At 45.2% G+C, this 574,084-nt stretch overlaps 3 protein-coding genes, 3 long non-coding RNA genes and 1 pseudogene across 22 annotated transcripts; 5 read left to right on the top strand and 2 right to left on the bottom strand.

The window, feature by feature from the left end:
* Nucleotides 1–20,054: 20,054 nt before the first annotated feature.
* LOC135184349 (aryl hydrocarbon receptor-like) lies at nucleotides 20,055–44,489 on the bottom strand. 4 transcript variants are annotated; one of them, XM_064160017.1, is made up of 11 exons: nucleotides 44,379–44,489; nucleotides 44,107–44,294; nucleotides 32,601–32,707; nucleotides 27,120–27,209; nucleotides 26,069–26,192; nucleotides 25,683–25,813; nucleotides 24,683–24,885; nucleotides 24,453–24,562; nucleotides 23,981–24,122; nucleotides 21,737–23,348; nucleotides 20,055–20,309 (listed from the first exon to the last, which is right to left on the bottom strand). In XM_064160017.1, exons 1-11 carry the CDS (start codon nucleotides 44,417–44,419, stop codon nucleotides 20,154–20,156), a joined length of 2,904 nt encoding a protein of 967 aa, XP_064016087.1. In that variant the 5' UTR covers nucleotides 44,420–44,489; the 3' UTR covers nucleotides 20,055–20,153. The 4 variants fall into 4 exon arrangements, with proteins under 4 accessions (XP_064016087.1, XP_064016104.1, XP_064016098.1 ...); XM_064160034.1 differs by having other exon boundaries at nucleotides 24,683–24,771; XM_064160028.1 differs by having other exon boundaries at nucleotides 26,087–26,192.
* A 24,232-nt stretch (nucleotides 44,490–68,721) lies between these two features.
* On the top strand, nucleotides 68,722–115,623 carry NDUFA10 (NADH:ubiquinone oxidoreductase subunit A10). Its single transcript, XM_064160003.1, has 10 exons — nucleotides 68,722–68,854; nucleotides 69,868–70,036; nucleotides 70,631–70,846; nucleotides 72,118–72,204; nucleotides 73,155–73,276; nucleotides 75,745–75,824; nucleotides 80,429–80,483; nucleotides 88,635–88,720; nucleotides 99,739–99,847; nucleotides 115,172–115,623. The coding sequence occupies exons 1-10, from the start codon at nucleotides 68,774–68,776 to the stop codon at nucleotides 115,238–115,240; spliced, it is 1,074 nt and encodes a 357-aa protein (XP_064016073.1). The 5' UTR covers nucleotides 68,722–68,773; the 3' UTR covers nucleotides 115,241–115,623.
* A 76,394-nt stretch (nucleotides 115,624–192,017) lies between these two features.
* Nucleotides 192,018–194,440, top strand: LOC135187927 (uncharacterized). Its single transcript, XR_010307502.1, has 3 exons — nucleotides 192,018–192,083; nucleotides 192,913–193,001; nucleotides 194,305–194,440. It is a non-coding gene; the product is annotated as an uncharacterized LOC135187927 (long non-coding RNA).
* A 51,150-nt stretch (nucleotides 194,441–245,590) lies between these two features.
* LOC135184338 (uncharacterized) lies at nucleotides 245,591–278,564 on the top strand. The gene is made up of 3 exons (XR_010305983.1): nucleotides 245,591–247,523; nucleotides 277,645–277,716; nucleotides 278,260–278,564. It is a non-coding gene; the product is annotated as an uncharacterized LOC135184338 (long non-coding RNA).
* Nucleotides 278,565–285,161: 6,597 nt separating this feature from the next.
* HDAC4 (histone deacetylase 4) lies at nucleotides 285,162–562,218 on the top strand. Of its 14 annotated transcripts, none has more exons than XM_064159879.1 (27): nucleotides 285,162–285,274; nucleotides 313,350–313,599; nucleotides 396,896–396,967; nucleotides 440,621–440,865; nucleotides 457,285–457,435; nucleotides 461,262–461,382; nucleotides 467,250–467,371; nucleotides 480,875–481,015; nucleotides 484,114–484,226; nucleotides 489,429–489,545; nucleotides 489,638–489,836; nucleotides 493,154–493,383; nucleotides 499,872–500,129; nucleotides 502,398–502,584; nucleotides 510,731–510,864; nucleotides 520,421–520,541; nucleotides 525,175–525,221; nucleotides 534,647–534,754; nucleotides 535,309–535,364; nucleotides 536,588–536,675; nucleotides 537,822–537,941; nucleotides 540,123–540,220; nucleotides 549,248–549,366; nucleotides 550,993–551,126; nucleotides 557,975–558,059; nucleotides 560,506–560,647; nucleotides 561,138–562,218. In XM_064159879.1, exons 2-27 carry the CDS (start codon nucleotides 313,578–313,580, stop codon nucleotides 561,175–561,177), a joined length of 3,270 nt encoding a protein of 1,089 aa, XP_064015949.1. In that variant the 5' UTR covers nucleotides 285,162–285,274; nucleotides 313,350–313,577; the 3' UTR covers nucleotides 561,178–562,218. The 14 variants fall into 14 exon arrangements, with proteins under 14 accessions (XP_064015949.1, XP_064015966.1, XP_064015983.1 ...); XM_064159896.1 differs by lacking the exon at nucleotides 285,162–285,274 and adding an exon at nucleotides 285,804–285,890; XM_064159913.1 differs by lacking the exon at nucleotides 285,162–285,274 and adding an exon at nucleotides 299,262–299,282.
* Nucleotides 561,798–564,012, bottom strand: LOC135184332 (uncharacterized). Its single transcript, XR_010305982.1, has 2 exons — nucleotides 563,306–564,012; nucleotides 561,798–562,184 (listed from the first exon to the last, which is right to left on the bottom strand). It is a non-coding gene; the product is annotated as an uncharacterized LOC135184332 (long non-coding RNA).
* Nucleotides 564,013–564,654: 642 nt separating this feature from the next.
* LOC135187382 (uncharacterized) lies at nucleotides 564,655–566,669 on the top strand (annotated as a pseudogene).
* The last annotated feature ends 7,415 nt before the right edge of the window (nucleotides 566,670–574,084 follow it).

Raw genomic sequence — 574,084 nt, 5'->3', positions numbered from 1 at the left:
ATAAATTAAAATCCCCTGCAGTCAGCCTTCCCCTTCACCCCAAACCCCACAACTGCTCTTGCACCATTCCGTTTTCCTTGTCCATATATTAATCGTGCTTGGTTTCCCAGTATTTACATGCAGCCAACCGAATGGCCCAGGTAAGCTGTTACCACCTCTTGCAGAGCAGGTCCCAGACCATAGCAGCTAACTCACAGCAGCTGTCAAAACACACCAAGAAATTGCCCCAGCCCCACAGACCAGGACGATTAGGATAACCTGGAGAAAGAACAAAGTCAAGGAGATGTGCCAGTGCCTGCTCCTTGCTGTCCTCACTAGGCAATTGGTGAGCCTCTCCCTCATGGCAGGCAAACCTCTGCATGGAGCCAAGAATGCCACAAGCCACCGACACTCAGGATGCTGAAGCCCAACTCCTCAGCCCCATCTCAGCAGAGAAGAGGACACCCTGGAAACCAGACAGGGACTCCTCTGTGTTTTGCCCTTTTGCAGACTGACTCCCTCTGTGCCCTCTGCTCTGCTTAATTGATCTACTGCCCATCGCCAGCAAACAAATTGTTCTCCTGTCTCATGCATAATGTGCTTCAAATAAAGTGTGCTTCTGCCTGAGCGAATGCCCTTCGGGGGTACTTTAAACTGGCACAGTGCATAAGGCTTTCCCTGAAATCTGCATCTTTACAGTGCTGGGTCTCCACAATGGCCCCTGGAGCCACACTTAATGTATTTCAAGGGATGTAGAGACTTATCTTGCTTAAACAACTTGGCTAGGAAGGCAAAGCTTGCTTTAAACAAGTGCTTTCCATCTTCTATTTTCCTCCAAACCAGCTGAGTTTTTTCTTGTTGAAAACAAACAAAACTAAACGTCAAAAAGTGGTTCTCGCTCCAGCTCTGAGGCTACATCGAATCAAAGCATAATCCACTTGAAACTGGCTGAGGGTTCAAACCCTTATGAGCCATTCAGTGAGATGTGGACAGACTGGAGGAGCCGGGCAAAGGGGAACCTAATGAGGTTTGACAAGATTAAGTGTAGAGTCCTGCACCTGAAGAGGAACACCATGCACCAGTACAGATCAGAGGTTGACCTACTGGAAAGCAGCTCTGCAGAGAAGAATCTTAGAGCCCTGGTGGACAGTAAGTTATCTATAGGACAGCAACGTGCCCTTGTGGCCAAGAAGGCAAATTATATACTGTAGTATATTAACAAGAGTGTCAAGGGAGGTTCTCCTCCCCCTCTGCTCAGCTCTAGTGAGACCACATCTGGACTATTGTGTCTAGTTCTGAGCTGCCCAGTTCAAGAGGGACAGGGATATACCAGAGAGAGTCCAATGGAGGGCTGCAAGGATGATTAAGGGACTGAGACATTTGTCTTGCAAGGAAAGTCTGAGATACCTGGGGCTGGTTTACCCTGGAGAAGAGAAGGGTGAGAGGGGATCTGATCAATACTCACAAATAGCTTAAGGGTGGATGTCAAGAAGAAGGGGTCAGTCTCCTTTCAGTGGTGCCCTGTGATAGGATGAGGGGCAACAGATACAAACTGAAACACAGGCAGTTCCACCTCAACATGAGGAAAAGCTTCTTTGCTGTGAGGGTGACAGAACACTGAAACAGGCTGCCCAGAGAGGTTGTGGAGTCTCCTTCTGTGGAGACTTTCAAAACTCACCTGGATGCATTCCTGTGTGACCTGACTGAGGGAATCCTGCTTTAGCAGGAGGGTTGGACTGATGATGTCTAGAGGTCCCTTCCAATGCTACTGGTCTATAGCACAGACCAAAAGGCAGCAGAAGGTGCTCAAATGAGATCCAGTCTACATTCCTTCAGTGAAAAGCTTGCATGTGAAGGGACTCAGCGAAACACATTGAGACAAAGGAGCTGGGTTTTGCTTGTGCTCACACAGATTCAGAAAATGAACCAGCCATACCATACATATTAATAGCACAGGAGTGCCCTAAAATGCAGTGTTTTTCTGTCAGTCCTGGTAAGAAGCATCTCCCACAAGAAGGAGCTCCCATGTTTGTGCGGAATGATTTGGGGAATGGGGAACTCTTCAGCATCAAGAGGCATGGATGCAACTTTCTGTCTTTGAATCTGCATATCATGGGAAAAAAAAGACCAAGACTAAGGTCCCACAGTCTCTTCCCAGGAGCCCTGAGAAGGGCAGCAAGGCACAAATGCACACCCACCAGCATGGAGGAGCGAAAAGGTCTTTCACCTCGATTGATGCTGGCAGCTCCTCTGCGTGCGGTCTGCCTTGCTCAGAGCCACTGAAGGCAGATTTGGAGCATGGGCTTGGCAGGATATTGCAAAAGCTGGGATCAGAGCTGCTTCCCAGCTGGAGTCTAAAATAACTACGAGATTACCTCCACAGGGGCGCAGACAGCATATATAATGTTTGGCCTGTTCCTCTCCCAGCTTGCCATGGTCTTGCCTACCTTCCCTTCTACCTTTCTTCAAAGCCTTCTCCACCACAGGAACTTTACTCCTGCCAAGGGGAAAGCCAGGGCTGAGCTTCCCCACTCCTGCTCTCCCTCTGGTGCCTCGCAGGAAGGTGCATTGCACACAACTTCCAGAGAGCCCCTCTCCACACCTGAATGTTTGGCTGCCAGAGGCTGCCCAGTCCCCTCTGCGCCATCACTGATCCACCATGCTTCCAGGAGTACTCCTTTCCTGTCTGCACTGGGAAAAAGATCCTCAAGTCAACTGCTGGCCAGCACAGGGACACCTTGGGAAAAGACTCCAAAATTAACTGCAAAATACACAAAAGGCAGAATCATAGAAGGGTTTGGTTTGGAAGCAACCTTAAACATCATCTAGTTTCAACCCCTCTCCAATGGGCAGGGATAGCTTCCACTAGACCAGCTGTAATCTGTAATCAAATCTGTAACCCCCAGGTCAAACCTATAAACCTTCTTGCTTCTCTAGGTTGCTTCTCTGTTTCTGCTGATATTCCTATTCCAGGGTAAAGCTGTTCCAGCAAAATGCAGCTGGTCTTCCTTTGGAGATGAAGCGAACCATGTGGATCACTGTAACTTGGAGGGCACCTCACAAAAATCTAACAAGTCTGTTACACTCCACAAATTATCTCCAATAACTCTGTCCAGTGACTCCGCAAAGAAAGCAAGAAGGTTTGAGCAAAACCAAGGATCTCCCAAAGACACTACGCACTGCACTAAGCTCACCAGTAGCAGGGATGATGCCTGCTCAGAGCAGAAGTCTGCCCCTGAGCACCTCCACATTATGTGCAAACCATTGTTTGCTTCATCCTTTACTGCTGGGCTCTGCTTCCCTGAAGAAGTAATCCCAAGCAATTTATTTTTGCAGAGGGCCAACGTGCAAATGGATTTTCTTCTCCCTTAAGAGCTGCAGTTCCCTTTTTCTTGTGTGGCCAGGCCACCATCAGCTCGGGCTAGAATTTTTAACACTAATGCTCTTTTGCACTGAAGCCAAGGATTTTTCTGGCTTGAGCCATGCTGTGAAAAGGCAGCCAGTACAGAGATGTAAACTGTTCTTGGGCAAGTTTGCAAGAGCTGTTTCCTCCCCTGGAGAGCCAAAGCCACTAGAGATAGCTGGAACAGGTGGTGTTGGAGCCCAGCACCAATGTGGCAGACCACAGAGTGTGGAGGTGACACTTGGTCCACTTGTTCAGTTTGGAAATCCTCTCAGATGTGTTTCGGGGTTTAGCAACCACTGTTAATAGCTGGCCAGGAAGAATGAAATTAGCGATTTTGAGGAAGAAGAGGCAGGAATTCAAAGCAGACATGGGACACCATGACAGCAACTGCCCTGGAATGCCTCTCTGATCAGTGGAAAGACATCTGGAAGACCTCAGCAACATAACAACAACAATACATCTGTTAGCAATGGCAGGAGCTTCTCACAGTTGCAGGACAGCAGCAGGCTGCCCACATGTCAGGAGAAGGGCTGAGGACAGAAGTAGATGGTTACAGCCAACAGCTGCACTGAAGTAACCAGGCATGGGTGACTGCAGCAGCAACAGAGGTTAGAGTTTAGCACCAAGCCAATGCTGTTCTGTCCTGAAACAGCAAAACCTCGGGAGAGGGGATCTGATGGACACACCCTCAGTGAAGCTATAAGGGTACAAATCATCAAAGTAATGCAGCCCCCCTCTCCTCTCTAGGAAAAAGAGATGACTCTGCAGAAGCCAGGCCTTGTATTCCCAAGCAACCATCCTATCACAGCTGCACGTTAGCCAAGTGAGACCACCTCACAGCACTCATCCATGAATCCACGGCAGAGAAGGATGCATCACGGAATGTTTTGGGTTGGAAGGGATATTCAAAGGTTGCCTAATCCAACTTCTTCGCAGTGAGCAGGACCTCTTCAATTAGATCTGGTTGATCAGAGCTCTGTCCAGGTTGACCTGGAATGTTTCCCAGGATGGAGCTTCTACCACCTCTTTAGGCAACCTGTTTCACAACTCCCCTTGAGTGTAGTCTAGATCTACTTTCCTTCACTTTAAAACTGTCACTCCTTGTCCTGTCACAACAGTCCCCGATAAAAAACCCTGCTCTTGTCTTTCTTATAGACTTCTTTAAGCACTGGAAGGCTGCAATAGGGTCTCTGTGAAGCCTTCTCTTCTCCGGGCTGAACAAGCCCAACTCTCTTAGCCATTCTCTACAGCAGAATTGTATCACTTTTGTGGCCTCCTCTGAAGCCTCTCCAACATCCATGTCTTTCCCATGCTGAGGACTCTAGAGCTGGACACAGTTCTGCAGCCGAGCTCTTACTACCTGGATGATGAGCAGGTGCACCTTCTTGGCCTTCTCACTCTCCAGGTGCTGTGCTTGTGTCCAGCTAGACTGGCACAGGAGAGGTTGACTTCACCCTTTTGCTCTCTGTGGTTACAGGTATGTCAGTAGCTTGGGGTCTTGCCTGTCTCAGACACACTATGGCTGGGTCACCACTGGCAATTCAGATCACTCCCATGTAGGTGCTTCTCCTGCCCACCTAACATCTGCTCAAACTTTGCAGAAAGTGAGAAATATAAAATGAAAGCTATCATGCTCTGGGTTGAAAAAGAAATGTTTCACAGAATCACAGAATGCCAGGGGCTGGAAGAGACTTTGAAAGCTCATCCAGTCCAACTCCCCTGCAGAGCAGGATCACCTAGAGCCGATCACACAGGAATGTGTCCAGGCAGGTTTTGAGTATTTCCAGAGAGGGAGACTCCACAAGTTCCCTGGGCAGCCTGTTCCAGTGTTCTGTCACTCTCACAGTGAAAAAATTCCTCCTCATGTTTACATTAAACTTCCCATGCCTCAAATTTCACCCATTGCCCCTTGTCCTGTCATTGGACTACAGTGAGCAGAGCCTGGCTCCATCCTCCTGGCACTCACCCTTTACATATTTATCAACACTAAATGAGGTCACCTCTCAGTCTTCTCTTCTCCAAGCTAAAGAGCCCCAGCTCCCTCAGGCTCTCCTTGTAAAAGAGATGTTCCATTTCTTTAATCAACTTTGTGGCCCTGCGCTGGACTCTCTCCAGCAATTCTATGTCCCTCTTGAACGGAGGGGCCCAGAACTTGACACAGTGCCCCAGATGTGGCCTCACCAGGGCAGAGTAGAGGGGCAGAAGGACCTCTCTCGACCTACTAACCACGCATCTTTTAATACACCTCAGAATGGCATTGGCCTTCCTGGCCACAAGACCACATTGCTGGTGCACGGGTACAGAAAGTTGTGTACATGGTTGGCCACTCAACTTAGTATTGGGCACAAATATGACATATTCCAGGTGTTCTGAACCTCCCTCATATTAAGAGAGACTCTGTACTTTGCCTAAGTTAAAAAAAAAATAATATCTAAAGCAAAATGGAAGGTGTCTCAGCTGCTCCCTGGGAACACTGTACTTAACTTTACACTCATTGGCCTCAGTCAGGATATAGCACTGGCCTACAGCTCTCCTTTCTCCTGCCATGGTTGCTCAGCATGGCTCTGGCACCAAGCTGGCACCAGCCAGTGAAAAGGACATCAGCCAGGCGTGAACCAACAGCATCTCCCCACACCCTCCTTCATCTCTATTTAATGCAAGAAGCATCAGACAGCATTCCGCTCTGCTGCCCATGGCTGCAGCCTCCATCTATAATGGATGGTGCACGTAGGTGGTGTGGGCAAACACCAGGCTAAGCTTTTATAGAAATATTTACCTTGCTCTCCACTGCCCTGGGGCCCTGGGAGACATCTGCTCCCAGCCTCCGTGATGCCAGCTGGGACTGGTGCTTCCAGTCTCATGAATGTAGGCAGCATCAGATGTTATCTCTCCCAGCTGGCTCCAGCCAGGAGCCTCATTTGCTGCAAGCTGCAACTCACAGACCCCTGCCTTGGCTGGTATTTGCTGCAGCTTGGCAAAATGGTGGGCACAAGCATGAAGGTAGAGGAGAAAGATGCAGACAAACAAACCCCTAAGTCAACTTTGCTCTCCCCTTCTTATGCATAGATGCCATTAAAAGTGCTAAATTTGCTCCTTCCCCAGGTATAACCCAGCAGGGGCACTAATAGACCCCCAATACTCTCACCGTTGCTTCCACACCAGCTGCATGCTCTGCTACAGGGGAGAGGACACCAGAGGCTGTTCCTTGAGATTGTGTGAGGCTCAATCAGGCCCAACTCTTCTGTGTCATCCACCTCCAGCTCCCCACATGAGGATGCTGCGACTCACCAGTTCCAGAGAGACACCTAATGGGGCCATAACTTGACTTAAAGCCTATGCTTGGACTGCTCAAACATTAACTTGAGTAAGTTCTCCTGGCTCTATATATAATAACAACATATTTTTGACTGCCCACTACCACACTGCAGTCGACAACAGGTCCAGAGTACAGAGATAGAGTGCATGGAGAGTGCAGGATTAGGAGGGTATAGGTGGAAGAGAGCCTGAGTGTAGAGCTTTCACCTTCCCAGTACTTCCAGAGCAAGGCCACCTTAACGCATCCTGCTGAGAGAAGGCTCAAGCCAGGAGGCCACCACAGCTCTTCCTGTCCTTCCATGGGAGCTGAGCCCAGAGCTACATAAGTGTGGGAAGCTTCCTCCCGCAGCGGAGCATGAAAGGTAAATATCAGACCCTGTGATGAGAAGTGTCCTTGGAGCCTTGAGGCTCCCAGGGGCCTGAGCCTGCAACTATGAGCAACCCACGCACAGCTGTCAGGGGGTGGAATCTGCCCGCCTCTGAGGTGGGCACAGCCCAGGGGGCTGACTCTGGCCACCCCCCCTGGGTGGGATCCTTAAGGTGTTTACTGTAAGTTAACCTATCTCTGCCTTACACTTAACCTGGAGCCAATCTGTACCCTCCACTTGTACCAATCTCGAACTAAGTCAGTTGTCTACACCCCCTTTGGGGGCTATAAAGGTCGCTGCATCGCCCTAATAAATTGCACTGCTGCGCAGAAGCCACAGAGTCGACTCTCAGTGCCCCGATCTCTCGCCGCACCGGTCTCCGACCTCCAACACATAAGCATCACCAGGACCCTGCATCCTCTTTTCTCACACCTTTCTTGTTGTTATCCAGCTCTTCAAGGGGAGAACACATCCCATGAGACACAGCTCACTCCGGGGGTGTGTAAGACCACAGCAGCACATCTGCCTGAGCTCCTTTTTCTACTCATTGTGGAGGCAGGGGATTAACGTGGCCAAGTCAGGAATATACATAAAAACAGAATCATTTTATTTGCCTGAAACCCACCCCCAAAACTACATACAGAAATTAATTTAGTTTTAATTAGCAGATTCAGTTTGAGAAGATCTTACAAGGATACTATAGATGAATTTGACTACTTTGGAAGCCAGGAGACGGAAAGGCTAAGCTACTAAACACAGCATTGCCACCATCAATCAGGCTGAGGCAAAGTTTACTCACAGGTGAGTCAGGCTGGCTGAGAGAAAGGGCGCTGCAGGCGCCTGGCGGCTCTCTCTCTGTCAGAGGGCATCCGAGGCTCCTTAGCCCGCACAAAGGGTGCTTGTGGCGGGAGGCAGGGTCGGTCCTGGCCGCGGAGTTTGTGCTTCGCAGCGCCCCGGGGCTCTTTCGGCAGGAACTATGCAGGCGGGGAGAACCCCCAGGCGGGACCCCCAGGGCGGGAAGTCCCCCAGTATTTGAACCCTTCCTAGACCAAGAGCAGAGTTAGCAGTGCCTGGGCGCGAAGGGCACAGGGGATGGCCAGGGCGGCTCCAGCGCGGGCACCGCACGGGCACCGCTCCTGCCCGAGGGGCCCTGTGCTCCCAGCTTCGCGCCCGCAGCGCAGGCAGGGAAACAGGCTTTTGGCGCCTGTCCCCTCCCCTTCAAACCGCGGAGGGAGAGGAATTCTGGGGCACACAGGACTCCAGGACGCTGCTCCTGTGGCTCAGGACAGGCTATGAATGCCGGGATGCCAAACGGTGGCCTCTCCTTTGCTGCTGGCTCACGCTGGAGGCTTTGCTCCAGCCAGGCTCCCCGGGATGGCCCAGTGTATTACAAATGGTTGCCTTAAGGCCCAGAAGAGGGCAAACAGCAGCTGGAGTGAGGATGGACACGAACTATGAATTTATCAGCCTCCTTGGAGAGCTGAGGGTACCTGCTGCAGTGTACCTCCTACTACAGAGGGGATGGCTTTTGGTCCACTGACCTCACAGAAACAGCACCAACCTGACACCATGGTCAAGTACAACATAGTGCCCTGGTGACAAAGCCAGGAGGGCTGCAGTCCTCACTTTGGCTGCTAGAAAATGCTTGGGGCCATAGAGACAAGTGGCAAGGAAGAGGAGAAACCAACTGGTTGGGCATAGGCCATGGCATGATTGCTCACACATGGAGGACCTGGCTGAGGGAGAAGGTTTGTTAGCAGTCAGGTTTCACAGAGCGCCCAAGACTCAGCTTGCCACTGGAAGTCAGTGATGTGCTCTGGTGCCTGCACCACAGTGCTGAGTGGCCAACCCTTCACCTCCATCCGTGTGCATGCTGTGCTCCACAGGCAACTCCTCAAGAAGAGAAGAGGGAAAAAAAAAAGAAGCAGCAAGGCACAGAATCTGGAAAAGATCTAAATCTCCCAGTGTGTCCCCACCCACCCTGAGAAATGTTACAATATTGCCTTATTTTGTTATGGAAAAGCAGCTGCCAGCCAGGGAGGGCAATGCTCTGAAAGTTAATATTCAGGAAAAAAAAAACCACAACTTTTTCTTTCTAATTTCCAGACTGAAAAAAGCAATGCAGGGGAAAATCAGCTGATTTGTCTTAGAAGCCCTTTTTACGCTACCTAGAGAGTTTGCACTATATAAACAATAAACATTTCACATTTTGATGTCTCTCTTTTATACATAGACAAGGCTGCACAACTGATCTCACGGAAAACTTTGCACTTTCACCCCAAATTCAAGCAATGTTCACATTTCTGGCTCCTGCATGAAAGAGCTTTCCTGGCCTGGCCCTGAGGAAGCTTCTAGTTCTGCATGTAGCAGATACCTTCTTAAATCAGAAAGTCATACAGGATGAGCAAAAAGCTCTTGCGGTAGTCTCTAGTAGCCACACACTCACCCTGTTCCATCAAATGGCTCAGTTAATTGCAAACTGTTTCTGATTTAATGGGGGGGAAAAAAAACAGATTTTATTTTGCATAAAGACTATGCTGAGAGCAACTTTTCAATTCAGAGTAATCAGTTGCACTTCTGAAGGATCTACTCTCATCCATATAGCCCCACCTGACCTGTTGGTCTCTAATTATCTCATAAGAATCATACAAAGGCCTGGAATGGAAGAGACCTTAAAAATCATCTAGATCCGACCCCCCTGCCATAGGCAGGGAGACCTGCTACTAGACTAGGTTCCTCAAGGCCCCATCCAATTTGGCTTTGAAGATTTCCAGGGTTGAAGCCTCACAACATCTCTGGGCAACCTGTTCCAGTGCCTCACCATGCTCACAAGGAAGAACTATTTCCCTATGTCTAACCTAACTCCAGCTTCTTCCATTATCTCGTCCTGTCACTACATGCTTTTAAAAAACCCCTCTCCAGCTGCCCTGTAATTCCCTCCCAATAAGGGGTCTGCAATAAGTTCTTCCCAGAGCCCTCTCTTTTCTAACCTGAACAACTCCAACTCTCTCAGCCTGTCTTCACAGACGAGGTGCTCCAGCCCTATGACCATCTTTGTGGCTCTTCTGAATACTCTTCAGTAGTTTCATGCCCTTCTTGTGTTGGTGGCTCCAGGTGGGATCTTACAGGAGCTGAGCAGAGACAGAGAATCATCATCCTCGAGCTGCTTGCCATCATTCCTGATGTGGCCCAGGATACAGCTGTTCTCCTGGGTTGCAAGTGCACATTGTCAGCTCATTTTGAGCTTCTCATCAACCAGTACTCCCGAGTCCTCCTCAGGACCGCTCTCCATCTCACTTGTTTCTTTCTAAACATTAACAGAGTATTTGCTTTCCCCCCATTCCTTTAAAATTATCAGACACTCAGATTATCAGATGAGAGACTCAGATTCTCTTAACAGCCCTGGGTACCAGCTCTCCACACCTACTGAGATATAAGTATTCAGTATGCCAGCTGACTTTGACCTCCTGGCTTGCCCATTTTTAGAGACCAGGGTTCACCACCACACTTTACCACCTCTCTCTATGTACCTGTTGATTCCCAAAGGACAGAGTGGGTACATGAAGTCTCTCTAGGCAGAAATCACAACCTCCAGGCTGCCCCAAACCCTCTGAAATGTGACTTTGTTTACAAGACCACAGCCCACCTTGAAGATCAGGCGGCATCACTTGCTGAAGCTGGACGAAGATGCTCCTGCAATGAAAGGATGATGCTCATGAGCTGGATAGGCAGTGGCTGTCCCCACTGCATGGCCTAGCCCTGCCCAGCCTGTCAACCTCTCAAGCACTTTGGAGAGTGCCTTTCAGGTACTTACAGGAATGCAGGCATGTCCATGGCAGGAGACGGAAGACACGTGGTGTGTGCCTGGCATCCCAAAGGCCGAGCACAGTTGTGATGGTGCAGCTGCTCTCCTGGTTGCCCACCTCGACAACATCTTCACCTTCAGCTCTTCTAGGCTACAATTCTTGCACATGACAGTCTCAGATATCAGACAGGACAAGGGTACTGAATCAAGAGCAGTTCTACACAGAAAAAGCATTCTCCTTCAGGCTTAGCATCACCCAGAAGCAACTTCAATATCCCCGAGCAGAGTGCTCTTTACAAGCAGGGCTGGCAGGAGCCTAGTTCCCAAACCAGACTGCACACCAAACTCATGTAGAAGCTCAATTGCCGCCTCCTCCAGCCCTGTAAACCTCAGCTAGTCACCAAAGGCAGTGGCTAGCAGACCAAAGGTTGGGCTCTCTCCACTACCTGTTTCCAGGAATAAAGAAAGGCAGGTACAAGCAGAGAAAGCTCCTTTGAGGGGCTCTCTCTTTCTCTGGTGGGGGGAACCCAAAGAAGAAAGTCTTTTAACCAGCTTGACTGTGCAGCTTGCAAGTGCCTCCAGCACGCAGGGGTAAGCCTTGCCTGCCTTGCTCACATGTGGCTGCTGTCCCAGGTCACCACCAGCAAGACTCAGGCTTGAGATGGGCAAGAGACACACAAGGAGCAAGAGAGATGTCAGTGGCTGAGGGACAAAACCATTTATTGAAACAGGGATAGAAACTTCACATGAAACCAAAGCTGGATGCGCAGGAGGAGGGATGACGCTTTGTTGAGTTTCTTAAAGGGTCACTGTGTTTCTCATCTTCTGAACAGCCTCTTTATTCCATTCCATAGGATGCTGCTTTAGGAAAGGAAGAGTTTTTCTTCTCTTCCACTTGAGGGGCATTCAAAATAAATCTGTCAGTTCACATTACATACATACATATGGGCTGTATTTATTTTCTGTGGCAAAATATCACTCTATTAATTAGACTTATTTATCTTACTGAAAACTTTTTTTTTGGGGTACAGTAAATCTTGGAATCTTCTTAGGTGGGGCAGCTTCACTACTTATCTGCAACATTCTTAGGCACAGATGCAAGGTATGGCTTATGTGCCAGCCTGCTCCTGTTGTGTTTCAGAATGGCCCCTGTTGCCTGCTCAGGTACTTCAGAGCTCACCACCCAGGAGTGTGCTAGTTTGAAGCAAGCTAGAATGTTTTGGTAGAAGAACTAGATAACAGGCAGTGAAATGAAAAACAATTGTGTCTACTTCTCTCACAGTCATGCTGAGAACTCTGGGAAGAAGAAAGACTTTTTCTCCATTTTGTTTCTCACTCTTGCTTTGGCCTTAGACCGAGACACATCTCATTAACCCTGCTCCTACTAACCCTGCTCCCTAACCTCTTGGCTGCACCTCTTTTCTTCCTGAGAACTGGGGTAAGGTTGAGAGGGCTGGGGGGAGGTGTTGGGGTGGTTTGAAAGCCCCTCCTGGGGACCTAGGTTTCTGGGAGGGGAGCTGTGCTTTTATATTGTTTATCCTTTGTATATTTCTGTATATAATTGTATATAACTGTATATATTGTAAATAGCTGCTTGTAAATTCTGCTAGCTGTAAATAAATTGCTTCATCTATATTCCCAGAGGCCGTCTGAGTTAGCTGGGGCAAATACAAAGTGTGGGAGGGGCGGGGTAACCCCCAAACCATCACATTTTTAATTGGCGCCCAACGTGGGGCTCGATATTTCAGTGAGTGGAAATTAGCTCTGGGAATTAAGATGAAGCTAATCAAGCAGCTATTGTATTTGGTTGGTGCATTGCTCTGGTCTGGTTTTGTTTTCTTGGCATTTAGTTGGTTAAAAGGTCAAATTGTTGCTTATTTTATTGATCTGGCTTATAATAAGGTTAAAGCTAAGGTTTCAGATATGTTCTGGAGCTGGGGTGATTTTATTCTTGGTTATGCTGGTTTTAATATCTCTGAGAATATTACCAAGGATATCACAGGAGCTCTGGTCAATAATGTGACAATCAATGGAAATTCTGCTTTAAATATGGCTCTAATGAGAGTTATTCAGCCAAAGACAGGAATTCCAACTGTTTGCATAGGTACATGCTCGTGTAAAACTGTTTTTCTTCTCACAATTTTTAATATTTGCCTCATGATTTTAATATTCATATTAATTTTGGCATTATTGGTAAAAAATTCAAAACCAGCTTCTGTAAGAGCTAGGAAAAATTCTGTGTCTCAGAAGCAGTCTCTTTCACAGCAAAACAAGGGAACACAGTCATCGGCTTCCCCCTTGCCAGCCTCTGCCCCTCCTTCTCCGGGTTCTGGGAACACAGCCAGTGCTCCCGCCACTAACGTAAACAATGATAAGGATAGCAAAAACAAAAACAATAATGGGCAGAGTTCAGCAGGAGCCTCAGGAGGACAGGCAGGTACCCAAAATCAGAATGTTCCTAGTAAAAATGAAAACAAGTCAGGGTTGGCAGGCATCCCAGGAGGACAGGCAAATAATCCCACTAATGCTAATGCTAGTAACACTAGGCCAGTCAGTCCAAATCCTAATGACACCAGCTCAGCCAATTCGAACCCCCAGCCAGCAGACCAGAACCAAAATCCTCCTGTTAAAAGCAAGGCAGATTTGAACTCACAAGCTCCAGGTCAGACCCCTAAGGATACAAATGCTCCAAGTCAGACCTCCAATAATTCAAATGCTCCAGGTCAGACTCCTAAGGATTCAAACCCTCCAGCAGACACATCCAAGTCTGTTGCTGCTCAGGCCCTTCTGGCACCTGCTAAGGCAAAAGCTAAGACAAAGAGTGGTTCGCAGGAGGATGTAAGAGATGGGACCTCTGGTGATCAGCAGCAAGAGGAGGAAGAGGAGGAAGATGACATCCAAGGCTCCAAGGATCCACTCAGAGAGGTCAGGGAAGTTAGGAAGGAATACACAAGGGAATCAGGTGAGCCAATCTTAAGCTGGCTAGTGAGATGCCGTGGCATTGGTGCTAATGCCCTGCAGGTAGGAGACAAGTCTGCCAAGCAGCTGGGACCACTCACTAAGGAGAGTGGAGTGGACAAACACCTAGCAAGTCCTCTTGGTAGGGTTAGCTTGTGGACACGCCTTCTGTTGGCTGTGGCTATGAGATATCCTTCCCGAGATGATTTGCCATGGGCTGCCAAGAAGTGGAACACCGTTGAGCAGGGAATTAAACTTCTGAAGGAGTTTGCTGTGAAGGAAGTGCTTTATGGAGATCATGGCACTCATGAGCCTGACGATATTCCTTTGGGAACAGGTCTCATGAAGAAGCTTATTAAGCTTGCTCCTTCATCCTATGCTAACATCTTGGCCAGTAAGTTCCTAGCAAGGAGTGATAATGGAAGATCTTTCACTGTTGGTGAATTCACTGACCAGCTCAGGCAGATAGAGGATAGCTTGTCACATTCTGGTATAATCTGTGCCATAAAGACTATGACTACAGAGCTTAAAGATGGTTTTCAGGAGAGCATGAAAGAAGTGAAGGAGGACCTTAAAACCTCAATTTCCAATCTGGTAAAGGATACCATTCCTGCATCATCTGAATGGGTGAATGTTTCTGCAATCAGGAACAGACGCCCACCTCCTGCAAGGCAATTCCAGCCTAGGAGGAGACAAATTCCACCTAGACAGCAGCAATCACGTGCGTCACTGTGGATACTTCTGCGTGACACATACGGGGAGAACATGAACAAATGGGATGGTAAACCTACTTCAGCTCTTTCAAAGAGGGTCAGGGATCTGCAGAGTGGCAGAAACAGAGGCAATAATGCCAGAAAAGTAGCTGTCACTTCTTCGGCTCCTGAGAGCAACTGCAATTGTTCCAACAGTTGCAGTTCCTCTCGCAACAACACCAATCATTGTGTACACCCTACATGCCATGTTCAGCATTAGGGGTGCCCTGCCTCCAGCCAGGAGGAGGAAAGGGATAGTGGAGAGAACCGAATCTATTGGAATGTATTCATTAGGTGGCCTGGCAGTTCAAGAGTTCGGAAATACAGGGCTTTAGTTGACACAGGTGCTCAGTGTACTTTATTGCCATCAAATTGCAAAGGGACAGAGTCCATTTCTATCTTTGGAATCACTGGTGGATCTCAAGAGTTAACTAAGATACAGGCTGAGATCAGTTTAACTGGTAAAGAGTGGAAGAAACATACTATTGTAACTGGTCCTGATGCGCCTTGCATTTTGGGAATTGACTTTTTGAGACAAGGTTGTTTCAAAGATCCTAAGGGTCATAAATGGGCTTTTGGAATAGCATCTGTAGAGATTGAGGATGATAAATTGAAATTGTCTGTTAGACCAGAACTTTCTGATGAATCTGCAGTTGTGGGACATCATGACATAGAGGACCTGGAAGTGCCAATTGCAACTCAAACTGTTCATCATAGGCAGTACAGAACTAACCGTGACTCTTTGTTGCCCATTCATCAGCTGATTCGTCAACTGGAGAGTCAGGCTGTCATCGAGAAAGCTCATTCACCTTTCAACAGTCCCATCTGGCCTGTGCGCAAACCTACGGGCGACTGGAGACTCACAGTTGACTTTCGTGCCCTCAACGAGGTGACGCCACCCATGAGTGCAGCTGTGCCGGACATGCTGGAACTCCAGTACGAGCTGGAATCAAAGGAGGCTAAATGGTATGCAACCATAGACATTGCTAATGCTTTCTTCTCTATTCCCATAGCAAAGGAGTGCAGGCCTCAGTTTGCATTCACCTGGAGAGGAATCCAGTACCAGTTCAACCGTTTGCCTCAGGGGTGGAAACACAGCTCAACCATCTGTCACTCAGTCATCCACAATGCACTGGAGAAAGGTAAAGCTCCAGAGCACATCCAGTACATCGACGACATCATTGTGTGGGGCCAAACTGCTGAGGAAGTCTTCGAGAAAGGTAACAAAATCATTGACATTCTGCTGCAAGCAGGTTTTGCCATTAAGAGAGACAAGGTCAAAGGACCTGCCAGAGAAATTCAGTTTCTGGGAGTGCGGTGGCAGGATGGTCGCCGTTACATTCCTCAGGATGTGATCAACAAAGTCTCTACCATGGCAGTTCCCACCAGTAAGAAGGACACACTTTCTTTCCTTGGTGTGGTGGGATTTTGGAGACTACACATTCCTGGTTTCAGTCAGATTGTCAAACCTCTGCATGATGTGACTCGTAAGAGAAACAATTTCGAGTGGGGACCTGAACAACAAGCAGCCTTTGATCAGATCAAACGAGAAGTAGTCCATGCAGTGGGCTTGGGTCCTGTGAGATCTGGTCCGGACATTAAAAACATTCTGTACACGGCTGCCAGTGACAATGGTCCAACTTGGAGTCTTTGGCAGAGAGCTCCAAATGAGACACGTGGTCGTCCACTTGGTTTCTGGGGACGTTGTTACAGAGGTTCAGAGACAAATTACACTGCAACTGAGAAAGAGATTCTAGCAGCCTATGAGGGAGTGAAAGCAGCTTCTGAAGTGATTGGAACTGAGTCACAATTGCTTTTAGCTCCTAGACTGCCAGTTCTTAACTGGATGTTCAAGGGCAAAGGTTCATCACCACATCATGCCACAGATGCAACCTGGTCTAAATGGATGGCTTTGATAACCCAACGAGCACGAATGGGTAATCTTGACCGACCTGGTCTGGTGGAGGTGATCACCAACTGGCCGGAAGGCACAGACTGTTCCAAACCTCCAGAGGAGAAAATAACTCGTGCTGAGGAAGCTCCTCCCTATGGTGATCTCTCTGATCAGGAAAAGAACTATGCTTTGTTCACAGATGGTTCCTGTCGTCTTGTTGGGAACAAGCGAATATGGAAGTCAGCGGTTTGGAGTCCAACCAGGAGAGTTACCGAAACGAAAGATGGAGAAGGAGAATCCAGTCAGTTTGCTGAGGTAAAAGCTGCCCAACTTGCTCTTGATGTGGCTGAACATGAGAATTGGCCTATCCTTTACCTCTACACCGACTCGTGGATGGTAGCCAATGCTCTATGGGGTTGGCTGAAGGACTGGAAGAAGAATGGTTGGCAGAGGAAAGGAAAGCCTATTTGGTGTGCTGATCTATGGCAGGACATTGATGCACGGCTGGAGAGAACTCCAGTGAAGGTGCGGCACGTAGACGCACACATGCCTAAGAGCAGAGCAACTGAGGAACATCAACATAACCAGAAGGCAGATCAAGCTGCTAAGATTTCTCAAGTTGATACCAACTCTGAACTTGACATTGACCTTGATTGGAAACACCGAGGTGAACTGTTCTTAGCTCGGTGGGCCCATGACTCATCTGGACATCAAGGCAGAGATGGAACATACCGATGGGCTCGTGATAGGTCAATTGACTTGTCCATGGACGCTATCACCCAAGTCATCTATGACTGTGACATTTGTGCTGCTATTAAGCAGGCTAAGCGAATCAAGCCCTTATGGTATGGTGAGAGATGGTCAAAGTACAAGTATGGTGAAGCCTGGCAGATTGACTACATCACTTTACCTCGATCACGTTCTGGTAAGCAGTATGTGCTGACGATGGTAGAAGCCAGCACTGGATGGTTGGAAACCTATCCAGTTCCACATGCTACTGCACGTAACACCATTGTTGGTTTGGAGAGACAGATCTTGTGGAGACATGGAACTCCAGAGAGAATTGAGTCAGACAATGGTACTCATTTCAAGAATAATCTTGTGAAAAACTGGGCCAAAGAGCATGGTATTGAATGGATCTATCACATACCCTACTATGCACCAGCTTCAGGGAAGATTGAACGCTACAATGGTTTGCTGAAAACCACCCTCAAAGCCATGGGGGGTGGAACTCTAAAAAACTGGGACAAACATTTAGCACAAGCTACTTGGTTGGTAAATAGTAGAGGTTCAGTAAACAGAGCAGGACCTGCACAATCAGATTTGGTCCAAACAGTAGACGGTGATAAAGTTCCTGTTGTACATGAAAAGAATCTGTTAGGGAAAACTGTTTGGGTATTTTCTCCTTCGGGCGAAGGGAAACCTGTCCGAGGGGTGGTTTCTGCTGAAGGTCCTGGTCATACATACTGGGTAATGCAGGAGAATGGTGAAATCCAGTGTATTCCACAGAGAAATTTAACCTTAGCTGAGAGAGTTTAAATTCAGGTTGTTAGGAGTTTTCTGTTCTAGGTAACATCGGCGCCCAACACTGAGAGAATCTACGATAGAATCTACAGTACGTGAGCACGAACCCAACATCACCTGGGAGTCCCTGTTCTGAGCTTTTGAATCACCTACATCTGATTGAAGTGTGAACTGAACTTGTATATATTATTTTAGTGAAAATATTGGTTTAGATTAGATTGGATAATTCTCAGCGATACTCTGAGCGAAGTAGACAAGGGGTGGATTGTGCTAGTTTGAAGCAAGCTAGAATGTTTTGGTAGAAGAACTAGATAACAGGCAGTGAAATGAAAAACAATTGTGTCTACTTCTCTCACAGTCATGCTGAGAACTCTGGGAAGAAGAAAGACTTTTTCTCCATTTTGTTTCTCACTCTTGCTTTGGCCTTAGACCGAGACACATCTCATTAACCCTGCTCCTACTAACCCTGCTCCCTAACCTCTTGGCTGCACCTCTTTTCTTCCTGAGAACTGGGGTAAGGTTGAGAGGGCTGGGGGGAGGTGTTGGGGTGGTTTGAAAGCCCCTCCTGGGGACCTAGGTTTCTGGGAGGGGAGCTGTGCTTTTATATTGTTTATCCTTTGTATATTTCTGTATATAATTGTATATAACTGTATATATTGTAAATAGCTGCTTGTAAATTCTGCTAGCTGTAAATAAATTGCTTCATCTATATTCCCAGAGGCCGTCTGAGTTAGCTGGGGCAAATACAAAGTGTGGGAGGGGCGGGGTAACCCCCAAACCATCACAAGGAGAAAACAGTTTATCAGCCAACCTGGATACATCACCTATAGTACAGCAAAACCCCAGGGTGTTCACTACAGGAGGTCTAATCTGGGTCCTAAGAAAGGAGAACACCTGGGACCTCAGGAAAGCTCGGGTTGGGGAAAGAGCAGTCCAACACAAGAATACAAGGCAGGGTTCATTTTCTTGATAAACCAGGCAATATCTGTACATCATGGCCACAGCCACAGCTGTTTGGCTGGGAGGGCAGGAAATTTAATACTAGAGGGGAAAGACTTTTACTGTCTCTTTTTTTGGGCACACAAGTCTTGCATCTCCATTGGATCACAAATGTACACGGCAAAGCTTTGGTGAAGCCTCTTAGAGGGAGAGGTCTGCGTGAACAGACTGTGTAAGGGATTACTGAGCCATGGGAGCAGCCTGGGTTCCTAAAAGCATGACAAAACACACCAAAAAGGCATTCAGTTAACAGAACTGCAGAGATTGGTACGATGGAGAGCTCACTCTGGCTTCCAGGCAAAGTCTGCCACATAAACATGGAATCATAGACTTGTTTCGCTTGTGAAAGACCTTTGAGATCACTGAGTACAACCACCCCCTAATTCTACCAAGTCTGTCTGGCGCTTAAACCACATCCCTCAGCACCACAGCTCTGTGTCTTCTAAACACCTCCAAGAATAGTGATTCAACCACCTCCTTGAGGAGCCTATTCCAATGTTTGATAAACCTTTCAGTGAAGAAGTTTCCTCCAATACCCAACTAAACTTCCCCTGAACATCACAGCTTCAACACAGCAGTCTGGCTGGTGACAGAGTGCAGTCCTTTTTCCTGTTTCCAGTTAGTCTCCAAATGCCATTTAAAAGACAGCAGCAATTATAAAAGGCCCAAACATTTCAAAGCTGACACTCAACAAGATGTGGAGGCAGGATGTGTGGACACTCACCCCACCAGAGATGTGAAAACAAGGAGACTATGTGGGTAGGATGACAGACAGCAAGTGAAAAACGTGCTCAGAGATCCTCCAACAGACATAGCTCTTGAAGATCATGAGATAAAGATGAGGCTGCATCTGTTGTCTAACCCACCTTGCAGCCCAGGTTGCTCCTGCACCCTGGAGAAGTACACCTTCCAGCCCTGCTGCCTGCTACTGCTGTCCCCACACCAGGGATACCACCACAGAACCATGACATGGACCCTTGGCAGGGGCAAGATAGCAGGAAATTGATGACAAAACCAAAAAGCAGAAAATCCCCAGCTGAGCCAAAGCAACCAAGATCAAAAGCGTGGGGCGGGGGAAGGTTTGCATCTGCAACTTGAGGGCAGCTCTTTCTCCAGGGCATAGTCCTGCTTTGTCCATTCTAGTCTTCCTCTCCTAGAGACAGAAGTCACTGCTGGTGGCATGAGGGTGATTTGGCAGTACTTGTGCTTGGGGCTGTGGCTGGCAGGAGGGAGTCAGGCTGCTCTCCAGCACTGGGCAGTCTCCAGAGAGCCCCATGGGAGAACTGGGCAAAACACAGCCACCTGCAGGCTAGGAGAAGAGAGAGAAAAGAGCATTGAGGCATTCTGCAGTGTTCTACTGGTATCAGTTGGGCTGAGGTCAGTCCTGGGTGGATTAGTAGCAACCCCATACACATCCCTACACCCTCCCCTGGGTCTTTTTTCACAAGTGCTGACCCATCACTTCATTGACAGGAGGGTGAAAGCACACAGAGGGCAAGTGCAGTCAACCTCAAATTTACTGTCTCTAATTTCCACCTACTGACCTGCTAATTGATCTTTGCAGAGCCTGACCAGTGAGCACAGCGCTGCAGCTCACTCGTGAAACCTAGCTGTAAATCACAGGCACCTGGAATGCACCTGAAGCAAACACCTGGACCTTGCACCCTTGCTGTAAGCCAAAAGCACACCAGCCATACCAGGTGGCCACCAAGTTATAGAGAAGTGTCAAGAGTTGTTCTGCACTGGTCCTACAAGCTCCCAAACTACTAGGCAGGACCAGAATCAAGCTCTTCAACAGAGCTAGAAGGTGCCTGGTGTATTGAGTTAAAGGAGATGGAAAATGGGAGAACCCAAGGTGTGGGGTGTAGCCTTCAGGAATAATCAGAAAATGCTTTGCCAGCATCCAGTGGCTACAGAGTTAACATGGAGACCCCTGTGAGACAGTAGGGCACCTTTCCAGTAGCAGAAGATGTCTGGGACTGAGGAACAAGCTGCCCTAGGGACAGTAATCACCAGTTCATGGCAGGGTAATCAAGAAGGCAGGACAGATCCACCTTAGACATCTCACATTGTCTGGTGATGCCATGGGCTGAGGAAGCACCACTGCAGAGAAGGGCTCCTCCAGGACATAGTGACCAGCTCTCCGTGCTGCCAGCTCCAGCCCAGAAAGCTGCACCAGCAAGAGGGGAAAATGCAAAATAGTTTTCACTCCTAATGTCCACCCCAGCAACCCTGGTTTGGGCTGTAGGCCTCAGTGCCAGAGGAGTCACTTGGAAGGACAGCTCTGAAGGGCATTGACACATCACATTCAAAGCCTTGTGAGGCTGAAGGGCTAGCAGCAGCTGGACAGGCTCTCAACAGGGACGACGTAAAGGCATGGGGATATTTGAACAAAGGAAAGACCTGAGGGAAAGGAAGATCTTAATCTCATAGGTGCTTTGTACCACCCATCAAAGTTGACCAATGCCTGACTGCAACTACTCCCCACACAGAAATGACAAACAAACCATATGAAAAATCAGACCCAGAGACAGCACCTTTTAAAGGGAATAACCCACCCTCTGGTCCTTTCTTCAACTCCTGGTGCAAAGAAAAGCTCCATGAAGTTTTCCTTTCTGGCTATGCGTGGGCTAGAGCACAGTGATTCCTGCTTACCGAGCAGCCAGTGCACGCCCCTCTGTGCTGAGACACCCAGCATAGAAAATACTGAGCATGACAGCAGAGAACAACTCTTACCCTGTGCCTGCTCCCCTGGCTCAGCACGGAGGCACACATCCCGTAGGGGCTCCTCGGAGTCTCTGTTGGGCTGCTGATGCTCCCAAAGCACCCTGCAGCTGAGCTCAGGAAAAGGTGCTGAGGCACAGACGAAACAGGGCTCAGCTGCTTCTCAGGAATAAGCTGGTACGAGGAAGGTGTGGAAAAGCTTGAGTATGGAGCCATATTTTCCTGGGACCCACCACTGCCTGCAGTTTCCACACTGCATACTCTGTTCAGGTTAAAGTGTACTGCTGGCATGCCAGGTCCCGCAGCCCAGCAGCCCTGGTGCTGGGAGATCAAGTCTTGGGTGATGCCATAAAAACCAGGCTGAGGTGGGTACCCCAAGAGTGGGGAAACATAGTCCTGCCATGGGCTGGAGCTGCTGCTGGAAGGGTGATGTGGAGTGGAGTCAGGGCTGTGGCTGCACAACCCATTCGTCAGCAAGTGGTGCTGTTTTGGTTGGCTGGGTGGTCCCACATGACCCTGGCACTGGTTTGGCCTGGAGACAGACCAGAGAGTATCATCTTGGGTGGGATACATCGCTGGGAAGTCGCCCTCCAGCTGCTGAGCCCTGGGTTGCTCCTGCAGGCTGGGGGCTCCTGGTGACAAGCTGGGCACCTTGTCCCATGGAATGCCTCGTACTGGCTGCAGAAAATGAAGACGACCCTCCTGCCCAGCTGGCCTCCACTGTGAGCCGTCAGAAGGCTCTTCCTCATCCAGGTCTGGCAGCAGCATGTGTGGCTTCCCTGGCACTGTGTGGAGGGACTGTTCCCACAAAGAAGCAGGCAGCTGGCCTAGGGTGATGCCAGGCTGCAGAACATCCTGGGGCATGTACTGTGAGTCTTCATTCTCTGCATGGGCCTGGTACATAGAGGTGCCTCCTTGTGCACTCCTGGGTGTGCCTGGCAGGGGACAGACCTGTTGGCCTCCCCCCTGCTTGCTGACCAGAGTGGTGTGGATGTAGGAGAGAATTTCATTACTGGTGAGGCAGTTGTTCAGGGATGGGGTGTGGTCAGGGTCCATATTAACCATCACCATTTTCTCATCCAGCAGCAGAAGCTCCAGGTCCTCAGCATTCAACCCCAGGCCCTCCAGTGCACTGAAGAGCTCATTGTTGGAACAGCTCTCATCACTCTTGATTGAGAGAGAGTCAAGGGTGGCCAAGAGAGGGTCCTCCTGCTGCAAATCCACCAGCTTTTCTTTGAGGCTGTCTCCCCTTGAAGCAACTGGAGCAGCGCCCACACTCCAGGCATCGCTTTCTACATCCAGCAAGGGGACATCCTCGAGGCGGTCCACAAAGCTGCTGCTGGTGGAGCGGTTAGATGGGAGAGCTGGCTGGGAAGCATAGGCTGCCTTGTCCTGCTGCATCACAGCACCCAGCAGAGAGCTTGGGTTGATGCCATTCTTCTGGGAGCACCCTCCATGGTTGTGGGAGGTTTTCTTGGACTTACTGTTTTTCCCTTTGTTCTGGAAAGGGTCAGGGAAGCCTGGGAGAGGATAAGCACTGTGGTATAAGAGCGCCTCTCCTGTAGCAAAGGTAAAGGGAAGATGCATAGACCGTTTCCGAAGGTGCTCCCCTCCTTCTTCATCTCTGCAGGGCAGAAAGAGGAGACTGTGGCTTGCAAGTGCACGATCATATCCCACAAAGTATTTCTGCCACAACTAACTGTGATTCTCGCAAGCCAAAGACCCTAGCTACGATGAGCATGCATATCCCAAACAGAACCACACACAGAAACATTTACACACAGAGAAATGTGCATCTTCAGCATAGCCAAGTCAATGCTTGAAATGCAGAGGACAATACTGCTCTGCCAGGCACCTTTGCCCTGCTCGTCTATGCTGCAGCCATCCATCAGGACAGGGATGTTGGGCTGCTGATATTTGGCAGTGATATTTGAAGTCTTTGCTGTCCCAGCACCCATATGCCCCTCCAGCTGCTGGAGAGGAGCCACCAGTCTCCCCAGGGTAAGTTTGGACCAGTGTCTAGGACATTGGGCAAGGATGTCGGGTGCAGGGCACTGCTCAGTGCTCTCCCATACTTGCAGAGTGGCATGTGGCTGAACAGCATTGAAGTGTGGTGTCCTATGGTTGCACCTTTAAAAGGCACAAGAAGTAATGATGAACTGAACACCCTGCCCTGCTTGGGGCACCCCAAAGCCCACATCGACGGACGATGCCAGCCTGTCCCTGTCCCAGCCTGACGACCCAGCTGGCACTTACACAAGGGGTCTCTGTGTGACAATGATGTACTCGGGCTTGCCGTTCTTGTAGACGAGCCGCGCGTTGGCCTGCACCCACTTCCAGCGGTTCTCCTTCGTCAGCAGGCGGAAGACTGTCAGGCCGCTCTCGCCTGTCTTCATCACTGCCAGGAGGAAGCACGTGGGCTGAGACCCTCAGCACATCACGAAGGCAGGGCTGCCTCCAGCGATGCTGCCATTTCCAGCTGGGATAAGCAGGTGGAAATGGCAGTGTCCCAGCAGTACCATGTCTGGCACACACAGGGAGCACCGTCCCAATTGAGCACCCTTCACTATGCTCCACCCCCAGCTCCCTGCAGCGGCAACAGCAGCACAGCAAAGCATAAAGCAAATAGCTTCTGGGCTCAACATGGCAGCCAGCACAGCTGCTCACAGTCCCAGCCCACTCAGCAGCCTCAGAGGTGAGCACAAACAGGCAGGGAAGTGCCTCTTACTCCTGATGTGGTTCTCAGCACAGTAGAGCATGTCAGCAGCATGGATGAACTGGTAGCCGGTGCCACGCATCCGCAGCTCTGCCTCAGTGTAGCCCAAAACGATCTTCCCCCTGCAGGAGACCAAGAATGCACCCAGCTCAGCAGCAGAGCCAGAGTGGGACATCACGGTAGGGTATGAATGGCATGCTAGAAGCCCACAGCATCATCCCTCAAATCACTCTGCTGCTTACTTGGCATCACACGCCAAAGGGGTGAAGTCCAGCTTGTGCTTTGTCCTAAAGATCATGTTCTTGGTTCGGATCCGCAGGATTGATGGGGGCTGCAATGGGGTGGAGATAGCAAAGAGAGCAAGCTGGGGTGGCAGCACAGACCCATCCTCAGACCTTTTGTTCTGCCCATGAAGGAATTTCAGCCTGCCTTGAAGGTTTAAAGCCTGGGAAAAGAAGAAAAGTTCAAGGTCACACAGAAAACTGGATGGAGAGAGGAGGAAGGTGTCACAGAAAGTATGGCATCCTCCTGTAGAGTTGGTGCAAATAATCCTTTGTGACTTGTCCCTTGTGACTCCAGTGCTCTCCACTAAAATAAAACAGAGGATCAAAAGGATGCTATGCTAAGCCCTCTGCAACAGCAACCTGCTGCATTCCCCCACTGCAGCCACTCACTGATAGCCTGAGGCTTAGGCATGCAGCAGCTGCAGAACTGAGCATACGCTGGAGCTGCACCAGGGCATTGTACAATGCACGAGCTGCTTTGCATTTTAACCAAGCTACATCACAGCCTCATCAAAGGATTGCTCCTGCACAAAGGACTCTTCATATTGAACTTCCAGACTAAAGCAGGATGAGAAGGAGAAATAAGATCATTACATATGTGGCGATGAAGGTAAGAAACCCAGTAATTTGCAGTAGAGAGGAGGAGGAATGAACACTACCCTACTTGGTCTTAAGGCATGCCTTTAACAGAAACCTAGCAAAACGTGTGGAGGAAAAGTACTTTTGTTCAAGATTCAGCATCTTGGAGGAGAGGAACAAAACTCACATGGTGAAGCTGTAGGTACAAAGCCTGTGAAAAACAGCAAAAATACGTTGTTGTTGAGACAGGCAGGCGCTGCATGAGGCAGAAAGGTGTGCCTGGTCTTTCAAAGCCAAATTCTGTGATCCAGCAGTGGCACCCTTGAGGTGAACCTACACCTCTCCTGCTGTGAAAGTCACAGCATGAGCCTGTACTCACCAGGAAGCCAGAGGAGTTATCCAGGAGGCAGCGAAAGCGGCACACGAAGCTCCTCTCCAGAAAGGAGGAGTTTTCTGGGGGCAGCTGATCTGGCTTGTAGGCGACAGCACAAGAGCCAACACTCTTCCCCTCTGTGGGAGAGAGACACTGGGAAAGGAGCAAGCAAGGGTCCCCAGCAAGGGATATCTATCAAGAACTGCAGATCCCCAGCATCAGGGACCGCAACAGTTTGCAGAGCACAGTGAGGCACCCGTGGAAAGCCACAGCGTTTTGGCTGGAGCCACAAGGATGTAAAGCCCCACACAAGCAGTGGCAGGAAGCTGGGCTGCCTGGTGTACATGGCGAGCTGCACACCTGGTGCTGACCTGCTCCCAGCCTGCCTTTACCTTCTGGGGAAAGCTCACCCTTGGGAGCATGGGGCGGGTTGAGGGCCCAGTGGAGGTTGCGTCTGAATTCCTGCTGGTCCTCCGTGTGGATCAGCTCGAAGACACTCTGGTGCATGACATCTGTCTAGGGGGAAAAAGCAACCTAAGAGCTCTGCAGCCTGTCCCCAAGCACCAGTTTGCACACCTCACCTGGAAACAGCCTGTCACAGCCCCATTTGGCCATCTTACCTAATCTCCCTGTTCCTCAACTAAGTCCCTGGCTGAATGAGGTTGGACACCTTTCACCAGAGCCGATGCTGGTGAGAACAGACGGCACATCTGACTCCAAGGCCCTCTTGCCCATGTTGGGTCAGGCCTCCTCCCCAGCACCCAAAGAAGTCACTATGCATCAGCCATAGTTTCCCTCTGACACATTCATCCCTGTAACAGTGTCCTTCAAAATCCTACTGCTAAGGAATGAGATGAAAACATGGGACTTGGAACAAAACTGCAGCAAAGCTGCCTCCTAAACTGCTCTTGAGAGAATAAGGCAGCTGCTGCAGGACCTGCTCCCTCTGCCCAGGTGGACAGTCCTCATCTACCCCAGGTGTTGGGGCAAAGACAGCTGTGTGGAAGTAACAGCTGACCACAGTAGCCAAAGGACTGCAGGGAAGTCCCACTTCCCTGTAAATCTGACCTAGTGCCTTTCAGGTTACCTAGGTGCCCAGACAACCACAAATCCTGTGAGATTTACAAAGGGGTCACTCAGGAGTGGGTTTCCAAAGGCAAACTGGGCAAGGAACCCCAGATGTCTTACCACAGCATTACATAATAGGGCTATGAACGTGTCTGGTGAAAAGCATCTATGGGCTAGCAAAGCTGCTTTGACACCCCCCAATGTGGCAATACAGATCCAAATTCATGAGACCAGAGAAAAGCCCCATGCACCCCCTTGAGACTATTTGATCCCAGCAGAGATTCCTTCCTGCTGGCACCTTGAGGCTATTTTCCACCATCAAAGAAGAATTCAATCTGCAAACCCACCCCAGCAAGTCAGAGGTGTCCCACCAACCTGATGAAATCCCAGATAGTCCTGAATCGTGTGCGAGGAGTAAAATATCAGTCCTTCTGATGTCACAACCAGGACAAAGCCATTGAGTGCCTGGGGGAGAGAGGAGATCAGCGGGTACATGTCATGCTCACATCACCCTTTTCTGTCAGAACAGTGGTCAACCAAGTCCTCTCTCATCCCAGCTAGCAGGCATCTGAGCCACTTCCCCACCAAGAGAAAGGTATAGAGCAGGAGACAAAGCATGGGAAGCCCTGTAAGGAAATGAAGCCTTTCCTATGGCATTTCACTGCCATAACACTGGGTACCATCTTGGCTCTCTGGTACCTCTCCATGTACCCTGCCACAATCCCAGAGAACATCCACCTAAATCCACAGGCTTGCACAGCCTGGATGAGTCTCCTTTATCCAGCAGAGGTCACGGCCTGCAGCTCATTCTCAGATTTTCCTCTGCTCTATCTTGCTTGAGTAAACTCCATCAACTGAGGGCTGGCTGAAGAAAAATAGAGATCAATGCCAGCAGAGCTGTGCTCATCAAGAAAACAGATGGTATCTTCTGCTGAGCTTCTCTAGGGTCATGTGGTCAGGTACAGCTGCCTGAGTATATCCTAATCTCAACGAATGGAAAATCTTGTTCCATCCCAGAAGCATTCACTCAAACTCAGATCTGGACATTTATACTCACCCTATGTGAAGAGTAAATAAAAATCTCAGAACTGCTTGCAGAACTGTGATGGTTTGGGTGTTCCCTGCCCCCCCCCCCACTTTAGAAATCACCCAGACTAGCCTCAGTCAGCTCTGGGAATATGAATGAAGCTATTTATTTACAGCTAGCACAATATACAAGCAGATATTTACAGTATATACAGTTATATACAGAAATATACAAGGTAAAAGGTAATACAGAAACACAACAGCCCTCCTAGAAACCTGAGTCCCCAGGAGGGGCTCCCAACCACCCCTGCACCTTTCCGCTGCCCCTCTCAACCTTACCCCAGTCCTAAGGAAGAATGGAGGTTCGGCCAAGAGGTTAAGAAGCAAAGTGGGTTAGGCCAAATGGAAGGAGAGGTTAGGGAGATGCAGCTCAGTCAGCAGCCCAGCCAGAGTGAGACAAAATGGCAAGAGTGTTATCATTGGAATGGGCTGCCCAGGGAGGTGGTGGAGGCACCGTCCCTGGAGGTGTTCAAGAAAAGCCTGGATGAGGCACTTAGTGCCATGGCCTAGTTGACTGGATAGGGCTGGGTGCTAGGTTGGACTGGATGATCTTGGAGGTCTCTTCCAACCTGGTTGATTCTATGATTCTAATGTTTTCATTTCTTCTTCCTGAACTCCTCAGCAGGACTTCTGAGGGAAGTGGACATCACCATTGTTTTCCTTTCACAGCCTGTGATCTAGTTCTTCTCACCAAAACATTCTACCCTGCTTCAAACTAGCACAAGAAAAAATGTGGACACTGTGAGGAACTGGTCCGTCCTGGTGTTTTGGTAGAAACAAGCCCTTCTGACAACACGGAATCCAAACAGTTGCTGCTCTTAACAACGACTTGTATTCATCTGGATGGCTCTGCCCATGTAGTTCCCATCCTCCCCACAGTCTGGGAGGGTCTTGGCAGTCATGCATGGCTTAGGACAGTGTGAGGCTGGAAAAGCTAGAGGATGCTCAGCAGAGAGCAAAACCCACCACAGATCACAGTGTACTCGCCAGCACTGGCTGGGCATTCTGGGCTGCTGCTTGGCCTCCACATGTGGGGACATCCTGGTGATTTGGGAAAAACTTGCCCAGCTCCTGGCCTTGTTTGCATGCCTCCTGTCCTCCCCAGGTGCCAGAGGAGAGGCCTGGAGAAGGATCATGGTGCGCGTGCCTGCGCTGTCCATAAGACCGCGAAAGGTGCTGTCTCCACTGTTTGCTCCCTCCTGCTGCATTGCTCACCCTGTGGTCAAGGTGGCTAACCTAGCCCTGCCAAGAGCCTTAACCACTGCAAACTGAAAAGGTGAAAGCTAAAGATGAGTTTGGTTTTCAAAACTGTAGTGAATGCATCTGCTTCCTGAAAAGGCTTTTCCTTCCAAAGCAGGGAAGACAGGCTAAGCCCAGTGCCTGAACTTGAGACAAAACCGCAGAACCACTGGCCGGGTTCACAGCAAACAAACCATAGAATCACAGAACTGTTTAGGTTGCAAGGGACCTTAAAAATCACGTGGTTCCAACTCCTCTGCCATGGACATCTTCCACCAGATCAGGCTGTTCAAATCATTCACCCCAAACTCATGTTTGGCAACAATCTGTTGTAAGACACTCATCCAGCTTGCACAGCACCACCCTTCCAAAGCATCACCCAGCAGCAAAAGGATCAAGCACAGGAGAAAAGGATGTCTGCAGCCACTGACACCTGGGATGCACCTTAACCACAAGATGCTTCCAGCCATGCTCCTCTTCCTCTGGAGCAATCTCCCCTGAGAGATGTACAGATTTACGCCAGGCTGACAGCTCACATGTGCACACCCTCCACCCAGCCAGCAGGCAGGACACTCTGCTCTGCTTTCACAAAAGAAACGCCCAGGCTGCTTTGATCATGCGAGTTTCAAGCATCAAGCCCCCCATACAGAAAGGAGCAAAAGCAGCCACATCAACCTGAAGTTTGCATTTTTAATGTTACACAACTGAAATGTTTTACAGTTCCCTGGCTCTTCCACCCTCTCCTTGCACAAAGCGAACTTGACTGCAAAGTCAACTTGACTGCAAAGTCAACATCCAAGGGAGCAGCGTGATTCCTAGCAGGAATGGGCTGAGCTGCTCAGAATTCATCCTCCTCAAGACAAGCACAACCCTAGCAGCTTAACAAATCTGGGAAATAATTTGGGTGTTTGCTCTAAGCCAGCAGCCCCAGACCTAACAAAACAGGACAAGGGAGAAGAGACTAGGGTGCTGACCCACAGTGTCCTTTATTTGTGGAGATCTGTGCAGATTACAAGGTACAGAGGAGCTTCCCTACTACTTTGGGAATGCAGCTACTGTCCCAGGAGTCCTAGCCTTTTATTCCTGCTGTTACTAGGCAGCAGATGACGTGCAGAAGAACATTGCTAAGACGGTCATTGGTGCAGGGTCCGGGGGAGCAGGCACTGCACCAGCCTTTGCCAATCATAGGGAGCAAGTCACTGTGGTACAGAGCCCAGTGCTTTAAAGACCTTGTCATCACCTTTCCAGGGCTCTGAGCAAGCCCACTGAAGTCTCCTTCTGACTCCCAGGTGGTAGGCATCATTCTGTGACTCAATTTCCACAGCTCTGAAATGATCCCAACAGACTTCCAAGAAAACACCTCCGAGCCCTTGGTGCTGCCTAAGAGCAAAGGCCATGGAAACCCAAGGAAATTGCTGGCTTAGCTCCCAAAAAAACAGACAAGTTTCACTGCTATAATGGCACAAAGGCAGCTGACAACTTGAAGCAGGACCTTTCTAGAAGGTAGAGGTCCTCCTGCAGTGTGGACCCCAGAAGCCCTGTGGCTGTTCAGACCCTGTGCCACTAACCTAGCTGCAGGCAGGAAAGCCACAGTAGCCAGCCCTGGCCTGCTTCCCCCACTTCATGATGTATAGACATCAGAATTAATTAGGGTCTGGTGTGCAGTTGCAGCCAAGTTCAGCTATTGTTGCTGCCAACTCCTGTTTCATTGTCCAGGTCAATGTTCCTCCCCCCTCGCCTTCCCTTTATTCTGGGTACAAATGCTCTCCTTATTTACTGGGGTTGATCTCGATGTGTGGGAATCTGCTGCAGAGGTTGATTAGTGCTGCCAAATGCACTTTAACCCTTTGAGCAGCTTCAGAGGCATCCGGGGCAAGAAACATCTTGTTGCACTCTGTCCTTCCCTAGGTGTGCTGGCCAGCAGGAAGATTTAATACTCAGCAGGCAGCAATGTGTACCTGCACTGATGGACACCTGGGCAGAGAGGGTCAACCCAGATCTCAGCCTTGCTAAGGCCACGGTGGTCTCTTCAGGGGGATTTTCATGCTTAACTTTGGTTTCAGACACTTTCCTCTGCTGTGCTTGCTGCTGGAAACAGCCTTGGTAAAAAAGGACAGACCAAAATTGTAAGGCTGGAAAATTAAGAGGGAATGGAAGAATCAGGGTGGGACAAGAGATAAGACAAAGGAGGTTTAGATGTTGAAGGTGATGCATTGGGTGGATGTAGTTCTGTAAACATGTATGGTCACTTCCTTGGGGCACAGAGGCAGGTCCTGAGTCTCTGGCACATCCAACATTGCACAGATAGATGCCAGGGAGAGGCAAACCTAAATGCAGAGCCTTTAATTTCCAGCCTGGCACCACTGAAAGTATGGCACCCAAGTCTGGGAGGAGTTGATAAGTAGGACATCAACCCCGAGCAAGCTCTGCTGAGCACTTTTTTTAATATCCACAGCAGAAAAAAAGCCTCAAGTTTCTGGTTACTAACCGGCCTGGCTTCAGCACTTCTCCCCCTGGACACTGAGATCCTGGCTCCTGTGCAGGACAGTAATTACACTTGTTGCTGAGTGAGTTTTTGAACAGGAGGTGGGACTGAGCAGGACACTCACCCCACTTGGGGCAACAGCCAGGCAGAGGACAGGGCTGCAGCCTGTGCTTGTGTGCCAGGCAAGGATGGGAGACCTGTGTCCTCACAGGACCTCATGCAGCTGGAGTCTGACGTCCTCCTATTCACCGTACACCATGTGTAGACTAAAGGTCATCTCCTGGCATCTCTGAATAAACCATGGAAGCAGCAGGCTCGGGCCAACCATGCTGCAGCATGACCAACACTGCCTCCAGCATTACCAAAAGCATCAACTGTATGCCTCTTGCAGAGCTCCTGGGATACATCACTGTACCCTGTGTGTGCAGAAGCTGGGCACACATCCCATCAGCACCCACCTACATACTCAGTGTCAGGCCTGAAAAAAATCAAGGAAGTCTTCCAAAACAGCTTTTTCCCTGTTTTTAATGGTGTTTGGGCAACACTCCCACGTCAGGAGCAGTGAGCCCAAGCTGAAAACTACACTTCAAACGTGTTTCTCTGCTTGGCTTCTGCAGGAGAGCTGAACCTACGTGCTCAGAAATTCAGTGCTGCTTCCATCAAATGGAGGACTTCTGAACCAGACAATCTACAGACGGCAATTTTCACCAGAGAGGATGAAAGAACAAGGGGAGAAGTAACCATTTCTGTCCCAGGGATCTGAAGAGATCTTAAACTTCTCTTCAGTCAGAAGCACTATGGTCTATATCATGTGAAATTACTGCTTTATCAAGACATAGAATCGCAGAAAGTTTTGAGTTGGAAGGAACCTTTAAATGTCATCCATCCCAACCCCCCTGCAGTAAAGCAGGGACATCTTTAACATCCCACAATCTAGAACAAAACAGTATGCCCCTTGGATAAAATTCAAAGGAGGTGAAGTGGGACAAGAGGAAAATCCCTTGAAGGCATCTGCCAGGAAGAGGTGACCAACGAGGAACACTAACCTGCAAAAGCAGCTCACCCTCTGGTACCACTGCTGAGCATGGAGCTGGTTCCTTGCCACAGTCTTCATTCCTCTCCTCTTCTTTGACACTGTGATTCTTTAGAGCAACTGCACAAAACAAAAGGAAGGGACTTCAGTGGTGCCACATGCAAGCCACCACCAGGAATGTTGAAACATGCATCTGGCTGCAAAGCTGGACAGTGCTGTGCCAGAGGAACCTGTGATGTAGTCAGCCCTTAACTTTAGCTCTCAAAAGAGCCAGTTTTAACAGAACGTTTCCCCATCCTTCTACAGCCTCAACTCACCCACTGGCCCCCAGCCTTTAGTGGCCTACAAGTACGGAGCAGTTAAAGCCAGGAATTGTTAAAGCAGATTGGCAGCAGCAGAGCACCTAAAAGGACCTGTGTTTACCAGCAGTTACCTGCACCCAGTAGCACCATTAAATATGTTCAGTGAGCTCACCAGCTAGCTAAAAATCTCTATAATTTGTCAACAACAACCATGGAGGACCCCAGTTCCTATCTGGATAAGGAGTCAAAGCCTGAACTGCTCCTCGCGAACAGCAACAGCCAGCCCCCGGTGCCACACCACACACACTGGCTCTTGGTGCCTGGCAGCAGCTCTGTTCTTGTTGGGGGAGTCACTGCCCCCAGCATTTCTTTGTGATGCTGAACTGGAATGAATCAGCTCATGCATGCCCTGACTCTGCAAAGGACAGTGGACTGACAACAGCAGCAGTCTGCACTACATAAAAGGCACTGCAGCAAACCCCACTCTTCCAGGATGAGAAGCATGTCATTTTGAAGGGTACAACCCAGATAGCCCAGTCAATGATGTCTCATTACAGTTCAGCCACATAGGAGGTTTGTTCAATGTAATCAAGGCAAGCCACAGCTCACAGTGGAAGAGTGACACAGGAGAACACACAGAGGATCCGAACATAGACGCCTGAGATCACAGACAACCCAGCAGTGATCAACAAAGACATCACTCAGTTTAACTAATGAGGTGCTGAAAGTGTAGCACTGTGCTCCCCAAGAGCATAAACCCCTGGCATATGTTAGGGTGGATACTATATAAAAAGTAAGATGCAACAGGCCTATGCATGGCAAGCCTGTCCAGGAGGCAGCAAAGACTGCAAGAAGTTTCCTGGCTTTGCTGCTAAGCATGATGAAGATAGAGGACAGCATTTGACCGCTGGCAGACCAGCTGCTCCCACCAGTACCTGAGCGGAAAGGTGCAAGGCACCAGCAGCAGCTGCCACTGCAGCCTGCCTCAGGTGTTCTCTTGCTCCTGCTTGGACAGAGAAAAGCTTTTCTGAATTTGCCTTTCCCAGCTCCTGTGCTACATCTGCCAAGGAGCTGCCACATGAAGATGTGACAGGAGCATCAAGGGGACTCTGACAGTAACCTAACACCCTCTAAAGCTGTCAGCAGTAGCAAAGCCATGAGCCCAGACAGAGCAGCAAGTCAGATGGCACAAAGCACCAGCCACAAATGAAATCAGGCTCTGTAATGCTTGGCTCACCTTGTGGCTTTGCCAAAGTGACTGCTGAAGCTCATCCTTCATCTGTGTGGAGCAAATCCTGAAGGACCTCAGCACCTGCATACAGGCACCTGTAGGTGAGCAGCTTCCCAGACACTGTGAAAGGTGGATGCTCCAGATGCCTCTCGAAGCCATGAGGTCTGAAGCTGGATTCAGCAATGCCCATGTGCACAAAGCAGCCACAAGCAGGGGAACTGGTTCGGTCTCCAGAGTGGAGTGTCCCCATCTCTCAGCATTTCTCTGCTGGGAAGAAAAGCACACAGCAAAGGCACACCACCCTCTCTTCCACTACCAGGGCTCAGCTTCCATTCCCAAGTCCTCTATATCCATAATGGGCATTTGCAGTGGGTGTGAACATAGAAGGATGTTGTGGTCTTCAGAGCCACACTGGTACTCGCATCAAGCTCTGGGGACAAAACTTTCTGCCACCAGACACAGGACCATCCCAAAGATTGACTCTGCTCCATAATCAAATGCAAAACATGTCCTGGTTCCAATGCTGCTTTTTATTTAATAGAAGAAAACCACCCACATCTTACATGGCAGCAAACCCCTCGCTCCTGGGAGGTCTGGGAAATCCCCCTCAGGCTCAGCCTGCACAGATTATTTCAGAAGCTATTTGAACACGAAAGGGCCAGCAGCCTGGGATTAAGGTTACTGCACAAGTTTGTGCAACAGCAGGTCAGCCCTGAGCATGCTGGGGTGGACATTCACACACTGCTATGTTCCAACTGCCCTGCCACAAGTGTGGCTGACCACCTGGGGTACCCTACCTCTGTCGAGGCCCAACAAGCCTCCACAAATTCCCAGCCTCAGGCAGGCCGTAGGTAAGAGCAATGCACAAAACCTAGGCAAGGTCCTGCAGCGTGGATGTGTGGGAATGCAATGCGAGAAGGAATGATATTGGGCAGTGTGAGCATTTGACCTTCGCTTCCCACAGCTTCAGGATGCCTCCCATGGGGGAGGAAAGATAGTGGGGCACCTGGTTAATGAGAAAAACAAGGCATGATGTATGTAAAAGCCTGGGCTGTATTTGCCTAGGTTATGCTAATGTGTAGGTGTGTGCTGTATGCTCTGGACTATATAAATGGAGCCAGAAGGAATGATAAAGGTCTCCGGTGGATTCACATTGAATCATGTGGAGTCCATGTGTCGAGCCTTGCTAACATAGATGGAGCAGGTTTCTGGCAGCACCCTTCCAGCAACTTGCTTTTCTGATCCCTGGAAGCAAAATGTAGAAGCTATGAATTATTAAATGTCTTTGGTCTTCCTCTGCTAGCTCCCAGACTGCTGCCCTGGAGACGTACAGTAAAAATGGATGATAGAAGAGAAGCTAAAGGGTGCTGCTCTCTACTCAGCAGTCTGATTTAATGATTTGCTGTTTCCCCAAAAAGGAAAACTTGATCACAACCGCCACCTAAAAATCAGCATCTGGGCTGCTCCTAAGCTTTGGGGCCAGAGCAAACAAAATATAAAATCAGAGGATGGCCCACTGTCCTCCAGGCTGATTCCTGCCACCAAACTCAGCCTGCTCCTGGAAACCAGAGTCAAGAAGACTCTTTTTGTACAAACCAGAATACCCATAGGGGTTTTCCTTTGATCTTCACTAAACACCATATTTTCCATCTGATCCACCCAAGGAACCCCAAAGATGATCCGCTCTTGGCTGCAGACATCTCAGGCTGGCCTCCTGCCTGGTGTCCCCCAGCTTTGTCTTTCCAGAAATAGCCCCACGCAGCCCCTCGGGTCAGCAATTCAGCAGAACTGTCACATCGCATCAGGCCGACGGAGCGCACACAGGCGGGAGAGCTGCCATGGCATCCTCCCCATCTCAGCATCCTCTGCTCCCACCCAGCCACTGCAGTGAAGGGCAAGACAGAAACGGGCAAACTCAGCACTGGGGCAAGGTGGCCTTCCCAACACAGCACCTGCCCTCTCCTCGGGCAGGGAAACAAGGTGCAGTCTCCCAGGAAACACACAAGAAAACAAGAGCAGCTTTTCCTGGGCTCCTTCACTCTGGCCACCAGCACCACCTTTGCTGCTGGCAGCTGTAGGAGGAGGAAGGTAAGGAGAGGGAAGTTGGTCACCTGAAAGCAGCAGAGCTTGCACATTTTTCCTGTTATTTCTCCAGAGAAAAAAAAAATAAAAGCTTCTCTCACAACCCACAGGCAACAAAAAAGTGGACAGGAAGAAAATCTCTCCCCACCTTCAAGGAATGAGGTCCTTGCCTGCACTGCACTAGCTTTCCATTGTGTCACCCTGGATGAGGATGCTTTCTGTGCCATGGTGGTCCTCACACACAGGTGCCCACATTGCTCCTTTGGGAGCAGGAGGGCTAGGGGACCACCATGGGTGGGATTTCTCCCTCCATTTCCAGGACAGTGCTTATTGTGGCATTCAGCCTGGGAAGCTGTTTCATGTGATGCTAGAGGACACCTTGCCACTGACCAGGTTTGCCAATGAACTCCTGAACCTGCCAAGGCTTTGCAGACCTGAGAAATCTCAGCTCCAACAAGTGGGTATTAACATTTTTGAGAGGATATCACCCAGCCCCCTTCCCTCCACACAGTAAAACCTCCAAGTGGGAGCAGGGCTTTGCACTGGCCACTGACTGTGAAGGAGGAAAAAGAGATGACTTGGTCTAAAACCCACTCCAGGAGTTGATGTGGGAGAAGCAACATCAGAAAACCAAACTGCTCTGTGGCTCTTCAAGAGCAGTACAGGGAGTTGTCTTCCCATCACATTTAAAGGAGGTGAGGAATCAAGGAACCCAGCTGCAAGTGATGACGGGGACATCTGAGTAGCAATGATTAGGCTAAAAAGGTCTGGGCAGCAGGTGGACTGTGAAGAAGAGGGGTTTTGGTAATGCTTCTCTCTGCAAGCACTCTACCACAGGGTTCAGCACCCTAGTGTGTATCTGTCACTTCTGGAGGATAGAAGAGATTGGCCAATTTACTTATTAATAAAATTGCCTTCTATCCAATGGTCTGTCATTTGTGCTGATTCCCTAAAAAACAGGTTTTCCACTCAAAATGAAGTAAAATCCCTACCATCTCCAGATCTTCCTTTCCCAACCACATCTCCAACTCTGCTCACAAGCTGAGTGACCTGCAGCTCTGCTGCTTGCTACATGCATCCTCACATTAAATACCCCCTTGAAAATGTTTTCCTACCCTTTATTACAAAGAAGCAGCAAAATATTGCAAATCAAGTAATTAAAAAAACCTCTCTAGGTTTCTTTGGAATAAACTGAGGTTGTTTCATTTTTAATCTGGAAGTGTCATTTAAACAGAAAAGTGGTTTCCCTCCAGTCAGAACCATACTTTAAAGTAAGTAACTAACATGGTCTCCTCACCCTAAAGTTTTGCCAACGAGCTCACATGATCCCAAGTGATGGCAGTTAACAGCTGCCACAACTCATGGGCAGCACAGGAGCAGGTGAGTTCCCTTCCCCATCACAAGAGACTCAGGTGGCCCTTATCAGACATCACTCATCTCCTTCTTCTCTTGGCTGGGCAGGGTAGCCCTCCCTAACAAAGATTAGAGTTGTCCAGTGGCACTGCTAGGGAGATTCTTTGAGAATCCACCCACAAAAGCCAAGGAGGGATGCAGCTCCCTCTATCATGACACAAGAATTCTGCAATGCTCCAGTGAAACCAGCACAAGAGCTTTAATTTCCACTGCTGAGAGACACAATCATAGCTCAGCAAGAACATGCAACGCAGAGAATAATGGCACGATGATAGGGGAACCAATTTTGGCTGAAATGCCTTCCCAATTGACGCACTCAAAGCTAAACTGCTGTTATGAAGGCAGGCAACCTCCCCTCTGGCTTTTTTGATGGCATCTACACTGTCAGCATGCCAAATCTGACATCTAAGCCACATGTTTTACAGCAAGCTTACAAGTCTCCAACTATTTTCAGAAGTAGAGAACACCCCATTCTGGGATATTTTTTCCCCTGTTGAGCCTGAACTAAGCTCTTCCTAGCCAATGCAGAATTATTCTACTTTGACATACAAGGAAGCCTCAGCAGATGCAGCCAGCAGCAAATCTGATATAGGGTGTCTGAAATGCATTAGAAGGAGAAAGCATCACAGAAACAGCGAGAGAAGCAGACAGAGATTTGCCAAAACTGGGCCTGAGGGCCATCTCCTCCCAGCTTGCAGAGCTATCAGTTCATGTCTCATCACTGAGCTGCATGGAGCCCATTCTCTAGCAACTGGCAAATACTTTTTTAGTTTCCCCTTCCTTATTCATAATAGATACTACAACTTTACTTAACCATTTCACACTACCTGCCACAGCTCCCTGTTGACACAAATTTCATTAAGTAGATGAATTATTTATCCCTTGCCTGAATGGTGATAATACCCCACCTTCTGTGAACACGTGTGGTGAATAATGAATGTCCTGTTAAAAGACCTAATTGCACTTTTAAAAGCAAGGCTGTCTTGACTGCGTGTAGGTTTCCATTGTGTCACCAAAGGCACTTGGGTCTCAAGGGAGAAGCATGTGCAGAGGTTTAATCAAGGACAAAGACAACAAAGCAAAGTAAGTGTCAGGCTTGACCTTCTTGCGGCATCAACAGCTGTTTGAACCCTCCTGCCTCCATCACACTTCAGGAGCTTCAGGTGAGCATTAAAGGGGGGCTATAAGAAAGATGGGGTCAGCCTTTTTAGCAGAACAAGGGGCGATGGCTTTAAACTACAAGAGGGGAGACTTAGACTAGGTGTAATTAAGACAATTTTTACAGTGGTGAAACACTGGCACAGGCTGCCCAGAGAGGTGGTAGAAGGCACATCCCCAGGAACATTCCAGGTCAGGTTGCGTGGGGCTCTGAGCAACCTGATCTAGTTAAAGATGCCCCTGATCACTGAAGAGGGGTTGGCCCAGACCTTCAAAAGTCCCTTCCAAGCCAAACCATTTTGCAATTCTCTCATCCTATGATCTCAGGATGAAACCTGGAGTTCCCTCACAGCTCTGCTTCCATGCTCGTGTTTGAAGGAACCTTGAGAGGAAACTTGTAGACAGCAGTGCAGGCAGCCACTGAGAGCTCAATGCAAACCTCAGAGACCTCCAACAGCTTCCTACCAGCTACTCTCATGAGAGCCAGGGAAAAATATTTGGCAAGGAAAACATGCAAAACACACATCCCAGTCTCAAGCTCTCACCCCTAAGCAGAGGTTTCAGAGGCACAGTTAAATGGTCTAGAACAACTCTATAATATAAAGCACTTTTCTAGGCTGACTCAACTACCAGGGAGCACCTTAGGCACTTTCTGGGCCATCACAGCTCTACAGAGAACCATAGGATTTGTACCATAGCTTAAAGAGTTAGGCTCAGCCTTGAGGCTGCACATCATCCTACAGGTGCTACCTGAGACTTGGACTCCAGGAAAACTCTCAACTCCTGCAGGACTGTTATTTTTAAAAAACACATTGGAGAGGCAAACTGTTTAGGTTTTAGATACATAACATTAACTGTCTATACAACACATAGCATAGAGAGCTGAAGAGCACACACGGCCCCAGATGAAGGCTACATCTACACTCCAAACCATGGTGACGAGCTGCAGCCGATAACGCATCTTGAACCACAGATTTTCAGTGCCACAATACACGGCAGGATATTTTCCTCCTCACTCCAAGCCAGTGATAATTTACAAACCCTAGGCTTGATTCAGAGCATCATCTGAAATGAAGGCTGCAGGTCAGCTGCTCCATGCTGGTGCTGCGGCAACCATGGCCACCTCAAGAGCTTTTTGATTTAAGGTGAGCAAGCCAACGCTGAACTCCCACTAATGCACCTCCTCTGCTGCCTCCTCCCCAGCTTCAGTTTGGTGACCAGGTAGAAAAGCTGTGCTGTGTCATAGTCCTCCAAAATAGCATGAGCCCATGAAAGCCAAATAGATCTCTTAGGAACACCAATTTGACCCCCAAGGGCAAATGGGTGCTCATGGAGGGCTAGCTCTCCCACCCTGGAAGAAGCAGCCTCACTATAAGATAAGCACAGTCTGGACAACCATGCCAGCATGTTGCAGGAGCACACTGTGAGAGATACTCCTCTGAACTGAGCCCTTGCCTGTTTTTGCAGAACCATGCAGGATGACAGAAGGGTAGAGGTTGGAAGGGAGCACTGGAGACCATCCTGTCCAACCTCCATGCTAAAGCAGGTTCACCTAGGGAAGACTGCACAGAATCACATCCAGACAGGTTTTGAATTTCTCAAGAGAAGGAAACTCCACAACCTCCTTGGCCAGCCTGTTCCAGCGTTCAGTCACCTGTCAAAGGAAAGAAGTTCTTCCTTATGTTCAGACGGTTTTCAGGTCTGCCAGTTAACTTCCCACTAATGTTTAAGTGGACAAAGCAATACAGATATTATCTGACAGCCATGCCAGAAAGCGCCTTGGAGGCATCTTTGTTTTTGCTAACAAATCAACACGCAGAGTGAGATCCAGCAACAAACCTTCACCAGCTTCCTTCCCCACTTCCAGAGTAAGGGAGGCAGAAGAAACAAGGACCCCTCGTAAACCAGCAGCATTTGCCAGGCCCTCGTGTCAAGGGGAGGAATGGGGAGGGATTAGAGGGGAGCAGCTCACCAGGCACCGCCTGGCTAAGCTGCCAGCACTCCTATGCTATGTCACGCCGGTGCAGATGCCAGCATGGTGGCACTGGCCACCCAACAGCAGGACATGGAGTAGGGATGAGACAAGGAGCAAGGCTGCTCAGTGGCTTAGCTTCACAGCACCACTCAAGGATCAGTGGGTAGAGAGGAGGGGGGTCCTGATCTCAGGGGAGATGCAGACCACTGTGCCTGGTTCCTTAGCTCTGGGCAGTGGCCAGACCTGCAGCATACTCCTAACTCTACCAAGCCACACACACTGAAAGAGCCTCCTGTGATCTTAGGCACTTCTTAGCTTTATGTCCTAGAAGTCAGAGGGTCCTTCTGAGGGTCACAAAGGAAATGTCCTGTCTACCATCAGGATGCCTGTCTGCACAACTTGCAGCCTGACATTTATCTAAACAGGTTTACGTCTTTATTGCTGTACAAGGCAAAAAGCAGTGCCCCTTCCAGAAGGAGACCATGTCTAAGAGCTGTCATGGCCCAGAATTCTCCTTCCCCAGAGAAGCTGAACCTCTATGACATACTCCTAGCACTAAACTGCTTCCTGCTTTGATCAGAAAGATTTGGCAGACTCCAGAGCTGCACAGAATTAACAGATAAACACACTTAGATGCTCTTGCCCTCGTGACTTCCAAAGAAGACAAGAGCACCACTAGACATCAGGGGCTGTAAGTCTGAGGAAACGTTTGTTCAGATAAATAGCCCTGATTAACAGAGAACATTTGATGATTTCTGAGCCACTCCTAAGATTAAACAACAGAACACTGAGCAGCCCTAAATCCTCTCATTTCTGTCACCTAACAACAGGCCCTTAGTCATGCCCCTCAACAGGCAGAAAGGGAAACATGACAGTTTCACTTGAGGCTATTTAAAATATACACATCCTCATGCATGAAGGAAAGCTTTAGAGCCCAGCTGCTTTCTAATAGCTTACACACACACACAGACTTCCCCATACACCAGCTACACATGACTCAAGATGCTGAAGTAAAATTAGAAATAATTAATTTTCAAACAGCTGGGAGAAGGAGACATACAACAAATTATTTAACACGGGGGCTGGAGAAATGGCCAGCTGGCTTAAACCTGCTGGGTGAAATGCTGTCAGTGAGCTCCAGCACCACCCATGACCTGTTCCAGGACATGCTACGAAGATGTTTCTCCTCACAAGGCATGGCAGCACATTCCAGTTTCTGCTCTTGCTTTTCTTTGGTCTTCTTTCAGGGAGCACTCAAGCAGGGGCACACTCAGGTGAGGGAGGATGCCAGCTTCCTCTCCGTTCTACAGAAGGGGTTTGCACTCCCTCTTTCTGAGCTGACTTCTAACACAAAAACACCCACCCAAACCACTCATGTTTTCTGATCCAACTCACACAGGACCTGTCAGCATTTGGCACCTAAAACGGCCTCCTTAGGAACACATTTCCAAGGACATTGAGTAGGAGTTGAGCACAGGAGCTTGCCTCTGCAACAAGCAGGCAGGCAGACGCTGGCTGCTGCTCTTAGTTTCCTGACAGAGCATGGCAAAACCCCCCCTTATGTGGATCACCAAACAGAAAGAAGAAAAGAAAAAGGAGAGGAAGAAATAAGCTTAATATTTGGAACAGAAGCCTTCCCAAGGTAAACTTCATCTCAGCCTCAGCACAGGTTATTAGATAGCTGCATCACTCAAACATTCACACCGAAAGGAATAAAGACATTTAAAAGTGTTTGATTTTGTAAATAGAATCATAGAATTGGTTTGGTTGATGGGCTTGCCCAGAGCTCCTTACAAAGATTTAAAAAAAAAAAAAATTATTTTTTAATGCTTCTGAGACTCACCTAAGTCTGCAACCACTATTTACATCTAAAAGGATGAGGCTTTCCTCCTTCTCTCCCACACCTGAGTTATTGTGACATGCCAGAAACCAAAGAGAGGTGGGTACCGTGCTGTAGGTCTAGACACACTGATGCATTCAGTGGGTGGGAAGCTGGGACCACAAAATCAAAGTATATCAAATGACAGAAAAAGAGGGGAAAAAATAGAGAGAATCTCAGAATGGTATTTCCTAGTTTCTTGCATGGCATACCCAAAGTAACCCTCTATGCCGGAGATGCAGGACTGCCAAACCCCAGGATACACAGCCCTTGCAGGATGCTCAAAAAGCAGGTGGCTCATGTGCCTCAGGTCATCCCATGCTCACCCCTCCCCAGGTGAGCTGGTGCAGCATCCTAGCACCCGGGAAAGGACAACAAGCCCCAGCGCAACTCCTGGTGTGATGTTTCCTAACAGGACCAGCCATTTCAAACTCATCATTTTAAGAATCACTACTACCTGCCTGTTTTATAAATTCCTGTGTGGCAAAGTTTAAATTATTATTGTTTCAGGGGCAAGTGAAGCCTGCACTGCACCAGACCTCCACCCCGTACAAGAACATGCATGCTTCAGAAACACCAGCACCACGCCAGTCCTCCTCTGCTTGCGAGAGTCGTTGCAGAGAGGGGTTTCGGGCAACACGTTTGGCACTGCAGAGGCTGACACGGCAGAGCTCCTTCCCAGAGCAAAACCCGAGTGGAAAGCAGAGCCGAAACAGTCAAACAAACACGCTGACCTGATGCTGTGAGGCAAACACCTCCTCTCCAAGACCACTCGTTTTTCATTTCACCCACTTGTCAAATCGACAAGCTGGGTTCAAGAGAGTGGAAAAGGATAAAAGATACCCACCGAAAACCAAGAACAAAAAAACAGGGACATTCAGTACAGTTCAACGCTTTGGAGTTAAAGAGAGAAATTGTATGGCGTTTCTGAGGTCACACACAGTGTTCTCAAGTCACTACTCTTTCGGCAGGGACAGCCAGGGCTCCTTCAACACCATTCCGTGTGCTCTAATTACAGCAATTACAGCCCAGTGGAACACAGGCGTGCCTTTAACGCACTCTAGTCTAAAAGGTTCCCAAATAAAGTGCTGCCACATCCCCGGTAATTATCATCCACTGTCCTCGTACGTCACCGGACCACTGTAAAAGAGGGTCAAAAACAGTCACTTGGACGGTGAAACTTTCCCACTGGACTCCCGAAGCCTCTGCCCGGAACCACGCCGAGACCCTCCAGCCTAAACTTCATTTTCCTGCTTCATCAGAGCTCAAACAAAATCAACTTCACCCACCCCGGTCCCTCTCACTCCAACCGAGTGCGAGCTCTGCTGTCCGTGCAGCCCGATGCCTCGCGGCTGGAGACCGCACAGCAACAGAACCCGGGGTCAGAGAGGAGAAAGGAGAGAAAAACGTTTCGGGGCGGGAGCAAAAGGGCACTTTTAGGGGAAGGAGGAGGGCGACTGCCGCGGGGGTGCCCCTTACCGCTGAAGAAGCTCTTGGCGCGCAGGTAGCCCGCGCTGAGGCGCAGGACCGACAGCTTGTCCAGCCCGGCCACCACCTCCTGCGGGAAGGGCAGCAGCCCGGCCAGCCGCTCCAGCTCCCGATTCAGCCGCTCCCGGTGCCGCTTCGAAGGGTTGGAGGTGCCGCCTTCGGCCGGGCACGGCCGCACCCTGCGGACAGAGCCGCGTTATGGGGCCCCGGCCCGGGCCTGCCGCCCTCCCTCCCCGGGACCCTTCCCCTCTGCCCCCACTCACGCCCGGGGCACCGGCTTCCTCCGCTTGCGACCCGCGTACATGGCTGGGTCGGAGCCCAGAAGAGCCGAGCGCGTCCCGGGACACGACCCAGGGAGACCCGAGCAGGCAAGAGCCCCGAAGCCCCCTGCGAGCCCACGGGCAGCGCGGCCGGCAGCGGCCCCGCCTCCGCCCCCGCCCCGGGAGAGGAGGGGCTGGGCAGAGCGCTGAGAGCTCTGGTCAGGGATGGAGGGCTGGAGGTAAGAGTAGGCTTGTGGAGGGTGAACAAGGGGCGCAGGCACTGGAACAGGCTGCTCAGAGAGGTGGTGGAGTGTTCGTCCCTGGAGGTGTTCAAGAAGTGTGTAGACATGGCACTTGGGGACGAGGGTAAGTGGGCACGGTGGTGTTACATGGAATGTTGGAGTCGATCCTAGATCTTAACGGTCTTTTCCAACCGAAAGAATTCTGATTCTGTGACAAAGGTGGCTGGAGTGGAACTAGGAGGTGGTTAAGGGCAGCTGGAGGGGAATGGGGAGGTGAGGGGGAGATATGTGAGAGATGATGGGTAGATGGGGTTAAGGAAGGGTACAGGGGCAATGATAGGTGAAAGGGGTAAAGAGGGATATGGGAGGATGATGGGTGGAAGGGCATGAGTGGGGAATGTGGTGAGATGGAGATTGGGAGGTAAGTGGTACGTGGAGGCAATGACAGCCAGATGGGAGTGAAGGGGAGATGGGAACAATGACAGGTGAATGAGAGGGAACTGGGCTTGTGAGGGCAATGAAGGGTGAGTGGTGTAAGCAAGGAGGCGGGGAACTGAAGTGGAGGTGAGCAGGAATGCAGGAGTGACGAGAAGTGGATGGAGGTGAGGTATAGTGGGATAGCAACAAGAAATTGCGCAGCAAGCCCCACCACCCACATGGGTGAGGGCTGTCAGCACTTAGAATCACAGAATCGTGGTTCTAAGCAGAAAAAGACCTTTTAAAATCTTGGAAAAGATTGCAGAAGACCTTTAGGATCATCAAGTCCAGCCATTAAGCCAACACTGCTAAGTCCACCACTAAACGGCCACACTCAGTACCACAGGTTTCTTAAATCCTGCCAGGAGTGGTGACTGACATCTCCGTGGCCAGCCTCTGCAAGTGCTTGTGAGCCCTTTTGGTGAAAAATTCCCCCCTCATATCCAATCTAAATCTCTTCTGGCACAACCCAAGTCTGTTTCTGTTTGTACTTGGGAGGAGAGACTTGTACTTGTTACCTGGGAGAAGAGAGCGAGCCCTCCTCCACCTCACTGCAACCTCCTTTAAAGTAATGGTAGAGAGCAAGGAAATCTCCCTTCAGTCTCCTTTTCTTCCTTTTCTCCAGCTAACTGACCCCAGTTCCTTCAGCTGCTTCTCTGGGGACTGTGCTCTAGACCCCTCAGAAGCTCTGTTGCACTTTCTTTGGACATGCTCCAGCACTTTTGCCACTGCAGTGACACTGGCATGCCAGGATGGCTGCATGCATCAGTGTGTGTCCCACTGTGAGGGTGTCTGTCTGCATGAGTCATTGCACAAGTGTGTGTGACAGTGATGTCCATACTCGTGTCAAGTGTAATCATGTCTCTGAGCCCCACCACTCTAGAGGGTGGTTGGGGGTACAATGGGGCATGCACATCTGCTGCTGTATATGTCCACAGTGGCTGGAAACAGTTACAACAAGCTTGTCACACACTCACCACGGGCTGGGCACACAAAGCTGCACTCACCAGAAGCAGAAGGGATGGGCATGCCCAGGCCACGGTTCTCCCCAGCTCTGTCCTTCCAAAACGTTCTCTTGGGTCACATCCAACATCAGGGCTGAGCACTGAGCAAGGTCATAGCACAAATGCACAGGGCAGTGACCTGGGTTTTTATTATCTGTAACGCCAGAAAGCATCTATATGGCTGCATTTCTTCCCAAGACTGCCCTGTACAAAGCCAAGCACAGGCCTTCCCTATCTATGATCCCAGCCTTGGGTGCAGAAGCAGGGTAAGCTGTGATTGTTCTCCTTCAGCCCAGAGAAATTGGACTTGGGGCTAAGCTGAAAGGAGGCTTTTTCAAATACTTGCTCAGTCAAGAGGGAAATGGAGAGACATGGTTCCAGGTCAAAACAAACCATCAGCAGTACACAGAGCAAATTGCCCTTTAATATGTAAGCAAATGCAGGGGGTGAGTTTCAGGACATCTTTTTCTCTTCAGCATCTACCAACAGCAATACAAAGAAATCACAAAGCGTAAAATGAGATCCAGCCACGAAAACAGAGGTCTTATGCACACGCACAACTTATAAAGAGAGAACACATGTAACAGAGTACCAAGGGTCTGTCTTAGCCCCAGCCAGAACACCCTGGCAGCATGTTCCTTCTCCAAGGGCACCTCTGGCAGAGCCAGGACCCCTCAATGCCTTCTGGCACCATTTCACATCACCTTACACTTGCCCAGAGCCTCGGGAGAGCAGAGTCCATTCTGCTGCTTTTGGGATCTGCTGAATTATCACAGACAATCTGCACCTTGTCCCATCCTAGATGCTTCTCCAGGTCATTTCAGAGGGGTCTGACACATGTCCAGCATCAGCCTGCTCACGGTCAGGAGCTCAATCCTTCCCAAGCCCCATCTTGCCCTGGGACCAGCTCTGGCAGCCCTAGCACAGTGAGGCAAAGCAAGGCATGAAGGAAGAGACCTAGGGAATGAGGCCGCCCTGCACCAGGACACACACAGACTTGCTCCTGGGCTAGCCCTGCACCAGTTACCTGACTTTACTTGCATAGCAACAGTACATGCATAACACTGGTGTGAGAGTTGTTTGGGGTTATCCATCACCATGAGCATCAGATCAGCCATGTTTGATCTTGAACAAAACCTTTTCCCTCCACATTTTCCTATGGGTTTTTCTTGGTGGATCTGGGAGAATTTGTCCCATAGTAGAATAAAATAAAATTCACATCCTAGGTTAAAATATATATAAAAAAGGGAATTCAAAGTGTTTGTTCTGGTCTCCAGGATGACAGTTTGAAGGGTACAAAGTTGGTCAGGAGTGGAGAGGCAGAGGGCAGTCAGTGCATCTATCCTTGCCTTTATTTTTCGCTGCTTGGGCAAAACCACACCATTCTCAGCAGCAGCAGCAGCAGCAGGAGGAGTAAATCCCATAGTTCCTCCATCTGATGGCACTGCTGAGCACAGGAGAAGGCGGCAAGGACAGTGACAAATCCAGCAGGAGATTGCTGGACCTTCCCCACCCTGCTGTAAGGGGAAAGTCACAACAGTTTGGTAACTGCTTCTCCTAAACTCACCAGGAAAGATGCTGGGGAACCCAAAAGTCAGAATCACAGAATTATTGAGGCTGGAATAGACCTCTGAGATCATCAGGTCCAGCGCATGACCTAACACTATCACATCGACTAGACCATGTCACTAAGTGCCACATTCAATCTTCCCTCATATACCTCCAGGGCTGGTGATTCCACCACCCCCTGGGCAGTCCATTCCTGTGTCTAATTACTCTTTCCATGAGAAAGTGCTTCCCATCATCCAAACTAAATCTCCCCTTGTGCAGCTTCAGGCTATACCCTCTCATTTTGGCACAAGTTGCCTGGGAGAAAAGCCTGACCCCCACCTTACTACAACTACCTGAATGGAAGTTGTAGAATCTGAGAAGGTCACAGAATCACTGCATGTCAGAGGCTGGAAGGGACCTTGAAAGCTCAGCCAGTCCAATTACTCTGCAGAGCAGGATCACCTAGAGCAGATCACACATGAACATATCCAGGTGGGTTTTGATTATCTCCAGAGAGGGAGGCTCCACAACCCCCTTGAGCAGCCTGTTCCAGTGTTCTGTCACTCTCACAGTGGAAAAATTCCTCCTCGTTTTTATATGAAGCTTTCTATGCCTCAACTTCCACCCATTGCTCCTTGTCCTGTCCTTGGGCATCACTGAGCAGAGCCTGGCTCCATCCTCCTGGCACTCACCCTTTACATTTTTATAAACATTGATGAAGTCATCTCCTCTCCTCCAAGCTAAAGAGCCTCAACTCCCTTAGGCTCTCCTCATAAGAGAGATGTTCCTCTCCCTTAATTGAAACCACCCTCCCAACAGTAGGAGCCTACAGCCCTGCTCTAGGTTTCCTAAAGAAAAGAATGCTGGGCTGGCTACAGTAATGCTAGTGGAGGACTGGGGCTCTGGGGAGACCACAGAATGGTCCACTTTGGACACAGCCCAGGGGAAGGCTGCATGTCCAAGGCTCACCCCAGGCAGGAGAGAGCCTGTCCACAAACACCTTCTCAGGGCCACTTCACTCAGGTCTTCCTACTGCAGGAGACCATGAGTTTCAAAGTGACAGCCATGCAACCCAACCACCACTGCCTCCACCTTCACTGCCCCTGTGTGCCTCAAGTAGCCCTAAGGCTGCCCATGCCAAGAGCAAATGCAGGCAAATGAAGACTCAGTAATACTCATGACAGGGCTCGCTGATAGGAAACAATGCAGTCAAGCTTGCTCCCTTTGTACACCAGCCAGGCACTGGCCTGCACCCACATCCAGCCACCTTTCTTGGCCAGCAGCTGGGAAACTGCCATTTCATCCTCTCCTGTCTTTGTCACTGGGGCAAGAAGAGAAGAGAAGCAACGTGGACATGGATACTCCACAAAAGGGCAGACACATGGCATGTGCAAGATGCCATGAAGTTGTACATCAGCTCACACCTGTGCTGTGGGGACAGAAGATGCAGGATGTAGCCAGCATATGATGTCTTGTGTGGTGCTGTCCCTCTCCCAGCTCTCCAAGCAGGCATCACTCAGGAGGGGAGAGCCTTTTTCATGCATGCTCCAAACCTTAGCAGTCACCCCACCAAGGAGCAACAACACTGGCATGGCCAAGCAACTGCCATGTCCCTGCCCTTAGAAATATGCCAGAGCAGAGCCTTCAGCTTAACCAGACAGCAGCAGTCAGCTGACACTGCTGGTGCATTTGCTTATTTACAGCCACACTCGGACTGCCTGCTGTGGCTTCTTTTAGTCACTTGGATTGCTTGAGAGGATGTGGGATTGAGCATGTTGCTTCTAACCATACAGATGAAGCTTGCAGCAGGTTGGGTCCCTTTGTGCATTGCAGCCTTTCGAGGGCCCCTGACTCAGAGATTTCTGCAAATTACTGCATCTGATTAAAATGCTTTTTGAGGAAAAAAAAAAATCAAGCCCATCAGGAAGCTCAGCTAGGGGATTTCTGTCACATTAACACCTCTTCAGCTTTCCAGATGCCTTCAATCACCCTAGGCTGCCAAAGCTCTGGTGACTTAACAAATTGCCATCATATGGTCCAGCTCAAACCCCAGGAGAGCTCTTATGAATAGCTCCATCATGTGACTGGTGCAACTGTGGGATCCCTCCTGGCTATTGTGTCATTCCAGCTGTTCCTCCATGACTAATCACACTTTCAGACAGCTGAGACCACTCCTGGGAGCAAAGCCTACATGGGGTACTCCATGGGGTCCAAGCTTTGCTGCCAAAAGTCACACTGGGCTTCCAGAAAATAGTACCTCAAAATGCTCCACAGGGATTCCTCTAGGGGCTCTGTTCACACCAATCCACACGTCCATAACAGTGAGCATTCATGCAGGGCTGTGCAGGAGCAGGCAACCAACAGCAGACTTCAAAGAGCTAAGTGTCCATCTGCTGTTTATAGAATCAGAAGGTAGAAGAGGAATGAAGGCCCAGAAAGCACAGGCACCAGCAATGTCAGGTGTATCCCATGGAATTAAAGGTCTTCATGGAATTAAAGGTCTTGCATACACTTGTCTCTGCAGCCCTAAGGAGCAGTACATTTCTAAGTTGAGATGTCTAGATGTTTATTCAGCAATCAGCCTTTCCATGTGACCTTCCTATCTTGTTTCATTCCAGCCAGTATTTGTAAGTTGTAGTTCAAGTAAAGAGCATCCTGACCAGCTGATTCACCAGCTCCTTGCTCTCTGAAATTCAGTGAGAGCTATTTCAGAAGACTCACGCTGGTCTTTCTACAAAGAAAAGCTCCAATCACACTGAATTTGTCCCCCACTGTGTTCCAAGATCCATCTCTCCTTCTTTCCAAACCAGCAAAGGATGAATCAGCCAGGCCTGGGGATATGAGAGCTCTGGGAAAGATGAGGTTCCACATCAGGAAAGCAGTCACTGTGCTCAGTTTGCTCATCAGGCATGCCCCCATGAGCTTCTAAAGGCAGGTTTGTGGCAGTCACCAAGCAAAAAGACTCCTCACATCATTGCCAAATGGTCCCCAAGGCAAAACATCCAAAGCCCATCTGGACCATGAGTATGGCTTCAATTTACAAATGATGGAGAAGAATAGTTTCAAAATGAAACATAAATTCTTCTCCTAAATTTGAATTCTTTTGAAAGGGCTGGCTCCTTTCTAAAGCACTGAAATGAAGAAAGATGGCAGGGAAATTATAGAAGAAGCCAAGTTCTTCCAAAACAAAGGCCTAACAGGCAGAAAGATGCATAGAATCATAGAATCATAGAATCAAGCAGGTTGGAAGAGACCTCCAAGATCATCCAGTCCAACCTAACCCTAGCCAGTCAACTAGACCATGCCCCATCCAGTCTTTTCTTGAACACTTCCAGGAACAGCAATTCCACCTGGGCAGTTCATTCCAATGCAAATCACAGTATCACAGTATCACCAGGGTTGGAAGAGACCTCACAGGTCATCAAGTCCAATCCTTTACCACAGAGCTCAAGGCTAGACCATGGCACCAAGTGCCACGTCCAATCTTGCCTTGAACAGCCCCAGGGACGGCGACTCCACCACCTCCCCGGGCAGCCCATTCCAGTATCCAAAAGAGCATATCCCAAGAGCCCATGGTATCTATCTCTATTCCAGTGTACACCAGCAGCAGTTGCAGGGAGAGCTGCAACAATCTGGGGAAGCCTTCTTACAGGCTTACAGAACCCAATATGAAACAGTTATTTTCTCATTTTGTGCTCTCCAGCAAAATGATTTCTTCCAACTCTCCTCTCAGTCATAGCAAGGGGCTTTTAATCTCCCATCAGAGACGGTCACTTCTACTCTCAAACAAAGGGATACTCTCAATTTCTGCACAGCTGAGCTGTACAATTCTCTAGAAGCTATCTCCCACGGAACACACTAATGACTTGGCTTGGAGAAAAGGCCTGGAGCACAGAAAGAGTAGGAAACCCAAAGAGATAGTGCCTGCCAATTGCTTTGCCATCAAGCATCATTGCACTGGGTTTGCAAGGTCCCAGCTGCAGAGCATGGATTATAGCTGGTGCTTCTAAATATTGATGGTGCAGAAGAGCTGGAGCTCACACGCAGCCCATACTCACCATTCATGGCTAGAGACCAAGATGATGCTGAGGCCAGTGTGTGAGGCAAAATGCATGGCTCTCTCCAACCAAAATAATTCATGAATGTATGACATGGGCTCCCCTTACTTTCGTCATCACTTCAACACCTTTGGCCTGGTCTTTTCCTTTCATGTCTGTGTGTCAAAAGACAGACACTCTGCTGGGGATGGTCAGAGCAGAGTGGGCATTCAGCTGACAGGCAGGGCTGAATCTGCTCTGCAAAGCCACAAGCATTCCTCAGCACTCCAGATGATCTGAAGACCTCTTACACCCACTTTCAGGTAGTGACCCTCCCCATGTTCAAACATGTCATGACAGCAAACTGAATCTAATCAGAATTGATCAGGTTGGAAAAGATCTTCAAGATCATCGAGTCCAACCCATCACCTAACACCTTCTAGTTAACCAAACCATGGCACTAAGTGCCTCATCCAACCTCCTTTTAAACAGGAATGGCAACTCCACTACCTCCCTGGGCAGCCCATTCCAATGCCAATCACTCTCTCTGCCAACAACTTCCTCCTAAACAGACTGTCCTCCTCAACCAACAAGTAATAAGCAAAGTGTCCCTGTGGCTCCTCTCCTCCAATTAGGTCTCTGAACTCATCCTTGCTCAAACTGCCAAGAACTGCAGGGGTTGGAAACAATCCCAAGAGATGCCTGAGCAGATCCAGATAGAGGACTCCAGGCTTATGTAACTAGCAGGGGTACAGAGGCTATTTCCAGTCATTTTTTGACCTGAAAAGGGAAAAAAAAGAAGCAAAAATCCAATGCTTTTAATCAAACTGCAGGAAAAAAATCCCCACATATCTGCAATGTGGGGGATCTTATGGGAGAGAGTGATCACTCTTGAAATAATCCCTATTTACTTGAAACAAGTTATCAGTCTCTGGGGAGTATCACCAGCTCATAAATCCATGCTTACCAGAAATGACTTGCAGGATGCTCACTCCAAGACAGGAAACCTTAGATCCCTCTCCAGATGACATGGGGTACTGGCTTGGAGCCCCATTCCCCTGCTGCTGGCTCCTTAACAGTCTTTCACCCCTTTCTGTGTGAAGGAGATGCAGAGAGCATCTCTGAGACATGCTATGACTAAGAGTGCAGCCTATGGCAAGGTCAAGCTGGAGCCAGCACTACTGGGAGCAAAGAGGACTGACAGCAGAGTTCTTCACCCCAGCAGAGCTGGCTACATGATGAGGAGATGCCATCCCTCAGCATCCAACCAAGAGCCCAGGGTCCTTCATCTTGCTGAAGTCATTCTCCAAGGGGCTGCCAGCTAAGATGCACTGACAACAATTGATGGCAAGAAGAGGAGATCCCTATCAGCTGGAAGGCATAGGAAAACAGCTGCCAAGTCATGTTAAAACCTGGCTAATCCGTCCTCTGTTTAAGATACTCTTTGTAATTGACCACTGCTATGCTGGTTTGAGGCTAATTGGAATATTTTACTGAGAAAATTAAATCTTTAGCTGTGAGAAGAAAGAAAAAAACAAACAAAGCAGTAACCTATATCCCTCATTCTTCTGCTGAGAAATGCAACTAGTCAAAATATAGATAAGACACTTCCTAGGTCTCACTTCTTCTCTTCCATCCTGGCAGTCTGTGTGGTCACATCTGCCTTAACTCTAATCCAAATGTTGTGGAAATTAATAATCTGTTATGCATTATAAATATTAATTTCTACATGAATATCTGTTTTTATTGATATTCAAAAATTGGAGGAAATTCCCTGAGATTCTTTGGATTTTCAGTCGACAGGAACTAGTTGCACAAAGGGTTCAACAGTTTAAACAATCAGAACATGGCAAATAGGAATGCAAAACCAGGGGAAATTCTAACTATGCTTGTGGAGTCTTAGCATTAACTCCGGCACATGTACTCGCAGTGCTTTGGTCCCTGAGTAAGTTGCCTGTATAAAGACTATGCCAAAACTCACAAGAACGATCCTGGGGTAAAATACAAAATATTCCAGGCAGAGAGGAAGAAGAGAAGAACTGAGTTGCTGCTAAGATGCTGGTGCAAGCTGCAAACACGTGGCTGCCCCGTGTGACCGCACAGACAGGACGAGGGGCAGCACAAAACATCTGACATGTGGTGCTAAGCCCTTAGCCCTCAAGGCTTTGCTGGGGCCAAACCCTCAATTGTTTGCTCACCCATTCCCGGACCCACAGCAGAGCAAGCTTTAAATGGCCTGGCAGGATTTATGCCCTACCAGGACACTGACCTAACACTTTATTTCCCCTAACCTTCTTGTTGTCTTTTTGACATCTCACCTCAGGTCTCTCCGGATTTATCATGCGAGATGTATGGGGATTATCACAGTATCACAGTATCATCAGGGTTGGAAGAGACCTCACAGATCATCAAGTCCAACCCTTTACCACAGAGCTCAAGGCTAGACCATGGCACCAAGTGCCACATCCAACCTTGCCTTGAACTGCCCCAGGGACGGCGACTCCACCTGAAGGGAGGGAAAGAGAGGAGGAGGAGGTATGGGTTGGGAGCCTCCTGGCAGTCTGATTGTTTTGGGAGAGATTTTGTGTTTCTGTATCACTTTTAACTTGTATAGAACTGTAAATATTGGTATATATTGTGTATATATATATGTGCTTGTAAATTGTGCTAAGATGTAAATATAACTTCATGCCTTAACTTCCATCTGGCTGAGTCTAGTCTGGATGAAATCATTGTGTGTGGGGGGCAGGTAACTCCCAAATCATCACAGCTGCATGTTGAGGCTCACTTCCATACAAAGCAGCTAAGAACACAAAGTCAAGGGGACTAAAAGAAACAGGTTTAGCATATGTACAAACCACAATGTACCCACAGTAAATGAAGTAATTAGAGATAAAACACAAGTACATGTTTGATGTCTCTGTCCAGCTTCATCAGTCTTCCACTTGTGCATCTTTGATAACAGATGGGAATTAGAGCAGGGATATAAAGATCATGTCAAAAGTGATCTGCAGTTACAAAGCAAATTCTAGACATTTGCTGAAGCAATTTGGTGATCATTTGTATTTCCAAAGTGATGTGATAGAGGCTATTGGAGTGCAATGGTTAAAACTGGAGGAGGAAATCCAACTCTTGTCCTGAATCCCCACAGCAGCCAAGAACACTGGAGAGGTTTCCTGCTGCTGTGATACCCAAAGCCTGAAAAGTTTTCATTCAACAGTAAGCCAGGGGAGATGTCTGTCTGGATCAGTAGCATTTTCAGCACCAGTGAATTAGAAGGTGTTTTGTACATCTTCAGGAGCATCCCTTTGGGTTGCCTTTATTGCCTCAGCAAGATTTCTAAGCCCTGCAGTGTGGAGGGAAGATCTCAAGCATGAGGAAAAGATGAAGGACTGAAGCAATCTAATCTCTTCACTTTGTGTTCATCACATTCACAAAGGAAGCACAGCAATGCAGTCATGGAAGCTAACACACCCCTTGCCTCTGGCATAGTTTTGCCACTGAAAAAAAGTTATTGGTATAAAATCCTGGAGTCAGTTCTTCTGTCATGGACTTAGACTCATGGAAGATGACAGACTTCACCCATGGTAAACATTTCTCTTTGAACAGACTCCAGAGCTGCCTGGCACCAAGAAGCCAGGAGCTCCCATCTCTTCCAGCAACACCAAGTAATGCACAATCATTTTGCTTTTGGATCTGATGCCAAAACCCATAAATTCAGCACTGGCCTTCACCTCAGCTGTTTAACAAAGGCAGAGCAGCCTCATGCTATCCAAGGCAAATGCCAAACCCACAAGTTATAAACTTATCAGGAAGGGATTTAAGCTTGACTCTTTTTGATGTATCAGTTAACTTCAAGTCCAGACCCCTGCAGCCCTTGCCTATGGTAACAGCAAAGGAGGAGGTGAATAAAAAGGCTAATTTAATGCTGACTGCAGTGAGGTTACCCACTCAAACCTGATACCAGCTGCCCCGCAGCAGAGCATTGCAGAGTTACATGGAGAATGGCAGAGCGGGGAGGGCACCCAGAGAGATCTCCTGGGCCAGCTAGAGTGGGCTTTCCTGGACCATGAGCAGTCTCTGGCACCGATGGCAGATGAGAATTTTGGACCTAACCTTCACAACTGTATCACTGCAGGGACAGGGAATGTCTGAGACTGTTGATGGGTAGTACAAACCTTGTAGGACTCATTATGCCCTCTTTCATGAGCAGGAGAATGGAGAACCAGCAAGAGTCCAGCTGCTGTGGTGGCAGAAGTGTGCCACCCAGTAGATCCTTGCGGTATCCACTGGCACCTCCTGGTGCTCAAACGCTTACCTGGAAACAGCAGGTCTGGACCTTGCTGTGGAGCTAATAGGTGATCATTACAGCTGGAAAGTGGCAGCCAAGACCACTTGGACACAGCACAAAGAGGAACTTTGGCTCAGCACAGACAAAGCAGATCCCATCACGGCTGTCTGGAGAGCCTTAGGTGCCCTGGGGGAAGGCTGCATCATGCAAAATCATCCCCATGTTCATCCTAAGTGTGCCACAACACTGAAATGGAAGCAGCCTAAAAATATATCCACACCTAAGTGTCAGATGCAGAACAATTTCACAGCCTGTGACCTGCCACCTCTGGTGTATCAGCATGAACAACAGCCCCCAAAGCTCACCCCACCTGGCCAGCTCCTATCTGCAGCCTTAACCACCTGTCTCCATCAAGACAAAATGCCCAATAACCTTGTAGGTGTACTTCTAGGTCTTCAACAGTGCTCTCAAGGTGCAGAATGAATTCTGCAAAGGAGACAGGATTGCCACATGCTGGTTGGGTCACAGCCCCTGCAAGACACTATCCTGTCCTCAGTTATACGTGGGCAGCAGCCTTGACTGGGTATTCAGTGCAGGTTTGGCAGAAGGTGAAACAAAACATGGCCACATGTTTGAACCACACATTCTCAAAAACACACATGTGGAAACTGTCATGTTCTGCTGGGGCTGACACTGGGATGGGTGCAAGCCAGTGGGTTATAGAGAAGGACCCCATTAGTTGCCATTTATTATGAGTTCTTAGCCATCACAAGCTCTGACAGCCTCCAGAGCATGGCTTCGTACCAGGAGAGGGTTTTTCTTTGGTTCTTTCTATTGCAGACCCCACCACCCACGTGACCTTCATCTATGAAGAGGACACTGCAGCTCATACCCTAAGCACATCTTCTCCACCTCATAATACATTTTAAGCCCCATTTTCTTGTTGCTCTCATTCTTGGCAGAGCCACATCTGCAACCCCCAGCATTTGCATTGTTCCAAAAACCCTACAAAATGAACCCCAGGGCAGATCTCCAGCTAGCTGGAGGTTTTCCAAGCCACTCAACACAAAACAAACCCATCCAAGCTTTCATGCAATCTCACTGCTTACAGCAAATGTAGCTCCCATTGCACCAAGCAGAGGCCAGAGCATCACAGCAGCCAGCAACACTGTGAACAGAGAGGGAAGCTTTTCTGCTTGGGGACTTACTCTCAAAGAAACAGGGAACAGCAAAGTCACTCCAGTTTTAGCTGAAGACCAAGTATCAACCGCTGCAAACTGGTTTGCAGACAGAAGCTCAGTGAAGGCCTGGTGGTGAGGTTCTGACATTTTTTGTACAAGCATGTCTACATTTAGCCTGTATCTGAAGCTAAACTACAGCAGTTGCTCTATCACCCAATGCCCCCTCCCCAGCAGAGAAAGGGAAGCAAGAGAAGGAGATGCAGAGGTTGAAATGAAAACAGATTTAATGAAATAACTAAGCTGATACCAATGCCAGTATGAAGTATATGAAGTACCAGCAGAGGTCCAGCAGTAACACTAAACAAGAGGGCAGTCCTCAGGAGGAGGGAAAGGAAGATGAGCATAGTAGGAAGGAAGCCAAGCAGAAAGCTTCCCTCTCCACTGCAGACTTGCTCCCCTATACTGAGTGTTATGTGCATGGTATGGGATACACCTGTGAGTCAACCCAAGTCAGCTGCCCTGGCTGACTCAGAACTGCTAATGGCCTGCAGCCCACTGCTGGTCTGTGATTCTGTTCCAGCAAAACCAGGACACATGGGCAGAAGCCAGAGAACATTTTAAAGTGAAGCAGGTTTAAAAGATGATCCAATGAGTCATTACCCTGTGATAGCAGTTTCCACATAGTCCCCACTTTCAAAAACTAAGTCCTTATGAGCTTCCAGCTGCCTGCTTATCCAGCTGCAGATCCTAAGCACAAAACATAACCAGGATCCTGCCAAGTTAGGAGAGAGGAGGGTGTAGAAGCTTCTGTGTACCCGCTGCTGCCCCACAGGTCTCATGGCCATCCCTCACCTTGACAATTCCCTTTGCGTGCCCGCCAACCAGCTCTTCCTTACACCCCAAGGAAGGTGACAGTGAGCTAAAACCTGCATTATGGAGGAGTCACACAGTTACTTTTATTCAACATTGAACCAATCCTGGAGACTTTCCCAGAGACAAGGCAACAGACTTGGGCTGCTGATAGAGAGATAGAGTCAGCAGAGGACAGGGATGTTCACCAGGTAATACCACGCTCTCCTGCTACAGGAGAGGAGCCTGCAGAAAGCAGAGGAGAGCAACTCTGAACCAGAAAGCACAGCCTGAGGGCTTTCATGATGAGTAGGCTGCTGTGGCTTGCAGCTGACAAGGGTCTTCATCAGGCAGGGCTCAGATTGAGGTCTAACTTGATAAATCAGTGAGATGATCTGAAGTCAAACAAGATGAACTTCAGGGCAGACAAGGGCACAGCAAGCAGGAGGTGTAAATCAAAGGTGTAGTAGCCAAATGGCAGTAATTGGCCTAGCAGAACAGGTCTCCAAGGAGTGGACAAGGCAGCCACTGAGCGTGAATCCATGCAACACTGCTTGCTTTTCCAAAGCAGCTCTCACTCTGCGAAGCACATGGTGAGTGCATCCAGAGGGAACACCTCCTTCTCTGAGGCAGTGGTCCTAGCTGGATGGCTTGGCACAGGACTCTACCCCTGGGACTAGCATGCCTAGCTGAAAAGGGCCCTGGGAGAGCCCCAAGGGACTGGGCATGGAACAAAAGCCAAGTTTGTTCAGTCTAGAGGGAAAAAGATGCAATAGATGCTTCTAAGTATTGAAAGACACTGATGGCTTCCAGCCCTCCATGTGCTCTGCCTTCACCAGGATCCATCACTTGTCCCTTTGAGCATGAAGCACTGGAGAGGAAACACACCCCTGTCTGTATGTCCTGCTGCCCCTCTATCCCTTCCCCATACACCAGTCCATGCCCCCTCCAGATGCAGGAGTTGCTCCCACCCTCAAGCACTGCTCCACAGTGTTTAGACAGCTGTTTTGTAAGCAGGTTATGAAAGCAACCATTGGCAGCCTTTTGGGCTTGATTTGCACTGCAGGCAAGGGACTCACAGGCATGGGGTGACTAACCTCCAGCTCCCTGTTTTCCCTATGCACTTCCATTTTCCCTCTTGACCCAGACACATGCTGGCTGACACATAGCTCAGCCATATCAGTGAGGATAGCTGATTGTTGCCTTATCTTGAAGGTCAGTGAAGAAAGCAATGCAGGTTAATGCTATGCCAACACCGCCTCAGATGGAAGAAGTCAGAAAACCTCACTGTTGTTGTCCAGCCTTGCCTTTGAGGAGCCCAGTGCCATTCAAAGCACATCCAAGGCTGTGCCTTCTTGTGAAAAGGCAGCTGGCACAAGACATTTCCCTCTGAGGCAAAGCATGTCTTTGCACTCTCATCATGCCCTTTGGGGTTCTGCTTCCAGGAGGGTCCTTCTGGGTCACAGTCTTTCTGACCAAGCCACAGTCAGCCAGTACCAACACAGGCTCTTTCAGCAGCCTGAAGATGTGCTAGAGGTGCCTGGGGAACAGCTAACACCACAAGGCAGGTCAGGTGGGCACCCACTGAGCACCTACAGTGCAAGGACAAGGGTCCACCAACAGAATCACACAGGATTGACTTCTCAGTCATCCTTGAGCCTTTTGCAGAAGCAACAAACCACTGTGTGGTCCAACACTGCCCCAGGGACGCAAGCTGGAGGAGCAGTATGAAGCTGTTCTTTTTCCCACCTGAGAAACCAGCTCTGCTGTAGAGATCTCACCATTGCAGCCCCATGTGCAAGCTAGAGCTTCAGGAGAAGCTGAACCATCTGCAGCTCCTGGGCCTCGGAAAAGCTCCTCAGCAGAGTATGTCATGAGCACTTCAGCACAAAACCACTCTGGACTATAGCTCAAGTGAGAGTGTAACCAGCAGGTCTGTGCACCCAGGGTAGCTCAGCTGGCCTCTCTGCAGTATCCTTCTTGCTTATAAAGGCAGCACTACTTTGTGAGGGCTTTATTACCGCTCATAACATGGACACTCACCCATTGAGTAGCTCTTCACCTTTGAGTATCCAAGAGCCAGTTGTAGGACAGAGTTTATCAAGCCTGGTGCACACATCCTAAGGGATGTGCAGCAAGTCGGTCAGCTCCTCCAGCTCCTTGGAGTGGCTGGACTTTGTGCTCTCAGGAGGCATTGGCTTGGGGCTGGAAGAGGCAAAAGAGACTTTAATTAATGGAGGCTGTCCAGCAGGCTCTTTGCAAAGCCAGTGTTGACTTTGGTGCAGCCACAATAAAACATCAGGTGGCTGAGGTAAGGCTACGCAGCAGCAAGAGCAAGCTCCAGAAAGCCCACAATGCAGTGGCTGGAGGAGACATGGACATCCCAGCTGGCCACCATGTGCAGCCCAGGCATGATCTTCTTCAGCAGGAGTGTGGGGTGATAATCATCTGAGTACAGCAGTGTGCAGCCTGCTTGAGACAGCTCAGCAGGATACTACAGCCCTGCTGTCACCACTGACTCTTGTCAGGGATAGGGACACCAACTCAGAGAACTTGCAGCCCAGAAGGCAAATCATATCCTGGGCTGCATCAAAAGAAGTGTGGCCAGCAGATTCAGAGAGGTGACTCTGCCACTTTGCACTGCTGAGACCTCACCTGGAGTACTGAGTCCAGTTCTGGAGCCCTCATTATAGGAAGAACATGGACCTGATGGAGCAGGTCCAGATCAGAGGGTTGTAGCACCTCTGCTATGAGGACAGGCTGAGGGAGCTGGGGTTGTTCAGTCTGGAGAGGAGGAGGCTCCAGGTGACCTAATAGCAGCCTTCAAGTACCTAAAGGGGGCCTTAAGGAAGGATGGAGAGAAGCTGCTTACAAAGGCCTGCAGTGACAGGACGAGGGGCAGTGGGTTCAAGCTTGAGAAGAGCAGATTTGAATTGGATGTTAGGAACAAGTTCTTTACTATGAGGGTGGTGGAGCACTGGAACAGGTTGCCCAAGGAGGTGGTTGAGGCCCCTTCCCTGGAGATATTCAAGGCAAGGCTTGATGGTGTTCTGGGTGACCTGGTCTAGTGGGGATGAACCCCACTGACAGCAAGGAGTCTGGACTAGATGACCTCTAAAGGTCCCTTCTGGCCCAGTCCATTCTATGATTCTATGATTCTATAACTAGAAGCTGAGCATCTCTTGGAAGTCTGCTCAGACTTTTCCATCCACACCCTGTTCTGCCTTGACCTTTATCATCCTCTTCCTCATCCCATACCTTTCCCATGCAGCATGTCTCTCGCTGACCACATTTCACATACACCATGTCTCTCCCTGGCCACACCCCACACTCCTCATGCTCACACCAGACCATTACCATGGAAAGGGCTACCTTATGTTGCTCATCAGACTCACATCAGCAGGACTGAGCAGCTCTCAGCAAGGCTTTTGCAATGAATATGTTAACAAAGAGCAAGAATGGAAAGCAGGAAGGTCCCAAAGTGTTTTTCATTCGAATTTATTTCAATTAACTTGTTTTGTGATTCCTCTGACTGCTCAGATCCTGCATCCTCTGCTTTAATAATGAATATTACAGAGAAGAGTACATGTGAAAGTTAATGGCAGGGCTTGGACACAGAGATACAACACAGGATGTTTTAGGGCACAGCACTTCAAAAACAAAACAAAAGGAAATAAAAAAAGAAACATAATTTGTTCTCTTTTCTGATTTCTGATTTTCTTACATGAACATTTCCAACCTAAAGCAGCATCTGATGCTAAACTTAGGCTCTGTGACCACACCATAGTCTGCAGAAGGAATAAGGTCTGTGAGAGCAGATCCTGTTTGCCTTAAGCCATAAGAACCCTTCTCTATCAGCTGCAGTTATTTCACCTGCTGCAATTGAACTTCCAGCCAAAGCAGTAAGAGGTTAGTTAATAACTTTAATTTGTCTTGGATGCCACCTTGTCTCCTTTGCTTTTTAATGCTGATTTGAATTTTCTAGTTTGAAGAAGAACCCTTCAGAGCCTCCCCCCTACATTTAGTTTGACTGTATCCTGTAATAAGCAACTCACATTGTTTTGATGTAATTTGTCTAACCACAGCCTCCCTCTCTACAGGCATCCTTACTGCATCAAGTAGCTTTGGATAACAGGATCTGCCAGTACTTAGCAGCAATTTCAGCTCTCACCTCGACCCACTATCGCTCTTGAATCTCATCTGGCAGGACTGCTTGCATGTGTGACAAGAGAGGAAATGAGCATTAAGTGGGATACAGTGAGGTGTCTGTCGAGTTTTCATTGCAGGGAGCTGCCAAGCATGACTGGAAAACTGTAGCATTTCTCCAGAAAAGCTCAGTCATGCTATTTTGTAACATAAGCACCAGGAGGGACATACTCTGATTCTCAGAGAGGCTGGGTATAACAGGACCAAAGTGGTCCATATAAGCTGGGAAAAACAAACTAGCACCAGTGCTTTTAGGTACTCCAGTACCCAGTGGTTGAGTCACTTTTGAAATCAGTCACTCCATTATAAAGGAAAAATTAGTTTTCCTTTTACTCATCTATGGGGGAAAAAAAAAAGAGAGTTGAAGAAGATTATTCTGATTTTCTTCAGGTATCCTTTAAAGAAAAGTCCTCTGCCTAGTCACTACCCAAAAATCAGCCAAAAGAGAAAATGAGCCTGCAGGCAATCAGAGAGTGGTGTTCTGCATGGGAGGGGGTGGAATGCAGAGGTGTAATTTGGTCTCTTGAAGAGCCTGGGCAAGCACTGAAAATGCTCAGGATTTCCCACACCAAGAGAAAGGCACTGGCTTGAGTACAACCACATTATTAGCCACCAGAGCACCGGCACAGGTGAGCACTGCATGAAAGGACATCTCCCCTCACAGAAACAGTGAAGCAAGGTCACATGGCCTAGATTTTAAACATCTGTTTAAATTCCCTGACCTTAGGGGTCTCTTCATCATCACAGCAAGGCAAAGCCCTGGCTGCCCGTTCCAGCCCTGGGCATCATGCAAGGCTGTTCCAGATAGCACTGCTACCCAAGCACAAGCTTGGAGTTCAATGAAGCAGCTCAACACCTACACAGCAAGCAAGTAGTAGGTATTCTAAGGAGGTTTGAGACCCCACCCTGTTTGCAGGGGCTCTAATGAGGCCCAGTCTTATGAAAAGGATCCAATGTAAACCTCAGTGTGGCCATGCCATACAGTTTTTAATGAAGCTGCTGAGAAAAGCTGTGCATAGGCTGAAGCAGAGCCACAAGGACAGCTCTGCTCACAGCAGGGCAAAGGCTGTGCCACTGCTGTAGTGTTGTTTTTCCCCATCTGCCCTTTGAATGGGGAACCCAGCAGGAAGTTTATCACTTTTGCAAGCTGGTGAGTACCAAGCGATATTAACTACTAGCAACAGCTGAGGTCGCCTGAGCTGATCTATTGTCTCCTCATTTTTATTAAATTTTAATAAGTAAAAAGCTCTGAGGGAACTGCAAAAGGACTAGAGAACCCTCTAACCTCATCATCCCCTCCCCACCTCCCTGGCTGTACATCCCATCACCCCCAGACCTGCTCTGCCTGACCTCTCCCAGCAGGACCCTACTGCAAGATCTGCCCAGTCGCAGGGGAAAAAATATCCCTTCTGATTCCCAGGGTCAGCCCTGCAGTACCAGGGATTGAGGTCCAAAGGGACACCTTCTCCTGCACCCTGAACCACACAAATCCAGCCCAAAACACCAGTCTGGCCACACCAGCCCTACCACAGGGCTGGAATCACCACTCCAAGTTGAGCAGGCAGAAGGTTTGGGGTAGGAGAACTACCTTTCACACTTTCACATTTCTTTAAGGCTCTCTAATAAACACCTGAGAGGCTCTTCTTCTCACCATAGATTTAGAACGTGCATGCTTCCTTCCTTCATCCCAGGTTTGGGCTCAGTTCATCTGTCTCCCCTCCACTGCCTCCCAAAAATATACACCTTTATTTCCTATGCACCTGGTAACCTGAGGTAAACAGTCTGGTGTGACTTTGGAGCTGGTATGGGGATAGGCACACGGATCTGGTTTTAAAGCCTGGCTTCCACCACTCACATTGCCATGTGGATCTTTAATTGTCCTTGCTAGTCCTTCTGAGACAAAAAGGACAAGAAGAAAATTGTGAGTTTGTGCCAGTGACAGATGATGTTCTTTATATTCTTTCCACATTTCACAGAATCACAGAAGGTTAGGGGCTGCAGAGGACCTCGAAAGATCATTCACTGCAACCCCACCCCCAGAGCAGGATCACCTATGCCAGATCACACAGAAATGCATCCAGGCAGGTCTTGAATACCTTCAGAGAGGGAGACTTCACAACACCCCTGGGCAGCCTGTTTCGGTGTTCTGTCACCCTCACAGCAAAAAAACTTTTCCTCATGTTTATATGGAACTTCCATCCATTGCTCATTGTCCTGTTTCCTCACAGCTTTCCATTTTTGATCCTTGCTGAGATGACATTTCCAAGGACAAGATGCTGGTCTTGAGCAGCAAGACTCAGGTCAGAGCCCTATATGTTATGTGTCCACATGAGAGCATATTCCTACCTACCTCACTTTTACAGTTGCCTACACTGAACAAGACCTGCTGTTCCACTGCTCCATCCTATAAGACCCCACCTTGAGCTCTTCCTTAGGATGAGTAACCACCCCTAAACATTCTGCTCACCATTCATGGCCCATTTAGGATGCTGGTGTCAACCAACAGTTTACAGCTTGACCTCCTGATGCTGTGAAAACATCTGTCTTATTCCCACATGGTGCATGGTGCAATGGTCCCTGAGAGCCAGGCTGTCCCCTTCTTGGGTTATTCCTTCAGCCTCCACTGGCTGAGTTTTTCCTATCATCTCATTGGAAAGATGTGTTGCAGCGCTTAACATCTTACAGAGCTGTCATGGATAGAAAGCCAGACACATTGTATGGGGGTTGTGTTTTTTTAAGCTCTTTGCAAATTCCAGGGATAACTTCTAGAAATTAAATGTGATCACTTCTCGCCAAAGGGCAAAGCAGAAGGAGCTAATGGTATAAAAAAAGTCCCAGGTCAGCAGAGCTGATGTCAGTTTGATGGGAAGTATGTATGACCTTCCTAGATTGTATGTAGAGACCCAGTAATTTAGCTGTGGTTTTGAATAAGGCAGGCAAGGATCTAGCTCAGCCCTGGAAATTGTGCTCCAGGGTTTCCATCAAGTGGAGAAGAAAAGCTAGGAGAGGAGGGTGGTGAGGCACAGGAGTCAGTTGTCCTCAGAGGTTTTGGGTGTCCCATCCCTAGAGGTATTGAAAGCAAGCTTAGAAGAGGTTTTAAGCAACATGGTCTAGAGAAAGGTATCTTCAAGGTCCCTTCCAGCCCAAACTCTTCTATGAAAGTGTCCCAGCTGCCAGCACCACGGGGGCAGCTTCCAGAGCCTCTGGGACACCATAAATGATCAGCTGAAGTCATGCAGCCCCTCTTTGCCTGCAATGCTCTTCTGGGTTTCTTCTCCCCAGTTTCTACAAACCACAGCATATCTCCAAAGCACCTCTACATTGCTCTCCCACATCTACTGCCAGCTCTCCTCTGGGGAAAAAGACCATTTGATTTACCTCCTTTCACCCACTGGAGGTGGATTTTGTGTGAGAGATGGAGCAAGGATTCTACTGAAGTTCAGTGGAAGGTCACAAAGAGGAAGGGGGAACTGGAGCATCTCTCTTAATGAGGAGAGGCTTAGAGACCTCGGCTGTTTAGCCTGGAGAGAACTGAAAGGGGATCTTAGTAATGCTTATCAATATCTGAAGAGAGGGTGTCAAGATGGGGCCAGACTCTTTTCAGTACTGACCAGGAACAAGGGGCAAAGAGCATAAACTGAAACACAGGAGCTCCATCTGAACATGAGGAAAAACATCTTTTGTCTGAGGGTGACTGAGCACTGAAACAGGCTGCCCAGAGAGGTTGCAGAGTTTAATATCTTCTTTGAAGATATTAAAACATTCTTGGAAACAATTGTGTGCAACTTCCTTAAGGTGACCCTGCTTTAGCAGCAGGATTGGACTAGATCACCTCCAGAGGTTCCTTCCAACCCACACCATTCTGTGATTCTGTGGAGATTTAGAGCACCTTTGTGCAAGCAGGCACGGCAAGGCAGTCAGGCTTGAAACACTGCACATGACTCATGCTGAAAAATCACTGCTGTCCCTAGCACTACTGAATGCAGGGAGGAGGGAGATGTGAACATCCCACCTGAGCTCATAGCCCCAAAATCAGGTGCCTGGAGCTGTTTTCTCACTGCTCACATTCCTCTGATCACTCATCACCTGCTATACAGAGATTCACAGGAGTCTTGGTGGGAAGGGACCTCTGCAGGTTTCTGGTCCAGCCTCCCACCTGGAGCAAGAAAGGCACAAGGCACGGAAGTGGGTCATTAGGGAGATTGCAGGAAGCATGCAATACCATGGGTTAACAAGGCAGGATGTTACTAGGGCTGTCCCTCCCTAAGGTGGACTTACCTGCTGACCCAGTAGACCAGGTTTGCAGCTCGGAGATGATTTTATTCTGCCTGGCCCACTGTCCTTTTCAGTATCTGTACACTCAGTTGTCCAAGCTCTTGCTGCACCCTGCTTAGAGTGCTTCAGTTTTAATTCTCCACTTGATGGAAACATGGAAGCACAAGTTCCAGGCTTGCCCTGATGTCAGCAGCCTTTCCAGTGAGCTCTGGACCAGGTGGAGACTTACTGGTGCTCAGAATACAGCTGCATGGGACAAGCCGTGGTGCTGGGGAAGGAGAAGACAGCTTCCCTTCAGCATCATCCAGCTCCATCTTACGGCAAGGATCAGTAAAACCTCCAAAGGCAGCAGAGAATTTCACCACCACCAAGTCTGCACGGGAAGGGTCTCGCTGCCCAGTTCAAGATGTGTCTTCTCCTGCCCTGTAGTTAAGGCATCCCCTCTCCTCCAGCATCCACAGTCCCAGCTGCAGCAAGAGTGGTAGGCACATCCTGAGCTGCACCTGGCCAGTTCCAGCGTGTGCATGAAGAGCTTGTCTGCTGTCACCTGAACTTCCTGTGGGGTTTGTGCAAACAAGCTGGGCACATCTTGGCTGCAGAAGCACATGTTGGTGAGCTATCCCTGTGCTCTCTCTTTGCTACTTCATTGTGGTCCCATTGTGGTCCCCATTTTCAGTCCACCTTTAACTTTTGAAGGCAACCAGTGTAGTTCACCCTCAATCCCGATGGAAGGCCCAGGGAGCTCTGCCACAAGCAGAGAGCAACAGCAAGAAATGACATGCAGATGCTCTTCTCTCTATAAAGAGCAGTAGGAATCCTTTCTCCATTGTGGCTGAGCAATTCAAGGCTGGGAGCACTTGGTGGCATCATGAAGAGTGGTAAATGTGTATGAGGGTTGGTGGATCTTCACCATCCCTTTCTCCAAGGATAACAGAAAGACAAATAAGGATGCAGATGAGGATGTGATCAGTTAGAGGTGCCCGTATGGAAGGTGCCATGCTGCCCCCAGCTAGGCTAGCAAACACAACTCAAATCAAAGGCCCAAAATATGAGGGCAGGAGGTGTTTTAAAGGGAGAACTGGAAGCTGAGCCAGATCATGGGCTTCCATACAGCTAGAGAAAGAGGCAGAACTTTATTTCGTATCGTATCATATCATATCATATCATATCATATCATAGAATGGGTTGGAAGCAACCTCAGAGATCATCTAGTTCAAATCCCCTTGGCACGGGCAGGGACACCTCCTGCTAGACCAGGTTGCTCAAGGCCCTATTCAGCCTAGCTTTGAACACTTCCCCAGTTGGAACCTTTACAGCTTCTCTGGGCAACCTGCTGCAGTGCCTCACCACCTTCGTGGGGAAGAATCTCCTCTGAATGTCTAATCTAAACCTAGCTTCTCCCAGTCTGTAGCTATAATCCCTCATCCTGTCACTGCATGCCTTTGTAAAACGACCCTCTCCAGCTGCCTTGCTGGCCCCCTTCAAATACTGGAAGGCTTCAATAAGGTCTTCCCAGAGCTTTTTCTTCTCCGGGATGAACAACCCCCACCGCTTCAGCCTGTCTTCATGTGAGAAGTGTTCCTGTCCTCTGACCACCTCTGTGGTCTTTTTTCCCTTTGCAAATCCCGAGTGGGGCCTTTGCTCTAACAGACGGGTGCCCATCAGTCTGGAACAAGGAGTAGTGGGCCTGCCTACCCTCCCTCTGGTAAGAGGGGCAACACTGAGGAGGAGGCTGCCTTTGATGTTTCTGGCTGGCAGTGAGGAGGCAGCGAGGGCACAAGGGCTGCATCATCCACATCCAATTGTGTGAGCCACCACGCTGACTGCTGGAAAGCAACGCGACGACAGAACACCGCCAGTGTGCAGTGGCATCCTGTCATGGCAGAAAAGGCAGGAAGAAGCGGCTTGCCCGCGCAGAGGCCAAGCCCCGAACATCCCGCTCCTCTCCGCCCGCACACACAGCGGGCAGCGGCAGCATGAGGCGCCTTCGCAGGAGACCTCCTGTGCAGTTCGGCCAAGGGATCAACACCTGAGGAAGCGACAGGGACGCTGGTGCGGGAATGTGACTTCCCCGGAGCTCTGCCCGCAGAGCCGCGGGCCCGGCCGCCAGGGGACCCACTCGCCTGCCGCCCGCCCGCTCCAGGCCGACCGAGCCCAGCGGCGGGTCGGAGCGACCCAGCCCTCAGGACCGCCCCGCACGGGCCCCACCCTCCCCGCCACGGCGTCATCTCTCCGCGCCGCTGCCTCCGTCGCGTCGGGGCTGGCCGCGTCTCCTCGGTGCCGCTATGTCCTTGTGGGTGGGCAGGCTCGGTCCGGCTGCGGCCGCCGCCGCTCGGGGTCATCTGAGGAGTGCCGTCGTGCCGGCGGTGAGCGGGGCCAGGGAAGGGGGTGGTCCCTGCACCCAGCCACGGTCTCTCGGGCCGCAGAGGCCGACCGTCAGCGCGGCCGGGCGGGCTCACCTTGGGGCGCCCGAGCGTCTCCGGCCTCCCCGTGGGGTGGTGGCAGGGGCCTGAGCGGCTGTGGGGCTGCCCGCGCGGCCTTCTGCTCCTTCGGAGCGGAGCTGGGCCCCCGAGCTGGGCCCCCGAGCCGGCCTCTGCCAGCTCCCGGCGGCGTTCCTGGGCTCGGGGAGCGCTGAGGCGGGGAAAGGCTGAGCTAGGCTGAGCCTGGCTGCCCCGTAGAAAGTGTCATTCCCAGGGGGATTCGAAGAGAAGGAGATTTTCGGTAGAGGTACAAGCAAATAGATGTGAGTCTGGAGTGTGGTGACACAGTGAGCTTAAGCTTGTGAATGGCATCTCTGGTGGTTCGAGCAGAAGAATAGCATGCGAAAATAAATTCGCTGGTGTGCAAGCAAGGTCATGTCATTGTTCAAGTCAAGCTGTATCCTGTTTGCACCAGTTTCTTGTCGCCTTTGCTGCGGAATGGTTAGTAAGATAATGCCATCAGCTTTACAGGCCAGGTGCTATTTCTTCACACCTTTGATCAGGGACTGTTTTGTGCAGAAATGAAGCTGTAATTCTCTGGAGAGACTTGGGGGGGTCCTGAAACAGGGAGAAAGTTTAATGTTAATATATGCCCAACAACAACTAACCAAACAAAAATTGACTGTAGAGTCTGCCTTAGGAATGCAGGGCACATTGTGTGTAGTCTTCAGTAAGTCTGGAAGGCTTTGGCCATGAAGGTTCAGAGCAGACTTCAGGCAGAGCCATCCTGTTTTAGAGGCACTGAGAAGTGTTTTATGGCCTCTGTTATCTCAGCCTTGTCAAATGTGTGAGTGTATATCCTCCTGCACGTGCAGGAGGTCTGAAAAAAGGTGCATTTTGAGCATGCCTGGTTCATCTAAGAGAACTAAAATATGTGGATGTTGTTGTTTTTCTTTCAGGCAAGAATTCATGTTAGCCCTGAGCGGAATTTGGAGTATGGTTGGTTGGCTTATATGTTGGGAGAAAGAACTACGAAAAAGTTCACTGAATACAGCAAAGTCTTCACAGTGGAGGGGAACTTATCCTCTGGGAAGGGCAAGCTTGCACAAAAAATAGCAGAAAAACTAGGTAAATCTTATTTAACCTGTTTCTCTAATAGCTAATAGAATTTAACAGTGTAGTTGTGATTCTTGTGTGAAGAAAGATACTTCACCTAAACAGCAATTCTCTGAGTAGCAGTTAGGTAGGCAGTGCTTCATGTGAAGGGCCTATGGACAAGAGGACAACACAGTGTTGGTGAAGTATGAAATGATAGTTGGAATACTTACCAAATCTGTGGGATACTTGAGAAGGTGTGATTTGTTGTGCATGAAATTTCAGTTCTAATGAAGTCACTTTGCTCACTGAGTTTCTGGCTCTGGTAAAGTCACTAAGCACCTTGAGCATGGGTGTAGCAAAGCTTCAAGGTGCTTAGAGGATTAGGGGGAAAAAGGTTCTGCTTAGAACCAGCTCTCATTGGGAAGGTGAAAGTGGCAATACTTCAAATTAAGGTTTATCTGCCCTCTGTAATGTGATTGACCAAAGGCTTTTGTGCTGTTTGTAGTAGGGGTTGCTTAAAATACAGCTATATATTGAAATAAGCTGAACAGATGTTTACTGCAAATGAATAAAACTTAGTGTTTTTGTTTGTGCTTTCTTGTGGCTTCTTCCTTTTTTTGTTAGGAATGAAGTATTTCCCAGAAGCAGACATCCATTATCTAAATACAATCTCGGGAGATGGATCACAGCTGCCTGAGAAATTTAATGGTTTCTGTAACCTTGAGAGGTTTTACAATGATCCGAAATGTGCTGATGGACATTCTTATCGACTGCAGGCTTGGCTGTTTGGCAACCGTGTTTTACAGTACGCTGATGCTTTGGAGCATCTGCTGGCTACAGGTTAGCATTCACAGTAAATACATTTGGTTTCTAAATTAACTTCTAAGTATAAGCTGTCAGTGAGCTGTTTTGAAGTACTTTGCTGGTATCGGTATCTATAGTGGGTTGGGAACCACCCCACCGAAATTTACCAGACCAGCTCAGATGGATTGGAAGTAAGGTGAAGCTATATTTACAGCAAAGCTAAATTTACAAGCATATATACACAATATATTTACATGTATTTACAGTTATATACAATGTAGAAATAGTAGAAAAATCCAAACTTCTCCTGTCGGACAAAGAAAGTCCAGAAGGGACCAATACCACCCTATCTCTCCCAGCCAGAAAACAACTAGCAAGGCATATGTGTTACCTGGTCAGTCAGAGTTAGTGGAAGAGATAGAGAGAGAAGTGACGAGAGAATTGCCCCAGAGCAAAGAAGAAATAACTGTTTATACTTTGGCTTTCTGTACCTTTTAGGAAATCAGTGAGTAATAGACTTTATCATTATTTTCTTTTTACAACCAATGATCTAATTTCTCTCAGAGTATTCCAATGGGCTTTAAACTAGCACAGCATCTTAAAATGAAAAGTTCTTTTATTGTTAAGCTTTTTGTCTTTTTTTCCCCCTCCTAATACAGAATGAGTCCACTTAGATAACTCTTTTGAACATTTTCTGTTAGAACAGTATCTGGTATCATTTCCAGCAAAGGAAATATGTGCCACTTACCAATTTAGTTTTCATTTGACAATCTCTGATGATTGTTTTCAGAAAGACATTTTAAACATCCCAAGGGAGCCATGAGTTTTACCACCTTTTAAGAACTCTGCTTGACTTTGGTCCTGATGGTGTCTTTTGTTCAGACTTTCACTAAATGCTCTTTCGTAATGGCATTGTTGAAATTTAAGTGTCTTCTGGTGAGAAAAGATCTCCTTTACCAGTGCTGATTTAACTGTTGTTTGTTCTTTAATAAGTATTTTCCAAAAAAGATGGGAAGATGTGAATGCTAGAAAGTTTCAAACACATATGTCAATGTACTCCTTGGATACAGTAATGCTTTGCTGCTGTAGTGATAGGGATGGTGGGAGAACACATGGGTAATGCAGCCATGTTCAACATTACATATCCAGTATGTTTGTGCAATCCTAAACTTGGCTTTTTTGTTTTATATGGAGTTGCTAGAAAAGCATTCAGAAAATTGAATGTAAGTGCAGTACTGTCTTTAATTTGAAATGCTGCTGCTGCCAGCAGTCTCTGAACCTTGCTGACTGGGACCTACTTGTTGCAGGACAAGGCGTGGTGATGGAGCGCTCTCCCTACAGTGACTTTGTGTTTCTGGATGCAATGTTTAAACAAGGCTATATCCACAAACGCTGTAAGTTACTTGAATGTAGAAGGAAGTTATTTGCCATAGTCTTAGCCAGAAATGTGATAAATTCAATTTTCAAGAAACAGAACGGCCTGCTTGGGTGGTGGACTAGTTTAAGTATTCAGGGTTGTTCATAAGGTGTTAAGCACCTTACTATTCTAGGCATCAGGGACCAACCTCAGGCCATAAGACTGACAGTTTTTTGTCAAGGCTTCATTTCTGCTTATGTTAAAGAAAATGTTTTTTGTATTGCTTTTGTCCTATCAACCAGAACTGTTGTAGTTCCCTGGAAATGTGGTTGTGTATGCTGACCACTGAAGGTACTTCAGGCAGACTATAACCTTGCAAGCTTAGGTGGGAGGTTAAGTAACGGGTTTTTTTTTGAGAGGTCTGCTATTACTTTTCGAGGAGCACAGATCTCTTGAATAACAGTAACTGGAGGCCCAGAGTGTCTCCACAGTGTAGGTGAGGGAGGGCTACTGTTGGGTTGTTGGTCTCTGAAATTACTTACTTCAGCTGAGGATGATTTTGTGTGCATTGGAGGTTAGGGTGAATGCCTCCCTGTTCTGTGGGTTTCCTCCCATTTGGGAAATAAGTCTTGTTGAGTCATGACTTCTTTTCATTACCACCTTTCCCACACTATTACCTTGGTGGTAGGACAGGGCCATTTATTTCATGTGTGAGGCTGTGACAGAAGGCATCCCCAGCCAGCTGACCTGAGTGGTGGAGCCTCTGTGATGTTTCGAGAGGCTGTTTCTAAATAACAGAGGAAAAACCAAGGTTTCTCTAAACTTAGGTCACAAATAAATCTGCACTTCAATAAAACCATATTAAGGTTCTTATATCTCCATCTTGTGGCTTCTTTGTTTAATTGTTTTTTGCTTCTTTTTTGATAAATGCTTGTTCTAGAAATGGAATCCTATCTGAGGAAGAGCCTACCCTTTATTTTTGTACAGGTCTTGATCACTACAAGGAGATCAAAGAGATCAGCATTTGTGAATTCTTGCCACCGCATTTGGTTATCTATGTAGATGTACCTGTCCCAGAGGTACAGAAGAGGATTCAAGAGAAAGGAGAGGTAATTATCTCTTGCTACTGTAACTTGCTATTAATGTGTGTTGGAATTGTGCCCTTACATGTGTTTTCTGAAACTGTGTAGGTATTCTGATATGCTTGCTCTGGAAAAAAAAAACCATCAAACAAGCGAAACTCAATGACATAATAAAATAAACAATAAAAACAGCAACCTTTTTTTGTCTGCATGAGTATGCTGTCATTTCTGTGTTGAAAAGTTCTATAAAGTTTATCTGCTCTTAAACCCCAACCTTTGTAGCTGCCATTGCAGGAGTTGCAGACAGGTAACATGCTTCTTGCAATAAAGTCTTAAGATATATGTACTTCCTAAGTGCCAGAAGTGCCTGTCAGCTTCCCCAGCTAACTGCTCTTTCAGACTTGTTATCAGCAATTTTAACTGAATTTCTGAAAATTAAGAGAATTACTGTTTGGTGCTCTTGTGCTAACAGAGGGAAACCATCACTTCCAACTTAAAACTGAGTTTTGTGTAGATATTTCTTGAAATATAATACCTGGGAAGCTCTCTGGCTAGTGTCACAAACTTGATGAGGTTAACAAGTTACTACTTGTCACTAGTGCAACTTCAATGTAGTTTGAGGTCATGCTGTGTGACTCTTTATGACCTTTGACAGCTTGGACATGACAACTTCTGCTCTTAAAGCTCCTTCTTTGAGAGAGATGACATGATCGCTTTCTTCAAGATGTTGTTTTTGAAGTCATAGCTCTGGATGGAGACTGTTAAAATGAAAAGAATATTAATGTAGCTCTATAGTATTGCCTTCAAATTACCTCTTGTTATACCATTTCACTGCATTATTGGGTTAAGACAGTCTTGGATCAGAAGAGCTGTGGAATATTTCATATACTGACTAAAGTTGTGGTTTTTTTGTTTCCCTGCTATATTTAGACATGTACTTCTAACTGTTCTTAAATATGTTAGGAGTATTAACTGTTTAGCTCATACATTGCTCAAAGACTGAGGGAAATAAGTAGACAAAGTACTTAGCAGTGGAAAGCTTTGGAGATTCAAAGAAAACTTTGATTTATGACTAAAGAAATTGTCACCTCTCTGAGGTATTTAGTGATGCCTGCTTCATGGAGCATATATGCTTGTGTTCATGTGCCAGGGTGAGCTAACAGTGTTTCATTTTGTGGTTTCCTGCTCATTTAAGGGAGGGACTGATGATTGCTGAAGGGCAGTGACCTCAGAGCCATGCATGGAAGGCTGCCTTTGCTGCTTTGTGATTTGTGTGGCCTGAATTTTGTAGTCTACCAATCGAGTGACTTTCCCATTCTGCCCTGCAGCAGTTTAGGCCTCTGCACTTTCATGAACAAGATTCATTTGTATAAGAAAACTGTATAGCAATTTTGTTTTGGCACCTTCAGTGACAGAATTAGAAGCTTCTCACTGTATTGTGAGAACCTGTGAGCTCCCTGCCATTGGAACATATAGTGTCAATTTTGAGACCTTTATGGAGAAAATGCTGCTTGGAGCAATGATTGCTGAATGCTGGTGCTGATAGTTTTGGGAATTCTGCCTCCTTTGGGGGGTGGAGTCTTGGACTTGTGTTCAGTATGCCATTGCTGGCACTGAAAAAGCCCTCCAGTGGTCCCAACTAGCAGAGGTGCAGATCCTTCCAACGTAATGGGCATCTCAGATGAACGTTTTAAGCAGGAAATGTACTTTAGATTTGAACTGAAGGCAACACATGGTAGATGAGAGAAATCTGTAGCATTTTTCCCATGGGGTGTTAAAGTCCACCATGTGGCAGACACATCTGGTGGTGAACTGCTTTAAAAGCAAGTATAATAACCATGAAATCTCTAAGGTATTCGGAACGGGTGATTGTCCATGCACTTGCCTGAAACTGGAGGAATGGTTGCACTTCAGTACTGTCAGTGAAAAGAAAGACTTGGATAACCTTCTAGTCTGTGGTTCTCTTTCATTTTAATTGTTTTTTGACTGGCTGATTATGTGTGACATGAGTATGCAGGTACCTGGGATTATTCAGCCCTTGGAGAGTTTAACTTTTTGAGACTCTTTGATGCTCTTAGTCTGTGACCTCCTGGAGAACAAGGTAGTTACTGTAACGAACTGAAATAAGTTGCCAGAAAGTTTATTTTGCTTTTGCTGTCTTCTGCTGAACATACTTTTCCCTTTCTAGGTTCACTAGTGTATTAGAAGAAGCTTACTTGTATGGCTAACTGTTGAAACAGTGGGCAAAGCATGACAAAGCAACAATTAATGCAGTCTGGCTTGTTCCTTGGGGTACTCTAGATACTTAGTGTCATATAAGTTCTGAGCATTCCAAATGTCTTAATTATTCAATTTTTCATTAATGTGTTTGTGGCTCACTGGGGATTTGGTTCAAATACAAGAGTGAGTTCTTGACAGATAGTGCTTAGACTGGAATGTGCATTGGTGGGGAAAAAAGAGAAAATTCACATAACAATCTTGTTTTTTGTTTTTAGCCTTATGAGAAAAAGGTGTCTCCCTTGTATCTACAGGACATTGAGGATGCTTACAAGAAAACCTTCTTGCCGGAGATCAGGTTAGCAAACTGAATTCTTTTAGAATCATAGAATGTATCATCCAGTTCCAACCTCCCCCTGCCATAGGCAGGGACACCTCCCACTCTAACAGGTTGCTTAGAGCCTCATCCAACCTAGCCTTGAACACCTCCAGGGAGGAAGCATCCACAACCTTCCTGGAAAACCTGTTCCAGTGTCTCCCCACCCTCACTGTGAAGAACCTAACATCTAGTTTGAATCTCCCCTCTTCCAGTTTAAACCCATTACCCCTTGTCCTGCCATTACAAGACCTTGTAAATAGTCCCTCCCCAGGACTGAGTCTTTGAGTAAAAATGTGTGCAAATCCTAAAATCTCTGCCAATAAGCAAATCTTGTCAGTTGAGAAGTCTTTTGTGCTGTGTGGTTGCAATATTGTGGCAATGGTATCAAATGTGTACAATATTATGGGGTATTGCATCTGTGGCATGACTGTATACTTGTTTGTTGTATTTGGGAAGCCTGATGCCAGTGTTACAATGTTGGAATATTATAAAGCTGTTTTAGGTAATCATAGAATTGTCAGGGCTGAAAGGCATCTCAAGGATCATCTAGTTCCACCCCCCTTGCCATGGGCAGGGACACCTCACACTAGATCACTTTGCTCAGAGCTCCATCCAGTCTGGCCTTAAAGACCTCCAGGGATGGGACTTCCACTGCCTCCCTGGGCAGCCTGTTCCGGTGTCTCACTGTGATGGTTTGGGTGTTCCCTGTCCCCCCACACTTTGGAAATCACCCAGACTAGACTCAGCTGACTCTGGAAATTGAATGAAGCTTATTATTTAGAGCTTAGCAGAATATACAAGCAGATATTTACAGTATATACAGAAATATACAAGATAAAAGGTAATACAGAAACACAACAGTCCTCCCAGAAACCTGAGTCCCCAGGAGGGGCTCCCAGCCACCCCTTCACCTTCCCCCTACTCCTCTCAACCTTAGCAGAGTCCCAAGGAAGAATGGAGGTTCAGCCAAGGGGTTAGGAAGCAAAGTGGATTAGTCAGAGAGAGAGAGATGCAGCTTGGAGCTCCCCAACAAGAGTAGTGCCTTATCTATGTTTTGATTCTTGTTCTTATACATCTCAGCAAGCCTATGAGGGACATCACCATTGTTTTCCTTTCACAGCCTGTAATCTAACTCTTCTCAACAAAATGTTCTAGCTCCCTTCAAACTATCACACTAGCCACCCTTATGGTAAAGAATTACTGTCTAGTAAAACAGTGTTTTTCTAAATTTTAACAAATTGAATGGATAAAGAGTTGTACAATAGTAAGTTAAATGGAATTTATTAATTAACTTACCAGTGTTGCAAAGCTCATGGGCCCTGACCTGCAGTGTTGTTCCATCCTGCTTTGTTGAGGCACTGAGGCATTGCATCTTTTCTGTTGTGAAGTCAGATACAGGGAAGCATAAACTTTTTCATAGTTCAAAAAACGCTTCAGGAACAAAGCCAGGAATCTGTTCTGTTTGCTCTGCAAAACCAAGGTCTGTCTCCCTTTATGACAGTATTGTCTATGTGGTTGGTGTGGATGCCTCTGCTCTTCCTGTTAGCTTGTGACAGTGGCTGAAGTGGCTTATGGATGTGTAGAAGGCTGTAAGGTATAGCAGTGCTTGCATGATTTGAGTAGCATGTGATGTAATAAAATTTTCTCAGGACATTTTGGAAGGTTTGGGGTTTTCCTCTCCTGAAACTACCTTTCAGTTGTCCTGACTTTGACTAGTTTCTTGGTAGTTTTACATAGTAAAAGGAGAAATAAATTTCCATTTTTGTTGTGGGGTGGTGTTTTTTCTTGCTTCTGCTTCTTGACCTTATGAGGCATGCACCTGACAGCTTTTCACATTTGAAAAGGGGTTGATGGACTTGGTGCTCAAAGGAGGCAGCAGTGCAGGCTTTACTTACAGAGACTGAAGGGTTTTTTTGGGCTTGGTTGGCTTTCTCTAGCTGAGAAGCAAGAATGTGTGCACTGTAGACTTGAGATGAAGAGACTCCTAGGTCTTATAGGTGTAGTATGTAGCAAATCAGACTGTCTTAATCTAAAAGCATGTGAACATAAGCAGTCACAGTCCCTCATGAAGAACTTTCTGGAAAGGACACTCTTAAAGGTCAAAGAGCCAGATTTACTTTACATCAAAATGATCTGTAATCCAGCTGACTAAGTGAAAGGAGATCTTCAGGTATATAGTAGCCTGCTTGTTTACTCTTTCTTGCTCCATTTCCCAGGGTAAATCAGTATAATTGTGCTGTCAGCAGCTGAACTGAGTAACTTCTTCCTGACCTTGTAATTCATACAAGGCAGATGTTGGTATGATGCATGGTCAGATGCCTTCCAGTGCATCCTCCATGGGTTAGTAGCTAGTGCACGGCTTCCAGAAGGAAACAGGCTGAGTATGGATTGGGAGGGTGGGAAACCTTGGGACTGGCATCCCCCCCGAGGGCAGAGCTGTTTTGAATTTATGGGTGAAGATAAAAATGCTGCTTGTTCTTTGGATCAAATCGAGTTTCAGCAATACACCATGGTGTTTAGTGAGGCTAAATCCTAGACCTGGTCCTGCTGTGATTTCAACTCTTTCCCCTTTGTCTGTACATGGTCAGTACACTTGTTAAGCAAACGCCCTCCGGTTGGCATCCTCATCAGTGGATGGGTATACAGTGGCTTGTCAGATCAATCTTTGTGCTCAGATCTGAAGGACATCTCTGTCCCCTTGGTGTGGGGGAGTTGTGAATGTGTGAAATTTCAGCTTTGCATGTCTCCGGAGCTCACTGATGCCTTGTGTGTTGGGTAAATACACAGGAGCTTCAGCTGTGTTTAGCTGTCTGTTTGCTAACTTGCAAGCATTACATTCATACCTAGCCATTAGTCTCTAGGCAGATGGGTATATAATTCCCTGACTAACCCTTGAGGATGACCAAAACCTGGTTCAGACAGACTAAAGAGAGTTGTTACAGACGGTTTAACAACCTCATGCATGCTTTCCCGCTTGTTTGCTTGTCCTATCACTACTTTTGAAGTGCAGCAGACAAACAGTTTGTTACTTAGTAAAATTCCTGTTACCTTGTTTTGTTCGCTTGGAACAACTTGATGGTGCTTGATGTGTTTTACAGTGAACATTGGACCACCTTAAAATTGATGCTTCTTTTGTAGTTTGACATGTTCATGAGCATCTTTTAACGTTTCTTTGATAGTGATTTGTGAGTCAGCTGTTGTGACTATGATTTTGAACAGACAGCTTCTGTTTTCAATTTGATTTTTCTTTTCCTGGACCAAAGCACTAAGATTGCTAATGTTCTCCTTGATACCAGTGCTGTTTCTGCTGAGCAGATGTTTTATCTTAATGAAAATCCTAATCATCTGCCAAATATTAAATGATTTCATCTGCATTGTTGCAGCAGTTGCCAGTGTAACAGTCTGGTGAAGTGTAATTACCAACACTTGGTGTTGAAGGTGTATGTGCTACACTGTAACAGCAGCTCCTTTTGGAAGGAGGACGTTTATTTTCTTCCTCTGACTGAAGAGTCCTGTGAGCTTTTCTGCTTTCTTTTCAAGTTGAGAGCAAACTCTTTAAGTAGTTCACCTACTAAGAGCACCCATTTGAATGGCTGACTGGAAGAGCTTGGGGTCTCATAGGAATTAAAGGCATTTGATGAATGAACTTTTTATACCAGAGCTGTTTTATCCAACCAATGTTAATGAAGTCCAGAAACTAGTTTGGACTGCTGCATTTACAAGTTTTATATTGTGACTACTTCAAACATCTTAGATGCCAGCCTTAATACTGCTTAAACTTGGAAGTGGTTGGCTCAACAGTCTGTAAATTCTTCTCCATGCTCTTCGGCTTTGCTCTGTGTGTGTGTTTTTTTTTTGATGTAGCATGCATTCTGGGCTTCCAGTTTATTTTCTCTGGTTTTGTTAGCTAAATGAAAGGTCTTCCAGAGCACTTGGAGCAGGTTTTGCCACATGTCTTACCAAGGGTGGCTGTGCGTGTGCAGTACACCTAGGAACTGCTGTCATGGCCCTACTCTGCAAGTGACTTTTCTATGATGGTTGCTCTATGTGTAAGAAAATCTTGTAACCAGGAAGCTATTAATCTGTTTTAAATGTTTTTATACTTAGAGATCCTGCTGCCTGCATTTTATTGCTTCAGTTAGCTCCATTTTAGTTCATAATAAATGTAGCCTTTTATTTTAAGAATTAAGTATTAATGTATTTGTTATAAAATGGAAGGTCTATGAAAGTTTTGGGTTAGGCTGGTTGGACATTTTACTTGGCTTCCAATAGGTTGGGGCAAGTATAAGAAAAATGGAATCAAATTAATACATAAGATGTTTTTGTTTTTTTTTTTTAACTGAAACTATGTAGGTACCACAGGTCATTCACTCTTTAAACCTGAATTTCCAGTAGGAAAGGAACAACTTACAGGCCTACTTGGAATTCTATTGCAAGAACTCTTAAGTGGTGTACAAAAAAACCTGTCATAATTCTGCTTCTGTGTTTCTGCCTTTTAAATTAATTTCTGCTTCATTTTGAAGCAGGAGGGAGAGGATGAGTAGAAGAGTTGTCAGGGCAATTAAATTTTTTCCTCTTTGCAGTGAGACCACTGAAATTCTGCAGTACACAGGATCTGAGGCAGAGGACATAGAGAAGGTAAGAGCTGAGTGCATATATTGATGTTTATGGTTGGTTTGGTGTTTTTTTTTTAACTTTTAAGACTGAAATGTGAAGGAAATATGTCCAAGATAACAAACTTGCTTAAATAGATGTATTCTGTAAGATCTGGGCTGGGTCCATGCTACAATATTTTGGTGAGCAAGTCTCACTTTGTCAGGAGAGTGGAAGTTTCACTCCTCATCCCTGTTGGGGTGTCTGGCTGGAGAAGCAAAGCCCTCTGTAAACCACATGATTATCAGTAATTTCAGTGTCTTACATCTGCAGCTTTAGATGTAACTTATGCCTTGTCTTTCCAAATTTCCCTTTTTTCCACACAAATCCTTTGAAGGAGGAGGAAAACAGAATTCCCTCAGAACCTGCTGGGCTGTGCAGTATTTGGCTGTTCAGTCAGCATCCCTCTTTGAAGTAGCTGGTAGAATAGGCAAGGCTTTGAGTAGCTCAGTTTGGGAACTGATGGCATTAACCAAGAGTTAGGTCAAACCCAGCATGCAGCCTTGACTTTGTCTACCCAAGTAAGATCTGTCTTTTGGCTTTTGCTATTGAGGAGTGTCCTATGATTGAGCTTGACACACAAATTCCTATGTGGTAAAACAGCTGCTGTTTTCTAATAGCTGCTCACTACTTGGTTATAGCAAAGAGCTGGGTGACCAGAGTTGTTACAAGTGGTGTTGCTTGGGTTGTTCATCTGTATGAGCTGGCAGGTAGTATCTGAACTGCAATTTCCCCTCCAAATGGTTTTCTCAGATATGTTACCTTGGTCCAAGCCAGATAAGTTGCATTCTCATTGCCCAAAATAAACCTGCCCTTATTATGATCAGATTACCTACCTGCTGAATGTGGGGAAGGCTGTGAATGTAGTCTACCTGGACTTCAGCAAAGCCTTTGATGTTGTCTGCCACAACAAGCTCCTGGCAAAGCTGGCAGCTCATGGCTTGGACAGATTCACTCTGATATGGAACAAGAACTGGCTAGGGGGCTGGGCCCAGAGAGTGGTGGTGAATGGTGCCACATCCAGTTGGCAGGCAGTCACTAGTGGTGTCCTCCACCACCAGGGATCAATGCTGGGCCTGGTCCTGTTCAGTGTCTTTATTGATGATCTGGATGAGGGAATTAAGTACAACGTCAATAAGTTTGCAGATGACACCAAGCTAGGACCCACTGTGGATCTGTTGGAGGGTAGGAGAGCCCTGCAGAGGGACTTTGAGAGGCTGGATGGGTGGGCAGAGGCCAGTGGGATGAGATTTAACAAGGCCAAGTGCAGAGTACTGCACTTGGGCCACAACAACCCCAAGCAGCACTACAGGCTGGGGACAGAGTGGCTGGAGAGCAGCCAGGCAGAGGGGTACTGGTAGATAGTAGCTGAAGATGAGCCAGCAGTGTGCCCAGGTGGCCAAAAGAGCTAGTGGTATCCTGGCCTGGATCAGGAACAGTGTGGCCAGTAGGACAAGGGTGGTTATTCTTCCCCTGTACTCAGCACTGGTCAGGCTACACCTTGAGTCCTGTGTCCAGTTCTGGGCCCCTCAATTCGAGGGAGATACTAAGATACTGGAACATGTCCAGAGAAGGACGACAAGGCTGGTGAGGGGCCTGGAACACAGTCCTGTGAGGAGAAGCTAAAGGAGCTGGGGTTGTTTAGCCTGGAGAAGAGGAGGCTCAGGGGAGACCTGAATGGAGGCTGTAGCCAGGTGGGGGTTGGTCTCTTCTGCCAGGCAAGCAGCAACAGAACAAGGGGACACAATCTCAAGTTGTGCCAGGGGAAGTATATCATAGAATCAACCAGGTTGGAAGAGACCTCCAAGATCATCCAGTCCAACCTAGCACCCAGCCCTAGCCAATCAACCAGACCATGGCACTAAGTGCCTCATCCAGGCTTTTCTTGAACACCTCCAGGGATGATGCCTCCACCACCTCCCTGGGCAGCCCATTCCAATGCCAATCACTCTCTCTGTAAAGAACTTCCTCCTAACATCCAGCCTTTAATTTCCCTGGCACAACTTGAGACTGTGTCCCCTTGTTCTGTTGGTGGTTGCCTGGGAGAAGAGACCAACCCCCACCTGGCTACAGCCTCCCTTCAGGTAGTTGTAGACAGCAGTGAGGTCACCCCTGAGCCTCCTCTTCTCCAGGCTAAACAGGCCCAGCTCCCTCAGCCTCTCCTCATAGGGTTTGTGCTCCAGGCCCCTCACCAGCTTCGTTGCCCTTCTCCGGACACGTTCCAGCACCTCAACATCTCTCTTGAATTGAGGGGCCCAGAACTGGACACAAGATTCAAGGTGTAGCCTGACCAGTGCTGAGTACAGGGGCAGAATAACCTCCCTTGTCCTACTGGCTGCACTGTTCCTGATGCAGGCCAGGATGCCATTGGCTCTCTTGGCCACCTGGGCACACTGATGGATGCTAGGAGGAAGTTCTTGACCGAGAGAGTGATTGGCACTGGAATGGGCTGCCCAGGGAAGTGGTGGAGTCACTGTCTCTGGAGGTGTTGAAGAAAAGACTGGATGAGGCACTTGGTGCCATGGTATAGTTGATTGGGTAGGGCTGGGTGATAGATGGGACTGGATGATCTTGGAGGTCTCTTCTAATGTGGTTGATTCTATGTTTCCATGTGACAGGGTTAACATGAGATCATGGCTTCCTCCATTGTGTAGGTTTTTGGAGTAGATGTAATGGATTTGCCTTACTTTGGCAAACACACTTGCTCAGAGGAGTACTAGCAGGATAAGAAGCCTTTTTATGTCTCCGTTGTTAACTTACTCTGTAGCTGCTGTCCCCTGCTGAGAAGAGCAGCAAGCTTTTTGCAATTCTGAACAGGTCTGTAGTGGGCCCATTTCACTTCTAGGGATATACAGTAAGTCACTCAAAGCTTATTTAATGTCTGTAGTAGCAATAAGGATCTCAGCTGCTCTAAAAATATCTTTTCAGATGTGTTTTGCTGATATTACTATTTTCATCTTGTTTTTCTTGTCTGAACACCTTGATAATTCTTCTGACGTCCACTTAATGACCTCTTTTCCCCTGATAGGGGAATAAAGAAATATGAGGCTCATTACACTGCTTTTTGCTTTAAGAAATAAGTCCAAGCATTTGCACAGCAATTTGTGATTAATTCCTAAATCAGCTGGGAGGAGAGAAGCAGCAGAGTGATTACTCTGAGATGGAAAGATTAATAGTTTGGGAAAGGGAGCAGTTTGGAAGAGTGTAACAGGCAAAAGGAAAACCACATCTTTGTCAGTGTACCAGCCTCTGTCCACCCACCTTCACTAAGTATGATGTTCAGCAGGTTTTTGGCAGTCTTGCTGCAAAGTAGTTCTGGGGGGACACTTCAAAGAATCACAGAATTAACCAGGTTGGAAAAGACCTCTAGGATCATCAAGTCCAACTATCACTTAACCCTTCTAACTAACTAAACCATGGCACTAAGTGCCTCATCCAGTCTCTTTTTAAACACCTCCAGGGATGGTGACTCCAACCACCTCCCCAGGCAGCCCCTTCCAATGGGCAGTCACTCTTTCTGCAAAGAACTTCTTCCTGACATCCAGCCTAAACCTGCCTTGGTGCCTGGGTGAAGAGACCAACCCCTGCCTACCTACAGCCTCCTTTCAGGTAGTTGTAGAGAGCAATAAGGTCTCCCCTGAGCCTCCTTTTCTTCAGGCTGAGCAACACCAGCTCCTTCAGCTGCTTCTGGTAGGACTGTGTTCCAGACCCCTTGCTAGCCTTGTTGCCATTCTCTGGACACGATCAAGCCCCTCCACATCTTCCTTAAATGGAGGGGCCTGGAACTGGACACAGTTGTCAAGGTGCAGCCTAACCAGCGTAACCAGAGCAGAGTACAGCTTCCATCTGGCCATGGGGCATGTTTTATAGCCATTCCCAGCTAAGTCTCTTCACTAATGATCTGTAAGCCCAACCTCAATGTTCATAGCAAGGGAGGTTTCTGACTGCTTACAACCACTGTGCAGCTCTTTACAAAACAGTATAGATGAACATTTATAGGTGTTGCAGGTGGCACCCTATTACTGCTGTGCTCACTTGCTAGTGGGCTGGGTCTGACTGGGGTCACAGTAATTTGCTCTGCAAGAGCCCATGTGGTGCTGTCCTTTAGATCTGTCCAGAGTGGTGTTGAAAAGGGGAAAAAAATGACTGAAGAGCATAAACTTTCACATTTTGTCATAGTCCTGGAGTTGCATTTTCTAAATGGCTCTTGAATCTTGGAAGTCAGTCCTTGTGAGCATGCCTGTGAAAAATGGAGAGCACAGCCTCTTTGCTCTTGTGCATAAAAAGAGAGCATTGCCTTGCTAGCAGAATGCCCTTGTTTCTGTGTTGGGTGTATTGCAGCTGAAAGGCTCTGCTTGTGAAATTTCACACACCTGCAGCCACTGTGATTTGCAGTTAGAAGCTTTCTCTCTGTGAAGGAGGATCAGCATCCCAGGAATCCTACAGTTCTTGTCATATTTCTGCTTTTTTTTTTTGTTTGTTTCTTGAGGGATAAAAATAATGAAGAAGCCAAAATGAACAAAAAGCCAAGGTCAGGGTGTAGTTGGGAATATTCAGCAATTACAGGTGTGGGTTTTTTTCCACATAATATAAAGGAAAAAAATTGACAACTGTGATATTTCAAGAAGGTAGCTGTGGGTGTTTGGTAACAGAAATAGGAGAAAGTTGGGATGAGGCTCTTGTTTCTCCCCTTCCTTCCCTCTGTGCATGTCCTGAAGTGGTCAGGATAAAGCAGTTTGTTTCCTCCCTTGATTCTATTTGAGTAAACTCCATTGCTAGAGATTTTAATCCTTTAAATCAGGGTTTAAAGTCACTCTAAATCTCTTGTTGCTCAAGGAAAGAATTGTCTTGTGTCATCACTCTACATACAATAATCACTATGTGCTGATGTAGTTCTTAATTTGGTTGAACCAATTTGGACTAGAGGAAGAATTAAGATTTTGAAGTAAAAGTACAAAATGATGTAATTTTTGTTATGAGAAGGTAGCTGTAGGGTATGTTCCTCTTTCCACTCTTGTGGTTTGGTTCACCTTGGAATGAAGTGGTTGAAGCATGGAAAGAAGGGTTATCAGCAGGGATTCAGCTTTGACTTGTAGGGTGTTTGTTTACACAGAGGTATCCTGCTGACAGATAGCAATGTTTAGCTGTTAGATAACTGCAATCTACAGTTTATTTACTATGTGATTTGAGAACGTCTTTTCTTAAATGATGTTATAGTTGAATGGCCTCTGATTTGCATATAGTAGATGTACTGAACTTAGAAATTACTTCTATTTCCAAAGTGTGTTTTGCAAAGGTCAGTTGGAGTCTCATGTTGTGATTAACATTGGTTGTAGGAGCCAAAGGAGAGTCTGAAATGAGCTTCATTAGCATTGGCTCAAACTGCTTTTACCTGAGGATAAAACTGGACATCAAAAGTTAGCTATGATTGTTTACATTCTCTTTGGTTAAACCTTAAATACTAAAAAAGAGCTGGAGGTAGAAGGGAAATGTCTTGAAAAGCTAAATTGTTTCCTTTCTTGTGCTTGTGAATAGTGTGTGTGTTCTCTGTGTTTTATTCAGTGCTTGTGTAAACTGGAGAAAAGGATGAAATTGAGATGCTGACAGACCATATTTGTGCCATGTCCTGTGCTAGTGCAGCAGTGAAATGCCCCAGATTTACCCTGTGTGAGTTTCCCAGGTGTAAGTGCTGTATGTGGACTGAACTGTTTTCTTCAAGCTGTAGTCTGAGCTTTGTTGGGTTGTAGCCTGTACTGTTCTTTGTGTCCACCTCTTGCTTAATGAACCTGCGAGGAAGGAGTTTGGGGAGAAGTCAGCTGACAGAGTAGGCTATTGAGGTTTGGTGTCTTTGTCCTCAGCAATTATAAGAATAGGAGCAGTGTCATCTGCTGCTGCTCACTACCACCTTAGCTCTTCTGGAAACAGCATTCTCCAGATCGTTGTGGAACAAGCTCAGAAGCTGTAAGGTGCCCATATTGGCTTTGTTGCAATGATTATGAAAAGGGATCTCGTTACTGAAACAGTGTGGGTTTTTTTCCCTAAATCCTGCTATTCCTGCAATTTAAGTTAGCATCACTCCTGGATATTATTGCAAGTTGTGCTGTGATCAGATGTAAATCATTTATTTGCTGCTAATTCCCAGGGGATGCTAGGATATTCCTCTTAAATTAGGAAGCTGTTAGCAAGCTACTGGGAGAGATGTCTTCTGATACTATAATAGAGAAACCTGTATCCAAATTAATTTTCCTTCCCCTGCAGTAAATTCTGAGCCCTGTTTTTACTAACTCTATTAGTTCTGTCGTGAGCTGTAGCAGGATGTTTCCAAAGCTTTGCTGTGGAGTAGAGAAGTACTTTCTTTTGCATAGCTAACAGGAAATATGGTGGAAATTAAGTATTAAAATTAGTTCAAATACCCTTTTAAAATTTTAATTAACTAATCATTGCCTCTTTGCATCCTTGAATGCTGTTCTTGGGAATCCATGTTATAGAAGTTTGTTAGGAAGAATCAGCTTCTAAATGCAGTTTTAAAACTGCCTGAGAATGTCCCCTGAGTGTCTGTGGTGCAGTTTTCTGTGTTATTTTTGAAGACTGAAACGTTTTTTTATCACCAGAGGGATTTGTTACTGGCTTTCTCCTATATGTGAAAGGTAGGTTTTCTACATTCTTGGCAGCAGCATCTGGTTTGCCACCTTTGCCTCTAAGACCTTAAAAATGGTTAAAGAGCATCTAATGTGGCTCAAAGTTTGATGTGTTTTGGTGGTATCAACAAAACTATTTTCAAGTCTCTTACCAGCAGAATCAGTTTTCAAGGAATATAAAAGCCTGAAGGATATGACCACACAGTCACCTCTGAGCCATTTTTTCTTAGCATAAAAAACATAATACTGGTAAGAGAGTGGACATTTGTAGTTGAAACTACTTGGTAATTAGCCTTTGTTGTTGCTTTTTAAGTGGTGGTAGATGGGATTTAGTGTTTAGTGTGATTGCAGGGAATAATTGTAGTGGATTTAATGTACAGTAAGGAATAGAGATATTTCTCACTTACCATTCTACTACTACTCATACTGGCAGCCTGCTTGCTTGTTGTCAATGGACTGACTATCATCAAGACTTCATTAATTCCTCACCTCTTAGCTTTATCCTTTACTTTTTGAAAATGCCCTTAGTGATGTTGGGAGCTGCAGCAATCCAGTTCTTTCCAACTTGCTTCAAGATACTATCTCCACTTCATCATGCACCTTAAGTGCATACTCCTGCCACTATTTCAGGTTTCCTTCAGATTTAGTCAGTCATGAGTGATAACCTCAGTCTTGTGTTAAGCAATTACCCACTGGACCAGCAAAGATCTGTTTTCTGGTGAAGCCAGGCTCTAAGTTAAGCTCAAATGTGGGATTGGTAAGTTTGGGGATGCTGAGGAAATCACTGGCTGAGCTAATGTTACTACTTTGAATGGTTCTGGATGCTGAGTTGAGTTTTCTTTCAGCTTGGGATAGGAGCTACCTGTTACGCATGCATGTGTAGGTGGCCTGATGAAATGAGCCTTTGGACTTCTTTCAGGACAACTACTTCAAGTGTTTTGAGTTTTCTAGACTAAAATATGCCGTGATTTGTGATGTGAACTACACAGAGAGGCCCCAACTACTCAGCCTGTCTCAGTTACTATGCTACTGACTCTTTTTGGAACAAACCAATGCAGTAAACCAACAGACATCATGTGTAGCATGATTATTTTTTTGTTTGCAGCAAAATGGGGTTAAATCTAGACTAAGTTGCATCTCATCCTGCCTTATAATGGGCTTGTACTTTCTTTGCTTCTCTTCAACTTCAGTTGATAAGTAGAAGATGACTGCCTTGGAGCAGGTAAGAGTTTGGAAACCAGGCATCTGTCAACCAGTTTACTCACCAGCCTTGGCTTGCCAAGGCTGAAAGCATGAACTTCAGAGCTGGCCCTCATGCATCTGCTTGTAGCAGGGCCAAGACCTCCAGAAATGTGACTGAGACATGTGTTACCTCTGAACATTTGCATTGCTAGGTGACTTGTTCAGTAACCCATTTGATTATTTCATTGGTTTGCAGACTGCATCCATTGACTTGTGGATGTTCTGATCAGACTCATTTTTTGTCTTCCAATTCCAGGTAATCGAAGACATTGAGTACCTGAAGTTCGACAAGGGGCCATGGCTGGAGCAGGATGATGTTGCTTTCCATAATTTGAGGCTGTAGTAAGTATGATGTTTCCCAGTAACTGACCATGACTTAGCATCAGATCTCAGGGAAAATGGTTAAAGCCTTGAGGTTTCCAAGGTATGTTTATATTTGCAGTCTGACTTGTTGTTTTGTCAGAAGTCAGCAGCAGGCTTTTGTAATATGGGTGCTTGGAGCTGTAATATGGTGTGGCATTTTGCTGCTGCTGATAATTGATTAGATGAGAGGCTCCAGACAAACGGATTCCATTCCATTAATGAAGCACAAGAGAACTCTCCAGGCATTTCCTAAGTGCTGTGACCTGTGGCCCTTAGAGAGGTATTTTTGTGAGCACTTTTCCTGGATAATAAATAAGTGTTTTACTTTAAACCAACATTTATGCAGTTGATGTGGTGGTTTCTCTTTTTTTTGGCTTGTTTTCATTTGTTTTGGATCTTTTTCTTTTGGTTGAAGATCCTTATCTGTCTAGTTGATTGTGAAGAGATCATACTCAAATAGTGCATTTAAATGCATCAAGTATTGCATGATGGTCTGTCCTCTAGATCAGCTATGGAGTGCTAACAGTAGGCCTGCTTATGTCCTGCAGTACTGAAAAGCAGTAGCCTTCTAAAATATGTTCTCTCAAGCTGTGTTAGAGATGATGTAGCAACAGTTCCAAGATGAAGTATCAAGAGTGCCACTCTGAAGTCGTGTTGATGAATAAAATGTTCTCTGGATAACCTTGTATAAGGAATAAATATGCATGTAAGACTAGAAGTAGAGATAACCTTGCACTGAAGTGAGACAGACTTCCCATTTGGCTGGAACTTCATTTTTAGACTGAATGTGCAGGTAGCAAATGCAGTGTAGTTGCTGTTGTTTTTAAAACAAATCTTAAGAATTATATTCTTTCTGTATTTCTGGTTACCTCACAAGTTCATAGAAACAGATTTTCAAAACTGAATGTCTGCCCTAGAATTTTTACCTTTATTGTGACAAGCATTGGAAGTTTCTGACAAGTTTTTGATACTCTTTTGCCATTTAAATTTTTGTGTTGTTACTTCAGATATTTTGTAAAATTAGAGATATAATGTTCCTTTTTTTTTTTTTGGACTGGATGATCTTGGAGGTCTTTTCCAACCTGGCTGATTATATAAATTCTAAGGTCTAGTTGATTGGACAGGGCTGGGTGATAGGTTGGACTGGGTCATCTTGGAGGTCTCTTCCAGCCTGGTTGATTCTATGATCCTCTGAATATTATTTTACAGTTGCAGCAAGCCCATGCCAAGGCTGAAGATTGCTGAGCATTGCCCTGAGGGAATGATTGAGGTGTAAGAGGTTTCATGTAAACCTGAGGTGGAATTTTTCTCACTGTGAGGGTGATAGAACACTGGAACAAGTTGCCCAGGGGGATTGTGTAGTCTCCCTCTCTAGAGATATTCAGGGAGGTGGTGTAGTCGCTGTCCTTGGAGGTGTTCAGGCAAAGTCTGGGTGGGGCACTTAGTGCCATGGTCTAGTTGACTGCATAGGGCTGGGTGGTAGGTTGGACTGGATGATCTTGGAGGTCTCTTCCAACCTGGTTGATTCTATGATTCTGTGGTCTAATTTTCTATAGCCTTTCTATCAGGGAGTGAAGATGAATTGCAGAAGAGCAGTGTTGGGTGGCATGTAAGAAATAAGTTATGATTTGGGTGCCCTTGAAGTATCTGAGAAGTGGTTTCTTCATAGAGTAATTGAAGAATAGCACCTGGTAACTTTAAAACCTGCAAGCTATCAATATCAGTTTGTCTTTGAAAGAAAACAGTTACCTGTTTTCCTATAGCTTCACACTGGTACAGATATTAAGAAAGCATTATTAATTGCAGAGTGTAGGAGGCAGTTAAAGGAAAGCATGGAATTACCAAGCAGTATAATAAGTTATTGTTAAATGAAAATTCTACTTTGCAGCTGTAGAAAGCGAATAAATTGCATTGTTAAGGACTGAAATTTTCAATGAACCCTGGGGCAGGGTAGTAGGGTCTCCTGTACAAGGCTTTTGTCATTGTAGCTAATAGAAAATTATTTCTTCTGTTGACAGTGTTCAGCTGCTTTAAGATCTTGTAGTGCAGCAAGCTGATAATTTAAATGTTCTTATGGTTTGAGTTTTGCTGTTCCACTTGCCTTCAGAACAACATTGTCAGGTAGCATTTGTATTTGGTTGTCTTTACAGTGATGCTGATAAGACACTGGAACAGGTTGCCCAGGGCCCCATCCCTGGAGGTATCACAGTATCATTAGGGTTGGAAGAGACCTCACAGATCATCAAGTCCAACTCTTTACCACAGAGCTCAAGGCTAGACCATGGCACCAAGTGCCACGTCCAATCCTGCCTTGAACAGCCCCAGGGACGGCGACTCCACCACCTCCTCGGGCAACCCATTCCAGTGTCCAATGACTCTCTCAGTGAAGAATTTTCTCCTCACCTCAAGCCTAAATCTCTCCTGGCGCAGCCTGAGGCTGTGTCCTCTCGTTCTGGCGCTGGCCACCTGAGAGAAGAGAGCAACCTCCTCCTGGCCACAACCACCCCTCAGGTAGTTGTAGACAGCAATAAGGTCACCCCTGAGCCTCCTCTTCTCCAGGCTAAACAATCCCAGCTCCCTCAGCCTCTCCTCATAGGGCTGTGCTCAAGGCCTCTCACCAGCCTCGTCACCCTTCTCTGGACATGCTCAAGCATCTCAGCATCCCTTTTAAACTGGGGGGCCCAGAACTGAACACAGTACTCAAGGTGTGGTCTAACCAGTGCAGAGTACAGGGGCAGAATGACCTCCCTGCTCCTGCTGACCACACCATTCCTGATGCAGGCCAGGATGCCACCGGCTTTCTTGGCCACATGGGCACACTGCTGGCTCATGTTCAGGCGGGTATCAATCAGCACCCCCAGATCCCTCTCTCTCTGGCTGCTCTCCAGCCACTCTGACCCCAGCCTGTATCTCTGCATGGGGTTGTTGTAGCCCAAGTGCATCACCCTGCACTTGGAGCTATTGAACCCCATCCCATTGGACTCTGCCCATCTGTCCAGGCGGTCAAGGTCCCGCTGCAGAGCCCTTCTGCCTTCCAACTTAGTCACGTCTGCCCCCAGCTTGGTGTCATCTGCAAACTTGCTGATGACTGACTCGATGCCCTGTGTTGAGGTGTTTGAGGCCATGGCAGAAGGGTTGGAAATAGATGATCTTCAAGGTCCCTTCCAACCTAAACCATTCTATGAATTGGTGAATATGTTGAAAGTTTGCTTTGAATCTTCCTCTGGTGCTGGGGTATTGGGGCATTTATCACAGGTATTACAACAAATCCTGTGCCAGTTTTGTGCTTGTTCCTTGCTCAACTGAACGAGGGAAATCATGGGTAGTGTGTTGAGCAGCCCGGGATGAGTACCTTTAACATAATAAAAACGTGTGGGTTTGAACATAATAATTTCTCATGTTAACTCCAGAACTGCAGGATAGACACGAGTCTCCTGTCACAGCTTGCACAAACCTCTCTAATGAAAATATGTCTGGACTGGTGCCAAACACAGGACAATTGTGGAAGGACTAAACAAACACGGCAGGGAGTCAGCTGCTTGTCTTCAGGGTTGGAGTTGCATCCCAAAGCATCAAAAGCTGAACTCAGGTGCTAGTTCATGGATTTTAAAGCTGATGTTTTCCTTGCCTTTTCCAACAGCCAAGTAGAAAAGAGCTTGTGATACCCAGCCACGGTGTCACATGCCTACTGTAATTTTTCCTTTTGGGAGGAGGTTTGGAGTTGTAGTGCATTGCTGGTGGGCTGCGTTCCGTGCGCTGGCACATGCTGCCCTCTTGTGGGTGTTTCTGGTAGCCTGCAGCAGGTATTTCTTCACTGACCTGCCAGCATTTTGCACTCATTCTAATCTGGGCCACTTCAACTGATGCTGTTGCAGGGGCAGCATGCTCTGACCAGGCACCACAGCGGTGGTAGCCGCCCTCTGGTGTTGATTTGGATAGCGAGGCAGTTTTACCTCTGAAAACTTCAGCTTGTATCAGCATGTCTAGAAGAAGGGCAGTGGTGAGGGTTACTTTTTCCTTGCACATATATAGGCACAGAAGCTGCAGCAGGGCCTTTGATTACTTTGGTAATGAATCCAAGCTAATCAAACCAGTGAGCCACACCCATATAAAATCAGCTGCATAATGATACCTTTTATCTCCCTCCCTTGCCCTAGAGCCTTCTCTTTTCTGCCCTAATAGAGTTGTGCGGTTGTGGGACTGAGGCGTGTCTTGGTAAAAGGTTAAAAATGTTTGTGTTTGTAAGCTGGAGAGATCTCTTCACAGCTTTCTTCTTCAAGTGCCAACTCTGCTAGCTTTCTGAAATGTCTCAGGGAGTTCCTTTGTGGCCACTGCACTGTCTCAAGCATGTATTTATCTGTGCCCCACCCAGTAGAACCATGACTGTCAGCATGCATTACAAAATAAATCACGTATTGGAACGAGGAGCTGTAGTTTGTGTTATGTTGCCTGTGTTACTTTATCAGCTGGTGTGGGGGAGCTTACTGCATTTGACTTGTTTCATCAGGCAGGTCTGCAGTTAAATCTGTTGCATCCCAGCATAATTTCCTAGAGCAGAACATATTTTGTATGGGCAAATTGTTAGCTTTTTAAAGCTACCACTGATTTAATCTTTAAAAAGAAGATAGTGGCATGTGGTTTAGCCTGATGAAGAGGGGATCTATTTGCGTTTAGCTATGAAACAGTTTGCCACTCTCATCTGTTCGATAACACAGTGTTAGGAGTTGAAAATGACCCTGAAAGATGCATCTAGTCCAGCTTCCCTGCCAGAGCAGGACCACCTACAGCAGTTCATGCAGGAACTGATCCGGGCAGGTTTTGAATATCTCCAGTGCAAGAGACTTCACAACCTCTCTGTTCATTAATAGCTCTTAATGTGCCATGAACCTTGTGCAGTAAATCCTCCAGGGACATCAGATGCTTTGAAGTTGTTACAGAAGTACTTTGTGTGTAGTAACTGGTCATGCCTAACTTGCATGAACTTTGGTTTAGCTTCTTGGAGCTACTGCTAATCCCCTGCTTCCTTTCTGTAGGTTTTGGTCTGGTTTGGATGAAATGTTGCAGCAAGGAAGCACTGGAGTTGAATGGGTGAGAGCAACCCTTCAGCTCTCTGATTGCTAAATGTGCTCAATCACACTGTGAAGTTAAAGGGAAGACAGGTCCACGTGTGAACATCCATCCCATTTCAAACAGCAGGGCGAGAAATGCTTCCAGGGAGACATACTGGATTTGAAACTTTGTCAGGAAGATTCCAGAAATCACAAACTACTCAATGTAAAACTTCTGGCACTGTTAAAAACTGCTTCCTTTAGCACCTTACTGTCCTGCTTTAACTGGACCAGTTCTTTTTATAGATTTCAAGGGCTGCTGTTGCACCTTCTCGCCTTCTCTTGCAGACTTGCTTTTCTTGACAAGCTTTTTCCTTTCTTGGTGTTCATGCTGACTGTTTGTTCTCTGAGGGAGTGGCCATGTTTCATCTTGGTTGTGGCATACTTGTTCTGCCTTTGGCAGGAGGTCTGTATGTTGTTGCCCTGCCCTTGCTAAGTTCTGGAGGAAATGATGGGCAAGGAAAGACACATGGTAGGGGGACAGCTCACAGTTGTGTTGTATGCCTGCTGAATGAGCACAGGAGTAGTAGTAGTCAGTATAGTTAAGTATCTCTCCCACTCAGGTCTGTGGTCTTGATATGAGTCAGGAACATTTCTTCTTTGTTCTCTCACAAGCATAGGCAAAATCATGAGCATCTCACATGTGTTGGTTTCAAGGTGAGTGAGAAAATACTCTGTTTTCCAGTTGGAGTGAACTGCTTTTTCTCAAGTTACTTTCATGTTTTAAATGCAGAGTTTAACTCAATGTGCTGTTGTGTTGCTGGTTCTAAGCCTCTTGGGCTTAGAATGATTTTAGGTAAGAATCATGGTTTCTAATACTGTGTATTGTCATGCCACTGCCAGTATTATTTCTTGAAAAATAATCCCTCAGACTGCAAACTGGGTTCTCATTTGGCTGGCTGGTTTGATTATTTTATTTTTCCAAACAGTCCACTTACTTTACCCTATATTGCACCTTTAGCAAGTGTGTTTGTAAGACTACCTGAAGAGAGGTTGTAGCCAGGTGGGGGTTGGTCTCTTCTCCCAGGCAGCCAGCAACAGAACAAGGGGACACAGTCTCAAGTTGTGCTGGGGGAAGTATAGGCTGGATGTTAGGAGGAAGTTCTTGCCAGAGAGAGTGATTGGCATTGGAATGGGCTGCCCAGGGAGGTGGTGGAGGCACTGTCCCTGAAGGGGTTCAAGAGAAGTCTGGATGAGGCACTTAGTGCCGGGGTCTAGTTGACTGGATACGGCTGGGGGATAAGTTGGACTGGATGATCTCTTCCAACCTGGTTGATTCTATGACTTTATAGTGTTCACTGTGGTAGGCAAACTTAAGGCTTTGTTTTATACCATAGGTGAGGGGGGGGGAAAAAAAGCCACATTACTTGTGTGTCATCAGGCTTCTGCAGATTCCCTGAAAACTCTCTGTCCCCTTGTTAATTGGACCAAATGATCCTCGGAGCCTCCTCCAGACTGGCATTTTGTGATTCTGTAAACTGCCTCTAAGGGAAGAAGGATTTCCTCCTCTGGAAAGAGGCAAGAATGTCTCAGTTCAAGTTGCACAGCACCTGCTTGTGCATGTCATGCTGGCCATAGCATGTGAAGTAGGTGTGTAATAAGTGCTTTTGGAGCAGAGATTGTCTGTCCTTTGCTGTAGCATATTTGGAATTGTGATTCCTGTCTAGTTGTGGGAAGAACTCTAGCTAATGGGATTATGGATGGTTGTAGTCATAATGAGCTAAAATCTTAGGTTCCTGCAGTATTAGGACCACACAGCCACTTACATGCTCTCAGTTAAGTTGAAGCATCACATAATGTTATGGGTAGGCAAAGCACACTCTGGGAAGCTGTGCTACTTCACGATGAAAGCTGTTTCAATAAAATATGGTGAAGTGCCAGAAAATAGTAAATAGTGATAATTTTGTGCTGGAGGAGAGAGAGAGAGAACTAAGGAAACATAAAAGGTGCTTTTAAATGCTTCCTGCTGAGCAGTGAATTAGTTCTGGCAAGCAAATGTGGTTTTGTGGTTCAAGATGTTGTTGTGGCAGGTGGCTTTGGGTGGTGCTTTTAGTTAGCGTTCATGGTTTTTACTGGAGGTGTAGAGCTGAATCTGGAGAAGCCATCTTTGGGAGCATTAAGATTGCATTTTCTTATTGTTGTGCAGTGGTTTCTTTGGAGGCAGTGGCTATGAGAGCAAAGATAATTTAAGAGCAGCAGATTTCCTATCTTGGCCACTAACTAAAACAAGTTGTGCCTGGGAATTGTTCTCTGCAATTGCCATTTGGCTGAGATTCATGAAGGAATGGATTAACTGCAGATGGGTTAACTACTGGACACCGTGTGTCAAATTATACTTCACATATGCCTAGATGAACGTTATCTTCTCTCTCTTGCAGACTTGTAAGGTACAGAACATCTGCTGCTACTTGCCAGTGTGTGGACTCTCCCATTTCAGTGGGAGTTGCAGGATGAACTGTACTTAAGAAGCGAAAAGCTGCTTTTTTGCCAAGGCTTTTTTTAGTTCTGGGCTAATTAGCAGTGAGTACTAGAGCTGGTTCCTTCTCAGCAGAACCTCAAGAGAGGAGACTTAGCAGGTGTGAATGTGCTCTTCTTGAGGTATACTGGGATTCAGAAGTAAAACTGGTTGTGTTATCAGATCACCATTTTGGGCAAGCTGTCCCATCTTGGCTATTCCAGGCTGTCCTAGAGTGAGAGGTCTAGGAGTGGCCCACAGAAGGGCCAGTGCTAGCATGTTATAGAAAGAACTCTTGCTGTTTTGGTGAGGAGGCAAAGGAGGGCTGGACCTGAGTGAAGCATTTGTTTGTCTCACTTAACATCCTGGTGACTAGATTGGAGAAACAGAGACTTGACACTGTGTGTGACCACCCAGCCAATTCCTTATCCAGCAGAGTGGTGATCAAGGGCACAGTGTCCACCTGGACCAGTGACAGGTGGCATCCCTCAGGGGTCAGTGCTGGGAGCAGTGCTGTTTAACATTGTCAGTGCACCCTCAGCAAGTTTGCAGCTGACACCAAGCTGTGTATCACAAGATATATTAGGGGTTGGAGGGGACCCAAGGAGATAATTGAGTCCAATCCCCCTGCCGAAGCAGGACAATACTATCTAATGCAGACCTCAGAGGAACACACCCAGACAGGCCTTGAAAGTTTCCAGACAAGGAGACTCCACCATCTCTCTGGGGAGCCTGTTCCAGTGCTCTGGGACCCCTGCAGTAAAGAAGTTCCCCCTTGTGTTGAGGCAGAACCTCTTTTGTTTCAACTTACACCCATTGCTCCTTGTTCTATCACAGGGAGCAAGTGAGAAGAGCCTGTCCCCCCACTCCTGGCCAGCTTTCAGATACTTATTTATCACATTATCAGTTGACTTGCTAGAGGGCAGGGATGCCACCCAGAGGGACCTGGACAGGCTGGAGAACTGGGCCTACGCCAACCTCATGAAATTCAACAACGCCAAGTGTAAGGTCCTGCACCTGGGTTGGTGGAATCCCGAGCACAGATACAGGCTGGGTGGTGAATGGCTGGAGAGCAGCCCTGAGGAAAAGCACCTGGGGTTCTGGGTTGATGAAAAGCTCAACATGAGCTGGCAGTGTGCACATTCAGCCCAGACAGCAACTGTGTCCTGGGCTGCAGCAAGAGAAGTGTTGCCAGCAGAGCAAGGGAGGTGATTCTCCCCTTTTACTCTGCTCTCATGAAACCCCAGCTGGAGTGGTGTGTGCAGTTCTGGAGCCCCCAACACAAGGAGGACATTGAACTGTTGGAGTGAGTCCAGAGGAGAGCCACAAAGATCATCAGAGGGCTGGAGCAGCTCTTCTATAAGGAGGGGTTACAAGAGCTGGGGCTCTTCAGCCTGGAGAAGAGGAGGGTTTGAGGAGACCTTATAGTAGCCTTTCAGTATCCGAATGGGGCTGTGATGGTTTGGGTGTTACCTGCCCCCGCCCCCCCCCCCCCCCCCACACACTTTGGAAATTGCCCAGACTAGACTCAGCTGGCTCTGGAAATTTGGATGAAGCTTATTATTTACAGCTTAGCAGAATGTACAAGCAGAAATTTACAGTATATACAGTTATATACAGAAATATACAAGGTAAAAGGTAATACAGAAACACAACAGCCCTCCCAGAAACCTGAGTACCCAGGAGGGGCTCCCAATGGCCCTTCAACTTCTCCCACCCCCTCTCAACCTTACTCCAATCTCAAGGAAGAATGGAGCTTAGGAAGCAAAGTGGATTAATCGGAGAGATAGCAGAGAGGCTAGAGAGAAATACAGCTCAGCCAGTTCCCCCAGAAGTACCTTATCTATGTTTTGATTCTTGTTCTTGTGTCTCTCAGCAAGCCTATGAGTGAAGTAGACATCATTCTCTTTTCCTTTTCACAGCCTGTAATCTAGTTCTTCTCAGCAAAGCATTATAGCTAGCTTCAAACTAGCACAGGCATCTCCAGGAAGGCTGGGGAGGGATTGTTGACAAGGTTTTGTAATGACAGGACAGGGGGTAGTGGAAGAGGGGAGATTCAAAGTAGATGTTAGGAAAGGGTTCTTTACAGTGAGGGTGGTGAGACTGGAACAGGTTGCCCAGGGAGGTTGTGGATGCTCCCTCCCTTGACATGTTCAAGGCCAGGTTGGATGAGGCCTTGATCCTCATCCAACTCCCTCTGGCAGTGGGTTGGAACTGGATGATCTCTGAGGTCCCTTCCAACCTAAACCATTCAGTGATTCTTCCTGGTTTCCAGCATGCAAAATGCACATTTAATGTTTGTGAAGATATGTAATGTAGTAGTTTATAGGAAACACTTTTGGTGCTCATCTTGGTCTTGTAAAAGAACATTTATCCTTGCCTCTCCCTTCTCCGCTTTCACTGAGTCTCCAAATTCCCTCACTACTTTGTAGTAAGATAACTTGGAGTGTGCATGTCAGGATGCATTAGCAGACTGGTTTACTTGTAGAAGCTATTCAGTGCTATGAAGTAAGGCCCCCAGATTTCTGATTTAGGGAAAAGAATGGATTGCTTAAAGATGAACTGCTTTGCTGAGGGCATGTGCTGTGTGTGTATGCAGATCTTGTTAAAGAAAGGCAGGTCACTGCAGACAGCTCAGTTGGCAGTTTCCAGTGTTTAAGAATTTGGTCATTCTTGGCTGCAAATGGATTTATTTTTCCACAAATACGTGTAGGTGGCACTGTTGGTCTGTGTATAATACCAGTGTGCAGAAGGTAGTTTTCTAGTGGTTTCTGAGACATCTTAAATTTGGGTGAATTGACAGTGCTGGTGCTGTGCAGTATGGATTTTTGGTGGATCCTGGTATTTGTCATTCCATCTGCTGCAGCAGGCTTCGCTCACTTACTCTCAGGCAAGATGCTAGAGGCACTGCTTGCTTCCAAGGGCTGTGATGGCCTCAGTGACCATCCATTTAGGATGGGAATTTGGGAAAGAGCACCACCACCTTTAATCTTTGTGAGGGTTCATTTGTGAAAACTAACTGAGCAATAGGCAATTAAATGAAGTTATTATACAGGATATTGTGGGAGTCAGTAAAACCACTGGGTTTACCTTGCTTGTACAGGAGATGAAAATGGTAGAGGTGGCTTATGGAGAAGGCTTTTGGGAATGACAGAGCATCTCCAGGCAGGAAGAAAGTGGGAGAGGGAATGGAGACACAGGGAGAAGTTGGAGCAGGAGTAAATGGAGGCAAGAGGAGAAAACATAGTCAGGTGAGGAAAACAACTGTGTATTCACTGTAACCCAAAAATAGCCCAGACCTGTGGAAGCAGTATTTACCAGAAAAGTAGCTCTGTAATATTTGGCCAAACTCGGAACTGAAGTTGCTTTCCTTGGGGCATGATGTGGACTAACTGTTCCCTTGTCTCTCCTTTTCCTTCCTTCTTTCCCCTCAGTGTCCAGGACAAACGTAAAGTGGTGGATCCTGTGGCCATCCCTCGCTTCATTCCAGAAATCACAATTGGAGGCAGTGAATATGATAAAATCTACTACGAATATCGATCGGTAAGTACTGGTGGAAGGGGAGCAGTTGTGTGGTAGCCAGGCAGCCATCCTTGCTGTCTTGTGCATACCCTGAGTGCCTGTCTCACGCACAAGGGTAAGTTCTGGATTTTGCCCAGATTCCCACCTTTTTTGGAGTCTATCTTCCCCATGAGGAACAAAGCAAATGTTTTGTGTGGTAAGCTGGTTTTCTTTTTAGATCTTTAGATGTGGACTATAGGATAAGTGGTTTTCACTTGGTTTTGTTTCTCCTGTGCTGATTAGTCTCTGACCTCTGAAATGTAAAATAATCCTTTGAGTCAAGCAAGAAAATTGGAAACCCATGGTGGCTTCTTTTTAGAAGACTGCTTATAAAACACTGAGGGAAGGAGCGGTGTTTTCTGGAGTAGGCTGAGGAGGTACAAATGTTGCATTGCTTCTCAAAACCGTTGTTGCTTTAAATAGTGTGTTTCTGTATGTAGGCACACATCCAAAGCCTGTGGTGGCCCAGCTCTCTCTTACACCTCATGCAGGCTCCCACACAATGTTTTAATTAGCTGCTTGCCTTTCTGGTTTTTCTGGAGACAACAGCTTCCAGTTGACTTCGCACTTTGCCCTATTGCTTATTGTTATTGAGCAGGCATGAGGTCCTCTTGCACCACGCAGATTTTTTTCTGAAGAACCAGGTATTGTAAATTCTCATTAGAGAAATTGTGCAACTGATGGCAATGAATAGTGACTGGACAAACTGCAGTTGCAGATGATGGTGTATTTTCAAATTGGATTGAAATCTTTGCTGCCAACGTTTACAAGCACTCACTGAAGACAAATGGAGGTCTATGTAAATTATCATAAACCACAATTTTCATCATGAAACACTATCATTTTTCTGGTCCTGTTAGTATATACAGTCTCCTCCTGAAATTAAAATTGTGGACTTGTTTGGAAATGCTGAACTTCAAATGCTTTCTTCTGGACTAGTCAGTTCAGAAGTCCCTGTGAACATTTAACATAGTTTCATAGTATCATAGAATCAACCAGGTTGGAAGAGACCTCCAAGATCATCCAGTCCAACCTATCCCCCAGCCCTAGCCAGTCAACTAGACCATGGCACTAAGTGCCTCAGCCAGGCTTTTCTTGAACACCTCCAGGGACAGTGACTCCACCACCTCCCTGGGCAGCCCCATTCCAATGGCAAATCACTCTCCCTGTGAAGAACTTCCTCCTAACATCCAGCCTACGCTTTCCCCGGCACAACTTGAGACTGTGTCCCTTTGTTCTGTTGGTGGTTGCCTGGGAGAAGACACCACCCCCCACCTGCCTACAATGTTCCTTCAAGTAGTTGTTTGTTTCTCCTTAGCTAGCTGTATGATAGAGAGGCTTTTGGGTTCATGCTCTTCTGCCTCATTTGAGATGTCTTTCCATCTTGTGAAAGAGAGCTAAAGATTGAAGCAACAGGAGGCATCTCGGTACCACTTGAAGCCATCTAATGGATTTGAAAACTCTGGTCCATCTGAAAAATTCCTATCAGAATTTTGTGGTTCTTAGGATCACATTTTAAAGTCCAAACCTTCAAGCTCAGCCTAAGGATTCTTTGAGTTCACTCCAAGAGATGTCTGTGCTTGTGCAGCACATATGCAACAGATCCTTCTGAAATGGCTTGTTGCCAGCATGCAACATCCATCTGTACTGACAGTGCCTTTCTTCTTGAAGATCATAGGGGGTTTTGGCTGAAATGTCACTTTGCAGTGGAGCTGGGAATTACTGAGGCTGCCTGACACACAGCTGGATGTGACCTCAGTGCTGCATGGTGAGAACCAGGGGTAATACTTCTGAAAGCCTTCCCTCTCTAGCTGTACAACAGCACATTCTTCTTTGTGCTGGCAAGAAACTGACAATGCCCTGGCTCAGCAAATAGCTGGCTTCCAGGAAAACACGTGACTTGTCTTGGAAAGGATATATAGGAGTAGGATACCTGGGAAGAAAAAACGAGGTCTTGGATTGTTCTGCTCAATGCCAGTTAGTTGATAGCAGAAGCTGAGCACTGTTTGTGGAAAAAAAAAAATTCTATTGGCATGTGTTTCTTTACTGATCCAGGAAAGTACTCTGGAAACAGACAGTGTTCTTTAGAATGAGGAAAAGGTGCACATTTCAAGAAGCATTCTGTTAGATTAAGGCAATATTAGCTACTCTTTTCCTCTCTTCTGAATGTTTAGACACAGTGCTTCAGAGGTGGAGGACAGGTCTATAGGCATGGTGCTCAAAGGAAAAGATGTGAGTATTCCTACTTCCTGTAAGCTGCTGGATGGGGAGGCACAAAGCCAGCCCCACCTGTTGTTTTGTGTTGCAAGAATTGAATTCTTTGTGAGGAAATGTTGAAGATCTGTGTTTTTGCCATCCAAATTTGTTTAGCAAATGAAGGTGTGAATTTCTTAGGCAAGGCTTGTGTTCAGAGGTAATACAGCATGGGACCAATCAGCACAGGAAGCAAAAAGAGATAAACTTATAGATACCTGAATGTTGACTGCAAGGTTTCTGAGTCTAATAAGGGAATTGTAAGCCATTGCCGTGCCCATGTCTGTACAGCTATGGTTATAGCTGGGCTACCACATGCATGATGAGGACATCAAAATTTGAGACTCACATGACTTGTAAGTAAAGACTTAATTATGGTATAATTACAGAACTTTTCCTTGTGGGAATTACCTGCTTTTAAAGTTAGTGGTACTGATGTTTAGCACATAAACACAGTGATTTGCATAGGGGATTTTTTCCTTGGCAATCTTTTAACTAGTCATAAATCCTTGGCGTACCAATAAGCAGGTAGCTGCTGTGCTTTTCAGAGCTGCATGCACACAATTCATGCTGCCTAATAATGGTGGTTTTCAGGGATTTGCAAACTCCAGGCAGAAGCTGGGTTTTGTGCAAAATACTCATTAGTGAGAAGCAACTGAGAAAGGAGGAGGAAGAAACACTGCAGAGCCCAAGATTTTAGTATATGTGCCTTTCTGCAAAAGAACAAGGTAGCCATGTACGGCTCTGAATACTAGAAACATGGAGGGGGGTATGTATAATCCTCTGAATTTCTTCTGTAAGCATTCTTTTCACTTGAGGAGGTGGCTTTCTGCCTCTTCCTTTTACCATAAAGTCATCTAATGAGGTTCGGGCATTCATTAGCTTCTGAAGATGCTTTTCTGGCAAGGGAAAAGTAACTTTTTAGTCAAGTTATGTAGATCAGAGATAAGCATATTCATTCTTAAGTGAAGCAACATTATTTTAGGAACTGTCAGACTAGTAAAGACTTGACTACTATCTTCTTTTTCTTAACTGCTGTGTATCCCTGCTCTCTTCCAACCACACACGATCCCCACGGGTAATGCTGCAAACTCCCATGTGCTGTTTGTGAAGCTGGAGCACTTAGCAGATGTGTTTGCAGAGAAGACAAAACCAAATGGTTCTGCTTAATAGAATCAGTGTACTTCAATAATGTGCTGATGTACTTCATGTGCCTAAATGATGGCAAGTCCTGCTGAATCTCCTGGGGTGGTGGGAAAAAGGCTTCTTTTACCTGCATGCTCTTTTATGCATGTAGTAAAGTGCAGCTGTCTAAAATTCATTTTTGAGTCATCACCTATGTCTTTACTTCTGAAAGTGAATCAGGAGAACCTTCAAATACTCTGTCACCTCTCCCTTCACTAGAGATCATGAAGAAATGATCAGGATTTCATTTATACAAGCTTTGCACTTGAAAATACAAAATCAAAATAGTATTGGATTGCTTATCACAAAATGTACCAGACACTGGAGTCCAGTCCTTACTGGTGTTCATTTTGTGAGTGGAATGCAGAATACCTCCACTAGAACAGGTGAAAGTAAAATGGCTAAAGTGTTGTCTCCTTTCTCATGTCATCAACCCCAGCAGAATGTTTGTGCTAGCCTGTTCATCCCATTCTGGCCCATGTAACCCATGTTACATCTGGTAAATGATCCTGTTTGTCCAGCAGCTTGCCCCAGTATCTTTAAACACAAGCTGAAGAAATCCTGAAGGAGGAAAAGGCTTTTTTTTTTTACTAGCATGTGGCTAAAAACTGTGGCTGGCATAGAATCATAGAATCAACCAGGTTGGAAGAGACCTCCAAGATCATCCAGTCCAACCTAGCACCCAGCACTATCCTATCAACTAGACCATGGCACTGAGTGCCTCATCCAGTCCTTTCTTGAACACCTCCAGGGATGGTGACTTAAGATTTGGTTGCTTTTTTTCCATCTTCAGAGGGATAAGATTTTGCAGTGGGAGGAGTATCCTATCCTCTTTATAGCATGCTGAGATTCTTTGTGCTGGTGTGTACCTTAAAGAAAATGACCAAATGCTTGGGCACACAGATTGTTCTGCAAACAAGACAGGCCTAGGCACCTAGAAGTTCCTTTTGTACTAAGGCAAATCCCCTATGGCAATGGTGTATCTTTTGTTAGCCTCATGCAATGAGACAAAGGGAAGTTGGGGATACGTTCCTTACTCTTGAAGCAGACAAGGTGTGATGATTTCTTTGAAGAATTTATTCCAGACTCTTGAAGTACTTTCAGGACACTTCCTATCCCACCATGAGCTCCAGCTCTAGTGAGCACATGTGCTTGTGTGTAAGGTTTTCTTAGATTAGTTTTAGCTGTCAGCTTTCAATCTAAAGTGCCCAGAATGCTCTGCCTAACATTTAACGCAAGAGAGCAAATAAATGTGCTACTGAAAGGTAAGACAAGGCTCTCATTTTATTTTCCCCACCCTCTTCCCTTCGTGGAAGACTGCTTTTGGAATATGGAGATACTGACCATGAGGAAAGGAAAGCTTGAGCTAGTCAAAGACCTAGCTACTGTGATAAGATGCCATATGGTTCCTACAGCTGTATCTCTGGCAAGTCCCTTCAGCTCGCAGCTTAGCTAGGATTTATTTTTCTTATTCCTGGACTAGTTTTATGCCAGATTACTGAACTGAATGAGTTACTGAAGCTAGGTGACTGTTTGATCTGTGTGTTTCTGGGGTGGAATGGCTGCCTTTCCCACAGCAGCTGCACTACCTCAGCTGCTCTGCCAAGCTGTGTCTTGGTACCCTGCCCTTCTGCCTCAGGACCTGGGAGTGTGGCTGGCAGTCTCCTTCTGTAGTAGTAAGTGTAGAAGAGGCAACAGATAGGAGGGGTGGGGCATCCCATGCTGTCCCCCTAGGCTCTTCATTTCCCTCATTTTTGTAAGGATACAACCTTGGGAGGGGAAAGCCTCAAGTGTGTGATGTCTGCTGTGCCTCCAGCTATTTAGGTAGTTGTGGGGGAATAGCTGTAAAACAGTGAGCTTTTGGGTGATGGGAAGGTGAGCCTGTAAAAGTAGTCAACTCTCAGCCTCATGACCCGGGAAGAACGTTGTGTTTAGAACGTTAAGATCATAATGAGCTGAAAAGGGAGAACATTAAGACTTCTCCAGGTTTGACATGGCTCAAGTTGCATGGGAAGTGCTGTCCTGACAATTTGTGGCACTTGTGGTTGTGCAGGACTTGAAGGTGGCTGCTGGCAAATGGGGGGATTAGGAAGTCCTTTTAGCTTTCTATCTCCTGTGAATGTGCAGAGCCCTCTGCCTTACACAGAAATCCTCCACTTAAAGTACCCTGAATGACGAAAGAAATACTTAAGCTTTCAGGAAGACAGAGTTTGGATCAACAGGAAGTGTTTCTGTCAAAAATATGCACTGTATTTTAATGCGGTGATTCTTAGGTAGTGGAGTCCTTAATATCTTGGCCTTTGGTTGCAGATTCTGCATGAAAGGCTTCCAGAAAGACCTATTTTTACCGCTTCGGCTTGTCTGCACAGAGGACATTGCCATGTGTGCAGAGAGTGGTGGTGAATGGTGCCACATCCAGTTGGCAGCCAATCACTAGTGATGTTTCCCAAGGATCAGTGGTAGGCCCAGTCCTGTTCAGTATCTTTATTGATGATCTGGATGAGGGAATTGGGTCCAGCATCAGTAAGCTTGCAGATGACACCAAGCTAGGAGCAGGTGCTGATCTGTTGCAGGGTAGAAGAGCCCTGCAGAGGGACCCTGACAGGTTGGCTCGGTGAGCAAAGGCCAATGAGATGAGATTTAACAAGGCCAAGAGCAGGGTTCTACACTTTGGCCACAACAACTCCAAGCAGTGCTACAGGCTGGGGACAGAGTGGCTGAGAGCAGCCAGGAGGAAAGGGACCTGAGGGTACTGGTAGATAGTAGCTGAAGATGAGCCAGCAGTGTGCCCAGGTGGCCAAGACAGCCAATGGCATCCTGGCCTGGATCAAGAACAGTGTGGCCAGCAGGACAAGGGAGGTTATTCTTCCCCTGTACTCAGCACTGGTCAGGCCACACCTTGAGTACTGTGTCCAGTTCTGGGCTCCTCAATTCAAAGGAGATGTTGAGATTCTGGAATGTGTCCAGAGAAGGGTGACAAAGCTGGTGAGGGGCCTGGAACACAAGTGCAACTGTAGCAACAAGCCTTACCTAAGTTGTGAATTGCCCTTCGTGTTGCTCTTGCATCTGCAGAAGGAGAGTTTAAGATATCTTTATTCATTGTGTTTGTGATTGCTGCCATAGTGGCTGTCTTTGATATAATCTCCTGTTTTCTCTCTTCTGGTGTTTTTTTGTGGCTTGATGATGTGTTATTTTTTTTTAGGTTCATGGTCTCCCTTCTTAATTCTCATCTTAATAGAGTTACTTAACAGCTGTAGTGTCCAGCCCTGCCTCCCTGTCTGCTTTAGAATCCAGGAAGGAATGAAAACAGGCACACAATAAATTAGGAGAGACTTAAGTTATTTCTTCTGTATCTCTGCAAAACTATTTTTGGGACAAAATATTTAGCCTGGGTAAATACTGGGAAGATCAGACCCTGAAGAATAACTAAAACCTAGGAATGATGTTCCTTAGAGATACCTGGAGGGGGGTGGGAATAGGTGTATGATCTTCTCTTCCTGCCTTCCCACTGCCCCACTCGCACCAATATTGCATGTATGGAGGGAGCATGAGAGCAGCCCCTCTGCTGCTTCAGAAATGTGTGACTTCAACCTTACTCCCCTTGAAAAACGTCATGGGCAGCTGGCAAGGGATATCTATCCCAGATGGAGGGGAGTAGGAAACTAAGGGACCTTGGGACTATGTCAAATATTGTTCTTAGTGGTTGTCTGTTTTGTTTTGGATGACAGACCATGCTGTCCCAGGCAGCGGGCACCTATGAAAATCATAGAATCATGGAATCAACCAGGTTGGAAGAGACCTCCAAGATCATCCAGTCCAACCTATCCCCCAGCCCTATCCAGTCAACTAGACCATGGCACTAAGTGCCTCATCCAGGCTTTTCTTGAACACCTCCAGGGATGGTGCCTCCACCACCTCCCTGGGCAGCCCAATCCAATCACTCTCATTGTGAAGAACTTCTTCCTAACATCCAGCCTATACTTTCCCTGGCACAACTTGAGACTGTGTCCCCTTGTTATGTTGGTGGTTGCCTGGGAGAAGAGGCCACCCCCCCACCTGGCTACAATGTCCCTTCAGGTAGTTGTAGACAGCAATGAGGTCACCCCTGAGCCTCTTCTTCTCCAGGCTAAACACCCCCAGCTCCCTCAGCCTCTCCTCATAGGGTTTGTGTTCCAGGCCCCTCACCAGCTTTTGTTGCCTTTACAGTCAAATCCCACTGACAGTAAAAGAATCTGTTTTAGTCTTGCCAGTCTGCCACTGACCCCTATGAGAGGAAATACTTTTGTACTTGGGAGCACATCCTCTCTCTCCCAAAACCCTCTTAATCCCAACCCCATGTAGGGATGTGATCCCCAGGGTAGATCTCTATTAAACACAAGAAATAATTAAAAGAAGTAAAGCTTGGAAAAAGAATCTTTTGTTAGTCGTTAAGCAAAGGGGAGAAAAATTGCAGGTGAACTGCTCCCACTCTGCTCTTCTGTATCTCCTAGGAAACTTTAATTTAAAAAAAAATCTAGCCTTGAGAGGACAGTTTCATTGTCATACCTTATGTCAAAAAATCATGCTTTAAATTAGGAAAAGGCTTTGGCAAATCTGTAGGAAGAGTAATTTATTTCTCCCTCCCTGCTTTATTCCAGCTTCTTGGGGTAACATCTCTATTGGTTTTTAAACTGTGAAACAGTGTCGGTTTGAAGTGTTTAACTGTACTGGTGCAGTGGTACGGTTTTGGTTAGGATGGCACCCATGTGGCCTCTTCCTTGTTTCCTGATGGCATTTTTCTGCTGAGAAAGAAAATATTTTGGCCTTTCTGATGGGATTGCCAAGAGAAATGTAACATAAGGAAAGTCATTTTAAGAGGAGTTTTGTGTTTTACCTGTCCAGTTAGAAAAGCCAACCTGCAGTTAGTGGCATGACACTCCAATGGCCCAGATGGAGTTTCTTGGCTCTTTTCCTGTGATAGGTTTGCACTCTGTAGTGGATACCTGGCAGTTCTAACAGATTTGCTGAGGGGAACAAGTAGTAACTAATCTTGCTGTCATCATGGAGAATAGTTGCTAGGGCAGGTAGGCACTGAAGGGAAAAAGCTTCAACAAAATATTTGAGCCATATTCTTGCTGCTTCTTGTCTGTCCTGTGAAAGCAAGGCTAGAGAGCTGCATTGGATGGTGGTGTTCATAGTTGGTCTAACTCTACAAATCACTTTCATGCTTCCTATGGACACTTGTTACAAAAAGATTTCTACCATCTTGTCTGTCATTTTTTAATGAAGAGCAAGACCACATTCATTGAACAATTCCAGCAAACCAAACCCTCAGTTCAGTAAAGCTCTTGAGTACTCTTTACTTGGGCTGTAATGAATGTTAACAGCAGTAAGGATTTTGAGCAAAGAATGACAGGTGTCAAGCTGTAATCAAACATCTGTTTGTGACAGTCCTTTGGAAACCAAGCCATATGCACCTCGAGTATGTGTTTTGGAGGTAATGCACTTCTCTCCATTTCTATTCTTTCAATTGCTTGCTCTGGAACAGAGAAATCCAAACAGCAAACACCCAGTATATGAAACTGCATGTTCCTGGAGTCTCTCAGACGTTAGCTGTGTGCCAGCAGCAAACACTGACAATACACTTCCAGAAGCCAGGATTTTTACTGGGGCAAAAACCCAAGTAGTAGTTTTTTGCTAACAGCAGTGATGGAGGGTGCTATTATTATGCTTGTTATAAACAACTACTAAATGACAAGGTTTGGATATTGATGAATGAGCCCATGCTTGCAGAGTAATGACTCTGTTGTTGAGTGCTCTTTGATCAGCGCTGCTCAAAACATGCTATTTATAGATCTCTTCTAGCTGCGAAGCCCAGCCATTAGCAGAAAGCAGCACAGGAATAGAAGGCAAAACAGTAATTCTTTTTGCTCCTGAAATGTTGGAAGACAAGACAGGCTCTGAACTGATGGATGCACACCATTCCAGAGTGTTAAAACTCTCCAGAGCTCTACCTGTATGTGTCTGCTATGAAATGACTTGAAGGCACTATGAAATGCAGTCGCAGTGCATAGCAAACAGCTGGCTGAAGCTGTTTGTTGCTGCTCTGCAGAATGTACTACTTTATAGGGCTTTTCATCATGTTTATAGTTTTGACAGACACTTCTGTGGCAGAGTTCTTAATTTAACTGATGAGATGATCTTGTTTTCATCTTTTTACTGATGCTGTTTTAAAGTTGAGCAGTTTTATTCCTTTGAGGTGGCTCTGCCTTTGGTTACAGCTCATTTCATTAGTTCCATGCTCTGTGTGGTGGATTTTATCTTGTACTTCTTGAAGTAATCCTTGCTGCCAGCTTTAAATTCTGCACAGTATAATGCAGCAGACCAAGACTTGATTCTCAGTCTCTTCTATTTCCAAGGAGTGGAAAAATCTGTTACTTGACTTGGCAGTGACTGGCAAAAGCTCAAGCTTACCTCCTGCCTCAGGGATGTGAGAGCTGTTTGGATTGTCTAGTGAGATATTTTTTCCTGTTTGCTTGTCCAGTACTACTTCAAGTGTAAGCTTTTGAGGGCAGAGACTTAATTCTTGTGTTGCAAAATGTGTGTCTAGATGGCTGCTGTGATAACATGCCTTTTCCTGGGAAAGATGGTTTGGCTTTGGAGTGATAGTCAGCATCATCTTCTGCCATTGCTGGTGGCTCTAAAGAGCTCTCTTTGGGCTGGTGTTAGTGAAGGACCTAAGGGGGTCTGAAGGAATTTATTTGACCCAATGTGCTACTTGCCTGTGGAAATGTGTTGTTAATAATTAATCATATGTATTTTAATGTGACCATTAAGGCACACCTGTTGTTTAGTCCTAAGTGTGATTTGAAGGTATCATGTGTTGAGTGTTGCTGTGAAAGTGCCAACCACTTGCAGTGATGGTGACTTTCATTATACTTCTGACCAGGAAAGTTGATAGTAATGCACAGATCCTGTGGAAAATGTGAGTCACTTCCAAGTACCTGCCTGGGTTCCTGTCAAGACCATCAGAATTGTCAGCAGTATCCTTCATCAAGGAGTCCTTCAAGCCATTAGTTTTGTTTAATGGCACCTGTATCATGTACTGGAAAGGGTGTTGAATTTTCTGTCTCTGTGTTCTTTCAGCTGCTGGCAAGTTCTGTAGAGCTTTGTCCTATCTCCCTTTCATCATTTCTTTCCTAGGCTGGACTGTTTACCTCATCTGACTGCTGTACCAGCAGCCTCAGGGCTGGCTGCTTGTTCCCATCCCTGCCCTTGTGCTAGCTAAGCAGCTGTGGGCAGAGCAGGCTGGGAGCTTAAGCTGGGTGCACTTGGGGCACCAACTCAGTAACTTCACTAAAAGAGGGACATCCTACACACCTGTCCTGCATCCCTGGGTCTTCCCTGGTGCTCCCACCACTTTTTACAGTGGTCTGATATGTGTTTGGCTGACTGAGCTTGCAGAGTCACAGAAATCTAACCCAGTCAGGAGGAGTGAATAGCTTCTTGCTGGGTGAGAGTGTTGATTGAGCTTGTGCAATGATTCAACAAAGCTGCAGAGCTTTGAGGTTGGGGAATGATCCAGCAGAGCTGCAGTGGAGAGATGAGAGGATAGGAACTGTTGGCATTATGCTATTCAGTCTATTCAGCCACGCTGTACAATGTTACCCCAACACTTTATGTTTGACTATTTTAATCCAGGCTCCTCATGACATTGAACAAACGCTGTTCTGTCAGGAGGTGGGCATGAGGGGAGCTGGAGGGAAAGCAGAAGACTGTGTGAACAGGAACATTTCCTGTTCCAGTATTTTTCCAAATGCTCAATGAGTGCTAAAAGATCACCAACTTCTTCCCCTGTGGGATAGACCTACCTCATTTCTAGTTGTGCAACTTCACTGCTATGCTCACAGCTGTAAAATGGGAGCTTTGAAGAGCCTGTTTGCAGGCAGTCACCTATGCTACATGTATCTGGTGGAGATAGTGTGCAAAACATAAATTCACATTCATATCATTCTGCATCATTGCTAGGTAATAGTTTGCTTACTCTGCTTTTGTCTTCTCCTCTTCTCTCCGCCTCCTCCCTCCTCCCCCACGATTTTTGGCTCTTTCTAAAGCTTGGCTGTAACACATCCCAAAGCTCAACTGCTTTTGCCAAGGCCCACTGTGAATGATGGAGTATGGATGAATACTTATTATAAAATTCCCTTTGATGTATTGCATGCCTTTAACCAAAGGCACATGGGGAATTTGTTTTGGACAATGAATTTGAGTTCTGTTGGGATTGATATTCTGTCTCTTAAAGAGGGCAGATTTGCCCAGAAATGAAACTGTAAGCTCCTGCATTTTCCCAGAGAGCTCCTGTTGCTTTAATAATCCAGTTATCTGGGAATCTCTTGAAGTATCAAAGGGCCAATTATGTGCTGCCTGGAGAGGACCAGAGAGAGCTGTTCTTGTGCTAGAATTAATAAACACTGGCTGGTCACACAGCAGGTCTGATGTCCCTTGCTCACCACTGTAAATTTATGGGGCAGAGATATTAATCATTTATTTTCATCTTGCCTCTTCCTTTTGCTCAGCAGGAGTAACTCTTAACAGGGCTCTGTAGTTTCTTCTGACAAAGCATTGAACACAACTTTTAAATGAAAAACCTTCCAAAAACTGATCACCAATGGCGTGTGAGAAGACAGGGTGGGGAATGTCTCACAAAGGATGTGAAGTCTTCTGTTGGTTTGGTATTTTAAAAAGGTGTCTTATTTTCTGACCTTCAAATAAAAGAAACCAAACAAACATCAACTCCCTCCTTCAAATCAGGCTTCGTCCTGTCTTCAATAGATGGTTCTGTGGCCTGAGTATAGATTTCATCAAGACTGTCTTTTTCTTCTCTCTGTGAGTGCAGTTCTCTCAAATAGGATACTCTTACATTTTTTTGAAAGGAAAGATCAACAGGATAAGGCAGGGGTCCTGTGTGAAACTGGAGTTTGTGTAGAGGTGAGCAGGTCTCTGCCTAGTTATTTGTAAAGGCTGGCAGCAGATTATTTTTTAAAGGAAGAGTTTTTTATTATAGCATCTTTGCTTGCTTCAGACTCTCACAGCTCATTTGTTTTATTCATGGTGGGTTTACCTCTTGATTCCAGTGTTGTATTTCAAAGATGAAAGCTGTATTCTGTCTCTTTCATTTCTGGGGTTAAGAGGAGAGGTTCTAGAAGTAGACTCTGCTTTTGGAGCTAGGTCCTAACTATGTCTGGAATTTTGGGTCATAGTTCTTCCCAAAGTGCTTTGACACTGGAGGCTTAGAGGCTGAAACGTATCTGCATTTGCTTCTTTCACAGGATCAGTCAGCTTATAATAAGTGCCAAAATATTGTGGAATTATGACGTTGTAGGTGTTGGAAGGCACTTCTGGAGATCATCTAGTTCAACACCCCTGCTGAAGAAGGCTCAGCCAGAGCAGATTGCACAGGATAATGTCCAGGCATGTTTTGAACCTCCACAGAGAAGGAGACTTGACAGCCTCTCTGTGCAGCCTGTTCCAGTGCCTCAGAGTTTTCCCTTGTGTTCAGGTGGAACTGCCTGTATTCCAGTTTGTGCTCATTGCTCCTTGTCCTGTTGCTGGGCCTTTAGATATTGATAAGCATTGCCAAGATCCCCTGTCAGTCTTCTCCAAGCTAAACAGTCTCAGGTCTCTCAGCCTTTTCTTGTCAGAAAGCTGCTCCAATCCCCTCATCTTAGTGGCTTTCTCCTGGACTATCTTCTGTAGATCCTTGTCTTTCTTGAGTGGGGAAGCACAGAACTGGACACAGTACTCCAGATGTGGCCTTACTGTGACATATTAGAGGGAGAGGAGAACCTACCTTGACCTACTGGCCACACTCTTCTTAATGCACCCCAGGAGACCACTGGCCTTCTTGGCCACATGCCACATTGCTGGCATATGGTTAACTCGTTCACCAGTATTCCCAGCTCCCTTTCTGCAGAGCTGCTTTCCAGCAGATCAACCCCTATGCTGTACTGGTGCATGGAGTTATTCTTGCTTAGATGCATGATTCTAAGGGTTCACAGTCAAGTGGAAAGTAGCTCTTGTCTGCAGTGGTCCTGGGGCTGGTAGGCTGGCTTTGTTCTATGACTTAGTTCTCCAGCAGGTGCAGAGCCTGGTTTGTTTATTCAGGCTGGAACTGTGCTAAAAACGTGTGTTGCATTTGCAAAGTTAGTTGTTTGGAGATGATTTTGATGACAGCTTTGTTGGCACACTTGTGGTGAGTCTGTGACACATGAGTGCTTTTGTTGACCTGATGCAGCCTGCTTGGCCTGAGAGAGAGCTGTCCTTGCCTGTGCAGAGAGCACACAGGCTCCACAAAGGGTTTTTGCTACTGGAACTGTACTGGTAGGCTGTCTTGTAGTCCTCTGCTGTGCTGTAATCCCTTAAAGTGACTGCTACTTAAACAGCCTCTTTCCCCAAATCTTTAAAGCTGAAGGTAGAATGGATTTGCCACTGGGTTTTGTGTCTGTGATGCTGCCTGAATTACTCTGGGGTCTGGCTGAAAGGTCCAGGCTTTACTTTCCATCCCAATGCACAGCTCTCTCCTCTTCCTCAGCCCTTGTTGAAAGGTTTGGGTTGTGGGACATCTGTTCTGCTGACTAGATGAACTAGCAGGAAGAGGATCGTGCACTTCAGCTCACAGACTTGGCAGTAACAGATCCTTGTCTTTTGGTCTAGATGCAACTATCTGAACTCCCAATTGTCAGGACTGTGCTTATGCTACTGCTATTCATGTCCATTTGTTCTCACTCCGGTGATAATTTGCTTTCCCTGTTGGGGGTGCAGACCCACCTGCTTCTCTGGTACATCTCTTATCTCCCTGACAGCACTCCAGCCCATCCAGCCTTTCCCTCTGAAATGCATTTCTTGGTTCACTAGTCTCAAACCACTACTTGCATGATCCTCTTGTGGACTGTACAACCAACCCAAATTCTTTAGATGCTGCCAGAAGTGCAGGCTTTCTGCTGTGCTTTGTAGCCCTCTGCCGTCTTGCACACAGTGAGGTGTAACAGACTGCATGGAGGGGTGTCTTCATGCAGCAACACCATGGTTCCTTGAGCCCTGGTTTAGGGACTGCAAGTACAGGAAGGTTGGACAAGGCTAACCTGTGTCTAGAACTGCCTAGATGGAGGCTGCTCCCAGCAGCGTTCAGGGTCTGTGCAGAAGAGAAGCAGCCTGAGTGATCAGTGAGGTTCAGAGGCAGCGAGTGAAGGCTGTTGCTTAGCTCCCAGGATACTGCTGAAATTTGGGTTGGGGGTTCAAGAAATGTCTCTTTTTTTCCAGTGAGTAATGGCTTCTAAAGACGAGCAGATATTACTTCTGCTTGATGAAGTTTAAGTTTAGCTCTTGAAGGCTAAATATGCAGTTTTATTTGAATGTTTTAATGTAGTAATTAACTCAGTATTTCATGCATGAAATATTTAATGTATTTAATAATGTGTGCCTGTTTTGGCTTAAGATTCTACTGATTGATTCAGATGCTCTGCTATGTGCTACAGTTAGAGGGTTCATCTCTTACTAAGGCTGAGAACAAGGATGAAAAGAAGAGTTGGGTGATCTAAGTGGAGTGTGCTGTGGTACTGTTGAGATTATTGGCCTAGTTTTTTACACACACATATATCTCATGTGTGTATATATATATGTTAGAGCATATTGTTTCTTGTGGGTCCCTCTTTCACAGCTGCAGATCTCAATGTTTTCAAAGGGATTGATTTTTCTCTAAGTTTTAGTCATTAGGCTGTAAAAACGTGTTGCACTTCTGCAGATATCACAAGGCAATTAACAGGGAATCTAAACATTTCTGTAGAGACCGAAAAGATAAATGTTTCTGACTGAACTTTGTGCTTCCTCTAGCTTCCTGGTCGCAATTATAGGCAAGGCTACAACGCTGAAGTTGGAGACAAGTGGATCTGGCTGAAATGAATCTGTTCCCTTCGGAGCCCAAATCACGATGGACCACAGAGGTTGAATGAAGAAGCAGAATTCAGTGTGCCTGTTCCACATCAGTCATGTAGCACAAAGAAAATGCTGATTAAATCATCTTCCACTTACTGCATAAGAGAATAGACTACTGGAAGGGAAATCACTTTTTTCTGGTTTGTTCTTCCCTGATGAATTCAGGGTGCTTTGACTTGAGATGTTGAAATACAGTTGGTGTGTGATAGCAAAGTGATCTGGTGTTCTAGGGGCAGGCTTAAGATCAGTGCTGAACTTTGTCTTCATCAAAACTGTGGTGGCTTATTGTACAGGATTGTTGTTGTTTTAGCAAATCAAGAGAAATTAAACCTGTATCCTCTTGGCTCTCACTGAGTTAATTTCTTGCTCTGTCATGCATGGTGTTTTATTAGTTTCATTAGAGGAGTGCACTGGGTGAAGAAAAAATGGTGTTTGCATCATGTTCTGATGAACTCAGCTCTTGCTGAACACCAACATCAAAGCAGGCAAGCATACAAAAGTTGATGGAGAGAAGGAAATAAGTGTTGATCTCAATTTAAGCAACAAAACATCTGTGCTTAGAAGTATAAAGACTCAAAATAATTGCCAGCAGTTGTACTCATAGCTTCTTCCTTTGACTTTGGGTGTTGCAGATCAAAATGGTTGTTGGGTATAAAAGACCAACATAATTATTATTTTTGTGAGTCCCTGAAAGTCCAAGCTGGAGTTCTTTTTAAAGACATGATTCATTTGGTATTAGTTAGTCACAGAAATGAGGCACCTTGGCACTGCTTCAAGCAATGCTGTCCAGATTTAGTCTGCAGTAATTCTGCATTTCCAGTAAGGGTCTAAGTACTTCAATCACTGAGCAGGAGTGCTGCCAGGCATTCCAGCATTCAGGGCATTGCCTTTGAATTAAGTCTTGCTATGCCCCTGCCTATATCAAAACTCTCTTTTAACAAGAGCCTTGGGGCCTGGTTAGATAGAGAAATAAATGAGCAGTGGTATAGAAATGTGGCTTTTCTCCCTGATCTCAGATAATTTGTTTTCATGTTCTATGGCTTTTTAAAGTTCCAACTCTGGTCACAAAAGGGCTGACTCTGGTGCCACTGTGCCACTCTAGGCTGGTGCGGCTTGTGGCAATGGCAAGCAAGTGATGGGGTGCAAGGCAAGTGTGGCAAGTGTTGTGCCTTGGACTTGTGTGAAAATGTAGCAAAACTGGTGTCAGTCCTGTGGAACTCTTGCATTTTGTTGAGCTGCTGCGAGATTTTGGTGCATTTTCCTCTTCTAGAGGCTTGTTATTTGGGCACTGGACCTATGCCTGTTGCAGCTCAACTGTGACCTGCAGCTCCTTCTCCCACATCTCCCCCAGGAAGGTGTATTTTGGCACTTTCATACCTGAGGATCTGCCAACCTTAGCCACTATTGTCTTCTGTGCAATGAGAGCCTGAGTGATTAGTGTTTGCTGTTCTTTACTTGTCCAGAGTGCCATCTTAAACCAGTCAGTAATGTGTGTGGAGATGAAAAGAACATCTGCTGTGGCTTTTGATTCCCTTTGGGGTAGATCTGTTTTTACAGGTGTCCTCCATCTCCGTGTCGCTGTGTTCTCTAGATGCTGTAATTCACTTGGCATTGTGCATGCAACTTGATGTTGGATCCCCTAGGAAGGCCTCTTGTACCATGTGTACTGCTGATGAAGCTGTTGTGTTCAGCTGTGCCATAGTGGGGCGCAGTGGGGTGTAGAGCATTGCTAAGAGCCTTTCCCTGTCTGCTGCAGCAGCACACAGAGTTGAGCTAAGCTTTAGATGTAAAGGAGTTTAATTCCAGTCAGAAAAAGCAGTGTTGGCTTTTATGGCAGGCAGTGTGGTATGACAAAATGTGTTGAGCGTACTTTTTATCCTGGTTTTTAACTCTGCTTTAAAAGTAAAACTGTGTATAAACTAAATCTGTGAAGGAAATAACTTTCTTTCCCTTTGCTGTAGGAAGGAGCTTTAGATGTTTTTTCTCCTTCCTACTCCCAACACCTCAAAAAAAAAAAAAAAACCCAAACCCAACTCTTAGCAAACCAGCTGTAAGGTTTTTGGCTTTTTAAGATTCTTTTATGCCTGTTGGATCAATGTTTTTCCAGTTCTTTGTTAGATTGGAAGGAAAAGATGGAATGACTCGGGTCCTCTCCACGCTTCTGTGTAGGTGCCCATGTGATGTCATCTGCAGTCTGTCCTCTTATCCTGAGTTCCCATTGCCTATGTTAATGTATGGGGAAGTTTGCTTCTTGCCTGTCATGTGCTGTGCTTGTTCCTGCCTGCTTTACAAAGGCAAATTTCCTATGAGTGGTGGTGGTTTCACCTAGAGCCATTGGCCATGTTTTCTGGGCAGAACCACCAGCCTTCCCAATAGCTACTGGCACCCAGTGCAGTAGTAGCCTTCCCCTTGGGTTCACTGTTTGGTTGCACAGAATGAGGGAAAGGGAAGAGGAGGTTGGTGGGAATGGGTTCTATCATCCAAATAAAGGTTTGACGAGCTGCAGCTTCAGATGAGGTTGCAAAGATTGCCTCTCAGGAACCTATGATTTCATGCCAATGCCTGCTCAAGGTCATCACAGAAGAGCGAGGACTGGAAGGGACCTCTACAGATGATCTAGTCCAACCCTCCTGCTAAAGCAGGGTCACCTGGAGGAGGTTGCCACAGGATCATGTTAGTGCAGGTTTTGAATATCTTCAGAGACAGACTCCACAACCTCTCTGGGCAGTCTGTCCCAGTGCTCAGTCAGCCTTAAAAAGCTTTTCCTCATGTTCTGACAATCTCCTGTGTTCCAATTTGTGCTCATTGTCCCTTGTTGTGTTGCTGGGCACCACTGAAAAGTCTGTCTCTGTCTTCTTGACACCCACCATTTTTGTACTGATAAGCATTGCTAAGATGACCTCTTCTCCAGGATAAACAGCCTCGGATCTCTCAGCCTTTCACAGAAGATGAGAAGTCATCATCCAGCCCCCCCTGCCAGAGCAGGATCACCTGTGCCAGGTCACACAGGAACACATCCAGGTGGGTTTTCAATATCTCCACAACCTCCTTGGTCAGCCTGTTCCAGTGTTCTGTCTCCCTCACAGTGAAAAAATTCCTCATGTTTACAAACTTCCTATGCTTCAGCTTTCACCTATTGCCCCTTGTCATCAGACATCACTAAGCAGAGCTGACCCCATCTTCTTGGTGTGGTCTCCTTGTCTTTGTTGCCCTTAGCTGGTCTGTTTCCAGTAGTTCCTTGTTTCTCTTGAACTGGGGAACATGTAATATTTTAATGGCAGTGGAGTTTGGATGTTAACTATGCTGCTCCAGCTCTGTGAAAGGCAAGAGCTTCTGCTGCTGCAGAGCAGAAAGAAGATGTGCATTGCTGTGCCCCCACCACAGGCAAAGATGGAAATGAATCCCTTCTGTGGAAGAGCTTGCTGAGCAAGTGTAATTTAGGTACACAACAAATTCCATCTGACTTTGAATGGTGTTTGCAAAAGACTGGGCACAATGAATCATTTGTGCAAAAGTTAATGGAAGCAAGTGGAGCAGAGGGGAGATGGCATGGCACACCATAGCCTGACGGGCTACTCTCACATGTAAGGTAAGCTGAGCATCTGTGGAGAACCTCAAAAGCCCTCTGCATTCAGGGAGGTTTTGGAGGAAAAGGAGGTCCAAGATGAGTGAAAATGATTGGCTCTTTATATTCCTGGCCTTCTGTTGACTTGTATGTGATATTGAGCAAGCTAATTGGAGATGAGTGACCCAGGCAGCTCTCATCTTGGTCAAAGTGAGCTCATCTGGCAGTGTCGGTTCCCATGGCCCTGCTTAGCTTATGTGTGACATGAGATGACAGAGTCAACGTTTCCCTCCCGAAGGGTGCAACTCTGTGGTTTGAGCTGCTCTTTTGCCACACTGGTGAGAAGGTGCCATATTTCAGTCTTGCTGCAGTGGTGACCAATGCCTTGGCCATGCAGGAGTCTGCTTTGCTCCAGTTCTGATGTCATAGGTTGGAGCTAATCTGTCATACTAGAGAAGGGAGTTCACGCTGGAGACCTTTCCAGAGAAAGGGAAATAATTTCCCCTTGCAGTCACTCAGAAGCACTTAAATGCTCTGACCCTTTAAACTCTGGTAAGAGGACAACATTCTTTACATAGCTGCTGCTCAAGAGAGCATCATCCTGTGAGCATCACAGGTGGCAGAATGTCATGAGACTCACAGGTTCTGCTCCAGTTCCCAGGTCTAAGGCTTCCTTTGCTGAATACATATTCACAGTGAGATCTGAAAGAAAAAAACAAGGCAAGTTGCTCGCTGGTGCTGTGTAATTCTTCTGCAGGTGCTGGAGCCCAGCCTAGCTGCTTCTATCTGATGGGACCACTCCTGACTATTTGATTGCTGCTGGTGTTCTCCACCCTCTCAAAACTCCAGGTACAAATGATACCTAGGTATTTCTCAGGCCTGCCTGAGAAAACTTCATCTTCAAAGGCAGCTGGGCATGAAAATCCACAGAAGCAGCTGTGGTTCCCTGCAGGAGAGGCAGACGCCACACCTCATTCCTCCACTTGCTCTTGGATTAGCAGTTTACAGAGCATGGCCTGGAGACACAATCCCAGACAGTAGTGTTACATGAGGGATAAAGGCTGCATTTGCTAGTTGAGCTGCTGTACCTACAGGAGAGTGTTCCCAGCCCTCAGCGGTGTCTCTGCACAGAGGTGTGAGGTGGAGAAATGTGAGCGTGTGGCCAAGGAGGGCTCACTGGTGGATCTAGCTGGGTGTGGGGTCGCAGGCATGCCAAATGAGAACATGCTGCTCATAGCTGTGGGCTAAAAATTGTAGTGGAGTAAGAGTTTTGGTTTCTTTGTGTTTCATGTCTCACTGCTGCAGGTGTCCTTTCAGTGCTCGTAGGGCTCTGGCAGAAAATGGGGAACCAGCTCTTCGTGGGGACAGGGTTGTGCTGCACTGTGGTGCCAGAATGGTGCAGCAACACCACTCCTCATTTCAAGAAAGGGGATGTTAAGCATGGCATATCAAGCCACTGCTGTACAGGTTTGTCCTTTTCTGGTCCCTCTTGTTTACAAGAAGGCTAATCCAAACAAACAGTTTGATGCATTGTGTGGAAACATTTCTTTCTGGGAATCAAATCCTTATATACAAATTTCACATCAGGGCTTCTGTTGTGTAAAGGGTGTTGATGTGTGCAAAAAATTGACCAAAGCAGTGCTAAGGTAAAGCAGGCATTGCTTATTATGGCCTGTGTGGGTGTCCACACTCTGCCCATTTGGTGCCTCCAGTCACCTCTGGGTGTTTTGGTGGTCAAGGTGGATTTTTATCAACCCATAAGAGGTCATGAGGGCATTCAGAAACTGGTGAGCAAGGTGGGATGTACTATTGTGATAGAGACTCCATTCGCTGCTTGCAGGTTTCGGCTTCTGCTTATAGGGGAAAGGAGTTAAAAAGAGGACTGCTACTTTTGTCTTTGGAAGCAGCTAAAATTCATCCTCCTGACGTCCTTAGTGGCTGAGAAAGGTGTGTGGAGTCTGTATGTCCTGGCTTTGCATCCCTAAAAGCCCTGCCTGCTGCAGAATCTGTTTCCTTCTCCCAGTTTGCAACGTTTAAAAGCGGCAGTCGCTCACCTGGGCTGTGTTCCTTTGAAGATTAATGCTGATACCAAGACGTGGTCTTCATCTTCTGTTCTGATAGACTCTCTGGTGCTGGGGTCATTGCTAGGAACTGGGGGAGGGGAGGAGATCTTGGCAGTTGTCAGTGTTTACGCTGTTTTCTGGAGTGACCCAGATTACCTCTCAGCAGGAGAGGGTGGAAACCTGCATTAGCTGGATTTTGGATTTCTGGGATGTGTTGTGTGTGGTAGAACCACGGCTACAAACAAAATTTCGCTCCAACCCTGATGCGCACTGCCTGTTTGCTCTGTTGTGCAGGGTTCCCTGGGAGGTGACATGAGTGAGCCAGTCTTGCCCTGTGTGCTGCAACATTCTGGGAAGTCAGGCTGGTATGTGCAGGGTCTAAACTTTCAGTGAAAATGGCAAACCAAAGCCACCACAGGCTGGGAGGTCTCTCAAATCCCTGCTGCCGTCCCTTTAGGGTGTTTGCTCGGAGGAGGAGAAAGAGCTGCTGCATCATGAAAGAGCAGTAGGGAGCTGAAGGACTGGACGGGAGTGAGGTGTCAGAGCTGATGCTCTAACTGTTGCTTCCTGATCACAGTCTGAGTGAGGGTTGTAAGTTGGCAATACAGACCCAAGCACCAGTTCCCCAGGAAGGACCAGGGAGATGAGCAGATCCTTGTGGCAGGAAATTCAGCGCAGGCATTGCGTTCCAGTAATCTTTGTCCAGTGTGTGCAAGAGACTTGTGCTTGCAGTACCTTTTAGTGAAGGACGGCGGAAGGTCGTTGCTGTGTTGGGACAGATTGATGCTGTGTTGGGACAGATTGATACTCTGTTGCTCTCCAGGTGGTGTTGCTAGAGCAGTGGGGTGGAAGACTCTTCAGTTTTGAAGGTGTAGCTTCTTGGCATGTCTGACAGTACTCTGTAGCTCCCCAATCCTCCCAAGTGGATTCAGACCCTGCTGCTAGTTCCATGCATAGTCCAGTTTTCCCCATACGAATGAAGATGAGTCCTGGCTGTAGTTCTGTGTAATCAGTTTCATTGAGTCACAGAATCATTTTGGTTGGAAAAGGCCTTTAGAATCATTGAGTCCTACTGTTAACCTAACACTTCTAAGTCACCACTAAACTATATCCCTCAGCACCTCATTTACACATCTTTTAAATAGCTCCAGGAACGATGACTCCACCACTGTCTTGGGCAGCCTGTTCCACTGATTGACAACCTGTTTGATGAAAGGGTCCTTTGGGATGGTGAGGTCAGGTGGAGGACAGCCCTGCCATTTCCAGTGCACGCTTCCAGTGTGAGGTAAGGAGGGCAGGCACTGGATCCTCTGCATCCTCAGGTTCCCTTTTATGAGGTGTTTGTGCAGCCAAGCTGGGTGGTGTAGGCTCTTGCCAGGAAGTGTTTTGGTGGCTCTTTGCTTTGAGACATGGCTGGTTTGCTCCATCTCCCAGTGAGGAGCTCACTGGGAGGGTTGATTCACAGCCTCTTGCAGGACTGGTTTTCTTGGGTATGGGGAGATGGAGGTAGGTGAAGTGAGCTGCTTGGAGCCAGACAGCACATCTGGGATTGCAGCAGATGCAGTGCACCAGTCTCTGCCTAACTGGTTCTGTGCTTTTATGGCATAGCCTCCCATCCCCCCCACACACTTTCTCCTAGCCATGCTGATTGCCACCTCATGAACTCCTGCTACTGGAGTCCCCACGGGCCTGGTTGTCTCCTTGGTTTGGCAAGCAGGAGTGCCCAACTGGAGAGGCTGCCCACTTCCTTGAAGAGCTGAATGTGAAGCATGGTCTGCTGTCAAGAGATTTTATGAGCCATAGAGGCAGTGAGGGGAAAAGAATTTTGATTCAAAATAAACTTTTTGCCTTTGTGCTTGGATATGGGTTGTGATGCTGCTGGGACACAAGCAGCTCCCTCACACTGGTATTTCCCAGCACAGCCCTGAGTACATGAACACCTTTGCATCATATCCATCCTCTTTGATTTGGATTTGTGCTTCCTGCACTGTTTTGTATTAGCACCAGGGACATCCTGACCCTGGTGAGTTAACATGGGAACTAGGTTAGCATCTCCACAGCTTGCAGAGCCTCCAGTATACTTGACCTCCTGGTTTTCAGTAGGAAACCAGCCAGGACTTTCCTAGCACATTCCATTAGGTGGCAATGCAGGTTGTTGTTTTGGCATTAGAGGATGATCTCAAATGAGGGGCTTCAGCTTGCCTGGGGGAGGTTGAACTTCAGACCTGTGCTGCACACTGCTCTGTGGTAGACTGGCAGTCAAAGCTTTGAGAGGCACTTGGCTCTGTGCCTTTAACTCTGCTTTGGCTGCCAATGCTAAGAACCACCTTGGAATTTCCCATCCTCCTGGCTCTGAGGTGCCCTGTGGTGGCTGAGGTGATCCTTGTGCGAGCCATGTCCCTTATTTGGGCTACAGTCTTGGTAAGTGCATTGGCCTCTGTGCCTATAAGCCTGGTGTTCCCATAGTCTGTGTCCTCTCCAAGCAGGGCAACAGGGGAAAGAGCCCAAGTGGCATCAGGGCAAAAGGAATGCAAAGAGTATTCTCTGGGATAACTAGCGAGCAGGGCAACTCTTGTTTATTTGCCTGTCAGCCTGCATGCACTTGCCTGCCTTAGAAACTCTGTCCAGTTCATGCTTCACACAGGATAAGGATTCTGCTCTCCATCCTTCTCAGCAGGTTTTCAGGGTCTGCAAGGATGAAGGGAAACACCTGCAATGCCCTTGAGCTCTCACTTGAGAAATGGGTAAGGAGCTCATCTGGCCAAGTACTGACAGGCATGCCAGGCTGCAGCCAAGGGACTTTCCAGGAAGACTGCTGGGCCAGACAGCTGTGTTACTCATGAACCACATAGAGCATCACCTGTGTAAATGCCCCGTGCATTGGTGACAAGGAGATACCTACATTTCAAACAGGAGCTGAGATCGAGGTATGAGGCTAGGGGCTGCATGAGTCCCCCCCCCAGGGAAAGCATAAGACCCTGGAAGACCTGGCATGGGCTGAAGATTCACTGAACACCCAGGATACCACCCAGTTCTAAGGTTGTACACAGTGGGTACTCCCACGTGCTCCATCACCCCTTCTCCAGGGCTCTGGTGGGTCATGCATCCGTTACCTGCCTCTCCCTTGTTTAACTTGGACGTTATCTGGAGATCAAAAGGCACTTGGGCCCGGATGTCAAACAGAGCAGCATTTCACAGCAGCCCAGCCAAAGGGAGTGAAGGGATATTAAAGTGTGATATTTCATGGCTGTGTAATTAACTTCAGCTGCTTTTGAGCTGAAACAAATTACCCTCAAAGCCCGTTGTTGTGCTGGGGAGAACTTTGAACTGTGCTACCCACCCTTTTGTTGTCTGGGAGGGAAGCAGGCAGGCTGCTCCTGCGGTCTATAGCTGCAGCGCTGTGTGTGGTTTTAGATGCTATAGTGTGGCCCAAACCAACCCTATTCCCAGTGACTCGGGTGTGCCAGCCTCCAGTGTAAACAAAGACAGAGGTTGTTAGCTGCGACTGTAATTAACCCCTAAAAGGGAGAGCCTGAGGCGTGGGAAACTACCACAGCATCCCAGGAGAGCCTTCAGCTCCACCCTGGGTGTCTTCTCCACTCATTTATATCCTGACATGCCTCTGAGGTGCTGAGCTTGTGGGTGGGAGAGACTTGCTCCTTGGTCTGCTGAAGCTGGAAGGTTGCATATCCTATATCTCATGTCCCCTGGGACCACCTTGCAGGCTTTGGTTGTATACTGCTCTGTCCAGGTCTTCCTAGGCTGCTGTGCACAAGTTAATCTAGGGCTGTAAACTTTGCTTAGTTTCTTGGGAAAGAAAATTCTGCTAAGCTGCCTTATCTTGTGATCATGTTTGTTAGAAGGTGACTGGCTGGCTCAGCAAAGACCTAGTGGTCTGATCGTGTGCAGGAGTCACTGGTGCCCTTTTGAGACAAGGGTATTGAATGGATGAAGGCACAACTTTGTGTTTCCCAGCAGTACCCCTTCTGCTGTAGCTCGTAAATGCTGTGCAGAACACAGCTTTTGCTTGCATTTAGTTTCATCTCTTCTCTCTTCCAAACAGGGACTGGTACAGCTTAGGTCAGGGAATGTGGCACAGGCTCCTTCAGAGCACCTGATGGCTTGCTGATGGATTTCTAGGCAGAGGATCTGCCTTGGCTGTTGTTGCTGAGCTGTGTGTGGTGGAGCCCTTCACCTCCTGGAGAAGTTGATGCAGAAGAGTAGGAAGCTTATCTGGGATGCCTCAACTGGGGGCAGATAAATTGTCTTTGATAAATCTGTGAGATCATAAAGCCAAATGAAAATGGGAAGCACTCATGCTAAGCCCGCATTACTGGTGGGATGCAAGGCAGATGCACTTGGAACTGGCCTGAGTGGATTAAGCTTGGCATCCAGAAGAACTGCAGATACAGGGAGGGCCCCCACCTTGGCAAAAAAACACTTGCAGTCACAAGGTGGAGAGCAAGCCTGCCAGTTCTGCAGTGTTATCTGGGGGTGTGCTGTACCCCTCTGAGATTGCTGGGCAGCTGTGGAGCAAGTTCCACACTTCTGCCATTTGGTGATGATGTGGTCATGGTTTTGTCTCTTGCCCATCCTTGGGAGAGCTGAGTTGTCTGTGATCAGAGATCTGCATCATGCACCTGTGTGCTTAGGGGAAAGCTGGCTGTCCTCTTGGGTGCCCTTGGGAGAGAAGAGTGGAACTGTGGCTGGGCTGGACCTCTGCCCACCCATATACCCATCAAGGAGGAGGTCTGAGGATTTTATAAGAGCTTCTCTGTTACTTTAGATGAAGATATTAGGAATGTGAGACCCTGATCTGGATATGTCAGTCCCAGTGTAGGACCCCAGCAGCCCTGCTCACACCTGTGCGTACCAACTGCAGCAGTGTTTCAGTGGCTGGATGTGATATAGGAGTCACAAGGAGCTTGATCTGTGCAGCTGAAGGGGAGAAGTTGAATCCACAAGCTGAGGGAATTCAGGCTGACAACTCTGCCACTGCATTTCAAGGACTGCGTTGTGCCACGCTGCTACTCCAGCTGCAGAGGAGCTTCCGATGCACAGGCCCTCCCTGTTGGTGGGAACAGAAGATAACCAGGCTGTGCTTCAAAGTGCTTAATAACCAGGTCTGTCTAATAGGACTGTACTTCTCCAGAAGCCAGTTCTTACTTTTATGTCTGGGTAAGAGCAATCTGCTCACCCTGACTTAAATAATTGGGGAAGCTTTCATCTCAGTTTTTAGCTATGACCTCAGAGTGGTGTAGAAGCCAAGGCAAGACTTGTGCCCTACACACAAGATGTGAAGTAGTGCCACACAACTGAGCTCTTAGGAACCTGAGAACCCCTTAGTTACCCACAGCCATCCACCTGGATGAAAAAGTGGAGTGGATGCACCCCCTTGGGACAAGGCAACAGGGAGGGGGCAAGCCTTTGCTGGCTGGAGAGGCTGTGTCATTGCTGAGAGCCAGCCATAGCTTTGCCAAAGACGTCTGCCGCTGTGAACTTGGCAGTAGCACAGTGAAGCTGCCCTTCCTAGGGAAGGCATTCTGTTTGTGGCCTGCTGGGGTGGCTGCAGAGCCAGCCATGTAACCTTCAGACAGGCTAAGTGTAGTAAGTTAATTATTAGATTTATCATAAAGCAATCTAATGAGAAGCAATATAGCCAAGTGCTTTCCATTCAGTGACGCACATCCAAATCTTAATAGAAGCTGACAGCCTGACCCTGTTACTGTGCTCTGGCCAAATAAAATCATCCTGATAGTTCCCTGGAGAAAACAGCCACAGCTTTAATATGTCTTCTCAAAACATTTATCTGACCAGCTTTAAAAAAAAAAAAAAAGGCACCAATGATCAAAGTAACAAAAAACCCAATAAACAAAACCTGGACAAAGGGAAAGCCAAACAAAACCAACCTGCAGTGACTCAGAGCTGCTTTAGGTGAGCTCCCTTCCCTCTTGCTTCCCAGCTCCTCAGCAGTGCAGAGGAGCTGAGGTAGTACAGCTAGAAAAGCTCCTGTCTGCCCCTTGACCTGGGACTGCATGGCCTGTGCTTGTTGCTGAGATGGCTCAGCCCATCAAGGAACCTCCAGCAGTGCTCCCTATCCTTCCCAGGCTGTGCTCTTGGGCAGCCTCAAGCCTGCAGCACTGGCACCTGAGGAAAGAATTAATGTAGTGTAAATACTTACAGGGAAGTTGCGATAATTGAAGGTATTTGGTGGCAAATTGTGTCTTTGCAGGTAAATTTTACTGCCCCAACTGTTCCAGGCCCTGCCTCTGCTCTGAAACCTTCCCTCTTCTTTCTCTGCAGCTTGAAAGGGAAACCTGGGTTTTTTTTACCAGTTCCCAGTGGAAGCCTCTGTCCTTCTCGCTTCTTGCCCCTCTTCACTTCTGCTTTTATTTAAAAATCTGGACATGTCTTTTAGGAGCTCAGGAATTGCTGCACATCAAGCAGAAGATTAAGTGCTTAACCTGAGATCGGACTGGGAAGAACGGTTGGTCTTTCTGAGTTCCCTGGTTTTATCCTGACCATTGCTGTCTAGACACATCTCCCCATCTTTTCAGATCTCTTCCAGTGCTCTTTTTGGTAATCCAACATGTTATTGTTTTAGACCCATTTGTTGCATTAACTGCAGTAAAGGGAAGGACCAAACCAGGCCATGATCTCAAGCTATAGCTGATGGTGCCATCCAGAGAGCCTGGGATGTGGGCTAAAGCTCTGCAGACATCCTTGCTTCTGAGCTTAGCACCTGGATTGAATACCCCATGCAGCCAAGATCTCCCCAACACTGGTATGGAGATGTGAGAGGTCAGGCTGGGTAGAAGGAAGATCTTCCCAGGAATGGTTGAAAGTAATGACTCCTGATACCCATCCTTGCAGTGGGAGTGCAGGTTGTCACTGTTACTAGCAAAGGATTCCTCTGACTTGGTCAGGCTGACGTCAACTGGTACCAAGAACCTCAGGGAAACCTGCCAAACCCCTGTGACCTGTATCCAGGCTGTCCCCAGAATCTGTTCCCAGAAAAGGTGATCTCTCATTGAGAAGTGTTCCCTAGCATGGTGCTTCACAGACAAAATAGCCCAAGTGATGCTTTGGGGTGTTTTTGAGCTTGCATGTGGTTCACTGAGATGGCTTTAACAATTTGTATGTAGTTTATTTTCTGATGTGCCTCACAGCAATATCCAGGGTCAGCTCAGCAGCTGTTTGATCCCACAGGTCCCTGCCCTTGGCCACATCATACGACATGGAGTTTCCCAAGGTGAACTATGTGAAAAGATGACTCTCTTCACTTCTGGATTTACTGTCTCTTCATTTCTGCTGCATGCCTTGTTGTTCACAGGGTGTGAATGCAAGCTCTGTCCCTGGGGCTGGGATGGCCACAACCACTGGGCACCAGAGGACCTCATAGGCACATTTTCTTGAATGCTCCGGTTTTCAGAAGACCCCTCCAAGGCAGGGCAATTACTCCAGCTTTGTGCAACACCCTCGATCCAGGAGATGGCCCAAGAGGAAGATGGAGACAGAGGCAAGGAGAAGACCCACCTGGGATGGGAAGGAAAGACAGACAATGCTAGGAGGGAGAGCACTGGAACCCTCTTTGTGTTGCTGGACTTGCATAGCATTGCCCTCATCTTTTCTCTGCTCTCATGTGAGCACTCTGCTGTGCAAGTGCCTGGGAGTCAGTGGTAGAGCAGGGGCTGTGGAGGACAGGTCTGGTTTTACACTTGTTCCCTCTCTTTTCTCCTCTGCATCCCAGGCTCTTTCTCCCCTTTGCTTTTCATCATGTACCTCTTCATCCAGTTGGAAGCCCCAGCACCATTCAGCCTACACTTCCTGTGATCTGGCCATACCTGCTGGGTGTACTAAGATGAAGATAGGCTGAGATCATCCATCTTGCACAAGTACAGCTCTGGCATGTGCTCATTTCCTACAGCTTGAAGCACACCATGACACATGACACTGTCCCTGGGTTCTTAGGAAGGGCTGTGCTTAGCATCGTACTGTGTCCAGCTTTGGAGTCCTCAGCAGAGCAGAGACATGGATTCATTGAAACAGATCCAGAGCAGGCCACAAGAATGATCAAAGGACTGGAGCACCTCTATTATGAGGACAAGATGAGTGAGTTGGGGTTCTTCAGCTTGGAAAATGCTCCAGGGAGACCTTATTGTGGCCTTCCAGTACTATAAAAGGGGCCTATAAGAAAGATGAGGACAATCTGCTTAGCAAGACCTCTTGCAACAGGGTAAGGGGCAAGGGTTTTAAATTAAAACAAGGGAAATTTAGACTGATTCTAAGGCAGATTTTTTTTTTACACTGAGGGATGATGAATCACTGGCATAGGTTACCCAGAGAGATGGTAGAAGCCCATGTCTGGAAATGTTCCAGGTCAGGTTGGACAAGGATCTGAGCAACCTCAACTAGTTGAGCCGCTAAGTGTCCCTGGGCTCTGCCTCCTCCTCTGCCTGTGTCCGGAGAGGATACCTGCACAGGTCAGGGTGTGTTGGGGAGGCAATGGCTCCTCAGTCAAGGATTTCCAGGAGGAAATCCCTTTGAGAGCAATTGCTGACTCACCTGAGTGTAAAGAGAAACCTGCCTTCTGCTAAAACAGGAGCAAAAGACAGTTAATCAGAGCAGAAACATATGGCTGATGAATTTTACATCCTTTGGACTTAGGCAGCTGAGGGTTGGGGAGAAGAAATGCTTCAGCCCAGCTGTGAGGAGCAAGTTAAGGCAGGAAGGCTAGGGACAAGCTAAGGCACTGTGACAGGGACCGCCTTGTCCATCCAGCACCTGGCAGTGCCACCCAGGCACAGGCAATAACCTCACCAACTCAGCTGGGACTTGCTTCACAAGGACAGCGTCCTCCATGGCAGTCTGTGGCCATGTCTGCGTCACCCTGCCACACGTGGGGACTGAAAATCGTTCCTTTGGTGTCACTAGAGGTCACTGCAGCACCGGCTGGGCTCTGGAGCCTGCCCCCCCACACACGTGGAGCTACAGCTAAGCTGAAACAGCGAGCAAAGGCAGTCCCAAGGAGCTGGGTCCATGCTGCACAGACTGACTGCAGCTTTTGCAGGAGCAGATGCTGGCAGAGAGGTTGAGCCTGTGAGTGGACTCATGCACTGGAGATGCTGAGTAGAGAGGTGATGCTGCTGGATGTCTTCCTTGCCTTTGGGCAGTGTCCCAGCCCTGCTCTTCTCTTCTTGGAGCTCCAGGACACGCAATTGTTGAACAAGCACAGGGGACAGGGAGCAGGTGATGTCCTTCATTGCTCCCCTGTCAGCTTCAGAAGCAAATAACTTGCTGGCTCTCATGTGGCCAGGTTCCCCTTCTCACCGAAGGAGCTTTCATATGCTATTGTTGTTTAATAGATTTTTGGGTTTTGTCTTGCAGCTTCCTGGCACCTTTGCAACCCCACCTTCCTTGTCACAGATGTAGAAGAAAGCTGAAAGTACCTGTTCCTCCATACTTTGTGCCAAAATAGGTGTGAGCAATGTACTGCAGAGTACAGGTTTGTGTTGTAGCTGACTTCAGCACCCCACAACCCTCCCCAGACCAGCCTCCTTTATTTCCACAATGGAGGGAGGACAGCAGGCACCCACTTGTGGATATATTGGTGGGATGTGGTCAGCTCTGAAACAAAAGAAAGCTGCGGGGCAGAACCTGATCTTGGTGGGCAATCCACCCAATGCACCAGAAGGAAAGTGCATGGAGTGATCTCCCTCCCTGTGTCCCACTCCTCGTGCCACTTGCTGTGAGCAAGTTGTCTGAAGACACGATATTGCTGCCAGAATTGGAGGTGTTTCTCACTTCTGTGAAAACAAACAGGGCTGATATGTTTCTTAATTGCTTGTCCACAGGAGCTGTGAGGCTTCATCTGTGCGGGGTGGGAGCTAGGAGTTTTGCTCTGTTTGATCGTGTGCTCTTTTGCCCCAGTTTCAAAGATCTCTTTGGTTTTCCACTCTCTTTTATGTCCCATCTCTTGAAGTTGCACTCCTGCATGAAGGCTTAAACGCAGGACAGATGAAGGGTTCCAAGTGCAATTATTTTGCAGAGTATTTCAGCAAATTAACAGCTCATTTCTTTGTCAGACAGCACTTGCTTTTAAATTGGCCCACGTCTGTGCAGCCTGCAGTGTCTGCTGGACCTTTAGCCTTTGGGATTCAACCTAAGAGGGCAGAGCTGGGCATGCTTAGCTGTATTCCAGATCTGGATGGGGCTCTGTGTAGGTTTTTGTCCAGGAAAACAGCAGTCTGCAATTTCATCTTGGCTGGAGATCTCCACAGATTTGATTTCACAGTGTAAAGGCAAGGAGTTGCTTCCAGTGAAATGGGAATGCAAAGTAACAGTGCCCAGAGCTGCTGTTGGAGAAGAAAGGCTGGCACAAGCATCTGCACACTTTATTTTTTTAAATTGCCCTCTATTTATTAAGCTACTTGGGAGTTGGATTCACTTGCTTTGCTTAATATTTATTAGTACTTCACCTGCCTTGAACTGGCACTTTGATAAATGCATTGCCTTTCCTGGAACCATGTCCCATCGTCAGCTAATTGGCATCCTCAGCATAACTGCCAGAGTACCACTCTCATAAGCAGGATGGCAAAGAGGAAAAAACCCAAGTGCCAGCAGTGCAGGGCGTGCTCAGAGGCAAGATGGAGACCCAAGTGCTGATCTCTCCATCTTCACAGGGGAGCAGCATTTGGTAAGGGGATTGCATCTCTTATCTGAGCTCTCTGTTTAACTTAGGGCTGTCTGGGATGCACTTGCACAAGGTGCTGCTCTATCTCCCCTGTTTTGTTTGTATTGAGCAGTAGCATCACCTGTTGGCTTGGAGACCTGCCAGAGGAGATGGGCTGTGCTTGGGGCAGCTGAATACCAATACCTGGTTGCAGTTGGCCATCATGTGCCAGAAAGGTGACTCCCTATCTTTGGTAACAGAAAAAGTGCTGTCAAACAGAAGAGCTGCTTGCTGTAGGATGCCAATGTGAGCAAAACAGCGACATGGCTTCAAAAAGTGACTGGGCAGACTTGTGGCAGGAGAATCACACAATGGCTGTGAGGAACCAGAGTGTGGCCTCTGATCTGGGAAGACTTTGGGCTCCTGTAATCCCTGGTGTTGGGAGTGCAGTGTGGCTGAGCCTCAAGGCAAGCTGCAGGAGGAATGTGTTTTGTTTTGGAGATTTTCCACGTTGTCCTGACAGTAGAATTGGGCTGAAAGAGGATTTGCTGCAGCTGAAGCATCACCATGGTGCCCACCAAGCCTGTTTGCATATATGGTGACTTTTGCTGCCTCCTAAAGAATTCTGCAGCCCAGCAGGTGCTCCATGCCCATGCTTGCACACAGTGTGATGAGGGCAACCATACTCACTGCCCTTTCTGTACCAGCTTCTGCCCACTCTTACTGCAGAAGGGGTCCCTCACTTGTATCTTGCCATGCCCCAGGCTTTCAGTGCTGAGGCACACAAGGATTAGATAGCACTGTCATTGCTGGAAAGAACTCTCAAACCCCGGGTATGGTCAAGGAGGCTTGGAGCATTTCACCAGCTGCCTCGTGGGTGTGACTGCAGCTTTTCCTGTAATGTCTCACATCTTCTAGCAGCATTGAGTAAAGATTCAGTCCTCAAACAGAGTCTTCTTTTCTCCTGCCTGCTTTTCACAAAGCTGGCAGGAACTAGTAGCTGCTGACCTTTCTAGCAGTGCATTACTAGGGATGTTGTGGGAAGCTGCAGAGCAGGTGAGCTGAGCATGGCAATGTCCGTGCTTTCTGAGAGGCCTCCAGACTGGAGTGTGGAAAATGTGAGTAGAGAGCCTCAATATTTTTCTGTTGAAGTCTCTGGACATGGTGGGTGCTGCAGCTATGTGAGGTTAATGCTGGACCCTCTCCTTTGTACAATGTCAAGATGGGCTCTGTAGCATCCCACCCAGTCCAGCAGCTCTATGGATCATAGTTTTCTGGCAGTGGTTTTCACCACAGCCTGGCAATGAGAGTTGAGTGCTGGGCTCTCCTCAGCCCATCTGGATGGCCCTAGCTGTCCTCTTCACCTTGTGGGTCTCCTTTCCTCTTCCCCTCTTTACAAGCATTAACTGCTTAAGGATCCTCAGGAAGATATTTGAGCAGCAGCCTCTGGCAGTGGGGTCTCTGGCACTGCCCAGGTGTGCTGGGGAGCAGGCGTTGTCCCTCTGTGTGTAGCCACAGGCTAATCTCTTTCAGCAGGGAGAAAAAATAATTTAGCAGCTCATCAGCTAGCTAACAGCTTGGGATGCAGACGATGTGAAACTACTCCTAATTAGCTGCTGCTTCCCATCTTCCTTTGGAGATGGGCAAGAAGGAAATGTAGCATTCCCTGAACATGCCTGTCTGTGGTAGGGAGAGGAGGCATTTCTGCACAGGCACGTTGGGCATGCATCTGTGTTTAATGTCTAGGTGTTGCTGTGGAGAAGATGGATGGAGGACACCAGGAAGCAGCACCTGGGTGAGAAGGGACCATGGCCCCAGTGAGATGTTGCTCCTCCAGAGAGTATTGTGCCTGGGGCTCTGAGCACAGGGGATGGACAGGGTGAGGAGCTGCCAGCAGGCCTGAACGTAGAAGTGGCACCCATAGAGAGGCCAGTACTGACCAGGAGCTGTACCTGTGTCTGTCCCCTCCCCACACCACACAAACCAAAATCAACCACACACACCCCCAAAATGCTGTCATGTACCAAAAATGTTCCAAGCCTTTTGGGTTTCCCTCTGTGGTTAGTGAGAAGAAAGAGGGGATGATGTATTGGTATCTGCTTGCTGATTTTCAGCGTCACATCTGCTGTGACAGGAGATCTGACGCTGTTCTCCCTGAGCAGGGAGTCCATGCGCTGTGCCTGCACTGCCGATGGCACAGCAGCCTCCTGGCTCTGTCGTGGCTGCCTCGCCAGGAGGCTGTGCCCGCATGGCCAGCGGAGGCCCAGGCGAGGGGAACAAGCAAGCCTCGGCAGAAACTGGGATGGAGGAGAATGCTGTCAGAACGCTGCCAGCGTTGTCATGGTAACAGGGAACCTGCCCGCACACGGGGCGGGGTGGCCCTGGGCAGGCGGCCCTGGGGCAGGCGGCCCGCGGTTATCTGGGCTGCGGGTGGCAGGCGGCCGGGAGAGGCTGCGGTTCCCGCCCCCAGCAGGAGCCCTGGGGCGGCGCTGCGGGAGGCACTGGCAGAGTGTGCGGCAGCTCTGGGAAATGCCTGTCTCTTAAGCGGAGCCTGGCGGCCTCTGCCTCCCCTCCGGTCCTCCTTTGCATGGTGTCCTCACGCTCCTGAGGAGCTGAGGCCTCGGCCGCAAGCCCAGGGCCTCTTCCAGCGCAGCCTTGCAGCGTGGCTGCCTTCCTGCTCGGGTGCTGCTCCACCGCAAAGGCCGCAGTCAGCGAGGTCAGCCCTGCCGGGGGGCAGAAACGATTCCTCGTTGTGAAAACAACACCGCAGCCTATGCTGTAGTTCCCCGAAGGGCTGGAACAGACCTTTGCATGTGACTCATCCAAACAAACCAACCCCACTGACCCGCAGCATCCGCCGGGAAAGCACCCACAGCCTTGGCCCTGCCTGGAGGCGGCTCTGTCCCTGGCCAAAGCAGCTCCTGATCATCCTGCGCCCCTTTCCCATTGCCTGCCTGCCTGCCAGGTTTTGCTTGGAGACAAAGAGAGGCAGGGGAGCTCCTGTCTCGAAGGGACAGCTGATGGCTGTGGTCCTCTCTGGGGGCATTTGGCTTGCTCTACTAATCCATTGCCTTCCCAGAGCCAAACTGCTCTGCCAAGTCAGAGAGGGACATCATGAAGCATTCAAGGTCAGGGTGGGTGAGGCTCTGAGCAACCTGATCTAGTTGAAGATGTCACTGCTAACTGCAGGGGGCTGGGCTAGATGACCTCTAAAGATCCCTTCTGACAGGCAGCATTCTAGGTGTTGAGAATGACCTGGCTGCCCCAGAGCTGCAGCCCGTGGGCCAGGGAGCAAGGCTGCAAGCAGCAGTAATCATGCTGCACTCCCGTTACCAACAACACATTTGCCCCCATCTCTGCTTTGCTGTAAAGGGAGAAAGCACCCTTCCAACCACTGACACAGACTTGTGGGGCTGGGATGCTCTCTTTACAGCCATGTAAGAAGCAACCTAGGAATCAGAATCACAGAATGCATCAGGTTGGGAGGGACCCTCAAAGGTTGTCTTGTCCAATGCCCCTGCGGAGAGCAGAACTTTAGATCGTGTTTCTCAGAGCCTCATCAAGTTTGATCTTCAATATCTCCAGGGATGGTGCCTTCACCACCTCTTTGGGCAGCCTGTTCCAGTATTTCACTACCCTCATTGTAAAGAACTTCCTCCTGATGTCCAACCTAAATCTAGCCTGCTCCAGTTTGAAACGATTGTGCCCATTGTCCTATCGCTGCAAGTCCTTCTAAACAGTCCCTTCCCAGATGTCTTGTAGGTTCTCTTCACATATCAAAATGCAGCTCTTAAGATCTCCCCAGAGCCTACTCTACTCCTGGCTGAACAATCTCAGCTCTCATTTTGTCTTCATAGGAGAGGTGCTTCAGCCCTCTGATCATCTTCATGGCCTTCCTCTGGACTTGCTCCAGCAAGTCCTTTTCCTTCCTGTGTTGAGGACTCCGGAGCTGGATGCAGTACTGCAGGTGAGGTCTGAGCAGAGTGACAGAATCACTTCTCTTGACCTGCTGATCATGCTTTATTTGAGGTAGCCCAGGATACAGTTTGCCTTCTGGGTTGCAAGTGCATATTGCTGGCCCATGTCCTGCTTCTTATGCACCAGTACCCCCAAGTCCTTTTCCATAGGGCTGCTCTCAATCTTGTCATCCCTCTGCCAGTACTGATAATGAGGATTGCCTTGATCCAGGTGCAGGACCTTGCACTTTGTCTTATTGAACCTTGTGAGGTTCACCTTAGCCCACTTCTCCAGTTTGTCTAAGGTCAAGACTATGTAAAAATAAATCAGGGCAGAAATTATTCCTACATGTGCTTGATTTCTCTGTGAAAAGAGGGGAATTTTGCTATTGAGCAAGAAAGAGTCAAATTTACCCTCCCAGCTTGTCCTCTGGAAACCAGGGCCTGTGTCTGGGTAAGGGAGAAGAATTTGGGGTCCACTGTAACCCATGGGCAGCATCAGGTGAAGAGAGCAGTCATCAACCATTGCTGCACATGGGGAGCTGCCCCAGCTGTCCTCAGATAGTCAAGGCAACACATCTGGGCTGGTGTGCAGCCCAGCTCTGATCTGTTGACAGGCAGCTTCATGGATGTGGAGAGTCTGGAGCAGCTGTCTAGATGGAGCTAGGGTGGGCAGGTTCCAATATCAGCTGCACTCCCAGGTAAGCACTTTTGTTTAAGGGGTAAAGAGAGAAGATCCAACAAAAGCTTTGTCAGATACCAAGTCCCTGGCACACCTGAGAGCATCCCCACTGCTGCAGCCACTGCAAAAGGCAGGTTACAAGCCCAGTTTTAAGTGCAGCTTGCTCTTGTCCTGCTGTAGCTTCAGCCTGGTGCAGGCTGAGCTTTGAAATCCAGCAAATGCTGCTCTTCCCTGAGTACAGAAAGAGTTTTTGCTTGCTCAGATAGGCCAAGGTGAAAAAAACCTGCTTCTATAAGGTGAAAAACAGAGATTGTTTTTTGGGAGCTTGGAAGATGTCTAGTCTGGATTGAAGATGTCACAGGTTAGGAACTCCATCCCAGTTTATGCTAATTCACAAAGTATGTAAGTGCACCTCTCCCTTCTGCCTTGCCTCTTCCCTCCTTTGCAATGTCTCCTAGCTGCTGTAACCGTTTCTGTCCAGCCAAGCCATCTTGTGCTTATGCAGTGGTTCTGGGCTGACCTCACTTTTTGTGTATGCAAAAGGAAACATAAGGATTCACCCTTAATGGCACCAATGGGAAAAGAAAATGTTGGTGGAATTATAATGGATGTATAGATAGTCCTGGGGCATGGGGAGGGCTGGCTGGGCTGCCTGAGCCTTTTCCTGGGCTGTATGAATCACAGAAACATAAAATGGCTTGGGTTGGAAGGGACCTTAAAGATCATCTAGTTCCAACCCTCTGTCATGGGCAGAGACACCTCCTACTGGACCACACTGCTCAAAACCTGGTCCTAAAAATTTCCAGAGACCATGGCAGCTTGGGCTCAGTTCTGCAGACTGATACCAGTAAGGCATTACAAAAAATGCCATCAGAGACTCACAGAGGTTAGTTGTGCCTGGGATGCAGGTGTATATTTTGCTTTTCCTTGTGTTGTTTCCTACAGACTTTTATTCCACAGCAATCTTTGTAGGCCCAGATGGGTTGAGCAGTGTGGTGTGGGCATAGCTGCAGTGTCCTAAATCACAGGCTTCCCTACTGCAACCTGTGGATGGGCTGCTCTTGCCGTGGACATAAGAGGTGCCTCTGACTTCTCCATAGGTACATGAGATCCATTGCAAACCTGTTCACTGGAATGAATCTGTTGCACTGAAGCTGAGGGAGCAACACTGGCCTTACCATCCTGCGCAGTGTAAGACAAGGATGCATTAGGACTACAGAGAGCAGAGACTCCACGAAGAAACAGTGCTTTAACCTGTGGACTACAACTTTATGTGGCCTGGGTGCATCTCCCAGGCACCAGAACAGGGAATTCCCATGAAAAAATGAGTTTGCTGAGAGGAGGGTAGGTTTGGCTGATTAAATACAGTGAGAACAGACCTAAAACCAGAAGTGCAGCAGCTGTGCCTTGTCTCGCACTGTGTGCCTGTGGAAGAAGCCTCACATATGGCATTGGCTTTGGCTGACTGGACAATAATAATTCTGCTCTTTACCCACTGGCTCTTGAACAGACCTCTGCTGTGTGTCAGGACTGGGCACACCTGGAGTACTCTGTGTAGCTATGGGGCCCCCAGTGTAAGACAGACGTGGACCTGCTCAAGCAGATCCAGAGTAGAATCATAGAATCATATGTAGGCCAGAAAGGTAATCAAGGGACAGGAGTGCTTCCTCTATGAGGACAGCTTGAGAGAGTTGGGGTCATTCAGCCTGGACAAGGCTTTGGGGGAGACCTTACAGCATATTTCAAGGGGGGGCTACAGGAAAGTTGAGGAGAGACTCTTTATCAGAGAGTGTAGTACTAATATGAGGAATGTCAGTTTCAAACTGACAGAGGGTAGATTTAGATCAGATATTAGGGAGAGAGTCTTCACTGTGAGGGTCATGAGACACTGGAACAGGCTGCCAAGAGAAGTTGTGGATGCTCCATCCCTGGAAACATTCCAAGTCAAGTTGGTACAGGTTTTTGAGCAATCTGGTGCAGTGGATGGTGTCTCTGCCCATGGCAGGGAGTTGAACTCCATGATATTTCATGGCTTTTACCCCTTCTACCCCAAACCGTTCTATGACTGGTCCTCCAGTACTCCCGAGAAAGCAGGTTTTGGGTTGTTGATGCAGTCATGCCTACGCTGTGACAGCAGGAGCTGTGTCTCAGGGACGTGGCTGGCCATGGCAAGCTGTACTGCCACATGCAGAGCAGATCCATCAGGAGGCACTAGATCTCTCAGTACACAGCTAGCCACCATCATAGCACTCAAAAGAGAAATCTCCCCAGGTAAGCACTGGGAGCAAGGAACCTGCCTGGGATTTGCTGGAGGTGTTGGAGCTGATGAACCACAGAAACCAACTGGCCAAACTCTTTAAGTTCATCTGCCTGCTGTTACAGGAGAGACTAAGGCAGCAGTGGCAGGAGCAAGTGATGTGCTGAGTTATAAGAAGTCAATTTATTACATGCCTTATCTTATCTTCCCAGATTCTCTTAATTTCCTGTGTCCAGAGAGAAAAGAAAGCAAACCAGAGAGAACAGTGTACAACAGCAAAGCAATCATTTCTGATAGTTTCCATGGGCTAAATCTCAGCATACTATTCTCTATAGCATTTGTCCGGATGGATCCCAGACAAGTTAGTATGAAAGCCAAGACAGACTGTGATTAGATCTGGTCCTTTTGGGTGCCATACCCTGCAGTATCTCATTTTGAGCTGGCCTGTGTTGAAACATCCAGTAGGAGTGTTTGATGACTATGGGGACATCATTATGGGATCAGAGATGTTCTAGGATTCTTCCCCTATTTCTTGCTTTTTCTCCTAACTTGCAACCAGCATGGCCTGTAGAAGGAAGGGAAAATATAGTTTTCAGTTATACTAGCCAGACTTCTTATGTATGACACACAGATGTGGAGACAGGCTGAATTCATGGTTGCCCTTCATGTGGTCCACCTGTCTGAGACCTATTAGAAGTTTATGGAACCTTACTGGAGCCTGAATTCAAGTTTTTCTCTTACAATCTGTTCTTTATGGGCTGAGTTGCATTTTAGGAGCTCAATAAAACAATCATTTAAACTGAAACAGAGGAAGAAAAATGGTCATTACAAGTCAATTTCTCTCCAAGCTGGCATGTTAAAAATGTTCTTAATTAATAACATGATGGGAGGAAAAATGAAAGGGAAACATTAAAGCAGGATCATGGACAGATGTAGAGGAGGAGCCCCATGAAGGAAGATGTCCGCAAAGTCTCTCCTACCACACAGCCTCCAAATTGTTCCCAGGAGAGGTTTGCAGAGCCAAGGCCTGGCTAGATCAGACCCCATGCTGTTCCAAGCTGTGGCAGGATGAGATATTTTGGTGGTGCCAACAAGTAAACTACATTCAGGAGGAAAGGACAAGAGCAGACAGTCCTAATTTAAACAGAGAAGTTGTGTGGTTCTCCTGGCTAATCTGCCAGGTTTGCCTGCCTAATGAATGGTGGCTTTCAGTTAATGACTCAATTCTAGTGCTCATTGATGGGGTGAAACAGCATTTTGCATAATGATAAAAGACAAATTGCAGCAACTGAGAAGGCTTGGTACCAGGCTGGGGACACAGTGGCTGGAGAGCAGCCAGGCAGAAAGGGACCTGGGGGTACTGGTTGACAGCTGGCCAAACATGAGCCTGTAACGTGCCCAGGTAACCAAGAAGACCAATGGCATCCTGGCCTGTATCAGGAATAGTGTGGCAAGCAGGGCCTGGGAAGTCATTCTTCCCCTGTAGTCAGCACTGGTCAGGCCACACATTTGAGTAGAGTGTCCAATTCTGGGCATCTGCATTTAAGAAAGATGTTGAGGTGCTTCAACATGTCCAGACAAGGGCTAAAAGGCTGGTGAGTGGGCTGGAGCACAAGGTCTGTAAGGAGCAGCTGAGGGAGCTAGGGGTAGTTTAGCCTGGAGAAGAGTAGGCTCAGGGAGGACCTAATTACTGTCTACAAGTACCTGGGGGAAGGTTGTAGCCAGGTGGGGCTTGGCCTCTTCTCCCAGGCAGCCAGTGGCAGAACAAGAGGACAGTCTCAAGCTGTGCCAGGGCAGGTTTAGGCTGGATGTTAGGAAGAAGTTCTTCACAAATAGAGTGATTTGCTATTGGAATGGGCTGCCCAGGGAGGTGGTGGAGTCACCATCCTGGGAGGTGTTTAAAAAGAGACTGGATGAGGCACTTAGTGCCATGGTTTAATTGATTAGATAATGCTGGGTGATAGGTTGGACTGGATGATCTTGAAGGTCTTTTCCAACCTGACTGATTCTGTGATAAGCAACACATGGTCAGCTGTTGTGAGGTCCTGAGGTTGTACTTGCTGAAAGGGGCTTTCTGGGTCACACTGGGTTAAGAGACAAGATCTGGTGAAGTCCAGACGAGTTCATCTAGAGACATTTACGCAACGTCCCTCAGCACACTGGCCTCTCCGTGCTGTTACACAAGGCCTTTTGAGCTTTACCAGGACAACCTGTGTTTTTAGGGTGGAAAGTTGTTCTCTATCTCTATTTGACATGTATAAATGAAGGAGAAGAAATGGGGAAAAGGTCCTTTGGCATGCTCTCATTCCTGGACTTTTATTAGGACAGCTTACTTCTCAATGCAAACCAGCTCTTTACGTGTCATCTTTGTGTGCTTGGAGAGAGCACTGGCACACGCTCCAGGAAATTAGCTCTTAACTGAAAGCATTTATGTAATTGGGGAGAGAGGGGGAGGTGTGTGTATGTGTGCTGACTTTGGGGAAGTTCAGTCTACAAAAACAAACTATGCTAACTACACTTGGTTCTGATTAAGGAAGATAAATCTGTCATGAGAAGCTAAATTTACTGAGAGTGTAACCTCTCACCCCACCAGCGATGGTGAGGCTGCATTTATTTCTATTGGGCAAGCTCCAGAAAGCATTGGGAGGTGAAAAACAATCCCTAGAAATGTGAAAAATGTGAAATGAAGTGGGAGAGGCAGGAGGAAGAACCAAGGGAAACCAATGGCAACTCAGTGGGTACAATTTCAGCTCTTTTGCTGCTTTCATGACTGAAGTAAGAAGTCAGTTCAAGGTGTGCTCTGGAACCCAAGATTTACAGGCTGAAAATGCAGCTAAGGGAATCTTTGCTCTTCCCAGGGCTTCTCCTCGTGAGAATTGCTGTAGGTGGGATCTTTGCAATTGCAGAGCTGAAAAACAGCTTGCTAAAGCCAAAATGCAAAGCAGTGTATCTCGCCAAAGCCAACTTGTGCTGGTCTGCATGGGCAACATGTAGCTAGACCTCTGTGGTCACCTGCCATGAGGTCAAAGCTAACGTTGGACACTCAAGGCAGTGGCTATGTTAGAGTGGTCAGAGAATGCAAGGAGAACCAGAGGGACCAGGCAGCAGCAAATCTGAAGACTCAAGGTGGGTACTGCGGTTGACTGTTTAATGGTTTGGGTCTCTGTGTTAAGGTAGGGCAGAGATGGTTCTGCAGTGAGAGCTGTGATAGCTGCTCACAAAAGATACCTTCAGTAGTACTTACCTTCATCAGAGTCACCTACAAGCCCCTTTCTTACAGGGACACAAGAGCTTTTGTCACATGCCACTGGCCAGAGCAAGCTACTCTTGGATGTATTAGGTTACCCACTGCTACCAGATGGTCCTAGCTGTGTGTGGCTTGAGCCATGTGCCAAGGATGCCAGCTTTACTGCTGACCTGGCTGTTTCTTTTTCTTTGATCAACAGTTTGCTCCCTTTAAAGCTTTATTTTCATCCTGTAAGGAGCTGCTTTTGGTCAAGCTTGCTGTGTTCTTTTGTAAAGAGAAGACCCTGACAGGGAAGAGTTTTGTGAGCAGATTCCCACTTGCAATAGAAATGATGAGCCACATCATGCAACAGCATCTTAGCTCTGTGAAAGTCCCACCTCATATGGAGGGAAGGGTCCTGTGACCACCTTCCTTAGACTCACAAAGGTGCCCATCTCTGCTACCATGATAGTTGTCCCCTTGGTTAGCCTGCCAGAAAATAAGCTAGTTACCTCCTGGATAAAAGTAGCTTTTCAACAGATCAATGAGGGACAGGGTGGCAATGAGAGGCAAGGATGGGAAGTACATGCTTCCCATCCACACGATGGCCACCGTCTTAACCTCTTCTGTAGGGAGAGACCTGCGGAAGATAATCTCTCTAGGACACTGTCACTGATGACTCATGGACTCCAGTCTGCAATGTGTGGTCACTGAGAAGGACAGCGTATGCTCATGTGTCCTCTCTAGCACAAAAGAGGTGCATGCATGGTTGAGATTTGGCTAACTCCTCAAATGGTTCATTATTTTTAATTAATCAGCAGACCATTGACATGCATTGGCCATGAACCAGAAGACAGGGCCACTTGGTTCAGGGATTTTAGTGTTCTGTAGTAATGAATTCTGTGGGAGAAATGCTGCAAGAATGGATAAAACTTTTTTTTATGTGGTCTTTGGAAAACAGAAACCTCTCACCTGGAGACTTGCTCCTGGATCACTTTGAACACTTTAATGCCTTCTGAGTCTTGAGGATATCAGGGCTTGAGTGTGCCATATTGACTTATATGGTTACCTGCACCCCCCCACTCTTGTGAAATCACCCAGACTAGATTCAGCTGGCTGGAAGTTAAGGAATGAAGCTTTATATTCACAGCTTAGCACAATATGCAAGCAGATATTTACAATGTTTATAGCTACATACAGAAATATACAAGTTAAAAGTAATGCAGAAACACAATACCCCTCTCAGAAACCAGTGTCCTCAGGAGTGGCTCCCATCCACCCTACTGCCTTCTTTCCACCCCTCTACCTTATCCCAGACTTTGCCTTAAGTGCAAGGTGAGCTTGGAGGATCAGGAAGCAGAAGGATTAGTTACACAGAAGAAGCCGAGGGCGCTCATTGTGACAGACACCCACAAGCTGACTCTCCTGCTCTGTCTTATCTATGTTTGTGTTCTTGTTTTCATACATCTTGGCAAGCCTAGGAGTGAAGTAGACATCACCATTGTTTCCTTTTCACAGCCTATAGTCTAATTTTTCTCACTAAAATATTCCAGGTAGCCACAAACGAGCACACTGACACTGAAAGGAAGCTTTGGCACTTCAAGAGCTCGTTGTGACTTGAAGTGCTACAGAACGTGACTGAATGTACTGGTTATCACATAGCACTGCAGCGTCTAAAAAGCCACCAGTTTACAGATGTCAAAAACCAAACAACAAGCAAACCAAATGATTAATCTGGGCCAGAGCCTCAGCTGGTCTAAAGCAGTGCAGTGCCACCAAATTCATTGGAGCTGAGTGGACTTCTGCCAGGTGAGGATTTGGCTCTGCTGTCAAAGCATCCCTGTGTTACCATTTTCTAGCAGCTTTGGCTATCCTCCAGTGGTCTCTGCAATCTATGCAACAAGGACATGGCTTTATTTTACCAAATTTTGAAGCTGCCAACATAAACCCTCTGCAAGATACAGACAGAAAGTGCCCTGACAGTAATGATGTGTGCTCTGGGTGCTGCGTTTTTTTCCTCTGGCTATCCCTAGCTGGACCTTGGTGAGCTTGAGTTCTTTGTCACTTTACCTCCTCCTTAATGAATTTCCTCTGAAATGAGCTGGGCTGGGTTCCTGTGTGCACAAGAGCAGGGCAGCTGCACTACTTGATGTCCTTGGAGAAGTTAATCCTGGGAAACCTGCTTCCTTCCACAGCAGGAGTGAGTAACAGGCAAGTTCAGACCCTGCCTGCAGAGGAGGGCCTCCTGGAGCTCAGAAGCTTACAGGGACACAGGCTGCTCACTGAGTGAGTCCCTGTGCCTGTCCCTTTGAAGCACTTCAAGAGGTGATATTAATCCTAAAGGGGTCAGGCTCGTGATGACCATCTTACACAATACCATTGTCCAGTGACCAAAACCCTTCCTTAGGCTTGAGCCAGAGCTGGTTGGTACATGCCTGCTAACCGAGGCCTTGCCCAGCCCTGGTCACAAGAGGAAGGGTTTCTGTCTCTGATGACTGTGATTTATCACTGTTCAGTGTGCAATAACACACCTGTCACTGGTTTCCCTCTTAAATTATCTCTTCTTTTTTCATGTTCCATGTCAAACTCTCAAAATGTGTAAGCTTTTGCTATCAGTCCTCAGTTCTTTACTGTGAGGGTGGTGAGACACCGGAACGCATTGCCCAGAGAAGTTGTGGATGCCTTGTCTCTGGAAGTGTTTGAGGTGGATGAGGCTTTGAGCAACCTGGTCTAGTAGAAGGTTTCCCTGCCTATGCCAGGAGCAGGATTGGAACTAGATGATTTTTAAAGGCCTTTCCAACTCAAACCATTCTGTGATTCAGATAATCTGGCTTGGGTTTCTTGTTTCTCGTACCAAGGAGCCTCTGTTCAGTTGCTCTGATTTTGCTGCGAGAGCTTTTAAAATGAGTTTTGGATATGTTAAGTAAGTCCAAGCCACGCTGCTGAAAATATCTTGTGTGCATGACGTAGTTTTCCTGGTAGATGGGAGGTCAATAAGAGATAGATCAATAGGGACACTCAGGGGCTGTGTTGTAGAGGAGTCTCACATTGGTTTTCTCTTTGGTGCTGCAGCCTTTGCTGATACACAGAAGCAATTTAGATCCAGGCTGCTGTGGGGACTGGCACATCTTTTCTTTTTTGCCGTTCTGCTTCTGTGCCTCAGTGCAGGATGGACCGAGCACTTGAAGATGTTTTTTCCCTTCAGACTTGGTTTCTGCAGTGTAAGTCAGAGGTGGTTTTGAAGTGGGTCGCAGAGACCAGATTGGGAATAGAGTTTGGAGAGTTTGTTATGGTTTTTTTGGGAGGAAGGCCTCATTTAAAATGTAACAAAGAGGATATCCTGTCCCAGCCATGGGGTATTTTTGCAGAGAGGAGCTAATCTGTTTTTTAGCTCTTTCAGGTCAAGCTGTCTGAGACACGGGGGTGGGACAATGCCCTTCTGTTCCTGTATGTTTTGGGGAGGGAGGGGGAAGAGTCTGCCTTTAAGTTAAAAAAGGGTGTTGACAATATACACACACTTCCTTATGTCTCCATCCTCCCTGAAAAAACAGTCACAGGAGTGTGTGAAAATGAGTTACAAACCGACCTTTGCACTCACATCTTCTCCAGGCAAGATGAGACAGTGTGAGAGGGGATTTAATTATCCTTTGTACTCCACTGCTCTGCTGTGCTATGGTAGAGGTTCCCCTGATCCATCACATGCAAACATACAGGGTTTTTAAAGCATTATTTAGCAAAGAAGTAGGAGGAAACCTTCATGCAAGTTGCTATTGCAGGCTCAGCACATGGCCTGTCCAAAAGGCTGTGGTGAGGCTGCCTCAGCCACTCAGGGCCACATGAGGTGACCTCAAGCCTGCTGCCTCCTTCCAGGGATATCAGCCTGAGAACTGCCTGGGAAAAGTCAATATGAGGGCTGGGGCTCTGTTCTCAGTTGCCACAGTCCAAGGCCGTACTGCCTTCTGGAAATGGCAGTGGGGCATCCCTCTCTGCTCATCGTGCTTTGTGGTTGTCCTCAGAGGACAGGGGGAGATGGTTGTCTGCTTGGGTCCTCATGGTCAGTACCATGGAATCACACAGAATCACAGAGTGTCAGGGGCTGGAAGTGACCTTGAAAGATCATCTAGTCCAACCCTCTTACAGAACAGGATCACCTGTACCAGATCACACAGGAGAGGGAGACTCCACAAAGCCCCTGGGCAACATATGCCTCAGCTTCCACCTGTTGCCACTTGTCCTGTTGTTGGGCATCACTGAGCAGAACCTGGCTTCATGCTCTTGGCTCTTGCCCTTTACGTATCGATAGGCTCTCCTCCTAAGAGAGACGTTCCGTTTCCTTAGTCATCTTTGTGGCTCTGTGCTGGACTCTCTCAAGGGAAGAGTGCTGGGCCTGGTGAGGACAGGCTGTGCAGGGGCAGCAGGTCAGGAATATGCCTAGAGCCACCTCTGGGCTAGTGACCTTCCCTTGCTCAAGATGACCACTGCTTCCAGAGGAATGAAAGTGTTGCCATGCAACTATCCCTGGAGCATCAGGGAGCCACAGGCACATAACCCTTTGCTGTGGCTGCTACCACTGCAATTAAAAAAGATAATTGTGAGTCTGGAAAGAAAACCAAATCGACCCTCATGTGCATGTTGATCGCTATTGTCCAATGATTTTGTAGCTGATGAAAATAATATAAGGGCTTAGGAAGAGCTCTAAGTTGTATTCAATCTTCTGAATGTTTGCAAATGGATTTTATCAGGACTGGAGTTTTGAAAGTATAATTACTGCTCTTTGTTACAAAGGCTCTGCCCATGGAGGGTCTGTCCCATAGTGGGGTGATGGTGGTGCTGCCAAGACCTGCTCTCTGCTCCCTGTGGTTCATGTAGACCTGACCATAGACTTTTCAGCTTGACACATGGGCAGAGACAATGCCTCAGGTTAAATATTTCAACCTTGTGTTGAAATACTTTTGGCTTTCCTTTCTCAGTACTGACAGGACTGAATGTGTGATAAAACAGGGCGTCCCCATTAATTAAAAAGATACCTGGATTCTTTTTGGGGTGCAAAGGCTCCCTGGAGTCACTTCATGATATCTAAGCCTTAGGCAGCAGCCCAGAACTACACACTGCTGAAGTCTGGACAATGTCATTGTGATCCAAGCTGACTGTGAGGGAGCTGACAGGGAACAGCATTTCTTCTAGGGCCTACAATGCTTTGAAATGCTTCACTTGTGCAGGCCACAGAGGGGAGGCTTTGCTCTCGTCTCTTAGCCAGGGTAGGAAGGCAGTTATGTTGCTTGACCTTCTGCAGCCTATGCGGTGGCTTGCGTGGTCGTCTACCCCCCCACAGCCCTTGAACTGGCACTGTTCTCCATGGAGGGCACCACTTTTGTCTTTTCCAGGATGGGAATGTTGTTGACCTGAGAGAAACTTGTTTGCCTGGCATTCACTGGCTGCAAGAGTGGATGGTCCTATCTATCCCTAATCCAGCCAAGCTGGTGTTGGAATGGTGAATGGTAAGTCCCATCTGAGCAGAGGGCTGCTGGGAGCACAGCTGTGTCCCAGCTCTCCCAGCACCTTGGCCTGCTGGCGTGTTTCCTTGATAAATGAGCTGCTACACTGTGGAGCAGAGTAGGGAAGAGAAACCATTGCCCAGACCGCACACAACAGCTGCGATCTTGATGTGGACGCCCTCAAGGCTGAGGCACTCTCTCTCCATGGGGGCAAAGGTCTCACTTGGTAGGGGATCTGCAGCCTCCACCCTGAAACCTCAAATCCACTAGTGTGCTGGAAGGGAGGGTGCTCTCCTGCAGAGTTTGGCTCCATGATCTGCTGGGCGTCTCTGCCCTGTGGTAGCTCTGAGCCTTGGCCCTGGGCGTCTCTGGTTTTGCTGCCATCTGAATGTCTTTGCCCCTGGCTTGTGTCCCCAGGGCTAGGGGCAGACATCTGCTGAGAGTAAAGAGCAGGTAATTTTCAAATCCATCTTGGACAGCATATGGATAAAATTAAGGAAAAAGGAAGACTGGAAAAGAAGCAGGCTCTTTCTGCAGGAACAAATTACTGTATTGAAAGAGAAGGGAAGGGGGGAGAAACTCAGCCCTTTTCCCAGCTCCCATGCAGATTGAATGAGATGTCCAGTGCCTCAAGTACCAAATGGTCTCAATTTTCTCCTGCGTCAAATAAAGTTGGTTCTCAGTTGGCTGGGGCCTTGGCAGGGCCACGAAGATGCGTTTCATAACAGCAGCTCTTGTCAAGAACAACAACAAACAGCATCAAAAAACCTGTTGAAACTGTGCTGTGCTCAGAACAGAAAACACATGCAAAGAGGAAAAGCTCCCTCAGTGAAGAAGCTAACGTAATTAGCCCTGACAAGCTCTGCAAATCAGAAGCAGCCAAGCAATGGAGGTGGAAGGGAGAAATAGTCCAAAAGTGGTTTATAGGCAAATGTAAATGGGTCATTAGCTGTCTTTGAACAAAATGTTCCTCGGTGGGGAAAGCAAAGGGACAGACCTGGCTCTAGGAGATATTGCAGAAAGCCTGGCAGAACTTAGGGTGAAACAAAGCTTTCCTTGAGATGCTGGATGGAATGTTCAGCGTTCTCTCATTGTAAGGAGAGCTTTTGGGATTTTCACCTTGAGCACCTGATGCTCTTGCCTCACTGGTAGGTGAAGAATAACTGCTCTCTGTGGTAGCTAAGCTGTGAGCCTCTTCACATCATCTTCTCCATCAGAAGTATCAGCCTGCTCTAGGGTGTTCTGAACAGATATGACTAACTTCAAACTGAATGTCCTCCAGCTTAGGAGCACCTGCTGCATTAGGTGCTACACAGTTGTCAAGGAAGACAGATGGAATCCTCTCCTCAGAGCTTGGATGGAGTAATGGAGTAGTGAGAGCATTTGGTGTGAAGAGAGAGCAGTAGTCAGAAAAGAATTGCATGCAAATCCAATCTATCTTGCCTGGACTCTAAACCCACTACACCAATAGCACTTGGCCCTGCTCTTATGCTCTTGACACAGAGAGTTCTTCCTCTCTCCAGTGGAGGTTGGGCAGGAGCACCATAGCTTTCAGCTGCTGCTTCTGTAACTGAGCAAGGAAGAACCTTTCAGCCGATATTAAACTCTTCCTGTTTCTGATCTCAGTAGGGAGATTGACATTGCCTTTTCACATCATTATTGAGTATAACTGAGGAAGAGTGGCTCTGGAGAATTTTGCTTTTGTTTGTCTTGAACTTTTCCCAGTTTCCCTCAATAATAAAGGCATGTTCAGAAATTGTTATGAAAGGGGGAACAAACTGAAAAGATGTACTCATTTGCTGCAGAGCCTGTTTGATAAATAACTATTTTCTGTGTCCTTCTCACAGTCACTCAGGCCAGCCTCCCAAGCCCTGTATTACTAGGAGCAGAGACGTGCCTCAGACTGCTGCATCTCTGAGCTTCCAGCACCAGGATTTTGGGGAATGTCCAGGCCTGAAAGTTTCCATCAGATCCCAGTGTTTGATAGGCATTGTTAGATCTATTAAGTGGATTTTAAGGTAGGTCTAACTCTTGCTGAGCCCTCTTGTATTCTTGACTCCCACCCTCCTTCCCCTCCACTCTGCCCTGGTGAGACCTCATCTTGAATACTGTGTTCAGTTTTGGGCTCCCCAGTTTAAGAGGAACAGGGATCTGCTGGAAAGGGTCCAGTGGAGGGTTATGAGGATGATTAGGGGATTGGAGGGCATGGCTCGTGAGGAGAGGCTGAGGGGACTGGGGCTTTTTAGTCTGGAAAAAAGAAGACTTAGAGGGGATTTGATAAATGTTTATAAGTATCTGAAGGCTGGCCAGGAGGGGGGACAGGCTCTGCTCACTTGTTCCCTGGGATAGGACAAGGAGCAATGGGTGTAAGTTGCAGCAAAAGAGGTCTGGCCTCAACACAAGGGGGAACTTCTTTGCTGTAAGGGTCACAGAGCACTGGCACAGGCTCCCCAGGGAGGTCATGGAATCTCCTTCTCTGGAGACTTTCAAGGCCTGTCTGGATGTGTTCCTCTGTGATCTGTGTCAGATAGTGTTGTCCTGCTCTGGCAGGGGGTTGGACTCGATGATCTCTTTGGGTCCTTTCCAACCCCCAACATCCTATGGTCCTATGATCCTATGAACGCTTTTGGCAAGGCCATCTGCTGTTTAACGGTGTGCAGTGTTAAACCTATTGCAGCTGCAGATTCCTTAGGCCTTGGATTGTATGGGATAATAACCAGCTTTTCTGGACCTTCATGGTGGTTTTTGATTGTGATTGTCCTGTTTATTTTCTCTCTTAGTTCTCTTTCTCTTTGTCTCTTCTCCAGACTTTTCCCATGAATGTTGAAGAGCAGCATCCTGGTAGTAGCTGGGTTGATTACCACTGCAGAGATGACTTGTGCATTTTTACATATGTATTTGTTTTCTACCATCTCCCTCCTTTAGTGAGAACCTTTATTTAATTTACAAGCCTTTGAGAGATCTTGTCAGAGGTTATTGTGAAAGGATAGCTCAATACATTGCACTTGTCTCTGCACTTTCCTCTCTGCTTTCTTGGAGTCCCTCCTTGTCTAGCTTGGCATAAACTACTTGTCATGCCCAGGATTTCTCCTGAGGCTCTCTTCAGATGTTGCATTTGCCACTTCAGGGCTTTTTGATCCAACCTGAGCAGTACTTCCTGGTTTTGTGTTTGGTCTCGATAAGAGCTTTTTAGTGTATCACAACCTGGTCCTGGCAGCTGATTTTTATTATATACACCTCGGCTTCAGATCCTTCATGTCTCTCATGGCCTCTTTAAAATGTGGATTGCAATTAGCTTTTCTGTGCTGGTTTTATTTTCCTAGGTGTGTTTCACAGCAAAATGCTTCATGTGCAAGTATGTGATGTGAGCAGGGTGCTGGAGCAGAGCTAGGAAAAGTGTTTTTCTTAAGCAGTGAGTCTTTGTGTTTGTTTGGATTGTTGGTATCTGGTCACCACATGGAAGATCTGAAAGTTTCAGTTTACTTGTTCTGCAAGAGGGTGAAACAGCTGGATTCAGAAGAGCTCACTCAATATAGTTTTAATTGACTCATAATACTTTATATCTTACTCTGCAGTATTGTCAACAGCCTGTTTCCAAGCAGCTGGCTGCATCTCTCACTGAGAGAACCCACAGAGTGGGAGGAGGGGAGACCTCCCCTTTGTCATTGTGCAGGAATAAGAGATTGTTTCATTCTTACTATAAATTTAAAATACTTCCACTTGCCTGTCAAGCAACAGATTAGTTGCAGATACCAAGCACGCATTTCTCTATGGCAGTCAAGGTTGTGCCCCTACAAACAACCTTCTGAGCCCAGCCTCAAAAATAAATTGAAAGTTTTCTCTCTATCTGCATTAGCATCCTTTTGCCGTGGTCAGTGATGTACCTGGGTGCTTCCTCACAGCTGAAACTTTCTGGCAAATCTCCTGTACTCTTCTATTGCCACAGAGACACATTTTACAAACTGATCTCGCCTAAAGTCCCTGCTGCAGCCTTCCAGGAACACATCCTGGATGAACAGTTTGGCACCAGTTTGCACCTGAATGTGCAGCAGACAGACAGTGAAGCCCTCTTGCCAAGGTAATAACTCTTTTATCTTCACTGGAATGAACATTTAATTCCCAAGTTCCTACATGTTTTAGCAATGACTTTAAGGAAACTGCACCTCTCAGGGCCAGCTTTTCAAAGCTGATACTTTGTGAGTAGTGGGAATTGAACTGTACCCTTGATACCACTGAGGTTGTCCAGATCATGTGCAGTCTGTGAACCACCTTGTCCAGCACTTGGGGTTTACCCCTTCAGAGAACTGGGAACATCACACTAAAGGAGAGGTGCCTCAGAGAAATCTAGTTTGACTAATGTCTGTGGTATGTACATTCAGGGAAATCTTTGGGTGAAGGTATTGTTGTGATGGAAAGACCCTACTGCTGGTCTTCCTACTGTTAATACAAAGCTGTGTGTTTGCAAAGGGTGTGACCATCAGTGACTTGGATCCAGTACCAATTGAGAGAGATTTGGTGCATAATCCAGTTAAGGTCTCCTGGGAATGCCAGTGAATCTTCTCCTTTGTGTCCTCAGCAGAAAGACTGATAGGGGCACAGATGTGCAATGTGGTTGTGGGGGAGAAGGGGTATCTGCAGTGTGGTTGTGGGGCAGAAGGAGTATTTAGCTATCTGTGGTCTTTGAAACTTTCCTTCACTTGCTCTTTTATATTGGAGTCCTTCATGACCAAAACAGTAGTTTAGTTCTACCCTAAACCTTTACCTCTTTCCAGCTCTTTACCCACTTCTGGTTTTAGCCTGATGCTAGGTGTTGTTGGACAACAGACAAAGCTACTTGTTTTCTTCCTGGCTGTGTCTTGCTGAAGGCTTGATTTGAAGATAGCACTTCATGGGCTTCTCCAGCTTTTAAACTCAGTTAGAGAAAATTTTCCTGGCCTTATTTTCCACGGAGAAGCTCAGTATCCAGGGGATTAGAAGAAACAGCTGTGCAATTGCATTTATGCATGCCAAAAGACACTTCATTTTCCAAATCCAGCCTGTAGGAAAAGGGACCTTTGGAGCTGTTCCCAATGCAGAGCACACCCCTTAAACTCTTCTCCCCATTTTCAGGAAGGTCAGGAGCTGTAAGGTGGTTATGAACAACTACATTCTGCTTCCCCTACCCAGTTTGATATGTCCAGGGACTGTGCTGCTGATTCATGAGCCCTGTGGTCTTGTTTCTGCAGCATTTGTTCTCTGCTCCAGCTCCTCCTTCCCACCCAGTTCTCCAAGCTTCTGTGTGGTTTTCTCCTTAGCTGATCAACTAGTTCTCCCATCCCCTGACAGACAGCTCATCCCAAGACAGGAAAAAACAATGAAATATGTATGCTGCTGCAGCCAGATCCTCTCTGTCAGGCACAAGTGTGTCAGAGCTCTGCGTAGCCCAGCAGCATCACTACAAGCCTTTCTGTATCCCTGGTGTGTGCTTCCCAATTGTCCCAGAAACACAGCACTTTTGTCAGAGATTGTTTATTAGCCCCCTCCATCTGGAATGGAAGCTGTTTGCTCTGAAGAAGCAGCCAACAGGCTTTGTGCTCATTCTGCACTATGAACACACACAGAAGGCCACATCCCCTCCTGCCCTGAGAACCAGTGGCCCTCTCCTGGGGATGGCACTTTACTGACATGGATTTGTTCTTCTTCAGGCAAAACTTCTTGAATAATGAATAGTCATGACAGGCTTGGTTGAAATGATAAGTGGCTTGGCTTATTGAAAATAAACAATGTAAACTGCATAGATATCTTTACAGTAATCAGTTGCTGCTTTTAAGTGGGCTCTATTTCTCTTGGATTTTCTTCTTACTGTTTCATTCCTTCTTCCCTGGACTATGAATGCCAGCAAACTGGTATCAGCTAGTTGTTTTCATGCTCTGTCTTGAAACCATGGTGCCAGCAAACTGGTATCAGCTAGTTGTTTTTGTGCTCTGTCTTGAACCACGGTGCAGTCGCTGGTCTCTATCTTTCCCACCATGTTGCATCTTCTCATAGCTCATTGGAGGAGCCTGCTGCTTCCTATGCTGCTGGTGAAATACTTGAATCATCCATCTTCTTTTAGCCTATACAGAATGAGTTGTCTTCCCCTTCCCCAGGTGAGAGTTTACATGAAACATCTTTGGATGGTATGTAAACTGCTGCCACTGCATGGAATGGGTTTGGGAGGACTACTATGATAGGCTAAAGAAACTGTTGGACAGCTTTGGGATCCTTGTTTTTTTTACCCAGCTGTTTTCCTCATTAGAGTTGAGGGTATGATGCACATGCTCTAGCTGTTTCATGTTGACTGAACATCCTTCTGAAGACCACCAAGGAAAGTTCAATTTAAAACACAACGGTGATGTTTGCCTCCTAACAAGAGCCTGCTCATCCTTATCTGAGAATTTGTCCATTGATATTTTACTCTATCAGTAGAGGTTTCCATAATGCTATGCAGCTGAGCCTGCTCATGCTGAGATATTGGCATATTGCTCTATAGGCTGTGAACTTCCAGGAATTTGTAGGTGTAAATCTGACTCACCTTGTTGGAGGCTGGTGCTGGTGAATACAGAGTCTGCTGCTCAAGCTGTGCTCTGCTAGCACAGGAACCTCAAGTTTAATAACAGCCGTGGAGTCAGCTGGAGAGCATCTATTGTTCTTGGGGCTTTTCACGCATATATTACTTCAAGGTTTTGCCCTCCTTTCAGCTGAAGTGCTTGGGGATAGAGGAATGAAGGAAGCAAGCTGCCAGTGCCTAGTGCGTGCTTCTTGGAGCAAATGTATTGGTTTATTTTGTTTTACAGAGCTTATCACAAATGCAAAGCAGCTGTGGAGTTTGTGGTGACTTCTTTTAAATGGAGTTTTCAGAAATAAGGGGTCGTCTTCCTATGAGTTCATAGCACGTTTGGCATAGCAAAGAATCCAACACTAAGAATTTCAGAGCAGTTAGACTCAACTGCATTTTGCACTCTCTGATCTATTAAAGTCTATTCAGTTAGCAGCCAGATGAGAAGGAGTCAGGGGTTTCCTCAGAGATCCCTCTCCATTGTTCCTCTCTGAAGCTGGAATTAAGGCAGTCCACAGTGCCACACATCAGACCCACAAAGGGATTTAGGTATACAAGTCCCAGTTCTAAAAATAGTCTCCTAGCCTATCTCTAGGGATATTCAATTTTCCCAGTGTCTTGTGCTCCCTACAACAAAGTTCTTAGGTACATTTGAAGGCTCCCAGGGTGTCTGATCTGAGCATACCTACACGTCTCTGAGGAACCTGGCCATAGGGGATTTGAGGAGCTATGTAATAGTGCTGTGATTTGGGTTTATGCATTCTTCTTCCTAAGAGAAGACATCTGGGTTGTTCCTCTTTGGACTGTAGCACCCTAAGTGAATGTGCTGTATGGCTTGGATCTAAGGTCAAGGAGAGAATGGAAATCAAGGGTTAACATGAAGCAGGTGGGATCCAGCTCTTTGAAGGCTGTCTAGCCAAGAGATTTTTTTACTTGGTTTTAGTGGGAGCAAGTAGGAAGTAGTATTGCTGCTTGGGATGGATGGCAGAGACTATTCATTTTATAGTAAAGTGGTTGCTAGTGCCTTGTGAGGTTAAAAATGGCCTGACAATTTTTACTTCAATTAATCTATCAAAAAGTGGAGTACTGATTGCTTACTGATGCTGGGCAAGCACTGTGATGGTCTGTGGTAGTTCTTAGGAGTGGATGACATGCTCAGTGCCCAGTTATGTATTATCAACTGCTGCCCCTGATTGAGAGCTGAAACCTCCCAGAGTGACAACTACTGGGAAAGCAGCAGAGTTCCCTTTGTGTGTGCTAGTCTCATCAGAGAGACCTGCATTTTAGCACAGCTTCATTGCACAGTAGATGCAGACACTCCATGACAAAGGAGCAGACCCTGAGTACTTGGAGGGAAGGAGATAATAAGCCAATCTGGCACAGTGCTTTTGTGAGCCTGGCATGTCAACCCTGACAATGTAAACAGCTCTTTGAGGTGAAATGTTGCTTTCTAGCGTCAGAAATCTGCCAGCCAAGCTCTCTGCCAAAGCATGGCATGAATGAGGTGCCCCATGTTTTCTCGATCTCCTTTTCTACCTCTTTCTGCAAAAGGGAGATAACTGCTAGCTTTGTAGGGCCAACCTGTGGTCTGGGGCCCTTGGGAACCTCAGTGGTTGGTATGCTCTGCAGGGGAGCTGCCCCGAGTACAGGAGATGTGGGAGGCCTCCCTCAGCCTCACATCACTTTCCAAAACTGTTTCAGTGATGAAATAGAACAGGAGACTAAGCCACTGCTGCTGCAATAGCATCCAAGCCCTGACAGAGCTCCAATCTCATCTCCAGATGCCTCCTGCAAGCATCCTCTGGAGACTTGTGCAAAATTTGCTGAGGAGGAGGGAGAAAGGGGCAATTCACTTCCTGAGGTTGATAGCAACCTTCCCCAGTCCCGTGCAACCGCCGTCTCTGCTGTATGCACCCATGCTCTCGGCTCTGAAGTTTGAGGCTGCTGGCCTTCAACTTTTGACCTCTCCCACAACTCGAATTCCAAGAAACAATGCCCTAAATCTGCTTGCAGTGACAGCTCGCTGATTCCTACAGCACAGCTTGTTAAAAGATTTGAATCTACTAATAGGAGTTGGCCTGATAAAAGTGACTTTTTTTCACTTCCCCACTTAGAAGCTATATGCAGCCTGAGGAATCTAGAAATTAAATTGGCCTTTTTTCAAGCCTCTACTATGCAACAGAAATGGAACCCCTGCAGTGCAGTGCAGTGTTTCCAATTATATTTTGGGGCATGTTGCTAATTTTTGGCAGACAGAGAGAAACAGGCCAGGCAAATGGCAGGTGGCAGGCTGTTCTCATATTTACCATGAGCATGGGGGAAGGGAGAGGGGAGAAGGAGCTGAGTGCTCTGCCAAGAAATATGACCTCGCGCTGGTGTGAGCAGAACAGTTTTGGCACATGCTGGAGGATGGAGGGCTGGGCAGGGATGGCTGGGCCCGTTTACATCCCCTACTGCTAGGAAAATGCATGCAAGCAGAACTAGAATAAACATGCTTGAGTGAAGCATCCTCTAGGTCTGGACTTCAGCAGCTCTTGGTTGTGTGTAGCTCCACCAAGACTGGCATCCCAAGCGTGCCCTGGGATGCTGATTAATGCCATTGGCAGTCATGGTCCACCTCTCTGTCACTACTTATCTCTCTCCTCTTCCTGCACCACATAAAAAAAACAAACAAACTGGCTTTTGTTCATTAATTTATTCATTCCTCAGCTGGTGGATTCAAGATGGCACTGTCTCCAGAGGGCCTGGATGGCTTCTCAGAGCTATTACACACCCTGCATCTATGTGCATGCAGATGTGGAGTGAGTGTATTAATAACCAGGAGCTAGTACTGCATATCTTCCAGGGCTCTTCCCACCTTAGGACACTAGCACGGCAGTGTGAATTTTAGGAGTCAGAGGAAGAACTTATTTACTTAAGGGTAATGGGGCACTGGAACAGGCTCCCCAGAGAGGTCATGGTGCCTCCTTCTTTGGAGACTTTCAAGACCCATCTAGATGCATTCCTGTGTGACTTGCGCTAGATTATGGCCCTGCTCTGGCCGGGGAGTTGGACTTGGTCTATGAACATCCCTTCTAATCCCTAACACCCAGTGATCCTGTAAAGTGTTATGGTGTTTGAAAAGAGAAGACAGCTGTTCTTTGTTCATATGGACCAAGAGAAAAGCACCCACCTTGCCCTGGTGACATAGCAGCCCTGGAAGAGTACGAGGCAAAAAAATCACCAAGACTCAGCATGGAGGCTTTTAAAGACTTTATTTAGAAAACAAATCCAAAAACAATTTGTGAAAGCCATGAAAGAAGGTTCTGAGATACCTTATTCCAGACCATTCTGAAGCTTCTCTTGGGCTGTGTTTATGCGGAAGCTTAGGAGCATAAATGTTGTTGTGATTGCTGAATTTTGTTACATAGCACTGGTTTCACTGGAGAAACCTGGAAGTCTTCCCTTTTGCAAAAGATGTCAGGAGAGACTGGAGATGGTAGAAATTTTTTTGTTGTTGTTGTTGAGGAAAAATATTGAAGTTTGCATTATGCTGCTGAGCATTTCGTTTTGGTGGAGTTGCGTCTTTGGTAAGGGACTGGACATACTGAAGGTTTATTTCAAGCTAGCTTTGCTGCTGTGCCTTAGATTTATTGTGAGAGGTCCTCAGCTGACAGAGTGTCATAGTGACTGAGTATTAGCTCTGGCTAACTGAAAGCAAGAGGCATGCTAGTGTGACATGAAATGAGTGTGGCTGGCCATATTTTCCTGTCTACAGCAGGTAAACCACTCTGTAGCTCTTTTGTCAGACCCTTTCAAACTCTTCTTAAAAGTCTACAGGACTGGCAAAGCAATGATTGCCCAAGGGTGCATTGCTTTGCCATTGAGGCACATCCCCTCCTGGCTGGTGCTGGTTAATCTTCCTGGCAGTGGAGGTATCCCAACAAAGAAGATCTGAACACACAGCTCCACCTATCACTCTGCCTATTCAAACGCTGACATTTTATCCTCAGCCTCCTTCCCCTGCTACTGTTTTGCCGCAGGGACAAGCCCAGATATTTTTGGCATCGATGCTAATGTTCTTGAAATGTCTTTCAGCTGATAGCAAGCCAGCTAGTTAGGGACTTGCAGGATCCTCTGTGACCTTATTTCAGAAGCAAATTGTCAGGGTTTCAACCTGTTAATTTGCTTTCTTGTAACCTGCCTGAAGGGCCTGGAAACTGAGGCCCTGGTCAGCTTAAATCTTGGCAGTGTGCTTTCAGGAGGAGGTTCTGCCTGAGGGTAGAGGGATATTAGTAATGGATTGTTCCACTGCTAATGGAAGTGTGGTTAATATATTGCAACCTTTATGCTAAACGTTTCTGATTGCATATCTGAAATTAGATGACAAGCAATTTACTGTTAGACCTTCTGCACAGCGATGGACTAAATCTAGCTCCTGGTTTCACTGATGTAAGTTCAGAAATACTCTATTGACTTCACCTGAGGGGTGCTGGAGAAGCTTGGTTTGATGCCTTTTTTTTTCCCCCCCAATCTGTCCCATGTAATCCATGTGCTGTCAGGGCTCAGGAGCAGTGGGGCTACATGGCCTGTGCATGTTATCTCTGAAGGGGAGTCAGTCTATTTTCAAGCTAGCATTGACCCTTACAGAGCTGAAAAACTTTGTGAAATCCGTGGCCTGACTGCTCTGGCTTTGAGCAGGTACATCTGGTATTTTTTTGATCTACCTCATACTGTGACAAATGATGCCTGTGACAATGGCAAATCTTGCTTTTCATGAGACTTCTCACCTGTGGTTGAAGCGCTGCATGAGAGGTGAATACCACTGATGCAGCAACTATTCTTTGTGTCCTAGGCAGAATTTTTCCCAGTGTCCAATCTAAACCTCCTCTAGCTCAGCTTGAGGTTGTTTCCTCTTGCTCTATCACTTGTTTCTTGGGAGAAGAGACTGACGCCCATCTGGCTACAAGCTTCTTTCAGCAGGTAGTTATAGAGAGCAGTAATCTCTCCCTTCAGCCTCCATGTCCTTCTTGTCATGAGGGGCTGAACCCAGTGTTCAATGTGCAGCCTCACCTGTGTTGAGGACAGGGAGACAATCGCTTTCCTAGTCCTGCTGGCCACACTCTTCCTCATACAGACCAGGATGCAATTTGCCTTCTTGGCCACACTGCTGGCTCATGTTCAGCCAGCAATCGATCAACACCTCCAGGTCCTTTTCCACCAGGCAGCTTTCTGGCTACTCTGTCGTGTTGCTTCGGGGGGTTGTGATCCAAGTGCAGGACCTGGAACTTGTCCTTGCTGAATCTCACATGACTGGCATTGGCCCATCAATCCAGCCTGTCCAGGCCCCTCCCTAGAGGCCCCAACTCTCTAGCAGATCAACATTCCTTCCCAACTTGGTATATTCACCTGCCAGTGTCAGAATGGTTCCGGTGGCCTTCAGAGCTATCTGCACTAGTGGAGGATTTAACTTTATCAATCTTTATTAGCATACATGAAGCACTGCTGAGCCTGATCCATTGCCTGCAGTCCTTACCAGCCCACGAGATTCATTTGTATTTAAGTCTTATCACTAACCACATATTTACTTTGCTCTGGTTCCAGAAATGGTAGCCACTTACTTATAGTTTGTTTGATCCTGAGGCAAAGCTCACTGCTATGTGCCACTGAAAGCTTTTCTTTACTTCATTTATCTGTACTGCTGTTGGGAGGGCAGATCTGTCCCAGCTATGAGGCCTTTTGCACATCTGGATATCATGAATATTGCAGGACAGGATCAGACTTGCCAGTCTGTTCAGTCTCATTTGCTGTCTCTGACGGTGGCCAAAGGCTAGACTCTTTAAGACTATCCACCCCAGAGATTCCATATCCTTATTCCTAATGAAAGTTACTCTAAATCCTGCAACAAAGATGAAAAAAGAAGTCCATTGAACATGCAGTTAAATGTAAAGAGTGCTGTTAGCCCTGTGAATGGCCAGCACAACTTCAAATGTACCTTGGGTTGAACTACATCCTTTGTTTTCTTGTTTCATTTTGACTTAAAAAATATATAGACCTAGCACCTTGTTGTCTTCTGCAAGCTATCCCAGCGTGGTCTATGTTCTTGAGGGCCACTTGAATTCACTTGGGACCCTCAGGCACACTTGCATCTCCAAAAATCTCTGCATTCATCGGCTTGGCTGCCAAACCCACACAGCTCTGCACAGTCTTTGCTTCCCATCATCTTAACCCTGCTTCTTTCTGAAGCGAACATATCCCAAAGATGACACAACGTTCCCCAGTGCCTGTGACACTGCCTGGAGCCTCGTGGCACAATGGAGATTGTGTGACCTTTTTCTCAGGGGAGCTGCTGGTTATGGCCATGTAGTGTTCAGGCGAGGCTTCAACGTTCTTTTGGGAGAAGAATATGCACCCAGTTCCTCCACCTAGTGGAGGTCGTTGTAGACCTGTTAGGGCAGGATGGATAATATCCCTTCCCCTGTTGCCATGGCTTGCAAGTCTTTAGCAGTTCCACAAAACGAAACGGCAATTGGGTAACTCCCTACACAGAGCCTTTTGGTTTTGTTGTGTTGTTTTTCAGACTGTGATTAGAAATGCAAAAGCTTCAGCTCTGCCGTCTGTACGTTGTGTGCCGACGTTTACGTTGGCATTTGAACTAGGACTGGGTTGTCTTCATTCTGAAGCAAAATGGAGTGGGGGTCTAAGGAGGGGAATGTAGCCTTAGAATGATAATAGAAAAGCCCTTGCACTCTAATAAATTTAGGTGTTAATGTCTTGTTTTTCTGCTGTTTGGTTGCTATAGAGATGGGGTGCCTGAACTCATGGGTTTGTTGTGAGAAGTTCAATATACATTTGCCAAATGTTCTGTTTCTCCAGTTACTTCTCTGCTTTTTCCCATGCCACAGAGCAAATGATTTTGGAACCAAAGCCTTTCCACCCTCTGTGAGTTGAGAGCGAGGGGTCACTAGCAGACAGAATCCCAGAAAATGGGGTTTGCTGTAGGTTCTGCAGAGCTACTGAAATAGCTGCAGGAAACATCAGGGAGCAGCACTGTTTACAGTGTAGCCCTGAGAGGCTATTTTGGAAGCTGGCAAATGTATTTATAGTGTGTATTCCATGAAAGGCTGCAAATCAATGTCGGCATGAACACAACAAGCAAGAGGGAGTGCTTACCTCACGAAGCAAGCAGGTAAAGGCTGAGATTTCTCCTCCTGCTCCACAAGGACCTGCAGTATAGACACCTCAGGAAGACAGCACACTGTGGTAGATCTGCCTTGTTTGCTGCAGGAGCTTGCTCTGCCTCTCATTTCCAGTACATGCTTGTTCCTCGTGTCTGAGGCTCATCCAGGGCTAAAAACAGACCTCCCTGCCTTGTGTCCTACCCTGCTGGGATGCTTGTGGTGAGCTGATGCTTCTGAGCTGGATGTTTCCACGTGATGACATCTGAGGTTTAGCAGCAGGCCGTTTGAGGAGCCCTTCTGTATTCTGGGCATATATTTGTCTAATGCTCAGGGCAGATCTAGCTTTTTGGATTTGCTTTTAAAGGACCAAAGAGATTTTTATCCTATTGCAGGCCAAAGGATACCAGGATTGTCTCCAAGATGTGTGCAAGGAACATGTGTTTTCCCAGAGCTTTCCTTCTGCTGGAGGAGGCAGCATGTGTACCCATTTCATTCCTGCACAGAGTTTCCATTGCTCAGCTGAGCTGACGTACAGAGTGTCTCATAATTAAATGGTGTTTGTGCACAGAATGTTCACCATGAGCATTTTTCTTTTGATAGGCTGAAAAACAAAATAAATAGGTGGTTATTATTTGGAACAATAACCTCCCTGTTCCTGTTGTGTGATAAATCTCATCTCAGCATTGTTTAGAAAGAAGCATCTTTACTTTAAAGTTGGAGCATCTCTGTGTCAAATCACCCAGCCGCAAGCAGCCAAAAGAGGCCCTGACTCATTCATCTCTGCTGCAGAGGCAACGGCATTCCAGGGAGTGTTTCAGGACAAGCAGGCACTAGAACTAGCAGTATTGTATGGAGAAGGCAATGGAGACAAGTGGACCCTTGGGAAAGAGGGACAACATTGAGATGTTGATTTTGTGGGTGTCTAACACCCACTTGAAGGTTCTGCGATGCTGTCGTTAAGTGGGAAATAAGCCCATGCAGCTATGTGTGGTCCTCCTGGGAATTTGGACTCAGCCACAGACATGTGTATCTTTTCACCTAGAAATCACTGAAAACCCACCAGTGGCAAGGTATTTGGAGTTTTTTTGGTCAGAACCTCCTCACTGAGAGCACCAACACACACTTTCTCTCATTTAGATAAAAAGAAAACCAGAAAAATCTGAAGCTCTGAACGATTTTTATTTGTCAAAGCTAAATATTTCTTGGCTGCTAAGCACTAAGCTGAAAGATTTGATGCTAAAATATTGCTTTCCAAAACCTCCTTCTTAAAGTTGGTGCTTGTTGAGAGAGAGAGAGAGAGGAAAAAAAGAGGAAAAAGATATTTTTCCCTCTACATTTTTATGCAGAAAATAATCTGTGTAATTTCTTGTGCTGTGCTTATCACAGCATGTCTGGAAAGCTTTATCCAAAATGAAAATGTGTCTTGTTTTCAAAGCTATTTCCTTCTATTTGAAAATGTTGATGGGTTTTGTGCATATTCAATGTGGCTGGGGAGTTTTTCTGCATCTCCTGGCAAAGATCAGTGCACTTTGATAATAGGACAAGTGATTTGCTAATTGATGGCAGGGTGATGGGACAGGTTTTGTCTGGTCCTGTTCTTTGGCCGCTTTTGGAGTGGTTTGGTTTGTTGTTTGTTACTCCGAACTGTGGCTGCAGTGTCACAGAGAAAGACACATCACCCAAAGCAATGCTGATGGCATCTCTTGCAGAATGTCCACACTGGCCTTGAGAATTCTGTGGTGCACTGACCCAGGGTAGGGACTGGCCAATCCGGACAGTCCCAATAAATAATCAGTTCAGCATTAACAGTCAGACCTTTAAAATCATCAAGTCCAACCACTAACTCAAGGCAGCCAAGTTCACCACTAAACCATGTCTCTAAGCGTCGCATCGATGGCTCTTAAATATCTCCAAAGATGATGACTCTCCCACTTCTCTGGAGGCATTTCCAGGGAAGTGCTTGAAAATCCTTTCAGGGTAAGAAATTTTTCCTGATGCCTAACCTAAGCCTCCTCTGGCACCACTTCAAGCCATTACCTCTTGTCACCTCACTTGTTATTCAGAAGAAGAGACAAATCCCCACTGAGTCAGCCGTGGAGCAGGCACAATATCTAAAGAACAGTGAACAGGTGCAGGTACGGCTGATAGCAAAAGTAAACTCTGGCTTCTGTTAACTGCTGCTGGGTGATCACAGGGGTTGTGAAGATATTCCAGCTGTGTCTGCAGGTAAAGCTTTTGGATAGGGGTGAGGAGTCTAATGGCAGTGGTCTTTTGAGGCAGCTGGCCCCTGGGGGTCTGGCAGCCTGGTGGCATGCCTGTAACTTGGAAGTGCAACTAGACCCAAGGCCAACACAAACTGAATCGTGCTCTGTTTGCAAGGATGTGTACACAGTACTGGTGTTATTGCATGCCCCAGCTGGCAAGACTTGAGAGACAGAGGACTTGCAGAAGGACCTGGAGCTGAAAACATTCTCCAGGCAAATACTGTACCAGTGCTCTGTGCCCTGTTCTGAGTGTGCTCTGGGGAACTAGGACTTGAAGATGGCTTGTGCTGGAGCTTAGTCTGTGTTCCTTGGATGTGCTTGGATGGCAGGCCAGCTCTTATGGGAGTTCTGTCCAAGCAGTTTTAGAGCAATAGCTCTAAAAGCAGTGGCTGAGCAGTTTTGCTGAAGGTGAGAATGGTGTGAACTATGTAAGAAGACAGTTAGGAATGCCAACAAACAGGTTGCTGATCTCAAGGCATGGGCACACAGCTTGCTTTCACTCTGCCAGCTAATCTTACAGAAATTAAAGAAAAACAATACTTTCAAGCTGAAGATAGCTCCAGGATCTTATTTTTTTATGGGATCCTCAAGGCCACTGGTTAATTCTTCAGTGTCTTGCAAGGGGTGAGTGAGATACAGTTGTTCCAGGTGTCATGTGAAACTTCTGGTACTGCCTCCTTCCATTCAGAAACTTGTGGTGGCAGCATGTTTCCTGGGTCATGAGGGGATTTGTATTGGAAGCAGGGAGGACATGAAATGGGGAAATGACTGACTTGTCAGAGAAGCTGGCTTGGGCTTTGAGTGGAATGTAAGGCTGACTGGGGAACGAGTGTCAGTGCACAAAGCAGAGACTCCACTCTGCACTAAAGGAGTGGAATAGAGAAGAGTCCTGTCTCTGAGTTTTAAAAGAAATACAAATGCAACAAGACATAAATGGCAGCCTAGGAGGAGAGACCTGAGGTACCTGATGGCTCATGAGAGCATCCTAAGACACAGGTCAGTCTCTTGAGGTCTCTGCTACACCTGGAGTAACAGCACCTGGAGAAGCTTCACTCTTTATAAAGATGGTTCTAAACAGAACTGTAGACCATACAGTTGCTGAGGCTTTGGGGAGGGTTATGATGAGTAGGTTAGAAGCAGCCTACACCTTAAAAGCCTTTTATACAAAACCAAAACTGTCCAGTCATACTCTAAGACCTTAGCCAACACTTTACAAAGCCTTTCACTTACTTTTGATGTTAGATGAACAAAAAATAAACAAAGTTTAATTACTGTAAGCAGGCTAAATGTGGCAGGTCAGCAGGCACAGCAGAAGCTGAAATACTGTTTAAAATAGTCAACCTGACCACAAAAAAAAAAAAGAAAAAGGAAAGGGAAATTCCCTTCCTGAAAATAACTACCTTTAAGGGACTAGTTTAGACTAGCTGCTTCAGCCCTCAGCTGGTGAGGCTTTTTTTTTTGCCCCTTTCCCCAGGTGATACTGACCAGTTAAGAGCAAATCCTGTTTCCTCACATCAGTGACAAAAGACCCTTAGTTTTCGTTCTTCATGTTTCTACTGTGCTGTGCTCTGGAATTTCCCTCAAAACACTTTTCCTGAGTCTTGGCATGTGACACTAAGAGGTATGTCTCACCATTTTCTGGTCTTTTCTTTAGTACTGTAGTTAGACAGCCTAGCTGATTTTGTTAAAGACCTGATAATCCTTTATTCAAGGGACTGAGTGAAATCCAGCAGTGCATCACTGCTTTTGCCATTGTTGTTTAAGATGTCCTTCACGACTAAGGATGATGCTTCCTTGACTTTGGAATGATTTTTTTTGTTTAATGTGGCCATTTTAGCATGCAGATAATTGTGTTGACCTATGATAATCTCATTTTGGTCCTAAAACTAACTGTTTTGCTCACTGGGTTCTGGTAGACACTGAGCCATCAAGGACTATGTCAGTGAGAAACTATGGCTTAGCCCAACAGCACTGACCAAGAATGGGATCCCAGTTAAGTGTACTTTCTTTCAGGGGCTTTGTTGGACTGGGATGTTAGGCTGACTGTTTTATTGTACCAAATGAAGTCTTTGTGCATCATCATGCAAACTACCTGCCTGCTCTTTTTCAGTGTGGCTTCAAATTCTGAGTTGTCATGCTGCAGGGCACCTCTGCTTGCTGTTACATCTCCCCTTGAGAGGCCACAGGCTTCATCTGCATGGAAATTCTCTAGCTGATAAGCAGGAGATATCTGATACCCAAGAAGGAAGATACCAGGGACAGACAGCAAACTGATACTGTGGTCCATAGGCTGCTGAGTTCAAGACCCTGCTCAGATTCAGGTCCATCAGGGATATATTTTCCTCTTTCTTGGATCAGGAGTTCCACTCTGACCATGAGACCAAGTGCTGGTAAGTCACAGCATTTTGCACTCAGCTCTAGCATAGATCCAGTTTGCTTCTTATTTTATCTGTCTTGATTTGATCATCCCTAAAAATAATCTGCAATGTAAGATACCGCAGTGCTGAATTCCCCAGCTGAGCAAGTGGAACGTGTTGAGAGAGTTTCTTGGATCAAAGTCACAGGAGAGGAGCCAAAATCGAAAGTCAGGCTAAAGTTCAGGACTCTCCTTCAGATATACAAAGCAACCATGCACAAAAAGCTGTTGTTCTCGGGAGACTTTGCTAGGCGCTGGAAGAGGCAACACAAGCTTTGGGCTCTACTGCAGTTAAGTTGGAGGGAATGTGAAGTGCCCTCTGGGATCATATAATGTCTGGGAAAATTGAGAGGAGTAGGAAGTATTTAGGGCAATGGTCTCAGACACAACAAATTAAATCCTCTGCCCCCAAAAGCCATGTGTCAGACACAGGCTAAAAATTCCTGTGACCAAAGTCTGCTCTTGTAATATGCTAAAGCTTTCTTGTTGAGTCATTATCGCTAAGCATAGGCAAGAACCAGGAGTCTTGCAAAGTACATGAATCAACTACTGAGGGGGAGAGATGTGGTTTTGTTTATTCTTTTTTTTTTATTAGGGGTGATTAGATAAATCTAAAATGAAGGGAAATTTGAGTAGTCAGAAGTATATGGATGGATGACAGGCTCTAAGGCCTTTTAATGTGTTCTTAAACTGAAGCACAATAAAGTGCTTATGTTATCTGGAGCTACAGCCACATGTATACAGTCATCCAGCTATTTCTTAGTTATAATGATGGACAAGTAATAGTGGGAAAGTGATGAACTGATGTCTGGGATGCTGGAAGGGGCTGCAAGAAAAATGCAGCATGAGAGATAATGTAGAGCCACTAACGCATTAGCTTCTACAAGAAGTCTCAGCTAGCAAGGGAAAACGTAAGTCCTGGTGGATGCCAGGTCATTCCAAATCAAGTAGGAATGGCTGAAGTCAAACCCTCATACTGCAGGATGTTGTGGGAGTCTTTGCTCTCCTGAGACCCCACCTGGAGTACTGTGTGCAGTTCTGGAGCCTCCAACACAGGAAGGATGTTGAACTGTTAAAGCGAGTCCAGAGGAGGCCACGAAGATGCTCAGAGGACTGGAGCAGCTCTGCTATGGGGACAGGCTACAAGAGTTGGGGCTTTTCAGCCTGGAGGAGAAGGCTTCGAGGAGACCTTAGAGTGGCCTTCCAGTATCTGAAGGGGACCTACATGAAGGCTGGGGAGGGACTACTGACAAGGTCTTGTAATGACAAGACAAGGGGTAATGGGTTTAACCTGAAGAGGCAAGACTTAAGCTAGACATAAGGAAGAAGGTCCTTACAGAGAGGGTAGTGAGACACTGGCACAGGTTGCCTGGGGAGGCTGTGGATGCTCCCTCCCTGGAGGTGTTCAAGGCCAGGTTGGATGAGGCCTTGAACAGCCTGTTCTAGTGGGAGGTGTCCCTGCCTATGGCAAGGAGGTTGGAACTGGATGATCTTTGAGGTCCCTTCCAACCTAAACCATTCTGTGATTATATATCCATTTCTCACTGGACTTTGCCAGCAGGACTCATTTGATGCAATTTTTGCAAGCATCAGCTGAAAAGAGCATTTATGCTTATGTCTGATGAGTATCTGATGAGTGCACTCCTATCAGTAATTTCCCATATGTCTGCCACCAGCCTTGTTCCTTATGGAAGACCACTACTGCCCAGCAGTTTTATTAGAGAGGGACTCTGTTTTGCTATTCTAATTCTGCTGTGGATCTGCCATCCACTGCTCTGTGGATGGTCCTAGCAGCAGGATCACTGTAAGTTAAGTGCCATTTATTGTTAATCAAACCCGAAAAAATAGATGTTGCAAAGCATTTTGAGAGAGATGCTCCAGTCCACTTTAGGTCTTTGTAGCCCTTTGTAGCCCTTCTCTCAGGAAATTCCCTGTCCTTGAACTCTGGAGCCCCAAACTGGACACAGTACACCAGATAAGGCCTCACCAAGGCAGAGTAGTAGGAGAAGAGAATCTCCCTCAACCTGCTGGCCACACAGCAGAGACTCTTGACTTTCACAGAACTATAGCAGTGCAGTTAACATCCAAACCTCACTGCTGTTAAATTGCCCAGTTCAAGAGAAACAGGGAACTACTGTAAAGAGTCCAGCTGAAGGCTAGAAAGACAAGGGCACTGGAGCAGCTCTCAAGAAGGAAAGGCTGAAAGACCTGAGGCAGTTTATCCTGGAGAAGAGGGGATCTTAGAAATGCTTATTAGTATCTAAAGAGTGTGTGTCAAGAGGATGGAGATAGACTCTTTTCAGTGGTGCCCAGCAACAGGAAAAGGGGCAATGGGCACAAACCAGAACACAGGAGGTCCTGTTTGAAAATAAGGACAATCTTCTTTCCTTGGAGGATGGCGCAGCACTGGAACAGGCCTAGAGAGGCCTCACCTAGAGAGGCTGGTGAGTCTCTTTCTCTGGGAAGAATCTACCTGGATGTGACCCTGTGCAACCTGCTCTGGGTGAACTGGCTTTAACAGGGGTGCTGGACTAGATGATCATCTCCCACCATTCTGTGAAGCTTACTTTGTCATAGGAGACTGGAAGGATTTTCAGTGGCTTGGTTTGGGACAGTTGCCTTCATTTCCCACCCAGCCATCACCTTCTCTTTCCCTTTTGTAAAGGGTTAACCCTCCTGGGGGAGTGGTCTTGACCCTGACTCCAGGTCCTCCTGACTCCTCCTGGGGGTGAGTCTGAACCTTACTCCCGGTGTAGTGGTCAGCCCACTCCCACTTTCTGCCTAGCCCCCTATAAAAACAGAGGAACCTCCTCTTTCCAGCTCCTTTGCCTTGCCTTCCTGCCAACCACCATCACCCTCCTGTTCCTGCTGCTCTTTTGTATTACCACATGGCCATCCTTCCACAAGGTGGACAAACCCATTGCCACCAATCTGGTTGTAGAAATATATTTTGTATCTTGTTTTTTCCTTTCCCATACCTCTTTGTAACTCCCTTACCTCAAATAGCTGTTATTTATTGAAGTCTTCTCTTTTCACTTCCAAATCCAAGTGAGACTATTTATTTGGGGGTGTTTTACCTTTCCCTCTCTACATCCAATTCCTTTTCTTTGAAAAAGGGGGGGAGAGCGAAAAGCATCTTCTAATTGTTATTGGTTCTATTAACTATATTTGAGTCTCTGGGGAATTTAAACTAGAAGTGAGACACCTTTGGAAAAAGGAACTTTATTTATTTATTGAAAATAGAGCAATTTTGACAACAGGAAAAAGCACATCCCTGTTGGCAGTGTGCCTGGCACATGGCTGAGATGAGACATTTTCTGTGCACACAGACTGATGTTCATTTATTACTGCTTATTATTGTCACCTGCCTCAAACCCAGATGTGTGAGTGCCTTTTCAATACGAGCTGTGCAATCTCCTGATTTCTAAGTGCCTTCTGCTAACCTTTCTTCCACCCACTGTGAAATGTGGTTTGCCAACAGGGCTGTCATCTGAAAATGGCCTCCCCAGCAGCAAAGCAGGACACAAGGTCACTTGGGTTTTGATGATGTGCTGAAAGGAGGAGGAAAGCCTTATGCAAACCTTGCAAATCCACCCAGAGAGTTGGGTTGCCTTTGAAACTGCTCGAAAATTCAAAGTGGGAAGCTAAATCAATGATATAGAATGTGCTGGAACAACAGGAGCAAAAGAGTTTTCATCTAGAAAACAGCACAGTGTTGTGACTTTTAATTTACCCTAAGTGCTTTTCCTTCAGATGAAATCAATTTGATATATATCTGCAAAGGGGTTCAGTCCAAACTCTTACACACAACAGTTAGGTTTCACTTGAGCCAGCAGTGTGCTCAGGCAGCCAAGCAGGCCAACAGCATCCTGGCCTGGATCAGGAATAATGTGGCCAGCCGGACTAGGGAAGTGATTGTCTCTCTGCCCTCAGCAGGGGTGAGGCTGCACATTCAATATTGGGTTCAGTTTTGAGCCTGTTACTACAAGGACATGGAGTTGTTAGAGTGTGTCCAGAGGAGGGCAACAAAGCTGGTGAAGGGTCTAGAGAACAAATCTTATGAGGAGTGGCTGAGGGAACTAGGGTTGTTTAGTCTGGGGAAGAGGAGGCTGAGGGGAGACCTTAATGCTTTCTAGAATGCCTTGAAAGGAGGTTGTAATGAGGTGGGGATCGGTCTCTTCTCCCTAGTATCAGGTGATAGAAAGAGGAACTGGCTTGTGCCAGGGGAGGTTTAGATTGGATATTATGAAAAATTTCTGCACTGAAAGAGTGGCCAGGCACTGGAACAGGTTGCCCAGGGAGGTGCTGGTGTCATCCTCCCTGGAGCTGTTCAAGGAACGTGCGGACGTGGCACTTCAGGACATTGTTTAACGGACATGGTGGTAGATTGACAGGTGGACAGATCTTTTCCAGCAGAAACAATTCAGTGATTCTGTGATTCACATCAGTTTATGCCCTCCCAAAATGTAGAAAAAAAAATAACTTCCTCTTTTCTTGTAATTTGTGTCCTGCTACTCCCTGATATCTCTAATGTCTTGGTGAAAATCAAGGACAACTTAATTCAAGAAGGAGAAGGAAAATCAGCAATTTTATTTCTGTGAACCATCGTGAACAAGGGCACAGTTTAGTGCTGGCAATGCCAGGTCCTTTCTGGGAGCTTTAGAGCAGTTAGCAAGTGAAAATCATATCACACATCAGTTGGGATTTCCACTGCCTGCCTACAGAGAGGTGTGAAATGATGCATCCTACTTGTGCTCCTAGCTGGGCTGAGCCTCTAGCTAGAAACATATTTTTGATCAGGCTAAGCAGATGAAAGTGAGGTTTTGTAAGGTAGCAGATACCCTGAGTGAAAAGCTTCTTTTTAAAGATGCTCGCTTGGAACCGGTGTGCTGCCCCAAGGAGCCTGAAAGGCATACACAGCCTCCATGTGCAGATCATTACCTGGTACCCAGGGACCTTTTGAACGTCCCACATGCAGGTGAAGCATAAGGGTAGCTTGCACTTTTGTTTCACATATTGAGCTGCTATAAGAGGGACAGGGATCTGCTGAAGAGGGTCCAGTGGAGGGATGATTAGGGGACAGAAGGGCATGGCTTATGAGGAGAGGCTGAGGGTGCTGCACTTTGGCCACAACAACCCCATGCAGAGATACAGGCTGGGGTCAGAGTGGCTGGAGAGCAGCCAGACAGAGAGGGATCTGGGGGTGCTGATTGATACCCGCCTGAACATGAGCCAGCAGTGTGCCCAGGTGGCCAAGAGAGCCAGTGGCATCCTGGCCTGCATCAGGAATGGTGTGGTCAGCAGGAGCAGGGAGGTCATTCTGCCCCTGTACTCTGCACTGGTTAGACCACACCTTGAGTACTGTGTTCAGTTCTGGGCCCCCCAGTTTAGAAGGGACATTGAGATGCTTGAGCGTGTCCAGAGAAGGGCGACGAGGCTGGTGAGAGGCCTTGAGCACAGCCCTATGAGGAGAGGCTGAGGGAGCTGGGATTGTTTAGCCTGAAGAAGAGGAGGCTCAGGGGTGACCTTATTGCTGTCTACAACTACCTGAGGAGTGGTAGTGGCCAGGAGGAGGTTGCTCTCTTCTCTCAGGTGGCCAGCGCCAGAACAAGAGGACACAGCCTCAGGCTGCGCCAGGGGAGATTTAGGCTCGAGGTGAGGAGAAAGTTCTTCACTGAGAGAGTCATTGGACACTGGAATGGGCTGCCTGGGGAGGTGGTGGAGTCGCCGTCCCTGGGGCAGTTCAAGGCAGGATTGGACGTGGCACTTGGTGCCATGGTCTAGCCTTGAGCTCTGTGGTAAAGGGTTGGACTTGATGATCTGTGAGGTCTCTTCCAACCCTGATGATACTGTGATACTGTGACTAGGGCTTTTTAGTCTGGAGAAAAGAAGACTTAGAGGGGATTTGATAATGTTTATAAGTATCTGAAGGCTGGCCAGGGGAGGGGGGACAGGCTCTGCTCACTTGCTCCCTGTGATAGGACAAGGAGCAATAGGTGTAAGTTGCAGCAAAAGAGGTTCCGCCTCAACACAAGGGCCAACTTCTTTGCTGTAAGGGTCACAGAGCACTGGAGCAGGCTCCCCAGGGAGGTTGTGGAGTCTCCTTCTCTGGAGACTTTCAAGGCCTGTCTGGATGTGTTCTCTGTGATCTGTGTCAGACAGTGTTGTCTTGCTCTGGCAGGGCGGTTGGACTCGATGATCTCTTTGGGTCCTTTCCAACCCCTAACATCCTATGATCCTATAGGTTCCAAACCTCCTCTTTAGCCCAGAGGTTTCTGGTCACAGTGGCTGAGGTGCTGTGTGTTGGAGCATGACACACCACAGGGACAGTATGACACGGCTCAGTCAGAGGAGAAATAATGAGCTGGATTGTTTGTCTCTCTGGATGGCAGCATGAAGTATTCCTGATCTGAATGCATCTCCTCGTGTACCTCACTTTCTGTAATTTGATCCTGACTTTCTGTAGTGCCAACAGCAAAGACACTTGCATGATGTAGCAGAGCTATTCTGGTTGATTAAGTGTTTGATGTCCTATACAGAGAAGTTACTTTCCATACATAGCCCATACCTATTTTTTACTGTATCGCTTAAAAGGTTAGTTGTAGCCTTATGCTCTTTTATGAGGCCATAATCAGACTCCCAAGTGGATAAACTCTGAAAGCAAAGGGAAACATATTGCAACTGGTATTACTGTTCTTAAATAAGGTTAAAGGCAGTCGGTTTACAACTGAAGGGCACTTAATACAAAGGGAAATTGTTGTTTCTACTCTTGCCCTGGCAGATCTTAAAACTAAGAAACCTGCTCTGTTGTTAAAAACAATCATTTGAGCAAGCACTACATTTTCTGAAATGACAATTGGAAAGTGAGGCTTTTTCCCCAGTAAACAGTTTTCAACTGAAAAAAATACAAATCCAAAATGCAGCAGACTTTGTTTTGCAGATCATCCCAGAGTGTGTCACTTTGCTGCTGCAGGGCTTTGATAGTCATCCTCACAGTCGGCCATCACTCCTATGTTGTTGCTGAGGCCATGTCAGACCCCTTCTCTGGGGAACTGCAGTCAGGAGAACAAGGGTCAGCATAGAATCATAGAATCAACCAGGTTGGAAGAGACCTCCAAGATCATCCAGTCCAACCTATGCCCCAGCCCTATCCAGTCAACTAGACCATGGCACTAAGTGCCTCATCCAGGCTTTCCTTGAACACCTCCAGGGACAGAGACTCCACCACCTCCTTGGGCAGCCCATTCCAATGCCAATCACTCTCTCTGCCAACAACTTCCTGCTAACACCCAGCCTATACCTCCCCCGGCACAACTTGAGACTGTGTCCCCTTGTTCTATTGCTGGTTGCCTGGGAGAAGAGGCCACCCCCCACCTGGCTACAGCCTCTCTTCAGGTAGTTGTAGACAGCAATGAGGTCACCCCAGAAGTTCAGGTACATGCAAGAAGTTCAGGTCCTCTGGCTGAGGACCACTAATACTGTGTAGCTGTTCTCTGTGCCCACAGGGGAAAGTTACATACAGATGCAGATGGCACTCCAGAGTGGACAGCACTGACTTACATACCTTCAGCTGTGGTCCAGCAGTTCTGCTGGATGTGTTGAGTTGGGCATCAGTCAGGACTTTTTCAGAAAGATAACGCAGGTGTCCACAAGGGCCAATGTACCCTGGAGCCAGCTGTGCCACGCCAAACTCCTCTGGAACCTGCTTGTTTGGGGGAGCAGAGATGGGGGAAAGAGCAAGGCAGAGTTGGTGCTGTGGAAATTGCAGCACTTGAGTCCAGAAATTAAGGTCTGCAACAAGCCCATGCCCATAAGAGCAGCATTGGTTAAAAGAAAACAGAAGCAGTCAATAAAGAAAAAATAGCCTTCTGTTTGAAAAAAGTCAAAGCAGCTTTGAGTGCTCTGGTTTGAGGATGACTTTCCCTCCCTTCCAAATGAAAATTCTAAACTATGCTTGCCATATCTTAGTTTTGCTCCCTTTTTTTACCCCAAAAGTGTGTTGATAAGCATTTCTTTGAAGCTAGCAAGCTGCTTCCAGATGCGTTTATCCTGAATGCACTTATTGGTTCGTGTGTGCCACTTAGTCATAATGAGCTCAAGAGGGAGCTTGCTGTGTAGCCAGCTCAGATGATACACCGAGCCAGTGCCCTCAGATACTGCTGGCAGCTTTGAGCAAAGTGCTGCACAAACGTCCAGGAAATGTCCAGTCCTGCCCCAGGCTCTGCCCTCGTCCCTCAAATGTGCACCCCATAAATACAGCCAAATCAAGCTGGGTACTTCATTTGTGCAGCGTGGAGAGAGGTGCTGTGGGAACCGTGAGAATCTGAATGTCTTCAGTGTTTGCATTTAAGGTCTCAGTGTTAAAGTGCATGGATAGAGGGCTTTGCATTTAATCATTTATCATTCAGTCCAAGAAATACACTAGTACCTTTGTCAGAATTACATACGTTGTTCAAAACACAAAAGCACAAACCACTGAGGAACAGGCAGGCATTAAGGGCTTCTGTTCTGCCTACCTTCTGAATAGCAGCCAATAATCAGCAAGAGGAATACAATTTTTCTCCTAAACAAATGTTTCTCTCTTGTGTCTATGTCAATATGTACAATTTATTTTTTAATTATTATTTATATATATATATATATATATTTTTTTTTTTTTTAAAGCAGGCTAAGGAAAGAAAGGAAAAGCTTAAGTGCCTGAGGTGCAGTGAAGCATTTCTGTGAAGAAGTTATTCACAGAAAGAGTGACTGGCCATTGGAATGGGCTGCCCAGGGAGGTGGTGGAGTCCTTGTCCCTGGAGATCTTTAAAAGGAGACTGGATGGGGCACTTAGTGCCATGGTTTAATTGATTAGAAGGTATTAGGTGATAGGTTGGACTCGATGATCTTGAAGGTCTTTTCCAATCTGATTAGTTCTGTGATTTTACTTTTATCCCCTGGCATTGCAACATGCCAGCTGTTTCCCCCCACTACCTCACAGGAATTAGGAGGATAAGAGCAGGAAGTGTAAGGATTTGGGATTGTCAAACTTGAACTGGGAGAGGAATTTAATTGTAGATGTTCCAGGACATTGGATCTCTGATCCTGTTGGAGGTCTGATGGCAAGGCAAGTGAGGTAAACCAATCTCAGACCAAGAGATCATACTGGAATGTTCCTCTGGAATGTAAAGAAATAGTGAAGAAGGTTCTTATGTGTTCATCAGAAGCTGAGTTTGGGTGTCACCTGAAGAACTTAAAGCTTGGTTCACTAAACCGTTCTGGAGACCGTGCCATGAACCTTGCATGAAAGCAGCTCTGGGCTCAGAGGAATCTGGTCAACCCATGACTCACAGTGTGCTGTCAAGGACCCCTGAGATCAGGTATTAGAGTTAGGCACAGAGACCTGAGTGATGTACATTCCTCCAGCCACAGCCCCAAGGTGCCCCAGCACTGTTTCCAGGAGGAATCTGGCCAGCAGCATTCACCCTACAGCACATGGAACAGAAGCAGGAAAGAAACCCTACTCGAGAGTGTTCATGTATTTGCCAGTGCTGCTGTAGCCAAAATACATTCTGGAAAGTATGGCACACACCCATAATTCATTTAGCACAGCCCCAGGCTAAGAAGAAAACAGGAACTGCCCTTCTGAAACCCAGCAATGGACCTTCTCCTCCAGTCTCCTGTTGCTGATAAAGGCTGACTTCATAAGCCACCGGGGAAATCATAAAACTGGTGTCATGATCCCAGTGCTTGAGCCAAAAGCAGTTCAAAGTCACTGGAGAGGCTCTCATTGACTTGAATGTACTGCAGAGTTGGAGCTTGTGCCGTTAAACCTCTAGGAAAAACCTAGGGGAAGGAAAATGTGTTGGAGTAGGACTGCAAGTTCTCACTGAAACTGTTTGTTCCTTTATTTTTGATCTCCAGCATCACTAGACACGGTCCCTCTGAAGGTGCTGCCAGACCATTTTGTACCTCCATTCCTGCATACTAGGCACCTTCTTCCTGGTGGAAAGTGAGAAACTTTGGGTTTATTCTACTTTTTTCACCCATGCCAAAGTATCTTTAAGATCTGATTTGCTGCCTTTTGTTGTTTGGGTTGTTTTGGGTTTTTTTTTGATGTGTGGGGAGTGTTGTTCCCACAAATGCCTTTAGGGCAGGTCAATAGATCTGCCAAGCTACGACTTTGTGGTGACTTCAGAGCCTGCAAGATCCAAGGAGACCTCTGTCATTCAGTTTGAAAACCACTCCCAAGTTTCAACTCAAATGGTAGGAGTGTTAGAGAATATTATCGATAAACAATAGATGTCCAGTGGAGACACTGATTATTTTCCTGGTACAAAAGGCTGCTGCATCCTATGTGATAATTCTCCTTTCTTTTCCTCCTTATTGGCTTTGTGTTTTCATGATTTATTTGCAGGCTGGCAAGCGTCCACAGCCCTGCAGGAAATGGATGTCTGCTATTGTGTTTAGGGGGGGCTATATAAACGTGTAATTTTCCCACTAGGTTAATTGTAGATATTTCTCCCTCACTGGAGCAGCTCCATGTTTTTCCTTCTTTTTTGGTTTGGAGAGAGAAATTTCTCCCCACACCCTCAGCCCACGCTGTGAGTATTTATAGGGAGCCCCAACTGACATCTTCAGCTGAGCTGAGGGAAAGTTAAAGAGTGGGTCATTCCTCTTTGCCAGCTTGGCCTGCTCACAAATCGTGTAGAGGGGAAACTCTCTGGATATTTTTACCTGATTGAAATAGCTCCAGAACAGCAGCATAGCCAGGTTTGCTCTCCCTGTTCTTCTTGCTGACGTTTTCCTCTGAAATGAAAGCGGTTTGTCCTAAGAAAACAACTCTCTTGTTAGAGCTGTAGAGCAAGATACTTTCAAATAGCTATGCTGCTTCAGTCCTGACTCCTGGAGACAGACCTGGCTGAACTTGGAGCAAAGAAACAAAACCTGAGGCAAAATGCAGAGTGGTTTTATCAGGCTTTGGCCAGGAAAAGGCTAGAGGGAGAGGTCACAGTGATAGGTACCATCCCAGCTCTGTGCTGCTTTGGCTTTTCTCTGTCGACCAGGTCTGGTCATCCATCCTGCAACTTGAATGGACTGGAAAATGCCCTTTTCTTGTTTCTTTTTTATGAAAATGTAGCTAAACTGAGGAACTCCTCAGTAGAAAATCTGCACATGCAAAATGCCCTGCTCTGAAGAAGGCATTTTAAGTGTGTCAAAACACTTATTTGACCAAAGTGCAGGTTTTGTCCAGTACAAGGCCACTGCAGTGCTTGGTTGGATTTGTAGTTTATGCTTCCCACCTCGCTGAACCCCTCACGAGGTTCCCATGCAGAATACTGTCTCCCATAATTGTGTTTTTGGACAGCACTGCAGCCATGGATTTTGCTTATCTCCCATAGTGCATGAAGCTCTTTCACATTATTTATGTGATGGAGTTGTCCACTTAGATGCTAAGGAAGCCCCTGACACAGTGAGTTTTAACTCATGGTGTCTCTCACTTGCTTCTGGCACAGGAAGTCTCCTGAAGAAAAAAACATCTTAGAAATACAAATCCACACAATGCAGACTGGGACAAGTAGAAGCAAACATCTGGTCTTATTGTAGAGGGCACGTCTGCCAATACGATGGCTTGATATTGAATCATCTTAATTATTTCTCTCTTGAGCTGTAACTCTTGGAAGTAAGAATCTGGCCAAAATTGTAGCAGAAGGTGCTGTGTCTCTGGGTGGACTCTCTTGAGCATCCTGAGGGTTTCTGCAGATACACCTGTCAGTGAAGGGGTCCAGCAGGCTGGATATAGCCGAGTGTCCTTTGGCTTGTGTTATGGGCTCCCCATAGACTCCTAATGAAACACAAATCCTGCTGTGATTTTTATCAGTTTTTGCCTGCCAGAGTGGAGATGTTAATCACACAGAGTGTGTTGGCAAGTGCAGAGCAGGTCAGACAAATGCACAGGCTATGTTGCCTGAGACCATCCCTGGGTCTCCTATGGAGGATTTGTAGGGCTGGTGTGTTGGGGGAGATACAAACTTACTTTTTTTTGCAAACTGGAGATTAAGAGCCAAAGGGGAGGCCAAAGCAATGAGACATGGCCCTGATTTACAATTGTTCTCCCTTTTCAACACCCATATTGCACAGCACCCCAGGAGGACAGTGACAATTTATTTCCAGCCTCTCCTGTTGCTGGCATATGGAGCTGCACTGGAGTGGATGCAGTGAGTCATGCTTCAAGGGCTGGGGTGGGGGGTGTCAGGCAGAGCTCAGCAGCAGGACAAGGGAGCTGTGATGACTCTGGTGATGCTGTGCAGGTAAGCCAGCAACTCATTGATCTGCAAGAACTCCCAGGGTGAGACTGAATCATCTTCACTTCCTCACCATGAGACTGAGAAGGTTGAGGATTATGTCCAGCGCATCCAGCCTCTGGGAGCAGAGGGACACAAGATGCCATAAGATCAGGAAAGTCTGCAAGAACAGGGCACAAACCTGGCATCTTGGTGGCACCAGATCAGGAGGAAGATGAGGATTTGTGATGGCTGGACATTCTGGCATGCAGTTTTCCAGGGTAAGCTGTGTCCATCACCTGGATGTGCTGGTGCACTGCCCTGCTGGGATGTGTCTTCATGGTCTCTTTAGGACTGGGAGTGTGCTGCCAATATGGTTTCTTCCAGGGGCTGCAGCTAAGTGTCTGAGGTAAACTTGACAAGATCCATATCAAAATGTAACAGTTTATTGTGTGTGTTCTGCCTGTAAATCTTGAGCTTTTTTCTTGCTCACTTGCACTGAACTCTCAAAGTACAGCTGCCATACAGGCCACCTGTTGACCGTGTCATTTTTCATTCACTCTGTATAGGTACATGGGTGAGTCTGTGCATGCAACATCCAAAAGGTCACTGTTGCATACACATGTGGTCTGGCCTCACCAAGTAATGGAAATCCTCCTGGGAAGAGAATAATGCTCTCACTAAACATTTCATTATCTTCAGTTCATCTTTTTTGAGAAAGACACCAGGAGGAAAAGGTCTCAGAAGGGGATGCTGCAGTGCCCAGCAACAGGCAAATCAGGACTTCAGTTTTTAACAGAAGTCAGCATACACAATTCTCTCTACTTCCAGCATGAAGATGAGGCCACTGATGAAGTGGGACACTGAAGCATCTTAAGTAGCTAAGCTTTGTCCATGATACTTCATAAAATCATAGACTCATTTAGGTTGGAAAAGACTTTAAGATCTTCTAGTCTACCTATAAACTTCACACTGTCCAGTTCACCAGTAAAGCATGTCCCCTAGAGCTGCACCTACATGTTTTTCAAGTTCCTCCACCATTTCCCTCAGCAGCTTGTTTCAGCACTTGGTAACTTCCACCACTGCTGCTGTGTGGGGTACTGTATGCAGCCGATGCTGAGAATTGTCTGTGACCAGTTGTTTAGGTAAAAGGAGTAAGGATGAAGGGTTGGAATTTGACCTGAAGTCACAGAATCATAAAAGCATTTCCGTTGGAAAGGGCTCTCAAGATCCTCTAGTAAAATCAGTGAAGTCCCTTGAGGGGCTCTCATTTCCACCTATCAAGACTCTCAGCACTGCCACCGGTTCGCCTCTCCCAGAACATCGGTGAGATGGGGGCAAGGAGAGCAGGCTGGGCCACTGCCTGTTTGTCCATCCTTCCTGAGACGCTGTCCCTCAACCCTCTTTTTGTTTTTAGCAGCCAGAGGCAGGAGCGCAGGAGGTAAATGGCAACTCCTGCAGGCAGCACTTCATGATAGACCCTGCGCATCCAAACACAACGTGGGCTTGCATCCGAGTAGGAAAAGCTAAGCAGCAGGTGAGACTGGGTTAACAGCCTGGGCACGGCAGTTTCTAACGCAACGCCTGGGGAGCTCTAAACACAAACACCATTAGCACTAACAGGATCTGGGCACTTACTCCCTGCCCTGCTTTAAAAGCTCCAGCCCGCAGCAGAAAACATCCTCCATTTTATCAACTCAGTGCTTAGCATCCAAGCCCAGCCTGAGGACCTAGACCATCCCTGGTCACATGAGTGTTCACTTTAAATCTCATCCAGGCCTCTTTCAATTTTTACTAGTTTTGGAGAATATTCACCACCAAAGCCTTTCCTTTCACACATCACAAAGGTGGGGATTCACTTGTGCACTCTAAGTGCTGTGAATTTACTGCCCGCGTCAGCAACAAGGAGGTGCTGCTGATCCAGCTGATACAGCCATCAGCTTCTATCAGTGTGGCCTTTAGTGGCTGCAAGCTAAAGAAACCTTATCCATCTGAATACTGAGCACTGCAGGGGGAGAAGACACAGAGCAGGTGTAAATGTGGGCCAGAGCTGAGACAAAATATTGGACAGCAAGTGTGTTCTGCTTCCAGACAGCCAGGGAGGCTGCAGAAATCTGCTGAGCAGAAACTGCCGTGGGACAGCACAGGTGGCAGAAGGAGTCAGTGAAGAATCCATTATTTATATACCCTCTGCAGGAGCTCATGGTGAGTTGGGATTGGCCAAGAACTGGGTCGGGATGAAGCAAAAAACCCTGAAGTCGCCCTGGTGAAGCCTGTGCCGGTGCTCTCACATGATTTCCAGCTGCAGCTCCCTCAAGCCAGGCTCTCAGGAGACACAGCACTGGGGCAGGACCAGGCTCGGTGAGCTGGGTATGTTTGCAGCCCCAGCTTGGTGAGTACATGTGAGAAGAGTGAGATCTATTGCACAGTAACATGCTCTGGGCACTTATCATTTCAATGACCCACATAAATGTTTTCATCTTCTCTGGTTTTGGGTACAAAATGGATTGCCCTATTGATGCCAGTGTATTTAGCAAATCCAGCTGTTGGATGAGAGAGGTGGTCTCTCACTACAGGCCAAATGGGAGGCAAAATGAGTGTGTCTACCATGGGTGGGAGATGCAGTGAGTCAAGACAACCCCTGCCACTTGCTGTTATTCATCACCTCAGTCTTCCTGCATGCCCAGCGGGGGAGGTGGGTTCATGCTTTTGGCAAGATGTGATGCCCAAGTGTGCAGAATGAAGGTGTTCAATTTTACACGATGAATGGGCACAAGCCATTCGTGAGCTCACCAGAGAGGGCCTGTGGGCTTGACATGGCATTGGCAAGCTGTCCAACAAGGATATTCCTAATGAGTATTTGTTTGATCATGTGTGTTTTCCCAGAGGAAGCACTGTCTCAGAAAGTCTGAGGTCCACCAGGATTGTTCTACTAGGTCTTAGCAAGGGCTAGCTGTCCTTGGGGTTCATCCCAGGCTTTCACTGTGCATGTGACATGGTCCTGTCTCTTAAGCACTGCATGACAAGCTACATTGGCAGAAACAGCAGCCATATTTGCACTTGTAGAAGTATGAGCTTGCTGGGTGCGTGTTTGCTAAGCACCATAAGTTGCCTTGAGTGTCTGCAGCTAGAAGTTCAAGGTTTGGGCTGTAGAGTAGCCTGGGTTTTAAGCCAAATGTTGTCCTCAATGTTATTTCGACCTGCAGTAAAATTACTTATCGATCCAGAACATGTGAGTTCCCTGGACAGGTAAATTTGCTCCTAGTTATCACAAGGTAGCCTAAAGTCCCTTTTCCTATGCAGATACTCACAATGAGGTCTTGCTTTGAAAAGTACTGAGAAAACACCAATTATTACCATCAGTGGGAAGAACCTCTGAAGCCTGTAAGTAGCAGGAAACTGAGGCAGAGCAGCTGCAGATAGGGAAGTGCTGGTGCTGCTGCAAATTACTAAAGATAATGCCACACCTGCACCATGCAAGAGTTCTTGGCTCCTTTCAAGGCCGCTGGTATCAGCTATGATACAGGGAAACTACTGCACTGGATTGACTTAGGTTCCCATCAGACCTGGCAATCTGTTTTTATAAGGGGAAAATAAAAAGGAACACTCACACAGACTGCTACAACAATGTGAAGTGTTTTCCTCTCTAAGAGCCCTTCCTCACTATCCAATGCCTTCCTTTAAAGAATGGTGCAGAAGTCAAGCAGGGCTGTACATCATCCAGAAAGCACACAGCACTCAAACCGCAGTGCTCAAGGATTCCTAGAAGCCAGTGCTGCACGGAGAGAGCTAAGAGAGGGGGCTCTGCAGCAGGCATGCAGCTGATCCTCCCATCCAGGGAAGTGGGGCTTGGAAGCAGCATTGGGGGTTTGCAATCTGGCAAGGCGTGCCTTCCACTCAGAGCAAGAAATGTCAAGGAGAATTAGGGAGATGACTGGAGACTCAGACTGCAATGGAAAGCAACTGCTGTTCGTAAGCAGGCTGTGACTACTCAGCCTTGCTAATCAGATTTCAGAAGATGCTCAGCTGGCTCGTGCTGTAGGGTGCTCACTGCATGTTTTGTTAAGAACGTTGTGCTGGGGCAGGAGGGGGTCTGCATTTCAGTGAGGAAGTTGTTGGTTTAAGCCCATTTTTAAGCCCTTTAGGACTATTCACCACAGAAGTCTTCTCCTTCTGAGGTGAACCTGCTTTAACATCCAAAGACCTGGTTGTGTCAGTAGAGGGGGAAAAGGCCATTTGGAAACCTCAGCGTCTCAGGTGTGGCTCTGCTACTTGCTCTGTAGGTCATTTGAAGCAAGAAAGGCAGGATGAGATGCTACTCTGAGCATCAGCTGTGAGCACTGAGGTTACCAAACTCAGCCTTCTCCAAACACATCTGCTGGCTGGGGGTGACCTGACAATCTGCCCAACTACCTGGGCAGCTGCCACCTGCTCTGATGGGGGAGCCACGGTAGGTAGTGTGGCCACGCTGCACCTTGGCACCAGGAGGAAAAGCAACAGCATCCAGCACTGGCATGCCAGACTCGCTGCTGCTCGGCCAGCCCTCCTCGCTTCAGCCCCCTCTGCCTTCAGCTGAAGCACTGCGGAGCGTCAACTAATATCTGAGCCAAGGGAAAGGGGAATGATCCTTTGCACTGGATCAAGGTTTTAATTAGCAAAGGGTTGTGTGATTTTGCATTATTTGCTTGATACCCACGAAGCATGAAAGTTTACTTGCATTCCCCAGCGCTCCATTAAAGCCGCTTCCGTTAGCGCTGCCTGTGCTCTCGGCTGTGCTGTATATGGCATTTCTATTTTTAGAACGCAGGGTTGCCATGACAACCCTGTGTATTTTTTGTTAAATATAGCAGCTGTTGCAGGGAGCTCTTGTCCTTCTCGATGTAAAGCCTGTGTTTTTGCCCTCTGACAGAGCTCAGGGTATTAAATGCAGATGAGAAAGGATGATTAAATAAGTGGAAGCCCAGAAGAAACCATGGATCTGTAATGACACGGAGGGGTTTTGAATGAAGCCGTGTGTGCTTGCTGCTTCAGAAGCAGCCCTTCAGCTTTAGAAGTGGTGTGGGGACAGGGATGTGGAGCTTTTCATTGTGGGCTGTGGGGTCCATAAGACCACCCATTCCCTCTCTCATGACAGATAGGATATCCCCCCCCACACCCCATCTACCCAGTCTCCCTTGTCTTCTGTCCATTCTGGTCTATGCACCTTCCAGGAGGCAGGCTGGTCCTGGCTGTGCTTTCTAGGACCTTTCCCATTTGGGAGGAGACATGGGGATACCAAATAGATTTTGCATCCCTGTGGGAAGGAAGGGAGTCTGTTTTGGAGAAAGCAAGTTCTAACTCCTACCCACTCCAGAGCTTGAAGAAAAGGGGTGTGTTGCAGCGTTATGGTCTGGAGCTACGTCTCCCATTGGATGGTGGAGACCTCACTGACAGAAGTGCCTGTACACAAGCACAGGTCCCATCTCCAGGGCTGGCTGCAGGACTGTGCTTCACCCCAAATCAGTATGGTTGCTCTTCTTTGAAAATAGAAATTGATTGGCTTTGTCACTTCTTTACCAGACCCCTGTGTGGTGCAAACACATCCTCTCAGAGGGCTGTTTTACATCTCCTGGGTTAAAGGAAGAGGAGGGTGTTCTCTTTTCTGGTTGGCACTTTGTCCTCCTCTTTCATTGGGAGCTTCCAAACTCTGCAACTTGTGGGCCTCTGTCAGCACAACCTTGGTTTTGCATTTCAGTTCATGTTGTGCCCAGGTGGCTACAGCAATAGTTCTCTGCGTAGGGTGGGAAGCATCATCACTCGGGCCAAGGGTGATAAGTCATCTGGGATATGAAGATCTTTTCTTAATTAACTGCTTTTCCCCTCATTAAAAGAAAAAAAGAACTCTAATGAACAGCAGATACACAGCAGGGCTGAGGCTCTTTGAAAGTTTCTTTAACAAAGGGGGTGCAACAACAAGCAAACAAAGCACCACAGTTAAAACAACTCGATTTTAAAATATCCACAGAGGTCACTGTGACCAAGACTTTGAACAGGAATGACATATCTCTGGGGTTCTTATCTGCTCCCTGAGCTGTCGTGAGCTGCATCTATTGCTGGAGATGTTATTGCTTTTCTGGATTTAATAGCACAAATGTTACTTATGCAAGCAGAACACTGCAAGGGAAGGGATCTGCTCTCGCATGCTGCAGAGCTGCTGCTGCTGCTGACATTGAGGGCTTGAGTTTGCTCTGCTGCCTGCCCCCCAAACCCTCCAGGCCCTTCACCTCATGTGTGGCCCTGCTCTTCAACCAGCTGTACAAGAGCGTTTTGGGGCGTGGGAGGATTTTGAAGAGTAAGGGATTTAGGAGGCAATGAGACAGAGTCAGTTGCTGGCTATGCTGTCAACTGCCTGCTTGAATCTGCCCTGGTCCCTCTGCAGAGCTGGAGCCTATTTCTATACTTGCTAGATCATCTTTTTTGTCTAGCTAAGGGAATAAATATGAGGGTCATCACTGTGGAAGTGCTGCCTGTAACAATGGAAGGAAAGACTGCCACATCAGATTTGAAGATTTCTTTGTATCCTTCATCAAATATGTTGTCAGACATTTCTGGTCCAGAAAATGTAGCTTGCAGCTAGGTGGGTGGTTTAGGGCAATCATATCACTTCAGTTAATTCAGCACAAGATGACGGGAGGACTGTGGAGTGAGCAGAATTACAAAATAGGTGATCCAAAGCATGGCCTCTGAGTCTTCAGGCTCCTCTGTCTACAGTGTTCACCTTGCAGCCAGGGCTGGCAGGACCTGCTATGTGTGATATTCCCTCTCCCCACTTTGGGTCTGCTTAACTGCATCTCTGAATGTGCACATCTTCAAAGGCAGTGTCAAGCCTCCAGCAACACCAGGCAGCTTTGGTGAATTCCAGCACCAAGTAGTTGGACCTCAGAGGCTTTGCCTAAAAGGCACATCCCTCAGTATATGCTTTGGAGTGGCCTTGTCTGACAGCCAGGCCAAAGACCACTTGAGGGCTAAGGACAAAACTCCTTTGTGTCCTTTCACCGTGCTTGCCTAGAGGTCAGTGTCCCAGGACTTCCCACAGAAGTGCATCTTCCCATTGCACTTTTACCGACTCCTTGTAGGGGGTGCCCTTGGTTTGTGACTAGTCTCTGGTCTAGAAGAGATGATGCCTCCCTTTCCTTATGTGAAACATCAGTGCCTATGAGACAGAAGAGCTGCTGCCAGCATGCAAGAGAAGCCCAGGGATGTAGAAAGAGTGGATATGGGTGGTACAGGGAAGAAGTAACGCTGATGCCCTACAACAGGAGCTCAGTAGTATGAGACGCCCAAGCAAAGCTGCCAGCAAAGCAATGCAGGATGTTTTGTCCTTGGAGCCACTTCCCCATCACAATGTTTCCTGTAGAGTAAGATATTGTACTGTGTTCTAGCAGCTAATCCTGCCAAATTGCCCAGGAAGTGACAGGCACTCCCTGAACACACCAGCCAGCATCCCATCTCATCCATACCTACTGCCAGGCAGGGCTCTGGGGTGATGTGGTGCTGGTCATAGGCTCTGTTCTTTCTCCTTGGTGGGCACACATGCCCAGTGGTCCAGCCCATGAGACGCTGGTCATTTGACTGGCTCTGACCCGTGGAAAAACTTTCTGTTGCTGCTAGAGGCAGAGTTTTGCCAGGAATGTGTAATTACTAAAACTTCTGCCTCTGCTTATATATCCACTTCCCTGTGTATTCAGTGGTACTCTCTGTGTTTAGGCTCCCTGTTTTCCCCACAGTGATTTATGGGTTTATTGTGTTGCTTCCCCGCCTTGCAGGCAGCATGGAGCAGGCAGCAGTCCTGGAGGATTTTTTGTTTTGCCCAGCTTTTTGGCTGGTCTATCCCTCAGCCATTTGTGTGAGGAAAGCTTATGACAGTGACACACTTCAGCTACAGACCATTGCCCATGGCACCAAATATGTGGGTTTTTTTTTCTCAGTAAGGATGCTGTTGAAGACAGTGGAATTGCCCCAGTGATGGGGGCTGCTGTGAAAGATGAAATGGTTCTCAGCTGTTCAGGAGATGAGTAGGGCTGTAACAGCTGTGCCTCTGAGATACAAGCACACCACTCCCTTCTTGGGGTTAGAGACTTGTTTGTAGCCTTTTATCAAAGCCACTTGCAAGTCGTTGTGTTTGCTTGCTTAAGAGTGCTTTGAGACATGAAGGAGTTATTTATTTATTTCCTTTTGCTTTGGTTTCTCATCCTTGGACTGTGGAGCTTGTGGCCCAGAGACACACCATATCTGAAGCTCTGATGAGAAGGTGCAGCTGCCAGGAGCATGTCTGCGGGTCCTTGCCAAGGAAAAGGGATGAGTGTCTGGAAGCCCCTTTCTGGTGGGCTGTTTTTCTCACCTGCTTTTTCCTGCAGTTATGTGTAACTTACTGCTGTCTTTCAGCGAAGACAACTCCGCACCCTAGGTCCCGAGGCACCTGTAGTGCCATTCAGTCCTGAAGCACTAGGCTGTACCAAGTACTGAAGGCTACAGCCAGCTGTAAAGCTCATCCCTGTAGCCAAAGAGGGGAGCTTTGAGCACCAGTGAATGGAAGAGAAGCATGAGGACCTGCTCTGAGCCTCAGGAGAGGGAAGGGAGTGCTGGGAGTTACCTACTCACAAGCACAAAGGTAAGCGGAGGCCAGTATCTCAAAACCTCTACAAATGTGGTCCAAATTCCCTTGTTATCAGGCCTTCACCTGACTGGAAAGGACCTTCTGAACATGCATGGAAGCTGATATTCTTGCTCAGTATCCTCACTGGGTGCTAGGACCTCACTGGGCTCTGTGTGGGAGACCCATTTGTCACCAGGTACTATAGGTGTCCTCCACACTTGCTCCAGGCTGAGCAACTGCAGTGGCTCATGCTGCCTGGGAGGGTCACTAAAGACCCAAGTAGCAACAACACGCAGAAGCAGCACAAGGTCAAAGGTGGCTGCTGAGTGCCAAATCGTTTGGAAATACCAGGCCCAGCAATCACCCAGCCTGCTGCCAAAAAACCTGGCCTCAGTGGAGGATGTAGAAGAGAACATCCTTCCTACAGCAAGAGAGGCCACCTGCCAGGCTACCTCCTGACTTCTGCCAGTGAGCAGTTTGTTTCTGGCATGCGTAAGTGTCTGTAGTCTCTAACAGCCTCTGGTGAGCTCAAGTTAAACTCCTCACTTGAATTACAGGAGTTGCAGTTAGTCTTTAGTAAAGGCAACAAGCTTTCAAAGGATGAGATTCAGAGAAATAAGCCTTGCATCCTGACAGCGAGACTAGGAGTCTCCTAGCTGCTTTAGCACCTTTGCCTGTCACTGGCTTTGTTCCTTTTCCCACTTTGTGAGATGTCCTGCTCTTCAAGGCAGTCTGCTCCACAGGCTGAGGAATGAGTGGTGATCAGATTTGCCCACAAACTATGAAGCAGCGAAGGATTCCACCCTCTCACAGGAATGTGAGCTGTTTGAGTAGCACTTGTGCCTGAGCCAAAGCTGTATCAGGAGGTGAGGAAGCAACAGTCTGGGTTTGCTATAGGCTTGTAACCTTTTTTACTTTTCATCTAGCCTAAAACCTGGGCATGCATGGAGGGAGCCCATAAACAGTTGTGCTGGTGTTAGTTTGTTTATTAATTTATTTTCAGACTCCCCTAGAAGGAAACTGATGAAAATTGGTTTGTCCTTTGCTGTGAAGGATAACAAAGCTGGTGAAGGGTCTTGAGAAATAAGTCATATAAGGAGCAGCTGAGGGATCTGGGATTGATTGCTTAGTCTGAAGAAAAGGAGCCTGAGGGGAGACTTTCTCACTCTCTACAACTACCTGAAAGAAGGCTGTAGAGAGATGGATGTTGATCTCTTCTCACAAGTTGCAATTGACAGGGCAAGAGGAAATGGCATCAAGTTACACTGGGGGCAGGTTCAGGTTAGACTTTGTGAAAAAACTTTTATGCTGAAAAGGTTATCAAAGACTAGAACAGGCTGCCCAGGGACGTGGCAACATCACCATCCCTGAATGTGCTTCTAAGCCATGTAGATACAGGGCACAAGGATATGGTGTAGTGTTAATAAGACTTGATCTTAAGGGTCTTTTCCAACCATAGTGATTCTGTGATCTTCTCATGCCCCAGCCCCTTGCCTCCAGGCTGGGTGACACCCCTGGCAGCTGCAGGGTCTACAGCCCTCTTGCAAGAAATGGGAGGGCAGAGGAGATGAGATGAAGGCAAAGATCCTCCAGTGAGCCTGTGGCTGTGTCTAGGGCTGCACACAAATTGCTACTGGAGTTTAATTCTCTTTGATATATTCTTGGATGTGTGGCATGTGGATTTTCACCTTCTTGAAGTTCACCCTGAGCCTTGTGTTTTTCCAAACAGAAAAACTTGCCTTGAAACTCAGACATGACTACACAAGAGAGCTAAGGTTTGTCTTGCTTGTGTTACAGGTCTCCTTGAGAAGACAGCTTCGCCACCTCAGAAGTTGTTTGGGGCACTGGGGAGACAGATGACAAAACCTCTCCTCCAACTCGACAACTCTCAAAGGCAGCTGCATCTTTGGAGGAGAAGCAGAAACAGCTGGAGCAAAAGTAAGGCCAAATGAGATGATGCCATTAGGATTATTTCATCCTCCCGTTGAACAGGAGCCCAGAGCAGACCCTTTGCCAGTGAAATCCTCCTGTGTGGGACTGTTACACCATCACAGGGCAGGGGCCACAAACACGTGCAAGTCCTGGAGAGTTTCATGCTCTGGGAAGGACAAGATGTACCAGAGCAATGGTGTCCCACATGAATAAAAGCATCTCCTTTCTCCACAGAAGAATCTTCCCATGTCCATCCCAAAACTCTTTATTCTGTTGTTTGGCAGATTGGAGGGAGTGTTTGCTTTTGGGGGTTGGTTTGGTGTGTGTGTGTTTCAATTATTATTTGTTTTGTTCTTTTTTTTCCTTTGCTTTGTTTGATGCTTTCTATTCCATTGTTTGTTGTTGGTTGCTTTTTCTTTCCCAAATGAATGCCATGATGCAGGTCTGCCCCTTCAGGGAGTGGGGTTTGGCAGTGATGCAATGACAAGATGTCGCTCCCCCTCTCCTTATGTTTTCTAAAGGGCTCATTCTTGTTGGATCCTACTTCTAGTGCTCTTTGCATCTTTCTTGGCTCCATTTGCATTATGTGAGTGTCTGTAGAGGGCTTGGAGGAGGAAAGCATTAGGTAGAGGTAATTATTAATGATAATAAGAACAACTGTGAGAAGGATTCTACTTGGGCTGCATTATAAAGACACTCTGAAACCACCCACCCCTGCAAAGTAACCTCTTTGCTTGCTCTGCTTTGTCTCTGCTTTGCCTCCTGTGTACTAATTACCTGATTTCACTTTTTCCTTTCTCCTACCTGGAATTTGGATCAAATACTCCTTTCTGTGGTCATGATATGCCTCCTACCTTGTCATGTCTGAAGAAAAAGAGGGGGAATATAACTTTTTAAAGTCCCTTTTGAGCCATTTGATGCAGAGATGCATGGCTCAGCTCCCATGGCTTAGAGACAATACTTGACACACAGCAAGAAAAAAGTAGCCTTTCCTTTCTCTCTGAGGGCTAGGGATGCTTCTCAGCATCCCTGACACCAAATTCTCCCCTTTACAAGATTTCAGCACCTGGTGCTGTTAAATCCACACAGCTGGATCAGATTGGAGGGAGTTTTGCCAGGGATGCTCTTTCTCCTCCCATGCAGGAGGTTGTTACCCACAGCAATCTGGCAGTGTGCTTGCAGCAAATTCTGTATTTCTCTGCTAGGGGAAACTTGTCCTTAGTACCCCTGGCTCAGCCTACAGGTGGCAGAAAGCCTCTACACAAGGCAGAAGCTGTTTGAGAAGCCCACCTCAGTTTAAGCAGCATCGTGCACTCCAGCTGGGACAGATGCTGAGTGTAACTCCTCCACCGACTGGTGCCAAGTTGCCTTCATAAACTTCACCTGGACTACCTGCAGCTGACCTCACATTTTTCAGGTGGGTAATTCCTGATGTGACCCATGTTTAAGATCTGTTTCACAAAGCAGTCATTTCTGTTATCATTTGAAGCTGGGGATGGTCCTCACAGGCACTGCATGGGGTCAGATCTCTAAATGCTTCTCCCACACCATCGTCCCTATGTACCCTGTCCATGGGGTGTACTCAGCAAGCATGCTGCATTCCAGCACGCAGCAAGCACTGCACTCAGGCAGCTTGCAGCCAGGAAACCTCATCCAGTGTGGGTGGCTGGTGGGACCACTCTGCAGTGTGGTCAGTGCTAACTTCATCCAGCATGATCAGTAGGATGTCCTGGAAGCATGCTTGGAATGATCTCCATACAACATTGTTTGTGGGACCTCTGTGTGGTGTGGTTGTGGGGCACGCATACAGACTCTGCCCATCTTCTCTTACCCCCATCATGGAAAAAGGGAGATAAGGATAATGAGGCAAGACAAATGAAGGTAAGACTCCTCAAGAGCCTTTGATATTCTCTCATTAGCTGGTGGGCCCAGGCTGTACAATATTTCTATAGCCTCTGGTCTTACAGTGCTAATTAGAGACAGAAATAAAAGCTTATTCTTCTTCTCCTGCTGAAACATGAAGCAAAAATTAACAGCAGGTCTTCTCCTGTCAGCTGTGATCCCATCAGCAGCCATGGGGTAGGGGGACACCAATGGGGCTGGGTGGTAGAGGAGATGGATTGGTGCCACTTCACAGCCTGTGTGTGCTGAGGCAGCTGACAAAAGCCAACCCTTGGCAACACTGGTTGTATTTTAAAGAGACCATCTGCTCCCAGCAGACCAACCACTCCAGCAGAGCATGGCCAGCCATAAAACCGGAGCTGGCAGGGACTGCCTCAACAGGATGGCATCCACCAGGCAGACCCCAAAACCACTGCATGGTGAGGGGGCTACCATTCCACATTGCCCAGAAGGTGTCTTTTAGTTACCAACCAGAGCCATTTGATGTGAATTTCTCTGGTGCCTTCACTCAGTTGTGACATGGAAGTCTGGTCTGTTAAGCAGCTTTGGGCTGCAGCCAGTCCACCATCCCTTACAACAAACTTTCATCCTATTGTTTTTGTTATTGCGTCTCTTGTTTCTGCTGTAAATAAGATTGGAGGCTTTTCCAGAGTCCCTTGTTGGAGCAGAGCAGGTGTGAATTGCTGCCCAGAATTACAGAGAGCAGCCCAGCAGGATCGAGCCCCTCCTCTGCCTGAGACACCCTCCTGGGACAGCAATAGACGTGGGAGATGGTAAGTGGCTACAAGTAGTTCCTCCCGAGTGGTGGCGGTAACAAAGACCCTGAGAAGCTGAGCAAGGCGATGCTGCTTCTTGAATTGCAGGTTTGCCAAATGATGATGCAAAGCCTTAGCCAGCACCTTAACTCAGTGGCAGGGGCTGGTTCATTCCAGAGGATGGCTGAGGAGCAAAAGAAGTACGGCTGCTTCTCCCCACCAGCCTGCACGCACAATGACTGTTCCTGGCACTCCTTCAGCCTGTCTCCCACCTTGTATTTCATTGAAATGTGAGGTGGATTTATTGGACTTTTTAACTTGAGTTGTCTCAAAACTTGATGGCAAACTTCTGTGAGTTCTGAAGTAAGTGGTAGTGAGCATCCTGCTTCTTTGGCAACCCTCTGTCCATGTTGCTCATGGGAGTAAGTTCTTTGTGCATTTGTGCTGGCTCCAAAACACCTCAAATCCCTAAAGTCAAGCCCTGGTGCCTGGGAGCCACCACAGACCAAGCTAGTGGTACTCTTCCTGCTTCAGGCCATCTTAAATGAGCCATGCCACTGCTTCTGCTTGAGGTTTTCTACCTTCTATCTCCACTCACATCCCTTCTTCATGTTTGCTTACCATAGGTAGTGCAGAAAACAGTCCACCTTAATTCCCCAACACCACAGTGCAGGTGTAGTCTCAGCTACAAGCAGGGGCCAACCAGCTCCAGTCACCCTGGAAATCTTTGGCCAGATAGCATGACAGAAATTCCCAGCTTGGGCCCTACAGCACCCTGGTGCTCCCTGCACCCTAGAAGTGACATGCCCATGCCTACTCTGCCTCACCCACTGTCCCCTTCATGTTCTCAGTGTGCAGTGCCTCTGTCCCTGCTTGCATGCTTGTCTGGCACTGTTGGCCCTGATGATTTTTTTTTCTGTAGGATGACAAAATTCTGTCATCTTACTCGAAGAGCAGAGGGGGAAATCCAGACATCCAGTGGATGCTGAGGTGAGATAGTGCACAGTTGAGCTCTAATTGACCATTTAAGCTAATTAAATTACCAAACCAAATGAATTTGGGAGGGTCGTTAGGATGAAGAAAGGCTGTAAGAGTTGGGGTTGTTCAGTCTGGAGAACAGCAGGATCTAGGAAGATTTTATTGTGGCCTTCCAGTATTTAAAGAGGCCTTTAAGAGAGATGGGGAGAATCTTTCTAGCAGGGCCTGTTGCAACAGGTGAAGGGGTGACGGTTTAAAACTAAAAGAGGGGAGATTTAGGCTAAATAGAAGGAAGACAGCTTTTATAATGAAGGTGCTGGAACACTGGCACAGCTTGTCCAGGAGAGGTAGTAGATGGAAGCATTCAAGGTCAGGTGCAGTGGGGCTCTGAGCAACCTGATCTAGTGGAACATGTCCCTGCTTGCTGTGGGGTGGTGAGTGGGATGGGTCTGGACTAGATGACCTTTAAAGGTCCCTTCCAACCCAAAGCGTTCTCCGATTCTATGACTCCTGCCCTCCCTTCTCCTAAGCACCTGTGCTGCTGTTGGTGTCTCGCATCAGGAGCGGAAGATGCAAGGCCAGCCTAATCTGTTCACACAATTTCCCCACCTCCAAGCATCATTCCTCCCCTGTTGTAGAAAACAAGCATGTTTAGCTACACGGTTTTGGCATCTGAGTTGCCTGATGGCTGTAAAAGGGAGTAAACACTCATCCTGCTGACATGGCAATAAAACCGGTGCATCTGGAAGAGAGGAGTCAGCAGCAGATGTGCCCCTGCAAACTGCTCACTGTGATGAATGCTCTTCCCAGATACTGCTAATCCTTTTTCTCTTGCTCCTAGGCCTCCTTAATTGTGCTCCCTGTGATTAAACAACTCTTTGAAGACATCAGTAGAAGTTATTTCGTCCATGTGGGAATGTCGCTTCCCAGGTTTGAAGCCTTTGGGTCTGGGTGTAACAGAGCTTGTTTTGAGAGGGAGCTGGGGACAGCAATGTTTGGGGTGCTCTTATGACCCCAAAGTGCTCAAGGAAGAAGGTCAGTCAGCTGCCCGGGAGAGTTGGTGGGCTTGGTGGATGTGCACCCATATGCCAAAGCATGAACCTAGGGATAGCAAATTCCCAGGAAGCTGCTAGTTCCCTGGTGGTGCTTCCTCTCTCAGCAGTCTGGAAAGATCAAAGTGCATGGGTTCGGGAAGGAGAGGGGTTCCATGGCTGGGGTGATGTGTTAAACCAGGCCATCCTTCCATGAGCAAAGTGGAGGTGGGTACTGGTTTTCAGCCTCTGAGGTTTCCCTGCAAGCACAATACCCAAAGCCTGTTTTTTTGGAAAGATGCCAAAGCTGTGGCCTGTGGGAGGGACACTAAAGCCCAGCAGGGCTTCAAGAGTGTCTGAGGAGCTTTGGCAAAATTCACATTGGGATGGAGACTTATTTTATATGTGCCTACACTCAGGAGCAATATGCAGGCATTTTCTGCAGGAGGGACCCTAAGCAGCAGGGAGCTGTCAGTGACAGTACTTCATCCTCTGCACACCATACTGCTGCTGTGCTCCTGAATGCTCCCAGAGCAGGATCCCAGCCCCATGCCAGCAGAGGCTGTGTTGTCACTGCCCACCCTGGAGCTGGTGCCCAGCTTCCTGAAGGCAGAGGAGGCAGGTCCCTGTAGATAGAGGCAAGTGATTGCCTGAATATTCATGTGTCGGCAGGCAAGCTACAGCAGGCCCTTGTTGCAAACTGCTACCCAAACTGCTTACATCCATAAATGAGGGAAATAAATAAACAGATGCTTGTTAATTGACTTAATTACCCACCAGCAAACAGGAGACCGGGAGCACATCAATAAAAAAGTGTTTTAAAAAGCAGCTCATGGTAATTCTTTTCCATATGCAAACCATGCTGGTCTCTTCTGTCTACAACAGACTCCCCAAAGATGAGAAGTGGATTTTCATTACAGGGGAAGGAGAGATCAAAGTCTGAAAATTAGGGTTGTGGCCCAAACTGAGGCCCAGATTCATGCCCTATTCCAAAAGCTGGGCTCTTTGAAATGCAAGCTGGGCCACAATTTAACATGCAGCCATGCCAGGAGTTACTGCAAACAACCCTCCTTGAGCAAGAACAATCCAGCAGCTGAGGTAATCCTCCACACTTTCCAGTGAGGATCAGGCCTGAAGGAGGAGGAGGCAGGGATGGGGAACTCCTTAAGATTATTTTTATATTGTTTTTTGTTTTTCTGAAGATGATCAAGCAAAAGGGATACGGAAAACCTGAAGACCTGTTCCACTCACTGCTGCATGGCTATGTCTAACCTGAGAGCATAGGATAACTCTGGTGTACTCCTGATGAGGCTGATGCTCTACCCACAGCTGATCATTGAGACAGTAGACCAGCACAGATAAGCAGGTATGAAGTATGAGCTGCCAGACCATGATGAGTAAATTAGTATTGCCCAAGCCAGAGGCTTGCAGGCAGACCTCCCATCTTTTCTCCCAAGATGCATGCAGTGGGTCCTGTGCAGACCTTGGAGCAGCCCTGCTGGGTCTGGGAATGGAAGTCTGTCCTACAGCTTTTGATGGACAGCCCTGTCCACACCCTTCAGCTTTTTTTTGTGCACCTTTCTGGCAGTCTATAACTTCACATGAGGTGAAACTGAGACCACAATGCCGTCTGTTGACCAGAGCTGTAGGAGCTCTGCCTCCCATGACCTCACTTGATCGTGACACCACAAAAACCCCAAACTACCTAACCCTGAAAAAATGGCTGTGCCAAGCTCCAAAGCCTGCCAAAACCTCGAGCTTTAACCTATCGTTTTGTTCACATTCTAGAGGTGGCTGCCCCCGCACGGGTGCTGCTTAGCAATGCGCGAAGAAATCGCTGCTGCAATCTGCCTTGTGCGTGCACCTCAAGCCTGGCCAGCCGAGACAGGTACCTGCCCTTTCCCGCCTCCCTTCTCAGCTTGTTTGCTCTGTTCGTGGGCTGGAAGGGAGGAAAACCAGCGTGGGTTCAGTCGGGACTCCGCGCAATCGGTCTCCAGTGCCGTTACCTGCGCATCACACGGTGCCGGCGTTTAACGAGTGCCCCCAGGGCGGGCAGGTTACGAAAGGAGCCCATTCCCGTGGCCCTCGCTGCCGCCCTGACGTCAATGTGACGCGCTGCAACCAGGGCTAAGTGCGGAGCAAGGTACAGCAGCGCTGAGCGGTGCAGCTTTCGGGCGCAACCGGGAAAAAAACAAGAATGAAGGGGTGGAGCGAGTGGCAGTAAGAGATGAAGGCAGATAGTCTTATCACCTGGAGCTGGCAGCTGGAGCGAATTTCCTCTCCCCAGCGAACACGCTGCAGGTGTTAGTAATATTCTCCCACCATTCAGGTCCTGCAGACCTTGCTTTCGCCTTGCCCAGGTCTGATGGCATGTGGGGATGATGTTGCACCACGATGCCCAGGCACTTCCATTTTGCATCTAGGTTTTGAACGGGCTTTAACACTGTTTGTTGCAACTCTCTGCAACTTCAGTAGAGAGCCATAGCGTCTGCATCAACAGGAAGCTTCTCACAGGGCTGCACCACCATCCCTGCAGGTGTTAGTGCTTAGGGACCTGGCCTAACAGTTATGTACAGAGAGATGTTAGGTTATGCTTGGATTTGATGATCCTGAGATCTTTCCCAGCCAGGCGGTTCTATGATTCTGTGGTCGTCCTGAGAATTCAGGAAAAGAAACTAGGTCTGAACAATCCCTCTGAAGGCAACCAGCAGCATGCACACCACAGACTGTGTCACCTAAACTGTCAGGTGGCAGACTGTGCTGTTCATCTTGTGCTGCCGAAGGTTGTATGTTACCCCCAGCTCTGCTATATTTGCTGAGCCATCCTCATCAGCATTTCTGGTTTTGTCTAAAAGAAAGGAGCAAGAGAGAGCACTTCTAGTCCCTTGCTTGCAAGGCAGACTCCAGCTGGGACCCATGCAGGCTGCACAGCAGAAGGCTTTTGCAGAATTCATGTGAACCCAAGTCTTACTTCTGAGTAGTTTAAGTCTTACTTCTGTACTTTTTAACACAGCCTTCCTATGTGGTTTTCGTTTAATTTGGAGCTCACAGTAAATGTGTGAGGTGGCACTGGGGATGCAGGGTAGAAGCAATACCTTCCCTGTGCTGACCTACTTGGCTGTGCATCACCAGCCCTCAGCAGAGTGACTGTCGGGAAGTTGCTTGTGTCACAGGTTGTGACCAAACACCCAGTGAGCACCAGGTGGTGGAGATAGACAAAATGAGAGCCAATAAAGGGGTGGGGAGAGGCAGCCTCTCAAAGCATGGTGGCAGCATGAAGCAGACTGGATGCTCTTGTTGCTCCTGTTTGGGAATATCAGACCCATGTGTCTGGAGCAAGTCAGACAGTAGTGGCATCTGCTCCATTAATCCCTCACTCTCTCACTGAGCTTGGTGTCATGGGATGCTAGCAATGATTCCTCTAAACCTGAGGACATGTTACAGTCCCAGCTCCGCTCTGCAGCATCAAGGGAAGGATGCAGTTTCAAACACAGGAGCTTTGAGTGGTAAGCCCTCCATGCCCCGCCAGGTGCAGAGCCACCCTGCCATTTGGCACTGCTCCTGATTCAGTGCCTGGGAAATAGATAAGAAATTCAGTTATGGGCACAGGACCGTTGCACATCCCCACTTTTGCAGAGCACTGTGGGAACTGATCAAATGGTGGTGGGGAGAGGAGTGGACACATCAAGGTGGTCATGGTGGCACCAGGCTTGCAGTGCTCGGCAAGTCTGTCCTATGCAGGTGGGTGTGAAAGCACTAGAGGCAGGCTAAAGGAGCAGGGCACTGGGCAGCCTGCCCTGCCAGCCTTGCAGGACCAGTTTCCAAGCCCAGCATGTCTTTCAGCAAGAGGTGCAGTTTCACCACCTGCTCGTTGAAGCCGCTGGCTGCCACGTTACCTATTTGTCGGCATGCTTGTTTGGCTTTCTGAAATGTGCCTGTCCAGCTCCTCTGGCATCCAACATGCAGCTGCCTGCCTCCTGCACTCTCCAGATTTGGGTTCTTCCTTGGAAAGCATCCACATCGCCTGCTATTTTTGGAACAGAGGCATCTATTGTCTTGTGCTGTTCCCCACTGAGTTCAGCTCACAACTCCCCAGGGCCCCTTTCTTCTAGAACCCTTTCCCTTCCTGTGACATGACTTCTGCATGCTCCACAGCATCTCCAGTACATAGCACTGACAGAGCCCTAGAAGCAGCACAGGGCAGAGTCCTTACTACCGTTCTGTGGATGCCCTGAGCCCATTGCTACCCAGTGAGTTGTCAACAGGGTCTAGGAGCAGGCTGGAGCAGTTTGTGTTAGGTGTCCGTCTCCAATGGTGGGTTCCTGCAGTCTGACATGATGCTTTCTAACCAGATGGGTGGGAGCTGTGTTTTGGGGTGAGCCCTTGTATTAGGCACAGAGAGAGAGAGACTGTCAGACAGGCTGGGTGCTCCTGGCAAGGGTATGTTGGAAGTTACATTGCAATCTGCTGCTGCCCTTCTCTTTGCCATGGCCTTCAGAGCTGGGCTAAGTTTTGCAGCCGTGGCTCCTGTAGCAAGAAGGCTGGGCTGATGCACCCCTAGCCCAGCAGCTCTGAGGCATGGTTAACCAAAAGTTACACCTCTTTGATTTCTTTGGTGGTGTTGGGTTCTCTTGCTGCCAATTTGTATGTGCATCCTCCAGAAAACTAGCCGACAGTTTTCAACTGTGCCATTTTGCAGAAGATAGAAGCAGGACACGAGAAGGGGAGGCAGGATGGAGCTATTTTTGTCCAAGTCCATCTGCACTGATAATTCTCGATCCAGCCACGACCGTTACTGCAGCAGGATTTGACGGGTGGCCTGGCTGAGCAAATATCCTGCATGCTTTGCAAGCACTCCAGTCTGCTCATGCCCATGTATCTGTCCTTGCAGCGTGGTGGGTCAGTCTGAGCTTCAGCAGAGCCAACAGCAGAGATACAAATGCAGAAACAGATCCACAGCAAGGGAAAGAAACGGCTCCGGCACCTCCTTCCAACCACACATTGCTCTCCCTGCAGTCAGCTCCACATCTCAGAAGAGTGACTTCGGCACTGATGGCCCCTCAGCATGTTAGAAAAGTTTCATGCAATCTGTTTACTTTTGGGCATATGTTGTGTTCATGCTGCCTGGAGTCTTGCTGCCTCTAATAACTTTGGGTGTTATTTTCTCCAGTTTGTTGCCTGGGGTGCAGATTGACACCTGTGGAAATAGGCCTCCAGGGGGGTGCAGAATACCATTGTTCCTCCGGAGTAACTTCTTTACTGCTGCTGTAAAAAAACCGACACATTGCCCTTGTGGCATGGGTCCTCCATGGGATGCAAGAGGGAGGAGATGGGAGGAGACAGGACCTCCCTGCGCTTCACTGCTGTAAGAAGATCAAGGGGGCCTGAGATATATATATCTGTGTGTAGCTGCATCTGTGTGTACACACATGTGTGCAGATCTACAGTCACAGATAAATGCGCCCCACAGGGACTGAGCAGTCCTGCCAAGGGTGAAATCCCTGACCATAGGATCAGGAGTGAGGTCTTGCTGCAGGCAGAAGTCTCCTGGGTGGACAGGAGGTGTGCATTCAATGCACAGCATCTCTTCTTGCAGAAAAAAAAAGAGCAGAGTGTGCTGGTTTGGTGTTCCAGTTTTCCTCATTTTCTGTGTGCTATTCCAAGAATGATGCTTTGAGGGAAGTGCCCTGAGTCCCCAACTCTGTGCCACGGTGTCCTGGTGTATGCTTCCAGCTCACCAGCTCTGCTGCATCACAGTTTGCACCCAAGGGGACAATCTAACAAAATAACAATGTTAATAATAGTCAATTTCAAGGCCAGGGAAATCATTTTTTTTTCCAGGTAGATGAAGTCAATGGGACAGTGCTCTTCCAGCACTGCTTCTGACCTCAGGTGAGGACTTTGGGCTGTGACGTACTCTGTGGGCTAGGTAAAGCTGCCTCCCCCAGAACTGGCTTTTCAATGTACATATTAGACTGTATTTGCAATGTAAATTAATAAGTGCCATCTGCTTACCTCTGATGTTATGAGAATGTTGTCTTGTGACGGGCTACAAACAAGACAACATTGAAGAGGTAACACCTGCTGGTACACATTTACTGCAATTTATTTTCAAACATTGGATTATTTTGGATGGGAGAAATAGGTATAATCTCCTCTTGCTATCTATTAAGTGCTAATGAGAGGCACGTGTGTGGACTGCTAGACAACGTCTTCAAGAAATAAGTGGTAAGGTTGGAGCAAACTGTATCCAAGGGCAGAGGGACCTCAGGAAGGAGTTTGTACCTCTGTAGCTTGTTCTGCAGCTCAGCCCCCTGACTGATGAAGATTTAAGGGGATGTTCAGCTGGTGAAGAGTTGCTGCTTGTCATATGTAAAGCTTGCTGCAGGAACAGATTGATTTCAGGCAAGAGGGCCCTAGAGGTAAAAAAAGAAAAAGAAAAAGAAAGGTTTATCAAAACAACCCACTTTAGCCTTTGGGGATGGGATGGTCTGAGTTTTAATTTCAAACTCACAGCCTAGTTTTGAAATGGAAATCATCCTAATACTGCGATGGAGATGAAATCTTTCAGTTTAAGCAAAGTAAAATGTTTCATTTGACCCCAGATACCCTCTTCCCAAGCTTTCCCAGAATAGCAATAAAATCTAAAGAAATAGATAGTAGATAAAACCTGAGGTCCTTGCAGACTCCTAGCTTTCTTTTCAGCTCAGACGTTCCTGAGCTGACATCCAGCCTCCCATTATACCTTCTTTTTTCTCATCCCCCTTATTTTTCTGCAGCTCGGCAGCACTGCAGGGCAGCGACTCACAGGCCTGAGTTAATACCTGACAGGACACAGGTTGTGAATTCCAGCGTGGCTATACAGCTATTGCTGTAAGTAATTGTTGTGTTGGTGGCTAGCTCTTATTTTACACTGCCTGAAGCATCTCGAGGTGAAAAGGCTGGAGCACGGGGCCATCTCATCCGCTCGCTCAAAGATACGGCACTGAACTGCTCATACCAGGGAGTAGGCAATGCTGATGGTCCTGACTTTCTGCACCCTGCACAGAGCTGGGTGCCAAAAATCACCCACTACCCAGACCTACAGAGATGGAGGGATTCTTGATGACCTTAAGCAGGGGAGAGGAGAAGCCAAGTGGGATTTTACAGAGGAGAGGGGTTTTCTATCGAAGGGGTAAGGTGATAAAAGGAGAAACTGGCTGTAGAAGATCAGGAGACTCACTGCTGGGCATGTCTCAGCCTGACAGAATAAACTGGGTATGGTTAATGTTAGAAACATTCATCATGTTAGCCTAGGAAAGGAATGAATGGCTTTGAGGATGCTCCATTGAGTTGGGGTGCATGTTGGCTTCTGCATGGGTTAAAGCACAGGTAAGTGTCCTATTCTCAAAGGTGAGAGCATTTAACATGGCCCTGACCCAGGAGGTTTGCAGCCTGGAGCAGTCTCCAGGTACATACTTGGGAAGGACAGGAAGGGAAGACATGAGCAAACTCAGCATTGTTTCCCCTGGGACATGTTGAGTGAATTCTCTAACAACAGTTCTTCTGGGAGGCTTGTCGTTTTTGAGAGGCTCATTATCAAAGTTATTAAGCAAATATGTTGATTCCCCTTCATCTGCCGCAGACCTACAGGGAGCAGTTTTAATGTGGTACACTCAGTGATGAGATGCAAGGCTCTTCTTACCCTGGGTTTTGGGTGGATCACAGGCATCGTTGGCTCAGCAGTGGGACAAAACCAGCAGGCTGAGGTAGCAGCAGCGCAGGTGGAAGCTTTGTCCTGCATTGCATGTACCTGAACTTCTGGGGTGACCTCATTGCTGTCTACAACTACCTGAAGGGGAGGCTGTAGCCAGGTGGGGGGTGGCCTCTTCTCCCAGGCAACCAGCAATAGAACAAGGGGACACAGTCTCAAGCTGTGCCAGGGGAGGTATAGGCTGGATGTTAGGAGGAAGTTCTTCACAGAGAGAGTGATTTGCCATTGGAATGAGCTGCCCAGGGAGGTGGTGGAGTCACCGTCCCTGGAGGTGTTCAAGAAAAGCCTGGTTGAAGCACTTAGTGCCATGGTCTAGTTGACTGGCTAGGGCTGGGGCATAGGTTGGACTGCATGATCTTGGAGGTCTCTTCCAACCTGGTTGATTCTACAATTCTGGGCTCCCAGATGTGTGGCGGTGGTGGCACAGAAGCAACAGCTAGAGCAGAGCTCTTGCAGAGGACACTCACACAAGTAATTCAAGCTGGAGAAGGCAAAATTGACCGAAAGCACGTGCAAATCTACCTGGGAAAGGACCACTGTGTATTCACCTGGTCCTCGTGGTCCTTCCCTAAATATACAACCCTGTTAATAGGCCATAACTGGCTGCTGAGAGCCATTGCTGTTAGATAGGACCCTGGGCTGAGTGGGTCTGAGTGAGGACTTGCTTTCTGTCACCAGTAGGAAGCACTTTTATGCTTATTCACTTTTGCAATGAAAAGACACCAACAGAAGCTTTTCCTGCATCTGACTGAGTTTTGTGTCATTCAAAGCACAGGGGCAGTGGTAGGCTGGCAGGGGCTACCCTCAGTGTGGATGGGTACTGTTGCTCCCACCAGGCCTTTTGCACAAAGCAAAGATGTCCTGGGGCTGGGGCTAAAGCATCACCAGGGTGTTCATGCCTGCCCTCTTGGCTGCATCTGGAGCACTGCTGTCTCCTGGATGTCCCTCCCTGCTGCCCTGTCTCACTCCTGGCCCATGCTGGAGGGGATGGGGAGTGTTGGGGTCATATTTGTTGAAGAGTCTTTTCTGCATGATGTGTCTCCACTATCTTTTCTCATCTGCTTAAAACTCCCAATCCTTTAAATTATCCTGGTGGTATTCGGCCGCTTCTCTGCCCCTTGGCTGCTTTCTGTCCCTCTGCTTCCCTCTCCAAAATCTGGGGTGATACAGTCAAGCCTTAATGAAACATTACTGGTGACTCAGGCCCGCTGGCTGTTATGGGATGGCACATGGCCCAGTGCAGAAATGCCACTGTGGGTGTTGGCAGTGGAAATTGCAGCCCAGGGAGAGAGAAGGCTGCTGGGGGCAGCTTCAGGGCACTGCTGCCTCACTGCTGGCACAGCCCCATGCCATGGGACATTGGGAAAATGCTACTGATGTGGGGCATGCTGGGGGGCAACAGGAATGCTGGGGTCAAGGAGCGGTAGGTGGCAGGGAGGTAGGCACAGCACACAGTGGTGGAGCAGTAGGGCTGGGCAGATGCCAGAAAGGGCCTGACCGCAGCTGGATTTCCTGGTAAAAATAACTCTTGTGGCATAAAGTTTCATGAAAGGAAGGGCAGAGAGCAGATGGGGTCTGACTCCCTGCCTACCACAACACCAACAAGCCTCTGCCCAGGCCAGCATGAATCAGCAGAGGCTGGGGGCATGGTAGAGGATGTTTTAGGTTGACTCTGGTGAAACCTAGGGAAAGTTTTTGGGGTTGAAAGTAAATACTGGGCTAAACTAATTCTCAGAGGACCTCTGGTCCTCTTGCTCTCTGATTATTTGCATAAGAGCAGCAACAATGATGGAAAAGGAAAGAAAGAGAGGAGGTGATGAGACTTTGCTGAGAGGAGTAGGGGCCAATGGTTTTGCCCTGGGAGGTGATGCTGTTTGACTTTGTGGTATTTCTTTTATTTTCCCTCTGTGTCCCAGCCACCCAGCAAATGAGGCTGGGCTGCCTATGTGTTGTTTTCATGGGACTGCTTGCTTTGCAGGACTTGGTGGGAACTGATTTCCCCCCCCTGCAACCATGCTGGCAGCCACTGTCCCTCTTCCCAACAGAGGCTGGCTGCTGCAGCTGCTCCTGTGCACTAGAGCCCAGGACAAGCCAGGGGGTGAGAAAGGAGAACCTGGACATGCTTGGTTGCCATTTCCACCTACTCATCAAGACATTTCACTGGGCAATGCTGCATTTCTCCTTCCTGTGATCTGCCATCAGCTGCAGTCACCAGCCAGGGGCTGCATTCAAAGGCTTGCAGGAATGCTCATGGCTGTAGCAGGGTGAGTTTGCAACCATGCAGCCTCTTCATCAAGCAGGGAGATCCTGTGCCTATCCTGTCGAGAAGAGGGCTCTGCGAGCACCACACTCATCGGCTCCTTCTCTGTGAGATGTGGTGGCAATGCTGTCTCTATTCAGTGCTTCCTGGGTCACGCCAACGTTTGAGTCCTTCACCCTGCCAAAGCTGGCTTGTGTGGTGGCACTGGGAGGAGAAGCCAGTAATTTTCCACTATCCCTGGCTCTGGGAGGCACAGAGCAAGCACTGAAAGTCTGGCAAGGCTCCATGGCTGGTTTACACCTATTGCTTTCGCAAGACGTGTGATGATAAAACCCCGAGAGGCAAAGCAAGGCCACTGCTCTGATTCACTTAGCATGCTGCAAGCTGTCTTGCTTTGTTACATCTCCTTCTTCCCCCCCCCCCCCCCCCCCCCCCCTTTCTTTCCCCACTTTGAGAGAAGAGAGTGGGACACTGCACATTCCCAGGATGTTTCAGGAGGTGGCAATGTCAGTATCTCAGGTAGCCTGGCCTGGCCACCCCACTCCTGTCCCAGCATTCTCAGCAAGCCCAGAATCTGCATATTGGCTGAGACACTTCCTATTTGCTCAAGATGGATCACTTAAGAAAAAGCCTTCCATATGGTCTACAGGCTTTTATTTTTTGTATTTCTTCCCCCCTCGCTTCTACAACTGTTACAGGAAAAGATATTTTTCCCCATTTGGCGTACATGTAATCGTCTTCTGATACACAAATGCCAGATGGCACTGCAGAAAAGATAATAAATGTGTCTGCAGCCTTTGACAATTAAGTCTGGGAACCTTGAAAATGGCTACAGAGGAGCTGGGAGTGGCTGGGCTGGAGGCTTTTTTGGGAGAGCCTGATAAAGATGGAGCATGTCATCAAAGGCAGTTAGGGGAACCTGTAAATGCTCCCTGTCTGCCCAATACCCAAGCCCAACCAGGCATCCTGGACTGGGATCTGCACCACGCTGCCTTCAGTGGTGAGCAAACTTGAGGAAATCTGAGCAACTGAGGGATGCTGCTCTTAAATCTACCTCTGGAAATAGGCCCTGAGATGCAACAAGCAACAGGGAAAGTAAACTCCAGAGACCCAAGGACAGAAAGCTCATTGCAGTCAAGGGGCATCTTAGCAGCTGGGTTTGGATTGACTTCCTATCAGGTAATTAAGTCTCATGGTCTGACCTGCTGCAAGGCAGTGAGCACGGCAGTCTTCAGTGTGCTTAGGAGCACCATCCCTTTATGATATTCATGCATGTGAATGTTGCTCAGCACTGATCTGCTAACAAACTTTCTCTAATTGTGGGGATGAAAAAAGACTGTTGTTTTGCTTTGTGCTCTGGGATGACCTTGGAGATGGGGTCTGTCACTGCAGCAAGGAGTTTCCTCCCAAGCCCTCTGTTTAATAAACAGATAAGAGAGCAATCAGGAGGCAAAGCAGGTTTTTGGAGAAGGATGGATTAATTTCTTTTCTGCTGAAGCTGCCGGGGAAGGGAGGCTGTCTGTCTTCATGTGCTACACTCCTTCTCACACTTGGCATGGTGACTCACTCCTGATTCCCAAGAGCAGATGTGCTTTCCTGCCGAGGCAGCTCGTCCTCGCTGGGGCCAGCCTCACTGCTGGCTCACTGCGGAGCTGCTGCGATGCTTTCACGGGCAGACACTTCCAGCCACTTGAACTTCTCCATGCTGGGCTCTGCCTCTTCCCGACCCTCCATGGGGAATGCAGGCAGGAATGAGGCAGGACCTCTCCATGTGCACTCTGTTACTCACCCACCTGCTGAAATATCCCCTTGTTTCCTCCTTTTATCTCTAGCAGGCAACTTCCAGAGCCACCTGTCCTCGTGCTGACTGCCTCCACAAACCCATTTGTCAGGAGAGTGAATGAAAGGTTTCCAATGCCCAGCAGCGCTCACTGCCTCTTGAGTGATGCTCCCTTTGGCAAAGCACACCTGCAATGAGCTTGGCTCAGCATCACAATACCTGGACTGAGCAGAGGTAAGACTAGAAGCTCTCTGATGTCCTTTCCAGCTAAATTATCACTGCTGGTGACCACAAACCCATTGCTCTTGGGATATCAGCAGTGGGAAAGGCTGCCCAACTCCTCAGCTGGCCACTTTCTCTCTGCAGCCCCAACAAGGAATTTTCCACAGCCTTTGTACAGATAATCAGTCACACCATCCCCAGGCTAGCTGATGGCCTGTGCATGGGGTTATGCAACTGTTGTTTAAAAGGTTTTCCGTAAAATGCAAGCTGAATGGGAGGTGTAAGGGCAGGTAAACCTGCTTGTGCATGAGGAAATTTAACTGGCGCTGCTTTTATTTTGCCTAGTCCAGAATAACTGCCCAGGTAGGCATGCTTTTTCTGGAGCAAGGGTTTAGTCTGATGAACTTGGTCTGATCTCTCTGATGAGGAGGTGATAACAGACGTGTGGGGTGTGCCTGAGCGTGGGGCCAAAGGCTTCCCTGGGTGGAAGGAGGTCTCCTGCATGTATGCAGGAGAAATTTTGCTTTTTGGTCTCTGTTGTCGTCTGAGACCATCTTGGACAGCATGCAGCTTTCCTGCCAAACAGACCAGATTTGGAGATCGCTGCCAGGTCACAAGTGTCCTTCTTAGGCTGTGCAAAGCATTTGCTGCATATCTGCATCTGCTGGAGGGTGATTATATCTCTCCAAGTTAGCAGCAGCTGCTGCCATCAGTTCTGCTTCAAGTTATGCATTTTTCTGCTGTTCTTTTTGATAGATGCACCTCTCCTGGTGCTCCAAAATTGAAATGAGGGATTCTCTGCTGTGGAGTCATTGAACTTCAATGAACCTTGAAGGCTTTGCAGCCCATCACATGTGAGGGGAAGTGGTAAAAAAAAAAGGAGTGAAATGCCAGAAAAATATTGCCCGCTTGTCTCTCTATATATTTGGTGCCTTCGTTCTCCCTATCATGTGCCAGGAAGCCCTGAGCTGCTTTAAAACTATTTTTAACAGAAAAGGTGGGAGATTGCCACAAATAGCATTCTTCCTGCCTACGGGCACATAAGCCAGGGAGGAAACATCTGGGCTTTTCCAGAGGCAGTTGACAAGGTTTGCCAAGGAGACCTTGGGCAGATGTACTGCTGATTCAGGAAACATCTGACTGTGGGTGTTTTACAGGCACTTGCAGAGCACTGCTGTGGATCCTGTGCTCTCACAGGGTTAAACAACAGCAAAAACACTGGGTAAAATATTAGTGTCACTTACATCAGCTAAAGAGCTGTTGAGATGGCAAAGAGGTTATTAGATTTGTCCCTAACGTTTATTAAGTTTGTGTATGTCTCTGAGACATTTGTGCTTCTCCTCTGTGTACCTTTGGCCATGTCAGCTATATCAAGGCATTTCCAATTATCCTGTCACCTACCAGATAAGGCTGTCTCAAACAGGTTGTTAATTTCTTGGGGAAAAAAACCAAATCAAAGAAGCAGCAGCTCAGTGATCCTGTATTTTAAATGGCTATCCAGTAGCAAATGCACACTGTTTCATCTCAGGAAGCCCAAAACCATATACACTTCTGCATGCCAACACCACTCTGGGCAGATAATACTCCATTGTGCCTTCTGGCCCTATCTTTGACATTTCTTCTTGGGCTCTGCAGAGAATTGTGCAGACAAAGAAGAAACAGATAAATCTGGGAACTTTTCAGGGTTGTTGTTGCTCAGAGTTTTCTTTTATTTTGGTTTCTTTTTTTGTTCGTTGTGGGTGTGGCCGTTTGAGCTGATTTTCTAGCTCAGACGTAGGGGAGAGGTGAACATTCCAGGGATAGGCCAAACAATGGCAACAATGGGCAAGTGAATATAATTTCACTGGAGCATCAAGAGCTTTATATCTAGAAGCACAGCTTGTTCTTGCCCCTTGCTGGCTTCTGCTGCTTGAGCTGCGCCTGCTGCTATCTTCCCCCACTGCTCTTTTGGTTGCTGCTGCTTTTGCTGCCGCTTGACCCTTTCCCCATCTTCCTTAAGGTTATTATATTTTTTTTTCTCTAGTAGTTCATTTCTCTTTATACTGTTAAACTGTAAGAAATACAATTTCATCCTTCCCTGACTTTCCAACAAATCCATGTTGTGGTGAGTTTATTCTACCGGGGGAGGGATCCACCCCAACCCAGCACAGTGGGTTTGCTGGCAGCCTGGAGAAGTTCTCCCCAAGATGTGTGTGCAATGATGTGACAACATTAGCTCTTTGTGTAGAATTCCACTGGGATACCCCCTGTGCTTGCCCTCCCTGCACCCCCAGGCTTGTAGGCTTTGCCACATGCAGAAATGAGGATGGGAAGGTGCACTCAGCCTCGTTTCACTGACCTTTGTCTTGGACGACCTAAGGTTTCCAGCTTGCTTAAGAAGTTCAGAAGTGCCTGAGGCTGATTTTCGAAAGGCATTTTATTTCTAACAGGCAGGTGAATTTGGTGCTTAACTGCCAGTAAGATCTAACTAACGAGCCTAAGTGCCTTTACATTCTTGCTGGGTGCCTATCTATGTCTTTAGGTAGAGCAAGACGGGGGAAAACATGGCTTTTAATAGCTTGTGAGTCACAGTGAAGCATGCCTGTGCTGCGGGCAAGCATCTGCAGCTGTTGCATGGTGGAAACAGACCCAGGTATCTTTTAAACGCTTCGACACCACCAGCCGTTGAGCCAGGACCAGCGCAGGTGGACCTGCTATGCAGGGAGCAACGTCCAGGAGCATCCTGCAATCCAAGGGCTGGGAGACTCTCCTCAGGCTAGCTTAAAAAACATGATGATTTAGCAGCATTGCCTTTGGTTTACTCTCCTAGCAAGCCCACATTCCATGGGTTTGCCGTGGTCTGAACTCAGTGGAGGTGCAGAGCTGTAGGGACAAAGGAAAACAGAGCTCGTTGAGAGCAGCTGGAATTGACAGCAAAATGATTCAACTAACCAACTATGGCAAGCATGAACAGATTTAAATTACATCAGGAAGAATTTTGGTCAGACATCAGGAAACGCTTTCTCCCGGTAGGAAAAGTGAAGCACTAGCTATGAGTATGTAGCAGAAACCCACAGACTCTGGAAGGGAAACAAAGATGTGTCTGGTGCAGTGGTGAGGTTAGTCATGGCAGGAGCTGTGCCTGAGCTTTGCCCTGGGGATGGGGTTGGAGAAGGAGATGGGGTGGAGATGAGGATGGTCATGGAGATGGTGTATTAGGAGGAGTGTGTCCAGCAGATCAAGGGAGGTTCTCCTCCCCCTCTACTCTGCCCTGGTGAGACCTCATCTTGAATACTGTATTCAGTTTTGGGTTCCCCAGTTTAAGAGGGACAGAGATCTGCTGGAGAGGGTCCAGCAGAGGGCTATGAGGATGATTTGGGGACAGGAGGGCATGGCTACTGAGGAGAGGCTGAGGGACCTGGGGCTTTTTAGTCTGGAAAAAAGAAGACTTAGAGGGGATTTGATGAATGTTTCCAAGTATCTGAAGGCTGGCCAGGAGTGAGGGGACAGGCTCTGCTCACTTGCTCCCTGCAACGGGTGTAAGTTGCAGCAAAAGAGGTTCTGCCTCAACACAAGGGGAAAACTTCTTTACTGTTAGGGTTACAGAGCACTGGAACAGGCTCCCCAGGGAGGTTGTGGAGTCTCCTTCTCTGGAGACTTTCAAGGCCTGTCTGAATGTGTTCCTCTGTGATCTGTGTTAGATAGTATTGTCTTGCTCTGGCAGGGGGATTGGACTCGATGATCTCTTTGGGTCCCTTCCAACTCTTAACATCCTATGATCCTATGGTGATGGCTGGGGACAGAGAAGGGAATGTGGATGGCTGGGGCTGAGACTGGAAACTGGGATGACAATGAGACATAAAAGCATAGCTGTACAGCCTGGGGGAACACAGCTCTATTCCCAGCTCTGCTGCACTTCCCACAGGACCCAAGCAAACCCTTCAGCCTTGCTGCACACCCTTTGCCCACCTCTGCATTGATGTTCTGAGTGCTGCCCTCCCTTGCAGTGTCACTGTACATCGGCTGGGCTGGTTAAAGCCTGTAGCAAACAAGCCTTACAGAGGTATTTGCTATTATTCCTGATTGTGTGGACTCCAGGGCAACCGATTATCTTATTTCTTTGTGATCAAAATGTTAGCAGTTAGCATAAAGATGCTTTAGGGCTTAAGACAGATACAGACTCTTTAAACAGAATTTATTTCTGAAGAACCTTCGTCTTTACTCTCTCTCTCTCATGACAGCTGGTTTTTTAGTCATGAGCTGGTTGCAATTACTTTGCCTCTATAATTCCATCTTCCCCACACTCTTCCTGGCTTCAGAGCTGGAGGATGGTCACCTGTATGGAGCTGTGCATGAAAATTGGATCCCAGCTGCAGGCAAGGCTAGGAGGAAGTGAACGTGGAATATTTCAATTTAAAGTGTGTTTATTGTGCATTCTGTCACTGATTGATGTAAAAACATTTGCATGCAAATGACAGCAGATTTGCATCTCTCCTTTCATTGACTGCAGATGTTGAAAAAAAAAGACCTGTATTTGAGGGTGGGTTTTTTAAAGCTTTCAAAACATCTTAGAGCAGATTTTGGCGGCTGCCCTACTAATGCATCTATGTAAATGTGCTGACCTCTCCTGAAAACAGCAGCCTGACACCAGAGCATTTACACAGAGATGCTCACTGCAGCACTCTGCAGCCCTTGCTTCTCTGAGATTTCCAGCATCGTTTAGGGAAGAAGTGATGCTGGCCCCCTTGGACATGGAACCATGTCTCTTATAAAAATGGGCTGTTACATAGAAACCACGTGGAAGGATTTTTCTACATATCACAAGGGTGTGAGTTGATGTTTATAACAATTGTAATGGGTTGAAGAAAACTCTAAGCAATGCTATAAGCAACCAGGATGTGTCCTGAGAATTTTGGAGGCATTTTCTTCCATTGATAGTAGCAGGCTCCAAGGTCAAGGCAGCCTTGGGCAGCAATGGGTTGAAATTTCTCATCTTCCCCTTGAACTGGGCAAGTGGTCAAGTGTGAAGAATGGGATAAAACCTGCCTGGGGAGACACCAGCTCTACATGTCTCCCCTGGCCAGCCCATACCCAGAGCAAGGCTGATTCCAGAGACCAGTGATGGTGGTCTATGGGTTTTAGGTAGAGTAGGTATAAATGCCCTTTCTCTTCTGGGATGCCCTAAGTTGCGGACAACCTGGCCCTGATTGTCAGAGGACTGGTGTGTGATTACATTCATGCTGGCTACACAAAATTATGTGGTGTGGAGTGCTGTGCTTTGCCTATGCTCTAAGAGCTCCTGAAGCAAATCTGCAGCCCCAGCAGGACTGGAAAACAGGGCATGATGTGGGTCTTGAAAACCATCCAAGAAGTAGCTGGTTTCCTCTCCTAATCTCCCGAGTGGTAAGTTGAAAATGCAGCTTCTCTCTTGACTTGATTTATGCCAGTCACCTGTGCTTCAGCACCACGCACAAAGCAAGGGCTTTCTTTTTCCCTTGTCAAAGTAGTTGGTATTTTTTTATGAGGAAAGCCAGAAAAATGACCAAAGTTAAAAAGAAACCTCCCCAAATGCCCAGCAAACATATCCAGGACCGAGGCAGCTAATGAACCAAGCTTTCCTGAGGTTGCTGCCACTCTGCAAAAAGCTTGGCAAAAAAAAAAAGTAAGTTGTTCCTCTAAAGCTGTCAGGTTTAAATAAGATGTTATCTTGGGTAGAGATCTTTTTTTTTTTCCTAACATGAGCTCTGCATCTGTCTTCAGCTAAAAGATATAAATAGATTTATACCTTTCTCCCTCTGTATGTGATTTTATATATAGGTGTGAGTGCACATTAAGTGCACGCACGTGCATGTGCATATAAAATATGCACACTGGCTAGATGGAGTCATCCATCTATCAAGTTATTGGCCTATCTTGTGCTCATTCGAGACAGGGTTTAAAAGGAATTGCCTAAATACATAATACATGCTGGCTTTTTTTCCCCCCTTCTTTTTAAGAGATGAGTCAAGTCAAATGCTATGATATAAATTTTTAATACCTCTATGACCTGATTTTTTTTTTCCCCTCTTGTGCAAGGAAGTTAACAATATGAAATGTCTTTCTGTTGTCTCTAATCATGAGGCTGACTTGATAAGCTGTAATTATTATTCATATTTGAGCTCTGCAGCTTGGGAGATGCAGGAGGTGTGGGGACCATTGGGATGTTTAGGTTTATTATTATTTATTACTGCTGTAATAAAAGAATAATGATTTCAGAGATATTGCCAAGTAGTTCAGGCTACAGATTTAACCCTTTTAAAAAGTGTTGCAATCCATTTGCATCTGATAGATGCTGGAAGTCTCTTGAATCGTGGTTTGGTGAGGTTTTTTTGGATCCTTATGCCATTGGAGGGGTTGTAAAGCTGGAAGAAATGGAATGAATGGGTTTTGTAGGCCCTCTCAACATTTATTGTGTTTGGGGTTTGACCTTGGGCACTCTCTCTCCTTAGGAACACAGGAAGAAGGCTGTGCAAGGCATGGTCATGTCACAGCTGCTGTTGTGGTCATAACTATTTGTCATCCTACCACACAGAGTGTTCAAAGGCATGAGGTGAGCAGGGAGAGAGTGAGTTGTGATCTCCATATTTATGAATATCTGGTCTTGGCAAAGGCAAAGGGGCTTGTTAGCTGGGAAACAGCAAACAGTGCCTTCAATTCAAGATTGATTCATGCTTGTGTTGATTTCGGCACGAGTCCTCACGTCCAAAGCCATAAATCTTTGGCCAAGTGGGAATCATGGGTATCCTTGAAAATATCCCAGCAGCTTCACGGAATTGGACTGAACACCAGCCTCCCACAGAGGTGCAAAGGCAAGTAGACATGGAAGGTCGTTTTTAAACTTCTGAGATGGCTCTGCAAAAGAGAGAGCACAAGCTCTACTGAGGTGTTGGGAGTGACAGGGGACAGGGCAGTTAGTCATGTTTTAGATAAAGCAGGAAGTGGAGAATCTGGACCCTGTCTCACCACGGGGGCTTTGCTGTAAATACAGAGCAATACATTCAATGCTGTTGGCCCAAGGCTCCTGATTACACATCTGGGAGTTTTTGCTTCAGCTGTGCAGCGCTGAAGTAGTGCCTATGACTCCCAGCCTTCTTATGAGGCAGTGCCAGCTCCCTGGTAAAAAGAGGAAGTCCAGCAACCGAGTAACCTTTAGAGACTATCTACCAGCATGCTAGCCTGTGTACAAGTAGATCCAGCAGTTGAGAACACCAAGCTCCACGAGGTCACTCTGCAGCTTCAGCAAAGGCTTTCTGAGACCTCTCAAAATCGATTCATTTGAACTCTGGTGTCTAAACAGGGTTTTGAGGGTGCACTGATTTGAATGTAAGAATGTAGGGATAAGTTCTCTAGACATCCTCCACATGCAAATCATGATAATTTTAGTTAGGATGAAGAAGGGAAAAAGCAGTGTCTGCAGAGTCCTTTGTTGCTTTCAGCGTGGCACTGTCCAAGGAACAAAACAAATGAGTTTGTAGGCTACTGACTCATCTTTCAAGTGATGTAAGTGCTTAAAGCCTTTGACATCTGTGAGAGTATGGGTGCTAATCCATTCTTTATTTGTTCCTATTGGCTTCCCAGAGCCAGAGTTACCTTTAGTCATAACTCTTTTCCATCTCCATAAGTATAGACCATCCTTGAAAGAGATATTAATACATCTAAGCAACATGCCTTCTCAAAAATATGGATGTAGATTCTGGGAAAAGCTGCTTTCATGGAACTCAGTGTTGTAGGAGGCTTAGCCATATGATGGCCAGAAACACCAGAAGGAAGAGCTCTGCAGCCAGAGGGCATGGCTTGAAAAATACATGCTCAGAAGCCTGAAATGTCACTCATTGGAAGGAAGAAAATCAGCATGATGCTCTCAGGAAGCAGCCTGCTGCAGCTGCCCCTGGCTTGCAGGGGGAATCAATTCCTGAGCACATGCCTTAGAAGGCGTTGGTGTTTCTTGCAGAAATTTGGTACCCAATGGTCTGTTGTTTGCTGGAAACTTTGAAGATGGTAATGAGGGGCTGGGAGGACCAGGGAAGTTTTAGATGATGCAGGGGGCTAAGAAAAGCTATGGCATTTCAGTGTCATTTTCGCTATTCTCAACTTCCTAAAATTAGCTCTTCGCTGGGAAGGAATAATAAACTGCGCCAAGCACAGACTGGGAGGTGATCTGCTGGAGAGCAGTCCTGTGGAGAGGGACCTGGGAGCCCTGGATAACAAGTTAACCATGGGACAGCAATGTGCCCTTGTGGCCAAGAAGGCCAATGGGATCCTGGGATGTATTAAGAAGTGTGTCCAGCAGATCAAGGGAGGTTCTCCCCCTCTGCTCTGGTGAGACCTCATCTTGAATACTGTGTTCAGTTTTGGGCTCTCCAGTTTAAGAGGGACAGGGATCTGCTGGAGAGGATGCAGTGGAGGGCAACGAGGGGATTAGGAGATTAGGATTACAATGATTAGGGGACTGGAGGGCATGCCTTATGAGGAGAGGCTGAGGGACCTGGAGAAGAAAAGACTGAGAGGGGATTTAATCAATGTTATAAACATCTGAGGGCTGATCAGGACAGAGAGGACAGGCTCTTCTCACTTGCTCCGTGTGATAGGATAAGGAGCACAAGAGATTCCACCTCAAAACAAGGGGGAACTTGTTTACCAGAACAGGCTCCCCAGAAAGATTGTGGAATCTCCTTCTCTTGAGACTTTTCAAGGCCTGTCTGGATGCATTCCTCTGTGACCTGTTCTAGATTGTGTGGTCCTGCTCTGCCAGGGGGCTTGGACATTACATGTTCTGGATCTCTCTTTTCCACTGAAGTCTATGCCAGACCACGTGAGCCAGCTCTTTAGTCCTTGCATGTCTACCCATCCACCCATCCATTTCTACAGTCTCAATACTGTGCCCTTCCTTTCTTTTACCAGGGCAGAAGTTTGAAGACATGAGCCACAGTGTATGCCACTGGCCCTTCCTAGAGAAGAACAAAGTATATTGTCATGATCCAAATGCAATACTTCCCCCCCCCCCATTAAATGTTTGTTTTTTTAGCTGCATAGACCAACCATCTGTCTCTCATTCTCTCTTCCATCATTCAATTCTTTGCACATTATTCAAATTAATTATCAATTAAGAACTGAAAAGACTGGATAATCAAATTACAGGATGCTAAGATGGTCAAAGTAACACAGCACCTTATTAAAAGCCTCCAGATATTTAATAAGACAATAAGTTCCTGATCTTTTGTTCTAAAGATGAACCTTCAGTCCAATAAATGAAAACAGAGTGACATGTATCTCTTCTTGGTCATTTATTTATGAACATAGGAAATGACATTGACTAACTCCCTTTCCATTCCAGATTGCAATCTTCTCCTCTCGGATGTCAAACTAACCCAGATACTAAAACAGCTTGAGTCCCCAGAGAGATAAGAAAGTTCACTGTTATTTTTCTGTGCAAAAGTGCATCTGGCTCATAAGGCATGAAAGTAGCTGTTCTTTAGCTCTGTGCTCGTCCCAAAAAGAGGAGCAAGGGGTCTGGTTTTGGAGTGAGGGCAAAGGAGCAGCTCTGGCTGACATGCCCTTGGGAAGCCATGCGAGTGTGCAGTTGGACCATCTTTCAACACCCCTCCACTGAGCAGTGCCCAGAGAGGGAAATTTATGAGGCTTGGCAGCAAGGCTGGCACATAGAGCATGCTAGGGAAGATGAGGATGGAGGAAAGCTGATTGTGCCCTGTGTGATACCTGAGAAGTTCTGGCTGTGACCATCTGTACAGTATGATATGCCTAAAACTTTCCTGCAGTAATCCCTCTGGCTGCTTGGCATCCTCTTGTGGAGATAATCACATCATGTGGTTGCAAAGGTGGTGGCTCATCATCAGCCGTGAAAGCAAAGACTACCTAAAATTCAGGGCTGGAAGAGATCATGTTGTCTGTTCACAAGCCCCAGGGGATCAAGTCCAGCTACCCTACTCCTGGTGACCAGGTTACTGTCTCTAATAATAGGGTAGCTTTCTTTTTTGCTTGTTTTTTTACTGATGGGACTTGAGAGCTGCTTTGTGAGTGAACCTGGAGCACAGATGCCCTCTATAAGCCCCCTTTGCTCTGGGGGAGTATCCTGAGAGGGCTGCAGCTTCAGTTAGTTGGGCACGACTGAAGTTGCGTAATTAACATCAACAGTTATCGCCATTTTGCGTGGTTCTGGACAACTCCTTTGCTTTGGTACTGTCCCCATCCTAATTCCTCCCTCCTCCAAAACCTCTCCCATCACTCCCTGTCCCCAGCCCAAATTCGTCAGAGCCGGGTAGCCATCGCAGCCTGCGAGGCATCCTCCTCATACCCTCCTAACGCAATTGCACATAACGAAGCGGTGCATTTACATGTCAGACTAAACCCACTGTCCAAGCTGCTCGTTCTGCTTCGTGCAGTGCCGTGCCAGGCGTCCTCCAGAAAGGATGCAAATCATCGCACAGAAAACATATTACGAGTGGCACGCAAGATCTGTGCCCACTTTGCCCATTGTGTCAAGAAAACAGAAATGCTTGTCAAAATACCAGCTCGAGTAGGAGCTTGTGGCTTCTGGAGGCATAAAAGAACCATGTTGGCAAGCACAGGACTAGACAGGCAGATGTCCTCCTCTCCACCCACTAGAATTTTATTGGCAATTGAGTTAACAACCTCTTTGCATATGAAAGTAACGGAGAGGCGCTGCTGCGGCCTCGCTGGCAGGAGACTTGGCTGCAAAACCAGTGAGACATTTGACAAGGAAGCAATATGTTACCGACATCTCTTCATCCCTGTTATCGGGGCCAAATTGCCACAGCACTTGCAGCCATGTGGAGGCATTAGATGCAAAGTGTTAGACGCCCTGCCATTCTTTCCTGTCATTTTTTCCCCTTTCTTTTATCCTGTTTTCAGAGAAACCTGGTCCTGACACTTCGAGTGCCTCTGGAGCCAATCTTGCCTTGTGCTGTTGTATATCCTTAGAGAACTGGTTCCTGGGTGCTGAACATCCACGTTTTGGAATGATGGCCCTTGGTGTAAGTGGTTGTGGTTGTGGGGTGGTTTGTCTGATGGATTTTCTTTTCCTTGTTTTTTATTTCTTCCTTCTTTCTTCTTCATCTTTCTTCTTCATCTTTCTTCCTTCTTCTTTTTTCTTCTTTTTTTTCCTTCTTCTTCTTTTTTCTCCTTTCTTCTTTCTTCTTTTTTCTTCTTCTTTCTTCTTCTCTTATTTCTTCTTCTTTTTTCTCCTTTCTTCTTCTTTCTTCTTCTTTCTTCTTTTTTCTTCTTCTTTCTTCTTCTTCTTTCTTCTTCTTTCTTCTTCTTTCTTCTTCTTTCTTCTTCTTTCTTCTTTTCTTCTTTCTTCTTCTTCTTTCTTCTTCTTTCTTCTTCTTTCTTCTTCTTTCTTCTTCTTTCTTCTTCTTTCTTCTTCTTTCTTCTTCTTTCTTCTTCTTTCTTCTTCTTTCTTCTTCTTCTTTCTTCTTCTTCTTTCTTCTTCTTTTCTTTTCTGCAGAAGTAATCAAGTTTTCCTTCAGGAGGTCACATTTTTTGAGATGATGAATGAAAGGAATACAAACTGGTAAAGCCTCTTCCCAGGCAGTGCCACGCCAAGTCAAACTTAGGACTGGAGTCTGATGAACACCGGTGAGCAGGAGTCAATCCAGCTGTGTTCAAGCAAAGATTATGGCAGGCTCATGGCTTTTCTGGAGTGCAACTCTAAAGACAGCCTGCCAGCCAGTAATTCTTCATTGAACTGTCTGTGTTCTGGCAAGAAACAAGAAAAGAGCACATAGGGAAGAAAAGGGCAAGGGTGCCAGTTTCTGTGGCTACCAGTGAAAGTGTTCCCAAAACCTTCATCTCACTCCAGCTCCAACGAGTGGCAGAAGAGCTTCCCCAGGTATATGGCTGGTGTATCCATGAGCCTTTTCTTGGTGTTCACTTTGCTGTCAGTCTCTTCTCCTTAGTAATAAGTGATAGGACAAGAGAAAATGGCCTCAAGTTGTACCAGATGAGGTTTAGACTGGCTGTTAGAAGAAACTTCTTCACTGAAAGGTTTGTCGAAAGCTGGAATGGACTCAGATACGTGAGTTTAGTAACAGCTTTGGCAGAGTTAGGTAATGGTTGGATTCCATTATTTTAAAGGTCTTTTCCAACAAAATGATTCTATGATTCTGTGTTTCAGGCTGCCCTCCTGCATGGGACAAATACCTGCTGAATTTTGTAACCAGAGGTATTGCCCCTTGAGCTGCTGGTGCAGCTTGCTCACCACAACGCATTGTGTGGCTGGGCATGTCTGCTACTGCAACATTTGCCCCGGGTAATATTCTAGGGTAAAAGGTGCCACCAGTTTCACATTTTGCTTACATTTTCCTGTTCAGTGCAGTACTCAGCAGAGTATGTATGTGCTTGCTGTTGTGTTTGTCTGCTGTTGTCATGGGCATGTCCAGTTTGGGATCCAGGAGCACAGGACCAGACACGCACAGCACAAATCTCCTTTTTGTGCTGTATAAATTGCAGCCATCACCTGAAACACTCCATCATCCCTCAGCAAGTTGTTCACCTGTAGGTTACTCCACTCCTGAAAAATATCTGGAAAGGGTCCATCATAGATGTTGCTGCTGCTCTGCATGGCAAGACACTTCTGCCTCAGGCTGGAAAGGAAAGAATCTTTAAATCTTTTAAATCTCCAGATGAATGTGGAGCACCAGGGCCAGATGTAGCTGGAGTAGCAATGGCTTTCCCTGGTCTCTGGCAAATGTATAGTTGGCTCCTTCAGCTGCAGCCTGGCTTGGGGTGTGTTCAAGGAGAGCACTGCAGGAGGAGAGAGCACTGAACAGGTGAGGAACAGTATGTCGTCCAAGATCACAGCAGCTATGTGGCAGGAGCTTGTACTGGAGCTTAATGAGGGAGAATATTTGCTCCTCCTACTTTCCCCAGCAGATGAAATCCTTAGAGAAAATCTGTGTGATTCTCTGCTTTCCCTCAATGTTTTTCCATCAGTGAAACATCTGTTAGTGTCTGGAGAGGCTTCCTCATGGCTCAGGTCTGTGGTGGGAGCAGAAGTATGGAGCTGTGTTGTAAAACATTTGGCTCCTGTAACGTTTCTCTAAGATGAATCCACACAGCTGTACGGATAACCCTGAATATGAATCAACACCAACAGGCACACCAGTGGCTACTCACATCTGCAGAGCCCTGAAACACTGGCATTGAGAGCTGTGAAATTCCATTATGATGTGAAGACAAAGAGGGAGTCCTTCTATGCACAGATCCACCTCTGGAAGGACACTCTGGTGAGTAGAGCCAGTTACACTTCTTTCACCTCACCCAGGTATTTCTAATAGGGTCAATGGAACTACAGTGAGTCTAACCTCCAGAAGACCTGAGCCATTGTATTGTGTCAACTGTCCTCAAATGTTGATTGCTTAAGAGGTATTTGGAAGCCAGACTTTAGCTCCAGAGTCACTTTGTTTATGAAATGGCATCTTTACTCTAGCCCACTGATTTCAGAGATTATTATTCTACTGGGGCACATTGTCACACTGTCAATCAACACACAAATTCTGGGAATGTTTAAGGGTCACTTTGAGTAAGTGCTCTAGGACTTGGAGCACCTGTTTTTAGACCATTCTATTACTACCTTAGTTCTCTGTCATGCTGCTTTCCACAGGATAAAAGTCATAAAACACAGGAGTGATTGGAAGCACTCTGTTGGCTTATCATGACCAGACGAGCAAGGGAACCTCATTTTCCAATTCCCAACCCTCCATCACAAATCCATATGCCTCTGAATGGCCTGCATCCAACCACAGCTCCTGAAGGAAGGCAGTAGCTGTTAGAGCACTTCTGTGTTCAATCAGAGCATCCGAAAAATGCGTGACACGTTGAAAGCAAACTGCAAGGTCCTCACGGTTATCTGAAACAGAAAGGCTGCTGTCATGGAAAGCCTCGCTCTCCATGGGCATCTCTCTGTCTGATTTTCTGCTTGGCAATTTATTCCAAGTATCAAAGGCTCAAGTCTCTCCTGATAATTCCTTCTGGCCAGGGAATAAGCATCTGCTCTCTCTGATTGCGGGTCACTTTTCTCATGCAAAGCTTGACTGGGACATGCATGTCAAGGTCAGAAATGAGGCTGAGCTTGTATTGTTCACCTAAAAAAACCCACCAAGCAGCAGAAAAAAAAAAGAGATAATAACATATCTTTAAAGTCAGTATGGGCAATGTGCTTTTTGTCATGAGTAATTACGATGTAAAGAAAAGTCAGCTCTAGCTTTTTAATGCATTAATTTCTCATTAGTCTTTTGGTTTATATGTTTTTGCTGGAAAGGGATGGAGATACTTAGATGGAAAGTGGCCTATGTGAAAGGGTGGGAAGATGAAAGGTTAAAGAAAGAGAAGGGTAAATGTGGTGTGACCAGAGCACAAAAATAGACCATTCCAACCAAAACAAAGCATCCAATTATCAACAAGAGCAAAGCAGATTGCTGGTTGGGAACAGCTTTGCACAAACATCAGCTGCTTCCAAAGTGCATGAAGGTAACATGGCTGCAAAGTGTTTCAGCCTCTGGGGCTGTAAAAATCTGAGGTCTGCCTGGTTTTTTGAGACTGTAAAATAAGAAACTTTAAGAATCACCACCTACCTTGCAAGTGACCCAATCCTGATGGCCTTTCTAGGCGAAACCTTTTCATTCTTGCTTTTGGGCATTCACCTCTGCAAGCTTTTCCACAGTCATTTCCAATGACAGGCGTCTCCCCTGAAAAAAACACACACCAGGCTTTCCATGTCAAATCAGCGATAAAGCTCTTGGGGAAACAATTTCCTCTGTGACATTTGTAAAGGGAAATTTTGCCTGGAAGGAAGCAGCGGCAGGGTGAGCTCCTGCACGGCCCCAGGTGCAATGAGCCGTTTAAATTGCTGGATGCATTGGGCAGGCCTGCCACAACCATCCTAGGGGCTAGGGGGAAAGGCAGTTCTGAAATACTTCTCTTTTTTAAAATACACTTCCTTTTTTTTTTCCCTCCTCACACAAAATGAGGTCTCTGATGGGCTCCAAACACAGCGTGGGCTGAACTCCATCCTCTTTCATCTGGATCTCAGAGGGGTTCTCACCCCCGCTCCCTCCACCTCCACACTCAGTGTCCTTGCCAAGTGAACTAGGAAGAAGCTCCAGTCTGGAGCACAACAGTACACACCCTGAAGCAAGCTAGCTAGCTTGAGAGAGTACTGACAGGTTTTCTGTGTGCTTACCTTTCATTCCTGCCCAAGATTTGAGGCTTCATCTCCTTGTCCCGATCAAGTGGAGACTCAAAAGGCATCCCCCAAAAGCGTGTCTGTGATGGCAGAGTCAGCAAGCTGCCATTTGCGCACCTGATTAAGCCAGCACAAATAATGTGGCCTGTGGGAATAAGTTACCTCACCCCAAGGGCTGACCACATGTGTTCTGGTGTTACCCCAACGCCTGTCCCAGCTGCAAGCCCAGCCATGCTTTGGTTAGCACGCTGCGAGCAGGCGTGTCTGCCACCCACAAGGGCCCGTTGCTATTAAATCATGCTCTGTGATCTTCGCCGGTGTGAAACTAAGATCATGTGTTGCCTGTGCCATCCAGTTTATGACCTAACGATGCAATACAGCAAGTCCTGTGGAAGGAAAATAAAGCATATAAAGTTCTAAGGCTCTGCTCAGCTAAATATACATAGCTCATCCCTGGAACAACTACAGAAGGGAAGTCCTTGTGTGGAGCCACATGATGCACCAGATCATATCCCTACCTGCCTGGGGTAATTTGCTGGGCATTTGTGAAGCACAGAATTACTCTTGCTAAATCCAGTGACCACCTCTGTGGTGTTGCTTGTGACTGTTGCAATGCTGTGGTTTCTGGTCAAATCAAGCAACAGACAACAAAGGAAAACAAGATGTGTTCTCCTTGTAGAACACTGTCTGCACTTTGCCACCTGATGATCAAGCTTTGCTCTCTCCAGTAAATATGAAGTCCATTGATGCTTTTAGTCATAGAATCCTAGAATGGTTTGGGTAGGAAAGGAACTTTAAAAGTCATCTAGACCAAAACCCCTTAAGGAAACAGGGACATCTGCAACTAGATCAGGTGGCTCAGAGCCCTGTCCAACTCAACTTAGGATATTTCCAGGGATGGTGCCTTTATCACCTCTCTGGTCAACTTGTGCCAGTGTCTCGCTGTAAAAATTTCCTTCCTTGTGTTTTTTATTTAGTCACCAGCTCCCATCTTTTAGTTTAACATAATCATCCCTGTCCCTATCTTTCTTACAAGCCCCTTTCAAGTACTGAAAGGTTGCAATAAGATGTCCTTGAATCCTTCTTTTTTTTCCAGGCTGATCAACCCTAGCTCTCAGCCTGTCCTCATAGCAGAGGTGTTCCAGCCCCCTGACCATTTTTGTGGCCTCCTCTGGACCCAGAATGTTTATGTCTTTCCTGTGCTGAGGACTCCAGAGCTGGACACAGTGCTGCAGGTGGGGGTCTAACTGTCAGAGGGGCAGAATACTATCTCTCAGCCTGCTGGCCATGCTGCTTTTGATGCATCACAGGATACAACTGACCGTCTCAACTGTGAGCACTAATTGACAGCTTATGTCCAGCTTTTCATCCACCAGCACCCTAAAATCCTTCTCTGCAGTGTTACTCTCAATCCCATCATCATCCCCCAGATTGTATTGATACCAGGGGTTGCTCTGAACTCAGTGCAGTCCCAAACTGTCTTAAGGGTGAAGTTCCTTGTCCATAGGGAAGAGTAAGTACTATCCAGAAGGATGATGGCTTGTCTTTCATGTGCACTTTTCCCATTAGGCAGCAGTGGTTTCTGATATGGGTGGCACACTGAACTTCACAGAGCCTGCATACGCTGTGAGCCAGGACAACTGCTAGTGGGCACCATGTCCTCCAGATGCTGCTGCTGCTGGATTGCTGCAGAGGTGAGAAAGGAGATAAGTCCTTGTCATATTCTGTCATCCCAGCTTTGGGGTAGTAGCCAGCTGGAGAGGCAGGTAATAGATTAGGTCCAGCCATAAAATATTAAATAGATGGCTGAAAAGACCTCAGCCACAGTTGATGCCATGCATTTTTAATCAAAGAAACACGTGTCACCGTGCAGCAGGCTGCTGCACACTGCTGATTTGATGCTAGTCCACATCCACAACCCACTGCAGCCATCAGGGCTGTCCTGGGAAGTGTAGGGGACCCTGGAGCATTGCCAGGGTACAGAGCTGTTGCTGCTGCTTGTCCCAGGGGTGGTATCTTCTGCTTCTTTGATCTCACTCTGACCTTTGCTGTTACAGCCAGGAAAGCTGATCCTATTGATTTTGTGTGGATTATGATTTTCTGTAGATTGCCCTGAAACCTGCTAATTGTGCACATAGATATTTATAGTGTTTAGAGTGGGAGTCAGACATCTTTGATAGTGTGAGAGGTTGTTGCATACATGTCCACAGAGCTGATGCTTCAGTATTTTCCGTTACGTGATGGTCAGAGACATTTCAAAGTAGACTATTTTGCTGTAGCCAGGTGGGGGTCAGTCCCTTCTCCCAGGCAACCAGCAACAGAACAAGGAGACAGCCTCAAGTTGTGCCAGGGAAGGTCTAGGCTGGATGCTAGGAGGAAGTTCTTCCCAGAGAGAGTGATTTGCCATTGGAATGGGCTGCCCAGGGAGGTGGTGGAGTTGGACTTGATGATCTGTGAGGTCTCTTCCAGCCTTCGTGATACTGTGATACCATCCCTGGAGGTGTTCAAGAAAAGCCTGGATGAGGCACTTAGTGCCATGGTCTAGTTGATTGGCTAGGGCTGGGTGCTAGGTTGGACTGGATGATCTTGGAGGTCTCTTCCAACCTGGTTGATTCTATGATTCTCTCCAGTTTGAAAGATCTCTGAATTTTCCCACTTCCTTAAAAAAAAAGCCAACACCTCCTGTCCTGTGAGTTCATAAAGGGAAGTATCTGCATGTCTGTGTGGACTGAACAATAATCTGGGGTCAGACCTGCTCCTAGCTGAGGTGCAAGATACTACATGTTTGGTCTCTCCTTCACCATAAGCAACTAGAAAAAGGTGTCCAGTCTGAAGGAGAAGGTTTACCAGCTGCTCTGTAAGACAATCCTCTGCTTAGCTGTGTGACTGCAGCACACTTCCCCAAGCAGCCTCTGGCTCTCTTGTATCTCCACCACATCTTTGTGACATCCAGGTTTGCAGCAGGTTGAGATGCTGAAGCAGTGGAATTCAGTGGAGAGAGCATCAAATGGAGCAAGATGCTTACTGCAATCTTGGTTAATTTGGTTACACAATGACAGTCATATCACCTCTGCTGCCTACTAGCAGCTTCCTGGAAAGGCAGGTACTAAACCAACCAGAAAAGCTGCACTTAGTGCTAAGACTACCTTGGTGCTTCTACATTTGTTCCTAGCATGTCCCACATGGGTTTTGCATATCTCTTTGCCTTCCATGAGACAGGTATTCAAAACAATTCTAGGTGCATTTAATAACTGAAAGCTTTGAAAAACAAAAATCAGGGGTTTGTTAGAGTTATTGCTGTAGGATTCTGCACCTCCCCACTCCGGCCCTAGTTATATCTGTGCTGTTTGCTCCCTTCCTGACTCTTTTTCTACTTTTCCTCCTGAAGAAAATTAAAAAGAGCATAATTTGAATGACTTAGTCTAGTCTTGAACTCTTCAGTGTCAGTAAATATTGTTTCAGCAGTATCAACTTGTCATACCCAGCCCAAACTGCTGCTCCAGTCATAGTGCTTTGCAGAATAAGAGATTGCCTCATCACAGATGCAGCCCACTGAGTTCTTCAGTGAAAAGAGGGAATTTTTTTTCTTCCTTTCCATGCATTGTGTTAAGTGTTTGCATGCAACAGCCTGGAGCAGTCATTCAGAATACTTCATTCAGAGTGTCTTTCATACTGTCTGAAATACCTGGCAGTGCACAAAGGCCGAAAGTGGGAGTAATTGACTGCAGGATTATTCCATACTGCCTGAAATAAAAGTAACATGGTTGTGAATGTAACAGGGAGTCAGCTCCACATTGTAAGGTTTGTTGACTTTTTTGGTGCAATTAGCTGCTATTATCCAGGTGCCACAAGGCAGTACTTTGGCAAATCCCATTTTGACTTGGAAATTGTGGGCTTAGAAGACAATAGTCGAGGTCTTTGAGACTGGGAGCTTTGGAGATGTGTAGGGGTATGGTATTTGTCCTCAGGCAGTGACTCTTGGAGATGGATCTTGACAGGGAAAGCCTTCTGTGGGAATATCAGAGGAGTTCCCATGAACTTCAAAGGCTGGCAGTACAGGTCCTGCTTGTGCTGCTCCAATGGCTGCAGCAGTTGCAGGCTGCATATATTTCACAACCTAGGTCCTTTTGAACAGTGTACAGTTGCCTGAGATCTTTCTGATTCCTAGAAGAGGGATCCCAGAGCCCCAGCAGTATGTCAGACCACGTCTGTATCTCAAGGGTAATCAGATCATCCTCTGAAGCAACTAGAAGCTGGTTTATAGGACTTTTTGTTCTCCTGGTCAGATGCTTGTCTCCATCCCTCACTCATCTCTAAGAATTGTGTTAAATCAGCCAAGGCTTATAAAAGATTACAAAACCTTGGTGAAAGCCAGAACTTCTTGTAAAATGGAGAAGGTGTGTAGGAAGAAAAGGGGTGGGTGTGGTGAGAAAATGAAGAGAGGAGTGTCCCAGCAAAGAGTAGAAAGTCTAACACCTTCTCATCTGTAGATGTGTATCCTTAGCTAGGAGGGGCAGGCATCCATTCACAGAGGTGAATGAAGGGGGAAGAAGGGACACCTGGTGACGCTCTGGGAAGGTAAATCGTAATTAGCTAAATGCTTTCTCATCCAATATGTCTTTATCCAGAGCAACCTAGTGCCAAGCAGCATCACTGAGGCTGAAAGTGATGCTGAAATCCAAAATAGGCTCTGCAGAGTTTATGGTAATGGGGAGTTCCCATGCTGTGAAGCAAATCTGTGGTAAAGATAGGTTTTCAAAAGGGCTTTGGCTGCTGGCATAACCTTTGGGTCGATGCAGGTTGGCTAACAGCTACCTTGGATATGACTTCTTTGAATGTGTCTGTGAGGGAGATGGTCATGCTCAGAGTGGCTTTGAGAGCTGGTACATTCACTCAGGTGGAGCACAGCACTGACTTAGATTGGCAGTGTCTTTGTTTCTACCAGCTAAGCTGCAAACGAAGGCAGTTGAACACGGACATTCTGCAGGATTGCAGGTTGTGTGCTGGCTATTCATGTGCTGGCTTGCACAGGTGCTTTGACTCCTTGACTTCCAAGTCTGTGCAAGACTCTTTTTCCTTCAAAGGATGAGTATTTCAATAGCAGAGGGTCAGACCTTGAGCTGATGTAGAGCATCTTCCTGGCCCTCTATGTGCTCTGCCATTTTACAGCATGCCACTTGGGATCTAATTAGATGACTCTCACTCGGTCACTTTAAGGAAGACAAACTTTCATCCAGGAAGCAGAAGATAGGTTACAATTGGAGGTACTTTTGGATTTTGTCATATTAATCACACTGCTTCCAGCTGGCTCAGGAAAGCAGGGCTTTGTGCTTTGAGGTAGGAACTAGAGCATCAAAGGCTCTCCATGCCCACACAACTCTTCAGACACTAAACATCATGAGAAAGTCTACCCATGGCCACAGACACCAGGGCATGCCTGTCTCTTGTTCTCAGCAGGAGCAAGCAGTACTCAAGGAGGAACCTGTCCTGTGCCTGGGAAGTTGGGTGTGTGACTGAGTATGAGCATTTGCAGTGTGTAGGGTCCCCAGTAGAGCCTAAGAATGCTGCACAGAGGTGCACTGGGGGCCAGGAGAAGCCTACTGCTAACCAGGCTTGGGAGAAAAGATGAGTGTAGGCAAAGGAGCGTTTAGCTTTGAAGTGGCTGATGCCAGTCAGCCCTCACTCTCACTCTAAGATGCATGCTGACATGCTCAAGATCATTGTCACCTTTCCATAAGGCCAGCTTCTCACAGTTCCAGAGTCCAAGGGACAACTAAGGCTGTGCTTCAGGAGATCCCTGGACACAGTAGGGAGGAAGGGTTGGAGGGTGATGCCAGGCCAGTGATGTTTAGTTGCCCATTCAGAAACCCTGATACGCAGTTGCTGGTGTGGGGATCAGTTGAGTGGGTTCTGGAGGAAGTGCTTTTGTGTGACCCTGCAGACTGCCTGACCCAAAGCCCAGGGGACATGGTAGACTGGGACATCTCTGGCTTGTGCTGGCAATGTCATTCTGTCCTCTCACACCTCCCCTTCTCACACTTCCCCTTACTTCCTTGCCTCCCACCTGACCTGGGAGGTTGGTCTGCGAAGCCTCAGCAGATCCAAGGCCCCACAGGAGTAATATCCACTGGCACTAACACAATTAGGACAATTAAAGAACATAATGATGTTAATAATGATGGGCAATATGGAAGCAGGCATGCAAATCAGCTATGGAGAGGTTTCAATGAAGGACAGCCAGGCTGTTAAAAGTGGACGTGGCAGGTAGGAATACTTTTATCTTAAGATCTTTCCCTCTTTTTCAGAATAAAGCTTTTACTGTGTGAGTTAAGGACAGAAAAAAAAGAGTAAATAAGCCCAGTGTGGCTTCTGTTGCTTTGAAGGAGCTACTGCTTGACCCTGTGGCTTAATAAAAACGCTTTCACTGGTTATTACTGTTTATAAAGGTAGGTGCTGATCAGTGCTGCTGATCAAAACGTATAGAGCAGCTTTCAGCTTTCCTCTGAGCTTGAAACTCTCCTGAAAGCAGACCATGAATTATTAAAGGAGGAGATTACCTTGACTGGAATATATGCTGCTGTTCATCAGTGAAGTTGGGAATCACTCTGAGAGGTGGACAGGTTTCCCTTGGAGGGTTAGAAACCTGAAATGGTGAAGCTCTGCTTGCTTCCCCTGCCTCTTACAGGAAGTCTGCAGCAGCTTACAGAAAATTCTGCTCCAGATCATTCTCTCCTGCTCCAAAGAGGATGGGAAGTCTCTTCAGGTTGGATGCTTTCATTTTTGTGCTTTAAAAACTTTCTCCCAAGTACTCTTCTAGGATCTGCTTTTTTTCTTTTTGCTTGTTTGTTTGGTTTTGGGTTTTTTTCTCTCCCCTTTACGCACACTGATTTCACCTTTTATGAAGATGCACTCGGGTCTAGGGTGCCTCTCTTCTCTTGGCACTGGGGCACTCAGGGCAGGAGAGCCCGAAGCATTACATCTCCTTACTCTCCTTGGGTAACAAATGGTGTGTTAGAGCAGGGCCATGATCCTTCTGCCTCTCTGATGAATAGTCTCACCAGGAGCCACTGGATTTGAGGGGAGCAGGGAGGATGTTTGCAGTAGCAACCCCCTCATGGGGCAGAGTCCAAACTCTACCTCGGAATCCCCCTGAAGGCAGCAAACCCCTCTGTGTTGGGGCAGGCATCACTTCAGCCCAGTTGCTGTTGTGCTAGGTGTCCATGTAACTATGGGGATGTGAGCTGTAGACCTCGCTGCCCACCTGCTCCTTCCCATGACCTCTTGCTGGCTTGGGCTGGGGAATGTTTGCTGCCCCACGTTGAATTGGGGCAGGTTTTGAGTACTGGAGACACTGAGACAGAAGCAAGCAGCAGCGAGGCTTTTGTGTGCTCCTCTTTAAGCACTTGTATGTCTCTTCTTCGAACTCCCCAGATCACCTTCTGAATTCATAACCGAGAGAAACTTCCGACTCTGCATTAAGTCAAAGCTGTCCCTTGAGTCTCATAGGTGGTGATAGGAACATCTCAGCTCCTGAGTTTATATTCTCATAAATCTTGCCCTTTTTTTTCTCCTACCCTTTCTCTCTCTTTAATTACCAGCCGCAGGCATTGTACTGATGAACAGCCTAGCACAGAGCATGCTCTCCTTGCCACGGCCAGAGTCCTCCCTGCTAGCAGAGCCCAAGTAGAGCCATGCTTACAGAACTGCTGAAATCCCACCTCCTGCCAAGGTTTCCAAGGGATTGCATCACTCCCTCAGGAGAGCCAAGGGAACACTGAGCAAATCCAGGTGCAGAGCCGCGAGTGAAGCCTTTTCCTGCATAGCTTTCAGGGCTTTTCCTATCCTGAGGATGGTGTTTCCCATCTTTGCTTACAAAAAGAGACAGTGATGTAGGAATACATCCCCTTGATTTTTCTCCTCTGCCATATGACTAGGTTGGCTCCAGTGTAGTAACATGGGAACCAGGGAGGATGGCATTTCCATATGTCCAAGGTCTGTCCTGGTGTCTGTGATGGGAAGCCAGCAGCAGGTACAATGTGCACCAATGGGATCCTGGATGCCACACCATGCTGTGCAACTAAATTAATTACCTAGGCCAAAGTGTAAGATGCTTTGTGAGAAAACCCACTGACTGTCCTGGGGCAGCAGCAAGCCAAGACTTGCTGGAGGTAGAGAGTACTTCCCACCTTTCTGCTGCATCCCTTCATTCCATGTGATTTTCACTTTGGTGAGCAAATGCTTCAGACTGACAATTTTTGTGCACAGTATCAGCCCACCAATGGTTCCAAAGCATGCTGATGCCTGATTCACCCCCCTGCAGCAGATGCCATCCTGGACCTCAGCCTCCCAGTGCATCTCTTCTAGGGATGCAGGCTGCTCCCTAAAGTCAGGTAAGAATTTGCCACGGTTAAAGGGCCATGATATATTGAGAAACCCTCTGTGCTACTTTACTCTCCACCACACAGAATCAATTTAGAGAGGGATACATTTGATTGCAAGCCCATTTATAATTTGGTTTCATGGTTTTACGTTCTTCCTTTGCATGGAAGTGCTATACCCAACCACTAAAACCTAAAACCATCCATAGGAAAACACACATTAAATTAAACAAAACAAAAAAACCCTAAACCTGTGACATGGATAAATTAAGTACTCTGGAGTGAAATAAGCAGTAACAAAATAGATACTGTTATAAATCTCACCGAACCAACAGAATCAACATATGAATCTCTGGTTCACCAGCACATACTTCTCAGATAAAAATAAACTGTTCTTGGAATGAACCTCTGCTTTGATTTATATATCACAGTCCAAGTACACACAAGGAGGATGTAAAATCTGCTAATATAAATACCACTGGTCTCAGGCTTTTATCAGATGCTTTCTGCCAGGAAAGAAAAGCCTCCTTTTTATATTTTTTTTTCTGCTCAGGTAATTATGGTGTTCCTTTGAGCCAAGCTCCTCTATTTCCTCCTGTTTAAAGCCATAATCCTGGGTGTGACCCCACACACAAAATTACCCCAGTGCTCCTTGCCAGGGAACATCTCTGAGCCATGGGCCCAGCCAGGCTCAAAGAAAGGATGATCATTTCATGGGCAAGCGTAATGGTAACTCAAGGCACAAATGAGCTGCAGGGGCCAGGAGCCACCGAGTGGGATCAGATCTCCTTGCAGAGCTCAAGCTCCCCCAGGGTCATGCTCAGTGTGTGCAGGTACGGAGGGGTTGGGGAGACGCTTGGGAAGCACAGGCTGCTGGACAAGAGAGCCCAGCACTTTCTATGTACCTGTGGCATGACCACACTTGTCACTCTGGTGTGTGCAGTGTGCTGTATGTGAAGCAGGCATCTTGCCACTCTGACTTCAATCTGAGGAGTGAGGCTACAGGGCAGAATGTCCTTGAGCTGTAGGTACTGGTGCTTGCACTTCATCTTGTTGTAATGCAGTGGGAACGTTGTGGGGCTGCTGGGTTTTTGAATGCTCACTTCGTTCTCATTTGATACTGGGCAAACAATCTGTGATTAATAATTTATTCTGTGAATTTTGCCTCTATGGCTGAAATCTAATTATCCAAACTGTAGAGTAGCCAGGCTTTGGGAACAGCACATGAAATGAGAGAGGATTTTGTCCTGAGTTGCCATTTACCCTTTTCCGGTTGCATTCTCCTTGGAGAGGCAGCTGGTAGGATGGAGCTTTTACCTGCACTTTACAGAGCTGTACTCAAACTTCAATCTTCTCACCATTTCCACAGTCCAAAACTATTTGCAAAGATACTTCAGGGAATAATTTGTGCCTGTTGCTTTTGAGTGTCTGGTTCAGAGCAGAAATTCAGGAGGCAGAAACTGGAAAGGGAAAAGAGCTGCTGACGTGAGCTGGTAGGAGTGTGTCCTCTGTGCGTTGCAGGAGTGGTGCACAAATCTCAGTGCTTAATGTTCCCCATCTTTTTCCAGACTTGGCAGGTTGGAAGCAGTGCTGACATTGGCAGTGTGTCTGCCGGGGCATCACCTGCCTCAGTCTCTGCTGACAGGCCTCCTAAATCTAGGGTGGTCTCTGGCTCTGAGGGATGAGTGAGAGTTTCTTGGAGGATGCATAGATCAGCAATGCTTCTCAGCCCAGTATTTTTGTTACTAGGACCCAGGAAAAGACGAGGGTTGTGATTTGTTGAAGGTGCAAATGTACCTTGGAGCTGCCATTTGCACTGAATCCGGGTAGCTTTGTGCCATAGATCAGACTGGGGAGCTGAATTTTCCTCTTGGCAGTCAGAGCATGTCTGTGGAACCTCTCAGATCCATTCCTAGTTAATTCCATTGGAGTTCAGTGGTAAAAAAAGGCTTTGGTGTGGTGTAGCTTTGGAAACAATAGCATCATTACACAGATATCTCCTGGGCTGGATAATTCAACCTGATGGGCATCTTACAAAAGGCTACAATCAGTGTGCAATTGCCTATCTGGGAAGTAATGCACACGCAATGCTCCCGAGACCTTCTGCGTCTGGCTGCACAGCACTGCGGAAATGGCTGCACTGACCACTTGGAAAGACAGCACTTGTAGCTTATTCAAATAACAAAGGCATGTGGCATTGTTCAGTAATGACAAAAATGATATTGTTGGATGCCCAGCCTTGAAAACTACAGTTCAAGTATTGTGGGAATGGATAAAGTAATATGATCCTGCCTTCCTCTATCCGTTTTTCCCTTTTACTGCCAGGCCATTTGGCATTCTTGTGTGCCCAGCCCCCTGAGCTTTCCTGATCCACCTAGAACCTTTTTGGAGGTATAGCTTTCTGTCTGGAAAAAAAAAAAAAAGAGAAAAAAGTTTGAACTTAATTCTCCTCCAGCTGATATCCCTTATTATTCTTCCTTTATGAAAGACCCTGGCACATCAGCTGGCTGGGCTGGTTGAAAGGGCTTTAAACTAGGCTGGAAGGGGAAGGGGGTTGAACAAGACAGTACTAGAGACAAACCGAAGGAGGCTGAGGGTGGAAGGGCAGAGAGAGGGGTAAAACCAGCAGCCCAGCTGAAGTGTATGTACATTAATGCACACAGTATGGGTAACAAACAAGAGGAGCTGGAAGCCTTGGTACAAGAGGAAAACTACGATGCTGCTGCCACCGCAGAAACGTGGTGAGATGGCTCGCACAATTGGAGTGCTGTAATCAGTGGCTACAGACTCTTCAGGAGAGACAGGCCAGGGAGAAGGGGTGGAGGAGAGGCTCTGTATATTGGGGATGCTCTGGATGTCATGGAGGTAGAGATTAAGGACGATCAAGTTGAGTCTGTATGGGTGAGAATTAAGGGGAAGGCCAAAGGGGCTGGCATCCTGGTTGGAGTCTGTTATAGATCACCCAACCAGGAAGAAGAGGTTGATTTATTACTCTTTAAGCAACTGGAGACTGCCTCAAGGTAACTTGTCCTTGTTCTTGTGGGTGACTTTAACCTGCCAGACATCTGCTGGGGCCTTAACACTGCAGAGATGAAGCAGTCTAGAAGGTTCCTAGAGTGTATGGAGGACAACTTCTTATAGCAGCTGTTACGTGAGCCTACCAGGGGTGCAGCCCTGCTTGACCTGCAGCTCACAAATAGAGAAGGGCTGGTGGGAGATGTGGTGGTTGGAGGCTGCCTGGGGTCCAGTGACCATGAAATGATAGAGTTTTCAACAGATGGAGAAACCAGGAGGGGCATCAACAGAACCTCCACACTGGACTTCCAAAGGGCAGACTTTGGCCCATTTAAGGAACTAACTCAGAAAGTCCCTTGGGAAACAGCCCTTAAAAACAAAGGGGTCCAGGAAGGTTGGACCTACTTCAAGAGAGAACTGAAGGCGCAGGGGAGCAGCTGTGCCACTGTGCTGGCAGACGAGCCAGCGAGGGAGGCAGCCAGACTGGATGGGCAGGGAGCTGCTGAAGGAATTAAAGATAAAAAAGAGAGTGTATCACCTTTGGGAAAAGGGGAGGTGTCCCAGGAAGAGTTCAAGGAAGTTGCTAGGTCTTGTAGGAAAAAGATTAGAGAGGCAAAAGCCCATTTAGAACTTAGGCTGCCACAGCTGTTAAGGAGAATAAAAAATGTTTCTGTAAATATACTAATGGCAAGAGAAGGGGCAAGGACAAGCTCCAGTCCTTATCAGATGCAGAAGGGAAAATAATGACAAAGGATGAGGGAAAGGCAGAGGTACCTCCTTTGCCTCCATCTTCAACAGTGGGGCAGGTTGCCTCCAGGACAACTGGCCTCCTGAAGTGGCAGACCGAGTCAGGGACCAGTATAGTCTCCCTGTAATCCAGGATGAAGCAGTAAGGGACCTGCTGAGTCACTTGGATCCTCACAAGTCCATGCTACCAGATGGGATCCATCCTAGGGTGCTGAGAGAGCTGGTAGATGAGCTGGCCAAGCCACTCTCCATCATTTATCAACAGTCCTGGCTCACTGGAGAGGTCCCCAAAGACTGGAAGCTGCCAATGTGATGCCCATGCACAAGAAAGGCCAAAAGAAAAAAACAGAAAACTACAGACCTGTCAGCCTGACCTCAGTGCCAGGCAAGTGCATGGAACAGGTCATCTTCAGTGCCATCACAAAGCACCTACAGGATGGCCAAGGGATCAGGCCCAGCCAGCATGGGTTTAGGAAGGGCAGGTCTTGCCTGACCAACCTGATCTCCTTTTATGATCAGGTTACCTGCCTGGTGAATGTGGGGCAGGCTGTGGATGTAGTCTACTTGGACTTCAGCCAAGCCTTTGACACTGCCTGCCACAGCAAGCTCCTGGCAAAGCTGGCAGCTCATGGGTGGGACAGATTTATTTTGATGTGGGTCAAGAGCTGGCTGGAGAGCCAGGCACAGAGTGGTGGTGAATGGTGCCACATCCAGTTGGCAGCTGCCACTAGTGGTGCTCACCCAGGGATCAGTGCTGGGCCCAGTCCTGTTCAGTATCTTTATTGATGATCTGGACAAGGGAATTGAGTCCAGCATCAGTTAGTTTGCAGATGACACCAAGCTGGGAGCAGGTCTTGATCTGTTGGAAGGTAGGAGAGCCCTGCAGAGGGACCTGGACAGGCTGGATGGGTGGGCAGAGGCCAATGGGATGAGATTTAACAAGGCCAAGTGCAGGGTTCTGCACTTTGGCCACAACAACCCCAAGCAGTGCTACAGGCTGAGGACTGAGTGGCTGGAGAGCAGCCAGGAAGAAAGAGACCTGGGGGTACTGGTAGATAGTAGCTGAAGATGAGCCAGCAGTGTGCCCAGGTGGCCAAGACAGCCAATGGCATCTTGGCCTGTGTCAGGAACAGTGTGGCCAGTAGGACAAGGGAGGTTATTCTGCCCCTGTACTCAGCACTGGTCAGGCCACAGCTTGAGTCCTGTGTCCAGTTCTGGGCTCCTTAATTCAAGAGAGATGTTGAGGTACTGGAATGTGTCCAGAGACAAGCTGCTGAGGGGCCTGGAACACAGCCCTGTGAGGAGAGGCTGAGGGAGCTGGGGTTGTTTAGCCTGGAGAAGAGGAGACTCAGGGGTGACCTCATTGCTGTCTACAACTACCTGAAGGGAGGCTGTAGCCAGGTGGGGGTTGGTCTCTTCTCCCAGGCAACCAGCAACAGAACAAGGGGACACAGTCTCAAGTTGTGCCAGGGAGGTCTAGACTGGATGTTAGGAGGAAGTTCTTCCCAGAGGGAGTGATTGGCATTGGAATGGGCTGCCCAGGGAGGTGGTGGAGTCTCCATCCCTGGAGGTGTTCAACAAAAGCCTGGATGAGGCACTTAGTGCCATGGTCTAGTTGATTGGGTAGGGCTGGGTGCTAGGTTGGACTGGATGATCTTGGAGTTCTCTTCCAACATGGTTGGTTCTATGATTTTAAAGCACATGGGTAACTTGGGGCATAGAGACAGGACTGTTTTTTTTTTGCCCCCCCACTTACCTTTTCTATCTTTTCCAGAGAAGTCTTTGTTGGGTTTCTGACCATGAACCTGTTTTCACTTGGACTGTGTCAAGAGTAAGGACCACTTTAGCTCTGTGCCTTGGGGCTGACAGTCACAGAAGGGACTTGTAAGCACTAGCACTGGAAGCACAGTAATTTTCTATGGCCTCGTGGTGTGGGGAACAGCAGGACGTTATCAGCCACCTCCAGCCCTGCTGAAAGTGGATACTGTTTTCTGGGGAGAGGCAGGGATGCCTTGTTTGGGTCAGGTTATATTGACACTACCAGGGCAGAACTTGTGTTCTGCATCTTCTCTGCCTTGCTGCCAGACAGCACTGCCTAGTGAGACCGAGACTGCACAGGCTGAGGATGTGCAGATGTCCTCTGCAAGATTTTAATCACTGGACAATGCACAGGCAAGTGCATCACTTCTGCCAGGAGCAGACCTGCAAGAAGTCTTCTTGGGTGGTGGTGCTGATACTTTTTGGATTACTTTTTTTTTAGGTGTGACTTCCCCTTTGGGGGTCTTAGTTGAAGCCTGCTGTTTTTGACATGGAAAGCAGAAGCCCAGAGGAAATTCATGCTGTATCTCCCATTTCTAGGTTTGCCAAGATGGCAGAGAGACCACACAGGAGTGTAAAATGCTGTGGATCTGTGTCCCAAATAAAGAGACTGATGTATACAAATCCCAGCCTGAGCCCAAACTTCCTGCCACTCTAAAGCTACCAAGAGGCCCTTGACTATTTTGAATCCTGTCCTGATTAGTAATGATGTTTTTAATTGAAATTTCAAGGTTCATTACTGAATGCAGATTAATTAAATTGCGAGGAGAGATAATGAGAAATGTTCCCTTTGGACACATAAAGGAGCACATGTCCCAGTGGGACTCCTGCAGCCTGACCTGCTGCTGGCCTCCCCAAACAGCACCTTCCACTGTGCAAACCCAGAGTGCCTGCAGGGGCCAAGGGGTGCATCCCCCCAACCCTGGGCTGATCGCAGCCCTGCTGAGCACCAGGCATGATGTGTCTGCTTGGTGCCTTGCAAAACCAAGCCAGCATCATCTGTGAGACAGACTTGTCAGGTTTGGCTTGGTCCCTGCTCAGGGAGAAGCTTGAAACCTGTGGAATCTCTGTGGGAAAGATTAATTGAAAACGGAGGCTGGGACCTTGAGATTGCCTGAGCTTAGGAGATGCTGGTCTGGTGTCAGGAGACTCAGTAACATAGCTCACTTGCTAGGCTGACAGAGATGCCTCTGGGCTGCATTGGCCCACTCTGGTGTTACTGTGTTGCAAGCCTGGCAGCATTCAGAACGCCTCCAAGGCTCACACCAGATCTCACAAAGTCACCTCTGTAACTTAAGCCAGCTCCTGGCTAAAAGTAAGGTGTGCTGGGGCTGTTTTCAGGGTTTTTTCTTAGCCCTTGCAACGTGCACTCAGAGGCAAAGCCCTCCTGGGTGTGCAATGGTTTTGCATTTGGGAAGGAGCTGATCATTAACACATCCCAAACATCTGCCTTGGAAGAGGCACCTTGCCTGTTTGCCTTATTCAGAGCTCTCAGATGTGGTGGGATGGGAGGCATTTCAGCAAAACCTGTGGGAAACCAGCACTGTGGTTGCTTGGAGTCCTCCAGTCATGGGGGAGCTGGAATGGTGCTTTCACTGAAGAGGTGAAAGAAAACATATCCAATAGTGCTGCACAGTGAGTGACCCTCGGTGGGCTTTGGGTAGCTGAATGTCCCTTACTGTGCTTGCTTTCTAATGGCTCTGAGTGTGCTTGGTTTCTTAGCCAAAAGTTTCAGCCAGATGGAGACAATTCTGCCATCTCTTTCCTTGGAAACCACACCAGAAAGGGCCATTGTTCCTCCCTGCTGAACTACAAGAAATTTCTTGCAGAGATTCAGATGCCCAGTGGCCACCTTCTGTGCTCCCGAGAGCGATGCGAGAGCTGGCCCAAGCTGCGCTGTGTGGCACAGTAGGTCACAGCCAGGCTTATCAGCATCACGTGGGGAAGGCTCCAGAAATTATGAAGAGCAACACCCTCTCCATGAGGTCTTCATGACCTTCATTCATTCACAACATATTTTCTGGAGAGGTCTGTGAAAATTAGAAAGCTTTAATTGGGCTCATATGGACCCTGGTAAAATCTCTTCTGACTGCAGTGTGATGAAGCAGATAAAACAGCGCTGAAGATATTATTTCCTGGAAGCTTCTCTGTTTCTGTCAGCTGTTACTTGCTAGCTCTCCCCTCCCTGGAGGATGAGCTCTGCTTTCATGCACTAGTGGGGTTTTATTTTGGCAAAAAAAAGTGTGGGTTTTGGCAGAAAAAAGAGACAGTACATCAATGAAGAGGGGAAACCATTTTTTTCCCCAAATGCTTCAAAGCTACCGGTTAAGGGTTTCCAAAAAGCTTTGGAGTAGAGACCAAGTGGACACTGAAAGAGATGGGAATTGGCTCAAATCCTGAATGGCTTCCATTATTGCTTGAAAAAGCAACAGAGTTTTGATGTTGTATTTGTGTAGACCACTGTGCTGGAGACTCCCCACGGGGGGACAGGGTTATTTTATCCAGATACTGCACGTGATACTGAGAAACACTGACATGAATAAAGCTCATTAGAGAACAGACACGCACTTCAAGCCTACAAAATGCAGAGGAGATTGCCCAGACCCTGCCCTACTTGAAAGGCTCTTTCATGGGAGCAACAGCCCCAAAAGCGTGAGCATAATTGTTGCAGATGGCTTCGTGCATCTTGGCTTTCCGCCCTCCCCACAAGCCCCTCCGGAGCATGAGGCGTGCGAGGAGCGGCAGAGCTGCGCTATGGGATGCTGAGGCACCCAGGGCATCCTACCGCAGGAGCAGGTGCTCCCACACCCTTTGGCAGCCTCAGCTGGAGCTTGGAAGGGGACAGGTCTGTACTGTAGTGGCTCTTCAGGACTCGGCAGTTCCTCTGTGAGCAGATTTGCTGAGGGAACAGGCAGGAACCTGACTGTTGCTGGGAAAATGAGCAGCAAGAGCTGCTGACAGCAAGGTGACCCCACCAGGCATAAAGAAAGCAGCTTGGAAGATGTGAGCCAGGTGCTGTCATCCCTGTTACAAAAGGCAATGGTCTTCTGCTGATGGGAGGCTGGCTCATGAGCACCTGAGTTTCTACAGGAGGTATGGGACACAGCTGGCTCAGTCATTCTGCAGGAATGACTCCTGAGGGAGCTGGGGTTGTTTAGCCTGGAGGAGGCTCAGGGGAGAGCTTATTGCTGTCTACAACTACCTGAAAGGAGGCTGTGGTCAGGTGGGGGTCGGTATCTTCTCCCAGGCAACCAGTGACAGAATGAGAGGACACAGTCTCATGCTGTGCCAGGGCAGGTTTAGGCTGGATGTTAGGAAGAAGTTCTTTGCAGAAAGAGTGATTGCCCTTTGGAATGGGCTGCCTGGGGAGGTGGTGGAGTCACCATCCCTGGGGGTGTTCAAGAAAAGCCTGGCTGAGGCACTCAGTGCCATGGTCTAGTTAACTGGCTAGGGCTGTGTGCTAGGTTGGACTGGGTGATCTTGGAGGTCTCTTCCAACCTGGTTGATTCTATGATTGTAAGCTGCCTTAGAACCTGTTCTTGAATTTTGCATTTTAAAAGGGAAGACACATGGCAGTGTTTAAAAAGAGACTGAATGTGGCACTTGGTGCCATGGTTTAGTTGACTAGATAATGTTGGGCAATAGGTTGGACTTGATGATCTTAAAGGTCATTTCCAACCTCACTGATTCTGTGAATAGGAGGGCTAAAGTGGAGCCTCCTTCACTGCTTGTACCCTGCTATGATCTCTCTGCTGTTGTGACCAGCTGCAGCCCATGCATAGATGGGACAATAATCTGCCTGTGCCATCAGGGCATGGGCTCAGGCCATGTAATGTTGTGGCATTTGGGATTTAAGCTGCTGACATTGGAGGTCTTGGAGGCTGTCTGCACTCAGCCAGTGGTCTGCAATGTATTAGTTTGCCTTTTTTTCTTCTTCTTCTCCCCCTCCCCCCACCCCTCACCTCCCTCCCCAGCAGGCTGACCGAGCCTGGGCTCCCACAGTGGTACTTCATCCAATGTGGTGGGACAAAGTCCATCCTGGGGATTCTGCTGCACCTCCTACCTCTAGGACCACTTGGGAGATCTCCTCTAGCACCACTTCTGTTTCCATCCTCATCAAAACTGCAAGTACCCTTCTGTCTTGTTAAAACACATCTCCAGGGCATAGGAGAACAGTCATCCTTTCTATTTTCAGCCCTCACTAAGTAGCATTTCTTATTTGTAATAGTTTTGCAGCTTGTTAGTAAATATGCCTGTAGGAGGGGAATTGAGCAATGCTGGGGTTTGCCAGGCTCAGTTAACAGGGAAAAGCTGCTGCCTGACCTGAGAAGCCTTGGCAACAACTCTGATTTCCAGAGGATCTTAAGCCATCCTGTCAGCAGTCCATCAAAATGGTGATTCTGGAGCAGCATTAAGGTCTTGTAAACCTCCATCTTCTCATCCAGAAGGAAGTGGTGACCTACTTGTGGCCAAATAAAACTCTCCTAAATATTGACTAGGCATGAATAATTGCACATGTATCATTACTTGAATCGCTGACCCATTGCCATTGGGGTCAAAAGCAGAGATATCAGGGAAACCTGCACCAAGATGGTTTTTCTACATCTTGCTTGAAAAGCAGGAGAACATCTTTTGATACCAAGATGCTGTTCCAGGAGCACAGTCTATATTTGCAAATAGTCAACCCAGCCCATAATGATTAAGCTGAATGGGAGAATAATAAAGACTGGGGCAGTGCAGCTGGAAAACTGTCTAGCAGAAAGAGACCTGGGGGTTGTAACTGACAATCAACTGAATATGAGCAGTGTGCCCAGGTGGCAAAGAAAGCCACTGGCATCCTGGCTTGTATGAGAAATGCTGTGTCCAGCAGGAGTACAGAGCTGACTGTCCCCTTGTACTCAGCTCTGGTGAGGCCACACCTCGAGTATTGTGTTCAGTTTTGGGCACTGCAATAAAAGAGAGATGTGGAGATGCTGGAGCAGGTCCAGAAGGCAACAAAGCTGGGGAAGGGCCTGGAGAACAAATCTTATGAGAAGCAATTGAGGGAGCTGGGGCTGCTTAGTTTGAAGAATCATAGAATCATATCATAGAATCAACCAGGTTGGAAGAGACCTCCAAGATCATGCAGTCCAACCTAGCACACAGCCCTACCCAGTCAACTAGACCATGGCACTAAGTGCCTCATCCAGTCTTTTCTTGAAGACCTCCTATACTTCCCCCAGCACAACTTGAGACTGTGTGCCCTTGTTCTATTGCTGATTGTTGGGGAGAAGAGACAGCTGCCTGAGAGGAGGTTGAGGAGAGGTTGCTGTTGGTCTCTTCTCACAGGTAAATAATGATAGAACAAGAGGGAATGGCCTCAGGCTGCAGCTGGGTAGGTTTAGACTGGACATTAGGAAACATTTTTCCCAGCAAGAGTGGTTAGGCATTGGAATGGGTTGCCCAGGGAGGTGGTTGAGTCACCAACCCTGGATGTGTTTAAAAGTTGTTTGGATGTGGTGCTTGGGGATATGTTTTAGGGTGAACCTTGTAAAGTGTAGGTATAATGGTTGGACTTGGTGATCCTGAGGGGCTTTTCCAACCAGAATGTTTCTGTGGTTTTTCTGTGCTAAATAGAGAGTGATGTTCCTATTTGCATCAGGAGAGGCCTTGAGTCTTTTTTAGCTGCCTTTTCCAGAACAGATCCTGGGCTAAGTCATTGTCTTGCCAAACCTCGCGCAGTGAGTGTTTTTATCCCCAAGTTTGCTTTGTTTCCAGTAGGCCTCTTAATTACAGTAAATAGAAAATTAAAAGAGGGGATGGCAGCAAGCAGTGGGGAAGCATTGTCAACAACTGGCCACGACGCAGGCTACGTGACTGAGTGCGTCCCTCCAGAGATTGGATTTACACTGAAATAAAGGCAGAGAAAGATTTGTGGGAGGGCAAAGCCCCATCTAGCTTGTTTATGTACAATTAGCCCCAAACTTCCACAGTGAAGTCACTTCCTCTTGAAAGATGCTATTTAGTCAAAGTGGAGCCTTTTCACAGGGAGGCATTAATGGGATGAAAACCATTGGCAAACAGAGCTACTGCTAGGAAAGCGAAACCCCAGCCTTCCCTTTCAAGAGAACTTGAGTTTTGCTTTCTTTAGATGCCTCTGGCCCACATGGTAGTTGCAAAATGTTGAGAATTGGCTGAAACAAAAAGGGAAAATCCTTGCTTGTCCCCGGCACATCTCCCCTCCCTCCCAAATGCAATGAAAAGGAATTTGGAAATGCCAGGATCCCAAGTAAAACACAAATTAGGGAGCTGACCTCCCCTGTGCCAGCATCCTGCACGAAATGTAAATATATGAGAACAGTCAAGCTTTAAAAAACAGAAAATCATTCCTAATCCCTCTAGAACCAACTCAGAACTTCTCCAGTCTCTGCGAGGAAGAATTTGGATTCAAGGAGGGACTCATTCACTTGCTTTGCTCCTCATGGCTGGAGATCACCAGAAAGAGCAAGCTGTGCTTCCCTTGTGCTGGGGAAAAAGCCATCTACCTCCAAGCAAACACAGCAAGACACAGGGCAAATAAATGGAAATAGCAGAGTGATTGCCAATTAAATGCTCTTTAAAATTTAATCTGAACATTAAACCTAACAGAGATCTGCACTTACAGGATCTGCCCGCTGGGGCTGCCTCAATTGTGCGTTCCTGAGTCCTGCAGGGTCTGCCAGGGCTGGGATTGCTCCCTTTTGGCAGTGCCTTTGGAGATGCCATGGAGGTGCCAGTCCTTGGGTACAATGCTCACCTCTTCCAAGCCAAAGCGCTGGGGGCAGCCTACAGCTGCTCTGCACCGCACAGCTGGGAGCATCCCTGGCTGTCTTTCCTGCTCATTAGCTTGCTTCCTTCCCTGAGCACCTCCAGCAGATAAATATCTTGGTCTTTGGCTCACTTGGGCATTTAGGGATCTTTCAAGCCACAGCTCTGCCTGAGGTCCCTGTTGTCTTGCTGCCCCACTCCTGAGCACAGAAAACCCAAGGGAAGAGATTCTGTTCCTTGCCTGGAAGAGAAAAGGGTCCATAAACAGCTGCAACAAAGGAACCTGGGCAAGGGAGGACTGCCAGACTGGGGCTACCAGAGAACGTCCTTGGCTTTGTCCTGAATAAGGCCACTAGTGGTCTGAGACTAGCACCCAAGGTATCATCTCTTGTCTCCAGTCCAGGAGATCAGAAGCTAGCCAGAGCCCCGTGGCACTGGTGAGTAGATGCTGTCTAACCCTGGGGACAATGCAGGCAACCTGCCAGGGCTCTGGCACCATGCTGTCTGCTAAGCTTCCTGAGCTCTCACTAGCCACGAGAAAAGCTTTTCCCAATGCAAATTGCTTTGTGATAACTGAAATACATCAAGATGCCAATCTGAAGACTCAACTCTTCAGGGATACAAAAATAAAGGCAGCTTGGAAGCAACAAAGTTTCCATTCTGTGACCGTCTTGGGGCAGCAAAGTCTTGTTCTGCAAATATTCATAAGACCAGGTTGCTATAAGGGCATGGTCAAGGTCACGGCTAGAGCTCAGGTTGGGAATTCACATTTTTCACCAAGTTTCAGAGTGCAGTGACACGTTTCTAAGTTGCACCGTTCGCAGTGTTGTTCTTCTGCCATTAGATGTCTCTCTGTGCTACATGGAGCTCGGACAGGAGGTCACTCCTGGCAAACAAAGGTCACCAAGCTGGAGCTGAAGCAATGCAGAAACCTGTTGGTTTTGTCTTTGTAGCTTCCTTTGGTCTTCTTTAAGCCTTTTCTGTAAGAGAGGCTAAGATGAAGCTGGTGCACAGATGAGTTGAAATGGTCATTCTTTATGGACCCACGGTTTAGTGCTCGGAAGGTTATCTCCAGGGCTGTCAGATAGAGCAGGCAGCGAAAGGCTGCAGCCCATGGGGATGTTTGGGTTATAAACTATGGAATGTGATCATTCAGCAACAGATTGCTGTTGTTCAGCCCATCATGCGACACATCTGCATGGCCACTACCTCCTCATCTTATCCTCCTGACAGCCAGGAAGCTGGGAGATGCAAGAAAACAAAGGAAACATTATTTGTAAGCTACCTCTGTTTTTTCAAGCACACCATTTGCAATGTGGTTTGGTGAGCTGTTTTGGCTAAGTTCTGCTTTTGCTGGAAAGGGGCTCACCTCCTGGTATTTGCAGCGTGTGTGGGGCCTCTGACTGACAAATGAAGCCCATACCTCTTAAACCTTTCTGCAGAGACAAGCTGTGCTGCATCCATTGCAGAAACAGCCTCAGTGCGGTGCACATTATGAGCCAACGCTCAGAGAAAGGGCTGTGCTCTAACAGCTCTCCGGGGGACATTGGAAACAGCACACGGCTGTCTGAAGCTGTGCATGATTTTTTCCACATTTGTAATTGCAGCCTTTTTTCTCCTTTTGGTGGTTATTAATGTTGTTCGTTTCCTCAAAAATTACATCTGTTTAGATGTTAATTGAGTTAATTGTTACCATTCAGCAGCTGGAGAAGCAATTTAGCACCTGCTAATAAAGATGCTCGGTTTGAAGTTGTGTGAAAATGACCATATTAGAGGATTGCTGTTGTACTGGAGTGCCAAAAGTGAGAGCAGCAAAGTTAGTGTGCAGTAATGGATGGAGGGATGTGCTGGAGGGTGGTTTTCTCGAGCATAGTGTCAACTTTAGGAGTCACAGATCAGTAAACAAGCTGCACAGTCTTGATATAGAGTCATTGAAACTGGAGATGGGGAGGGGGAGAAAGAACACAATAAACCAACAGAGAAAATAAACAACAGAGAAAATACAGGTGGCAAGCACAAAGTCAACAATAAATAACCATCTCCCCTTTAGAAGAAGGAATACAGCTTCTCTGTGACAAGCTAATAGGGTAGAATCAAAGGAGGAAATGAATGTAAAAAAGGAGTTACAGCATGTATGAGGAGGTCTTTTACTAAGTGTTTTTACTCCAGAGTAAGTGAAGGCCTTTCTGTAATGCAAATGCAGAAGGTTCAGAGGCAAGAGGAATGTGCTTGAGCAGAATATCTCTAGGATGAGAGTGATGATGACCATGTTAAGCAGAGTAGCCATTTCACTTTGCACCTGCTATGCCAGGCTGCAGAAGGACACCTGCTGTGCAGGAAGGATGAAGTGGGCAACCCTGTGAGACTGCCATGCATGCTCCCCAGCATGTCCAGCCCACCTATGCTCCAGTGGCAAACAGGAGGAATGGTGGCTCAGCACAGTAGAAACTGCTGGTGAAGCTGTTTGGTCCACTGAGCTTGTCCCTCTCTGCAGTGCACCAGGGAATGGTAGCAAATCATTCCAGGCTAGACACCTTTCCAAGGTCCTCTGTCCTGACTGGAAACTCTTACTGTGGTAGAGACTCTCTTCCACTTCTCAGTTACTTGCTACTCTCCTTCGCTGTCCAAAGCACAGGGCTTATTTCTCTTGAGTTCAGGAATTGTTAGCTTTACTGTTGCTGCCTAGCATCCTCTTGAGGATCACATACTGCCTTACTGCCCTCACCAAGAGGCCTTGCAGAAGCTACACATCGAAGCCACCTCTGTCCATTCTGCATCAAGGCTGCTGTTCTGACCTGTACGTAATTACAACCAACCAGCACAGCCATTTGAGGGCATATGTGGCTGTATTGAGTAGTTTCCTTTGGCTAGGTTGGCTGGCAAGGATATGAGATCATACATTTTCATAATGTCATGTTAATTTTTCATTGCTCTTACTTCACAGAGAGAATTCAATCCATGGAATGTCTGCAAGGGGAAGCAGAAATGGCCAGAAATGCACCTAAGCCCCATCTGGCAGCATCACTGTGACCTCAGCCAAGTGACTAAAGGCATTTGGAGGGAAGTAGTGTTTTGAGGATAAAACCCTATGCATTGAAAAGCATCCCCCAGCTCAGCAGCTCAGCACCACCAGCAAGACACTGCAGGTTTGGAGTAGAGGAGACCCTTTCAAAGCCATCTTTAAAGCAAAGAGCAAAGGAAAAAGCCAATTTCTCCCGAGGAAAGAGTATTTTGGAGCAGTGGGTGAGTCAGAGCCAGCTTCCCTCCCACGCAGCTTCATTATTTTGGCTCCCAGGAGCACAGGCGTGTTTAGGGGGCTGTGCTGTCACCCCTGCACGTGTTGATAAGGGCTCTTAGGGGCACAGTGAGTTTTGAGGAGCTGTGCATGGCCCCTCGCACTGCTGCGGCCCTGGAGCTGCACGGTGCCCATCCTCAGCACCACAGCACATGGAGCAATTTCTGTGCACAAGGACACCAGCTCACAGGGTGAGCTAGACTGTATCCCCCTGGTGTGAGGAGCAGAGCACTCCATGATGTCCTGCACCTCTGTTCTAGGGTGTTGGTGCTTGTCTCATCATGCATGGTGCTTGTTGTGGAGGATTTGCTGCCCAAGGCTTCAGAGGGTGTGTGTGTGTGTTTGCCTGGTACATGGCTATCTACACTAGGGTTAATTGTATGAGTCTGTTGCTGTCTCTGCCATTGCTCTGGCTAGCTGTGCTGGGGCAGCATCCAGAAGCGCAGAGCAGCAGAAGGAGCACCAGTGCTGAAGTCTGTCCATGCTCTGTGGTGTGTGCTCGCAAGGCATTGCTGTAACCTGACTCTAGCAGATCCTCAGCTGAGGGACACGTTCCTCTTGCATGTACTCGGAGTGGGCATTTGTCATCCTGTTCTGTCCTGTTGGTGTACCCTAGGCTGGTGAATAGCTTGATTCTTTCAACTCTAAGACCCTCATTCAAGAACCACAGCATCTGTTTCCCTGTATGGCTGCTGGGGAGACCTGCTTGTGTCCCACATCTCCAACCTGGGCTTCAGGCACTTCCAGAGCCTCCATTGCAGCAGTGTCAGCTGAGCAGCAGATTGAAAATGTAAGCAGAGTCCTCTGCTGCAGCCTTTGATATCCCCACACTGTTGGGTCTTCCTGTTCTAGCAGTGCTGCTAAACTCTTGCCTTTCCCCCATCCTGCCCTCCTGATGCATGTGTCACTCGCTGCAGTGGGAAGCATGGGAAGCCATCAAGCTCACAGTGGCATGAGTTACTGGGGGGGCTTCAGTCTGCTGGTGGTTAAGCCTGTGTCTCTGGCAGCAGTATCTCCTTTGCCTTTCTCCCACTGCAGCAGGTCTGTGTGGTTCCTTGTGTCCTCCTCACAGACCTACAGGGTCCTGCAGAGCAGTGTCTCTGGTATGGATGTGCTGCCATAGCTGTTATAACTGGGGACATCCCAGTGCTCTTCCTGTTATTTTTTCATCCTCATTAGCTTGTTTACAGGGGATCTAGACTCCAGATTGCTGTGCTATTCCCTGCTGACAGATGTGGCTGAAACTTGGCTTTCTTGAGACTTCTAGGAAACGGCTGCAGGCCAAGAACAGAAGAAATGCAAGGTCAGCCCTTGGACACCATAGCATAACCTCATCGGCCAGAGATGTTTATCAGTTGTCAAAGAGATGACCCTACCGTGCGGTGCAACCAGGGACTTGGTGTAAAGTGTACCAAGAGGAGAGAGAAGTGGAGTAGGTGGTTGGATTACGTCTTGGGACAGAGGGAGCGCAGAGCTGGTGGGGAAGGTGGGAGAAGCGATGCATATGATCTGCCCCTGGTCAGGGCAGGCTGACACAGGCATAATACGGCATGAGGAGGAGTGAACAAAGTCACAGAGCTGGCAGTAGCCCCTCCTACTGCTGCTTCTCCTACTTCACCATCCTCTGGTAGCTGCCAGTCTCTTCTCCTAGGTAGCTCTTCATCTGCCTTTAATGATCACTGATGGTTTGGGCACTTGAACTGCTACCCTGTTTGATGTGATCTGGAATAAGGTTCTTCTTGCCTCTCTCCGGAGGCTCACATTATAAACTCCACAGCTGCAGCAGTGAAAGGATCCTATGTGCGATCTCCACTTTGCTTCCAGGAGGTGGGCGGTGGCTAGCTTGTGATGCCTGCATTTTCCCACTGGGCAGAAGGTGAGGAGCTCTTACAGCCTCCGGGCTCAACGAGTGATTGCTCCTCCCAGCGTTCAGCACTGCTGCTCTGTGCAGCAGGACTTAGCATGCTAAAGTTAAAAGAGTGGAATTTAATACTCTCAAGTCCCTTGCATTCCAAAACCTGGTATGAAATCCCTGCTTATGTTTAAATAATCTGCATGTTTGAGTAAAGGATTATGAGCTGGCAGAGGAGGTAGTACTTCCTTTGTTTCCTGCAGGGAAGTGCAGGAGGGAGTCTTTGGGAAAGTCAGCTTGCTGAAGAGCAGAAAGGGCAACCCAGGGATGCTTCCAGAAAGCTCCAATCATGAGTGAGAGCCAAGAGACAGCTGCTCAGAGAGGCAGGAGAAGAAATAACTAGTGAGAAATAGCATTTAATTACTTCTCACTCCTACCAGTCTGGGAAAGAAGATCTTTGATGCTTGGTGGAAAGGGACTGTATTCTGGTTGTGGCTGATTATTCTTCATCAGGTGAAGAATAATGTTCTTGAGCAGCCTCAGTATCAGAGCACTGCTGCTGCAACCCCTGGTAAACCATTGGTGGCACTGCAGTGCGACAGACAGCATGGAGCTGGTCAGGTCTTGATGCTGGGCTTGGCTTGCTAATAGTAAAGATGTTTCAAGAGGAAGATTGTGCCTGGGCTGAGCTGGAATACTGTCTGAGCTGAACTGGCCAGCAGCAAGGATCCTGGGGCTGTGGACAAAGCTACCAGGCCAAAAAGGACCCTTCTGCCTGACGTGTGCAGAATCCAGCCCCTGGGTGACTGTAGCAGCAGGTATGAAACTGCCTTGGCTGAGCATGAGAGAGTAGAGGGCAGGAAGGGTGTGTATGGAAGATAAAGGCTTAAAAACTTCCTTTGCTTTGGATGGAAATTCAGTTGGTTGCTGCTGAAGCAAAATGCCTTGACTCTGCCTTTTGACACCTGGAAGCACTTGCCAAATTCTTCAGGGCTTTTCTCCCCACCACCAACCTCCTCCATCTGTCAGTCTACTCCTATCCTTCCTCTACAGCTACATCAGTGAGAAAGCAGAGCTGGGTGATGTTAAGCATGGCCGTTGCTCTAACTGGCCACCTTTGTGGTGCTACACCTGCTTTCACTTGTCTCCTAAGCGGTAATTGGAGGCGCACCAGGTAAACACCCTGTGACCGCTTGGCAGTTACGCTCTGAAAAAAGGGACTGCAGTCACACGTGGTGAGGACGGGAGGAGCTGCTGCATGGCCTGCATCACAGGTAGGAAGAGAGGAGAATTTGCTTGCAATGAAACGGTATTTACCGTGTAATTATCACGGTGCTCCATGGTGATTACTATGCAATTAAATGGTCAGCAGGTACTGCCTGAACAAAGAGGATGGAAGTGACAACCCTGTTCTGAGGCTTGCAATATTACAGTGTAGTGGAGAGGGGGATGAAAGTCATAAAGTATTGATGGTAATGGGATGGATGTAACAAGTCCTTGACTTCTCGAGTTGAAGTTGGCAAGGAGTGAGAAAAAAAAGCATTTAATTTGTTGGTGCCACCCCGGAGAACAAGGGACTGGTGTTTACTGCAGCCATAGAAATTACAGCAAGGGAATGGTGTTTACTGCAGCCATAGGAATTACAGACTCGGTGGCAAGGATGTTTGGCAGAGCAGTGTATGCCTGCCGTGTGCGTTTAGAGACAGGTAGTGTGGCATGAGAGCTCGGGAAAACCCTCCTTTGGCTGCTGGGTGTCAAACGCTTGTGAGAAAAGGGTAACCCCTGCCAGCCACCGTGCACCACCAACGCCTGCTCCTGGTGGTGCTCCTGTGACTGGATACTCCTGGCAATGCTGCACTGCCTATCACATTCCTGTGAAGGAAGGCTGTGGAAGGACTGCTTAAAAAGACTAGGAGCAGCTCCTTCTCCTCGCTGCTGTGTCGCTGCCGTCGTGTTCCCGGCGCTGTGACTTGTCCTCGCCTGACTCCCGTTACAACTAATTAGCACCTTGACATTTACACAGTGAGCGAGGCAGCCTTGATGTTTGTGAAAGAACAGAAGGCACATCTGTCTCCACGATCCATTTGAAGAGGAGGAACATGGCTATGTGGTGTTTATAGCAGGCGCTTGGGGGAGGAATTAATTTACAAATTTTTTTGAATGAAAACAATTCCAATAACTGAAGTGCCCTCTCCCTCCCACCTCAGCTGCTTACAAACCGTGGAGCTGAATCTGTCCCACGTGTCCTTTGAACCTACCACTAACAGTGGGGAGGGATGGTAAAAAAAACCTAAATGCTTCATGGAAAAACTAATGCTGGAAAAAAACCCTAAACCAACCAAAGCCCCAAATTCTGCCCACAGAGTTCAAACGACTTGTCAGGCTTTAGCTTATACCAGTTTTCATGTACTTAGACAAATGTCACCAGAATCAGACTTAATTGACTCCACTTTGCTCTTTATCCTCATTAAAGAGGAATGTAGTTGTTCCTCACTGTCTCTTCACCCTCTCTGTGTGCCCTGTGCAGATGCTTTGTGGAAGGTGGTGATTAACTTTATTCCTGTGCCAGCAGACCTGTGAAATTTCAGAGCCGTCCAACTGTCGTGGTGATGGAGCTGGAGTAGCAGTGGAGCTCAGGTCTCTCCTCCTTCCCAGCCAAGCTACAACCTTGCTGTGCTTGCCCTGACCTTTCTCTGTAGGGAGTCTATGCATTGTGGTATGGATCATGGAGGTGTTCAAGGGCCTTTGAAAGTGCTTATCCATCGTTACCTGGGTGTGGAGGGAGGTGGCAGGGCCTCCAAATCTGCTGTGTCATCATCTTACATTAGGTCTGGCACCTATCTCTTAGGGGTTAATGCATTGCAGACAGGCCAACTACTACTCTTATGTGACTGCAGGAACAGCACTGATTAGAGAGCAAACAAAATGCATGGAGGAGTGAAGCAGCAGTTGGCAGGTGACTGCCATGCAGTGCCAGTGGTGCTGGAGATGAGTCCTGCTTGCTTGCATCTGAAGCTCAAGCTGCTGTGGAGCAGCACTGTTCTTTGGTTTGTCTCGAATTCCTGATGACTCGTTTTTGCTTTCAAATGGGGGTGGAAACCAACTGAAAGGAGAGGGTTGCAATTAAAAACCCTTCTTGTTTTTTTTCTTAAGGACCTCTCTGGTTCATTAGCATTGTGTGTGTCCTCTGTGATGCCATGGTCCAGTTGACTGGACAGGGCTGGCTGATAGGTTGGACTGGATGATCTTGGAGGTATCTTCCAACCTGGCTGATTCTATGAAACTTTCCATAATCAAAGTTAAGCTCTACCCTCTGGTCTTCAGTGGTCTGCCACAGCCAAGCCAGATGGTGAAGTATGGAGGAAATATTAACTTCCCCACCCCTTTTTGCAAGGAGAATAAAGCAAAGGCAAACCACTATCCCTGGCTAAAATTTAGTGTGGCAAAGTTGATAAAGTACCACTTTTGGAGCTGTTTGGGACCTTTAGTGGTGTAGTTTAGGATGTTGTACAACCTTGGAAAGTCTTTGGAGGTTTTTGCTGTATCTTTGGGTTCATTACTTGTGAGTGATGAGTACAATCAATTTGGTCACAGCAGGAGTTATCTGAGATAAGAAAAAAGCAAAAATGTCCTTGGATGGCTGAAGTCAGGGTATAAACCCACTGAATTTGGGATGCAAAGCATCTCTAAATGCCTCTTGTAGGCCAGTGGCTCCAGATGATTTCAAATGTTTTCTCAGCTAGAAGCTGACACTTTCAAGAGAAAGAAGATCTGTGGCATGCCTTGTTCTGCTCTGGGCTCTGCAGGCCAAACACAAGTGGCACAAAAATGTCTCTGGGATGCTGCCCTTGCATCCAGCTGCTTGTCCATTGGCAATAAGTATCACAACAGGGATCCTGACACTTTGTTGTTGACTTCACTTTATGTAGTCCCAAGTCTAGAGGCTCTTGGGCTTCCTTGGATTTAAGTTTGGAAAGCAGAAGAATATGGTGACCTGCTTTACAGATTCATGCTGTGACTTGGAGCTGTGTGGTACCTTTAATGTTCTATCTTAGGATATTGTACAACCTTGGAAAGTCTTTGAAGGCTTTTGCATGTGTTTGAGGTGGAACCTAAGAAGTTCCTGGGACCCTGCTGGTCCCAGACCCTGTGGGATGGACTGGACTCTGGTGGCAACCCTACCCTGCCTGCTGGGAATTATGCTGGAAAAGCCTGCTTGGAGGAGGGAGCACCCTGCTCTGCTTGTCATGTAAGGAAGAGACAGAACACTGTACTCTTGTTCCACCCTCCACCACCTGCATGTTGGAAAAGGTTTTGGTGGTAGTGTCATGTCAAGATCAGGTCCACATGCAGAACAAGTCTCCCTCTGAAAACAGAGTCAAGATGACAAAAGCTAGCCTTGTATTAGTGAGGCTCCAGTCCAGCTCTGCTCCTCTGCCACTGTCCCTGCTCAGAGTCAGGTTGTCACTATGCTGCAGAAACGCAGCAGGGCTACCTGTCTCCTCCCAGCCACGGTGGGAAGAATACAATGCCTTAGGCACACTTCTCCTTTGACGGTGTCAATACGTTGCCGGTATGGCCCCAGTCCTGTAGTAAATGATGGTGCTGCTTCTTCCCTCCATACCACAGACTGACCTATTATGTCGTGAGGAAAACACCCAGATCTGGATTGTGAGGGGCTTCTTCCTGAAGGGCTCTGCAGTGTCTTCCCTGCTTCCTCTATGGGATGTCAGCCAGAGGGACATCTGCAGAGGGCTATGGTGATGTGAGATTGCTCAGAGTAATGATTTCTATGGAGCTGTTGTGCCCTCTCTCCCACTCACTGTTGAACATCTGCTTAAATACCTGAGTTAGCACATCTGCCAAGGGTGCTTTGATTCAAGATAGAACTTTATTCAGTAGTGAAAGGTAACTTCAAACACACAAAAGAAGGAAAGACGAGGGGAGAAACATGTTCAGCATAATAAGAAGGCGAGTTTCGAAGGCTCTGGGATGGCTTCTCTCCGTTCCCCGTTTTGTCGGCTGCTTCTAGGCAGCAGTGCCCATAGCAACACCGCCTGGTGCAAGCAAGACTGCAGTGATCCCACGGGCATCCTTACCTTGAAAAGGACCTGAATTAAGGTCCCGTCTGCTGTGGCTTTCCCCCTAAGCCCAGCTGAGCTGTGCTTGTGCCAAGCATCTCATCGGAAGGAGGTGAGGGATCTTTCATCCATCAAGCATGCTGAATGAGAGCTACGCCTCTCCCGGCTGTGAATGCAACAGATCTACAAACCTTCCCTTTTTTATTAGCAACTTTCCCCGTGTAACCACGTTCCTGTGGGTTGGGGTTGAATGAAGAGAAGCTCCTGTTTTAATTTTTGCTGTCAGGAGTAACGGGTAAGTGTAGGAGGAGGAATATTAATCACACCCAGCAGGCATTCTTCAAACTTAGAAACAGCATAAGGAAAGAGCCCAAATGGCTTAAACATTGCAGGGACCATTTGTATGGGAGTCTCATGCTCAAAAACGTGCAGGGTACTCTTGTTATTTAATTTTTTTTTTTTTTCACCTTAATTGAGCTTAAAAGGTAAGTTGATGCTCTCCCTTTCTGCAGCAAGAACCAGGGTCTGCAGCTCTGGTCAAGTCTGTGGTCTCCAGAGAGATGGGGGAGAGGTGTGCAGGGGACATCGGTCTTTCTGTTGAAAGCTCTGTCACCTCAATTAGTTGTTTCTTTTCCTAATTCATTCTCTATCTGAATGCAAAAGGAAAGGGGAAGGAGGATAATGCCTTTGCTATTCCATATTTTTACAATGCCATTTTAGCAGGCACAGCATTGCCAGGGGAAAATTCTGCTTTTCACCTGTTTGGGGTGATGTGAGGGACCATCTGAGGTTCAGAAGGGACATGAGTCACACCATGCACTTGTGGATCCACCCTGAAAAGACAGGGTTGTTTTAATCCCTCTCTAGGGCTTTGAGAGGTCCCTCTGCTGCACAGGTGTGCAGGCTTGTTCACAGCTAACCCACGATCAAGGATGTGAGTCCTTACCATGTGAGCCTAGGTGAACTGCAGCATCCTTATGCAACTCTTTCCCTTTAGTTGTTTGTTTGTTGTTGGGGAGGGGGGTGTGTGGTGTGCTGTTGATTTGTTTATATACATACATACTAGAAGCCTCTGGACAAAGGCATAGGCTGGGCTTTTACTTTCCTGGAGGCTGCTTGTCTTTTCTAACAGACCTGAAAGTCTTTGCACCCTCCATCCGAAGGGTGTGAAGCTGCCTGACTGCCTCCATTGGCCATGTCTGCCTGCATATCTGGAGCTGCCAGCCACGAGGAAGAAAACATCCTTATCTTGGGTGAGCCAGGGCATGGATGGGGTCTTCCCTGGGGCAGGGAACAAGATGTTAGGCCCTTCTCCCACCTCCTCTGCTTTGTTTTGTTAATACATCACAGAAGCCTTTCTCAGATCGGCAGGAGGCTACAAGGAACATCACCGCACTGCTGTGCAAAATTGCTATTCTCTTGCATCTCACCACTGCTGAAATTGGTTAAAAGCGTCTGACTTGGAACCAAATTTCCTCTCCATCTTCTTAAACATACAGAAAAGACTGCTTGGCAGATTTTACTGTGCCTCCAACGTGGAGGGGCTAAGAAAAGCAAAAAAAGATACAAGTTGTACATAGAGCTGAAAACCTGCAACGAATTTTCTCCAACAAAACGCAGTGGTCCTGGTGCTGAGCCAGTGCGTCTCTGTGGGCTTCCCAGAAGGGCAGACCTCAGATAGGATGCCGGAGAGCTGGGCTTTCCCAGCAAGTGGTTTCTGCTTTTTGTCAGGGGATCATCAAAACAGATGCATGAGTGAAGCACTTTGGGGTTTGAGACAAAACTTCATCCTCCCAGCTTAATCGGCTTCCTTGCAAAATTCCCAGCTCTTTCTGGTAAGGCATCCCAAACACCAGGCTTGCGGGAGGCTGCAGCATTCCTTGCTGGCAGAATTTTGAGGCCTAACTTCACATGTGCAAAATGAGTTTATTCTTCTGAATAGGCTTCTCTTCTTTTTCAGCAGTGCAGGGCTTGTTTGGGTAGAGAAATATATCCGATGAGGATATTGGAGTCAAACAGTAGAAGGCCGAGAAAAAGCCCCGGTGAAACTGGCTGGGCATGGCTTGGCATCTGAACCTAGTCAGGTGTAGCCTGGCATCGAGAGCTACAAGAACTGCGATACCTGGAGCTTGCAGAACTTCCCAAACCTGTGCTTTTGCTCTGAATCTATTTCTAAGGGGCTGTGGACCCCCCTTGCCCTGCTCCAAGTCTCAGCTCTCCAAACACAGCGTTCAGTGCAGAAGCATAAAGAGCAGCAAGCTGTAATTTGACAACGGGGTTGTGTCCCTCAATGAAAGCTTCCTACGTGTCTATTGGAAGATTATCCTATCAAATCCCATGCTGCTCTGAAAGGTACACATTTAAAACATGACTAACGCTGATGGATGCTATTATTCTATTTTATTCTCCAGCTTGTGAGTAATGTCTCATAAATGGGGATGCATTCAGAAAAACATCATCTGCTGCGGGAGCGTGGGCTCCTCGGCACAGGCAGCCCGTGGCAGCGGAGCCGGCGCGTGGCGGCACGTGGCTGCGCGTGGGGCTGCAGCATCCTGGGCAGCACGGCCGCCTCGGAGTCCTGAGCTGGCCTCCAGCTCTGCTTGCTGCCCCAAGGGCTGTAACTCTGTCTTGAGACTCGTTTGATGGCATGCTGCAGGGATGGTGCAAGCCCACGCTGTGAAGCTGTGGCACTGTTGAAAAGTGAGGGATATCGCCAGGGTTCGCGCAGGTTGTTGCTGTTAGAGCTGGTAGACTCTTCTTATAAAGCTATTTTATAGCCTTCGTGAGGGTATGTCCAACCCTGCTAATGCTGAACCTTCTCAAAGCACTGGGGTTCCCTGTAGCTGAATATCATAACTTTCTGGGCTCCAGGAAAGTTCATCATAACATGTTCCTACTTGCTTTCCTGGTTCCCCAGCTGAGGGCAAGGATGTGACTAGGCTGTGCTGCTTCTCTTAAGGTCACTCAGATGTAAAAGCTCTGTACCTCCTTGTTTAGAAATGGTCCTGGATATCCCACTACAAAGGAGCCTTCTTCGGTATGTGGAAGCCAAACTCCTCTGCCCTATTGGAGATGTCTGCTCTCACTCACACTCCGTGTTCCTTCTGACATGGTGCTTACACTTGCATGTTGGTAGTCTTCATCATAAGGTGAAGAACTGATCTCACAGTTGCATTCTTTACATGGGGTGATCTCAGGTTTTGCAAGCCACCCTGGTCTGGACAATAGGGCCCTCCTGGCAGCTAGTGCAGCCATCATGTCCATGGGCTGTTGTGGATATGCTGGGACAGCCTTGAACCACTGAGCAAACAAAATGCCCCCTCACTGCTAAAAGCTTAGTTATGTGTCTGCCTGATCAGCATGCCTGGGCTATTGTGTCAGGGGACAAAAATATCAGAGATTAAGCATGCAGCTGGCTGCAGAAATGTGTGGAAGGTCTGCCTTTGGAGGTGCCTATAGGAGCTGATGCCATGACCAGTGGTGGCTGGTGGGGCTGGGGACTCTGGTTTGCAGAAGCTGAGCCCATGGGTGGCTGCTGAGAGTGAAACTGCACAGTTCTTGGTTCAGGCATTCTCCAAGTATCTATCTCGCATCTTCAAACCTTCCTCCCCAAAAGAGCTCCCAAAATCCACAGGTGTACACGGAAACAGTCAGTGATGACCAAGAGGCTTGATCTACTTTTTAAAACACCATCTTGCCCAGCTTCCTAGGAATCGGTGGCTGGTGTTCTGGTTGTTCCCTGAATGGAAATTGGTGACATTGACCTGCCCTAGGGATGGTGCAGCCTGGCTGCCTTGTCCTGTGCTGCTGCTCAGCTTCCTTGGTCCAATGTCCTTGCCATCCATAACATCTTTTCTCTTCTGCCTCATGCAAAAGGAAATGAGACGGTTTTGATTTTGCCTCCCCTCCTGCTGTGGAGATTTTGGGTGAGGGTTTTTTTTTGTAGTTTACATTGTTTGGAACACTTATTTCCTCTCTTGTTTTTTATTTTGAAAAGGGGAACAGAGCCTGCATCTCCTTGAGGTGTTATTAAGCTGGTGATTTGACTGTGAGGCACACTTGCACCTCCCACACTCGTGCAGTCAGTGACGCACGCCATGATCAATGGAGACGGGATGAATAAACGCAGCGTTTGCTCCTCACCTGTCATCCCCAGAAAGAAGGAGGTGGAGGAGAGATGGAGGGAAAACTGCTCTGGGCATGTAGTTTTCAAGTGCTGTTTTCTATATAGCCAAGTGACGCTTGCCAAAACATCTCCATCACATGAGAGGTCTTTTTTAGTCTTATGGTGTTAGCATTGCACTGCCATGAAGCTCATGGGACTGCTGCAAGCCTGGCTTTGGTGTTCCTCACCTTATCAGGCTCTTCTTCAGGCAGTGCACTTCTAGGCATGCTGGACTGGTCCACACAGTCTGTGGCTCTCCTCTGCCTCATGCTTCCTGCTGACTCTGGACTTGTAACTGATAGGACAGTGACCTCCGTCTCTGTGGTCTACATCTCCTTGCACACTGTTGCATGGTTCCCAGTGATGCAAGTTTAAGATGCTGAGTTCAATGACCTGTCTTTTTGCTGTCCATGTCATGATTCTCCATCAGCATATCCTAGACAAGAGGGTTCTTACTTCCTCCTATGAGATGCCAGTGCAAGGGAGCCTTGAGGGATGGAAATATATGGTTCTGAATGTGAAATGGGGGCTTGTCTAGGCTGATGGTGGTGAAAATGATGGTGCATTGTCGTGAAGGACTGGAGGTGATAAAGGCTGAACTGCAGGATTTGTGTATCTCCTGCCTACATGAAAACAGTCTCCAAAACAAAGCAGTAAACTGTCTGTTGGGTACCTGGAACCCACCATGCTGAGTAGGTAGACTTGAAATGACTGAGGTAGAATCAGATGCTGGGTTGCAAAGGCTTCCTACAGCATGGAGAGTATTACGTCCTCCTCTTCCTTGGAGTGTGTGCTTTATCCTCAAGGATTCCTCTTTCCTGGGGAGGAATTAGCTGAAGCTCTGAGTAATTAAGCACTGGCACTTGTTTTTCTTCTGCTTCCCCCTTGTCTTCCTGCACTTGCAGCATGACAGCAAGCTGCTCCTTGTGGCGGTGTGGTACTGGGAGCCAATGTGCTATAGAATTAGGGGCCTGCAGTGGGATGAAAGGACATTTTGCTTCCAGTTCAGGCCATGAAATTTACACTTCAGTAGAACAGCACTTCCCTTTCAAAGGCATCAGTCTTGTTTTTTTTTGCTGCCCATGTCAAGTGTTTTATCTTTAGTCCACCTTGGAAAGCTCTCCCTGTTACACATATGCTGTCAGCTTCTGACTTCCAGAGAGTGCTCTCCTGCAATGCCACCCCCGTGCCTCAGCAGGGGAAGGAAATGGCTCTACAGAGGCTGCCGTCGCTTGTACGAGCAGTCAGTGCCAGCCTTCAGAGCTGTCACATTAAGGATGCAGCTCGGATGTAGCTGTATGCTACATCCATCACTCATGGGCAAGTGTTTTTATGCCACATATTTCATGCCTCAGACTATTTTTAATAATTTATATTAACACTTTACAACAGAGGAAATGGACAGCAGGACATCATTTACACACCACATCAATAATAAATGGAGCAATGCCAAAACACATCAATAACAAGATTGTTTGTCCTCTTCTCATCTTCGCAGTCGTGCAGCCCTAAGGAGGGAGAGCATGGGAAGATGGTTAGGCTAAGGTACCAGCGGAGAGAGATCTGCAGAAGAAACAGAGTGGGAATATTGTAGGACAATACTGCCCTTCAAAAGGCTCTAGGTGCAATTCAGAAGCTACACATGGTGTTTCCCTCAAGGAGCTCTTTTTTGTGCTTAATACTGCATCCCCTGGAAAACAGAACCTTGAGTAAATGGTTTCTGACCCAAATATAGATCCCCATTTCCCAAGCCTCTTCTTGTCCCCCTGATGCTGGTATCATGCCAGCAATGAGCACAGTAGATGCTGAAACATCTGTGCTAACTGTGATGCTGTGGGCTGCTGTGTAGCATGAACTTGGCATGGGGGCAGAGCTTGCTTGGCAAATACCCACAGAAGACCACATTAACTGTGGGCGCATTTAGGGAAACATTTGCTTTCAGATCAGATGTGCAATGCATGAATGTTGCTAATAGGCACCCATGCCACAGGATACTAGAGCTATCTGAAGTTAAACTTTAAAGCATGGATGTAGAGCAACTGTTTCACTCTACAAATCTGCTGCTCTGGCACAGCACTGCTGACCATATAGATATAGACTATCTGCCTGAAATCTCTCTGGTCGGCTCCTCAGCAGATGAGAAATAGGTAGTATGGACCACAGGAAATTATTATCTTAGTTCATGTGTGTTTCAGATCTTGTAGTTCCTCATTTCTTGTGGTACTTGAACCAGTTTCCAACTTGTTTGTGTGTGGTTGCTGTAAGGGAAGCTTGTGGGCCCATGTGCAATGCTCTGTTATTCTTTATTGCTCATGTAATTTATGTCTTTTCTCTGTCCTACATCAAACCACAAGCATTTTCTGGTCTCCTCTGCTTCCAGTATTGGCCTCGATAAAACATGCTGGCAGTGTACCTGGTACTGAGTCTCTTCTGAAGTCCATGAATATCTTCAGTGCTGCCTAAGCTATGATGCAGGCACCTTTTTCTAGAAGTCTTAGTGCCACAAACATGATGCTTACTCCAGCTGAGTTATCTCTTTCCTTTCACATCAGTCACTCTGTGCCTTGACTCTTCTGGATGAGTGTTTGCTCTCTTGTTCTCCTATCCTGGCTACTTGGAGGCAATCCTCTGGAGTCAGACCTCTGGGTGTCCACGGCTTTCTCCATTGGCAGGAATCCTACCCTAAAGTCAACATCTCCAAAGGAGCTGTTGCAGATTCAATATGAACTGTAGGTGTTTCCACTTTGTACCTTGATAGCTGCATTTCCATCTCTTGGCCCAGCAGAGCCCAGTACCCACGCAGCCTCCCTCCGTCCTGGTTACCACTCTAGGCTGTTCTTACCACAGCTGGCTGCTTCCAGTGTAATCCTGGCAGTAGCATCCCTTCTCACACTGTTCCCTTTGGCAAATCCAGTGAATATTTCTTTTCCTTGCCCCTGCTGCCTGTAGCCAGATCTGTGTATGTTTTGTTCTTAGACCCTTCTGCAGTAAGACATCTTTGATGCTGAGGAGTTGGGCTCTCTTTGCTGGGCTCTAGTGTTTCTTGGACCATAATCTTCATATGGAAAAGAGGAGCAAAAACTTTCTGAAGAAGGTGGAAGATAGCAGGAAGCCAGTGTTTGTTGGCTACATTTTGAGCTGTCAGGCCCCTTAGAGCAAATGTCAGCAAGGCAATAGCAGGAGACTGTGGCAGGCTGTTCAAAAAGCAGCAGAGCAGGTGAAGATGCAGACAGTGCTGGCATTGCAACCAGGGGATCTTGGGATGTCTTCCTGGCACCACCTATGAGTCCTCTTGAAATATTCTGCTTGTTGTGCCAGGGCTCATGAAGTTTCCACTTTGGGAGAGAGACTCTTCATAAAAGCTTCTTGCAAGCTGAGCCTGAGCAGAAAGCATGCTCCCTCATGCAAATGTCTCTTGCTACCGGTTTCTCTTGCCCCAAACTGCATAACCTGCTCTTCTAACACTGTGTTTCCACGGGAGCTGGAACTGGCATGTTCTTGACAAGAACAGCACCCTAAAAATCAGCATTTGTCTGGGCTACCTCCTGGCACTGGCCAAGACCACCTCTGCTGTGTTACCTGCTCCTCACAATTTGTGACAACTGTGAGAAACATTCCAGGCAAGTGGAAGTTCTGATGGAGATGACAAAAAACCTCCTGCTGATGTTGAAATGTTTCACAGGCTCTCAGTTTGACTTCAAGGAAGCTGTAAGAGAACGCAAGCAGATTTCCATTGGGTGTCTACCGTTAGGTATGTGCTTTTCTTCTTCCAGTTGCCTGCCAGGGAGAAGACAGGACTGCCCCAGCATGTGTTTCTAAAGCCCTCTGCCGTGGGGCAAGGCATTTCTCCTCCTGGAGCTGACTGGAAGTGCAGTCCTGGTGCTTGGCTGCCTCCCCTTCCACAGAGAAGGTTAAAAAAAGAAAACCCAAACCTCAAACCAACCAAAAAGCCCCTTGAAACTAAGCTCTGTTTCCGACTCTCCTTTGAAAAGGAAGTGCTTTCCTTTCCATGTGGCTGTAACAATCACCCCCTTTGCTGTCTGTAATGTTAAACCGTTAAACCGCTCTCCTCTGATGGCTCATTGAGTCCCTGCAGATTTTAAGTAGCTTGATGTATATTTTAAGGGGCTCTCTGCCATTCCCTTGCCAAGGATATTTTTAAATAGCCATTATTTTGGTCAGACGTAGGAAAAGCCAAGTTCTTTCTGTTGCTGGCTGTGCAAATTCTCTTTCTGAGGCTGTGCTGAAATGGCTGATGCCAGGACGCAGACGACAGTGTTTTTTGGCACTGCTGGGAGGTGAAATTACTCTTGGCAGGAGTAGCCCAGCTGTTTATTTCATCTCTGCTCATGGCAAGGGGCTAGGTGGGGAAGGGAGAGATCAATGTTTGCTATATGTGAGAGAACAAGAGGAGAAAAAACAAGTATCTCAGTATAAACAGTCAGAAAACCCCCAAACATTGGCATTACCTTTACAATACACTGTTCAGCTTACACTTACCTTTGTCTTTCTAAGGACTCATGCCTTCCTATCCTATTAATCAGTGCAAAATTGCAAGCTATTTTTTTTGAGGCAGCTGTTTTCCTCCCTGTGGAAGAGTGGGATTATTTAAGGACATTATTGGAGCTGGGAAAGACTACCCAGTCAGTCAGATGAAGAGAATCTAAACCAGGCTCATAGCAAATTGCACTCAGATAGGACAATTTTACTTGCAATACTGCAGAAAGTTATGATTACAGCTCATATAACAAGCTGAGAAGTGCAGTAGGAATCTGTGAGTACATTAAAGACAGGAGCATTATGTGATCTGGGTGGTCATAAAGATACCATTTGTACCATCTGTCCATAAAAAGCATCATTACCTGTCGGATGGTACTCCACCTACCAGTGATTAATTGAGCCTGTTTTAAGCTAGCATAGATGCTCTGACCAAAAAATGGTGTCCTAGATTATATCCTGAAATGTCAGCACAACTGATGGCAGCTTCCATCTTGAAGATGCCTTCGTGGCAGCCTTCTGGATGTGTTATTTTTCCAAGTGTTTTCAGATAATAACAGGGTAGGAAGTGTTCTGCTCTGAGTAAAACATCAAACCAGGCAGCTCTCAGCAGGTATTTGGTAATGAATCAAATGCCAGTGGTTTTAAGAATCTGTGGATTAGATTTCATGGTTGCTTTGGCAATCTAGAAAAAGCAAATATTAAAACTCACAGTGCAAAAGGAATGCCTGTGTATGTGGTAGCATGTACAACTAGTAAGAAGCAGGGACCACGTAGGAGTTAACTGGTACAGGCACTCAGCTTTTAACATCAGAAGTGCTTCTGGCCAGAGGCTCTGGAAAGAAATAGTAAGGCCTGGTGACTAGAGGCTTAACAGCTCAACTGAGCAGTGAGGACAGCATTCCCATGTGCATCCTCTGATTTATCTCTCTCTTATCAGCTTCCAAAGCAAAACCGACTCTACAGGGGACTCCTGTGGCCCAGCTTCTTATGTTGCCTGAGGAAGGAGCTAAGCAAGTAACAGCTTTCTCCCATAATTAACTTGCAAGGGAAAGGCTGGTTCTGAGTTGTGCAGGCTGGAACCAATGAGGTAAACCTGTTTCCTACGTGAAGCACAGGACTGTCAAGGAGTAACTGATCTCAAAGGAACCCATCTTTAAAAGCTGGAAATAAATTAATGGGGAAGGAAGTGAAGATGTTGCTTTGCACCTTTTAGCTCTGAAGAGTTTTCTCTGCCTCATAGCTCAAGACCAGGCTTTTATAACAACAACAGACTAGAACTGAGCACACTCACTGCTTGCTTCAGGATGAAGAACTTGTGGTGGGATTGGGCTGGAGGTGTGGTGTCAGTCACTGCTGATCCTTATGTTGGTATCAGCTGCAGTAGGTCTCTGCTCCAGGGTGCTGTATAGGGGATGGTGTCAGGACCAGCTTTTAGTAATTTGTCACCAAACTGTGCATTCCACACAGCTCTTCAAGCCCCTTGATTTTGTTTGTTTGTTTCACTCTCATACAAGGAGTTTCTCTGTTCCTAAATTATCTAGCCCAGCAGCCAGGCAGAAAGGGACCTGGGGGTACTGGCAGATAGTAGCTGAAGATGAGCCAGCAGTGTGCCCAGGTGGCCAAGAGACACAATGGCATCCTGGGCTGTGTCAGGAACAGTGTGGCCAGTAGGACAAGGGAGGTTATTCTGCCCCTGTACTCAGCACTGGTCAGGCCACACCTTGAGTACTGTGTCCAGTTCTGGGCTCCTCAATTCAAGAGAGATGTTGAGGTGCTGGAACATGTCCAGAGAAGGACGGCAAAGCTGGTGAGGGGCCTGGAACACAAACCCTATGAGGAGAGGCTGAGGGAGCTGGGGGTGTTTAGCCTGGAGAAGAGGAGGCTCAGGGGTGACCTCATTGCTGTCTACAACTACCTGAAGGGGCACTGTAGCCAGGTGGGGGTTGGTCTCTTCTGCCAGGCAACCAGCAACAGAAAAAGGGGACACAGTCTCAAGTTGTGCTGGGGGAAGTACAGGCTGGATGTTAGGAGGAAGTTCTTGCCAGAGAGAGTGACTGGCATTGGAATGGGCTGCCCAGGGAGGTGGTGGAGGCATCATCCCTGGAGGTGTTCAAGAAAAGCCTGGATGAGGCACTTGGTGCCAGGGCCTAGTTGACTGGACAGGGCTGGGTGCTAGGTTGGACTGGATGACCTTGGAGGTCTCTTCCAACCTGGTTGATTCTAGGATTCTAAGCACACTGCAGCCACTATTTGAGGTAATTGCAATTTGAACTAGATTTGATTTGCTACCTTGTTGGAGATGGGAAGGGGCGTATCTCTAGGAGGTGGATTTGTTGGATCCTGTGTTTTGCCTATCAGGTATCTGCTGCTGTAATCAAGGATCACAGCGTTCCTTGATAACAGCAATCAGTCCACTGGAGGAAAGTGTGTTAGTTTGGTTGTAGTCTAATTGTGTGCCTTTCCATCAGAGAGAAATACAGTGCTAGGATGCTTAACAAAGACTTCCTGTAAGCAATAACTCAGGTGAGTGTAAACAAAGCTACGTAATGGTCCATAGCACAAGTCACAGTATCACAGCATCACCAAGGTTGGAAGAGACCTCACAGATCATCAAGTCCAACCCTTTACCACAGAGCTCAAGGCCAGACCATGGCACCAAGTGCCACGTCCAATCTTGCCTTGAACAGCCCCAGGGATGGCGACTCCACCACCTCCCCGGGCAGCCCATTCCAGTGTCCAATGACTCTCTCAGTGAAGAACTTTCTCCTCACCTCAAGCCTAAATTTACTCTCTCAGTGAAGAATTTTCTCCTCACCTCAAGCCTAAATTTCCCCTGGGGCAGCCTGAGGCTGTGTCCTCTCATTCTGGTGCTGGCCACCTGAGAGAAGAGAGCAACCTCCTCCTGGCTACAACCTCCCCTCAGGTTTAAATGCAACCTCTCCTCAGTTCTTCAAATACAGAACCTAAGGCACAGCAGTAGATCACCAAAAAAATATAGCAGATATTGTCATAATATCCTAGAACAGCTTCTCACAGTATAAAAGTGATCTTTTGGGCTATTTGGCTATCTTTAATTCTTGAAAGAAACATTCCCCTAACTGAAATAAATGCAACTATCTGGTAACTACAGACAAATGAGGACATTAGACTGTCTTGTACCACATGGAAAGCAAAATAACACAGCCAGCCTGGGAACTTCATACTGTTGAGCATGTGAAAACCTAAGTGTAGCAAAAACTGATCTTGCTCCAGAGAGTTAAGTATTGCAGTCATGCTCAAAAATTACCACCCCCTCCCACCCCCTTTTTTTAATTTTTTAACAATAGCTTTTTGGATGGTTCTGGGTTAGGGTTTCTTTTTTGACCGAATTTGTCAGCAAAATATCTCTCTTAGATTTACAGACTTGTCTGGTGATGGCTGAGGAGGATTTGGCTGCATGGCAAGGTTGTTTTAGTGATTCTTGTTGTTATTATGTGAACATTGCACTGAAAATCCTGACTCTGAGTCCTGCTATGGCGAGCAAGAAGGCTTTCTGAGCCTTTTCCTCCTAAATTCAGGACAACACTTTTACTAGAAATCTTTCCTCCTGCTCTTCCAATGCAGGTTGTTAGGGACTCTTCAGACTGTTTCTTCAGTCCAAGGTGAGATTCAGCCTTGGACTTCAGGGCAGGTTTTCCAGGCTTCTGCTGAGATCTGTGCCTCTTTCCTGATTAGCTTCCTTCCAGATGTGTTTTCTTTGCTCTTCCAGCCATGGTCTTGCCAAAGGGCTTTGCTGTTTCTCTGCCATGCACATATTCAACTACTGAAACAAGCTCCCCCTTTCTTTCTGCAGGTTCCCATGCAGATAGTTCCTAAGCAGGGACTGTTTGGTTTCAGTCACAAGGAAAAACAGTCACTAATCCTCAAAATGCAGCATGTGCTCTTGTTCCTACATGCACATACTTGCATTTGGTTGTCTTGGGAAATACATGTTGTTCTGTGAAACCCAGCTTCCCATGCTTTCCAGATTGCTCTGCATCGTTTCTGTCTGTCAAGCTTCTTACACTGCACCCAATCAATATGACATCTGAGCCTCACTTGCTGGTGAAGGGAAATCATAGTAAATATTTTGTAGACTGTGCAAAATGAGTTGGCGGTCTCAGTTCAGTTGCTTTGAGGCAGGTGTTTGCATACATTCCCTACGACCACTCTCAGATTTGGCACCTGATATTCTGCTTCCTGATAGGCACTGCATCAGGATTTGGGGCTGGATCTCCTGCAATCTCCTCAGTGAGACTCCCAGCCTCTATAGCAAGGTGATGCTCATGTCTCAGAGAAACCTGCAACCCCATGGGCTCCCTGTCCCCAAGGAGGTCATCTGTGAGCAGAGTGCTGTGGTTGGATCAGGACATGTAGCAATGTTGCTGCCCACTTGCTGGCTATGGTGGGAATTAGGTCTGGGCCTTTCAATACTTGAAGGGGGCCTCTAAGAAAAGCCTAGCAGGGTCTGTTGTGACAGGACAAGGGTAATGATTTTAAACCAAGAGATGAGAGACTCAGACTAAATAGAGGGAAGACATTTTTCACAATGAGTGTGGTGAAACACTGGCACAGGTTGCCTGGAGGGGTAGTAGAAGCCCCATCCCCAGAAAATGTTCAGGGCTGGGTTGGACAGGGCTCTGAGCAACCTGACCTAGTTGAAGATGTCCCTACTCATCGATTTTATGATGTCAAGCACCTTCAAGTACCCTTATGGCTAACTTTGTGACTGGGTGTAAATGCTGGTTATGTTTTCATTTGAGGGCCGTGCCAATAGCTGTTGATATCACCAAGAGTCTTTCTGTTGACCTCAATGAGCACTGCAACTATTTCTATACAGGTGTGTCTTATTCTGTTTGTTTTCACAAGGAGGAGGACAATAGTGGGGAGTCAGGACTGAGTTCAGCATAGTTAGGTAGGTTCTTTTTCTGCAAATAAATGCAACATCCTCTTCCTTCAACTAGTTTTGCAGAGCTCAATTCTGTTTTTCCAGGCAGTCCTCTACCCAAGACATACTACTTTTTCTTTGTGTTGCGCTCACAGCAGCACCTCTACCTTTCCAAGCTTCAGGAAGGGTTAAGCAGCCAGCTCCATCGTAACCAGCACCACAGAGTTTCTAAATGGAGATGTTGTCTACAACTACCTGAAGGGACATTGTAGCCAGGTGGGGGGTGGCCTCTTCTCCCAGGTAACCAGCAACAGAACAAGGGGACACAGTCTCAAGTTGTGCCAGGGAAGGTGTAGGCTGGATGTTAGGAGGAAGTTCTTCCCAGAGAGAGTGATTGGCATTGGAATGGGCTGCCCAGGGAGGTGGTGGAGGCACTGTCCCTGGGGGTGTTCAAGAAAAGCCTGGATGAGGCACTTAGTGCCATGGTCTGGTTGATTGGATAGGGCTGGGGGATAGGTTGGACTGGATGATCTTGGAGGTCTCTTCCAACCTGGTTGATTCTATGATCTGATTCTATGCAGATGCATCCATCAGCCTCAGTATTACCTCCAGCTACCCCTGGGTCTGACAGGCTTTGTGGCAGTCCATACTGTCTTTCAGCACACATGCATGCTGACTGCAGACATTCACACACTCAGAAGTATTTCTCCATGAAATAGATGTTTTAGGAAATATCTGAGGAGGAAAAGTTTTAGAATAAAAAAAAGTGATGCTGTGAACTGCCCATTTGTGAAATGTGGTGGAAAGTAGCCTCATCCACGACACAGGCTAGCTGGCACAAAAAAAACCCAACAAAATCTATAGAAGATTGTGAACTTGATTTCTATCCTGCTTCAAAAGCACTTCTACTGTTTGAAGTGCTTTCTTATAAAAGCTATTGCCTGCTCAGTAAGGCTTCAAATAGAGCTCATGGAGATTTAGGGGACCTCTGCTGTACTGCAGAGCAGCCACTGAGGTCTTGCTGGGAACCACACTGCTACAGAAAAAGCAAGTGAGCCGAAAGCCAGAGAAGAGAGCTCATTCTTTGGCAAAGAAGGTGGGTTAGGGCTTCAGTGAAATCAAGGGGAGTCTCTGTGGCTGCTGCAAGGCAAGGGGCTCCACTGCCATGGTGGTGAGCAGCTGGGCGACAGCAGCTGTGGCACTCCACTCCTGTGGGAGCAGAAGGGAACATGTACTGAAACATTCTAGTTAGTTTTGCATCGCCAACCTCAGCTAACAGTAGCTTTGTACCTTCTCCTTAGTGTTCTTTCTTGCTTTGTTATTAATTCTGATCTGCGTGAGGGATCTTCCCTCTTACCCCATGGCATCTCCGAATGCTCAGCAAAGGAGAACACTGGAAAGACTTTGGGAAATCCAAGATCAGAGCAAGTGATCCATATGCTTGCTGACTCCTTCACAAACCCAGCATATTCTGATAAGGCACACCTTCCCTTTAGAGAAATCCTGCTGATTCTCCATGGTTATACCTTTATTAATCCATGTGCCTTCCCTTTTAAAATGCAAAATTCAAGAACAGGTTCTAAGGCAGCTTACAATCATAGAATCAACCAGGTTGGAAGAGACCTCCAAGATCACCCAGTCCAACCTAGCACACAGCCCTAGCCAGTCAACTAGACCATGGCACTGAGTGCCTCATCCAGGCTTTTCTTGAACACTCCCAGGGATGGTGACTCCACCACCTCCCTGGGCAGCCTATTCCAATGCCAATCACTCTCTCTGGCAAGAACTTCCTCCTAACATCCAGCCTATACTTTGCCTGGCACAACTTGAGATGTGTCCCCTTGTTCTACTGCTGGTTGCCTGGGAGAAGAGCCCAACCTCACCTGGCTACAACCTCCCTTGAGGTAGTTGTAGACAGCAATGAGGTCCCCTCTGAGCCTCCTCTTCTCCAGGCTAAACAACCCCAGCTTAAGATGGCAGGTTGCAACCTTGACTGGTAGCTCAATTATTGCTACATTAATTTCCTTTAGAAGGCATAGGTGACTTTGCTAATGAGAAGTAATTATTCCATTGACCTGATTATCATGATTATTGTTTGGTTTGTCCATCTAACCTCTTCAAACACTTCACACACGAGCGTTCTACCTCAGATTGTCCCCCATCAAGACCATGGTTGTGGGAAAAGTTCCCCCTGCTCCAACTACTCTCTTTTCCTACCACAGTAGCATGCTTTAGAAGTTATGTCCGTGCCTAAATCCTATTGACTGCAGTGTTTTTTTGGAAGCTATATTTAGACAAACTGTTTTGAAAGCACTGGCTCCATTAGGAACGCATGCTAGACATTCTCTCCCAGACTTCTTTCAGTGTTTTCCTTTCTGTACCAATTATGTCCGGATCCAGAGTTAATCTGTGAAATGCAGGAGCAGCTGTAGAAGGCAGACTGAAGGCTCACCCTCTTTGAGCACGATCTCTGACACTGGGTGGTAATAGATGCTTAATGGAAGGCACATGGAAACAGGCAAACCCTCCTAGCAAGCTGCAGCTTAATAGCTTACTGCACTAGAAGTTTTCCCTCTACTTCTATATTTCCTGAATGTTTTTGCTCAGCTTACCTTCCATCATTTTGGGTCACTGTTTCTAGAACCTGCTCACTTTTCTAGCTTTCACAACTGCCTAGGTAGTGAAGTCCACAATTCACAGGCAAAAGAGTTCTAGTTTGGTTTTTTAATCTATATATTAAGAATGTGCATCAGACAGTGCTCTTGTACTGTTACAGGGAGTGACAATGTGTTCACCACCACCACCACCCACCTCCTGGTTGGATGGAAAAGGTGATGGAGATCCAGAAGTCACCTCTTTTCAGGCAGAGAAGTAACTGGCCTGTCATACGCTGTGGCTTAAGGAGATGGATTTCTCAAGCTGCTTCTTGGCAATGCCTTATGATCTGTTCATCCCTTTGCTCACTGTTTGGGAATGAACTGATGTTTTTGTCAATTTGGATTAACTCTTTCCTGAATGGTAATAAATGCTGAGGGGACTGTGATGAAGTCTGTTTGATTTTGTGCTGCTGGTTATTTATCAGCCCCTGGTAGTCTGTTTTATTGTTGTGTCCTTCAGTTTTTCTGCAGCTCTTCAGAGGCAGGGCTCGTTTTTGCTACTCTAAGTCATTAAAAAAAAACAAACCTTTATCCTCTGCAAATCATCCTTGCAGCCATTTTCCAGATTCCTTAGGCTCTGAGAACAACTCCTATCAGAGTCCAAATTGCTGTGGGGTTCTACTGGGATTCGCTCCACTGTGAAAAATAACCATTTATTCCTACCTGTGCCTTCCTATTTTCTACTAGTTTTGAATTCACTTGAGAACCTTTCTTCTAATCCCAGGAGAGATTAATTTCCTAGGACCCTGTGGTGAGGGAGCTTTTGAGAAACCAGAGTACATGGTATCAGCTAAATTGCCCCTACTTATGTATGCATTGATGCCCACAAAGAATACCCCAGGAGGCATGACTCCAGTTACCAAAAGCATGTTCTTTTCATCCTAGTTTTCTAATTATCTATAATGCTATTACAGAGCCTCCACTGCTTTGCACAGCATTAAACTCTGTGATAAGTAGCTCAATTAATTCCCTTCTGTATTTTTGTTGTTGTTGTGTTGTTGTTGTTGTTTTTAATGGGTTTATTTTTTAGCTGCTCTCTTTTTTTGAAAGGCTGAGAGCCCTGGCTTATCCTGGGTTATCCTCCCTCATCTGCACCAGTATGCACTGGTGCCGAGAAGAAGTAACAACTGGATGTGAAACTATGCTTTCTACAACAGTGAGGGAGCACATTTGATCACAGGATGTTAGGGGTTGGAAGGGACCCAAGGAGATCATTGAGTCCAACCTCCTTGCCAGAGCAGGACAATACTATCTAACACAGGTCACAGAGGAACACATCCAGACAGGCCTTGAAAGTCTCCAGAGAAGGAGACTCCACAACCTCTCTCACCTATTCCAGTGCTCTGTGACCCTTGCAGTAAAGAATTTCCCCCTTGTGTTGAGGTGGAACCTCTTGTGCTGAAATTTACACCCATTGCTCCTTGTCCTATCCCAGGGAGCAAGTGAGCAGAGCCTGTCCCCCCCCCCCAACTCCTGGCCAGCCCTCAGATATTGATAAACATTTATCAAATCCCCTCTAAGTCTTCTTTTCTCCAGACTAAAAAGCCCCAGGTCCCTCAGCCTCCCCTCAGTAGCCATGCCCTCCTGTCCCCTAATCATCCTCATAGCCCTCTGCTGGACCCTTTCCAGGAGGTCCCTGTCCCTCTTAAACTGGGATGCCCCAAGAACACTCAAGGAATCATCTGTGGTTTATGTGCATCATGTAAAACAAGTGCTTGGGACATATTTCACAGTTTTTCTCTTATTTTGGATTGAGGGATGAGGATTAAAACCGTGACTATTAGCCCCTCAGTGTGTCTGATGCTGCCAAATAATTTTGATTTTTAGGGCCACTGACTAGCTTGCTGTAACAGGTAAAGACAGACTTACATAATTAGTCCTTCTCCTTCCCAGAAGTGCAATCAAGTTTATTCCACCACAATCAAACCCATCTTAGCACACAGAGACAGTCTCAGAACTTCATGTGCTGCAGAAATGCAGAAATTTATCTCAGGATCCTTCGGGGTCCTGCAACTCAAATGCCTTTCCTGTCAGTAATGGATTTACATGAGTACACTCTGTGGCCTTGCTTTGTAGACAAAAAAAGGAATGGCTCTGTTTAAAAGGCAATTTGTTTTTTTTCCTGAAGTGGTGTAGAAACACTGTAAAGGTGGACAAATTAGCTCAGTTGCAGAGAAGCAGAGTTCTCCTTCAGTCTAAAAATGGCAGGCTGGGAGACATTTTGCTTTGCAGTATTTTCAACTTCTCTTTGAAGCCACGTTTTGGGTTTTTTTCACTCCCTCCTTGTCCCTATTGCCTTTTTCCCTCCTTCCCCTCCTTCCCCTCCTTCCCCTCCTTCCCCTCCTTCCCCTCCTTCCCCTCCTTCCCCTCCTTCCCCTCCTTCCCCTCCTTCCCCTCCTTCCCCTCCTTCCCCTCCTTCCCCTCCTTCCCCTCCTTCCCCTCCTTCCCCTCCTTCCCCTCCTTCCCCTCCTTCCCCTCCTTCCCCTCCTTCCCCTCCTTCCCCTCCTTCCCCTCCTTCCCCTCCTTCCCCTCCTTCCCCTCCTTCCCCTCCTTCCCCTCCTTCCCCTCCTTCCCCTCCTTCCCCTCCTTCCCCTCCTTCCCCTCCTTCCCCTCCTTCCCCTCCTTCCCCTCCTTCCCCTCCTTCCCCTCCTTCCCCTCCTTCCCCTCCTTCCCCTCCTTCCCCTCCTTCCCCTCCTTCCCCTCCTTCCTTTTTATTTTCTTCCCCTTCCCCCCACCCCCCTCATGGAGGATGCTTTATGGTTTCAGGAGAGATACCACCAAGGGCTAGCCCAGTGTGGAATTACTGCAATCCTGAACCACTCCATTAGTGTTCCCAGGGCTGGCTTCAATTGACAAGAGGTTCTGCAGCCAACCCCCTTGGACTGCACATGTGTTTATTTAAATGTCAGTGGCCCACACAAGCTGAATACCTATTAGCTAGAGCATGCATAAAATTCAAAGCATAGCTACAGTTCGTATTTATTGTTCAAAGTACAGATCCCTTTATTGTTGTCGTTTCAGTACCCTTGTATTTATGGTATAATTCAGTCAGCTCTGAGAAGTTAACTAGCACTTTGCAGTGCTTCTTTACTGTGAGGGTATAATATCTGTCTATAATAAATATATAGGTAAGGGATTCAAGAAACAAAATAAACCAGCAACAGCATATTGCATGTGAAAACTTTACTAAGCAAATAAAACATTTCCTGCCAGAGCTGCAGAAAGAAACCTCAGCAAGCTGGTATCATCTGAAGTCAGTTAATGAGCAGTAGATGTGTACTTCCACTCTTAACTTTCTTAATTCTCTTTTGTCTTTCCTAGCATCTCTGTACCACACTCTTTTTAATGCTCCCATGTAGGCTGGAAATGAATTGGTAAAGGTTGCAGGAAGGCTTTTTGTTTGTTTGCCTGGGGGGTTGTTGTTGTCATTTGGTTGATTTTGTTGGTTTGGTTTAGGGTGTTTGTTTGGGGTTTTTTTTTGTTAGTGTAGCTTTTGTTTGCTTTGGGTTTTGTTTGTTTTGTTTCAGTTTTTTTTTGTAAGGGCTGCTGGAGGTTCAGGATTTTAGGTTATCTGGGCTAGGGATAAATGCAGTCTTTTAATACTTAGACCTATGCAGGAATGATACTAGGAGCATCAATACCTGCAGAGCTGTGCTAGCAGATCTGCTCAGCCATGTCAGGACAAAATTGTCATGGCCAACGTGATGGTTTGGGTGTTACCTGCCTCCACACACTTGAGAAAATCACTCAGCCTAGACGCAGCCGCTGCAAATTTGTAGAATGAAGCTTTATATTTACAGCTTAGCACAATATACAGACAGATATTTACAATATATACAGCTACAGGCAGAAACATGCAAGTTAAAAAGTAATACAGAAACACAACAGTCCTCCCAGAAACCTGAGTCCCCAGAAGGGGCTCTTAACTGCCCTTCCACCTTCCTCCCACCCCTCTACCTTACCTCATCCTTTGCCTTACATTCAAGGTGAGTTTGGAGGGTCGGTCAGGGGGCTTAGGAAGTAGAAGGATTAGTCACACAGTTGGCAGGTTAGAGAGAAAAAGTGCAGCCCCAAAGACAGAGAGCAAACAATTCTTTTATCTATGTTTATGTTCTTGTTCTTATACACCTCAGCAAGCCTATGAGTGAAGTAGACATCACCATTGTTTCCTTTTCACAGCCTGTAATCTAATTCTTCTCATCAAAATATCCCAGCTAGGCTCAAACTAGCATAACCAGGGAACTTGTAGTGGTCCTGGGAATTAAGTGAGAAGCTGTGACAAAAGCCTATGTTTTTGGCATAACCATTCCCTCAAAATGTGAAGAGTTAAACCAGCTTAGAGAAATTAAGGTGTTGTATCTCTTCTGAAGGCAGGAAGAATGCAGAGAGAAAAGTTTTTACACTTGATAGTCTAGAAACCTGCCTCATTCCAATTCTAACAGTTGGCTTGTTAAGGAAGCATCCAGCAAAAATAAAGATACTTTCTGCTAAAAGTAAAGCTATATCAAGTTGATTTTAAATTCCACTGGCAACATTCACATATGATCTTTCTTAGTTTGGAGTGATGATAATGCTTGTGTTTGATTTGGGAGAATATCAGCTTAATTAAAGGGGAAAAAAAAGAACTTTATATTTGGCTGAGATTGTTCTGCTGACATTAATGTGAGTTACTCCAAGCAGGATTTTGGGCTCAAGTCCAGGAAAGCAAAAATGCTTCTTTAAACTCAGCTGTAAGACTGCCATTCTATAACGGGGGGGGGGGGGCGTCCTGCTAGCTCATTAAAACATGCAGAAGCAGGGATGTATCAGGAGGAAGGATCATTTTTGCTTGAGGTTGCCAGTTTGAAACCTGTCCAGGCTGGCAGCCGTGGAAAGCTGCAAACCTCCAGTGGTCATTCTGTAACTGATGTGAAATAAGTTGGTGGTCTCATTCCAGTTGTTGGCAGTCAGGTGTGTGCATCACAGAAACCACCACTTCACTTGGCATCCTCACCGAAAGCTGGAGCAGACAGGCCAGCGATTCAGTCAACAGAGAAGGGCACTGAACAGCCCTGCAATTTTAGGATTAAGTCTTCAAGGCTGCTGTTGAGACGAGCTGGCAAGAGAGCCAGAAGGAGCTTCCTTTGCCCTGTAAGGGGGTGCTGCTCGTACGAAGGAAATCTAATACTCAACTCTGTTGGCTTTGCATCATGGTTAATTGTATGATTCTATGCACCAGCACTGCCTTCACCATTTGGAAAATTAATTCTGATGGGTAAGTTGCCTTGCAACAAGATGTATGCTAAAAGAACTTCAAGCAGGTACTCTGCCAAAGGGGTACAGCTGTCCCTTGTGCACTGTACGGTTGTGTATTGAAAGACTAATGATGCCCATGATTTTAAAGTGGTTTCCAGATCTGACTGTATAGTATCTGTATGAGGAAGAACTTCAGGCTAGATCTTTGTACCTTGAATTTTGAGAAGAATTTCTGGACAGTCAGGCTATTGGGGAACAGGGCTCTCAGTCAATAAGGCATTCAAAGCAATGGATGCTGCTGGAAATTCCGCTCTGAAATACATGACAGATCTCCAGAGAACTTCTTCCACGATGGCACAGGAGTCCACCTTCCAAATTTGTCAATCCTGTGGCAAGGTCCACATGATCGTGCATGGTAGAAATGGGTCTGCAATGACTAAGTCATGTCCAAAGTACATTCATGGACCTGCATAGGACAACTCATTCCTCCAATCTGACAACTGCAATTCCTTTACTTTTTCAACCTTGACATTTCATCTTTTGGTTTTGTCATGTTAAGAACACTCATTTCTCATTTATTTTTGCTTGACTGTCTAGTCCCAGCATCTGAGCTTGAAACTCAGTGGTAAATCTGTGACAATCTCTATCAGGAAAAAGAGGATAATGATTATACCCAAGAGTTTTATCAGCCACAGCTGTTACAGTGTTTGTTGGAGAAACTGTTCCTTGAAATATATTATCAAAATAAACAGCCTAGCATCTGTAGCATTTAAGAACTAATCTCCCCTGAAACAGTTGTCTGGATTTACCAAAAGCAAGGTAATGAAAAGTGCTTTGTTGGTGTTGGAGATAAGCAGTGAGGATTTGAGGGGTTTGTAAGAAAGTAGGAAACTAAGCAACATACATCTCCCATTCTTCAGCCAGTCCTCTGTTGCCACATTCTAATAACTCTTCCACGACTACTTGCCTATACAGAATACAAGTTAATGAGTGCTGGCTTTCAATCAGGTAGATTCCTGTGTTCAATTGACTACAGGAGCTGGGGTGAGGGAAACAAAAAGCTCTAATACTTTCTCTCTTCCTGTTGCTTATAGAGAAGCACAGCCCCATTTTGGTCCACTATGCTTCCACTTTGACTTCATTGCCCCTTTTTCTAGTACAAAGCAGAGGCTCTATTATCACAATTGCATTTCTCAGCCAGTTCAGTAGCTTTCCTAGAGGTTATCCATATTAACTTGTGTGATGTTTGAAAAGCTCAGTGCTCATCACAGAGTCTTTAATATCACCAGGTCATCCACTAACCTGATAGCAAGCTCCTGATAAGGATGAATCCATATCTGTATGCCTTGTCTCTTCAGATGTCAGAGCACTGCAGCATGAACAACCTAAACCAAGTCTACTGGAATGATACAGACACATCCCATTGCAACATCATCTCTAGAGCTAGCTACTGCAAACTCTTCCTTTTCCAAAAGGAACAATACACAGTACTTATCATGCAGTGTGGGGATTATCAATCTATATCTCAGTTACTGACATTCCATTACTGGGCTGGTCTACATTGCCTTGCAGCTTTTTGAAACAACTCTTCAGTTTTAGTTTCCACTTCATCCTTTTCAGTCCTTTCCTTGAATTTAGTCATTGTGGGGTTTGTAATTCCTGCTTTTCTTCAGAGTGTGACACCTGCCTTTTTTCTTCCTTTACCTTTTTTCCACACAAAGGGGAAAAAAAAGGGGGGGACCTCCTCATGTTGCCAAGTGATCCTAGGAAGAGAAGTAACTCTCCCTTCTGCCTCTATCTTCTAGACACCTACAAGGAGATTTTGAGGACTGCAGAGGTTTTGAGTGTTCTGACCCCTTGTCATAATACATTCTGAATTTTATTTTTAACACTTATGGCTGAACCCTCACATCTTAGCTTTAGGTTAAACAACAGATTTGCAAACGAATGCTAAGTTCAGAAGTCCTACCCAAATTATTTAACGGTGCCAAACAGGGCCTGAGTACAACTCTTCAGACTTTTGAGACATTCCTTTCATGATTTTGATACCACTTTCTGCCAGCCCATTTGACTGTTGTTATTCTGGACACTTGTACTTTGGCTAGCATGTCTTGATCTGCTGTGATACTTTTTGAGAACTCAGCGAAATTGCTTGTAATGAAAAGAGATTTTTAAGATACAATGACTAAGCAGCAGGTATTAAGGAACAAATTTTACACAGGAGAGATAAGGATGTGGGCATTTCCCCCCCCTTTAGATGGCTCTGCATAAAGGGCTGAACCAGTACTATAGGATCTGTAGATGATGAGTTCCGTTTCAGCACAAGACCTCTACATCCACAAACAGCCTTTCACTGTGAGCTCCAGACTTTAACTCCCCAAAAGTTTCTGCTTTATGTGAACACATCCAGGTATATTCAGCAAGAATGGCTCTTGTCTTTGACATATTTTATTCTGATGCTGTACTCTGCTTTCTGACTGTATCCAGTTGACTCTTCTCTTTTTATTCTTCTTGTGCCTGTCTTTTTGCTCCTTTTTTTATTGGACACAGAATAGGAAGATTTGATCTGAAAAAGCTGATACACCATGGTGATTGCTCCCTTACAAGTAGATACAGAAAATTTGAGATTTTATAGTATTTTCTAGTAGGTTCAGGTGACTGAGATCTTGCCAAATGCAAAACACAGCTGACCAATAATATCTTTTACTAGATAAGTGTTACCCATATGACAGGAGATTAAATAACCCTTAGGAAAATAAAACAAAAAAGAAACTGGGCGTTTGAAAGGTTTGTGCAGTTCCACTCCCACCATGATCTATCAGTGCTCCTTTTAGTCTTAATTGCTTAAAACTGAAATCATCTTTTCTTTTGTTCAAAAAACTCAGTCTGACAAAACATGATTTATTCCCAAGCAGCTCCAAGCTCCTGCCTCTGAGCACTGTTGATGTACTTTGTATCCAGGCTTGGTTTCCATGTTCATAAAGTAAGCCTCCTGCTTAATGGGGCTTTGACTGAAGTGAGCTCATCAGCACTGATGTCAAGTGGCCATCTCCAACCAGTGGACAGAACTGAACAGTGAGAATGTCAACATGTGGTGGTACAGAAGACAGCAGAGAGTCTTTGTTTACTGATCTTGTACAGCTGTGACAGATATTTGAGCAGCCATTTGCTTTTAATAGAAGAGAGCTATAGTAGGCAGAAATTGTCAGCAATTTTATTAGTTTGCCACAGCTTAAAGATTTTCTCCTTCTGTGCAATCACAAAGTGCCTGGTGATGGGGGTTTTTTTGTGTGTGTGGGGTGGGTTTGATGCTGTATTGCTTCTCTTGTATGTGCAGATCCTCCAGAAATGGGCAAGAAATCATAGTGCTTTCACCTTCGTCTTGTTCTTAGGAAGGGAAACAATAATATTCCAATTTTACAAATGCAGGACCAAGGCTCTTCAGGAAAAAAGGCCAGATCTAATAATGTAGTTAGCTTTCCTTCAATAACATAAGCTCAAAGATGCTCCTCCAAAAGCTACAGGAAGTTGCTACCTTATAATGAAGGCAGCTATTTAGTGCTCCCCAGAGCTTCACTTCTGGATTGACAAGCCCCAAAACATCTTGGTTCTATGCTGCTGATCCCGTCAACACCAGTCTAAACTCTGATGACATTCCAGAACAGTGACAGAGCACTGGAAAATGCTGCCCAGAGTGGTTATGGAGTCTTCCTCTCTGGAGATACTCAAACCCCACCTGGATCTGATCCTGTATATCCTGCTTCTAGGTGACTTGCTTTAGCATGGGGATGGACTTAAATATCTTCAGAGGTCTCTTCCAACTCCTACTATTCTGTGACTGTATGTGTGATTCTGCAAAATAAAGGATTTCTCAACCCTCTCTCTACAACCTAGCAGCTAAGGAGTTTAACATCTTGGTTGCTTTCTCGTCTTGTGCATCCTGCACATCACTCTGCTCAGTGATCTACCTTCACAGCAGGAGGGTGTTATCCTGTGCCATTGTGATCACAGTCCTCTAGTGAGGAATAATGTGCTAAGGAGAAGATGGGAGTGAACTTGGATCCCCCCTTTTGTGGGTTCATGCTCTGAACATTTGGAAATGCTTCAAGCTCTAGGTATGTCTGAAAAAATACAGTGCCTCTCATTCAGTGTTTGAATGAAAGAGTGAGATGTAGGTCTCAAGTGAACGGCAGAACCTCCCTGCAGGCCTTAGTGACAAGATGTATTTAAGATCTGCTCCTATGCTCAGCATTCCCCATAGACCAGCTATAGTCAGCTGTACAGAGAACATGCTAAATTCAGGCCATTTGCCATGCTGGTTGTTATGGATCCCATTCTGCCACATCCTTTGCCTGTGAATCCATTTGTGCAGTTCCAGAGAGTCCCGGCTCTAAGAGCCCTGGGTTCCTTTCCAGGGGGCTGTAATTGTTGGCTTGCCTTTTTATTCAAGCTTTGTCCCAAAGCAGGTTTGATCTGTGAAAGGAAAGGCTCCAAGTACAAGCTCTGCCAGCTGCTACTTGTCTGTAAAATCTGAAAGTTGCTTCTCCTTAAAGGCAGTAGCTGCTCCTGAAGCCAGGCATTTTTATTTGCATGAGAAAGCTGTAACAGACTGTAAGGCAGTCTGTGATCTTATTTTGAAAGAAAAAGGATAAAAATAAGTTTAATTGTGTCCTTGCTCTGCCTCAGTTCAGCGGCTAGCCATTCTCTTTTGTGCTCCCCACAGTTTGGGAGAGCTGGTTGACACTTATTTAGGTTGGCACAAACTAAATATAACCAAGTGTGCGTGAAAGAGCGTGCACTGGGTCACAGCTTCAAGAGCAGCAGACAGAAGCATTCCACCTTTCATTGCAGAGCAAGGGACTTACGGGCAAAATGCAGCTATTCCGAGGCAGCTCAATGAAACACACATAACCTGAACAAAAAGTAAGTATTCCATTCAACTCGTGAATGCTTGTGAAATTTATTTTTTGCCAGCTTTTACAGTCCACAGCCTTCTCATTCAGTCTTGAATAATAGCTTTGAATTGAGCTGTAAAAGCTTCCAAAGCTTGAAGTCTTTTGACAAGTTAATTTAGCTGTATGGTAAAAAGTTTTTCCCCCAGATAGAATAAAGCCATCATATCATGAATGTAGTAGTCATCCAAGGGAAAGAAAACACCATTAGGATTAGAAATGATGGGCTTTATGGAGATAGTTTGTGGTTTAGTGTAATCTACTATCAATATTTCAGTAGAAAAATATTCTACTCATCATTCAGCTGAAAGTCAATATCTTCACTTAAAACCAACACCCAGGGGCCAGGCTGCATATATTCTTTTATAGAAAAAGTAACTTGTTGATTTTTGTCAGGTTTTTTCCCTTGTATTTATTTAGATGGTAATTGTTTTTCACCCTGTATCATCCAGGATGTTTTTTTCCCCTTTGCTTTTCTTTCTCTCTCTCTCTTTTCTTTTTTTTCTTTTCCTAGTTGAAAGAAGCAGAATAGGAAAAAAAAAAGCCCACAGTATTTTTCTCTAACGTTCCCACTACAGACAACAGACACTTTTCTTCCAGCAACTGCCATGGATGAAAATTCAAGGAAATAAATAAGGGTTTTCTTTTTTTGGAGAAAAAAAGAAATTAAGAATCAGAAAACAATCAGTGGTAAACTAAATGTCTCCAACAATTGTAACCTCAGCTTCACAAAGACTCCATATTAATTTTAGACTTGCTTCTTGTTTATTTCTAAGTTTAAGCTTTAGTGTACTAATAAAGTTGACTGAACCAAGGAAACAGTTGAAGAGGAAAAGAGATTTCTTTCGTTCTCTTAAGCTTTCAATTGAATCAAGAGGGATTGTGTCCAAAGGGCAACAAAGCTGGTGAAGGGTCTAGAATGCAAAACTTATGAGGAGCAGCTGAGGGAGCTGGGGTTGTTTAACCTAGAGAAGAGGACGCTGAGGGAAGACCTTAATGCTCTCTACAACTACCTGAAAGGAGGTTGTAGCAAGGTGGGGGTTGGACCTTTCTCCCAAATAACAAATGATAGGACAAGAGGATGTAGCCTCAAGCTGTGCCAGAAGAGGTTTAGATTGGACATCAGGAAAAAATTATTCAGGGAAAAGGTTAATGTGCATTTGAACAGGCTTGCCCAGGGAAGTGGTGGAGTTACCATTCCTGGAGTGTAGATGTAGTGCTGAGGGACATAGTTTAGTGGTGGACTTGGCAGTGCTGGGTTAGCGGTTGGTCTTTTCCAAACTAAATGATTCTATGATTCTGTTGATTCTATAACACCATAAGAACTTTGGGATAGTAACTGTAATGGCTGCAGAACATTTGTTCTCTATATAACACAGCTGAGCCCATAGCTGTTATTACTAAATAAATATGGAGTTGATAAAATCCAGCAAAATTGTTCCAGTCATGTTTTAGCAAGGAAACATTTCAAAAGTGTGTTGTACTTAGGGTAAAACGACTGCCATAGCAATCCAATTAGCAGTCTTCATATGCAAGCATTTTCAGTTTCTACTTTTTCAGCTTTTCTACTCCTTAGGCTTACTTGTCAAACAGCAGCAACATTACCTTTCCTTACTGTAGCTCAAAGAAGAAAGCTGTTGCCCCTGCTACCCAGGCTGCAGAAGGCAGCTATTTCCAGATGTAATTTTGGGTGGAACATGGTGGAGCTAAGCTACTTACAGCTCTGTGGCAAACACATGGGTGTGAGTTCCCAGCTGTGTTGCACCAAGCATCCAACAAACCTCGTGCACGGCATGTAAGTGCTGCCAGTTGTGTGGCTCTTTACCATCACTAATTCTTGCACTCGTATTTTATTCAATAGTACTGAAATAGAGACTATAACTGAGCACTGGAACAGGCTGCCCAAATTGCTGAAAGTCTTCTCTGGAGACTTTCACAACCTGCCTGGATGCACTCCTGTGTGAACTACCCTAGGTGATCTTGCTTTGGCAAGGGGGTTGGACTGGATGATCTCTGGAGATCCCTTCCAACCACTAATATTCTGTGATTCTGCAATTAGAGAAAGAGTCTAATATGATGGAAAGACTTTTCAAACTCATATATGTGCTAGTTTGAAGCCAGCTAGAATGTTTAGGTGAGAACTAGATTACAGGCTGTGAAAGGGAAACAATGGTGATGTCTACTTCACTCATAGGCTTGCTGAGAGGTACAAGAGCAAGAATCCAAACACAGATAAAGTAGCTGCCCTGTGTCTGGGCTCTGGGATGCATCTCTCTAACCTCACCTTCTGTCTCTCTGACTAATCTACCTGCTTCCTAACTCCTCTGGCTGACTCTCCATTCTTCCTTGGGGCACAAGGCAATGTCTGGGGTAAGGCAGAGAGGCGTGGGAGGTGGAAGGGTGGTTGGGAGCCCCTCCTGGGGACTCAGGTTTCTGGGAGGGGAGTTGTGTTTCTGTATTACTATTTACCTTGTATATTTCTGTCTATAACTGTATATACTGTAAGTATCTGCTTGTATATTGTGCTAAGCTGTAAATATAAAGCTTCATTCAACTTCCAGAGCCAGCTGAGTCTAGTCTGGGTGATATCTAAAGTGTGGGGGGGTGGGGGAATAACACCCAAACCATCACAATATACTACAGAGAAGTTTGTGCATTGTGATATTTAAATTGAACTTCACTCCCCTTTTTATATTTCTTTTTCCAAGTGTGGGACAGGGACTTGAGTTGGTCCAAGACAACAGCAATAGTTTCTTAGAGGCTGACTCTTAATGCTTCAGAACTTAAGTTTTTCAGTCCTTGAGTGATGGAGATTTGATTAAGTGTTTGGTCTGCAGATAAGCTGGAAAAGCAGCTTTTGCAGACAAATACAGGCTTCTTCAGCCGCAACAGGCACTCCCTTAAGTGGAAGAGAACCACTTTGTTCTCCTTTACAGCTCTTTCATTAAGCCAGACAGAACCGCTCTGCACAGAAGACACATTTTGCAGCACAGCAAAAAGGAGGAGTCTCTCTCTATTATACAAAGGTACAAGAAAGAGTCCTAGGAGAAGTAAAATTCACCAGGAAAAAACAACCAAACATAAAGGTACATCAGTGAAGAAAGCTGGAGTGAGATGAGGTAAATATAACATTCTCTGATCCACAACAGCCATATCTTAAGCCTAGTTCATTTGCTGGGTCTTTTTTTCTTTGATGGTAGAAAGGAGTAAATAGTATGCTGTAGGAAGGATGCAGAACAGATGGGAGTGGGAGATAAAGCAAAGAAGGTGGCTGCCAGGAGAGAAATATTGGGAGAGCAACAATGGCAACTAACTGATCAGGAGGAAGAAGAGAAAGAAATCACCAGGTAGAAACTTGTGCCTAGGCTTGACTGACTAAGAAGCAAGTGGCACTGGCACTTGGTGTAGCTCTTCAGTACCTGGGTTCTTGAAGAGGTTTCTGGCTGGCTTTCCTTCGAACTAGATACTCTTTTTTTGGGGGTGGAGGTAGTGAGAGAGGCAGGCTAACATGGAAAGCTCAAGCATACAATTTTACTTTCACCAGATCCACGTGACTAGAGAGGGAAATTAGCTGGAGTGTTGTGATGGCTGTTTCCTGCTTAAGAACATAGAAAGTGGTACCATTCCTGACAAACAAGAAGCAGAGTTCAGCTAAAGATGAGGTTGAGGTAGGCGGGAAGTTCTGTAATTGCATTTTATTTAAGTCTTTATGAATTAGCTCTGCCAATTTTTTCTTTTTTATATTTATTTTTTACTTCAAATGGTTTCTAAGTAAACTTTTCAGCTGCAATTACAGTAAAACCAGATGAGGCTATATACAGTTAGATGTAACTCATAGGAAGAATACTTTTTCTTGTTAATCTCTGAGCTCTAATTTACGTGAACAATGACAAGGTTTAATTTTCTGTCATTATGCACAGGTTAGCCTAGACTGGGTATTAATAGACACTCATGTTCACACCCACAGCCACTAGTACTGCATCAATCACACTTTGAAGATAAAACTTACACTTCATGGCAACTTTTAGGGCATAATTTTATTCTCCGATTTCCTCTTCTTTAAAACTACTTCAGCAATGCAGAAAGAACTTGAGGCAGCCAACACAGCCAGGCAAGTAGCCTCTGCAGTTTGTAGCCAAGGCAATGAGTCTGCAGTAACCCTGCTCTTTGTGTTGAGGATACGGGGACAGAGGACATGGGTAGGAGACGTAGGTAGAGTACCTTTGGGCTCTGTGATATTTAGAAGCTGCAGGGACAACTTAGGCAAAATATTGTTTGTAACTCACGTGCATGACCAAACCATTTGCCAGTTGTCCTAGAGAAATGAGAGGCCACAGGAGAGGGGTTGGCTGCCTACAGGTGAGTCCACTAACCATTTCTCATTAGGTCTACTGAGAAACTTGTGGTCTTTGCAGACATAACCTTGATAGCTGTACAGATGACAACAGTAAACTCCTATTCCTAAAGCACTCAAATGTCTCTTTGACACTTCGGTTTAGGAGATTATTCATACACACATATGCACATACATGTGAACGCACAACCTGACCCTACATAAAGATAACAGAACAATCATATGAGAAATCCTAAAACCTCACTAACCAAAGAACAACAAATAAACAAGCCCACAAGACAATATAGGCTAAAAATGAAACAAGAAATGCTTTGACTTCATGCAGAAGTGGTGCTTTTTTTTTGCCAGTGGTGTCCTTGTGTGTATATTACAGGCAGAATCTTCTCAAGCTTCTTGTCTTCTCCAAGGCAGGCCATGCTCAAGCTGAGAATAATCAAAGTATGTTTGTTGTAACCTGAAATTAATAAATTAATCTTTTGAAAAATAAAGCTGGAAAACTCAAGTTAACAGGATGGCTTTGCTGATGGAACTGTCAGATTAATTCTGACCTCTGCCAAGACCTCAGCATGTTCACAGCATGGGAAAAAAAGCAAGTGTAGGGGTTAGATCAATATGGCAAGGATATTAAGATGGGCAGCCTTTTCAAATGGAAATGTAATTGCTAAACATCTCAAATAAAGAAAAAAAGAAGGAAAAAAAAAGCAGTGTTTGTTTACTACCATGCATATGCAAATTTTGAGGGAGGGACAAAGCTGTTAGCAATTCCTGTCAGGCCCCAGAATGTATGTAAATCTGGACAGCTGAATTAGAGAGTTCATTTTTCCTTAAGGAAAAACTGGAAATTCAAAAACAATTTAGAAAAAGCCAGGTAATCAAAACCACCAGAAGGGTGCTAGGATGGCTGCCTACAAATAGGAATGTAGTGTCTCATAGTGTCTTAGCAGAAAGAAACTCCTTGAAAGCTAAGCAGGAAGCTCCCATGTATTTAATGCTCTATGAGAATGGCACAGTGACTGCACTCTAGGGCCCTCACTGCTACCAGAAGTGTGAAAGTAGACCACTGTGTTCACAGGACTGGTACAATTAGCTTCTTTAACTCTCTGCAAGATAAGGGCTCCATCTTTGTGATGACAAGAAACCTCTGCAAGCTGTATTTGGATGGGGGAGAGGTCTGAACGCTGCACAGGTGGATTTCAATTCAGACAGAACAGAACTCGAACTCAATCTTCTTTCTTTGCCCACCATGGTGACTTACTTTCAACAGCCAGAGCAAAAAATGAAGTAATAATATTTGATGTACAGGTATAAGGTGTAACATGGGAACCTCAACGTGAGGAGATACTTCTTTACTGTGGGGGTGACAGAGCACTGGAACAGGCTGCCCAGAGAGGTTGTGCAGCCTCCTTCTCTAGAGACTTTCAAAACCTGCCTGGAATGCATTCCTGTGTGGCCTGCCCTAGGTGATCCTGCTTTGGCAGGGAGGCTGGACTGGATGATCGCTAGAGATCCTTTCCAATCCCTGACACTTCCCTTGGTCATTCTTCATTGCAGCCTGGGATGGTTATCTAATGCCTCTTGGGCAGGATATTCTCATCAGCAGATGCCTCATTGGTATCCTCTGGCCGAGCCTCCTCACATCAGCTAATGTACAGATGCTGAGGTATTTTGGTTCCCGTGATATGAAACTTTTGCAGTACTAGCTTCTTAGTTCCAAGCATCGTGCTAACAAAAGGTGAAGCAACAAGCACAAGTGAAATGAGAGCCATGCCACAGGCTTGGCCAATCAAGAAACTGCAGCTAGAGAAAGACTTGACAGTTCAATAGGGTAATTCTTCAGAAAATAGAAAAATCAATTATACGTTGAACGGTTGCTAGGAAAACAAGGGTAAAGGTAGGTATGCTCAACAGTTTTTTTTCCTTGGCAATTTGGGGAAAGATTCTGAACTATGCTCTTCCCTTTTTTTTCCCCCCTATCTTGAATTGGCTGCTTTCTATTAAAACCAGTGTACTCGGAAGCTATTTTTATAGACAATAAAGAGGAGGGAGCTCTTCTATGCAGAAAACTGACAACAAAGTTTCATATTCTATCTGTGTTTCTACCATGGCTTGCACTTTCCATAGCGTTTCTATGTTAATTAATCTCCAATAGTACCCTGTGCACCAAAAAAAAACTAGTTTCAGGTATGTCAAAATATCTAAGGAAAAGATGATGAAAGAATGCAGGTTTTTTTTTTTTTTTTAAGGTAAAGAATGCACTTCTGAAGACTGCATCACTGACAGCTGTTTCTCACTGGTTCTGTCTTGCATTTCATGTTTCCCATAGCCAAACTAAACTAGATTTGAGTAGCCTGTAGTTTCACCTCTTAGTAGATACAGATGAAACTGTGGGCCGAAGTGCAGGTAGCAGTGATCAAGGAGAGACGGGAATGGCATTCAACAGCACTGGGTGGAGGTCTCCTCATCGCCTGCTGGTCCTTAGACACGAGCGGCCACGAGGCGCGGGGCTGAGGGCAAAGTCGCTAGATGGAAGCGGACAGTGCTCAGAAAAGGCTTTATGGCAGCCCTGGCTCCCCTCCAGCTGGTCCTACAGACCAACATTTGGGCGCGCAGAGGAGACGCTGACGCTACGCCTAAGCTGGCAACGGAGGATCCCTTCCTACCTGGGCTTCCAAGGCTGAGGGGTTCCAGCCCGCCCAGCGACAGCCCATTTGGACATATAAGCTTCGCTACTGGCTCACATCCCTCCTCCTAGGCTGGCTGCCCCGACGAGGGCCCGTTCCCCCCGCCGCTGGCAGAGCTGCTGCGCGCCGGGCGCTGACATGGCCGCCAGCGGCCGGAGCCCCCAGCCCGCAGCATCGCCTAGGCGACAGGCCTCGCGCGGCGGGGCGGGGCCTGCAGGCAGGGCGGAGCCTGATTGGTTCCCTTACCCCCCACCCGCACTGCTCCGCCGGGGTGGGAGCGGTGGGAAGGGGGAGGAAAAAAGGCGCTGGGCTATAAATAGCCCGCGCCTCCTGATTGGCCGCGGGAAAATGGTCGCACCACGTGACTCTCCAGCTAAAAATTCCAAGATGGCGGATCCCGTCACGGGCTGACTCCGTTGGTGGCGTGCGCGCCGCGGTGTCCGCGCCGGGGCCATCGCCGTCGCAGAGTCCCTGCCTCGGCCGCCGGCACTCAGGTCAGTATGCGGCACCTCCACGCCTCCCAGCGCCAGGTCGTGCACAGCGGCGCCCGGCTGCTTACAGCGCGGACCCTTTAAGGCCTTGCGCTGTTCTGCCCAGCGGCCTTTGACTGCAGCGGGGCCTCCCCCAGCCGCGGGCTCTGAAGAGGAGCGGCGGCTGTGTGCCCTCTGCGCTCGCAGCGCGCCCCGTTCCGGTGGGGAAGTGATGAGCAGCTGCGAGCACCAATCAGATTTGCCTCACGCGCTAGTGGCGGGTGTATTTGAGCCACTCGGCGGCTTCCACTGCGCCCTGATTGGGCGGCGCGCTCGGCGGGGCGGGGCCGTCGCGCGCCTGGCTTGTATGGGCGTAAGCGGCGCGGTAGGCGGGGCTGAGGAGGGCTCGGTGGGCAGCGCTCCGCCCATCAGCGCTCCGGACCGCCCAGCCGCTCGCGTTTTTGTGAATGAGGCGGGCGGGGCCGGCGCTACCGCAAGCTCCACCCCTCTGTCCCTGGCCCCACCCCACCCCTCCTTCTCGGGCGGCCGCGGCTCCTCCTTCCAACCTCCCCCGGCGAGCAGCGCCGCCGCCGCCGCCTCGGTGCTGCGCGGGGCTCGGCGGGGAGCGATGCGAGCAGCAGTGAGTGCGGCGGACGGAAACAGGGCCGGGATGGGTCGAGCCGGGAGCGCTGGCTGTAGCGAGGGCGTGGGCCTGGGGGCGGTGGCGGGGCTCGGGCGCTGGCCGGTGCGGCGGGGCGGGCGCGTCGGCCCTGCGGCGGGGGCGACGCCCGCGGCGGGGCCCTGCAGCGCCGAGCGGGCTGCGGCCCGGGGTCGGTTCTTTCCCTCCTCTTCCCGGGAATAACGCGGAACTTGAAAAGTTTCTGTTGGGGCCGGCTCCGCCCGCGTCCCCGCCGGGCTCTCCACCGGAACGCGCCTTGCGCCGGGCCCGGGGCTGCCTGACGGGGCAGCGGCTCTCGGATTGGGCCAAGGAGGTCGCACTGACCCCCAGCACACCACAAAACAAAAAAAGAATGTTTGGGGTTTGTTTTTTTATTTTTGAAATATATTTGTACAACTGGGAGGAGAAACCAAGGGGGTTTCTTCTCAGCATCACCGGGCGTTTTGGAAGTCTTGGGGTAACGCTGGGCTGCGAGGGAAGATGACAGGTCCAAGCCAAGGCAGGGCTCGGGCTTCGGTCTCAGGCTATGACTTCTTCCCTCAAAATACGCATTTTGGGGAGCATTTTGGATGGTGAATCAAGAGCGTGCGCTGCTCCAAAATGTGAAGTGTTGGTTTGTGCGACGATAAATTAACAACAATAAAAAAAGCTTCTGTTGCGTTCGGAGGAGCGCGAAGGGAGGTGTTGCTGAGCAGTTGTGTGTGGGTTTTGCTGCAGGAATTTATCAGGAGAAATGCTGTGCGATCTCGGCTCCTTAAATGTTATCTTTTGAGTGTTTGCAGGGTGGCGAGTGCAGCAGGGCATCTTAAGCAAGCAAATGTATTTACATAACAATTATTTGACATTATAGCTTGATGCCGAGTATCATTTGGAGGGAAGTAAACCTGCCTTTTATTCAAAACACTTGGGTTTTCTGCAGCATTTGGTGATAGTGGAAGGTTGGGTTTTTTTCGGTTGCTTGGTTGTCAATATCCTCCTCTGGAAGATTTGCATAAATTAGGATTGTGAGTCCAACCGCTTGTTTTCTGCCCACAAGAGTGGATTTCACTTTATAGGCTTCCCTAATATTCCAGTCTGGATTATAACTCTATAAATGTTCCCAGGAACTGAGATCTGTGTTGGATAGGTGCGGTTGGATTCAGGATGTAAAAAATCGCTTGTACGTTTGGGATGAGGCATGCAACTCAGGTTGGTGGAGCAGGGTACGAGCACTCTCAGGTGTTCTGTATTGCTTCTCAACAAGGTATCCAGGCAGCTTGATTTCCTGCTGGTTTCCAAAAAGCTGTATTCTGTGGTCTTCATGATGCTAATATGAGACTAAAGTGATGGAGCAAGCATTATTTTGTCCCTCTCTGCTACAGTGAATTTCACTGACTAACCTCCTTGCCAAGGCATTTTGATTTACTGGTATTGTGTTCTGTCAATAAATGGGACTTGTGCTGTATTTGCTGCTGTCAAAATGCTTTTGGTTGCTGCCAAAAGCTACCTGGAGTTAATTATCTGAATTGGACTTTTTTTTTTTTTCCTTAATGGCAACATTTTTGAAAGCTAAGGAGCTCTGAAGTTTATATAATAATCTGGCTCTTGGCAAGGTTTGGGTTTTTTTTTTTTGTGTAATGCGGTCTGTCGCGGCACTGAGTTTTAATTGTTTCTGATGTTTCTGCCACCACTGTATGGAGTTTTCAGCCTAAAAGCTGCTGTTGCCACTCCACAGCCTCTCTGAAAGAGTTAAGAGGGCACTGTTAAGAAAGCTCAGCTGCTTGTATACAAATATACAGCAATTACAAGGCAACAAAGTTATTGCAGAATCCTACAGTAACCATGGCAACATGTTCACTCAATTACATTTGGAAATGTAAAATGCCACCCAGTTAGAAAGAGTAAGTTTTTAGCAACTGCAGATTTTTTTGTATAAAGCAAAATGTTGTCTTTCCAGGATTATATGCTTTTCTTTATCTTTGGATGGCATGCTTTAGTGTGTGCATCTGAGAGATTTCTGCTGCTGGTATAAAGTTGTGCCCTTGTTTGTCAGGACTTAAGGGTAATAAAGATAGTCTCTGTTCCCCAGTAAAGCACAATCTGAGATTTAGACTAGATGTTAGGAAGAATCTCTTTATAGTGAGGGTGGGGAAACACTGGAACAGGTTGCCCAGGGAGGTTGTGGATGCTCCCTCCCTGGAGGTGTTTAAGGCCAGGTTGAATGAGACCTTGAGTGACCTGTTCTAATGGGAGATGTCGCTGCCTATGACTGGGGCTTGGAACTAGCTGATCTCTAGGGTCTCTTCCAACTTAAACCATTCTATGAAAAAAAAAATCCCCAAGTTCTTGAATCTTTAAAATTTAACTTTGTTATCCTGTAATTTCTCTGGTTTTGTTTCAGGAATAGGGTTTAGAAAGCAGACAGATTAGAAAATGCATGAAATACATTCTGAAAATTACCTCGTAATGCCAGAGGAATTTGTCATTTACTTAATGGGATGGCAGCATTGAAGAAAAGCATATGTATGGCATGAAAGCTTTTATTCCTTTGGGAGGAAATATTTGTTGAGCAGTCACTGTTCATGTAGCACTATCTCCAACAGACTGTGCTAAAGTAGAGGAAAACCGGCAGATGTGAGCTACTGAATCTGTACTCGGCACCAAAAGTGAAGAAGTTCTCATGTAGCCCAGGGCTCATCCCTCAGTCCCAGGTTAGTAGATAGCAGGTTGAGATACCAGGGTCCCGATGTGCAATGCAGGTGAACTCCTTAGTGGAAGTTAGTTTTATTTGTTGCTTGCTTTTTGGTGGTGGCTTGCTAGGAAAAATAATAAATCCAGAAAAAGTAGTTTATTGCGTAGTTAATGATTATGTTGGTCAAGATGCAACTTTCTGCTTTGCTGTGCGGTGTTTCACAGGCAGCATCACATCAATACAGAAAATGGGGGAAAGAAAACCCAAAACCCTTAAAATGATTGGGCTTTTTAAACTACAAGTGATATCTTTTCAGACACCTGAAGATCAATGAGCTTCTGAAGAAGTTACCTAATAACAGGAGCTGATAAGAGAATTTTAGGTGGATGCAGATTGCGGTGGATTGTCTTGAAGAAATGTATTTTGTCCAGATCTTCAGGGGCTTGAACTTCAGGCTGCCTCCCAAAGCCTTGGATTATCTGGACTGGGAAAGATTTGGAGGTCTCGTAGACCTCTGTTAGCTTGTGGATGGTTTTGGAAGGAAGGTATCTCCAACCTCTTGGGCCTTCCTGCTTTTACCATGAGCAGGTAGCTTGCCTGTCTTGCACACTCCTCAAAAGCAGCAGCTTGAGCAAGTGTAACCTTCTGCTCCTGTGACAAATGCTGAATTTTCCCTTCATCTTCTACCATGGGCAGAGATGGAGACACAGGAGCTGCCTGATTATAGACAACTGAAAATGTGGAGTTACCTCTGTCTTCAACCTTAAATCACACATTGAACTGCAAGTGTGAGGAGTAGAACTTGTTAAAAATAAAGGTCAAAATTGAGCAGGAGTTTATGTTTTTAGATTAGGTTGCCCTCTTAATCTCTCTTTGAAATGGCTTTGTGCTTTCTAGGAAATAAACTTTTCCAAGCCATCTTAAGGTGCACCTGTGATTCAGAAACTTGGTGCCAATGCCTAAAACTTGTCCTGTAGGATCATTTGTAGGTTTTAGATTTGAGGAAGCTATATGTGAAGGTGCCCAAACACATTTGAAACAAAGTGTTGAGATTAACATTGCCACCAAATACACAATATTTTATAGGATCAAATATTCTACACCAAAATTCTTTCATAGCTGAGAATAGGGAGGAGCTTTTAAAATTGTGTGTTCACAAATGTGCTTGCCACTTAGCTTGCCCCAAAAGGAGTTAGTGTGTTGAATGTCCCTTAAAAGTTACTCCTGAGCCTTACCTTAAGAAAGGTATGCACACAATTTAATGCAGGGTGTTTGTGTTCTTAATTAGCTGAGTATTGCACATGCTCCACTGAAAGACTACTGGCTTAATTTTTGCCACTTCTGGATTGCATGAAGTGTTTCTCCGGTGCTCGAATGCCATACCTTACCTTCATGTGGTTGCCGTAACTGGTGGTCCTCATGTTTTCATGAGGATAGTGTGGATCTGTCTGAGTTGTGGCATTTGTGCTGATGTGGTGCTCTCCTCATCACAGGTTTGAAAACCTGAATGCTCACTGTCCAGCTGTGCCAACTTAATCTTGGGGTGAAAACATTTCTTTGATGTCCTTGTCCCGTTAAAGAAGTGATTGTCTTACGTCCTTGGCATCCTATGTGTTTGTATTTACTGGAAATGAATACTCCTTGGCATTATGTGTGTATGTTTACTATAAAACTCCAAACCTTTGGGACCATATTTTTCTTGTCTTGCATCTCTGGTTGAGTACACATGGTAACATTACCAGAATGGTTTATTTGCTGAATGGTGTCTGTTGCTAGCCAGTTCCAAATCGCAAAGCTTGTCACAGACCACAGAGAAATATTAATTGAATGTTATTTGGACACGGATATTGATATTCACTAAATATTTGCCAAGTGTTCTTGACTTTTCTTGCTGACTTCTCTGGTAATGCCGTTTGATACTTCACTGTCCCTCCAGTTCGCCTTTAGTTTGTTTCCAATTATCCTATTGCATGTCTCTAATCTTTTTCAATCCTGCTACCTAGTCTACAAGGCCAGTCATTCGGTTTAAATTTTATCATACTCTTGCTGGAATCCTTTGAGTTTGTGTGTTTGTTTTTTTTTTACTAGACAGAGAAGCTAACAGGATGTGTCTCATTACTGAATTCAAACCTACTTTTCACTTTTGAGTTCACTTACCTAATGGTTAGCTTCCGTTTTCCATTTACCTTTGCTTCCAAGTTTCTCAGGTCCAAGCATGCCGATGCTTCAAAGCAATGAAAGGAACCGGATTCTCTTCAGCCTGCTTGCTGGTCTCAAAGGTCTGGGTAGGGGAGGAGAACCTTGTGGGAATATGTAGTTTTGCCTCAAATTGTTTAAGCTTTAATGATTAGAAACATGACAATATTATTACCTAGTAAAAAGGGTAAATAGTCTTCTAAAAAAATAAAGAGCTGTATGTGGTGGGGAAGGAAATGGATCTTAGCAGTTTGATTTGACTTAGATTGTCTCATATGTATTGATTGTTCTGTATTCAAGTTCTTGGATGAAGGAACTCCTCAGACCATTCTAGTAATTAATGCCACTTGCATTTTAATTGCGGTATGCAGAAAACTGAAGTGAGCCAGGTTCACTTTATCCTGCAGTGGACCGTGTTGATAAGGCAATATATAACAGATGATTCATGAAGTGATGCTTGTCACTGCCAGGACTGCATGAATAGCAAGCAGATTTTGGGCAATGCTTCTTGAGAAAGATTTGGACAGTTGAAACCAAGCAGAGGAGAAGAAATAAATATGCACTGTCTTTCTGGCTATCTTAAAGGAACTGCTTCACTCAATTTAGAAGGAGTTTAGAGAGGAGGGGAGCTGGGTAAAATAGCAGGGCAGAGATGCAGGACAGCACACAAAGGTTATATAATTATGCTGAAAAAGGGAACAGTTAGGAAAATCTTTTGGAAAAGTTATGTGGTTTTCCTTATGCATGGAATTATAACTTGGCCCTTTTTTTTCATGGCACTCATTACTAGACATATTTTGATCAACTTCATGTTTTTTCCTTCATGTTTTCCTATTGGATAGTACCTTAGAAAAGTTTGATTAAAATCTGTTTTAAACTGCCATCTACTAGTGCAGAGGAATGTGTGTTGACCTATGGTCATGGACAATCTTAGCTGTTTGCTCGTAAGTGATTACATGTTTCTTCCCCATATGAGAAGTGTTGAAAAGTAAGTAAGAATCTTTTCTTACTTGGTTAGGCTTAGATTGATTTATTTTTTTTCCCTCCACCCATAAGTGTCTGTTCAGGCTGCCAGAACGAAGCCAAAGACTTATTGGGAGGAGCTGGAAGCTGAAGACTGTGTATGCAGCTGATGTGGCTTCTGCAAGCTCTGAGAAAGGAAGAGCCCCTTTCTTTGGGGCATCAGTACAGTAGCTTGGACCAATCCATAGGATATGACAGAGTGTTACTCTCAGTGCGTTGCTCATGAGGTGAAGGCATCTAGGAAAACTTACAGCAAGTTTTTCAGCTCTTGGTGTTGCAGATGTGACTTGCTGAAATGGCAAAGTGAAGACCCTGCCTTGGGTACAGCCTGACTGTGGTATCTAGGTTCGTTGATGTGTTCACTCTCTTTTTTTCTTTCAAGTTTGGCCTCCTGTAGAACATTCCTGGAGGAGTGTGTCTGTATGTTTTATAACAAGGCTGTAAGATACTGGATGAAGAAGAGTTTTGGGTTTTGGCAGTCACAGGATAAAATAATGTATAGGAGATGGGACATCTCAGATTGGGTGCTGGCAGTTTAGCAATATATTGTTTTAAGTGATCTTTTGAAGTATGAAACTCTTTCATTCTGGTGAATGCTGATGTCCAATTGAACATAACTTCATGTATCTTTTATGAGTAGTGAAGAGCTTTCATATTTCACATGTAGAAAATAATTCACTTTATTAGTTTTTCTGAAGAACTGGTACTTTAATGAGGTGTCTGTCAGTAAGACTTAATTACTGTTAAATTCTGTGAACATTAGTACAGTGACTTGCTCTATGCAAAATCAAATTTCGTTTGTCAAACACATCATGGCATTAGTTTGCTGATCTAATTTGGGTTAACTTGAATTTGAGAAGTAACAATTATTCGTAACTGGCCTGTTGTTAGTCCTGGTGTGCAGGATTTTGCAGGCTGTTGTACTTGCCTGAACTGGTGATGATTTGTCCTTTCTGCAGTTGGGTGTGCATACATAGCTATGAAGATGTAGTAGCATCACTGTTGTGTCCACAGTGATGTCATTAAAATTTTAAGTGAATTTGGATAAAATTTTATCCAAATTCACTCTTCAGGATTAAAGGTAAATGAGCACATTATGCTGTTCCTCTTTCTCCTAGTGCTTTCCAGGCTGTCTTATTGGTGGGTTTGTGAGCTCAAGGTGAGCAGTTGGACTTGATGATCTCAGACATCTCTTCCAACCTCAACAATTCTATGATACCCAGTTGAGTTTTCATTTTGCTGTAGCTTTCACAACATTCTGTCTTGTCAGTTAACGTATTTCCACCGTGCTGTGTTTTCCTAGCATGCTGAAGTAGTTTATGTTGTATTTGCTTAGTACAAAAATGTTCACGTTAGTTCTGGTGTTGCGTTGACAAAACTTCACATCTTGTTTGCATCACCCCAAGACAGGAGTCCAAAATGTAAGCCGAAACAATGTTGTATGCTGTTCCCAACAAATAGTGAGAAAGGGGGTGTTGTTCAAAGTTACATGTATCCCCGTGGGAGCTACAGGTACCTAGGTTTTGTTCGTGCTTGTTCTGGATTCTGTTAAAATCCCAAATACAGGTAGTTCTTGCAGGATCATGTAAAATGTAGAGCAGCGAGACTTGCTTTTTTCCCTCAATGTGCATGAATGTGAAGGGTTAAGTGACAAAAACTTGCTTTATTGACACCTTTAAAATAATGAGGATTCTGGATAATGGGACAGTCTGTGAGTTTCAGCCTTGAGAACTTGGTAGCCCAAGGCAGTGAGAGGGGAAGAGTTTCAATTCTGGAAACAGTGGCAGTGGTTCAGATGTCTGCGAATGCTGTAAGATGTGTAAGGTGGTAGGATGAGGTGGAAGGTGAGCTCTTGGCCTTGACTTTGAACTCTGCTGTAGCTCTACTTACAAGCAAATAAGGATGTAAATGTTATTTAATTCCCAAAGACTATTGAATTATTAGTCCCAAATAATACTTCCCAAAGATTATTTAATGCCCGAAGTGAAAAAAGGGTAAAGACTGTCAGGCAAGAGGAGTCCTAGAAGAATTCCTAAGTGAAGCTAAGCTTTCCCACAGGCTGAAATGTATTGTAGAGCACTGAGTAAATAGAAGTAATTTCTTTAAATGGAAAAATGTTGCTTCTTCAGCCAGCATAAACTTAAAAGTAACCAACCAAACCTTAAAAAAAAAATCTCCAGTGCATTACCTGAGTCAGGAGGGTACTTCTGTGTCACTGCACAAACAGGGTAGCAGGACTCTGACACACAGGCTGGCCTGAATATCACCCTGCTGGGAAGCCTGGCTGGTTTCTTGAGATGGTTTGGGGAAGAACAGGTCACAGGCATCTTTCTAGAACATCTCAGAGGATATCAAGTCATGTTTCTTATGGAGGTGTTGTTGGAGGGGATGAATAATGGCAGCATCTATATAATTGGAGAAGGCAATAATCCAGTAAAGTGCTGTTTTTTTCTGCCTTATTCCACCTTCCCAAGGAAACAGTGCAGTTTTGGAGTGCAATTTTTACTGCTGTAGCATCCTGGGGAGCACTGGAAGAAATGGTTCCTTGTGTTGCTAACAGGATCTTTGTTGGGTTGCTGCTAAGCATGGCTTTATCTTGCCCCACATGCAAATAGCAAGCCTGGTGTGTTGTTACTGTCTTCTGCTGTTAGTCAACAAACCAACCCCAGGATTTCTGTAAACCTGTAAGCCTCTGCTGTAGGTGGTTGTTACTGACACAAATTCATTGAAGTTCTTCAAGTTTACTTTGGTTGGGTCTGCCCTTACTCAGTAGCAGCGTAATGAAGCAAGGCCCAGATGTGTTTCATAGTGAGTATGCTCAAAACTGTCTTCTCTTCATTCTGTGATGAAGGGAAAGCAACATGAGGAGGCCACACAGAGGTGTATTTGATTCTAGTGTTAGATATCCTGCTGAGTAACTGATCCTTTCAGTGGACTGGAACAGAAATTGGCTACTGTGATCTGCATTTGCCTTTCATTTTTTTCTCACCCATTTGATGTAAATGAGCTTCCAGAAATAAATTATTTTTCACACAAATTCTGCTGTGTGGTGTTCTTGCCCAAGACTGATTTTTATTTGGTTCTAATGGCATTGCTTTATTAGGGAGAAAAAATTATTTACTTATTCCCTCAACTCTTATCTGCTGTCAGATCTGGTTGGAGACTGAAGCCTGCATTGGAGTGAAGAACTGCCTCTCACAGGATTTTTAGCTTGGAAGCATGATCAAAGGAGGATGGAAAGGACTAGAAGTAAACAGCAGGGTATTTATGCTAATGGCATGTGGTAGATATTGAATGCTTCCTTGGGAGCTGTACACGCCTATCTTTCTATTGGGCTTTTCTTCGTCCCGGTACAGAATTCAGTGCTGTGCACTGCAGTGAAGACAAGCTGCTGCCTCATCTGCTCCGTGTGCCTTGAACAGAGCATTTGATGATGGGCTCCATCATAATTGTGAATGAAATCTTAGCATTAGGAAAAAAAAACCTGCTTGCGTGAATAAAAACTACCAACTTGTGAGACAGAATGGCAGTCTGAGTTTTTGCATTGTAAGTGATGAAACCTAAGATAATGCCGAAGGTATTTCTGGATCAGTAGACAAAAATGCTTGTGTTGATGTGATTTCAGGGCAAAGTGTAGCTCTAGTGTTGGCTACTGTATACTTTGAAGAAGATGGCCTTGTAAGTTTAAATCTATGAGCACGTGCTGTGAATCCCCAAAAATAGAAAAGACTTTTACTGTGTAATTTAATGAGCATCTCATGCTGGTTTTGTGGGGTGTTTGCACAGTTCTCATCATCTTGTTCACCTCTGTGGTTGTCTTTTGCTGATGTCTCCTGTGCTAGGTTAGGCTTTGTAAACAGAAATAGGTGGTAGTACCTGATAAATCTTATTCTTGTGTCTGGCTTGTGGCACTGCAAGTGTGTTCTGTTTAAAGGGTGGATTGAATCCTCAGTGCACACACATGGGAAAACAAAACATTATCCATTCTTTTGATGGAGAGGTGAATGATATGAATCCCTTTTGGGAAGTTCTGTTTAGGACCCTTCCAACCAAAGGCATTCTATGAAATATTGGGCTGATCTTTGTGAACTGACTGGTAATGTGGAGCTGGTGATGTGGGGCAGTTACATGGTGCTGTAGTGAGTGCTCAGAGGTTGGCAGTGGTCCCGAATGGCAGATCTGTAGCTAGTACCAATTTTCTATGATCATCAGACCAATTACTGACAGTATTAGAAATCTCTTCTGAATTCAGTCTGGCACTGAAAGTGTGCTGCTTCTGGTCTTTGCTATAAAAATGCTGGTCTAAAAATAAACTGACATGCAGGGATGCTGAAAGTAGGGGAACAAATGAAGAACTTGTGCACAGAACATAAGGCAGAGTGCTTGGCTGATTGCAGAGATGATATCACAGATTAATGGTGACCATGGCATGAGTGAGGTCAAGGCAGGAAAGTTTTGTACAAGGTAATAATTCCGTTGTAAGGGGAGAAGGAAGTAAGAAAGCTGAGACGCTGAGATAGACATTGACTTCATCCATAAGCCAACTGGCAGCCAGACAGCTGCGCTTCAAAGGGCTTGTGCCATAAAAGCCCAAACAGCAATTGGGTGAGGAATATTACACTCCAGATATGAAATCCTGTACCTGCTAAATGAGACTGTCCTTGTGCAAGTCCTGTTAGACATTTGATTTAAGACTGCACAGGCAGTATATATATAAAATAAAAGCATTAATATTTAATTAGTTGTTTATCTCATTTAAAATGGCAGAAACCCCAAGCAACTTGACACAGGCTCTCTAATGATAGAAATGAGAGCAGCATCTTTGTATGGGGCTTATCACCTCTCCGCGTGAGAAGGATATCCAGTTATTGTATGCTTTCCATTCCTAGGTCTTCCCAAGTGCCATTATGAATGACATTCCCCACATTCTTTCCTTTGCTGGAAGGAGCTGATCAAGCTGAGAAGTTGGGAGGCACAGTGGAAGCTGAGAGATAGCCAAATGAACCAGTGCTTGAGCTTTCTCTTTCCTCTTCCGAGAGTATTCCCACTGTGGAGTCTGAAGAGTTTGGTATGCCCATCTGATCCTCCTTTCTGCCTTTTTGCTCCATTAAGCTGTATGTAGATGAGGGGAGGGGGAAAAGGCAATAGTTCTTGGCAATAATTGAGGCTTTTGCTGTAAACTGTCTACATTCCCTGGGGGATGAGGTCTCCTTTTGTGAAAAACTGTTCTAGGTTCAGTAAGTTTGTTGATTTCTCTGTATCACTGCCTTCAGGTTTTCATTTTGGTGATGTGAATGAGCAGACTGATGTGTGTGCTTCTAAATACTCAGATGGGGATTTTTATTGTTATTTTTATTTTTTCTTAAATCAAAATAACCTCTTAAGTATAGTGGGGACTGATGAAGCTTACGTTCCAGTATTGCAACACAAGGTGTTCTCTGTTCAAGACTGTAAATATTTATCTCTTGTCAAAGCAGAGCAGTTACTAGTGGGAACTCATCTGGCATGCAAAAAGATTTTCCTTAAGGAATTTGTTTCCTTTTATTTACAGTGTTACTGTATATTTAAATTCCAGGGCCTCAGTGTATAGTTTTGAGGCTCATTCTTAACACTGGCAATGAAAATCTAAATTATCACAGCCTCTGAATACGGATAACTGAATTCTGAGCATATGCCATAGCCAACCAACGAGCGTGGGTGTGAAATTCAAGCAAACATAAGAAAAGGTTCTAATGTTTTTCTGCAGCTGCAGAAATGAGAAAGGCTGCAAGCCCTGTCTATGGGTGCTTTCTGTCTGGTAGAGAGTTCACTTCAGCACAGTGCTTGGCATAGCTGTGATGGAAAGAGCTTGTCTTGAGCACAGACGATTCGTGGTCTGGCATTTTGCAATCACTTATCTCTTCCCCTCCTCTCGGTGTGGCTCATCTTTCCTAGCTCAGGCCTTCTTCACAACCCCCTTATGTCTCTCTTTAGCCTCCCTGCCAGCAAACGTCCATTGTTGGAACATTTCTGCAGGAACTTCAGTGCTGTGAGTGTTGCTGAGCGATCGCTTGTTAAATTTCCTATCTGTTATGTTTACCACAGGTACAGAGAGGGCTGGGAAGTGGTTTCCTGCAAGTGGTGACATTTGAATACTCATTTGCTGGCTACAGGTCTTGCTTTTGGAGAGTTTTAGGTTGCTTTATTCTCTATGTGGTGGCTTACATTTCTGGGTAAATTGTTCCTGTTGTGTTGTATGTAAAAGGTTCATTCAGCCTAAAAAAATGTACATCTTCCTGGCTTTTATGCACACTTCTTTTTTCATACTGGCAAGTACTGAAGTTCTCTCTGCTCGTTAGGTAGCTGACTTCCTTGTGTACTTTGTCTCAGAAGAGAAACCGAGGACTGGTGAACAGGTGTCTTAGTAGGAATAGTTTTGGTTTTTCTTTTCCTCTTTTAGGAGACAGGCACATCGAGTGAAGTTACAAAAACTGAGTTCAGTCCCTGCCATAGCAGGGACTTCCTTTTAAGTCTGCAAAATGCATGTCTCAGGCTATATCCAGCACTGGCCTTTGAGCTTGTCTCTCTGATTCAGAGGTAGTAGGTGGATAAAACAAAATGAAAATAAAAGGAAGTACTGTCTGTGGCATATTGTATGGCATATATGTGTGAAAGCTATAGTTCATATATATAAAACATTTCGTATTTTGAGATATATATGTGTATATATTTATGTTTTGGTGTGTCCTTCAAAATGTCAGGGACAGCAGATGAATGTCCCAAGTTTTGCCTTTTTTTGAAACAGCTATCTTGAGTTTATCATCTGCTAACAAGTCACGGAAACTTCAGTTCTTGCCGTGTAATATCTGTCTTCAGGGATGCATGGTCAATATAGCCTTTATTTTCTCCTCTGTCTGAAATTTTGTGTGAAATGTGCTGTTTGTGGCTTGGGGACAACACGCTCTTTGTTGGTTTGTGGAAGGGTTTGTCACGGGTAATCGATGCAGCTTTCTCAGGCTGGTTTACAACTTTATGTAAAGTCTTCATAATACTCCCAAATAAGAGTACTAAAATATAAATGTCTGAAGTTATTAATAAATAATGTGTTCCTCAAAGTGCTGTTTCATTTTTGTTTTGTTTTGTTTTATTAGAAACCTTTGTTGAGTATTTCCTTGAATGAGAAGTAAAACTGTCTTGTTCAAAGGGAATCTTCTGTGTAGTTCAGTGCTGGACTTGTCTCTTGCTTTACCACCATGTATTTTAGCAGTACTGAAGCTTCTTTTGAGTGCCCCTGGCTTCTTGCACTCTGGGTAGAAATGGCTGCCCATTTGCATGTTTACTGGCTTCTGTGCATCTAGATATGTCAGCAGCCACTGCTCCTTTTCACTTGATCTTATCTCCCCATTCCATTTCAGGAAAGAATTCTTACAATCTCCTTCTCCACCCCAGCCTTGGAGTGTGCTTTGCATGCAGAATGTTTTGAGGTAAAAGGGAATGGTGTTTGCTTTGCAGTAGCTGTGTACTGTTGTTTGAATGAATTTAGAACCAGTGCTGAAATGCCACTTTTTCAGATTAAATTCCAAAGGAGTTATTTGTCTCTTGTAGTGCACTGTAATGCATTTTCACTGCCTTCCTACAGAAAAGGACTGCAGCACTGGCTAGCAATGGCTGCTAGAGTTGGCTCTCTGGCCATTTCTTCTCCTCTGGCACAATGTGATTTATTAATCCTTATGTTCATGGTAACACAAGATGCATCCAGTTTATCATTAAAAAAAATCCCAAAGGTTTTGAAAGTATTTTGTGTTCCTTCTTGTTAATTTAGCATATTCCAAATAGCAGGATATAAATCAAAAGGAAATTCTTCACAGCAGAGCTTTGAGGGTCTATAAGAAAGATGGGGGCAGTTTTGGTGCTTTTTTTAAAGCAGGGCCTGCTGTCACAGGACAAGAGGTAATGGTTTTAAATGAAAAGAGGGGAGATTTAGACTAGATAGAAGGAAGAATTTTTTACAGTGTGGGTGGTAAAACACAGGTTGCTCATAAAGGTGGTTTAACCCCCCCATTTCTGAAACATTCAGGGTGAGGTTAAACAGGGCTCTGAGCAGCCTGATCTAGTTGAAGATGTCTCTGCTTACTGCATGTAGGTTGGACTAGATGACCTTTAAAGCTCCCTTACAAGTCAAACCATTTTTATGGTTCTAATGACAGCTCACCTTGAAAGCTGAGCAACATCTCCTCATGTTATAGCTAAAACTGTTAGCAGGAACATTTTTGGAGGATATTAGATTGTTCAGGAGCATGCAGAAGTGCAAAATCCCCAAACCCAGAAGACTGAATAAACGACCCTGAAGCTTGGGCTGTGATATTCCATAAAGGGAGGGAAGGGTGAATAGAGACAACCTGGTTTAAATGACTTTGCTTAATCCCTACTGAAAGAGGAAAGTCTTACAGAGAAGAATATTGTGTCTATGCTGTTTAGTGTGTAAAGCCATAAATGACAGTATACATTTTAATCTAGATCATAGCAAGTTAACAGAATGTGAATCCTTGCATATATAACCCGAGGCTCTAAGGCATCCTTGAGGACACTGAGTTGAAGTCTGTCTTTTCAGCTTGTGACTGTTTAAAATACCTACCCTAAAAAACCCCCACGGCAGATACAGTATCAGCCCTTGAAATATGTCCTGGTTTTGTTGGCTTTACAATCCAGTTTTCTCATTTCAAGGAACAATTCCAACTCATCTTGCAGTGTTTTTTTGGTGTGCAAACAGACAAAATGGGCTGTGTAAAATGCGGTGTAAATCATAAAGTAAAGGAAGCTCTTCCTTCACTCTGAGTTAAATAGCAGCTCAGATGTTGGAAGCAGTACGTGGCAAGTAAAGTCTCAAAAGTTTGATAGCATCTGTCTCTCTAAAGGTAACCTGCAAGTACTACATTAAAGGGTTTTGTCCCTTTTGCTTTGCTTTGGTAGTGTTACAAAGCAAATAAAAACTGAGCCCAAAGCCCCTCAAGTATGAGTAATGCCACTTGTTCCTTCCTTGCTTTTCTTGCTTGTCAGCTGCAAGTTTGAAACATTTTCCTACAGATTCTAGGCGTTATTAAAGGGTGATGTTGGTTATTAAAAATTTAACCCTGCTTAGAGAAGTACAAGACAGGAATGTACACTTTTCTGGTGATCGAGTTAATTTTCTGTTCTGGCAGTGTTTGTGACTTGAAACTGTGACTTGTAATTCAAAAGTGGAGCAACGAAGCTAGGGCCAATGTAAAGGCTTATGTTTACTTTATCTTCCCGTGGGGATTGCTGCCCATTTGTTTACCTGCAGACTTGTGTTTGAAGTCTCAGCAGTAGCCTTGGCAGATAAACCAGGGACTAAGCACCATGCTGAGGACTGCCCAGTGTCCCGGGGGTTGAATCTGTGTGCTTCAGGATGGACCGTGGGGAGCTGCCTGTGCTGCCCGTGGCGTATTACCTGCCTGATAAACCTCAGCAGTGTGTTTTAGCAAAGGTGGTTCCAAAAGGGGAAAAGAAAAAAAGACTGCTAACTGATGTGCCACGTACCATGTAAAGAAAATTCTGGCTACTGTTGAAAGTTCTTTACATGGCAAAAGCAACTGTTCACTCAGCTTTTAGCATTCTACCAGTTACCTGAATTTCCTATTGCCAGCTCTGTCACACTGTTACAGGTGTCTGTCAGCATCACTTTTCATGTGCTGCTGCTGAGAGAAGAAATTTCCCAACAAATAATAATAATAAAGTTATATTGCACTTAAAACATCAAAGTTGCATTTATTTATTTTTCTTTGCTGTTAGATGCTATGTCCTTTATGCTTATATGTAAAATGTGGGTTTAGGTGATCATAGAATCTACCAGGTTGGAAGAGACCTCCAAGATCATCCAGTCCAACCTAGCACCCAGCCCTATCCGGTCAACTAGACCATGGCACTAAGTGCCTCATCCAGGCTTTGCTTGAACACCTCGAGGGACAGTGATTCCACCACCTCCCTGGGCAGCCCATTCCAATGCCAGTCACCCTCTCTGGGAAGAACTTCCTCCTAACATCCAGCTATACCTGCCCTGGCACAACTTGAGACTGTGTCCCCTTGTTCTGTTGCTGTTTGCCTGGCAGAAGAGACCAACCCTCACCTAGCTACAGCCTCCCTTCAGGTAGTTGTAGACAGCAATGAGGTCACCCCTGAGCCTCCTCTTCTCCAGGCTAAACAACCCCAGCTCCCTCAGCCTCTCCTCATAGAGCTGTGTTCCAGACCCCTCACCAGCTTTGTTACCCTTCTCTGGACATGTTCCAGCACCTCAACATCTCTCTTTGAATTCAGGAGACCGAAACTGGACACAGTACTCAAGGTGTGGCCTGACCAGTGCTGAGTACAAAGGCAGAATAACCTCCCTTGTCCTACTGGCCACACTGTTCTGATCCAGGCCAGGATGCCATTGGCTCTCTTCACCACCTGGGCACACTGCTGGCTCATCTTCAGCTACTATCTACCGGCATCCCTGAGTCTCTTTCTGCCTGGCTGCTCTCCAGCCACTCTGTCCTCAGCCTGTAGTGCTGCTTGGGGTTGTTGTGGGCCAAAGTGTAGAACCCTGCACTTGTTACATTCTATTCTGAAGCCCTGATTAAGATACTTTCAGTAAGAAGATACTCAAGTAATGCATTAGAGTTACAGAGTGCAACACATTTTTATCCGCTGTAGGAAGAGAGGCATGTTAAAAGGCGAGGTGGAAGAGTGACACCTGTGTTGCTGTGGAAAACGCTCTGCTTTGGTGCCAGGATTAGCATTCAGTGGGACAGAAGTAGTGAAAGGTACAAAAATGTTAACTTAGGAGTCCCATGGTGGAAGAGAGTGTGCTGATGTCTGATGTGCTGGGCAGTAGCCAGAGTTGAAGCTGCTTCCGCAAGGTCTCCACACTCTCCTGTAGTGTTCTTTTGACAAGCACAGCCTTCATTTGTTGGGGCAGGTTCCTAGGAAATGGAGTTTAGAGGGAGCTGGCAGTGCTGCAATAAGATTGCATTAATCTTTCTTTTTTTTTTTTTTTTTGGTAGAGGCTGTGTGTTGTTGTAGACTTAGAAAATGGAATTGGATTGGTCTCAAAAATACAGCTTTTTGAAGGTTAACAGTGAGTGTTTAAACCATTTTCTGGGACATGACAAAATGTGATGAAGAGGTCTTCCCCAGCAGTGTGGCTGGCCAGGGCTCACTGAGCAGGCACTGGTACATAGAGGGACCCCTCTTTCTGGAAGGGAGGTGAGCTTATGTACTGGATATGGAAGATGGAGGTGGTGTAGCAAAGCTAAGATCTTCAGAGGGTGCACCAGTCCAAGCTTAGAAGCAGTAGCAGAGTCCAGGAGGACGTCTGTATCATGCTGCATGAGTCTTCAGCCTTACCTGGAATGTTTAGAGGTGTGTGGCTTCTACCACTTTTCTGGGCAACTTGTTCTAGTGTTTCACCACATTCACTGTAAAAAATTGTCTTTCTTGTATCTAGTCTAAATCGCCTCTCATTTAGTTTAAAACCGTCACCCTGTTGCAACAGACCCTGATAAAAAGCCTGTCTCCATCTTTCTTAGAGCTCCCCTTTAAGCAGCAAGAGACAGCAGGCTAGAATGTTCTCTAGGCTGAATAACTTCATCTCTCTGGGCGTGTCCTCCCAGGAAAAGTAGAAAATGAACAAACTCTTGTAGTAGCTCTCTTCTCTGTGTCATTATGTTGCAGCAAACGGCACAAGGGCTAAATGTCCGCTTAAAAATGATGCAACTTGTTTGCAGAGACCTTGAGGCACGTTTCTTTCTAAGAGCATGACAAAGGTCAGAACTTAAAAAGCACAGTGGTGGTAGGTGGGAACGGCATGGTGGTTAACAGCATGCAGTAAGCACGGAGTGTTTGAGAATGTGCCATTCATTTTCTAGTTAATGCTGGGCAAAGCTACCATTACCATCCAGTCAGTTGCAAAGGAAACTCGGGGAAGTGTTTAGCTGGACAAAAGAATTGCATGAGTTATGTGACAGGGTTGCTTTGGCGTTCAGACCAAATTATTTTAGTAATCAGATAGCATTCAATTAAAAAAACCCCAACAAACTAACCTAGACAAACCTTAATGTCTGTTCTTAAAAGAAATAAATATTCTTTTTCCAAGTTAATGAAGTAATTAACAGTGATTGATGACACATGTACTCAGCTATTTTATGTTGGGAGACCAGATGGGTTAGGCACAGCTAGTGACCAGTAATTTTGATTCTTTGTCAGAAGGAACAAGAAGTTCAGATGTGGGCTGTTACAGCTAAAGTACATGAATAGAGAAGGTAAATGTTATTCTCTCTGCCTTTCCCTACCTATATATGAGGATTTGGAAAGCAACCATGGGTAAAGAATTATGGGTTGTTCATTTTTTTTAGAAGCTGAGAAAGCTGAGCTGGAATGAAAGTGTGAGTGGTAAGCTGAAGGCTTGCAGTTGTTGCTCTAAACCCCTTGCACAAAGGTGTTGTATCCTTTTTTTTTTTTTGGCTATATTAAGTGGTTTTGAAGGAGAGAGGAAAGTTATGTGTGTGTGCACAAGCAGGTGAAGAAAACAGGACTCTGAAAGCTGCAATATTGAGCAAGTCTTCTACAGAAAAATGGTGTCTGGATCTATAAACTTTGTATCACAGTCTGATTTTTATTTTCTTCCCTCTTGATGTCTGCTGTGGAGGGAGAGGATTTGGTACAGCACACTGAAGATGGGTGTCAGTAAAGCAGAGAGATCTTAGTGCTGCTGAAATGCTTTGATAAGACTTTAGTGATACAATGGTAAGTTTTAGCATGTTAGGATACATTGCAAGGTCCTGCAACTTTAATTTGCATGACTTAGGGAGGATCTTAATCTTGTTGTTGAAGTGTTGTGTTTAGATCACTGACATTGATAGGAAGCTTGAGCTGCACTACAGTTCACAAAGAAATGCATCAGTCAGTGAGATGAACTTGCTGGTCAGATGAACTCTTTTTGGCACTGAAAATGTCAGGAAGATTTTGATTAAAATAATATACTGTTTTTTATCATTTGCCACTCAATAATTTAAAAGGAGTGTTTGATTTTTGTGCTTCTGAATTACTGTGGCTGGCTTGATCTACCAGGAAGCAATGAAGAAATGAGATGGCCAGTGTCCATAAACTCAGTGTTTATCTACCTTCTGTCTGCCTTCAGCTGTCTGACTTGAACTGTTTCAAATGCAGAAATACTAGGATGGAGGGAAAACATGGGATGGGGAAGAGGAGGGCTTCAGAAAAAAAAACAAAACAAGAGGATGTATTTTTATAGGTAACTGCCCAATTTGCACTGACTCCTCCAAGGCTTCAGTAGCAGCTGGAACAGCCTCCCAAGGCAGACTTTTATCCTTTCTCCCTCCCACGCGGACCCATCTGTGAGACTGCTTGTTCTTGCTGCTCTTGCTGAGAAACTGGATTGAGCTCAGAAGCATCCTGCTCTTTCAGACCCTGTGCCAGAGTCTTGCTAGTCAAGGAGGGCTCTGTAATCCTGCAAATCTACATATTCCCAGGTTTTACAGTTAGTTGCATTTCTGAAACTGCAGCTCTTCTATGAGCTCCGTTCATATTTGACTGAATTCTTTTTTCCAAGCTGTTGCCCACTTTACATTGGAGTGCACATGAGGTGGTGTTTCTGGATTTGCTGGGGCTCCTAAAGATGGTCTTTTGTTCAGAGACTTGGATTATGCATAGGAGCATTTAAGTCCACTTATCATCCGTTTGGTTGCTCCCAAAGCCTTGACTTGTTTTATGTTTTAGTGGTGTGTGTGTGTGTGTTTTTTTTTTTCCCCCTCTTCTATATCTGTTTGAGATACTTCAATGCCACTTCAACAGTAATTCTTGCTGAGGTCTGAAAACAGAGGAGATAGCAACAAATCCCATCTTCTGCTGTCTAGTAGTATTGCTACTGGTATGAAGTCTGTGGGAGTAGAAATAATATTGATACTTATGTACTACTAGCAGTGAAGGAGAAGGACCACAAAAACTTTGAGGTTTTCGTGGTGTCCACCAGAAGATCTAAGGTTTTTTTCTTCTTATGTCATGGAGGCACCTCCTGCTTTCAGAGCAGTTTGTAACTGTTGATCAGGGTGATGATTTACCCACTGTCTGTATGTGGTACCATGAATGATATTGTGCAGAATAAAGCATTTTCTGCCAAGTAGCCCTTGGTTTAAAGCTCAGTCAAAGTTCTGCTAGGGGCAAGCTCTAGTGCTGTCAAGCACTGATTCTGCTCTGGCAGAGATGCTCTTTTGAGGTCCTTTCCAGCTCCTAGTGTTCTGTGATTCTGTGTGTGTTAACATTGAAATAGGTTAAGGGAGTCTTCACTTCTGAAATCTCAGCATCCCCAGTGTTTTCTTTCAGTTTGGGCTAATGTCTCAGCATTTGGACTGAAGTGCAAGGGCTGCCACCAGAGATCAGTTTGAGCAGCTGAAAGGAGCCAGGGAAAGTCAGCCTTACCTAAGGAATCTGTGTGCTTTGGACATGAACGGTGGAGTGTTTCTTGACAGGAAGTGGTAGAGGGGTGTGAAACTGCAGAGAGCAAATTTTCTTGATAGAGAATTTCTGTTACATGTAATTAGATAAATTATTTCTATGTAGGTTTGCTAGCACTGAATAGCTGTGGATTAGTTCTGTGTTAATAAAGAAGCTTACCATTAGTTAACAGTGCCACTTGTGGCTGTTGTTCATCTCGTTTTCTTCCAGTGTCTGATGGTAATTTTAGTGCATATATAGCACTGCTTGCATAACAAGCCACTGCCTGAAATAATCATAGCAGGATTGCTCTAAAAGCAGCTACCAGGGACTGTCTGGCAATGTATTACAGACTTCCCTGAAGGAACTGTGTAAATACAGAGTAGGTATCAGTTATTCTTGACGACTTATTGTACATATACCATAATTTAACACTTAGGACAAATGTGGTTAGAGATTGGATCTCTTTCTGCACATTATGCCATACAAGACCTGTATTGAAGTTGAAATGTTTAGTGTGAGCATATAAGCAATAAATCTTCTCAGCATGTATTTGAAAGTGGAAGTTTATCGGAGAGGTGGAAACACAGGATTCTACTCCAGGCTGTCATGTGAGAATAGCACTTGCTGATGCTGAAATATCATCATTTGCTCAACAAATGCACTGTGTTTTAATTCCTTGAAAGTCTGGGTAGTGCTTCATTGTATTTCTTAGATGGCTACTGTGTCTGAATTGTATTGAGCTTTTGATCTTACAGGCAGGTACTTCTGTTTTTGCTGCTGTATGATAAGTGAATTGTAATAATGGGTTTAGCAAAGATGGGATGCCCTTGTCATCAGAGCTAGACTGGTCAGTCTGCTAAGCAAAGGAACCTAATACAATTGTGTATTAAAAAAAAACCCATCAAAATTCTTGGTGTTTTATTTGCAGTGTCAGACAGAAGGATTGGTGATAATGTGTTTTGGAAGATAAATCTTTCCATGGCTCCACAGTTTTGAAGCGTTGCTAAAGAAATAGCAGGATGTGGAAGGCATTCTCCAAGCATCCCTTCTGCTTCCCTCTAAAACTCGTGTCTTCTGCAAAACTTCTAATGTTGAGGGGTCTGAAAGGCAAAGCAGCTTTGTCTGCACCTAGAGCTAAACTTCAAAGTGCAGCGATGGGTATAGTAGGTGTATGACTTACACTGTGTTTTGATGCCTTGAGTCAGCAGGCAGTTAGGTCTGTTTAACTGAGATTTTTCAAGTGGTCTTGTCAGCTGTCTGGGGGTGTTTATGGTCTGTGTCTTGAGAGGGCTTGCAGATGAAGCAAGGCCGTCCATAGCTGAGTACCCTGGCCTGACTTGGCTTAAAAACAGTCTTGAAACCTTACCCTTAAGCCAAGATTTTTATCTTGGCTGAAGTACTGTAGCAATTTAAGCTCTGAAAAATAGAGCTTTGTAAATAAAGCTCTATCATAACTTTAATTACTGGTTACTGCACATCTGCACTTGTGTCTAATGGATACATCTGGAATGGGCTGAGAGGAGAGTGATGAGCATGCATACTGTCCAAACTAAGAGTCTTGTTTCTTGCTTAAAAAAAAAAAAATGATAGCTGCAGAGTATATGGAAACAGACTTGGAAAACTGTGGATTACTTACATTTCCTAGTCCATGTGCAGTTCTGCCTCTGAACAGTTGGATAGATGCCCAATAGGGAAAGAGTGATCTTGGAAAGTATATGGAAAGAAGAGTGTGGAACTAAGTTGTGGAGCAGTGTCAGGTATGTGGTTTTGGGGGGAAAACCTGGTCATGCAATTGGAGAGGAAGAAGGTGAAGGACCTCCTGTTTTAGGCAGCTGTTAAACCAGTTTTGTGCTTAAGCCATGTGCTTTTACCCTGTACATGTTACAGTATAGGCGGTTTGTTGCCATGTGTGGTGACCCAACCTGTTGATGAATTTAATCATAGAATAAGTCAGGGTTGGAAGGGACCACAAGGATCATCTAGTTCCAACTCCCCTACCATGGGCAGGGACACCCTACCCTAGATCAGGCTGGCCACAGCCCCATCCAGCCTGGCCTTAAACACCTCCAGGACGGGGCCTCAACCATGTCTTTGGGCAAGCCATTCCAGGCTTTCACCACTCTCATGGTGAAGAACTTCCTCCTCACATCCAGCCTGAACTTACCCATCTCCAGCTTTGCTCCATTCCCCCTAGTCCTGCCACTCCCTGATATCCTGAAAAGTCACTCCCCAGCCTTTTTGTAGGCCCCCTACAAAAGAAGGCCACAGGAAGGCTACTTGGGAGCCTCCTCTTCTCCATACTGAACAGCCTCAACTCTTTCAGTCTGTCCTCATGGCAGAGGTGCTCCAGTCCTCTGAATCATTCTCTTGGCCCTTCTCTGGACACACTCCAGCACATCCACATCCCTCATGTAATAAGAGCTCCAGAACTGGATGCAGTACTCCAGGTGGGGTCTCAGCAGAGCAGAGCAGGGGGGTAGAATCACCTCCCTTGATCTGCTGGCTACACTTCTCCTGGTGCAGCCCAGGATCTGGTTGGCCTTCCAGACTGCAGGTGCACACTGCTGGCTCATGTTGAGCTTCTCATCCACCAGCACCCCAAGTTACTCTCCTCAGGGCTGCTCTCCAGCCAGTCATTGCCCAGGCTGTATTTGTCTTTGGGATTGCCTCGACCCAGATGCAGGACCCTGCGTTCGGTCCTGTTGAACCTCATGAGGTTGGCTTGTGCCCACCTCTCCAGCCTGTCCAGGTCCCTCTGGATGCCATCGCTTCCCTCCAGTGTGTCTGCTGCACCACACAGCTTGGTGTGGTCAGCAAACTTGCTGAGGATGCACTCAGTGCCGCTGTCCATGTCACCAACAAAGATGTTGAACATGACTGGTCCCAGGACTGATCCCTGAGGGACTCTGCTTGTCACTGGCCTCCACTTGGACACAGACCCATTGACTGCCACTCTTTGGGTGTGGCCATCAAGCCATCCATCTAGTGGTCCACCCATCAAACCCATCTGCCACCAGCTTGGAGACCAGGATGTGGTGAGGGACAGTTTCAAAGGCCTTGCTCAGGTCCAGGTAAATGACATCATATGCTTGCCTCTCATCTATTAATGTTGTGACCTGTTCATAGAAGGCTGCCAGGTTTGTCAGGCATGATTTGCCATTGTTTTCTTTGCAGCTTCTGGAAGAAGCAGTTGAAGCCTTATGAAAGCATTTTAAGCAGACTTCATCCCTTCCCTGGCACAAATGACAAAAGGTCTGCCTGCTGTGCTGCTGAGGACCAGCAGTGTGGTGTGATGTACTTGGTAGGAAATAAGCAAGAGAAGGGCTCCAATGGCCAATAATGCTTTCAGTCTAGGAAAGGTGATTTGCTGAGGCACCAAAATGACTGGGAAATGAGGGGCATTTGCTGAGGCTGCAGCCCCTCAGTCTCTCTCTTACTGTGTGGTGACTGCAGAGATGGAAGTTGGTTATCAGCTGTCGACAAGGAGGTGACAGCACACTCAGGCTGTGGCTTCCTTCTGAATCAAGGATGTGATGAGGATGTAGCTGCGTTTGCGCCCGCCTGTGTGGGTTTAGGAAGCATGAGCTCTTGAACATACCCTGGTAGAAGTAGGCTGAAATAAATAGCTACTAATTTGTTCTTTGTGCTCCTGTTCCAGAGTTTATTAAAAATCCAGCAGGGACCAGACTGAACAATTCTCCTGTGAGGCAGAAAGCTTTATCATGCCAGTCCTGTTTGCCACATCTGATAAATTAAGAGTGTGTGTTTTACATACTTGTTTGTTTTAGTCTGCACCTCTGCTTAGCCTTTCTGCCCTGTTGTCTGAAATGTGCAGTGCCATCCTCAGTCCTGTGTGCAGATGCTCTTCAGCTGCCCTTTGCTCGGTGCCTAGGGAAGGGCTCCATGTGAAGTGCCCAAGCCAGCATGGTCAGTATGCTACTGCATGTTGTCTGCCAAGAAAATGCACCTAGCCAGCAGGCAATCCTAGGGCTTGCTTGGAGACAGTAGACAGGCTAAATGAAATGCTTCTGTGGCAGCTGTCATCCATCTCTTTTTCTGCACGCTGGAGGCCAAGGAGTGTGACCTGAGCACACTTGCAGTGAAGCCTCCTGTGCCCATGATCCTGCTCCTCCCCAAAAAGGAAGATGAGCAACCTGCCTGGCTAAATAGTTGCTTATGAATTTAGTCATGAGAGGATTGCACTGCTATAAACACACCCTCAGCCCCATCACATATGGTGTGTGTCTGGGTTAACATTGGGCAGGCTGCCTGAGCAGCAAAGCCCAGCTATGACCCAGTCCTTGCCTGTACCTGAAGAGCTCACAGAGAGCATGCCTCTAGATGATGCGTGGGTTGGACTTGCTATTCTTACGGCCAAGATGTGCAGGTCAGAGGTGACGTCCTTGTTGTGGAAGACAGTGGAGTAGAAGTCAAATAAGCTCTGGGGTTTGATTTTTTTTGATTTATTTTACTTTTTACAAAAATGAGAGAATTTGCTTGGAAAACCATACAGACCTCCAAATATCCTAGGTGTAGGGGTAGGTAGCATTTTGCTTCTCTGGATTTGCGAGGTACTTTTTTGAGAGATAGTGGCAAAATGACAAATGTGTGTGAGGATTTTTGCAGAGAGGTGCCTGACGAAATCCACTGCCTTGGAAACGACTCGTTGGGCTACACTGAGATCCGTGCAAATGGTAACTGAAAATAAGATTTTGTTGGTGAAATCATTTAGGAAACTATTGCTTTCTGTATCCTGGAATGTTGTGTTTTGCCTGTGCTTTGTTCAGTCTTCTAGAAGAAATTCAGGAAACGTTTCATTAAGAAAAAAAAAAGGTATTAATGAATTGAATTTGTGGCTTCCCCCATCTGATCATGACTATATTGTCTCTCTCTTTCCAAGGCATTTGTATTACTAAAGTATGCAGAACCTTATTATATTGGGTCTGTTAGGTTAGACAGACCTTTGGGGGAAGAAGTGGGGGTAGGTAAACTGGTGGTGCTGTTAAAGGGATTTTCTGCTGCTATTTCGTTCCAATTTCTTTAGGAAATGCATACACAATATTCTCACTGTTCCTGCTCTGTGCTTCATTCTTGCACCGTGAAAATGAGTAGACAGAAATGTTAACTCCATTCTGAATCCTCCTTGTCTGCAGCTCAGATGGCTTATGCTTTAACATTATCTGTGGGTTTTTTATTGGGAATAAATGATGCTAATATTTTGCTAATGCTTGGTTGAAGCTGACCTGACTGTCTTCAGCAGGATGTGCAAATCAGTGAAAGTGCAAGATCTTGCATATTTGGGATGGCAGAGACCTGCAGGGATTAGAAATGACACTTGAGTAATTTTCTCTTGAATTTGATGTATAACATAAAAGAACATTCCATGTATCTAAAAATGCAAGATGGGCAGATGAATCTGAAGCACAGTACTGCAGAGATGCTCGGGGTGGAGAGATACAGCCAATCAAAGATTTATTTTTTATTTTAAATGAAATATGGCAAGGAAGGCCTCTTCATCTTAGTGTCTGCTTGGACATTATTCTGCAAACCACTATTACAAAGCTGTAAGCAATGATGCTGGTATTTAAGTCTTAGACCTGGAACATGAGTGTAAGAAGAGTTCTTCCAAGAATAGATGAGACTACTTGAACTGTAATGGCACAGATGAATTGTGGACTCATTGTGCAAGCAGCATTAGCAGTTACTATGATAGTCATTCCCCACCCATGGAGTATTGCTGCCTCTTTGCTGGAGGTCACCACACCTTCAGATCTGCTGGTGGAGCAGTTTGGGATGAGTGCTCCCTGCTTTGCTTTGAGCAGAGTCAGCTGGATTAATTCAGATGGCTTAACTAGTTGAAATCTAGCAGCAGGCTGACTTCATGTCTGAAGTGGGTTAGGAAGTGCTGGCTATAAAACCATTATTGCTAGGCAAGTTGTGAGAGCAGAAATGTCTTGTCAGGACAGCAAGGAACTCCTCTGGGTAGCAGCTGCGTGTTAGCACACCATCCATAGTGTCTATCATGGGAGCCTGAACGCGGATGTCTTTTTGAAAGCAAAAAAGGGAAATAACTTGTGGTTACGAAACACTTTGCATAAAGGACACACTTTGGTTTAATCTGCTTCAGTAACTTTAGCTGGTAGCACCAGTGACAGGTCTCTACATGCGTTAACCAAGAGCGAGCTCCCTGAGACGCTCTGCCTTTAAAACGTGGCTACTTAGAAATAATGGATGCCACCTGATGTAGCACCAAAATGATCCAGAAACCCCTCAAGTGAGCTTCAGGACCCATTGCAGCAGGTTCCTCTGGTTTAAGTAATGCTGGTTGCATCAGAGACACCATCTGTTGAAGCTTCTGAGGTGGGGTTTTCTATAAAGCCAGGGTATTCACTGCTTTACATCTGTGTATTTTGGGGGGCAGGGGTATACTAGATTGCTTACTTGGTGGGGTTTTTCTCTCTGTTCTTCTGCCCTCTGATACACATCTTAAAACCAGTTTGGAACAGTGGACTTTTTTTTTCCCTGAGGTAGTATGAGATTGCCTAATAATCTACTGGAGGCTTGGGCAGAGTGGGAGTGGAACTGATTGTGTGGGTTTTTTCCTTCCTGATCCAAGACCACTCCTTGGCATGGAGGAATTTTTCTTTAGACTTCTTCAGGGAACAGATGCGTGGAGTACAGTTACTACTCATACATAAGGCTTCTAAAATATGGAAGCTGTTGGACTGAAGTGGCTTCATATGGTGCTGGTGGAGGATAGGAGTTAACATGCAAGTTTGGGTTTTATGACTTGAATGTGTAGTTGAATACATTTTTTGTTAAAAAACTTTTTATGACATTAAATATTATTCTGCCTATTTGTGACTATTAATCAAAAGTATATCTTGAAGTCTGAAAATTGCTCTTCTGCAACCTTTAATGCCTAAAATAGTATCCTAGTCTAATACTTTCTTCTGGGGATAAATATGTTACATAATGTGTAATTTAAATGGTTCTAAATCTTAATTCTCTAATGTGGTTGTCTCTTTCTTCAATTGCAGGTTCCCATTTTGAAAGCCATTAGAAGATATTCTGCCACCCTATTGGATTACTTCCCATACAACTCAGCATGTCACTGTGCCCTGGATTTTATAAGGTGGCCATGATTTAATCCTCTCTTCCAATTTCTATGTATCTGTGAAGCATTGGAGCTCTTTAGAGCTGCTGTTACTTGCGTGGAAACTGATCCGCCTCGAATCCCTTCTCCAAAGGACTAGACGTTACTAGCAATGAGCTCCCAAAGTCACCCAGGTAAGGGCAAAACCACTTTAATGTAGTACTGACAGCAGAACACCCTGTGTTTGCTGCATGGGCAGACTTTTTGTCGTGTTAAAATGTTAATCCAATCCCTCTCCTTGTGCTACTACTGTGTTTAAAACTGGCACGTTACCTGAAGATGGAAAATCATGTTGCTGATACTGAGGTTACAAGGAAATCTTGCTGTTGTTGCATTACATATCACTGAAAGGTGTACATATAGTTTCTGAGATGTTAACCAGGTGTTTAAATGGTTAATCTGTGATGATAGCTCTTCATGGTATGTAGTGTACCTCTAAGGAATGGTCATGGTTCTGCTGGTGTGTCTTTGTTGATGTTTAGGAAAACTCTTTGACTTTGAAAGTACTGTTTTAGTAGGAAAGAGTAGTTTTGCTAGTTTGGTCTGTCTCCATGTTTTTGCACATCTCTGTCAAGAGCATCCTTAGATACTCAGTTACCTGCTTTCTAGCTTAAAGTTGCCTTATAAGTTTGTGTTTAGTATGTTTCCGGTAGCTTTCTCCTGGGCAGAGCTTTGCGATCTTTGGAAGAGGAATTTTAATTGTGGTCTGACGTGCCTGATTTGACTCTTTTGGTTTATAGTAGAGAAAATTACTGCTGGGAAGCAAGTAATCCAACAATGAGCAGGCACGTGGATCTACTTATTTAACTACGCCTTTGAGAGGTTGCTTTTGTGACTTCAGTTTAATCACTTTTAGGTTAACTGTCAAATAAGAGTGAAATGTTCAAAGGCAACAAACAGCTCCTAAGATTTAAGGAACTCCATGTTTTTGGAGGAAGAATTCTATATTTGCTTCAGAGTTACTTCTAGCAGCCCACTTGTATTCTAGAGGATGAAAGTAAGAAATCCTACCTCCTCAGTAGGACAAGGGAGGTTATTCTTCCCCTGTACTCAGCACTGGTCAGGCCACACCTTGAGTACTGTGTCTAGTTCTGGGCCCCTCAATTCAAGAGAGATATTGAGGTGCTGGAATGTGTCCAGAGAAGGGTGACAAAGCTGGTGAGGGGCCTGGAACACAAACCCTATGAGGAAAGGCTGAGGGAGCTGGGGTTGTTTAGCCTGGAGAAGAGGAGGCTCAGGGGTGACCTTATTGCTGCCTACAACTACCTGAAGGGACACTGTAGCCAGGTGGGAGTTGGGCTCTTCTCCCAGACAACCAGCCACAGAACAAGGGGACACAGTCTCAAGTTGTGCCAGGGGAAGTATAGGCTGGATGTTAGGAGGAAGTTCTTGCCAGAGAGAGTGATTGGCATTGGAATGGGCTACCCAGGGAGGTGGTGGAGTCACTGTCCCTGGAGGTGTTGAAGCAAAGCCTGGATGAGGCACTTAGTGCCATGGTCTAGTTGACTGGCTAGGGCTGGGTGCTAGGTTGGACTGGCTGATCTTGGAGGTCTCTTCCAACCTGGTTGATTCTATGAAATAGGGATGCTGGAGTTCAAAGTGGCAGCATTAAAAAAGTCTGACCCTGCTGTAGGAATTGGAATTACTTTTATTAGTCTCCAAAACTATCAGTATTCTCAGAAAGGAAAATCTGTCATTATACTACCATAATGTAGCACTCTCTTCAGTTTTAAACTTGCTTCAGGTCTCATGGAGAGTCGAGAAACTAAATTTATTTGAATATGTGGAGTGCATGCAGGTAGTCACCTGTGATGTTTCTTGCGAAGTTGCATTTCTCAGAAGACCTCTTCTGCACTTAAGTAGGTAGTTGTTACTTGAATATTTTCCTGTCTCAAATATGAGTGACACTGAGGAGCTAATGACTACCTGTTTTTTATTGTTTCCTCATTGTGCTGAGATAGGTTAAATATATACCTATATTCAAAACCCAGCAAGCCTCGTTTGATATTGCTGTACTTCTGAAGGAGAACCTCTGCAGATACTTGGGAAGGGGAGATGTCCTTAGTTCAGTGTTTTGTTGATACAGAAGTTTTGGAAGCTGGCTGCTGATTTGTCTTATTTTCCCTTTGTTAATATGCTAATTTTTCTTTTTGTGTCTTGCCTCTTTTTACTGGTCCTGCTACTTTTACTCTAGTTCAGGGAGTCATGTGAGAAGGGCTAGTGAAAGAAAACAAGCAGCTCCTCGAGTAAGAAGTGTTTCTGCAGTGCTAAAAATCATTTTGAGTCAATCGTTTCTAACAACTGTGTCTGGAATGGCTCTTGCTGAGAAGGCTTATTGAATCAAAACCCAGGGAAGATGCTGCTCAGCTGGAGCTTGACATATGTGTGTTCTCCTGTGATGCTATTCCTAAACCTTCTTGGCCTTTGTCACGTAAGACATCTTGAGGTGTGGGATGGCTTGGTAAGAATTAAAGCTGTGGCTGCTGTGTGAGTGTTTGGTAGAAAATAAGAGGACTCTTAGGGAAAGTTGTGTCTATTCCAGAGACACTCCAGAGAGGGGCGATGAGGCTGGTGAGCGGCCTTGAGCACAAGCCCTATGAGGAGGGCTGAGGGAGCTGGGATTGTTTAGCCTGGAGAAGAGGAGGCTCAGGGGTGACCTTATTGCTGTCTACAACTACCTGAGGGGTGGTTGTGGCCAGGAGGAGGTTGCTCTCTTCTCTCAGGTGGCCAGCACCAGAATGAGAGGAGACAGCCTCAGGTTGCGCCAGGGGAAATTTAGGCTTGAGGTGAGGAGAAAGTTCTTCACTGAGAGAGTCATTGGACACTGGAATGGGCTGCCCAGGGAGGTGGTGGAGTCACCGTCCCTAGGGCTGTTCAAGGCAAGATTGGACGTGGCACTTGGTGCCATGGTCTGGCCTTGAGCTCTGTGGTAAAGGGTTGGACTTGATGATCTGTGAGGTCTCTTCCAACCTTGGTGATACTGTGATATTCTGGTCATTAGTTAGCCCTCGCAGATCTTGAGAAACTAGTGTATTAGGAACATCCTATTGACAGTAGAAGGACAGGTGGTAGAAACTCAAGGCCCTTTATCAACTGGTTCACTGGAGATCATTTAAAGGGTGAAAAGCTTTGAGAAAACTGAAAATGTGGAGGAAATAATCTTGTTCTGCATGTAGGCTTTTTATGAAAATGCTGCCAAAGGTTATCAACCTCCACAAAGCTTTACATCCCATCAGATGCTGTTGAGAAATTCTTCCTGTGCCATTCCTGGGTGTTGGGTTCATATTTTGACTGGTTGGTTGTTTTTCCAAACCTTGAGTGGAAATTCTGTAGTGTACCCTGGTAGCTTTCCCCACCTTAGCTTACGGTGTTGTAGTCTTACTGCTAATATCTCTTACAGAGTCAGTTTTACAATAATTGGCAGAAGTATTTCCCAAACTTTGCCAAAGATGAGATCTGGACTTCTCATGTCAGTTATGATAGCTATTTTGATTATACAGCTACAGGTAATTATTACTAATGATGTGCATTGTTTAAAGAAAGGCTCTGGCTTAGCTCAAGAGCCTATTAAACCTTGCTTCAGTGGATATAAGCTTTCTCCTCTAATCTTTTCCAAACCCATCACTAATGGGATTTTTCTTTTTTTTGGAACAGTGCCATAAAATTGTTGCAGTGTAGATGAATGGAAGTGTTTTGGGGTTTCTTTTTTTTCCTCCCCCTTCCATTCTGCAACACTCTCTTGTGAAAAATATTGGGTACTGAAGACTTCTCACTGAACAAAGCAAAAAAGTAACAAGAAGACTAAGCTAAGAAAATTGAGTTCTTCCCCTGCTACTTTTGTCATGTGTTGGAGTAAGCTTTGTCAAAGAGTGAGAAACGACATTTTAAGAAGAATACCAAGGAAAGAGAAATTTCAGTGGATAAATTAATTTTTCTTTTGGCCCATGTGTGGAGTAGAGACCTTGACCTTCATTTTGTGGGCTGAAGGCTTTCTCTGCAGTCTCCTATCGAGCTTTGAGTTAGGACCAGTAGCTCTTGTGATCTTAACTTGCTACCAAGACGTGTGGGGGTGCTCTGTGTGTGAGGACCAGGAGAAGCAGGTGGGCTCCCTCTTGCCATGCACACTGTGCCTACTGTTTGGGAGGAACAGCTGCCTCCCTGCAGGTGTTGGTACATTTTGTGAGAAACCTGGCCAGGGGTGGGAATCACTTTCTGTGGAACTGCTGGGCAGGATGAAGCAGGAGGTAAAAGGGGCTGAAACTAGAGGGTGGGGTGGCAAGAGGACAAGCTTTTTCCTGCAGGAACAGGAGCAGAAGGTTACGTAGGCCTAGTCAAGATAAAGTTCAGAGGCATCATGTTCCCTTTGGCTTTTGGCGGAGTCCTCACCACCTCTTTCAGAGCTGGAACAAAGCTGAAAAAAGATGCTGAAATGGTGCTATAAAAGATCAAGTTGCTGCAAAGTATGATTAAGAAAATTAGACCAATTAAGATAACATTTAGGATTATGACAAAGCTTGGGGGGGGGCTATGGAAAGAGCATTTAGTTTCACTTCATAACCTGTTAACGTTGCCCAGGATTTAAACTTACCTTATGTAACCTGTGGTGCTGATACTGCTCTCTTTATTTCTTCCTTACTGACCTTAAATGATTTCTTGCAGTCTCCTTCTACCTCCTTGTCTTAATTTTCAGTGGCTTGAGTTTCACTATCATTTGGTTCTCTTAATCAGTAAAGATTGTTCTGCTGATACTACTTATACATAAAGATTAGTTTTAAAAACCAAAACACTTAAAGTTAATCACTCAACTGATTTGTATTTGTTTAAAGTTCACTTTCCTTTGTAAAAGCTGAAAACCTCCATGTTCAATGAAGCATTTTGTTTATGAAATGTTCTCACAGGAATTAGCCAGTCTGAATGCAAATGCTATATTCTTTCTTCAGATCTACTCTTGCAGAGATGCAAATTTTATTTACATTTTGAAACGCTGAGTGTTTGATAATTAGGAATATTGAAGTTTAAGAATGAACTGCTTATCCGATGTGGAAAAATCTGCAGTGGGATCATTAAGATGGAGAGGAGATACCACCAGAAAAGGCAGAAAACTTCACGATCACACAACAGTGGGAAAATGAGTGAGCAAGTCATGTGCTATGATTTGCTGGACTGATAAGTACTTTTGTATGGTGTTTTATCTGCGGAGTGCAAGAAGCTGCTCTCTTCCTACTCTGTGGCTCAATGAGGCATGGAAAGCCATTTCATGAAGTACACATAAGAGCTTTCCCTGTTAGTCTCTCAAACATTTCGCACCATCCAATAAATATTTTATGTGTTCTCTTTTTAAAGATTAAGAAGTTTCTGTGGAGATGCATTTCAGACTGGCTTTAAATGACATTGACCTACTTTCTGGCAGTAATGAGTCTGTTTCTGTAAGTTATCTGGGGGCAAGAGCGTTTTTTAAGTAAACATAAGGATTAGATGAGGAGATTTCAGTCCTCTTTTAACAGGACTGGGGCACAACTGATACTTAGTGGCTGGACATGATGTATGTCTGCTTCAGCCTACCTGCCTGATGCTCCAGTTAATTACAGCTGCATTATTCTAGACCAGGCATTCGGGCTTCTGTTTACAGGAAAATGCTACTACTAGTGAGCATAGCTAAACTCTTGTCTCTGATGGTTGTTTTCTCTATGAGGAAATAGAAAGGTTTCTCTAGACTTATCCTCTCTCCATGCTGCCATGGGTGTGCTTTGTGGGAAGATGAAGTTTTGCAGAAAGGGTCAAGTGTTTGACAGGCCCAGCAGAGAGGTATCAGGAACTCTCTGAAAGGCTGCAGCTGCCCGTCCTTTATAGTAGTAGGGAAAGTGTTGATCAGGTGGAGTAGGAACTCAGTAGCAAGATCTACCAGTGTGCCTTAAAGCTCTTTCCTTGAGCAGTCTGGTTCCCCAGGTTTAGGGGAGACTTGGAGGCTGTTGAGAAGAAAACTCAACAATAAGATATAGCAGTAAGAAGCTGTGGTTAGAAGAGCTGAAAAGCCTTGTGCATGGGAACTGGGCATATCTCCGCTTACCTTCCTTCAGTCTATGGCAGAATACCTATTCCACACCTGCCTTCTGATTCTCTTGTATGGGTATGCTGAGCCTGTCCTGGATTTCCTCTAAGAGGAACAGTACCATTTTGAGGACCTTGAAAGTTTTAAGGCTGCTACAATGAAACCTGTGAAGTTTTCACTTCTGGAGTTGAGACTTTCTGTACAAGGTTTTTGTTGTACCCTCAAAAGAGAAGACTTGTTTTATGCTTCAGCTTGGGGTTCAAGTTGAAGTTCCTTTTAGGTCAGCGTCCCTGCTAGGTACATTTCTCTCATTTCTACTTTTTTCTTTAAATGCAGTTCTTGCAGTTTGGAATTCTTTAAAAGCCTGTTTCTAAAGTAAGTTTTTTAGTCTGTGATGTATCCCGCAGTGCAAAGATGAGAAGCAGGTACTTATGATGAGAGGTAGAGAACTCTGAATTGTTTTGAATGAGGTACAGGGTAGGAAAAGGATATAAAAAGGTTGTACTTTTTATGTTAGATGATAATGCTTGAGATAGTCCTTGGGACTTTGCATTGTCTCACTTGCAGAGAAATCTTTTTCTATTATGGTTACTACATTTTTGCTATTTGCCTTTAGTCCACTTCAGTTTCATCAGTATCTTAGCTCATGTGTACTTCCCCAAATTAAATGTATCCTGGGCTGTAGCAAGGAGTGTATTCTCATTTTTTTGCTTTAAATTTATTCAGCTTGTCATCATCTTCACACCAGGCTCCCATACTGATGAGGCTTGTTTGTGTGCCTTTGATGTGGTCAATCAATTAGCAGAGAGATGATGCTGAAGGAACTTTTCAGTCATCCCACTGATTCTGAAAATGATATAAGAGCAGGGGCAGAAAATACACTTATTTTGAAGTAGGTTGCAGCCATAGGTAACATTTTTCATCCTTTAGGTCTAGGAATTCAACTGCCTTCATACCTCTATTTTGGCAGGTACTGTTTGCCTTCACTAGAGGAAAAAAAGGAAAGCCTTATTTTTGAGAACTCCCGGTCAAAGGCTTTTGAGATCTTCATATTCTTGGGTCAAGGAGAAGAGTGATGAAACAATTGCAGTGACATTTCTTCTCTTAGTGTTGCTTGGGTTTTTTTTTTGTCATCCCTTAACATCTGTAGAAACTGACTTTACAGTCAAAAAGTAGTGATGAGTGACTGAACATGGAATGACAGATGCTTGACTTAGTAATGGTTCCATCCTTTAGTAAAGGGCTGACAAGTCCTTTTTCCCCAGTAGACTGCAACACACCATGAATTTCCCTGCACCTTTTGTTCTGTTCTGTTTAGACTGTTGAAGAAGAAAGGCCTTTGAAGTGCAGTGACACCTGCAAGGTTTAAGGTACCAAGTGGAGTGGTCAAAAGTCAGGGTGAAGTTTGGAATACCTTTTTTTGGCCAAAGATAGAAATAGGTAATTACAAATAGAATCATAGAATCATATTTGTAGGTAATGTCTGTGAAATACAACACTGCATGAATTCTAGGGTGTCTACTGTCTACTTTCCATGAATTTGCACTTAGGAACTTGAAAGATGCTCAGTGGGATTAGTTCTCAACTGGTAGTGTTGCATATTTGCTGAGGTAAAATGAGCAACATTTAGCCCTTTCTGCAACTATGGTTCAGGTAAAACTGCAGTGTCCACTTCAGGTTTTAGCCCTTGTGATAGTCTGGTTGAATGGAGATGCTGTGGGCATTTGTACAGTGTGCTGCTGTCATTTTTTCCTATCCCATCAATTAATAATTGTCCTAACTCCTTGAATCATGGTACTTGCTTTCCTTTCCCTTGTCTATTGGTATTTGAGAGGTAGAGGTTGGTTGGGGCAGGAGCCATGGCTCTAGTGAGGAAAATAGGCAAGTAAATCTCCATTAGCATCTTTGATGTGCTGTCGAGAAACTGGGCATACAATTCGTCCTTCCTTTAAGAAAAGTGTAATTAGTATAGATGCAGATCTCTTAAACATTTTGCTTCTAGAACCAAAGTCAAAGTACTTTTGTTTCATCAGACACTGGGAAGATCAGATGCCCTTGTTTGCTTTGAAATACTGAACAGCTCTCAGTGTTCCTCCTGGGAACTGCTGTCATGGCTTGGCTAAATGATGCTTGATAGACTGATGTGCTGAAGAGCTGAAGCAAATTTTTAACATTTCAAAAGGAAGAAGCTAATATTAAACTTTGCACCTATTGAAAGCTGAACTGCATGCAGAAAAAAATACTTGCAGTTGTTTTTGGATCTCTGTGATCTTCTTAAAACTGAGCTAGATCAAGATTACTTAGTATTCTCTTTCAGATGAAAGAGTTGTGTGCTGCCTGTAACAATTAGGCATTTGTCTTGAATTTCAAATTCAAAGTTACTTTTTTTTAATGCTCAAGCCCCAGTCCCTTTCAGGAGTAGACCAGATCCAGCAATATCCTGGAGATCTGCTATTGCGTCTTATGGACTTTACAGTGCAGCAGTGCTCTGCTTTCACCTGGCTCTGTGAGTTACTGGCTTGCTGAGTTCTCACCGATGCTGCCATCAGCCCAAGAGGAGAGTCCACGCATCAAGGCTATGACTGGAAATATTTGCTAGTTAATACAGTTATATTCACAAGCTCTGCAACCAAGTCTGTTTACAAAGTGCTACTGAACTGCTTCTCTTTGGTCAGTTAAATTTCCTGGTAGGTGGTACAATGCATCTTTCTGATTGGGAAGGCCTTTCCCTGTCCACTTGTCAGCCAGCATCTCTGGAGAAACTCAGCTCACTGGTGGCACCAATTCTTCTGGGGGTTAGGAGTGTCAGCCTGTGTATGTGGTTCACTGGGGCATCAGCAATCTACCTTTGAACCCCAGCAGTACAGGCTTTGCCAGGGCATCCACAGACCAGATTTAATCTTACTGGTGTTACTGGTGTTTGTATCTGGTTTGCTCAACTTTGATGTAGCAACGTCAGATTTATTTTGAAGGCATGAATTGCGTAGTCTGAGTACGTTCTGCAAGGATGGCTGTGCCAAGGTCAGCTTTGGGAAGGCCAGGTCCTGCAATCTGACTGTATCTAGCTGTGGATTGCCTGGGAAAGAGGTTAAGAACAGGTAAGAACAGGGCAACAGTCACTAATATACTCTCTCAACCTCTGGTCATTTGTGACTCAGATTATTTTGGTGACCTGACACGGAGAACTTTAGTCTGTCAGTCCATTTTCTGTTCCTGTCATCTGCCCAGTTGTTTTCAGAAGATGCTTAAGCTTTGGCATTTGCAGGGAATTGCACAGCTGAACCCTTCTTTGTGAGGAGCATTGCCTTGTCTCCTACTACTTCAGAGCTCATGTGGCTGAAATGAATGTTTTTGAGGATCTGCTTCCTTCCACTGAGTGAGGAACAGAGTGATTACATTTGAGCTTATCAATGTAAGCATTAGTGCTGGATAATGGAAGTTGGAGGTAAGCTGGAAGATTGAGCTAACTTGTGCAAATCCATTCCATCAGTTCTGTTTTGCACTTTTTTGGGGTTGTCTTAGGGACCAAATAATCCCAGCACTGAAAAAAAACCAAAACCCAAGCCACTTCCTTTGTGTACTGATACTTGGATATAAGCAAGTAGTATTCTGTCAATGCCACCTTCTCCAGGAGGAACTTCTAACCATGGATGAAGTAGAGATGCTTGCAGTGGAGCAGACTGTTGGAAACTCTCACTGTGTTTCAGCTGTGCTCTGTAGCAGGGCTGGAATCAGGGTGTTGGAAAAATAACAGATGAACTCAAGAAATAATTTAAAGAAGAAAAGAAAATCAATCCTGACCCTTTTGCTCTTTAGGGATTTGTATACCTATTTTGTTTGTAGCTGTTATGTTGCTAAACCACAGAAATAGCTTTACAGAGAAAATTGTAATAGGAGTGAGCTCTAGTTTGTGAGCTTTGAACTGCTGGCCTTGGCATCAGGTAACCATTTTCTCCTGAAAGGTGTCTGCTGTAGTTGTGTAACCCCATCAGACTTCATGTTAACAGCAAGAAGCATGAGCCTTGGGGTGAAGGGGTATGTCTGTTTTGTCAGTGTACTTACTGTAGTGTGTATTTTGACTAATTTTTTCAATGGGTGTTGCTGTCCATGAACTACTGTGTAACGATTCTTTGCTGTCAGCTTTCACCTTCTAATCGATAGACCGAGATCAATGCAGGTATTTGTATGTGTGGTCACTGTAGATATATAGCCAGTCAAGCTGGGTGCAGCTGGGAGATAGGTAACTTCAGTTTATTTGCTAAGAGATCAGAAGGCAGAGTTTTTTTACTACTCTTGAAAGCTGATTCCAGTATTTTTTTGGATCAATTGACCAGTTTTCAGGCAGGAAATGCTTAAAGCCTGATGATTTTAAGATAATCCATTGAGAAGGGCTTTTTGCCATTCCCTTTCAGCATTCAAGACTTGTACTTTCTAGTTACACCCCCCACCCACCTTTTTATTTGTGACCTTTGTTTTATGCTGGCTATAAAAAGAAACATCTTAGCTTAAAACTGTTCACGCTGGTGTGATCCTGTTCTGTAAAATCCTTGAGCTGCTCTAGCAGGAAGACATAAAAAAAACCTCAGCTAGACCAAGCTTCTCTGGTCAAAAAATAACTTGGTACAGTAAAAAGACCAGAGCCCATACACCAAACTCCAACAGTCCATCCAAGTGTTGGATCTTTGACATCTGTCATTTTGGGAAAAAGTCTCTCAAGCTTCCAAGTCCTTGCTCTGTTCTAAGTAAAGTAGTGCTGGTCTCATGCAGCCTTTGCCAGGAAGAAGGCATGCAATCCTTACAGCTTAACAAGCTGAGAAGAAGGGCTTTGGCATCTGTTCCCTGCCAGCAGCAAGTGTCTGATTGGCATTAGAATTTTTTTCTTTTTTTTTTTCTTCTTCCCAGCAGGTGGAAGGCCTGTTCTGCAGGCTTGTAGCTCTTGACAGGTTTATCATGATGGCTTCTTGGCAGGTAGGGGTGATTCTGTTGGTTCAGTCTGGTTTAAAGATTCTTGGTTGTGTGTTTTTTGTGTTTTGTTTTTTTTTTTTTCTTTAGTTTTAAGTGCAGCAGCTACTTCAAATGGTTCATGGGATATTTGCTGCTGATTTCCTTCCTTGTATCCACAATTGCACTAGGACTCAAACAAGTGACAGTTAACGTGTACTGACCCTCTAAGTTGAGATGGGGTAATTTGAAGAAACATGGCAGCGATTTATGTTGACAAAAGTTTGGGAATGCTCTGAATTAGTCTTCTCATGTGTTCTTCATCATTAGGAAAAGTGTGTGCAGTAGTCCCGTTCAGGCAGTGGCTTCTTGTGACTTGCAAAGTCTTTCTAAAGTATCCATGGTGTGAAAGTTGCACTTTCTTGAAATTTAATTGCTTTGATCACATTTGTCATGCAAGGCCTCAACTTGTTTTCTTTAGCAGTTCACCAAAGTGCTTTCTAACTGGGGCTTAAAGAGAATTCCTCCTCCTCCACTGATTAATTTCTGGCAGAGAACATGAAATAGCTCTTGCGTCAATAAATCGTCACAGCCTTTGCTTGTCTCTGTCAGCGTAAATATAGTTGGACTCTAACATGCCCAAAAGTAGGCCAGAGGTTGCTAATTTTGCAGCTGAAAAGTGGTCAAGAGTGCTGTGGGACGTGCAAGCTTGGTGGGGTGTCAGAGCTGTTGCATTTCAGATGACAAGCTGATCTTCTCTTCCTCCCTGTTAATTTTATAGGTTCTGGAGCAGTATCTGATATGAAAAGATCCTGTCTTGGGAGATGATGTTTACAGGTGTAGTTGTAGTGTTTACTGGAACAAATGTGCCTGTTTTCATAGCTGTCAGCAAGCCAAATGCCTTCGCATCATACCTCAGTTACTTAGGCTATGTTTCAACTAGTTATGAAGTGCAGAGCACCAGCCTTTGTGACCCTGGTGCTAAGGCCTTTTTGGTTATCTTCAGTGGAGCTCCTCACACGTGCTTACCTCTTGTTATCCTGGTATGTATCAGTTGTTTCACAGCTCAGCTGCTGCAGTTCTCTGCTCCAAGGCTACCTGTGGGTTGTCACTTTGGAGATGCATCTGAGCTCAGAGGAGTACCTGCAGTGGTTTGTGGCTGCTTTGTCTGCTTTGTGCTTGCTATCTCTGGGGAGTCCAGGATCTCATTTCACCTTTGGGCACTTAGGAAGGCTGGCCTTTGAGGTGGGTGCTCAGACTATTTTTGTTCTAGTAATATTGCAAAGCAGAGCTGATGTTTACTTTTGTTGGAGAGAATATGGATAGCCTTGCACAAAAGAACGGGATGTTTGGGGATAATTGCCCAAAGTAATTGAGCAAGAGTTACTTGATCTTCTGCTGTTCTAGCTATTGCATGAAAGAAACTTTCTACTAAGCCATTTGCTCGAACAGCTGTCGAGCAAACCCAGTGCTTCAATAAATGGAAGGTAAGAAACCTGCTAAAAGTAGTGGATTTAAAAGACAGGGTAGAGCTTAACTTTGAGGAAATGCAGTGGCTTCGTTTATTAGGTAAGAGGAAGAAAATAGGAATTTCATTGCAGGAATGAAATTGCACATTTCGAGTATGCCAGTCGCTGCTGTCTGTATGCCTGTGTCAGTTAAGAGATCCAGTTGCAAGCCTACTCTAGTTTTAAAAGAATAAAGAAGGTAGAGCTGAACATTGAAGCAAATACTCATCTTCAAGTCGCTTTTCTATTGCAGAGAGCGGCACAAGATGCGTTGGAGATTTCTGCTTGGTTGGTTTTGTCTCTCTGTGACTGAAGTATAATCTCTCTTAGCAGCAAGTTTCCTACTCGTGGTGTACCCCATGTGTTGCTGTGAGCCTTGTGACAAGCTGTGGCCCTGGCAGAATAAGAAAAGTTGTGCTGCTCAGTTTGTGGGGTGCACGGATGCCCCAGTTGTACCACCTCTGTGGGGTGCGTGATGGCAGTGGCTAACAGAGCTGCCTCTTCACAGTAGCTTGCTCAAGTCACTGTAAAAAATGTCAGTGGTTTATTGGCCATTTCCTCCCAATTTTCAGTAAAGCAGGAAAGGAGCAAAGTGAAAATGTGAGGGTTTTGCAGTGACTGAATACTATGAAATATTGTTCTGCCAATTAAGAAGCACTAAAGAAATGTGCTGAAGTCATGGATTTAAATTTAAAGGAATTTTTTAACTTCTCCCTCCTTGTCACAGAGTAGCTGCAGTCTTTGTCTGTGTTTTGATTCTTGTAGAGAAGCCTTAGGGAGCTACCAAAGAGGCTGAAATAATTGTGTGCAGCTGCTTGTCAGTGTGAATCAGAGGTTGGGGTAAAACCTGCTTGTTCCCTCAAGATTCTGGCCTTTTCTTCTTGGAGAATGCCCTAATAAAACAACCTGCTTGTCTTTTCTAGAAGCATCTTCCTCTTCCTTCTTGCATCACTGTACTGATGATGCTCTTGCAGCTCCCTTGTAAATTGAGCAGTTGAGCAGAGTTAATAGACCAAATGCCGGAGAAGTGTTTACAAGATTTATAAAGTTTAGATTTTTTAAAGTCTCTTAATCTGTACCTAAATATAAACAAAAACTGCTGGTGGAAGGGCCCGGAAAAATTCCTAGACATCCCACTCCTGGATGAAAGCTTTTGAAGTTGTTTTTGCCAATTTTGAGGAACCAGCTGTAGCTGCTATCAAACAAACTGCTTGTTTCCTAATAAACTTCTGCAAATGTTGTTTTTCTCTGTTGAAAAACAATCAATCTGTTGGTCCTAATGCCTGTGTCAGCCTACTACAGGCTGGAAGAAGCCTGAAAGGGCAGATTTTCATGTGATTTGTGTCTTTAAATGCTTTGAGATACACCTATTTCATGAGAAAGCTGTCCAATTACAGTTGCCTTCTGTTGCCAGAAAGGAAAATGTGGCTCAGTCTCAGCCTAGAGTAAGGATTTCACAAGCTCTGTAATTTCCAGTATAGGATTGTTTGTTTTGTGCCAAGTATTAGAGCTACAGCATCAATATCTCTCCTTTCTCTTCTCCTTTCTTTAGTTGCAAACTAATATTAATAAAGATTTACATGTTTTAGTAAAGCTAATGGCCCACACTTTCCCCATTAGAGCATAAGGCTTGAGAATGAAAAAAATTCTTTAAAAACACTTCACTGTGTAGTTTTTCTATTCCTACATCTGAGATGGGCCTGGGGGTGCCAGACAGCCACAAAATTCTGATGGTGGCAGGAAAAGGCAATGGTTGTTATGTCACTGTGACTTTTTGGCTCCTGCTTGCCCATACCTGTGTTGGTGGGAGGCTGTGCTTTTCCTTCTTTCAATTGTCAAGTCAGATGGCAGTGTTTATGCTTTTGTGCTGTTCCTGTATTGAGAGTCTGTGCCTAGCCCAATCTTGGCAGAAAGTGGCTGCTCAGGAGTATATGATGCTGTTAGACAGCAACAAGGCTGTTTGGAGTTGGCTCAGGGATGTGGGATTATGTGTATACATGTGCGCATATATATATGCGTGTGTCTGTATCTATCCTAACTCTACCTTGGTTACTAAAGCCTGAGTTTGTGAAAAGGTTTTTGTTGAAGTTAACTATGAGATCCCCTTTTGGTTCAGAAACTAACTCTGCAGTGGTTAGAGGGAGCTCCTGTTCCCTAATGTGTGTAATGAAGCTGCATGGCCACTTCTTTGTGTGTCTGGGCTCTCTCTCTCCCATCTGAACTGGGGACAATTTGGCTTGGGCTGTGCTTTTTTGCATCCTGATGTTGGCTTAAGATGTAGCCTGCTTCTTAAGGCAGGCTTTCATTTTCCCTTTCATGTCTGACATACCTTTGAATAAATGGGGCATTAGCATGGTGTGGTATAGTGGAGTGGTGTGAGGCTAAAGGCAGGCTTCTTAATTGCTGCTTAAGCTGTGGGTTGAATCAAGATGTGCTTTGGTTTGCTTTTACTTTCCTTTTTGCCCAGAAACTGGTCACTGAATGGCTGGAGATTACACATGTTATTTAGGCTGGGATGTGGCATGGTGTTTTTTCTCTGTAGAGGTGAACTGAGCGATGGTTCTGGGAGCTTTCTGGACTGCCATGTGAGAGTGGATGAAAGATGCCCAGTGCTGGCCATTACACATCAAGTTGTCTCTTACACTTCCTTTGTTCTTGAAGTCCCAAGAGGTGACTTCTGAGAAGTTGCTGCCCTGCCTAATGGCTGCCACAGTATCAGCCTTTGCCTCTATTTGTCTCTGAAGCATCCAGCATGCTGGTAACGCCCATTGCATTACGCACAGTGTGGCAGGATGCCTCTAGTAACATACTTGTAAAGTTTTGGGTTTGGCCAGCTAGACATTGTCTTGCTATAAAGAGGATGGAGACTCCCTTTTTCCAAAGAACCACTTGGAAAAGACTAGGGATATTGTGTACAAATTACTTCTGGGGATATTCTGATAAGACAGAAGAGGGACTTTTTCACAAGGGCAGTCAGCCATTGGGATAATCTCCCCAGAGATGTGACAGCCCCCAACATTGGACACTTCTAAGATACAGCTGTACTGGGTGCTAGGCCATTTTATCTAGATTGCATTTTTGCCAAGAAAGGTGAGATGAGATGATCCTTGAGGTCCCCTTCAACCTGCTATTCTGTGATAGCATAATGCTAGCCTTAGTAAGACTTAAACTGGATAAGCCAGTTAGAATTGGACACAAGCAGTAGAGTCTTTGCCTAGCCAATGAGTTTGTAACATGTGTTGCTAAAGGTAGATGACACTTCTGCTGAGTAGATGCTTCCATTGAAAACCAGTCATTAATTGTCCTGCTCTTGCCCTCTCAAGACTACAATATCTGTCAGACCCTCAGCAGCTCCTCGTCAACGCTGAGCTGTAAGGAGCGTAGATCATAGCAGCCTGTGTATCAATTGGGACTTTAATCAGGAGTAAGAGGCCCTAAAATTTCATCTTTCCTGCATATTTTGTATTTTATTATTGAAGCTGCTTTCCTTGTGAGAGGCTAGCCAGAGAACTGCCAGTTGCAAGAGTTGCTGCTGTCCTGCAGTGCTGTGGGACAAGCCCAGTCTCCTTAGGGAAGGTGAGCTGGGAGCGCAGCTGGCATTAAAGAGTTGTGCCAGGGGAAGTATAGGCTGGATGTTAGGAGAAAGTTCTTCACAGAGAGAGTGATTTCCCATTGGAATGGGCTGCCCAGGGAGGTGGTGGAGGCACCGTCCCTGGAGGTGTTCAAGAAAAGCCTGGATGAGGCACTTAATGCCATGGTCTAGTTGACTGGCTAGGGTTGGGGGATAGGTTGGACTGGATGATCTTGGAGGTCTCTTCCAACCTGGTTGATTCTATGGTTCTATGAGTGTAGCTGTGGTGTTTTGTTTTGCTTTTCAAGCTCCTGAGGCCTATAGAGGTTTGCAGAAGGAGCTTGTTTTTATATTGAAAATTATACTTGTCGTTGGTTTAGACACACAGGTGTTTGTGGCTTCATCAAGCAAACGTATGAGTTGTGGTTGTTTTTCTGCTAGAAACTTCATTTTCCCCTCTTGCAATAGACAAGCATGGGACTGTTTCTTTTGAATTACAGTGCCTCTCCCTGCCCAGTATTTTAAACCAGAATTATTTTGCACTAGGAAATAGTAAATAGATAAAAGTGGTTGTTAATGAGGTTGTAACAGACTCTTATTTTGAAAGAGCAGAATGCTCAGCATTCACTTTCTTAATGTGTGGTGTGTGTGTTTTGGTTTTTCCTACCCTTTCCCTGCAAGACTGCATTTTCATTATGTCTGCAAGCTTGACTGCTGTTGTCACGTTCACAAGTTGTTAATAACATCCTGGTTTGTTAATATATTCTTTGTACTGGCAAATTTTAAGTGATTTATCAGCTCAAACCTCTTTTTATTTATCATTCTTTCACTTTCAAGTTAGTAATATTGGTGACCAAGCTGTGCAGAAAATACCTTTGTGCACAGGGAAGATGCTGTGAGGAAAACTCAGACTGCAGTGTTTTCTCCTCCCTCCTCTTCTTGAACTGAAGCTAGCAGAGCCTGCTGGACACTCTCACTGCCTGCCTGCTGATTCCTTTAATTAGAAAATTTCTGACTTGAAGCGTCCACATCCTGATTCATGTGTTAGACTCCGTCAGAGGTATTTGAGCCGTAAGGCTCTTAAAACATGACTAAAGCAGGCAGCTCAGCATCTGCTAGCAAATGCTGGGCTTCAGGCATCGTTGCTGGTCTCCACCTTTTAGTTTCATCTCAAACCTTTTTTTAGATACTGAGAAAATAAATTTGACTGTGTGAGCCCTCCCCACCCCCTTCAGTCTTGGACTCAGGAATTGCTGCTGTGGACCTCTTTCCAGGATAACAAACACTGAAATATCTAATTATGGATCAGTCTCTCGTTCCAAGCATCACATGCTTGTAGGGCTTTCTGATACATTGTGCAGATTCTTCAAACCACTGACCTTTGCAGTGTGCCCTTGGCGGTGCCAGCAGAGAAGCATACTGGCAGCTTAAAGATGTTTTGTCTGGCATTTGAGCAGAAGTGAAAACTTATTGCTGGTGAAAACAGATGAGAGGACAGAAAATGCAATGTGTACTGAGGCTTCGCATGTCTGGCATTGTCTGTTGGAGAGCGGCCGTGGCAGTTAGTCCTATGTTGAAAGGTGATGTTAATGTTGAAAGCCTGGGGGGTTAAGCACAAATTGGACAGTCATTAGAACGGCTTTGTTGTCGGGCATGGTTTGCTGGCCACGTGCAGCAATTTATTAATCTGGCTGCCCTAGAAATAAGGAGTTAGACATTGCCTTACAGACACAACGCCCTGCAACACCGCTGCAGGAGAGCGGAGCAGCCAGATGTCACAACTCGCTCCCGATTGCTCTCATCAGGTAAAGCTACGGGAAGAAAACACCTACAGCTCTAGAAGGCACAATAGCTGAGTGGAGGGAGCTGGGGGTGATGCCTGTGAAGGATATGTGATTTATGATACCGGAGGCTTAAAGGCAAAAATAGCACCATTTAGAATAGTAAAAATGAAGGCTTCTGCACTACGCCTTTGCATTCTGCCAGGCTGTAATGAATGGAGGAGTAGTTTGCTTACAGATGACAAGCAAGAATGAATAAGCAGTTAACATTTTGGTGCTGAAGAAACAGCTTTGTCATCTTGGCCTCCAAGAAAGTCAGAGCCATGTAGCCCTTATTCTCACACTGTTGCATGCAGCAACTCTTGGCATGCTTTCTCTTCCCGTGGAGTTCACTATTCTGCTTTTGGCATGCTTGAGGACTTGTTATGCCGAGGGCTGTGTGCTGTTTTTTCGGAGAAGACACCTTTGCTGCCTCTCCCCACCCCCACCAGCACAGGAAGGTATTCAAATAATGAACCACTGCTTTGCACTGCTTTGCCAGCTTATCAGCATGGGCTAAGAGATGATGTAGGCACGATCTCTTATAGAGAGTGAGGTGAGGTAGTGCAAGCAAGAGTTCAGCTGGAGGGTAACGTATTAGTTTATCCACACCAAAATGCGAAGCTGTTCTTTCTCTTGGCTAGCAGGTGGTTGCCCTCTTGCCAATGTGATGGCTTCCCCCAGGAGTGCATATTGAGTTTCTGTCTTCAGCAGGAGCATTTCACAGAAAGGAGAGCTGGGTCCATCATGTGGCTTGCAGTTGATATCATGGCTGCTGTAAATGCAGCCTCCATGACTGACCCAAGGTGATGGCAATCGCTTGTTATTTTTTTCCTAATCCAATGACAGGTTTTTACCCTGGTTGTGCATTTTTGCCTTTCCCAAGTACCAAAAAAGCAGATGCCTTTGAGTAATACAGCCAACTGCTGGGATTTCTTAGGTTTGTAAGAAAGCCTGCTTTGGTTAAATTGTTTTGGGTGTGTAATGCAACCCTTATGTGTTTTACTAGGTGGGCACCTAAAAGACCTTCTAAAGGTGAAATGGAAGAATAACCTTATTTGATGCTTCAGGAAGGAGGGCTACAGGAAAGCGGGGTGGGAACTGTTTACAAGTGCAATGGTTTTAAACTAGGGGAGGGTAGATTTAGATTGGACATTAGGAAGAAATTCTTTACTATGGGGATGCTGGAACAGGGAGGTAATGGAGGCCCCATCCCTGGAGACATTCAAGATCAGGCTTCATGGGACTTGGAGCAACCAGATATAGTTAAAGATAATCCCTGCTTACTACAGGGGAATTGGACTGGGTGACCATTAAAAGTCCCTTCTGACCAAATGTGTTCTATGATTCTAAGAACAGCAGGAAAGTGGGGGTGGATAGAAGCTGTGTGCAGGAGTAAGGAACTCCTGTCCCTTGGGGTCTAGCCTGAACAATGCTGGAGCTGTGAACTAGGGCAGATTTGTCTACTCCTCGCTGCTTGTTGTTTTCCTCTGAGTCTTGTTTTCATGGGATTTCCTTTGAAGACTTACTTAACTATCTTAGTGGTTGGTGTTTGTAATGGGAGGTGGCACTGCTATTACGTTTCATGTCATCTTTTTTCCCCCTTTTCCTTTCCCTCTTCCTCTAAGCTCCTGCTTTGAGTAGCTTTTTCTGGGCTTGCTAAGAACCTAGTCAAGTGGAGAAATGTTCAGAGGGGGAAAAGCACCTTATGGTAGAAATAGAATACACCTAGTACCATCCTTTTTGTTCCAATATTAATAGTTGCCCACTTGGTGCTTACTGATGAATCTTTTAAGATGTGACCATCAGTGACACCCTTTGGAAAATAATCTTTTTGCTTTTGTTTGCCATGCTGGCAGCAGATTTCTCTAATACCTGAGGGATAGCCTTCTTAAACTACAGTTTTTGCAGTATTTTTCCACTTCTTTTTCCATGACTAATGTTTTGAACTTTTTTTTTACATCGTCTACACACCATGCAGTGTAAGCGTGTACAGATTTATGTAAGAAGTGGGGAGAAAAGCCAATAACTGGCCTTTGGAAATTGGAAAGCATTACAGTGATATCCATCAGTGCTTTTATTATTTTCATATTTGGCTCAAACTTATATGTCACTAACCTCCTACTTGGAGAGGTCCCATCCACAGGGAGTCTTGGCAGGCATTTCCCAAACAAAGCGTGGGGATTCTGTACCGGCTCTTGTTGGTTTGGTTCAGATGTTGGGGCTACTTGTCAGCTCTCAGGGTCTGCAGATACCACAGGCTGTTTTAGTAGAAACAGGGTATAAAAAACCTTTTTGGAAAGATTTTGTCAGTTGCAGTGATTAAACATGAGATTTGTTCCACTTTTACTCAAAGCAATGTTAGATGCTTGCGAGCCTCACTAGGTAAGTGTGCGGAGTCAGTCACTGTGTTTGCTTGAACCCTTTTTGGTAGAGTGTGTGAGAGAGTAGGTCCTTGCAACGTCATTCATGAAAATCTGTATGCATCAAAGGCATACACATCCTGCAGAATTTCCTGTAAGGTGGCTTATACTGAGAAAAATGGTAATTAGTTCTTAGAAATGGTTGTGTGTTGTACACAGTTAAAGTCTGCATGATAGGAGCATACGTCTGGTTTTATATAACCTGTGCTGTGCTTCAGACAAAACTTACACCCTGAAATTGCTGTGAATGTTACCCTACCTCTTTTATTCTTCTCATAGAGAAGTTTACTTCTCTGAAATATAACTTGAGATGATGAAATTGCTGTGGGCCAAAACAGACAAGTCCCTGTTGAAATCACTGAAGTGATAAATCTAGTCCTAGAATCTGTTGAGCTTGAGCAGGCTAAAAGTGTAGCTAGTCCTGTGTCTTACCTGATAGCCAGCTGTAGGAGACGTTTAAGGCTGCCAAGCAGCAAAGCATGCAACCTGAGGTGAGTATAAAGCAACATAGTACATGAGTATGTAATTCTTGCCATAACGTTGCTTGATAATCTGGATGCTTTGCTGGCCCAAATGCTCTACCTGAGCTTTCTAGGTCATAAAGGAATATGACAATACTGGTGGTGATGGCCATGCTGACTACTTAAATGTGCAGAGGGTAGGTTGGGGGTCACTTGTTGCACCTTCTAACAGTGGACAGTACTTTTTCGTTAAGTGATTTTTCTGTGAGTATGGGATTTGTAAAAGGTTCAGAATTGTGCCAGATAAGACTTGATCATTCTGTAAAGAGAAGCACAGGGCTGTCACAAGCTGCATAATTTTGCAGCTTCTTGGGGACTTTGTTCTTGTTTGTGTGTTTTGGAGGAAGGGATATTAATTCAAACCGGTAACTAGAGCAGAGGCATAAAAAAGTATGTTTGAACCCTTGGTTTAGCAGTGTAAGAGATGGTATTGTATCTTATTGTAGCTCTGCAACTCTGTCATGTTCCATTTTTGAAATGCAGTATGCTCAGATGCAGCTGTTTTGTTGCATCTTTATGTTTACAAGTATGTGAAAGGCGAGTGATGGAGAACAGGGCAGTGGGTGCAATCTGGAGCATAGGAAGTTCCAAAGAAATATAAGGAAAAACTTCTTTACTGTGAGGGTGACAGAATTTCTGGAACAGGCTGCCCAGAGAGATTGTGGAGTCTCCTTCTCTGGAGACATTCAAAACCTGCCTGGATGCATTCCATTGTGACCTACTCTAGTGGTCCTGCTCAGGCAAGAGAGTTGGACTAGGTGATTTTTTGAGGTCCCTTTCAACCCCTCTAACCTTCTGTGATTCTGTGGTCTTGCATTGCCTAGGAAGGGGACACATGCAAGCACATGCTGGGAAGAAATCTGTAATCAGGTCTGATAAGATACGCTACAGGTTTTGCATAGCAGAGATGGACTTGAAACCTTGCTGGTGTGTGAAGATCACCTGTGTTCAGCTGATTCAGCTTTATAATGACTGCATGACTTCCTGAATTGCTGCAAAGGAAGGATGTGCTGTTGACTCAGAAGAAAGTTTATAACGTGTGTCTAGGGACAGGGTCAGCAGAGTAGATGTCTGCTTTTGAAAATGACACGTCTGCCATTTGCTCTCAAGACTGTGAATCACTACCACATCAGGAGTGACTTAAAAGTACCATTGTCTGCAGAAGAAAATAATGATTTTACAGACCCAAACTAGAAGATGGAAAGGGGGATGTGGAGTTGGATTTCATTAGATAACAGTAATGTGACAGGGCAGGGTGGAATTTGTGTTTGCATCATTAGATTTGGCGCTTGCTTACCTAACTGTTTCACCCGGCTGTAAACTTGTGTGCTCCCTGTGGCTTGTTCCTATAAACTTTGTCTGCACAGCTGCAAGTGCTGTTATATGTGGATTCAATTTCTGAACTGGATTGGAGTATTCCTGTATGGATTAATATACCTTCCCCCCTGTCAATTAGTTTTATTTTGTCCTTTGAAAACTGCCCATTTGTCTTTGTCTGTTTCAAACGTGCCTGTGTGTGCGGCATAGCTTCAATTTTTATGAACAAGAATGTAAACACCAAATCCACACAAGACTCAGAAGAACTCGCTAGCTCTAATGCATCATCTGTTTGTTATGTAATCTAATATAATGGAAGTGAAATAAAAACCAGATGTCAAGGCAGAGCAATTACAATTTTTCATCTGTGAGTATTACAGTAAATGTACTTTGTATTCCTTTTCCCCCTCCTCACCGAATACAGAGTTTATTTCTTGGGGGGTTGGGAAAGCGCTGCAGGGGACTTCAGGGTTCTCAGCATGGGTCTTGCTTAAAGACTTTGTTATGCTATACTCGTGTTCTTTTATGTAGTTAAGGTCTGTATACTACTCCAGATCTACAAGCTAACATATTTCCAGTTTAAAATGGGCTGCATAAAACTGTGTAGTCCCAGGAGGCCACCTCTGCTTGTCCAGCTCTGTGGGTTGTTCAGTCAAGCTGCAAACCGGCACTAAATTTATCTTTCAAAGTGAAAGTGCTTTGGTTCTCATGTTTAAGTTTTGTAAGAAAATCCTGTCAAAAAGGGTTTGGTGCAGACTCTGCTGTGGATTCTTTAGTTGAAGAAACATCTGGGGGAAGTGCAGATGGGAGCTGTGGTTAGCTCATTTTCTCAAATTCACTGTGCGACTAAGAGGATAAAAGGCAAAATGGATAATCATTGATTCTTTCTCTTGGGGAAATAGGTTCTTCTACTGCTAGTTTATCCAAGATGTTTATCTCTGCTGTCTTCCATTAAATAAAGCAACTCCTTGGTTGAGAGAGAAATCAATTCATATGCATCTTCACAAGTTGAGGCATATGTATGATCTCACCAAGTGGCAGCCAGTTTTTATTTTCTTCTTTCATTATTTATTTTTGGTTGGGGTGTTTTGGTTTGTGTGGCTTTGTTTGTTTGCCTTTGGCTTTGGGTTTCTCTTTCCCTGAAGAGTTCTTTTTTTTTTCCCCTTCTGTATCTCTTTATGTGGTTAAGCTCAGAAGTCAGTGGTGCCTTGATGGTGGAGTTTGTGCTTGTGAGAGGCCACAGATGCAATTTTTTTTGTGGGAGTGGGAGGTTGTTGGGAGTTGAGTCCAGCATCCCTGCCACATCATACAGTCAGGCAGGTTTGGCACTGCTGGGATATGACTCCCCTTGGCATGCTATTTCACTACTGGCTGCAAGTCTATTAGTTATGGATGAAGCTTTCGTCTTCCCCCAAATAAAAATCTTCCTGTTCTGCACCAGCAGCTTTTTACTGGATGGCTGCTACTAAATAGGCCTCTTCTCTCTGTATCCCTGAGGAATAATAAGTCAAGAGATCTTTCATGAAGCTGGTATCTTCATTTATCTATTTCTTCAAGAAACACTTAAATTAGGTGTATATTCTAGCCAAAGGAAGTGCTGTCAGTGAACTAAAAGCTTCTTGCTGTTTTAAAACATCGTTCCTTCATTTAAAACCCAGCAAAGAATGAGAATAAGACATCAGTGTGAACACTTGCTGCTCACTGTTACAAATATCATCCAATGCCTACTACACCTTTCAAAGATCACCTGCAAAGATGACTTCAGTTCATTACATGTGGTTACAGCTCAGCTCTTCTAACACCAGCTATTTGCTTCAGCGAGTTCCAGTGATGATGGATGGAAGCTCAAGTGTGAAGATACTGTTAGTATTTGTGAACAAGCCACCTTTAGAAAACAAACCAGGGGATTTTTCTGTTCCTGGAAAAACAGTAGGAATATGAGCTTTGTCTTGGGGCACAAGACTTTTGTAGCTAGTAGTCTGCAAAGTACTGGAGGGTGGGTGCCCAGTCTCTTAAAAATGAGACTGCTACCATGTGAAGTGCTGATAAACCTTACTAACAGGCATTGTTACCTGGGCTGCCAGAGAGAAGCACAGAGAGAACTTCAGGACTTAGTGTGGTGTCACTGGCTCCAATTACCCCATAGAAATACGTGCTTGAACTCTATTCTGTGTTGAGTCTGTACTAAGTATGGCTTGCATGGAAGGTGTCAAACTTTAAGCAAAGAAGTCTGGATGGGATGAAAATGTGTGAAAAATCAGGTTCCTTGAATGCTCTTCAGAAAATGAAATGCAAAGTCCTCTGAAAAAGTTCTGATGGGAACAAGGACTTGGCTGTTAAAAAGTATGTGATTGTTTCCTCCTGTAACTTGATTATGAACCGAGTGTTTGGATTCAGCCTTGGAATCCTAATTTGCTATGTGGATTGCTTGTAACTCTGTACAGCCTGCCTTTTCTCTCCTGTCCTTTGTCACTTGTGCTGTTGTCTGCAGTAAGGATAAAACTTGATGACAGGGTTCATTCCCCTTAACTGTAGATTCCCAGTCCCTTTCCACCCACATGGAACATTGCTAGAAAACTTTACAACTGCAAGGAAGCAGCAAGGCCCCTTACAATTGTGGAGTCCTTGAGATGGCAGTGAAGAGCTGAAGGCAGCATCAGGCATACCTAGTCAGACTTGCTTCCCTTCTAGATGAGAGACTGTGGAGCCTAGCCTGAGTCCCCAGGGTCACCATAGGGAATATCTCCTCAAGTTAGTTATTGTGAATGTTCTGCCAGCACACTGACAGAGGCAGCTTTCTGAAGATAATGATGTTCTTCTCTCCACACTGGTGCTCTGCAAGGGCAGAAGAAGCTCCGTGGCTTGGTCCGTGTAAACACTCCTTGTGCCTTGCTGGTTCTCCCCTTACTGAAACTGGACCTCACGGTAATGGGCCTTAAAACCATGGAAATGCATAACAGGAATGTTGGCTGGAGTGTGCTGCTGGTAGCGAGAAATGACTTCAACATAAATGAGTGGAAGATTGGTTTTAAGAAGGAAAACAAGTCAATCAAGTAGGTGTTGGGTTTGATTTCTCTGCTGTGGCACTGTGCTATTGGTTGTGACCAGCCTCCATGACCTTAACTCTCAGCCACGGGAACCTGATTGTGCTGCCTGTTTTCTGGGGACAAAAATACTGGCACTAGCAAGTCACATGTCACCAGAGGCTCTTACTATAAAAACAGCAGCTCTGCCGAAAGCGACCTTCAGCATGGCTGTGAACGTTCAGAGTGTTATTTTTAACCCATCTGGGTGAATTTCCAATACGAGCACTAGTGCCAATCTGATGTGCACTCTTTCCCAAATCCTTATCTTCTGCTTTCTAGTGCAGTCACGTGTCAGATGGAGCAGCAAGTTTCAGGGTTGGGTAGAGCTTTGCTTTTGTGTCTGCAGTGCCAGAGAGAAAGAAACACTACACCTCTGTCTTACTGCTATAAGGGATTTTCTAAAGGATTTGAAGAAAAGATAAGCTCTTGTGGTATTTTTTGGGAGTGTGTAAATCCGAACTTTAACTAGGATTTAAAAATAGTCTGTACTTTGATTAGGCTGCTCTGGCACTGACGTCAGCATGTGACATTTATCTATGTACCGATTCGTTGTCCTGTTGACTAAGGCTGTATTTACACAAATGTGGATATTTCTGTTCACTCTGAGCATAACAAGCAACACCTCTGCTCTGCTCAAAGTTGTGTCCTTGCCCTTAGAATTCTTGAAGTCCGGCTTTCTGTTCTTACTGCTTGGTTTTTATATTGAGATGGCAGCAGGGATTTTTAAGAATAGAGTTTTGGATATTTCTGTTGCCGTGAAGGTCCGGGCAGTAGGACAGCAGTTTGGTGGAGAAGGATGCTGGTATAGCAATGCTGAGCTTGACCTGGATTTGGAGTGGTATACCAGAAGGAATGAGCCTATACAAGTCCTTACTGGATGTCTTCATTAATAAACAGGTAAAGGATATTCTAGAAATAAGAATTACAGCAAGTATATACTGCAAGTGTGAAATACAAAAGAAAAGCAGTGAGCAGCTTCAGGTAGACACAGTTTTGTGCGTAGTATCTGTCTGTCGTTTATCATTTCATGCTTTTATTCATAGTAGTTGCAGTAATTCACACTGATTTGATTTTATTTTGTAGCTTTAATTATTGCAAAAGTTTGTTGCTGTGGTTTGTTGTTTTGTTTTTTTTTTCTTTCCAATAGAGACTTTGAGGATAGAACTGTTCATCTGCCAAATCTCACTTGGATATTCAGCTGTCAGAGCTTCTCTGAGCCTTTCTCCCCTCTCAGCAACACTTAGGGTTTCCTTGGCCCTGGATCCCATTGTTTCCAACAGTGGCAAAAATCATAAAATAGTTTACTATTAGCACTCTATAAAAATCTGGTTCCTGGAGCATTCAAAGTACCTTTTGGGGACATCTATGCAGTTGAAATGAAAGGGCAGAGAAGGAATGCTTTTCTTTTAGGTTGTTGTGCTAGTAGCAGTGTGTATTGTCAGTGTAACTGCTGTGGATCTGTACGGATCTTGGTTCTTGCTTTTTTAGGCTGCTGTGGGAGCTGTCTGAAGCAGGAAGGTACAGTGTCATTCCCTGACTGCTTGTGTTTGTAGCAGATGGTACGATCTGTGGTGGAAGGGCTGTGAGTGGAGGTTACTGATGGTGAGACAAGAGGGGCTGATGTTTCAGCTGCATGTCCTGGCAGCTCCTCTGCAAAGTAAAATTACTTCTGGCTTATATTTTTCAAGCTGTGGGCTGCAGTGGCATGGTGGAAAGATCCCTCTGTGAAAGGAGATGCAGTTGGGTGAGGATGATGCTGTTTTGGATGTCTTTGCCCATGAGATAAAACCACAGTGTTTTTTCCAGTGCTGCCATCGTCATTTAGAAATCAAAATCCTGCTGCAATAGGTTGGTCCTCTTCGTATGCAGCAGGTCAGATCAAGTAGATGAGAAATCACAAAGTACCATTGCAGCAGGTTGGGCTGCTCTTAGGAGTAAACAGACAATGCCTTTCTTAGTGCACCTGTTTGTGTTTCCATTTTTTGTTTCTTTACCTGCCTTTATAAGGGCAGCCTACTGAAGTAGTTTTGACTGAAGGGTGGGAAAAAAGTGGAGAGATGGGTAGACTCCTCAGCACATGAACATGTGGAGCCAGGGTGACCCCTGAGTGGTTAAAATCTAGATAACCTTTTTGAAAAAGGTGTTAAATCTACAACTCAGAAGATCTTTACATCTAGAAGCTTCTAGTGTTCTTATCTTTCCTGGGAAGCCTCAAAGAATGAGGCTGATGAGCTCAATGCACTGCCCTTTTAACAGAATAGGTTCTTGACTTTGTTTAGGGTCTTTGCTTTGGTATTTTGCTATTTTGCAAATATACAAAGCTTTCTAAGAAAAGCTAAATATATCCCCCATGTCTTTTTTTGAAGTACTAGGGCAGATATTAAAAGGTTATATGTACAAAATTCCCTATATATGGCCTGAAAGATGCTTTACATTTTATGGCTGTAAGAAGGAATCGACCCCATGGTGCTGGCTTGAATATGTAGGAAGTTCTTCCCAGAGAGAGTCATTTCCCATTGGAATGGGCTGCCCAGGGAGGTGGTGGAGGCACCGTCCCTGGAGGTGTTCAAGAAAAGCCTGGATGAGGCACTCAGTGCCATGGTCTAGTTGACTGGATAGGGCTGGGGGATAGGTTGGACTGGATGATCTTGGAGGTCTCTTCCAACCTGGTTGATTCTATGATGATGTAGTATGGTCGTGGGAGAGGCTGCTGCCTCACGAAAGTTCTTAAACATGGTAAGTATAGAGCAACCAAAACTTCCGCATGGGCTAAACAAATGCTGGGTGGGTTCGTGTACTGGAGAAATGTAGGATCTGCTGGGACTGTATTAATTGGCAAACTCATGGGATTTTGTGTCTGCACCAAAAAAACCCATACCAACTCACCTCCAACCATCAGTCATGTTTTGAAGCATGTCTGGAGTGATCTGCATTGAACAAAATGGAGCAGTCCACCTTAGCGTTTGTGTGCTCCAGTCTCGTACTTAAGTTTGCTTTTGCAGAAAAAGCTTAAGCTACTTCTAGAGATGCTAAAGCACCTGAAAGCATCTGGTACTGTGACATGTGATTCAGCAAGCAAACTAATGCCAAAGAATCGAGTTGTTGTTACTAGAAACCAAGTTCTTCTCTCAGTGCTTGGATTAGCCACCACACACCTGAAACATTTACCCGGAGAACTATTAGATGTCTGTTTGGGGCTGTTGCTCCATTTGTCTTGATAAATTGCTAGGCCAGTTCTCCAAAGGATGTTGTCTGGGCTTAGGTATTGGTACCCGCTGAGGGATGAGGAGCTTGCAGGCATCATGTGGGGGCTATGCTGACCTACAGACATGCTATCCTTGTGTCCCAGGCTGGATTTCTATGCTCTGTTTCTGCCTGGCTAGAGGGAACCCATAGCTGGCCATGCTTGCGCCTTCTCTGCAACCTTTGGTACCTCCTTGCAGTCAGAAGTGCAGGGTGAGAGCTACATTGCCTGTGTGACTTCAGTGATTGCTGGAGAAGTCCTATATCCTTTGGCAGTTGGAGGCAAAAGCCATCCCAGCAAACAGTCTCTTAAAGGAGAGTGTAATAACTTCTCCCGTATGAGTCTTGATTTTAGTGTTGTAGCTTATGTACCTGCCCTGGCATATTTATAGGTGAGAGGTGTTGCAAACTGAACCCTATGGGGCTGGTACCCTGTTGAAATAAATGAGTGTCAAAAATAGAGGGGAATTATCAATACTTTCTTTGTTTTCTGTTCACAAGAAAAGCAAAAAGTCCTCTTAGCTTGGAAATTCAGGTAGAGTGGTTAGTTGAAGCTTGAGAGAAATGGAGCTTAATGCCCAGGTTTTTGGTGTTGTAGGTGTATTAGGCAACATCTTATTGGTTGGCCTCTAATGTTGGTCCACCCTGGGAAGTGCAGGGCTTATGGTATAAACTCAAAAAAGTTCATTGCCAGTTCTGTCCTTCGGTATAAGTCTTTTGTTGGATGGAGGATTTGCTTTTTGATCTCACAATTTATAGGATGAATGCATAAATTGGAATAATTTCCCATGTTTTTGAGGCCAAGTATGTTTGGTATGAACTGCCTCTTCTGTCGTTAGCTGTGGTCCAGCTTCTCTCTGTGCTTCAGCCTTTAAATTCAGAAGTCATCCTTTTATATCCTTCCCGCCCCAGCCCATAATCATGCAGTTCATCAAGTGGCTGTGCAGCACCCACATCAGTTCTCTCCATCAGATTTGTATCTGCCCATCCTCACACCAACACCACTTTCCTGATGCCTGCCTGGTAATAATCCTAATTGCCATGAGAGGAAGTCTCTTGGTCCACATCTGAAAAAAAAGGAGTCCCAGCACCACCTTGTGTTGCAGTGCTGCTCAGGGCTTGAAGTTGCCCAGCTATGGTAGGTGAGCTGGTCATAGAAAGCATGGGTATTGACAAAAGCAATTGGAGAGCCACTAAATATCTGTTTGTGGCTGCTGCTTTAGTCTTGACAACTTGCTAGACCAGTTCTCCAATGGGTGCTGTTTGGGCTTAGGCATTGGTACCCACTGTCTTATCACAGCTTCCTCAAACCTCGCTCATCTGAACTGGAAATGTGAATTCAGTACTGCCTTAATATTTGCTAGGGTTTTTTTATACATTGCCTTTCTGTAGGGTGAAGGATTTGATATGTCTGCTATTAGTCCATGTAGGGATAGCTGTCAGAAAATGGTACTGTTGTCCAGAGTGAATTTTTCCCCTCCCAAACCAGCCAAGACGTGGAATGTGTCTTGCACACAAGGATATATACAGTCTCCAGTGAAAACAAGGCAGAAAGAGCAATTGGAGAGGATGCATTTAACCTGACAGATAGACACCTGGTTTTCTGTCCTTTTAGTTTATCCCCATCACCATATCTTTTTTATATAGCATCTAAATGTCTGCAAAATAAAAGAAGACTTAAACTTATATTAAAAAGTCATAAAGGATTTGTTAAAAGTTAAGGAAAATGCACATGCTTTTATTTCTTAAGTAGCATCAGCTCCTCTAAGAATGAAGATATGAATTTGTTTAAGTCTTGACCTTCAAGGGAAATTTCTAGCTGGACGGTGGGATAAAAGTCGAGGGGGACTGCCTTGCAGATTGCTATTGAAAAACTGCTGAGGCAAGTGAGGCAATTCTGTAAAGCTGGTGCATGTACTTAAGGACTGTCAGGTTCTGCATACTCAGACTTTAAGGAGAGCATTAATCTTTGCCGCAGTTGGTCTCTGCTCTGGCTGTTGGTCTCGTTGCCCTCTTCTGGACAGCCTCAGGTGGAAGCCTACATCTGCAGGCAGCAGCTTAAAAATCTCATGGGCAAGAGAAGCTTTCATGTATGTGTAATTGAAAGGTGATGGCATCATTTGAGTTTGTGAGCTGTGCTGCATCGGTGTGGTGGATCTCAAAGATGCTTGTTATGGGGATGTACTTGACACCTTTGTCCTAACTTTAATTTGTCCTTGACGCTGAGACAGTAATAAAACCACTAGAAATGGACTTGATTGAAGACCAATACAAATTAGCTTGCAGACTCCCAACATTTTCTCAAACTGCAGCAGTTTGTTTTCAAAGGAAAGGCGAGTTTCACTCCTTGAGCCTTTCCAGCCCTATAGGGGAGAGAGTAGCTGATGTCTGCTTGCTTCAAGAAGGCATGAAATTTGTTGCTGTATTTTGAAGCTGTGAAATTAACTGTTTCACTCCTACCTGATGGGTGCTAAATCACAGATTTAGTGCATTTGTTGCACTGACTTTTGCATAGTTTCTACTTGGCACTTTTGCTTTGGCAAGAGGAGGGAAGGGAATAGTAACTCATAGCCTGTAAACAGAGTCTGCTGGTACAGGAGTAAATTTCGGTGCAAGTTTCAGACAGCGGGTGATATGCTTGTGGAATATTCCCTCCAAATTTCATAGTGGATGAACCCTGCTGAGTAAAATGCCATTTCTACTGCTAACCTGTGTATGTTTGGGGACTATTTCTTTTCTTCCCCAAGTAGCAATTTTTTTAACCTGTGCTCACCTGCAGGCTTGCTGTCACTACTGAAACTCCTATTTTCTCTGTGAGCTGAAGCATGGCATAGAATCAAGTTGATCATTTTGCATCTCACCCCAAGGCAGCCACTGGTTTCTAAACCTTTTTATTCTTCCTCTTAAAAAGACGAGGGAGGCCAGGAGAACTGTTGTCTGATGGCATCCATGGTGGGGGGTTGCTTGCTTTTGTTCCCTCACCATCTCATGTCCAAAGTCCAGTTTTTCCAGAATCTTGCCTGGTAAGTATCTAGATGTAGGCTGTAAGATAAGTCAATAGTACATCATTCTGGGGATGTTAGGCAGATTAGTCTAGTGGATTTGGGCTGTATACTCTAAGATAGATGTTGAGAATAAAGGGTTTCCCATACAGCACATCTTTTCTTCCTGTCTTGTGGTTAATTACTCAGCATGGCATGGACTTGCACAAGATGGGGCTGTAGTCTGTGCTTTGTATATCTGTGGCACACCTGGACTAGGGTGAATTTTAGACTGGGATGTATGATGGAGAGTATATTGAGAGAATAAAGGAGTGGGATATTCTTTCATGAATTTTAGAAGGTGAGGTAGTGTGATCTTGGACCACTGCTAGTTTAGGCTTTTGCATTGTTATGCATCTCATTTTTTTTTCCTTAGAGGTACAATGTATTGCCCACGTGCACAATCCTTGCATTCATATGTTTCTTACTCTGAGGGTTCATGGAGGGCAGATGTTCATAAAACAGACATTCATGTCTTGAAAACTCTGCTTGCCTGTGGTGAATGGGAAGCTTTCCCAGGTAAGCTAGAGCTGTAGTCAATTCCTGAATAAATGAACCTTTCATCATCTACAGGGGGAGGGGAGGAAACCTCGCCTTACTGTGATGGATGTAGAAAGCTGCTTCCAAGCAAGAACACAGTGCAGGCAAATGCAGAGCTGTCTTCTCAGCTGCTTTAGTGTTTGGAAACTTCCAGCATCCGCTCACTGAGGCAGGTACCAGAAAGAGGATGTGGAATGTAACAATTTGCTGGTATCTGTGCAAGCTGTTTGGCAAATACAAGGTCTGTCTGAAATGAAGCAATATCAAAGGCTAATGAGGTTTTTGTGATAAATGGGAATAACTACTGCTGTTAAATGTGCTCATATATACAAAATAGATATTGAGCATAGAATCAGAGAATGGTAGGGCTTGGAAGGAACCTCTGGAGATTGAGTCCAGCCCTCCTGACAAAGCAGGGTCACCTAGGGCAGGTCACACAGGAGTGCATCCAGATGGGTCTTGAAAGTCTCTAAAGGAGGACACTCTGCAACCTCCCTGGGCAGCCTGTTCCAGTGCTCTGTCACCCTCACAGTACAGAAGTTTTTCCTCATACTGAAGTGGAACTGCCTGTATTTCAGTTTCTGTCTGTTTCCCCTCATTCTATCAGATGACATGACTGAAAAGAGGCTGGCCCCTTCTTCGTGACACCCACCCTTAAGATATTTGTAAATGTGAATAGGATCCCCTCTCAATCTTCTGTTTTTCCAGTCTGAACAGCTTCAGGTCTCTCAGCTTTTCCTTTGAAGAGATGTCCTAGCCCCTTAATCATCTTCACATCCCTCCGTTGGACTCTCTCTATTATATCTCTGTCCTGAACTGGAAACAAATCTCCAGCTGTGGTCTCACTAGGGCAGAGTAGAGGGAGAGGAGAACATCCCTTGACCTACTGGCCACACTCTTCTTGATGCATGCCAGGATACTGTTGGCCTTCTTGGCCACAAGGGCACATTACTGTCCCATGGATAATTTATTGTCCAGCCAGGACTCCTAGGTTGTTCTCTGTGGAGCTGCTTTCCAGCAGGTAAACCCCTAATCTATACTGGTTCTTAGTGCACACATGCATTTATTCATCTCCTGTGCAGAAACCACATCTTCATTCTGCACTCTGCCTGGAGGGAAAGAGCAGCCAGTGACATGTGCTGGGACAGCACCTGTTAAACAGAATGGCTCCTTTACAGGTGTTTTCTGTACAGTTGGCCAGGGCTAACTTGAGCTTGCTGCTTTTAAATATAATAGGAAAGAATGTAAAAGGTGAAAAAAGCCTCCTGAGCACTTCTTGTTCATATTGTTCATGTGCAGGCTGTGAAGAGGTGAATGACTTCTCACCTGCTGAGGCTGCAGGAAAACGTTTGTGGAGTCTGCATTAGCTTGGAGGTTGAACAGTTTATGGCTTTGGGAAGGCAGTTTTCAGGGTGTAATGAAGGATACTTAGGTATTTCTGTTCAAGCAGTCCTGCTGTGCTAGTGCTAGTTGGTCAGTTGAGACCTTCTAGGTTTTAAAGGAAATGCTCAGGTGAGAATGCTGTGGGCCTTGAAAGACATTAGGGAAGTGAATGTATGTTCCTGATTAATGCAGTGCCCTTAGCTCAGTTATTGTGTTTAAAACTGATGGAAAATAGTCTCTAGCTTTTATGGGGGATTTATGAATGTTTAAGTGATCACACAGTCTTTGTAAAATGGTGCTCTTGGTGTAGCTCTGACATAACTGGTGGTTGGTTTGGGCATTAGACCTCTGACCCATCATCTTCTCCACAGGGCACAGCCTAACAATTCAGCTGTGCTTTCCACATTGTGTCTTGGAATAACCTCCTGTTGGAAGGTGTTTACATTTGAACTAATTGCAAGAGAGCTTCAATTTTTTTTTTCCCCTGCTGAGATTGTGTAACAGTGCTGCCTTGATGTGAAGGGGTGAGTTTTATCAACACCCAGTATTAACCTTTGCATTTGTTTGTTACTGGTTTTGCATGAATCTGTTAAAAGCTCTGTGAAACATTCTTCTCAATTAGTGGTGCTGTTGCAGGACAGAGGCAGGACTTGATTTAACCCTGTGAGATGGATATTCAGTCTCAAGATATAGCAAAGAAAAGGAAGTTCTGCAGTCTCATTCCGAAGCAAAGATTCACAGGCTTCTCATTTCTTTCTTCTGAGGAGCTCTGCAAAGGCTCCTGGACTTGTTGCCAGGGATGAGTGTGATGTGCATGCTCATCATGACATGAATACACGTGGTTAAGGAGGGTGAAGCCGGTCCATAAAGGCAGAGAACTGAGTTGCTAAAAGCAGAGCTGAGCACTGGTATGGAGTAGCTTGTGTTCACTGCAGTGGGCTCAGCTGTTTTCTGCACTTCCTTTCTGCAGTCCTGAAAAGCAAACTTGAGTTATCTGAGGTGAACCAGAGGGAGCTTGTGGAGAGAAGGGGTATTCCTGAGTGTATCATCCCTGCTCTTAGCATCAGTTTTGGCAGTTGCAGACTGTAATGCTCAATAGGCAGGCAGCTCTGTAAGTGAACAGTGTTTTTCCCAATTGACAGCTAGCAAAATTAAACTGGGTAAATCACTGTTAGGAAAACAAAGGTTTGGTGGTGTTTTTCCTTCTACCTGTGGGTGAAAGCGAGTTTCAGAGCCCCAGGCTCTGAATGTACACTAACTAGGTTCCAGCCTTGATTCTTGTCTCCAAGTTGCCATTAAATTTTAAAATGGAGAAGTGATAAGGAATCTTTGGGCAGGGGACACTGCTTATGTCACTAAGCTAAACCGCAGCTTTTGTGTCCTGCTCCTGTGAAGCTCTGAAAATCTGAATAACCTGAAAGAGGTGAAGTGTGCCCTGGTTTATGCCAGATAAAACAAAGCACTCATGCACTAAGTGCTGTGTGGTGAACAGCTCAGTTGTTTCTTCTCTGCCTGTTTTTTAGCAACCTTCCAGCCTCCATTTGCTCCAATGTAATTGTTGGAGGGTCCTGTGGGGTAGCAGCAGGAGGAGATGTCCCTCCATCCCAGGGTCCTAATCCTCCTGTGAGGATCGCAGTGGTAGTAAAGGCAACTGCCAGTTCTGTGTCAAAATAAGTGTAATAAATAGTTGCAGTAAGACTTTTATTTCCCAAGGGGCTGGGGAGATTTAATTTTGTTCGGGGACTGATGTTAATTGCAAAGGCAAATTTAACTCTGGTCTGTGCATGTGTCTTTCGGCACTAAATGTGAGCAGCTGCTCTGAGTTGTGTTTATCATGTACCTTTGACCACCACCTCACCCATTGATCTCTGCCCTGTCACCAGCTATTTCTGGTGCTCTGAACCTGAGCAGCAGCCATCCTCAGAAGAAAGCTGCGGTCATTTGTCTTCTCGCTGCCACTGTGGCTTTTCCACAGTCTTAAGAGCTGAAACACTTCTCTCAACATTCAAGGGTCCGTCCTGCATGAGACCGTTTAGGACAGGCTGGTTTGCAAGGCTGCAGAGTGATGTTACAGTCCTACAGCACCGAAAAGAGAGAGGTGGTCAGCTTTGGACATGCTGCATTTGCTTCCAGGGCGCAGTTTAGCTATGTCTTCTATGCAGAGATGCAGAAAGGTAAGGATAAATTTACAGAAAATAATAACCTAGTGAAGTAGAAGTAATAGCTTTAAAAGAAATTAGGTTGTCTTTTCTGAAAACAGATATGGATATCGAGTTCACAATGAAAACACTCAAAAAAGCTAGTGCAGATAAGCTTGGAAAAGGATTCATAGCAAGTGAAGCTGAGAAAATTTGCTTTATGTTTTTTTCTTTTTTTATAAACTGCAGAAGAATAGTATGGAAAGAGATTACTGCTCTCTTCTGTGTCTGCATCCAGCTGCATGCCAAGGCTTTACAGCTGTATTTTCTGAACATCTTTACAAAACTCACCTAGCGTCTCCAGTTAAAGACCTCGCAGCTGCTTAACGGTTCTGCCGTTTGATAGCAGCTGCCGTATTGACAAGTGCGTTTTTATCATGGGAGATGCCAGTGGAGTGGAAATGAGCAAGAAACAACTGTTTGTATAATCCGCGCAGTGTAGATCAATTACGGGGAAAACAGGCGGCTGGCTTGTCTGCGGCAGCCTGCACCTTGAACTGCACTCGCTATAAATAGCTGCAGCCTCTTCCCAGAACTGCCAGCTCCAGCGCCTTTGTGTTCTTCTGGTGCAGGCAGGGACGTGGTCAGCCAATCTCCTTGGTGAGCTGAGTTCCCACAGTGGTGACAGCAGGTGCACTGAGTGTCTCTCTCCTCCTGTTTGGCTTTGTGTTGGTTTTCTTCTAGGATGGGACTGGAAAAGTGTCCCTCCCTTACCTGGACCTCTGCCATAATGAATTTCATGCACAAAATAACATTTCCTTCTTATTTACTCTTAATTGCCAAGTTGATATTCAAGCAACGTACAGGATTTAGCTGCCAAAGATCTTCTGGGACTCTTGCAGCAACTCCTATTCTTAGGGCATCTAGAAAATTCTCTCCAGTTTTGTGTTAGATGTTTAGCCTTGATGATTCTTCAAGTCACAATTGAAACTGTATGTGTCAGGAGCATGGTTGAGGTCAGCTCTGGAGATGTGTTTCTGCATGATAGTCACAGTACTTGCATTATTTAAGTGGCTGACATGTTTTAAATCAGAACTGTTGACAAGCACGTGAAAAATAAACACATTGGTACTAACAGTTTCAGCTACACAAAGTACAGGGGAGTCAAGGTATTGCAGCCTTGAGCCATGGCTTTTGAGGTGATTTCTGCTTTCCAGTTGCTTCATCCTATTTTCCTCGCATAGTCTGGTAACTCATTACACAGACCATACTTTTTGGAGAGGTGAAGACACTGATGACCATGTCAAGGACTCTGCTTTTTACTGATTTTCAGTAAATTGGGGTGTTTTTCTTTGTAGTAATAGGGGTTTAAGAAGTTCTAACATCAGTGTTCATGTTGAAGTTGGTCTGGGGAGTCCTGGCAAGGTTTTGGCTGGACTGTGTGGGGTTACTTGCTTAGAGGACTCTGGCAGTATAGCAAACCCAAGCGTTCTTCCCATAATCATTATTTCTTATTCCTTTCTTTATTCTTCCTCCTTTCCATTTCTGAAGCAGAGGTTCTCAAATGTCAATAGAAGGACTCAAGCAAAATATTCTAGAGGCTTTGCTTTTTTTTTTTTTCTTTTTCCATGTGTCTAAAGCTTTTCAAACCTCACTTGTGCTTTAAATTTCTGAGGCACACCCAACAGCAACAACTAAAAAAGAACCCAAACAAAAATCCCCTGTTACCCATGCTTTTGCTTCAGATTTGGTAATTTGAAGTTACGCACATACAACTTTTCCAGAGGTGTGAACCCTGTTCCTGTAACAGGGTCTTTCATCTTGTTTGCTCTTCTGAGGTATCTAACATGGCAATAAATTATCTAGTGCTACCCTTGCAGCTTACTCAGTTCTTGCCACCTCTTAGAGTGATGAGTGGGAACACCTTAAAAAATATCTGTGCTCTGAGTATACCTCACATGTTTATAGAGCATACGTGTTTTACTGACTTCAGTGTCCATTATTCACAGGTGGTAAAGCTGTAAGAGCTGTCCTGGGTCATGCCAAACAAGTGTCAGTAAAGCCTCCAACCACCTTACTCACAGATGCAGCAATTTTAAACTTAGAATCATAGAATTAGTGAGGGTTGGAAGGGACCACAAGGATCATCTAGTTCCAATTCCCCTGCCATGGGCAGGGACACCCTACCCTAGATCAGTCTGGCCAGAGCCTCATCCAGCCTGGCCTTATACATCTCTGTGAAAGGGGCCTCAGCCATCTCCCTGGTCAACCCATTCCAGGCTCTCACCACTCTCATGCTCAAGAACTTCCTCCTCGCATCCAGTCTGAATCTCCCCACCTCCAGCTTTGCTCCATTCCCCCTAGTCCTCTCACTACCTGATGTCCTAAAAAGTCCTTCCCAGCCTTTTTGTAGGCCCCCTTCAGATACTGAAAGGCCACAGTTGGGTCGCTTGGGAGCCTGCTCTTCTCCAAACTGAACAGCCCCAACTCTTTCAGTCTGTCCTCATAGGTGAGGTGCTCCAGCCCTCTGAACATCCCAGCGGCTCTTCTCTGGACACGGTCCAGCACATCCACATCCTTCTTGTGATAGGGCTCCAGAACTGGATGCAGTCATCCTGGTGGGGTCTCAGCAGAGTCGAGTAGAGAGGGAGAATCACCTCCCTTGACCTGCTGGCCACACTTCTCTGCATGCAGCCAAGGATCTGGTTGGCCCTCCAGGCTGCAAGTGCGTGCTGCTTTTAAAAATAACATTCAAGACCGCTAGGAAAAAAGACAAGTACCTGGGAGAGGGAAGCTAGGTTGTTACTGAACAGGATTTAAAAAGAGGAGAATCTCTGCTAGAAACGAGACTCTAAGTGAACAAGCCAGCTTTTTCCCCTAGTTTTAAACTGATCTTGGTGCCATAACCTCGTTACTGGTAGTGAGCTGCTTGCTTGGCTTTGGTTGTCAGTGGTGCTTCTAGAGGCCTAGAGCTATTTATTTTAAGTGTGCAAAGAAGCTCTGCTGGTAAGAGTACCAGGATGCTAGTTGTGTTGCAAGAGTGTGTTAGGGAAACTGCGAAGCATGGCTCTAAAAGGACCTGCTCATCAGGACTGCTTTTGAATTCTGTTCTTCAACAGTGTTAAAATCTTGTGATGTAAACTTTAAGAATAAAAAACCCATCAGATTCAGGGGATATCACCTCAGATTGAACTGTGTCTTCTCTCTGTTAAATTGTAGCCATTAAGGAAAAAAAATAAAAGGAAAGATTGCTAAGATTTTAACAAGTGAAATGATTTTAGGCCATTCTAAACTAGTTTGCTGTTTGATACTCAGTAATCCCTCCACAGTTATTAAAGGGTACAGGTGGCAAAGATTTTAGCTTGCCAAGCAGCCCTTACAACTGGTTTTGTTTTTAAAAGTCTTTCTGTAAACAGTATTCTCTAAACCGTGCTTTGTGCCTATCTAAGGCAGTACAAAGGCAGTGGGGCAGGAGGATTTTGGGAGGGAAGGCAGGGAAGGGCCATTCAGTGAATTCCTGACCACTGATGGTTTAGATGGAGTTCTCCATGAGTCCTCTAGGAAGTTCTTGAGCTGTACAATGTTGAGGATTCTGGATTGCATCTGGCTTCTCGGAGCCTAAGGTAGCTCAAAGTAGCACCGAAGCCCCCCAAAAACTGCTGAAACGAGGTATTTGATGTCAAAACAGCCTTGCATGAAGAGGGAATGGGAGACAAAGTCGTTGTTGTGGTACTGCACAAACTTGTTTCAGACTACAGGGAGTGGGCAGGACTTGAAATTCTTCAAACTTAAATTATGGTAGCAGTGATATCTAGTTTCCCTGCTCCCCATACGTAAGCAAATACTGTATGATCTTTAGATGCATGGGGAGTATGGTTTAAATAATTTCCCCTCTTGTAAAGAACTCAAATCTGTTGAGATGCTGCTTCTGTGTTAGTGATTGAATTGTGTGAAATCCTCCAAAATTTCAGTTCAGTTCAGTTGAGTCAGAATCCATACTGCCCACTACTTTTGAGTGTGTACTTGCTGGTTTTCTGAGTTAGCAATCTTAATTTTGATTGTGGTATATCGACATATGTTGCCCTTTATGGCAGTTATTTTTCACAGTGGTTCATCTTAGTGTTGAAAAATATGTGGTCAAGAGTATACAAAGTACAAAACTTCTGACATAAAATTCTGGGGAAAGCTGAAGTACAAAAAGGTGATGGAATTGCTTTGATTTTTTTTTTGTCTCGTTTCACAAAGTGTCAATGACTGCTTGAGCATGCTGGGAAAAAAGTGTTTTGTTTTTAATTTTAGCCCTGCTAATAAAGTCTTGTCATGTATATCAATGAAGCAGAAAGAAAATAACTGCAGAGCTAACTGTAGGTTGTCATTAAAGCTGATTTCCTGCATTAAGCTGAAAACAATATGAGATTTCATTTCTAGACTTCCTAAATGTATTAGTCATGCTCATGTTCATGGTTTCCCAAACCCTAAGAGCTATAGAAATTTACTGTATTTCAAGGTATTTATTTGGTCTTGTCTGTCACCTCCTGATCTTCACGTGCTGATCTTCTGCTACCCTCTCTATTTTTAAGATAATTTGCTTCAGCTTCCAGCTGTTGACACTTGCAGACAGCTGCTCGTAGGGTCCTGCCTGAAAAATCCCTGTCTCTCTTCATTTGGCCAAGGAAATAAGAAGCGATCTGTTGTTTGGAGAGCACAGCTGAAGTCGCATCCTGCCAGATTCTTGGGCAGCAATGTAGCTGGGGTAAAAATCCTCCCATGGATTGCACAGGCACTTAGTAGTTTTTTCATAGCAATTGAGACCTCAATAGTACTTTTAAAAAGTCTTCCAACCAGATAATTAACTATGAAAAGAGAAAAGACAGCTTCCTTGGAACTAACTATTAAAAAAATAGCAGTTCTTAGGGTTTTGAAGCTCAGATTAAAGAATTTATCTTAGTGTTGTCCATTTGGTAGTAACTTGTTGTCTGCTGTCTTGCTTGCATTTTTACCTACTCTTAAATATGAGCTGCCAGGTTTTTGGGCATTGATTACTTTGGTGTCTTTTCATATTTGGAGCTCTGCAGTGCTGTCAGCTCTGCTGGTTTGTATGTTTGACATAGTGCTTGAAAACAGTGTGGGGCTGAATGTGTTCATGCAGAAAAATATCTAGTCAAATGAGCTTTTTAATTTCCTTCTCAGCAACGTGTGGCAGTGCCTCATCATCTGACTTCAGGAGGGTTTTGTGCTAGGAGTTGTGATGTGGTTGTTTTATTGTGTTGTTTTTTCCTGAACGATGACTAAACCAGAAACTGATGAGGGGTGACAACTGCAGTGCTGCGGTATTAAACTTGCTGTAATTCATGATAATGTATTTCTGAGAAATCTTCCCTCCATTTTCTGTCTTCTCTCTCTCTGTTTTCATTTCAGCTACTCATGTATCAGTAGAATGATTACTTCTTAGCCTGGTCTCACCTGCAGTAATACAGAGATGTTGAATTTGAGTGCCTCTCACCTCTTAGACTTGCTCCTTTTGATACAGCTGGAAGGGAGTTGTGCTACATTATAGGCTTTTGGGTCTTACAGTGTGGCCAAAGTATCTTTGTTTTAGCAGAGCAATGCTGTTTAAATAGGCCAATGAGTAAGTGGCAGAGGCAGAACTAGATCCAGGTTGTGGAGGGGCTCTGCATGGGTAGCTTGGTGCAGGAGCAGACCCAGTGACATGGGCTGTGTCCACGCTGGGAAAGGGCTGGTGCTGAATAGTGTACACTTGTCTCTCAGGGGTTTACTTCATACCAGCTCTAATCCAGTTATGTACACTGACTATCCATGAGTGGATAAAGCCTATTAGGTGTGTTCCTGAAGTAACTCTTCTGCAGAGAAATCTTGTTTGTGTGCTAAAATGTCTTTGAGATGCAAACCAGAACATGGTTTAAGTGATGTGTCCTTCTCAAGTGCACTGACCCAAACAGAAGTGTTGGTGTGGGGGACTTTTTAAACAAGGGCATGCAGTGATAGGACAAGGGGTAGCAGTGTTCAACTGAAAGAGGATAGATAGAGAATAAATGTAAGGTAGAAGTTCTTTTTGGTACTTTGGGAACCAGGGTATCATCAAGGTATGTCTTGCATTTAAGAGTTACTTCAGAAGTCATGCTTGCTTGAATCTTCACATTTGTCTTGATATGGTTTATGAAAAGATTAGTATGAAACAATGTCTTCAGTTTATTTAGTGGTGTTGGCAGGATCTTTGTATATTCTCTTTTGTTTCCTACTTGTTTCCAGAAACATAATGTGTCATTTTTGTGAGTTAATTGTGGTAGAAGTTTCTATGCTTTCTTTGTGGGTGGCAGGGAGAGCTACAGCAGCAGAACACCAGTTCGCTGCTGGTGGCAGGGACGCTCCTGTGGCCCAGCAACTCATTCCCCAATTCCCACACTCTTCCAGCTAGGAAGAGGACTGAAGTCTTTGTGATCTGTGCTGTTTCTTGCAAATCTGTAAATCCAGGGTCTAGTCAGAATATCTTGACTTCCCTTGGGTGCTTTTGGAAGCCCTCTGAATGCACTGGTAGGATGCTCATCTCTGCTTTTGGAGCAAATGTGCCTTGCTGAAGTAGGATGTGTTGTTCTGACTCAACCATCTTGCTGAGAAAGCATGTCAGGTCCTTGAAGAGAAGGGTGCAGCTGTCTCATGGCATGACACTTGACCGTAGACTTCCCAAGTGAACTGCTGTGAGGATGAAGACATGGAATCAAGTCTTGTTTACTACTCAAGGCATGTCTTCTAGGTAAGTTGGACTGAGATGTACGGGGAGTATAAGAAAGGTTCGAGTTTTATCTAAGGCTATGAATAGTCTATGCAGAGTCCTCACAAAGTGCAAGGAAGCTGGGACCAGTTCAGGCTCAGCAAGAGTAAGAGCTGTACCTTGAGATTGCATCTGATGCTACTCTTGTCTGTTTCCTGGAGGCATCCTTACAAAATGGGCAAAATGTTTCGGTCCTCAGCCACAGACTTGGCTGGTCCTGCTATTCATGCTCTTGTAAAAGTCAGGGGAAAGTAAAAGAGAAGGAACAATGGCTTCACTGTGAAGGGAGAGGGGATAGAATTAGGTTGGGAATAGAAAGGTCAAAATACCTGTTTGATGGTGAGGCAGCCCTACTGTCAAACAGCAGGAAATCGCTGAGGTCTGGTTATGGGTTATCCCTTAACTCCACTGGGATTATGCCTTAACTCTATTTGACATACTAATCTTTCCTGCCAAGCTGCAAGGAAGTACTGCAAGGTGCTAATTACATGTTTATGCCTGAAGTTTTATTACAACTCCGTTACTGAGGCCAATCCAAAATGTCTTTCAGAGTGGGGGGAGGGGAATAAACCCCCCTACCTTGTCGTGAGTGGTCTGCGTTTGGCTCTAATGTCTTTCATGATAGTGCTGAACATTTGAGTGCATCAGCAATTTTGTCCACATGCTGGTTTTATGCAAGTGTTACGGTCTGACAACTATGAATCATCTGCTTAGCTCCTGATTTGCGTCAATCAGACCACACTTAAGAGAGGCTTTGTTCAAAGTTTGGGCCATGGCAAGTGTGCCAGTGACTGCTTTGAGCAGACTCCTAAAACTGGGATCAACGGTCCAAGCACAGGCTCTGGGGACTGAGCTTAAGTGTAGAGGTTTGGGCTTGTGTTCGAGAGATTGATCCATGCAGGTTGCTTTGTGTATGCGTGGGAATCATTCCCTGTGATGAGTCTTCCTGTATAAGGGGATACAGATTGGTCTTTGCATTTAATTGTTTGTTGTTTGAGGTTTTTTGCTTTTTAAAGGAGAACATCAATCAAGTTCAACTTGTTACAGAATCATCTCTCGATTTCTCCAAATGTGGGAGTCCTCTCTTGCAGAATTATCTATACTTTTAGACAGCAAGTGTGTACCTTCTGACCTAGAAACTGTGACTGCAGCAGGATCATGAGCCAGGCGATGTCCGTGCTGAAATGGAGCTCCCAGATCTCAAGCCCAGAAACAAATCCTTTTAGCAAGCTCAGCTTTTGGGTGGGACATGACTTCATACTACTGATGTGCAGAAAGTCTTTTGGAGGGGTGTTACAGAAAAAGGAAAAACTCCAAATGCCACATCAGTCTTATCTACCCTTTACTTAAAATTGCTGGTACCTAGAGATCTGTAAAATAGTTGAAGAGCTGCTTCGGGAAGCACTCTGAGGTTTTATTTGTTCTCTTCGGAAGCCCTCTTGGTGAAGGTTTGCATAGCAGCTAAGGAAACTGTGGATGTATGCAGGGTCCACTGTAAATCATAGAATCAACCAGGTTGGAAGAGACCTCCAACATCATCCAGTCCAACCTAGCACCCAGCCCTATCCAGTCAACTAGACCATGGCACTAAGTGCCTCATCCAGTCTTTTCTTGAACACCTCCAGGGACGGTGACTCCACCACCTCCCTGGGCAGCCCATTCCAATGGCAAATTATTTTTTTCTCACCTTGGTATTCTTTCACTTGAGAGTGACATTTCCTCCTTTTATCTCTCCTCTCAGCCTTCAGGACCCATATCTGAGGTCCTCCCCAACTCTGACGTTCCTTTTCAAGAATGCTCTGCTTTCTCTTGTCCTAAACCCACCCTTGACCTAGTTCATTCCCAGACCACTTCCCTGCCTCTTCCTCTTTTCATGCTTTCAGCTCATTGAAGTCTCTTCTTCCCATTCCTCTCTGGCATCAGGCCTTGTGCTCATCAAAACATTGATCTCATCGGCTGTAGACTTGCCAGCATAACGAGGCCGCTTGTCTCCGAAAGACTTTTTATTTCCCTCTCTTGCAAACACAGAAACTTCATTTTGTTGTGGTCTGCTTTTTCATTGGACTTGCTCTAGCTATTTTTCAGGCTGAAATTAGAGGATTAATTCCTGTTTTCCTGCTGACAGTCATGGAAATGAGATAATTTCTAAGTGTCAGGATGCTGATCCTTATCTCATTCAGTGCCCAAAGAAGGTAATAAAATAGCTATAAGGATAAATTGCTGTAGCAGATGCAGCATATGGCAGTTCATTCATTTCTCATGTTCTACCCAACTTTGAAAACACATTAATAAATGCTGATAAAGCACTAGGGAGCAGCATGTAGGTATTGGTATTGGGTGTTTTTTTTCTGTTTGGAGTTGTTTTTATGGGGGTGGTTGGTTTTGGTCTGTGTTGATTTTGTGGTTTTTTTTTCTTACTCATATTTTCTTTCTGTAAATTTTGGCTGGTTTTAACTGTCCAGTTTGAGGATGAGTGGAATATTTACCTGTGGAAATGAACGCTAACAGGCCTGCTTGCCTCTTCCTTCAGATTTGAGGAATGTCATTTCTACCTTGTTTTAATCCTCACAGGCAGACTAATAGGGAGGTAGCATTTCTGTCTCAGTTCATTACATTGTGTATTTGCAGTATGGTAGGGTCGTAGCACCTATGAAAGTATCACACAGTATCACAGTATTATCAGGGTTGGAAGAGACCTCACAGATCATCAAGTCCAACCCTTTACCACAGAGCTCAAGGCTAGACCATGGCACCAAGTGCCACGTCCAATCCTGCCTTGAACAGCTCCAGGGATGGTGACTCCACCACCTCCCTGGGCAGCCCGTTCCAGTGTCCAATGACTCTCTCAGTGAAGAACTTTCTCCTCACCTCGAGCCTAAATCTCCCCTGGCGCAGCCTGAGGCTGTGTCCTCTCGTTCTGGTGCTGGCCACCTGAGAGAAGAGAGCAACCTCCTCCTGGCCACAACCACCCCTCAGGTAGTTGTAGACAGCAATAAGGTCACCCCTGAGCCTCCTCTTCTCCAGGCTAAGTACTTGGAGGGAGAGAGAGAAATCAGTATTCCTGAATCTTGCGAAGAACCCTCCTATGTCCAGATGTTAGCACTGTTTTCCTAACACACATCACTTTTTTGACTTGTTGAAACAGTTACCTCCTGGTTAACTTGACTAACATGATGGACTTTCTTTGGGGGTTGGACTAGATCATGTTGAAAAATCCTTTCCAATCCAAAGCATTCCATGATTCTAACCTGTGTTAAGTGTGGTGGCAGAGGAATGTTCCATGCATTTGCTGATGTGACTGGGAAACTTGCTATTCTTTATACATTACTAATAAAATAGAAGCATCTTGGTTGAAGATGCTGGTCATACTACTGTTTGTGGTGATGTAGTGATGGCAGAGCTATGACACGGAGAGCGTTGGTGCTTAACGTGGTGCTGTGTGGAACAGGTCCTTGTTTCCTCTGCAATGTTACAGCTACTCAAACTCATTTTTTACATTTATGAAAAGCAAATGCAAAATAGATAAATGTAAAATTAATAGTTAAAAAAAAACTCTTTTGATAGTGAGGTCTTGTTTGAAATCCTGTGTTGAACCCTTCTCTTTAAGGATATGGCAGAGGAATGTGTCTTTGAATGGTATCTTTTCTTTCTTTGAGATTTTAAGTGACAGCATCCTGTTTCCATATTCTTAAGGAGGATAACTTTAAGAAGGCACCTGTTCTGTTGTTGTGTTTTACCATCATAGATAATCACATACAGACATAGCTTTTGTATAAAGAAAGAGAAAGTGTTTGCAAGTTCTGGTGTTAGTTCCACTGCGGCGCTCTTTAGGAAGGTGCCTTTAGGCAGCCTGGCTTTGCTTGCAGATAGATATTTGGAGTGGGAGACAGCAGAAAAGGCAGCTGGAGTGAACTGGTTCTCTAGAGCAGAAATTCTCCTCTGGTTTGTGGGACATTTGACAAATTCCAGTTGTTTAATGAAGTACTCATGTGGGTTCCTGGGACCTTCTGACTGTCTTGCAGGTCTTCCATTGTCTGAGCGCTTGCTAGCTGACAAGTGACTGCTTAACCTCTGGTGCTCTCACGGGTATCTGGCCACCTAACCCTGCTTTGCAGACTAACAAACCCCCAAGCAGAGAGCCTAAAACAAAGAGTAGTTGGTGATATGCCTAGGCTGATGCTGTTGTTTGGCGAGCAGAAGGTACTGAAATTGTAAAGATCAACGGCCACCAGCTGCAGTGACTAAATTGTTTTTAAGCACCTTTTGAACTTTGATTTATGAACAACTACATTTCGAAATTAGGAAATGGCTGCACTTAAGGCTAATGAGTGAGTAAAAGGGCAGCTTGTTACGAAAGGCTTTGAAGAAACCGACACTGTTCTTGGACTTAGAAAAGGGAGGACTTACAAAACAAGCATAGTGCTGGGCTGGGTTGCTAAAGCTGCATGTGACCAGTTGAGTGGTCAGCCTCCAAATGTCTTTTACCCATGCAAGCTTGGATATGTTTAAGAATGCAGGTCTTTACTCAGCAGCTTTTTTACAATATTTCTAAATTTGGCAAATGGTAGGTGGCACTGGACAGTACCAGTCCCCTCCTGAGCATGTTTCAGTAATCTTCTTTACACCACAGCATCATTGTTACAAGAGGAGATGTGTGACCAGTGGTACCTGCTCAGCTGGAGGAGGGAGCTGAGTTGCTTGGTGACATGGATGACACTTCATTATGGCAGTGAGTTTGCCCAGGCTTCAGTTCTGCTTCATTGCTACTGCAAGCTACAGTAATAACACTTCTGCCTCCAAAACTTGTTCAGAGGTGGCTGCTAGAGAAAGCTTTTGAACAGTCCTGATAAAGGTTCTTCTGGAGGAGAACTGCTTGGCCCAAGTGTCTGCACAAGGCAAATCTAGGGTGGGAAAAAAGAGGTCTTTAATTAGAGATCTTGCCCTATTTGCCTGAAGCACGCCATCCAGATGGGAGTGTGTTTCAGATTTGCCTTGCTATTGTGATAGCTTGTGGCCTGGCAGATGGGAGAGGCAGAAAGCTCTGTTGAGGAGCAGATCAGCCTTCCTGAGAAGACCTAAGTGCAAGTGAAAAGCAGTTGTCAGTCAAACCATACTTAATATTGGCACCTTATTTGTGCTTTATCTCCTTTCCTAACTCCATCCTGAGCAAGCTGAAGAAGTTGGAGGGAAAATACTTTTTCTATCCTAAACTAAATGAAAGCTTTTGGTAGTAATTTAGTGCAAATTGAAGTTAAATCTTCCGTTAGCTTGACTGAAGTCAAACTTGTTAAAATCCTCTAAGATGCTGTCATTCTGTAACCCAAGATTGCAGTTTAAGGTTTTTTGGAATACTTTTGCTCTCTTCCATCAGTTTTCTGAGTTCCTGACTTGCTTATGAAAATTCTTCGTATTTTATATATATAATTTATTTCTTTATTTTATGCTTTGGATAAGTAGCACTTCTGGTTGAAACTATTAATATTGTTAGCACAAAATGCATAGGTTGGCATGTTCTGTTTTGTGAGAGAACTTTGATTTCATTAGATAATTACTTACATTTCCAAAATCTTTATGCTTCAGTACCATTGCAGCTGAAATGCTTTCAGAGTTCAGTCTTGAGCCTGGCTCTTTGATCTCCATGAGGCTTATGGAGGCAGAAACTGATGGAAGGTGTACCTATGTGTATGTGAACTTCCCAGCTGGAATTTTGACTTTAGGTGAAAGTGTTTTGTTCTTGAGCAAAGTCTGTAGAGGGTTGGTCCTTTGGAAATCTAAACTTACCCTTGATTAACTTCTTATCTGTACCTCAGAATACGGGTCTTGTTTCATAATACTGTGGGTTTTGTTTACTTAGTCTGCTTGCTGGTCTGGTTCACTGTCTGTCTGCAGGAACAGTTGCTATACTGCAGCCAAAAAAAGCTAGTGCAGAGGCAAGAATGATATGCAGGAGCAAGATGGGGAAGGAAATACACCAGAAGGCAATGCTACATTCAGTGAGACCTGGACCCACTGGAAAGGTGGGTGGAGGGAAGCCTAATGAAGTTCAATGAGAACTAATGTAGAGTCCTGCAACTAGGGAGGGATAGCCCCATGCATTGCTATGAGTATAGAGGTTGACCTGCAAAGATGGATTCTCTCTCTCTGGAAAGATCTGGGACTCATGGTGGATAATAGGTTACCCATGAGCCAGCAATGTGCCCTTGTGGCCAAGAAGGCCAATGGTGTGCTGGGATGCATTAAGAAGAGTGTGGCCAGCAGGTCAAGAGAGGTTTGCCTATTCCTCTACTCTGCCCTAGTGAAACCACTGTGTCCAATTTGGGGCATCCCTGTTCAAGAGGGACAGGGATATACTAGAGAGAGTCCAGGGGCTACAATGATGATGAGGCAACTAAAGCATCTCACTTACAAAGGAAGTCTGAGAGACCTGGGGCTGTTTAGCTTGGAGAAGAGAGGACTGCTTATCAATATCTACAGGGTGAGTATTAAGAGTATGGTATGAGGCTCTTTCAGTGGCACCTAGCAAGAGGATTAGGGGCAATGGGCACAAAGTGGAACATCTGAGTATGAGGCAAAACTTCTTGCTGTGAGTTTGACAGAGCAGTGGAACAGACTGCCCAGATAGGAAATAGAATCATAGAATCAACCAGGTTCAAAGAGACCTCCAAGATCATCCAGTCCAACCTAGCACCCAGCCCTGACCAGTTAACTAGACCATGGCACTATGTGCCTTGTCCAGGCTTTGCTTGAACACCTCCAGGGACGGCAACTCCACCACCTCCCTGGGCAGCCCATTCCAATGGCAAATCACTCTCTCTGGGAAGAACTTCCTCCTAACATCCATCCTATACCTCCCCTGGCACAACTTGAGACTGTGTCCCCTTGTTCTGTTGCTGGTTGCCTGGAAGAAGAGACCAACCCCAACCTGGCTACAGCCTCCCTTCAGGCAGTTGTAGGCAGCAATGAGGTCACCCCTGAGCCTCCTCTTCTCCAGGCTGCACACCCCCAGCTCCCTCAGCCTCTCCTCACAGGGCTGTGCTCCAGGCCTCTCACCAGCTTTGTTGCCCTTCTCTGAACATGTTCCAGTGTCTCAACATCTCTCTTGAATTGAGGGGCCCAGAATTGGACACAGTACTCAAGGTGTGGCCTGACCAGTACAGGGTAAGAATAACCTCCCTTGTCCTACTGGCCACACTGTTCCTGGTAAATACTGACGGTCAGGCTGGTCATGTAGCCCACAAAGTTTCTGCTCTGGTTCTCTGAGCTCCATATATGCCTCAAGTGTTGGTGTGCAACACCTTAGCTCAGGTTGACTCTTCCTTGAAGGGATTTCCTCCTCTGAAAAGAGGCAGGAATGTCTGAGTTCAAGTTGCACAGCACCTGCCCATGCATGTCATGCTGGACATAGCATGTGAAGTTGCTGTGTAATAGGTGCTTTTGGAGCAGAGATTGTCTGCCCGTTGCTGTGGCTTGGGTTATCTTGGTGGCTGTAGCCCTATGGTGGAACGTGTTTGCAGTGTATCTGCTCTCCTCCTTCCTTGAAAGGAATAATTTTGGTTTTGATATTAGTTAATGACAGTAAAATCTTGCCCTGAATCTTACTGGGGACTCAAGTCTTTCTTTTTAAGCTTAAGTATTACCAAACTTCATAGTTAGCTTCTTTTTTATTCAATCCCTACCTTTATCCACATGCTTCGCCCTATTTGTTCTTATGGCAGCTGTCATCTGGCAGAACACTTGGTAACAGAAATTTAACTCTCTTCTATACCACTCATTGCTCTAAAAGCCTGAGTGTTTAAAAACCTGCCTGCTGCTTTTCCTTTGTTCTGCTCAGTTTTCAAAGCAGATCTTTCTCTCTGTGGCAAACGCACATGCGTGGCTGTGGAATTGTCAGCTGGATTTTACATGTTCTATTTTTCCTTTTGGGTTAGCCTGAAGTAGTTGCACCCTGCATTACTTACATGCATGTATGTTACAGCAACACTGTCTCAGGCATATGCATTGTGTGCAGGTGTGTTGTGCTGTGTGGAGTTGCTGCTGCTGGGTGGTGCCTGGCAGTATGGACGTAAGCACTCAGCCTTAAGAGGGAATGTTTCTGAACTGCAGATAAACCAGAGCCCTATTGATCTCTGTGTTCCTAAACTGCATGTTCAAAGTCCTTTTTGATGACTTTTGTACGTAGGATCTACTTTTGAGGACTGGCAGTAGTTTTATGTGCATAATAAACCCTGCCATATGGCAAGGGGTGGCTCACTTTTCTAAGGGTGCCCACAAGAACAAAAGTAGCTTTGCCTCTTGTGGTTTTATTAATCATTTGATACGTGCTTAGGGAACGTGGCACAAGGTGCTGCTAGCATAGCAGTAGGCTGACTGCTTTTCCCTGAGGTGAGGGCTGGCTGAGCTTCTCACCCTGAGCCACCAAATCTGTGTCTGAAGGAGACTATTTCCACTTCTTCCCCAGCAGTCCAAACTCCAGACTGACTTGCCATATCGACTCCATCTGCCATCTATTCACTCATTAGTGCACCTTGCACAGGAAGGAGTCTGGATGGAGTTGTGTGCAAGGCTTGCGGGCTGCTTTAGGAGCTCTGTTCTGAGGACTCCTGTTTTGCCACACTGCTGTTTCCTTGCTTTGTCCTTCCACACTTAGCTCAGTAAAAATTCAGTGCTAGTCACTTCTGACCGTCTTGAGTGTGGAGGTGGCTGTGTTGGTCATAGCTGCCATCAGTGGTTACAGAAAAGGAAACCACAAGATTTTTCTGTCTTTCATTGATCACAAGGTGCTACTGAAAGATTTCAGATGCAGCAGTTCAGGTTTCTGCCTCGCAAAGCTGCCCATGGCTCCAGGTTTCAGGTCTTCTCCGTGGGTCCAGGATGAAGCAGCAGTCGCAGACTGAGAGTTACGGTACCGAGGTAGGAGTTAGTCCTCTGAAGTTGTTCCTACCTAGGAATGATTGTGATTTGTTTCAGTGCAAATGAAATGAACCAAAAAAAACCAAAAAACAAAAAAACAGGCTGACAGGCCTTTCCTGAGGACAGCAAGTGCCTTGAGAACCCACCACATCATCTGCTGGCAATGCTAACTTGTGGTTTGAACTGCATTTTAATGAATCTCTTGCCCGTGACTAGGACACAGAACCTATTCCTTCTGGACTTGCTGGCAATCAGGAGTGTACTCATGCTTCTAATAGATATCTCTTCTTGCAAACGTCACTGCAGGTCCTGACTCGATGTCTGACAGCATGTGTGTCTCAGGGCTTGTTGTGGGCTTCAGGCAAAAGGATTTCTATTGCTGTTTACCCCTTTAGGTGAAATCTGGGTTTGTGGTTTTTTTTAAACATTCTCTGCCCTGCTACTCCTTGTGTTTCCAACAGGTAGCACTTCAAATCAAACTAAACAACCCACCCCAAATCCTCCTCTCTTTCTGAAGCTCACTCAAAGCATCTGGTTGAGTCATTTAACTGGCTGAAATTATTCAGTCACCTGTGTATTTTGTAAATACCATTTGAGGCACAGAACTGTGTACTTAATGTTTAGTGTCTTTATTTTCCAAGTATTTAGCAAAAAGTGGGCATGTGTGTGGCATTCCTGACCATTTTGTAAATGGTTTTGTCCTGAGCCAGTGAGGGATGAGTGTTTTCCCAAGATGAGATGGAAAAAAAAAGAAGTATGAATTGCAGTTTCCAATTTACATTCTAAAGCAAAGTCTGCAGACCTTCTGCAGAAGACTTACAGCCCTGTAGCTTTTGGAAATCTCGCTGGCTTTACATGACTTCACTTGCCATGTCTGTGAGTCAGCACTTTCATTTCAGGCCATATACATTGCAACATAAGAGATGCCCTCGACCAGAGGGAGCACAAGTAAGCAAATATTTTTGAGATGTTCTGTAATTCTTCCAAATACTTCCATAAGTTAAGTCTAGGGTGATGCAGACCAAGTATTTGGGTTTTATTTTTATTCTCTAGGCGTATTGGAATGGATTTTCCTTGCTCACAGAGAGCTTCTAATGCTTTTCTTAGCTGGTCTCTGCAAGGCTGAGTACAAGTGAGCGAGCTGCTGGGCTGAGGTGTCACCTCCTCAGTGGTGACTGATGCCCATCTGCAGTGGGACAGCCTGTCTGGGGCCTTCTGGCTAGGGATTCATGTAGTTGTAGACACCAGCTTCTTCTCACACATCTCTTTGGAATTCCAGTTAGCCAAAAATGATTGAATATGGGCTTTGTAGTGATGATCACAATCTAAGAATAAGTGAAGTAACTTTGCTGCCCACTAGGTAGCATGGTGAGCTGAAAAAAATCAGCCATCCTTTAAAGACTTAAGGCTGCTTCTTCGTCCTCCTTGAGCTTTTTTTTGGAACATGTAACTCAGATTGTGAGAACTGTGCATATGGCATGTCTTGAACTGCCAGAAGAACACCCAAGCCCTGTCGTGGTACTTGGTTTTGGAAGGACAGAGGACTGTAGTACCAACTGGTACCTGGATCATCACTTCTCTGGTGTGGCAAAGCTCTGCTGATGTCTCTCACTTCATCTGCTTTGCTCAAAATCTTACAGATACTCTAAGCTCTCCCTTTCATAAGTAGGACTTTCGAAGAAATGATAAAAGCAAGCTGCATGTTAGCCCAAGCAGGACTATCAAAGTGGTTTTTCACCTGTTGTGTCTTCTTTTACTACATCTTTGCACCTCTCCTATCATCCTGTGCTGCCTGTTTTCCTCCCTTCCCACGTCCCGTGAGCTATCTTTTGCAGTTAGTTATTAGTTTTATATTGTTCTCTTCACCTTTTTGCTAGATTTTCATGACTGATGCTAATCAACAGATTTTTTTGATGGAGAAGTGGGTGCTTTGTAGTTCAGGAGAGAACCTGCTAAAACCAGAGACAAGTGCTTCTGATGTGTAAGTGTTGTACCTGCCTGTTTTGTGTCTGTGCAGTGCTGAACATACCAGCAGGTATATAAAATATTTTAAATCTCACCAATTCATTATACCTTCCAGAGGAATTTGTTTTGAGGAAGAAATATTTTGAGCACTCTGTAGATGGATGATAGATTGGCAGAGTGGCAAACTACGAAATGAGGTGGCAGGTCTGGGGTAGGGAATCTGTGGGAAGATGCTTGAGGGACTAAGTTTGAGGAATGGCAGCATCCATCTCTTCCCCTATGTGCTCTTTGTTTGATGATCAACAAGTTAAATGAAACCAATAAGAAAAGTTAATTTGTAAGATGAATGATCAGGAGAGGTTTTTTCCTCTGAATAACTCTTTCATGCCATAATGTTAATGCTGATGATGCTCTCTGGTTTGTGTTTTTGGTAACGCATTTGGATGTGAGTGCTTTACAGTGCTAAAGAGAATTTAGGAATAAGGAGGCCTGATTTTTAGTGGTACTTTTAATAGCCCAGCCCAAGGATACTGTGCAACTTGTTCAAGAGTTGATCATCCTTGTCCAAGAGCCTGGTTCTGCTCTCATGTGCAACTGGATATGGTCACATAGGGTGATAGTGCTGATAAACGCAATGTTTTGGAGTCCGAGTGTGTATTACAAACGGTTGATGCTTTAGGAAAAGCACAGATGCTTTTCTTGGGGCTGGTGGTGAGGCGAAAGGTTTACTCCCAAACAGAGGTTCTCACAGCCTGAGAGCACACTAACTCAATCTTGTCTTGAAGTAGCTGAATGGAAAGTATCTGTTTATGTTAGGTATGCAGTGAAAATAAGTATGACATCTGCAGCACAAAAGAAAAGGAGAAACATCAGGGTGGATACATGATAGGATGCTTTTGGAAATTCATGCCTGCTTTTTCTTCATTTGGAAATAAAATTTCTGTCTGATTTCTTTTTTTTCTTCTGCATTCTTCATTTGGAGCATTGTTTGTGCTACCCTTGGACATTAACTGCCAAAGCATCTTCACTTTGTGTGGGCAGCTGTGGAAGTCTGTTTTCCATCTTTGGAAGATTCCAGCTAGTTAGATTGCTTTTGTCATTCAATTTTCTCTTGTTTACAAGGGTATTAGGAAGCTGGAATCCAAGCAGTGTGTGTTTTTGCCCTAGGAAAAATCAGTAGTCCAGTCACCATTCTAGAAATTCCTTTCAGTTCATTTTTCTCTGTAACAAAGCTCCGAAAGATTTTTGAATGCTGTAAATGTAAATCTGAAAAGGTCAGACTTCTTGTGTGCCAGAGTCAGGAGTAAAGGATGACAACAATGCAGGGGCACAGATGAATTCTAACTTGTGGACGGAGAATGTGTTTAAAGAAAACTGCCAAAGTGTATGCCTTGGGTGGTGAGGAGGAATTTCAAGTAAAGCAGGGACGATTTCTTTAGCATTACTTGGTGACTTCTTAACATGTAGCAGAGAGGGATCAAAACATGAGATGTATGTCTGGGAAAGGGTAGGAGTTGCTGCAACCGAGGTTGTTCTCTGCATCCAGTTTCTTTGCAGGATCTCGGTGGCAGAGCAGTGCCTGGGGAAGCAGCACATCAGGGTTTTTTTCTGTTGGCCAAAGTTGCATTGAATGCAGCATTTTGAATATGCAGAGATCACAGCTGAGTTTTATTTTTCTGTCCTACAAGTCTGTTCATATATGAATGTGCTGGTTTTGTGCTGAAAACCTGTCTAAAGACTTCTGTTTAGATTAAATCCTTATTGTACAGCACTTCAGTCATGGTGGAATCAGCATTGCCTTGATGCATTTGCAACTGAAGAAGTGAAAAAGCATACCCACCACGGGGGGAATCTCATCTAGAGCAACAGAATTTACAAATGTCGAGTGTTTTCAGCTGCTCCTTTGCATGTGGTGTACAAAGGATGAACAATTCTTGCTATCTGGGTGTTTGGCATATTGAAATGTGGGCCAGAATTGATTTTTTTTTTTTTTTCAGGAATGCAATTGATGTGCACTGTGGGTTTGAAGGGGGGGGGGGGGGGTTGTGTGTGTGTGTCTCTGTGGCACTGCCTCTGGATGCTGTTGCTCCAGCAAAAGGCAGAATGGAGAGATGAACCAGGCTGGGTTCTCCATCACTGGCTGGAGGACAGGAAAACAGAAATAGCTGTCGATATAAACCACTGAAAAATGTATGTGATGCTGATTGAGGCATTTGTCATTGAGCAAAGTGTGAAACACTAGGGATTTCTGCTTTAACATGGAGGGAGGATAATATGTGCTGGGTAGTAATCTGCACTAGTTGTAGGAGATGAGAATATGGATGGTTTTGTAGCTGTGAATGCCTTGGAGCATGGGAAGCACTGACAAACTTCTCTTCCCCTGTCAACACTGGTCCATGTAGCCACTGCCAGCTTCATCATCCTCAGATCTCACCTTGCCGTTACCTTGAAGTGATTTGGCACAAGGAGAAAACCTCATGCTTGTGGTCTTTAAATCATTTCAGGGAATGACTTAGGCTAAAAATGAAGAGTTGAAAGGAACTGGGAGAGCTGTGCACTGCCATGTGCCATGACTCCCACGAGGTAGCTGGTGCCTCTCCAGACCACGGACTTGAGAAGCTGGCTGCATGCAATGGCTCCTGAGCCAGGCTTCAGGTTCCCTTGACTTAGCTTTGTTCCATACATAGGCTGGGTTAGGGCTGTTCATCTGTATTTGGTGCCAATCTTGAGATTTTTCTTCTGCACAACATTAACCTTGCTGGTTAATTTTAAACAGTGGTCCCCTTGCACCCTAGGGGTGCAGACACATAGGGTTATGGGCTGTCAGTGTCACCAGTAATCAGGGAGGGTAGTTTTATAATGAGAAACCAGGAACTTGCCATGTAAAGGAAACCGCCAGTTTCCTTTCACTCTTTCTTACCCTGAGGGAGGGGAAGGTAAAGCTTACAGAAGAATATTTTCAGCTGAGACATCTCCAAATAAATTCCTTTTTATACCACTTGATTTTTTTTCTTCACCATTTTTTGCTATGTGGTGTGTGTACTGAACAGGCTGTTACTTTGTTTGTGTAGACAAATGAATTTGGTTATTGTATTTGGACAATAATTGTATATACACATGCATCTAATCAATACATATACATGCTTTTGTTTAAATGTGTTAATTAATGTGACAGTGTTGTTTTCTTTATAGTAAGCCTTCTATTTTATGATCTTCAACATAAACAGTACAGATTTGGAAAGGCATAATGAAGGAAAATGCACTACTTTTAAATTTGTTTAAAGAGATAAAGCATTCAAGGCCCATTATGCATTGAACAAAAATATTCTTTAGAGCTATTAGCTCACAACTTCAGGCAGCACATGTCTCTTCTCCAGAGAATTCTACTTATGAAAGCAGCATCTCTTGTGAGGGAGAAGATCACTGACTTGAAAAAGACTGGTTTATTTTGTCCAATCTGCCCTAGTTCAGGGACTTTTCATCTTTGTGGCTATTTAGCAGATCCAGAAGCATAACCCAGAGACTTGGATCTGTGTTTTCTCCTGGAAAAATAAAACCAAAACACCTCACCGGCAGCGTGGAAGGGGAGTGAGCACTCAAAACATAGCATGGGCATCTCTGGTTGCATCAGGATCGTGTTTCTGGATGCTTTTTGTAACACACCTCCATTAATAATTTGCTGATTTTAAGCTGCCATCTTCCCTCCTGCCCTGAGAAATCTTCAACCTGTTTTGGGACTTTCCTCATTGTATGTGTAAAATTGCTGTCTGGCTATTTCAGTGTCCATATTGCTTTGAGACAGCTTCTAAGTGGATCAGAGTGGTAGGATGATCCCTTCTATTCAGTGTCGGGGTCAAGGGATCAGCAGTGAAGGCTCTAGACCTGTGCAGTGTTGGGAAGAGTTTACTACATGGACATGTCTGCCTTGCTGTACAAAACTTTGTTTCAAAGCAGTATTAGGTTTTTGTTTTGTTTTCTCCACTCTCCCATTTGCTGATAATCATTTTCCAACATCTTTCCATGGGAAGAAAGGACTTCTCAGCTGGGAGAAGTGCTAATGGACTTCTAATGGCTTTTCAGAAGGTGGTGCTTGGCTTTGAGTTGGGGTACATGGAAAGCTGTAGCAGACAGGACTTTAAGAAGAGAAATGGTAAATAAATAACTTCATATTAGAAACAAAACCTCAACAAAACAGCAACAACAAAAATCCCTGGACTCAAGTCAGAAGGGATATTAAAGGTCATCTGTTCCAACTTCCATGCCATGGGTGGGGATGCCTCTCAGACTTGGTTGCTTGAGGACTTCTCCAACCTGGCCTTGAACACCACTGGGAAGGGGCATCCACAACCACTCTGGGCAACCTATTCCAGGGTCTCACCACCCTTGTACGGAAGAACCTATTTGTACGATCCAGTCTAAACCTATTCTCCCTCATCTTAAAAACATTCTTTCCTGTCCTATTGCGAGATACCCTTACGAAAGGTCCACCTGCATCTTTCCTGTAGGATCCCTTCAGGTACTGGAATGCAGCTATATGATCCCTGTGGAATCTTCTTTAGACTGATTGCCCCCAGCTCCCTCATCCTATCCTCACAGCAGAGTGTTCCAGCCTTTGAATCATCCCTATGACCTTCCTCTGGACTCACTCTAGCAGTCATCAGACAGAAACCAATAAAACAAAATAAAAGTGACTTAAAAGAAGCCTTGATTTATTTCTCCCTCCCAATATCTTTTGATTACTAACAATGATGACACTTCTTGGCATTGCTGTTTTTATAAGTTGGCTTATTGCGCTGCTCACAACTCTCAGCCTTTGTTTTATTTAGCTGTGGTTTTTAATTTCCTGCTTGTGGCAAGGTATGTGTTTGTCAAACGCTCTACAGCTTGGGTCGTGTGGCTTGAGCCTCTCTGCTGGCAGTCCCTGAGTTACGGCGGCGTTTGCTTTGCAGGCGCCCGAGGTGTGCGAGTTGACAGCGCTTGGCTATATTCGGTATAACCTGCAGCAGCTCCTGTCAGCTCATGTGCCACTTTTAGCCTGATGTTTTCAGTGGTCATAAATCAGTGTTTAGTTTTGTTTGATTAAAAAGCTCTCTTCCCAAGTTCAGAAATGTGGCCTTGCTCATGCTTTGTTCTTGTAGGGTTACTTTGATTCTGGAACTGAGATGTTAATTTAATTTTTGGAATGGGGTTATGTGGTGGGTTAGGACACTTCTCCCTCCCCCCCCCCCCCCCGAGTTGAAATTTACCAGACTAGCTCAGATGGCTTGGAAGTTAAGATGAAGCTATATGTACAGTGTGGCAAAATTTACAAGCATATATACAAAGTATATTTACAATTACATACAAATTAGAAATAATACAGAAATCCAGACTCCTCCCAGACAAAGAAACTTCCCAGAAGGGCTCAAAGCTATCCTCTCTTTCTCTCTCTAAGTTCCCAGACAAACAAACCCAAAAGCAAGCAAAGCTTAAAGTTGTTTTGTCTTAGCCAAGATTAATTGAAAGGTATTAGAGCGGAGTTAGGAGGAAGTGAATAGATGCAGCGTCACAGACCAGAATGGCTGAAACTGTTTACATTTCAGCTTTTTCTCTCTCTCAGCAAACCAATGAATGATATAGATTTCATCATTATTTTATTGTTACAACTAATCATCTAATTTCTCTCATTAAAATATCCCAGTTAGCTTCAAACCAGCACAGGTTGGTTTACTTATTTTCTTAGAGGAAAGAAGAGTGTTGGCAAATTTATTTAGAGAAGACTGCTGGGAAAGTATTTATTTATTTAGAGGAAAGAAGGGTAGTAGGAAATCAGCTATTTATTTATTTAGAGGAAAGAAGAGTGTTGGGAAGACCTTTAAGGCCACCGAAGACAGTGGCACACAGACTGCTGGGGCATCACTTAGACTTTCAGAACTGGTGGTAGGAGCTCCTCTGGTGATCCAACACATTTTTGTTGCGTGATGTTTACATGATTAAGGGTGTGCTGCTTGAAGTTGATTCTGCATAGATTCCCTAATTATGAAGGTGGAATCTGGAATATTGTAATCTGCACTGGTTAGACCACACCTTGAGTACTGTGTTCAGTTCTGGGCCCCCCAGTTTAGAAGGGACGTTGAGATGCTTGAGTGTGTCCAGAGAAGGGCGACAAGGCTGGTGAGAGGCCTTGAGCACAGCCCTACGAGGAGAGGCTGAGGGAGCTGGGATTGTTTAGCCTGGAGAAGAGGAGGCTCAGGGGTGACCTTATTGCTATCTACAACTACCTGAGGGGTGGTTGTGACCAGGAGGAGGTTGCTTTCTTCCTGCAGGTGGCCAGCACCAGAACGAGAGGACACAGCCTCAGGCTGCGCCAGGGGAAGTTTAGGCTGGAGGTGAGGAGAAAGTTCTTCACTGAGAGAGTCATTGGACACTGGAATGGGCTGCCCGGGGAGGTGGTGGAGTCGCTGTCTCTGGAGCTGTTCAAGGCAGGATTGGTCGTGGCACTTGGTGCCATGGTCTAGCCTTGAGCTCTGTGGTAAAGGGTTGGACTTGATGATCTATGAGGTCTCTTCCAACCTTGGTGATACTGTGATACTGTGAAACAAGCTGAGAGATGCCTTTGGTTAGGAGTGAAATCAGAATTTAAAGAGTACAGCAAACCACCTGCCCCCTGTAGTACTTGGAGACCTCTACAGAATATCCTTTTAGATTGTTTGGTTGTTTTTTTTCTTCTGTAACACTCAAAAAACTATTTAATTGTACAGTCATACTCACTGGTTTCAGTCCTCACCTAGGTGTTAAAACTCCTGAGATTTCATCTTGTGCATTAATTCTGTCTCTGGACATGCACTACATCCATGTGGCTACACCAATAATGCAGATGTGGTGTGTGGGGCAGGGTGGCTTTTGGTGCATTTTAATACTCTGTGGGGACTGTGTGTTGCAGGTAAAAGCCCACGTTCTCTACAGAAATGAACAAGTAATCATAGAATCAACCAGATTGAAATAGACCTCCAAGCTCATCCAGTCCAACCTAGCACCCAGCCCTAGCCAGTCACCTCTGAGCCTTCTCTTCTCCAGGCTAAACAATCCCAGTTCCCTCAGCCTCTCCTCACAGGGTTTGTGTTCCAGGCCCCTCACCAGCTTTGTTGCCCTTCTCAGGACACGTTCCAGCACCTCAACATCTCTCTTGAATTGAGGGGCCCAGAACTGGACACAGTACTCAAGGTGTGGCCTGACCAATGCTGAGTACAGGAGAAGAATAACCTCCCTTGTCCTACTGGCCACACTATTCCTGATCCAGGCCAGGATGCCATTGGCTCTCTTGGCCACCTGGACACACTGCTGGCTCCTGTTCAGCTACTATTTATCGGTACCTCTTGGTCCATTTTTTCCTGGCTGCTCTCCAGCCACTCTGTCCCCAGCCTGTAGTGCTGCTTGGGGTTGTTGTGGCCAAAGTGCAGAACCCTGCACTTGGCCTTGTTAAATCTCATCCCATTGGCCTCTGCCCACCCATCCAGCCTGTCAGGGTCTCTCTGCAGGGCTCTCCTACCCTCCAACAGATCCACATCTGTTCCTAGCTTGGTGTCATCTGCAAACTTACTGGTGCTGGACTCAATCACTTGCTCTAGATCATCAATAAAGATATTGAACAGAACTGGGCCCAGCACTAATCCTTGAGGGTCACCACTAGTGCCTGGCTGCCAACTGGATGTGGCACCATTCACCATCACTCTCTGGGACCGGCCCTTCAGCCAGTTCTTGACCTACTAATATGCATTAATATTTCATTTATGGTGTCCTTTTTGCCTAGCAAATTTCAGCATGGAGTTGTCAATTGCCTTTGGTATATTTTGTTGTTAATGTGCTTTTTAGTTGTTTGAAGGTGCTCAGCACCATTAGTAACCTGAGTCTAAGCATCTTGCAAGTTGCTTGGAGTTAAAGTTTAAGTCTTTCCTGGTAGGGTAATGCCCAAAGACTTATGCATAATTTTACTGAAGCAGCCTGGCAGAGCAGGTGTGCATTTTGAAGTGTTCAGCCAGACACTGAGCAAAATTAAGGTAAAAGGGAAAGAGGATGGTGGACAGAATATGTGAGGTGCAGCTTTTTGGGGTGGCCCCATGGTAAGATGGACTAGTTTATCCTTGGTTTAGAAACAGGAACTGCTGCTTGACAGATCCGGGATTGGAAATGTGTGATTCTCATGTTGCTGTGTTTAATGTAATTTCAAGTGCTTTTATTATAGCACATCTATATTACTAATATTATCTGGTATTGCTATATTAAGTAGCCATGAAAAAAACAGTTCCATTGTGATAAAGCAATAAGAGAAAGCATAAGGTATTACATAAGCATTTCAGTTTGTGTTAACCTTCTATTTGCAAAAGAACAGATGAAAAAGAAATTTTGAGTGTGAGGGAGAAATTGGTTATACCTCTGTTGTGATTTTGGTGAGGTTTTCCCCTTACAGAGCTTTCCATTGCATTTCATTGGCAGGGTAAATCAAAGGAGGTGATGAGCTTAGGTGCTGGGAGTTGTTTTCTGAGTGAGTCATGTTGTCTCTCCTTGAGGTTCATACTGAAGCTGGTTTCTGTGAGCAGCTTCATGAGAGTCGCTTTCACTTTCATCAACAACAGGAACCACTACTGACAGCGTGTAAAACAGCCTGGGTTTCTCCTAGTCAGTAATAGGTATCTGCAGGAGTCTTAGGTTTATGAGAAGTGCAACAGTTTGGAGACAGGATTTTGTACCACTTGAAATGCGTGTAAATGATCCCGGTGAAAACTTGTGTTTCAGCATCTGGGTCCTACAGATGTGAGTGTATTGAAATGCCTGGTCTGAGCTAAGTGGAAGAGAAAGGTATGGAGAGTCTGACTTGGGCAGTAAGTCGAACACTGAAGCATGCAGGATGACACCCCTGTAACCTCATGGACAAAAACTGGAGGTGCTTAGAGTATAATGTAGCAGAACACACAGCAGCATGCTGCTTGTGGCATCCTACAAAACATCTCTCTGTGCTTTTGAGGTCTTGTGCCTTTTCAGCTTTGTTGTACTTACTTTCTCTTCCCATCAAGATTTCTTTTAGTTCAGATCATCTCCTCCAGTGCCCAGCCATACAGCCAGCTGTTAAAATAGTACAGTCTGTTATGAAAAGAAAATCTGGAAGCAAGCTGGAGAGCCTCATTTAAGTAAGCCTGACTTTGAGGTTGGTTGTCAAACCTGGGGAGCAGCCTGAGCTTGCAGCATGAACCATGTTTACCAGGAGGGTCAGATACTCAGCAACTTCCAAAGTCCCCTGGGCAGCAGTCCTTAAAAACAAGGGGGTCCAGGATAGTTGGACCTACTTTAAACAGGAGCTTTTGAAGGCACAGGAGCTGGCAGTTCCCATGTGCCGAAAGATGAGCCGGTGGGGAAGGCGACCAGCCTGGATGAGTAATCAGCTCCTGAAGGAATTGGGGGAAAAAAAGAGGGTGTATCACCTTTGGAAGGAGGGGAACGCTTCTCCTGACATGTTTAAGGAGATAGCCAGATTATGCAGGAGTAAAATTAGAGAGGCTAAGGCCCAGCTAGAACTTAGGCTGGCCACTTCCATGAAAGATAACAAAAAGCACTTTTATAAATTTATCAATGCTAAAAAAAAAGGGCAAGAAGAGCCTTCACTCCTTACTAGACCAGGAGGGGAACACTATAACTGATGACGAAGAAAAAGCTGAGGTCCTGAATGCTTTCTTCGCCTCAGTTTTCAACAGCAAGGAGGGAGGAGGAGGCAAGTGGCCTCTTGAACTGGGGGATGGGGTTGGGGAGCGGTGTGTTCCCCTGCAAATTCATGAAGAATTAGTTCAGGACCTGCTGAGCCATCTAGACACCCACAAGTCCATGGGACCAGATGGGATCCATCCCAGGGTGCTGAGAGAGCTGGCAGCTGAGCTGGCCAAGCCGCTCTCCATCATTTTCCAGCAGTCCTGGCTCACCAGAGAGGTCCCAGGAGACTGGAAAATGGCCAAGGTGGTCCCCATCCACAAGAAGGGTCGGATGGAGGAACCTGGAACTATAGACCCGTCAGCCTGACCTCAGTGCCAGGGAAACTGATGGAGCAGGTTATCTTAGGGGTGATAAGAGCGCACCTGAGGGATGGCAAAGGGCTCAGGCCTAGTCAGCATGGGTTTAGGAAGGGCAGATCCTGCCTCTCCAACCTGATCTCCTTCTATGATCAGGTGACCTGCTTGGTGGATGTGGGGAAGCCTGTGGATGTGGTCTATCTGGACTTCAGCAAGGCCTTTGACACTGTCCCCCACAGCAAACTGCTGGCTAAGCTGTCAGCCCGCGGCTTGGATGGCAACACTCTGTGCTGGGTTAGGAACTGGCTGGAGGGCCGGACCCAGAGAGTGGTGGTGAATGGTGCCACATCCAGCTGGCAGCCAGTCACTAGTGGTGTCCCTCAGGGATCTGTGCTGGGCCCCATCCTCTTTAACATCTTCATAGATGATCTGGATGAGGGCATGGAGTCAGTCATCAGCAAGTTTGCAGAGGACACTAAGCTGGGGGCAGATGTGGCTGGGTTGGAGGGCAGAAGGGCTCTGCAGCGGGACCTTGACCACCTGGACAGATGGGCAGAGTCCAATGGGATGGGGTTCAATAGCTCCAAGTGCAGGGTGCTGCACTTTGGCCACAACAACCCCATGCAGAAATACAGGCTGGGGTCGGAGTGGCTGGAGAGCAGCCAGACAGAGAGGGATCTGGGGGTACTGATTGATACCCGCCTGAACATGAGCCAGCAGTGTGCCCAGGTGGCCAAGAGAGCCAGTGGCATCCTGGCCTGCATCAGGAATGGTGTGGTCAGCAGGAGCAGGGAGGTCATTCTGCCCCTGTACTCTGCACTGGTTAGACCTCACCTTGAGTACTGTGTTCAGTTCTGGGCCCCCCAGTTTAGGAGGGACATTGAGATGCTTGAGCGTGTCCAGAGAAGGGCAACGAGGCTGGTGAGAGGCCTTGAGCACAGCCCTACGAGGAGAGGCTGAGGGAGCTGGGATTGTTTAGCCTGGAGAAGAGGAGGCTCAGGGGTGACCTTATTGCTGTCTACTACTACCTGAGGGGTGGTTGTGGCCAGGAGGAGGTTGCTCTCTTCTCTCAGGTGGCCAGCACCAGAACGAGAGGACACAGCCTCAGGCTGTGCCAGGGGAAATTTAGGCTTGAGGTGAGGAGAAAGTTCTTCACTGAGAGAGTCATTGGACACTGGAATGGGCTGCCCGGGGAGGTGGTGGAGTCGCTGTCCCTGGAGCTGTTCAAGGCAGGATTGGACATGGCACTTGGTGCCATGGTCTAGCCTTGAGCTCTGTGGTAAAGGGTTGGACTTGATGATCTGTGAGGTCTCTTCCAACCCTGATAATACTGTGATACTGTGAACTTTCTTGACCTTCAGTGGTTGTGAGGTGATAAAAGTTGTGCTTTTCCGGTTGACAAGCAAGGCTTTCAGAGAAAACCTCAGTTGTTACACTTGTCTCCCTTACCTGCTGAAGGGTCTTGCTCTGAGTTAATGGTACAAGGTTGGAAATGACTGCCAGATGTGTGTGCTGGTGATTAATCCAATAAAAGAAAAGGTCAAATACACTATTGGAACAGAAATTCTGTGTATTGAAATCTGCCTAAAACCAGAACAAGGCGCTCCATAATCCTGAAAGGATCTGCTATAGTTCCAGAGTTTATGAACTCTATTGATGAGCTGCTGCCAAAACTCAAAAAGTACATTAAAGCCTTTGGAGTTTTTGGCTTCCTGACAAGGTGTAAAGGGTTAACCTTCCTGGGGGAGTGGTCTTGACCCTGGCCCCTCCCTGGGGGTGAGTCTGAACACCACCAGGTGCGGTGGTTAGCCCACTCCCACTTCCAGTCTAAGATCCATAAAGGCAGGTGCACTTCCTGTTCTGTCTCTCCCCCTGCTTGCCATCACAGTATCACAGTATCACCAAGGCTGGAAGAGACCTCACAGGTCATTAAGTCCAACCCTTTACCACAGAGCTCAAGGCTAGACCATGGCACCAAGTGCCACGTCCAACCTTGCCTTGAACTGCCCCAGGGACGGCGACTCCACCACCTCCCCAGGCAGCCCATTCCAGTGTCCAATGACTCTCTCAGTGAAGAACTTTCTCCTCACCTCGAGCCTAAATCTCCCCTGGCACAGCCTGAGGCTGTGTCCTCTCAGTCACCATCATCCTATTTCCTGCAGCTCTTCGTTTTGCCACATGGCCATAACCCACGAGGCAGACAAACCATTGCCATCAAATCTGGTTGTATTTACATATTTTGTATCTTGTTTTCCCTTCCCTATACCTTTGGAACTTCCCTACCTCATATACCTTTATTTTATTATTAAACTACTTTTAACTTCCAAATCGCAGTGAGATTATTTATTTGGGTGTGCTTACCTTTCCTCTCTCTCTACATCTAATTCCTTTTCTTTGGGAAAGAAAGGGGGAAGAGGGAAGGGCACCCTATAAATTGTTATTGGTTCTATCAACTGTATTTGAGTCTCTGTGAAATTTAAATTAGAACTGAGACAATTAATTTGGTGCCCCATGTTGAGGTAGGGAAGTTGCAAAGGTATGGGGAAGGGAAAACAAGACATAAAATATGTAAATACAACCAGATTTGCTGGCAATGGGTTTTGTCCACCTCGTGGGTTATGGCCACGTGGTAAAACAAAGAGCTGCAGGAAATAGGAGGTGGAGGATGAGGAGGATGATGATGATGATGATTGGTGGCAAGCAGGAGGCAGGGGGAGAGGGAGAACAGGAAGTGCCCCTGCCTTTATGGACCTTAGACTGGAAGTGGGAGTGGGCTAACCACCGCACCTGGTGGTGCTTAGACCCACCCCTGGGGGGGGGCTCAAGACCACCTGGAGTGAGGGTCAAGACCACTCTCCCAGGAGGGTTAACCGTTTACAGAGCAAAAGGCCTGTTCTTACTTTCACTGTTATCATGACAGCATAGAAATCCTTTGCCACCCTCCTCTCGTGCAAGTGCAGACAGACACACCCTTACATATTTGACTGGCTTTTGTGGCCTCCTTCCAGTGCTATCTGTACAAAGTGTGCATCATCTTCATGACTTAAGAACAGTAATATCCACAGAACGAGCATTCTGAAGTAAAACAGAGTCTTTTGATGAATGGCTCCACATTCTTATCTTTAAAGATAAGCTTTCATCTTTGGCACTTCTGGGGGGTTTGGTTTATTTTGAGAGTGCAGAGCCAGCTTTGATGTTTGGAGTATGGTCACATTGGGCACAGCTATTTTGCACTGCATACATCATTTTAATTGCAGTTTTTTCATGTATTTCCAGGATCATTTCAGAGTTTAACTGATGATGATGATTAAACAGTTGCCCTTTACTGGGCACTGTCTCCATTGCTGCCTTTGTTTTGAGTTCGCTGCGTTAGTGCTTTGAAAAAAGATCTTGATCTCTGTATGTTGTTTTTGGGATGCTGCATGGAAGCTTCGTTATGGATTTGTTACCTAAACCACTGGAGGTTATTAACACTTGTTCCTTTCACGTAGATTATCCCTTCACATGGCGATGATATTGCAGCTCTTCCTCGCCTATAGTAACTACTTTGTCTTGATGGTCTGTTTTATGACTGCATGGAAATTAACACCAATGTTTTAGATGGTGTTTTGTTTTTGTGTGTGGACTTAAGATATAAGCAAAACAAGGGAATTGGACTTGTTATTTTTCGTTCTTGAGAGCAGCTTCGGTGGGCTTAGGGTGACTTGTAGTTGAGGCTGTTAATAAATGTGGTCAGATTGTCTCTGGTCCTTCGAATGTTCGACCAAAAGGATTTTTTCATTGGCGAGCAACAAAGCTTCGGCTGTTACAGCAGGAGGTTTGGATGCATGCCCTGTGTGCTTTGCGATGTGAAACCTTGAGCATGGTGTGGTTCTCTGTAGGCATCACTGCCCAGACTTGTCCTGTACTCCAACCAGACACCTGCCCAATGCTGTGCCAGGAACACTGTGGACATGGTTCTACTCTTACAGATAGGCCGTCAGCCCTGGCTCCTTTTTCATGTCAGTCCTCTGCAGATGCAATTAACATTTAGCTAACAGTCCTCACTGAGTAGGAGGAATTAGAAAGGACCTCTGGAGTTTGTCTAGTCCATTTCCCCCTGCTAAAGCAAGTTGTCATGCCCAGATTCCCTGTCCATACTTTTTGGTTATTTTTGCCTTAAATTGGAAGCTTTCTCAGATATCTGAGGAGTTTTTTCCACTTGTTTAGGGTTTTCCTGTTTTGTAGAAGGAAGACTTGATGGATCGTTCTGAAAGGTTGAAACTTGAGTCCTTAGCTCTCACAGCCACCTGGGACTCAGCAGCTTCCAGTCCTGCTTTGCTAGCTGATGGTCCTGTTTCCATGTCTCCGTATTTATTTTCCTCAACTTAAAATTCTCTCTTTTTTCCTCTGCTCTTTCCAATTCCACTATCCATTCAAGCTGCAGCTTGGAAGGCAAGAAGGCATATGCTTAGTGCTTAAACTGTAGATGGTTCCTGATGCCAGCAGTGTCTATGGAAGGGTCTGAGCATCAGTTTCCTTTGCCTCTTTCTCCTCTGCTTCATCTAGGAACTTTCCCTGGGTTAGTCTGTTCTCTGAAAACATCAGTGTAATGGGTTGATGAGTAATTATGATCGCTTCCCTTTTCTGCTGTGGAAAGGATCAGAGCTGTGGAGGTAGTCTGCCTTGGAAATAGTTTTGTGGACTGCTGTTTCTTGGCTTCTATGGTAGCAAAATGTGGGGCTGGGGTAAGGAAGAAAACCTGTGTCATGTAACATACAGTTTGTTCCTTCTTTAACAAGACAAGCTTTTTCTCTGCTTGGTATCTTGTTAGCTTGAACACAGTGTCCTGTAAATGTGTGGGCAGGAGCTGGAATCTTGTCTGAAGCTGTAGAAGAGCCAGGCTATCTTTCAGCTGGATTTCTTCCTGACAGTTCATTCAGCTGGAGAGAAGGGAAAATTAAACAGGTTATTGAACCTTCTCTTCTACCTTTAAAATGTGCTTCATAGCTTTCTTTCTGCTGACAATTGCTGATAATTTCAAGGCTTTTTTCTTTCCTGGCTTCATTTTTTGTATCATCAATCAGTTTTAAAATCCAGTGAAATATTAGTTTTGATTACACTGGCATTATATCAGTGAATTTGTAGCTATCAAACCTGAATTCATGTGTTCTGAATAGCCTGTGATTGTGAAATGGCTGGGTGCCAGCAGCACCTCTGTTGCTGAATGCCAAAGGAGTCCTGTGGAGTTTGCTTCTTTTAGTGTGCTGAAGTTCGTGGGATCTGTCCTAGCAGATTAAGCACCTTGCATTGATAATAGTGATCTCCTGCAGGAATATTTATCTGTCATTCTGGATTTTACTGGCTCTGTCCCATTCATGTACCAAGAATGATGGGAAGTTAGACTCACTTTTGACAAAAGGCTACATTAAAACTTAAAACCTACAAGGCAGTTAGCAAGAAGCAGTAACATTTTGCAGGATGGCTGTTGAAGAGTCTGTTGGTTGAGTATAATATTCCACAGTTAAGTTTAATGCTTGGACTATGCTAATTTCTTGAGGACAGTCACCTTTTCAGATGGATAGCACCCTGCAGATGGTGGCAGATTGCACCCTCCTCCACTCTCACCAGGAGTGTGTGCTCACTGACAGAATAAAGGCAGTAAGGATGAAGCTATCCATAAGAACTGATGAATCGCTTGCCTTTAAAGTTTAAGTGCTTTGTGCCAGGGAAAATATCTATGAATATATTTATAGTAATAAACAGCATAATCTCGGCTCCTTCGTTGCAAGCAGGGAAATTGCTGTTCCACGAATTCTGTGAAAGTGGAGTCTACTTTTAGAGGCTTCAAAATGGTAGACTTTTCCTCCAGGATTTAAAAATATCTGAGGTCCAAATTTTAGGAATCTGTACATTAAGATGTTATATGTGGACTATCTAAAGTGGTACATAATGGCTGGTATTATATTAGGAAAGGAAGACTGGGACTATTTTCCTGCTACTTGATGTTGATTAGTGGTTGAATTTCTGTCCCATAGGACTAGGATTAATCATTGAATCATAGAATGGTTTGAGTTGGAAGGGACCTTAAAGACCTTGTAGTTCCAATTCCCCTACCATGGGCAAGGACACATTCTACTAGTTCTGGTTGCTCAAAGCCCCTTAAAACCTGACCCTGAACACTACCAGGGGGAATAAAAGTTACCAGGTTGGTTCTGCATGCAGCACCTCATCTAAGACCAGGACATAGTGAAATCCTGCACACTCTGCCCTGAGACTCCTAGCACTCCATGTGAAGGAATCCCTGAGCTGCCTTGTTGAGGCTTGAGGTAATGCTAGGAGGGGGAAGGTGTTGGATGTCTACCACCAAATGCCTTCTGATATTGGCTGCAAAAGAGAGATTACTGGAAATGATTGGGTAAAGTAAGACTAAAATAGAGGCAGATCTCTGACATCGTGCTGTCCTGCTTTGGCATGAAATCAGATAGCAGTCTTTCCTGACTGTAATTGGAGTAGTGAAACTGTTGGGCTTTCAAATTCACCAATAACTGCATGCAGAAGATTGTCCACAGGAGGTGCTGAAGCTCTGAAATGGAGGCTGAGCCAGCTTATACCTTAGGAAGCGGAGCACATTTGGGAGTGGTTGGGACACTGGTGTTCAGCACACCTTTGTGGTGGGCTGTGTGCTACGTAGGTGTTTGGTGTTGCATGGGAGCAGGTGCAGTTCTGCAATTTTCATCTTGCCTAAGTCAAACCGAGTAACCTCTCAGACCATCAAGGTGTGACAAGTGATTAGTGTATAGGATACTTGTTCTGCTGCGTGTGCTTGAGCTTATCTGTAATTTGGCTTTGTTGTGTACTGAGCTAATCACAAAACTCTGTAAAGAGGAATGGAACGAAAGGCAACATTAAATATGGATGTTTTTGTCTTAAAAAAACAAAGACACAAGTAGCCAGGTGGAGGGTGGCCTCTTCTGCCAGACAACCAGAAATGTAACAAGGGGACACAGTCTCAAGTTGTGCCGGGGAAAGTATAGGCTGGATGTTAGGAGGAAGTTCTTGCCGGAGAGAGTGATTGGCATTGGAATGGGCTGCCCAGGGAGGTGGTGGAGGCACCATCCCTGGAGGTGTTGAAGCAAAGCCTGGGTGAGGCACTTAGTGCCATGGTCTAGTTGACTGGACAGGGCTGGGTGCTAGGTTGGACTGGGTGATCTTGGAGGTCTCTTCCAACCTGCTTGATTCTATGATTCTATTTCTTTAATGTGGTGACTCTTCCCTCTGTATTTTATGTTTTCTTCACTTAATACTTTGTTTAGGGAATGGTGGAAGGGCTGGCTGCAGGGGGTTCTGTTTTTTGCTTGCCCAGAGTGGAGAAGCAGGTCTACTGAAGTGGCCTTTTTGTTGTAATCCTGTCAGACCATTTTCAGTGGTTCATATCTTTTAACCTGATGGATAGGTTGCCACAGACCTTAAATTACTTGCATTTATATGTGAAGGATTATTGCTGTGGATTTCCAAAATGACATATCTTTCAAAATTTGTGCAGATGAAGTCATCAGAGTCTGCTGAAGATTGTCATGTTTAGTAGGAGTCGTGTTGTCCTCCCACTGCCAAGAACTAAGGAAAACAATGGCATAGGAAGCAGAACACAAGGCTTTTACAGTTTGCCATTTGTAAAATAGTGTATCAAAGACTGTTCTGTGAGCACCTTGAACACCATGTTTCCTGTTTTGACACTTCTAGGATAGCTTCCTAGTAATGCATCAAAGGTGCCTTTGCTTATCTGTTGTCAAGTGTTACATCTGCCGCAACGCTAACCAATGTGGGACCTGCTGGGTTTATCTTCTCTAGATTCTGGATGGGAAAGCCGTTTGAAACTCTTGTGGCTGTTACGCCTGAGTATCTTCTGACTCTTGACAAATAATCCTGTGGGTTATAATGTTGAAACCCATCGTAACTCATGCTTGCAAGGTGCTGAGTGCTGTGGTCTGCTGTTGGCTTCAGTGGAATGCTCCACCTAATAGCTGGACCTTTGAATGTCTCTGGAACAATTGGATTTGTGAAAGGCATGAAGGAGATTTATGATTCATATATGTCAACCTCTTCTGTAACTGAGATGGACATTGAGCTGACCAAATTTTTACTGTATCAAAAATAGGAAGTCAGAATAATGGGGAATTAAATATATAGAAGACTGTGCTGGTGCTACATAGGCATTATATCACCCAACTGGCTAACTTGCATGCTAGATGTAGTAAGAATAGTAAAAACCACAAAACAACTCCATAAAGCTAGGATTGGATTAGCTTTTGTCTAAATAAGTGCTTTCTTTATTAAATTTACAGGCCAAAACATAACACATTTACAGCCCAACTCCAGTATGTACTTCTGTTATTGTCTCCTCTCCTCCTTTCCCTGGTGCTGCCTGTAGATATCTGCAGCATTTTGTTTTTACCATCTACCTTTAGAGTATGAGTGAGTAGTGCTTAAATGCTGCGTTTGTTTTTGTTGAATTCTATAGGCTCTTGCAGTGCACGGGATTTTTATAGCAGTTGCTTCCAGTTGAAACCATAATTGTTTTTTTTGACTTGATAGCTGCTGTAAATCTCAAAGAAGAGAAGAGAAGGATGCTGTCATTTTGTTAGACTGCTTCTCTTTCAGATGCATAGTGCATCTTCCAGCTCTCTGGGCTAATTAAAATGCCATTACAGTACATGTGGTGCTACAATACAGTCTAGGGAGACTTCCAAAAATAGATCCTTGAGTGCAGACAAATTAGAGAGGAAATATGCACTGAGCATTTTCTCATAGGTTTAAAGAGAAATAATGTATTTGCTGCCTTAATTGCTTTCTTGTAAATGTTGAAGACTTTTTTCCCTCTCTCTGTAAATTTCAAGTAAGTAGACAAATAAATAATATGTCTATGATAATTACTATTCTAATTACTAATATTTTAACTTGTTGTTATGTGCCATAACCATTAACATGCTAATCAGGATGTTTTGAAGGACTGCTTAACGGTCAGGGGTGGAGACTTTTGTTCCTCAGCAATCCTGTCTTTAGCTGCTTGGTATCCCAGGGCTACGAGGTTAGTGCATGGTCTGATTTTTAGAAATGCAGCAATCCAGCTGATCAGAACCATCCACTCACCCACCCAAAATCCTGTCAAGAAGTAACACATGTAAATGCTATTTGCATGTTGTCCAGCAAAACAACTCTCCCCATTTAGTGTACAAAATGCTACTGCAGTATGTATATGTTGGTAGTGGGAAAAATATAGGTGTTCTTGGGCCTGGAAGAGGTCCATGAAATTGCCCTGGGCTTACATGTATAAAGGAAACAGCACAGAACTTCTTGGGTGGTGCCAGTAGGAGTGAGGAGCTCTTGCTTTTCATAGTATTTACCTGCTTGTAAACTGCTGGCAGCAGCCTGATGACAAGGGATGAGGCTGGTGCTGGCTTTTAGACCACCCCCTTCATTAGGGAAGGAGCTAAGAGAAAGATGACAGCTTATGACTGTGGTGGCAAGAACCGTGCAGAGGATCAGCTCTTTGAAAAGCAGCAAAAGTAGACTGAATGGGCATGTTTTAAAGCTTGCTATAGGCCTGCATTCAGTCCACAGTCCAGTCACAGTCACTCAACAATCCCCCAGACACGAGTCCCCATGCAGTACAGTAGGTGAACTGGAGAGTGTTTTAAGTCAATGTTGAGGTGTATCCCCACAAAAGAAAACCAGTCTGTGTGCTCACACTGCTCCACAATGCAACCAAAAATACAGGAAGTAGAAAAGTATGGAAAGTGGGGCGTGTGGGGGCTTGCTCCAAAAGCCTGTTTCCAACACAGAGTGAGAGATGGTCCTGCTGATGCTCCTTGTTGTACAGACTTTGAAGATAACCCTGGTCAAGCACACACTAGCTCATCTCTTCAGCAAAGATGTCTGTGAGGCTGGTTCTGTCTTTGAACCTTTCTGTGAAGTATAGTGTTGTATCTAAGGGTCTTTCAGTAGTACTGTGAAGCAGATGAGGAAATGGTCTGGTTGAAGAGAAGGGAATTGGATCTGTCTTTGTGGGACAAATTCACAAGTATTTTGTTAGAAAGCAGTGAGGAGTAAAAGGTAATTTGTTTGCTTGATGACAACTATGAATTCAAGAGTCATAGATTCAGAAATATCCTTTTTTTTTTTCTCCTTAGTGAAAATTTAGCTTTAAATATGGATGCCCACTCTTGAAAGGATGTGCTTGGGATAGTCTCTCTGATAGCTCTTTGTCCAGGGCTTACTGTCAGCTGCCTTGTTTTGCCCGAGGCTTTTTATCGATTGGACGCTGAAGAATGACAGCTTCTTTCTCTTTTGGCTTGGAAAGCATGGGGGCAAGCTTTTAAGCTGTATCTTCTTGGGAAAAAAATAGCCAAAATAATCTGGTAACTGCCTTGTGAGTGCTTTGCACAGAAACAGTTATCGAATTCATCACCTGTCACTTGGACTATTGCAGATGTCTTAATGCTCAGCTTTTTTCTGCACTCTCTTTTTCTTATCTAGGAAGTGGAAATATCTAAACAAAAAGCCTCATTTCCCACTGTATTACTGGGAGTAGAGTCCATCAGAGATTTTGCAATTTCTATGCCAAGTCCACTCCAAAACCAGCATAGAAAGGAACCAGAAGCTGTGAACAGCAAGTGACAATAACTGCCTCATGTGGAAGATGTGGGCTGGCTTTCAGTGGCATGATTTTAGGACTTGTTGCTTACAGAAGACATAATTCCTTACCGTCTCAGAAACAGCCAGTTGTTGGTTTGCAGTGAAACGTTGACCAGAACGTACATGACTGAAGACCAGAAATGTTTTTGGTCAAGAGGTCTCAAACTCTCTGTGCTAGCAAACAATTGCTCCTCTTGGAAACATCTCAGGGCTGCTGCTTCATCTTCTCTCAACTGAGAACAACCCTATACTGGAAAAGCTACTGAGTTCTGCAGGCCCTCTATCTCATTTAAAAAAACCCAAACCCTTTCTTTGAGGTTTCCCCTTGATTGCCTACAATACATCTTCTGGTGTTGAATCTAAAACCAAAGGCAGCACTTTGGCTGCAGAGGTTACCACATCCCTGAGTAATGACCTCCCATGCCTTATGTATGTGCCTGCACATGCATCGTGGAGTGAGCTTGTGTCTTCTCTATCACTGCTAAATGATGGGTGCTCAGTTTTGTAAAGTCCTTTGGATTTTCTTCATTGCACCCTTACTTTGCCAGGTATTTCTCATTTATACACTTGACTGTTATTACTATCTTCATCACTGAGGTGGTAGGCTTTTACTTGTTTCTGACTGAACCTTGCATCCATCCATTTTTCAACAGTTGTTCATAGAATCAAGCAGGTTGGAAGAGACCTCCAAGATCATCCAGTCCAACCTATCCCCCAGCCCTAGCCAGTCAACTAGACCATGCCTCATCCAGTCATTTCTTGAACACCTCCAGGGACAGCAACTCCACCACCTCCCTGGGCAGCCCATTCCAAAAGGAAATCACTCTCTCTGTGAAAAACTTCCTCCTAACATCCAGCCTATTCAGTTCTACATTTTGTGCTCTGAAGTAGGGTCTTCGTGGTTCAAGGGCACACCTGAGTTGTAAATGAATCCTTACTGCTCTTACCAGTAGATTCTGGTCAGGATGGATATATATGCTGCATATAGTAGATTCAGAAGCAGGTGATGTTTGAACAGGTCTGTGCTTGGTGTAGAGTGATTCATACACAGCTGATTTTCTTACTGATGTGAGCCCCCATGTAGCCTGTCAGTTGGTTGTTGTTTGGGCTTGGGATGGTGTTTGTTTGGATTTGGGGTGGTGTTTGTTTAAGATTGTTTTGTGTTTGTCTTTTTTTTAAGAGTTCAGTAAACCCAAAACTTTTTTTCCCCCAGTTTGCTAGCTAGATACACTGAGGAGAAACAAATCACTTGCCTGCCTTCAACTTCACCTTGATCCATCTGCTATTCTTTTCTTGTTACTTGATTTTATTATTTTTTTTTAAACTGTCCACTTAAAATTGGCCTTTCTGTTGGAAAATCAAGTTCTTGTCAATGGCACAAATTTTCTGTACCTCTTCCTTCTGTCCTTCTTTCCTGTCTTTCTTAAAATTTTACTTCTATGGCTCTGCAGGACTTTTTTTCTACTCAGAATGTCCTTTACAGCTGATCATTGGTTATTCATTGCTTTACCCAGAGTTCAAGTAGGCCAGGATGATTTGCATCAGGTCAAAAATCTGAATACATAGAGAAGTATTTAAATAGTCTCTTTGTTCCTGGTTCTGCCCTGCGTTTTTAAAACCATCAGAGTTAATTATAGTCAGGATGCTTACAATTTTTTTTGCTCGCTGAATGTTTTGACCTTCTGTATTTTGTCCATAATTTGTCTTTTTAATTATTTTTTAAAATTATTTTTTAACAATGAAGCTGTTCTTTCCTGTTCTTGTCTCTTGGCTTTGCCGTGGATGATGTTTGTTGTTGCTGTTCAGTTTTGCGGTTTCGTCTTTTCTGGAGATTTTTATCTGTAGATGTTTCTAGCTTATCCTGGAGTGCACTGTAGCCATCTTGTCTTTGTTTTGTTATTTTCAAACTATTTAAACCCTGCAAACCTGGCTACTTCCACATTACCCTGACTGTATTTTTAAGTAACTTGTTTTTCAGGGGACAGACTATAATGAAAACTAAACGGTTCAAGTTCCCATCAGTGAATAATGGCTTCATCTTATTAATCAATGAATAGAAATCCCTGTCTGGAAATTAAACTACACTGAATGTTATCTCACTTGAGCCATAAATCAAACTGACTGGTGTCTGCCTTATTCCAGTGCAGTTTATCTTTCCCTCTCCAGTGTCTTAAATCAGACGGTTGGCAGTCATGGTTTCATCAGTGGCTGCCATTAGCCCTGGGATTATTCTGCCCAGTTTAGTCTTCCTGGTACAGCAAGGACAACCATTAGATTGATTCATGCAGACCAAGTCACTATTGAAATTTACTAAACTAGTTCAGATGTCTTGGAAGTAAGATGAAGCTATATTTACAGCATGGCAAAATTTACAAGCATATGCACACAAAATATTTACAAGGATTTATAATTATATACAAATTGGAAGTAGTACAGAAATCTAAACTCCCTCCTGGACAAAGCAGACTGCCAAGAAGGGATCAAGGCTACCCCTTCTTTCTCCCTCTACTTTGTCAGACAGACAAACAAAACAATCAGCAAAGCTTATGCTGTTATGTGTTAACCAAGATTAGAGGAGAGGTATAAGAGCAGACTGAAGGAGAAGTGAAAGGTGACAGTGTTACGGAGCAGCGTGGGACAATTTGTTGGCTTTCTATCCCTCTCAGCAAACCAATGAATGATACAGATTTCATCATTATTTTCTTTTCACAAGCAGTGATCTAATCTCTCTCATTAAAGTATTCCAATTAGCCTCACACCAGCACAGTAGTTAATTTGGTTTATCTTGGTACTATTTAAGCCAAGATTTGTACCTTGTAGGAGTCAAATCATGCTTGCATGCTTTGATCCCTTCTCTTTCTTTGCCTGTGGGGTGAGACAAACTTCTTCGTATCCCTGTCCACTTCTTGAGAACTGCAGAAACATCTCTGTGATCCTTTCTGGAGAATAACAGGGATAGAACTCTGGAGCTGTGTGTAGTACAGATCACTCTTTTTATCTTGGAGCTTTCCAAGTGCTGGCATAAACCATTGTGCTTTTCCCTTCTCACACAAAGGTCAGTTATATGTTGATTGCCCCTGTACTCTGCACTGGTTAGACCACACTTTGAGTACTGTGTTCAGTTCTGGGCCCCCCAGTTTAGGAGGGACATTGAGATGCTTGAGCGTGTCCAGAGAAGGGCGACGAGGCTGGTGAGAGGCCTTGAGCACAGCCCTACGAGGAGAGGCTGAGGGAGCTGGGATTGTTTAGCCTGGAGAAGAGGAGGCTCAGGGGTGACCTTATTGCTGTCTACAACTACCTGAGGGGAGGTTGTGGCCAGGAGGAGGTTGCTGTCTTCTCTCAGGTGGCCAGCACCAGAACGAGAGGACACAGCCTCAGGCTACACCAGGGGAGATTTAGGCTGGAGGTGAGGAGAAAGTTCTTTGCTGAGAGAGTCATTGGACACTGGAATGGGCTGCCTGGGGAGGTGGTGGAGTCGCCGTCCCTGGGGCTGTTCAAGGCAGGATTGGACGTGGCACTTGATGCCATGGTCTAGCCTTGAGCTCTGTGGTAAAGGGTTGGACTTGATGATCTGTGAGGTCTCTTCCAACCCTGATGATACTGTGGTACTGTGATTGATTTAAGAAAGAGTCTCCAGTAATAGTGGTAAGAAAACGCAGTGCAGCAGTAGCAGAAAACAACTTTTCTTGAAACATTGATCCACATAAGAGACTGTTTGGTCTTCAGTGTAGTGGTGCAAACACAGTCTGCACAATCTGTGAAGGAGCACGGCTGAACATACGAAACATTGTGGTGTTGGTTTTGTGGGGTTTGTTTGTTTGTTTTGGGTTTTTTTTCCCCCCTCTTTTAAAGTTGCGTTGAGCACATAATCACAGCCTAGGACTCCAAACCCTTGATCTCTGTGGTCAGTTCTCAGGGTGTTTTTAACAGATAATTCTTTAACAGATTTACTTTGGTTTAGCTCATCTATTTGAAAGAAGGAATTTATCAAAGCAAGTGCTTCTGTGGGCAGCAGTATTGCTGAGCAAGGAGGAATCCTGGTATATTTGGTGTGTGGATTTTAGTACTCAATCAAAATCTGTTGCAGTGCAGTTAGAATTTTAAAACCTTCCTTCAGAGTGATGTAAAGGACTCTTCTGCTCTTTCCAGAAGGCTTAAGGGTTGCTTTTTTCCTTTTGGTCACTATTGTGTTGGCAGTTGATATGATGCTTCATTAAATTCAATGTATTTTAAATTTCCTAATAAACTAATTGTCTAGGCTCTGGAAATGAAATTACTTTTTTGTTTCTTGTAGCATCTTTAGCTTGCTATAGGAAGCTGAGGAGACAACAAAAATGTGTAACTGCTTTCAGAGGCCAAGAGGCCAAGTTTTGCCTTCTGGGGATATTTTTTCCTTTGTTTTTGGGCTGAGAAGCTAATCTGACTCTGCATGTACAGCAAAGTTTAGAGCCCAGGATGACCATTTTTTCTGTCAAGTGGAAGCTCATTGATGGTTCAAAACATCACAGATTGCATTAGGTTGGAAGGGACCCTCAAAGGTCATCTTGTCCAACCTCTGTGCAGTCAGGAGGGACACCTCCAACTGGATCAGGCTGCCCAGGGCTGCAAGTCTGATTTTGAATGTTTCTAGGGATGGGCTCTCAACTGCATCCCTGGGCAACCTGTTCCAGTATTTTACCCCTCTTATTATGAGGAACTTCTTCTATATGTCCAACCTAATGTACCACGCTCCAGTTTCAAACCATTCCTTCTCATCCTGTTTCTACAAATTCTTGTAAACAGTCCTTCCTCAGACTTCCTGTAGGTCCCCTTCAAACACAGAAACATAGTTCTAAGGTCTTCCTAGACCCTTCTCTTCTCCACACTGAACAGCCCCCATGAGTTGTGACTTAGACTGTGCAACAGCTGCACTCCGGAGCAAAAGAGGGTTTTGGCATCCTAAGTAGCTGACCAAAAGTACCATTATGCTGGTTCTGGGGACTCTCCTGCAGCGCCCTCACAACATCTTTGGAAAGCCTGCTTACAGAGCAGGAGCTTTCTTTAAATATGTGCTGCTTCTGCAGTGAGGCATAGTAGCTGTATAAAAGGAGCCTGAGATCTCTCTGAGGTCCTGGCTTTTCTACTGCAGTGTATGCAGTCAGCAGAGTTGTTGTGTTTATGGGGAGCAATAGAGCAGAACGGGTTTGTTTGCAGCTACTTCAATTTGAAAACAACAACAACCAAGGAAACCCAAAACTCCTCTAGATTCTAGAAAGTGAGAAAATGGAAGTATCTTCCACACTGTTTTGCTTCTCAACATTTTAACTGTGGAGATGCCAGAGATGCTTGTTCCCAGTGCAGCACTACCACCTGCAGCCACAGCGTGAGGAAGACGCCCTGATGACACAGCTGTCATGGTTAGGTGCTGCAGCCCACAATCTTATGCTTTCTCCACTGAGAGGCAGAGGTGTGTTTGCAGGAGGAGTGAATACAGGTGCCCAAGGCTATTCCATGAAGCTGGAGAGGACCTGCCTGGGTGTGCACTCTCCCCTTCAGCAGCCTGGAGATGATGTACCCTATGGTACCCACCTGCAAGTTGCATGAGAGAAGAGGACACAGAGGATTGGGAAAGAAGGTGGTGTGTTACCAGGAGCTAGTAGGGTGAAATGATTATATTCTGGACATACCTACACAAAGTGCTTTTAAAACAATGAAAAAACAACAACAAGAGTCTCCTTACCATAACAGACTTCCACAAGTTGCATATTGTTGTGGTGTCACATCTACTGGATGCGTGTGCATAGCTTGGTGGGTGTGAGATAACTTGTTCCTCGGGGGGGAGGTAAATGATGTTCCAGCTTGTTTGTTTACATCTTATTTTGCCTGTTTGGAAATCTGTCTTAGTAGTCACGGCGAAGATATGTCTTATGCCTCCTGATGGCATGGCTCCTCTTCTCTCTTTTGTTTTCAGTTTGTTTTGTTCTGTTGTCTTTTTTTTCCTGTCTGTTTTTTTCTTGGGGGGTGGGTTTTTTTTTCTTTGTTTGGAGGTTTTTTTTTGGTGTGTTTTTGTTGTTATTTATCTTGCCTTTTTTTTTTTTTTTATAAATAGAGATTTACTTTTTTAGTTTCTCAATGAAGCAAACACAGAACCGAGGTCTTGCACAGTTTGATTCCACTGCCAGTGTTTAAATGGTTGCTGCTTGAAAGGATGTGAGGAGAAAGTTCTTCACTGAGAGAGTCATTGGACACTGGAATGGGCTGCCCGGGGAGGTGGTGGAGTCGCCGTCCCTGGGGCAGTTCAAGGCAAGGTTGGACGTGGCACTTGATGCCATGGTCTAGCCTTGAGCTCTGTGGTAAAGGGTTGGACTTGATGATCTGTGAGGTCTCTTCCAACCCTGATGATACTGTGATACTGTGAAATGTTCTCCCGTGATCACTCTCTTACTCATTTTGGAGCAGAAAGATTGAAGATTGTTGGTTTGTGGGTTTTGTAAATTAGTGGGAAAATGCAGCCACTTTAAGGCTTTTATTATTATTCTAAGAATTAAAGATCCCACTAGTCAATGCTTTTGTTAGTAATCCTTGCTGGTGAGGCTGGAAATTCTCGAGGTTGGGGAAGAAAGTCCAGGGACAACAAAATGAAAAGCCTGTATCAGTGTGGTTAGTGTAGAAGCAGATTGCCTGCTTCATGCAGGTACCCAGCTGCAGTGCCTGGCCAGCTGTGTGACCCTACCCAACGTGCTGGTGCTGCTCGGAATAGGTGAGCTCTCCTCGGTTGTTCTCTGCCAGCAGCTTTGTACCACTAGAAATGTGGGTTTAGCACATCACTTGTTGAAAAGTGCTGGGTTTAGCATGAGGGAGAGCACCTTCGCCCTACCCACCTCACCACAAATGAGTGGTTTTGATAGAACTGACCTGCATTTATCTTGCAGAGTTCCTGGGCTGCTGGTACAGGGCTCTGTTTTGTAGGTGGTTCTCTCTTCTCTGGAGGTGTGTCTTAATCTGAAGTAGCTCAGCGAAGAAGCCGAAAATATTGCACTTCTCAGGAAAACGTGGCAGTCCTGGGGCTGTTCTCATCTCTGCCTGCTGTGCGCTGCGCTCCCTTTTCCCAGCTGCTCTCTCCAGCCCAGCTGCTCCCTCCAGCCCAGCTGCGGTGCGTGCTGGAGCGGGTACGCATGCCGTGCCAGCTGGCCACTGGGGTGGCTGCTGCTTCGTTGCTAGGAGAGCCCAGCAGAGCCATATATATGTATTTTAAATGATTTCTTTAAGCCCTGGCGGGCTGAAGAGTTGAGTTTTGGGAGCTGTTTGTGGTGCCTGGATGGTGCTGGCGTGTTCAGAACAGAAACACAGCAAAGGCTTCAGGAGTAAGGATGCAGTTCACCAGTGAATTAAAAGAATACTGATGAGAACTGAGATAGCAAATGCCTGTCTTCTAGAAAAAACAGGGCTGTAAAACCTGACTTTTCAGTAGCGAGGGAGGATAATATACTTTTGCTATCCATTTGCTATATGACCACTGGGTTGTGAATCTGAAGAGATTGAGTTGGTCCAGAGGATGCCACCGAAATGATCAGAGGGCTGGAGCACATCTGCTGTGAGGACAGGCTGAGAGTGGGGTTGTTCAGCCTGGAGAAGAGAATCCCTGAGGAGACCTTATTGCAGCTTTTCAGTATTTAAAGAGGGCCTATAAGTAGGGCAAGGGCTAAAGATTTTAAACTAAAAGAGGGAAAATGTAGACTAGATATAAGGAAGAAATTTTTTACAAGGGCACAGGTTGCCCAGAGGGGTGGTAGAAGCCCTGTCCCAGGAAACTGTGAAGATCAGGTTGGACAGGGCTCTGAGCAGCCTAATCTAGTTGAAGATGCCCCTGCTCACTACAGAGAGGTTGGACTAGATGACCTTTAAAGGTTTCACCATCCCATAGAACCATTCTTTAATCCTGTGGCTGAATGTTGTTCAAAATGGTGATGTTTCACTCCACTCCTTCAATCTAGTTGACTCCTGATTTATTTCCATGTCTTGCTGCTCGTGCAGGTGAAGCTCAGCTGGCCAAACATAGAATCAGTCAAGGTTGGAAGGGACCACAAGGATCATCTAGTTCCAACCCTGCTGCCATAGGCAGGGACACCCTACCCTAGATCAGGTACATCATCTCACCAGTGTTGTAGGTTGGCTAGTCTGGTGCAACAAGCCTAGCCACTCTCTTGGCTTTAGAAGTAATAAACCAAAAGCCAAAAAAAAAAAAAAAAAAGTAATGTGAATAATCTATTTTACTTGTTTGAGAAGAAGAACTCAGCATGGTTATAGTTTAAACTGACATTGCCTGAGGCTGTACTGATCCTTGGGTATGATCACTGGAGGCAAATCTATGCAAGTGATAGAGAAAACCCAACCATACTTTGTGTCCATAAACCTGGAATGGAAAAAAATAGGGACAAGAAAAGAGAGTGATTTTTTAAAAACTATTTTTTGGCATTTTTTTCAATATTCCACTTGCATCTTAACATTTTTATAGTACTGTCCTTTGCTTTGACTGAGCGAGATGGAGTGTTGTCTTTGATGTCTCCAGACAGGGATTGTCTTGATCCTATCTGTGCTGCAGCACAGAGCACAGGGAAGGCATTAGAGGATAACGAGTGAGACAGAACTGGCAAAGGTGGAGATATTTACAGTGAAACAAGTGGGTTTGAGATAAGTTTTCTGTATCCAAGTATTTGTAATCTAAGTACTGAAAACATAATTTAGCATTTTTTGCTTCAACTTCTATTGAGGGAGGCAGATGGGTGGGGAGTGAGCAACTAGAAAATCTGGTCTGGCAGTCTGCAGCAGGAGGTACTGTGTTCTTCTGTTTCAACTGTACCTGAATGCAAGATACAATCTTTGAAATATTTTAAATAGAGAACTGCTTCAGCAGGATAGATTTCTGCATATCATTTACAAAATATGTTTTTAATGCCTTTCTGAAATCCAAACTTATGCAAAATGGGGCCTGTTATGCGTGTCTATGCATTTTAATCTCCTGCAGTGATTTGTCAGTTTTCCTTAACATCTCCCTAGCATATTACAGACACTCTTCAGCTTCACTTCATAGGGCTGTGTTTCTGTCTCAACTCACACAGTTCTTGGAGTAAGAAATCAGTTGCAATTGAGTTATTATGTGGTAAGCTTTGCAAACTGACTTGCCTGTTTCCGTGGATAGGAATTGGTACCAGTTGTGCATTTAAAGACTGGGGAAACCTGAGCACCATTTGGGATACAGGGTCTTCTATTTTCTGCTTTAGCATAAGCAGTTTGTGACTTGGCTGTCCTCTTAATGTTCTTGTTTCTGTTGATTTGATGTTATTTGTTTTTCTGTTTTACATTGATAATCGGTCAGTGATTTTTTTTAAGCGTTATAATTTCTTTCTTCTTGGAATGTCTAAAAATAGCTCACAGAACCCAAGAGTTGATGTGATTTTATTTATTTATTTATTTATTTACATATTTTCTTTTTCCAGATGGGCTTTCTGGCAGAGACCAGCCAGTAGAGCTGCTGAATCCACCTAGAGTGAACCACATGCCTAGTTCTGGTAAGAAGAAACTTTCATTAAATCTCGTTCCTATTCTGGGAATGCAGTAAAATATTCTGCAGCTCTATCTTGCAAGTGGGAGAGCAGAATGCAAATGTAAAATGCTGGAACAAAGTGTGTTAGAACTTGCACATATCTACTTTCCCAGGCTGGGCGAGTGGGATTTGGGAGTGGAGGGAGAATGGAGCACAGCAGCCTTAGGAGTCTAAATATCTCAGCACTCAAATTGGCCCGGGACTAAGGAGAGCCTAACCTGGCTGGAGCGACATGTTTTTTCCTTAGAAATGAGAGGCCAGCAGAACAAAATAGCACCTGGTGAGTCCTTTCACATCCTGAAAGGACCACAGCAAAGCAAAGTAGATTTTCGAGTTGCTATTCCCATTAGGGAGCAATCTCCGTGTGTTGAAACGAGGAGCCAAACTCATCCTGATCAAAGCATCTCACACTGGGCTCTGGGCTGTTTGCCGTTCTTCCCTCTTCTAATGATCCTGCCATCGTGTCTCTTGGGTCTTGTCCTTCTCGTATGAAGCAAGCAAAGCAATCAGTGTTCACCCTGGAGACTGCCTGCTCCTCGAGGAGCTGAGAGAGATCTTATGGCTCACAATTAACAGCACTTCAAGTGGTGTAAAACGAAATTTTGGTCACAGTACATGGGAGCGATCTGTGCTGTCTTGTGTGAGCTCTTTTTCTTTTCCAGAAAGTGTTTTGTTTCCAGGTGCAAACAGAGAGATGCTGATGCTATGGGTGATAAGATGTGTGAAGCATTATCTGCTTTCCAAATAGGAGTTCAAGTTCTCCAAAACCCCAACTTTCCCTTCTCTGATGCCTTCCAAGATGCCTTTAGGCTTTTCATATTAAGGAAGCGATCTTGCAAAAGATCTAAGTGCTTCTGGTAATGCAAGTTAGAAAAATGTAAATGAAGCTTATTCAAAGCAACTTCAGTAGATTAGGGAGAGAAAATGGGCTGTGACCTAGCCCAGATTTTTGTGGACTTAAATGTGTGTGTATCTGGAGAAGGAAACCTTAAAGATGTAGAGCTATTCTTGTGCTGGAAAAAAAAGGAAGAGATCCTCCTTTACCAGATATGAACATTTGGCTTTGAATTCTAAGAAGAAATCTGTGTTCTTCTTTCTGTGTGCTCCAAAACTTGTCCGTCAGGTAAGGGAGGTTATATTTTCCTAACCCTGAGAGAGATTTTCATTTTAAGACGACTGTGGTAAAACAGGTCAGCTTAAGGGTCTTGCTCCCCTTTTCACTAGGTAAAGTTTTGGGCTCTGCACAGGAGGAGTCATAGATGAGTGACCAGCACTGTAAATGTGATAGATTTTAGTATTTTACTTTTTTTTTTTTTTTTTTTTTTTCCTTTTAATTGAGTTTGGGTTTGCTTGTTATGTTTAATGTTTTCTTTTGAGACATTTCAGGACAAAGGCTGGGTAACAACTTGAGTAGCTTGATGGTAGAGTTCAGTGTGCTCGGACTATTTTGCTCCAGGTGAAAGGAGGCATTTTTAAGGTGTTTTTGACTTACAGAAGATTCATGGAGTCCTTATTGTTTGGGCTTTGATTTTGATTATATTTAATATGTCACCAGTTAAAAATTAACAGCTAGCCCTCACAGGGTAGCTGTGCTCGTGCTGAGGAGGTGGGATGGAGAGATGGGCAAAGACATCCCATTGTTGTATGGCTTCTGCTAGCATTTGAGCCCTGGGAATTCCTGTCTCATGCTGGAAAGCTCAGGCTGGTTACGTGCATAAAGGGTGGACTGAGTATAAAAATGTAACATTATAGAAGCAGCAGCATTGTCTGTGCTGATCACCCAAGTAGTTTTCATTGAAGACCCTGTGCTTATTCAGTTTCTGCTGAATTTTGGAGATAGCTTTACAGCCCTGCAGTGTGTACATGGGCTGGAAATGTCTCACTTATACTTTTGATTTGCAGAATGGTAATTAAAACCTGTTTTGTCTTTGGCAAAAGACAAAAAGATGTTTGGGCTTGTTTGTGGATGCAAGCAAGTATCATTGAACTTGGAAGTGGCTTATCAACTGGCTTTTATGTGTGGTGCCTGCCTATATCTATGTATTCTGATTAAGTTTAAAAATTACCTTTGAAAGTTGCTCTCAGTTTGAGGGAGTTACTTGGGCAAACAATTGTCATGTCTCTTTTTTTTTATCATTATTACCTTTAAGAGTTTGCTGCAGATACTTTTGAGAGGAGAAAGGAGAAGTAATACTAAGTATTACTCTGGAAAAACAAGTTGTGTGGGGGTTGTGGGATGTTGTTACAAGTCTTAGACATGGTTGAAATAATGATGTTGAAAACCAGCTTAAGGAGAAAAAAGTGGACAGTCATGACCTGGTATATTCTCTTTAAAACCTTATCCAGTCTCAATTTTGGTAAAGTGACCAATTAGTAGCTCTGGTGAATAAATTTGAGTGGACAATGAGCCTTTATCCCCAGAACTACATTTCTAGTTAAGATAAAATCATTGTGGTGTATTTGTAGGAAACCAAAGTGTTTTTTCTCTTTGCCACCAGCCAAGTGAAGAAGCTTGATCTTTGTTAGTAGTTGTTCTCTGATGAGAAAGGGATGTACAATACCCAGGTCCTAAACATGGTCTGTTCTGTGGAAGCATCTCAAATACAAAATCAAAATTTTTGGAGCTTTTTTTTTTTTATTATTATTACAGCATTTTGGAAGCTATTTGGGTTGAGTAGAATGGAGTTCAGTCATCAGCAAGGTGTCTTTTTAGGAAAATTATTTCTCTTTCTCTCTCTGCTTTTCGCATGAATTAAGGATTAGTCTGAGGAAGTGAAACATTTTCTCTTTTCAAAAATGTATCACCAGTAATTGGTGCTTCTGGTTCTTAGTAAAACAAGATAAAATGCCCACAGCCCACATTTTGCACAGGAAGGTAATGACCTGTTTGATAGTGGTGCTTTCTCTTTTTCTGTACTCAGAAGAGTACTGCATCTTTGACCTGGATGAGGAAGGGGGATAAATTGTTGAGGTTATTGTGCAACTCTGCTTTTCCTTTACTTCTGCTTGCTGAGTTCAGAGATGTTCAGAGCAAGGACTACACAGATTATTTTCAGTTATTGTTGATTATTGTAATGATTAAGGTGCCAAGATTAGCAAGAGGAAGCCTCCCAAATACACGGCCACTGTCTGGTTTTCACGGGCTGCAGCAGATCACTTGCAGAAAGGTGAAGGAGTTGTCCTGCAAGTTAGCACACTGGTTTTAAGTTGATTTTGGGTGGTTTACAGCATTTTTTTCTTTTTAGCAGTGAACTTAGCTGCAGACAGCATATGGAGAGTGATTCATATGTATGGAGGGAGGAACAGAGCTCTCTTGCCATCTTACTTTTTCTTTCTATGTTTTTAAACTGAGCAATGCTGTGCCTTTGCCATAGTGTGAAGTTGGGGGGGGGATAGTTTTAAAGACCTTGATTGTGTAAAGACCTATAGATATGTCATAGATAACCCTTTGAAAGGCATCACTTTTGTACTGTTGATACCATCCTTGAGATTTATCAAATAGATCTTCGTTAAGCATACTTTATAGTAGTTTTCTGTCTCTGTAAGGCTGTTTGCTGTGCTGTAGATAATCAGCTCCCATCAGTTTTGTCAGTGTAAACTTTAGAGTTGTGCATTTTGTTGCAATCCAGGCTTAAGCAATTTCTTTAGTATTCAAAATGTGAGAACAGCTTGATATTGCTGGTATGTAAAGAAAATGATAGAATTAAGCAGAGCAGAAACTTGTCCTTTTTAAACTTGAAAGCTTTACTGTTCTAAAACTGCAGATTGGTATGAGCAGCCTCAGCCAGCCAACTGTGTTTCCCTAATGTACTGGTTGTGGCCTAATGTGAAAGTCTCTGGATCACAGAACCTTCGAGATTGGAAAGGACCTCCAGAGAACAAGTCCAACCTCCCTGCCAAGGCAGGATCCCCTAGGGTAGCTCGCACAGGAATGCATCCAGGCGGGTTTTGAACGTCTCCAGAGAAGGAGACTCCACAGCCTCTCTGGGCAGCCTGTTCCAGTGCTCTGTCACTCTGGCTGTAAAGTTTCTCCTCATGTTGAGGTGGATATCTGTGTACAGTGCAATTACAATTTAGGAAAGGATTTCCTTGTCCCATAGCATTTCCACTGCCTTTTCTGGAGTGGGCTCTCAAGTTGTCCTAAACATAATAGAGAAATCATAACCTTTTGCTGCAATTGAGTGCAACTGAGAAATAGTTCGTAGATGGATAGGCTCAGGAAAAGACCCTGGGCTTCTTGTCCCAAGGGTGAAGACATCTTTCTGACTGTTGTTGTTGATCAGATGGAAAGGTGCTGCATGCCTTCTAGAGGCTGTTCTCTCTCTGTCATCTGCTAACCAGTTGTCTGTGAGACCATCGTGTGTACGTTGGAGAAGTGATCAGTGGTGGTTTTCTGATGAATTTTTGAGGATTAATAGTAGTATCTTGCAGAACATTAGGAATTGCTGGGTTAAAGCACAGGAGTGGTTGCTGCCTAGCAGTTTCAGTAAGAGCAACTGCAGGGGTTTGGCTGGGGATATGCTAATGGTGGTGATAAGCAGAGTGCATCTTCTACATGATGCTGCTCAATAATAGCTCTTCCACACATGGCTGTGCCCCTGTTCTTCATCCACACCACTACCACTGGTCACTCTGATCTCCTGCTTCTGTCTTTACCATGCTGCTGCTGCTCATCCCTTAGCTTGTCTCTTTCAGTGTGATACTGGAGTTCATTTGTATCTGCTACTGGCAGAAGCAAAGACAGCATGGCAGGGGCAACCAGAGGATTATGCATGAGATTTCAACTCCCTACTTTTTCTTCTTCTGAGATCTAATTATCTAATCTTACTTCCACATTAATTTGAAAAAAAAATGTTGATGTATGTATGGATAAATGATTTGCAAGAGCTTCTGCACTAATATTGTTACATGATTTTACAGGCTTTTGGAATCAGAGATTAATCCCCATCTCTATGAGGAAGGAGCAGTAATCCAGTTGGTGTACTAGATGAATCCTGTGCCATTAATAATTTATTCCTTCAGAGGAAGGGGTTGCCTCTCACTGCACTGTCTTTTCAGACACTTGGTTGCTTTCTATAACATCTGTGCTTCAGAGGCTCTGAAAGGCACCAGATAAGTATGGCAAGGCAGGAGAGAGAGTGATTGGCATTGGAATGGGCTGCCCAGGGAGGTGGTGGAGTTGCTGTCCCTGGAGGTGTTCAAGAAAAGATTGGATGAAGCACTTAGTGCCATGGTTTAGTTGATTGAATAGGGCTGCATGATAGATTGGACTGGATGATCTTGGAGGTCTCTTCCAACCTGGCTGACTATTATTCTATTCTGTGACTTTGAAGCAGGTTCAGGTTGCTGGCCAGTCAGTGAGGACTTGGGGTTCCTGGCAGGCTCATGCCTCTGCAGTCAGGAGTCCATTTGTCCTTGTTCACACTGGGACATGTCAGTGCAGGGACTGCATATGGTTTTACCATGCCCCCAAAGTGCATCTCATGTGCATAAAGGCCAGTCCTTTAGTGTTAAAAATAGCTTGATCTGTGGAGTCCCGAGTCAGGGGGGAACTCATCCAGAAAAAAAAAACCAAATTGCCATTAAAAGTGAGTTCTTGAGAAATTATTGTCACAGCTATACACTTAAGCAGACTGATTGGTTGTTTGCTTATAGTTGTGTTGTTAGCTTCTTTAAAAGTTGCAGCTATTTTTGTCAAGCTTAGAGTATTCATTTTGCGACTGTTTCGATGCTCTGGCATAAGATATCAGAGAAGCTGCACATTAGGGCCTTGAAATTTGAAATCAGGTTAACTTTGTATTTGCTGCAACGAGTGTTATTTCCAGCCCTGAGCTAGAAGTACAGAATGTAGCCCATGCCATGGCAACAAAAGATGTTTCACCAGCTAGAGGCAGTACTGAAGCTCACCTTCCTAACCTGTTGCTCTGGAAGGAAAGCTTGCATAATGCTTCAACCACCTCTCAGATTTCCACAGGCTGCACTGTTGTGCTTTTATAAAAAGCTTTTTTTCAGCACAATCCGACTGTGGTCAGCAAATTCAGTGTTGCTGATGCAGGACAGGGAAGAGAATTGCCACATCTAGAGACTTGGGGCAGCTCCTGGTAGAGGAATAGGAGGGAAGTTCAAGCTTCAGGACCACTTTGCTTGGCTAGCTTTGCACCCAAACTCAAGTTTTGTTTGTCATAGTCACTTCATAGTCATTTCATGTCTCACCATCAGCTCGTGCCTACTGCAGCATTGTGTCCATGTGTAGGGATGTATGCAGGAGGGGTGAGCTTTTGGCAGGCACCTTTTCTTGCCTGAATTTCAGCATCCATGTGCTGCAATGAATTAGAACACTTTTCTTAGAGAATTGAGTTCCCTGAAGCTGGAGCTTTCTTTTCTGTCCAGAACATGGATGTCCTGACCCTGTAGGGTGGGAAGAGCAGGAGTCTTCAGCTCCTAAACTCTGTTTTGTTGTGTTTTGTCAGAAAAAAATAATTAGCTGTCACCTCCTTTCTTACCCACAAGGAAATGGTTATTAAATGGAGAAGGTAGGATGAATTATTAAAGACATGTTCCTCTTCTAAGAGCTGAATGCAGCACTTAGGATTTAAGCACTTGAATACAGTGGTTTCCTTAGATGAAAGGTAGCTGACAGCAAAGTTTGCTTTACTGCAAGACCCAACTTGCTATTTTTCTTTATTCTTCCCTGACTTTAGATTATGAATTCATACCAATGACTTATAGATTTCACTGGATTTGCTTAATCCTCACTGTCCCTGACATGTTGTTTTCAAAATAGTTCTTCTCTGCAGTTCCCTTCTGCAGGAAAGGTTATTCTGTGCTTTGCCTTTATGTAAAAGCAGGTGATGGAGGGAAAAAGCCTTTGAATGTACAACAATATTTACATTAAACTTCCTGTCTCCTTAGAGGAGATGGCATGATAGGAGCAGACATTTAAAGGCTCCCTTGAATTGTTAATCAGTAATCTGTTCCCATTGCCTGTAGCTCTTCTAAAAATAACAGTACTGTGTGATGAATGAAAAGCAGTAAATATTTCATGGAAAACTGATCATAGACTGAGGCATTTCTCAGTAAAATATCTCAGATGCAGTTTTTTTTTAACTGTACCAGATCCTGTTTGCCATCTCTGTTTCTATTCTGGGTATTTTGCCTGGATCTACAGCATTAAAGAGGTAATCAAGATGAAATCTTGGTTTTATTTTATTTTATATTTATGTATCTATTTAATTTAATGTATTATGTTTTGCTCTAGTTTGAAAAATGAAGGGATTTAAGTATGAAATAACACTTGTCCCATGGCTGAAGTGGTCCAGCACACCTTGTACTCCACATCAGCCTCTCCTGATGCCTACTAGGTGGCTGTGAGTGTTTGCTGGAGGACAAAAATGGAGGAGTTGCTGAAGACTGTTTAGTTAGTGCTGCATTTGTTTTGGTCCACGTTCCCTTTTTTATTGGTATGCTCTGTGCTATGGATCTCCCCAGAGGACTTTATGCCAAAATTAGCTTGGGATAGTTTATCACTAAGGAGGAAACAAATACCATAGGTCTGTGCTCAGCAGCCACCTGCATTCCTAGGATTTTAGGAATTCCTCTTCTGACACAAGATGCATTTTTCAAGATCCTGGAGGCTCTTCCTCAATGCTTATTGATTTTCAGGGCTCTATTTAGCTCTGCTTTGTCTTTGAGCAGTGGAGGGAATATCAGGTGAATGGCTTGTGCAATGATGCGTGAAATATTGTAGCAGTCTCCAGATGCCAACCTGGATAATTGCTGTTTGTTGATTAAACAGACATTTTCTCTCTCTCTCCCTCTCCCCCCAAATTTCAGCACCCTGCTCACCTCCCCTTCCCCCCAAAAAAACTGCTCCAAACCAAAAAATGGTTAAGACTGAGACATAAGTCACCAAGCATATGAATGACTGTAACCAAGCCTCTTCAGGCCAAAAGACCTAGCAACACTGATGTGCTGAGTTAATGCAAGAGTGACGCCAACGTGTAATGGTTTCACTTTGCTTTGACTTCTCAGTTGTTCAGGCCTTCAGGAAGATGGGATGTTGCCTTCAGCAGATAGGGTTAGATTGTAATGTGAGAACTTCAGCTTTATTGACACTGTTTTCCTTACTTTCCTAAATCATGGACTCTTCAGGCTTCTCAAAGAGGACTAGGCAAGGAGGTCCTCCTCCATCCTTGTCTAGTACCTCTTGTCACCAAGCAAATGTAAAACCAGCATTTTCTGTACCTTGGATGCAGTAGTGAGTGAGTTCTAACTAAAGCTCTCATTTGTGTTTGTGGTTGATTCTGGCTTGGTGTTTGCCTCTTGAATGGCTTGATTTTGAGGTCTGCCTTCCTCTGGTTTCTCCTCTAACTTGAAGCAAGTGTTTATGACTAAATATCTACTCCTCTGGCTTAACTAGTATCTGGTGATTTCAGCCACTCAATTGTTACTACTTTCCCATCTGTTTTTCATTCAAAAATGTGTGTCATATTGGATGATTCATTCATATTTGATTAGACATTTCATTATAAGCTGTTCTTAAGTTTTTATGATCTAATAAAAGGCTTTGGAATCATTGACTTGGAACTGTAGTTGTAATATAGATAATAAATGTAATGCACATTTTAATTATACTTTGCTGGGTGATTTTTTTTTTTCTAAAGCTGTTAGAGTTCTTCCCAATGAATTGTATAAGGTGAATTTGTTTTAAAGTTTCTAATGAAATTCAGTGACTGACCTTTTCCATTGGAGAAAGGATCTCTTCACAAACTACTGTACCTGTTCTTCAGGTTGGACTGGAGACTGAACTGTTGGACAGAATCTACATTCCTTAACTCGTTTGTAGTCCTGTTCATAGGCAGTTGCACTGTAATGATATTAATGAAGGTCTTGAAGATCCTGAGTTGTCAGGGTATCACGTGCATTGGTAAGTGACATATGGAAGGCTTGTCTTTTTACTGAGGGTAGTGATCAGCCCAGACAGCCAACTGTGTCCTAGGTTGCATCAAGAGAAGTGTAGCCAGCAGGGCAAGGGAGGTGATTCTCCCTCTTTACTCTGCTCTCATCAGACCCCACCTGAAATACTGTGTGCAGTTCTGCCCCCAACAAAGAAGGACATCAGACTGTTAGAGCCAGTCCAGAGGAGGGCCATGAAGATGCTCAGAGGGCTGGAGCACCTCTCCTGTGCAGCCAGGCTACGAGAGTTGAGGCTCTTCAGCCTGGAGAAGAGAAGACTTTCAGCAGACCTTATAGTGGTCTTCCAGTATCTGAATAGGGCCTACAGGGGGGGCTGGAGAGGGACTATTGACAAGGGCTTGTAATGACAGGACAAGGGGTAATGGGTTTAACCTGGCAGAGGGGAGATTCAAACTAGATGTTAGGAAAGAGTTCTTTACAGTGAAGGTGGTGAGACGCTGGCACAGGTTGCCCAGGGAGGCTGTGGCTGCTTCCTCCCTGGAGGTGTTCAGAGCCAGGTTGGATGAGGCCTTGAGCGACCTGTTCTAGTGGGAGGTGTCCCTGCCTGTGGCAGGGGATTGGAACTGGATGATCTTTGAGGTCTCTTCCAACCTAAACCATTCTGTGATCTGCCACCTGTATGCAAATTGTTTCTCAGATTAAATGAATACATGTGGTTATTTTTTCTTCAATTTCTTCTAAAAATAGTTTAGGCTGCCACAATAAAGTACTTTGTAAAAGTATTGCTGGGGAAGGGGGCTGTCTTCATCCACTGTTTTTTTACTATTCCAAAACTGTCTTAAGCTCTTAAATATATGAAATTTATATATATTTCAGTTGTATAGAATAAGAGGTTATTTTTGTGCTTTAAATATTTTTGGACATGGGCTTTATTAGAAAAATGTCAGACCAAGTTATTTTTTTCTGTACTTAACATTAGATGCTGGTAAAATGGATTAAAAAAAGATAATATAATGCATAACTAGTCAAAGCAAGCCAATCTGCTTGATAATCTATGGAAGCATAAGAAGCATATCCATGTTCTGATGGAACGATTTCCATTACATTTTGCTGAGTAGACTGAATTCTTTTGGTCCAGGAAAGACAAATCTGTCATGAATGAAATTAGCAGCTTTAGTTTTCATACTTTTTGAGGGGAGAGCAGAAGGATGGAGACTCCGTGAGATTTTGAGGTGGGTATTTTTGAGTTCATATTACACTTGAAAAAATAATTGCACCTCATCATTATCATTCTTGGTGAGCCAGATCCTGTCATAGATGTTGCCAAAAAAATTCACTGAACTCTCACACTGAAGGATTAATTTGAATTGGCTGTTCGGATTGTCTTGTTCAGTGATAGTGCTTTTGTGTGACCACTGAAGCTGGGTTGTGGCTTTATGGCAAGTGTCACCGGGGTCCTGAGACAGTAGCTGTAGAGGGAGTTAGCTGAACAGGTCATGGAACTTTTGATGGTGTAACTATTTGGTTGTGAAGGCAAGTGAATGCTGTTGAGAGAAACTAGTTGTAGTTGGTCTGCATTGGACGCAAGCTTCCTCTCAGGGAGTTTGCAAATGACATGCAGAAGTCTTTCCTTGCACGACTGCCTGAAGATCAGACCTGGTGTCTGTGATTCTATGATGTGCCAGTGGCTAAAGGCATGGAAGGAGGTTTCCAACTGATGCGCAGCTATCTGGGAGGTCGAATGGTGTGGCTTTTCCCAGTAAAGATCAATTTGGAGATGTGGCCCCATAAGCTGGAGCTTGAGGGAAATTCTCTGCAGTCACCTAGAGTGTGTGCTAAGAAAATCAGTTCCGAGTTGCCCATCATATTCCCATCCACAGGGAAGAAGAATACACAGGTGACTGCAAACGCAAGCATAGCCCTCATGAGCCCCGATTTGGGTTTAGTGAGGTTCTCTTGCATAACAACAACCTCCGTGCTTGGCCCTTAATCTCCTTGTCACAACTAGGATTATTAGAACAGCAGCACTTGGTGGTGTGTGGCTCAGAAAAGGCATCCAGGCCCTTTTCTGAAGGAACATGACAGCTCCTTGCCTGACTTAGGAAATACCTTTGCTTCACCCTGGTGGCTCATGGCTCTGGAATAAGAAGGCTCAGTGTCTGCTGCACAATACCTGCAGCAGGTATCAGGAAATTGAGATGAATTTGCTACAACCAGGCCCTAGTCATGTCCAGCCTGATCTCTTCATGACCCCAGGTGTTAGCTGATGTCAGTTTGGTTTTCATCTGTCAAAGCTTTTTATCCTGATTAGGACTGTGAAGCTTTAATTGTTGATTGTCTGAGAAAGTAAGTTATTCCTTATTAAGCCTCATATTAGAATCAAGATTTCTATGCAGTTAATGTTAAGGACATGTCCTGTGCTTTGTTGCAGGCTTTTGCTTTAATACAGGTTCTGGCAAGCCTGTATTTATTAACTAATTTCTTTCATTTGTGCCTATGGTATGGGCTCCTGTTACACAAATAATGTATTGTGAGAGTAGATAAATTGGAGGGAAATAGAATTTACAGGAAATAATCTGACTTCTGAAATGTTGGAAATACCAGAAAATGGGAATGTGACAAGAAGTGGAAAAAACCAAACCCTTGTGTGGGGATGAAAACCACAACAGCGTTTGGAGGATGTATAGAATATCCTCAGCGCAGCATCAGCACCGTGGGAGTTTTAAATGGGGAAAATTTGAAATGGTAAAGATGTGTCAGTGGTTTCCTGTGTTTCAGTGTGTTACTGTTATTGGGTTTGGGGTTGTTTCTCTATTTTGTCTTTTTTCAATGCTTATGTATTTTTGTTTTCTTTCTTCCTTTAATACAGCCTGTCTGAATTAATTTTTTTCCTTGTACTTTGTTTGAACTTGGAACATTTTGACTGGAGTTCTCCTGATAGTCACTATCCTTAATTGAAACAACCATAACCTTGTTGCCATTTATGTTTAGGCCTTAGGAGAATTGAGCATAATATTGCGCTCATACCTTCTTTTGGCAACACAGAGGCTAATGCTTTGCATCTCGCAATCGTTTAATCATAGCTAAGCACAGTTGGTACCATCTGAATTTTATTCTAGTGCTCTGGGTCAAACAGACCAAAATGCTTTTCCTTTTGTTGAGTTTCCAGAAAGTTATTCTGTTTATATCTTGCTTCATGAATGCAGGGTCACCTGTATCACTTGCCTGTACCCATGAACAGGGTTCTTCTGGCCACTGTGAAGATTTCAGCCCGGATCAAGAGGTGGCTCCATGACAAAGGGATGCTGACCCCAGACCATGACTTCTTTCATAATAATCCCTACCTGTACATGCTCATGCTCTATCTGTCCTGCTTCACGCTCTGTTGGTTCCTCACTGTGCAAATTCACCTCCCTAGTGCTCTCCTGTTGCACAGATGTCCATGTCAATGGTGGCCCCGCTAAAAAGATTGTCTCAGCTTTTCTTAGAGGCTCCCTGTAAGTACTGGTAGGCCACTGCAAGGTCTCCTCAGAGTCTTCTTTTCTCCAGGCTGAACCTCAACTGTCTCACCCTGTCCTCATAGCAGCGTTGTTTCAGCCATCTAATAATTTTTGTGGCCTCCTTTGGACCCACTCCAAGAGGTCTGTTGTCTTATCTGTGCTGAGGACTTCAGAGCTGGACACGATATTCCAGATGGGGTCTCACTGGAGCAGAGCAGTAAGGATTAGAATAACCTCCCTCAACCTGCTGGTCACACTTCTCTTGATGTAGTCCAGAGTGCAAATGTTAATCAAATGCAAATAAGTGAATTGTAATAGAAATTTAGATGCAAAATTTGATGCACAGGTATCATTATGGTTTGGGTTTGGGTTTTTTTCCTAATTTGCAAGGTGTCTTTTATTGGTAGGAAGGAGGCAGAGTAGGACTCTTTCAAATGTCCTGCTAACCTCTACATTACCAGCATGACAGGGCAGCATGGAAGCAAGGTGCTGGTTTCGTTTCTTTCAAGCAAGTACCTGCTTTTAGGAGGAGGGAGTATTTTGTCATCACACAACACAATGTTGTTTCACCACTGTGAACAAGTTACTGCTTCTGCTAACCTAAGTGGCAGGCAATGTTGAAGGCACTGGCCCAGAGAGCGCTGGGACTCCAATGCCTGAGATACAGATCTGGCCAGCCAGCATGTGAGGTTGTATTACTCCATTTCTGATGTCGTTCTCTGATGAGCAGTGGATTTCTCTGTTTGTTTTCTGTTCGTGAGAGGTAGTGATTTGAGGGCTCAGGATCAGCGGTAGGTTTGTGAAGGTGTTTCTGACACATTGAAGGCAAAGCAAGTGCAACTAATTCTTGTTCTTCTGACAGTAAGCCAGGGAGCTAGCATGCTTTTCATTTAAATTGGAAGTTTCTTAAGATGGTATTAGACCTGCCCCATCTGTCTCAGCTCAGGTTAGATGACAAGGGATTTTGCTTAACTGAACAGTAAACTTTTGCTGATAAAACCCAGCTCAGAGGGTGACAATAATTCCCTTCACGTAGTATGCTGTGGCACTCAAACATGTTACCCTCTCGTTCCTTGGTCCTGGGGTCCAGGAGGATGTTGATTTGGTACCTCCAAATATTTAAACAAGTGACAGATATCTAAAAGCATCACTGAAACATCCCCTCCTCTGTGGAATTGTGCGTGCTGGTGCACCTGCACTGAAGCACAGCCCATGCCGGAAGAACTTCTTACCTCTGAATACATGAGAACGAAATAACCACTTTGTGACTGCTGTTCTCACTCACATGAACTTGCTGGAAAGATTTATCTGAGCAGACTTTATTGTTGTATTTTTGAGTGAAAGGTATTGTTACAGATGTTCAAGTGGCTACGCCATGCTGTGTAGTGATAGCCACAGGGCACTCCTAAGAGTAGAAGTGCATAGCTGAGGGGAATACCCAGCTCACTGCCTTTAACTCAGGCAGATCATGGCATCGCTAGAAGTGTGTATGTGAGGGCATTTAACTTCACAATTCACATCCAAAGCTAGCTAACATGTTCCAGAGAGAATGGCTCCTCTTCTACCTTTCCTACTTTTGATAGTCTGTAGGGTCTAAAAAGCAACCAGCTTTTCCTGGTGGAAAAACATGTTGTGCTGTCAAACTGAAATACCTTCAAACCCGTATTTAGATAGATAGAAAAAAAAAAAGTAAATCCCTTCCACGTTGTGTATAAATCTGTTACAGGGATTGATTGTGTCTTAAAGCAGTGCTAAACAAAGTGTAGATCCCTGTCCTCCATCCTTGTCTCTGCTTTCAGGCTCAGGAGTTAAAAGCACATAGGTCCTAGGGTGTTATAAGGTAACATTGTGAAGCAGCCATGAGGAAAGGCTAGAGGGGAAGAGGACCGAGTCAAGGCTGGGTTGGATGTGTCTTGGCACAAACACAAAGTGAGAGAAACTGGAAAATTGCTTGTCTTGTATGAAATAGGGGAAGAAGCTTGCTGCAAAAAGGAATAGGTTCCCAAATTCCTTTCTTACATTTGCCATCATGTGCTGTCTGTGCTCCAGGGCACTCTGTGTGAGGAAGTCAGGTCTCTGCGAGCAATATTCATTTCCCCAGTGTCGTGGTGGCTGTGTTGGGAAGACATACACCTGCTGATGTACATCAGAAATACATCTGATGATAGTTTTCAGCTGAGAGAGAAGACAGGTGGTAACAAGACAGAAGAAGGAGGATGGTGGAATCTTAATAAATCTGCTGGGATTTGAGGAGAAGTTTTGTTTTGGGTAGGTTTGGAGGTGACTTAGCAGCCAGTGCTCATCTCTCCTTTGCATGACCCAGCTGCTAGTGCTCTTTTCACCATCACCCTTCCTCTGGATGGCCACCAACTCTGGAGGACAAAAGTCTAGGGGAAGGAGTCATACTGAGTCCCTCTGAAATAGGAATGCAGGTTGGACTTAATTTTAAAGGTCTTTTCCAATTGAAACAATTCTACAATTCTATGTTCTAGCTTTAATCTTTGCTGTGAAGACTCCAGTTGTAACATATTTTTCGCTTACCAATCTGACTTGTCTGAGAGCATTCTACCAAATGCCTGATTGACAATGTTAGTATGCAGCATGTTTTAATAGATGAGTGTTTTGGTGGCAGTCAAAGCCATACCATCTTTCTCCCTCCTCCTTCCAAGTTGTTTGACAGAGAACCTGTTGACTTAAAGCGGATTTGCAGAAAGTTGCTATCACTTTAATCAATACCATTCCAAGGTTAATAAGACTGATCTGGGGTCAGGGGATTTTTCAGAAGTGTTACCAGAACTTAGTTGTTTGTTAAATCAGCGGTAGCAGTAGTAAAAATCTTGAGTATCACTAATGTGCTATACATTGTGTTAAATGCATAGAAGGGGAAAACCTAGGAGGTGCTTTGATTAATGAGAAAAGCATAGGTTGCTGATGCTCTGATCCATCACTGTGTGCTTCTCACAAGCAATCTTACATGGGTAGATCTTTAGGGGGTCATTGGTGTTCAACCAAGTTAGTGACCTTCAGGGATGATGCCTCTCAAATTCTTTTTCTATGAACATCGCACTCGGAATGACTAAACTTCACTTAGCTACTAGTCAAGCTCTGTCTTACCTAATGGTGCTAAGAAGAAAAGAATAGATTAAAAAAATCCCGTTTGGGACCTTGAAGCCCTGTCATGGAGACTCCACACCAACTTGTGAGGCATCTTCACAACCTGGTACAGGCTGCAGCACAAGGGCATTGGTGTATGCTGTGGGTGGGCAAAGGAAACTTTTTCCTTCTTCATTTTCTTAAGGGAAGAGAGGACATAGTTACAATTAAAAATTAGTAGGGGGGGGGGGGGGAAAGAAATGAATCCTTAAAACTGCAAAGAATAAAGTTCTCCAGACTTTGCTTTCTAGAATGACAGCATAAAGAAAAGGTTTAACTTCTGTTTATGGCTTTATGTTTGCCTTGATATATGATACGGCGATGTCCAGACGCTGATAAGAGATGGAAATAGCATAGCAGGAAAGACCCTGGCTATGTTGACACAAATATCAAATATCCTGCATCAGCAGCCAAGAAACTTCATCTGTTTTTATGTGAAGCCAAATATGTGTGGTATCTGTAATGAGCTTTCTCTCGTTCTGCCGCAGAGCAAGAGTCGTGGGGTCATTTCACCTCATTCACTGTTGGTTTGTCTTGGTTTTGGAACACAGGAATTAATCTACTCTGCTTTTAACTGTTGAACTCTAAAGCATAGGTAGTGGGGCCATATCATTTGGTATGAAAAAGAAAATAGAGTGATAAATACCTTGAAAATAAGAACAATACAAACAAATGCTAAAATCAGAAAGAAAAGACCACAATGTATCCTTTTGCACGGGACAGATACGTTCACAATGATGACACAGCACATACATGTTGGGTTTTGGTTTTTTTCCCAAATGAAGATTTTCATTTTGAGCAGTAGTATTCAAGTTTGATCTTAAGAAAAGGCTTCTGTTGTGAGAACATGTGTTGCAGGCCAGTGGATGCTGTGCTGCCTACCCAGAGCATCTCTGTGCATGCTGGCTTGGAGATCCGTGACTCAGCTCAGCCTTTAATTATGGTGCTGTGATTAGCACCTTCTATGAGGCACAAAATTTGCAGATGATGGGTGTCTAAAGGATTTCCTCCTTGTGTTATATCCTTTTCTTGCACCATCTTTACACTTAATTTTTTTTAGCAGCAGCACTTAGGACTGCTTGGAAAATGGTATGAAGTGGTATGAGGGCGACTGCCTGACCTTCTTCTCACTGAATGCTGCTCTCACAGATGGCAGCTCAGCAACAAAGTTGTGAAATGTTCTCCTGAACTGATAAGCAGCTGAGAGATCATGGGCTTCCTCAGGATCTGCCATGTCCTGCCTCTGCAGCATTCCACAGACCTGATTCTCTTGCAGAGTTGAAGGAGCAGCAAAGAGAGGCTAGTTTCACGTGCTGGCTCACAAGCCAGAGTTGGGTGCAAAGCTGACATTGGCACTATTTCTACTCTTCCACAGCTGTCTCAGCTGTGTTGCTTGCTTTCCATTCAAAGGCTTAAATGAAGCCTTCACACTCCACACACCAAGAATCTTCTTGGAGCATCATTCCCAGAATATTTTATGGAGCTGAGTGGAGCGAAACCTAAAAAAGTGACTAGTGTAGGGTCCAGCACCTGTAGAGGAATATGCACCAGTACAGGTTATGAGTTAACTTGGTGGAAAGCAACTCTGTGGAGAAGGACCTGCTAGTCCTGGTGGACAAGTTATGCGTGGGCCAGAAATGTGCCCATGAAGGCCAGTGGTATCCTGGTCTGCATAAAGAAGAATGTGTCCAGCAGGTTGAGGAAGGTTATCTTCTCCCTTTACTCTGTCCTAGTGAAAATGTAGTGTGCCTGGTTCTGGGCTCCCCAGTTCAGTAGAGAGAGGAAAGTACTGGAGAGAGTACAATAGAGGGTTTCAAAGATGCTGAGAAGCCTGGAGCATCTCTCTGACAAGGAGAGGCTCCTGGGACTGTTTAGCTTGGAGAAGATTGAGCGGGAATCTTACCAATGCTTGTTAATATCTAAACCTTTCTGCATCAGTTTTCAAAACATAGTAGATAAGACAACCCTCTTCATTGAAGCCTCTTAATTTCTTTGCAGCCGTCTGGGTACTGGATATCTGCTGTGCTAATGTTGTGTTGCCTCCATGTCTTGTACTTGATTTCGTTCTTCTTGAGTGCCCTTGGGTTCATGACACAACACCTTTTAAAGCCATTTCAGGTAGGCACAGACAGATAAAGCTGGTCCTCTGTGGGGGCTTCAAAAGAGCTTCGTTAAAGACACCATTTCCCCACCCTCATTCCCCAGGTATTCACTCTCAGATGCCAGCTGGATATTTTTGAGTTCAAGAATGTGGTTTATTCATATTCAATGAAAAACCCCATTTGTTGAATAAACTTAGTTTCCTCTTTACAAGAACCCAATTTCACCACAAATTGTGTTCTTTTGCATGGAGAGGGGAGCTTTAAAGTTATGATAGTGTTTGCTGGGTTGGAAAAGGCTTGCTGCAGTGCCACAGCAAGAGAGAAGCAGAAAATGCAGTGAATTGGCAACTTATCTCTATCCATCATCAAACCCCACCAGATTCCTGAAGCTTACAAATACTCATACACTGCTGCCAAGCAATAGCTTTTCTGTGCTGTTTCTCCTAGGCTTATCAGCATGTACTTTTCCTTGCTTCCTTTTTTTTTTTTCCCTTTTGCTTGCTCATAGAAAATTTTGGCCTTCACCATAGAGATTTGGCTATGTGTAAATAGTCTAATGAAATTACTGATGGGGGCTACACCATAATTCTGTTGCACAAGAGGGAAATCACTTTTGAGTGATGTGCATAAGGTGAGAGATGAGCAAGAATTACATGCAATGCAAAAATCACTCTAATCATAAGAATTCTAGTCCTTTAAAAGCAGCTTTAATCAAGTTTTTCAGGCAGTCCTAGAGCATATTAGTTAAGCTGGTGTGCAGTTTAAAATACGCTTTACTCTTTATCCCAGAAAATAAGTTCTTGCATATGATGAAACTTTCAACTTCTGAGTAGCCATTATATAACACATGGCATTATTTTACACCTCTGAATCAGGATATTAACTGTTCTTTTATGTCTAAATACTGATTTACATCCAAAAGACTAAGCTCTGTGTGTCTTGGGGAATGTAGCTGTCTGTGAGTGTGGAGGAAATATCTAACTGTGAGATGGATGATGAAGGTTAAGCCCTTCTTAAAGATGTCAACTGGTTAATGGCTTTAATGTTATTGATAATATGGTTGTGGGTTACCTGTCACTGTTGATCCTGTTGAGCAAAGGAGGGTTGTAACATCATGAGTGTTGTGTTAAGTCTCTTCCTTGGGTGATGAGCATGTGGAAGAGTCTTGGTCAGGAAGCTGTTTCCCTCCCATGAATGAGAGAAACTGGGTTATTTTTAAAGCAACTTCAAGGAGCTGGGCACCACATTAAGGCCATGCTTAAGTGTGGCACTCTGGGTTTCAGTACTGCCCCTTTTTCCTTTTGTTAAAAACAGATTTAGACTTCCTTGGATAAGATGTTCTTGAGGAGCAAAGGATTTTAAATTGAACTGACCTTTTTTGTTCTTCAAGCTGTTGCAAACTAGATCTTAACATAAATGGTAATTTTATGGCATTCATTTCCACAAGCGGCAGATATTTAGTCTTACACGTGACAGATGGGTTTACTGCTGGCGTAACTTGTGAGATTATGGTCAAAACAGGGACCAATAGCTATAAAATTCCCAGACCTTACCGAATAATGTTGTGTTTTCCTTCCCAAGGACCAGCTAGCTCTCATACTGGCTTATTACTGTTGCTGTCAGTATGACTGGTAAAGCTTCTTCAGGCATCTGAAATGGGCTCACAATGGGAGGAGAAATGTCGCAGTGAAGTATTTCTCCTACTGCAGGTTTAGTTTCATATCATGCTGTGGCATGTGACAGCACAGGCATTCTGCTCTGGTGTGTGTGTATTGTGATCACAAACTGACCTAGAGCAATAAATATGTGCTTATGGAAGTTTCACTAATATGGAAGTGTCTTCAGTTCTCTTAAGGTTTTGGAGGAAGCAGACTAATGTAACTGAAAGGAGGTACAGAGAATAGATGTGTTCAGTGGGAATCTTTTCATGAGAGATTTCAAGTTTTGTTGTTTGGTTTTTAAAGAAACCCTTCCAAAAAGTCATTGTGGAGCACTGATGGTGCATGTCACTTCTCTTCTTCATTGCTGCCTACATCAGTGTGCAGGAAGATTGAGTTTAGAATGAACAACTGTCCTGGTTTTAATTCAGCTGGCAGCTGAATCTCAGTAGTCCAGTTACGGCAGAGGGGTTTTCTCCTTTACCCCCACCTTCCCTCTGGGTGAGCAAGGAGGAAAGCTGAAATGTCAGTTGAGGTAAGGACAATTTACTACTCTGTTGCAGGGATATCAGGGAAAACACAGCATCCACAGCAGAAGAAACTGCAAAAAAACACCTCCACATGCAAGTCAAAACTGGAACAAAAGAGCTGAACCCAGCCTGGAAACTGGGGAAGAAGCACAAAAAAACCCAGAAGAGAAAACTGTACAAGCTATAGAATATATTACAAATCACATAAACCCTGGCCAACCCCTCTCCTGTCATACAGTGAGCAAGATGTGAGCATGGTATAGAATATACAATCCATGTTGCTCTATGCTACTGGGGGATATGGGGATAGTCCCATCACTCCTTCCTCTATCCTTTGTTCATCCTGGTGGGGCCAGTCATCTTAAACCAATGTAGCAACCTTGTTGTTCATTTGTATTTATAGCCTAAGACTAATATTCTCAATGTGCCATGGTGCTAAGCTTTTACAAGCTGTCTTTATTGAAGTTTGGCACACTATTAATGAAAAAATGATGCAGGATGTTTCACAGAAATAGAAATCATAGAATCAGCCAGGTTGGAAGAGACCTCTGCAAGTTCGAGGGTGTGCAAGCCTTGAAAGGATTTTCTTGGAGAAGACATTTAATTTGCAATTTGAGTTTAGTTCAGTGATAATCTGCCTGTATCCCTACTTGTGAGACTCTTTAGGAATGGGGACAGTAGTGGTCACATGCTGGTCACTACCTGCTGCACAAGATCGTGGCAGTGGACACACATCTATCTGTGATGGTCCTCACTGGGTATCAGCTGTCCCCAGCATCTTCAACTGGTTCCATGCCAAGCTTTCTGGGGGAGTTAGTGAATTGTACTCTTAACTCAGTGTGGGGCTGAGGAGAATGAGGACATACTGATAAATGCCTTTCTTTGTACAGCTCTGGTGCAAACTTATTCATGATCCCTTTTTCCATTAGCCATGAGTATTTACATAGAAATGGAACAAAAACTACTGCTGGTTACAACATCTTCAGAATGATGTGTATGACACCAGGGATGTCAGAAACAACACTTTGCTTAAGCATAAATGAAGGCAGATGGTAAAAGCAAGTGATCTACAAAATATAACAAGTTTGTTCACCAGAAATGTACAGTACAAACAAATGTACTGTCACCTAAAAATACTGAGATGGCATTTCTGACAAAGGGGTGATTGTACAAGGAAGTCAAGGTTTGTGTAAGCTGAATGATCCAACTGACTGCAAAGCATTTCAGATGAGTATTTCCTCCTCCCTGCACCTTTGTTTGGTCAGGATTGACTAGTTCTGTTTTACCTGTAAATGAAGTTATTACAGTAGACCTTCTAAAGCCACCTCTGTCTGCCTGAACACCTCAGTGTGCTGCAGAACAACAGCACTGATCTGTACTGATAATATTCTTTTTTCTTGGGAAATAGGACCCAACAACTTCCATTCTAAATTATGGGATGCTCTTGTGACCTGCAAATAGTGGGCTTTTGAGTAGTTGCTGCATGTGTGTGCCTGAACACATAAAGGATGCAGGTTAGCTTTCTAGTTTGCTCTTGCAGAACTGCATCCACTGCACCAGTCATCTCGGTTACCCAGTTCCTTCATGCTGGCAGGGATGGACTGTACTTTACCCACGTCACTTCAGCATCCTGCTTAAAGCCCTGGTCAGTTACTTTGGTGCCAACAGACAGGAGTTCCTCAGCCTACCCAGCAGTTGAAGACATAGGGCAATCACAGCTCATAGAAACAACCAGGTTGGAAGAGACCTCCAAGATCATCCAGTCCAACCTAGCACCCAGCCCTATCCAGTCAACTAGACCATGGCACTAAGTGCCTCATCCAGGCTTTTCTTCCACACCTCCAGGGATGGAGACTCCACCACCTCCCTGGGCAGCCCATTCCAATGCCAGTCACTCTCTCTGTGAAGAACTTCCTCCTAACATCCAGCCTTGACCTCCCCTGGCACAACTTGAGACTGTGTCCCCTTGTTCTGTTGCTGGTTGCCTGGGAGAAGAGACCAACCCCCACCTGGCTACAGCCTCCCTTCAGGTAGTTGTAGACAGCAATGAGATCTCCCCTGAGCCTCCTCTTCTCCAGGCTAAACAACTCCAGCTCCCTCAGCCTCTCCTCATAGAGTTTGTGCTCCAGGCCCCTCACCAGCTTTGTCGCCCTTCTCTGGACATGTTCCAGCACCTCAACATCTTTCTTGAATTGAGGGGCCCAGAACTGGACACAGTACTCAAGGTGTGGACTGACCAATGCTGAGTACAGGGGAAGAATAACTTCCCTCATCCTACTGGCCACTCTGTTCCTGATGCAGGCCAGGATGCCATTGGCTCTCTTGGCCACCTGGGCACACTGCTGGCTCATGTTCAGCTACTATCTACCAGTACGCCCAGGTCCCTTTCTGCCTGGCTGCTCTCCAGCCACTCTGTCCCCAGCCTGTAGTGCTGCTTGGGCTTGTTGTGGCCAAAGTGTAGAACCTTGCACGTGGCCTTGTTAAATCTCATCCCATTGGCCTCTGCCCACCTATCCAGCCTGTCCAGGTCCCTCTGCAGGGCTCTCCTACCTTCCAATAGATCCACACCTGCTCCTAGCTTGGTGTCACCTGCAAGCTTACCGATGCTGGACTCAATCTCCTCGTCCAGATCATCAATAAAGATATTGAACAGGACTGGGCCCAGCACTGATCCTTGGCGCACACCACTAGTGCCTGGCTGCCAACTGGATGTGGCACCATTCACCACCACTCCCTAGGCCTGGTCTTCCAGCCAGTTCTTGACCCATATCAGAGTGAATCTGTCCAAGCTGCTGCAGCTTCATCCCTCCTTGGTTTCAGGTGTTGCCTCTGGACCTTGATCGCCTTCTGCACCAGCAGTGAAGTCTTTAATAAATCTCCCAGGCTCTTTGCAGGGTACAGCATACATGAAAGCTGGTGCTGTCTCAGGGTACCCATCAAAGCAGGGCCCCAGTTAAAGCCTGCTAGCTTGGGAAAGCAAACTTGAGGCAAATCAGCTGTGAAGTGGAAACATGCAAATTAAAACAAGCTAAATCAAGGGAGGATTAGGCTGGAGTGGTTTAAGACAGCTTTATTTCAGTATGGAAACACTGATGCAGGATTTAACATTCTTTAAGTTCTGCTCATTGTCTTTGTAGTTAAGATGAGTGGTCCGACACACAGACATACATAGAAATCAGTGCAGCCTTAGATGTTTCTGTATACAGAAGAACTGCAAGAATGGCATTTTAGAAATGTTAAGTGCTGTTCTTTGAGTTACCTCCTTTGGCTGATCAGCTGCGAGGGCAGGGGGGTTTTTAAAGGCTTTGCATCCCATGGGTTTTGAGAGCTTTGTGTCACCTCCAGGTATAGGCTTTCAGATCATCAAGAGACTCATGGTCTGGGATTCATCTGACAGCTACAAATGTACAGGAGCAGTTTCTCACAAATTGCAATGAGTTCACCTTGTCTGGCTTTTCACCATGTTTTAAGTTAACTAATACTCAGAAACATCTAGGTCAGTAGATTGCATTTTACCAGAGATTGTCATCTGGCAAAATGGAATTGAGGGGGAAGATCCACCACTTCTCTGGGTAGTTCTTGTGGCTCTTAATCGTCTTGGCAATTAGCTTGGCCTCAGTTAGACTTGCATCTCACAGTTGAAGGAAAGGCCTTTTCTTGCAGCCTTGGAGCCTATGAGCACCTGATATGTCTTGCCAGCTGGTGCTCGCATTTGTAACTCAGTTCCTTTGCAGTTTTGGTGGGCACATCCAGCTGACATCCTTCATGCTGTAGTCTCTGCTGTCTTCCAGCCACTGTGGTCTTTTCTGTGTGGTTGTTCTATTCTTCAACACACATCTTCAAAACCAGTTACTGGAACTGTAATTTTTTGTCAGTGCTGTTTAGAAGTAAAACTCCCTTTTATGCTCTCTCTATTTTTAGGATCTATGAGCAAGAACTGCTTTTCAAAAGATGATGGGGAGAAGAGTGCTAAGCAGTTCATTTTCACACATGCTGTTGTGTTCTATGAATATTTCAAATGGTCTGGCTTTCCTTGCAGGGATGACTTATTTTTGTAGTCTCTAAGGTATACATTTTCAAGGATGAATTCTGTGGTCCATGAGAAAAGAAATACCCAAAATGAAGAATTTCTGTCAATGACATAGCATGTTAAGGTAACTACAGATTAAGGAGAAGTCATTTTATAAAACATTTACTCCATGGCAAGAACTTCTGTCATTTAACGTTTCCCATCACTTGATGTGTTGTAGAAACAACAGCTGTGAAGTTGGTAGCTTTAAAACAGAAAGACAGTACAGAGGCTGTAGGTACAATGACCTTTAAGCTAAGAAAGAGCTCATTCAACTTGCAGAGGCGCTGTTTGCCTCTTTAGCAGTGGCAAGTTTGTTTTCAACTTTATGTTGCAGAAAAGAAAATAAAAATTACAAAAAGTGGTTTTATGCACATGGATTTCTAACATAACAATTCATTTCATATTCTTGAATGATGAAGCTGTAGAACACGCAGTGCTTTAAGTGACCTAAATATAAGCTATTAGTGTAAAATGTAATATGCTTTGTGAAGGGATTAACTGTATATTGGTATCGAACAAGAATTTTACCAAACAAAGGTTTTGGGAGTTACTATCTGTTTGGCTTTGGATACCTCCTCTGAAATGTTTTATTTGTATAGGAAGTGAATAGAAGAACCAAATGTCCCATCTTCAGCTCGAGTGCTGTAAAGAGAGAGTTGTGGAGTCTGAAGGGGACCTTCAGGAGCTGTGTTATCCCTGTGGTCCTTGTGTGCTTTTCCTGATCTGAAGAGACACGACCTTCTGTGAATTTTCCAGATGTGTTGCTGTTTACACCCTTTACCAGTAAAGACACTAAGTTTGGAACATGTGCAGAAAACTGCTACCTTTTCCATTTCTTAAATCCAAAAGTGGGGATTTGGGTGTTGTCATGGCAACAACACACTCTGGCAAGACACAATCCCAACCGCTGATGTTTTTGTTTAAAGTAGTAGAGAAGTCATCCAGAAAATGGCTGGCAGCTGGTAAAAATCCTGCTGGTGACTTGGGATTTACCTAGGTTATATTTAGTGCTGGTCACACTGTAAATTAAAGTTGATGGGGAAGACTTGCCATAGCCACAGAATCTCTGTGTCGTGTTAGTTGTACTCTACCAGTCTTGTTTATGTGCAGTTTGCATCCTATTTCAGGCTGATGTCTTCTGTGCTGGTATCCATCCTTCCTTCCTTCTGCCATTCCAATTTCTCTTCTTTCAAATGGCAAGTAGATGGAGAGTTTCATACTGACCCTCCGAAGCTTTAAGGTAGAAGGAAATGTCAAGGGAGACATCAGTGCAAGTTTTGCTTCATGGTCAGCTTTATCCTCCCTGCCCCAAAGTCTTCTGTTGTCAGCTCAAAAGCATTTCTGGGCTGTTATTGTCTCCAGCCATGGATGTTAGTGTCTAGCACAAATGTGTGAGCCCAGTATGTGGCTTCTGGAAGCAACCCTAGTGCAAAAATGAGCATCCCACTGACATTCATTTGCAGCCTCATTCTTGCTAATAACAAAGGTGTGTGTACTACTTCAGGGAAGCAATAGGCACATCATTTCCATCTCTACTTGTCTACAGTTACCACTGAATCAAGTTAACCTTCTTAAACTTGCCTTTAAAAGCCTTCCTCTTGAGCTTACCTCCTATAGTTGTTCCTCAGCTGCTTGCCTGGGTGTCCTTTTTATCTCTTTCTTCCAGTTTTATGAATACCTTTTGTCTGTATTACCCCTTCATAACCAAGGGTCGTCTTAAGCCTCGGCTGAATCACTGAACCCTTTTCAGATCTGCTCCAAAGTCTTTTATTTTTTTCAAGTGCTCTGAAAAGTCAGTCATCATTATTTTTAGTTAAAGATACATTTAGGATCTCCATCCTTATATATATTTTAGATCTTTCACCTTTGGGCTTCTCACAGCATCCTGTTTCTTTTTGTGGAACAATCAGGCTACAGTCAGCCCCCAGGCAGAGACTGTTGCCTGAACATAACTGAAACAGAGTTGTCGCTCACCATGTAAGTAGGTAAGTATCATTTAATTTGCCACAGTCCAAAGCCTTTAGCTAGGTCCAGGTTTCACAGTCTGAATCATAGCATCACCTGGACTTGAAGACCTTTAAGATCACGAAGTACAATCATTAGCCTAACACTGGCAATTCCTTGACTGAATCATATCCCTAAGCACTACATATACACAACTCTTAAATATCTCTAGGAATGGGAATTCCACTACTTCCCTGGGCAAGCCATTCCAATGCCTGATAATTCTTTCAGTAAATAACTTCTTCCTGATATCCAATCTGAACTTCCCTTGATGTAATTTCAGGCCATTTTCTCGGAAATAAGTCTTCCTTCATGGAGCTGAAATGTGAATGCAGCATGCAGTCCACCAGTAATGCCTGCCTACAGTGAAGGTATCACATAAGAGTCTGTGCTCTGCATACTCTGGTCAAAATCAGCCTTGCATTCCCAAGCTCATTGATATTTTCCCTGTGCATTGGTCGGCCTGACTTCCATGCTTCATTCTCTTTGTTTTTACCACTTTGAAGGCCTTTAGCTGCATGCCCTGATTTAAGTTGTTTTTTATATAGCTAGCCCCATGGCCAGGCTGCTGCACAGGAGCTCATGCTGAAATCCAGATCGCTAAGGAGCAGGGTGTTTTATTCTCCAAATAGCAACAGGCAGTAAAAGGAGATGCTTTAACATTAAAGGTTTGTTTTAAGGAAACAGCTTACCTGGATGGAACATGGTGAGAAAACCTCCTGACCTTTCTTATAGAAGAAAAACAACTCCTTGTGGAAGTGTTTTGACAAGAGTCCAAGTTTAGCTATGATGATATTCATAGCTAAGTATATCAAGACCATGTCTTTTTTAGCAAAATTACCATTTTTATATGAACTACAATTAAATGGAGTTTGGTACTAAAGGTCTGACTTACATTTTTAAGCAACACAAGCCAGAGTTGCCTTATGAGAACAGAGAAAGAAGACTTGCAGCTGTCAATAACTTTTCATCTTGGATGATCCTCAGTTAGGTAGTTTCCAAAAGCAGGGTCAAAATAAGGGTCTTTCATTTCTATTCCCAACTGATGCCCATCTTTCTAATGTTCCATGCATGCTACCAAGGCTTTTGAGAGTGATGGATGCCACAGGGAAGGTGATGAAGGAAATATGAGGAGAAGTGGGAATTTGTGTGGGTGTTTGTCCTCATTCATCCGCTGCTCTTTGGAAAAGAGTTTGCTGTTTCTCTAGCAATACATGCATCTAGGGAATGCTGCTTGTCCCTCTCTTACATTTTCTCAACAGGGCTGCAGGAGGTTGGGGCACAGGAGTGTTGTGGTGATTGTTCTTAAGTTTTGGCCATCCAATATAATAAGGACGGAAGGAGGAAATGAAGTATTCTTTTTCTCTCTCTTTTTATATCTTTCTCTCTCTTTTTATATCTTTCTCTCTCTTTTTATCTCTTTCTCTCTCTTTTTATCTCTTTCTCTTTTTATCTCTTTCTCTCTCTTTTTATCTCTTTCTCTTTTTATCTCTTTCTCTCTCTTTTTATCTCTTTCTCTCTCTTTTTATCTCTTTCTCTCTCTTTTTATCTCTTTCTCTCTTTATCTCTTTCTCTCTCTTTTTATCTCTTTCTCTCTCTTTTTATCTCTTTCTCTCTCTTCACGCTCTCTTTTTCTCGCTCTCACTTGCTCTCTCTTTTTTTTCTTTCTGGCAAAGAGTTATTGTGAGCTTTAGAACATGTATGTTTAATTTTATTGTGTTTTTGCACATTAGTGTTTAGTCTGGCTGAAGGATAATCTTTACAGAGGGAAATAGTCATCTTGTGCTCCACCTTTGGTTCACAGGATGTCAGGGATCAGAAGGGACCCAAAGAGATCATTGAGTGCAACCCCTCTGCCGGAGCAGGACCATACAATCTAGCTCAGGTCACAGAGGAATGCCTTTAAAATTTCCCGAGGAGACAGCAGCTCTCTCTCAAATGGACCCCAGGACTTACCAAGCTTGCAAATTTGCACAGAATGGTGCAAAATTGGAGAAAAGTGTCCAAAAAGCAGGGATGGTGCAAAACTGAGAGCTGCGTGAAGGGTAGGAGCTGCCCAAAACATGAACTTTATCATGGCATTCAATAGCTCGAAGTGCAGGGTGCTGCACTTTGGCCACAACAACCCCATGCAGAGATACAGGCTGGGGTCGGAGTGGCTGGAGAGCAGCCAGACAGAGAGGGATCTGGGGGTACTGATTGATACCCGCCTGAACATGAGCCAGCAGTGTGCCCAGGTGGCCAAGAGAGCCAGTGGCATCCTGGCCTGCATCAGGAATGGTGTGGTCAGCAGGAGCAGGGAGATCATTCTGCCCCTGTACTCTGCACTGGTCAGACCACACCTCGAGTACTACGTTCAGTTCTGGGCCCCCCAGTTTAGGAAGGACACTGAGATGCTCGAGCGTGTCCAGAGAAGGGCGACGAGGCTGGTGAGAGACCTTGAGCACAGCCCTACGAGGAGAGGCTGAGGGAGCTGGGATTGTTTAGCCTGGAGAAGAGGAGGCTCAGGGGTGACCTTATTGCTGTCTACAACTACCTGAAGGGTGGTTGTGGCCAGGGGGAGGTTGCTCTCTTCTCTCAGGTGACCAGCTCCAGAACGAGAGGACACAGCCTCAGGCTGCGCCAGGGGAGATTTAGGCTGGAGGTGAGGAGAAAGTTCTTCACTGAGAGAGTCATTGGACACTGGAATGGGCTGCCCGGGGAGGTGGTGGAGTCGCCGTCCCTGGGGCTGTTCAAGGCAAGGTTGGATGTGGCACTTGGTGCCATGGTCTAGCCTTGGGCACTGTGGTAAAGGGTTGGACTTGATGATCTGTGAGGTCTCTTCCCACCTTGGTGATACTGTGATAGTGTGATGGCAGGAACCTGTCCTGTTGGGAGCTCTGTCAAGGCAGGAACCTTGCGCCTTTTTCCCTGCTTCTATTTATGCTTTTCTTGACAAAGTGTCTGTTTGCCATTTTATACTGGGTGTGAAAAACTCAGCCAACCACCAGCCCAATTCTAAGGCAGGCTTCCTCATGGGTCAGTACATGCGTGGAGAAAGGCACCTTTTGCTGTTCCCCTCTTTGCAGGGGGTGGAAAGCAGTTTTTGTGCCTTCTCCTTCCCATTCAAACCTGCAGTGACAGGGAGAAGGAAGGAATTTAGGGTGCTCTGGAACAGAAGTAACAGGTGATAGGACAGAAGAAACCAACCTCAAGTTTTGCTAGGGAAGGTTTAGATTAGACATTAGAAAATTTCCTCACCAAAAGTATTGTCAAGACTGGAACGGACTGTCTGTGGAAGTGGTGGAGTCACCATCCCTGGAGGTACTTAAAAAATGCGTAGATGTGGTGCTGGGGGACGTGGTTCAGTGGTGGACTTGGCAGTGCTGAGTTAACAACTGGACTTGATCTCAAAGGTATTTTCCAACCTAAACAATTCTACGATGAAACAAAATTAAGTTCTGGTCTCCACAGACTAGGGTGTTTTCATCAGAATGAGTACTACCTTTTGGTGTTGTATTTGAAAGGCTGTGCTGATGTCAGCGGTTTGTGCATAAAAACCAAGTAAAAGCTTTCTTTGAGTGAAAGCCATCACTGATTGTTGGGAAACTTTGTTGTGCATGAATTCACTAGGATGGGGGATGCAGAGAGAATCTGCTGTTGTCCTTTAAGGTTTTGGTGCTGGCAGGAGGAAGCCTGATTCTTCCTGGTAGTCCACACTCACACTGATGGGCTTCCTTCACGAAAGGGTGCTGTAACTATTCTCTCTTCTTTAGCTACGTTTAATTATGTTCACTTTGTCTGATGCATCTTTAAAAAAAGGAAACATGTCCTTTTTAAAATAACAATCTCAACTCAGAGGTGTGTGCTGTCATGTTTGCTTTAAGGAACCGAAAGGCAGTACCAGCATGTTTTGTAGAAATGAGAAGTTGCTGTAGTGTAATTTCTCTCTGCTGGTGTGGAATCCAAGTATTTCGAGGTTATCTGAATTTCTCTAGAAAGGTACTGCTGTTTAACATTGTCTTAAAATAGCTTTTATTGTAATTCCCTCCCCCCCTGCCTTAAGCATATTAGTCATTTTGAATGGTAACAAGTATCCTCCTAAATCCTCAAGCAGCTGAGATACCTGAATGTATGAGTTCTTTGAAAGCAAAAGCTCTGAGAGATGGGGCTGCAGAAAGCTGTGGGCTACTTGCCCATTTGAACATATGCTTCTTGTCTTGGACCAGGGTCTGGGTTTCTAATAAATTGCTGCAAACACTGCAGCCTTTGAGCAGTCCGTGAGATTTTTTGAGAGCTGCTGAATGCTTTCCTTTTACAGTCCATTATTTAGTTGCTGGTTTTGCTGCTTCCTTTGTTTTGTGATGTAGGAGATTGTGTTGCACATTTTAGGGCTTTTTTTTTTTACAGGTGGGAGTCCTCTGACTGGTGAAAGAAATTAGTTTATTGTATTGTTATTAATAACCATGTATTTGCTGTTCAAAATGACCAGAATATGTCAAAATTTTGAGTGAAATTATGGCATAGGTTGTGGGACAGGTAATTCCTAAGAATGTTGTTTCACCTTCTCATTTGATCTTAAGGAGTTAACATACCGTAGCTTAATACCCAGATAAATTGATACATTAGATCTTGTGCTGTTTGTTAAAGCACCTGTTCTCAGGGACTCACCAGCTGCTGATCCCAGGGCCTGCTGCGTTACCTCTGCTCTGCTGTGCCATTTTCCTCAGTGGTGCCTGGACCTGCCTTGAGCAACATTTGTGCTACTGCTTTTTCTCCTTTGAACGATAGCAATTTCCTTCTCTTGCCTCACAAGCTGGTGGGATGCAGCCAGCGCGGGAGAGCAGGGGCTGACTGCGGGTTCTCTGTGTGGTTTTGGCAGAGGACCAGCCTTCCTTCTCAGCAGCAGATAGGTGACTTTGATCTCCCAGCTCTTCTACATGTCTTTAGGAAGCTGACAGCATTTCCTCGTAGCCATAACTGCTTTTATCACACAACTCTTTTTCAAATGGCCTGGCTGTTTACCAGCTGGCACCATCTCTCTTGCAAGCAAACCTTCACTTCAGTTCTCATCACATCATCTTGCCCACTCTGCCCCAGGATCCCCTCTGTTGATGTGAATGGCACCACTGTGCTTTGACAGGAGTTATAATGGGAAAGCAATTCTTCCTCGGTGCATCTGAGCGAGGAGGAGATGTGATGTCTGCTGTCCTCCTGAAAGTTCACTGTTTAACTCTCAGTGCTTCTGCTGTGTTGCTTGTTCCTCTGCCAGCTTATATTCTTGCAGATGTAGAGGTCACCACTTTGCAGGTTCCAGAAGGAACCAACCTCATAAGGTGTTCCAGGTGTTTGCATAATTCTGTCTTTGGTGTGTGTCTCAAATGCATATCTAGCTCAGTAGATTTCATTTCTTTTTCCTCATGAGAAGTTTTTAATACATAAGCTCAGGATGAGACTTACAGGCTTCATCTCCTCCATATTTAATTCTCTTTCCTAAAGTATTACTTACCCTTGAAGGAAATTCATGTTCAGATTAGAGAGAAGGATATGAAAAATCCATGTGGGTTTTTCTCTTTAGAAGTATATCAGATCTTCCTTCAGCCTGCTTTCTTGTCTTGGGGATCTGTTAGGGTGAGGAGTTTATTTTACCACCAGCAAGGCAGATGGATCAAAGAGGGATCAGTTGCTGGATGATACTTGAAATGAGGAGGCAGGTGAAATTATGTTTCCAGGAATGCCTTTTAAGAAGGGATGTATTTTTGTTTCTTTGTTTTCTGTTTATTGATATTCACATAGACAGTGTTTTATAAGGAAACTCAAGTGAGTTCTGGGTTTCTACCCTCTGGCATATGAGGAGACTATGCAAGGGTATGAAGTCTAAAGTAAGAAAAAGCCCAAGCTGACTCTTTTGATTCTATTATCTTTAATTTTAGTAAAAGCACTGGCATCATCCAAGATGCTCATTTGCTGAAGATGCCATTGATTAATGCAAGAAGATGGAATTGGATAATGGTTGAAATGGAGATGATAAAACTTGACTGTCTCCCTTTGGAGCTCCTCTGTCCTAAACAAACTTATCTGTTGAAGACATCTATGTAATCAAGGTTTTATTCCTGTCTTTCTCACATGAGTTTTCACATTCTTGTTAAGAGTTTATTATCTGTTGTGTGTTTGGCAGTGCTCTGTTTTGTTTGTGAAGTGTTTGACTTTCCTTCTGTGGCAGCATATAGTGCTGAAGGTGCTCAGGAGATCAGTGGGGTGCTGCAGTCCGAGGTCGATAGTGTGAAGTCTTTTGCAGTACTTTCGATGGGACCATCAGAAATGCAGCTGGCTTGTAAGGTCCAGATATTTAGCTAGGAAACTATTTCTTTTGAGATTCCGATGTGCTGCTCTGAGGCTGTGAGCAGGAAAGTTGTTGATATGGCTTGGTGGCTTTTCTTCAGCTAAAGAGACTTTTTAATGTTTTAAATCAAAGATGGAAAAAGTAGGGTAAGTTGTCTGTATTTCAAGTTCTGCTTTTCTTGTTGACGTGAATACAATTTGTATGTAGATCTCTCCTAAGTTTCTAATAAAGGCTGATGAAGGCTTTTCAAAGAAGGCATTCGGATCGAAAAAAGCTGGTTATAGAAATCCAAAAATCACTGTGCTCTTATTATGTCTTCAGGACTTAGTAGTAATCAGCAAAAACTTTCTTTGCAATGAATGAGTGAGTGACATTTAAAGCTCCATCTGTTGCCTACGGTGCGGTGCTGCACGACGTGTTTCAGTGGGTGATGGGATGATTAATTTTGGTTCCCATTCATGCCGCATGAAATATTCTCATAGCAGGGAATGACTCCAGCCCTTGCTGAACTGCAGCATGTGTGGTGCTTGTAGGAAACCTCAGCTGCTGTTTACTTCCAGCTTGTACGCCAAGAAAGGATCCGGGCTGGGTTTGCGTTCACCCACGCAGCTCCGTAGCAAGCTATGCCAAAATACTGGTGATTGTGGCGTGCTGACCTGCCTGCTTTTGAGGGATGGCTCTGTCTTCTTTATGGATCTGTTGTGACCAGAGAAATGGCCTGGCCCCATAAGCAAGCACCACTATTGGATCTTGGAATGGAATAGTGGTCTGACTTTGCCGTCTCACTGCCCTTCAGACAAGCCATGCCCTGATGCTTAAGCTCGTTGTAGAATTGTAGCCCAAAATACACCCCACTGGGTTCCTGGTCCTTGCTTTTGGAAGAGTAGAGGTAAGAAGTAAAAAGAGGAGATGATGAACTGCTGCTCCCTGCTGTCCTGTACACCCCACTTTCCTAGCTCCATGCATAGTCCTTTAGTTTCCCCTGGCATGACACAGATTCATGGTGGAGCATGGAGGTCCATGCCTTCATCCTCCTGTCCCATATGATGCTCATGATGTGCCACAGAGGATATTATTTTCCTCCTGCTCCCACCAACCACGTGGGATCCTGGGCAGAGGGAGTAAGCTGAATATAGATGGCAACGTGTTGTCTTTTTTTTTCACCTCACCTATTAATTTCTGCTTATATTTGGGGCATCTAGGATGCTGTAGATAAAAAGGGAGTAAATCTCAGGCGCCCTGAGAGTGCTGTGCTGTGTCTTCATCCGTTTTGTTGCACTTACACACAAAATACTCCTCTTTTATCCTGGCACTGCAGTGAGATACTGCAGTAGCTTGTTTCTATTAATAGCTCTGATCTCACCGTCTCTTAGCATTTTGGTGAGTTTTGACATTTTCGGAAGTGGAAGCCCCGCTGGAAAAAAAAGTGCCTGAGCTACCTAACCACTGCCCAGGCTGCTGCCTGCACCGCTGCCCGTTGCTGCCAGCACTGCGTGGACAGAGCAGGCAGTTCCCAGGTAGGGAAAACTTAATTCATGATAATCTAAAGACACTCACATAACACAAGTTTTGCTTCCACTGCAGCTCTCTCAGCTGTGCCTAAAGGAAGCAGGTTCTCTTTGCCTGCTTTCCAAGCTGATTTCGAGCCAAACGAAGGCACTGGGTTTTAGGAAACGGCAATTTGCGGGTTTAAAGCCTGCCTGCACCCTGCTCCTGACACGTCGAAGTCGTTTCTGCCGGCAAGCACCTGGTGTTTGCAGGCTCTGCAAAGTCCAGGAGACTTTCTAAAAATCAAAAGCTAGGCAGCAAGGGCAGCCCCCAGGAAATAAAGTCAGTGGAATAAACACGAAGTATGTTGTTTCTGCACTGTGATGAAAGCAGCTGAAAAGAATGCTTGGAACAGGAGGTTCGTGCACACACATTCTCAGTGTCCCAGAACTCACACCATGCCAGGATGGCGCTGATTCACAGCTCGGTGGGATGAGGTTGTCTCCGATGGCAACAGCCAAGGACTTGGAGATGCTGAGCATGAGCTCTCGGGTTTTGTATTTATGGTTTTTGTGTATGCTGGAAGGCTGACGTGCTACTATTGGCAGAATCTGTCTGGAGGGCAATACTTGCATGCCAGTAATTAGAAAGCGAACTCATTAGTTAGAAATAAAGTCCAACTCTACAGAGGGTGGGAGATGGGGGGAGAAGCTGAGTCAGTGGTTTCTGGAAAGCCCTGGCCGGGAGGTTCAGCTGCAGCCATCCAGAGGAGCGTCCCTTGCCTGGAGTGCAGCAGTTTGGAAAGGCACCAGGGACTATAGAGTTACTGTAGGAGAGACGTGCTCTTTTGTCGGGGCTTTGTGCACTCTGTCTCCTAAGCTTGATCCGTCACAGACACACGTGGTGGTATGTCCCTACTTTATATACTCTTGAGGCTTGTGGGAGGGTGCTGCCGTTCTTTCTTCAGCCTTTACCAAACACTCATTCCCAGGGTTTTGCAGTAGATTTGAGGAGGTTAATGATTTCTTCCTTCGAGCAAAGGAGAGCAAGGCAGCTGGAAAAGAGCTAAAGAGCTGTGCAAATTCCGTGGGACTCACTCTGTGCCGGCAAGAGGGAGGAGGTCTCGAGGAAAACATTTCATGCACTTTCCATTTGAAGGTGATGTTGTCTTTAAAGCATGTGAGCGAGGCAGTTTTCTGCGCTGCTTAAATTTATAAAAGGGGAAAAAATAGGAAGAGTCTTTCTGGCAATAGCATTTGATTTTTAAAATAAAAAGCAGTTTGAGAAATATTTTTGAAGTTCAGCTTAAGTAAAGATTTGCTGAAATGAGATTTGAGCTTAAATCTTGGCTTCAAATGTCCTGTGTCTGTCTCATACTGAAATTTCATTTTAGCATACTTCTTTAGGGTATTTTCAGGACTGAGTCGTCCTATGTTTTCATCCCTTAAGGACTTCCATGAAGGTGCTGTATCACAGAAGGGAAAAAATATACAGTTATCACTGTTGCTTTTATTTAAATAATTTAATATTTAAATAGTGCCACTTTCTCCTAATCCCTTCCAAAATGTTCAGTACTTGTAGAGAAGTTGTTTTCCATTTTGAAGCATGGAAGAAACTCAACATATGACTGGTCTGATAATGTGTTTTATCTGCAGCCTTTATGTGAAATGTTAAACATTTTTTTTTTTTGTAGGAAACACACCCTTGCTTTCAAGTTTGAAATTATCAGTTTATTTTACAGCAAGTGTGTTTAACAACTTCAGTGTATTTAGGATGACTTCCACTCAGTGGTGTTATGGGCAAGCTGTGAGATGTCAAATTTGCAATCTCCGCCACGAGGCTGCTCTGTGCCGGCAATCGATGGGGACTGGAACGCTTTAGGTCTTAATTAACGTACAACACATAGGCAGTTCTTTGATGCATGGCCATGTTTTATTTATTTTAGGAGGGAAAAACCAGCAGTGTTTCTAACTTGGTATAAAAATAATGGTAACTTGACTGTGAAAAAAAAAATCCTACTTGACTAGGTTAAAAAAAAAAAAAATTTAAAAAAAAATTTCCTCCTGTTTTCTCCTTCTGTTCCTACAGGGAAGGGAAAGGCAGGGAGAACATGAGATAGTTTATTATTCATAATCGAAATCTTGTCTTCTAATTCATGGCTTTGGCATTTGTGATTAGAACTCTGAATATAGGCTTTGTGCTTTTGCTAACGTCATGAATCTGAGTGTATTAATATGTTCTCAAGGCAGAACTTATAAAAGCAATTTTCTGGTCTACCATAAAATATTCATAAGAATACAGGCTTTTTTTGTTTTGTTGATGTGTTCATTTAGCAGAGAAGGTTTTATTCTTTTCAGGAGGGCTCTGTAGGTCAGAAGCACTCGCCACTTCTGTGGGGAACTCATGGCATTTCAAAGAGGGGTTTTTTTGAGACTGAAATAGTAAGAGTCGGGGATGACGCAGCCTCTGCTGAAACTCTGAATGGGAATTGTGGTTGTGATCGCTGCAGCTGGCGCCCCGTGCCTGTACGTCGGGCATTTCGGTGTCGGGGGGGGGGGGGGGATGCATCCCCTCAGATGGGAAATGGGAGCTTCATCAAGCTTTCTTGAGACTGTTATCCAGCATGGCACAAGTTCAGGCTGTTATCAGAGAGTCATTTATCACAAGACACAATCACAAGTTGTAGTGATCACAAGCAGGAGTTTATCCCTTCTGTCTGAGACGGGATTTATTTTAAGATGTTGAAAGGTTTCGTTTTCTGCTTTTAGGAAATACAGTGTTTGGATCATAAAGGTGCGTGTGGGAAAGCGCACCTGGATTGCGAGGAAAATTGCATTTAGCCTAAATAGCTCTGACAAATTCCCCGAGCTGTATTGAAGATAAACAGATTTACGTGGAGACTGGGTAAGCGGGCTTGAGTGACTGCTACTTCTCTATTAGTGACACTGACCTTTAGTCCACATGTATAAAAGATGGGAGATGTTATTGCCAGGTGCTCAGAAATCTTTGGCTTGACATAAAAATAGTCAATGCATTTTAAAGGCTTGTGATTCACTGAACCCGCTGCGCTGTTTGGCTTCCTGACTCACTTGGTTTGATCCTGTAGGATTAACTGTTTCAAGCTCTGCAGGAGCTTTGGGGAGCTACAAAGTTGCATTAAATCTTAATCGAGATTATCTTCGGGGAGTTTTGCAGCTCTGGGGCAGTTGTCTATAAATCTGGCAGTGGGGGAGTAGCACTGTGGCTCCAGCAATGCTGTGCTCATGTCTGTGTGTAGCACCTGCCTGGATGGACATTACTTCCACGTGGATCCTGTTCATTGCTAACGATCGAGTTTGTCTTCATCCTTATGCTGGAGTGATGAGTGTAGGTCTGGTTTGATGGAGTAAGACCAAGAGTCGAGTCATACAATGCTGTTTCAACTGCTTTTAAAGGTGGATCTAATTCATGCTGGTAATCTGCTGCCCTCAAAGAAATGGTGTGGCAGCCCATGAGTTTAGCCTAGATTTGCCACCCAAAAAACTTGCTGTTATTCCAGGAATTGTCACTGTGTGTCTTCTGTAACATACAGTAGTTACATTAGCAATACTTAGGGTATAATATCCATATGCAAGTGGCTAAAATGGTCTTTTGATAGTCACAATGTGTCATGTCCAAGGGCAGGTCCTGCTTAGTGGACCTATCTCGGTGCCTTATTCTGGATGAAGGAAAGGCTGTGGATGTTGTTTATCTGGACTTTAGTAAAGCCTTAGACACTGTTTCCCACATTATATCCTCCTGGAGAAGTTGGCTGCTTTTGGCTTGAATGGGTGGATGATTCACTGAGTTAAGAACTGGCTGGACGGTCAGGCTCAAAGAAGGGTGGTGAATGGAGTTAAATCCAGTTGGCAGCCAATCACTAGTGGTGTTCTCCAGGTCTCAGTATTTGGGCCAGTTCTCTTTAATGTCTTAATGAGCTGAATGAGGGAATTGAGAGCACCCTCAGTAAGTCTGCAGATGACACTAGACTGAATGGGAATGTTGATCAACAAAGAGATCTGGACAGGCTGGATCAATGGGCTGAGGTCAACTATATGAAGTTTAAAAAGCCGTGTTGCAGGACCTGTGCTTGAGTCATACCAACCCTATGCAATGCTATAGGCCGGGATGCAGGGTGCCTGGAAAGTTGCCTGGTGGGAGGAGACCTGGGGGTGCTAGTTGTTGACAGTCATCTGAACATGAGGCAGCAGTGTGCTCAGGTGGCTGAGGAAGCCAGCAGCACGCTGGACCACATCAGGAATAGTGTGACCAGCAGGAGAAAGGAAACGATTGTGCTCCTGTCCTGGGGCCTGGTGAAGCTGCACCTCAGACACTGTGTTCAGTTTTGGGCCCCTCCCTACGAAGTGGACATTGAGTTACTGAAGTGAGTCCAGAGAAGGGCAGCAGAGCCAGTGAATGGTTTGGGGAACAAGTCTTATGAGGAGCATCTGAGGGGAATGGGATTCTTTACTCTGGAGAAGAGGAGGCTGAGAAGTGACCTTCTCACTCTGTACCAACTATCAGAAAGGATGTAGTAAAGTGTGGGTTGGTCTCTTTTCTCTAGTATCAGGTGATAGAATGATAAGAAATGGCCTAAAATTCTGCCAGGGAAATTTTGGATTGGATATTAGGAAGAATTTCTTTCCTGCAAGAGTGGTCAGTCATTGGACGAGGTTGCCCAAGGAGGTGATGTCACCATCCCCAGAGATGTTTGAGAAGTGTGTAGACATGGCACATGGTTTAATGGCTATGATGGTGTGAGGTTGATGGTTGGACTCAATGATCTTGGAGGTCTTTTCCAACCAAAACAATTCTATGATTGCCTTTTGGGGTAGTCGTGATCTGTTTTGTAAGAACACACATTAATTTGCATTTGGACTCTTTTGTTCTCTCTTCTTATCTTCCATATACATCCAACATAGTAAACTTTACTCTTTTCTAAGACACATCCCATCTCCCACAGCCCTTGGGCCAGCCGATGGTTTCTGATGGCACTTTTAGCCACATGCACCATACTGCTGCTGCAGGTACTGCAGAGAGGTGGTTTTGCTGTAGCTTGAACAGTGCTGGAGGGATCCAAAACCATCCCCCATTGCTCTGAAATCCTGGCAAAGTTGGATCTAATTGAAAGCATTGCATCTAAGATAAGAAGTTTCTGAAGCGACAGTCCATGAAATGAAGTAGCCTCCGCAAAGCTGGTTTGGAGCTGTCAGCTCCCACTCGTGTGCGGGGAAAGCGGATGCAGAGGGTTTTTTCTGCGCGAGCGGCTGCAGCAGTTACCATAGAGATGCTCTGTGGGCAGGAATGGGAAGGGGCTGACCACGGTAGTCACCATGCAGGAAAGTATCGGCCGTTCCTGAGGAGGGCTTGGGAATGTGGTGCCTGGGTGGGTTTGAATGGTTATCTGCAGATGAGAGCGTGGTGTTCTGCCCAAAATCGTTGGCTGTGGCTTGGTGAGCCATGGTAAGGAATCTCAGCTCTGGTCTTGTGGGGGAGAGAGGAGAGTGAGGAAAAGGCCACAGGAAGGAAAACAATAGGGAAGTGGAGGGAAGAGCTTGTGGGTTGAAAAATAGCAACACTTCCAGTAATGTGACCTTTTGCAGAAAATGTTTCCATCCAAATAAGAAAGCTGCCTCCTCCTACTCCCCAGCACAAGCTGAGCGTAGGGAGGGGGAACCATGCTGCTTTTGCATGTGGACTGCACTCCTCCAGCCCCTCTGCCCACTTCAGAGGGATCCTAGGTGACAGAGCTGGCTCTGGGGAGCAGGAGGTGCCCTCTGCACCCTGTAGGTGCCCACAGGCCATTGGGCAGGTGGGACAGAGTGGTGGGGCACGGGCTACCTGATGGGGCCTGGGGCCCAGCAGGTGAGTGGGGAGCAAAGCTGCCGCAAGCCTTGGAGGAGAGTATGGCCACCTGGGGGTTCCAGAGGCACAACCAGCTGCAAGTACACAAGACTACAGCCCCTCTTCCCTAGAAGTGTTAAGAAACTCAGATGATTCTGTCTCTGTAATGCCCTCCCCTCTTCTTTTTAATTTACATCTTTATTTTCAGACTGAAGGGGTAGTGGTTTGGTTTTGGTGGTGTATGGAGGTTTTGTGTGTTTTGGTTTGTGTTGCCTTTTTTTTTTGTTTTGCTGTGCTTTCCATTTCCTACACTAAGCTGTATTTCTCTACTAAACTCTATTTTCCTGCTTTTGAAGAAGTGCTATTCTTCCTGAAACTGGTCTCATGTAGACTGAGCAAAATTTCTTCACTGATATCTTGGCACAAGATTTTTTTGCTTGATTTCTGTCTTCGGCTCCAGCAGCACTGCCCTGGCTGTACTTTTTAAAGCATCACCACTTTGCTCAGCATCTCCCTTTTTAAGGAGCTGCTGCCAACAATGGAGTTGTCTTTCCAGTGGTCCCTGTGCCTGCGTTGTGGTCTGGTGCTTGGCAGCAGGGCAGTTCATTTTGGTTTATTTGGGACCACCTTATAAAGCACCCCAGACTTTCTGAATTACTCCACTATGTTTTAATTTCTGTTGTTTTACTGTGCTTCATGTAGCCCAAAGTTTTACCAGTATCAGCTTCCTAACGTGTTTCTCAGTTACTGGCAAAAATCAACAGTATTAGAACTCTTTCTCTGAGATTCATGATACTAATGCCCAGGTAGAGAGAGGTTATATGTGGACATTTGCTGGGTGTCCCTCTGGCTGTTCTGGGGAGAGGGCACAGAGGAGTAACAGTGTTCCACGTTCAGCAGAGAGTCCTCATTTGTTTCTAATGATTTGCAGTTGATTTCAGGTGATCTTTGAGGATAGGCTGCTTGAAAGGGTAGAGTCAGCTTGTTCTGTGCTCCCATCGCATCCTTGAGGTAGCTGAAATCAGACCAAATGTTTAACTATCAGGCTTGAAGTGAAATGCGAGTTTAATTCCGTATAAAATCAGGGTTGGAAGAGACCTCACAGATCATCAGGTCCAACCCTTTACCACAGAGCTCAAGGCTAGACCATGGCACCAAGTGCCATGTCCAATCTTGCCTTGAACAGCCCCAGGGATGGCGACTCCACCACCTCCCCGGGCAGCCCATTCCAGTGTCCAATGACTCTCTCAGTGAAGAACTTTCTCCTCACCTCGAGCCTAAATTTCCCCTGGCGCAGCCTGAGGCTGTGTCCTCTTGTTCTGGTGCTGGCCACCTGAGAGAAGAGAGCAACCTCCCCCTGGCCACAACCACCCCTCAGGTAGCTGTAGACAACAATAAGGTCTCCCCTGAGCCTTCTCTTCTCCAGGCTAAACAATCCCAGCTCCCTCAGCCTCTCCTCGTAGGGCCTGTGCTCAAGGCCTCTCACCAGCCTCGTCGCCCTTCTCTGGACACGCTCAAGCATCTCAATGTCCTTCCTAGACTGGGGGGGAGGCCCAGAACTGAACACAGTACTCAAGGTGTGGTCTAACCAGTGCAGAGTACAGGGGCAGAATGACCTCCCTGCTCCTGCTGACCACACCATTCCTGATGCAGGCCAGGATGCCACTGGCTCTCTTGGCCACCTGGGCACACTGCTGGCTCATGTTCAGGTGGGTATCAATCAGCACCCCCAGATCGCTCTCTGGCTGGCTGCTCTCCAGCCACTCCGACCCCAGCCTGTATCTCTGCATGGGGTTGTTGTGGCCAAAGTGCAGCACCCTGCACTTGGAGCTATTGAACCCCATCCCATTGGACTCTGCCCAGGTGGTCAAGGTCCTGCTGCAGAGCCCTTCTGCCTTCCAACCCGGTCACATCTGCCCCCAGCTTGGTGTCATCTGCAAACTTGCTGATGACTGACTCCATGCCCTCATCCAGATCATCTATGAAGATGTTAAAGAGGATGGGGCCCAGCACAGATCCCTGAGGGACACCACTAGTGACAGCCACCAGCTGGATGTGGCACCATTCACCACCACTCTCTGGGTCCAGCCCTCCAGCCAGTTCCTAACCCAGCACAGAGTGTTGCCATCCAAGCCACGGGCTGACAGCTTAGCCAGCAGTTTGCTGTGGGGGACAGTGTCAAAGGCCTTGCTGAAGTCCAGATAGACCACATCCACAGGCCTCCCCACATCCACCAAGCGGGTCACCTGATCATAGAAGGAGATCAGTTTGGAGAGGCAAGATCTGCCCTTCCTAAACCCATGCTGACTGGGCCTGAGCCCTTTGCCATCCCTTAGGTGCGCTCTTATCACCCCCAAACTAACCTGTTCCATCAGTTTCCCTGGCACTGAGGTCAGGCTGACGGGTCTATAGTTCCCAGGTTCCTCCATCCGACCCTTCTTGTGGATGGGGACCACGTTGGCCATTTTCCAGTCTCCTGGGACCTCACCGGTGAGCCAGGACTGCTGGAAAATGATGGAGAGCGGCTTGGCCAGCTCAGCTGCCAGCTCTCTCAGCACCCTGGGATGGAAAATGAAAGCTCCTTTTCAAGTACTGTTTTCATGAGTGTCATACAGGTGATGAAAGATGGTGGTTTATCTTAGTAAAACCTTTCCTTTAGGCCTTTCACAGCTCCTAAACATTTTCCATGCCTTTTTCCTTTTGAACTGGATTTTAATTCACCATCTAGTTTGGTTGTAGGCAGGAAGACACTGACTTTCCCACAGTAAAACTGCCTTCACTTTTGCTTTGGCTGGTTGTCTGTCCTGCTATAACTGTCCTCATGGTGGCTTGTGTTGGTGGTTTTGTAGTAAGGCAGTATCTCTACCCCTGTGAGATCTCGCAGCCTTTTCCAGGCACACGTGGAGATGACACACGTGGAGATGACACCTGAGCAAACCCTGGATAACTCTTTGGGGTGGAGTAGGTGTCTTAGCAGATGATCCAACTTCAGTGATGCTGCTGATGCTCCCTCCCAACCTTACACAAACACATCTTAATCATTAAAAAAAAAAGGGGGATAAAATAAAAACACCAACCACTTTGTCCCGTCTTTCAGGTCGTAGATGAATATGGTGAATGACACTGGACTCAGGGCTGACACACAGGGAACACTGCAAGTCTGCAACCAGAGTCTGTGCTGCTGGTCACAACCCTCTGAGCTCTGTCATTAAGCCTGGATAGGGCTGGGTGATAGGTTGGACTGGATGATCTTCGAGGTCTCTTCCAACCTGGTTGATTCTATGATTGTAAGCCAGTTCTCAGTCCATCTCACTGTCCCTTGTTTCACCCATATTTCCTAATCTTACTGATGAGAGCATTATAGGAGACTTAAAAATTTGGGCACGGGCTTTCAATCACTGCTGCCCACATTGCCTGCAAGACACATTCACACTTTTCTGGTGGTTGCAGCAAGTGTCATCTGCCACTGAAACCCTTAACAATTAGTTCTAGTTGCTTCATTACCTGTTTGCTTTTGTCTCAGCCTTTTTTTCCAAAACTGGTTATAAAGGATATAGCACATGGTGGGTTTCTGTGTAAGTGTCTTCAAGTTGGACTCTCGTGCTCTGACTCTAAGAGTCTGTCAGCTGATCTGTCATAAGTCAAGACTGATCCTTTCTTTGAAGCCTTAGATTAATCTTTATCCTTCTTATTTCAGGTGATATTAGAACAGTGGAGTAGAAGAGTCTACTTTGAATACACAGATGTAGAATGTTATCAAGAAGGCTCAGATCAATTTGAGGAAGCCCTTTGGTTTTAGAATATGTGTACATTAGTAGGAAGTGGTGGCTGGAGGAAAACTTGAACTTCTGTAATGCTTTTTTACCATTAATAAAGAGATGCAAGTTTACTGGTGCTGTTATTGGTTCAATCCATTGTTCCTGGGGGTCCTTCCTGGACACTGTACATGAATCTGATTTCTTTGTGAATGTGGAGTACGTTCATCTCTCCTCTTGTATTTTCATGTTGCAGTTGATGTGACCACAGCACTGCCCTTGCAAGTTGCACCAACTTCAGTCCCGATGGATCTGCGTTTGGACCACCAGTTTTCCATGCCCGTGACGGAGCCGACGCTGCGGGAACAGCAGCTCCAGCAAGAGCTCCTGGCACTGAAGCAGAAACAGCAGATCCAGAGACAGATCCTCATCGCTGAGTTCCAGCGGCAGCATGAGCAGCTCTCCCGGCAGCACGAGGCCCAACTGCATGAGCACATCAAAGTAAGCAATGGGCAGGCCTGTGCTGGGTAAGGTGTGAAAGCATCCTCTCACCCTTACCAGGGGCATGCACAGGCTCTTTTATTTCATGAGTGGCGATACTGTGCTGACTTAGTAACCCCTGTTTAGAGAATTATGTTTTGTAAAGGAGTGGGAGCACCAAGATTTAAAAGGGGAATGAGGTAGAGGAGAAGCAGCAAGATAGTCTGGTGTCACAGAATTCTAGAATGTTTTGGACTGGAAGGGGCTTTTGAAGGTAACCTAATCCAAACCTCTTGCAGTAAGCAGGGACATCAACTAGATCAGTTGCTCAGAGCCCTGTCCGACTTGACCTTTAGCATTTCTAGTGGTGAGACATCTACTGTCTCTCTGGGCAACCTGTGCCAGTGTTTCACTGCATTTTCTGTAAAAAGTGTCTTACTTATATCTAGTCAAAATCTGCTGTCTTTTAGGTGAAGGCCATTACTTATAGTTTGTTTGCAGCAGGCCCTGCTAAAAACACTGCCTTCATCTTTCTTGCTACCTTTGAAGTGCTCAAAGTCTCTTTAGAGCCTTCTCCAACCTGAACAACTCCAAATCTTTCAGCCTTGTTCTCTCATAATTTTTGTGGCACTCCTCTGGATGCACTCCAACAGGTCTTGTCTCTCCTGTACTGAGGACTCCAGAACTGGACTCAACAAATGACAGCATATTTCCAGGTGGTGTCTCACCAGAGAAGAGGGGGAGAATCTCCTTCTTCAGCCTGCTAGCCATGCTGCTTTTGTTTCAGCCTAGAATACAGTTGGCTTCTGGGCTGTGAGCACCCATTATCATCTCATGTCCAGTGTTTCATACACCAGTACCCCCAGGTCCTTTCCTGCAAAGGAACTCTCATTCCTGTCAGCCTCATTAAACTTCATCCATCTCTCTGCATGTAGTCAGAAGCAACTGTCTTGCCTTTCCTGGATTTAGAAAGTGACAGTAGAGTTTAAGAAGGTTAACAATATCATATATTTGGGAGTAGAATGGCATATGATCTGCTCACCGGACATGCCCCATCAGCACAGGGTTCAAACTAGATGTTTGAAGCTTGATGTCCGTGTGGGAAATGCAAAGGTATTAGGTGCAGGTAGGTCTGCACGCCGTGAGGCTTTTCAGAGGTGCACAGTGCAAGGTAGGCACCGCCCAGGTGCTTCGCCGTGCTTCATCGCATGGGACAGAGAGGAAGTGTAAGGCACAGGATAAGTAGGAAGTGCAGTTGAGAAGATGGCTGTTGCATAGTGAAAACGATAGACATTATATAAATATTTCACAGTGATAGACGATTGCTATGGTAACAGAAGCTTTCAGAATTGCTAATATGCTCTCTTTTCAGAGGAGGATTAGCGCTGCACATGGTAAATAGCGTTAATGTAATATTAAAAAACAACCTCAATTCAACCTTATATAACTTTCATTTTAATACAAAATACATGTCAGAGGGGGGAAGATAGGATTAAAAGTTAATGATGTGTTATTTACAGACTTTTCAAACGCAGACATGAGTCTGGATTTGTAAGAACAGTTGCTGTCTGAAGGCTGATTAACAGCAAATGCCTGTATCCTTAGTGTTCTCTTCAGGACAAAAGTATGAGATGGTGCATGCATCTAAATACATTTATATATACGTAGTGTGTATATATACATAGTAAGTGTATATATGTGTGTATGTATGTAGTTGTGCATGTGTGCCCATATGTCTATATGTGCACATTTGTGCGTGAATAGCACAGGAGCAGTTACAGCATCTGCAGTTCACATCATACAGTCAGGAAGAAAGGATGGAAATTATTTGTGACAAATATTTCCCTTATTTCCCTGCAATTGTATGTGCCTTTAGAGATTTGCCCAATAAAAGAAAGAAAGGGTCATTCAGATTTATTGGACAAGCTCTAAGCACTGATGGTACAAACGTATTTGCTCTCATTTATGTTCAAGCTATGACTAATTCTGAAGTCTACGTTAGAAGGAAGTTGAGATTTAATTTAGCCATTTAGCACAGTATATCTGGACCATTAGGTAATGAAGTTCTTCCTCTGATGTGTAAAGCTTGGCTAGATGAAAAACTAAAAATAAGAATGATATAATCCTGTATGAAAAAGGATGACCAGGAGGCGATCTCCCATAGTAGCAAGTGTGTCATCGTGCCCAGAATTGCTTTAGAAGTAAACCAACACATTATTGAAATAAACCCCATGATGCCTCACAAATGTAATAAACCCCAAACCTATACCAGTGAGTAATTATAATGCACTTTCTTTGGGAAAACATACCTTCTGCACTCATAAGTCAGCCCATATTTAGGTGACTCTTGGATTAAAGCAGCTTTCTGAAACTGACAGCTGTGTTAACTCCTGTGGGTGCAGGGAAGGTATTACGTTGTCCAGAGAACTAAAAATTGTAACCTCCAGTTTGGACTCTGAACTTTGAGCACTCCAGCCTCTTCGTGGTGGTTCATGAAAAAAGCAGGGGGAATGTTTAAAGCAAATAAAAAACATCCTGTGTAAGTGAAGCACTGGGGTTTGAACTGTGAAATTTGTTCTAGAAACAATCCTAAATGAGGATTCAGAGCTCTTTTTGGAGAAATTTGGGTGTTTTTAAAAAATAGCTGCTCATGGCATGTGCAGGAGCAGGAGTGGGGATGTGGTCTGTCACCTTTTCTGTTTATTCAGACACTGAAACTTTAGACTAAATACATGAAGAAAACACCAAATTCTCAAAATCCTGTTTGGGAGCTCAGAATAAGTTAGCTTCATTCGAAGATTGGTTTATGGCATTACTGACAACATTAAGAATGTGATTATTCTCTTGTCTCCAAAGTGATGTGTTCAGTATGTGAAAGTGGTTTAGGCTGAGTTGATATAGTTGTGAGATTTCTTCATCTGAGAGTGTTTTATAGCCTAAGTTTATGGTGTTGTAATGAAGATGCCATGTGTCCGTGGCTTTGGTAAACATGCATTTCCAAGTTTGTTCTTCAGGTGGAGATGGAGTCTTAGTTTGGGTGAGAAAAGGTTTTGAAACCTGAACCTGCCCAGATTTCTGTATTTTAAGACTCATTGTAATGACTGTCCCTGCCCATGGCAGGGGTATTGAAACTTGATGATCTTTGAGGTCACTTCCAACCCTGACAATTCTGTGCTTCTGTGACTGGTGACTTGAGTCACACCTTGCTGCTGCATGAGTTTTGGTTCTGGGACATCTTCAACGTACTCCTTGATATTGGAGAGTTTTTTCTTGGTTCAGAAAGCTATTGCAAGGTTATTATGTCTTGAAAACTTCCTTTCCACAAGTTTGAGGCTCCTGCAGTTTTGTTAGAAGTTACAGCAACAGAATAACCTCAAAATCCAATGAAACAAACCAAAAATGAAAAAATGCAAGCAGCAAAGCTCTAAACTTACTCCAGTGTGAAACAAAATGACAGGTCTCTGACTTTCTCCCTGGCAGTGTTTTCCTTGGAGGTGATGGGGGACCTTTTTTAATCATGATATTACGTCCTGTGATTGTTTTGTAAACTATTTCTGCAAAGGGGGAATAATTTCTGCATCTCACTAAATTTTTCATATATAGCACCATCTTCATTCAATTTATTTGGCTTTTTTTCATTACAGCCTAGTGTCTACTGTTTTACTCAACAAATGAAAGCATTGATTTGTTTGTCTGTTTGTGTACTGGGGCAGTAATTTCTGTTATTTATCTTCTCTCATTCTTCTAAGTCCTACTGATAACAACTCCCTAGATTATAAGCATAGTGTGGATGTAGCAGTCTAGTGCCTGAGTACAGTTATGCAGAGCAATCGTTGTGTTGGATCCCTCTTCTCTCAAGACATTCAGGTTTAAGTACAGTTGCACTCTTCCTCTCCTAGATATTGAACAGTTTTGTCAACAGTGCCTGGGCATCTGCTGTTAAAAGTAAAAATAAAAAAAAGTACAGGCTGGATGTTAGGAGGAAGTTCTTCCCAGAGAGAGTGATTTGCCATTGGAATGGGCTGCCCAGGGAGGTGGTGGAGTCACCGTCCCTGGAGGTGTTCAAGAGAAGACTGGATGGGACATTTAGTGCCATGGTCCAGATGACTGGGTAGAGCTGGGTGCTAGGTTGGACTGGCTGATCTTGGAGGTCTCTTCCAACCTGGTTGATTCTATGATTCTGTGATTTCTTAATCATCTCTTCTGTATTTTGGACAGCCATACGTACAGCCAGCATTGTTATGTTACAGCAAGCAGCCCTATGGAGGTTTTAAAGAGCTAATTAATTTTAAATGTTAAACCCATAGCTAGTACAAGAGGGATCACATTTTGTGTTTGTTTCATTTATCACTCTGGTGTCAGTGTGAAGAGAGAAACTGTTCTTACTCAATGTGAACTTAGGGAAGGGGGAACATCTCTCCTTTGCAGTCCTTAAATGAAGCACTAAGTATAAGAAACATCTTAAAGTCTTTTTAAGTCAATATTTGGCTTGGAAAATGCTGGAATGTCTGTCTTGTTTTTCTATTCAAGCAGATAACTTTTTCCTATTGAAATCTGAATTTTTGACATTTTCTAGTACTTGATTTTGTTATAGCAGCCCACTTTACTTGTCCGACCTAGTGCAAGAGCAGAAGATGATGAGATGGTTGTAGCCCTTCTGAATCATGTGCAGTCTTTTCCCTTGTCCCCCCGAGCAGTCCTTGCTTTTATAGACATCATATTTTGGAAGAAACAGCCTCCACGTAAACGTGGCAAATTCCAGAAGATTGTGTGATTTGGAGAGCCAGGCTGGGAGTGAAATAATGTTTGTGGAAGGGAAATATAATGGATGAAATTGGAGCTCAGCACACAGAGGAGGGTGGGATCATTGCATGTGAGGAGTAATGAGCAAACCCTGACATGTTTAGGGAAAATGAGCCAAGGCTTCTGAAGCCTTCACACCATACGGAATTAGGGAAAGCTGTCTTTCACAGCTACTGCATGGCTTTGCAGATTGCTGGGGCCTGACATCCAGAAGCACTGCAGGAAAGGAAGCCAGAGCTGGGGAGCACTGGGGGCTGCTGAGTGCCGGCTGAAGGCAGAGGCAATGGCTTTGCTCTCCCATAGACGCTTACCTTCAGGGAGATGGATTTTCCACTCGGGCATACCCAGCCAGATGTGTAACAATATTTATAGCCTTCATATCTGTCTTCCTAAATAAAACAAGGATGGAATAAGGAGCCTGATGCCCAGCCTGTTGCCAGTGAGAAGATGGAAAGCCTCTCCTCAGGTCCCAGTGTGAGCTTTTCTTGACCTTTGATTGCGAAGGAATCGGCAGTGAATTTTTTCCTTTGTGAGTCACTCGTTCCCAGCCAAGATCAGCTGGAAGTTACCAAAAGCTTTTCCATTTGCCTTCTGGTTAAGGGCTGGAGCAAGATGATTGAAGAGGGATAGGAGCTACACTTTGGCAGAGTGAGAGGCACCTCGGGAGGTGTGAGCTCAACAGAGAAGCAAAGGACGTGGTGGGTAATTTGGTTCATCTCTTCCATCCCTGTGCTGCCCGAGCTCAGAGCAGGGTTCTTCTCAGTCCTGGCTGTTTTATAGCTGAAGCTGGAAAGTTATTCAGGATGCTGACGCACGTCAGTATTAACACATGACAGCAGGCACCAGAACAGTTCTGATACCATTAGGGTAGCAACACAGGCAAGTAGCTCCTTGTGGACCCAAGATCCTAAGCAGAAGCCATACAAAGATGTTCACTCTGTTCTTGGTTGAAAGAGTATTTGTGTGCATCAGTAGCAGAGGTAGTCCAGCATATCCAGAATGGGCAGAGAAGTCAAGGGCTTGTGGATAAGCAGCAGCAGTGAATGGAGCTTTGTGACAATGCTTACTGAGGAGTTATTCTGAAGTTGTCTTCTTTCTGCTAACACAGCAATTTCCTACGTTAAACAGTATGCTGTGCTGCTTAATGGCTTCATGCCAATGAGAAAAAATCTGTGGAAAGTTTTTCAGACACTGGCTTTATATGTATAGGAATGTTCAGATAAAACCTGATTTGATATAGTTGTTAGTTTTTACTGGTTTCAGATGACATTTTTTTTCACCAGTGTAGCTTCTAAGCTCTAATGGAGAGGTGGTAAAACATCCAGGACGTTAGTCCCTTGTTCAGAGATATGGGGTAAAGCTCTCTGGCCATTTCTTGTTTTTGTTTTGGAGAGTAAAACTTTCAGGGAAACTTCCAGACAGATTTTGCAACACTATAAAGAAAATGTAATTTTTTTCCCCATGATCTGTGCCTTAATAGTTGTCATATTGATCCTAAAGTGAGAAACTGCTCTTTGCTTTCATTTGGAGCCACCTGCCTTTGGCATGTTTGGTTTGCTTGCAGGATAGCTCATCAGGCACAAATCACATTATCTTTCAGTGTGGCTGCTTTCGGTGTGACCCTGACAATGCTGAGAGCCTCTTTTTGGTGGCACTTCCTTGTCAGTTTCTACTTAACAGGAAAAAAAAATGTTTGTTTCAAATCTGCTTTTGGACTCTGTGTCATCTGCTTCTTCCCTTCAGCTCTGCTGGGGGTGCACCTTCCCCATGCCCCTAGGCTGGTGGCAGGCTGGTGACACTTGAAGGTTGCACCTTGATTACTGCAGAGACTCCCCTTTTCCGTGTCCTCCTCTTGATGTCGGACTCCAGAAGGGAAAACTTCCATTTTACCTTCTCTGTTCTCTGACTCCCATTGCTGACCATGTCTGCTCTATCCTGTCTGCCTGCAGCAGCCAGCACAAAGGGTGCTCAGTTCTGTGCCTCTCTTCCACAGTGTGCCTGTTCCTCACAGCCTGCATCGTTTCAAGAGAAGCTTGAAAAGCCTGGAGATACCAGGTGTCTGCCTCTGTCTGTATCCTGACGTGATAGGATTATTCATCTTAGCAAACTGCAGCTGGGTACAGTCAATGGTGAAGAACCAGACTGAACATTTTGTGCCTCATTGCTACTTGGATGTGTTGTATTGTGCTCTCTTGCTATTTCTAGACAGCTTCCTATTCTTTTTCAGTGACCTTGCCTCACTTTTCTGGTACACAGAGCTGACTCAAAGACTTAGACCTGGATCTTCCAAAGCTTAACTTCTGATGGAAGTAACCCTGAGGAAGAGGTTTTCAAGATGAGAGCTTTTGCTTCCTGTGAAGGGTGGGGGGTTAACTTTCCTCATGCTTCAAATTCAAGATCTTTTCTGAGAACAATGAAGACAAGTCTGCATGGAGTCTGTATTGTCAACAAATTCGTTTAGCAACTTGGACACCTGTAAGATGTTGTTACAGAGCAGCCCGGGTTAATTTGGGCTTCTTCCTACTTAGAATTGCTGATTTCTGGACTGAAGCTAGGTGTACTTAACTAGGAGGATTTTCTGCACCTTTTAAAGCTGTAAAAAAACACATTTCCTTTGGGCTGCTTCTGCAGTTTGTTGAATGGAAGGAACAGAATGCAAACTCCAGAGTTTTTCAGCTTTGAAGTGCAAAAAACTCAATCAGAAGTGATCACATATCTCACTGCAGGCAGTGGGCATGATGGCTTTCACCCTGTGAATGCTTATACCAGAGTCCAAGCAATCTGCTGGTCACAGCCTGCCAGTTCCTCCTTCCAGCGTTGCTCTTTGCTTTGGCCTTCACAGCTTTCCAGAAGAATATGGAAGACTTCCGATCTTTCAGCAGGGGGAGATGAAAAACTTGTTGCCCCCTGAGCTTGGCTGCTCCATGTTCCTTTGGCAAAGCCAAAGAAGAGACATTCACCCAGTGTATTTTCTTGTTAATTCATTTTCTGAAGCTGGGCCTAAATTTGGCTGATGCTTGGGTATTCTGAAGACTTGAATGTCTGATGTAAATACAGAAATGGCAAACAGATATAAACTCTTTTCCTTTTTTTTGATAGCACGTGCTCACTTTTTCCGTGGAACCCAAACAGCTTTTGAAGTGGTCAGATTTCATTTCTATAGCATGAATTTTCCTTCCAGCAAAAAGTATGAGTGACACAGTGCTGTTGTGTTATTTTAAAGCTAGAAGCCTTGGAATTTAAAAAGCAGAAGAAAGAATATTGTGCAATTCACACATCTGAGTACTCAACTCCAATTTTGTCTTCATTTTAAACTATATAAAATAGATTGGAAGTAGTTGAAGGGAATATTTAGAGAATTGGAGCAGGAGTGAAGAAATACCCAAGTGGGTCCTGCTGTTGTGCCAGAAATACCGACCTGTTAATATACACCATTGCTGATAAGTAATATTGGTAAGCTTGTAATTCTTGTTGCTTCACGTGGTCTCTTAAGAACATTGAGCTGCTGTAGGGGAGAATGAAGTTGCATTTAAAACATAAATCATGTTGTGGATAACTCTGCTCAGGTGCACACACTATGACTAACGTTGGTAGACTGATCTCTGTGTTTATATTTCCTGTTTCACTGAGAGTGGTGTGTAAAAGTGATAAATGCTTGGCACTTACATTGGTGGCATGTTACCTTTGAGTACAGAGCTTTGGCTGCACCCATGTGAGCACCAGATGATGGTGTACATTCATTTTTGGCAAGCAGCCTTTCTCCAGGCACCATGGGTTCAGGGGCTGTCACAGCCTCATGTCACACGACAAGCAGCACTTCACAGTCTGCTTCAGCCTGTGTCCACTCTCTGTCAAACGGAGCTGAAGTGTCAGCAGCCATGCTGCTAGCAGTTGTACTCCGTCCTTGCTGCTTTTTTCCCCTCTTATTTTCCATGATTGTTTGAGAAACCCATCAGGAATGCTCTGGTGCTGTCATCATTCCTGCTGGCTTTCTGGTTTGGTCACTCTTCCTTCACACAGGTGGATAGATGCAGCTGTGCTCTTAATTTTCTTCAGATATATTTCCTTCTTTGAAGTTACCAAAACTCAGTGTTGGCTTCTCCAGCTACTCTGATTTCAGGATCTCTTTCTCCTACATCTTTGCTCCTGGTACTGATTTTAGCATAACGTTTGCATTCCAGTAACTCTGCTCCCTGCACCCCTAAACAGTTCACAGTGGACTGTTCCTCTAAGAACAGAGGTTTGACCACTTAAGGCATGATGATATCTCCTATAGCATTAAGCACCTGAGACTCCTTCATTTACAGGACAATTTATATGGTTCATTTCATTTACAGAGATTCCTTATTACCATCCATGATCAGATGGATGCTTCTTGCTCCTAGTACAAGGTGTATGGATTTTTCTTCTCATTCAATGATAACCATAGTAAAGGCAATGCCAAAGGAATTTGTCTTTAATGAGGAAAATGGGAGAAGGAACTGAACATGCTGGATACTGCAGATGAAGCTCAGTGCTTTATTAAAAGGCTCTCAGATGCTCTGTTTCTAGAGAAAGGGTAAAAACAAGCAGTCAGGGGGAAAAACACATAGACAAATGCATTCTGAGTGCTGCACTTGTGCAGATATTTGGGGCTTAGAGAACTGGAGCTGCTGTGCAAGCTTTCAGCCCTTTAGGAGAGGTGAGCAGTGATGGCATGGGAAGGAAACAAAATTGTCTATCTATATGTAAGCTGCCAAACTAATAATGCAGGAGCTTTTCACCTAGAGCTGGTGATCAAGAAATAGCCATTGTTCCTTTTCCTGAAGACATTTGAGCCTCATAATCTTGAACAGCAGACATTCTCAGTAGGGTGTGTCTAACCAAGACCAGTCTCTTGCCCAGGAAGCTGTCACCTAGAAAGGATCATTTTTCTGTGCAAAGAGATCCTGGCATGGGAGTGACTGCTGTCTGCCTGCCTGACAGCTGGGAGGGGGCACACTGAGTATACCTTCAGCTGCTGATGTGTCCAAGAAAAGAAATCATAGACGTTCGTTTTTCTGAGCTGTGCTTTCAGATTTTTGCATCTTGGCTTTTGCTGAAACCCACAACTTTCCTCCTGCCATCTCTCAGTACAACTGATTGATTCTGACTAGCCTCTGGTACTTCAGGAGATATCTGAAACATGCTGTGTCAAAGCCAAGAAAGCGAATCCTGAAACAGGAGCCACAGCCTGAGACTTCAGTAAACAGGATGGAGAGAACATGAAGCAGAGAGTTCAGCCAAAGGAATGGCTAGCCTTGAGATTGATCTGAAATGAGCCAGTACAACAGTTCTCCCACAAATCTGCCAACAGCTGTGCTTTGCTTCCACCCATACTCTAATGACTTTTCGGGGGGCGGGGGGTTGATGGATGCATGTTTTGATGAGTTCTGTCTTGATCATCACCTATAATTCTTTATTTCCACATAACCAGAGCCCCAGATCCTTGTAAGTACCCAATTTAACCCACCAAAACTGTAGTTTTGCTACGGTGGGTGGTAGATGGTTTGCCTTAAAAACACTGTTAGCACCAAACCCCCAGCCTTGCTGCCTGCTAGATGAAGAGATATTTATAAAGCATCTGAAAGAGTTTACTTTGGTCATGCCTTAACTCACTCTTTAAGGACACAATTTGAGGGGATGCTGAGAAGATCTTCCGTGGGGTTTTCTTGATTTTTATTTATTTTTTTCTGATCTTGTCTTGTATTAAGTTGCTGGGTTTGAAGTTATTATTTTACTTACACATTCGTACTTCTTTATCACCTCCATCAGAAGGGCAGCTTCTCGTTTAGGGATGTCAGGTGAAGTAGTTGTACCATCTCTGAGCTTGCCTGGAAGAAGTCCTTCCTCAGACTACAATGCTTCGATGGGCTGGATCTTGGTCTGAGACAGAAACCATGTGTACATGCGAGTGGAATGCTGACCTGTAGGTGGAGGATCAAACTACCTTTCCAACTGTGTTTCTTATTCATGCCTGGCTTGTGCCAGAAGGAAGTAGAAATTGCCTGCAAATCTGAAGAGCAGCAGAGGTGCTCTGGGTGATGTGCCACCATGCTGGAGCACCTTCAGTAGATGATCTCAGGCGTAGCTGTAGATGCAAGTTAGGAGTTGGGCACAACACTAATCTATGTTTGATCTCAGGAAACATTTATCTGCAATAAGCATGGTGATTGTTGTTCACCTAGACTTGCATGTGTGATAATCGGCATGAGTAAGGGTGAGCTGTCTGGCTGCAGATACTTTTACACTGCTTTCCACTAATTGCAGTAAGCTGTTCAAAATATATATTATTAAAACCTAGGAGCCAGAGTCTAAGCTTCCAATCATCTCCTGCTTTGCAGATTTTAATCAGTTTTACCACAGCATGTGAAGTAAATGACAGAAGCACCTTTAAAAGTTTTATTGGAAGGAGGAAGCAGAAGAGCTCTGGACAGAGCAATTCTTGGCTTCTGAAGTTGAAAAAAAAATAGTGTCTGCAATGTACCAGGATGCAGGCAGGACCCACATTCTTGCTACTCATTTAGCTAATTGAGTGATGGCAACAGAAATCTTAAGGCAACATGTCTTCATGAAAGATGTCCTCGTTGTCTTGGGTCAGTGGGATCTTTCCTGTCAGCAAGCAAAGTGCCTTCCCTGAAGGGCACTACCTGGCTTCCAGTCTGAGGCTGTTGAAAGTTTTTAGAGCGCTACTTTTCCACTTCTGATTAACAAGTAAAGGAAACCATTTTTGCTCTGCTTTGCTTTGAAAGAGGTTTCTTTATACCATGGAAGTTGACAGTGTGATTCCTGTTAAGGTGTCAGTCCCCACTCTAGGGAGATGGGCTCAAGAACTGAAGACAATTGAGAAATATGGTGACAAACCCCACTACATCCTCAGGACTAGCTGACAGTTGAAAAACACCTGGAAATGCTCTGCATTTCCCTTATTACATCTATTAATATTAATATATGCTAAAGGAGCACCAGCAACACTAACTACAGGTACAGTGGAACATTTGTGCAGTTTCCATGAACAGTGGGAGCAGTGACATTAAGCATATGCAGGAATCCCCATAGTTATAAATATTTACAAATATTTGTTTTGGCAAGGGCACCTAACTCAGATGTTCCGAGCTGCACTCTTAATACAGCGTGCATGTTTGTCACACGCTACGTTCCTCAAGCTGATAGCTGAACGAGTCTGAAGGCAGCAGTTTTCCCCTTGGTGTGATCCCTTTGTGTTTCTCAAATGTTTAAATTTCATTACAGTCAGGGGAAAAAACACTGCTGCAACTACGTGCAATTAACACATGGGTGTTGTGGAGCCGGCGCCGAGCGTTTGCCAGCGAGAGAGATCTAATGCCTTAGGAGCTACGTGAGCACCATCTCCCTTGGTAATTAATAATCCTTATCAGAGCCAGCTGCCTGGCTCTTGGTATGCCATGAATTGCAGTTGGAGAGGTGCTTATGAATTCCTAACTCAGACACTTTCCAGAAGACCCAAGTGTGGGAGAGTGTGCCCACTCTAGTGCAGCTCTGAAACATTTTGCCTTTAGATATCACACTGAGATAGTCAAGAGAAGGTTAAATGCCAGACCAAGCCCACAAACTGGCCGTTACCTTGGCAGAAGTTCATTATACAGTGCGAGAGGAGGGTAAGACCATGCTGCAGTTGACCACACACAGGTCTGAATGCTCACTACCTGTTGAAATGATCTCAGTTGCACTAACTCTAGCAGAAGCTCAATTTTCCCCTAAAGTTTCAGTTTATTTTATACAAGAGACAACTTTTTGTCTGTTGGCAGATGTTGTGCTTCTTCTCTTAGCTGATGGTCAGTTCTCTTGCTGCTTATGGATTTTTTTCACAAAACATCAGCAGAAACACACACCACACACACCTCCCAATTTTTAAATAAGAAAATATAGTTATAAACCACCCAAAACATAAAATTTGGGCACAGTCTAATATCAAGCAAGCTTTAAAGCTTACGGTTATAAAGCAAAGAAGGGCCTTTTTTTGAACAGAAAGCTGTGATTTAGTTTGGTGATTATGTTCTCTCTGGCTCTAATATAATAATACAGATAGCAGCACCAGCAAGGCTGATCAGTGCAAGCCTCATCTCGAGCCATCTCCCCAGATCCTTGGAGCTGCTGTGAACCATTCTGAGTACTGTGTTCAGTGGAGTGTAAGAAAGTCATTGAGGTGCTGAAGTAGGTCCAGAGAAGCAAATGAAGCTGGTGAAGTATTTTAAGACTAAGTCTAATGAGGAGCAGCTGGGGAAACTGGAGTTATGTAGTCTGAAGAAAAGGTGGCTGAGGGAAGACCTTTTCACTCTACCTGAAAGGAGGTTGTAACAAGGTGGGTGCTGGTTGGTTCTCGCAAGTCACAACTCATAGGACAAGAAGAAATGGCATCAAGTTACACTAGAGGAGGTTTAGACTAGACATAAGGAAAAATTGGACTGAAAAGGTTATTAAAAGACTGGAACAGGCTGCCCAGGGAAGTAGGTGAATCACCATCCCCAGGTGTATTTAAAAGCCATCTGGATATGGTGCTCAAGAGAACAGTGTAGTAGTAGCCCTGGTAGCATTGGGTGATGGTTGGACTCGATGAACTTGAATGTCTTTTCCAGCCATGGTAGTGATTTTGTGAAACCTGGATGTGTTCTGTGCTGTGTGATCACCTGAGCTGGTAAAGACACTGTGTTGCCAGTGCCCCTCCGTTTTGCTGAGCCTGCACCCCATATTTCCTCCTGTCAAACACTATCAGTGTGGCTTCTTTTCATCCCCAAGTGTAAAGGAATATTTCTGTTGTAAGAAGACACTGCAGTTCATACAGAGCACCAAACGGGTGTTACTCAGGTGTTTTCTGAGGCTGCAGCAGACAGCAGCAGAACTATGTCTTTCTATGTTTCATGCATACCATTGGAGAGGTTGCTTCATTCTTTTAATTTTTTTTTCCCCTTGGTTTTATTTTTCTGACTTTGACAAGATCCAAAAACTCACACTAAGATAGGCTTTGTGGAAACTGAGGTCAAAATGGGCAGAAACAATACATCTCAAATGCAACTTCTCTAACCCGTCTAGCTACAAATTGATCTTTTCATTTACATTTCACTACAGATGTCAATGAAAGCACAGTTCCTTCTAAAGGATCCTAATGTATGTAAACCATTGCGGGAAGCATAGCATGCAAAGCTTGGGAGACTGCAGATGGAGAGAAAAGGCTCCTGATTTCATAAAAATAACAAAACCTGTTTTAACATATTGTGCATTAAATATTGTTCATTTGCATACTTTCTACGGCTAGGTTATAAAAGCTCACCATGTGGTGGACTTGTTGGAAGTCTGAAAAGATACTCTTTCTCCAAATGGAGATGTGTTAGTGGAAGCTGCTGCTTAATTATAAAACAAAAATAGCTAGTTTTCCTCTAGAATGTTTTTTTGTTGTGGGTTTTGGTTGGTTTTTTTTAGTTCTTCTTTCCTTTTGTTGGATTTTAGAGTCTGGGTTTTTGGTTGTTTACATTAAATTCAATCGAATGAGGAAGGGTGCAATCACCGTAAATTTTACTAACTGGGCTTTGATGTGTTATAACAGTTTGCCTGCTTGGAACTGGCAGCAGCAGGGACTCCTCCATCAAGAGTTTCCAGCAGATAGCCAGGCAGATTGTTAAGTACCTCTTAACATTATTTTTTTTTTTGCCTCTTCATATAGAATGTTAGAATTTTATGTCTACCATCTATAGTCTATCTGCGGCTGAGGCATTGGCTAGTACAAATGTTTGATACCACAAATTAAAGTAAGAGGTGGCTGTCACAAGTGTAAAAAGAAAATTGAGCAAAAGGAGTAGCAAAAATCAGTGCACTTGAGGTGGGAGTCTTGTGTACACATGTTGTCAGGGTTTGGAAGAGGATGGAATGAGACACATCATCAGAGGGAGCAGGTTCCCTGTCTTTGCAACCATGGCTTTTCCCTAGTCCCCTTTTGGACACAGGATTTCATGAGCCTGAGCAGTGGGTGGTATGTGAGCACAGGCACCCATTAAGCAGAGCCTGGGAGAAGTCTCATCTATCACCAGAGTGCTAAGGGTTTTGAAGGTTAAGGTTGCCAGCTTAAAATCAATCTGCTAGTTTATAAGCTGCCAACATAAAGAGTGTGGGGTGGGCATAAGGCAGGCAGGGCGACAGGGAGCCAGAGTGCTCCTGGCTTCCGAGGAGTTCACAAGAGAACTGGAGCAGCCCCAGTAGTTGGCTTTAGCACGTATCTTACTGGAGAGGAAGCAAATAAAATTGGGAGGTGGTAAATATCAGTTTGAACATTTTTTTATAAGAGAAAACAGCTTTCAGTGGAACTCAAAGGAGAAGCCTTGTGCCAGGGAAAGCACCTTTGCAAGCCCCGTGGAGATCCATAGACAGCCAGCCAAGCTGCAAGCTGCTGAGACTTGTCATTTGTCATCTGTATTACCACAGTCTGGCTTGCATCTGACCAGCTGTCAAAATGCATGGTATCCTCTGAGCACTGGCGGTTGCTACCCCAAGGCCCAAAGGATCAAAGCCCTGCCTCAAGCCCTGGCAGAACCATCCTCCTTAAACTCAAAAAGGCTGGGGAGATCCACCCCAAATTTCCCAGGAGAATGGTGTGTCCACGCACATCTTCCAGGTGCCAGGATTGGAAGACCAGAGGATGGATTTGCACAGTGGACAGGGGCAGGAGCCTTTGGTGCTTCACATCTTGAACATCCCATTCAATGAAAGCTTTGCAAATCTTGACCTTAATTAGACAACCTGTCTCTCAGTTCTGCCTGTGGTTGTGTGTGACTAGAAGGGGGCTGGGGTAAATCCTTCATAGAGAGGTTGTTGGAAATTTTTCTTATCATGAATCAATTCTTTTGTAATTAGGCTCAGAAATGAGTGATGATTGTGCCAAAAAGGCAGCCAGTACTTTTGCATTTAGCTTGAGGAGTAATGTTTGCATGACAGACAGGAAGTGACCAGCCTTAAATGCCCCGGTCCATGGGAACTACTCTATATACAGAGAGAGAGAGGACTGCTGGAGAAATAAGAATGCAAAATCATGTAATTAAGTATTTATTTAAAAAGTCATATGTACAAGGGAACCAAACTGGTCTTGCAAAGCCTACCTTGACGATGAAACGTTTTGTTGCTGACTTGGTGTGCTCAGCAATATTGCTTCAGCATAGGGTTTGTACATGGTGAACATATTCATAACAAAAATGTCCTAATGGCCTTTTACTTAAAACAGATGATGAAGAGAAGATTAAGACCCAGGGACACAACTGCACCCTTTGTCAGCAGTCAGGTGGTTGAGAAAACACCTATTTGAGCAGAAGGCTTTTGTTGCTTTCTCTAATTAGATGCTTTCTGAACAATATGCTTGCAAACAGACCATGCCTTGAAGTCTCGAGCATATATGGTTTAACCTAAGTACTCTCCTGAACTGGAAGTGGGGCTACATGAAGTGAGTTGTGGTGCAGGAGCCTCTAGACAAAGAAAAGGCTGTTTCCTGTTTCTATGAATTCAGAAACGTTACTATCACCTTCATAGCACCTTCTGGATTAGCTCTGGGAAGCCTGATGGTGCTAATTTGCAATTTTTCCCCTTGTCCTTTCTCTGCAGCAGCAGCAAGAGATGCTGGCAATGAAGCATCAGCAGGAGCTGTTGGAACACCAGAGGAAGTTGGAGCAGCACCGACAGGAGCAGGAGCTGGAGAAGCAGCACCGAGAACAGAAACTTCAGCAGTTAAAAAACAAAGAGAAAGGAAAAGAGAGTAAGTAGCAAAAGCTTACTTGTTTCAGTGATGACAGGTAGATGAGATGAATGGAAGCCATAAGGCAGCTTTATAAAGCTGGAGAAACCTTCATGACGGCCTTTCTTCAGAGCTCGGCTGCACAGAGAGCTTATGTAAATGGTTAAGCTGTATTGAGGGTAAAAGGGAAATGTATTTCTATGCCATATCTTCATTTTTGTCTTCCTAATGGCATTTTAGCGTTTTTCAAAAGGAAGCGTGTCGTCTCTTTACTTGATTTAACATTTTTTGAAGTATTTTTGGCAGCATTCCTAATGGAGTCAGAATATTAAGCCCATAAAATGCACCAGATGCACACTGCATTTCTTTGACTTTTCTTAATTTCACTCTTTTAAGATGTAGCCGAGTTCCTAGTTCTTAGCTTTAAAGTGTTTTCATTCAGCAAGTGCTTCTTTCATGAGGTTACAGATTGTGGTTGGCTTTCCCACGTGTCATTATGCACTTCATGAGATTCAGTGAATTGATTATGGCCTCACAATTTCCCTTATCAAAGACACTTTGGTTGCTTGTTCAGTTTTCTTTTAGCTGTGAATGGGAGGAAAAATACCTCACCAAGTTGTACTATCAACTAATTGGGTCTTCATTTCAAATGAAATAAAGAAGACTGTGATAGAGGAAGCAGGGAGGGCTGATGGGTACCAGAAGATGGGATGCTGTCTGGGGACCAGAAGCAAAATAAAGCTCCAAGAAGAATTTTTCTGATAGAAAAGGATGAGAGTCTAGGAGACTAAAAAAAGAATGATCTGAAAGTTGAATTCCTCACTCCTTGCACATGCTTCTTGCAACAGCAGACTTTAAGTTGTTTCAGCCAAAATAAGAGCACGCACTGACCTTCCCCAGTGTCTTTACAAAGCAGTTCATAGGGGTCCAACATGTCTCTGTGTGTTTGGTTTGGATTTAGTTCATTGTAAACATTAGAAAGACTTAAGGATGAAAATCTACTTAAGGGAAGCAGTTTAACATTCAGGAGAGGGTAAAAGTGGTGACAATGTAGGTTTGCTCCTCCACTGCCCGCTGGCTGCCACGCGTGATGCTTTTTATTGCCCCTAGTGGCTTTCTGTTATTTTCCAAAGTCAAGGCAGCAGTCAGTTTAAAGTAGATGAAAGCTACAAGCGTTTCCACCTCACCCTCCTCATCAGCTGTTGATGTTGTGTCAATGTTTTGCTGGGCCTCTCTGCAAATATTCTATCTGGCTATTCTTATGAAAGTAATTTGCAACTAAATGAAAATACCTGTGTCTCTATAAAATGGCCAAAGCATTGAAGCACCTTTTGGATGAAATACATGGGTGAAGAGGGAGAAAAAACAGATTTTGGGGATGTTAAGTTGAAGATCCTGTTCCCATGGCTACAGTTTTATTTTTAAATTACTTTTTTATTTAAGAAGTACTATGGTGTATAATCATTACAGCACCTCAGGTCTTAAGAATACTTCAGTTATTTTTCTCACATCAGAAAATTTTGCTAAGCTAAAATTATCCTGATCTGAAATATGAAGAGTGTGTAATAGATGTAGAGTGTCGTTTATTCTCCCTGCTTCCTCCACCACTGTTCCATCTCTGTAAGGCAACATAGATCGTTTTGTACATTTTAGAAGGCAAATCACAGATCAGCTTAGATTAGTGTAATATCAGCTTCTTGTCTTTTCATCTCAGCCCTAACCTGTCCCTCATGAAGTGCTATTGTAAAGCTATTATAAAGCTTTTAATCAAAAGTATGGCTTATGCCAAAGAAAGGAAAATGTATGTGAAAGTGAAGCTCTGGACAAGGAGCGATAGTTGGTTGTCCTGTCTTTCCCCTCTTAGGACTGAACCTACAATCAGTGCATTGATGTTTTCAGACTCTTCTGAACATGGAGCCTTGGACAGTGGCTTATCTTGGGCTTCCCCACCATTCATAACTTCTCCCCCAGTCTGGTTTGCTTCATGCACTTTTGCCGTCTTGTTCCTTCTCTCATACCTTCTTTCACTCTACTGTGCCTTTTCCTTCGTTTGTGGCTGAGTGTCTTGCATCCTGCCTGTGGACTTATTCCATATGGATGGGGTTTTGATGTTTGGCTTCTGCTCATGTCCTCCTTGCTTAAACCTCTTCATGATGTATACTATCACATATGTGACAGGTCGTCCCTGGTTGCCTTTGGAGCCCTCTTTAACATCTTGATATTGCACAGTGCTTCTGCCTGTAACAATGTGCCTAGGTCCAAAATAACAGAGTGTAATGTATTGAAATTGAGTTAGGTCTCTTTTTTTCTTTCCTTCTGATCTTTCAACTCGAGGGTCAGGAGGTGAACAGTGGTCAGAAGGTCTTGCATGACAGCTTGGTCCATGACTCTAGCTTTGCCCAGAGAAAGGGAAATCTGCATGTGTTTATCTTGCTAAGCATGCATGGAGCCTTTCAGCTTCTAATTAAGGAGGAAGACATGCCAGGGGAGCTTTTGTAAATCTCAGGATCCAAAAATGTTTAGCTGCAGGTCTTCCAAGTAATGTCAGATTTATTGAAAACTGACAGAACACAGCCACGTTTGATTATTTTAAAGATGCTATTGGATTAGAGATGACACTTTTTGGAGAGAGAGGGCCTTTAAGTGTGAATTTGTCACCTATTCTGGTCTAGCCATGTGGCTTGCTACACTAAAATGAATTTATCTCCAAGTTCCTCAGCTGAACTTCTAGTTGGGCTACATGCCAAACCTATGTTTGTAGAGCTAGTGAGAAAGGGTTCTGAAAAGGTGAGTTTTTAGGCTTTTGAATGCATCTTTGGTAGTGGAACATCTTCAGGCAGTGCTTTATAGAAGTACTGCAGCTTCCTTCTCCTGAGGAGATACAAAATAATGTTTCCTCAGTTTGTCAAATGTCACCACCGTGTTGAGTAGGATCCAGGAGACAAAAGATCACCCTGCTGTATTTTAAGCTTTCATTCCCAGTATAGCAGACAGTTTTCCTGGCCTTTTCATTTTCTTGTAGCCCAGATATTTTCCTTTGGAATTCTTGCTTTACTCCACGGTATAGATGAACCATCATTTTCCACATGTTCTGCTTGCCAAACTTTTCTATGCATGACTCCATCAGGAACTCTGCCTGCGAATCTGTTCTGTCAACCAAATGCTGGTTTTAATCCATCATTGCAGTAAAACAGGCTGGTCTCTATTGTGGAGGAGATGCTGGTTAGGGCTTGCGCGGCTGACATTTTAACTCTACGCAGCAAACTTACTGCCTTTCTTCTTCAAATGTTAGAATTTCTATTTGAGGAAGTAGATGGCAGAGTTGTGAGTTGGGGTATTATGTTGGTAATATCGTACACAGACAGTTTTGAACAAAGAGGTCCCTATTTGGAAGAGTTTTCAAGACAATCTACATATGAGAGATTCTTCTCATTCCGCTTCTGCTTGCTGTTGTGACGTTTAAAAAGCTGAGTGTATGCAAGGCCCTTTTTTCTTAAATACCTTTGATAAAAAAGAAAGCTGGAATACCTAGTACAAGTGCTTTCTTCTAAGTGTACTTCTATGCAAGTGTAAGGCTCCTTTGCAGGAATCTTTTATAGTGAAATGATAAATCTCTGATGAACTCTGTTTTCAAACATAAGTTGTGATCATATGCAAAGCTAAAGTCAAGAAAAAAAAAGTCAAATAAAAGGAGAACTGCTTACTGGAGGCACTTTGTTCTTTTCTCTTTGAAAGAGAAATTCTTTTAGACTGGAAATCAAAGATTTAATTCTGAACTTTTCTGATGTTTAAATTCTTTAAAGTATGCGAATCGACGAACTAACCTTCTTTATTTTTGACATCTCAGGTGCAGTGGCAAGCACAGAAGTAAAGATGAAGTTGCAAGAATTTGTCTTAAATAAGAAGAAGGCATTGGCACACCGGAATCTCAACCACTGCATATCCAGTGATCCTCGCTTCTGGTATGGGTAAGTGGTGCTGGGCTTGTCGCTATGATTCAGCCGGTGCCACCTTTTTTCACGGTTGCTGGATGTGTGGGGAATAGACCTAATGTATTTCCAGGATGAAGCAGAACAGTGATAGAACCACGGTTTGGTTTTGCTGTGTGTTACCAAAATGTGTTTTCCAGAGAATTGCAGTGTGAGTAATTTTCTTATCTTCTGCAAGGGGTGCAGTAATTTTGTAAAGTGGCCTTTGTTGTTTTCTTTAAACCATAATTATTCAAACTTGCAAGTTCTACCATCAGGACCAAACTGTCTAAGTTCTGCAGCTTTTCACTCAAGATTTCATCCTGCCTGGTCTTAAAAAACTTGAACTTCAGTAAAATGAGTAAATCGCTTTTTATGTTTAGTGAATTGCAACTCAGGATAGCTGAGGTAGCATTGAAGTTTTAAAACCTTTAATGCTTGCTGTTCATCCTAATCTCTCAAAGTTGGAAGGTTTTTTCACTTGACTCTTCTGTAAACTGCTGGAAGCATGAAGTTCATTCTGTCTGCACTTCCAGTCCCAACCTCCCCAGTATCTGTTTCCACTGGAGGTTTTTTAAACTGTTGATCTCCAAGAAAGCCCAAATGTCATGTGGGTTGAGAAGGTAACAGCTGATGTTACAATGACATGAGAACAAAGAGTGACTTCTTTGATTCGTTGAGATGCATTAAACAGCAAATATAAATGATGGCAATGTTAACAAGGTACAAGTTTCACTTCCAAAAAATAAGTTCTTCCTTGTTTAAAAGAAAGTCAGAAAATCTGGGATTGTTTGTAAACTTCCATTACTGTAACGTTTTGAATGTCTGTATTTAAAGTGAATGGTTTGGATGTTATCTTTAGTGACCATAAAATTAATGACAAAAGTCAAGGAAACTTTGCAGTGAGATTTGTGTACAGGCTGAGTGTCTGACAGTATTTTAAGTCTTAAGAAACTTTAAATATATACAGGGATGATGAGGTCATAGCTGGCAGATGATTCCAAATTCAAGCAACTAAGCTGAAATGAAATTTGAAAGGTATCCCAGCTATGAGCCAGTACAGAATTGTTGAAGTGTTGGCAGAAAATGAAAACATTATTCCAGCAGGGTGAGTCTGAGCACTTCTTCTGCATCTCTGGAAGTCTAATCTAAGACTTGAAAATTGTATGGTTATGGCACTGGTTTAAGTAGGGAAATGTTGATAGTTCATGCAAAGATAATATTGAAGGCCCACGTGGTCAGTATAGGATAGTAGGAGAAATAGGAGAAACTGAATTTCAATCAAAACAACATAAATACCATTTTTTTTTCTTTTAGCTACCTGAAGGGGCATTGTAGCCAGGTGGGGGGTGGCCTCTTCTCCCAGGCAACCAGCAATAGAACAAGGGGACACAGTCTCAAGTTGTGCCAGGGTAGTTATAGGCTGGATATTAGGAAGAAGTTCTTCACAGAGAGAGTGATTTCCCATTGGAATGGGCTGCCCAGGGAGGTGGTGGAGGCACCGTCCCTGGGGGTCTTCAAGAAAAGCCTGGATGAGGCACTTAGTGCCATGGTCTAGTTGATTGGTTAGGGCTGGGTGATAGGTTGTACTGGATGATCTTGGAGGTCTCTTCCAAGCTGGCTGATTCTATGATTCTATGATTTTCTGCTATTGGTAATTGAGACTCACTGAGAAATTTGGGGGTTTTGTTAAAAGCAGTTGAAGACTCTGAGCCCCTGTGTTCTCTGGTTGGTTTTTTTCCCAGTTGTTTAAAATGCCTGTTAATGTAAAAGTGGTAGAAAGTCAAATAGAATCAAAGATACTAAGTAAATGTTCTCTTTCAGAGACTTTGATCTTTTGGCCCTAGAGAAACGTGGCATAGAATTGCCATCATGGGTAACTTCAGAAAATAGAAAAATAAATGTGGGAGTTGTCTGAATTAATTTCTTTTTCACTGGGAATCCAGCATTCAGAGATCAATCAGAGGGCAGCAGTGTCTATGTTACAGGGCCAGGGGTGGTGCAGGAGGTTATTTAGCCAAATTGTGTTTAAGGTTTTGGTGCATTTTCTGCCTTGTTTTAAGCTAAGGCAGAGAGCTTTCTGAGCACCAATAGATTGCTTAGGCTTACTGTGCATTGCTTTCATCTAAACATCTCCTTCCTGTTCTGTGGCAGGGATGCCAACAGGTAGAGACAACATAGAAACTGTTGCTCAAGGGACCACCATTTTTTTTCAGAGTTTAACACTGTCCCTTCATCTTCCCTCCATCTGTTTTGAGGTGGAAAGAGAATTGGTATTTTAGTTTCTACTGCAAGATGTGAAGAGAGAGCCTCGGAGGCTTTGTAAATCTTTCTAAGGCTCTCTTGGTGATAAGTTGCAGACACAAGCTTGGTCTGCTCAGCCTTGGAGGAGAGCGAATGGCATCAGGATTGCATGACTGTAGCATCTCATCTTGCAGTGGAGGATTTTTAAATGTACCCTTCAGTTGTTAGGGCAGAAGCTGAAGATTTTTCCTCCCTATTCTATTTTAAAAACATGCTGTTAGAAAAGAGAAAACCTTTAAATCAGTTGCATGTTGGTATTTATTTATATGGCATCTCATAGGTTACCAGTTCAGTTACAGGGATATTTATGCACACACATATTTCTAGTGTGATTCAATTGGGTGGTGTTTGGATTTAACACACACAAATGAGGCTTGCAGAAGATAGACTCGATGCTCCTACTGTGAGCAGGCAAGCCAATTAAGTGGTAACAGATGCTGAAATAGTCTTTTAAGTGACACGCCTGCTTTTAAGCACTTCCTCTGGTCTTATTAAGGTTTCTGAATTCCTTTTTTTTAAAAACTGAAAGCATTACTTGGAAAAAAGCAAATCTCCTTAGGTTATTGAACACCATGACCGTTCTACGTCAGTGGCTGTGACTTGAAACATGTCCCACCGACATGTGAAATAGCTGTCACTCCCCCTAGCCTTTTGGGCCAGGCTTTGGTTGCCTGGTGAGATGTCCTGATGCTTTTGCCTTCATTATCTTGTGTCTAAACTTCCTTCAGCACTGTCAGTCGCTGGTGTGAAGTTGTGTGTTTGTAGTTAGTGAATGTTTTCTAATTGATCGCTGATGTTAAAGGGCATTCTCACACGTGCAAACCAGCCCTTGAGGTGAAAAGGGACCAGATTTAGAGGTTTTGCAGCATGTACTTGTATTCCAAAGGATCTGCTAAACAAAAGAAAGGAACAGTAATGTTTCCTGGTGGTTTTAACATGAGATCTAAGTCTTCAGCTTTGTGGTGTTTAAGCTGCTTCGTAAACTCTACTTGAGGTATACAGCTCCAGTCTATATATAATTGTTTAAAATAGCTTTGCAGACTATAATTTTCAGATTACATTGATGATAGACAACAACAGAAGATGTTCTTTTGCATTTCATTGTCTGACTGTCCCTCCTGTGGATTCTGAAGCTGCTGGACAGCCCTGTCTCCAGGAGGTTTTGATCTTTAAGATGAGTATCTTGAACAGAAGTAAGAGTGATGTGGCAGGAACACAGACAGAGCACCTCAGGCCTAGCAAACAGGGATATTATTTTCCTAGGAAGTTCTTGGAAGTGGCTACTCAACTTGGTGGTAGCAATCATGAAAGGGAGTTTAACACTGAGTATTTGCATGGTAAGGAGGTAGAGAGATGTAATTACACAGCGAATTATTCCAATGTACATAGATGTCTCCAGTCTCTGTTCACAAAGCATTTGAGCACAGATACATGTGTTTTAATACGTATTCAGCTTACACTGTGGGGAAACGTTTGAAGTATCATGCACGCTTTGCTGTGCACAGGGGTTTTGAAGGACGTCAAAAGAATAGGGGATGTGTTATGTGAAGGTATGTACTTTCAGGAATGCCTGCAAGCTTGATTTAGTATACAATTCCATCTCTTTTGAGACCTCTGAAATTCTTGAACGGGCATGCAGGCCAGTGGATTTTGCTCAGAGCTGTGTAGGGTGTTGGATCCTAGTCCTCTGGCCAGATAATGTATTCCTGTTTGCAGAGTTAAATATCTGTCATTCAGCAACTCCAAAGCACATCTAAACAGGCCCTTTGAGTTCCACTTGCATTCCCTAACAAAGTGATGAAAATAGCTTCAATGTACGTGATTGTGCAGCTTAAGTCATGACAAAAAAGGGGGAGGGGGAAGAGAAAGAAACATCTATTGCTTGTATAGGCAAGAGAAAAAAATGTCATTGTGTGCCATGATGGGTTTGAGGGCTCTTGGCTTGCAGCGTCTAGGCTTCCTGTTTGTGAAACATCTCTCTGTGCTGCCTTCTCATGGTATAAGCAGATCTGGGAGGAGAAAGCAGCTCCTGTTTTCAAGAGGGGTTGAAATAGTTTTCAGTTTGCTTTGATTTTGGCGGTGATGAAGCTATGCATACATGTGGGCATTTATTGGTGCGAGCGTAAAAGAGTACATGACGTGCACGAATGCTAACGAAAAATGCAACTGCTTAAGAGCCCAAGAAATTACTCTGCCTCTATGGACAGAGAAGTTTGGAATATAAAGGTAGGAGGATTAGGAAACCACAGTGAATCAAGCTGCTTGGTAAGAACTGTGGGTATAGAAAAGGTAGATGTAGGAAAAAAACAATTCAGAGGTTTTCTGCAAGCAAATGCTGTAGAAAATTGGATGCATTTTCCTAACGTTTCTTCAGGAGCTTACTTTATGAAAGGTGTAACTTCTTGTGGAATTGATGCTGTGTATCTCACCAACAGCCTACTGCTGGTTTGAGTTCTCAAGACATATTGTACAATTGCTGTGATTTTTGACTGGAAATGGCTCATTTTGGTTCCGTGAAGAACCATTTGTAGGAGACCCAAGGTCTCCAGGAATGCCAAATTATTAAGCAATGTAAAATTCCAAAGATTAGCTCCTTTGGACAAAGTGCTCGCTTTCTGTTGTTTCATATTCTTTAGTTTTTGGAAGAAGCAGCAATCCAAGCTTTAAATTCTATTTAAAGTTAAAATGAAAGCTGGTTCGATAACCCTATGGTTAAATCAGTTATGCTGTTGATGTAGCTCCTCTGCTAACGTGCGCAGTCTGGAGACTCCCTAAAGTCTGTAGTGATGAGGGTTGGTAGAGCTCCTGAGAAATGGCAAAGCCTGGGCACAAGTCATTAAGTAGGAAAGATGCAGCCAACAAACTGGTAGGAGGCTTAGAAAACTCATTCATTATTTAATATTCTTAGCAAACAGACTGTAATTTACTTCAAGCAGCCTGCTCAAACAAAGCTATAAATTATCAGCTTTGAGAAGTTAATCTGGAAAGGTGTCGAGTGCTTTGGCCCTATCTCTGCTGTGTCCTTGGACTGAGAGGCAGTAGAGCAAAAAGGTGGAAGACCACCTATGAAGCGTGGCTGCTGTTAGCCAGTTGAAATGCGTGGCATCTTGTGTGCGTGTCCTTCAGGGTTTTGTTTTATCCCTGGACTTTGCCTGCTATGTCTGGGTTTTACTTAGCGAAGGGAAACTGTTCATTCGTGCTGTGGTTGAGGGTAGTAACAACAGCCGTGCTTGGCTTCATGAATATGACTTAGCAAAACCCGTGCCCAAGTATGGGTAAAATGATACTCATGATTAAATACCTTTGTGAGTTAGCTCTAGCTCATGCTCGACAGGGTAGTTCTAACACTGAAAATTAAACATATATTTAGTTACCTGCCTGTATATTAGACTTAAGTGTCTTTTTTTCTATGAAAACCTAGAAGGAGAAAGTTAATACCAAGATATTTTCCTTGGCGCTGTTCCCTACCGCTGAGATAACAGACAAGGTGAAGCTGCAGTCGTTCCCTTCGTGTGTCACTCATGCAAAACTTATCACTTCTCTTTCTCTTTCCTTCTGTGCAGGAAGACACAGCACAGCTCTCTGGACCAGAGCTCCCCACCCCAAAGTGGTGTTTCTGGCACCTACAATCACCCTGTACTGGGGATGTACGATTCCAAAGATGACTTCCCACTCAGAAAAACAGGTAGCGCTCGCATTGATTTTCTGTCTTGCCTTCTGCCTTTGCTCTGATGCTTGCGCCTCATATTTTAAATTATTTGTTTCATATTGCCAAAAGGATGTATTTTATGGGGTGATTTACTTAACAGCACCCACTCCCTACCGCTTCCCCTTCATCTGTGCAATGTTAGAGGGAGGCTGGAGCTGCTTTGGGTGTGAGGACTTGGAAAGCTGCAGGCAGGAGCTGTGTGTTGCGTGTCGGTTTGTGAGGTGTTTTCACAGAGTCAAAGCTAATACAAAGGTCTGGGTGTCTGAAATCAAAGTGTGTTTTGCTGAGTGATAGAAGTACTGAGAAAAGTTCATTTCTTCTGGGATTTGCATTTTATGTACAAGTTTATATTTAAAATAAATAAAAGTGTTTCTGCCAGTCAAAGCGCTGGGACTTCCTGCAAGGTTTTTAGTTCACACCTAGGCAGTTATTTCTCAGTTAGGTTTTTCTCTGCATGGTGGCTAAGCAGGTCAGTTATTTCTCAGCTATATGTTATGTAAACCAGGTTGTTTTTATTGGCTGTGGTCCTCAGCTCCATATTACATAGCTAAAACAACACAGCCTCAGCTTCTAACCTGGCCAGCTTGTGGTCCTTGCCTGCTTCCTTTGGGGAATAACTGAGCTTCTAAGACTTCATCCCAGTCTGAGGAGCAGTGGATGGTGCAGACAGTCCTGTGTGACAGAAACTGCCTCAGAACAGGAAAAAAAACACTTTTCTGAACAGATGGCAGTGGAGGTATGAGGAAAACAAGAGCATGATCTTCTGCAAGTGCTACCTAGATATTTCTCATGTAGGCTATCTGGATCTTCAAACATGGAAGGATCAGCACCAGTAGTCAAAAAGTGCATTGTCTTTGCAATAAGGAAAGAGGATGGTGTGATAACCAAATCTCCCTGTGGATTTATTACTGGTTTTGCTCAAATCAGCTGCCCTAAATCAGTTCCTAAGAGATGGCAGTCCCTCCTTTCCCTTTTGGGAGAGATGTAGTTGTTCTCATGGCAATTCTAATAGAATTAGAGCAGGTCCTAGGTGCATTGAATGGTTTTAACACAATTCTTCTTACTTTTGTAACCTTGGGGCTTTTGTTCTTTTGCCATCTGATGAGAAAAAGAGACAAAACTGTCATGGTTCTGCCTTGTGCCTCCTACCTCCCAGTTCTGTACATTAAAAAACCCTTTGGGGAACTTTGCATTCTGGACTGTGGCACTTGGCCTACTGGATGGATTTGTGGATGGATTCCCATAGGTTGTGCAGTAAACTGTCTTCCTCCTCACTGTGTGTGATGAGTTGGGTGACAAGGGCCAAACATTTCAGCTGCACAAGAAATCAATCGAAAATGGACAAGCCCTCTACAGGATACATTTCCCCCCACCCTGGGCACACCCTCTATCTTTGGTGGTGTAGTTTTGATAGTGTTTTTTTCTGTGACTCAGAAAGCAGAGCTTAGAAAAATGGATTCACTGAAAGGTAGGGCACCCTCTGACCTCTGCTTCTACATAATGAAAGACCATACACCCCATTAATGTGTGGTAGATTCTGCGGCGGTGTATGTGCCCAGATCAGCTGAAGTGATGCTGTCTGAGCTTTAGGATTTTGTCTTTTGTTAGGAAAGATGAGCACTGATGGAGGGCTGCCCTCAAAAGAGACTTCATTCATCTCTAATGCTGGTGAAGCACGAAGATGTGCTTGGTGCACACATCTGCCTGGGAGGAGAAGCTCAAGCCTGGGCTGCTAGCAGCTGTTGCTACTGTTTGCTTCTCCTCTGCTGAAGGGTTTCAGGCTCCTCTGGAAAGTGGCAGCATTTCCATGTGGGGAAGCCTCACTTGGCACCATGTCTATGATTTAGGGCCTGTGCACAGCATGATTCCAAGAGGTTTTCAGTTCTTTGCTATACCTTGTGAAACCAGGTGATCCATTTTTGGTGTGTTTGAATCCCCACAGCATAAACAGGCTTTGACATGCTCCAAAACTTCCCTTGCTCATCACTTCAGGGGACTTTACATGTCAGTTTGGGTTAGAGGCTCAGTCACCCTTCTCGTTCCCAGGATAACGGAAAGGAATTTCTTCAGGAGCGGGAAAACATCTGCACATCTCAGCCCTTTGCTGCTTCCCAGACTGAGCTCTGAATAGGGCTCTGGCTGAATAAAAGCCCTGTCAGACAGAGTGAATTAAGGTTGATAAATGTATCTAATCACATTATTAAAAATGGAAGCAACCAAAATCGTTGTTGTTTTAGAATAGGAGGATGTTGAACTGGTTTTGTTTTTCCAGAACGCTGATGCTTGTTCTTTTTGGGCACCAGCATTAATCTTTTGGTGACTGGTCTGTGGTACAAACAAATTCACTTGCAAGGTTCAGAGGAGAGATTTTTTTTTGTTGTTGTTTTGTTTTCCTTTCAATGCAACAGCACTTCAGTCTCTGGCACAGCGATATCCTGCAGAAATTCTGTTGCCAGGAATGCTAAGTTGCTTGGAGAAGAAAGGCTTCTGAACAGCCTGGTGTAAACAAAAGGCAGGGAAGGCTGGAGTCCATCCTAAATAAAGTTCTTTATTACAAGAGAGCTTTTCAGACTTTTGGCACCAGGGAAAACTCTTGTCTTTTGTTTGTAATTTAAACCCACCATGTCGTGTAGTCCAGTTTTATTAAATTTGATTAGATATTTGCAGTTCAAATAACAGAGTCCATCACAATACAGTTCTGATTACCGGGCTTGGAATCTGACCAACGTCATTATTAGCAATAGGGTGACTTACAGGGCTACAGGAAGGCAGGCAGTTTGAGAGATCATTTTGTCTAGGGTGCATTTTCAGAGCTGGCAGTGTCCTGCATGCTGAGAAATGTTAGGGCAGAATAAACACCTCACTGCACTGGATTTTAAAAATACTAACTTTCTTTACTCTTATTTCAGGCATCATGATGTCACAGGTCATTCCTCTGTGCACACTGGAGATAACTTGCTAGTCTAAAGCCCAACTGTGAATGTTGTGAGAGAGACTGGGGGACCTGGCCACGCTCCCTTTGGTAGAAGGAAATGTGTGTGTGAATGATGTTTTAAGAGCGCTTGAAAACATTCAGCATGGGAAACAGTCAGTGCTTGCAATGCCCTCCAAATGCATTCTGCCCCTGAAATCCTACCCTCTCTGATTTGTTTTAATAAATTATGTTCCACTTTCTTGGCCATTTGGTTTCTGCATGAAATTATTTTCCTGTCTACTGCCATTGCTAATTGCTTGAATCCTATTCTTCACGTGGCTGGAGGATGCATTTCACCCATTTGTCCCTATGTAACCACTCTGGGGCTCTTTCTTTTTCTAACTGAGCCGAGAACAGTCTGGTTGGTGCTGCTCAGTTTTTGCTGTGAAGTAAATGGATTAGCATGGGGATTTATATTTCCCCTTTTGTGTAGTTTATTATACATATGTTAGCATATGCATTTAGTTGACAGCTGTAGAGAGGGGAAAATATATGTGATCTTTTCTGCCCCCAGATCAGGGCTGATGTCTTCCAATTTTTATGAAGCTTCGTTATGTGCTAGAGAATCCTTTCAGAGTGATTTTAGTATCTGGGTTGGGGCAGTCTTTCATAGGCTACATTGACAACCCCAAGAGTTGTTTGTCAACAGCTTTCTTAGAGCTGCTGAAGTTACTTTTTACATAGCTTTTCAGTTTTGTAGGACTAAGGTGTCCTAATTGTCTCTTCAGGAACAAGGTGGTTCATAATGTTCCCTGCTTTCTGAAAATTGAGCAGTGCATGTATTAAAGCATGCTCTTAATTAGAAAGCTGACACAACCACCATTATTGAGATTTGTAGAGAGGGAATTACTGAACTTTTCAATATACTTTTCCTCTTGTTTATGTAGGGACTTTTCTTTGATTTTGGGGTGTTTTTTGATGTCCTGTGCAGAGCTGGACCATATCCTGTCAGACACTGTCTTTCCCACTTACTCCTGCATGAAGTTAGGGTAAGGATTCCTCGTGTTCATTGAGACTTGACAGCTAATCAGGATTTCTAACAAAAGTCACAGCCTTTCAATTAGTTGTTTTTGAAGTCAGGAGAAGCTTTGCCAGACTCAGCACCTGCTAGACTCGCCTGGCCAACACACACTCAGCTTGCTAGGATGCCTAAACTGGAAATATTTCCCTGAATCTATATTTAAACTCGACCCCAAAGTGAGAAATCCTGCTTATTTCTTTTGAAGTAAAAGGTGTCTCCAAAGTCCTAAGTGCAAAAATGGCTGCATCTGTAGCACCCATGCAGATTGTGAAGCAGGCTTAAGTCTCCTTTGTGGTTTTGCTCCTGCTATTAAATTGAAGCAAAGCTTTCCCAAGACAGCTGCTTTCCTTCAGCCCTCCTTATGCGCATGGGGAAGGGATATGTGGCTTTGCTGCTGCTTAGTTCCCCTGCCCTGAGCTGACTGCTGGTCTTTAAACCTTTCTCCTGACAGATTTGTCAGTGGAGATGGGATTTTTGACAAAGCTGGTGTTATTAAAAATGCACTATTGCTTTTGTCCTTTTTTATCTGTGATTCTTGACCCTTTGGTTTGCCAAACTGCTGTCGTTCATTGTGCACAAGAAGACCTCTCGCACCCATCAAGGGCAATGGTGGCTGTTTTTTGGTGTCTTTGGCTTGGTTCCTAGGGCTAGTTGGCCCACAGTTCCTGTTGCCATGGTCAGTGTTTTCTGAATCGTCGCTGAGACTCTGGGTCCTGGCTTTAATTAACTCCAGTATCACAGATGGCTGCACTGGGGAGGCCAAGATCAGAAGGATATTGATGGGCATGAAGATTTTAAGGAGGCAAAGGATTCCTGTGGTCCCAAATATGTTTTCACTATGGAGTTGTGGGGTAGCATCTCAGAGTGTGAGTTTCCACTACTTGCAAAGCTAGACTGAATTGGATGCCAGGCTAGCAGCTTACTAACACGTCTTTGGCAAAGCTATGTCTCTGAATTTCCTGCCTAGATAGTAAAGAAGCATGTGTGTGGTATGTACTTGGGGAGAAATGGCAAGTAGGTGTCACAGACTCCTCTTTCAGTTCCTTTTCTCAGGGGACCAGGCATGAACAATTATCCTACCTGATAACCTCCTGTCTCAGCAATGCCTCTTGCCTGCTGCACGAGTCATGAAGGAGTACTGTTTATAGGTCAAGTATTGGGTTTTAGGGCCTGTGATAGAAAAATAGTTGACCTTCAAAGCCGACACAGTTAAGAACTCACAGGAAAGGAGTGAAGGAATGCAACAAAAAGGAGACCTTACCTTGTATTGTGGTGCAAACAAGCAGAACTTGGTCCATCTACCACTTGGAGGGCTGTCCTGGCCCATGGTTTTCCTGAATTTCACCACTGTTTGGGAGCTACTGCAGAAGGAACCTGACAAATATATCTCCTGTGCTGATGGTCCCTGCAACCACTATAGCTTCCAGCCCACCATCCAGCTTTAAAAAATAGAAAAGGTCAGGTCTAGCCCATTCAAACATGAGCAGATTGAGAACAGTGACTTCACCCAAGTCCCAGCTTGCACTTAGAATGATAGAAAAACCTTTGGGAAAAACCTTTTCAATCATTGAGTCCAATCATTAACCCAGCAGTGCCAAATCCACTACTAAACTATGTCCCTCAGCAGTACATCTACACATCTTCCAAATCCCTCCAGAGATGGCAACTCAACCACTTCCCTGGGTGATGGTGAGATTGTACCTAGGCTGCAGGGTCCTGATCACTTGCCCATCCAGATGTAGCCATGAAACAGGCAGCTGGCACTTCCCTACCCACACATCCCTGCTAGGCTCCTGTCATGGGTTAGGAGCTTTTCCTCCCCCACACTATTGAAATTTACCATACTAGCTCGGATGGCTTGGAGGTAAGATGAAGCTATATTTGCAGCAAAATTTCTAAGCATATATACACAATATATTTGCATGTATCTACAATTATATACAAATTAGAAATAATACAGAAATCCAAACTCCCTCCCAGACAAAGGAAAATGCCCAGAAGGGGCTCAAAGCCTCTCTCTCTCCCTCTACTTTCCCAGACAGGCAAACGAAACAACCAGCAAAGCTTACATTGCTTTCTGTTAGCCATCATTAGTGGAAAGATATTAAAGCAGAGTGAAGAGGAAGTGAATAGCTCCAGCATCACAGAGCAGAGTGGGACAAGTTGTTGTCATTTTGGCTTTTTATCCCTCTCAACAAACCCATGAGTGATATAGACCTCATTGTTATTTTCTTTTTATAACAAATGATCTAATATCTCTCATTAGAATATTCCAATTAGCCTCAAACCAGCACAGCTCCACAAATCAGTGCATGTACATGATGTAAGCTCAGTGGCTCACTGTGGGGAGCCCAAGGACAGGCACTGTCTCCTGCTTGCTAATCATCTTTTTCCATGTAGAACAGAGGAACCCGAGAGAGAAAGGCATCCAGCATCCTGTGATGTTGGTTTCCTTGCAGTGTTGCAGAAACACTGAGTTGTTTGAATATTAGTTGCAGCGAAGCAGGTGAAATTGTTCTGAACTTCTTGCATTTGAAAGAAAGGAAAGGGAAAATGAAAGGATTTGTCAATAATTAAAATGCTGCCTTTTCCAAGAAAAGCACAATACCTCTCCGAGTTGGTGCTGATTATTGGAATGTTTTAAGTGGTTTGTTTTATGACAAAGATTGTTTAGCAGAAAATAGAGTAGGCTGAAATCCCAGTGTAGTGTGGGAGTATAATTCAGAGAAAATCTTTGAGCTTTGTATGGCATGGAGTGTCACTCAAGTTCGAAAGCATCTTTGCTTTCCCACCCACGTTGTCCTTCCAGCTGATGTGGTTGGAGGTCTGACTTTCCTGGGCAGCTCACTGTGTCCCAGGGACCCACGCACTGCCTTGGGGTGTGTGCTGCTGCTGAGAGGAGGCACTGACCTGCATGAGAAATCCCTATTGTTATAAATACCCTTTCCTGCTCCAAGCGGAGGACGTCAGTCTCTCTAATCCAAAAATAGCTTATTAAAGACAAAACTCACTTTATTCCTGTGATGCTGCAGAATAGCTCTTCAGACCAATCCCTTTGACAAAACAAAGTCTTTTAGTTTAGTGTGACCTTTTGGGAGCAGGGTCTGCAGGAGGCCTGGGATCCTAACTGTCAGTCATTCAGCAAACCTGCTCTTCTACTTCTGGATGCTTTCAGCTGCATCTCTGCTACCCTGAGACTGCCAGTAGTGTGCACAGTTTCACCTCTGTATGGGATTTCTTCTGGCCAGAGCTGAGACACTTGGCTTTTGGACCACGGCGTGTAGCAGAAACACAAATCAAGTCTGAGCTGCCAGAGCATAATGGGTATGAGCCTGTCCTATATGAGATGGCTTTTTAACCACAAGCACCACATGAATGTCATCCAGAGCAGTAGCTTGGAGTGACAACTCCAAACTGAAACACAACAGTCAAGCTCCAAGAAAACTATGTATCTCTTGAGGCATGTCCTACTGGCTTCTTGGTCTGTCATTTCCCTCCTGGCCCTCAGTGGTTTGCAGCCATGTGTGACAGTGTGAGACTGATTTATGTGGTTTGTTTTGCTTTGTTACTTGAAAGAGCATCCAGGGCAGGAGGCTGAAGTAGGGCAGGTCACTCCTTCCTGAAGGAACAGGACAGTGTCAGGCAAGAGAAGGGGAGATGCTTGTGAGACAGGGCAAGAGGGAGGTGAAAAAGGCAAACTGCCCAGAGCTGGCAGACCAGGGCATGGAATAGGTCATCATGGCCATGGCAAGAAGGTTTCTAGGTACAGAACAAATGTGGTGAGTCCATAAGACTCTGACAAACAGCACAGAGGACACCAGCATGTATATTTTTAACCAACCTCGGACTTCTATATTCTACCAGATTGCATTTCAGTAATACTCAGCAGAATTACTGAATTGAGCCTGGAGGTTTTTTAGCAGAATCTCACTTTAATGTAAGGAGATTGTTACTAAAAATTCTGGCCGTGGGTCGCTTGCTGGAGTCTCTTTGGTTTTGTAGCTACTCCAAGCCCTCACGTTCAGGCAGCCAGAGCTCCCTCTGACACAGGCACTGCAGCATTTTGGTTACTGCACAGAAATGGCATGTTTTTTCTCCTAGCTTCTGCAGAGCTCAGTGCTGTTTCAAACGTTTTGTTGGAGAAAATTGCTTGGAGGACCTCATTCTCTCCTTTCTAGTCCTTATCCCCTTCCACATGTCTCTTATCTTCCCTCTCAATACTTTGTACTGTGCAGAGCTGCTGTCTTTATTTAGACTTGGGAAAGGGAAAGACAGACAAGATGTGACATTTCCATGTGTTTATTTTTCTAGTCCAGTTTTGGCTATGCACAGTGGAAACCTTCGTGGTGCTCCGTTACACTGCAATTTTGCCTGGTTTTGTAGTCAGACAAGCAAATAATAGCCAAGCTGTACAGAGTGTCAGTGCTATGTGCTCTGTTTAATGGGCATTAAAGCCATCTTTCTACTGCTGAGATGCTGTGACTACTCAACTTCAGCATGAAAAGTGCCAAATACCAGCCTTTAGTAAGTTTTCATTTCAAAGACAGAGTACTTCACTATATAGCCCTTCTACATAGCATTTGTGACAATACAGAGTTAGGAGAAAAGGAGGAAGATACAGCAAATATCTTTATCTAGCATTTTCTAATTAGGTACCTTTGTTCTTATATGTCTTATTAGAGGAGAAGGTGATGCCATCCAATATGGTACCAAGATCATAAAAAAAGTGGTTTGTTTCTGCAGAAGAACAGACTCTTGTTTCTATTCTTGTTTTTCTTTTTGGTTTGGGAACTTTCTGCTGACACTTTCATCCTGTGGTACTTGTTTCCACTAGGTACAGTTGTGAGACCGTATTGTTCTTGTGCCCCGTCCATGCTGATGCCTATGAGTATTGACAATGAAGAACATCAGCCTCACTTGGGCTTCAGAGCAAGAATGGCAAAATGATTGTTGAGCTTTTTGTTTGACCACGAGTGAACTTTGCTGTGTCCATCTTTACCAGCTTGTCCTTAGTAGATAGGTCATGATCCACTCTTTTTGGAGAGAAGACCACACTGTGCATGTGGAGGAGCAGTAATGAATGTCTGGGATGGTGCCAGACAGGGGGCAAAAAAGCCACAGAGTGGGGAGCAAATGCTCAGCTGCAGAACTTGTGGTTTCTCCTGCGTAAGCAAAAGATAATTTATTAAAATCTGGGGTTGTGCAAATGACCAGTTTCAGGCAGCTGCCTCTCTCCTCCTCTGTTTACCCATGGGGGTACCTGGAACATCAGCAGAGAGACACTAAGTGATGGTGTTGGCCTTTACCTGGCTGATGAGGCTTAGCGTGCAGCTTAAAAATCATACTAAAAGAATAGTAGTCCTTCTTAGTCCCCAGCTGTTGGAATTAATGAGTGCATGAACTAGAATCAGAGTTTTCATGGTGTGTGACTGGCCTTTTTTTTTTCTTCTTCATAAATGTGAATGGTTAATGGGAAAAGGGCAAACTCTGCCCAGTACTTTGTGTTTTTTGACTTACACAGACTTAATGTCAGATTAGTTCAGCAGCTTAGGGGATGCAATTCTAGGAAGAAAACAATGAGAATGACATAAATGTTGAAGAATTGGATTACATGGGACCTGCTGCAATAAATGACATATAAGAGGGGTAGTTTGGGTTGGAGCCTGTGAAAACTAGGGAAGCTTTTGGCTTATGTTCTAGTTACTAGTTTACTCAGAGGAAAACAAAATATTCTTTGTATAAATCCTTATTGTAGGCCAAATTAAGTATGTCACTGCTTAAGAAATCCCACTGGCTTTGTGGAAGCTGACTCAGACTTGGGCGTGGGCTTCACTTGTTTGCTAAACAAGAATCACACTGATTTTGTGATAACAGGCAGTGTTTGTTTAAAAGATTTCACCTTAAGATGTAGAAGACCATAAGCTTAGTCTCCAGTTCTCTGTAGTTTGTGCTAGTTAGCAGTGCTGGGGAGCGAGGCTTTGTTTGTGCATGTTGACACATGGATATTTGCAGTGTAATTGTTGTTGCTGAGAGAACACTGAACCTTTATTGACTGTCTGGTATTGATGGTTAATGTTGCCCAAATTCCTGTTGTATACATTTGAGGGACAGCTCTCTCCACCTGTAAAATATTTTTTTACTTCTATAGTAGTTTAAAAATCATCTGAATAAGCTTAAACTGTTGTGTTGAGTTTTGTAAATGCCTCTGTTGAAAGCTATGTCTTCCACTGGATAGGGCTGGGTTATAGGTTGGACTGGATGATCTTGGAGGTCTCTTCCAACCTGGTTGATTCTATGATTCTATGCTGCATGTGGATTCTCTGAATTTCAGACTGTTCTGCACTGCCTATGCTGAATTCTAATTCACCTACTTTGGGGTATACAGCACCCAGTTATATGCATGTAGGGATTATGCTCTCTGAGGTCTTGATGACATGTTAGATTTGAGATTATATCTGAGGGATAAACAACAAAATCAGAGCAAACTAAACAAATGCAGTTCTTTAAATAGACTGTTTGGTGTTTCAATAGTTCATCCTCCAGCTGAGGAAGCAGAAAAAGAAATACAGAGAATAGTTTTGGCTGAAAATAGTTTTGTCTGACAAATGACAATACGCTGCTTCCACCGTAACTTATTCTTGAGGTGTTTTCTCTTTTAAAGCTGCAATTTTCCACATTCAATTTCTTCCTCTTACATGGAAGGATGTTTTTTATTGTGGCTTCACATACAGGACATATCTGGTTGTGTTAGTTAATCATGACCCCAGAGCTTTTGTTTCCCTGCCCACTTTTAAGCTGTTTCTAGCCAATTCATTCTCCATGTTTGAAAGCTCCACAATTACTTGTCTGTTCCCAGCAGAAAACATACTTCAGACAAACACCATGCAGGATATAAATTACATATTAATAAAGTTTGGGCTGAAGTACAGTTTTTATTGTCATATTTTTCATTGTCAGAAGACAGATACTTTCAACAGCTGTGGCACAGGCTTATATTTCATTGGGTGTTTTGCAGTGCAGATGTATCCAAAGTGGATGCATCAGCATCTAGCTGTGACATGTTCGTATTTGTTCGCTAAAGTCTTGACCGGAGCTTCACGACAGTTACTAATAACTGAGTATTTGGAACAAATTAAAGGTAGGAATTAGAGCATGTGAGGTGTGGCACTGAATGTTCATGTTCCCAAAGACTACTTTTAAAATGGTATGGCAACTTGTGTTTTGAAGAGAGCTTTACAAAGTAGCTAGTTGGAGTTTGTGCTTGTATTTCAAGTAGTCCGCTCTTCTAATATTGCCCTGTGAGCAAATGAGAGATTTGAATTCAGTCCCCTGACATTTTATATGCAAATGTCCTGTAAGATGATTCCCTTTTGCTAATGCACTTGATACTGCATTTTAAGCATCTTCTTGAGGAGTCTGACACATTTCTTTTTTATTTCTCCCTTTATCTCTTGCTGGCATTTTTCTGTCCAAAACATGAATGAAAAGTACACTCCCCCAACCCCCTTGTTTTTCCCCCTTCAAAAAGTTTCATCAAAGGTCTGTTTTGAAGGCTTAACTATAGACATTTGATCTTGAATTCATCAGCCTTCTGATTTTTGAGCCCTGCAATTAACGTCGTCAGGCTTGATCTTTTACGTGACCCAGTGGTCAAAGCCAACTGCAGGGAAATATCTCTATAGCCAGATTTAGTTAATTCAGATCAGTTTGTAAACCCTGTTTTAATTCTTCTAAAGAAATGTAGATTATTGGCCCTGCAGTGTAGTGAGCCAAGCGTGTCAGTAGTTAATGGTGAGAGCACAGGATTTGCCAGTTCAAAGGAATTAAGCTGCAGAGTTGTTAAGGGGTTGAAGAAGGGAAAAGATTGGGCCAGTTCACAAATCTCATAACTGTCATGAGCCCTCAAGCAGCAAAGCAGATATTTCATGTATACTCAAGAGATCAGAAAGTTTACAGAGAAAATCATCTTGCAGGAGGAATCCTGACTTAAGGCTTCATTACCTTTATAAAAACCTGATAAGCTGGGCCGTGCAAACGTGTTCAGTGTTGCCAGCCACCATTAACTCAAAGTCATTAGGGGTTCCCAGGAGCTTTGCCTTGACTTTCGGAGAAATAAAATCTCAAGATTTTGGTACCACAGAAGATTTCAGGAATGTTCCTGAAGTGTGTGATGCACACAAAGCAAATCAGACTGCGGTCTCAGGAAATACATGGGCACCTGTCCTTGGCAGCCCTGATTTTTCTAAGCATTTGATGTGGCTTTAGATATGGTTTAACTTTGTGACTTTGATGATGCAACAAAGTTGCTCCACAAATAAACCTTCTCCTCCTTGGTGCTGGGTTTGGCCTTGGCTATCATGCCCTTCTTCTTGAGTTGACAGGCTCATCTGACTCCAAAGTGAGTTGTTTTGGGGGAGGTAAACCCGCAGGAAAACATTCACCTGTTTTGGTTGTGGGGTTTGGTTTTCATATTCATATTCCCTCTCCTCTGGTGTACCTTCTTAAGGCAGCTCACCCTGGGGTTGGATGACTCCAAGGGTGTAGAGCTGCCCATTTCAGCAACACATTGCAGATGGTATCTCAGCCCCATGGTGATACTCCATGCTGACCAAACAGCAACATCTTGGCTATCTCACCAATTCCTGTGTTGATGTTTCTGATCCTGTAAGTTAGGTTTATGAGTGTCTTGGAAGCAAGGTAGGCAGAGATGGAAGGGATGTGAATGATACCTTCTGCTAACAGGCTCGAAGAGTTCACAGCAGATTCTAAATCTGTGTCTTCATTTTAGAGAAGATATTGCAGAAGGACTATTATTTTTTAATTAAAATGCTGATGACTTTGATTGCCAGTGAATTCAGGTATCACATAGACAGGGACCTGTTATTATATTAAGTCATCTTTGTTCCAAATGTATGCTGTCAAACGACTGAGTTTGTTTAGGCTTCTGCAAATGCTGAACTGCAACCCAGGCTTTCTGCTGATGGAAAACCTTCCAGAGAAGGGCGACGAGGCTGGTGAGAGGCCTTGAGCACAAGCCCTACGAGGAGAGGCTGAGGGAGCTGGGATTGTTTAACCTGGAGAAGAGGAGGCTCAGGGGTGACCTTATTGCTGTCTACAACTACCTGAGGGGTGGTTGTGGCCAGGAGGAGGTTGCTCTCTTCTCTCAGGTGGCCAGCACCAGAACGAGAGGACACAGCCTCAGGCTGCGCCAGGGGAGATTTAGGCTTGAGGTGAGGAGAAAGTTCTTCACTGAGAGAGTCATTGGACACTGGAATGGGCTGCCCGGGGAGGTGGTGGAGTCGCTGTCCCTGGGGCTCTTCAAGGCAAGATTGGACGTGGCACTTGGTGCCATGGTCTAGCCTTGAGCTCTGTGGTAAAGGGTTGGACTTGATGATCTGTGAGGTCTCTTCCAACCCTGATGATACTGTGATACTGTGAAATAATATTCACCAGAGCACTCTTTGCTTTTCCTTCCTCTGTTCAGCATCTGAACCCAACCTGAAGCTACGATCCAGACTAAAGCAAAAGGTTGCTGAAAGACGAAGCAGCCCCCTCCTGCGCAGAAAAGACGGGCCGGTGGTCACCGCTCTGAAGAAGCGCCCGCTGGACGTCACGGGTGCGTCGGGTAAGCAACGAACACGCGCCGGCCGCCACCTGCTCAGGGAGATGCCTCTTTCCTAAACTAATTTCTGCATCCAATTAATTGTGCAGTCTGGATCTCTCATATGTGTGCCTCTCAGTGCTGGCAAAACCCCTGTCGTGCTGGCAGAGTTCAGCGGTGGGTGATGCAGGTGGGCATCAGTAGCGTTGGGCTGTTGCCTTCCCACCTATAGAGACAGCGTTACCGACTCAAGGAGGTGTTGTCTGTAGTTCAGGCCATCCAGAGACAGGTGTAGCTGTGTCACTAGAGTGCTGCATTTTCCCCCAAGCATTTCTGTGATCCTTCGGCAACAGGTTGCTTAGAGATGAGATTTCTCAATGGCGATCCTGTTGATACCCACAGGGAGGCCATCACTCGTGGCTGCCATCCTCTGGCAGTACATGCGCTATAACCCGTTTGTTCTAGGCTTTGAGCAGTCTGCCGTGGTTCCTTGTTATGTAATTTAATTAAGCTGAAGTTCTAAAACGTGTAAGGCATTTTTTTTATATATATATAAATGATATTTCTGCCTACTTATTTGTCAGTTTCTTGTTGAAAAATACTAGTCCTCTGAGACCGAAGTTTGTAAGGACAGAGCAGAGTAAAGCAGATTATATAGATTACCATAAAGTTAATTCTTAGCACCATCTAGGGATACCTCTGTGTAAGTACCACTGCGTGACAGCTTTCCCAGGCTTGTGTCGCTTTAAGGGCAGTCATCGTTCAAACAGACTCAAAGTGAGGTCTCTTGAGAGAGCCAGGTGGTTTGGGGAGACCCTGGGGCCACTGTGCACCGCTCGGTGTCAGATCCTCTCTGTTTGCGGGGAGAATATTATTCCAACAGCTAAGCATGATTTATATTGGATCTGAAAATCATATTCCCTTTGCTCCTCCTGTACTGCTATTGTCATGTAGCTTTAGGATAAATCGAGCCCTCATGATTGACCCTTTGGTCCCAGTAATACCCTCAGACATGGTAGCGGAAACCCCTACTGCTCAGTGAGTGTGAGCCTGGTTCAGTAACCAGCCTGGAGCCTGGGTAGGAAACTGAGTTCTTACAGTAAGAGGAAACTTATGACTGGAAAAGAAGTTTTAAAACACGTCCCACTTCAGGGAATAAAAGTTAATCTTTGAAGAATACATCTTCCTAGAGTCACAGTTTGAACGTTCCAGGTACTTTTCCTACATTTAGGATGGTATGAATGAGATCTAGTGTGTTGTAGTTAGTGACATGGTCATGGAAAAAACACTCCTATTTTCATGCAGCCAGAAGATTTTTTTGAGAGCACCTAGACTCCCTGACATTGCTTTCCATGGAGAATCGCAGTGTTGCGTGCCCAGCTGGGTGTCACTCAGTGACGAGTTTTCTTGCCAGTGAGGTGCCTTCCCAAATGCACAGCCAACAAAAAACAGTGCAGTTTTCTTTTTTTTTTTCCCTTTACAGGTACTTCCAGCAAAGTAGCAAAGGTCAAAATTTCAAAACACTACACACAGAATAGTGCCACAAAGGAAGGAATTCTTTTTAAAGCCCCAAAATTATAACAACTGACTCATTTCTCCTGGGATACCCTAGAGTAATTATGCGACTGCTGCAGCCTGAACTGCTGCAGCTGCTGGGAGATTCTTCTTGGGCACATTCTGTATGTGGGAAAGAGGAAAGTTCAGGAAAAAAAAAATAATGTTATTTACCTTCCAAACTAAAAGGAGAAATGCTGGAAGCTGTGCTACACTCCAGGTGAAAGACCTTCTGAGAGAAGTCTTCTGGCTGTTGCAATTTCATGAACTGTTTCTGTTTGTCATTATTGCTGTATCATTAATGGCTTTGATTTCACACTGGGTATATCCATGGTTCTGGTTAGTGAGTCCATAAGGAATATGCTGATAAAATATACAAGGTTGAGAGGATTTTCTGAGAGTTCAGGTGCTGACAGAATTACTCTGAAGAATTAACTCTGCCTTGCATCTTTGCAACGTCTTTTACTCTCTGAGTGGAGAAGGCTTACCAAAATTTAAAAAAAAGAGACAGTGATTTGAAACAAATTTACTGCTTTTTACCCCTGTTTTTTTCTGAGTTTGTGTTAAGTGGTCTTAGCTATGGCCATGCCCAGTTGTCCATCCAGTCCCGTGTCACTCAGCTTTTAAGTCTCTTAAAACTGTTTACTTTGCCATGTTGGCAAAATACCATCCTTGTGAGTTGGTCCTCAAGACGTGTTTAGAAGCTGCTATCCTCGTGAGTCGGTCCTCAGGACGTGTTTAGAAGCTGCTGTCCTCATGAGTCGGTCCTCAGGATGTGTTTAGGAGCTGCTGTCCTCATGAGTCGGTCCTCAGGACATGTTTAGAAGCTGCTGTCCTCATGAGTCGGTCCTCAGGACGTGTTTAGGATCTGCTGTGCTGTCTAAAAGGCTGTCCAAGGCAGAGTTTGTTTCTCTGAGGACCTGGCACACTGTGGGCACATCACAGACCACGAGGATGTTACATTCTCCCACTTTCCTGCACCAGTGTCCTGCTTCAGGATGCCTTTGTTAGAGAAGCAGAGCTCAGCTCTCATGCATGGTCAGCCTGGGGCCTTGGTGCCAGCAGCATATTTCTAGTAAATTCAGATGCAGCAGAAGCTTGCATGGGAAAATGTCAATGCTGGGATGGTTCCCCTGGTTGCTCCAGTGTGAGGTCTGATGCAATACATAGTGAGGGGGTGTCATTAGGGTTATAAGACAAAGAGGGTGGGACAAGCACTGGACAATCTGACACCCTCCAGTTTGTCCTCTTCCATGTCTTTTATTATCTTCCAGTCTTATTTAAAGTTATTAGTACTACTACTAAGTGTATTAATAACTTTATATGAATTCTTATAAGAATTAATGCAGTTCTCCACGAGGAGAAGACATAAATATGGTAAGTAGGTACTTGGAAAGCATTTGAAAGCATTTGTCAGTATTTTAAGAGCCCTGTGAAGATTTGGGACAAAGATGGAGAGGAGGAGGGTTGCTTTTCTTCTAAACAAAACTCAAAGGGTTGTTATCTGTCTAAATACCATCATGGAGATTGGTTGCAATGCTAAAAGTTGTTTTTGGATGTGTTTTTAGACTCTGCATGCAACAGTGCTCCTGGATCTGGTCCCAGCTCTCCAAACAACAGCTCCAATAACATAAGCACCGAGAATGGAATTGCAGGATCAGTCACGAGTATTCAAGCAGAGGTACAGAGCCCTTCTCACTCTGATTTTTAACACTTGGGTTTCTCATCAGTTTTTGCAGAGTTTTAGGAATTTGAGTGTACAAACCAGTGTGCAGCATGCTGAAAAAACCCACCCAGATCGTGACTTGGAGCAGACTTTGGGAATTACATCTCAATCTAGGCTGACAGGATGCATTATCTGTTTATTAAATCTAGTTTGAGCCAGCTTGTGAGCCTGCTTGTGGTAACTCATAGTGGTTTTGCTGCGAGGAGAGAGTAAAAATAATGTGATTTAGCAAGGTAAAGCATGAAGAGTGTTTCCTGGTCAAATGCAAGCATTTAAAATCTGTTCTCAGATATTGTATATGGGGTGAATTTGCTGTGTGTAGTAGGTTAGTCTGGATTAAAGGGGATGAATTTAACCTTTTCTTCCCCACTTAGGCATTTGAAAGCTTGGTGCCTGATGTCATGTGCTGGTTTATAATCCCATAAGCTTTCACTATCACTTGAAGCATCTGCTATGGATGTCAAGGGCAGGGTACTGGGCTATGTAAACAAGTTTAATTCAACACAGCAGCTCCTGGGTTCAGGGTTACTGAAACCCACCATCTTCTAAAGGCAGCTATTGAGGTGTGGGCTGTGTTAACTGGCTTATGTTGTAAGCCTTGTATGTATAAAACCAATGTGATTGTGTTGTTTCACTGCTGCATTTCTTTTTATCCAGTTTACCATTAGTTGTTCTCCTAGCTCTAATGAACTGTCTGAGCTTCAGGATTGTAAAAAAACCTTCACAATTGTGAAAACAGACTTGAACTTGTTCTCCCCAAAATTATCATTTAGAGCTGAAAAGGACTTTTTATAGTATAAATGTAATCCCTTATTGCTTTCTTGGTTTGTACAGGTTTTCACTTTTATTTCTAATGTAGTGTAAGAGCATTTACTATAGGCAAACATGCTTCTACTCACCGCTGCAAATCAGCCAACACATAGCTGCATCCACTCCAGACTTACTGTACACCTTACAAGGCTTAGAAAATTCTTCTTAAAGTGGTGCAAAGTGGAGTCTTTGCTTGATACTGGGAGTGTAAAGAGCTACAGCTTTTGAGATGCACACTGATCACTTAATAGCTCAGAGCAGACGTGGAAAAAGTTATCTGCCATACGGGATTATAGATCAGATTTTCAGAGCTGAGGACTGGCTGAGCCAAAGGCACATCTTGGGTACATTTGTGTTAGACCCAGGAAGACTAGCACTGAGTTCCCACTTTTTCTGATGCAGGAGCTGTCAATCTTGTCTAAACTTAGCAAACTGCAAATCCCCAGTTACTGCTGGTGGAAAAACTAGAGGATTCAACAATTTCTTGTGATATAAACAGAACAGGTAGCTTCTTGCAAGTTAGTGTTAGCTCCTGCAGGTGGAGGTGAAGCTGTAATGTTCACCTTAGCCATTCTGTGTTTCAAATAAATAATCTGAACTAATCATAAAATCATTTGTGTATCATCTGTGATTGAACTGCTGATAAAATGGACACAGGCTGCAAGAAAAACTCTTTTCATCAGCTATTTTTAATGCAGCGAATTTGAAGCTTAGGCTGAGGCATGAGTGGCAGAAAAAGTCCCTGTATTGCCAAAGTCTTTCCTTTTCATCTGTGCCTCTTCTGCAGCTGTACCATGATGGGTAATTCATATGCTGCTGCATGCAAGGAAAGAAGAATTTTCATCTAGAATTTTAACGCGAACATCATACCCTCTCCAAAATCACCTATGCAGAAAGAAGGAAGAGAATCTGGTTTTTCATTTCCCTGAAAATAATATCTGGAAGATTTTTTTCACCTTTTTTGTAAAATAGGGAAAAAAAATCACATACAAATGATTGTGCAGTTTCAGTTTTGAAACTGCCCAGGACCGTGTTAAGTATATTGGATCGTTACTGTCACAGAACAGAATGAAACATAAATCATTGTGTGATGGCAAACAGGACGTTGATAACCTGTTGCACAAACTGTTCTCCTCCCAGCATTTCAGACATACTTGAACGACTTAGCTAAATATCCTAGACCTTTGCATTTGTTTTGGGAGAAAAATAGCTCTACGCTTTGTTCCAGCATTGCATTTTGTGTGATAACAGCTGATCATGTAGGCTAACTCAGGAAAACTATCTGGGAATGATAGGCTTTGGGTTTCTTTAAAATAGTTGTCATAAAAGTGGTATTACCTGGTAGCCCAAGTGTTGGAGAGTAATTTAATACCAGTTGACCAGGATATCTCATATTCCCACTTTAAAATATTTAGAAATATTTAAATGCCTCTGAAAAAAAAAAAAATGATGTTGTCAACTCTGTTTCTTGCTTACCTCCACGTTTTGCTTTGAATGAGAAGTGTTTAGCTTTTTAGTTTGTTAGGACACCTCTTGAACTGTTGCGGATGTCTCCGAGGTCACGATTTAAGTTTCAGTGTTTACTTTTCGCTGCAGAAAGACTACAGCTCTCTGCTTCCTTTTAAAACAGACAATATCTATTTTGAAACACCGTTTTTTAAATTGAGAACCTCTGAAAGGCAGATGATACTCATTGCCTTCGCAGCTGATGCAAGACCATAGAAAAAGTGCTTGACTGCAAACGAAAATTGTGCGTGTTGAAATTGTTCTCTGCTGTGCAATTCGAAAAGCGATTGTGTACAACCCGTAGATGAGATCTGTGTGTTTAAAGTGATGAAAATGCTGCTAAACACCATATGCTGATAGCAACAAGCTGCTGCGTTTTTCTCCTCTCTGTTTTTAAAACAAATCCCCAGGAGACGGTTCGAAAAACAGCTACAGAGTATTGATCGTTCGTTCAGAGAGAAAATGGATGTAGTTTTGTTTCATTTGTGATACCAGTCAAATATTTCGTTACTCTGCCGACAAGAGCTATCTTATTCTTCATGTGGCGTGCTAACATTATGTAATTTAAATCAAAGCAAAATTGCCAGTAGTGTACAGAATTCCATGAAAGAGGAGGTGTGTGGGTATACGCAATCACATGTCTTTACCAGGTACCATTCAGCAGCAGAATGCTCCCTCCGAATTAGCAGAGCTCCAAATTATCTGCAAAGGCTTCTTCAGCTAAGACTCTATTTGGGGTATTTTATCTTGGTGCTTCATTTGTTTCTATCCAAGCACTTCTTAGATGGTGTTAGGAAGAAAAGGCACTAAGGCGATGCAGAAATGGCTGAAACTGTGCCAGGGCAGGGTTAGGCTGGAGAGGAAGAAAGGTTTCTTTGGTGCTAGAGTGGTCAGGGACTGGCAGAGGCTGCCCAGGGAGGTGGTGGAGTGCCCATGGCTGGAGGTGCTGCAGAAAGCTGTGGCCATGGCACCTGGGGCCAGGGTTTGGTGACCATGGTGGGGCTGGGTTGCTGGTTGGACTGGGTGAGCTTGGAGAGCTTTTCCAACCAAAACGGTTCCATGACTCTATGATATGTAGTGGCCATGGTGGGGTTGGGTTGCTGGCTGGGCTGGATGATCTCAGAGGTCTTTTCCAGCTGAAACAGTTGTCTGATGTCTGTCTGATGCCTCCTTCAGGGCAGTAAATTGCCGACTGAGATCTTAAAACAGGTTTGCTCTTTTTACAGATGTACTCATTTGTAAATATGTTTTCAGTAAGCTCGAATGTTGTTGATGGAAGCATGAGAAGGCAGAGGGGAGTTGCAAACAAATAATTCTGCAGGTGAAATTCTGCACAAAGTAGTATGAGAACTAGCTAACTTTGTTGGACAGTTGGAATCTCAAGAGGGTTGGACACAGGGAGGATGACTGGCAAGTTAGTGGCACATGGAAGAATGAATTTGAGAATCATAGAATCAACCAGGTTGGAAGAGCCCTCCAAGATCATCCAGTCCAACCTATCCACCAGCCCTATCCAGTCAACTAGACCATGGCACTAAGAAGTAGCCCCATCCCTGATAACAGTGGCAAATGTGATCATGGGAAAGCTTTACTCCTCTTGTCCTCCTTTCACAAGCAGCACTAACCTAAAGTGCAGAGGTAGGGTGTCCTGTTAAAGCTGTCAGCTGCTCCAGTTAAATTGCCATTAACCAGGAAGGCAGAATCTTGAGGACTGTTCTATAGAAAATGTTTGGGTTTCAATATTAGTCCTTGTCTACTTTTTGTCTTTTTTTTTCCCCTAATAGGTTGCTGCAGATTTGTTTGTTTTAATTTTCCCCTTTGAGGGAGAAAAACAGTTTTTTTTATTATCCAGAGCTGGCCCAGCCCTGCAACCAAGGAAATAACTTGCAAAGTCTTGTTGCCTACAGGACAATGATTTCAAATCTGAAATGTATAAAGTCATGCTTCAGATCTCTGCTACGTTGATACAGATTGTTCCATAGTGTAATAAAAAGTTAATCATAATCCCTTTTTTCACAATTGCACCTGAGTTAAATAGTAGAAATTCTATAGAAAGCCTTTTTGAAACCTGAATTCCATTTTGGTTAAGTTGGAAAATCACCTGCAGGGAATTCAGGATGATTAGAACACTTGTTTCCTAACATTTTATTGTAATTTTTTTGTAGTGGGTTTTCTAATGCATACTTCAATCTTGTTTTGAAATTAAAGGTATTTTTTCTTAAGCATTTCTGCTTTAAATGGCCATAAGATAGTTCAGTAAATCTTGTGTTTCTCCCTGAAACTCAGGAAGTAGGAACATAACTATGCAACCTTAAAGCTTTTTGATGAAATTTTGAAGTCTGATTTAAGCTAAAGCACACTAGTAAATAGCATAAATTGTCTGTGATTGCTAAAGTGAACAACAGCCTTTGTAATGCCGATTTTTGTAGGATAATCTGTTTCAGCTTTGAAAGGGCAAGTGTTTCAGAAGGAGAAGTAAGCTGTTACATCTTTACAGAAACTCTTTGAAGTGACACTGCATGAAGACTATGTGGAAGCAGAGTACTGGTGAGGATGTGTGGGTGATCTTTAGTCTCCAGGAAAGGTCTCTCCATTAAGTCTGTGATGCTGGTGGCAGTTGCAGAGTGAGGTCATCTCGGAGTCGGTTATCCTGGGCTTGTCACCGCCGTGTGGCCATTACAGCAGCCTGTAGGGTATGCACCGAGTTTGTGCTTGTTTAGGCTGGATCTGATGCTCAGCATAACTCTGTCGTTGAGTATTTCCAACAGCAGGTGTAATGTGTCCTTGATCCAATCTGTAGATGCTCTCTCACCAGGACAATGTTCTTGATTTTGTTTCCAGACCAGCCTGGCTCACAGACTTGTGAATCGCGAGGGCTCAGTAACACAGCTTCCTCTCTACACATCTCCTTCTTTGCCCAACATCACGCTAGGCCTGCCTGCAACTGGCCCTTCCAGTGTAAGTGGTCGGCGGGGGGGGGATGCAGCCTTGGAAATGTTACTTGCACTGAATTATCCCTTAATCCGTTGCACCACCTGTTGCCTTTGCAGGGAGGATCAGCACAGCAGGATGCGGAGAGACTTGCTATCCCAACCTTACAGCAGCGGATCTCTTTATTTCCTGGCACTCACCTCACTCCTTACTTGAGCACTACAACGTTGGAAAGAGATGGGGGAACTGCACATAACCCTCTTCTGCAACACATGGTCTTACTGGAACAGCCAGCTGCACAAACGTCCTTAGTCACAGGTGAGTGTGCTGCAGCTGATGTCCAAAACTCAGTCCCAGCTGGGAAAAGAAAGCAAGGGACATCTGTTGGGTTTTTGTAAAGTCTGTCTCTTGTACAAAAGAAGTACTGCATCAGCTATATATTCTGTAGGTAGCCTTTGGGATGGGTTCATTGGTACGTTGGATAGGGGTGACACTTGCAAAATCAGAGGCTGCCCACCTCATCCAGAGGTAGAGGGAAGTTGCTTCGTCACTTCGGCAACATGAAAGCCAATCGTATTTCCTTCCAGAAGCACAGCGTAAGCCTGTAGGTCACGGTTTAAAACTATATTGTCAGAGTTCCACTTTAGTTAACCACTTCAGATTAAAGTGGAGACAAAAACATTGTGTCTTATGATTACCCTTCCTGTTTATCACAGATGGTTTCTAGTCCGTATATGAAAGGCACGCATTTACAAAATCACAGATGAAAACGCTTGCTTTTCATCATTATTATAAATGGCAAAATCAACTGCATTCAAACAGATTGTATTTGTTTGTGTATGTTGCATTTTCAGTATGCTAATTGCTTTGAATCACTCTCTGTGTCATATTTTCAGCACTAAGTACCTGTGGGAAGGCGTATTTCTATAAATAGGGTTGATTCAAAGCAATAATCTCCGTTAGGATGCGGTTCTGGTTTGCAGTGTGTAATGCTGGGACAAAGGATGTTCTGCGTAAGTTAGAGACACGTTGATTTTTCTTTCATTTCATTTCTAAGGGAAACTCTTGGGAGATGTCGACCACTGAAGCATTGCAGCATGGCTCCCTGGTTTGGCTTGTGTCTGGTTTTGTATTCAAATCCCAGGAATGAATATACGTCAGGTCGTGATAAGCTTTTAAAGCACGGATGTATGGGGGAAGCTGAAACGTATGAGTGTGGTGTTTAGCCAGCCCTCTCAGGGCCGTGAGATAGTGTGCCCAAATTCCTTGAACCTCCACATCATTTTCTGTTGCTGCCTCCTGCCACAGTTGCTGTGGCACGACAGGATTGCCTAGAGTCATGACATGGCTATTCACCAGTTGTTTTTTGCCCAAGGTGTGTTAATGAAGAGCCATTGGAGATGACTTCCCCTCTTACCCTATCACCAAAACTTTCCTCTCTTGGTGCTGGCATAGGAAGAAGTACTGTTCTGTTTCTCTTTGACTTCTCTCGAAGCTTCCCTCAGTTTACAATGTACTGTGTGTGCTTCCAACTGTATTCCTTCTAGTCCACCTGCTACATGTGGTGTTTTCAGAGTGAGTACAGCATGTTATAAACCAACACTTTGGAGAAATAGTCACAATACAACAGAGCACCAAGAAGAAACACATGTTGCAGAAGCAGCAACTGAAGGAGAGCAAGCTAATGCACAGTCTCAAAAGCCCTAAGTGGACTGGCTGCCAAACTGCTGAAGTTAGTACTTCAGCTTCCTTGGGAGCAGAGTAGAGTTTATTGGTATTCTGATGGTAGCCTTCAGCTCTGGAAATTTTCCTGGTGGCTACAAAGTTATCTAGCACAATGACATGCTCTTTCTGTACAGGAAGGTAGACATGACCAGGTTTAGAAAGCTAGAGCAGAATTCCTTAAGTTTACTGTTCCTCTTTGGACAGGTTACTCTAGATACTATCTTTTGTGTTGATATGTCTGTTCCAAGTAGGAACAAAGCATCTGCCTGAAAGGTTTTCACAGGGGGACCTCACTCATTCACTTGGAGGAAGGTAGTCTTCCAAGGCATCCTGTGCAGACTGAATAGGATCCCTTTCTCTGCTGTCTAATTTGAACTTTTGGGAAGAGGAACTGTGCTGTAAGGAAGACAAACTGGTTCTGTCTGATTTATTCATGTATTCATCCACACACAGACGTATGTGTGCGTGTATATATACACACATATGTAAAAGAGTATCTTATTTTATAAATGGTTCTTTTCAGAAAAGCAGAGAGTGGGAGAAACTCAGAAAATCTTTCCTCAAGCAGAGAGGCTATTAAATGAGTCAGGTTCTTCCACATAGGGCGGTTCTGTGAATCAGAGGGGAAAAGAGGTAATGTCCGGAGACAGAAATGTCAAGGTGTTTCTATACTGCTGTATTCAGCTGGCTTCTAGGCAGCTTCTCTCTCTCCTCTGCAAAAGACTGAAGAGAGAGAGAAGACACAATTTTTCTGCCCCTTGAGCTGGGCAGTATTTCTGAATGTTACTGACCACTTGTGCAGTCTTTAGTTTGTTTTATACGGTGACATAAACTAAAAGGGTGTGTGAAGCTTTATCTGTGTTAGGGAGACAGCAGTTCACACCAGTGATGGTTTTCTGTCCCAGAGTATAGGAAACCAAAGTACAGATTTATGCTCAGCTCCTCCACCCTTGGGCTGGGCTTTGTGTTGGGTGTGCCTTCCAAGTCCCAGCCTTCGAAGAAGTATGGGATATTATGTTTTTGGAGAGCAGAGCAAGAACTAAAAAGTTAAAAAGACAAGAGACTGCCTGAAGGCATGCCCTTTCCAGAGCTCAGGTAGGTGTTTCACACTGTAGTCATCAGAGACACTCAAATTGCCAGGGGCATGTGAGTAACACAAGTTATCCAGACAGAAAAGTTCTGAAGTTGCTAGCATTTACACACAGGGCAGTGATGGAAATAATTCCAGCTATTTGTCATCTTGGCCTCTAACTTTCCTTTCTTCTACAGAAATAATGAAGCCTGATGGCTCCCATGTTCCTGAAGTGCTTCATGGACGTGCTTTTTCCTGTGCAAACTTTTATCACGTGGAAGTTTTCATCTCTAGTCATTTTTATGGGGTGTTGTATAGTGCAGCCAAAAGCAGATATGCTTTCCTGTGTGGTCAAGAGTAGGAAGGAGCTTTGTCAGCGTCCATCATCATTCAACATGTCCAGTGAGCATCCTGTATAATTGTTAGGTCCTGTTGAGTGGTGTCATGGGTTGGTGTTTTCCTAGAGATTTCATCTGACATTGCTCCCTGTACCAAGGCAAGCTGAAAGTCTTCAGCTTCTCCATACCACCATGATCTTAGTTTATGTTGTGACATGGAAAAGACTGTAAGGCATCACCCAGAAATGAGGTGCTTTCATAGGGTCACTAAGTAAACAAGCAAATAAGGAATCTAAAAGAAAGTAAAGTATTACTTTATTCAGTGGCAATTAATTGTTATCTATTCTCTTTTAAGGATGCTTCCTCTGTAAATGGCAAGGTGGCTGATTTTAACGATATTTGTCATTGTCTCCATCAGCATTACTCAACAGCCATTTTCTCCCTTCCTTTCTTCTTCCTTTTTTTCTTCTCTGCTGTTTTTTCCTCCATATTATCTTCAGACTGGTATCTTTCAGGACTGCCTCTCCATGCACAGTCTTTGGTTGGTGGAGAACGGGTCTCCCCTTCAATACACAAACTCCGGCAGCATCGCCCACTGGGGCGCACGCAGTCTGCTCCCCTTCCCCAGAACGCCCAGGCCCTCCAGCAGTTAGTGATCCAGCAGCAGCACCAGCAGTTCTTGGAGAAACACAAACAGCAATTCCAGCAACAGCAACTGCACATCAACAAGGTAGGCATGACACTTCTAAAGTCTTTCCTTCTGACACAGCAGTACTTTGAACTCTGGGTGACACTGTTTCAGAGTTTCTTATGCGGTGCTGTGTGTGGTCTTAACCTCCATAACCCAACTGACCTTCATCCTTGCACCTTTTTTTCATGATATACATCAACAAGGACGTGGGCATCCATTACCTAGGTGAGGATCAATGCATGTATTGCCAACAGTGGAAAGGCAGCACGCTTCAAATCCTGGCTTTCCAGTAATACTTTTTGAAGTTGTCATTGCTGCCATTCATCCACATCAGGATCTTTTGTCAGCTCCGTTACAAAAAAAGGAAAATGCTGTCAGGGAACATGGGGAAAATACCTAATAGTCAGCTTCAAAACGAGATGGAGGAGTAAGATAGATTTGAGAACAAAATTAAAAGTGAGGAATTTCAGATGTGACAACACCAGGAGATAATTCAAACTGAAGATATTCAGGTTACTAACACATTTTTCACTGGAATTACCTTTGGAAAGAGACGAAACACTGTCACAATCGCCAGATTCTCTAAAGGGTGGTTCTGTATAAAGCATGGCAGAATCTTATCCATTTCTTCCCCTGAAAATGAGGACAGTATTGCTCTGTGTCCCGCAGAGGTTGTTTTGAAGATTAATTAGATGCAAGTACAAAATCTGCTTTGAGGAATGCAGGCTCTATGTTTATTATCTCACTTTGTGTAAATCAATTGAGAGAACATCAGATGAAGGCTGCAGAGCACAATTCATCAGTGCACAGGTTTTGCAATTGCCGCATAGCCAAAATCATCTATCTGGGCATCCCAGTGTTACAGCAAAGCTGAAACAAAGCTGCTTTGAGGTGACTGCGGTGAGTATGCTTTAAAAAAGACAAAAACTGTCTTGATGTTTCAGCCTAGGGCAAGGTAAGCACATCTTTTAAGTGCAACAGGTCTGATCACAAGTGGTATGAAGATGAAGCTGTGATGTTTCACCCCAGCTGAGGTTTTCTCCCAGGATTTCAGAAGGCACAGTCTGTTGCTAGATTTGTAATATGAAAAGTCTGTTGCAGAGTGGGGAAATCAGTCATAATCAGTGTGATATTTTTCAGATTGATTTGTATGGTTTTTGAGGCTTTCTAAAGACTTTTCTCAAGAAGTTCCAAGCATATCCAGTAGCAAGTTTCAGGCAGTTCATTGGCAGACAGATCTCTCAGATTGCTGCAGTTTAATTTATGGTGGAGGTCTCTCCAAATATTTTCAGTGTTACAGTCCTATGAGAAAATACAACTACCAAGAGCTGGGTGTTAAAAAAAACAAAAAACACAACAGAAAACCACCACACAACCTCTTAAAACTTTGTTTATAGACTCGAGCTAAGGCAGGATGATTACACAAGTTACTGACGTCAATCCTGTACTTCTGGAGAGCTGCCACCGCACACTCTGTGTGCCAGCCCTGGACCTCATTCAGCCCTGCACACCGGGGTGGTGAGGAACTGCTGCTGCCATAAAAATTTTCTCTTTACCCCCCTCCAAACACACTTCATGACCAGGATCGCAGGGCCCTAGGTAGAGTTTCTTTGTTCAGAAATAAATGTCAGCTGGGCGGTTTGTTTGTTTGAGGCTCTGAAGGCTTTTCCGTTGCCAGCGCTTGCAAGCGTCCAAAGGCTTTGCCGTGACGTACCCGCTGAACTCATTCAGACTTTCACTTGGACCTCCCAGGAGCTGGAGAGCGTGTGCAACTGGAGCCGAGCAAGTCCTCCCACAGCACTCTGAATTTCAGCTTTGTTAGAGCTGTGATCTGTCGTATCCAGAGCAGGGGCAGGCGGGGAGGGGGAAGTGCAATTAAACCCATTGCACGGAGGTGATTCCTCTGTGCTTGATTTATGTAAGTAATGAGTTGAAATGGTTTGGGTCGGAGCGCTGTATGCGTGTGGCAAATTTACCCCGTGGGATTGCGTCCAAGTGCTGACATGGAAAAAGATTTTTCCCAGATGCATGGATATTTTAAGACCCTCGTGTGTGGAAAAGTTAAGGGCACAACTAAAAATAATGCAATAGATTGCTGCCTTTTAACTATTCACAGAACTGACAGCAATGTCTGTTCGGGTTGTGTTGAATTTCTTGTAAATAACACAAGGCTGCTTTCAATTGCTTGTGATTTTTCCAAACTTTAAGATTTTTTTTTGCCTTAAGTTTTCCCTGGTAGGTGTCTACCTCAAATGAAGTTTTTGAGAAGGGTGCAGCCAAAACAAGTCTTCCTATTTCCAAGAGGGTGGCTAAGGAGAAATATGTTGGTTTGCTCCCGATTAAACATAATAATCATCATTTAGAGGATTTGGCTGTGAAGCCTTGGTGCCTGGGGCTTTGGAGCAGTAACTTGGAATTGGACAAATAAGGACAGACTCATAGAATGCTTTGGGTTGTGAAGGGAGTTTTAAAGGTCGTGTAGTCCAACCTTGTTCCAGTGATCAGAGACATCGTACACTAGAGGAGGTTGCTCAGAGCCCCTTCCAACCTGACCTCAACTGGGGCTTCTACTGCCGCGCTGGGCAACTTATTCAGCCAGTGTTTCACCACCCTCAGTATAAAAGCTTTCTTCTTTATATCTAGTCTAAAGCTCCCCTCTCTTAATTTCAGTCCTTGGTCTGCTGCACTCAGCAGTAAACTGGGGATCATGTGAGCATTTCAAAGTGTGTGGTCATCCTGTTTGGGAGCCAACTCACTGATAGGGACTTCCCTAGCTCACTGCAGGGCTCTGTGTGGAAAATGGAGGTCCCAGCCCTGCTCACCTGGTGTTCATGTTGTCACCTGATGGTGGCATATTGCACTTGTTTCAAAGAGAGGAGAAAACCACACTCAAAAGCCACCACCTGCATTGAGCAGATCCAGCCAGTGAGCAGCTTCCAGCAGCACATTCATCCTCTCCATGTCTTTTACAGGACAACTAAATGGGACTGCCAGCTGTGGAGGTATGTTTTCACACTTAAGGCATGTAATCTTAAAATCAAAACCCCCATCCAGTGCATAGTTTGACCATAATCTATGCCTTGGGTGCACATTTGATGGCATGGAACAGCTCCACTCCCTTCCTGCCATTGAGTAACTGTGAACGCAGATGATAAAATATTATATGCTACTGTCTGAGTGCTCTGAGTGATGATCACACTATAAAATGACATTAAACAACATTCTAGATAAGAATTGGGGACTCTTCAGGCTAGGGACAAGAAGGCTCAAAGGTGACTTAAAGGGGACCTACAGAAATGGTGGTGAAGGTAGTGTAGTGGTAGAGCGAGGGATAACCATTTTAAACTGAAAGATGGTGGGTTTAGATGAGATGTAAGGAAGAATTTTTTTACTGTAAGAGTGGTGAAGCATTGGAATGGGTTGCCCAGAAAAGTCATCGATGCCACATCCCTGAAGATATTCAAGGCCAAGTTGGATGAGACTTTGAGCAACCTGGTCTAGCAGAAGGTGTCCATCGTGACAGGATGGTGGAACTAAATGATCTTTAAAGTCCTTTCCAACCCAGACCATTCTACAAAGAACAGATACATCACATCTAGTAGAAAAATCAGGCACCAACTGTGTGAAATTTTGCAAGCAAAGAAATGCAGCTCTTTTTTGCCTTCTGAAGCATCCCATAGAGAAATGATCAATTCCTTGTTCCTCCCTTTATTGCGACTTGACATTGTTATGATTTGTTTTTCCTTTTCCATCTTCATATTTCAGAGATGTAGATAAGAGATGTTGCCAGCTGTGTCTTTTAAAAATGCTTTTGACTAGAGATGTAGTTTCTTCTGTGCTGTAGTAGTTAACTGTCCAAGGCTAGAGAGACAGTGCTTTTGACAGAGTTTTACAGTGGCAGGGTGTGATAGATAGAAGAAACTGTGTTTGAAACTAGAAAATAGAGGAGTAACCTCATTGAGAAGGAAACCAGAGCTAATTAAGGGAAGGAGAATATATTTATGATGCATTGTGTAGTTGTTTGCTGTTTCAGATACATTCATAAGCATTTTCAATGCTATGTTAACTTTGAAGTCATTCCCTCGCACTTTTATGACCCTAAATTTTCTTAAATTGCACAAATGTGTTAATAAAATAGCAAAAATGAAGATTTTTAGGGAATCTTAATGAGCTTGGCATGGACATACTCATCTATTATATGGAATATGTTCATAACAAACTGTTTCTTTGTGAAATTGTCCCTTAAGAAGAATGAAGTTGCAGCAGCTGGAACAAGTGACATACCAAGAGATTCACTTTGTAATAGGAGAGCAAACTCAATGTTTGAAATGTCCTTGTCAGTGACCACTTGAACTTTCAACCTTCATTGTTTTAATTCTTACATTTTTGTGGAGTTGGAATAATTTAAAACTTCTAGGGAATTACATTGCTTTACATTGCTTTTCATTTCCATTTGATTTGACAAGGACATTGTAAGTTATTTTCCCAGCAGTTACGTTTTGTAGTTCATAAGTTCAAAAAGTATTAAGTTCAAAGCACAAGACCTTCAACCCCAGAAGAGAAGTAGCAAAAGATGGTTTAGGAGGATTTACTTATCTTTAAAGCAGACTATATTCATCAAGCCTAAGAGGTCTTCAAGAAAATTAATGGAAGAACTACCTTTAGGTTAATGTGGTTTTGTTATCTAATGTGTATTATGAGTAATGAAGCTGAGGAGATGGGGGGATGGAGTGGGGGGTGCCTCACAAAAGTTCTTAAGCAGTTTTGATCACTGAATCTTTTAGGTTGCCAGGAACCTTATGAGATCATTTAGTCTGATGTCCTTGCTCAAGCAGGGTTGGCTAAAGCTGGTTGTCCCAGGACCATATGCAGTTGTGTGTTGAGTGTCTCCAAGGATGAAGACTCTACAACCTCTATAGACAACCTGTTCAAGTGCTTGGCTATCTTCTCAGTAAAAAATGCAGGGCTTTGTGTAGGCATTTCACATGTTTTAATTTGTGCTCATTGTCTCTTGTCCCATCACCTCTAAGTGGAACCCATCAGGCCCCATGGGCTGATGTATGTCCAGGTTTTCTGCAGCGATCCCCAAACCTACTGATCCTCCATCAAGTTTTGCTTGCTCCAGACTCTGCCTCTGGTCTCAGGAGCCTGGAGTTTCTGAGGGATGATCTTGCTCATAAAGATGGGGCACACATGTATACATTGTGTCTCTTTCTTTTCTGACTGTGTTAAGTCATTATCTCTTCTGACATGCAGCAATCCACAAAGTGCTGGAAAGCCATGGCACTGCACCCTGGTGCTTGCAAGGCTCTGTTTTTGAGAGCTTTGAGTCCCACTTACTTGAGATCATTTGTTGTAGCTCTGAGCAACCTCTTGCCATCCTTACTGTGATACTTGCAAGCAACTATTGCATTACATTACCTTTGTCTGCCTACATCTGCTTTGTATAGGTTTGCTTAAGTTATGTGGCAGAGTCTCTCTTCCTACATTCAGGGAAAAATATTTAATTTCAGGTTTGAGCCACTGTTCTTCAAGGAGCAGGTTACTTACCAGTAATCACTCCTTCTGCCTGTGTTCAATAGCCATGTTTTGATTTAGCTTTACTAGATTTAAAATCAATATCACTTTTTGTACCAATGACCTAATCTTTATTGAAGCTCTGCTCTGAGAACTTTCAAAGTTCAGCAGTTTCTTTATAAGCTTGTGAAACAAGTACAGCCTGAGCTCTTGTAAAGAAAGGAGATTGATTTATTTACCTATGCTGGGTTTAAAAACAGTTCCTTTTTGTTCTTTCTTTTTTTTGTTGCTGTTCCAAATAAAATTCATAAGCAGTCTGAGATGGAGAACTGAATTTTATCTCAACAATGAACTTTCAAAAAGTCTGAGTGAATTGTAGTGAAAATTATATAGTTCCCTTTGTTTTAGCAGCTGCTTTCTGAAAAGTTCACTACCTCTGGTTAGGAAGATCTGTTTAGAATGATGCTGTTCTTGCAGTTTCCTTCTGTACAGATGCTGTAAAATGAATGTCCTCAGTTTCCTTCAAACTAACTTCCTAAGAGTGCAAATTTCAAAGGAATCTTTCTCACAGATAAAATTCAGGAGGCGATTCAAGAAGAAGCTGGGCAAGCAAAGTAGCAGAAACCCTCTTAGAGGGTCTGTATCTGTCATCTTTATTCAGAATTTAATTGCCGGATGTACCAATCATTATTACGCTTCTCCTGCATGGGTTTGTGACTGATGTAGCATCCATTGGTGTGCAAGCACAAGAGGCTCTTATTTCTTAGGAAGGAAAATCAAGTACAAAATGAAGGGGTCATCATTAGTTGGGGCATAGGATTTCATAGTGCCTAATGCCAAGGTTACCCTGACCTTCCACTGAGTGGCTGTTTTGGACCTTGTTTACAAGATAAAATCTGTAATTCGCAATTGCTCTTTTAATGAAGCTGGGCTCTTTGAGAAGAACAGAGTGATCCTTACCTGTTATGAGTTACATTTTATTTGTTGCTTGATCTCTGGGTTGTTTTCAGATTATATCAAAGCCCAATGAACCAGCTCGCCAGCATGAAAGCCACCCTGAAGAGACAGAAGAAGAGTTACGAGAACACCAAGCCCTTTTGGAGGAGCCGTACAGCGACAGGGTTGCAAGCCAAAAGGAGGCCCCAGGGCTGGCCAGCGTAGTGCAAGTAAAGCAAGAACCCATTGAGAGCGACGAGGAAGAAGCAGAGCCACAACAGGAGTTGGAATCGGGACAGAGGCAGGCCGAGCAGGAGCTGCTCTTCCGTCAGGTGAGCTAGTGTGGGACTTGGTTCTTTGTAGGAAATGGTTTGGTTCTTGGCAGTCACCTTACACTACTCTAAAAGGAAGAAGCTGGGAGAAACCAGCTCTTTGAATGTTTGCTACGTAGAGAAACCTGCAGGTAAAATCAGTGCCATCCTTCCCTGGCGTCACCGTGTCAACTTTGAAGTGCCAGGCAAGGGAATCTGGATCACCTACTCAAAATGCAGTCGATGTGTCTGCAGCCACAGGGCCACTTTCAGTTTGTTTCTTTGGAAAGACAAAGTGTGGCTTTTTGAGCACCCAGTACTAGCAGAGGAATTTATGTTTTTAAAAAAACCTCTCTGGCCTAGACAAGAGCTGAGTAGGGGAACAAAGGATGAGGTTCATTGGAGGAGATTCTTTCTTTAGATGGAGATCCCAGAGATTGTGCCTGTGTTCGCTTTTGGGGGTAGCACCAGAGGCTTGTGGATTGCAAGTAATAAATTCAATAACAACGCAGCATAATCTTCCCATTTACATGGCAGTCTCCCAAAGCAGCCTGTTGTGGTAGCAGTAATGAAGGTTACAATTCTCTTAAGGCATCAGTGCTCTGCTCATCTTTACAGCCCTTGGCTCTTGGCATCTGACTGCTTACAGCAATGGTTAACCCTCACACGGGATCTGCAGCCAAGAGCAGACTGTGGTCGCCATGCCAGGGTGTAGCTCTGAGTAAATCCACAGCCCTTGGCTAGGGAGAGGGGACTTGTGCCAGGTTTGCAGTTGCAGTGTCTGTGAATCAGGTGCAAACTGGTTACTCCATGCAGCCATTTGCATCTTGCTGCCATATTCCTAGCACTACAGAACTGACTTGCCTGTCATGAATGTCATTGACTGTTGTTGCTCAGAAAATGCATTTTTTGGTTCCTTACTGTACAACATTACCTTTGTAGCAGCACTGCCTTGAAGGATCAGTGCCATTGCCAACCGAGTCTGTACAAAGTGGGGTTTGGTTTGTACAGTCACATCTGAGCCTCATTGCCTTTGTAAACAAATAAATTAAATGTGACATGCTGCTACTGATGGACCATAGTGATACCATTCCTCTGAAATTGCAGCCCCTGCTGCCCTACTCCTGGGTGCATAATCACACCTAAGTCTTGAAAATACTATGTCCTCCACAATTATTTTGTTTTAAAGAGGAGGGAGTAAATACAGGAGATGTGAAGGCTGTTAGGCTGTGACTGCACTGTGAAAGCCAGAACAGACATCCCATTTGACCAAGAACCTGTCCAGCTCTTGGTGTGGCTGCACAGAGAACCAGTTTGATTGAAAATGCTCTCCTGACAGGGATCCAGTTGAGCCAGACTTGTTCGCTGGTCTGGTGCATCACACTGAAATCCACTTCTGTAGTAGCGGAGAGAGTCCTAACTATTGAAGAGAGTCTAATAGAGAGCCATGAAGATGATGGGAGGACTGAAGCATCTCTCTTACAAGGAGAGGCTTGGAGACCTGGGGCTCTTTAGCCTGAAAAAGAGAAGACTGAGAAGGAATCTTATCAGTGCTTGTAAATACCTAAAGGGTGAAGGTCAACAATATGTGGCTGGGCTCTTTTCAGTGGTGCCCAGTGACACAACAAGGGGCAGCAGGTATAAACTATAACATAAGAGGTCTCACTTAAACATATGCAGAAACCTCTTTACTTTGAAGGTACTGGAACAGGCTGCCCAGAGAGGTTGTGGAGTCTCTGAAGACTTTCAGGCTCCTCTGGACATATTCTTGTGCAGCCTGGTCTAGGTGAACCTTCTTTCACAGAGACACTGGACTAGATAATCTCTGGAAGCTCCTTCTAACTCCTGCCATTCTGTGATCCTGCAAGAGGCACAGGAAGAGACCCAAGGGAAGGATAGGGCTACTTCTGCAAACAACCTTGCCAGCATGCACCAGCTTTGGAGCTGCACTTACAGAATCACTTGGGTTGGAAGGGACCTTTCAAGGTCATCTAGTCTAATCCCACTGCAGTGAGCAGAGACGTCTTCAACTAGATTAGGTTGTTCAGAGTGAGTCTAAGCTGACCTTGAATGTTTCAGAGATGGAGCTTCTGCCACCCCTGTGGGCAACCTGGTCTAGCATTGACTTTGCTCTAGAAATGTGCACATCTTCATTTTCTGCACACGTGTGCCATGTGCTCATTTATTGGGAAAAGGAAGCCAAGCCTGTGAATCATGATAATCCTTTAAAACCCTCTTGTGAAGGCACTGTGCAGACTTTCAGCAGCTAACTGCTTCTTTTCCCCGCAGCAAGCTCTTCTGTTGGAGCAGCAGCGTATTCACCAGCTGAGGAACTACCAGGCGTCTCTGGAGGCAGCTGGCATGCCCGTTTCCTTTGGAGGGCATCGGCCTCTGTCTCGTGCACAGTCCTCACCTGCCTCGGCCACCTTCCCCATGTCCGTACAGGAGCCACCCACTAAGCCAAGGTTCACAACAGGTAACAATTTTGAGCCCTGGAGGCTGAAGCAGTGGGGCTGTGGTTACTGTTTTACTACATTTCATGCTTTTCTGTCCTGTCCTTGGAAAACCATATGGGGGCTTTGTGTCAGCTGTGTCTGGGGACTTTATAACATCTTGTTTTCATCAAGGATAAGATTCAGTCCTTTTATGCCCTGTTGTCCTGCTTGTCCCTTCTCCAGACAGAAAAAGACCTGCAAAAATCAATAGAAGCATAGCACAGTATTTTAATTATGTATCTCCTGAAAAAAAAAGGACCATTCATATGCTGTGACAAAGCTGATTTCGATGCAAGGCAGAGAGAGGCAATGATATTGAAAAAGGGTAGCGTGCCAAATGCAATATCTGTTGGCTGCATTTTCTGCACCTTCTCCAGTCCCTGCGCAATCTCTTGCCATAAGTTACCCACTCTGGGCAATGTGCCTACTCCTCCTTCTGAAACACAGTCTCTGCTCAAGAGTCTGTTCCCATAAGTTAGGAAAAATGAGGTGAGTTGATTATTTCAAGTTGCCTTGAACAGACAGACTTGAAGAGTGTTTTTCTCACCTGTTCAATCTTAATCTCAAAGGAAAATTGCGAGTGCAGTGAAAACCACAACTGCAAAAGAGGTGTTAAGTCTCCCAACCCTAGGGAAGTGATCAGCCCTCTGTACTTGGCATTGGTGAGGCCACATGTCGAATACTGTCTTCAGTTTTGGCCCCTCACTGCAAAAATGATTCTGTGTCCAAGGAAGGGCAACAAACCCGGTGCAGGGTGTATAGTCAAATGTTACCAGGAGCAGCTCACAGAACAGGCGTTTTTCAGCCTGGAGAATGGGAGGTTGAGAGAAGACTTCGGTGCTCTCTGCAGGTGCCTGAAAGGAAGTTGAAGCGAGGTGAGAGTTGGCCTCTTCTCCCAAGTGACAAGCAGTAGGACAAGAGGAAATGGTCTCAAGTTATGCCGGGGAAGTTTAGCTTGAACATTAGGAAAAAAAAATCCTTCCTCAAAAGGATTGTCAAGCACTGGAACAGGCTGTGCAGGGAGGTGGTGGAGTCCCCATCCCTGAAGGGATTTAGAAGACTTGTAGGTCTGGCACTGAGGAATATAGTTCAGTGGTGATTTGACAGCACTGGGTTAACAGCTGGACTTGGTGATACTAAAATTCTCTTCTGACCTAAAGAATCCTCTGATTAATCGTTCTTCCTGAACCCTGACAACCAACACCTTTCCACCAAAATCCTTTGTGTCTATTCAGTAGCTTTAGTAACAGATGAAAGTTAATTTATTTGCAACTTTTCAAGTCATATGTTGAGTGATTGGGCAGACTTTAAAATAAGTCCGCCTTCTTCCCCAAATGTCAACTCTATTTTGTGAATGAACACTTTGCAATGCAGTGTATGCCCTGGGAAGAGGAAGTGGAGGGGAAAAAAAACAACTCCCAAACGCCCAAGTAAGAGCAACTCATGATTTTGTTTCTCTTTCACTTTTCCGTTTGTTCTTATCTAACCCACACTTTTTACATCATTAAAATCAGCCCTGTGAATCGGGTCTATTTTCAGAGGCTGATGGCATAGTAATAGTGATATGTTAAGTCTGACTTTGCTCTTCAGCTGCTAGCTGCAGGGTGGAAGGCATGTGTGATCAGCTCTGCAAAAACCCAAGCAGTAGCTCGTTTTTGCAAATCAGCCCTTTAAGTCTCTCTTTGTTGTCAATATTGAAACCTTGAATTTCAGCAAAACTGCAACCAGTTACAGGAGGATTATTCTAGATTCTGACTTCTGCCAAGGATGCAAGGAAGGGTAGTCCCCTGGCTCACAGTCAAACCAGATGAAACTTGATCATCTAATACACTTAGAGCCAAACCTTAGAGCTTTAAAAACAAGGAAGCCTGGCCCTACTTTAAGAGATTCTTCATTCTTTCTCTTTCTGCCCTTCTCTTCCTCCAGTATTTAAGTTGCCCTGTCAATCACAGGCAAGACTTTGAATGTACAATAACATTTCCTACCAGAGGCTATAGTTTGACTTAGACCTGTGCTTCTAAATTTAATTTAAAAGTACAGGTAATGGTAAGAATGCAGATTTTGAGAACTGTGCTGCTTTGAAAAGGCAGTGTTACAATGCCATGATTTATTTTCTTTGGAGGCAGGGTTTAAAAAACAAGAAGATGGCTTAAAATAAGTAGTGGGCTATCACATTGCCTTTATATAGCACTGCACAGTGCAACGATATGAAGAGTGCTTAGTGTAGTTCACCTGTAAAATGTCATTTTCACAGCATTTAGGGACTGGATTTTTTCATTGCCTTCTATCTCATGCAGTTCTCTACATTTGTGATAGGTGAACAGAGAAGGAAAAACTCAAAAAAGTGGTGTTAAAAGAGAAAGTGTGGGGAATTCACTGAGCACTAATAAAGGTACAAAGCATAAGTTGTGTGACCTCTATACTAGTTTTACTGCACGTAACACCATTCTTGGCTTGGAAAGACAAATCATGTGGAGACATGGAACTCCAGAGAGACTCGAGTCAGACAATGGCACTCATTTCAAGAACAATCTTGTGAAAAACTGGGCCAAAGAGCAAGGTATTGAGTGGATCTATCACATACCCTACTATGCACCAGCTTCAGGGAAGATTGAGCACTGCAACGGTTTGCTGAAAACCACCCTAAAAGCCATGGGGGGTGGAACTCTGAAAAACTGGGACAAACATTTAGCACAAGCTACCTGGTTGGTAAATAGTAGAGGTTCAGTAAACAGAGCAGGACCTGCACAATCAGACTTGGTCCAAACAGTAGATGGTGGTAAAGTTCCTGTTGTACGTGAAAAGAATCTGTTAGGGAAAACTGTTTGGGTATTTTCTCCTTTGGGCGAAGGGAAACTTTCACGGAAGTGGCCAGCCTAAGTTCTAGCTGAGCCTTAGCCTCTCTAATTTTTCTCCTACATAGTCTGGCTACCTCCTTAAACACATCAGGAGAAGCCTTCCCCTCCTTCCAGAGGCGATACACCCTCTTTTTCTCGCCAGCAGTGTGCCCAGGTGGCCAAGAGAGCCAGTGGCATCCTGGCCTGCATCAGGAATGGTGTGGTCAGCAGGAGCAGGGAGGTCATTCTGCCCCTGTACTCTGCACTGGTCAGACCACACCTCGAGTACTGCGTTCAGTTCTGGGCCCCCCAGTTTAGGAAGGACACTGAGATGCTTGAGCGTGTCCAGAGAAGGGCGACGAGGCTGGTGAGAGGCCTCGAGCACAGGCCCTACGAGGAGAGGCTTAGGGAGCTGGGGTTGTTTAGCCTGGAGAAGAGGAGGCTCAGGGGTGACCTTATTGCTGTCTACAACTACCTGAAGGGTGGTTGTGGCCAGGAGGAGGTTGCTCTCTTCTCTCAGGTGGCCAGCTCCAGAACAAGAGGACACAGCCTCAGGCCGCGCCAGGGGAAATTTCGGCTCGAGGTGAGGAGAAAGTTCTTCACTGAGAGAGTCATTGGACACTGGAATGGGCTGCCCGGGGAGGTGGTGGAGTCGTCGTCCCTGGGGCAGTTCAAGGCAAGGTTGGATGTGGCACTTGGTGCCATGGTCTAGCCTTGGGCACTGTGGTAAAGGGTTGGACTTGATGATCTGTGAGGTCTCTTCCAACCTTGGTGATACTGTGATACTGTGAAACCTGTCCCAGGGGTGGTTTCTGCTGAAGGTCCTGGTCACACCTACTGGGTAATGCAGGAGAATGGTGAAATCCAGTGTATTCCACAGAGAAATCTAACCTTAGCTGAGAGAGTTTAAATTCAGAGTGTATAATACAAGCTGTTAGGAGTTTTCTGTTCTAGGTACTGTTTCACCTAAAAGGTAAAAGACGAGTTTGATCATCACTGTCTGCTTAACAATGGCAGGAAGAAAGAGCTTTGTCCTCTAGGCGTGCAAGCACGGAGCAGAAGGGCAGGCATTGCAGCTGCTGAGCATGTGTGCATGAGTTAGGTTGGTAAGGTTTGCTTAAAGTTGTCCACGGTGTGTCGGAAATTGTGTTTTTGGAGGTGGATACTAAAGCTTAATCACTGGGATTGAATTATTCTTTGAAAGGCAGGAAATTAAAGTTTTGGGTATTTTTCAAAGCAAGCAGTGCTGAAGTGCATCAGACTTAACTTTTCGCTAGGAAAATCCATCTGTTTGATAAGTGGCTGCTTTGGAGACTGATCCTAACATGATTATGTGCTTTGAATTCCAGAGGAATTAAGATTTGAATTGTTATCATTTTGTGGGAGGGCTGGAAAAGACAAACCTCAGTCAGTGGCAGTAATGAAGCCAATTGTGATCGCTTCAGACACGAATGTGGCTTTTAAGAGATCCCTTATTGTCCTACAGACAAAGAATTGTTCGTCTATTTCATGTGTGGGGTGTTCTATAGAAAACACTAATGCTTCCTCTGGAGGGACTTAGGACCAGACAGCTGCAAACTCTGAGGTTTATATATGATTTATTTTCCTGTCTCTGTCAGTGACCAGTACCTGAGAATTCAAAGATACAGTGAAAGAACAGCTAATGCACCTCTCAAGCATGATGTGCATTATTCCACATGAAAGTGAAAACAGTGCCCTTCCTGACTTCTGCAGGCAATCAGTTTCATGTCCCAAAGCATGACATTTAATTTTCCTTCCCACCAGCAAGCTAGTCCTTGAACTTGCCCTTGCTAGCACAAGTGGCCCCCTTGACTTTAATGAATACTTCTGCATGCACTATTCTACACACTTGAATAAGACTTCTCAGGTTAGGCCATTAATTTGCATAGCTGCAATTATCCAGTCTCTGATCTCCTGTAAAAATGGTTCCACAAATTGTTCTGATCTTCTGCATTAAAGTATTTTTCATTTCTGATGAAGGCATTTATTCTCTCCTGCGCAGAGCAATGTAATTATCTGAACCTCAAATCATATGTTTGTTCTGCCAAGAAAAGCGAGTTGGTTATGCTTTAGTGCTGACCTTTAAAAGTGATTGTTCTCATGTCTTGAAGAGTATTGCTTCCAGCACCACTTAATTTAACTTGTAATGGCCAATGTAGTTTTGGATTTTAAGTTAAATTGCAAAGCTTTCCTTTAAGTGTGTGTGTGTGTCTTCATTTGAGTGTCCCCAACCACAGGAAGAAACTTGGAACAGCTCCCTTCTTTCCAGTGGCTTGGTTTTTAAGAAAGAGAAATGTTGAGTGAGGTGTGATTACAGTAGAAGAACTTCATTGAGACATTGCTGTTAGGACTGAATCATTAGGAAAGGAGAAACTTCATGGATAACCAAGTTCTATAAATCCCACTGTGGTCTCCACTAACAACCTACAAGTCCCTTTTCAGAAAGCCTTTTCTTTAACCCCTTCATCTGCCTACGTTGAATAGGCACAGTTGCCAAACCCCATTTTAGATCTACATGTGTATTTTAAAGACATGTATCTCTCCAGCAGCTGTGGGTGAGGAGCTGCTTCTGAGCAGACGCCAAACTTTATCAGGTAGTGTAGCGATAGGACAAGAGGTAAATGTTTCAAGCTAAAAGAGGACAGAACAAAACTTATGGATGGACCTTCCCTGAAAAAGAATTGAGGCCATTTTGGACAGGGCTGTGGGCAGCATGGTTTAGTGGAATGTGTCCCTGCCCCATGGCACAGTGGTTGGACTAGATGATGTTTAAAGTTCCTTCCAACTCAAACCATTCTGTGATTCTATGATTCCTCAAAAAACCCCTGGGAGATACCTGGCAGATCTGCTGCCCCGCTGAAAGACAAGAGAAGAGCAGAAGAATGTGAGATCAATGCAAAAAGCTGGTTTTTTCATTTGCATTTATCTTTGGTTTGATTTGTGTTGGTTTCTGCTGTACCAGCCTCTAGTGTGAATTGATAACACATGCAGCTTGTGACTTTTGAGTCTACAAAGCCTAACTGTAGTCCCCTGGAATTCAGAGAAGGCAGCACCACTAGTCAAATGTGCAGTCTCATGTAGTCTAAGTGGACATCTACGTGGAGCTCTTTTGGTAACAAACCATAGAATCCTATCTGGTTTGGGTTGCAAGTGACCTTAAAGGTCTTCTAATTCCACACCTCCTGTCATGGGCAGGGACATCTTCCACTAGGCTGCTCAAAGCTCCATCTGTCCTGGCCTTGAACTTTTTCATTGATGAAGCATCCACATCCACAGCTTCTCTGGGCAACCTGTGCTGGTGCTTCACCACCCTCACAGTGAAGAATTTTTTCCTTGTGTCTAATCTGAATCTACTGTCTTTCATTTTAAAATAGCTACCCCATGTCCTGTCAATACACTTCCTGATAAAGAGGCCCTCCTCATCATTTCTGTAGTCCCCCTTTAAGTACTGAAAGACAGTAATATGATCTCCATGGAGCCTCTTTTCTCCAGGCTAAACAACTCCAGCTCCCCCAGCCTGTCCTTAAATGCATGATGTCCCCTGAAAATGAGTTTTCTTCCAGTAGAGATTAACCTGAGGCAAAGTTAGCATAGACCTTAGACTATTTTAAATGAACTCAGACCTGGGAGTTCTTAGGGACAGGCAGCCTTGCCACTGGGCTACAGCTTCTTCTCAGGTAGCATTTACAGTCATTGCCTTTGCCCAGCAGCCTCTGTGAAGTTTGGTGCCGTGAACCAAGCATGAGAGACCTCTGCAGAGCTTTGCAGCACAGTCTTACTTAACTGAACTTTGGCTAACCCAAAAGCAGTCAATTACCCAGCACTCTGTTCTTTTCCTAGAACCAAATGTGGTCTGAGCTTTTTTGTCTTTGCACTCACCTACAGCAAAGCAAGGAACTGCCAGATCCCTCCCTAAGGCTGAATACCTGGAAGTGTCGGTGCCAGAGTTTGCCTCAGAGGGGAAAGCCAAGTATTTCAGTGGCAGAACATGCCTACACTCAGTCAGAAGGTGTGATTCCAGCTCCAGCCAAGCCTTGGGGACATTCAGCAGCATGGCGCTGAGCCTCCAGGCTGCATGTGCATGGACGTTCTCAGAGTCTGGTTTCTTACAAGCCCCTTTGTACTCCATGCAGTTGCAAAGTGTGCTGTGTATCAGGACTTAAGCTGGCTACATGAAAGCTCCTTGAACTGTTCATGCCACGGCATGGGTGTGCTCCTCTGGGATTTTGGAGGAGCAACATCACTCTTTGACATCAGGATCTGGAAACATTTTCTTCCTTTGCTGCTAATTCAAAGGCTTTGGATTCTCATCAAGACCTTTGGTTTGCAACTTTATAATGTACTTTCAGACAGATACTTCTTGCAAGAAACCTCGGGGGAAAAGAACTGCAACCTTGTTTGTTCTGTTTTCTGGAGCTTTTGGCTGAAGGGAAGGGTAGATTTAGACCTTTAACTATGTCTCTTTTGCCAGAGGAAAAAAAGTCTTTTGTCCCCAGAATTGCATAGCTGTAGAGGACCTGCTGCTTTTCTCCAGTGGAACATTGGCTATGAAATCGTAACTGCTTCCAAAACCGTACCCAGGCAACTCTGGAGCATGAATCAAAATCTCCTACACTGTTGTCATGCCATAACTACTTGGTAATGCAAGGGGATTTAACTGCCTGACTCCCACATTCAAATGAAACAACACTGCTAAATACCTACGTATTGTGCTGAATAATTATGCCCAAATGTGTGCTAATAGCCTTAATTAGCATGTTGACAAATAATGCAAAGACTGGGGCACAAACTATTGCATGAAGCAAGAGTGCCTGCTAACAACGCAGCCTTTTAATCCCAAGCCCTAGAGTCATTTTAGCAGCAGTTACAAAAGTACCCAGCAGCAAATCTGCAGGTCAGTGCTCTCTTAGATCAGGATTCTGCCCTGGCACCTCTGTACTGGTACTGATGCTTTCAGTTGTCACCTCGTTCTGTCACCAGCCTGCAGAGTTCTTGGGGCCTAATTTCTTTCCTAGAGCCATTGAGGATTTCCAGCGGAAGGGATCATTGCAGGTCTAGTGCTGACTTAAAGCAGCACCTTGGGGTTTAATTTGGTAGAGCTCCGTGGCTCCTGCTGAAACATCCAGCCTGTCTCTAGAAATACTCAGTAGAATATGAAGTGCCAGTGTAAAAAGAAGAACATGAGGTGTTTTTTCCATATATCTGGCTTTTGTTGTTGTTGTTATTTTTGTTTTGTTAATGGAGAGCAATTTTGTAACCCCTGCTGCAGGCCTCGTGTATGACACCTTGATGCTAAAACACCAGTGTACCTGTGGAAACACGAACAGCCACCCAGAGCACGCGGGAAGGATCCAGAGCATCTGGTCCCGGCTCCAGGAGACAGGTCTCCGTGGCAAGTGCGAGGTAATACAATTACCACTGAAGGGGAAGATGAGGTGGTGAGCCTGGGGGCAAGGGAGGATGTGAGTGTCTGATTCAGCTGCTGGATTAGGAGAGGTTTGGGGGGACTGATTTCTGGTCTGGACAGTAGTGTATGAACCAAATCTGCAGTTGAGATTGTTGGCTGCTACCTGGATGTGTAAACTTTATACGATGTTCTGGCTTGATATTTTTATAACTCCAGCTGTTGACAGTGTTTTGCCATATGTGGCCTAAATTTGATCCATTCCTAGATGGTTGCTTGTGCTTGTTGAACATGCATCTGTCAAGAGTACTTTTCTAGTGATCTGATTTCATTGTCTTCAGAATGTTACAAAACACAGGAAAATGCTCTTGCTTGATGTTGCAGCGAAGCTTCTCCTGTAATTTTTGATCCTGTTTGCTCTAAACTGAAAATCATCATAGAATCATAGGAAGGTTTGGGTTGGAAGGGACTTTTAAAGGTCATCTAGTCCAACCCTCCCACAGTGAGCAGTGACATCTTCAATTAGATGTCAACTGGTTGCTCAAAGCCCCCACTCAACCTGACTTTGAATGTTTCTAGGGATGAGACTTCTACTACCTCTCTGGATAACCTGTGCCAGTGTTTCTACACCCTCATTATAAAAAGTTTCTCCCTTCTATCTAGTCTAAATCTTCACTTTCTTAGTTTAAAACCATCAGCCCTTGTCCTGTCATTACAGACCCTGCTAAAAAGACTGTCTCCATCTTTCTTACAGATCACTGTAAGGTCTTCCCAGAGCCTTCTTTGGGCTGAGCAACCCCTACTCTCTCAGCCTGGTCTTCTAGCAGAGGTGTTCCAGCCCTCTGATCATTTCTGTGGCATACTCTGAACCCACTCCAACACGTCCATGTCTTTCTTGTACTGAGGAGCCCAGAGCTGGACATAGTACTCCTGGTGAGGTCTCACCAGAGTGGAATAGAGGAGCAAGAATGCCCTCCTTTGACCTGCTGACTGTGCTGCTTTTGATGCAGCCCAGGATATGGTTGGCTGTGAGTGCACATTGCCAGTTCAAGTCCAGCGTTTGAAGTTTCTGCCAAGTGTTGCATTTTGAAGCAGCCAAAGATAAGAGCACAACATAAAGTGACCATGTTATTTCTTAGCGCTCCAACCACAACAACAAAAGCTGTGGAGCAACAAGTTTGTATTTCTGTGGCTTCATAACTTTTTCAGTACTCTGATCAGTAATGGTCAACCTGTAGCGAAGGCACTGTGAAAATGAGGATCCGATGATGAGAGGAGACCTTATTGTGGCCTTCCAGTATCTTAAGGGGCCCTACAAGAAAGCTGTTGAGGGACTGTTTAGGATGTCCAGTAGATATAGGACTGGGAGAAATGGAGCAAAACTAGAAGTGGGTAGATTCAGGTTGGATGTTAGGAAGAAGTTCTTTGACATGAGGGTGGTGAGACACTGGAACAGGTTGCCCAGGAAGGTGGCAGAAGCTCCATCCCTGGAAGCTTTTAAGGCCAGGCTGGGTGGGGCTCTGCGCAACCTCATCTGATGTGAGGTGTCCTTGCCCATGGTAGGGAGATTGGAGCTAGATAGAATCAACCAGGTTGGAAGCGACCTCCAAGATCATCCAGTCCAACCTATCACCCAGCCCTGTCCAGTCAACTAGACCATGGCACTAAGTGCCTCATCCAGGCTTTTCTTGAACACCTCTAGGGACGGTGACTCCACCACCTCCCTGGGCAGCCCATTCCAATGCCAATCACTCTCTCTGGCAACAACTTCCTCCTAACATCCAGCCTAGACCTCCCCCGGCACAACTTGAGACTGTGTCCCCTTGTTCTATTGCTGATTGCCTGGCAGAAGAGACCAACCCCCACCTGGCTACAGCCTCTCTTCAGGTATTTGTAGATAGCAATGAGATCTGCCCTGAGCCTCCTCTTCTGCAGGCAGCACACCCCCAGCTGCCTCAGCCTCTCCTCATAGGACTGTGTTCCAGGCCTATCACCAGCTTTGTCACCCTTCTCTGCACACATTCCAAGATGATCCTTGCGGTCCCTTCCAGCCCTGGCAATTCTTTGATCTAAGCACTATTCCACCACAAGAGATTAACTTTATTAGACATATGTATTTTAAGAGGAAGACAAACTAAGGAAATAAGATACTAAAATATGTAGACTAGTGATTAATAATAACGATTGTTAATAATTATTATTCATATCTACTAATAGCAGTGATGATAAATTAGTGATAGTGTGTATTCATCAACTCGTTAAGCATCTGAGGGGACTGAATCAGAGAGTGTATTTGAGTTGTATGAGCTGCTGGATGGAAGTATTTTCTGAGCAATCAGAAAAGACCTCCACGTGGTGGCAGCATTGCCATGAGTCATGCCCTCACATATCCCTGAAGGGAGCAGGAAAGAACTTCAAACATATTTCTGCCTATAGAGACCTATTTAATTGAATTTTGAGATTATTATTTGGGACCAAAAAAAAAGAAACCCTCCAATGTCAACTATCCTACTACTGTGTAGCTCTGTGTTTAGAAGTAGGAGTTAAGTTGTGCAGTGCTGATTGCCTCAGCTCCTGAATTTGTGTTACAGATGTTTTCTCATGTGTGAGTTCTTCACTGTATGATCCCAGGCAACTGTTGTTTTGCTTAATTTGGGATTTTCAGTTGCTCTCATGGTTGGAGTTGTTCTTGATGCTCACCCATTTCCCCTCTGACCATAGGTGACATTCAGCCTCACCTTGACTCTTCCATTTTCTGCAAGCTATAGATACATGATGTTAGCTTTCTACCTTAATTGTGGTGTTTTCTTTCCCGATTGCTTTCTTCATGACCTTCAAGGTGGACAATGACCTACCATTTCAGGATAACCAAATACTCTAATTGCATTTACTTCTCTCTCTAGCTTTCCTTTACAGTCACCATCTCATACTCCTGTTTAGACCTGTCTTAAGGTTTCTTTCTTTATCTCAACGTTTCCCATGGGCTTGATGAGCACATCCTTGCTGTGTTTGTCCATCTCCTTCCTGTCTCCACACTTCTGTTCCTAATATATTTTTTTCTGGGGCCACTTGTTCTCTTTCCACTCTCCTTGGTCACTGTAATTCTATTCCACACTGCAAAACTATGTGCTCGCTTCCCTGCTCTTCAGAGTCTTTCTGAAACTCCTCAGTTGGAATCTGTCCATCAGCAAGCAGATGAGGACCATATAGGAATTTCCTTCAGGGAAGATTACTTCCCTGTCAGGTGCTCTTGCGTAGCAAGGGACTGTATTTTAGACACGAGTGATCACAGGATCAGAGGATGTTAGTGCTTGGAAGGGACCCAAGGAGATCGTTGAATCCAACCCCCCTGCCACAGCAGGACAATACTATCTAACACAGATCACAGAGGAACACATCCAGACAGGCCTTGAAAGTCTCCAGAGAAGGAGACTCCACAACCTCTCTTGAGATCTCTGCTGCCAGGTTGGCGCATGAGCTGTTGGTATTGCCTGGGACAATGGACTTGTCCACTTACTCTCAGGACAGAAATGCTGTAGCCCTAACATGAAGAGAGCTTTATTACGTGGGACATATTCCATTCTATGATCAATTTAAAGGCATTTTGAAGTCTGACTCGATAATTGTGATTACTTTCAATAATTATATTACTTTTCAAAACACCTGCTGCTCGTGCCAAAGCTCCACGCAGGACAGTGCGAGCTGGGCCCTCTATCCCCCTCTCCAGTAGTGTGCATATGATGTGTGAATTTTTGGTGCAGTTCCTTATATGAGGATGGTGCCACGTGCTACCAGTGCAGCCTGCTATGTAGCTGCAATGGATTGTAACTGCTCCAGCTGCAGAGCAGCACGCAGAAAGAGGTGAATATTTTCAGAATTAATAGTAGGTCTGCTGTGAGTCAGCAGCAGCATTTGGATTGTAGCACTCAGAAATTTGCCAGGCTGTACAATTATTATTTTTTATTTTTTGCTGAGCTCCTGCTTTGTTCTTTTTTCTTTTCTTTTTCTTTTCAGCTGGTCTTGCTGACAGACACATCTGTGCATGCTCATTTTTATCTTCACTGTTGTAGATCCCTTGTCCTGTGCCTCAGACATTATAAGCCAGTTCAGTAAACTCAGTGGCCTGATGTGAAAATTGTTTGTGATGAGGTAGTTTGAACCATTTCTGACAACACAAGTCTGTAACAGGGCAGTTTGAACTTTGAGATTTCCATATCTTCGTGTTTCCCCTTTATTTCTTCACAGCCCTTTGCTGTGCTCTGGGCGTGTGTGTAGTTGGTTGCAAGTAGTTGCTCGGCACAGATTCAAGGCACAGTGCCCTGCGTAGATAGTAATCCAGTATGCACTGTGTGAGATCAGAGCAGACTCTGCTGGATCCCTGTCCTCTTCCTGAGGGGTTTTAACAGGTCTCTCTCACTCCCCCCACAGATGCACACTGAAAATAAATCCCAGCTCTGCTTTCTCATGCGATGTCTATCAATTTTCAGGGTCTGTGTCCTGGAAATGTTCTTGTGGTGTTTCTGTTGTACACATACCTCAGGTCAGAGAAGGGCTCCTAGATAAATATTTTTATCATGCATGCAAACAGATACTTACTTAGAAATTTCAGAAATGAACTAAGTTAAAATCAGTTTTCATCAGGCAGCTGAGAGGATCTGGACAACCTGCCAAGTGCTGAGTTTCTACCATCTCTCTTAAAGGCAATAGAAGTGTTCCAGAAGGGGCATGAATATTTGTAGAACTCATTTTTTCAGCAGTGAAACAAATATGTATGTGCTGAAGTTGGACAAAAACTGGTTGATGTCCAGCTGAGGGCAAGATGTGCATTGGTTTTGCAGTGTGATAGGTAAAAGCCTGGCAGAGTTGTGCAGGGTTAGTGATGACCTTTTGGAGGGAAAGCAGTTGTCCAAACTTAACAAGAGCTGTGGTTTAGGCTACTGCTTGTTTAATTAAGTTAGCTTTATAAATTACAACAATTACTTTGGTGTACACTCAGAATTTAAAAGCAACAATTATACTAATTGGGGCAATCTCAGTAAAAGAACTCTGCCCCCCCAAAAGAAAACCCACAATCACAGCACAAAGCAATCCTCTCAGTCTTCATCAGGAGCATGAGGAAATCAATAAGTTTTGCACTGTATTTCAGAGGAAATCAAAGCCCTGAGCTGTTTGAGGAGGACAGGGAAGTTCCTCAAGCAGGATCTGTCTCCAAGTACATGTAGCAATCCTGCTGTGCTTAAAGCATGAGCAGAGTCAACTGTGAAGGTCTGTAACAAGTGGTCAGTACCTGCTACTGTCTTCTTCAACATATTCATGTGTGACCTAGGTGAAAGGATGGAATGCACTCTGAGCAAGTTTACTGATGATAATCTGAGATGTAGACTGAGATGCAAATCTTGATGGATCTGGAAACAGAAGTGAAGGATGTGTTGTGGTCTCTAAGTTTACTTTGAAGGGATTGATTTATATTTTCTTGTTCTGTCTTTGTGCTAAGGACAAAGCTTGTGGCATGTGAGCTGGGAGACAAGAAAAGTGCAAAAGCCTCTGGAACATAGAACTCATAGAATTAGAGAATGGTTTGGACTGGAAGAGACCTTAAGAGATTGTCTAGTCCAAGCCTCCTGCTATGGGTAGGGTCAGCTTCCACTAGACCAAAACCCTGCCCAATCTGACCTAGAACTCTTCCAGGGAGGGGACATCTACAGCTTGTCTGAGCAACCTGTTCCAGTGCCTCACCATCTTCACAGTTGAAAAACTCCTTTCCTATATGTCATCTGAATCTTCCCTCTTTCATTAAAAAAATACCTTTACTTCTCATTCTGTTGCTACACTCTCTAATAAAAACTCCCTTCTCATCTTTCTTATGGGCTCCCTTCAAGAACTGGAAGACATCAGTAGGGTCTGCCTGAAGCCTTCTCCAGGCTGAACAGCACTCTCAGCCAATCCTTTCTAAGCAAGCAATGTTTGCTGTGACATGTTGATATGTATTTGTTTCACTAAGTGGTAGCTTTTACAAGAATGTGTTTTACTTGCAGCTCAGAAGTTGTCCATCCATTCATAGTTTCTGCTCAGTTATGGGTGTCACACAGAGAGGAGGGTGTCACTGCTACCCTCCTAAAGAACACAGAGCAGAACATAGAGCTTGAATGTCTTGATAGGGCCACCTGCTTTAAATGAGAGCAGCCCTTACCCATTCTGGGGAGCTGAAGCCATTGGCAGCCGGAAGAGCTGGCCTGTTCCTGCAACGGGCTGCTGTTCTCCTGGTGTCTTCATGTAACGCCAAGAAACACAAAGTGCTATTTCTGTCCCTGTATGTAGCAGCTGAAAATGGGTCAGTACATCTTGTTCAAAGGAAAAGAGTTGGCATGTGGGTTAGGGGGAAGCTGTAAAAGCCTGTAAGGGGGGACTGAGGCAAGCTTACCATGAATAAAAAAGAAATACAGGATAAAAGTTCAAGGGGGATTTGCCAGATATTTCCATCCCTTCTGGGTCTAGCATTTTTGTGATTATTACCTCTTTAATGGGATGCTGTATTTTTGCCTCATCATTAACCTCAGGAAACCTAGGTGGTGGAGCAAAGCATGGAGAAAATGAAAGAGGAACTGGAAAGGAGAAATGCCAAAATTAGGAGAGGCAGAATGCATGAGCACTGCAGCTGTGCTTTGATTTCTACTGCCTTATGCCTCCAATGATTTTATGAAGTGATTTCCACTGCACTCACCAACTCATGGTGGAGGTTTATACTGAAGGTTGGAGACCAGAAAAATATCTTGATCTGGTTCTGTGTATTATAGTTTGGAGGTGGAAGTCCTGAAGTTCCTGTGCTTGCAGTATACTATACCCAGGACATTCAGACTGAGCGGGTGGCAAGGTGCAAAAGCTGGCACTGCTCAGCTGGAAGTGCTGATGGCTTTGAATCACTGCTCTGAAAGCCGGCAGCACACAGTAGTGCTTTCTGAGAGACAACAGCTCTCCACAGCAAAAGGCACAGCTTGATCTTCTCTTCAGAACAAGCTTTCCATAGGAAAGTCTTCTCTTTTTAGGAATGAAATTTCTTTCTGCCTCCTTTTTTTCCCCTTTTAAGATGTTTTGTTGGATTTGTTTTGGTTCTCATTAGAAATTTTGCTTCTCCAGGAGCACAGAAGTCTTCAAAAGGCAGCTGATTTCAACAGAGCCAGGGTGAAGGCTGTGCAGGAGGTGCATGCAATGCTGCACAGACTGCACAATGGGATGCTTGTTGCTGAGGCTCATATCTTGGGTGACCCTCTACAAGAGGCTTGCAAAGCCTTGCAGTATCTTGCCATTAACTGTTTATGTTCTGGTATTACTATTGCAAAAGGAAATAGTCCTGTAATTCCTTCCGCAGGAAATAATCCCCTCAAACATGACAGTTCCTTTTGAATTGAAGGATCACAGTATGTTAGGGGTTGGAAGGGACCCAAGGAGGTCATTGAGGCCAATCCCCCTATCAGAGCAGGACCTCACAATCTAGCACATATCACAGAGGAATGCGTCCAGACAGGCCTTGAAAGTCTCCAGGGAAGGAGACTCCACAACCTCTCTGGGGAGCCTGTTCCGATGCTCTGTCACACTTACAGTAAAGAAGTTCCCCCTTGCGTTGAGGTGGAACCTCTTGTGCTGCAACTTACACCTATTGCTTCTTGTCCTATCCCAGGGAGCAAGTGAGCAGAGCCTGTCCCCCCACCCCTGGCCTGCCCTCAGATATTGATAAACATTTATTAAATCCCCTCTCAGTCTTCTCTTCTCCAGACTAAACAGCCCCAGGTCCCTCAACCTCTCCTCATAAGCCATACCCTCCATCCCTTAATCCAGCCCTCCCCTAGACCCTCTCCAGCAGATCCCTGTCCCTCTTAAACTGGGGAGCCCAAAACTGAACACAGTACTCAAGATGAGGTCTCACAAGGGCAGAGTAGAGGAGAAGGAGAACCTCCCTTGATTTGTTTGATACTCTCTTCTTAATACACCCCAGGATCCCATTGACCTTCTTAGCCACAAGGGCACACTGCTGTCCCATGGACAACTTGTTATCCACCAGCACTCCCAGGTCCCTCTCCACAGGGCTGCTCTCCAGCAGATCACCTCCCAGCCTGTACTGGTGCAGTTTGTTATTCCTTCCCAGATGCAGGACTGTACACTTGTCCTTGTTGAACCTCATTTGGTTCCCCTGTGCCCAGCTCTCCAGTCTGTCCAGGTCTCACTGGATGGCTGCACAGCCTTCAGCTGTATCAATCCTCCCAGTTTGGTGTCGTCAGCAAACTTGCTGAGAGATACTGTCTGCCTGTCTGTCCCCTCATCAGTGTCATTGACGAAGATGTTGAACCCAGCACTGATCTCTGGGGTCTCTACTGGTTACAGCTCTCCAGCTGGACCTAGCACAATTGTAAAGCTAGCACAATTGTTTTAGTCCAAATCACAACAAAAAAATTGTGGTGCAATTCTAAGCTTATTTTTTTTGGAGGAGGAGGGAGCAGTCTGCACGTTTCTGAAGCAAAGCAATTCTCATTTCCAAGTAACTCCTTTCTCCTCTCTCATGGCCACTTTTTGTCTTAGCCCCAACCTCAACTTTTTCTCAACTCACTGCACATTTCCCTGCTAACATTCTGGAGGCAATTGCACGCTCCCAGTTAAAAAGACAAGATGTTTTCAACATTGCTGGGGGCTGGGTTGCCTTCTCTGGTAAACCTGATATCACCCTGGCATGGTCTGCCTGCTGGGAAGCACTCCCTTCTGGGTAAGACACCATGACATGATCCTTGTATGCCCAAGGTTTAGCATCTCCAAGCAGCATTTTGTTCTTGCAAACATATTTTCCGTTATAAATAGGTGATTGCAACAAAGTCCCACAGGTCTGCTGGACCTCTATGACAAAAAGGGAAAGAGTTCTCCAGTCTGTAAAATGTGGAGTTGGGTCCTGCTGACATCCATAACAGCTTTGCTGTGATGTTCAGTGAAGGTAGGGTTTTGACTGGCGTGCATCTGCCATGTGGGTTTCAGTTGGCAACAGTAGCAAGGTGGACATATTTGCTACAGTAGTTCAAGCTCGACCTGCATCATTGTAGGAAAAAACAATTAGTGTGTTTTCCAAGACAAGTTGTAGAGCAGCAAGTGGAATTGTTGAAAGGTTCGGCTTGAGAAGCAGTGCATTTGGAAGAAATGTTTAGGTTAGCTTAAGAATCCTGGTGGGAATATCAGAGGGTTCTTTGGAGGGACACCTTTTCACCAGAGAATCACTTTCTAATGGGTTAGAACTGAATATTCAGTGTTTGGCCAGTGCCTGTGTAATTTTGCACAAGCTCTGTGGTAAGTACTTTTAAAACAACCATAAATAAATCTAAAGATGACTTTATATGTAAAGCTGTCATTTTTGAATAGGGGTTTAAACCAAAGTCTGTCTTACAGCTGATCTTTTGGGAGAAGAACAGTTTTTAGTTTTTGGTCACTGTCTTTATATTTGCTGAGGAAAGAGGAGAGCTCTTCAGTGAGATCTAAGCAGTTCATCGGTGATTTCATCGCTCCTTTTCTTTCCTCTTTCAGTGCATTCGTGGAAGAAAAGCAACCTTAGAAGAGCTACAAACAGTTCACTCAGAAGCTCATACGCTGCTGTATGGCACAAACCCTCTTAACAGACAGAAACTGGACAGCAAGAAACTTCTAGGTAATGTTCCTTTTCTGGCCTCCAGCACTCCTGCTGCTGACCTCAGCCGTGAATCTGCCAAACACATAACAGTAGCAGTATGAAGGGTGAGACATGAGGCTCTCTCCATCCTTAGCCCTAGTTCCCAAGAGGATTCTTCCCACCTCTGTTCAATGGCTGCTCAAGAGCAGTCCAAGCTATACCTCCTTTCTTCAGGTGGTCCCTAAACCTTAGATAGCTGAAACTTCCTTTCCTTGATGTCTTCAAAACCTAAAAGGAGATTTTCCTAAGGAGGAAAGGTAAATCAGAATTATATTTTTTATCCTTGGACTCTCTTCTCTGCATGTTGGAAAGTTATCCGTTGCTAGGTAGGAACTGGATCACCATGCTAAGGACCTGGATCTGTAGCACTAACCAGCTGCACAGACATCAACAAATAGCTGTCAGGTTTGTATGGATAATCTGCAAGAGAGCTGCCTTGCATTTGTTTAATTTGGAGTAAGATTGTTTATCACTTTTACTGGAAACTGGATCTGTCATAAGATAGAGACGTTTTCCCTGGAAAAAGTGTAGGGTGTTAATTGTTCAGATAACCAACACCCCGTTGCAGCCAACCTGCACTGACTTTAGCACCTTCTCTCCGTGGAGGCAGCATCATCTCCCTTTACTCTGTGCCTTTTTGCAGCAGTAGGTGATAGGCTGGAGGGGCAGTTTGGCAAGTTCTCACTTGGGGATCAGCAGAAAAACAGTTCTGGAACCCAGAAGTTGGGAAAGTTTATTTTGGGATTAGCTTGACTTTGGATGATATAAAAAGAGGATTAACTTGATGGCCTGCATGATGTAGCAGTCCAGCAAAAGAGATGGAAAGATTTTGCAACTCTGTATGTACATTAGATCCCCAAAGAGGAAAGCTATTAGCCAGTTGTTTAAATATGCAGTTAGTGCACCATTTATAGCCAACTTACCACCTCTTTAAAATGCAGAGGACTGAAGAGTGGACACCTCTGGCTGAATGATACACAGTTACTATGTCAAGTTTAAAGAATTTATGAAGTCATATCTTTGGTAGTGTGAAGCTCTCACCTTGCTTAAAGCATATCCATCAGTCCAAAGAAATAGCACTTACATCTTCCTTGGTAGATCTGAGAATCAGAAAATCACAGAATGATAGGGGTTGGAAGAGGCCACTGCATCATCTAGTCCAACCTTCCTGCCACAGACAGTTTACCTAGAGCAGAGGGCTTCTCGTTTGCAATTGCACCACTTTCTATTGACTGATTTCCTCTGTAAGTTCTTGAACCATAGTGCTGAAGGTGCATGAATGTGTGTCCTGGCCATATGCTGTGGTGGGATTTAGGCAGTCCTCCAGCACTGTTGACTTCACCAGTCTGGAACAGAGTTAGCACCATGCATCTGCATGGAGGGCCTGAGTGGCCAGTGAGTCACTCTGACACCTCTCTCCATGCAGAGATACACTTGCAAGATAGGTTTTTCGGGTGGACTGTCCTAACACTGGAGTTTTCTGCTCATTCAAATGTCAGATCCTCTTGAGATACTTCTCTGCTCCTTCTCTGACTCTTGGCACAATCTGTAACAATAGTTCCATCAGATACATTTGGAGATACCAACAATTTATTTGGTTATTATTTAATATGGGAATACACAGGTTTTGCTGAACCATTCCTGATGGTTTGTTTAGAGAACCTGAGAGAGGAGGAATTCTTGCCGTGCCTCTGAACACTTCTGTAATTTTGCTCTATGTTCTCTGTGTCTTTAATGGCTCGTTTTATAATGTCTACAGAGATCAAGCTTATTCCTGTAATGAAGAGAAAGAATTTTAATACCTGAGGGTATTCCAGTACAAAATGTTGCTTGCTTGGGTGTAATTTCAAAGAAGATGAAGTTGCCAAAGACCTGCAGTCACAGGCAAAATGTCAAGTTCCCAGGATTTCCAGTAGGCAGGGCTTTCCAGTAGTTCTTAGCTGAGCTTAGACCTTGTTTCCTAAACCCACTTGACACTGTAGCCTTGAGCTGCTAGCCCTGGGGACTCACTGCCGGCTAGCATGACCATCTCTGCCCAGACAGCAGTGGACTGTCCCTTCCTGCTGCTCTGTTGAATGTGGAGCTGTGAATGGGCCACAGCTGATGCTCATGCTGAACACTGAGCTTGGAGGAAGAGCAAACAGCCTCACCATTCAGTGTGGCTATCAGTCATCCCAGAGGGCAGAATAAAATAAGTGGTTAGTTGGACAGCCAGGGCTTCAAAGGGATGGCACTGTGAGCCAAAGTGATGAGAGGTGCGAGCCAGGCTGGCACATCAGTGTAGCACTCAGGGAGTTCTCCTTTAGAAGCAGGGCAGAAAGGGTGATGGCTGGTCCTAAACCCAGTTTAACTTGATGGCTTCCACAGCACTGGAGCTGAGAAAGAGTAACAGCCACTGGTGGGTTGGGAAAACCTCCCTGAAAAACTTCCATGTGCACAGTTGTTTATAGAAGTGAACAAGCCTCTTGGCAGCCTCTTCTTCAGCCATCCTCTCCAGTTGAGAGTTTAAAAAGCTTTTAAATTTACAAAACAGCTTTGTGGAGTTCTTTTAAATATGTTAGAGCATAAATGTATGGCAAGTTTGAAGTCTGAGACCAAAGCTTTGCGGGAGGCTCACATATGCAAATGTGAGTTTGTTAGATGTGAGCATCTTGACATGTGTATAACTCCAGTGGCTGACTCCACGTAGACTCTTTGCCTTTGATATGTCTGTGAGGGAGACAACACATGAGAAATCTCAGCCTTTAAAAAGAGCTTGTAAAGCTGGGGGGTGAAAACACAGGATGTTTCTTTGTAAGCTTCTGCAAATGATAAGGTGGATGCCCCATCATCTGGCAGCTCTTTAGGAGAAAGCGGTAAGAGGTAAATAGTTCAGCTTTTTCAGAACTGTAAGCAGGCATCATTTGGCTTTGCTGATTACTTTTACTTTTGCAGTTGCCCTGCAGCTCCTTTCTTCTGAGTCTTACTCCTCTCTAAAAGAGCCCTCTTCCTTAAATGTGCACTAGAAGAGACTTGTAACAGAAACCCACCACTGATGTCACGTTGCTTTCCTCAAGCATCGCAAAGATTTGCTTTCCCGTGTTTTATCAAGTGGGTTTGAAAGTGGTGGCTTTCAAGGCAGGTTGCATAACTCTGCCCCTGGAAGTGTTGCTACAGCCCTTTAAAAAGTCTGAAAAATGGGGATTCATCTTTTGTTTGACAGAGCAAAGCTTTGGAACCTGTTGAAGAAGTTTAAAAGTTAGGCAAATAAGGCTGCTTTCAAATTTGTGGAGAGCAGTTCTGAATGCTTGCCAAGAAGATAAATATTGAAATAATGGGTGGATTAGCAGTGAAAGATGTGACAGGAGGTCTGAGGCAGGGTGATCTAAGAACTTTCATGTGGATCTAATCAGAGAGCGAATCTCACTGTGCACTCAGATTAATAATACAGATGCATTAACTCCGCTTTCAGTCACAGGGGTAACGTATGCGTCTGCGATGCCTTTGACATCAGCATGGTCCTCAGCAAAGTCTGTCTGCTGTCATGGCTAATTCACACTCTGCTAAGCTCCTACTTAGCTTTTAAAGGAATTTATTCTTTCAGTAGAGATATGACCAGCGCTAGCACTTGGTTTGCTGCGGAAAAAAACCTAAAGTCAGCTTATTTCACCATTAGCTTTCATTAACATTCACAAGGAAATGAATCTCAGGCAATGTATTCCAGCGTCTTCATCTATGTATTTTCTCCTCATTGTTTGCTTGTGGTGTAGAGACACATGCAGAAGTCACGCATACAGAGTAGTGATGGATACGAGACAGCACGTTATTGTTTCAGTGTAAACCTGCAGAATCTTCTTTCTTCACAGAAAGAGCGATTGGCCATTGGAATGGGCTGCCCTTGGAGGTGGTGGAGTCACTATCCCTGGAGGTGGTTAAAAAGAAGCTGGATGAGGCACTTAGTGCCATGGTTTAGTTAATTAGAAGGGTTAGGCAATAGGTTGGACTTGATGATCTTTTCCAACCTGATTAATTCTGTGCTTCTGTGAGTTTTGAATGAAGGATAATTTGCTCAGATGCAAGCCCAGAAAGTGATGTCACAATTCTTAGAGATGCAAAATTAAGCCTACAGGGTTTTTTTCTCCCTATTTTTCTCAAATTCTTAATGTTGGTTTTGCTCTTTCAGTCAAAACACCTTTGTTTTTCCTCCCTTTTTTATGAAGCTCGTGAGCTCCAAAATCTTGTAGTAACAGTGTTACTTTTCAACCATGCTTTTATGATTTCTTATCCTCCTTCAGTTGAAAGGGTTTAAAATGTTCTTCTGAGAAGACCTCCTGAGCAGTTGTTGGTAGCATCTCAATCATTTATAGTCAGCACGACTGTCTGAAGTGCAGGAGAGCACACAAACCTTGCATAAAAATAGGTGTTTTCTAGGAGGCTTTTATATTGGCAAGGCTTTTGAACAAGTCCAAGTGTGTGCCTTGTGTGTAAGCGTTGGTCCTGTGTCTTCTGAACATTGCAAGAAACCCCCAGTTTGTTAGTGTGTTTGCAAAGATTACAGCCTTGCCATAAAATTGGACCAAAATGTGATGAACTTTGACTTCTTGACTTACAGGGTCCTTTTATTTTCTTACAGGTTCTCTAACGTCAATGTTTGTCAGGCTTCCTTGTGGCGGTGTAGGGGTAAGTACTCTCTTTAATGTGTAAATAATGTCCTGTTTGTTCTCCCGCTCCCATTGGTAACAAAAATTGTTGCTTTGCATTCCATCAAGTGGGTAATTGCAACCAGATGTTACCCATAAACAGGGCCTGCCTGGGGTGCAGGGTTAAAGCGACAGCCTCACGTGCCTTTCTTCAAAAGCAGCGTGAAGATTTTTAAGCTGTTTTAGAGAACCAAACTGTGTGTGACATTCATAGGCATGTTTTGTCTCTGGCTTTTAGGATGAGAAACCTCATTTCCCAAGCAATGATGTTTGATGACTTAGAGATTACTACTTTTGAATGCAACCCTTGCATCCCAAAATGCTTTCTACACAGAAATCAAGATGTGCTTTTCATGCCGCTTGTGCTGCGTAGGTGTTTCATCTTCAGTATTTGTACTTCAGAGCTGCCTACCTCCTAGTGCAGGTGGAAAACATCTTTATAATACAGTGATATTGAAGGACAATATTTGGGAAGTTGCTGGAGATAGTAAGTTGCTGCATTAGTTGCTGGAGATAGTAAGTTGCTGCATTACTGTCCTTGGATGCAGTGTCTCACAAGTTTCACGGCATGAGGGAATTGCAGACTTCAGTGTTTGGTATATTTAATTTCTCAAGCTCCAGGACATGCATGGATTCTGGAGATGACTGAAATACTCCTCCGTTCATCATGGAAAAGCTGAATGTTAGTTTTCATCTTTCAAGATTCCCTATAATGAAATCAGTTGTTTGTTTTTTTTCCTGTTTGTTTGTTCCCATAAGGCTGGAAAAAAAATCAACCAAAACCCGAATGCCATTCGCATACCTTCTGTTGAAGGTTTGTGTTGTTGATTTCCTTTGAAGTCTGCAAACTTGGAAGTTTTCCTTTCAAGTCAGACTTTCTGCTCTTAAGTTTCTGTGGAGGGTCACAGCACAGAAAATCTCAGAGAACAGGAAGGGAAAAGAATGAGAAGAGACAATAAAAGGCATTGTGTTTGAAAATTCACAGTGGTAGTTCTTATACATAATTGTAGCTCGTGAGGTTGAATTCAGAGGTCTGGATTCTGTTATGGAAATGAAACAAAATTGTTTTCTTCCTGAGTCTTTGCAAAATCGCTGCTTTGAAAATTATCCCGTCAGAAAAAAAAAAAAAGAGAGAGAGAAGAAAAAAAGAGAGGGAAAAAAAAAAAAAGAGCATTTATTCATCCCACCACTGCTCAGCACTCCTAGAGATATTTTATTTTGTATTGTAAATATGCTGCAGTCTCCTAATTCATGGCAAATTTTTGGCTGGAGTTTAAAAGGTTTGGATTTACTCTGCCCTGCAGTCAGGCATGCCATTCAAAGCAAAAAAAAATTATCATTCGCAAATGAAGACTGAATGGTAACAAGTCCAGACAGTGCCCGAGCCCTTAAAGCCGAGAGCCGGCGGGAAGCGAGCGGCAGGGCGCTGCTGGTATCGCTGCGCTCCCAGTAAAGATAACCTTTCCAGCTCGCTCACTGTTTCCGTTGCCTCCACGCACCCTTGCGTAGTGAATAAAACATTTGCTGATTTTTGTACAGTGTTTTAGCAATCCCAACAGATCGTTTCCATGTTTTCTGCAAAAAGCTTTTTAAACTCAGTACTTTGCAGGTAATCAACGCTGTGATTGATTTTTTTTTATTATTATTGTTATTATTTTTTTGGGGAGGGGTTGAGCTGCTAAAGCATGTCCAGAGAAGGGCAACACAGCTGCTGAAGGGTCTAGAGTAACAAGCCTTATGAGAAGCAGCTGAGGGAACTGGGATTGTTTAGTCTGGAGAAGAGAAGGCTGAGGGAATACCTCATTGCTCTCTACAACTACCTGAAAGGAGATTGTAGTGAGGTGGATGTCGGTGTCTTCTCCCTACTGGTGATAGGACAACAGGAAATGGCCTCAAATCACACCAGAGGAGGTTTAGGTTGGATATTGGGAAAAAAATCTTTCCTGCAAGAGTGGTCAGGCATTGGAACACATTACCCAGGGAGGGTGTAGTCACCATACCTGGATGTGTGCTAGAAACATGGTACTTGGGGAAATGCTTCCATGGTCAGACATTGGAACATGTTACCCAGGGAAGGTGTAGTCACCATACCTGGATGTGTGCTAGAAACGTGGTACTTGGGGAAATGGTGCAGTGGTCAGGCATCAGAACATGTTACCCAGGGAAAGTGTAGTCACCATACCTGGATGTGTGCTAGAAACATGGTACTTGGGGAAATGCTTCCATGGTCAGACATTGGAACATGTTACCCAGGGAAGGTGTAGTCACCATACCTGGATGTGTGCTAGAAACGTGGTACTTGGGGAAATGGTGCAGTGGTCAGGCATCAGAACATGTTACCCAGGGAAAGTGTAGTCACCATACCTGGATGTGTGCTAGAAACATGGTACTTGGGGAAATGCTTCAATGGTTATGGTGGTCTTAGGTTGACAGTTGGACTTGGTGATCTTCGAGACCTTTTCCATCCTTATCAGTTCTATGATTCATTAAAATGGCTTGGTTTTCTTTCTCCAGTTAGCTTCAAGATAAAGGGCCAGCTATTTGTGTACTTCTGCTACTTTTGTGGCTGGTGCAGGGAAACAACAATCTTCACTGCTTTGGGGATGTATTTCTAATTAACATATGGACCCCAACCATGTATTTGTAGGGAAGATTTGCTATAATGTATTGAGTACATTGCACTTATGTGTGCCCTGGGTGGGTTTAAGCATACACCACCTCCTTTGAGGTAGGAGAGACATAATGATCTCACAAAATCCTTTCAGTCCCATTTTCTACTGTCTTTCTAAGTGTGAGGTTTGTCAGGAAAATTGATTTAGCAGCATGGTGTGCTTATTGAAGAAGTAGAGAGAAAACTGTAGTCTTTGTTAGTATGCCAGTTCTGTGAGACAAGTTGCTCTTGATTTGATTTGCCATGGGAAACAGTTGGAAGAAGCCCTATGGTGGGACCTTAGCTGGGACCAGAGAGCACACCTTTCAGTAACCAATGAAAACCAAAATAGTTTTTGCATCAGAGAGGATGACAAGACATTTTTGACTGGGATGTAGGGTTTTCTGTTTTGTTTTATTGGGTTTTGGGGTTTTGTTTGGTTGGTTTGGTTTCTCTTTTTGTTTAGGAAATTAGAAAAAAACAATTTCTGAAAATGAGAGGCAAGGGTAAAATGTGAGTTATGAAGGATTTCAGTGTGAGAGAAGGTGAAATGTAAATCTGAGAAGTTTCAGCATGTGAATGCTGCTGGGTGGTAGAGTGCATAGGTAATGAAATCATTTCAATTTGTTCTAGTTAAGAGACCTTGAGGAGTGGGTTTCTGATGCTGGTTGTGAGGCTGTTTTCAGGCTGCAGTGTGGCCACAGAACTTCTTTGAGTGATGGGGATTATTCAAGATTGCCAGGTTGGCAGAACATTACTCACTGCTGAGCAGTAGTCAGACTCTGTTTTATCTTTTCCTTACAAAACGAGAAGGTTGTGGAGGGCTAGCCCTGATATTTCAGGAAGCTTGTATAGGCTCTAGCATAATGGTAAAGCAGTATCAGGTGATGTGATGGTCAGAACATCTGCAGGACATACTTTTGGCTACCAATGGTTTGTAGCCCAGTTGTGAAGGAGGAGGCATTCATTTCAACAGAGGTTTCATTTTCCCTGACTTTGTCTCTTAATGATAAGTGCAGTCCAGGGGCTGCTTCATGGATGTTTGCATTCAGCTTTTGAGCTGGCTGATTGCTTTATAAAGATGATTTTCCCTGGAGATCTTGATATTGGTCTGCCAAATACCATCCATGGGCAAGCAGGAAGCTGTAAAGAGAAAAGGAAAGAAGAAAAAAAAGTTGGGGGAAAAAAGGTTTTAAAAATAGTAGAACAAGATGGGTCTGGTCCTCTTTTGGGTTTGTTGCTGGCTAGAAGATAGGAAATAGTGATCAGAACTACAGTCCCCAAGGAATCTCTGTATTCACTGAAGCATTACAATGTAGAGGATGGGTCATAAGCAATGTCCTTTACTCTATTAAATGTATTTGAGGTTCTCAAAGCAAAAGCTGTCTGCAAAGAAATGCAGATAGTGTCATGATAACAAGAAACTGAACAGTAGCGTAGCACGTTAAATTTAGTGTTGAATGCAAAATAATACTTGGGGGCTGGAGGGGGGGACTGGCCTGGAGCAGGTGAAAGCTGAATAATTGCTGTTTCTTATAACTCGGGAGCTGAGGGTGTCAGACAAAATTATGGGCTGGAAAGCTTGAAACCAAGTCTTTCTTCTGCAAGCAATTAAACAAGGCAGTTCTCTTCCACAGGGAATATTATGTAGATTAAAAGAATAGATGGATCTGAAAGGTGCTGTAAAGCACTTTATGGGAGAGAAGCCCATGAAGAGCTGTTATGTGCTAAGATGAAGAATGAAGTCAGGAGCTTGGACAACCATGAGCTGTTTGTAGCAGCAAGTGAAACAAAGGAAGTTAAAGAGAGTGAAGGATAAGGAAAATGTTTGGAGCAACTAACTTCATCACATAACACCCTTTAGACTCTCTCTTTAAAAACTAAGTTGCAGTATCTTAAAGATACTGTGAGGAAAAGGACAATTTTGTTCCCCAGTGCTTCAAAACTTGTTGATATCCCCTCCCTCCCTGCTCCCCCTCTCCTCCTTAGTTTGTTTTATATGAGGAGGCCTTCACATCGCCCTAGCTGATGCTAACAAAACCTCCTCGCATCTGCAGACATCTGATTGTAGCAGGAAAGGAAAAAAGCACAGAAGCACTTCTATCAGCAGATGTGAGCTCTGATTTAAACACCAGTAATTTATTCCTGCTGATCTTTAGCAGATACTGCAAGTGCAGTATTTTTACTTGGGATGTTACCTTCACTTCTCTGCAGCACACACTCTTGTCCTAATGTATGGCTTACATGCACCAGGGCACTACCTATATCCAGCATAATCAGAAGGAGATTTTTGGACCATCAATGAAATAGTTCCAGCATACTTAACATCCAGACTCTTCCAAACACTCAAAGACTTGATCTTAATGGTACTTAATAACTTCGTTTTCTTTTGTGTAGCATTTTCTTTTCCTGTGCATGTTCTAAAAATATCTCAAGATCAGGGGCTTTCAAAAAACGTTGTCAGTGATTCTGATCTCTTCTAGAATATGTTATGCAATTTTTTGGTTGCAAGGTCTTGATTAGAGCGTATAAAAATCTGTACCTGTGCAGGGAAAGTACATTATCACAGAGCAGAGACAAGGAAAAGGGCTTCAGTGGCATCTAAATGAGAAGAGGCTAATTAACAAGTCTTAGAAGAACAAAACTTGAGAAAGGTTGTTTAATCAGTGCTCTAGAGCAGTAGGAGACATAGTTAGGTAAAGACTACTTGCTGGCAGTGTAGATGGTGTGCATTGCTGTCACCTAAATGCAGTGATGAGCAGCAAGGAGGGAAGAGCAGAACTCCTTTGCTCCTCTTAGTTTTGCAGGGTCTGGAGCTGCAGTACATCTTGTCTCTGTGCTTCTTTTCTTACCTGCATAACTCTTCAGCTACAGAAAAGATTAGAATAATGTGACTTTTTAGAAGACAACTCAATTGATTTTGAAACAGCTGAACATTCTTGTGTAGTAGCATACAAACCTTGTTGTGCACATTAATAAAGACTTCAAGTTCATAAGGAAGGAAAAACTCTTTTGGGTGTCACCTTGAAACACCTCTGACACTCCACATAGAAGGGAGCCTGCACCAAGCTGTTGACTCTTCCTTTTTTTGCATCCCTCCCTCATTTTCTAGTAATGGTGCTTGCTGTGAAGGTTAAGAGCCTGGGTAGATCCTCAGGCTCAAACTCTTTCTCCACCTCTAAAAGAGCCTCCTCCTATGGGTTGTCCTAGCAGAAACTGCATCTTCTTGGTTAGAGAGAGCAAGGCATTGATATTATTCTAATGAATACAAGTGTCCTGACCAGGGCAGGCACTCTTCATCTAACAGCAGCACATGTGGAAGATGTAGTTGTATCCTCTAGCTCTGGAGAAAAAAAGAGACATATACGCAGTTGGATCAACAAAAGGCAAAAATGTGCTTCCTCTCTCTGTAAAGTTCTTCCAGATGGTAAGGCTTGATGTGTTGTCCCAGCAACAACTCCTGTGATGGCAGCTGCATCAAAGAGGTCATAGGCAGGGAAAGCCAAATAGTGTCTCCCCAGCAATGAACTTCAGAATTCAGGAACGATGGAGGGGTCAACAGCAGCAGCTTCAGAGCTGGAGAGCAGTCCAGCTCAGGGACACATTAGTAACACTTTCCACCATGGCAACCTCCCCTCTTCTGCTGCAGAGCGCTGATGACTTCAGTGGGACTGTTCAAACACTTAGTCACACAGATGAATTACTGCCTTGGAGTAGGGCCCAATGGTCTCTAGGCATCATTCCAGTGAAGATGACTGGGTGTTGATTCCTTGTCGTGGAGGTGTTTGTTTGTTGGATGGGGCAGTGGAGAGCTTGCTTGTGATTCTTCTGCTGGAGACCTGAGTGTGAGGACATGGCAACAGTCCTTGAAGTTGGCTTCTAGATCGCAGATGGAATACTTTTTTCTAAGTGCTTAATTTCTGCAGAAGGCAGAACCTTCTCTGTAGAGGCACTCTGTCTTGCCCTCCTTGTTCTCCGTGAAATGCTGCCAACATGAGCCGAGTATTTGGCAGGTATCAAAGGACCTGAACATGGTGGTGATTGGGTCAGGCACTGGTGACTTCTGCATTCTCTATGGGAAAGGCTGGTACAGACAGATGTCTGAGGAGAGTCAAGGGTCTTTTGGTCTCTCAGATAAAGCTGTGCTTAGGACATGTGAATCTTGATTTGTTAATTTAATTTGTTTTTTTCATTTCCCTTCCTGTCATGTATATGGTGAGTGAAGATGGCCCTCTGCAATCCTACATCCGTGGAAGGGGGCTGGTACTTGCTGTGGTCAGGTTGAGAGGGAAGCTCTTAGCTGCTGGTGTCCTGCAGAATTTTCTTTCAAGACTCAGAAAGATGGCTTAGATATGCTCAAAGATTGCTTAGGTATGCTTGAAGAAGGGCTACAAATGCTCAGGCCAGACTGCACAATGCAGCTGTAGCTCATTTGAGCAGTGAAGCCAAGGGCACTGAGGTGATCTGGTCTTAGAAAAAGGCAAGTAGATGTTCCCTGTTGTATATAACATGAGTGTCTCCCACTCACACATGTTGCAGGGAGAAGATCTGAGAATGAAGACTGCTGAATCCCTCAAGGGAACATAGTACTGTCATCCTGATTGCAGATCAGCTTGCCTATCCCATAATAGTATTAGGGGACTGCCCAAAGATGGACCCTGACAGAGTGCTAATGCACTGGTTGGTGGTGAGGAGCAACAGTCTTTTTCTAGCATTCTAAGGGCTTTTGGAGGGACGTGTTGAGATCAGTCTAACCTTCTGCACTTATATGGTACTGACCCAAGACTCCTGGAGGTGACTTCAACATCCTCCTAGCAGATAGTGCCAGAACCTGGGCTGCCCATGGAGGTGGTGGAGTCACCATCCCTGGAGGTGTTCAAGAAAAGACAGGATGAGGCACTTAGTGCTGTGGTCTAGTTGACTGGATAGGGCTGGGGGATAGGTTGGACTGGATGGTCTTATTGGTTGTGGCCGTTTGAGCTTATCCTCTAGCTCAGACATAGGGGAAAGATGAACATTCCAGGGATAGGCCACATAATGGCAACAACAGATAAATTAATGTAATTTCATTGGAGCATCAAGAGCTTAATGTCTAGAAGCACAGCTTGTTCTCCCCCTTCTCCTGCTGGCTTCTGCTGCTTCAGCTTTGCCTATCTTCCCCGGCTGCTGTTTTGGCTGCTGCTGCTTCTGCTGCTTTGCCACTGCTCGACCCCTCCCCCATCTCCCTGAAGGTTATTGTACTGTTTTTTTTTTTCCTTCTCTAGTTATTATCTCTCTTTACATTGTTATACTATAAAAAATACAATTTCATCTTTCCCTGACTTTCAAAAAAGGGTCTGTGTTGTGGTGAGCTTATTTCTCCCTGGGGGAGGGATCTGCCCTTAACCTGGGACATTGTTCTCTTCCAACCTGGTTGATTCTATGATTGATTCTATCACCTGTTCCTGATAACTGCTTTGGGACAATTTCCACTGGCTTTAGTACTGCCATGAAGGAGGTGGATCAATCTCCTCTGTGGTGAATTCCATCTCCCCACAGCTCAGTGAACAGACTGAATGCCAGGCAAAACAAATAAACTCCTCCTTTCCTTCTCTTTTGCCATTGTTTACATAATTAGGTTCAACACAGAGTAATATGTGAAAAATAGCTGCTGATCCTTCATATGGAGAAATGTTGCATTTATCATACCATGTTCCTGGGCAGCCAAGCTGCCTGACATGGGACAGTCCCAGCAATTTAATTTTTGCAGAAGCTGTGACTGGTAAGAAGCAAACAAGTTTGGCTTTCATCGCCATGTGCAAGATGGCTGGGGGTGCAGCAGAGGAGATCCAGAACTTCATCCTCAAAACGCACCCCCTGGGAGCCGTCCTTCCCCTGCTGCTCTCTGCAGAGTCATGGCTGAATGGCAGTAAAAAAGAGAATAGGCATTTCATCACGTCTGCAAACTGATCTTGCCTTCCAGTGGTTGTTGGGATGAATGTGGTAAAAGCCAAAGCCTCCCTTTTTTTGTTTAATTAGGATGTGATCTCGTCTAATAATGACACGGAGAGGTTAGCAGAGTGCCTTGTCTTGCCTTTGGCCTCGTTGCATGTTTTTAGTGGGAAAATAGAGAGTATGGTGATTCTGTCAGGTATTTAGCACTGAAGTGAATGTCTATTCAGCAGCTAAATGGTGAAGGACTGTTTTTAGCTCTGATGAGACAGCATTTATCTTATCTTCCCTAGAGAAGCTGCAGTCGCTGTAACCTGACCCTGGCTGTCCTGGGCAGATGTCTTTTCAAATGTCAATTATTAAACATCCTGTTTTATTTTACAGAATCATTGAATGATTTCCTAAGCCTTTTTGTTACCTCTGCGGTCATTTTCCTCCAGTGATTTAAGAGAAATACTGATACTCTGATGTTGGTAGGAGTATTGGTAGGATACACTTGCAAATTTTCACTGCTTCAGATGTTGAACTCACTCCTCTGTTACAGCACTGACCTTTTGGCATTGCACTGCTGTTGGACACAGTCATCTCTTGAATGTCATTTGGTCAGATAGACGCTCAGTAGTCGTATGGGCACAACAGAGAGATGCCATCCTTTGTGCTGCTAAGATCGGTTCTGCATTTCAATGCATTTTAAATGGCTGTGTTTAAATGTAATGCATAAATATGCATTTAATGCACACAGCTAACTTCTTTATAAAATATGGGTCTGCATTTCCTGGCTGCCTTCATTGCTCCTAAATGTGATTGCTGTGTGTCTCCGTTAGGTTGACAGTGACACAATTTGGAATGAAGTTCACTCATCTGGTGCCGCTCGCCTGGCTGTGGGCTGTGTCATTGAACTCGTTTTCAAAGTAGCCACAGGAGAACTAAAGGTTGGTATGAAAATAACACTTGGCTTTGATATGGGCTCTGTGCAGGACACAGCTCAGGGCTGTGTTGTGCAGGAGGTCCAGTTAGCTTCGTTTTAATGGCACCATCTGGCTTTAGTCATAAAAATCTTTGAGGATATCAGCAAGTGAACAACAGACTCCTGGTGAATGTTCTTATATGCTGATTAAAAGGAAGAAAGAAACCAGAGCAGCAAATGAAATCACTGTTCCAGTGCTATCTGAGGGACTTGTGGTTGTCTTCAGCTGGACCAGCTCTTTGGCTGTTTCAGTGACCTCGCACAGAACTCTTTTTTACCCTGAATGGAAGGAAATGCTGTTTCAGCCAGTTTCCATAAATTCGTGTGGACGTTTTTCCCTCCTCCAAAATGAGGAAGAGCATCATCCACGGCTGTGGTCTCGTGAGAAAAACCACTGAGCACAGCTACATAGTTCCAAAGCAGAATTAGCACTTCTGTCTGCAACCTCTGCATCTGTCTTTGTGCAATAAACCTTACTTTCTCTTTGACTTCTTCGTTTTCTTACTTTTTTGTGTGTAGAATGGATTTGCTGTTGTTCGGCCTCCGGGTCACCATGCAGAAGAGAGCACACCCATGTAAGTATGCAGATGTGCTTTATCAACTTGCTTCAATGTCTGTTGTGTGAACTGCAAATGGAAAGGTAACCTTCTAGGTTGCTACTGCAGCATTTATTGCTTATAGATACGCAAGACAGGTTTTAAAAGATATTCAGAGCTCTTAATGTTTTTCTAGAAGAGGGCAAGATCCTGCTGAGTGGTTTCAGGTGGGTGGGTTTTAGCAAGAACTGGCATTACAATCATGCTCTGGAAAAGCCCTCATGCTTTTAATTGCTTTAATCTTGTGAATTGTTTTAAATTAAACCTTGATGACTTGTCCAATATGAGGAAAGCAAGAGTATGCAACCAGTGGTAGTAATAGCAAACATAACTGTGTCCTGGAGTCAGAAGACTGCATTAGGGCAGTCTCAGTGTGGGAAGGCTGTGCAAAGGAAAAGCTGAATTTGAGCATCTTGCACGTGTTGAGTATAGCAGGGAGTTTGCCCTCAAACTGTTTTCAAATCGGAGTTCCACAAGTAAATCACACTGGCTTTGCACATCTGGCTTAGCAGGTGCTGATGTTTCACATCTAGGGTGCTTCAGCACCCATTGGTGGGAGCTGAATGCTTGCTGTTGAGTTCCCCTTGACCTTCTGTTCTGAGACCTCTCTGAGCATGTCCACACCCTCCCAGCCCATGGCCTGTAGTGCTCCAGCCTTGGGCCGCACAGAGTCACAGACTGGTGGAGGTTGGAAGGGACTTCCAGGGATTGGTTAGTCCAGCCTCCTGGATAGCACAGGATAATGTCTAGTGGGGTTTTGAATGTTTCCAGAGATGGAGACTCCACAACCTGTCTGGGCAACCTGTTCCAGTGCTGTCACCCCCACAGTATAAAACTTTTTCCTTAAGTATATCCTTTAAGCCCTTCCTTTCCTCTTTGCTGTGTCATCTCCCCGTTGTTCCTGTCCCCTTCCTTCACACATAGCACTGGAGGTCCCGTGGGCACCCAGCAGCATCTCATTGCAGTGAGTTTGGGCAAGTGTGAGACATTCTCTGTTTCCAGAGGGGTCAGAGGATACCTGCTTGGCTATTTGGTATCTCAGATTGAGTGTACATGCATCTTGCTGGGAGGGAATAAGAGTGGAAGAAGAAGACATTTCTTCCTACTGTGTTATATCTGGATGATAGATGCATTGGGACCAAGGAAGCATATAGTTAACACCTCTGCTTTTCCTCTTTTCTTCCCTTTCTCATCACCTCCAGGGGTTTCTGCTATTTTAACTCCGTGGCAATTGCTGCCAAGCTGCTCCAGCAAAGGCTGAATGTTAGCAAAATCCTTATAGTGGACTGGGTGAGTAAATGCCACTTCTTAGTCTTTGGGACATTTGGGGAAATTTTTCTGTTTCTTTCTTGCAAGGGCCACCCTGGCTTTGTAAATCAGCAAAATGAATAAGTATCAGCTTTTGAAAGCAAACCTGTAATGCTACGCAAAGATGGGTAACTGCAAACCTTGATGGGTTTGGGTTATTGTTTTCTGAAGGTTTTGACCTTAACTGTTAAGATCCATCCCAACTTTCTTTTCAAGATGTGGGGGGTGGACCAGTTACTGAGAAGGACAGGGTGTCAGAAACAGCTTAACTATTACTCTGGATGGTCTTAGTGTCCTGCCTGTGGACCAGCACAGCCTCTGCTCAGGTGGTCAGGGAATCTAAAGACATCTCTCAGTTGAACACAACAGTAAAATACTCTGCAGGCAGTGCAAAGGAATTGAGAAAGAACTTGTTTGGGGTTTTACTGTGACAATGTATAGATTTAAAAATGTAGCTGATGGATGTGTTATTTTATTTCAGTAGATCTAAAAAATGTATTTATGTGGCTGTAAAGGTATTTGAGTTGCTGAGTATCTGCCAAGAATTTTGATTATATTGCCAGAAATCACCCATGGGCTAGACCCACGAGATAAACTGGGTGAATTTGTCTTTTTCACCTCCTGGATGGGCATCCTTTTCTTCACTTCCTACCAACTACTTTACTCATTCAGGAAGAGGCATTTTGAATGCCTGTCCTGTTACAGACTGCATTTCTGCACTGAGTCACAATGGAAGAGGGGATCCAGGTTAAGGGCCTGAGTCAAACACAACTTTCCTGGGCACTTAATCAGCAGTCGTACCACAGACTGATTAAAGATGCAAAGCTGAGGTAACTAATAGAATCTCTCCTTCCCTCAAGACTGGATGTGAAGCCTGTTCTCAGTTTTGATATGGTATTGTGTTTACCCTCATTTACCTTGTGCGTTACACAAGGAACAAATCCTGAAGGCAGCTGTGTGAAGCAGGTTACTCTCATTGGCAATAAACCACTTCAGCTAGGTCAGAGAAGCAAAGAAAATGAAGCACAACAGCACCCCCCTCCCCCCAACCCCCAAGTTGATGGCTTTAATCAGCATTTTAACTAAGGTACTAACCTCCCTCATGTAATGCAATCTCTGTCCCCAAAGGATGTTCACCATGGGAATGGTACTCAGCAAGCTTTCTACAATGATCCTAGTGTTCTTTATATTTCACTACATCGCTATGATGATGGGAACTTCTTTCCAGGCAGTGGTGCTCCCGACGAGGTAAGAGCATGGATCAGCATAGCATCCATCTATGTCTGATAGGACCTGCTCAGTGCTGTGATCCAGATGCCCTCCACAATTTTGGGGTGCCTCTGCCAGGCAAGTCTTGGAGAGTAGCTCCTGCCACTGCTCCCATGCTCGCACTTGTTAGTGCCCCTTTGGGAACTCATCACTCGGGTTTGTGCTTTTGGTGCCTTCTCGTCCAAGTCCTAACAGCCGTGGGCATTGTTTGTGTCCTGCCTTTCGACCTGGCAGGAAAGCACTTGCCTTGGGTAATGAGCAGAAAATGAGTCAGTGTAATTAAGCTCTTCAACCCTTATGGGACAGCCTGTTCCAGAGGAGCTCATTGCCATCAGTCCATGTACTTCTCAGGATTTCTGCTCATAGGCAGAAGTTGTTTCTTAGATGCAGGAGCAGATTGTCCATGCCTGTGCCACTAGTGCTTGGGTTTCCTGGCACAGCCTTGGACCCCACCCATCTCCCTTTCTTCTGGTCCTGCCAAAGCATCGCTCACTGCCACTGCTATGTTCACACTGCATGGCCCCAACAGTGGGATCTGAACAGTGGTTGCTGATGCTGCTGGACCAAATCCACTGGTTCCTGGTGGTCTCAGAGCCTCCAACACAAGGACTGGGCCAATGAAGTTGGATATCTTTCTTCCTGAATTCTATATGCTCCTATATCCATTGCATCCTTCCTTCCCCCCTAGGTTGGCAGCGAATATAGCTCTTCCAGGTGATTTATCAAAGAGAAATTATATGAAGTATTTAGTTCTGTGTACTCCGAGGCAGTCTGGGTTACAGGCTGAAAACTCAAGTTCTTACTCTGCCAGCTTTACATTTTCCCCATTCAGCAAACATCCATGTTTCCATTTCTAAAGAACCTTACAAGTAATGTGATACTGGCTCATTACCCAGTTTCTGCACTGCTGTTGTCATGGCAGAGCTGCAGCCTTTTGCATCAGGCTTAATTCTGCTTCGCGATACGCAAAGGTCCTGCTAACTTGCGAAGCCTTTTTGCTAACCTTTCTATAATCTGACAATCTGTTTTACAAAGTGTCTAATATTGTAAGGAAACACTAGACTGTACCATCCTCTCCACATTTAACCATTCATAGTAGGTTTTAGATGTGTCATTCCAGACTGGATAAAACAAAGAACGTAAAATAAATTCAGGTAAAGCCACAGATGGATAAATAACCTACCCCGGATGGATGAGCCCCCTGTGTTTTGCTGCCAGCAGTATTTGTACCAATACAATGAGGAATGTGTAATAAAAGCCCTGCAGCTTTATATAACCTGAATTATCTGGCTGTGTATTGTATAACACATTAATTTTCAGGGGTTTTGTTTGTTTGATTGTTTCTTCATACGCAGAGACCTAATTAAAAAACACAAAACACCACAACTCCCCAGCTCTAATTGTAGCTCCTCAGAGCCCTGTGCAGAGCTGCTGATGGTCAGTGGCAGCACATGCTGCCTGGTTCCCTTGCCGTCCCCCAGGCAGCTGTAAGATTCCTGCTTGATGAAGGGGCTGAACAGCGGCTTTTGGGGTTTGATACGGGTGGGATCAACATGATCCTGCATCTTAGCAAATGAATTGCTAGAAACTTCGGGTTTATTTCTGAGCTTTCCTCTTTCTCAGGCATTCTCACTCAGTGCAGATAGGGATGTTTGTGGTTCATCCCTATGTGCACTGACTGAAAGATGGGAATATATTTACGTTTATTACTCATGTGTCCCTGAAGCAGTGAAAATCTCTTCTCTGTGAATCACATTTTTCCCCAGCAGAGGGGGAGCTCACTCTGATTAAAACTGTGGGTTTTTCCCCTAGTTGCAGCTGTAATGAAATACATGCTTCTGAATAAAGCTGAAAACAAATTAAGGAAAGATATGCTGTGTAACACACTCTCCTGCAAATGAGGAAGAGGATCCATTTGGTGATGAGATGCTTTTTGAGTGAGCAGCAGTCAGATGCCACTGGTCTACATCTCCCATAAATGTCAGTGTGTGGAGGAGATTCACTCTTGTTTTGAGAACCAGGTCCCTTTAGAGGAAAAAAATGTCCTCACTTCCACCAAGCTATTGAATCAAAATCCATATCCAGCTGAAAGAATATCAAGACAGCACAGGTGTGTTGCCAGACTCCACTGTTACCATAAGTACCGTTTCTCTTTTTCAGGTTGGCACAGGAGCAGGCATTGGTTTCAATGTTAACATGGCCTTTACTGGTGGCCTTGATCCACCGATGGGAGACACAGAATACTTAACTGCCTTCAGGTAATATGGAAGTTTTCCTCTCATAAATGTATATTTCACCTAAACTGGGTTTGTTTGCAGTCCTTCTTAATATTGGCTTTCTCTCTTGCTAAATTTAGAAGTACAAGATTTAAATCTAGTTGCAGTTACTTTTTGAGTACCCTAATAAAAACAAAGTTGAATTGAGTAAATAGGATATCTCTAGACTTAAAAAAATGTGCCTGTGAGATCAGAGGATCAACTTATTTGCTACTCAGCACTGATTCTGTGATCGATGCATGAAGGTAAAATGGCAACTGATGTGAATAAGCTCTTCTAGTGTTGGCTAAAAATCTTTTAACCTTTTTGGGTTGGGTATTTCTGTGAGTAGGCTCATCTTGAGGGGAACCCAAAAAAAATTCTTAACAAGTCATCATGATTTGAAACTTGGGAGTGCAACTGCCTCAAGGCTTGATTCATCATTTCTGTGCTGCAGACAGTGGTACCCAAATTCTGGGCAAGGTGGTCATACAGCCCCTCACCTGCAAGAGCTCTACTCATGACGCACACCAGAGCTCACTCCCAGGTGTACTAAGCAAAAATCACATGGCTTTGTTTGGATGGGCTTTAGACTGTATTCTTACTCATCCAAGATACTAAATATGACTGTTCTAAGGAACTGGAGGTTGAAACAACTGAACTATTAGATTTGTGCTTTCTTTAGTGGGTTCTGGTTTCTCCTCAGAAGCAGCATGTTCGATATATGAATAGAAATGCAGTCTCTCTTAAATATTATCAATCACTGTCAGAATGTGAAGGAAGGCATGCAGAAGTGTGGAGCTGAATTAATGTGTTACTGGGATATCCTCTTTGATTAGCAGTCATAAGAAAGCCAGATACAAATCGCTGTGCTGGGCTGTACAGGCTTCTTCAAGCACACTCCCAAAAACTGGCATTATTTGAGTCTCCAGCAGGGGATGAGGCCACTTGTTGACTCACTTGTTCATATCCTGTTGGTGTTGCTGTCTTGCTCTCAGAAGTATGTGGTACCTGAGGAGTACCTGCAGGGAATCATTTGATCTGATCCATACCTTCCTCTGCAGAAGTGGTGTATGAAGCAAAACACACATTAGTTGATCTACAGTCCTGCACACCCAGGCTGTGATCTCTCCAAGCAGTGTCACTATGGGAGCAACACAAGAATGTGGATTGAACATCATCTTGCTACTCCAAGCAGCTAAAGGGTAGAATACCCAATAGGCCAATTATAAGTCCTTTGTGTTTGGGGGATCTGCTGCAAGCCTGGAGTGCTGTATTCACCTCCCAGAGCTGTTGAGAATGGGAAAAGGAGGGTGCTAAAATGAACTATGAAAGCAACAGAATAGCAAGCAAGATGAAGTAAAGGCAGATCTTTGAGTAGAGGAGAGCTTGTAAGTAATGCAGGACTGAATAGAGGCCACTGTGAGACCACACTTTCCTTTCTGATACTCCTTCCAGGAGCATAAATATAGTTGTGTGACCTGCTGGATATATATAAGCTTTATTTTTCTTAGAGAGTGTCTTGTTCCACTCCCTTCCTCCCCCATGCTCTGGGTCTGTCCTCTCCAACTGGCATCTTTTTTAACAATTACCAGTTGGAGTGGTTTTCTGTCCTCAAACCAGATTTAGTGCACTCCTGGCAACCACCCTGTGTAAACTGAGGGAGATGCACACTTGCTAAAACATGGGATGCGAATTTCTGGCGGCAGGCAGATGGAATATCGCCTTCATGGAGCAGCATTAAATCTGGGGGCATTATTTTCTGTTCTTCCCTCCATGTGTATTTGTGTTCCTTTCTTCTGAGCAAGAAGAGCTTTTACTCTTCAGCCTGCCGTTAAAAAGCCCTCAAAGAATGTATGCAATTTTAAACAGCATCTAGTCAAATAACTGTCATTTCTGTCGATGTTTTGTTCCTGTTACAGGAAAGCAGCACTTTCCTCCAAAGTGGGAGTCTGTTTATCCCAGCAGTCAACAAGAGTGATCTCTTCATTAGAAAGAGAACCTGTGGCTTTTTGACAGAGTGACATACTTGCTATTCAATATTAATCGAGTTTCAAGGCTTCTGGAAAATGGCTCAGGCTGCACAGTAAAGACCTTTGCCAGCCATTCCTTAATAGGCACTGGTGTCTTTTTGCCCAGAGACTGCAGCTATTTGGAGAGAGTATTTTGGAGCTAGTCGGAGTTCTTATTTTGCCAGGGTTTTGGGAAGCCAAGGGACATTGTGACTCTTCCTCTTAGGTAGCACCTCCTTGCAGGCTGCTCCTTGTGCACACCTTCAGCCAATAAGTTAAACTGGAAGCTTTTTTTTTTTAATCTTGTGCCAAGTTTGGTCATGATAATACATTAGCAAGTGACCTTTTTAAATCCTAACCAGCTTCTTTGAAAAACATTTTTTTCCCCCTGAATCTTTCTATTGATTTTAATGTAAAATAATGCTTTGAAGTTTGCAATTTATAGTCCCCTGAGAGTTAGAAAGTGAAGGGATTGGGTCATATATCCTTTTTTTTTTTCTCTCCTCCTTTTCTTGCCTTAGCCCCTTGAGACAATGCATGCCTTCAAGGCAGCACCTTGTTATTCCACCCCATCGAATGCCACGTTGCATTTGCTGGGGATCAAACCTAAGATGAAGAAAAGATAAGAAAATTGGCCATAATGAACTCCAGAAGCAGCAGGCATTTTCACCATGAACTTGGAAACTCACAGTGGAGAACTGAGCTTTAATTCAAACCAGTCCAAATGCCAAACTGTGAGGCTTTGAAGTCTGCAGAGGAATCAGTGGAAATCCTTTGAGCTAGGCAAAGATACTGATATAGTTTTTTTTTCCCCCTCTTTTTTTCTCCCCCTTCTTTTTTTAAGCTTTAACTCTTCACTTGCTTGTCCTCTTTCAGGGAAGAAAACCCTGTTTGAGTTAAACAAGTGGAAAAATAAGCAGCATTCTTTTTTCTGTTTGTTTGTTCTATTTCAAGCTGAGCTGGTATATCGATTTGATAAAAGTATGTGCGCTAATGAAATAATAGCTGAGATAATTGTCCTCATAAATTAGTCTTCTGATGAGTGAATGAATAAATCCCAATGAAACCTGTCATCCCTGGCACTGGAAAACCCGTTTCAGTGTCATTTTACTCTTTCTGAAGAAAGGACAGGAACTTGCATCAATGATTTATTTTGTTGTGGTTTTTTTTTTCTGCTCCGGTTTTCTTCTATGAATCTTGGCTTCCCCCTGCTTGCAGTACAGTGTCGAGCTGGACAGGATAGCCTGACCTCTTGATGTTTGTTAATATTGCTGAGCCATTTCATAAGTGAGAACAAGAGTTAAAAATGTGAAGCGGAGAGCAGCTTTGCAGTGCAGTTTGTCGCTTATTGCTTTCATAACCGAGGGCTGAAATCACCGACTGCTCTGTCTCAGGGTTGGGGTGATATCATGATTGCTGGTGGTTGGGTTTGTGTGTGTGTGGGGGGGGGTTATAGGGTGGAGTCACCCCAGTCACTACTAAGATGTGCAGAAGGGATTTGGAGAGTTTGCTGCGAGCTTGGCGCTCCTCCACCCCATCGTAGCAGCAGCTCTGCTCACCCGAGACAGCATGATATTATAATTGAGCTGACCGTTTGCTGGGCGAAGGTCCCACGGCTGAACTCACCGCCAAAGTATGTGGGCAATCCAGATTTCACAGATTAGGCAGAAATGTCTTAAACTCTAATGCAAAAAAATGCAGGACATGTCATTTTTAAAGCCCTTAACTCATCAAAATGTTGCTGTTCGTCGCTGTTATTCCGTAGTTACAGAAACAAACAGTTGTAAAATTGAGGGTTTGTTTTTCACCTGGGTCTGTTGTTCCCTGACTTGTGATGCTAACAGAAATCACGTTTGCTTCTATAAATCCTCATCATGTTTTCAAAAATCAATGTTCAAACTCAGAGGTGAGACCTGCAGGGAAAATGTGAAGACTGTGGCTAGTTAGTTATTGCACAAGAACAGCAATCACTTAGTGAAATCAAATTGTGTGTTATATGCAGGAGTATTCTTCTGAATGTACTGTAGGGCAGTTTTCCTGATGGTTCTAGCAGTTGTGTTGTCTCCTACGGTATATTTCCCTCCGCCCTGATATCCTCTTCACAATAATTCCATATACAGCTTGATTCCACATTTGGCTTGTTTTTATTTTAAAGTCCTAACTCAGAACCAAAAAAGAGGACTATATTTGCAAAGTCCTTCTGTCTGCCCTGCTGAGAAAGTGTTAAATGTGTTCAGGAGCCAGGATTTGGTTGTTTTTTTTTGAGGGGGGGGGAGGCGAATTTGGTTTTTTCCTTCAAACCATAAACCATTTCAGGAGTGAATAAGAGGGAGGAGGGAGAAGATGATGATGATGATGATGTTTTGCCTGGAACGGTTGTTTCTGTATTTTAGATTTCATGCTCTCCTGATGGCTGATTTCGTCCCCAAACTCCTAATCCTTTTTGACATAGTAAATGACCGTGGAGATGGCTGCTTGGAGAAACAAAGACCGAAGTCTTCAGCAGACTGATTAGCCTTAAGAGCAGTGGATAATGTTTTGAGATATGTATACACGCACATATGTATATAGCCAACAGTGGGGAAAACAGGCTCTGGAAAAAAACTGTTCAGCCGTCTAAATTTCACTGATTTGCTCACTGCAATTGAGCATTTTAAGCAAAGTCCTCTGTAGGATTGTTTAATCTGCCTGTCGTTTATTAGGCATTTAATTGGTGAATTGGCTACTAACAAACTAAAAAATATTTAGGCTTCTGGAAAACAGATATAAAATTGTTTGGATTTTGTTCTCTTCCCTGAGTGACTGAGGAACACGATGAATAGTTTTTACTCTTTCCAGACGTCAGCATTGTCTCATATGTAGCTGTTTGGTTTAGCTGCAGTCAGAGTCAACTGAAGGGATTTACTCTATTTTAAGCAGTCAAAACTACCCCTGGAAATTTAGGAAGTTTAAAGGTAACCCATGTATTGGCTTGAATGAATATTCAGTGTTACAAACCCTTTCATTCTTCAACAAATGACTACAGGTACATCAACCATCAGCTAAAAGACCCAGTTCCAGATAAAACTCCTCACCTTCTTGATAGTAATTTGAATTTTGGACCTCTTTTATAGTATCATTAGCAGGACAAAGCCATATTTTTGCTTGCCATTTGATTGTTGCTTTCTCCTGGGGATTAGCTTTACCATGATGTGTCTGAACGAAGAGCCTGTTTTCATCTGTGCATAAGAAATTAAAAATCAGAACACTGACTTAAATGCACCTGAAAATGCAACTCACAGGTCAAATCTCATTAACACGTTGTTTAAAAGTGGTTCACTTCCTTACATCTTAATTTTTTGTGTGAGAATTTCTTTTTTTTTTTTTTTAATTAAAAAAGGGTAAGCCAAGGAAGTGCTGCGAGGCAGAGGGGGTTCAGTCCTCCTGGGTCATGTTTTATGGCCAAAGATATAGCTGCTTGTGTATGTGGTGAGCATCAAATAGAGCTGGGACTGCAGCTTTGGATTACCAGTGTAATACTGGAATTAGAAGAAAGTCAGAAGCAAGAGCAGCTCTTGAGAGTTTGTGCAGGAGTGATGGGCAAAGGATTTGAGACTGCTCGTGGGTTTGTGATGCTTAAGGTACCAGAATCATTAGGTCAGTTATTCTGACAATGTCATCTTGCACTTCGCCTCTGTCTGCCCCTGAACACGGACAGCTTGCAGACAGCCTCTGACTGGGATGGCATACGGCCCCCATCTTACAGGTACAGAGTGTCTGTTTGTCCCCCTGACTTCTCTTGAGCAAGGGAGCCAGGGGACCTGTGGTACATATTTCTTAAAACTCTGAGTGACCTGATGAAAATCTACAGTGCATACAGAGCACTGCTAATAATTGCTCAGAGAAGAAGGTATTTGCTGGGGCAACCAGCTGTGCCTGTGAGGTCACTCCATCCTGCACCGGAACTCTGGGCATCCTCAAAACAGCTGCTTCTAATGATTGTCAGACACCAACTGATTTACTTTTAACCAACAATCACTGGTTTTTGTCTCCTAAAACTTACACAGACAGGGTTCATAGTTAAGCCTTGGCGCTGTGTTGGCCGTGCCACTAGAGGGTATCTTTGAACTGCAGTCACTGAGTGAGGATCTTCAGCTCAGCATCACCAGCACCCTCGTGCTGCTCACTGGCTGTCCCTCTTCCCGGGTGCATTCATGCTTGAGCATCAGTGAGTGAGCTGTCCCATGACCAAGAAATTGTTCCTGATTTGGGGTTGCCTGGGTTGCTTGGGTCTGGACAAAATCTGCCCACAACTTAGAGGTACAAGTTTGTGTTAGCTCTGCAACCAGCATATGGTGATGCCGCACATGAGTTGAGGTACTAGCAGCTCCCGTGGGATGCTAACTTTTTTTTTTGAGGGGGGTGGGGGAAATCTGATGATTTTAGCAGTTTTCCTTTGGTTAGAAATTAAAGTGCTCAGCAGTACTTCAAAGCTTAGGAGAAACAAAAAAAAAAAACCCAAAACTCTGCCACGTGCACTTGCTTCGAAACTGCTGCTTTAGTCCTTTGTGAAGGAGGTGGTTTCTTCTTGAAACCTCTGTGGGTTTTACTGAAGAGATTTTTGCCAGTCGTAAAATCATCAGCAAAAACTGTGCTGTTTTGTCTCCCTTAAAGTAATCACCTCCCTGAGGGCAAAATGCATTCAGCAATCATGTCGTTTGAGGAAAAATTAAAATCCCCCTTTCAGATCGTGTAAGAGTTAAAAGAAAATAAGATCCTTTTTGTGCATAGGTTTCTGTGTCTGTGTGCAGAGACTGGTAGGCAGGAAGATTGCCAGATGCAGTTCAGTTGCTGTGGCAGTTTGATGGCAATAAATAAAGTTAGAAAGGTGCCATTTTTTTTTTGTTTCGGGTTATATGGTGCCTGAGTGCCTTAACCCAACCTCTCATGCTCAAGCCCTTTGAGGAGAGGCTGAGGGAGCTGGGATTGTTTAGCCTGGAGAAGAGGAGGCTCAGGGGTGACCTTATTGCTGTCTACAACTACCTGAGGGGTGGTTGTGGCCAGGAGGAGGTTGCTCTCTTCTCTCAGGTGGCCAGCGCCAGAACAAGAGGACACAGCCTCAGGCTGCACCAGGGGAGATTTAGGCTGGAGGTGAGGAGAAAGTTCTTCACTGAGAGAGTCATTGGACACTGGAATGGGCTGCCCGGGGAGGTGGTGGAGTCGCCGTCCCTGGGGCTGTTCAAGGCAGGATTGGACGTGGCACTTGGTGCCTTTACCACTTACTCTGTGGTAAAGGGTTGGACTTGATGATCTGTGAGGTCTCTTCCAACCCTGATGATACTGTGATACTGTGATGTGCTGGGTGTAGTGTTCAGTGGTGGCAGTGGAAACTACTTGATGGGTTTTACCAACAGTGAAGTAGCTGATTGTGTGGTAGGTAGATATATTAATGCTCTACTGCAAATAAACTCCGTGGAGGACACAACGGCATGAGGTCAGATTTGGTGTTGGGGCCTGAAGAAGTTGCTGATACTAACAGATGTGACTGTTTAACATTGTTGCAGCAAGAGATGTGAATTTTTATGAGTGTCTTGATAGCACTTGAGCAATCTCAGCACTAAACAGACCTTTCTGGGATTTTTTGGTTGGTTTTTTTTCTGACCATCGCATAAAAGCTATACTCAATAAAAGTGAAGTTCTCACATATGCAAAGATATTTACAGGTTCTCAGGTTGGTGCATGAATAACTTCATGCTTTAGAAAGTTAACCTTGCCAGTAGCTGTTCCTAGGATGTGGAAATGGGGAAATAACTGTCATCTTCAATACCCAGTGAGGTATGATGGGGCATTGGTCAGGGTGCCCAAGGGGTACATCTGAGGTTCAGTGGGTACTTTTATTATGACAAAAGAGCATTATCTGGAAAACATTACTCCGTGTCAAGGTCAAACCTCTGTGCACCTCCACTGTGTCCTGCTGTTATCAGTGCCCAGGTGAAAAATTCAAAGACATTTCCAGATCCATGCACATGGTTAGCTTGTGCATGGTACTAAAAGATGTTCATCCAAGAGTGCTTCCAACAGGCATTCTTAATCAGAAAAGATTGTGACTGTGTGCGTCATGTTAATTAAGAAGCTTCAGTGCTTTGATTTTTTTTCTTCCCTTGCTATAATCTTGGTTCTGCTGTGCTTATATGGAAGAAGCAATTATTTGCTCTCTGCTTAACTTCCCAGTTTTGCTGAGTTGGCATCTCAATGAGGGAAATGGGGTGGTTGCAACCTCATGTAGGTTGTGAATAGAAATTGCATAGATTGAAGAGAGAAATCCTTTTGCTGAGGAACCACAGACACAGCCATCTTGTTTTGTTTAAATACCAGCCTTGACAGACAATGGTTTATGGATGCTAAGCAGTTCAGTCCATTTTGTAGTGAATAGAATGTCAGAGGATGGGGAACTGGAGTTTGGAGAGGTGTATTTGGGTGAGATACTTGCATATTAAAGCTTTTCACCCCACAGGGAATTGTCAGCCTTTCACTGTGATAAATGAGAAGTGCAGCAGGGCAAAAATAAATAGCTTTGCAGATTCTGCAAGGGCCAGAGGAGGTATTTCAAAGGAGCACATGGAGACAAGCACCACAAACCAAGCTTGCTGTCAGACGGTTTCCCAGGTGGTTTTGTATTCTGTGCTTGTTTTCTCCTTATCCCTTCATGCCCTGTAGGTAAAATGAGATATGATCACAAGTGGGAAAACACAATGCAGGACAATTTATTTCCTTGGTCTGGACGCAAGGCTGTTGGTAGAGGATGTAGTAGACCTCTCTGGAAAAACTAGCAAGAGATTGAATTTTAAATGGTGCTTCTGTGATGCAAGGTTTTCTGCCAGCCAGGCTCTCGCCTTGTCAGAAAACAGGAGATGGTCTTCGCTACTGTGGAGAAATTGTACAAGTTTTTATAAGGTGTTTGTTCAAGATGGTTTCGGTGTTGCTGTGTTTGTTCAAGAGCCAAAGTAACATGTCTGCCGCTGTTAAATTTCTGTTGCAGAACGGTAGTAATGCCCATTGCCAATGAATTTGCCCCAGATGTCGTGCTGGTGTCATCTGGTTTTGATGCAGTGGAAGGCCATCCCACACCTCTTGGAGGATATAATCTATCAGCGAAATGTAAGTTGGGAATTTACAAGATCCAGAAGTGGTGTAGATTGCTGCTGTCCTAGGGACTAAAGTACAGTGTGTGCAAATGTTATATTTTGGGGTCTATCTTCAGATCTTGCAGCTCAAAGGCAAACTTTTTCGTTGAATGTTCATCTGTTCTGTCACTGCATATGTCTGGTCTAGCTGAAGCCCTTTTTTTGGTTGGGATTGTTTTTGAATCATTGCATATTTAAATTTCAAGTAGAAACAGATTATATGAAGAGGCTGCCAATTTGTTTGTAGTCACGTCTCTGCAGAAGAAGGCTGCTGAGTTATGCTTGGTTTAATGCAGCATTGCAGAGAAAGGCAATGCCCCATGTAAGGAGGCTACCTTGATCTGCACACCAGTTGAAGTCCATTTTTTCCTGCAGGCTACTTTATTAAAAATTTGAGCTGAATATTTTCATTCTCCACCTTTGAATCAATTCCTCCTTGTTACTTTGGATCTGTGATGTATTGCATCGCATAGGAGATGCTCCGAAACATCCCCTCCTTGGTTATGCCAGGTTTATCTGGCACTGTTCTGTTCAAGTCAGTCGAGAAGACAGCTTTTTGTGGCAAAAGGATTTCATTTAAGTGTTTGTTTCAGCCAGGCAACGTATCCTCTACAGTGAACTGCAGAACCTTGTAAGGGAGCTGAACCTATAAAATTTATATAAGAATAAAGTGAAATAGATTTACAAGAGACAAGTTATTTAAGATATCCAGAAACACTTTGTAATGAGCAGCTCTTGTTTACCTGCTTGTTGAATTTCCCATGCTCTGCTACCCTCACAAAGTGGTTATGGGCTCAGCCATGAATCTTTTTATCTGCCTGTTAATTTGCTAATCCGTGGAGGTGCTTGCGTGGGTCACTGCGAAACAGAAAATAGGGAATGTGGATGGAGGGTGGAAGCAGCCTGGATTTTTCTTTGATTTTTTTTTTTTCCTTTTGGAGGGGGAAGGTTGCTTTGAGGACATGTTTTTTAAATCCTGGCAGCTTGGCTCTGTTTTCTTTAAAGGGTAGAAACATATTGTGTGTCATACGATCAAAGTCCTGGGTACCCCAGGAATTTTTATAGCGTATTATACACGGGAAGAAACGTCTGTTGGGAACTAGATGTCAGACATCTCTGGGGCACTGCAACGCTGCTAGTGCAACTGAAAGCACCCACAGCTATTTTACTGATTTCCCTTTCTCCTCCCCTCTTCCATGGCTGCTCTCTGGCTTTGCACCTTCCAGAGCAGGAGTGAAAACTGCCTCCTTCCACCCTCTTTCATCCTTCCAAATGAAGTAGCTGCTGCTGCTGCATTTACTTCAGGGCACTGAGGAGTAGTAGGGAGGATTGCAGTGCCTCTCACCTGGGATAAACTCCAACGGAGTGCTCGTGGGGGAAGGTATGGATCTGTCCTGGCCGAGGAACTGTGGCTGGAATTCTGCAGGCAGCGTATTAAAATCCAACCTGGCTTGTATTACACGTTGAGTCCTTTCAGATCCCTTGTGGTTTTTTAATATGATGTAATTCCTTTCTATAATTCTTTGATCCTTTGCCAGGAGCCTGATTCCAGGCGCAACCTTTGCCCTTCTCCTGCATTTCCTCTTTTCCCTTGTTACAGGCTTTGGGTACCTGACAAAGCAGCTGATGGGCCTGGCCGGGGGTCGTGTCGTCCTGGCCCTCGAAGGAGGCCATGACCTGACTGCCATCTGCGATGCCTCGGAAGCGTGCGTTTCTGCCTTGCTGGGAAACGAGGTACAGAGGCAGGCCAAAACAGGGGCTGCAACCTTCCCTCCCCCTGAATTTGGGCATCTCATCCTTCAAACCAGTCAATCCGCTAGTTTTGACACATGTTAATTTAAAGAGTGCATGCTTGCTTTGTTGAGACACCACCTGTGCTTGGCAATTCATAGTCTAAGGGTCGAAATAGATAAGAATTTGGGTTGTTCTGTGTCCAACTAATTTGCTTTTTTGATGTTTGAAAAATAACTAGTTAGTTTGATTTCTTTCTGAAGTCATTCTTTAAGCTTTCCCTTCCCTTTGCAGAGCCCCTTCCTACAGCCTGTGCCTACTGTGTTGGGCAGTTTGGTTGACATTGTCTTGAGTTCTACTGAGGTTTTTTTCTGGACATTTTATTTTCTGTCTTCTGCACATTGCTGCGTTGTAAAAGCCTCAGCTGTGTCACAGAATTTGACCCAAAAAGCCACTCTGTATAATCACAAGATAAGAGTAAGACAGAGAAGTACAGCAAGAAAACCTAGTTTGGGGTTTTTTGGGAGGTCAGAGTATTTTGCTAGAGGTAACCTTCGATACTTCAGTTTTAATGCCTTTCCCCCCACCCTTCTCTTAGTGTCAGTGAGCATTAAGGAAGACGTTTTTCACATTTCCTATGCCTATTCTCCTTGATGCAGCCTGACTATCAGCTATATCTGACACCAAATGAGCAGCTCACACCTACATTTCTTCCAGAGCTGTTGATAATTAAAAAATTCAGAGTGAAGGTATTTGATGTGTCTTTGGGCTTGGGGAGTTCAGAATCACATCCTGCAGAAATATGGCAGCAAGGAAACAGAGAAATTTGCGACTGGCAGCAAAATCCCAGACTGGGGCTCTTGCACATCATCTGTGTCTGTACCTTTGCATCCACCTCTGGTCAAGAAACATATTTTTGTCTAATTTGTGGGCTTTTGAGTACGAGTGGCTGGTTAATTTCTGTCAAGCCTTCCATCTTCTGGTTCATTGGTCTGTTTTGGACACCTGTTCCAGTTCAAATAGTTGAGTTTTGGACAGAAACAGTAGACTGCAAAAGTGCTTTCCATCAGTTTTCCCGCTCATCCAAAGAAGCAGCTACTTGCTCAGCCTGCAGCCTTGGGCCCAACCTTCAGTTGGTATCTGCTGCAGGTATCTTAGTGTTGCAGGGGCCTTGGAGCTCTTCAAAACAACATTTGGGGATTGATATCAGGAGTTGAAAAAGCAGCACAGTCTGATTCCTCGGGCTACATATAGCTAGAAATTTCAGCCTTGGGGGAAGGCAAACACCAATTTGAAGTTGTCCACAAGATGTCAGCCTGTGTGTCAGATGATGAAAGAAGGGAAGGTTCCTCCCAAAGCTTTTATCTGCCTTGGAGAATACTACCACCCTTTGCTGAAGAACCCCTTGAGGCAAGAGCTGAAGGAGGTCAACACTTGAAGGTACAGCATCACAGAGAGGAGAAGCTAAGCAGTATTTCAGCTTTGGGACTGCCTCCAGTGGAAGTTAACTTCTGAAGGTCTTAGCTGCTATGAGTAGACTTGCTCTGACACAGTTGCTGTTCAGCGGCCATCTGACTTTTTGGGGTCTGGGAAGTTGGACCTGATCTGCACCTCCCTCCTTGAATCTGCAAGGAGGGGCAGATCAGCTATGTTTGACTTCCAGTCTGTTGTAGAAGTGCTCTGTCTTGTAGCCATGCTCCATATGATGGGTGACAGTGCTTGGGGAAACCTCTCTAACAGTTCAAGAGATAAAACAGCTAGGATTCATGAAAAGCATCTACTTCAGTCATCCAACATCCCATCTCCAAGTGTCCAGAGAGCATCTACTTCTTGTGCTTGGCCAGTCAGTGCTGATAAGGCTCTCGGACTTGGGACAGCTGAAAACTCAGGAGCCAAGTGCTACATCATCATGGAAGTAAAGGAAGTTTTATTGCAACGCCTACTTCAACACAAGAAAGACATGGACCTGTTGGAGTGGGTCCAGAGGAGGGCCATAAAAATGATCAGAGGGCTGGAATATCTCTGCTGTGAGGATGTGCTGAGAGACTTGGGGTTGTTTAGCCTGGAGAAGAGGCTCTAGGGAGACCTTATTGTAGCCTGTCAGTACTTAAAGAAATGTGGGAACAGTGTTTTTAGCAGGGCCTGCCACGACAGGACAAGGAGTGATGGTTTTAAACTCAAAGAGAAGAGATTTAGACTAGGAAGAAGGAAGAATGTATTTTACAATGAGGGAGGTGAAACACTGGCACAGATTGCCCAGAGAGAGGTGTTAGATGCCCCATGCCTGGAAACGTTCCAGGTCAGATTGGATGGGACTTTGAGTAGCTTGATCTAATTGAAGATATCTCTGCTCACTTCAGGGGGAGTTGGACTATATGGCATTTAAAGGTCCCTTCCAATCCAAACCATTCTGTGTTTCTGTGATCTCTCTGTGCTGATCACACTGTTGTCACCACAGACAATTCCTCTAGTTCCATCCACCTTTAGGGTGCAGCTGGCTCTGAAGGGGAGGCAAAGGAAATAACACATGAAGGATGTCATTCCTCTTGCCTAAAGTGCATCTACGATGCAAAGGGGTAACTGCAATGTGGTGTGAGGGCCTGTGTGCAATTGATAAGGGCTCGATCCAAGCCACAAATGTGTTGGGAAACATGAGGCATTGGGGAGATCTCGGCGCTCACCGTAGCTCAGGTGTTGTCAGCTGCCCAAGTGGTTTCATTTAGCAGAGTGAATATTGATCCTGAAAGGTAAAAAAAAGAGTTGTGTTTGGGTTTTGGGTTTGTTTTTTTTTTATCACCAAATCAGCACAGCTCTAAGGTGCTTTGAAAGACTTAAAGATGGACCTGTTCTCACTTTTCCTAGGTGGGCTGTAAGGCTGTGCAGATATCGTGATAACGTTCCCTGCCTTAGCCCGCACATCAAAAAGCAGGAAACACCACTTTTATCAGGGTCTCTTAGAAAATCTTTTTAATGCAAGGAAGTTGGAGGGAACTGCTGTTGCTTTGTCCCGCGGCCCTTTGATGGAGTTTGATATACAGCGTGTTAGAGGATTTTGCATGTGTGCACACGGACAGGCAGCTGCGGCTGGCAGCGGGCTGCAGGAAGGCTCTGCTGGCTGAGGAGCGGTGCCGGAGTTACACATGGAAGTGGTAGGAAATGAGGGGAATGGTGCCAGTCCTCCCAGCGCCTGCCTGCGCCAGTGGAGAGCAGAACTCCCGCGTCAGGAAAAGCGTGATGCGAAGGCGAGGGCCGGCTTGTGCCCAACTGCCCAGGAAATTAAAGCAGAGCTTTAGCTTCGCAGCAGATTATTTTGATGTGAAAGGAGTTAGTGCTGGGCGAGGTCGCTTCAGAATGTGCTTATGCTGCTTCGGTCACCAGTTCACTTGTGCAGAACCAACACGACCTCAGCTGAAGAATCCAAAGCAGACATGATGCAAGGAAAATGCACTGATGGGAGTTTAGACGAATAAGCCACTGGTTTTCTGCTATTACTCAAAGCAGCCTTCTCACAGCAACGTGCTGGCAATACTGAATGGAGAGCAGAGGGGGCAGCTGCTGTGCGGAGCTGTTCACACTGCCCTGGGCATCACCAATCATTACCCTTCAAACCAGCTTCTGCTCTGTGGCAAAAGCTGTTTGTGAACTCTCTGTTCCCAGAGAGCTACGCTCCTGTTTAAGATCTGGAACGCACATAGCATTCACTGCCATCACCATACCTGAAGCTGAGCGTGGAGCTCATGTGTTGTGGGAGCTGCTAGTGGAGAGGAGAGAGATGAGAGATGTGTGCCGGAGATGTGGTCCTGTAGCTCAGCAGCGTTTGTAGTGCTGGCTGCTGCAGCTACAAATGCATTGTTGCATTTCATACGTAAGTAGTGGAGGTATGCTCAATGTCAAACTCTGGACATCCTAAATAAACAAGAAGCTGAAGCTAAGCAATTGCTTTAGAGCCTTTGCCTAATACTCAGAGACATTCCTTCCATTTTCAGGATGAGGTGAAGCTGTTGGCTGTGAATGCTATTTCAGAAGGAGGAGCATCCTATGGAAATGATTCATACATGTGGCTGGGCTGCCTGATGTTGTGTGCTTTAAATGAGTATCAGCTGAGAGGTGTTAGAAAGCTCTTACTGAAAAATCTGTGAGGAATTGCTTTTACCTTCACTTAATGTCATATACCAGCCAGATTGGACCAGAAATATTATTACAGTGGAGAATTTATAAGAAGTGCAATCCATAATTATTAAATCTGGAACAGAGCAATTCCTAGTCCTGATAAAAAGTACCTATCAAATGGTTACCATGTGGCTGCAAGAGCAAATGTCTTGGCTGGAGCTTCTCTTGGCTTTGAACAGAAGTTGCAGTTAAAGTTTGCCATGATTTTTTTTTTAATCAAACTATTATATGGTGACTGCTTCTTTGCTAAGGAATATCCCTGAGTGGGCCTTGATCATCATTTTCAGATACACTTAACAGCTCTGGACATCGCTCGGTTTGGATACCTGACCTTTGAGATCTGTGATGAATTCTTAGTGGAGAACCAAGGGCAGTGGAGGAGGGGGAGGAAGGGAAGAAATAAAGGTTGGCTTGGAGAGCGTCGGATCTGATGGAAGTATTTTCTTGAGTATTTAGTTGTGAGATGTCTTCAACTCTTGCAAGTAATCCAAGTCATTGGACACGCACATGAGCCAAGCAGAGCTGCTTTGCTGGGTCATCCTTACCTGCCAAGCAGACACTCCTGCTGTGCCAGAGGAAACCAGTATTCTCCACAGGGTCATCTGCTGAAAGCAAGTAACCTCACTCATCTCCTTTCACAAGAGAGGTCCTGCTTGCCTCTCTGTGGCATCCATCCACTCCAAACCAAGCAAGGTGAAACATGCAAGGAAGGATGCAGTTTTCAGGCTGTTGACCTAATTTCTCTGTTTCTGTACTGAACAGAGGCTGCCAGGGCTGGGAAGAATACAGGCAGGGCTTTCTATCAGGCAGGAGGAAATTATCTCCTAGAATACAGGAGAAAATGCTGTCAAGCAAGGAGAAGGTATTTCTCTTGCTGTCTGCCATATTTTGTTCTCTCTCCACTGCCTTGCCTGGGCTGCCAGAGTCCTTTCATGTCTCTAAGAAGAAATGGAAAAAGTGATGTCCTCTGCTGCTGAAGAGAGCTCTGGAATGATTGTCCGTCTGTCATCATAGATGTGTTTGTCCATGCCAGCATGAAGATAAAACTAATAGGATTCCCTAGCAGTTTTGGAACTTCCTGAATGCAGACTGAAAGGGCAAATCTTTCCTGGGTGGTATGAGAGCTTACATCAGAAAACAAGCAGTGTGCGCACCTAGTTTGGATGTTGATCTCAAGTCTGGATGTTGGTCTCAAGTCTGCAGAAGCTTTTCACTCTTGAGTGATAAGGAACAATTTTACTTCTTTATTTAAAACAGCTGCACTGACCAAAGCATAGTGTCAGTGGTCTACACTACTGCGGATAGCCAGCACTGTTGTTCAGTAGAGGTGTGTGCTTCCTGACAGTTACAGTGAGGATGGCCAAGACCTCTAATAAAGTTGCAGTTCCTTGCTGGGACAGTTTTATTTCACACCTGCAGGCTGGAGGAGTCTGTCGTCCTGGTAGCAGTGTGAGCTTGTTGTGGGAACTGCATCCAAACCAGTACTTGGCCATTATGGTCTTGCGAGGCAACTGCATCAGTATTACACTGCCTTCAGGGGTTTCATGTAGAGGCTTTTTTCTGGTAGATCCACAACCTTTGCTTCGGTATAGCTAGAGATGGACCTAGAGAAATGGTCCAGCTGGACTTGATCTTCAAGGTCTTTTCCAATCTTAATGATTCTGTGATTCATTGAACAACAGAAGAAGGACTTAGGTAAGCACCTTTAGAGCAGCATTTCATGGAGTCTGTATCAATGCTTAGAGTTGTCCTGACCTAGATGTAGGACCTTGCACTTGGTCTTGTTGAACTTCATGAGGTTGGCCCACTTCTCCAGCCTGTCAAGCTCCCTCTGGTTGGCATCCCTTCCCTCCAGCGTGTCAGCCGCACCACACACCTTGGCGTGTGAATGAAGAAAACCAGTATCAATAAGCCTAAATTTTTATACCAATTAAGAGCTTTATTGGTGTCTTCAAAGCAATTTTTTGTTTTAAGATTAGCATACAGATCTAATGCTGCTCTTGCCTTGGCAAGACTAGCCCAGCAGCTGGTAAGAGGCGTCAGTGGCCACTGAAGTTATAGTCATGCTGAGTGTGGCTTCAAAGCAGTATTTTGCTGTTTCTCTGTACCAAAATTAGGTTATTTACTCTTTGGTTACAGACCTTTTCAGTTAAGAGTTAATAAACACACTGGATTAGGTGTTTAGAAGAATTGAAAAGCTTCTCCATTTATTTCTTTAGAGGAAAAGCAGAAGTGTGGCTGGTTTAAGTCCCTTTTATTTGTGCGTTGTTTTGTATTAAAAGTGAAAACGCTGGAAAAAAATATCTAAGCAGTAGCTTTAGAGAATTCTTTGTAAAAGCAGCCAACATCACTTGCCTGATTTTCCTGTGTTTTGTAATAGTGGGGTTTCATACAGTCTTATGTCAGTGGCTGCAGCAGATTCTTTAGGAACAGCATCTGAGCACAGTGGAGCTACGGCATTGTGTGTGGAAGACCGTCGGGGTGGAGGAAACTGCACTAAGGAGCACAAGAGCCCTTAGAAAGCCTGCATATTATGGACATTTAACTACAGGCAAATAGGAGCCAGGGGAGTGGGGTGGAGCCTTGATACGGCAGAGCCTCTTACTAAATTGCACTTAATGCCTGGCCTCTAACGTGAAGTAACATTTCTTCAATGTTTCTCTCTCCCTCTCTCTCTCCAGCTTGACCCTCTTCCAGAAAAAGTTTTCCAGCAGAGACCAAATGCTAATGCAATACATTCAATGGAGAAAGTAATTGAGATACACAGTGAGTATAGCTCAATCCTCCCAGCTGGCTTCCTGTTGAGTTGCCCTGTGGGACACCCATTTGACTTCTCCATCATCCTGGCAGTTCCACAGTCCCTCATCCTAGTTTATGTGTGGTCGCTGCACTGTGAACTGGATTGATGCAGCAACAAGTTGGTCATACCAAGTGATGCAGGGGGGAGCAGTTCAATCAAGGAAAGGAGGAGAAATTAGTAGTAAACATGAAGAGAAATTAGTATTAAAACCTCTAAAATCTCAATAAAGGACAGGCCGTCCTGCACTTTGAACATACCCTTCTGTCTTCAAAAGCAATTCAAGTATTCTGGTCAATATAAATCTCCTTGGGTGTTGTGGCATCAATTAATTAAGAACAGATAGGGCTGAAAGTTAAACAGAGTATTGCATAAGGTTGCTAGTATTTTAAGTCTGTTTAGCTGGGGGGGAGGCAGAAATCATTGTAGTTGAAGATTTCCTGGGGTCATTATTGGGGAGGTGGAGTGAAAGTGCCTCAGAAACATGAGAATCTCACTGCTGTGTCCTGACATCTTCCCACTTAAAATGTTTTTGGTCTAAAATTGGAGAGAGATAGTTTCCCTTCTATAGGGGAAAAAGTGGATCTTAAAGCAGGCCAAAGCATTATTTTTATTTCCCCTGTGAAATGCCTGGTGGCTTTAGAAATTTGAGTGCTGTTTCCAGAAGCTGCTCTGCAGAGTGAGAGCTCGGCACTGATGGGACACCTCAGCAGCACCTTGAGCCAGGCAGCAATTTTTACTTGAATTTTCTTAAAGTGAGCACAGCAAATTAAAAGGGGAGGGAGGTGCAGTGGTCTTTGAGTAAGACGCTCAGATCTGCTGCCCAGCACAGGAGAAACAAAGATGTTTGAAAACAAATCCCTCCTCTCCATCTGCAGGCATCACTGTTCAAGTTCTTGCTTTCTGGCTTTGCTGTGGCTTCTTGGGTACCAGCAAATTCAATGTGTCCTGTCTGGAGGCCAAGAGAAAATCCTTTATTCTCTCCCTCTGAAGCCTTCCCTCTGATCTTTTCACAGAATAAGGGTGGAAAACTGCCAACATAAAAAATAAATGCAACTTAGACTTCTTCTGTCTTAGGTGATTTGCCCTCAAAAAGAACATGGCAGTTACCAACTGAATGCAGATTTCCAGTCTAAATCTGGACTGCTTCCTTCCTTCTCATGTATTTTACCTTCGGTCTGAAAGTCAAAAGGGAAATGTCTTTTTTTTTTTAGCATATAAGGGCCCCTTTTCATCAAGGCAGAGGGATGCTGTATACCTCTCTGCAGTTTGAATCCTCACCTCCAGCACTCCTCACATTCCTTGCACAAAAGGATTCCATTTGCCCTTCTGAAAATTGGCTTTCTGCTTCCCACCTCTCTTTCCTGGCCAAATGAAAAGAGCTTATTCCATTGCCAGACAGTGATTCAGCTCTGCTTCGACATGCTAGGTGCTCTTAAGGGATGTGCAGGTGCATGTTAATCAAGGCTCTCAAGACTTTTTGGATTTAAAACCTGGCCTCTCAAGCCACAACAGCGTAGCATCTCCTCTCTTAATATGCTAGGATATGTAGTTCACAGGGGTGTCTCTGGCTTCATGAGCCAAGACTTCCTTGGCCATGCATTCTCAAGAACCTGCTTCAAACTGCAACACCCTGGGACCTCAAGATGGTCCTTGAAGTGAGACTGAGCACAGTTACAGAATCACAGGATTGTGGGCATTTGAAAGGACCACTGGAGATCATCTTGTCCAACCTGCCTGGCAAAGCGGGTTCACCCAGAGCAGGTAGCACAGGATTGTAGCCAGGCAGGATTTGAAATTCTCCTGGGAAGAAGAGTCCACAGTGTTTCTGGATACCCTGTCACAGTGCTCTGTCACCCTCAAAGAAGTTTTCCCTTATCACAGGATCACAGGATGTTAGGGGTTGGAAGGGACCCAAGGAGATCATCAAGTCCAACCCCCCTGCCAGAGCAGGACAATACTATCTAACACAGATCACAGAGGAACACATCCAGACAGGCCTTGAAAATCTCCAGGGAAGGAGACCCCACAACCATTCTGGGGAGCCTGTTCCAGTGCTCTGTCACCCTTACAGTAAAGAAGTTCCCCCTTGTGTTGAGGCCGAACCTCTTTTGCTGCAACTTACACCCATTGCTCCTTGTCCTATCCCAGGGAGCAAGTGAGCAGAGCCTGTCCCCCTCCACTCCTGGCAGCCTTCAGATACTTATAAACATTTATCAAATCTCCTCTATAGTCTATATATCAAATCCCCTTATTTATATTCAAGGTTCAATGTTTAATGTTCCTTATGTTCTATGCTCAAGGATCAAAGGGCATGATGAGTCTTCTCCAGGCAATTTGCATCTGTGTGAGTGTGGTGGCGGAGCCATAATAGTGCAGGTGTCCTGACTGCCTCTCTTCTTATCTCCACCCCAGGCAAATACTGGCATTCACTCCAGCGTTATGCCTCTACGGTGGGGTACTCCCTGGTTGAGGCTCAGAAGTGTGAGAACGAGGAAGCAGAGACAGTTACAGCCATGGCATCTCTGTCAGTAGGTGTGAAGCCAGCTGAGAAGAGGTGAGTTGCTTTCCTTCCATTTATCATCACATCTTAGATCCTGCCTAGGCAAGAGGACCCACAGGCAGTCTTCTGGGTTAATCCTCTCCTTTTAACCGTTGCACGCACATTCTTTGCACTGTGTGTCCTCTGCAAGTTCTGGGCTGTAGGAGAACAGCACTACCATGAATTCACTCTGTGTGTCACCTTAATACACTGAACACCCATCTGCTCCAACCAGAGCTGGATGTGGTATTGGACCACGAGAGGAAATCGATTTTGCTGCTGAAAGTGTTATTGTTGCACAAGTGAAAAGAGATACCCTAAAAACCCTTCTGGGTGGCAAGTTTTAATTTCAGGTGAGCTGGATGAGCACAGCTGCCTGGGTGGGAGGGTGCTGGGGACATATAGCAGGAGACTTCGCACCACAAATTGTCCAACTCTGTCATACTCAACCATCTTCTCTCTCCTCCCTCCCTTCCCATCCTGCCTGGCTGTGAAAATGTCTCAGACCTGATGATGAACCTATGGAGGAAGAGCCTCCCCTGTAGCATTCACCTTTGAGCTGGAGTTCTCCTGTTCGTTCGTCTTCGTTTCGAAGCTCTGCCAAGAAGCTTTCTCTTGTTACTCCTGCGTCCTGTCATGGGTTTTTCCAGAATATGGAAGGGCAGCCAGGTGTAAAACAAAGCGACAGAAAACAAAATCTCTCCGTATCTGTGCGCGTCTGCAGTATATATTTGCCGGAAAAGAAAACCGCTGATGAGGAGGAGTAAAAGACTGACACGCTGGGCACTCTTCCTCTGGTCCTCAACTGGGAGCAGAAAGTGGAATGACGCCCATGAAATCTTTGGCAGAGTTGCCAAAAAAAGCAAAGTTTATAAAAAATCAAAGATTCAACAACACATCCGGAAATAGAGTGAACCTTCGCGTAAAACTGGTGCTTACAATTTGATTGTCCACAAGTCAGCAATCTCTGCTCGAACCACTCAACCCATCTTGTAGTTTTCATTTCTTGGATTTTTTACATGGCTCTTGCCTGCCTGTGAGTCAGCAACACTCTTGTTGGAACCAGAACAACGGGAGATGGTGTATTTTTAACGGGGAGGGACAGGGAAAGAGGGACTCGTCTTACATCTAAAAGGAAAGGGAAAGAGAAGAATGGGGGAAACGGTAGCCCAGATGGAGTCGGCTTTATTGTCTCCAAAGCCATCTGAAGATGAGTTTGTGCCTTTTTTTTTTAATTGATGGATTTGGTGCAGCTGGATTTTCTGAAGTTTGAGGAACAATGCCTTAAGTATATTAAAAAAAAAAGAAAAAAGAAAAAAAATTTAAAAAATATTACAAACAAACAAACCACAAAGAACACAGCAGTTCCTGAATAGTTTTGTTTTTTTTTCTCTCTGGTTGGGAAGCCAAGAACTGCCATCAGGAAGGAAGACTTCTTTTTTTTTTGTTGTTTTGGCTTGTGCTGTCATGATGGTGGGAAGCAGGCATCAGCAGAACAGAGCGTCTCCAGAAACTGTCTACAAGTTTGGATTTGTTTTGTTTTCTTTCATTGCTGTTTCAAAAGAAAAAAAAAAAAAGGGGGGGGGGGGGGGGGGGGGGAATGAAAAAAAAAAATTAAAAATAAACTTAAAAAAATAAGGTAGTTGCCAAAAAAGTGGCAAATACTGTTGGGTCTTTGAAATTCAACCATTTTTAAACAACAAATTTTCCACTGTTTTCTCTCTTCTACATTATCTAGTAATTGAACTTCTCAATTTGGTCGTCGAAGCATGTATTAGACACAACTGCAGGTTTAAGACTGGAATGCTTTTTATTAAAAGCAACTAGCATGAGATATTGCTTAAAATTGTTAGGTATAAATATATATATATATATATATATATATGTGTATAATGTATATTCCAAATGTATTCCAAGCTTAGAAACCGGATTCCTATGAATTATTGATTAAAAATATTTATGATGCATTTATAGGAAACGAAAAAAATTATATGTAATAAATGCATACTCTAACAGTAGCCATTGGAAGCTCCCTAGGGAATTGGAAAGTAAAAAGGTGCTTTTTTTTGGGAACAGGATCCAGGTTGAAACTCGAGGACTTTTAGGCAACAAGTTGGAAAGTTTTTCAGAAAGCCAACACGTTAGCCACTGGGCAACTACCCTAAACATTTGTCTTTTAATTTAAGGTTTTTAGTTGTGATCCTTTTCTAACAAACAAACAAAGAACCAGCCAATAATGAGTTTTTTATAGCAAAGACTATGAATTTGCTGTTCATTTTTATATGTCACAAAAGCCTAAAGAAGCCTTGTTTGTGTGACTCTGACATTTATTTTCTGTTTAGCAGGTTTCATTTCTGAGCGGCAATAGCGTCTAAACCTTTTTTTCCCTCCCACTTTTCTCGCTTGTACATTGTTTTCCCTTTTTTTATTTTTTGTTTCCTTTTTTTTTTTTTGTTTCCTTTTCGTCCTTTTTCTTCAGTCTTTTGTACAGTGAGCAGCTTTCTGCAGGCACAAGGAACTGTTGCAGACTGTCAGAGTTTATTTTTCAGAACGGGTGCATTTTCTCAAGGAGGAGGGAACACGATGGGCTCTTTTGTATAACGATACCACCAACTGTATATTTCCTCAGTTCTGTTATAGTAGCTATGTAAAGAAAATAAGGCATTTTCTTACCTTCGACATAGTAGGTATGAGTGACATCTTTGTCCTCTACACAGTTTGTAGCGAGGATAACTGGCGGCTCCACTAGCTGCTGCCCACCGGGAAGGCTTGTCGGATGCTCATGGGACAGCTGGCATTTTCTCTCCGCCAGACAGACACGCACGCGCGCCTCCCCACATCCTCTTTCTCTCTCTCTCTCTTTTTCTCTCCTCTTGTTCCCGTTGCTGGTAGGGTCAGAGAACTCTTCTCGAAGGCATTTTTTGCGCCCCGAGGAGGTCAGTACCTCCTGCAAATGGCGGGGCAAGGAAGCAGCAAAGCCCTGCCACCAAGAACTTGAGCAGCTTGGAGGAGAGCAGATTGACACGCGTGCCTTCTTACAGCACTGTAGGATAGCACACACCCCTCGTCTGAACAACCAAGAGTAGCTTCTTTTTTTCTTTTCATTATTATTTTATTCTGTTACAATGACAACTGACGGAGTCGCTTCCAGTAACTTCTTTTTTTCCAGTTCTCGAAGCGTCCGCTTTCATTCCATTCAGGACTCGCTCGTGGGAGGAATTTGAAGCATACTCATACGTGTGAGCAAATGCAAGAGGCTTTTGTTTTATCCTTTGGTTTATAAGGCAGATTGAAAAGCAGACACTACTGTATTTGAGTTTTGCAAACCCAAGCATGTGTTGAAATTATGAATAGCTTCGGTCGCCTAGGACCATCCTCAGCATATTCTAAAAATAATCTCCCTGTGTGAAAACACAACGTACCTGGAGATGTTGTGGTTTAGTTTTTGTCTACCAGCCACTTTGCTGCTGTGAGCTAAAATTAATCTGGCTGCCGAATCCGGTGACTGACTTCAGATTTTCCTTTGTCCCCGTACCGGCTGTGGGCAGTAGTTGTGTTTACACGATCGCTTCTCTTGTCAGCAGTTCCCTGGAGGGTTTTTTGCATTTCTCCTCTCGGTTGTGGCAAAGCTTTTTCTTTCCTTTTTGTGCTCCTGAGAGCTGCTGGCTGGCCATGCTGAGCTGGTTTCTTTCTAAAACTCGGAGGAGCTTGTCAGGATGCCACCTTTTGTCTCTTTCCATCATTTTGCTCAGCCTTTTCCCAGGGATGGAAAGAACTTTTTCCTTAGACATCAGAGCTCGTCTCCTCCAAACTCCTGGTGATGTAGATTCATTTCACAGTGGTGCCCGCTCTCCAGGCAAGATGGGGATGCTCTGGGGCCGGTGCAAATGTGGAGAGGGGAGGGAAGAGCCCTCATTTTGAGGCTCACCGAGTTTATTTTTGTCACAATTTGAGCCGTTAAGCTTCTTCATTTCAGATGACTTTGCTATAGGGCAGCTGCACCAGCAGGGCAGGAGCCCAGGATGCTGCTGGTGCTGCCCAGGGCATCCTTTGGACCTACTCGGATGAAAGGAGCATCTTTTAATATCCTCTTTACAGAGAAGCGAGGCCCAGTTTGCAGTACACAAGTAACCATTGGGATTTTTGGTTGGTTTCTTTTTGGTTTGGCGTTTTGGGTTTGTTTGTTTGGTTTCTTTTTTTTTTTACCTTCGATACAAAACATTCCCTTTTTTTTATTAGTCGCAGTCATGTACTCATTCCATTCTTCCTTTTGTAAACTTTTTTGGGCCCACATCTTTTATGGGCATTGATATATATAAATATATATATAAATATATATATGAATATATTTTTTTAAGTTTCCTACACCTTGAGGTTGCATGGTCTGTAAGGTTGGCATGTCTTTATATTGTATACAGATTTTGCACGCCAAACTTGGCAGCTTTGAAAATGAAAAAAGAAAAAAAAAAAAAAAAGAGGGGGGGGGAAAAAAGTGGTTTGGGTTTTTGCTTTTTTTTTTTTTTTTGTTGGTATTTTGGGGTTTGTTGGTTTTTTTTCTTTTGTTTGATTTGATTTCGTTTTGTTTTTCCTCTCGTGGCATTTGCGGAGACTAAAGGTTGGGACGTTGCTGTCACAACTCCCCCACACGCACCACACCCCCACACATAACACGCACCCACACAGCTTCATACGAAGGAAGGAGAGTGGGAACAGGTTTTTTGGTGTCTTACTGAACTTGATAGGAAATTGTGCTTTTTATTGTTTAAGAAAAAAAAAAAAAGGAAAAAAAAGAGGAGTAAACAAAAAGGACTACTTAAACATTTCTCATTGGAAGAAGAAGAAGAAAAAAAGAGACGTTTATCTAGCACTTGTGACTTACCAATAATAGTTTATTGTGTTTATGTGGAAACAGTGTTTTTAGGGAAAACTACACCAAACACACAAAGTTAACTGCCTGTGTCGTTAGCAATTTCTTCTCTTTTTTTTTGTTGTTGCTGTTGTTGGTTTTTTCTTTTCATTTGAGTTGTTATTTTTCTTTTGGCTTGAGTTGTTATTTCTCGGCTGGGTGGGGGAGGTTGGATGCAACCCTTTCTGTCAACACACGTAGTCATTAATTCTAAGGAGGTGAATGGCGAGGATTTAAAGAGTTAACTCTTCAGCACAGCTGAATTTTGTAAGAATTACTTTTACATGATGTATTATTGCTCGGTTTCACTTTAAAGCAGTCGTGTACTGTGCAACACTGTGGTTTAAAACGAGACTTTACATCGAAAGGTAAAAAAAAAAATAATGATGTTTCTTCATTGTCACGAAGTTGGGCTCGTTCTCAGCTCATCTTCACTTTGTCTTTGATATTGATGAAAAAGTATCCTATTGAAAGAAAATAAATTAACACTTTTTTGTGCTCCATAGTGGAGGCGCTATTTTCCAATTTATGAGGATGACAAACTTATATATATAATATATATATAAAAGTGGGGGGGAGGGGGAGGGAGGGAAGGGGTTGAAACATTATTCACCCGAGAGCTTATTACAGATATGTAGTATCAAAAAGTTGTAACTATATTATATTCTACTTTATACCTATACATGCTCAGTATGATGTCACCATTGGTAGCAGCTACCGGTTTACGCTGTAATTTAGACACAGTTTCACTCTTATTGTATGGACCCTACTTTAAGTGATGGTAGCATTCTTTGTGCTAAATTTTTCTGATGGTCCTTTCTTTTACTTGGTGGAGTCGGAATATTTTTCTCGTTCTTGGTTTTCTTTGTTTTGGTTTGTTTGTTGATTTTCTCTTTATTTTCTCTTTCTTTTTTTCTTTCTTTCTTTTTTTTTTTTTTTTACTGGCCAATGGTGTCTTTTCTCTGACAGTACCAACTTCGATTTCAACTTTATTAGGAGTCCAGTATTTTGTACCACATTATGACAACTTGTTATTCTTGTGGTGTAAATAAAAAGAAAAAGTTAATTATAGTACTACCTTGGTTTCTGTTGCTGATCTTCTTTGCATTTGGTGCCTTCAGTGTGATGTAATATTGTAGCCAGGTGGGGGTTGGTCTCTTCTCCAAGGCAACCAGCAATAGACCAGGGGGACACAGTCTCAAGTTGTGCCAGGGTAGGTATAGGCTGGATGTTAGGAGGAAGTTCTTCCCAGAGAGAGTGATTGGCATTGGAATGGGCTGCCCAGGGAGGTGGAGTCACCATCCCTGGAGGTGTTCAAGAGAAGACTGGATGAGGCATTTAGTGCCGTGGTCTAGTTGACTGGCTAGGGCTGGGTGCTAGGTTGGACTGGGTGATCTTGGAGGTCTCTTCCAACTTGGTTGATTCTATGATTCTATGATTTCACCTGCTTTAAACAAAATTGTTTCTTCTTGTCATGGAACAGTACTAAAATGCGATGCTGGGATGTGTGTGGTAAAAAAAATGCCAGAGCTTCTGTCCAGTTTTCTTGCTGCTCCAGATGTACATTGATGAGTGCCTGCATGTAGGATTTGTAGAATGACAAAAAAATCCTAGTGGAATTGAATTTCCAGCAAGAAGTCTGTGAGGACTGAGGACTGCTGAATTCCCCCCTGCAAAGCCGCCAGCGAGTGAAAGCCAGGAAAATCAATGGAAGGAAAAACTGACATTTGGTGACTAAGTCTCTTCTGCCTCATGGAATTGTTGGTGCTTTGCTTCACTGTAGCTGGAGTGCTTCGAAGACAGATGGGTTCTGTAGGGAGTGAGACGAGCCCTAGAGATCCTTGTTGCCGTTTCCCGTGATGCCTGCTTCCTCAGGGCTGTGGTGCGTGTCCCCTTCAGCAGACCTCCTGGTTGTCCAGTTCTGCTCTCCCCAGCTGTGCAGGCTGGGTGGGAGGCTGTCCCACAAACTCTCAGATCATGTCTGTGCCCCATCTAAGCAGATCCTTCATGCTTACCTGCATTGACCACAGTTCATGAGAGAGTGACTGTGTTGCCCTGAAGTTGAGATGGCCCAGCAGACCCACCCTTTATCTTTAGCAGTACCTTTCCTTTTTCCCCTCTGTTTAGCTTCTGTATCATCCTGCGTGTCCCTGGAACCCACTAACCTGTCCAAGATCAAGCTTCTTTGTTAGTGTCAACTGAAAGTGTCTCCTGATTACAAGGTAACCAGCTAAGTATGATTCAGTTCTGATAACCTTTTGCTGTCTTCCTCCTGGATGGCGAAAACAAGTCCTTGAGGCTCACAGTTCAGCTCTAGTGGTGCCATGGGGAAGTCTGAGCAGGCAGAGCCCTTATCTGTGAGCAAAGTGATGGCCCTGAGGTGAGACTTGCTTTGGTACCATGGGTGACATGGAGGTGACAGATGGCTGTAATGTGTGCAAGCATGGCTGGAAGGGTGGCTGTAGTTAGAGAGGAGTCATGGAGAGGAGTCTGACCAGAAGAGTTTAGAAGGTTGAGATTGAGAGCAGACCTGTGGAGAAGGACTTGGGGGCACTGGTAGATGAAAAGCTGGACATGAGCTGGCAATGTTCTCTTGCAGCTTGGAAGAACAGCTGTATCCTGGTCTGCATCAAAAGCAGCATAGCCAGCAGGACAAGGGAGGGGATTCTGCTCCTCTGCTCTGGCAAAACCCCACCTGCAGTGCTGTATCCAGCTCTGGAGTCCTCAACAGAGAAAAGACAGATTTGTAGGAGCAGGTCCAGAGCAGGCCACAAAAATGATCAGTGGGCTGGAATGTCTCTGTTACAAGGACAGGCTGAGAGAATTGGGGTTGTCCTGCCTGGAGAAGAGAAGGCTCTGGGGAGACCTTACTGGAGCCTTTCAGTATTTAAAGGTGTGGCAACAGGAAAATGGGTGATGGTTTCAAACTGCAAGAGGAGAGCCTGGATATAAAGAAGAAAGTTCTTACACTGAGAGTGGTGAAACACTGGTCCAGGTTGCCTGGAGAGGTGGTAGATGCTCCATCCCTAGGAAATGTCAAGGTCAGGGGCTCTATTCAGCCTGATACAGCTGCGGATACACTTGCTCACTCTTAAGGGGTTGAACTAGATGACCTTTAGAGGTCCCTTCCAATCCAAAGAGTTCTGTGATAAGAGTCTTCCAGGAGCTGGGAAGTTCATTGACTGCTGTGAAATCCTACGACTGGGCCCAGCTCTTACAGCCCAGAGGCAGAAGGCTTGCTTCAGGGCTGTGGGAGTTGTTTCAAATATGACTTCAGTCTCTGTGCAGTGCATTTGTCAGAGGCTGCTAATCCTTTAAGAAGTTCCAGGTCTTGCTCTGCGAAGCCAAATGTGCACTTTGGGCTCTGAACAAATATTCATTGCTGAGTGGTGGTTTTGAGGACTTACAAATTAGGATGATGGAGGAGGGTGTTTAAAAGTGTGGAGACTGGATGTTTTGAAGGGCAGGCTTTGACAGGACTTCTTTGACATTCTCAGGACCCACAGTTTCTGATTATCTATGACCCAAACAGTACTTTTCCCTCCTCCAGATCCACTGCTTAAAACCTATGGATCCAGCCCCAAGCATGCAGCTTGCTGAGGAGAGGAGCTGGGCTGTGAGTGTTGCTGTTAGGAGGCCTGTGAATACATCTGCCATCCAGAGCTGCCCCCATCCCACCCAAAACGCGCTGGGCCTCCTGCTCACCGGCCGCACATGGATGTGAACCTGACACAGTGCAACTGGGAGGGCTACACTCTGCAGAGTGGTCCCCACACCATGGTCTCTCAGAATGTGATAACATGTTACAGTAACTTCTGCTTTAGCCAGGGACATTTTTACAGCCAGGAATCTGTTAATCCTAAAGACAATAATGTTGTGCTGCAATGAATGTGCCCCAAGCCCTTTGAGATGATTCTGTGCTAGCTCCTCTGGTGGATGCCCATGGCTGGGCACAAGGGATGGGTTCCTGGCCTGGCACCAAGGTGTGGGCTAGTCCAAACCCTTACTAAGGCACTTCCAGGGTCAGATGCTGCTTTTTTTTAATTATTTTTTAAAGTTAATTGTAAAGGAGGAAGAGGCTGCTTCTCACTCTGGGCACCAAGTCAAGGCTTTGTGCATTAAATGACCGTCTGTAGCATATAGGAGTGCTGCAGGGGAAACAACAGGATGGAGTATTAAGTGTACAGCCTGAGCGCACAGCGGGCAAGAGTTCAAGCCCATGCCACCAAAACATCCTGCTTTTACGATGGGATTTGGATGCATACTGAGTGGAAACTTTCTCAGAGGGCTGGTGCATGCTGCTTGGAAGATCACTAAGAGAGTTGGGAATTCATTTGTTCCCCCTACCCGGATCTTGCAGGCAAGACAGTGAGTGTAATCTGCAAAGCTGCCCTGGAGTGTCGTTTACTTTTCTCCAGGGCAGCCTGGACTGGGTTTGGTGCTTCCTTGAGGGCAGTTAGCTGCATGCCCAAGGCTGCAATTGCCCTCCTTGGGCTCCCCAGCTCCAAGCAGGTGAGCCCTGGGGGCTGCATGACAGAACTGGCTCCAAAAGCTCTTTTCCCTCCTGTAGTCTTTTCCCAAGAATTCTGGATGTTGTTTCCCAGGTGAAGGTCATCTTAGGGCTTTCTGCTACCAAAGCAACTGTTGCTATGCAAAGAGTTACCAGTGTAGCTCAGTAGGTGGGAACTGAAATGCACTTGCCTTTAAGTAGCAACAACTTGGGTACTGATTGATACCCGCCTGAACATGAGCCAGCAGTGTGCCCAGGTGGCCAAGAGAGCCAGTGGCAGCCTGGCCTGCATCAGGAATGGTGTGGTCAGCAGGAGCAGGGAGGTCATTCTGCCCCTGTACTCTGCACTGGTCAGACCACACCTTGAGTGCTGTGTTCAGTTCTGGGCCCCCCAGTTTAAGAGGGATGTTGAGATGCTTGAGCGTGTCCAGAGAAGGGCGACGAGGCTGGGGAGAGGCCTTGAGCACAGCCCTACGAGGAGAGGCTGAGGGAGCTGGGATTGTTTAGCCTGGAGAAGAGGAGGCTCAGGGGTGATCTTATTGCTGTCTACAACTACCTGAAGGGTGGTTGTGGCCAGGAGGAGGTTGCTCTCTTCTCTCAGGTGGCCAGCACCAGAACGAGAGGACACAGCCTCAGGCTGCGCCAGGGGAGATTTAGGCTGGAGGTGAGGAGAAAGTTCTTCACTGAGAGAGTCATTGGACACTGGAATGGGCTGCCCGAGGAGGTGGTGGAGTCGCCATCCCTGGGGCACTTCAAGGCAAGGTTGGACATGGCACTTGGTGCCATGGTCTAGCCTTGAGCTCTGTGGTAAAGGGTTGGACTTGATGATCTGTGAGGTCTCTTCCAATCCTAATAATACTGTGATACTGTGTAACTTTAGGGAAAACACAGGTTTGCTCATAATGATGCTAGAAAAACTAGCATCTGTGTTAGAAGCCAGGTGCTCAGGGACATTGTCACCCTCACAGGAGGGGGACTGGTCCAAGTGCTCTGGTGTACTGCAAGGAGACTGGGAGCTGAACTCGACTTCCCAGTGGAGAGGGTCTGGGAGATGATTCATACTGTTTCCCCTTGAGCAAAACATTGTGATACCTGATGTAAAGGTGCAATAACAAGGTCATGTCCAGGAACTTAATAGCTTTCTACCTCCATATGAGAGGAAAGGCCAATGCCTGGCCAAGCCACCGGAATCTGTTCCCCATGAGTATGAGTGACATAATTTCCTTAACATGAAGGAAAGCAACAATTTCACATCCCATGTTGGTATAATCCCAGTATCGTGAATTGCCATTTTCAAGAGTGCTATCCCCAGACAGGGTATTTTAGCAGGGAGATGCACTTCAGGCCACTCAAGTGAAGAGCTGGGAGGGGAAAAGTAGTAGATTAAAAAACAAAATGAAACAAAAAACCAACAACCCCCAAACAAACAAAACCCAAGCAACTGGAGTAGGAGCAGCCAACGTGGGTGACTAGTGCTTGAAGCTGATGCTCTATTGTTCTGCTTGCAGACAGCAATGGCCCATGCAAGATGTTAAAGAGATGTAAATCTGATGCCAAAGAAACTTCATATATGAATGGAATTTAACCTGAGAAATCCTAAAAGCTGAAATTAAGAGTCTGTAGCTAGGCTGTCGGAACACAAGACTAAGCATTGAAGGACAACCATGCCCTAGGCTGCATTAAAAGACGCTTGGCCAGCAGCTCAAGAGATGTGACTCTGCTGCTTCACTCTGCTGTGGTAAGAACTCACCTTGAGTACTGTGTCTGGTTCTGGAGCACTCAACACAGGAATGATGTGGATCTGATGGAGCTGCTCCAGAGGAGGGCCACGAAAATGATCTGGGGGATGGAATGAAGATGGGCTGAGGGAGCTGGGGTTGTTTAGACTGGAGAAGAGAGGGCTCCAGGAAGACCTAATAGCAGCCTTCCACTACCTGATGGGAGCCTAAAAGAAGGCTGGAGAGGGACTGTTTACAAAAGCCTGTAGGGATAGGATGAGGGGCAATGGTTTGAAATTAGAGACAAGCAGAGCAGCTGCCCAGGGAGGTGGTGGAGTCACCATCCCTGGAGGTGTTTGAAAAAAGAGTGCATGTGGTGCTTGAGGCTATGGTCTAGTGATTAAGTATGCTGAGATGAAGGTTGGACTGGCTGATCCTGGTGGTCCTTTCCAACCATAGCGATTCCTAGTGATTCGATGTGCTGAGGGATTTGGTTTAGTCAAGGACTTGTCAGTGTGAAACTCATGATTGGACTCAATGATCTTGAAGGTCTTTTCCAATCTAAGAAATTCTGTGATTCTGTGATTTAGGCTGAATGTTAGGAGCACTTTTTTTTACCATGAGGGTAGTGGAACACTGAAACAGCTTGCCCAGGGAAGTAGTTGAGGCCCCATCCTTAAATATCTATTCAAGGTTAGGCTCGACAGACCTCTGGGTAACCTGATCTAATGGAGGATGTCCTTGCTCACTGCAAGAGGGTAGGACTAGATGACCTTTGGAGATCCCTTCCAACCCAAAGCATTCTGTGAGTACCCAAAGACTCTACAGTAATTCTACCAAGACAGAGACTTTTAAATGCTAGCAAGCGTTTGCTTCCAGGTGGAGCAAATGAAGAGAGTGTGCAAAACGTCGGTTCAGAGATTCTGAAAAGCCAGGTGCTGGCCAAATGGGTATCTGAGGTGAGTGCAGAGCAATGGGATGGAGCCCTTTTGTATATGGATTAGCAATCGCCCTCCCAGCCTGTGATGGTATGGCTGTGATAACGCAAGTGTTTGGATGAAGATGCCTCTTCCCAGGAGAGAGGTACAAAGTGCAAAGAAATGCCTTGCAGACCATGCCTGCAAACAACAGTCAGTCAAGGTGTCCAGTGACAGGCAACAGATAGACAGAAACAATCAAAAGCAAAGGAGCCCTGAAGGATGATGGTATGTGTGTGGTCACTTTCTTTGATCTCTTCCTAAGACTGTACCATGGAATGTAATGAAGGCTGCAGATCTGAGCAACGTAAAATGAGCCCTAGATGTGCCTGGTAAGGACAGGTTATACTGTTGGTCCTCTCTTCAGGGCTCTACCAATACTAAAATGTGGTGGCCTGGACTTGGCTGGCATCTAAGCCCCTGCCCAGTGAGTAGCCCCTACTCAGCTGCTCACTTACACTCCCACAGGAGAACATGAGAGAAGTGGAAGGGTAGAAGTGAGAAAACTCAAGGGTCAAGATAAAGACAGTTTAGTAAGGGAAAGGGCAAGGTGGAGTGAGCTGTAAATGTTTGGCTCAAGAGGGTTACAAAGCAGAAGGAAGAAACAGCTGAGAAAAGCAAAGGCAAGCCATCCCTGAATGGAAAGCTGCTCCTGTGGGAGATGCTCAGGGAACATCGATGAGGAGCAAGTCTCCAGGGGTGCGTAAATACCAGGGCTCCTCAGCTGGGCTGTGTAATGCTGTTTGGGGGATAACAGGGTATATTTTTGTGATAATTGTGGAAGTGATAAAACTCCAACTCTATAGGCTGTCAGGAAGTAACGGGCTGCCTTTTTTTTTGCATTAGCATAACCTAACAAAGCCAATTTCTGCTGAGGACTGAGAATACATTTGTATTTCCCAGCTGTGCCAGTAGTGTCTCCCTGGATGCACTAATGGAAGACTTCAGCAGGGATCAAGAGCACCTAGAAAAACTAATTACACACTATGAGAAAAAAGCATCATCTCTGTGTTCACTGAGGGGCTTGTCAGGTTGGACTATGGAATTTCTCTTTGATTGTAAGGATGTGGAAATCTGGAAGCCCCCTGGAAAGTGATTGCACAGGGCTTGAATTTGTTTCTTGAACTCTCTTACACTACCCAAACCTAAGAGTGCCCAGAAAACCAGTGGCTAGAGCAGAAGCAACAGGTGCTTGGCCAGAAGACTCTCAAACCTTGCCCAGTTTCTCCTCTGGGATCAGCTTGAGGCAGCATACAGCAGCAACAGCCCAAGGCTGGGGGAAGGCATCATGTCTGTGATCTCCCTAATGGTGGGTGCACTGGCATAGTGTGCTTTGCAGTC

Source organism: Pogoniulus pusillus, chromosome 2, assembly GCF_015220805.1.
Source record: "Pogoniulus pusillus isolate bPogPus1 chromosome 2, bPogPus1.pri, whole genome shotgun sequence".
NCBI lineage: Eukaryota > Metazoa > Chordata > Aves > Piciformes > Lybiidae > Pogoniulus > Pogoniulus pusillus.
This window is presented reverse-complemented; position numbering and strand designations above follow the sequence as displayed.

What these genes read in the sequence shown, in the direction of transcription:
- HDAC4 (XM_064159879.1), top strand. Translation starts at nt 313,578, where the DNA reads ATGAGCTCCCAAAGTCACCCAG. An exon ending in CTTCCCACTCAGAAAAACAG is followed by an intron (nt 467,372 to 480,874) that starts GTAGCGCTCGCA and finishes TCCTCTGTTCAG; the next exon opens with CATCTGAACCCAACCTGAAG. An exon ending in ACAAACGTCCTTAGTCACAG is followed by an intron (nt 489,837 to 493,153) that starts GTGAGTGTGCTG and finishes TATTATCTTCAG; the next exon opens with ACTGGTATCTTTCAGGACTG.
- NDUFA10 (XM_064160003.1), top strand. Translation starts at nt 68,774, where the DNA reads ATGTCCTTGTGGGTGGGCAGGCTCGGTCCGGCTGCGGCCGCCGCCGCT. An exon ending in ACCTTCTTGCCGGAGATCAG is followed by an intron (nt 75,825 to 80,428) that starts GTTAGCAAACTG and finishes TCCTCTTTGCAG; the next exon opens with TGAGACCACTGAAATTCTGC. An exon ending in AGGCAGAGGACATAGAGAAG is followed by an intron (nt 80,484 to 88,634) that starts GTAAGAGCTGAG and finishes TTCCAATTCCAG; the next exon opens with GTAATCGAAGACATTGAGTA.
- LOC135184349 (XM_064160017.1), bottom strand. Translation starts at nt 44,419, where the DNA reads ATGTACGCGGGTCGCAAGCGGAGGAAGCCGGTGCCCCGGGC. An exon ending in CGCCAAGAGCTTCTTCAGCG is followed by an intron (nt 32,708 to 44,106) that starts GTAAGGGGCACC and finishes TGTTTTGTGCAG; the next exon opens with TTGCTCTAAAGAATCACAGT. An exon ending in GCCAGGGGAGCAGGCACAGG is followed by an intron (nt 20,310 to 21,736) that starts GTAAGAGTTGTT and finishes CTCTTCTCCTAG; the next exon opens with CCTGCAGGTGGCTGTGTTTT.